At 44.6% G+C, this 576716-nt stretch overlaps 1 protein-coding gene across 1 annotated transcript; it reads right to left on the minus strand.

The window, feature by feature from the left end:
• Positions 1–12089: 12089 nt before the first annotated feature.
• LOC126252259 (MAP/microtubule affinity-regulating kinase 3-like) lies at positions 12090–452870 on the minus strand. The gene is made up of 9 exons (XM_049953132.1): positions 452623–452870; positions 224279–224491; positions 215038–215176; positions 70606–70732; positions 36855–36903; positions 33197–33376; positions 23974–24909; positions 19435–19822; positions 12090–13763 (listed from the first exon to the last, which is right to left on the minus strand). The coding sequence occupies exons 1-9, from the start codon at positions 452868–452870 to the stop codon at positions 13335–13337; spliced, it is 2709 nt and encodes a 902-aa protein (XP_049809089.1). The 3' UTR covers positions 12090–13334.
• Positions 452871–576716: the final 123846 nt, after the last annotated feature.

Raw genomic sequence — 576716 nt, forward strand, 5'->3', positions numbered from 1 at the left:
AAATAAACTTTGTTTTTTCTGCAGAGCGTTTAGTAGTTTCCCACAATTTCAAAGGCCAGGACCGAGCGTCCCCAATCCATCACTGAGATGTTTATCTTTAGTTTTCTGTGCGTTTCTGGAGAAAAGTGCATTCCAGCTAAAGAAGACGAGTTCTCACTCCATTTCACTGACCGTAAAACGTTTCCACCAGGCGTTTCTTTATGTGAGATGATGTTTACGTTTCTATACAATCGCCCGAATTCCTCCGGCGCTTCTGCACGGCAACAGCCTATGTCCGGGGCCAGTGACCCCTCGGACCACCCTGGGTGGCATTTCCAAGAACTTGCTCCAGAGTGCAACTGTCTTACAGCTTCGGCCGATGCACATCCCTGCTTATCACCTCACAGAGTTTTCAACATTTCCCAATCTGCATTACATGCAGCTATGAATCTGATGTTAAAGAACAGCAAGACTGCTTAGTTATCTAATGACAATCACCTCTACTGTGGTATGTCAGTTTGTGGGCATAAATTAAGTATTCTCATAAAATTGGAGTTTCATTATTGATATGCGTACGTGGCGAGGCAGACTCCGAAAAACTCTCCTGTCAGATTATATGCAGATAGGCCCAGCTAGAGTGACTGACTCTCCTATATTTCCCGGGATCTTGAAGATTTTATGTTGGGCAGCGAGGACGAAGCTAAAACGCCACCAGAACAGAAAACAAAGCATATGTGTACATATCTTACGAAGTGGGAAGCTTTATGTTCCTCGATTGGACCAGCACGGTCAAATGCTTATAAAGCAAACTGCTCAATCTGCAAACGTGAGTTTAGCTTCGCAGATGGCGGTAAGAACGATTATGTACAGCACATGAATACTTCAGATAATAAATTATTACTATGTATTCTAAAAAATATATCTTACTTTTCAGCTCATAGTAATTAGTAATTGGCAATTTTCTCAGTTAACTTCTTATATTTGCTTGTAGGTCACAAAAGCAGATCGAATGATGTCACTACTTCATTATACAATATGTAGATGTTGAAGTGTTAGTATTGAAAATATATAGTCATTTTTCCTGCTCTGCCAAACTAAGAGAAAAGTTAAAATCATATTTTTTGAATTTGTTGATGTTAAATGGGCTGGAATCCTGCGACATGTAAATACTAGGTGATTATCTCACACCTGCTGTAGAAAGGCTTTTAAAAAATTGGGAGCCTGTAAAAAGCTGTTTTAAAAGCATAGATTATTCTGACTGTCCTAAAGTTTTGAAAAAATATTTTTGCAGTGAAAATACAGAAGAAGACACAATTGTTCAGGCTTGTATTAGTTTCTGTGTGAATACTGGAAATGTTCACGTTCAAAAAGCAAACTATTTGGAGAATTCCGATCTTAGTATTATGGAATCTCATGAATCTGTACAGTTACTAATTAGTAAAGACAGACAGAGAAATGGAGACAGATTTTTTTTGGCAGTGGTACTCATAAATTGTTAGCCACTGCTCTTGATTCAGATTTGAAGCCTACTAGTGAGAACAACTTCATTGAATTCTGTGATTCTTTGAATTCTTACTTAGTTAGCAAATTTGATGATAGTTTAAACTGTTTAATCCCACCGCGTCTAAAAAGTGAATTAACATTCAATGATATGCATGAAGTTGTGGAAAGTGTCGAGCTGGATTGTGTGAATGAAGATGATTTATATGAGGAATTCTGTAGTTCTAATGACGCAATTAAATGTGCTGTCTCTTTAGAGGGTAGCGTTTCCCAGAAATGGATAAAAGTATTAACAACTTTGAAATCAAATAATGTGAATTTTGAAAACTTGTTTAAGCTGGTAGAGTATTTAAATTTGCTAAAAATGATATACAACTACTGACAGACAAAATCTGTCGCAAAATATGTGTAGGTGTTTGCGATGTGTAATTAAACAGTTATCATTTACAAATACTGTTTTAATTTTTGGTAAAATTTCGACTTGCTTTTAAATTCCCTTATTTTTTGTCAAGGATATATCTTCCTTATTTTCTTTTAAAAGAGATGGTCATCCTAGGACCGGCGATGTTCTCTCTCATGTGAGCTGAAAGCCAGTATTGCGTTCAGCTTCATTAGTGAAGGGCCATCAAGGCGGAAGCCCGGTTTACACGAGTGACTTTTTGGTAAAAAGTGAATACTTACGACGGGTGTGCATCATGCGGTTGCCTGTGAATCAGCCAGAACCCCGGTGTCTAACGGGTCGGTGATGTCAACGATCAATTGACTGTCCCCAGATCGAAGTTCTAAAGTCCAGAGAACGCTGCAGACTGCACATGTACAGAAACGGGGCGACTCTGGAGTCGTCTGTTAGCGTTGGAAGTTGAAGTATTCTCGCCGGGCTCATTACTATTGCACTAATGAATTTTCTGCTTTTGTGTCTTCTTAATCTTTATTTCGTTATTTTCTGTGTTTTAGTGACCCATTGCCATTGTTGCACTAAGCTCTGGTATTTTTTATACAAGTATTCTTTCACAAATGAGATTAAATATCTAAAGGCAAAAACGTGTTTAGGTTTTTGCGATAGCTGGACAAAGAAAAGACTGGGGCAGAGTGGGAGAGTCATGGACGTCGGGTAATGGCGGACACACATGTCTGGCTACGCCAGAGAAGGACGGAAGATATTTCCAATGGCGCAATTGTGAGTCGAGCCTGAACGCAGTGCTGAACGAACAGTTGCATACTGAAACTGCGCTCCCTATACTAGGTACGTTTACTTCAAACTTTTGCAACAGTTTCAAGTAAAGTACGAGTAAATTTGAAAAGGTGTATAATATTTTAGGTATAAGATAGAAACGAGGCATGTGTTTTGAGATTTAACGTCTAATTAAGCAGCGTTTTTACATACTCAGAGTGCGCAGTGTGCGATTCTAACTTCAAATAAAAACACTGTTTTGCATTATCGTAAGTATTGGGTAATGCCGGACGTTTTGAGTAGGGCAATTCCGACCGTTCGTAATTACCCCTACACAGTTACTCACATCTGTTTCACATGCCACGAAATTACCAAAGAAAGATGGAGACAAAACACAAATTAGACGATTTATAGAGAGCCATTAAGGATGTCCACAACGAAACATGTTCACTGGGAGAAGTAGCTGATACTTACTCTGTCCCAAAAAGTTCTATACACGACCATCTCACGACAGAAGTTGTACAAGAGACAAAAACCTGGACTTAAGGCTGTATTTCACGAAGAACAAGAAAGGGAATTAGAAGAACATATCTTAAAATATAGTAAACTGTTTTATGGTTTAACTATAGAGATGGTGCGCAAAATAGCTTCCAGATTTGCTGAAATAAATAGTTTGAAGCATAATTTTCTCAAAACATCCCAAATGGCAGGAAAAGACTGGTTCTACGGATTTAAAAAAAATGCATCCTAATATTTCTCTACGGAAACCTGAGTCCACTTCCATCAATAGAATTACAGCTTTTAATGGAGCGGAAGTCAAAATGTTCTTCAAAAACTTGCAAGTCTTGCAAACAAAATGGCACTTTGATGCCAATCGTATTTACAGTGTTGAGACATACATTTCTAATGTACAAAGAAATTCAAGAAGTTAGCACTAAAGAGCCAGAAACAAGCGGGAATGGCAACAGGTGATGAAACAGGCATTACAACAATAGATGTTGCGCTTTTAGTTCTTCAGGAAAGTATGTTTCTCCGTTTTCTATTTTTAAAAGGAAGCGAATGAATGCTTAGTTATTACGTGGAGGAAATGTTAATATGACAGCAGCAGTTAGCGATTCGGTTTGGATCAACGAGAACCTATTCATAGATTGGCTACGCCGCCTCATCTTCTGCTCTAATCCAACTGATGCAGCACCAGTTCTACTTATTTTACGCAATCTTGGAAGTGACATTAGTCTTGCCTACTGTCTGCTTTGTCGTCAGACTGAAATAATATTGTGACTTCTGAAATATTGTTATCCCTTCTAACGCATTCGTAACATCGTATGCAAAAACTTGACCTGGTATATTTTGGACTTCTCAAGACTTCACACAACAGAGAATGCGATTTGTACATGGCTTCAGATGTACGCCGACGAATTACCCCAGTTAGCCGGTAAAATCATGGCGAAGGTCTTCTCGGAATCTAAAGAGATTATTCCGTTTGATGTCCTTCTTCATGGTGCATCGATCAACTCTAAAGTGTATTGTACTGCCCTCAGGAAATTGAAGAACTTCAGCCTGTTCATCACCACAAGAACGCGGACATCTCTTCTCCATGACAGCTCAGGGTCTCACACGAGTTCCGGCCGCGGTGGCCGAGCATTTCTTGGCGCTTCAGTCTGGAACCGCGCGACTGCTACGGTCGCAGGTTCGAATCCTGCCTCGGGCATTGATGTGTGTGATGTCCTTAGGTTAGTTAGGTTTACGTAGTTCTAAGTTCTAGTGGACTGATGACCTCCGATGTTAAGTCCCATAGTGCTCAGAGCCATTTGAACCATCTCACACGAGTTGCGCACCCGAGAGGAGTTCACAATACTCCGTTGGACTGTTCTTCCTCATCCACCCTGCAATCCGGATCTCGCACCTCAACCAGAAGAGTGGCCGTCATATTTACCGGAGAGTATGTTGACAAATAGGGTTATGTAGCCAAAAGAGTGGGGAACAATAAGATGCACTCGAATCCTGAATAAAACCAACCTGCTTCCAGAAAAAAAAAATGTTACATTAATTATTGAACGCGCCAAGTATATACGAGTAGTTTTCATTTTGACATTTTTGTGATGATTTTCGTTTTTGTGATGTTTTTAGCTTTTCTTTCCTCTCATCAACCAGGTTCAATCAGTATACACCGTCTGATAAAAGGACTGAAGCAGCCAGAACACATGGTCGGATGCCAATGTAACGTCGTACATGTACACATCATTGGCAAATTTGTAAGTTATTAGAGTTGCAGTGCTCCGTGTTTTTCGAATTACTGTTGTTACGCGGCCTGGAAGGATCGGCAACTGCTAAGGTTAACTGCTAAGGTACAACATAGGCTCTTCTGTAAATTTAAAAATCGTTGTATGCAGTAAAAGTGAAGATATCTATCGGAAGTAATCATCACAGTACATGTTGCACCTCATAAAAAATGTGCCATTATGACGTGGGCCTATAAAGTTCGAATAATTTGCACTGAAGATGGTCACACAGCGACCGAAATCGATCCGTAAAATAAAGTATTTCACTATTTACGACCGATGCTGCCATTTATTCACGATATATGGATACACACTGAAGAGCCAAAGGACTGGTACACCTGCCTAATATCGTAGGACCTCCGTGAGTACGTAGAAGTGCCGCAACACGACGTGGCATGTACTCGACTAATGTCGAGTAGTGTTGGAGGGAATTGACACCATGAATCCTGCAGGGCTGTCCATAAATCTGTAAGAGTAGGAGGGGGTGGAGATCTCTTTTGAACAGCACATTGCAAGACACCCCAGATATGCTCAATAATATTCATGTCTGGGTGTTTGGTGGCCAGTGGAAGTGTTTAAACTCAGAAGAGTGTTACTGGAGCCACTCTGTACCAATTCTGGGCGTATGGGGTGTCGCATTGTCCTGCTGGAATTGCCCACATCCGTCGGAATGCAAAATGGAGATGAATGGATGCAGGTGATCAAACAGGATACTTATTTACGTGTCACCTGTCAGAGTCGTGTCTAGACGTATCAGGAGTCCCATATCACTCCAACTGCACACGCCCCTCACCATTGCAGAGCTTCCACCAGCTTGAACAGTCCCCTGCTGACATGCCGCGTCCATGAATTCATGAGGTTGTCTCCACACCCGTACACGTTCATCCGCTCGATACAATTTGAAACGAGGGTCGTTCAACCAGGCAACATGTTTCCAGTCGTCAAAAGTCCAATGTCGGTGTTGGCGGGCCCAGGTGAAGTGTAAAGCTCTGTGTCATGCAGTCATCAAGGGTACAGGACTGGGCCTTTGGCTCCTAAAGCCCTTATCGATGATGTTTCGTTGAATAGTTTGCACGCTGATGCTTGTTAATGGCCTAGCATAGAAATCTGCAGCAATATGCGGAAGGGATGTACATTTGTCACGTTGAATGATTCTCTTCAGTCGTCGTTGGTCCCGTTCTTCCAGGATCTTTTCCCGGCAGCAGCGATGTGGGAGATTTGATGTTTTACCGTATCCTGATACGGTACACTCGTGAAATTGTCGAACGGGAAAATCTCCACTTCATCGCTACCTTGGTGATGCTGTGACCCATCGCTCGTGCGCCGACTAAAACACCACTTTCCAACTACTTAAATCTTGATAATCTGCCACTGTAGCAGCAGTAACCTATCTAACAACTGCACCAGACACTTGTTGTCTTATGTAGGCGTTGCCGACCACAGCGCCGTATTCTGCCTGTTTACATATCTCTGTATTTGAACCAGTGTGCGATTTGTGCTTTTACCAGTGGGGGGGGGGGGATGTCTTAGGGGGTTAGTATAATTACGTATGTTACTAGCTTGGACCGTGGCGTTACCCATGGTTAAACATTTATTTATAAATAGATGTTAATGCCGAATCTCACTATTCACGCGTATGCACTATCAGAAAAGCTATCCCTTGTTATATCTTTAAAAGTACATTATTGGTAAAGTTTATTTACAAAATCATCTACATACAGGTATACGATGGGAATTCAAAAAGTAAAGCACATTTGTGAAATGCTGTACTTATTCTGATGATAGAAAACTGAAACATGCGTTATTTTTCTATGTAACCTCCCTAGACTTCAATGCAGTTTTCCCGACGTTTTATGAGTTTTTTTTTCATCATAAAATACGTTTTTCGGTTGCATCTGTAACCAATTTTGCACCGTAGCAATGACGTCTTCATCACTTTCTAATCTTCTTCCCTGTAGTGCTTCCGTTAAGGGTCCAAACATGTGAAAATCACTTGGAGCCAGGTCTGTACTGTATGGTGGATGTTCCAGCACCTCGAATCTCAACTCCTTTATTGCGTCGGCTGTCTGTTTGGCAGAATGTGGGCGAGCGATATCTTGCTGCAGGATGACACCTCTTCACAGTTTTCTACGACGTTTGGATCTGATTGCAGGTTTTAGTTTCGTACGCAACACATCACATCCACGATAAAATACAGACCTAGCTCTAAAGCCTCGTTTACGCTGGGGCGACGTCTTGCAACATTGTGGCATGCTACGGAAATGTGGCGTGCGTCGTCTTGTAGCATGCTACAACAGGCAACATCTGGTGGCGTATGTTGCATGCGGCAGGTTAATTTATACCAAAGCAACAGAATTTGTGCCACACGTGTGTCGGTCTTGCAGTATAAAGGATGATAAAGTATCGCAGCGGCGGCCTACTTGGTACTTGCACGTGCAGCTAACAACGGAAATGGAAAACCAAAGGAAAATAAAACGATGGTGGAAGAGAAGAGTATTTAAAGAAGGTCCACGAAATAGTATCCTAGGAATTAGAAGCAGACGATGGTGCGTTATTTAGTAATGTGTGCTTTCGTCCCAGGCGCGTTAGTCCGTGCCATACCGTTGCCAAAAGGTGGTCTAACGGTAAATGTTCGCACAGGTACCGGGCCGGTCACCGCCCTGTGGGTGGGACTTTCAGCCACCAGCTCACGCAACTCTGCGGTACGACTGCTGCGGTATGACTGCCACACAACTTCCCTCGCAAGCTAGCAAGTAAACGGATTACGACGCACCTTAGACGAAAGCAACATGAGAATGATGATTTGGTTCTAAATGTTTTGAAATGCGTAACTACTACATAACACTTTTTCAAAATTAATAAGCAAACATATTAATAGTATTAATAGTAAGACTGTATTAAAAACTTTCAGTGTTCGGCTCCACAAATTTAAATTATATGTAAAGTTTTACTCCAGTGCGTGGGAAATAAACATCCCAGGTTGGGATGCATAAACTAAAGCCAGAGGAGGGGATGGTCTGAGGCAGAGGGGGGGGGGGAAATCCCCCCCATCCCCCCCTGCAAATCGCACACTGATTTGAACACGCATGACCATACCAGTTTCTTTCGCGCTTCAGTGTATAAGGGGCGTGAATAGCGTCAGCTGTCGAGTGATCGCTGTCAAGAACACTGAAATGTCGTGTGCTCGTGCGAGACGGCGTTATTAGCGCATGGAAGAGTTTAATATGGACTTCATTTTAGGTCTCCATTTGGATGGCTAGTAGAATCGCGCAACGTCCTAATTTGTGGAGCATGCGGATGCGACGTTAAGCTGGACTCCATAGGAACGTGAATGCGGAAATACTCGCCATCAGCGTTCCGCTCGACCACGTCCGACCACCACAAAGGAGAAATGCTGTACTGTACAGCAAGTACATCTTAACACCTTAACATCTTTGCCTGCTGTTCGGTAACAAGTAATGAACTCCCTGCAACCGTTTTCATCATATCATTTCATTGGTCAGAGTCTAGTAGTAGTCGGACTAGGGAAGTATCGTCCCATATGTAGACTGTCGCCATTAACACTGCAACACAAACGGCTGCATTTGGAGTGGCACCACGATTGTGAAGCACGGACTGCTGATGAACGGCTTCACATTGTGTTCAACGGTGAAACGCGGTTCTGCAGTACTCCGGATGAGTATGGCGGCAACCAGGAGAGAGATCCAGTTCTGCCGGTTTTTTAGTGAGGCACAGCGGTTTTACTCCTGGTGTCATGGCATAGAGAGCCACCGGGTATGACTTCATGTCACGACTGGTAGAGATTGAGAAAATGCGATGGTACAATGGTTTATCACGTGCATGCTGAGCCCTTACGTGTTTCCTCTCATGTGAAAGTATAGTGGTGCCATTTTTCAGTGGGACAATGTGCGTACATTCATGGTAGGTGTCTCTGTGACCTGTTTGCGTGATTTTGAGTCATTCACGCAGCCGAAAGATCCCTAGGTTTCTCCCTGGCAGAACATTTGTGGGACCAGGTCGATCGTCAACGCCGTACCATTGCTAGTATCCAAGATATTAAGGAACAGTTACAAAAGAAGTGGGACAGATTGCTCCAGAAGAGGATAGAACTGCTTTAAGACACTCTTTCCAGCCGCATCTCTGCAAGGATCCAGGCTCTCTGTCATATTGATAAGTGGACTCATGCTGCCGATATGTTTCTAAATTTGTCTTGACTTCGTAATCACTTAAATAACGTAACATATATTCCGAATGGGTGAAGTTTCATCTAGTTTCCTCCTCCTCTTCTGGGTGTTTCAATTTTTTTGTCAGGTAGTGTATTATACACATGATTTGCATGCAAGCAGAACTGTCAGTGTGTGAGGGTCACCAAATTTTATTTTCAGCCTCTCAATCAACCAGAAAACTAGACCTCACGGTCATTCGAAATTGTACAAATAGTAATTTGAGTCGTAAGACACTTCGTATTTCTGACGTAGGGCATGGCTGACGTCATATGAATGTCACAAACCACTATCACCTCAGATGAAAGTTGGCAGTTCTGATGAGTTTTCAGTGAGTTACAAGCAGAGTGACGGAAATAACAGTTTAAGATGATTCTGTGCTAACAAATGGTATGGTAGCAACACTGATACGCCATGCTGAAGTGGAGCGGATTTTTTTTGTGCTGAATGATGATAAACAAAGATTGTTTGTTTTTGTGTCGTTCCACATCACGTCAGACATTTGTTTTTGTATGTTGATTATACCTGCAGCTCTGGAAAAAGCAAATTATTTCGACAGGATTTGTGGATTTTAGAGTCTACTGATGGGGGCTCGTCTTTTATGTTAAAAAATGTAGCATAAGCAGATGTAGTGTTGCTGATGCTTATGTAAGACCTCTCCAATTCCATACCATTAAATTTAGAAATGATTATTGTGGCAGCTTCGCATTACAGTATTACACATATCATATACTCTCGAAGACAGGTCGTAATCATGTATCTGCGGTAATATTACAAGAACAGAAATTCTAGGATCGATACAGTAAACTAAAATGAGGCAAAGCAGCCAATCACCTATTGCTGACAGACGTGTGGTGCACAGCCATAATTAACAGTACAAAGACTTAAGTAGTTCTTGAGCTACTACTCTTAGTCTGCTGTATGTACACACCTTCACAACCACGTAGGTAAAGTTGCCACAGCTGTAGATGGTTGCGTTACCGTATCCATTATAATATTTGTTTGCTCTCAAAGGCTTTTGCCATTGATCAGAAGAAACAAGATACATGACTGCACTTGGTAGCAATTTTGGGTCAATTCTAGTGTCCGATACCACCAGTCGGCTTTGACCAATGACGTAATGTATGATGTTATTTTGTTTGTGTCGCAGATTGCTGTCGATGAACATTAAATAATTTCTCTGGATTTCCTCGTTACGCGCGTATATTAAAATACGATGTAGGTTGTTTTGTTTTCATCTCGTAATTTGTTTGCGGCATCTTTTGTTAATGAAAGTAGTCGTGATTTATAAGTAGTCGTGATTTATAAGGTCTTGATTTTTGACGCTGTTCGTTATGGATGCGTCTTTTTATGTTACTGTATTGTGCCAGAGCTACATTTTTGGTTTCTCTGAAAGGAGGTTTTTCTGTCGTTTTAATATTTTCTGTTTACAATGGTGGGCCGAGGGGTATTGCTGTGTCTTTCCCGGATGGTTTATGTTACTGACTCGTGGTTTCATTTTTTTTACTATTTTAAAATTTTGTGTCTGATTGAGGGCGGGTAGTAGGGAAGAACTGATTTGGGTGGTACCTCGTTCGTGCCTGGCAGTTTGTGTTTGCTATAATTTTTTTAATTAGTTATTCTGGATTTTGCTTCTTTCGTTACAGTTTCACCTTCTAACATTATTATTTCTTGTTACGTCCTTATTTCGTTCTTGTCAGCCTCGATTTTTGTCTGCTTTGGAAGTTCATTTGCGGTAAGTTTCTTTTTATGTAGCCACTTTTTTTTCTATGTTTCTGCTGCACTTCTCTTACATTTACTGTCACTCCTGGTGTATCAATTTTACTGCAGCTGGTGTGACCTTCGTGTAGTATAGTTATCAGTTGCACGGTTTGGTCATTTTTGCGTTTTATTTCTTTCCGTGTACAGTAATGTGTGTAAAGATTTTCATTTTTTGAAAGTCTCGTCGAATTCTGTAGTTCACTAACAAGATCACTTTTTAGGTACGTTTCTGATATGTTACAAGATTTTTGTGCAACAAACATTAATATTGGATTCGGTAACTAGAAATGACCTCCTACACAGGTTGCTTCTAGTTACCGATTCCAACTATTCGAGCGTTTATTATAGAGATCGTTTTTGCAGTACATGTGGAAAATACAATATATGCACTCGTAATTACTCTCGTGTTCTTATTTATTGCAGTCATCTTCAACTCGTTTAAATGAAATTCGCGCGTAAATAATAATCGCGTTAAATGTATTATTTTATGGCATGCTACGTTCGTTTGTTTAAGAGTATGATCCGTTACATTCATAGATTGTCCATTGCAGCATCTTTGCCGTACGTATGATGTCATTCGTCAAAGCCGACGGGTGGTATTGGACACTAGAATTTATCCGCAATTTTAATTCCTTTGCTGTCTTTTGTCTGTACTCTGTCCAGAAATAGGAATGACTTTTCTTTCTCTTGCTTCTGATTATAAAACTTTTTAAAAGTTCTGAAAACTAGAAATTCAACCGACTTTTTAAATGTGTGCTTCTGTGCCCTTCTGGATACTCATATTTTGTAGGCAGTAAGTTAATGATTTCGTATTTGATTTGGTATCTGGATAGATATTGCATTCATAATATTGAAATATACTGCTTTTTCAAAACATTGGTGCCATCCATAATGCTAATCAATTCAGCAGGTATAACGATGTCATGAATGGGGAGAGAGAGAGAGAGAGAGAGAGAGAGAGAGAGAGAGAGAGAGAGAGAGGAGATAATGTAGTATAATTTTCAGATACAAAATGATTTAAGGTTCATGTCATTCTCTTGAGTGGAAACAAGATGCTATTGTTTTATTTTAAAGTTGATGTTTAATTGTTTGTATATGAAATTAATGTAATGCTTCAATGTTAGGAAATTATAAAGGCTTATTATTGTAGACCAAAAAATAAACAACAAATACTTTAATCGAACTTATATATTTATTCTACATACAAAAATGAACCATTATGTTTCTTAATATGTTACATGATAATGTTTGTATATGACGGCTTCATTTTAAAGTGTGCATTGCTAAAATACTAGATACATTACCTTATTCAACAAAAAAGAAATGAGGAATAAAAGGACAGAGAATATTCCTTAACTGCTAATTCCGGGGGTAAACTAATACTAACAACTCTAGGTACAGTTATGGATGTCCAATAAGATTGGTAATGGAATCACCAAGATTGTTGCATCCAGGAATCTAGCTTCTGTCAATCACACTGGGAAAATCCTAGAAATGAGTAACAACTTTGTTGTTTATTGTATAGTCCCACAACTGAAAAGGATACAAACAGTAACCACTCGCTCTGATGTTCTTCTGAACAGTCAAGCCATTAGCTTTCACGTCTGTACTATCCTTCATTTCAAGTTAGACATCTGAGTATATGACTAGCTCTGGTTTAACGAATATAAAATTACATAAATTGCTCAGTTAGATGTCACAGATAATAAATTTGCACACAAAATTTAAATTTCATTGTTGTATTCTTAAACTAAACTTCTTTTGTGGACGGTAAACCGCCAAAAATTCAATATGTGGCATAGCAACATGTGCATCCCATGATCCTTAAATAAATTTATTTGAAGTAATGCGAAATTTGTCTACATATGTAGCTGTTCCAGAAAAAAAAAATCTATTTAGATCTTTCAAGGCAACTGAGGTCAAGTCACAAAAAGGTTAAAACTAATTATTATTTTCTCATGTAAATATATGGCCACAATATGTGACATAGCAACATGTGCATCCCATGATCCTTAAACAGAGAAATTTGTTTGAAGTAATGCGAAATTTGTCTACATATGTAGCTGTTCCAGAAAAAAAATTCTATTTAGATCTTTCAAGGAAACTGAGGTCAAGTCACAAAAAGGTTAAAACTAATTATTATTTTCTCATGTAAATATATGGCCACAATATGTGACATAGCAACATGTGCATCCCATGATCCTTAAACAGAGAAATTTGTTTGAAGTAATGCGAAATTTGTCTACATATGTAGCTGTTCCAGAAAAAAAAATTCTATTTAGATCTTTCAAGGAAACTGAGGTCAAGTCACAAAAAGGTTAAAACTAATTATTATTTTCTCATGTAACAGCAAAAGTCGAACAAAGGATACAATTATGTAATTGTTTATGCTGACTACAAGTGGGGAAAAGATACCAATTACAAATAGACGTTTTTAATGGCTGGAGTTGATTTGCGACGTACTTTTTCTGTAATTTGAACTGGAGGTTCTGAAATTGCTGTAAGAGATTTCCTCGTTGGTCGAAACTTGTCCATGGCACGAGTGTAAGAGCCTGTACAGATACGCTCCCACGAAGAACTGCGGGTACCATTGGTGTTGCTGTTACACTTGTTATTTGTGTTGTTGTTTGTATCATGGTCTAGACAGAAAGCTGATGTTCTTTCTAAGCTGTCTCCATTCCTGGAGACTCCACCAGCTGATTTCTTGCTGACTTCCTGATCAGATACTCCACTGTTTGACTGAAGACGATCATAATCTGCTGGCACAGTTATCAAGGTCTGATCACCTGTCTTGGAAACAATAGATGACTGTTGCTCTTCAGGTGACGTGGTTTTCTCGTTCTGCTCCTGCAAATAGAAATTTTAAATTCGTAAGACATGTCAGATTCTACTTAATTTAAAATTTCATCATTGCAGCAAACGAAGGCATCGCCTGCTGGGGCACAGTGACCGTTGTAATTAATATTCAGGTGAAACAGCGACAGGTTGCAAACAGTTCAGTTTGTTATTACTGGTTTCGCAGATACTAGCTTTGTCAGATAGTTATGCCTTGAGGGCAACACGTTAAATGTTATAGCACCGTTTGGTACCATGATCAAATAAAACTTCATGTTTGATTGTAGTTCTGAGCGGAAAAACAAAGTGAGTTGCTCAAATAGGAACTGTTGTTAATGCTACATGGATGGAGATGTGTCTTTTTATCAATTATAATGTTTACGCAAAATGTTTAGTTTGCCATTAAATAGTAAAACATTCACGAAAAAATAAAGACAGTCAAGATCAAACTCTGACCCTGGGAAAGGCAAATGGAGACTAAAAAGCTACTTGTATATAAACTATATCAATAAATGCCTGATTCCTTAAAGCCTCAAACTCCCATGTATACAACATCTTCAAACGACAGATCACTTTACAAATGAATTAATGTTAAATTAAAAATGAATTAATGTTGACGTTAAACATTTACGCGAGAAAAAGTTTAGAAAAGGTTTGGAATTAATTTTAAAGTTCGATGGAACTGCGAAGTGCTCTCATTATTATCAAAGACTGGATGAGTGTAGTCTGGTTAATTTGCGCACTGTTTCAAGCAAAAACCAGTTTTTCACTCAACGCAATGTTCATGACGTCATAGCCCCTGAACTAGGGACGTTAAACCCTAAACTTCCTCTCTTCTCCTGAACTGTGTGCAGTACAGTAATATAATTTTGCATGTGCATTCAATGGTACATGTGGATATTGCCAACAAAATGTGCTGGAGTACAGTTAGTAGTAAAGAAGTACAGTGTTTACTTGGAACAAAAAATTATAATGTGGCTCTTAGTAAATTGATACTGCAATTGCTAGCGTGTACTATAGTTTTATCTGTGTCAAGGCATTGTCTTTGACTGTACCCTTGACTGTTGGGCCTACTTACATCTGTCAGTGTGTTACTAGCTGTCAACGTGGGCTTGCTTCTTGAGGAAAATTATCGTACACTGTTATTACTATGAAAAATTACTTACGTACTGTAGGGGACTTAAAAGAGCAAATTACTTTTGTTTAAATTATGGTATAAAATTCCTGCCATTTATGCCAATAAGTGAAATTTTGCTTAACCTTCCCTGTAAATCTCTAATCGTTTGATTTATTTTTAGGCTAAGCTTTATAATGGTCATTAACTGAAATTAGTAGCGAATTGTGCAAAATAAATGACAGCTGAAGGTTTCACCATGTATTTTAACAATTATTTGGCGGCTGAATATCCTCAGCAGCAGACATACATAAATAAATTAAAAAAATCATGCCAGATGGTGAAGTACTACTGGATGCACAACGAAACTGTAGTAAACGACAAACTTTTTTATGCATAAAGTTGTTGTAAGTCGCTAAGTGCTCTCTTTCTCAGATATTGGATTTACGCACTCTCTGCCTCAGGCTATACGTATACACATTTTCTAACTGTAATACTTGTTTTATTGTCTTAAACCTTTAACATAAGATTATACCTGTTAATGAGTAGGTAGTGATAGCAATTTAAATTTTTAAATTCTATCAATAAGCATATGAAATTCCTAAAATCAAATTTTTGATGCCCCTGGAAGTTGCCAGATAGGCGACCTGAAACTGCGGTTGGGTTCCGAGAATGATGGATCTCGTTTGCTGTTTCATAATAGAGAAGCGAAACGTATATTGAATAGTTTCGGATGCTATTTAGCACGTAGAAAGAAAATAGGGACCAAAGAATAAATTAAACAGGCGGTATGTTCTACACCTACATCTAGAGTTATACTCCGCAAGCCACCCAACGGTGTGTGGCGGAGGGCACTTTACGTGCCACTGTCATTACCTCCCTTTCCTGTTCCAGTCGCGTATGGTTCGCGGGAAGAACGACTGCCGGAAAGCCTCCGTGCGCGCTCGAATCTCTCTAATTTTACATTCATCATCTCCTCGGGACGTATAAGTAGGGGGAAGCAATATATTCGATACCTCATCCAGAATCGCACCCTCTCGAAAACTGGACAGCAAGCTTCACCGCGATGCAGAGCGCCTCTCTTGCAGAGTCTGCCACTTGAGTTTGCTAAACATCTCCGTAACGCTATGACGCTTACCAAATAACCCTGTGGCGAAACGCGCCGCTCTTCTTTGGATCTTCTCTATCTCCTCTGTCAACCCGACCTGGTACGGATCCCACACTGATGAGCAATACTCAAGTATAGGTCGAACGAGTGTTTTGTAAGCCACCTAATTTGTTGATGGACTACATTTTCTAAGGAGTCTCCCAATGAATCTCAACCTGGCACCCGCCTTACCAACAATGAATTTTATATGATCATTCCACTTCAAATCGTTCCGTACGCATACTCCCAGATATTTTACAGAAGTAACTGCTACCAGTGTTTGTTCCGCTATCATATAATCATACAATAAATGATCCTTCTTTCTATGTATTCGCAATACATTGCATTTGTCTATGTTAAGGGTCAGTTGTCATTCCTTGCACCAAGTGCCTATCCGCTGCAGATCTTCCTGCATTTCGCTGCAATTTTCTAATGCTGCAACTTCTCTGTATACTATAGCATCATCCGCGAAAAGCCACATGGAACTTGCGACACTCTCTACTAGGTCATTTATATATATTGTGAAAAGCAATGGCCCCATAACACTCCCCTGTGGCACGCCAGAGGTTACTTTAACGTCTGTAGACGTCTCTCCATTGAGAACAACATGCTGTGTTCTGTTTGCTAAAAGCTCTTCAATCCAGCCACACAGATGGTCTGATATTCTCCCCTCTAAATATTTTTCATGTTTGTCTTTATTTTCTCAAGTAAATAACTGATAATATTGAAGGTTAAATCACTCTTGAACGGAACGTCTAAACTTTCCACAATGAATTTCAAATGGTGGCATTCACACAGGCCACCAATTGAACGGAACGGGGTGGACGCCGAGATTAAGGTTTCTCAGGAAATTACGATATGTCATTGAAAAATCTTTAGGTACTCGTATATTAAAGTAGAAGAGAAACTTTCACATTTTAACTGTATGCCAAAATAGCCTGGGCTTCGGATACTGTCATCTGCAAAAACGTGTTTCGGTATCTCGAACAGTTTGAGAGACATGAAGGATGTTATGAATATTTCACTTTCACGCTACTCTTTGTGCATATGAATGAAAGTGAATGCTCTACATACAACCTGTTTTCTGAAGGTTGGAGATAGGCATAGATTTTGCATACAATCTTTTTTCTGGAAACTGGAGTAGCCATAGATTTTGTCTCACATTTAAAGGAAAAATGAATATGTTAATTACATGTCGTATGCAGCAATCTATGACCTAATACTCACCAAATGCAAACTCATAGCCACTGCTGTTTTTCATAGAAAAATATTAAAATTTAGAACATTAGCTTACTTAATGTCGAAATACCTCAATGACTATAACTGTTAACGAAATAACAGACAGTGCATCATGACGCTCATAAATGAGGGTATGAGATGCTGGAGGATCAAATTTTTACTGAACAGTTTACTTAAAATTGTTTGGGAAGATCGGAGAGCAGATGGTATGCTCACGCCTCCATTCCCACAGTGAAGCGAATCTGCCACCAGCCACACAGAAGTAGGCGGAGAAAGTTTCGTTCATAATAGATGGAGTGCACAGCCATTTGGCGACAGCAACCCTTTGGAACAGAGGCGTGGACTCGGCCAGCACTGGGAACGATAATACATATCTGTGCAGAGGCCTAATTATCTTCCACGGGCTCTTCTTCAGATACTGAATTGATAGCTTGTGAATGTTGGCAGTGTCCAGACAAAAACAATTGCGGGACGAAGTCGACCGATTTCTGCCGATCCAGTACTACGGAGCCCTCGTTCAGAATGCTCTGAACAAATACAATGGGGTCAGGAAAGTCATGGGGTAGCGATATGCACATGTACAGATGGCCGTAGTATCGTGTACAGAAGGTATAAAAGGGCAATGCATTGCTCTCAGCTAATTTATGTGAAAAGGTTTCCGACGTGATTATGACTGTATGACAGAAATTAACAGACTTCGAACGCGGAATGATAGATAGCGCTAGATGCAAGGGACATTCCATTTGGGAAATAGTTATGGAATTTGATATTCCGAGCTCCATAGTGTCAAGGGTGCGTCCAGTATACCACATTTCAGGCATTATCTCTCACCACGGGCAATGCCATGGCCGGCGGCCTTCACTTAACGACCGAGAGCAGCGGCGTTTGCGTAGTGTTGTCAGTGGTAACAGACAAGCAACACTGTGTGAAATAATAGCAGAAATCAATGTGGAACATACAACGAACGTATCCTTTAGGAAAGTGCGGCCAAATTTGGCGTTAATGGGATACGGCAACGGACGACCGATGTGGGTGCTTTTGCTAACAGCATGACATTGTTTGCAGAACCTCTCCTGAACTTGTGATGATATAGGTTGTACCATAGACGTCTGAAAAACCGTGGGCCTGGTCAGATGGGACCCAGTTTCAGTTGTTAAGAGCTGATGTTAGGGTTCGAGTATGGTGCAGACGCTACGAAGCCATGGACCGAAGTTGTCAATAAGGCAATGTGCAAGCTGGTGGTGGCTGCATAATGGTGGTGGCAGTCTTTACACGAAACGGACCGGGTCCTCTGGTCCAGCTGAACTGATCATTGATTGTAAATGATTATGTTGGGCTACTTGGAGACCATCTGCAGCCATTCTTCCCACAAAGCGATGGAATTTTTATGATGATGCGCCATGTCACTGGGCTACAATTGTTTGCAACTGGTTTGAAGAACATTCTGGAAAATTCGAGAGAATAGTTTGGCCACCCAGATCCTCCGACATGAGTCCCATCGAGCATTTGTGGGACGCCGTCGGAGGTCAGTTGGTGCACAAAATCTTGCACCGGAAACACTTTCGCAATTATGTACGCCTACAGAGCCAGCATGGCTCAGTATTCCCAGGGGACTTCCAACTACTTGTTGAGTCTGTGTTGCGTCGAGTTTCCGCAGTACCAGGGCAAAAAGAGGTCCGACATGATATGAGGGACATTCTATTTGCGAAATAGTTATGAAATTCAATATTACGAGGTCCATAGTGTCAAGGGTGTGTCCAGTATACCACATTTCAGGCATTACCTCTCACCACGGGCAATGCCGTGGCCGACGGCCTTCACGTAACGACCGAGAGCAGCGGCGTTTGCGTAATGTTGTCAGTGCTAACAGACAAGCAGAGAAGACCGGTCCGTTTCATGTAAAGACAGCCACCACCATTATGGAGCCACTGCCAGCTTGCACAGTGCCTTATTGACAACTTGGGTCCATGGCTTCATAGCGTCTGCCCCACATTCGAACGCTAACATCAGCTCTTAACAACTGACACTGGGACCCATCTGACCAGGCCCACGGTTTTTCAGACGTCTATGGTACAACCCTTGGTGCAGCATAAGCTGCTGAGACTTTTCCTGGCGCAGTTAGAGTAGGGATGCGTGGGGGGTGGAGGGGGTGAGGGTGGGGAGAGGGTGCGTGTTTGACTCACTTGTCGTCCGTGGCGGCGGCGCTGGCGCTGCCTGTCGCGGTCGCGTTCACGGTCGCGGCGGATGCTGATGCCCGGGATGAAGAGGCGCAGGGCGTTGGGCCCCGTGGGGAAGCGGCCGGCCTCCGGAGCGGGCGCGGCGCCCGCGACGGCTCGCTCGTGCCGCGTGAAGGCCGACACCAGCTGTGCCACAGTGAAGCGCGGCTCCTGCGACGCGCCCTCGCTCTCCTGCCCTTCCTCCTCGTCCTCCTCGGCCTCGTCGAAGCCGTCGTCTTGCGAACTGCTGCCTCCTCCGCCGCCTCCGCTGCTGGAGCTGCCGGCACCGCCGTCCTCGCCATCCGAACCGCTCGAATAGGACGTATTCATCTCGTCGTCGCCGCTCTTCTTCAACCTGCATTTTGTTCAATGGCAAGTGTTACACCAAGACGCCTGTGGAGTCATGTAAAAGTTTTTTTTTTCTTTATTGTATTTCAATAGCTGCTGGCAGCAGCAATGCGCTGCTCTTCAGCCGAATGACATAGAAAAAACAATAGAAGACATTTAAAAATAACAAAGGAGAAAACACGGTGAACATAGATATAAAAAAGAGGGAACATCATGGAAGGCAATAGACAAAAAAGCGGCGACTGTAAAATGGAGATAAAAACCGTAAAAAAGTTGCGCAGACAAAAAACCACCCACTGGGACAGTTAAAAGAACACAAGGCGCGGTATGACCGGAACATAAAAGTCTCGACGGATGGCGTAGCACATAACAAACACTAACAGTAAGACTAAGTACAAGGCCAGTTGCAAAGCGATTTAGAAAAGATTGCTGTATGTTGTGGCAGGTGGCAGTTGACGCTAAATAACGAAAAGTATGAGATGATCCACATGAGTTCCAAAAGAAATTCGTTGGAATTCGATTACTCGATAAATAGTAAAATTCTCAAGGCTCTCAATTCAACTAAGTACCTGGGTGTTAAAATTATGAACAACTTCAGTTGGAAAGACCACATAGATAATATTGTGGGGAAGGCGAGCCAAAGGTTACGTTTCATTGGCAGGACACTTAGAAGATGCAACATGTCCACTAAAGAGACAGCTTACACTACACTCGTTCGTCCTCTGTTAGAATATTGCTGTTCGGTGTGGGATCCTTACCAGGTGGGATTGACGGAGGACATCGAAAGGGTGCAAAAAAGTGCAGCTCGTTTTGTATTATCACGTAATAGGGGAGAGAGTGTGGCAGATATGATACGCGAGTTGGGATGGAAGTCATTAAAGCAAAGACGTTTTTCGTCGCAGCGAGATCTATTTACGAAATTTCAGTCACCAACTTTCTCTTCCGAATGCGAAAATATCTTGTTGAGCCCAACCTACATAGGTAGGAATGATCATCAAAATAAAATAAGAGAAATCAGAGCCCAAACAGAAAGGTTTAGGTGTTCGTTTTTCCCGCGCGCTGTTCGGGAGTGGAATGGTAGAGAGATAGTATGATTGTGGTTCGATGAATTTTCTGCCAAGCACTTAAATGTGAATTGCAGAGTAGTCATGTAGATGTAGATGTAGATGTAGATGCCAGCGAACAATTAAAATCACACCACTTGATGCACAGGAGAAGAGCACCAAACACAACACTGACGTGGCACACTGATGTTGAACAAAACGGAGGATCTGCCAGGTGCAAGGAGATGACGGAGAAGGGAAGAAGGAAGGGAGGGGAAGAGAGGGGGGAAGATGGGTGGGGGCGTGCTGAAGAAGGCCAGGGAGGAAGGGACATGGGAGGGAGAGAGGCGTGGATGGGGTCCAGGGTCTCAGTGGGGGAGGAGGAAAATCCGCTTTGAGAGAAGAAGGGGCGAGGAAAAGGGGGCCCTGGGGAGGGAAGGGAACATGGCCAGGTTATATTTGGAAGGAAGGGTATATGTCACGCCCAAGCTCATCATCCGGGAGGGAGAGGCGCTGGAAATTGCCCTGATGAAGGAGATGGAGGGAGTGGAGGTGGAGAGAGGGAGGGATACAGCGATAGAGGCGGGGCAATGGGCCAATGGGCGGGGGGTGGAGAGGAAGGAGGAAACCAGGGGGTGGGGGGGATCAAGCCTGTGGACACTGTAAAGGATGTGGAGATGTTGGAGGAAAAGGAGGAGGTGGGGGAAGGGGCTGCGTTCATACAGGAGCTGTGTGTGGGAAGGAAGGCGGATACAGAAGGCAAGGTGGAGTGCATGGCGTTCAAGGATTTGGAGGGCCTTTACAAAGCGAGTGGGGGCTGGAGATCCAGGCAACGCTGGCATAACAGAGGATAGGACGGATGTGGAATTTGTAGGTGCAGAGGATGGTGGTGTATTTAAAGGTTATTTAAAATCTACTTAAAAGGCTCAAAAACAGTGTTGCACCATCTGCCTTCAATCTCTAATTAAAAGTATCCAGACACACCTAAGTTCAAAAATGGTTCAAATGGCTCTGAGCACTATGGGACTTAACATCTGAGGTCATCAGTCCCCTAGAACTTAGAACTACTTAAACCTAACTAACTTAAGGATATCACGCACATCCATGCCCCAGGCAGGATTCTAACCTGCGACCGTAGCGGCCGCGCGGTTCCAGACTGTAGCGCCTAGAAACGCTCGGCCACTTCGGCCGGCTCACCCCTAAGTAATGCTGATTAGAACACGAAAGAGGCGAACCCGCCAGTATACAGGGTACATTCAATGAGCAATGTAATACATTTTTTCTCGGTCAATTTCGATAGAAAATTTGTGAAATTTGTTGTGGGACATTGTGGAACATTCCTTCAGCCCCTGCAGTTTCATGAAGCTCCGATAGGTGGCGGCACTATATGTAGCCTTTAATATGGCGTGTCTAACGGAGGTGCGTCCCACACAGAGAGGGTCTTTGAGATCCTTTTGGTGGAAAACCAGAGCATCGCAGATATTCATAGGCAGCGCCTGCAGAATGTCTACAGAGATCTGGCAGTAATAACACCACAGTGAGTCGTTGGGCGAGATGTCTGTCACCATCACAACAAAGTCGCCTTCCACCAAAACAACCAGCCAATCAGTAGATCTACATCTACATTTATGCTCCGCAAGCCATCCAACGGTGTGTGGCGGAGGGCACCTTACGAGCCTCTGTCATTACCTCCCTTTCCTTTTCCAGTCGCGTATGGTTCGCGGGAAGAACGACTGCCGGAAACCCTCCGTGCGCGCTCGAATCTCTCTAATTTTACATTCGTCATCTCCTCGGGAGGTATAAGTAGGGGGAAGCAATATATTCGATACCTCATCCAGTGTAAGTAGGCTGTTTAGGTTTTTTTTATTGGTAACGCCATCTCAGTATGAAAATCACTGGCTGTGCCGTGTGCAGTCTGTGGCTGCTTTGCATTGTTGTAATACTCGCCATTGTAGTGTTAGGCAGCTGGCTGTGAACAGCGCATAGCGTTGGGCAGTTGGAGGTGAGCCGCCAGCAGTGGTGGACGTGGGGAGAGAGATGGCGGAGTTTTGAAATTTGTCATGAACTGCTCTATATATATATATATATATATATATATATATATATATATATATATATATATATATATATATATGATATCAAGGTAAATACATTGTTTGTTCTCTATTAATATCTTTCATTTGCTAACTATCCCTATCAGTAGTTAGTGCCTTCCATAGTTTGAATCTTTTATTTAGCTGGCAGTAGTGGCGCTTGCTGTATTGCAGTAGTGGGAGTAACCAAGATTTTTGTGAGGTAAGTGATTTGTGAAAAGTACAGGTTAATGTTAGTCAGGGCCATTCTCTTGTAGAGATTATTGAAAGTCAGACTGCGTTGCGCTAAAAATATTGTGCGTCAGGTTAAGCACAGTAGTGTACTATTATTGAAAGGGGACGTTTCACCAGAAACGCACCCTCTCGAAACCTGGACAGCAAGCTACACCGCGATGCAGAGCGCCTCTCTTGCAGAGTCTGCCACTTGAGTTTGCTAAACATCTCTGTAACGCTATGACGCTTACCAAATAACCCTGTGACGAAACGCGCCGCTCTTCTTTGGATCTTCTCTATCTCCTCTGTCAACCCAACCTGGTACGGATCCCACACTGATGAGCAATACTCAAGTATAGGTCGAACGAGTGTTTTGTAAGCCACCTAATTTGTTGATCGACTAGATTTTCTAAGGAGTCTCCCAATGAATCTCAACCTGGCACCCGCCTTACCAACAATTAATTTTATATGATCATTCCACTTCAAATCATTCCGTACGCATACTCCCAGATATTTTACAGAAGTAACTGCTAAACGTGTTCCGCTATCATATAATCATACAATAAAGGATCCTTCTTTCTATGTATTCGCAATGCATTACATTTGTCTATGTTAAGGGTCAGTTGCCACTCCCTGCCTCCTCTGATGCTGGCAAGTCTGCCTCCCGTGGCATCTAGTGGCTAATTCCGCAGTATGTAGCGGTGCCCGGATATGTACTCCTTTCCGACAGTTTAACGTTTCAAGAAAATACTTAAATGATTTCGAAAGACCTGTGTAAACAGGTAAGTTTTATAGTAAATTGCTCTGACCTGTGGACCTTGTCGAGGTCCTCGACTTGCGGGTCTGGCGTCCTCGTCTGTTCAGCAGCTGGGATGTCTTCACTTTCGACCGGGTTGCTGTCGTAGCCGTTCTCCCTACCGTCGACGCGCTCTTCGCCGTTGGCGGCCACAGCCTCGACTGCCGCCCTGGCGGAGACGGCGCTGCCGAGGCAGTTCCTGAGCAGGGCGGGCGACGCCAGGTCTGCGGGGGCGTCCCGCCACTCACCGCGGACCGCAGGTGGCTCCGGTGTCGGGGCGGTCGGCACGTCCGCCAGGAAATCGTCCTCGGCGGACGGCGCATCGCAGTAGACGTTGCTGTTGGTGACGTCGGCGGGCGCGGGCGACGCCGCTCGGCTGCAGACGTTGCTGTTGGTGAGGTCGGCGGGCGCCGGTACGGGCGCGGGCGCTGGCGAGGCGGCGCGGCTGCAGACGTTGCTGTTGACGTCGTCGCAGTTGTCGAGCGAGGCGGAGCTGGGCTGGCGCGAGAGCGCGGCGCCGCACAGGTCGAGCAGCGAGCGGCAGCCGGGCCGCAGCGGCAGCGGTAGCGCCAGCGCCTCGCTGGAGCGCGACAGGCTGCGCAGCCCGTACAGCTTCTCGCGCGAGCGGCTGAGCGCGGGCGCCGGCCACGGCTGGTCGGCGAGCGCGCGCGCCCGCGAGGCCGCCGCCGGCGCCAGCAGCGACGCGTGGCTCTCGCAGAGGCGCCGCCGCTGCTGCGACAGCAACGTGCGCCGTCGCAGGTCCTGGCAGCTGCCCTGCTGCTGCTGCTGCTGCTGCTGGCGCTGCTGCACCACGCGCTCGAACAGCGCCTCCCGCGATTTGGACAGGTACTTGCGCAGTCCGCCGCTGTCCTTCGCGCGAGCCTTCACCTTCACCTTGCTGCCGGTAAACCACCTGTGGCGCAGGCACTCCTTCGCCGTCGGTCGCGCCCTGCGGAAATGATCAGCTTTGATTAGTTTACCTTTTTTAATCTTTTATAGACACCGCCATTTGACTGTATTGTTGTTTATTGTATTACTACCTAGGTTTCGGCCTTTTATGCCATTTTCAAGAGACTGACTTTATGTGATTCTAGATGTTTTGATTAGAAGACGAGCTAACGGTACTTTGGACCACAGCGTGTATAGGAAGAAGACGCACACCGATTTCTACCCGGCACAAAAGAATGGCGTGCTCAAAACTCTTGTACACAGTGCTCACACCATCTCCGACAGGGACAGTCTCCAGCAAGAATTGGACCATCTGAAGACCGTGTTTCGCCGGCTGGTGTGGCCGTGCGGTTCTAGGCACTTCAGTCTGGAACCGCGTGACCACTACGGTCGCAGGTTCGAATCCTGCCTCGGGCATGGATGTGTGTGATGTCCTTAGGTTAGTTGGGTTTAAGTAGTTCTAAGTTCTAGGGGACTGATGACCATAGATGTTAAGTCCCATAGTGCTCAGAGCCATTTGAACCATTTTGAACCAAGACCGTGTTTCAGAGGAACGGTTACAAGGAAGGGCAAATTCGGAAGGCTCTACATCCCACACCTGCAGCACCGGTGGAAACTGAGGATGAACCTCAGGAGGAGACGGCGTTGGCTATTATTCCGTTTTGTGGGGCCTTATCCGGAAAAATTGGACCCATTTTACGTAAACTCCAAGTGAAAACCATCTCCCGTCCTCCAAGCAAAACCAAGAGCCTTCTTGGTAGTGTCAAGGACAACCTTGGTGTACGTAACTCAGGGGTTTATCAGATACCTTGCCAATCCTGGAGTGTATACATAGGACAGACCATTCGTACCATTGAGGACCGATGCCGAGAACATCAACGGCACACTAAACTGCAGCAGCACAGTAACTCGGCAATCGCTGAGCATTGCCTGTCGGAACTCTACGGCATGGATTATGACCAAACCAAAGACCTGACACAGACTTCCAAATACTGGGAATATGTAATCAAAAAAGCCACAGAGATTAGAGTAAGGCAGCCACAACTAAATCGTGACAGTGGTTACATCCTTAGCAAGGCGTGGGAACCCGCGATCACCCAGATTAAGAAGAAAAAGGATATTTCCCAGTATGTACCGACTTCGGGGGAGGAGGGAAGAATAGCGAGAGCGATGCCGGCAGAAAGATCTCTTGCGCGCGGCGATGGTGATGGTCGTGTGCTCAGCCGCCACTTTCGTCATGCTTGGCATCCCAGGTCCCCAGACCTCAGTCCGTGCGATTATTGGCTTTGGTGTTACCTCAAGTCGCAAGTGTATCGCGATCGACCGACATCTCTAGGGATGCTGAAAGACAACATCCGACGCCAATGGCTCACCATAACTCCGGACATCCTCTACAGTGCTGTTCACAACATTATTCCTCGACTATACCTACTGTTGAGGAATGATGGTGGACATATTGAGCATTTCCTGTAAAGAACATCATCTTTGCTTTGTCTTACTTTGTTATGCTAATTATTGCTATTCTAATCAGATGAAGCGCCATCTGTCGTACATTTTTTGAACTTTTGTATTTTTTTGGTTCTAATAAAATCCCCTGTTATTCCAAGCATGTCTGTTAATTTGTACCTCTCTATCTACATTATTCCGCGATTTATTCAGTTTTCAAATTTATACTGACTTTTTCATCACCCGGTATATCGAGGGTCTATCCAAGGGCGATGTTCTTGAGGACAATATTATAGGAATGGAAGAGAATCTAGGTGAAGATGAAACAGGAGATATGATACTGCGTGAAGAGTTTGACAGAGCACTGAAAGACCTAAGTCGAAACAAGGCCCCGGGAGCAGACAACATTACATCCGAACTACTGACAGCCTTGGCAGAGCCAGGCCTATCAAAACTCTACCATCTAGTGAGCAAGATGTATGAGACAGGCGAAATACCGTCAGACGCCAAGAAGATTATAATAATTCCGATCCCAAAGAAAGCAGGTGTTGACAGATGTGAAAATTACCGAACTGTCAGTTTAATAAGTCACAGCTGCAAAATATTAACGCGAATTCTTTACAGACGAATGGAAAAACTGGTAGAAGCTGACCTCGGGGAAGATCAGTTTGGATTCCGTAGAAATGTTGGAACACGTGAGGCAATACTGACCCTACGACTTATCTTAGAAGAAAGATTAAGAAAAGGCAAACCTACGTTTCTAGCATTTGCAGACTTAGAGAAAGCTTTTGACAATGTTGACTGGAATACTCTTTTTCAAATTCTAAGGGTGGCAGGGGTAAAATACAGGCAGCGAAAGGCTATTTAGAATTTGTACAGAAACCAGATAGTAATAAGAGTCGAGGGGCATGAAAGGGAAGCAGTGGTTGGGAAGGGAGTGAGACAGGGTTGTAGCATATCCCCAATGTTATTCAATCTATTCGCGCAGTAAAGCAAACAAATGAAAAATTCGGAGTAGGTATTAAAGTCCATGGAGAAGAAATAAAAACTTTGAGGTTCACCGATGACGTTGTAATTCTGTCAGAGCAGTTGAGCGGAATGGACAGTGTCTGGAATGGAGGATATGAGATGAGCATCAACAAAAGCAAAACGAGGGTAATGGAATGTAGTCGAATTAAATCGGGTGATGCTGAGGGAATTAGATTAGGAAGTGAGACACTTAAAATAGTAAAGGAGTTTTGGTATTTGGGGAGCAAAATAACTGATGATGGTCGAAGTAGAGAGGATACAAAATGTAGACTGGCAATAACAAGGAAAGCGTTTCTGAAGAAGAGAAATTTGTTGGCATCGAGTAGAGATTTAAGTGTCAGGAAGTCGTTTCTGGCTGGCCGGAGTGGCCGTGTGGTTCTAGGCGCTACAGTCTGGAACCGAGCGACCGCTACGGTCGCAGGTTCGAATCCTGCCTCGGGCATGGGTGTGTGTGATATCCTTAGGTTAGTTAGGTTTAATTAGTTCTAAGTTCTAGGCGACTGATGACCTCAGAAGTTAAGTCGCATAGTGCTCAGAGCCATTTGAACCATTTTTGAAGTCGTTTCTGAAAATATTTGTATGGAGTGTAGCCATGTATAGAAGTGAAACATGGACGATTAATAGTTTGGACAAGAAGAGAATAGAAGTTCGAAATGTGGTGCTACAGAAGAATGCTGAAAATTGGATGGGTAGATCACGTAACTAATGAGGAGGTATTGAATAGAACTGGAGAGAAGAGAAATTTGTGGCACAACTTGACTAGAAGAAGGGATCGGTTGGTAGGGCATGTTCTGAATAAAGGGATCACCAATTTAATATTGGAGGGCAGCGCGGAGGGTAAGAATCGTAGAGGGAGACCAAAAGATGAATACACTAAACAGATTCAGAAGGATGTAGGTTGCAGTAGGTACTGGGAGATGAAGAAGCTTGCACAGGATAGAGCAGCATGGAGAGCTGCATCAAACCAGTCTCTGGACTGAAGGCCACAACACCAACAGCAACGGACAGGTGTCACAGGCTATATCTGGTGTGACACGCAAGAAACACACCAACAGAGAACATCACCGAAGATGAAAGCAAGAAACTTGTGTTTGTGCCTTTCTGTGGTACAGTGTCGGGAAAGACTAGTCGCCTCCTGAAGAGATATAACATTTCATCGGTGTTCAGACCCCCCAGCTAAAATTCGACAGCTCATGAGGCCTGTGAAGGACGATCTAGGGCTTAGAACGCCTGGAGTGTACAAGATACCAAGTCAGTGTAGCTGTTGCTACGACGGCCAAACAGTACGCACTGTGGAGCAACACCAGACGGAACACGAGAGGTGCTTACACCTACGCTATACAGAAAAATCAGCCGTGGCAGAACACGCCTTAGAAAATGGACACCGAATTCTATTCGACGAAACATCTGTCGTTATGAGGACGACGGGATTTTGGGATAGCGTCATAAAAGAAGCTATTGAAATAAAAACCTCTGAAAACACCATCAACAAGGACGGCGGTTTGCAGCTCAGCACAACGTGGGACCCGGCCATCGCGAAGTTGAAACGCGCGCGACGGATGCGGGATGAAAAATTACCATATATGGCGTGGAAAGAGCACTATATTTTATTGACGTCACAGCCAGCAGGGCGGCTATATAACGACGCGGCCACGGCGACACAGCAGTCAGTCTTACCACTTGACAATGACCGGGGAGAGCTCGGTCGAAAGCTCGTGGGATTTTAACCACCTGACACGGCTGGAAGGTCCGAGAAAATTTTATTAAACTGATATAGGCATGTTTATTCAAATACAGAGATATGTAAAAGGCAGAATACGGCGCTGCGGTCGGCAATCCGGCAGTTTGGAGGTCTTTATCATCGTCTTTGCTTGTGATGTTTGAGAACATAGGAGAAGCTCTCGTTGTCTGTTGCGAAAAGATGTGCAGTTCAAGTGCTACATCACAATAAAACCGTCGAAACACTTTCTTCCTCCCTCCCTTCCTAACATGTTTGCTTAGTTGGTTCGTCTTTTGGCTGCTTTTTGTATGTGAGTGTTTGTTTTCACATCACGTTTTTTTATTAAATGCCGATGTTCTTTAAATAGCTGATTATAAGAAATATAGTATGTAAACCGTTTAGAGAGCCGTGACAATATTGTTCCGATTGGTAAATATTACAACCTACGTCGAAAATCGTTATTGTACATAACCTGTAGTAAGAGCGGGTCATTTGTAATAAACACAGTAATTGCCAATTAGTATCATCGATAATATTTTGTAATGCGTAATATGATGCGTTTTCTTTGTCACTCCTAAAATGAGGCTTTAGACCACTGTAGGTGTGAAAATATTTAATTTGAGGGTGTACTGTGAATTACATTAAGAGTAGGCCTAAATTATTACAGTCTTCTAGTAAATCATACAGCCTATTTTTTTCTGCTGCTCTGCAGCCGAGAGAAGAGTAAAGCAACACAATGGTAAGATAACAAACAATAAAAAAGGCGATAAAACGGTGACTTTGTCAATAACAGTAAAATGGCGGAAAGTTGCGGGATTTAAAATATAAAAACACGGCGGTGACGCAGCGGATGAAGACACACAGTAAGTAGACAGGCACGAGATAAAAAACATAACTAGCGATAGTATGGTGGCTATTCGCAACAATGACAGGGGACGCACAACACTGAACATCACTGAAAACAGCACTATAGAGGCGACACGGTGGAGATGGGGAAAGAGGGCGAGGAGTGGAAAAGAAAAGGGGGGAACGGACGCGAGAAGGAGTGGGGAAGGCAGTGGAGGGGAAAGCAAAAGGACTCGGGGGAGAGAAGGGAGTCAAAGAGAGGAGAGGCAGGGAAGAAGAGGATGGAAGGGGGGTGGGGGGGGGGGAGAGAGCCCAGGAAAAAAAGGACAGAGGGAGGGAGGGGGAGCTGAGGATCAGAGTTGATAGGGGGGATAAATGGAGGGAGAGAGGACGTCATCCGGGAGGGGGGGTTTGTGGAAGCCACTTCGGTCGGATGTTTGGCAATCGAAGTCAGTTTTAGTAATCTCAACATCCATATCTTGAAAACTTTCAAAACTGTCACTGAAATTATCGTCAGTTTCTAAAAGCAGCCTCTCTATCTCCGAATCTGTTACACGACTTCTTTTCGCCATTACAGGACATCACTCACTAACGCAGCGGTAAACACAGACGAAAAACGCGCGCTTTTGCGGCTGCTTCACAGGACGCATACTGTCGACGCGCGATTGGGTGGAAAATGTTATAACTAGCCCAGAATACGCTATGTTGACTGAAGAGAGCTCGTCATCTGGTGGACGAAGCTCAATTAACAGCACAATTTCAACGGCAGACCGATAACTCGTCATTCTCACTAGCTACTAGCCATAGAACGCAGTGGAAGGACATATCAGGCCAGCCCACTGTAAATTAGCAGAGCGTGGACGGATATATCCGTCATGCCCACGTGAAGGGTTAAGAGTACAACGAGCATCATTTTTGTTTGTTGCTAGTGCCGTGAGGGAGTGGAGCAAGTGCGATTCGAAACGAGATACACGGCGCATACAGTCGACATTCGTGCTGTTAAATGCAGATATTTTCCGTGAAATGAAGTTACACTGGTAAAGGCCATAAGAAATCAAACGAAAGCAAAGGCATGAAAGCCATGTTCTTGCAATAATTCAACGGAATATACTGAATGTAAAGGAATGAACTAATGATAATCAAGGACACTAACGTCTGAAGCGACTGTGTGTTGTATATTGGTATTCAAGTAGCTGAAAAGGAGACCTCAAAAAGTTTTGATAATTTTGCTTTCCTAAGTCACACGAAAATTTTTAAAGGACAATATTTTTTCCGAAACTGGCCGAATACGTAACGTACCTCTATTCTGCGTTATTTACTAATGCAATAATTCGAAAACTGGGAACTTCTGTTATATACGTTATTCATTCCCATCCAATATCAACTGAAATACAAAAAAGAGAACACGAAGGAAAGCTTTTAAGTGTGAGACAAGCACACAGCATCATGGCACCAGGGCGCGCAGGCGCATACAGTATTTCCCACTGACCATTGAGGAAGAGGCACGCCAGCTGCGCCAGCTGCCCACTTAACAGGTTAATACTTAATCTCGCATTCAGCACTGCTCGGTTCTGTCTCATATTGGTTTTTCCAACAGTATTAGTTGTACGACAAGAAAGTTTCTCGCGGCGACATAAGAAAGCGGTTTTAAATACGCTAATACAAAGAGCTGAGACTCTCTGTGATAAGATATCTGAATTCTGAGATCAGATACCTAAGAAACGTGTTCCGGAAGAACGGCTGTACCGATCGACAAATTAAGTTATCCATCTGTAAGAATCAAAAACACAGAGAAACTCAGGCATCGGAAGATGATCAGACGGTAGCATTCCTTCCTTTCTACGGTGCTACAACAAATGAAATAGGCAGAACCATGGGAAGACACGGTATTTAATCCAATTTCCGACCACGCAAAAAAATTAAAGGAATGCTGTGGTCAGAAAAAGACCATCTTTGTCTCGGCGTTCCTGGAATCTATATAATACCTCTTGAATGTCATAGTAGTTTCACCGGTCATCCAGTACGATTTCAGGACGCCGCATAGATCACTGACGTCACATTAAATATCGCGATTTCGACAAATGTGCTGTTGCCGAACATAACTTGAAGAACGAACAAACGAAATTACGTTTGATAGAACGGAAATATTATTCCATGCATCTGCCTACATGGGCCCCTGTCATTAAAGAAGTGATTGAGATCAGGCCGTGTAAAAACAACCGAGGGAGCGGATAGATCGTTAACGGTGCACAGAAACGATCACTTAATGATGAAAGTCAGCACAGAAATCATTTGTGACGTGCACCATCTAATGAAGTCAGCATCGCTACCAATGTTCTTCATTCAGAGACATCGACATAATCTCTAGTAGCATACGGAAGTTCCGTGACGTCTATGACGTCTCCATGACGTAATTCGGCCAACTAAAATACCCAAGGGCCTTTTAAAATCGTCGAAATCCCGTGATTGACAAACATGAGGCGGCAAGAGTTTCGTTAAGCATTTGGGCCGGCCGCTGTGACCGAAAGGTTCTAGGCGCTTCAGTCCGGAACCGCGCTGCTGCTACGGTCGCAGGTTCGAATCCTGTGTCGGGCACGGATGTGTGTGACGTCCTCAGGTTAGTTAGGTTTAAGTAGTTCTAAGTCTACGGGACTGATGACTTCAGATGTTAAGTCCCATAGTGCTTAGAGCCATTTGAACTCCGTTAAGCATTTATTGAATGTAAGTTCAATGGTAGGTTAACAGTCACTGTACATTCTGCCCTGATCATGACGGTCGACGATTTGAATAGTACGTGTGAAAGAACAGTTTTGCTTTTTTTACGTGCTGCACTGTACGCTGGCATAACCGATTGAACATACTGTGATAAAAGTGCATGTGATTCGTTACAGGGTTGTCGCATTACTTCGCGTTTTGCGGTGTACGTTTTCGTGGTTGCAGATTACAGGCTAATTCAGTGTTGTGAAGGTATTTTCAGACAAATGAAGATAACTGGGGTAACAAACCAAAAACTCATAATTACATTATTACGAGTACTCGGGAACGAGCCATCAGAGACCACGTGCCCCCTTTTACCAAAATACTGAGGAAATATCCATAATTAGCTTCCAAAACTTTGTGGGATTCAGTCTCGTGCCATTACTCACGACTATTGTTAAAGCGTAGTAGGGACTCGGTGTGTTATCGCAGTACGGCCGCCGTCTTCACTGTGTTTCGCACTGCGGCTGAGTAGCAGGTTAGGACTCACCTGGGATCCCGCACGAGAAGCCTGCGGATGAAGTCCTGCGCCGCCTCCGACACATCCTCGAACAGCTCCTCCGGGAAGTCGAGCTGCGCGCCGGAGATGTTGCAGAAAGTCTCCTGGTCTGTTTCGCCGCCGAACGGCGAGAAGCCCGTCAGCAGCACGTAAGTCGTTACTCCTAGCGACCTGTCGGCAAACATCATTTCATGCAGCAGGCAATAGCTGCTAATCTGAATGAAAATATCCTGACTCCCCTATGTAATGCGGAATTGAGCACTAGATGTCACGGGAGATGGATCCGCCAGTATACCACTGATCGCGACCGGGCCAAATATCTCACGAAATAAGCGTCAAACGAAAAAACTACAAAGAGAAAAACTTATCTAGCTTGAAGGGGAAACCAGATGGCGCTATTGTAGGCCCGCTAGATGGCGCTGCCATACGTCAAAAGGATATCAACTCCGTTTCTTTAAATAGGAACCCTCATTTTTTATTACATATTCGTGTAGTACGTAAAGAAACATGCATGTTTTAGTTGGACCACTTTTTTCGCTTTGTGACAGATGGCGCTGTAATGGTCACAAACATATGGCTCACAATTTTAGACGAACAGTTGGTAACAGGTAGGTTTTTAAATTAAAATACAGAACGTAGGTACGTTTGAACATTTTATTTCGGTTCTTCCAATGTGATACATGTACCTTTTTGAACCCATCATATCTGAGAACGCATGCTGTTACAGCGTGATTACCTATAAATACCACATTAATGCAATAAATGCTCAAAATGATGTGCGTCAACCCTCAATGCATTTTGCAATACGTGTAACGACATTCCTCTCAACAGCGAGTAGTTTGCCTTCCGTAATGTTCGCACATGCATTGACTATGCGCCGACGCATGTTGTCAGGCGTTGTCGGTGGATTACGATAGCAAATAACCTTCAACTTTCCCCACAGAAAGAAATCCGGGGACGTCAGATCCGGTGAACGTGCGGGCCATGGTATGGTGCTTCGACGACCAATCCACCTGTTATGAAATATGCTATTCAATACCGCTTCAACCGCACGCGAGCTATGTGCCGGACATCCGTAATGTTGGAAGTACATCGCCATTCTGTCATGCAGTGAAACATCTTGTAGTAACGTCGGTAGAACATTACGTAGGAAATCAGCATACATTGCACCATTTGGATTACCATCGATAAAATGGGGGTCAATTATCCTTCCTCCCATAATGCCGCACCATACATTTAACCCGCCAATGTCGCTGATGCTCCACTGGTCGCAGCCATCGTGGATTTTCCGTTGCCCAGTAGTTCATATTATGCCAGTTTACGTTACCGCTGTTGGTGAATGACGCTTCGTCGCTAAATAGAACACGTGCAAAAAATCTGTCATCGTCCCGTGATTTCTCTTGTGCCCAGTGGTAGAACTGTACACGACGTTCAAAGTCGTCGCCATGCAATTCCTGGTGCATAGAAATATGGTACGGGTGCAATCGAAGTTGATGTAGCATTCTCAATACCGACGTTTTAGAGATTCCCGATTCTCGCGCAATTTGTCTGCTACTGATGTGCGGATTAGCCGCGACAGCAGCTAAAACATCTACTCGGGCATCATCATTTGTTGCAGGTCGTGGTTGACGTTTCACATGTGGCTGAACACTTCCTGTTTCCTTAAATAGCGTAACTATCCGGCGGACGGTCCGGACACATGGATGATGTCTTCCAGGATACCGAGCAGCATACATAGCACACGCCCGTTGGGCATTTTGATCACAATAGCCATACATCAACACGGTATCGACCTTTTCCACCGTTGGTAAACGGTCCATTTTAACACGGGTAATGTATCACGTAGCAAATACCGTCCCCACTGGCGGAATGTTACGTAATACCACGTACTTATACGTTTGTGACTATTACAGCGCCATCTATCACAAAGCGAAGAAAGTGGTCCAACTAAAACTTTCATATTTCTTTACGTACTACACGAATATGTAATAAAAATGGGGGTTCCTGTTGTAAAAAAACGCATTTGATATCCGTTTGACCTATGTCAGCGCCATCTAGCCGGTCAACCATAGCGCCCTTCTGGTTTCCTCCTTCAAGCTAGAAGAGTTTCGTTCTTTGTAGTTTTTTCGTTTGATGCTTATTTCGTGAGATATTAGACCCGGCCACTATCAATGGACCACCCTGTATAAGGAAGTATGTTTTCAGCAGTAAGCAGTAAGGGCAGAACGGATCCTCAGGAGAGCTCAGTGATTTCGAATGAGGAATAATCATTGGATGCCACCTGAGTAATATATCAACATTTACAAAGCTGCCCAAGTCGACCGTTGGTGATGTGACTGTGAAGTGGAAACTCGAAATATCAACATCAGTGTAACCCACACCAGGCACTCCTCATGTGCTGGAGGACAGCGACCGTCAAGCACTGCGGAAGGTGGTTGTAAAAAGTCGTGTGAAACCAGTGGACGGAATCACTCGTGAGTTCCATTGTTCTACCAACAGTCCATCTATAACAATGACTATGCATAGGGACTGAAAAAGAATGGTGGACAGTGGTCGAGCAATTCATCATAAGCCACAAATTTCTGTAGTCTGCGCTAAACGACGCTTGAAGTGGTGTAAAGAGTAACACCATTGGACAGTGGATGACTAGGAACTAGTGATTTGGAGTGATAAATTACCCTGTATCCTCTGCCAATCAGATGGAAGCATTTGGGTTTGCCGAATGCCTGAGGTCGTTACCTGTCGTCTGGTGTAGTGCCAACACTGAAGTATGGACGGGTAAATAAAACGTAAATGCCGTGTGGCTAGGGCCTCCCGTCGGGTAGACCGTTCGCCTGGTGCAAGTCTTTCGAGTTGACGCCACTTCGGCGACTTCCATGTCGATGGGGATGAAATGATAATGATAAGGACAACACAACACCCAGTCCCTGAACGGAGAAAATCTCCGAACCAGCCGGGAATCAAACCCGGGCCATTCCGTCGCGCTGACCACGCAGCTACCAGGGGCGGACACGGACGGGGTGGTGTTAGGTATGGGGTTGTGTTTTCGTGGTTAGGGTGTGGTCCTCTTGTTGCGTTTAAGAAAACACTACATGCGGAAGAATATGAAGACATTTTACACCATCGTGTCCTGCGTAAGGTAGGGAAACACTCAGGAGACGATGATAGCATCAGCATGACAATGCAGCATGCCATAAAGCAGCATCTATGAGGGAATTGTTTGCGGTCAAGAACATTCCTGAAATGGTCTGGCCTTTCCATGGTCCCGACCAGGAATCCAGTGGAACACAATTGGGATGAGGTACAACGTCGACTTCGTTCCAGACCTCTGCGTCCAAAATGATTAACTTTTTCTGGTTTCGGCTCTTGAGAAAGAATGCGCTGCTGTTTCACCACAAACATTCAGATACCTTGTTGAAAGTGCCTCAAGCAAATCTGAAGTCGAAGGGTGGACACAAATCATATTAATGTCTGAAAATAGGAGTGTGGATACTTTTGGTGAGATAGTCTCTGGCAAGTCTTGGGATAACTGTGTTGCTTATTTTTAGGGCACAAGATGTTGAAAGGAGACACTTGCAAGAGATTATGTTCTTTTAACTTCAGTGTCACAGAGTACTAAACAAAGTCTTTTTAGAGATTCGAAACTTACCACATATCCGCAGCGAGTGTGATCGGCTCATAGTGAAGGATTTCAGGAGCTGTAACAGAAGTAAAGCATTGCAGCATTACTACATGAAGCGTTGATTATCCTCATTAAACTATGCAGCTCAATTTATTTACTGAGGTATTTTCTATGAAGAAGACTAGTTGCTATGTAACATAAATTGTTGTTGTTGTTGTGGCCTTCAGTCCTGAGACTGGTTTGATGCAACTCTCCATGTTACTCTGTCCTGTGCAAGCTTCTTCATCTCCCAGTACCTACTGCAACCTACATCCTTCTGAATCTGCTAAGCTGAATTTCTGGGCAGTATGACACTATAAACGAATAGTAAGTAAACATCAATTTTGCATTATTTGTGGTTCAGACAGCCTTTTACAACTCGAGATATAAAGGTCAATAAAAGCAAAACAAGGGTAATGGAGTGTAGTCGACTGATTTTTCTCAATATGAGAGTACTGAAGGGCGATCTGTTTTAATTGTTAAAAACCGTTCAAAAGACAAGATCGCAAAAAATATATTTTTTAAAATTCAAGACAATACGTTTAAACAGTCTTTGCTGTCATCTTCAGATCTTAAACGTCTGTTTTGTGGTAAAACATATTCATTTTACGCTGCAACTGATGCACAAGATATCAAGTGGATAAAACTCACCACATTATAATCGTTTGTCATCGCTGAGTGTAGTCGAATTAATTCAGCTGAAGCTAACGGAATTAAATTAGGAACTGAGAGCCTCAAATTAGTTTTTTAATGAAATTTCAGCCGATTGACTATCTTTTAACATTAATTTATTTCATTCTATCGCGATTTCACCCGCCCGGTTGGCCGTGCGATCTAACGCACGGCTTTCCGGGCGGGAAGGAGCGCCTGGTCCCCGGTACGAATCCGCCCGGTGGATTTGTGTCGAGGTCCGGTGAACCGGCCAGTCTGTGGATGGTTTTTAGGCGGTTTTCCATCTGCCTCGGCGAATGCGGGCTGGTTAACCTTATTCCGCCTCAGTTACACTATGTCGGCGATTGCTGCGCAAACAAGATCTCCACGTACGCGTACACCACCATTACTCTACGAAGCAAACATAAGGGTTACACTCGTCTGGTGTGAGACGTTCCCTGGGGGGTCCACCGGGGGCCGAACCGCATAATAACCCTGGGTTCGGTGTGGGGCGACGGAGGGGTGAAGTGGACTGCGGAGTCGTCGTGGGGTTGTGGACCACTGCGGCTGCGGTGGGGACGGAGCCTCTCCGTCGTTTCTAGGTCCCCGGTTAACATACAATACAATACAATCGCGATTTCAGCTTTGTAGCCATTGTGAAGTGCAAAGGTGAGAGACAGAAAAATGTCCGACATTTCCAAAATGACAAGTGATCTTCGAAATATCACAACATATATCTCGCTATATATACCAGTCGTCGCATTGTAGGATGTCAATACGAACAGAAGAAAAAATAAACGATGTTCTTAAAAGTATCATTTACTGGTTTTCTATAAATGGTTTCATCCTCAATTTAAAAAGACAACATATTCAGTTCTTCTCGTCCAGAGATATTACACCAATGATATTTGTAACGCCTGGAAATTTCAAATTCTTAGATGTCCAAATTGATGAGAATTTAAACTGGAAAGAGCAAATTTTGAAACTCCTAAGACAACTTAGTTCAGCCACATTTGCATTTAAAATCATTACAAATCCTGGGGAGAGACAAATCAGTAAGTTGCGGTATTTTGCGTATGGAATGATGTTCTGGGGTAACTCATCTTTAGGAAAGAAAGTATTCGTTGCTGAGAAACGTGCTGTAAGAATAAAATGTGGTGCTCACCCACTGTCATCTTGTAGATATCTGGTTAAGGAGTTGGGTTTTCTGGCTGCTGCTTCAAACTGTATTTATTCCCTCATGAAGTTTGTTGTAAATAATTCACTACAGTTTAAAAGGGACAATAATGCATATAATTACAATGATGGAGGAAAAATTTCATTCACTACTCCACATGAAAGTCATCCTTAGCATAAAAAGGGGTGTACAATGCTGCAACAAAAAGTTTTGATCACTTACCCAGTGGTATAAAATGTCTGACTGACAAGAAGTAATATTTTAAAACAAACTGAAAAAGTTTCTTCTTGACAGCTCCTTATATTCCGTAGAAGAGTGTCTGTTATAGTAATGTGTAAAAGGTGATGGGCAGGAATTACTGATTCACATCTGTATAAAAAATAAATAAAAAGCAAAAAAAAGTAGAAATATTCAGTATTAACCACAGTCACAATTAATTTGCTATGTGGACGCAAAATAGTTCGTTCAACATTATTGTGATTTATCGTGCAAAATTATCCAAGGAACAAGAAACTAACAAACTAGAACTGACATTACGGACAGGAGAGACACTTCATCATATTTTGTTGTGTTTATGACGGCCTAAAACGTGCTGTGGCACGCATCATAAACAAAACACAGTGGGATAAAATGTTTGTCCTGGCCACGGTGTCAGCTGCACTGGCTATTGTCAGTTAATATTGATACACTATAATGTGACGGCCAAATATACGTTGTAATATTTCTACGATCATTTGTCATTTAGACATATGCGACATTTTGATGTCTTTCAGCTTTGTACGTGATAACGGCTATTTGTACGTGATAATGGCTATAAAGCTGAAATCGTGTTAGTGTGAAATAAATGAATATTAAAATGTACAGTGAAATAGCGGAAATATTATTAAAATACTCGACATGGTCTCCGACGAATAAATAATGTTTAGTAGATGAGTTTTGGCAATTAGGCAGAAAAACAGCTTACGACGGTAGAAGTAAAGAAGATATAAAATGTAGATTGTATATAGTGAGAAAACCTTTTCGGAAACAGACAAATGTTTGTCTTTTACGAATGTATATGATTGGAGTGCGTTTGAAGTGAAAGATGAAGAATAAACAATGTAGACAAATGTTTTAATCAGTTTTTAAAATGTGATTTAACGGAACACTACTGTAGATAAGAAGAGGAGAACGGATAACCAATGAAGAAGTACTCAATCGAATCGTCAAGAAAAGGGCTTTATGGACAACCCTGGTAAAGTAACAGATAGGTTGATAGGACACATACTGGGGTATCAATTAACTTATGCATCAACCAAGGCATCAATACAGTAAGCAGGCTCAAATGGTTGCATGTTGCACTAGTTATACGGAGACGAATAGATCTTCCTAGGTTGGACTAGCGTGGGGGGCTGCATCAAAACACTTCTCGGACAGAAGAGAACAGTATGTGGTTAAAAGTAACCGGAATATGTAATTAACTTTTCAGAATAAAATTACACCAACAGTAAGGGTAAATAGTTGGTATTTTGTGAAGCCATCGCGAGCTGAAATACTTCTCTACGTCACATGAGTCATTGAACTTGTTGTTCGTGTATTGCGGACTTGGCTATAATGGAGACCATGAATTACTGATTGCGAGCGCTAGAGTGGTCTTTCATAGTAAGCTGCACATCAGTACAGACTTGTTCATCACTGGTCTTGTAACGTCTCTTAGCAAAAGACATATTATGTGATAAAAAGAAAACATTGTGTATCATATTTTGTTACTGTATAAAATTATGTACTTTTTTTATTATTTATTTTAGATAATATCTGTGTCGGCGAGTACTGAAACCGCCACAGACGATAAATATCAAACAAAGATGAGAATGTGTGACTAGCATAAATAATACAGAACGAACATTAATTTCTCTGTCTTCTTCTTGGAGTTACGTGAGAAGGATAGCCTGTGACGTGATATTGTATGCTAGCGTAGCATTCTTTTGTCAAGTTTGTAAGACGGACGCCATTAAGCGAGATGTTAAAAAGGTGTGTAATAATTAAGATATTTAAATGTTTTGAATAGAGTTATTTAGTGAAACCTTGCATTATAAGTTCTGTCAAGCTTGCCTGGTGTTTTATCCCATCCCTTTGAGACATTTTCAGTTGTTTAAATATTATTCGTGGTGCAGAGCGGCGCTACGAACGAGCCAGCCGCTGCCGCGGTTCATTTAAATTGCAGTAAATGAAATCTATCATACCGCAAAGAAGCGTCAGGTAATAGTGAAGTAAAAAATTATTTCTTTCAGCTTTCGAAGCTGCAGAGCAGAGCAGCAGATTTTATGATGTGCTTTACAGGTTGACGCGGGCTGCTGATAATATAGTACTAATAATGAAAAGAGATAATTTATTTTCATCACATGAAAGAAATCTTGCTGCGCGTAGTTCTGGTCTGGCAACCTTATAGTAAAAACATCATTTTTCTCCGATAATAGTCTCATGTTCTCGTGTTAGCCGTGGTACTTATTGTTGTTTTACTATTAACAAAAATCCACTGCAGAATTATGATGTTGAACAATCATTGCGTACTATAACTGCTTTAATAGAAAGCCAGATACAGAACAACTGGAACATAATACATTTTGTTTTGCTGAAAATTAATGATCTAAAGAAAGGCATAGCACAGCATCACTAAAAGGTATTTCGGGTCTCTTTTCGTAGTAACATATTTCATTTAATATATGAGTTGTTACGCGAATAATAATAATAATAAAACCAAAACAAAACAAAATAAATAAAAATAATAAAAGAGACGAGAAGAAAAACTGTCGCCCAAAAACGCGGGGCCCGAATTTGCAGTGGCCACGAAAATAACTGTTTTATGTGTTTTCTTTCATTGTCTATTGTTATATACATGCATGTATTTAGTGATAAATGTATGTATGTGTATCATGATTAATGCCATGTATTAATGAATGTACAAAAATTCTTTCATGAAAAAACGCACCACTGCAAGCGAGTCAGAGGAAACGATCCTGATAGTACTGAGAAACTGTAACGACTACATAATCCGGGGGCAGCCGAACCCTGAAATCAGATAAACTAAAGGTAAGACTACAGTGTAGTTGTCCTGTTTGTAGAAGCTTAACTCCAGTGAAGTGATCTCATATCGCTAGTGGTGTGCGTAGTTTGACGTTAGTATTTATGACAGGGCAAAGTTGAATGTAGATAGTAATTTTTAGTGTGCAGTGTATTGTAGATAAATTAACATATTTTGTGTGCAAGTGGCAAAACTGTCAGATCTTGTGTTCGAGTGGGTAATTTATGAATATGGTTAAATTGCGTAGTCAACGTCCGAGCAATATGGATACTGAGGAACAGCCATTAGTTAGTGCAGGAAATGTAGAAACGGGTGCATTAAGCAGTACAAGTACTCTCTTTGAGGATATACCATGCGAAAATGTGTGGGCAGGGGCACAGGAAGTGGTGCCACCGTCCACCAGTGCTCAAGGAGATGTAGATAAAGAAATTGGACCACCACCAGAAAAGCAGGAACCAGAGAGTGGTAATCTGCCTGGTGGGTATTCACTTCAGGCGATATTAGAGCGCGTGCTGGATTACCAGTCAAAATTTGCGCAACAGCTAGCTGAGCGAGATCGCCAGCTAGCTGAGCGAGACCAGCAACTTGTGCAATCGTTAGAAATTATGAAAAAAGACATTGCCTGAATGAAACAGAATTATGAGTCGATACCTAAGGCCGTGCAGGAGTTGACTGTACAGGTCAACAACCTGCAAGTAGCAAACACTAACATGGTAGACGAGATAGGTGTCTTAGCCAACCGATTAGAAAAGCTAGAAATAGATTCCACACAGCTTGTAGAGCAGAAGTGGAACGAACAAGCGACTAAAATTGAAACCGAATTCAACTCATGGCTAGAAGCGAAGGAGAGTGAGATCGACAAAAATATTAATTCTAAGGTACAAGCAGCCATGGCAGATAGAGATTCCGAATCGTTCAGTACCGCAGTAAATAGTCAGGTACAGAACGACGTGCAAACCATCAAACAAATACTCAGTGAGGATATTCCGCAGTGGCAAGTGAATATTAACAAACGGATATCCGACTTGGAAAAGGGTTTAGCACAGAGCAGCAAACATCTTGAACATGAAACTATGTCGCCAACAGCCAATGTTTTTGGAAACGCACAAACTTATACGCGACGCAACAATGGTGAATCTTTAGGCGATAATGCGAAGAGCTGTAGCTTCGGTTCGGAGTACACAGCCTATGTCCCAGGAGCAAACCAGTATAGTCCAAAAATATTGGTTGAAGAAAGCTTGATAAAAAATAGCCAGTTTCAAACGTTTACTACTGAACGGAAGTCAGTACACCCAGTAGTATTCATAAAAAGCTTTAAAAATATCTTGCCTAGTGTGTGGAACGAAGCACAGAAAATTCAATACGTAATGTCATACATTCAGGGTGATGCAGCGTTGTGGGCTACGGAAGTAGCAGACAGCTGCATGACGTATGAACAATTCGAAAGGGCGTTTTTGTCGAAATACTGGTCGCCATGTATACAAGAGCGGCTAAGAAAAGAAGTATACAATCCCGAACTGTACTCACCCCGTCTTGGGTATCTGAGACGGTATTTCGAGAAATATATAAACAAAACGCGCTACTGGGACGAGCCTATCTCACCAAGAGACATAATAAGACTCCTAAAATCACATTTACCCATTCATATCAAAGAGAAATTAATACACGTACCAGAGAGCGACATGGAACATTTCCTGTCTGTTCTAGATTCAATAGATTTAATCCAGGAAGACGCAAAAGCAGCGTGTGATCACTCGCGGAATAATGGATCAGGGTGTAAACATGACAGAAATAATAGAGCACAAAACCACAACCATGGAAATGGTGGGGGTGGTAACAAGCGGCAAGAGCACTCGCAAAATTGTAATAATGGGAGAAGTCAGAACGGGTATGGGCAACCGTCCCATAATAAAAAGCGTCGATTTGACGACCGGTACGATTCCGGACTGCCAGGGACCAACCGCTGGAAAAATGAGCGAGGTCAGTGGCATAGCAAATACAGCGACAGCAATCTCAATTGGAATCAGAATCAGCGACCAAGCCCAGAACGGCAAGGTAATGACCGGTACGACAACAACAGACCACCACTGCAAAACGCGCCTATTGCGCAGTCGTGGCGGCCTACAAATCAAAACGTAAATATAGTAGAGGTCGCGGACAATAGCCGTCCAAGTACCTCGCAAGCAAGCCATCCAACAAACTAGAATCGGCCTCGATATGCTCTCCATCGCTGGCCGAGGGGTGGAGTGAGAGCAACACCAATGACAATAATATGCCTGGAATACATATGCTGCGATACAACGACGGTATCAGTATGGATAAAGATCTACTGACCGAGCCCCATGAATGTAAGAAAGATAGCAACGAAAATGTGCAAGCCGTAATAGAAGCGAAAATCAATGATGTTGCAGTGAATATAATCATCGACACAGGTGCCTCAGTGAGTGTAATGAGTACAGAATTGTTTAAAGCGCTGGGGAAGGGACGTAGCATACCGACTTTCCCGGTTAATAATTGCAAGGTGTCTGGAGCTATAAGTGCACAGAGCCAATTAGTTAAGTACCAGGTGCAGGTGAAGATTTGTAAGGAGGGCGAAGCCATAGTGAGCTCGTTCCTCATTGTTAAAGGGTTAAGGGTGGCCTGCATTCTGGGAGTAGATTTTCTCCGTGAGAGGGACGCAGTGATCGACCTCTCCTCGGGAAAACTAAGCATAGTTAATAAAGGTAGGAGGATTGAGTTGTCTATGATGAAATCGAAGGAGGTACTTGTGCCGTGTTGCAACCGAATTAATATCAAATGTAGGAACCCTTGGGTACTACACCTCAATGATTATTCACCTGTGACGGATCTCTATTATCCGAGTATAGAAGATAGAAATTTTGAAACAAATGTTGATGCATTTCAAGCCAAAGTACAGGAATCTGAAAGTTTAAGCAACATACAAAAGCAACAGTTGACGCAGCTGCTATCGGAATATACCATGGTATTTACCGACCGACCAGGAATAGTCAAGGGGTACCACTATCACATAGAGGTCATGCCCCACAATACATACTGTCGCGCATCTTACTCCATCCCTTGGTCGAGGAAGGAAGTAGTGGCTAGAGAGATTTGAAAGATGTTAGAGTGGGATTGTAAAATTATTTATTCAGTGACATGTCAGATGTAAATAGTAGTAGTTATGAGAAGATTTCAATTATGTTTTAGAGTATAAGTACGTTAGCTTTAAGAAAGAATTTGTGTGTATTTAAAATTTTGAGGAAGTAAAACATAAATAAGTAAGCATAGCATGAAAGTAGAATCAGTAAACTGAGCAATAGCATGCAAACTGAAGACTTTGTTTACAGACAATTAGTGTCATTAAAATACTATATGCTCATCAAGCAATGAACAATCTTTTTGTTGATAAAATAATAATAATTTTTCATTTGTAGTAAGTAAGTACAATTAATGATGACATCTCATATAGTAATGTAACAGGTATAATTGTGTTAGAATTAAGGAACCCTGAGAGAGAGTCTCTAATGGACAAAAATTGACTTTGTAGTACGAAACAATTATGTGATTTGACTTTGTAGTACGAAACAATTATGTGATGTAACGTTTACTGCCAATAGTGATCTGAGAACGACACTGGAGCAGAATTCAATCAAAAACAAACCCGTTCCGCGTAACCTACGCTTTGTATGTATCGATGCTTCAATTGAAGCCCGTGTACTTGGTACACGTCCTTGAATATTAATTACGCGGTACGCGAATCAAGTCAAACAACGCGGAAACTACACTGTAGTCCTGTAGGACAGATCATTAAAAATAATACTAGTACTAAATGAAGTATTTATTGAGCAATATGCCCAAGTCCAGCTGTCATGCACATGGTAAAATCTGTTTGCCTGATGGGTGATAACCTGGCAAGCTACACTGAAAAAGGAAAAAAAAGGCTATGTACCAAAAATCACACACCTTTAAATAATTACAAAAAAGTCATATATGCCTAGTAATAGTATTAAAAGTGTGTAATGACATGGTAAACACAATGGACTCAATGTAGATGAGAGTGATTATGCTGAGAACAGTTGATATGCATTAAAAATAAACTGTGTGCATAAACAATCTAGGAAAGGACGGAATATTGTGTGTAGTAGGGACAGAAAATGACTGTTGTATCTGCACCAATATATACGTCGGTATAAGTCAAGTGTTGAGTGACTAACTGTCATAGTGCAGTGCTCAACGAACAATAAATTTACTGTGTGTAAAACCGGTAGTTAGTGATCCGTTCGGAGTCGATTCAAACAAACATCGCTCGACGGAAACATTTAGTGTGTGTGAACCGAAACATTTTCGCGTGTTGAGAGACGCTCTGGCAGCGTATCGACCGTGAGAACAAATGAAAGTGTGTAGTACAACGTATGTGTGATGAACCCTGAATACCAGTGCCACAATGCGATTGACTTGCGAAGCCACAAGAAACCTGTTATCACGCCAAAACATCCTGTGCATACCAGCGAAGCGACGGCTTACTGAACAATAAACGCTTTTAACCAAGTTGCATTTTCTTCCACAGCGAATAATCTGTATCCTTAAAGACAGTACACCGTTGTGGAATATTTGTTTCATGCATTGTGACGGGGAGCCATGCGGAGAAGCAGAGACGGGTGCCGTGCCGCCAACCAGCCGGTCGCGGGAAACCACTGCAACACGCCGACATTGGTGAATGGTTCGGCGCGGTTCGCGACTGCTCGGGCGCCACCCCAACATTCCGTCGCTGTTAACGGCGAGCAGGTCGTCGACCCCAGCGGTCGTTGGCACGCCGCGTTCCAGACGACGCTACGCAACAATTGCTTCGCGCCGCCCGCTCCGTACAACATTGTTGACATGCAACCGAACTTTACCAACTACGCTGTTAATGTACTAATATGAAAACGATTTATTGGACACGAAATTACGTGACAAACATTTTTTTTCTTTAGTTTACTGTGTATAGACTCAAAATATTCATTTGTTCGGTGATATATGTTATATGTTTTCGTCATATTAGTGAAGCAAACTGACACGAATGACATACCATGGTAGAACATTTGTCGTGAGTAAGTGCAGAGACAATCCATTACACTACCGTAAAACTATTTAATGATTGACTTTCAGTGTGGCACAGAACACAAATGTGAAAGAGTGTAGAAGGTACATTTTTAACAAGGAGACTAAAAGTTTAAGGGGATACGGAATCACCTATCCCCGCAATGTTAATATATGCCTACTATAGGGAACATTTTCTCACAAACTACTGGAGACAGAGAGGTAAAAATTTTACTGTATGTGCATTCATATGTTACAACAATACTGAAACAACAATTTATTGTCAAAGTATTTTCTTACAGAGATATTGTACATTTATTTTTAAGTAAATTTTTTCCATCGCTTTTTACTAGACTATCACCCCTAAGTCTTTTGTAAATCAAGTAATTAAAAAATCGTTGTTTCAGTATGTAATAGGGACCTATGTCACTACGTCATAAAAATTTCAGACTTCTAGGTTGACCAGTACCTGAGATAATGTTCCTAGATGAAGTAAAAAGTAAACTTACGGGAAACGGAGAAAGAAGATTAAAACATTCCTGATCCGTAGCTAATACCCCCTTCACAGTCTTCATAATCATCTTCAAGTCTTCTTTTGGCACCCCTCTGCACCTGTCTTGCTTTTTTCACTAATGTCTTGATTATATTATCAGCATGCCTTAGTCTGTGCTGATCTAAAAAGAACATAGCACGTACCGTACGGGAACCAACACACATACCCAACTTTTGAAGGACCTGGCATTTAGTTATATTTCCAAGATTGAAGGTTGCCACAGCATCATACACACCAAAATGTAGTGTATTAATTCCGACAAACACTGTTTTTGGGAGACGATGCCATATCACACTATTCAAGCATTCGTTGGGGTTCTGCGTTTTTCCGTGAAGACATTTCATCAGAAGACTTCTGTCAGCCAGATCTCTGAAAATGGGCTTTATTTCTGCCATGATGGCTGATGGTAGACTGTGGTGGTGAATGTATTTCTCTCCTGTTGTTAGTCCCCTATTGTATTTACACCAGCTGTTTTCACCTTTGGGGCACAAACCATGTTGTGGATGCTCATCCGTGGATGCGGTGTGGAAATATAAAGCCCATATAGCTCTCCTCATTTCTTCAAGATTGCCTGTATTTTGCCTGATTGCAAGGCCATAGCAGTTCTGAATGTGGTCTATTATGGAATCAGTCAATCTTCCTCTGCCATCCAAGGTTTTCCCATCATCTAGTTTTTTCCCTTTCATAACTGATTTTAACCTTCTCAGCCTGGCACCCATTCTCTTCTGCACATGTCCTATACATTCAAGTTTGCTTATATTTACACTGTTCCCATATGGTTTGCTTTCCAAAACTTCTTTGAATGCTTTAGAGTCACCATCTCCCAGATATTTGACATAGCGAACATTATACCACTGTGAAGAGCGATGAAAAATTTTCTTCACCCCAGCAACCTCCATGCCACCACTACTACCATAATAATTAGCAATACAGTCATCACTGTGTTCATTTTTCAGCCTGCCTGTGCACCTACAGTATTTAGACATTATTGCAACATCAATAACCTTGCCAGTATCAACACTAGTTGCTGTTACAACACCATTGTTGGAGGTGTGGCCCCTTTTCTGCCACGTGCCATCAAACGCCACTGTGAGGTCACGACTGCCGTCATTTTCTTCCACTGCTTCTTCCACAGCAACCTGCATTGACTTCTGTGCTACATCTTCAACTGCAGATCCTAGTACATAATTGTAAGCTTCAAACTTTGAAGGTGCACTTGGAAGATTTAGAACACCACATAGCATATCACCAGCTGCTTTGCCCTTACCAATTGCTCGCAATCCATAAACTAACCTAATATTTACACTATAAAGTTCAGTTTTCTTGTATCCATTATTTACAGTTACTGAAACCGAACTTGGAAACTTACAGCTGTATTTACAAACACTGCATATTAAATTAAACTGGGCAGCCAGGCCAACATGGGATTCTACTTTCAGAGAAACGTTTCCATGACATTTTTTGCAGCACAAACTGTTTTCAAGAGCTTCACACAATATATTCGTATCAATGAGTTCAAAAACTTCATTCCCTCTATCAAGTAAATTATATTTCTCTTCCAAATCTCTTAGTTTTTTATGAGAAGCACTGTTTTCATTTGGTGTAAGTTCGTTCGGCAAATCAGTAATAAGTGGATTCACATTTTCCAACAGTGATGATGATGAACTGCTTTGCTTTGCTAATGAATCATTATTTCTTTTCTTTTGCCAGTTCACACGCTTTTTAAATACTTTTGCTTTAGCTCTAGGCATTTTCACTGCGAAAAATGAAGCACTAAATACGAAATAACTCAACAACAACTACTTTCTTATATCACACTGTTTACAAAACAGTCCCGCCACAAAGTCAAAGAGTAACTTGAGGAAACCAGAGAGAAACATTTTCGGGCAACTAGTGTATAAATAGTCGCTGGAAACCGGGATATTTGAATTCATGTCACTTTAAAGGTACTGCCAAAAAGTTCATGGTCAGCCACGAGAGGCGTGTATAACTAAAGCGCAATACCCGATCTCACAAATATATAAAAATAAAATAGTTATAATTGTAGTAGAGCTATGTATGATACGTCATTTTAAAGAGGAAACATGGCAGAATATAATACGCCAATAAAAAAAATTCGATTTTTTAACCCAAAATCCGATTCCGTATCCCCTTAACATTTTGTCATAAATAACCTTTGTTATCTGTGAACATTGGATAAATTCCAACCTTTTTTGATGAACAATCGAACTGTGTTTTAAGACAAACCAGGCGAGATGACCATGGCTCCGGCGCAGTTTTCCCAGGTTTTGTGACCGCACGTAGCCCGAATGGGGGAGCCAAAAAACTGTAATGACCCTGGGACTAGGTTTACGGTCACCTCGCAAAGTGTGAGAAAACCATAAAGAGTGTGATTAAAACTGTAGTGCAAAATAGCAAACAAGTGAATAGTGAATATTGCAAATAAGCTGACAGACAATGACAAAACGAACGTTAGTGGCAGCATATTGCCGAACATTCTTAACGTTAGTCAATTGCTGCCAGGGGGCATTGTAATGTCTCTTAGCAAAAGACATATTATGTGATAAAAAGAAAACATTGTGTATCATATTTTGTTATTGTATAAAATTATGTACTTTTTTAATTATTTATTTTAGATAATATCTGTGTCGGCGAGTACTGAAACCGCCACAGACGATAAATATCAAACAAAGATGAGAATGTGTGACTAGTATAAATAATACAGAACGAACATTAATTTCTCTGTCTTCTTCTTGGAGTTACGTGAGAAGGATAGCCTGTGACGTGATATTGTATGCTAGCGTAGCATTCTTTTGTCAAGTTTGTAAGAGGGACGCCATTAAGCGAGATGTTAAAAAGGTGTGTAATAATTAAGATATTTAAATGTTTTGAATAGAGTTATTTAGTGAAACCTTGCATTATAATTTCTGTCAAGCTTCCCTGGTGTTTTATCCCATCCCTTTGAGACATTTATACTAGTCACACATTCTCATCTTTGTTTGATATTTATCGTCTGTGGCGGTTTCAGTACTCGCCGACACAGATATTATCTAAAATAAATAATAAAAAAGTACATAATTTTCGGTTGTTTAAATATTATTCGTGGTGCAGAGCGGCGCTACGAACGAGCCAGCCGCTGCCGCGGTTCATTTAAATTGCAGTAAATGAAATCTATCATACCGCAAAGAAGCGGTCAGGTAATAGTGAAGTAAAAAATTATTTCTTTCAGCTTTCGAAGCTGCAGAGCAGAGCAGCAGATTTTATGATGTGCTTTACAGGTTGACGCGGGCTGCTGATAATATAGTACTAATAGTGAAAAGAGATAATTTATTTTCATCACATGAAAGAAATCTTGCTGTGCGTAGTTCTGGTCTGGCAACCTTATAGTAAAAACATCATTTTTCTCCGATAATAGTCTCATGTTAGCCGTGGTACTTATTGTTGTTTCACTATTAACAAAAATCCACTGCAGAATTATGATGTTGAACAATCATTGCGTACTATAACTGCTTTAATTGAAAGCCAGATACAGAACAATTGGAACATAATACATTTTGTTTTGCTGAAAATTAATGATCTAAAGAAAGGCATAGCACAGCATCACTAAAAGGTATTTCGGGTCTCTTTTCGTAGTAACATATTTCATTTAATATATGAGTTGTTACGCGAATAATAATAATAATAAAACCAAAACAAAACAAAATAAATAAAAATAATAAAAGAGACATGAGTCATTGAACTTGTTGTTCGTGTATTGCGGACTTGGCTATAATGGAGACCATGAATTACTGATTGCGAGCGCTAGAGTGGTCTTTCATAGTAAGCTGCACATCAGTACAGACTTGTTCATCACTGGTCTGTAAACTTTGATCTGCTAGTGTTTGCGCATATAATTCTAACATTTTTCGTAATTTTCTGTACTTAAACATCGCAAAACCTTCTGACAAGTGTTCGCGTAAGATCGTTCAAATCCAAGCTTACGTTATGGTGATCAAAATACGACGATTGTCTGCTGGTACATCTCGTGAAGAGGGTAGCTGGCTAATATGTGAACGAATACGGTCTCAGCTCTTTTCTTACCGACCTTTAATACTAGCTTTAGAAACGTGTGCGCTATTTCTCCTTCAACTATTTTCTCAGTAGCGCTCACGAGTCTGAGAGGAGAGTCCTCACGAGTCTGAGAGGAGTGGTCAAGGAATGGAAGATGGCCGCTGAAGCACCTCTCGACTCGTATGTACTGTCGTTTTACGCCATTATGCAAGTCAGAGGGCGATATGCAAAACACACACACACACAAACACGCGCACACGCACACACGCACGCAGAGAGAGAGAGAGAGAGAGGAGAGAGAGAGTGGGAAGGAGGGAGAGAGAGAGTGCTCCTTAAAAATCTAAGCTGTTGTTGCCTGAAAGAAAAATTGGTCTATTATGAACTTTAACTATTGCTGCAGCCGCGGGGCTCGGCTTGACCATAATGAATGTTCTGAAGTCTCGTTACGCACTGTCGTACCCAATGTTGAGATGGCTGCATGGGCAGTCTCGAAAGCCCATAAATTATAAAAAAAACTATTGGCACTCACATTTAATCTAAATTAAATAAATTATAGGGGAATTTCGAAATTAGGGCCGTTAATGAAGTCCAGTTTAGTAGTTTATTGCTCGCAGTCAATACTACACACCCTAACCGTGCCTACCACACACAAACACTTCGGTAATTTTACTATTAAAGTTGCATCCACTGGAGAGTTTGCCATCGCTTAGCCCTTCTCTAAAAGATCAAACGCCGGCTGCAGTGGCCGTGCGGTTAAAGGCGCTGCAGTCTGGAACCGCAAGACCGCTACGGTCGCAGGTTCGAATCCTGCCTCGGGCATGGATGTTTGTGATGTCCTTAGGTTAGTTAGTGTGGTGTCACCGCTAGACACCACACTTGCTAGGTGGTAACTTAAATCGGCCGCGGTCCTGTAGTACATGTCGGACCCGCGTGTCGCCACTGTGGGATCGCAAACCTAGCGCCACCACAAGGCAGGTCTCGAGAGACTGAGGAGACCTCGCCCCCAGTTGTACGGACAACATAGCTAGCGATTGGACGTGCTAAGCCTTGCTCTCATTTGCCGAGAGATAGACAGTAGAATAGCCCTCTGCTAAGTTAAATGGCGACCACCTAGCAAGGCGCCATTTGTATCAGTGCCAATAGCTTACGAGTATGCAGGAGAGATGTATTCCAACAAGAGAATAAAGTTAAGTATTAAAAAAGCTACGTATTTTTCTTTAGTGCATTTATAAGTCTCATGTTCCAGACTTCACGCCCGTCTGCGTTAGCCTTGCGTGCCCTATCGGCTACAGCATTGTGTCTGGGCTGTATGGTCTAGACACAACAGTTAGGTTTAACTAGTTCTAAGTTCTAGGGGACTAATGACCTCAGCAGTTGAGTCCCATAGTGCTCAGAGCCATTTGAACCATTTTTAAAAGATCAAACATCTCACTTATTTCAATTAATTCTTGGTCGCTGAAATGGTACGGCTTAACTTTGAGTGATTCAGCAGGACAATAGATGACAGTGAATCAAGGCCGCATTGATTTGCTCGTGCATTCCAATTACAGTTAATCCACTCGCTACTACGCTGCTTGCGACGACAGGCTTTGATACGTTTCTGTTACATGGTTTGATAAGCAAACATCTTATGCTGATGCATACGCCGGTTGCGCTGCTTGGCTATAGCTGCTACGCAACATCTTCCCGAAACAGTCCGACAATGCTCTTCTAACGTAAAAGGCGCACGGAGGTGGGCGCATATTACAAAAAGCTACACTCGAGTGTCTCGTGAAAATCGGCGAGTCTCGCGATTTCACTTCGACTACTCCGTTGAGTTGCAAGATTGCGCATACAGTCCAACAATTGCCGCAGAGACTCCGTAACAGGCGGCCATATGCGTGCTTTCTACTCACGTTATCCCATATCGCCGGCCGCTGTGGCCGAGCGGTTTTAGGCGCTTCAGTCCGGAACCGCGCTGCTGCCTCGGTCGCAGGTTCGAATCCTGCCTCGGGCATGGATGTGTGTGATGCCCTTAGGTTAGTTAGATTTAAGTAGTTCTAAGTCTAGGGGACTGATGACCTCAAATGTAAAGTCCCGTAGTGCTTAGAGCCATTTGAACCATTTTTTATCCCCTATCAGATGGCTACGTTAACAAAAAAGCGGCCTTATATATAAAGAGATTCTGTTTCCATCCCGTACATATTGATCACACCCCATTATCGGAGGCAGATTATTGAATGGAAACCTCCGCGCGCTACATTTAAATCTGAAAAAGGGAAAGTTTTTCAAGTCTTATAGAATGAGAATAAAGTTTTAATGACACACCGCTTGTAATTGCTCCAACGTCTAACGCCTCGACATATGAAGAAAGTGCTCTGCATCACTAGAAGAACAGGTATTATTTTAAGGTAAGTGAAACATATTGGCTATAATTGTGAATTTCCATTATTAATTTAACTAATTATTTCATTCATGACACATCCAGTTTCGTACTTTCTCGTGAAGGACTCAAGTCCGTTATGTAAGTTGTTATCTACAGTCTCAGTAAAATGCTGCGCGCAGTTGGTGATAATTCGCACTATTTTGAGTGCTTTAATGAAGATTCCTTTGTGACTGTTGAAATGCGAATGTCCGCAGGTGACCTGTTTAGTCGAGATTTGTGCCTGCCGACACACGATTGTGCACGTTGTCGTCCAGTTGCTATACAGTTGCTCCACATCTACATCTATCATCAGCAGCGAAAGCACTAGCGTCGTTTTCAGGGATTAGACGTTATAATCTACACTTACTTTCATCATCATGATTATCTGTCGTAATTATTATTTCTTCACTTTCAGGGATTAGGTGTGATGCCTGTTCTGTCTACGTGGGTTAGCCTTACTCATGCCATCTCTTCTTGGCTCTTCCAAGATTTCTTTTACCTTATGGTACATGTTTCATGGCTTGTAGTGGTAGTCGCCGCTCTGACATTCGTTCCACAGGAGCGCTCCAACTATCTCTATATTCATCTACTGAATCGTTTTTTTTTTTAAATATTTTTATTTCTCATAATTTTGTGCATCCTTTCACAGTCATATTTTATTATTAATTTTATTTTTTTCCTCATCTTATTTTTAAAGTTCTGTTTACAGGACGGCCGTTGTGGCCAAGCGGTTCTAGGCTAGTTCGGAACCGCGCTGCTGCTGCGATCGCAGGTTCGAATCCTGCCTCGGGCATGATTGTGTGTGATGTCCTTAGGTTAGTTAGGTTTAAGTAGTTCTAAGTCTAGGGGACTGATGACCTCAGATGTTAAGTCCCATAGTGCTCAGAACCATTTGAACCATTTTTCTGTTTACAGTGCCCCAGATACGTATACTGGACTATTAATGTTTTTGCTTACGCCTTGATCTTCTAGATAACTTATTTAATCTCCAAAATAGTTAAACCCTTTTATTTGTCATAAATGACGATTTTAGATAGATGCTTGTCTAATCCCTTGCTTACTTCGATTTTACCAGATATTTTTGAGATTTATACATACATAATCTTCCAATACGAATCGATATGACTGGAGTATCGTCTTTCGTCCATTCTTCATCACAGATGTTGTCTGTCTATTCGGCAGAATACCTTCACATCTATATAAATAAATATCAATCATCGCATGTATAAAATATCATCACTTGAGAACGACTCAACGAAAGAAATGTGACGATCGGTTTGAGGTTGTGTTGTCACATGATTTCAAAACAAAAAAATGTGATGTTCAGTTTGATAGTACTGCTGTCGCATGTTTTCATATTGAAATTCCGTATTGAAGATTGATATTTCGCGTAAAAGAATGAAGTTGAAAGCGACATTTCAGTGTATTATCGTTGGTGATCATCTCTTTGGTGTGCTGCAAAGATTTAATTGATGACAGTTCATGATTATTTGCTATGTTGCAAACATTCATTTGATTTCATGTTGTGATTTGTGTTTTTGGAAAGAGTGTCACCAGTGAGGCGTCGAAATATCTGTCGGCGTACGCACAACGCAGACCATCTACACGATCGTCGAGTCAATGAGACTGATGAAGTGCGTAGACAGCATTTGGAGGCAAATCGAATAAATATTTCTCAAGCACAATCGATTATCACTTGGGAACAATAAACAGAGTCGAGTTTAACTCGCTCAGTTCTGGCTTACGGCCAAAATAACTTGGAACATTGACAAAACAGACAGCCAAACGTGACATTTCGAGCTTTTGGAAACAATCCAACAGTCGGTTACACGAAAGTTGTGTTTACCGCTGACTTTTTGATTCTACCTGTTTGTACATTAAAACAATGCGAAATACTGTCATTAAAGCTACTATCCTCACAGATCCGGCAGCTGGAAAATTCTCCCTCATACGCCATGTACAGTATTAATGATTCCTACCAATTAAGCCATTCATTTTCACTTCTATTCCCGATCAGGGTTCGGTTTGCAATAACAATAAATTAGGTAAGTAGCGGGAGAAGTAGTAGTACCCTCCAAATCCACCTTGACCAATTCACCGCTTGGTGCAACCAGTGGTTCCTCCGTGTTAATCCCTCCAAGACCCAGGCGATCATCATAGGCCGCACCACCCGCTCCTTCCGCCTCCATGATTTCTACCTCACCATTTATGGCCGTCCTATCCACCTCTCTCCTACCCTCAAATACCTTGGCCTCACACTCGACCGCCACCTCAACTGGACTCCCCATCTCCTTACCATCCAAAACAAAGCTCACAACCGCCTCCGCCTCCTGAAACTCCTGTCCGGCCGGACGTGGGGTCTGCATCCTTCCACCATCCTTCACACCTACAAATCCATGATCCGCCCCATCCTTTGTTATGCCAGCATCGCTTGGATTTCCGCCCCTCCCCGGTTCTATAGAGCCCTCCAAATCCTCGAACGCCATGCACTCTGCCTCGCCTTCCGCATCCGCCTTCCGTCCCCCACGCGCATCCTCTACGACCTCATCCCCTTCCCCCACCTTCTCCTTTTCCTTGAACACATCCGCACACTATATATTGTCCGCCGCCTTGATCCCCCTCACCCCCTGGTGTCACCCTTCCTCTCCACTCCCAACCAGTTGCCGCGCCTTTACCGTTGTGTCCCTCCCTCTCTCCATCTCCACACCCTCCATCTCCTTTCCCAACACAACTTCCACCATCTACCCCTCCCGGATGATGAACTTCGCCCTGATATCTATCCTTCCTACCAACTCTAACCCCCTCTTCCTGCCTCCTCCTCAGGGCTCCCTCTCCTCCCCCTCCCTCCTTCTGAGCGGCTTTCCCCTCCTACTCCCCCTCCATCTCTTGTGCCTCCTTTCAGTGTCTCTACGCTCCATCCTGCCCTGTCTTCCCTTTTCCTCTCCCGCCCCACGTGTCTACTGCCTCTTCGTGAACCCACAGTTGCCCCTCCTCTCTTCATCCCGCCGCTTCCTCAGCTGCCCCATGCTCTCCCCTCCTTTTCCATCCTCTCTGACCTTTCCCTCGGCAGGTCCCACCTGGTAGTTTTACTCTTCGTCGTGTGTGCTGCAAGTGGGTTTTAAGTGTGTTGTTTCGGAGTGTTTTTAATACTGTGGCCAACTTTTACCCTGTGCATGCGCATTCAGTGTCTTCTCTGTGTTTCAAGAATCGCCAACTGTGTTTTTTAACTTTCTGGTGACTTTTTTCACTGTCCCCCATGAACGTCTACATGTCCATGTCTTTTTACCTCCATTTTCTCCCCTTACTCTGTTTTATGTTCCCCTTTTTTATCTCCTTATGTATGTATCATTTTATTCTTGTTTTAGTTGTCGTATCTCTCGGCTGAAGAGCGGCGGATTGTGCCGTTGACAGCCCTCCCCTGCACATATGGGACAAAAAAGAAAAAAAAAAGGAGAAGTAGTACATCGACAGAGAGGGGATAAGGAAATGAATATAAAGAAGGGAAGGAGGATATGGACGAAGAGATGAGGGAGGAAGAGATGGATAGAGAGAGTGTAAGACATGTAGGGGAAGGAGGTGGGCAGAGACTTGGGGGGGGGGGGGAATGAGATGGGCAAAGGAGGGGGAAGGAGGAGGAGAAGGAGATTTGGTTCAAATGGCTCTGAGCACTATGGGACTTAACATTTGAGGTCATTAGTCCCCTAGAAATTAGAACTGCTTAAACCTAACTAACCTAAGATCACACACATCCATGCCGAGGCAGGATTCGAACCTGCGACCGAAGCGGTCGCGCGGTTCCGGACTGTAGAACCTAGAACCGCTCGGCCACCCCGGCCGGCAAGGAGATTAGGGCTATATCCAATTCCCATACATATTTATCAACTGTGAACCATTACTGTTTTCGCTAGTGGTCTACGCTATATTGGGTGCATTATTATACCCTCTTGTTTTTATCTGTTAGTTCATTAGGAACACGTTGTGGCTGCAAGACCTGTCGTTTGCAAGGCTACTCTGCTCTCCTGAAGGAAATGGTTCAATTATTATTTGTACTTCTACATTGTACAGCTACATCCATACCACTGTGAGTGAAGCACATGACAAAGGGGCATCCCCGTAACATCCCATGTCGCACTTTAATTAGAGGACGGTCGAAGGGTTTTTATGATTTTTCTGATGAGCTAACGACTTTTGTGCCAAGCAACAATCATTTGCTGTGTATCCGCCCCACCACAGATTCCCGTTACATATCCATGCGCAACGAAACTGTTAATTATTGGTAAACTTTTCAGGTTGTACGGCAGTTTCAAGATTTTAAACATGGCTGCAGCAGCAACTGTTAAAATTCTTCACAATAAAGGATGACAGCCAAAAACAGTTGCAGGATAGAATTTTTTTATTAAAATTCTTGACCAAGGTTTCGGTACATGTAAATATACCTTCATCAGAAGTAAAACTTCCTGAACAGAAAGACACATTCATTAGAAAATCCATATCAACGAAAGTGAGAAACAGAAGCTTAAGTAACGGTGAAATTACTAAAGTAATACAGGCACAAAATCTTTAGTACTTACTAAAATTACATCATTCAATGGAGAATAATAAAACAATTATGCCAAAGGCGTCGTCAGTAAATTTAAAATATCATCTCCATTTGTACAACATGTGTAATGGGCACAGGATCATAGCGAACAGTTTAACACCGTTACTTCGCCTATGAACTATTGAGACACGAGTGTGAAAGCACTAAGGCAGATTGTTTCGCCGCGAGAGGGCACTTGCATGTGCAAGACTCGCGTATATTAAAATCCATAAATACATACATAAGCGCATCAAAAATTATTAAAGGTTGTGTTAATTCAAACTCTGTCTTAATAAATAAAACGTATCAGGCCAATTAAAGACATTTAAGTAAAATAAAAATATAGAACCAAATTTACCTGTGTCCTAGTGTCAAACGGATAAAGCTTACGCTTGGAACATCTAACGAGAGAGGGCACAAGTGTAATGCGCGAGAGTCTCGCGTAACGTAGGCATGAAATACATACTAGCGAAACAACCAATGGCAGTGGTGCAAGAAACTTTTTTGTCCCTGACGTTTCGTCCAGAGCCACACTGGGCAACTTCAGAGTTGCTCCTGGTTACGCTGAGTCTTGTCGACCAACTCACCGTAACCAAGAGTACCTCTGAAGATGGCCAGCGCAGCTCTGGACGCAATGCCACGGACAAAAAGTTTCACGGACCACGACGATGCAACTCGGGAGATTCACCAGTAAGTAAGACAACAGGTCGGGAGGGCTTTCATTTAATGTACTAGTTTTTTGACTAAACGCTGTGTATGTGACTGGCCTGTGGCTACGATTCGATTACCTCGATGTGAGTACTATTATACAGTGTCTTTCTCAAAGCAATCTTTCCAGCTTTCGCCTTAACCCATCAAGATAGCAAGAGGGAAGTTCAGCACCACTACTCCATAAAGCGAGCCCAGTATTTTAACAACAGTGGCATCTTACTCGGTCACTTAAATGGGAAAGTCTTTGAAAATCACAACGATCGAGCTCAGCTTGCGATGTAAAATTTTGTCCGCTTTGAAACTATAGCGTCCTCGGGTGGCAGCAGCAATCTGCGCACAGATTGTACCTCGCCAAGCGAGCGTCGGGCGAGGGCGAGACGCAAGTAACGGCAAGTTAAACCTCGTCGACAGCAAGCGAATAAGATGAACCGCGAAATGCCTGGCTCTTTAGCAGCAAAGCGCCCTCAAATTTGCCCAACTGCCAACTTGTGGCGGTACCATTTTTGAAACGGGCCTGTAATTTGGCGGAGGGCTGAAAATAAGGAGCGACGGCCGCAGAATTCGGGACGGTCCTGCGGCGGGACCGCCGCCCACTGGGCTGAATCACGCCGCCCACACCAGACACCTGCTGTCCGTGCCGGGTTCGCCGCCCTTCTGCTGCAGTAAAGGGCACTGCTTGTGTCCCCAGCGGTTACCACTGTCTGCTATGTCACATCAATTCTCTTGCTTACCTTTTACAAGTATGCGTAGTACTGTGAACTGCAGTGCTTTTGTCTGTTATTAAATAACATTTGCTGCTGCCGGTCACCATAATTCTTTATTACTTTCGTGTGTTGGGCGTTTAGAGAAATAATCCTTTTAGCAGGTGCCGTCTTTGTGTGCTATGTCATTTTCCGCTTGATATTTGCTATGTGTCAGCTGCTGCTTTAGTCTGATCCCTTCACTACAGTACAAACACGCACAAGATTGTAGTGACTGAGATATACACTGTGTAGTTATATTAATGTGACACATCTGTCAAACCGAGCGAGGTGGCGCTGTGGTTAGACACTGGACTCGCATTCGGGAGGACGACGGTTCAATCCCGCGTCCGGCCATCCTGATTTAGGTTTTCCGCGATTTCCCTAAATCACTCCAGGCAAATGCCGGGATGGTTCCTCTGAAAGGGCACGGCCGACTTCCTTCCCCATCCTTCCCTACTCCGATGAGACCGATTACCACGCTGTCTGGTCTCCTTCCCCAAACAACCAACCAACCAAACCAACATCTGTCAAAAGCCTGAATAACCACCTTTTGCAGAGTGGATTGCTGCGAGACATGCAGGAAGAGAATCAATGGATTTCTGGAAGCTATTGACGGGGGTGTGGAGCCACGCCGATTCTGATGCAGTGGCCATCTGCGCTGGGTTCCTCGGCTGAGGATCCATGGCGCAAACAGCCCAATCGAGGTGGTCCAATTCTCTATTGACTTTAAATCCGAGTAGTTTGGTGGGCAGGCTGTTCAAAATGGCTTTGAGCACTATGGGACTTAACTTCTGAGGTCATCAGTCCCCTAGACTTAGAACTACTTAAACCTAACTAACCTAAGGACATCACACACAGCCATGCCCGAGGCAGGATTCGAACGTGCGACCGTAGCGGTCGCGCGGTTCCAGACTGTAGCGCCTAGAACCGCTCGGCCACACCGGCCGGCTTGGTGGGCAGGGGAGTACGTTAAACTCATCCTGGCGTTCTTCGAACCACACATGTACACTGCGAGCTTTGTGACATGTATTGTCCAGCTAGTAGATGACATCGTTCAGACTACATGGTCCCCAAGGATAGATGCATACTTTTATTGATCCATTGTGCCTTCCAGGGTGACGATATCACCCAGGGAATGCCACGAAAACGTTCCCCAGGCCACAACGCACTCAGGGTGTTTGCTTTCGGACATTGCACGCCATACACGCCAATGACCATCTGTCCGATGCAGCACAAAACGTGATTCATCTGAAAGTACTAGCTGGTGCCGCACAGTGCACGTCCAGCTGTGGTACTGGTGTGCAAATTCCAGCCATCGTTGCCAATGAACAGCAGTCAGCATCGGTGCATGAACCAGGTCCATAAGCAGCAACGTTCGCTGACCAGTGGTTGAGGAGAAACTTTTGGTAGACCCTTGGTTCATGTGGACGGTAAGTTGCTCAGCAATTGCACGACTGTTCGTCCGTTCACATCTCCGCAGCCGTCGTTCACCCCCGGTGCACCGCAGTTGCCACGGCGCCCGTTTTGAATAGCGCCATTTTACGATGCACCGTATACTTAAACTACAGTGACTCGTGAACAGTTTACAAACATAACTGTTTCGGAAGTGCTTCCTTACTTGCCCCAAAACCACTGATCATGCCGTTTTGGACGTCAGGTAAATCGCCCCGTTTCCGTATTAGACAACGAATGCACTGTTTTCTGCCCCCCCCCCCCCCCCCCCCCCGCCACTGACAATGCTGCCACCTGCCCTCCGTGAGTGGTAGTGCACGCTGACGTCGGAGACGGACGGTGGTCACATTATTGATGTGACTGGACTCTGTATTTCCCCTCCTTGTTCTATCTAGGAAAAACAGGCCGATGTAGCCACACCTGTTATACAATGCAGATTAAAGCTTACACACACCAGAGACACACGTCAGAAAACAAGAGGCACCCCTTTCGAGCCTTAAAATAAAATAATAAAGTAGTCCACTGACTAAATAAAAGTCATGAAATTCCTCCGTTCGAAGAACTGTAGATATGTTCATAATCAGGGGCGCGGACTTATAAAAAATATTGGTGTGTGTCTTGCTCCGGGAAATTTTCTAATGAAACATAGTCAGTTTTAAAGTTTTTTAACCGTTTTAGAGTCATACGATCAACATTAGAACCCTGAAAACTGGACTCTCGATAACTCGACACTCCGGGAAACTCGACGTGCTTGACACATATTTTGGCTTTGAAAAAAGAAACGAAACATAAACACGCTCGATATTATCTGAAAAAGCTAATTTGATTTACAGTAATAATCATGCTGATAGACTATTACAGAGCAGTGAATATATAGCTCTGAAAAGACTGAAATTATATTTAAATAAATCCTAAACTATCATTAAAAGAATAAAACATAAAATATTGTTGTCGCACAGTAATAGCACTTTGATTAATAAGTGAAATAGCTAATTTAAGCTTACTTTGAATAAGGCTCAGGATTCATTAAATAAAAACAATATATCAAAGTTAACGCTTTAATACAGTTAATAGAGTTAATACAGTATGCCTAATACTTTCAGTCAAAAATTATGTAAATAGCGGGTTTTAATTGGGTCTTACACCCTAAAAATATTTAAGTATCTGAAAATAACTAATACAGTACTATAGTAACACAGTACTAAACTAGTACTAATATTTCGAAACTGAAAATTTAACGTTATACATGTACTTAATTGTCTATTTTATAAAGATTTTTATTATTGCTCTAAATGCCATTATTAGGGCTGGAGTGTCTTTAGAAAGGTGAAAATATCGACCGTCTGCCTGGATTACTGAATGTGAAGTCGTTGATGACTGGTCAGATATCCAATTCATAAAACATCTCGATGGGCATGAAGAACAGCCAAGTTGTTCAACCGCTTCTGTCCCATTGTTGATCGGAGATACGACTTCAGACGTCTAAGGGCGCTAAATGACCGTTCTGCTGTTGCTGTTGTGATTGGAACTACTCGGAGAAGCTTAATGCACTTCACTACTTCACATAACACTCCTCCAACTGCAGGCTCCTGTGTAATGTACTTTCTTACATCACGCATACTTTTGAAGACCAGATGTTTTTTATTAGCGATACCGGCTAACATATTCAAGTGTAAGAGCAGTCTCTCAATGTCTAGATCATTTTTGAAAAACTCAGTTGATTTTTCCAAATTTGTTTCACTTCTGTTTACTAAAAGCAAGCACTCTTGTTCAATTGCAATGGCCTGTGTGAGTCCAGTTGAAGCAAACCGCTCAGTAATGCAAGGTTGCACCGTTTCATTAACTTCAATGTAAATAGCTGTGTAGTACTCCTTTGGGGTTTTGAAAGTGTGCAGTGAGCTGGCTTCGTTGTTTTCATATTTCTTTGGTATACTTCGATTCCGAGGAAGTGAAGGATCTTCAACTTGTGAAGGTTTTTCTTTTAAACACAATTCCCAAAAGTGTTCAAAACTATCACGACTTCCATTCAATATACAAATCAAACCCTCATATATTTTTCCCAGATCAGCAACACTTAGATGAGGGCATTGAATATTTTGATTGACATCCTCTACTGAGTTCATTGCATGGCAATAAAGACGTAAAAAGAAATAAGCCTTGAATTGTAACATTGACTCAAGGTAGCCTTCACATTTGTAACCTGCTCCTGTTTTGCCCTCTGCAAAAATTTTCCAAAAAGCTCTAGAAGTTCTTCAAAGTTTTTCATTATTCTCAAGATACTAGAAGCTCGCATAGTCCATTGAGTCGGGCAAAGGGGTCGTAGACGAGCTTGGTCGTTGACACTCTCACAGCATGTGCTTCTGAAAAGTCCCATCCTTTTGCTGGATTCCCTTACGGTGTTTATTAAGTCCCTGGCTAAAGCTATAATATCCCTCATAGACCTAAGATGGCGGAGAAGGTCTAAAGCTGCCAAGTCTAAACTGTGAGCAGTGCAGTGCACATAGAGTGCTTTTGGTTGTATATCGAAAACTAACTTGTTTAGTCCTTTGAACTTACCTTTCATATTCGAGGCACTATCAAAATACTGTCCACGTAAGCTATCCATTGACAAATCAAGACGAGCAAAAACATATTTTAAAATACTAAACAGAGTATGTGATTCTATGTTGGGGGGTCTCCTATAAGTCAGTAAAAATCGGGCTAGTTGGGGAGCCAGCACATCAATTGGAACTCGCGACTGTGTTCCTCGAACAACTCCATCACACTCCTGGCCTTGTGACATGGTGACATGGCGCATTGTGTAGTTGACAAATGCCACTTCCGTCGGGAAACATGATGGTCATCAAGGGATCTACGTGATCTGCAACCATTCCACTATGCTCTTTGGCCAACATTGTGCCTTGCACGAGCTCCACTGCACCCGTGGATGCCCATGTGAACTTTTCCCAGAGCACTAAGGAGCCGCCACCAGTTTGTTTCCGTCCTGTGGTGCAGTTGTCAAGGAGTTGTTCCCGTGGAATACGATGGATTCAAGCCCTCCCATCGGCATAATGAAGAAGATATAGGGATTCATCAGACCGTGCAACGCTTTGCCACTGCGTCAACGCCCAGTGCCGATGGTCAAAAACCCATTTCTGTCGTAGTTGCCGACGTAGTGGAGTTAACATTGGCATATGCATAGGTTGTCGGCTGTGTGTGGGGTTCGGTGCACGGTGTTCAGACAGACTTGTACTCTGCCCAGCATTAAAGTTTGGTGTTAGTACCGCCATAGCTCACCCCTGTCCTGTTTTACCAGTTTGCCCAGCATGCGACGTCCGACAACTATAATGATGAGTGGCCGCTCAATCCCACGACGTTTGAACGTGACTTAACCTGGTTTCGCCACGTGTTGAAGACACTCAGCACAACACTCCTCAAACAGTCTACAAGTCGTACAGTTTTCGAAATGCTCGTGCCAAGCCACCAGTTTGTTTCCGTCCTGTGGTGCAGTTGTCAAGGAGTTGTTCCCGTGGAATAGATGGATTCAAGCCCTCCCATCGGCATAATGAAGAAGGTATAGGGATTCATCAGACCGTGCAGCGCTTTGCCACTGCGTCAATGTCCAGTGCCGATGGTCAAGAACCCATTTCTGTCGTAGTTGCCGATGTAGTGGAGTTAACATTGGCATATGCATAGATTGTCGGCTGTGTGTGGGGTTCGGTGCACGGTGTTCAGACAGACTTGTACTCTGCCCAGCATTAAAGTTTGGTGTTAGTACCGCCATAGTTCACCCCTGTCCTGTTTTACCAGTTTGCCCAGCATGCGACGTCCGACAACTATAATGATGGGTGGCCGCTCAATCCCACGACGTTTGAACGTGACTTAACCTGGTTTCGCCACGTGTTGAAGACACTCAGCACAACACCCCTCAAACAGCCCACAAGTCGTACAGTTTGCGAAATGCTCGTGCCAAGCTTCCGGGCCATCACACTCTGCCGTCGGTCAAACTCAGACACTCTACACAAGATCAGTACGCTCACTGATACTGCATGCAACGTGCGTGCGCCTGACTAGCAGTCATTCCTCGCCAGATGACGCTGCTATCGCCTGGACGGGTTTATATCAATAGTAGGTCGGTGGTCATAATGTTCTTCCTGATCAGTGTATGCGAGCGGTTCGAACACCACCAGAATGAATTCACCGACTTCCTTGTCCACCAGACTTCCCGGATTAAAACCCAGTCGGTAATCTGTGGAACCATCTCGATCGGGCTGCTCGCACCATGGATCCTCAACCGAGAAACCTAGTGCACCTGACCACGGCACTGAAGTCGGCATGACTCGACATCCCTGTCGGTAGCTTCCAGAACTTCAATGACTCTTGACGTCCGCACTGCAAAAGACTGTTATTTAGGACTTTGCCAGGTGATCACTTTAACATTAATGGTTCAAATGGCTCTGAGCACTATGGGACTCAACTGCTGTGGTTATCAGTCCCCTAGAACTTAGAACTAATTAAACCTAACTAACCTAAGGACATCACACAACACCCAGTCATCACGAGGCAGAGAAAATCCCTGACCCCGCCGGGAATCGAACCCGGGAACCCAGGCACGGGAAGCGAGAACGCTACCGCACGACCAAGAGCTGCGGACGCCGATACGTTCTTTTGCTGCCCAGATAGCAGAATTTTTTAATTTCATCCACATCGTGATCACCGCTCGTGATGGTAAGTTTCTCGGTGTTTTCATTTCTGCTTCTTCTCATTACTCTCGTCTGTCTTCGATTTACACTCATTTGCTAACAGTACGACGTCGCCTGCAGTGCCTCTCCGGGCCCTTGACCGTTTTGGGTGGACCGTAGACGGCTGGAAAACTGTGGCCTGATCAGATGTGATCCTATTTCATTTTCCAAGAGCTGTTGAAATGGCTCTCAGTGCTATAGGACTTAACATCTGAGGTTATCACTCCCCTAGACTTAGAACTACTTAAACCTAACTAACCTAAGGACATCACACACATCCATGCCCGAGGCAGGATTCGAACCTGCGACCGTAGCAGTCGCACGGTTCCGGACTGCGCGCCTAGAACCGCGAGACCACCGCGGCCGGCCTTTAACATTACTGGACCTTGTAGATAGGGTATGTGTGGCCACCGCGCACTGAAAATAGTGCTGAAGCTCTTCAGTGGATTCTTTGTGGAATGCGATTCTGCGAAAAATCCTTTCACTGTTGATAGGGATGAGTTTGTCGAGCATTGTGAGTTTATGTGTCATACTCTTTAAAGGGAGGACTCGATTTCTTCTTTGAAACTGCACAAACTGATGCGATACAACTTCTCCTAAAATTTTTAGCGTCAAATTGGCCAGTTCTCAGATACTGCACGTTTTATAGTGACGAAACGACTATTCTTGAAAAGTGTGCAAAATTACCGTTTCCTCACGTAGCTTTTCTATATGAAAATTTAATCCAATATTTGTGCTCAATAGACGCAGAATTTAATGCCGTACATTTTTGTTAACCTTGGATTTTTCGATTAAAGGCTGAGTTTCGGAGGAATTTGGAAAAAAAAAGAAAAGTCCGAAATTTTGGTGGCTTTGTTTTCATCAAGACTGAAGCTCCACTCAGAAATCGGGACAAACTCGAATTATTTCATGCCAGATGAAGCCTACTTGAGTGATTAAAACAGTTTTCAGGATTACATTAAGTTTTGGAAGTCAAAACTTTCATTTTCTTGACCTATTACCAGCTGGCCTACAGTTTTTACCCTGCTTCCTCCCACACCTGTTGAACTCTTAAAGGAACGTATAAATGGACACTTTGCTTTGCTTAACTGGAGACTATCTTGAACAGGAGGAATATCCTGCCAAAAAATTAAAATAAATTTGTCAAATCGTGGATACTGCGAAGCCCATACGGCGAGATAAACGCTAGGAAAGAGTGAAGTTGCAGAGCACAGCTGGCTTCCAGATAAAAAAGTTCAACTTAATGAAGAAACAGAGTAATACATAGTATGTTTCTCAACAGGAGCAGCGAAACAATTGTTCTGTCATTTAATATGCCGAAAGCACGCCGCCTGCTCCACTTCTGGAAAGACAATGAAGGCAGTCGCTAAGGAACAACAAAGAGAGTGGGACTCACGTTCAATGTGGAAGTAGACAATACTACTGTCCGCTTGACACACTGAACCCAGAAGGATTCAGGGAATGCTTTTGTTTCATTTCAAGCAAGGTTCTTCTGTAGGCGAAGTAAGAATTCCCGACAGCTTACGGAAACAAAATTACTGTGCAAACCTGACAGAGTAGGAGGAGGAGATTTAGTGTTTATCGTCCCGTCGACAACGAGGTCATTAGAGACGGAGCGCAAGCTCGGGTTAGGGAAGGATGGGGAAGGAAATCGGCTGTGCCCTTTCAAAGGATCCATCCCGGCATTTGCCTGAAGCGATTTAGGGAAATCACGGAAAACCTAAATCAGGATGGCCGGAGACGGGATTGAACCGTCGTCCTCCCGAATGCGAGTCCAGTGTGCTAACCACTGCGCCACCTCGCTCAGTAAACCTGACAGAGTTAAGCAAGATTTACGGGTGTATATGAAGCAATGCGTAATGTCGTAACTGTGGAACTCGTCCCGGTTCGCAGTAAAGAAAAGCCCCGGAAGGACGACAAGAACTGACATATTGCACTGTAATGGAATGCGTCCTTCAGAAAGGCTGACGCTAGCGTACGGACACGTCTCGTGAAGACGTCATTCAGCTGCGTACAAACTTTAGATCACCTGCCAAGCTCTAGTGGGAATATTAGACGCCTGCAGAAACTTACAAAGAACTAAGATTCCAGTGAGGTAAGGCATCACACAAGCCCTTCATGTCGTGGGACATCTCAGGATCGTCCCGCCAGTGCAAAGTAGCACCGCGTGAATAGTGACGGGTAGATCATCACACGTCTTAATTCGAGGAAGATGCAGACGAGTGGCGGCCCAACAACGAGAACTGACACACAGCCGTAGGGATCACATTTGGAAATGAGGTACAACCGTAACAGCGACAGGATATAGACGTTTGCGCTGAACCCTTTCACCTTCATCACAGAGCTTGTTATTCAAGTGATGTCGGGACTTGGGTAACGTCTGCTTATGACCTTTCAAATTAAAAATAGAAAAAAAGCATTTCAAGGTCCACTATGGATCTGAGATATTTAAGTGCTAAATATCTGTACGTGGGAGGTTCTTTTCACAGATTTCACAGTACATCTGTGAAAAATGGCTAGTATTTTGAAAATCCGTCAATGTGCCTGTAAAACATTTCACAAACCTAAAATAATATGTCTGGAGTAATATATAAATATTTATGAAGGTATACGCACATCGTAAATAATTGTTGCACAGGTATATTTCAGGGGCAAGGAGGTGGGGGGTGAGGGTGGAGCAGGGTCTTGCCCCCTTCTAGAATCTTGCATACAGTCTTTTAGCTCCATTCACACTTGTGCTTCCCCCTATTGTGTACAGACTTTTAGTTCCTTTCAAACCTGAACTTAACAAGTGTGCCGGCCGGAGTGGCCGGGCGGTTCTAGGCGCTACAGTCTGGAGCCGAGCGACCGCTCCGGTCGCAGGTTCGAATCCTGCCTCGGGCATGGATGTGTGTGATGTCCTAAGGTTAGTTAGGTTTAATTAGTTCTAAGTTCTAGGCGACTGATGACTTCAGAAGTTAAGTCGCATAGTGCTCAGAGCCAGTGTAAATAAACATTTTTGCCTTGATTACGAAGCAACACAACTTTAAGTTTATCTCCCAGTTCTAGTTCTTGTGCCACCAAATAATGATGACAAGGTCACTGAACAGGTAGTCAACGTAAATAAACAGTGTCTGAAGCAGAAAAAAATGGTTCAAATGGCTCTGAGCACTATGGAACTTAACATCTGAGGTCATCAGTCCCCTAGATTTAGAACTACTTAAACCTCACTAACCTAAGGACATCAAACACATCCAAGTCCGTGGCAGGATTCGAACCTGCGACCGTAGCAGCAGCGCGGATCCGGACTAGCCTAGAACCGCTCGGCTACAACGACCGGCCTGAAGCAGCAAATCATTGCTATTAATGGATTAGAGGTTTCTACGGAAAATTAGGAAACATTCTGGAGTTGGTCAAGCTTACTGCTTGCCGCCACATGGGGTAGTGTATTAAAAGCACAGAGGACACTCCTCCAAAGAAGTCTAGTAGAATAAAACACAAGTCTTAATTTGAGAAAGAAATTCCTGGGGATGTACATCTGGAACACAAAATTGATCCGTCCAAAGAGTTCGGTGACTGTTCTTATTCCTGGCGTGTAAGCGTCAGCGCAATAATTACGATGGCAGCTTGATCTGGCAGCTGCAAACAACAGCTGTGCATTCGGCCAGTCAGTTGTAAGAAGACAGTGTTAAGTAGTGAGCGAGCGGTCGTGGCGTGTCAATGTTGTTGTTTAACATCTCTGAATCAAGTGTTCAAGATATTCCCCAGAATGTTTTGGAAAAGGGAAAGGGTGTGTGTAAAGTTTGTTCCGTACAGTTTAACTCCCGTCTACCGGGACTAGATTGAAATGCAGAACGCCGATAATTCTTTTTCGGAAGAAAATCATCACGGGTAACAAGACTTGGTATTATCAACACGAACCTACCACAAAACGGGAAAGTGCAGAAATTTATGTGAAGGGTCAACGCTTTTATGACATAACTGACATTCAAGCCGACTTGACGCGCCAGTTGAACAACATTCCAAAGAAAGAGTTTTCTGACAGTTTCACATGCTTGTATGGACGTTACGTACATTGTACTCGCGTGTGGGGGGGGGGGGGGGGGCAGCTATGTAGAACACCTGAAACCATCTTAACTTTTCTCTATTTTTTATATGTCCAGTCTCGAAACTTTTTGTTCTGATGAGGGTATGTAAATAAATCATGGACTGTGGGTAAACAGGAAAAGATGAGAATCGAAGCATTTGAGATGCGGTGTTGCAGAAGAATGCTGTAAATTCAGTGGACTAAGAAATGAGAAGTGGTTGCTCCCATAATTGGCGAAGAAAGGAGCATTCGGGAAATACTGAATAGAAGATGCAGAATGCTAGGATACTTCCTAAATCGGGTATAACTTCCACGGTAAGAGAGAGAGCCGTAGAGGGTAGAAACTGCAGAGGAAGATAGAGATTGGGATAAATATACTTTACAAATAATTGAGGATGTCGAGAGATGCTCGAGATAAAGAGTTTGACCCACGATACTAAGTCGTGGCGATCCACTGTAAATAAAAAAATTAAAGTAAGACAAATTACTCACCGACATAGTCTGGTGTGCCCAGCAGTTCTCGGATCTCTGCGCCCTCAACAACAACTCGCGATATCTCGAAATCGCAGAGCTTGACGTCGCAGTCAGGGAACTGTGACATCATCACCAGGTTCTGCGGCTGGAACAGCAGAAAAAGGATGGTGATGACAATTCGCAGTGCTTCAGTGGCTGCAGAACTGTTAACATCTTGGAAACACGTAGCTAGCGAAATGTTTAAATGTATCTGTTACGTCCAGGTGACTATAGTGGATGTGGATATAGTTTGGTGTTCAAGTCAGAGGCTGTTGCTCGCTGTCAGTGCTGCAACTGGGTATACCAATCAGTACGCGATGGGAGGTTGGACCTGCAATGCTCTATTTTCTGACCAATCAGGGCTGTGAGTGAACGCTCAGAATAATCGACAACGGGTAACACTCTATAAATAGGTCAGTCGATGCCCAACCATTATTTTGTAAAGTTTCAGTTTGAGTTTGTGCACAGCTCTCTGAGCAAATGCTATTAGCACACCACTGGGAAATTCTAAATGGGGCTACGAATTTCTCGGACTTTTTTCCAAGGCTACTTTATCAGTTTCGGAAAAAACTTCTGCCACAGTCAGAGAAACGAACCAGAATGTATGCGGTGATCGGAGCCTGTCTTCCCGGTATTGATTTTTGTGCAATACCAGACACAGAACTCGTGTAGTACGTGAAACCACTATATGTATAGGGTTGGCAAAATAAAAATGGCCTGAAAAGTATTTCGTGCACAATAAGATAGGCAACCCGACGTACATTGAGCGCAGCTGGGGCAGATGATGCAAGTTGGGTCGCCCTGCTTAAGAGGCATGAAATATTTTGAGTTCTATTTATTTTGCACGTCGTGTATCAATCACTGCACCCACTCGTAGCTTTCTGTACCGTAAAAGCTGAAGAATTTGAGGTACGAATCGATGCAGCATCGAACTCATTTACCTGGTTTGACAAATTTTGACTTCTACCCTGTTTGACTTGATAGGAGGATATAAGATGAACACCAACAAATACAAAACGAAGTTAATGGAATGTAGTCGAATTAAATCAGGTGATTTTGAGGGAATTAGATAAGGAAATGAGACACTTGAAGTAGTAAATGAGTTTTGCTATTTGGGGAGCAAAATAACTGATGGTGGTCGAAGTAGAGAGGATATAAAATGTAGACTGGTTATGGCAAGAAAAGCGTTTCTGAAGAAAAGAAATTTGTTAACATCGAGTATTGATTTAAGTGTCAGGAACTCGTTTCTGAAAGGATTTGTGTGGAGTGTAGCCATGTATGGAAGTGAAACGTGGACGATAAATAGTTTAGACAAGAAGAGAATAGAAGCTTTCGAAATGTGGTGCTACAGAAGAATGCTGAAGGTTAGAAGGGTAGATCACATAACTAATGAGGAGGTATTGAACTGAATTGGGGAGAAGAGAAATTTGTGGCACAACTTGGTTAGAAGAAGGGATCGGTTGGTAGGACATATTCTGAGGCATCAAGGGATCACCAATTTAGTATTGGAGGGCAGCGTGGAGGGTAAAAATCGTAGAGGGAGACCAAGAGATGAATACATTAAACAGATTCAGAAGGATGTAGGTTGCAGTAGGTACTGGCAGATGAAGAAGCTTGTTCAAAAATGTTGAAATGTGTGTGAAACCTTATGGGACTTAACTGCTAAGGTCATCAGTCGCTAAGCTTACACACTACATAACCTAAATTATCCTAAAGACAAACACACACACCCATGCCCGATGGAGGACTCGAACCTCCGCCGGGACCAGCCGCACAGTCCATGACTGCAGAAGAAGCTTGCACAGGATAGAGTAGCATGGAGAGCTGCATCAAACAAGTCTCTGGACTGAAGACCACAACAACAACAACATGTTTGTCGGGAATCATCTTACGTGAGACGCTCCTACCGGTAAACTGCACCACTTCTGCTTCTTTACTCCGCAAGCACTTTACGGTGAGATACAGTTTCATAACCAATTGTCGATTACTGAAGCAAAGTCGATTGCAACACCTAGCAACAGACTCTTTGACCCCATCCTAAATTGGTGTCAAGCAAATTTTATCTTTTATATACAAGAAAAGTTTATAATAACACTACAACATTGCTTGCTGATTCCATAAATACCACGCAACAGTTCTGAAATTGTATTTTAAGATGGCTGTAACGAATTCATATTTCGAAAGTTGAAACCCGTTAAATTCATCACCCCATATTTTGCTACCATGAATTGAGAACGTATAACAACTAACATAAACTTTTGTTGATGTTCATCTTATATCCTCCTTTCAAGATACTGTCCATTCCGTTCAGCTGCTCTTACAGGTCCTTTGCTGTCTCTGACAGAATTACAATGTCATCGGCGAACCTCAAAGTTTTTATTTCTTTTCCATGGATTTTAATTCCTACTCCGAATTTTTCTTTTGTTTCCTTTACTGCTTGCTCAGTATACAGATTGAATAACATCGGGGACAGGCTACAACCCTGTCTCACTCCCTTCCCGACCACTGCTTCCCTTTCATGCCCCTCGACTCTTATAACTGCCATCTGGTTTCTGTACAAATTGTAAATAGCCCTTCACTCCCTGTATTTTACCCCTGCCATCTGAAGAATATGAAAGAGAGTATTCCAATCAACATCCCGACAAACATAGGCGCAGCTTTAGGCTAAGATTCATCCTAAGACCTGTTTAAAATGACTATACAGTCGAAACCAGTATAGCCAGACAAACATTTACGCAACTGCGTAATATATTTTCTTGAACCTGTCTGTGTTTTATGTTTCCACCGGTTGTCGGCCATTCCTTTTTTGGGCATACACGTAATAAAGCGTTTAGGGTACGATGTACCGTCTGTTTGACAGTATGAGCAAATAATTTTATGAGTGCTACGCTAAATTTGGCACACAATTTACAACACGCTCCACTGAATCACTGAATGGCAAAGCGCCACAGACCGAGTGTTGTGAAAGAAGAGCCAGCGGCAGGAACACCCCCCCCCCCCCCCAAACGTATGTGTGTGTGTGTGGACGGCGGCGGTCTGCTGTTCGCGTGTCGCAGCAGGTGGTGCCCGCTTAGCTCAGCTCGGCTCCCAGACGGCGTCTTGTCTCCTCTCCCACTGCGACGCCGCCTCCGCGTCCGCCAGGTTTCGCTCGGCAGATGCCACCGCTCGCTTGTTTACGGGCCAACTGTGCGGCCCACGTGCGGTCCGCTACGTATTTATTATCCGTGCTGTGACACTGTCCCCGCCTCCTTCGACGCGTAATATTTGCGTTGTAAACCAAGACGACTCACGTTCTATTGTGACAGCGGTGAAAAATTTTTCTCTCTGTAGGGGAGGTGCAGTTCTAAATCTGAGGGTACTTTTCCCATCACTCGCGTATGGTACGCGAAAAGAACGCCTGTCGGCAATGAAACGGAATAATGAGGCCCCTCACACACTCAAGATTTAGTGCGCAATACTGAGTATTGTGCAACGATATTGACCGACTGAGTGCGGTATTGACTGTTTGCGCAGTGTATTGAAGGAGGCTGCAGACCGTTAGAAATATTAATTCCCCCTCAGTACACTGCGCAATACACTGATGTGACTAAAGTCATGGTACAGCGATATGCACATACAAAGATGGCGATGGTATCGTGGTGGTGGTGGTGGTTAGTGTTTAACGTCCCGTCGACAACGAGGTCATTAGAGACGGAGCGCAAGCTCGGGTTAGGGAAGGATTGGGAAGGAAATCGGCCGTGCCCTTTCAAAGGAACCATCCCGGCATTTGCCTGAAACGATTTAGGGAAATCACGGAAAACCTAAATCAGGATGGCCGGAGACGGGATTGAACCGTCCAGTGTGCTAACCACTGCGCCACCTCGCTCGGTGGCGATGGTATCGCGTACACGATGTATAAAAGAACGGTGCATTGACGGAGCTGTCATTTCTACTGAGGTGATTCATGCGAAAAGGTTTCCGACGCGATTACTGCCGGACGACGGGAATTGGTTGGTTGGTTTGGGGGATTTAAAGGGACCAGACTGCTACGGTCATCGGTCCCTCGACGGGAATTCACAGACTTTGAACGCGAAATGGTAGTTGGAGAAAGACGCAAGGGACATTCCATTTCGGAAGTCGATTGGGAATTCAGTATTCCGAGATCCACCGTGTCAGGAGTGGGCCGAGAATACAAAATTTCATGCATTACCTGTCACCTCGGATGGCGCAGTGGAGGACGGCCTTTACTTAAGGACCGGCTGATGTGGCCGAGCGGTTCTAGGCACTACAGTCTGCAACCGCGAGACCGCTACGGTCGCAGGTTCGAATCCTGCCTCGGGCATGGATGTGTGTTATGTCCTTAGGTTAGTTAGGTTTAAGTAGTTCTAAGTTCTAGGGGACTGCTGACCTCAGAAGTTAAGTCCCATAGTGCTCAGAGCCATTTGAACCCTTTACTTAAGGGGAGGTAATCTTTAGGTTCAAAAAATCGACTTTTTTAAAAAATTGCATTTTTGGATCCATAAAATGTTTGGAATCCACCCCTGAAACGGTTTTTCGAATACGGAACGGAAATGTTTGTTATTCGCTGTTGAACAAAAAAACGCACCTGCCTGAAATCGGCCTTTTTCACGCACCAGTTTTTTTCTTTCGGAAGACGAATTATTGTACCGGTACTTGGGAGGAAACACACAAAATTCAAATGAAAGTTTGAAAGCGTGTGTTTGGAAGTTAGCCCCCAAGCATTTGCATTCTGGTGCGAAGACTGTGAGATTGCGACTTTCCTGGCAGTGAGCAGCTTCAACGAAGGATTTTCAGCAATTCTGAAGACCATGGCAACGATGGACGTCACCTTGGGACTCTATTCGACGCAGTTCGCCAAGCATTCGGACGACCACCGGATTCAAGCGGCCGAAAACCGCTTGGCACTGGCCGTACGAGCGGCTCTGGAGCAGCGCTGGATGGTACAGATCGAGCAGAACGCCCTCTATGAGGGAGAGGAAGGACTAGTTTATGGATCCGGAATATCAGATTGAACGTAAGTTGCATAATATTGCGTTTATATGTAGTCAAAACTTCTAACGCGTTTTTCCCGAAATGACATTTTTTTTATCGCATGGTATGGTAACTTCAAATCTACTAAACCGATTGGCATGATTTTTCCGACGAAGCTAACTAAAATGTCTAGGAGTTGCACCACTTTTATTCCGATCCATCAACTATAAATATTTTTACTTGGCCGACGAAGTCGAAAAATCAATGAAAAAACCCCTATTTTTTTTTCAAATGGCTGCCATTTTGTTTCTTGTAGTCCAAATAATTTAAGCGAGGTATAACTCGTAAAGAATCTTATATACTTGTCTAACGTCAACTCAGTTTTGATTTCAGACGAGCCGGCTGACCTGTGACATACCACGCGTGGAGGTCTACATCGAAATTTTGTTTCGTTCCGACGGCACTTCCGCCTTTGCTCTTCGTCATTTCCGGTCGAAAAAAATGCCAGTTTGTAGTTTAAATATCAATAAACATTTTGACCAAATTGACGTTGATATCTCTAACAAATCCCGAGAAAAAAAATTCTCAAAGAACATGCTTTTTTCGGGCCAAAGACAGTAAACCTCCCCTTAACGACCGAGAGCAGCGGCGTTTGCGTAGAGTTGTCAGTGCTAACAGACAAGCAGCACTGCCAGAAATAACCGCAGAAACCAATGTGGGACGTACAAAGGACGTATCCGTTAGAAAAGTGCAGCGAAATTTGGCGTTAATAGGCTATGGAAGCGACTTCATTTGCTAACAGTACGACGTCGCCTGCAGTGCCTCTCCGGGCCCTTGACCGTTTTGGGTGGACCGCAGACGGCTGGAAAACTGTGGCCTGATCAGATGTGATCCTATTTCATTTTCCAAGAGCTGTTGAAATGGCTCTAAGCGCTATAGGACTTAACATCTGAGGTTATCAGTCCCCTAGACTTAGAACTTCGTAAACCTAACTAACCTAAGGACATCACACACATCCATGACCGAGGCAGGATTCGAACCTGCGACCGTGGCAGCCGCGTGGTTCCGGACAGAAGCGCCTAGAACCGTTCGGCCACAGCGGCCGGCTAGTAAGAGCTGTCGACAGGGCACTGTGCAAGCTGGTGATGGCTCCATAATGGTGAGGGCTGTGTTTACATGGAATGGACTGTGTCCTTTGGTCCAACTGAACCGATCATTGACTGGAAATGTTCAAATGTGTGTGAAATCTTATGGGACTTAACAGCTAAGGTCATCAGTCCGTAAGCTTACACACCACTTAACCTAAATTATCCTAAGGACAAACACACACACCCATGCCTGAGGGAGGACTCGAACCTCCGCCGGGACCAGCCGCACAGTCCACGACTGCAGCGTATGAGACCGCTCGGCTAATCCCGCGCGGCTTCATTGACTGGAAACGGTTATGTTCGGCTACTCATACACCATTTGCAGCCATTCATGGAATTCGTATTCCCAAACAACGATGTCGAGTCACCGGGCCACAATTGTTCGCGATTGGTTTGAAGAACATTCTGGACTATTCGTGCAGAAAATCCTGCATCAGCAACACGTTCGTACTTATAGACGGCTGTAGACGCCGCATAGCTCAGTATTTCTGCAGGGGACTGCTGACGTCTTGCTGAATCGATGCCACTTCGGGCTGCTGCACTACGCCAGGCAAAACGAGGTCCGCCACAGTATTAGGAGGTATCTCATGTGCTGTCACCTCCATGTATAGTAACGTGTAATGGTAACATTGCGCAATAAACGACGGTTTCTGTCGAGATCGAGAGAAATTCGGTTCACCCCGAACGAATTTCTGCAAAGACATGAAAAAGGTAAACCACGAAAGATTAGGGAGTGAGGTGGTGGATGTATATGAAAGAACGATGCGGTATATTGAGAAATGAAATTTCTGACTGTTTAGCAAACGCTAAATACCTCGTTGCAGGGCTTAATTTCTGAGGGACGCGGCGGAACGGCGTTCCCGTACCTCTCAAGAAATTTATTTTTAACTTACTGGAACAAACCGACACCGGCGATTGAAAGTAGTGCACGTGTGTTAAATCGAAAAGTAACTATAATTTACCGCTCAGACGTATTAAAGGAACGTTCGGTTCAAATGTGTTGCTTATTTGTAGTAATGAATATAACCTTAAATCGATCCAGTTGTAATATAACTCAATGAGTAGAAGACAAATGACATTTTTACATTTACGAAACATCTAACTCAGTGTCTCATGTTACATCGCATTCTGTGTTTCTTAACTCTTCGGGAAGAAGGAATTGTACGTGACCCCAATGGGCCAGGAATATCATTGTCATTAATCGCTAAGTGCCTGACACACGTTTACCGACCAGCTACAACGAAAGTGTTTGAACATTGTGGCTAGCAGTAGTTGAAAAAATGACGTCATACCAATGAAGACTACCGACTTTGGACGATATGTGTCGAGCAGAAGAAGGGAGCAAAGTAACACTGCTACCGGAACGCTTGGGAGCACCTGTTGTTTTTGTTAAATCTTGAGGTTTTTGTATTGTTTACAAGAAATTACGTTTTAAAAAGCTGAATTTCAGAACAGTATTTTGTAGAAAATGATTTATCATTTTAAATTTTATCACAAGTTTTCAAAAATCGAAACTTGTGGTTTTTATGGCTGTGCCATGGTATTGGCGGTTGTATCATTGAAGAGATGCAAATGTTCATTTTACATGCAGCGGTTTTCAGAATTCGCTTTGAAGATCGTCTCAAATGCCCATGTTTTTATTTCTTGCAGCAGTTGTCACACTCTGAACAAGATGATGTAAAATTACTTGCGTCCCTGAAATCTCGCATCCAGCCGCCGGTCTCTACGTCATGATATTGGAAACTTCAATGTAGCGCTGCTTCTCCATCGTCCCACGGCGCCACAGTCAGCTGATTGTTAAATAAACGTGATCATTGTACCAATTCTTCACCCCTTTTTACAAGCTATGTAATTTTTCTAAAAAAATTTATGCGCTTCATTAGCGTGTGACATAAGATCTTAATGGTGTTCCATTTCTTTAAGATTGATGTCAAATTTATTTGACTTTCGTTATAGACACGAGCGCCCTCATGGTACTTAGTCTTCGTGAGCTTTTAGGCACACTAATGCTCGTTGCTTCTTATGTACGTGAAACCTTTTATAGCGAAACTGTCTGTTGGTGCTAATCATCATCATCATATGTCTCGTGATTTTAATATTTTACTTACGATGTGAAGTTTTTTTGGTCACCATATCTTTACATTTTTTACGTTACTTTTTAATCGCTTGCAAGTGCTATGTAAGAATTTTAACGAAGGTACGTTTATAAAGTGCTTATTACTGTACTCTTATCATTATTAATCTGCTGTTAATTGTGATACAACCCTCGTAATCCATAAATTTTCATTCTATGCCCGTTTTTGTAGGACTCTATCGTCCACAGTTTGCTTGAGGAATACTTCCCAATGTAAGCTTAATTGTATGCTCTTCTGAGGAACTATTCAAGAAGTTAATTTAATAGAAATTTGTGCAGCTGACGACTGATTATTTCTGTTCTTAAAACGAGCTTCACAGCTGCTGACTGACAGCCATGAATAAAATTTTAGATCTCAAAGATCCATGATGCAGTTTGTTTGGCATTTCTGTGGGATTTGCGCACTGGTTAAGCAAACCGGTAACGAATGGTGCAGTCCTTCCTCGAATCTCTTATCTCCTCTGCTTTTCGACAAGGTAAGTCTACAAGACAGACGAACAATACTTAAGATTGGGTGGAACAATGTTTTGTAAGCGACCTATTTTCAGGCATCAATTGCAGTATCACTGCAGTCGATGGTTTTCTAGAGCGCAGTCGTTTAATATTTGTGTAATTGCAGATTCTCGCTGTGCAGCGGAGTGTAGACAGATTAAAACTGTGTGCCTGACTGAGACTCGAACTCGGGACCTTTGCCTTTCGCGGGCAAGTACTCTACCAACTGAGCTACCCAAGCACGACTCACGAACCATCCTCACAGCTCCAATTCTGTTGGTAAGTCGTGCTTGCGTAGCTCGGTCGGTGGAGCACTTGCCTGCGAAAGGCAAAGGTCCCGAGTTCGAGTTTGGTCCAGCACACAGTTTCAACCTGCCAGGTAGTTTCGAAAAGGTAGTTGTTAAATTTAAAAAAAAATTCTGTAAGAAGTGCTCGTTGTGTTCGCTCTTGTGGTGGTTTATGACTTAGAACTGGTTGGGTTGGGTTGTTTGGGGTAAGAGACCAAACTGCGGGGTCATCGGTCTCATCGGATTAGGGAAGGACGGGGGAGGAAGTCGGCCGTGTCCTTTCAAAGAAACCATCCCGGCATTTGCCTGGAGCGATTTCGGGAAATCACAGGAAACCTAAGTCAGGATGGCCGGACGCGGGATTGAACCGTCGTCCTCCCGAATGCGAATCCAGTGTGCTAACCACTGCGTCACCTCGCTCGGTCTTAGGACTGGTAGCCATAAATTGGGAGTACTTTTAACCGGCCGTGAATTCATTCGTTTTGTGTGATTTGCAGTAGTATTGTGCTACTGAATAAACTAGAACTATAGGTATTTGAGTAACATAGATGCCGAAGAGCCTCATGTGATGCCACATTGCTTCTCTTTGTGTTATTCTTTATACTTTTTGCAGCCGTCTTTGTCAGGTGTTACTTATAGCTTAACGTTCTGTTTGAAGTAACTCTTAGATACCTTGGAGTTTTATTGTGATTAAGGTGACATACTTGAAAGAAATTCTAAGCTCCATTTATGCAAGTACACTACTGGCCATTAAAACTGCTACACCAGGAAGAAACGCAGATGATAAACGGGTATTCATTGGAGAAATATATTATAATAGAACTGACATGTGATTACATTTTCACGCAATTTGGGTGCATAGATTCTGAGAAATCAGTACCCAGAACAACCACCTCTGGCCGTAATAACGGCCTTGATACGCCTGGGCATTGAATCAAACACAGCTTGGATGGCGCGTACAGGTACAGCTGCCCATGCAGCTTCAACACGATACCACAGTTCATCAAGAGTAGTGACTGACGTATTGATATGAGCCTGTTGCTCGTCCACCATTGACCAGACGTTTTCAATTGGTGAGAGGTCTGGAGAATGTGCTGGCCAGGGCAGCAGTCGAACATTTTCTGTATCCAGAAAGGGTCACACAGCATCTGCAACATGCGGTTGTGCATTATCCTACTGAAATGTAGGGTTTCGCAGGGATCGAATGAAGGGTAGAGCCACGGGTCGTAACACATCTGAAATGTAACGTCCACTGTTCAAAGTGCCGTCAATGCGAACAAGAGGTGACCGAGACGTGTAACCAATGGCACACCATACCACACGCCGGGTGATACGGCAGTATGGCCATGACGAATACACGCTTCCAATGTGCGTTCACCACGATGTCGCCAAACACGGATGCGACCATCATGATGATGTAAACAGAGCCTGGATTCATCCGAAAAAATGACCTTTTACTATTCGTGCACTCAGGTTCGTTGTTAAGTACACCATCGCAGGCCCTCCTGTCTGTGATGCAGCGACAAGGGTAACCGCAGCCATGGTCTCCGAGCTGATAGTCCATGCTCCTGCAAACGTCGTCGAACTGTTCGTGCAGATGGTTATTGTCTTGCAAACGTCCCCATCTGTTGACTCAGGGATCGAGACGTGGCTGCACGATCCGTTACAGCCATGCGGATAAGATGCCTATCATCTCGACTGCTAGTGATACGAGGCCGTTGGGATCCAGCACGGCGTTCCGTATTACCCTCCTGAACCCACCGATTCCATATTATGCTAACAGTCATTGGATCTTGACCAACGCGAGCAGCAATGTCGCGATACGATAAACCGCAATCGCGATAGGCTACAACCCGACCTTTATCAAAGTCGGAAAAGTGATGGTACGCATTTCTCCTCCTTACACGAGGCATCACAACAACGTTTCACCTGGCAACGCCGGTCAACTGCTGTTTGTGTATGAGAAATCTGTTGGAATATTTCCCCATGTCATCACGTTGTATGTGTCGCCACCGGCGCCAATCTTGTGTGAATGCTCGGAAAAGCTAATCATTTGCATATGACAGCATCTTCTTCCTCTCGGTTAAATCTCGCGTCTGTAGCACGTCATCTTCGTGGTGTAGCAATTTTAATGGCCAGTAGTGTATTATTCGTAACATAGATGCCGAAGAGCCTCATGTGATGCCACACTGCTTTTCTATGTGTTATTCTTTGTACTTTTTGCAGCCGTCTTTATCAGGTGTTACTTATAGCTTAACGTTCTGTTCAAAGTAACTCTTGGATACCTTGAAGTTTTATTGTCAATCAAAGTGACATTCTTGAAAGGAATTCTAAGCTCCATGTGTGCAAGTATATTGCACGGAAGAAAGAATGAAACCTCCGTGGTAGTTGAACTGAGCTGCAGCCTCCATTTCTGGAAACTGTTGTATTGTATTGTATTGTATTGTAACCGGGGACCTAGAAACGACGGAGAGCTCCGTCTCCGCCGCAGCCGCAGTGGTCCACAACCCCACGACGACTACCGCAGTCCACTTCTTCACCCCACCGCCGCCCCACACCGAACCCAGGGTTATTGTGCGGTTTGGCCCCCGTTAGACCGCACGGCCAACCGGGCGGGCCTGGAAACTATTACCCTTTAGAACCAAGTCACTTGTTAAAATGCTCTCCGTTTTTTTAAATTTCCTTGTGTTGTGTAAGTAGTGCCCAACCCTGAGCGTATCCTAATTTTAGAGATGTTGTTACGGGCATACCAGGGACATACATGCTAAAGAGCAGAGGAGTTAAGAGGGGCCATTGAGGAAAACCATTGTTAAATTTAATTTGCTTTGTCTATGTTTTCCCAACAATTATTTTGAATGTTCTTTTGGGAAGTGACAGTGTGTGTGTGTGTGCGTGTGTGTGTGTGTGTGTGTGTGTGTGTGTGTGTGTGTGTGTGTGAGGGGGGGGGTAAGAGAGAAAGAAAGAAAGAGAGAGAGAGAGAGAGAGAGAGAGGGAGAGAGAGGCTGAAGGGGTCCAAGTGCTGGTTCACGTTGAAAAATCCGCAGATCACAAGTGACGTCGGCAGCTTTACGTCTGAGCGAGAAGTATTTGAGACGGCAGGAGAAAGAAACGGTGGAGGGATAGGAGTTGACGGGTCCGTCACGGCGCCGCGGTCCCGTCCCGGCAGAAGGCTAACCAGAGTCGCCTGCGGTCGTCCTTTTTCCGTGCGCTGGCTCATGACGGCGGGAACTCGCTGGCGGCGGCGGCGTTCTCTGGAGATAGCGATCGCCGGCTGATTGGCGACGTCTCCTCGAGCTGCTCGCTGCCTCTCCAGCCAGATTCCAGATCCTCCCCTACCTCCGGTCCCTCGGCCGCTGGCGCCACACGGCGCCGAGTTAGCAACCGTGTTGGGCTTCCTGCTTCATTAGCGTTGTGGCTTCCTCCCTTCTCCGGTAATTATGCATTAGCCGCCAATTAGTGCCTCTCTGCGGCTGCGTTCCATTGAGACGAGTCACTTCCTCTTAATACGCACGTTCGCGTCGGTCGCGAGCCTCCGACGACTGGAGTAATCGCTTCAGTAGTTCCATTGTTTTACTGTCCGAACGGTTCTGTTGTTATCTTTTCTTTAGTTGTGTTCGAGGGAAACCAGCAGCGTAAAGATTCTAACGACCGAAGGGTTAGGGTTGGGACGAATAACGACACGTACGAGGGCAATATCCTCTCTCGCGCGTATTCGCGGGGGCTTTTTCTGCGTAGATACCTGCGGGTAGCAGTTGTCTCTCTCTGTATTTACTCCGCACGTCACTGTACAGTGGATGACAGAAGATACACTATGTGATCAAAAGTATCCACGGTGGCCGAGCGGTTCTAGGCGCTTCAAATCAAATGGATCTGAGCACTATGGGACTTAACATCTGTGGTCATCAGTCCCCTAGAACTTAGAACTACTTAAACCTAACTAACCTAAGGACATCACACACAGCCATGCCCGAGGCAAGATTCGAACCTGCGACCGCAGCGGTAGCGCGGTTCAAGAAAGTAGCTCCTAGAACCGCTCGGCCATCCCGGCCGGCTGTAGGCGCTTCAGTCCGGAACCACGCGGCTGCTACGGTCGCAGGTTCGAATCCTGCCTCGGTCATGGATGTGTGTGATGTCTTTAGGTTAGTTAGGTTTAGTTAGTTCTAAGTCTAGGGGACTGATGATCTCAGATGTTAAGTCCCATAGTGTTAGAGCCATTTGAACCATTAGTTATCGCGTGGAACTTTTAGCAGACCGTGCAATTATCTACGAAGAAATTATATCCGGTATATATTGCGTTACTATCCAGTTCTGCTTCGATAAAATACCTTACTGCAGAAAAGATTGGCAGTTAACTCTTACTGTAGATCAATGCGAAGTTGAACACTTTACGAAAAGCGGAACGTGGTAACCTCGCAGTATATGGTTAGTGAGAGATCCGGAATCAGTCATGTTATACAAATATTTGGGAGTAACAATGTGTAGAGATTTTAAATGGAACGAACACATGTATTCAGATTAGGTGTAGTAAATGGCAGCCAACAACTGATTGGGAAGGCACTAGTAAACTGCACTTCGTCTACAAAAGAGATTGCGGTACAATACAAACGTGTGGTCCATACCTGTATACTGTTCAAGTGTAACTGAGCACATAGAAACAAGGGTCGTGTGAATATTTACAAAGTTTCGTGGCAGAGCAGTAGCGTAATTGAGGTATGGGAGCTGTGGCACGTGCCCTAGCCCTCTAGGCGCCGTTTCTGATGGGAGAAACAAAATGAGGAAGGATAAAAGAAAATGAGATGAAGGATGGGAAAAGGGAGGAGAGGGAGGAAGAAGAGAACTGGAGAGCAATATAATGGTAAGGAGGCTGAGATGCAAAGATATCACTAGCCTATACCTCGCTGGGCGGCAGTTTTGTTCTGATGTTAACAAGGATGGAAGGAAGGAAGGTTAGTGTTTAATATTCCGTACACGACGAGATCATTAGAGACGGAGCAGAAGCTTTGATTAACGAAGGACGGGGAAAGAAACCGGCCGTGCCCTTTCAAAGAAACCGTTCCAGCATTTGCCTTGAGCGATTTAGGTAAATCACAGAAAATCGAGATGAAGAGAGGCGAGTGGAGGATTAGAACTGTCGTCCTCTGGGTGCTAATCCAATGGGATAACCACTGCACCACATTGCTCGGCGAAATACGGATGTCGGAGTTATGTTGACTAGCTAATTCGGACTTGGAATACAAAAGTTTTAGGATTAACACAGAAACAAACTTTGTGAAATCTTCACTTTCACTGCCTGACAGAAAAAAGGTGACGCACCTAGAAGAGATGGTTGGATGTCCTTGTTAGTACGTAAAAAATATTCAAATGGCTCTGAGCACTATGGGACTTAACATCTGAGGTCATCAGTCCCCTAGAACTTAGAACTACTTAAACGTAACTAACCTAAGGACATTACACACATCCATGAGCGAGGCAGGATTCGAACCTGCCACTGTAGTGGTCGCGCGGTTCCAGACTGAAGCGCCTAGAATCGCTCTGCCACTCCGGCCGCCGAGAACGTACACGTACATACCATCGGCGGGCATGTAAATGACTAGAATTGCGGTTCCCTGTGAGGTACTGAATAGTCACCAGAATACGTTTTTGTTGTTCGTGTTTCGTGTCGCTACCAGGCCTATTAGGATCCATAAGGGACCTTAACAGCGGCAGATGTTGTCTGAACGTTGTGAGAGACAAGGAATGCACCGTACTCGAGTGAGACAGCGTTATTAGCATTTGACATAGTTCGAAAGCGGACTCATTATGGGTCTTCATTTGACCAGCTGGTCGAAGCGTGCAATGTCGAGATGTGTAGAGCGTTCTAATGTGACACTGGCCTTATGTTGGACTGTATGGGAACGTGAGAACAGACATATTGTAATATTTCTGGCTTATTCAGTCATCATATTAGGCTCCAGGAAGCTATTCCCAGGGCAGTGGAGATGCAAGAAGCATAGAGATGACGCACTGTGGGATGAGGTACCGGTGACAGATGTTAGATTCGGTACCATTTCCGTGAGAAGGACCGCCTGCATGATGCTGCTGCTCTGTGATTGGCTGCTGTGTTCGTCGGTAGGGTGCCAAAACGTTAAACTTTAGTTGCTCTTATTAATTAAACCTGTCATCCAAATTACTTCATTTTTTAAATAAACATTTCTCAACAGCCAGCTATCAGTCAGTCATTTCAAAATTGTTAAAATCAAAGTATTACTAAAACAAAAGACTGACGATATTGCTGCCGATGCACTTCGGTGGCGTTCGAGTCACGCCTTGCTGGCTTGGTGCGCGAAGTGTCTCGGGCAGTCCGGCTCTCCAGTTCTGACCGTTCCAGTAGACAGACATGTTGTCTGTGGCAGGATGTATTTAATTTCATTTTAGCCAGATATAATGACTGTGGAAAGATATGTTCAATACGTTGTGATTAAGAATAGTTTCTCGTGTCTATATCAATAAAAACGCGAGTGGCATCCCAAATGAGTTATAGTTCATTCGTAGCAGTAGTTCCTTGCGAAGTTAATTTCAGCCTCAAGAAAAAGAATCCACGACCTGCGTGCTGTTTTCTGCGCTGGAGACATCATGATCATGAAGACAGCAGGTTAGTGAAGTGTACAAGAACTTATGTATTCCACACAGGGCAATGGAAACGACTAGGCACCTCACGTGTACTGCATGCACAGTACAAATGTGATCAGTGACACGTCATCTGCAGTAATGCAGAGGAGGTAAAGAAGGATGAAAGTATTAATACTATCTCACTTTTATTCCTTTTTCTTGCCGTAATATGCATCGTCATTGTTGCGGTCGACCGCTTCTGACCATGAAAAGGCAGGATCGCCGTATTGTGCAACAGGTACATCGTAACCCCACCTCTGCAACATTCTGCATTGTCGTGCACCACTGACCGCAGACCAGCAGCAGTCAGATTAGTGAATTACTGACCCACGGGCAGGCTGCCGTTGATGCCATGACACAAACAGCTGCGTTTGGGGTGGTGTTATAACGGGGAGGCATGGATCGCTGATAAATGGCGTCGCATTAGGTTCAGTGATGAAGGCGTACAACACTACCTGTGATGAAGATCATCGACGAGTATAACGGTAACCTGGGGAGAAGTCCGATTGTTTCAAAGTTTTGGAGAGGCTTAGCAGTGTTACGCTTGGCGTCATGGCGCAGGAAGCAATTCCGTTTGACTTCAGGTCACGGTGGTAGTGACTGAGGACACTCTGACGACATAACAATACGTTAGTAACATCCTGTGTCCTCGTGTGTTACCTCTCATGCGACAGCATCTTACTGTTCTGTTCCTGCAGGGCGATGGTCATCCATGCATGTTATGTGAAATCAAAAATTTTCTCGGCGAACTAAATATTCAAAAACATTTCGGGCTTGCAGCCGGTCGTCGATATTTCGACTGGACAACTGCCAGCCATCCTCAGGTGAGCCATCGAAGACTGACGAAGGCGCCCTCCGTTCCGTAATATATAGCGTGCAGCGAGTATTCTGCACATGCGTCGAAATCATATGGACAGACGAACCACACCGCCCGCCGGCAGCGCCCTCGCAGGTGGAACTGCAGAACTCAGCTGTCTTCGGCGTTGTCAATTGCGCGGCCATTGGAGTACTCTGACGTCTTCGTCTGGAGCAGATCTTAGAGATGACGGGGTTCCACGCATTATCTGGCTGGTGGCCATTGTCACGGTTCATAAGATTGTCTGTCAAGCGAATTTCCACTGATTCTTTTATGACGGAGTCCCAAAAGGATGTTGCTGTGGCTAAAATTGTTGTCTTGTCATACTCCATTGAGTGTCCAGTGGAAATGCAATGATCAGCAATTGCAGACTTGCTAGGTTGCAAAAGGCGAGTACAGCGTTGATGTTCAGTGCAATGTTCTTTTACTGTTCTCAATGTTTGTCCTATATATGACATGCCACACTGACAAGGTATTTTATAAACTCCCGCCTTCCGCAATACCAGATCGTCTTTCACTGATCCCAGCAGGTCGGAAATCTTCGATGGTGGACGGAAAATTACTTTCACTTCGAAACCGTGGAGGATTCTTGCAATTTTGAAGGAAATGTTGCCAACATAGGGAAGAAAAGCTAAGATTTAGTAGGCGTGCTCTCTTCTTTCTCCACTCCCTGTTTCTTTGGCTTAATTGCAAATGCTTTGCTAATTTGCCGGATAGAATATCCATTCTCTTTGAAAACCCTCTTCAGATGGGCAAGCTGTTGAGGCAAACTATTTGCATCTGACACTACATGAGCTCTGTGTACAAGTGTTTTAAGTACACTCATTGTTTGCGATGGGTGATGCCAGCTGGACGAATTTAAATACAAATCAGTACGTGTGGGCTTTCGATAAACCGAATGTCCCAGAGAGCCATCACTCTTCCGTCTAAATAGCACATCCAAGAAAGAGAGGCAACCATTTTTTTCTTATGCCATGGTAAACCGAATGTTCTCATGAATGGAGTTCATATCAAGTGAAAATAGCGTAAGGAGTGCTACCAGCAGTTCAGTTCGCAGAATGGCTGTACGTAGGGAGTTAAAAAGAATAGCGTATAATGATCGAGCAGCTCCTCATAAGCCACAGATTTCTGTAGTCGATCCTAAGCGACGGTTGAGGTGGTGAAAAGAGCGACATCGCTGGACTTTGGACGACTGGGGAACGAGTGATTCGGAATTTTGAATCATGCTTCAACCTGTAGCAGTCCGCTGGAAGCGTTTGGATTTGGCGAATGCCTGGTAAACGTTACCTGCGATTGAAGGTGGTTCATTGAACCCTCTGCCAGGCACTTAATTGTGAATAGCAGAGTATTCAGGTAGATGTAGATGCAGCGCCAAGAGTAAAATACGGAGGAATAGGCTTTAAGGTATCGGGGTTTTGTTGCGGTTTTGTCCCGTTATTACGCCAAAGAAAAGACTAAACACACACAATGAAGACATTTTGTAGCACTGTGTGTGCATAAAGCACAGGAACATTTTGAATTCAACTTTTGTTTGTATCAGTATGACAATGCACCCTACCATAAATCAGCATGTGTGAGGCCATGGTTTGTGGACAATAACATTCCTGTAATGGACTGGTCTGCCTAGAGTCCTGACCCGAACCGAATGGAACACGTTTGGGGTGAGTTAGAACGTGGCCTTCAGACCCCATCGTACGACGGCACTGCCGTCTCTGGTTTTGACTCTTGAGGATGAATGGGCTGCCATTCAGATACCTCATACAAAGTGTCCCCAGCAGAAAATTTGCTGTGTTTGACATGCGCAAATGAGAGGCGTGAATATTTAATTTGAAGAAATCTGATTCGGTTGTAATAATAATATTATGGGAAGGAAAGTTGCTACTCACCAAATGGGGGAGGTGCTGAGTCACAGAAGACTCTCGCAATTAAAGCTTTCAGCCATTAAGGCATTCGTCAGCAATAGCCACACATACCCACAAACACACACAAACACACACACACACACACACACACACACACACACACACACACACACACACACACACACACATACACACGCTCACGGAAACGTAACTCACACACACGACTGCAGTCTCAGGCAACTGAAACCACATTGCGACTCAGCATCTCCGCTATATGGTGAGTAGCAACTTTCCTTCTCATAATCTTGTTACATTCCATCCTGCATTTTCAATTGTTTGACTTTTCAGCTGTAATGATTTATTCAATCCACGACCGGTTTTGGGACGTTAAAATCTCATATTCAGCTGTATAAAATTATTGCAATTGGTCAGTAAGATTTGTAAAGTCGGCCGTGCATAAGCCGTAACCGGGTCTGGCCTGACTGTAAATAGGGAACAGCCTTTTTCTCACAGCGGTAGTAGGAGAAATGGTTCAAATGGCTCTGAGTACTGTGGGACTTAACATCTTAGGTCATCAGTCCCCTAGAACTTAGAACTACTTAAACCTAACTAACCTAAGGACATCACATACATCCATGCCCGAGGCAGGATTCGAACCTGCGACCGTAACAGTCCCGCGGTTCCGTACTGCAGCGCCTAGAACCGCACGACCACCGCGGCCGGCAGGTAGTAGGAGAGGGAGAACGGCCTCCCTTTACCCCCAGGTACTCACTTGACAGCAAGCTGAGTGGAGCTGTCTTTGAGGGAGTGGAACGAGGAAAAGATCACTACCCATATCTGGGACTGAAGCCAGGTCCTCCAGCATCAGAGCACAGTACTCTACTCGCTAGTCCACCACGGCCACATTCTGTCAGTCTCCATGCATCAGTTTCCTAAATAAGTACTACGTAATCACAAAAAAACAAATCGAAATATCAACTCTGGAGATCAGAAACTTTCGAGCGCAGCCAAGTACAGAACATTTCTACCTAATTAACGAATTCGGGGTAGTTCGTGTTTGGACGCAGTGTCCGCGGGAGTAGGCTGTTGGCGGTGTGCAGCGGAGCAATTGTTTACGGCGGAGTGTCGATAGTGGTCGAGGGAAGTGTCTGCTGGACTTCCTCCTCCCCTGGTGAGAGTAGTGATTGTTGCCCTAGGGTGCGCGGACGCAGCTGCACTCGACGGCTCAGAGCCGCAGAGCGGGCGTCCGGTGGCGTCCCGGCCTTGGCCGCCGGCCGGCGTCACGCGTCAACGCGGGGATCGTTGACACTGGCGGGCGCACCAGCAGGGCGCGGCCGGCCGTGCGTGAGCGGCTAATGGACGGGCCGGCGAACCCGCTCTCTCCTGCTGCTGCGGCTGTCTGCCGGTCGTGTGGCGGTCGCGCCTCAAGACACCAATCCCACTGTTCTTCCTAACCAGCAACTACTGCACGCAACACTATATATACAAGACAGAGATTGGAATACATCCAGCAAATAATTGAGGATATATATATATATATATATATATATATATATATATATATATATATATATATATAGGGTGTAAACGGTATAAGGCGCCAAAATTATACAGATGACACATCTCGGTGTGCTTGACAAAAAAGTCTAATGACATTTTCTTGTATCATGTACTTTATTTTTGTATTATTAAAACCTAATGTTCGTAGGATAGATAGTATACGCATTTCTGTTTACGTAGTCAACCGACAGTACACGGCGTACCGATCTTATTGCCTACAATGACGGGGCGGCCAGAGAAAGGCAACGAGCCGACCAGAGGACTGAAATCATTAGACGTGTAAACGACGTGGCGTGATAATCAGGTGGTACGGAAAAATGGAATGTAAACAATTTTTGGGGTTGTCAAGAATGTGTAATTCGCTTTACGTGAATTGAATATAACCAGTCTGTTTCTCAACAAGTCGATAACGAAGGTCGTAGTAGTAATGACAAGCTAATATCAAACACAATGTATTTCCATTAGTACAAATTCAATCAATCACCAAGTAGATAGTTGTGCATTAACTACAATCAACTGTTTCACCTTTTTACGGCAATGCTATAACGAATACTAAATTCACATTATTTTCCTTCTGTACAACAACATCGTAACACACCAATACTACAATAAATGTTCGAAATGACCACCATCCGCTTCTACACATGCTTCATTACGGCGAACCCAGTTTCGTCGCACTCGTTCACACACACGCACATTGGCCTTTATGGTATTGGCAGCATCTGAAATCTACTGCCTCAATTCGTCCACATTATATACTGGCTCAGCATAAACAAGTTCCTTCATATGGTCCCAAAAGTAAAAATCCAGTGGATTTAAATCGGTGCTGCGTGTTGGCCATCGACGTGGACCCGAACGCTCGATCCATCGTCCTGGAAATCGACTATCCAAAAACCTGGGTACTCGATTTCCAAAAATCTGGGTACTCTGTGACCAATGTGGGGTGGAGCACCATCGTGGAGGAACCACATGTTATGACGTATGCCTAATGGAATGTCTTCTAACAACGTTGGTAACAATGTTTCCTCTAGAAACGTTCGGTAATAGTTACCAGTCAAACGTGCAGATAAAACATAGGGCCCAATAATGTAATTATCGAGCATACCCGCCCCCACATTTACGGAAAATCGTCGCTGAAAATGTGTTGCCACTACGTGGCGAGGATTCTGTACACCCCACGTGTGCATGTTATGGAAATTAGTTATTCCGTCGCGAGTGAAACACGCTTCATCTGTGACGAGTATTTTGTTGACAAAAACATGCTGCGCACTGTGTAACAAAAACCACTCTGAGAATTCACGCCGTGGAGGGAAATCTTGTTCTACCATTGCTTGTACGTGTTGAATCTGGTGAGGCCGCAGACGCTCCTCTTGCAAAGTGCGATGAACGACAGTGTGCGATATACCCACGTGGCGGGCGATGCTTCTAGTATTCTGAGAAGGATCCTCCTGGATGCGGTCCAGAATTCTTTCCTCAGCTTCCAATGTACGATCGGCGCGTTGTGGGCCTCTGCCTTCTGCGCGGGGCAGTAAAGAGCCAGTATCTCTCAATCTAAGGAAAGTAAATACGTACTCGTCAGTTGTATTCTGTCATGATGTAACAAAAACGGAAAGCATATCAGAACAGAAGATACGTTTCGCATACGGATGAAAAGTTACAAAGGTGCAGATAACTACTGTACTTTATTGAGATGTAAATGCATAATAATCGCATACAAGTAGAGAATTACAATGACACAAACCTTTGGTGCACAGCAGCAAATGTCTTTCGTGCAGGAAGTCGCCGTTGTGGGAAGCGTTCTCGATAAATTCGTACTGCTGCCCTCGCAACACTATCTGCCTCGCCATAAATTAAATGCATATCGCATAGTTCAGCAATAGTAAACCTCCTTTCCATCCTAACAGTTAACAGAGTTGCAATAACATCTGCACAGGTTACTCGCCTACTGTCGTCGCTCGGTGTATTACAATGACGCAGCCACTCAGGTCGCAGTTGCCTATGTGTTGACGATTTACGCTCGCGATGTCAATACGCGCAGCGAGCAATAACAGGAACCGATTGCTTACGTACGTGCACGGCCAAGTATCTACTATTCCAAAACCATTATCCTGAGACGAACTGTTTTTTTCCTGGGATATATACACTCCTGGAAATTGAAATAAGAACACCGTGAATTCATTGTCCCAGGAAGGGGAAACTTTATTGACACATTCCTGGGGTCAGATACATCACATGATCACACTGACAGAACCACAGGCACATAGACACAGGCAACAGAGCATGCACAATGTCGGCACTAGTACAGTGTATATCCACCTTTTGCAGCAATGCAGGCTGCTATTCTCCCATGGAGACGATCGTAGAGATGCTGGATGTAGTCCTGTGGAACGGCTTGCCATGCCATTTCCACCTGGCGCCTCAGTTGGACCAGCGTTCGTGCTGGACGTGCAGACCGCGTGAGACGACGCTTCATCCAGTCCCAAACATGCTCAATGGGGGACAGATCCGGAGATCTTGCTGGCCAGGGTAGTTGACTTACACCTTCTAGAGCACGTTGGGTGGCACGGGATACATGCGGACGTGCATTGTCCTGTTGGAACAGCAAGTTCCCTTGCCGGTCTAGGAATGGTAGAACGATGGGTTCGATGACGGTTTGGATGTACCGTGCACTATTCAGTGTCCCCTCGACGATCACCAGTGGTGTACGGCCAGTGTAGGAGATCGCTCCCCACACCATGATGCCGGGTCCTGATTGTGGCGCTCACCTGCACGGCGCCAAACACGCATACGACCATCATTGGCACCAAGGCAGAAGCGACTCTCATCGCTGAAGACGACACGTCTCCATTCGTCCCTCCATTCACGCCTGTCGCGACACCACTGGAGGCGGGTTGCACGATGTTGGGGCGTGAGCGGAAGACGGCCTAACGGTGTGCGGGACCGTAGCCCAGCTTCATGGAGACGGTTGCGAATGGTCCTCGCCGATACCCCAGGAGCAACAGTGTCCCTAATTTGCTGGGAAGTGGCGGTGCGGTCCCCTACGGCACTGTGTAGGATCCTACGGTCTTGGCGTGCATCCGTGCGTCGCTGCGGTCCGGTCCCAGGTCGACGGGCACGTGCACCTTCCGCCGACCACTGGCGACAACATCGATGTACTGTGGAGACCTCACGCCCCACGTGTTGAGCAATTCGGCGGTACGTCCACCCGGCCTCCCGCATGCCCACTATACGCCCTCGCTCAAAGTCCGTCAACTGCACATACGGTTCACGTCCACGCTGTCGCGGCATGCTACCAGTGTTAAAGGCTGCGATGGAGCTCCGTATGCCACGGCAAACTGGCTGACACTGACGGCGGCGGTGCACAAATGCTGCGCAGCTAGCGCCATTCGACGGCCAACACCGCGGTTCCTGGTGTGTTCGCTGTGCCGTGCGTGTGATCATTGCTTGTACAGCCCTCTCGCAGTGTCCGGAGCAAGTATGGTGGGTCTGACACACCGGTGGCAATGTGTTCTTTTTTCCATTTCCAGGAGTGTATATGTGTGTGTATGTGTGTGTGTGTGTGTGTGCGTGCGTGTGAGTCATCAGTCTTCTGACTATTTTGATGCGGCCCGCCACGAATTCCTCACCTGCGCCAATCTCTTCATCTCAGAGTAGCAGGCTACGTCTTAAATTAGTCTCTGGATGTATTCCAATCCCTATCTTTCTCTACAATTTTTACCTCCTACAGCTCCCTGTAGTAGAGTGGATCCCAACCTAGGCATAATTACGCCCTGAGGGGTAAAATGAAATTTTTTGAGCAACAAAAACTAAACGATTCGATTCTATTTCTGTCACGAAACTAAATTATTTTCAAAATATCATTACTATTATCATAATTTTGTAAGACTCTGATTATACATTATAAGTCACCAATAATTACTTTTTCTCAATTAGTAGCCTTAATGTAATGGAGATTACAGTTTCTTCACATAGTCCACCCACTACACACATATGCTGTGCTTTGTCCCGTACTCCTTTTTTACCCGCTACAGCTTCCTCTAATACAGTGGTTCCCAACATGGGAACTATGCGTAAGAAATGCTAAATGTCGCAAGAGAATGTCTTCTCCAAGTTGTAGATAGTACCTGCAGTAGTGCCGAAATTTCTTCATTACTCGCTTCGATGACTCAGAATTGTGAGAAAAACAGGTGTAAGCTACAGGGAGAGATGAATAATATACAATATGTACAAGAATGACGTTGTTCAAGTATGAAGTTGTAAACAGTACCTGCAGTAGTCCAGAAATTGCTTCATTACTCGCTTCGAAACAGGCAAATGAATTAATCGATAGCTCGACACAGCAGTAACTACATAAGGGCTACTACAGTTCTGTACAGAGTATTATTATTATTGTTATTATTACTATTATTGCCTGCTGTCAGACACAAAGCATTAACAGTCTGAATTTTCCAATTTCTGCAACTTCAGAAATAAGGAGCGCACCAAGAATGTGATTTACAAACAGTTGCAGTGTGTAGGTCAAGCAAGTGCTGCAATGGACAGGAGTAATGCAGGGGAAGTATGTTTTGTAAGAAGTGTTCAAATGGTTCGAATGACTCTGAGCACTATGGGACTTAACTTCTGAGGTCATCAGTCCCCTGGAACTTAGAACTACTTAAACCTAACTAACCTAAGGACATCACACACATCCATGCCCGAGGCAGGATTCGAACCTGCGACCGTAGCGATAGCGCGGTTCCAGACTGAAGAGCCTAGATCATCTCGACCACACTGGCCGGCTTGTAAGAAGTGGATAGTCAGCTTTCTTATCTGAGAAGGAGTTGTGAGTAACGCTTGCGAAGCACCACGAATTCCTTCGGCATTCATTCTGTCTCTCTCTCTCTCTCTCTTACTTACACACACACACACACACACACACACACACACAGACACACACAAATGCGCGCCCGTGCATAAGCTTATTGATCTTTCATCATTTTAAAAATAAAAGTGTTCCAAGAAAAGTGTTTAATTCTACAGTTTATTTACGTGCTAAAGTTTCTAATAATGTGACGGAGGCAGTTGCAACAGTTAGCGGGGGGCGGGTGGGGGGGGGGGGGAGCGGGAGGAACTAGCTAATGTGTAATTGCACTCAGGGGCGATGGCCTAAGAAAGGTTGGGAATCACTGCTGTAGTAGTACCACGGGAGTTATTCCCTGATGTCTTAACAGGTGTCCTACCATCCTGTCTCCTTTTTCTTGTCAATGTTTTCATTATATTCCTTTTTTCGCCGATTCTGCGGAGGATATCCTCGTTCCTTACCTTTTCAGTCAACTCAATTTTCAACGTTCGTCTGTAGCAACCCCATCTCAAATGCTTCTATTCTCTTCTGTTCCGGATTTCCCACAGTCCATGTTTCACTACGATACAATGCTTTTCTCCAAACACACATTCTGAGAAATTTCTTCCTCAAATTAAGACCTATGTTTGATACTAGTAGATTTCTCTTGGCCAGGAATGCCCTTTTTGACAGTGCTAGTATGTTTTTGATGTCGTTCTTGCTCTGATCGCCATCGGTTATTTTTCTGCCTACGCCACAGAATTCCTTAACTTCAACTACTCTCTGGTCACCAATTTTTACGTTAGTTTCTCGGTGTTCTCATTTCTCTTACTTTTCATTACTTTCGTCTTTCTTCGATTTACTCACTGGACTCTTCATTCAGTTCAGCAGATTCTGTAATTCTCCTTCACTTTCTTTTATTGCTGTCATTACTCCTTCGACGCATCGTTTCAACGGCAAGGACGAAACACTACATCCCTGTCTTACATTCTTTTTAATCCGTGAACTTTTGTCCTGGTTTCCCATGCTTGTTCTTCCTCTTGGTTCTTGTACGTATTGTTTACTACCCGTATCTCCCTATAGCTCATTCCAATTTTCCTCAGAATTTCGAACATCTTGCACCATTATACACTGTGGAACGCTTTTCCCAGGTCAACAAGCCCTATGAACGAGTCTTGATTTTTCTTCAGTCTTCCTTCCATTATCAACGTCAACGTCACAATTGCCTCTCTGGTGTCTTTATCTTTCCTAAAGCCAAACGATCGTCATCTAACAAGTCCTCAATTTTCTTTTCCAGTTCTTCTCTATACTGTTCTTGTCAACAACTTAGATTCATTAGCTGTTAAGCTCATTGTGCAATAATTATTGTACTTGTCGGCTCCTGCAACCTTGGGAATTGTGTGGACGATGTTCTTCCGAAAGTCTGATAGTATATCGCCAGTCTTACACATTCTACACACCAACGTGAATAATCGTTTTGTTGCCACTTCTCGCAATGATTTTAGAATCTTATCCATCTCTTCTGCCTTATTTGATCTTAAGTCTTTCAAAGCCCTTTTAAATTCTAATTCTCATACTGGATCTCTTCCCTATCCAGTTCTGTTTCTTCTTCCATCACATCACATTATCAGACGAACCCTCCCCCTCATTATGCTGCCTAATACGGTATAGGAGAACCTTTGGTGCTCAAAATAGCTTCCATTCGTCTCTGAACGGATAAATGCCATACAGGGTTTTCGAGGTAAGCGTATACCGTTCTTCCTGTAAAATAATGACAAGTGCAGGTAACGGAGGATGGTAGCTCAAAATGGCTCTGAGCACTATGGGACTTAACTTCCGAGGTCATCAGTCCCCTAGAACTTAGAACTACTTAAACCTAACTAACCTAAGGACATCCATGCCCGATGCAGGATTCGAACCTGCGACCGTAGCGGTAGCGTGGTTCCAGACTGTAGCGCCTAGAACCGCTCGGCCACCACGGCCAGCGAGGATGGTAGCGATCACGCAAGCTTCTCTCGAAACTAGACCACAAAGTCTCAAAAATACTGACATCTGGCACTGCAGTTGGCAGGCTAGGTACGACAGTTCATCCTCATGGTCACAAAACTGAGATGAAAAAAGCAGGTAAATCTTTTTTGAAAAAAAAAAAATCACAGGTGATGAGAACTGGTGTTATCAATATGACCCTATTATAAAACAGCGGAGTGCAGAATGGGCCTTTGAAGGTTCGCCAAGACCCAACAAGCAGCGAATGTGCCGCGCGAGTTGAACAGCATTCCAAAGAAGGACTTTTCTGACTGTTTCGCATGGTGGTATGAACGTTCTGTACTTTTTACTCAAGAGAGGGAAGGGGAGATGATGGGTGACTACATAGAACACCCGAACCATTAAAACCACCATCTTAACTTTCATCTATTTTTTTTTGCATCCAGTCTCGAAATCTTTTGAACTGACGGGGTATTTTGCCATTCATTACAGTTCAATACTCTGAATGAAGGAATGATAAGCACTGAGATGACAAAACTCTCAGGGTATCAACGTGTACATATACAGATGGCGGTAGTATCGCTTACACAACGTATAAAAGCTGGGGGGAGCTATTTGGTGTCACCACCAGACACCACACTTGCTAGGTGGTAGCCTTTAAATCGGCCGCGGTCCGCTAGTATCCGTCGGACCCGCGTGTCGCCACTGTCAGTGATTGCAGACCGAGCGCCGCCACACGGCAGGTCTAGTCTAGAGACTCCCTAACACTCGCTCCTGGTGTACAGCCGACTTTGCTAGCGATGGTTCACTGTCTACATACGCTCTCATTTGTAGAGACGACAGTTTAGCATAGCTTTCAGCTACGTCATTTGCTACAACCTAGCAAGGCCCCATATTCAGTTACTATAATTACTATCTTCAAGAATGTATTCTGAACAGATAATATTGTGAATTATGTACCGTCAAGAGCGACGTTCATCATTAATTGATTAAAGTTAAGTATCAAATTAATTACGTCGGCTTTCTGAATTCTCATTCCTTGTCATGTTCCAGACCTCACGTCAGTATAGTACTTCCCTCCTCACGCCAGCCTGCGTAAGCTAAAACGCGCGCATTTCGGCCTCCACTCGTAACACGGTGTTGGATCTTCTGGTAATACAAAAAGCTGTCATTTGTACTCAGTTGATTCATGTGAAAAAATTTCCCACGTGATTAAGATGGGAGTTAACAGACTTTGAACGCAGAATGGTAATTGGAGCTAGACGCATAGGACATTCCATTTTGGATATCATTAGGCAATTCAACATTCCGGGATCCACAGTGTCAAGAGTGTACCGAGAATACCAAATTTCAGGCATCACCTGTCACCACGGATAAAGCAGTCGTTGATGGTCTTTAGTTAACGACCGAGAGCAGCGGCGTTTCCGTAGAGTAGACAGTTCTAACAGAGAAGCGGCACTGCATGAAACAACCACAGAAATCTACACTCCTGGAAATTGAAATAAGAACACCGTGAATTCATTGTCCCAGGAAGGGGAAACTTTATTGACACATTCCTGGGGTCAGATACATCACATGATCACACTGACAGAACCACAGGCACATAGACACAGGCAACAGAGCATGCACAATGTCGGCACTAGTACAGCGTATATCCACCTTTCGCAGCAATGCAGGCTGCTATTCTCCCATGGAGACGATCGTAGAGATGCTGGATGTAGTCCTGTGGAACGGCTTGCCATGCCATTTCCACCTGGCGCCTCAGTTGGACCAGCGTTCGTGCTGGACGTGCAGACCGCGTGAGACGACGCTTCATCCAGTCCCAAACATGCTCAATGTGGGACAGATCCGGAGATCTTGCTGGCCAGGGTAGTTGACTTACACCTTCTAGAGCACGTTGGGTGGCACGGGATACATGCGGACGTGCATTGTCCTGTTGGAACAGCAAGTTCCCTTGCCGGTCTAGGAATGGTAGAACGATGGGTTCGATGACGGTTTGGATGTACCGTGCACTATTCAGTGTCCCCTCGACGATCACCAGTGGTGTACGGCCAGTGTAGGAGATCGCTCCCCACACCATGATGCCGGGTGTTGGCCCTGTGTGCCTCGGTCGTATGCAGTCCTGATTGTGGCGCTCACCTGCACGGCGCTAAACACGCATACGACCATCATTGGCACCAAGGCAGAAGCGACTCTCATCGCTGAAGACGACACGTCTCCATTCGTCCCTCCATTCACGCCTGTCGCGACACCACTGGAGGCGGGCTGCACGATGTTGGGGCGTGAGCGGAAGACGGCCTAACGGTGTGCGGGACCGTAGCCCAGCTTCATGGAGACGGTTGCGAATGGTCCTCGCCGATACCCCAGGAGCAACAGTGTCCCTAATTTGCTGGGAAGTGGCAGTGCGGTCCCCTACGGCACTGCGTAGGATCCTACGGTCTTGGCGTGCATCCGTGCGTCGCTGCGGTCCGGTCCCAGGTCGACGGGCACGTGCACCTTCCGCCGACCACTGGCGACAACATCGATGTACTGTGGAGACCTCACGCCCCACGTGTTGAGCAATTCGGCGGTACGTCCACCCGGCCTCCCGCATGCCCACTATACGCCCTCGCTCAAAGTCCGTCAACTGCATATACGGTTCACGTCCACGCTGTCGTGGCATGCTACCAGTGTTAAAGACTGCGATGGAGCTCCGTATGCCACGGCAAACTGGCTGACACTGACGGCGGCGGTGCACAAATGCTGCGCAGCTAGCGCCATTCGACGGCCAACACCGCGGTTCCTGGTGTGTCCGCTGTGCCGTGCGTGTGATCATTGCTTGTACAGCCCTCTCGCAGTGTCCGGAGCAAGTATGGTGGGTCTGACACACCGGTGTCAATGTGTTCTTTTTTCCATTTCCAGGAGTGTATTTGGGGCGCACGACGAACATATCCGTTAGGACAGTGCGGCAAAATTTGCCGTTTATGGGCTATGGCAGCAGACGGCTGACGCGAGTGGCTTCGCTAACTGCACGACATTGCCCGGAGCGCCTCTCCTGGGCTCATGACCAAATAGGTTGGACTCTAGACAATTGGACACCGTGGCGTGGTCAGATGAGTTCCGATTTCACCTGCTGAGAGCTGATGGTAGGGTTCAAGGATGGCGCAGACCCAACGAACCGTTGGATCCAAGTTGTCAACAAAGGACTGTACAAGCCTGTGGTGGCTCTATAATGGTGTGGGCTGTGTTATACGTGGACTGGACTGAGTCCTCTAGTCCAAGTGAACCGATCATTGACTGGGAACGGTTATGTTCGGCTCCTTGGAGACGATTTGCAGCCGTTTATGGTCTTCATACCCGCAAACAACGATGTCATGTCACCAGGCTACAGTTCTTCGCGATTGGTTTGAAGAACATCCTGGTCAATTCGAGCGATGGATCTGACCACCCAGATCGCCCGACGTGAATCACATCGAACATTTATGGGGCATAATGAATAGGACAATTCGTGCACAATATCTTGGACGGTCAACACTTACGCAATTACGGACGGTTATAGAGGCAGCATTGAAAAATATTTCTGCAACGACTTATTGAGTTCATGCCACGTCAACTTGCTGCACTACGCCTGGTCGGGCAAAACGAGATGTGACATGGTGTTAGGAGGTAGCCCATTACTTTTGTCACCGTAGTTTAAAGTAAGAGACAGCGTACCACAAGGACAGTTTATGAATGAAATAAAAAATCTCAGAAGATACGGGAGATTAAGGGACTAGCATCAACAGGGGTGGAAGTATGAGTAAGCCCTCCAAATTTAGGGTTGAGGAGAAATAGAAGACTGCGCCAGGAATCGCACAGTGAATTTCGAGATTTCAAGTAAATTTTCCATAATTGCTCACATACTGCCTCAGACTGTCGGGTATTTGCAAAATCGTGTAAAACTAGACGTAAATTCCGACAGTTTATGCACTTGTTCTGGAGTTTGGTGTCAATGAAACAGCTCGGAGTACCACACAGGGTGGCGTAAGAGAAAATATACGACTATTAGTTTCTCACGTGCTCGTAACTATCACACTCCGGAACGGCGATAGTATCGGCGCACGAGCAGAGGTGTCGGGAGGATGCTACTTTGTCCGGGAGCTGTTTAATATTCGAGGCGAGGACGCGTTCCGCGAAAGCCGAACCGGGCGCTATTAATTAGACGGCGATGCCGCGATAAGACGAGCCGACACCTGCCGCTGTGGGCGTCTGCTGCCTGCCGGGCAGCGGCCGAGCGACGGCTCCATCAGCAACCGGCGTGCCTGTCCGGCCGCAGAGCTGGGAGGGACCCCCACCCACCCCACGTGTCCGTGGGCGCCGCCGTCTGAGACGCTCTGGAAGGCCGCAGGGCTGCGAGCTCCGTGTGTCATAGGGAGGGTGACTCACCGCGGCTGCCCAACTCACGGAGGAAGGTCGATCAGGTGCCGGTTCTTGTCCAGTCCTACTCTGTCCGCTCACAACAAGATGGGTAGGCGAAGATTTAATTATCATCATCATCATCATCATCATCATTTAAGACTGATTATGCCTTTCAGCGTTCAGTCTGGAGCATAGCCCCCCTTATACAGTTCCTCCATGATCCCCTATTCAGTGCTAACATGGGTGCCTCTTCTGATGTTAAACCTATTACTTCAAAATCATTCTTAACCGAATCCAGGTACCTTCTCCTCGGTCTGCCCCGACTCCTCCTACCCTCTACTGCTGAATCGATGAGTCTCTTGGGTAACCTTGCTTCTCCCATGCGTATAACTTGACCCCACCATCTAAGCCTGTTCGCCCTGACTGCTACATCTATAGAGTTCATTCCCAGTTTTTCTTTGATGTCCTCATTGTGGACACCCTCCTGCCATTGTTACCATCTACTAGTACCTGCAATCATCCTAGCTACTTTCATATCCGTAACCTCAACCTTGTTGATAAGGTAACCTGAATCCACCCAGCTTTCGCTCCCATACAACAAAGTTGGTCGAAAGATTGAACGGTGCACAGATAACTTAAGTCTTGGTACTGACTTCCTTCTTGCAGAAGAGAGTAGATCGTAGCTGAGCGCTCACTGCATTAGCTTTGCTACACCTCGCTTCCAGTTCTTTCACTATGTTGCCGTCCTGTGAGAATATGCATCCTAAGTACTTGAAACCGTCCACCTGTTCTAACTTCGTTCCTCCTATTTGGCACTCAATCCGTTTATATTTCTTTCCCACTGACATTACTTTCGTTTTGGAGATGCTAATCTTCATACCATAGTCCTTACATTTCTGATCTAGCTCTGAAATATGACTTTGCAAACTTTCAATCGAATCTGCCATCACAACTAAGTCATCCGCATATGCAAGACTGCTTATTTTATGTTCACATATCTTAATCTCACCCAGACAGTCTATTGTTTTCAACATATGATCCATAAATAATATGAACAACAGTGGAGACAGGTTGCAGCCTTGTATTACCCCTGAAACTACTCTGAACCATGAACTCAATTTACGGTCAACTCTAACTGCTGCCTGACTATCCATGTAAAGACCTTTAATTGCTTGCAAAAGTTTGCCTCCTATTCCATAATCTTGTAGAACAGACAATAACTTCCTCCTAGGAACCCGGTCATATGCCTTTTCTAGATCTATAAAGCATAGATACAATTCCCTGTTCCACTCATAACACTTCTCCATTATTTGCCGTAAGCTAAAGATCTGGTCCTGACAACCTCTAAGAGGCCTAAACCCACAGTGATTTTCATCCAATTGGTCCTCAACTAATACTCGCACTTTCCTTTCAACAATACCTGAGAAGATTTTACCCACAACGTTGATTAAAGAGATACCTCTGTAGTTGTTACAATCTTTTCTGTTTCCATGTTTAAAGATTGGTGTGATTACTGCTTTTGTCCAGTCTGATGGAACCTGTCCCGACTCCCAGGCCATTTCAATTATCCTGTGTAGCCATTTAAGACCTGACATTCCACTGTATTTGATGAGTTCCGACTTAATTTCATCCACCCCAGCCGCTTTATTGCACTGCAATCTATTGACCATTTTTTCCACTTCCTCAAATGTGATCCTATTTCCATCATCATTCCTATCTCATTCTACCTCGAAATCTGAAACATTACTGATCGCATTTTCACCTACATTGAGCAACTCTTCAAAATATTCCCTCCATCTGCCCAAGGCATCCACAGGATTCACCAGCAGTTTTCCTGACCTGTCCAAAATACTTGTCATTTCCTTCTTATCTCCCTTTCGAAGACTGCTAATTACACTCCAGAATGGTTTTCCAGCAGCTTGACCCATAGTCTCCAACCTGTTTCCAAAGTCTTCCCACGATTTCTTCTTGGATGCTGCAGTTATCTGTTTGGCTTTGTTTCTTTCTTCAACATAACTTTCTCTGTCTACCTGGGTTCTGGTATGTAGCCATTTTTGATACGCCTTTTTTTTTCATTTTACAGGCTGCCTTGACTGTATCATTCCACCAAGCTGTTTGCTTCATCCTACTTTTACACACTACTGTTCCAAGACATTCTTTAGCCACTTCTAGTACTGTGTCTCTGTACCTTGTCCATTCCTTTTCCAATGACTGTAATTGACTACATTCAACTAACTGGTACCTTTCTGAGATCGCTGTTATGTACTTGTGATTTAATTATCAACTCGAAAAAATAAACATCCACTACTACTTGTACAAACTGCAAGGTCAAGAAGGAGACATGAGATTACAATCAAAGTTATTCCACTGATTACCGAACTGACAAATGCAAATCATTGTGACGAACATACAATAACACAGGCCAAGGAAATTTTTTTTTGAAAAACTTTTTTTTCTTTGGTAGCTGATCTTTATAGATTTTTATGAGCTGAATCCAAATATAGCCTTAGTTCTTTTCGTATCACCCATAGTTTGCTAGCAATATGCTTTTTATTATATGGTATAAAAATCAAATGCTATACGAAAAACGGGGAAATTATGAAACACTTCGTTAAAACATGAGTATGGTTTGTATTTACAATAAGATACTTAAAAAATGTGTTAATAGAGAATGAGATTTTCACTCTGCAGCGGAGTGTGCGCTGATATGAAACTTCCTGGCAGATTAAAACTGTGTGCCCGACCGAGACTCGAACTCGGGACCTTTGCCTTTCGCGGCAAGAGGTTCCATTTGTCAGCTGGAATTGTATTTTCTTTCTCTTTTTTCTTTGAAGCTTCTTATGTAGCTTTTTCTACGGTGAGTCGCTTGCTGAACTTCTCGGTGAATTGACCCACATCATGTTGGTGCTCCTGCTGCCTTGGTAGTGTTTTTCCATCACTAATATTGGATAAATCAATAAACAGCCTCCAGTCTTCCTTTTTGTATTCAATACCAACCTCATGCATCAGACCAAGAATTTCTGAGCAGTACACTAAATCACCTTGTTGAAAAAAACTTAGAAAATTACTGCTCTCTCTTTCTATACATGTATATGCTGGTTCCAAATGCCAATAAGTTCTTTTCTTTTAATCTAGAGCCTAGCAATTCAGCTTTTTCTTTCGTTAAGCCCAGATCCCTAACCAAATCGTTAAGCTCGGGATGAGTAAACAGTTTGGGCTCTAGACTTTCTGTGTTACAATGGAATTCATCATCATCTGGTTCATCTAAATCAGATTGTACATCAGAAAATACTTCTGTTGGAATAGAATTTAAATCATCTGGTGGTTCAGGAACCGGCAAATCTACTCCATGTCCTACTGGTCGGACGGCGGACGAAAGTTTAGGTTAGCTTATTACCTTCTTGTTTTTGGAATTATGACCAGTAATATCAACTCTGCAAAAGTAGCAATCATCGGAATGATTCCTTGGCTCCCTCCATATCATAGGAACAGTAAATCTAAATACTTTTTTCTCGTTTTTGGACCATTTTCTCAGATCTTCAACACACACATAACGTATCTGATCCGGCGCCCAAGATTTATCTTGATCACCAAGTTTAGATCCAAAGTGTGATATATAAACCTTTTTCACAAAGTCTGTAATTTTTCTTTGGCATTTTTAGTCACAAATTCACCACAAATATAACAAAAACTGTCAGCAGAATTTTTAAAACCACTATTAGACATCGTACTGAGCAAATGTACAGTAAACAAAACACCAACTGTTGAAACAAAAATAGAATCGACCTTTTCTGCCGGCAAACGTTTTTCAGCAGTGCTACCAACGTCATCTACATTCATTACACCTCCTTTTTAAATTATTTTAACTATATAAAAGCTGTAAAAATTCTTTTTAAAGAAATCACTTAATTTAATAAATTTAACTGTAAAATGTGAAGAAATGGTGGGTGATACAGTCTTTTAAGGATCATATTTGGATTTCCCACCCTAAAACACATAAGAATAAGGTAATTTCTGCAAAAACGTTTTTCCATCATTGGCCTGTGTAATTGAAGAGACAAACTTATGTAGAAAAACTTACGTGTTTTTCCAAAATCAGAACTTTGCTACTTCTCAACATAATCCACACCAACAGATTTGTCCGAAAGAATTAGTTTTCTAATATCTGATGCAAAGAATCAAATGAAACTACACTCACTTTCAGGAAAAACAGAACAAAAAATGGCTCTGAGCACTATGGGACTTAACTTCTGAGGTCATCAGTCTCCTGGAACTTAGAACTACTTAAACCTAACTAACCTAAGGACATCACACACATCCATGCCCGAGGCAGGATTCGAAACTGCAACGTAGCGGTCGCGCGGTTCCAAACTGTAGCGCCTAGAACCGCTCGGCCATTCCGGCCGGCAAAACAGAACACCTTGAACAACTAGAGATAGGATGTTCATATTCACAGCACATGTACATTAGCATTGTCCGCAGAAATGACTCGGCTCAACATGTGTCCTGTTGCCTAGCAGGCACAGGGTTCCCAACGGGCTCTGATAACTTGCCCCATGTGTGGTGCCATCGACGCGTATAAGGCGCGACTGGTATCCTGTGGTGCAGCCATCCGTGCTGCATTCACCTGGCTCCAAAATTCATCTGTAGTGGTTAGCATTGGGTCACAGTGCTGCACCCGTCGCTTCACCATATTCCATGCATTTTCGATCAGCGACAAGTCTGGTGATCTGGTGGTTCAGGGCAAAAAGCTGTCATCCTGTGCCATCAAGAAGGCACGTGACTCCTGTGCCATCTTGAAGGCACGTGTTCGTGCAGCAACATGAAGTCGTGCATAGTCTTGCTGAAAAATGGCGTCTGGTTCTACAGAAAGAGTACGGCTATGAGTCGCAGGATGTCATTCACGTAAGTGACACTGGTCACAGTGCCCTGGACACGCACCAGCTGTGATTTGTGGTACCCAATAGCACTCCACACCATAAGGCCTTGAGTTGGTGCTGTGTGGGAGTCTGGATTCGTCCGCAAACACTATCTGATGACCTGCCTGTCCCCAGTGGCGTCGTTCCACAAAACATTACCGTCTAGCATGTTTCTGCACATTCATCAAGAAGTGGACGACGCGCAACAAGTAATCCATGCCATAATAAACGGGGGGGGGGGGGGGAGGGGGGATGGGGGGGAGGGGGGGGGGGAAGTTCTGGGTGGTGCGACCTGACCTGCCTCGTCGTGTTCTACGGCCTTACGACCTACGGCATTCTGTACACACCTGTTGCACTGTCGAAACACTTCGTCCCATACTAGTAACAATTTACCGAATACCCCCTCTTTCAGACTCTCTGATTTGATCGTATGGTCCGCACATACGAGGTGTGGCTAGAAAAAAACCGGACTAGTACTGGTGAAACAATAAAACGAATGCAATAAGACTGAAAGTCGCGTGGCCTGTCACGTGACTCTCGCTCCGCCTACTGCTCGAGTTTCATCTGCCTCCTGCACTCAGTCTGCCCGTGGCGTCTGTTTTAAGTAGTTGACGTTTTGTCTGTGCGTCGGAAAATATTGAGTGTACAGAAAGAACAGCGTGTTAACATCAAATTTTGTTTCAAACTAGGAAAATCTGCAAGTGAAACGTTTGTAATGTTACAACAAGTGTACGGCGATGATTGTTTATCGCGAACACAAGTGTTTGAGTGGTTTAAACGATTTAAAGGTGGCCGCGAAGATACCAGTGATGACACTCGCACTGGCAGACCATTGTCAGCAAAACATGATGCAAACATTGAAAAAATCGGTAAACTTGTTCGACAAGATCGCCGTTTAACAATCAGAGCAGTGTCTGAGTTAACAGGAGTTGACAAGGAAAGTGTTAGGCAGATTCTTCATGAAAGTTTCAACGTGAACAAAGTGTGTTCAAAAATGGTTCCAAAGTGTCTCACAATTGAACAGAAGGAACGCCGAAGAATGATTTGTTCTGAAATCCTGGAAAACATTGAAAGTGATCCCACCTTCTTACAAAATGTTATTACTTGCGATGAATCGTGGTTTTTTACTTACGATCCCGAAACTAAACGCCAATCGATGCATTGGAAAACTCCTGGTTCTCCACGACAAAAAAAAGCACGAATGTCAAAATCGAAATTCAAGGCAACGATGATTGTTTTTTTTTGACATCAAAGGGATTGTGCACATTGATTGGGTACCAGAGGGACAAACAGTGAATCAGCATTACTACTTTAGCGTCCTGGCTACCCTACGTGAGCGAGTACGGAGAAAACGGAACGATTTGTGGAGAAAAAAGTCATGGATCCTTCACCAAGACAATGCCCCAGCTCACAGTGCGTTGTCAGTGAAGACGTTTTTGGCAAAACACAACATTCCCATCTTAGATCATCCACCCTACTCACCTGATTTGGCCCCCTGTGACTTTTTTCTTTTCCCTAAAGTCAAGTCAGCTTTGAAAGGAACTAGATTTGAGACTGTTGAAGCAGTAAAAGAAAAAGCGACGGAAGTAATGTATGGACTTACCGAAAATGATCTTCAGCATTGCTATGAACAGTGGAAAATTCGTATGGAGCGGTGTAGAGACCGAGGAGGAGAGTACATTGAAGGAGATAACATGAAATTGTAAATAATTGTAAATAAATGTTTTTTCCAGCATCAGTCCGGTTTTTTTCTAGCCGCACCTCGTACGTCTGTGAGGCATCCTGCTCGTCAGCTAAAGTCACACTCATCCATTACCTTCGGTTTACAGCTACAACGAGCGCCGCAGGGACATTTTACCGGTAGGTGGTGTTGCGCTGCGGTGTCGATGTTGACTTTGAACCTGTGGCCGACATGGTTCAGATGTTAATAATTTCTGCAGAACATACTAATGTATATGTCCTGTGAATATGAACGTCCTATCTCTAGTCGTTCAAGGTGTTTTGTTTTCTAGGACCATGAGTGCATATTGTTCCAAAGACCTTTTTTGAAGTCTCGAGCTTCTATGGTGTATATGTGTAGATTGTGTGGTGTCACTGCCAGACACCACACTTGCTAGGTGGTAGCTTAAATCGGCCGCGGTCCATTAGTACATGTCGGACCCGCGTGTCGCCACTGTGTGATCGCAGACCGAGCGCCACCACACGGCAGGTCTCGAGAGACGTACGAGAACTCGCCCCAGTTGTACGACGACGTTGCTAGCGACTATACTGACGAAGCCGTTGCTCTCATTTGCCGAGAGACAGTTAGCATAGCCTTCAGCTAAGTTAATGGCTACAACTAGCAAGGCGCCAATTGTATCAGTGCATGTATCTTACGAGTCTCATTTGTATAGTCAAGAGAGATGTACCAAAGGAAGCATTAAAAGTTAAGTATATTCCAAAGCTACGTATTTTCTTTATAGTATTCAATACGTATCCTGTTCCAGACTTCAAGCCATCCTGCTGTAGCTTAGCGCGTGCCTTTCGGCTTCCTTCTCAGTGTGGCGTAGCTAGCTTGTTACGCCACAACAGATTGAAGCAATGCATGAATTTTTTTCCGTATTTTATGAGCTGTTCTGCCCACTTTTAAACATTTCTGCGGTTATACAACTTTGAGCAGACTGTAAAATCATTCTAGAAAAGATTTTAGGTGGCTTTTCACTCTGAGAAAGCAAAAAACGAATCACTCGACGTTGTTGGAAACTTCACACGGTCACGCCATCGTCAAATGCAATGTTAAGGTTATAATGAGAATAATTTTCATCCGTAAGCTGTTCGCAGCTCATTCAAGTCATGCCAACCTAAAGTCTTGAAATTGGAAAACTCCTCCTAAATACTGCTTCATTTCTACGTCAAATTGTCTCTTTGACTACTGAATGTCCCTCGTTATACAGCGAAACTGGACATGCGATTTGATTGCAAGAATTCACTACCGTGTGAAGCCACCGCGCTCTGTAATCAGAGCTTCTAGACGTGGTGGCATGGAATCAAAGAGGGCCTGGATATGCTGCTGGGAAACACTCCAGTACACTGTTTGTAGGCGCGAACACAAAGCGTTGACAGTGGTTGCTTGAAGACCAGAACGAACAAGCTGCCGACCGACCATATCCCAAACATGAAATTAGAATTATATTAATACCTCCAGCTGCTGACGGGCGTTGATATATATCAACGGGGACAGGTGAAAATGTGTGCCCCGACCGGGACTCGAATCCGGGATCTTCTGCTTACATGGCAGACGCTCTATCCATCTGAGCCACCGAGGGCACAGAAGATAGCGCGACTGCAGGGACATGTCTTCCATGTAAGCAGGAGATCCCAGGTTCGAATCTCGGTCGGGGCACACATTTTCACCTGGCGTTGCTATATATCAACGCCCGTCAGCAGCTGGATGTATTAATATAATTCTGATTTCATTCTAGGCGGCTGCAGGTCATCAATGGTGTCTGTTCTTTCGGACACGTCTGAAAGAACAGACACCATTTCCATATAAGTATATAGTTCAGGCAATACCGGCCATGACCTTGTTCCTCTGTGCAGGTGCACACATATTCCCCGAACTCTTACGGGACTTGGTAAGAATGTCTTCCACGAGTAATGAGTGTGTTGGGGTGGGACACTACGGATGAAGTGTGTGGACATACAAGGTGAGAATGTGGATCTAGCGGGAGGCGTGCGCGAGATAGTCCCTGCAGTCGCGTTATCTTCTGTGCCCTCGGTGGCTCAGATGGATAGAGCGTCTGCCATGTAAGCAGGAGATCTCTGGTTCGAATCTCGGTCGGGGCACACATTTTAACCTGTCCCCGTTGATATATATCAACGCCCGTCAGCAGCTGGATGTATTAACGTAATTGTAATTTCATTCTAGGCGGCTGCAGGTCATCAATGGTGTCTGTTCTATCGGACATGTCCGAAAGAACAGACACCATATCCATATAAGTATATCCCAAACATGTTTTACGGCGTAGGTGCAAGCCAGGGCAGCAGTTACACCGTCGACTTCGAAGAAGGCTTGCACATTCCTCGCCATATGTAGCCGGGCACTGTCTTTCTGAAACATGGCATGTAGAGCTGCGTGCATGAGGGGCAGTGTCTCGGGCTCTAAGACGTCCCTGCTGTAGCGGTTTCTGTTCGGATTGCCTTCAGTACGTAGGAGACGAGATCACATGTTATTGACAATGGCGCCCCATACCAAAACACTTCACGTGTGTTCACTATGCGGCTCAAAGAAATGCCGTCTCTTCGACCGCGTTCGCCACATTAGCGTCTAATATGTGTACGGACATCACTGCAAGACAAGTTGAAGGAGGAATAGTCCGAAACACTACATTTTGCCACTCATCATGTCAGCGACGGCTTTCACGTGCCCATAGCAGTCTGTGGCGTTGGTGGTTTCTGGTCATTGGAAGCCGACACAATGGGGTGCATGCCACCAGTTCAGCCCTCGGCATACAGCACCTAACCATCGATGAGGAAATGCCTACGTGTGCTGCTTTCTTTCAACGTCGAGGCAAACACTGCACGAAGCTGTTCTTTTGGTTACGGCAATCCGGGCAAGATAACGGTCATCGCGGCCATCCCAGGCTCGCGACGCATTGTGAGATCCCATTACCCGTTCACTGCTGTGTATGACCCTCTTCTATCCATATGTACCACACACGCTTCATTGTTGCAGCAGCGTGTTCTGTACGGGCTGAAATGACACGGTGCACCACACATTTTTCCAGGGACTAATAATTTCTAGTAATTTTTGAGAGCATTTCCAGTGGAGAACGCCGGCCGCGGTGGTCTAGCGGTTCTAGGCGCTCAGTCAGGAACCGCGCGACTGCTACGGTCGCAGGTTCGAATCCTGCCTCGGGCATGGATGTGTGTGATGTCCTTAGGTTGGTTAGGTTTAAGTAGTTCTAAGTTCTAGGGGACTTATGACCACAGATGTTGAGTCCCATAGTGCTCAGAGCCATTTGAACCATTTGAACCCAGTGGAGAACAGCGGTCTGGCTAAAGGTGCTAAAATGGATAACAAACAGTCTCGACTTCAAAAAGATTTATTTCGATGGAAAGCGATTTCGGTCAGTATTTGACCATCCTCAGATCCTCATACCATGACGGTAAACCATGGCAGAGAATGGAGGTGTGTTGTGACTCCAAGAACGTCAACTGCGGTCGAGACTGCTTGTAATCCATTTTAAAGTGTACCAATAATTTTGCCTTCTTCGAAGTTACTCAGACGCTGACATTGTAACCTTTGACTCCACGAGGCATACTGGCGCCTGTGTGAATGTTTCCATTTCCTTTGATGGCTCTGCATCTACTGAGCGTGGCGTAACACTCACCTGTCCTGTCATACAAAAGCGGTCGCTGCTGCGCCTACGTGCACATCACATCTCTGCAATCTTAATCACTTATCATACTTCCATTGTTCTACCCATCAGCCGATTTTGGACTGATTTAGACCATTCCTTCCGGGTGTAGCAATTTTTACAAACTGTAGTGTACGTAATTGCCAACGGCCTTGCCGCGGTTCCCGTCAGATCATGGAAGTCAAGCTGTCGAGCTTGGCTAGCACTTGGGTGGGTGACCGTCCGCTCTACAGAGCGCTGTTGGCAAGCGGGGTGCACTCAGCTCTTTGAGACCAGTTGAGGAGCTACTTGAAGTGGAATTAGCTGCTCCGGTCACTAAAACTGACAACGGCCGGGAGAGTGGTATGGTGACCACTTGCCTCTCCATATCAGTATCCAGTGACGCCTGTGGGCTGGGGATGACGCGGCGGCCGGTCGCTACCGTTGGGCCTCCAAGTCCTATTTGGACGGAGTTTAGTTTTTAGTGTACGTAATTAAGGTTTTGTTTTTTTTGCGGTACTAGTATACTTTGAAATCCATAGGCGATAGTATTGTAGTACGCTGCTAGAGCAGTAGTAACAAACAGGTTCAGTCCATTGATGAAGTGGAGTATCGTGCGGTAGTTCGTTTTCTGAATTTGAGGGGCGACAACGAAGCAACACTCCGTGCTGAGTTAGTGGATACGTACATCTACAATGGATCGTCATATGACAGAACGGTTAGGTGAAGCAAATGCTACCATTGTGGACAAATAAACTTGTATGATAAAGAGCGAAATGGCAAATCATATCAGAGAGAAGAAGCGGAAACTGCAAGTGAAGAAGAGGCCATAGTGGTCTCAGGGCGGCACATACCATTCGAGGCGATAGTGGAAAAAGTGAAAATCAATGAGCCAAACCGAGGCAGCAGAGTAAATGTTGCTACTGGTTCAAAATGGTTCAAATGGCTCTGAGCACTATGGGACTCAGCTTCTGAGGTCATTAGTCCCCTAGAACTTAGAACTAGTTAAACCTAACTAACCTAAGGACATCACAAACATCCATGCCCGAGGCAGGATTCGAACCTGCGACCGTAGCGGTCTTGCGGTTCCAGACTGCAGCGCCTTTAACCGCACGGCCACTTCGGCCGGCTGTTGCTACTGTATTAGACCAATCCGCATTACTTCTTTAGATACCTAATCTCCATGGCAGCTGCTGGGTGTTTTACTACGACTTCGAGAAAAAGGAGCAAGGTAAGAAGTGGGAACATATCACTACCAAAAAAGGCGAAGACCTACTCATAGTCGGAGAAATTAATGCTTTTATGAGACCACCACGGTATGATGCCAATAGACTGTGTTTGAAAGGGTCAAACCGTCTAAGGAACACACTACCAATTGGGTTGCAGGTGGCTGTTAAGACAAAGCGTCTCGGGAAGCTGTCTAAGTGGGTGTTTTTACCCCATGACAACGCCCCAGGTCATCCTTCACTGGACGCAGACACGTATATTGCTTCTTTGGACTATCAAACTGTGCAATATTCTCGTAAATCGGCGTATCACGATTAAGGCAATAGTGTAAAAAGTGAAAATTTGCCAGGGTCTATATTCAGCATCTTGCAGGACATTTCGAATGTGTCAAAGGTCACCATCCGCTGAGTACCGCGACTGATACATCCATTCAAAGAAGGTGCCGAACTGAGGCAACGGCGGAAACGTTGCCAATCCATATGAGTTCTTTAGCAGAGTAATAAACATCGACGAGTGCCTGGTTTATCACTATGGCTCCGAGACACTGCCAAAACAAGAAGACGACCCAACCATAATCGGGCAGGATGATACTGTTTTTGGTACTGCCGTGGTGTGATTGTAACAAATTTCGCTCGTAAGTGGAAAATCGTCGCAGGGGCATACTACCGAAATCTGGCGAGTGAAAATAAACTGTTTGGCATGTCTTTGTGCATCCTATCATGAGCATTTAGCGTTACTGACGAAGAGGCACAAGCTACGCGGGACTATCATTACTCAAATGAAACAGAGATAAACGAGACACGTATTACGTATGAAAAACCGGACATACTAGATGCTTAACAGACTTAGTTAAATTCGACCTGCTCAGAAGGTGAATTTCGCTGCTGCACGTATCCCACGTACATTAAGCGTGCCCCACTCCGGGCGAGACAAGAGTGGGTGGCGGCTGCCCAGAATGCAAATTCTCTCCAACCCAATGGAAAAATGAATGCTGCTACCAGCCTGACGTACGATTACGTGCCTTCAGCCACGCAAGAGCATTGGAACGCAACCGAAACTTCCCACTGAACCTATAAATGAATGTATATTACAATGCATTAGGTTGGTACTAATTTTGAACAGTCTCTCCCCATTGGTTAGCAATGTCTCCGTCAAGCCTAATGGCGGGGACGATACTTTGATTGCATAGTCCCTAATTTTTGGAAGAAAGGCAGCGAACTATCTCACGCAAGGGTATACGGCGGTAGGCAGCATCTTTACATGTGCAGACACAAAGGCTAATTTCATGCTCAAGCACGCACAGGCAAAAGCTTTGGCGGCTGGCAGCAATGCACCTGTGGAAAAAGGAGTCACATTACACGAGTTTAGGGAAGCATCTCAGGAGGCTTTTCACGTAGCTGAAACGTCCAATTCATTCTGCACAAGGTGCAGTGTTAAATTTTGCCTTAACACTGTTATTCTCCCGACACGGCACTCTATGACTTCTCCCTCTCTCCATGGATGAGGGGTAGTTTTAGAGGTGGTACGTTTTCTGAACAGTCACATGGCAGATTTCTACAACCAAGGTTTCTGCCACGTCATCAATCCTTGGTAAACACACACTGTAGTATGAACAGCACCTATAAGACAAGGCGATGATGCAGTCAAGTTAAAGGCTTTGATTGGTATCTAGAATCACGCTATCTCCTTTGCTTGCCACAGCTGTTCAAGTGTTCTATTCACACAACGATCGAGGGACACACAGAGGCTTTCAAATGAGTTACGAACTGTAAACTTCACACAAAGATTCACACAACTATCGAGGAAAACACAGAGGCGTTAAAATGAATTACGAACTGGAAACTTCCCACAACGGTTCACTCAACGATCGAGGGAAACACAGAGGCGGTCAAATGAATTACGAACTGGAAACTTCACACAACGGTTCACTCAACGATCGAGAGAAACACAGAGGCGTTCAAATGAGTTACGAACTGGAAACTTTGAGGTCTAGAGGCACGATTTAAAGGTTTGATCGTCCTCTTACAGCCAGTTATGGTTACATCTAGACCACTGTGCTTCCTAGATGAGGTTGCCGTAAGAGTGCTTGATTGGATTTGTCAATAAATCCGTCGAAGTGCCGACGATATATACACACACACACACACACACACACACACACACACACACACACACATATATATATATATATATATATATATATATATATATATATATATATATATATGGCTGCCTAATATAAATAAAACCCAAGGCAGGTGGGATCAAGGAGTAGACTTCTGGCCATTTAGGTAAAGGGAGATTGTAGGTTTTGCTTGAGGACTGGAATAATCGCGTAGATTTGTCACTCTCTAACGTGTTTCAGGGAAACTGCCCACATATCAGCAAGGACCATCAGCTGTCTGGAACACTCTGCACATCCTTGGGGATATCTTACAGTGATACTGCTTAGGGCTGATGGAAACATCTGCGAGCAACAGGACATGGAAGTCATGGAAGCTGGCAGCAAACCCTGCATAAATAAAGGATTTACCTCGATTTAATTTAGCAAGGAACGTGATGATCGGATGGACGAGCTTTTATTTTCTCCATAAAACTAATATTCCATATTAGAACAATTTTTCTACTCTATTTAAGGGTATGTTCAAAGCAGTTCTTAGAATGTTTTAGATATAATTACTACTAACATCTTTAACTTTTATTTACTTATTTTATTTATTTATTTAACTTGATCAGTTCACGACTTCGGACCACCTCTTACATTACGCCACGGTTTTTCAGACACAACTTTTTTGTATTTCAGTTTAATTAAGCACAACAACTAGAATAACACATTTAATAATAAAAATAATAATTTTGAAAAGATTTTGTCTATATATAACGGAGGAACACCTCTAGTAATTCCGCTGTCAGTGCAATAACGATGCTATTTGACAATAGTTCTGCTACTGCTGATACCACTACAACAGATTAAAATAGTTATAATGCTTGTAGCAAATGGTAAACATGAGTAAAGGCACTAAAATGATTATGTTATGGCATAGAGAGCCCTACGTAAGACAAATGCACGCAGATCCCTTCAGCTTTCGGGCATGGGTGAGGCATGATGGTAAGGAAAGGTAACCAAATGTAAATGGCACATGGTGCGTTCCAAATTAAGGGGGCGCATTATTGTTGTTTCAGAAGATAATCATTAGCTGTCTTTTTGGAGCAATAGATGTGAATCAGATGTCTGATATTTGTGAGGCAGAACAACGCACAGTCGAGTTTCTGCCTTGGATTCAGAAAAGACGACTGTGTGATGAAGTGAGACAGAAAGAATTTTGCTCTGATGAGACCGAGTGATTCTACCGTTACGTTCGTATAAGATAAATAAGTTCGAGAATGGAAAATTTACTTAATATGCAAATCAGGCGATAAAGCAGTTAGATTGAAAGGAAATCTTTGCGCTTGCCCGCGGACGTAACCAGGGCAGTTGGGCATCCGATGATACAGTATGCTCACAGATGCATCGTGAGCATGCGTTCATCAACTGCTCTGGACAGCTACGGGATGTGTTGTATTCATGCCGGCCGTTGTGGCCGAGCGGTTCTAGGCGCTTCAGTCCGGAACCGCGCTGCTGCTGCTGCGGTCACAGGTTCGAATCCTGCTTCCGGCATGGATGTGTGTGGTGTCCTTAGGCTAGTTAGGTTTAAGTAGTTCTAAGTCTAGGGGACTGAAGGCCTCAGATGTTAAGTCCCGTAATGCTCAGAGCCATTTGAACCATTTTTGTTGCACTCATATCCTTTACAATAATTTTAATATGTATGGGTTTTTTACCCTTACGAGAGATAAGAACTTCTTATAATTTTGTACTGAATGGTGAGATACTCTTGCCTTCCTGCAATATGTATCTGTATGTTCAGAGCAGGTTCGGTTTTCGCCCACCTGGATTCTTCACTGAGAGAGACATTTTTGTATTTGCCTTCCTTGTTACTGAGCCACTAACATTGAAACGTCCCCTTAGAGAAATTAGTGAATTACTGTGCTGGTAAACCCCTTACGTTATTTGATTTTCAAACAGCTGAGTAAAACTGAACGTACTCAGACACTACTCTCTTTACTTATTCTGATCAACACTAAACTGACACATAATATTTTTAGCGCAACGCAGTCTGACTTTTAATAATCCCTACAAAAGAATGGCCCTGACTAACATTAATCTATACCTTTCATGAATCACAAAAATCTTCGTTACTCGAACTACTGCAATACAGCGAGCGCCAATACTGCCAGCTGAATAAAAGATTATAACTACTGAAGGCACTAAGTACTGATAGGCATAGTTAGCAAATGAAAGATTGTGATAGAGAACAAACAATGTACACTCCTGGAAATTGAAATAAGAACACCGTGAATTCATTGTCCCAGGAAGGGGAAACTTTATTGACACATTCCTGGGGTCAGATACATCACATGATCACACTGACAGAACCACAGGCACAAAGACACAGGCAACAGAGCATGCACAATGTCGGCACTAGTACAGTGTATATCCACCTTTCGCAGCAATGCAGGCTGCTATTCTCCCATGGAGACGATCGTAGAGATGCTGGATGTAGTCCTGTGGAACGGCTTGCCATGCCATTTCCACCTGGCGCCTCAGTTGGACCAGCGTTCGTGCTGGACGTGCAGACCGCGTGAGACGACGCTTCATCCAGTCCCAAACATGCTCAATGGGGGACAGATCCGGAGATCTTGCTGGCCAGGGTAGTTGACTTACACCTTCTAGAGCACGTTGGGTGGCACGGGATACATGCGGACGTGCATTGTCCTGTTGGAACAGCAAGTTCCCTTGCCGGTCTAGGAATGGTAGAACGATGGGTTCGATGACGGTTTGGATGTACCGTGCACTATTCAGTGTCCCCTCGACGATCACCAGTGGTGTACGGCCAGTGTAGGAGATCGCTCCCCACACCATGATGCCGGGTGTTGGCCCTGTGTGCCTCGGTCGTATGCAGTCCTGATTGTGGCGCTCACCTGCACGGCGCCAAACACGCATACGACCATCATTGGCACCAAGGCAGAAGCGACTCTCATCGCTGAAGACGACACGTCTCCATTCGTCCCTCCATTCACGCCTGTCGCGACACCACTGGAGGCGGGCTGCACGATGTTGGGGCGTGAGCGGAAGACGGCCTAACGGTGTGCGGGACCGTAGCCCAGCTTCATGGAGACGGTTGCGAATGGTCCTCGCCGATACCCCAGGAGCAACAGTGTCCCTAATTTGCTGGGAAGTGGCGGTGCGGTCCCCTACGGCACTGCGTAGGATCCTACGGTCTTGGCGTGCATCCGTGCGTCGCTGCGGTCCGGTCCCAGGTCGACGGGCACGTGCACCTTCCGCCGACCACTGGCGACAACATCGATGTACTGTGGAGACCTCACGCCCCACATTGAGCAATTCGGCGGTACGTCCACCCGGCCTCCCGCATGCCCACTATACGCCCTCGCTCAAAGTCCGTCAACTGCACATACGGTTCACGTCCACGCTGTCGCGGCATGCTACCAGTGTTAAAGACTGCGATGGAGCTCCGTATGCCACGGCAAACTGGCTGACACTGACGGCGGCGGTGCACAAATGCTGCGCAGCTAGCGCCATTCGACGGCCAACACCGCGGTTCCTGGTGTGTCCGCTGTGCCGTGCGTGTGATCATTGCTTGTACAGCCCTCTCGCAGTGTCCGGAGCAAGTATGGTGGGTCTGACACACCGGTGTCAATGTGTTCTTTTTTCCATTTCCAGGAGTGTATTTACCTTAATAGTGTTCAAAATATATATATATATCAGTTCATGACATCCAGTCTTACAAATTTACTCTCTCTGATGGACACACGTCCAGATCATCCGCTCTCAAAACTGCGCCATCTCACTCCCCACATCCACCACTGCTGGCGGCTCACCTCCAACTGCGCAACGCTACACGCTGTTAACAACCAACTGCCCAACACTACAATAGCAAGTTCCAACAATGCACACCAGCCACAGACGGCACACAGCACAGTCAGTGATTTTCATATAGAGCGCTACATAGCGTTACCAACATAGAAACCTAAACAGCCTACTTACAACATTCCCGACGTCCCGAGTTAATTTCTTGCCCACTTTACTCTAGGACAGAAACGAGTCGTCATTAACGTACAATTATTCAACTTTTGCACCTGATTTCGAAACCCAGTGAAGGCCTGGTTCTACCTGCATTTAGTGCCCATTGTGCCCTGGACGTCAGATTCGAGCTAAAACATTGTATTTCCCTTATATAAAATTTTAAATTACTAATTTTGGCAAGAGAATATTGAAGACAATGGTATCGGAAGCTTTGAAACAGTCTAATAGCAACACAGTAGTTGCCTCTGGCCTCCCCATGGATAGCCTGAGGTCGTCTGCTACTTTTATTAAAGAAGATGTCTAGGTACGAAGTTTGCGGAAGGCTGACTGGTATTTGTCTAGTGGGTTATTCGTCGTAAAACAGTCGCGAAACAGCCGCAAAGCTGGTCGTGGTCTATTTACTCTAAGGTCCCGGTCAGCGCCGGAAGAATACAAATGAAGTGGTAGTTAGAGGGTGGTGTGGCTGAGTCCTTCTTGGGTAGTGCTTTGACAACTCGCTGTTTCTAGGCCGCCGGAGAAGCATTTGCAATCAGACAGAGGTTGAAGATATTCAGTTACTGTGCACAGCAATGGATCGATAACATACTCGATCATTTCTACTGTAATATCACCGTGATCAGCAGACGGTGCTCCAATTCTTTTCACAGCCTTAAGAAAGAACTTTTCGCAAGTGCCGTCATATCTGTGCACGAAATAATAAATAATCTTTACTTGCCGTCCACTAGTTATTGAATTCAAACTGATGCCACTTTTAATGATCATCGTGTTTTATTCTTCCTGTTTTTTTTCCACAAAATGAGAACCTATTTATTCTGGGATGATTCATCCTTGACATGAAACATAAACGGCGATGGAAAGAAGAATGGGAGAGCAGAACAGCAGTAAACTGCCACAGTATGCCATACATCTTTAGTAAACCAAAAGGATTTTATTGCCCTCGCAAAGTTTGGTCAACTCTTAATCGCATCAGAACCAACTGTGGGAGATGCGCCGACTCCTTACACAGATGGGGTAAACTTCCTTCGGCCGCTTGCGACTGTGGCGCTAAGAGACAGACGGTCAAACACATCGTGCAGGAATGCCCACTAAGGGCATACGAGGGTGACCCACAGGATTTCCTAATGGCGACGCAAGAGGCAATCGACTATTTATTATCTAAGCTGGACGTCTGCTTGTGATTGCTCTTCTGTGAGTGTAAATTTACAATTGGCGGTGTTCTTATATACAAACTGTTATTTATTGCTCTGTTTATATATACGTGATTTTTCTTAAATCGTGTTGTTTCTGTAATTTTTACTGTGATGTTATGAGCCATACCCTAAAAAAATAAAAGAAAAAAAAGCTCTTTCTGGTGCTGGTCATTAACTTTTTAAATTATGATGTATCTCAGATCGTTACAGTGATTCTGCTGGAAGCATAAATTAGCTGTGTCAAGGGCAATGACTCTTCGAGTGTCACATTCCGTAAAAATGAGTTTTAACGAGGCTTCCGGCTGAAAGTCGGTGCACTGGTAGCCAGCATCGGAACAGTTCGGTGTCTGTGCACTTATACTTCGGGCCATACAAGGACTGGTAGTCGTTCACTTGGACGCGTGCAGTGAGAGCCTCTTTCTCAGCCAACAATCCGAGGTAATTGCTGAATATTCGCTAAGTGATTACGTTCCGTAAACTGCGAAAGTGTTGAAGAGTAGCAGGCCGGCCGCGGTGGTCTAGCGGTTCTGGCGCTGCAGTCCGGAACCGCGGGACTGCTACGGTCGCAGGTTCGAATCCTGCCTCGGGCATGGGTGTGTGTGATGTCCTTAGGTTAGTTAGGTTTAAGTAGTTCTAAGTTCTAGGGGACTTATGACCTAAGATGTTGAGTCCCATAGTGCTCAGAGCCATTTGAAGAGTAGCAGGGATGATGCTAGTGACAATCGTGGCCTAAGAATTAGAGCCACCTACTAAACAAAGTGAAGAAATTCTGGTACCTTAAAAGCAAAATATGGCATAGGGGACGAAGCAAGGAGGACATAAGAAGAGACTAGCGCAAGCAAGTAAAGCTTTCCTCGACAGAAGGTGTTTACTACCATCAAAGATTGCCCGCAGTTTAAGAAAGAAACATCTGAAAAAATTATGCCTGGAGGATAGCAATGTACGGAAATGATTACTGATTACGAGACTACCGCGGCCGGCCGGTGTGGCCGAGCGGTTCTAGGCGCTTCAGTCTGGGACCGTGCGACCTCTACGGTCGCAGGTTCGAATCCTGCCTCGGGCATGGATGTGTGTGATGTCCGTCGGTTAGTTAGGTTTAGATAGTTCTAAGTTCTAGGTGACTGATGACCTCAGCTGTTAAGTTCCACAGTGCTCAGAGCCATTAGAACCATTTGAGAATACCGCAAAAAAGAGTATCGAAGTTTGAGATGTGGGATTGCAGAACGCTGCTGAAATTTCAGTGGGCTGATGAAACAAAATAATGAAGTTCTCGGCAGAATCCTTGAGGAAAGGATTAACTTGAAGATGGGAAAGGATGATAGAATATATGTTACGACATTAGGAAATAAATTCCGTGGTACTACAGAGGTAACCACTTTGTTTTATTTCTTTATTTTTATTTTGTTTCATCAGTCCTCTGACTGGTTTGGTGCGGTCCGCTTGAATTTCTCTCCTGTGCCAACCTTTTCATTTTAGAATAGTAATTGCACCCTGTCTCCTCAATTATTTGTTGGTAATATGCGAATCTCCGCCTTACCTTACAGTTGTTACCCTCTGCAGCACCCTCTAGTCCCATGAGGCTACTTGCTGATAACACGGTTCCTGTCATCTTATCCCTTCCTCTTGTTAGTGTTTTCTCAATGTTCCTTTCTTCGCCGATTCTGCGCAGAACTTCCTCAATCCTTATCACCGTATCTAATTTTCAATACCTTTCTATGGTACCACCTGTCACACTGTTTGATTCTCTTGTTTTCTGGTTTTTCCAGAGCCCGTGTTGCACTACCATACAATGGTGCGCTCAGACGTACCTTCTCGTGGTGCGTCGTCCGAAGAAGACACAGCCAGGGCAAAAGCACCACAGGCACAAAGATGCTAGCTGGTGCTAGTGCCATAGAGGCTCGCCACTTGCGGCAGTTCCACCAGCGCCTTGGGCGGCGCTGAAGATGAAGATATCGACTTCGTCTCGGCCAACTGCCGCTCGAGTACCATCCACTAATACTGGGCGACAACGGACAGAAACCTACTCAAAAGATAGAAGAGCAGCTCTCGCCCACTTAATTGTAGATCATCGCCGCACGGGGCGGCCGCGCAGTCTACGGCGCCTTGTCACGGTCCGCGCGGCTCCCCCCGTCGGAGGTTCGAGTTCTCCCTCGGGCATGGGTGTGTGTGTCGTCCTTAGCGTAAGTTAGTTTAAGTTAATCAAAATATCCACGGGTGTACTGCCGGTCTACAGTGTCAATTTGCGGTTACTCTGACGCAGAGAGTCTACCCCAGGAATTGGAACATCTGAGAACTATATTTCGAAAAAATGGGTACTCAGAGTGGCAGATTCAACGTGCTCTCCGCCCACCCACTACAGCACAACCTGTGGAGATGGATGAAATCACGAGGGAGGAGGTAGGCACTGCGTTTATCCCATATACAGGCGCACTCTCGGGGAAAATCGCCCGCATTTTGAAGAAACACCGGATCGGAACTGTGTTTTGTCCTCCGAATAAAACTCGTGCACTGGTGGGGAGTGCCAAAGATGACCTCGGTTTGAGGAAGGCCGGCGTGTACCAGATTCCGTGTCAATGTGGCAAGTCGTATATTGGTCAGACGATGCGTACCGTCGAGGATCGATGCCGTGAACACCAGAGGCACACTCGACTGATGTATCCGAGCACGTCGGCGGTCGCTGAACATTGTTTGTCGGAAAATCACGCTATGGAGTATGAACGCACGAGGATTCTGGTACAGACGTCGAGATGGACAGCGTTGTTAGAGAGGCCATCGAAATTCGCACCAATGACGACCTCATAAACCGTGACTGTGGCTATAATCTTAGCAAGGCTTGGGAACCAGCGATTGGGTTAATCAAGAGTAAATCGAGCAAATGTATAGTTGTGACGACCACGGCGGACAGAGCCATCACACCGACGTCATCTCAGACGCCGTCGCAATCTGTTTCACCGCGCGACCGTGGCGCGGGGCGCGGACGGCGAAGTGAGCGCGCCGCGGGCGGAGGGTATTTAAATCTGCCGCCGCCGCGACCGAACCCAGTTCCCCCTGAGCAGCCATAGTGTACGGATCTCCGTGCCGGCACGTTCACAGGAGCTCAGTCCGTCAGTTCACCTGCATGCATATTCAAATACAGAGATATGTAAACAGGTAGAAAACGAAGCTGCCGTCGGCAACCCTATATAACACAACTGCCTGGCGCCGCTGGTACAATGGCAGGTTATCAAAATTTTAGTGAGTTTGACCCTGGTATTACAGTCGCCGAAATATTGTGACCGTTGGACACTGTAGACCGGCAGTACACCCGTGGATATTTTGATTATCAAATACGCCGGGAGAAACTCAAGAATCATAGTTTAAGTTAGATTCAATAGTGTGTGAGCTTAGGGACCGATGATCTCAGCAGTTTGGTCCCATAAGACCTTACCACAAATTTCAAAAAAATACATCATCGTCATGCATTTGCTACGTACTGTCGAGTTTGACTACGATTATTTGCGCTTAGCCATTGAGGGCCAATTTTTGTCTTATACTACAAGCGGTGTTGAAGACATCAGTATTCAATTTTTCACAAATATAAGTAAACCTTTTTACTCATTTGTGCGACTTCGTTACTGACCTGTTGGTGTGTTACAGAGCCTTCGTTCTTCTATCCTGTTACCTGACCCTGGGGCATAGTTTTGTAGTGGTGTACGGCACTAGAAGTCGTTTCACGAACTCACAAACTCGGCCTACCGTAACAACAATGGCAACTCGGCCTCCACAGCAGCAGCGGCGAGGCCTTTACAAAACTGGAAACTAGGGTTTACAAAATTTCGGCTAATTCTTCCTTTAAGGCTTATGTTTGATCATAGTAGACTTGTCTTGGTCCGGGGTGCCCTTTTTGCCAATGCTAGCCTACTTTTGATGTCCTTCTTGCGCCGTCCCCGATACGTTAACAAAAAAAAGGTTCAAATGGCTCTGAGCACTATGGGACTTAACATCTATGGTCATCAGTCCCCTAGAACTTAGAACTACTTAAACCTAACTAACCTAAGGACATCACACAACACCCAGTCATCACGAGGCAGAGAAAATCCCTGACCCCGCCGGGAATCGAACCCGGGCACCCAGGCGCGGGAAGCGAGAACGCTACCGCACGACCACGAGCTGCGGACGCCGATACGTTCTTTTGTTGCCCAGATAGCAGAATTTCTTAATTTCATCCACATCGTGATCACCGCTCGTGATGGTAAGTTTCTCGGTGTTCTCATTTCTGCTACTTCTCATGACTCTCGTCTTTCTTCGATTTACACTCAATCATATTCTAACTCATTAGACTGTTCATTCCATTCAACAGATCCTGTAATTCTTCTTCACTTTCAATCAGGATAGCAATGTCATCAGCGAATCTGGACATTGATGTCCTTTCAGTTTGAATTTTAATCCCACTCCTGAAACTTTCTTTTATTTCCGTCATTGCTTCTTCGATATAGAGATTGAATAGTAGGGGCGAATGAATACATCCCTGTTATACACCCTTTTTAATCCGAGCACTTCGTTCTTGGTCTTTCACTCTTATCGTTCCCTCTTGTTTCTTGCGCATATTGTGCGCTGAAGCACGAAAGAATCTGGTACAGGCATGCATATTCAAATACAGAGATATGTAAACAGGTAGAAAACGAAGCTGCCGTCGGCAACCGTATATAACACAACTGCCTGGCGCCGCTGGTACAATGGCAGGTTATCAAAATTTTAGTGAGTTTGACCCTGGTATTACAGTCAGCGCACGAGCGATGGGACACAACATCTCCGAGATAGCGATGAAGTGCGAATTTTGAGGTACGAGATTTTCACGTACGACCATTTCACGAGTATATCGTGAATATAAGGAATCCGGTAAAACATCAAATCTTCGAAATCACTGCGGTCGGAAAAAGATCCTGCAAGAACGGAATCAACGACGATTGAAGAGAACCGTTCAAGGTGACAGAAGTGCAATCCTTCCGCAAATTGGTGCAGATTTCAATGCTCGGCCATCAACAAGTTTCAGCGTGCGAACCATTCAACGAAACATCATCGATATGGGCTTTCGGAGCCGAAGGCACAGTCGTGTGCCCTTGATGACTGCACGACACAAAGCTTTACGCATCGCTTGGGCCCGTCAACACCGACATTGGACTGTTGACGACTGGAAACATGTTGCCTGGTCTTACGAGTCTCGTTTCAGATTGTATCGAGCTGATAGACGTGTACGGCTATGAAGACAACCTCATGAATCCGTGGACCCTACGGAACGAGGTGGTGCAGTGGTTCAAATGGCTCTGAGCACTATGGGACTTAACATCTGTGGTCATCAGTCTCCTAGAACTTAGAACTACTTAAACCTAACGAACCTAATGACATCACACACATCCATGCCCGAGGCAGGATTCGAACCTGCGACCGTAGCGGTCACGCGGTTCCAAACTGAAGTGTCTAGAACCGCACGGCCACACCGGCCGGCGTGGCGCAGTGGTTAGCACACTGAACTCGCATTTGGGAGGACGACGGTTCAATCCCGCCTCCGGCCATCCTGATTTAGGTTTTCCGTGATTTCCCTAAATCGCTCCAGGCAAATGCTGGGATGGTTCCTTCGAAAGGACGCGGCCGACTTCCTTTCTCATCCTTCCCTAATCCGATGAGACCGATGACCTCGCTGTTTGGTCTCTTCCCCCAAACAACCCAACCCAACCCAACCAACCCGTGGACCCTGCATGTCAGCAGGGGACTGTTCAAGCTGCTGGATACTCTGTAATGGTGTGGGATGTGTGCAAAATGGTTCAAATGGCTCTGAGCACTATGGGACTCAACTGCCGAGGTCATTAGTCCCCTAGAACTTAGAACGAGTTAAACCTAACTAACCTAAGGACATCACAAACATCCATGTCCAAGGCAGGATTCGAACCTGCGACCGTAGCGGTCTTGCGGTTCCAGACTGCAGCGCCTTTAACCGCACGGCCACTTCGGCCGGCGGGGTGTGTGCAGTTGGAGTGATGTGGGACCTCTGGTTTGTCTAGATACCACTCTGACAGGTGACACGTATGTAAGCATTCTGTCTGATCACCTGCATCCATTCATGTCCATTGTGCATTCCGACGGACTTGGGCAATTCCAGCAGGACAATGCGACATCTCATACGCTCAGAATTGCTACAGAGTGGCTCCAGAAACACTCTTCTGAGTTTAAACACTTCCGCTGCCTACCAATCTCCCCAGCCATGGCCGGCCGGAGTGGCCGAGCGGTTCTCGGCGCTACAGTCTGGAACCGCGTGACCGCTACGTGCGCAGGTTCGAATCCTGCCTCGGGCATGGATGTGTGTGATGTCCTTAGGTTAGTTAGGTTTAAGCAGTTCTAAGTTCTAGGGGGCTGATGACCTCAGCAGTTGAGTCCCATAGTGCTCAGAGCCATTTGAACCATTTCGCCAGCCATGAACATTATTTAGCATATCTGGGATGCCTTGCAAAGTGCTGTTGAGAAGAGATCTCCACCCCCTCGAACTATGGAGAGCCCTGCAGGATTCATGATGTCAGTTTCCTCCAGCACTACTTCAGGCATTAGATGAGTCCACGCCACGCCGTGTTGCGACACTTCTGCGTGCTCTCTGGGTCCCTACACGATATTAGGCAGGTGTGCCAGTTTCTTTTGCTCTGCAGTGTAGATTGAACAGAAGGGGCGAAGGACTACATCCCTGTCATACACCATTTTTAATTCGGGCAATTTGTTCTTAGTCTTCCTCTCTTATCGTTCCTTTCCTGTATTTTCCTATAGCTTACTAGCTTACCACTATTTTCTCCGAATTCACACACGCACTGCAGCAGACGGGGGAGCTGCACGGCGAGGAAAGCGAGCGCACGTGAAGCCACAGAAGGCGACTCCTTTAAATGGCTCCAGCGAGCGCGTAGCTGCTGGAGGCCTTCCAAGGCGCGGGGGCGCGCGCGCCTGCGGTACGGGGGCAGCGCCACTACGCCCACGGGATGCCGAGGCGGCTGCCTAGCAACGCCGCGGCTGTGGCGCTCAGCCTGCGCGCCGCAGTCCTCGAGGCGCCTCGGTGCACGCTGCGGCCCTCTGCTCGCGCCAGGATAGCGAATGGTGTAGCAGGGAATGGAAGTGAAACGTGGGGCGAGAAGAGAACACAAGATCCTGAAATGTAGTGCTACAGAAGAATGCTGCAGTTGAAGTGCGTAGATCGGCTAACCAATGACAAGGTGCTGAATCGAACTGAGGAGAAAAGAAATTACTTGAGACATAAAGGAATAGTCAGTTTCGTAATGAAAGGAAGTGTTGTGTAGAGTGGGAACGGGGGGGGGGGGGGGAGGACGACACATGCAATCTTGTTAGATGAGAGGACCCTTTACTGTGTGATACTTGTGGCATATAGATCACAATGCGCCATATTTTACTCAACTGCGTTTTATTTTCAGACCAAAAGGAGGCAACTCATTTGTCAACAGTTTTGCCCTCTATTTTAATTGACAATCAGACGAATATTGACATTTGAAGTTTTATGAATTACTCGACTTGTTCCGTAATATTTTAGGGTGAAGTTTTTAATGTGTTACCAAGGTGGCGATCAGTAGACCAAATATTCCTGTGAATCTATTTTAGTTTTCCTGTTGCCTTACTGAACTTTACTTAACAGTTTCAGAAGATCTGAAGAATTTTAATGCTATCTTCTATTACGTAAGGTAGTGAGACTGTGTGGGTGATCATGTGTCAGACTGGAAGAGAGAGTGAATGAGATGTTCTTTTAGGTTTCTTTTTATCTCTTTATTGCATTTTTTCCGTTTTAACCATATTATTTTCTACAAATTTCGCATGGGCACTGATAACATCGTCCTTGAGCGCACCACACACACACACACACACACACACACACACACACACCCAAGGGTTAGGATAATAATAGTAGAAGGATTGCAGTAGCTACAAAGAGAAGGGATGTAGAGGCTTATAAAGATGCGTAGCGTGGAGAGTTGCATCAACCAGTCTTCGGACTAAAGACTACTACTACTACTACTACTACTACTACTACGACGACGACGACGACGACAACAACAACAACAACAACAACAACATCAACGAAGAGGTACTCAGTCTGACTGAGGAGAAAATGACGCGGCTGCTACGGTCGCAGGTTCGAATCCTGCCTCGGGCATGGATGTGTGTGATGTCCTTGGTTAGTTAGGTTTAGGTAGTTCTAAGTCTAGGGGACTGATGACCTCAGATGTTAACTACCATAGTGCTTGGAGCCATTTGAACAATTTGAATTTTGAGGAGAAAATAGCTTTACGATTGAAATTGACTCAGAAATGGAGTAGATCACAATCAGAGGCGTCAATGAATAGTTTGGTAATAGAGGAAGTGTGAGGGGGGATAGGGGTAATAGTTGTAGATGATGATCAAGTGGATGTAGACTGCAATAGTTCTGAAGAGATGTAGGCTTGCACTGGATGGATACGAAATAAATGTTCCTTTAGCTGCATTTATTGATACAAAAATATTACACACGATCGATTTCTAAGCTAATACGCTTCATCACCAGGCATTGGCTGAAGGTTAAATTTGCCTGATATTAAAATTTATCTTTTGTGGATTGCAAATTTATGCAACGATGACCATTTTCGTTTAGAATCATCTTCAGAAATACAGTGGACAAAACAAACCACTGTTCGTAAGCCTTTCTAGCTACAAGCAATGTTTACCATTTCTAAAAACTAACAGAGAACCTTACTGCGAGTAATTCGTCAAATATAACATAGGAACATACTGTGTCATGAAAACTAGTGTGCATTCTTTGATGCTACTTTTGAAGATGGAAGCCAACGCCCATTGGTAGAGGGCAAAAAAGCGGGCGTAGTTACACGATTAAATGTATTGTATGAAAGAAAACTAAATCTAACATGTAAAAAAATAAATGTTATAAACCTTTCGTGATAGAAGTACCAACAAGTGAATGATCATAAAATGTTGGAACAATATGTAACATATCATTTGCTGGCCACTAAGAGTGCGTGGGCTCTAGCCGCAGATGTGAGTGTGATTTCGCGCAACGCAGCGGAAGCTCCGAGGTAACGACAATAGGAACACTTCAGATATCACAAAACGTGAACATACTCTGAGTGAGTAAGGCTCTGAATGGAAGGTAGGATGACGCATGCTTTTAATTACTAGGAAAGACGAGGATAAAATAAGGAAATAGCCTGGAGTGGAATTCGTAATTCTGACTAAAGAAAATGAAACAATGCAATGGTAAATGGTACAAGTATCTAGGCGATCGATTGGTACTTGGACCAAGGCAGTTATTTTCAAGATTCCAAGACGCAAGAAACGTCCAAGGTGAAGACTTATGAAAGGTAGGTAGATTGCATTAGAAAATATAATGTACATTATTCGAAGCAGATACAGCCCAGTATGACTTCACTACAACAAGCAGATGAATCTGTCGATAAATTCACTGCATGGCAAAGAAAATTTAGGCTCCAGGAAGGCAGGAGGAAACGAAATGAAACGTCTGGGGCTAAGAGGCTATGTGATGTTATTTAAGTGACTGTAAAATTGAGTCAAATTTACAAAGAATTTGATAATACGAGCCCTCTTATCAATATGAAACTGCACCTTCTCCTACCTTGATGCATTCAGTGATTCGGCTCTTGTGAGTGAGTAGCCTTTACTTGTGTGTCTGTTATCGTAAATACAAACCTGAGAATGCGAACTGACAACCTAAATGTGCTACTGAGCTCAACGTCACATCACTTACATGAAATTGAAAAGAATCCTGTATGTATAAAAACCGATCTCATTCACAAGCAAATAAATAAGCAAACCAATAATTTCATGTGTAAGTGAGTAGCCTTTACTTGTGTGTCTGTTACCGTAAATACAAACCTGGGAATGTGAACTGACAATGTAATTGTGCTACTGAGCTCAAAGCCACATCACTTACATGAAATTGAAAAGAATTATGTGTGTACGAAAACTGATCTCATTCATAAGCAAACCAATAATTTCACGCTCGCCGGCCGGAGTGGCCGAGCGGTTAAAGGCGCTACAGTCTGGAACCGCGCGACCGCTACGGTCGCAGGTTCGAATCCTGCCTCGGGCATGGATGTGTGTGATGTCCTTAGGTTAGTTAGGTTTAAGTAGTTCTAAGTTCTAGGGGACTGATGACCACAGCAGTTAAGTCCCATAGTGCTCAGAGCCATTTGAACCATTTTGAATTTCACGCTCAGTAGACTTGGTCAGTGGGAACTGTTTGATGGAAAAAAAAGCGTAACTGTATAAAAATGAAACCAAACTGTAGTGTCGGCGTGTATGAGTATAACCTGAAACGCACGAAAATTTCTGCACTGACATAGGGCCCTGCCAAAATAAACTGACAGAACCTACATGGCGCAAAAGCAACGAAACAATTATGTGTTTTGAATCTCACCTGAAAAATGAAGTACTGGCAGAAACAGCAACACAGCGACACTCCGCAAAAACTAAAACGGTACTGCTAAAAACTAACTACAGTCGGTCCAGGGAAATTGGATTCATAATCTTGACAGAAAATGCTAGTGAAACACATGACTCAACCGATAAGTTCTGAAATTTCAGTCAGGAAGGAACTTATCAAAGAAAACAAATATAGAATCAAATATGAAAATTCGTTTAATCTAATAAATTCCATGGTACAGTAAATTAACTCGTCAGTCAATAGAACAATTATCAAAAACTCGACTGTGACGAGAGTGAAATGGACCAACAATACAGCTCTACAATTACAAAAATAAACTTTTTACCTCGTCAAATAATAACTTGTTTTTCATTTTAAAACCTTTTTTATGTCCGTATGACATCTAACCACTGTTCTGAGTCATCATTGCTCCCCCTAATAAATCTGCAACTCACATAGTTCCAAAAATGTGTGCATGCATTGCACTGTACACTCAACGAAAAAGTCCACCTGTTGCACACGGCAGCTATCCACTGTGGGCTGTCAAAGATTCTACGACTCCACAGTACTGCCATCGCAAGCACAGATACTGTTACCTCCCCCCGTCAGAGGTTCGAGTCCTCCCTCGGTCATGGGTGTGTGTGTTGTTCTTAGCGTAAGTTAGTTTAAGTTAGATTAAGTGGATTGTAGGCTTAGGGACCGATGACCTCAGCAATTGGGTCCCATAAGACCTCACCACAAATTTCCAAATTTCCTAACAACTGTTTCTCTGTCAACAGTTCTTCAAATATATCATTTTCCTTTACAAATATTAATGCGTCCAATAACATCTTCAAAAAATAGCCATCTCACACTGTGTTGGGATGGTTGTCAAAAGACAGTTCTATCCTCTTCTGAGGCAAATTGACCCAAAACTGTTGAACTGCTCCTTGATATCCTGTGTACTGGTAATAGGTCGGAACTGAGATGGTCGCAAGTGTCGACCTCAACATCACGCACACTGTTCATGGACACACGTGCCGTGTGTGGACGAGCATTGTCCTGTTGAAAACTGGCACCACGATTCTGTCTGGTGAGTGGTAACACGTAAGGACGCAAGATGTCCGTGATGCATCGTTGTGCTGTCACAGTTCCCGCATTCACTACAAGCAGTGACCTGAAGTCATACCCAATGGTTCACCACACCAAGGTGCCAGGAGTAGCACTGCAATGACTATCCAAGAGATTAGGAGAATGGGACCTTTACCGAGATCGCTTCCATACTCGCCGACGATGGTCATCCGGGAAAGTGCAGAACTGCGATATACTGCTGAACGCAACGCTGCGCCATTCATCAACAGTCCATGCTTCCTGGTCAGTATACCACTCTAAACGCAGCCGTTTGTGCTGTTGTGTTAACTTCATCCAGTTCATTGGACGGTAATTCTCTAGTCCAGCTACTGCTAATCTCCGACCAGTATTGCAAGATGACACAGGGTGTTGCAGAGATTCCATTATATGCTCTCGGATGGCAGGCGAAAGTACCAAGGAGTTACGATGTGCTTGATGCAGAATACCGTAATCCTCAGTTGTTGTCGACTGAAACCTAGACGACGACGACTATCCCTGCCTTCATATTACCCAACATCGCGGGCTACAGCTACGCCGACCGGGATGGCCGAGCGGTTCTAGGCGCTACAATCTGGAACCGCGCGACCGCTACGGTCGCAGGTTCGAATCGTGCTTCGGGCATGGATGTGTGTGATGTCCTTAGGTTATTTAGGTTTAAATAGTTCTAAGTTCTAGGGGACTGATGACCTCAGAAGTTAAGTCCCATAGTGCTCAGAGCCATTTGAACCATTTGAACCAAGCTACATCTACATGGTTATTCTGCAATTCACACTTAAGTGCCTGGCAGAGGGTTCATCGAACCCTGTGACATCTGAATGCTCCACAATTGTGGTTATTGCACGATTCGACTAAATGAGGTAATGGAGACCTACAATTAGGTCCTTTTCCAACTCTGTCATGCTGACAACGCCATCTCAGACGGGTATGCGGCATCTCCGTGTCCTTTCCAGTGGTCACTCAACGTCTGGCGCGGCTAACGCCACTTATATACCTACCAGGCATGGTAACTGCACTAAATACGAACAACACTAATGCATTCTAAAATTTTTAGTTTGATAAAAAAATATTTCTCACTTCCCTTTATCAAAATGCGGTGGACTACTAAAACACTTAAGTTAAAATTTCTGACTTTTAAAACATATATGTTTATTTCGGATGCCTTTGTGTAAATGCAGACAAGTAACACACTCTCTCATTCTTTGCGTTTCTATGACCGAGTCAAAGGCACTCCCCAGAATTACAGTCGCATTGTGCTGTGAATGGAATCATGTTTCCTTACAAGTGACTCCCTACAGTGCCCCCACTGCATTCGTCAACAGTTGTTTTAAATTGTCTGCTTGCCAACATTTAGAAATAATAAAGAATACTCCGAGATACAAGGAAGCCGATTGTTACAGACCACTTCAATAGTTAATGATAGGTTAAACGTTTTATGTTAAGAAGTCAGTATTTTTACTTTAACAGGCGGACCCGTATCGCGTACGTTATGCCTCTGGGTCTGTGGGCTCGTTCAAATACGTTTGAACCTGAGTTTGACCCCATTTCTGTTGCTTTTAAGTCAGCTGAGCTGGGGCAGTCTTAACATGTGGTTACAGTACCGGTATATTTTACTTCATCACAGCACAGATCTTTGTGACACACGAAGTGTTCATTAACGATTATAAATGAAAGGTAATCATTTCGAAATATATCGAGACTCCACAGGAAACATATACTACATTCCACCATTGACATTCACCCTCTGAAATCTTGGAAAGTCGGCGCCCTTGCATCCGACTATGTGTTGTGTGCTTCACTTTCTTTGCCAAGTTGTCTATATGCTTAATTTATCACACTTTCTCAGAGCGAGTGTACCACAGTGATTATCATTATTGTAACTGTTTTTCCGAACAAACATGATTTGCTGTAGCGATACAAGTGTTGGTGGAATATCAGGAAGAAAGAGGACGAGAGTGGACCGCAGTAAAGGCAAACTTCTAGTCTGTTGCGCTAACATCTCTGCTCGCCGGCAGGCGCTCTCCTATGGTATTCGACAAGCAAGTAAAACTTCGGACATCAGTTTCTCGGAAGCGCTTCAGAGGTACATCGTACGAGATCAGGAATTGTTGCATCTAATTGTGTCCTACGACTGAAAAGTGAGAAAAATCGGTTACCTATTGATGTATGCTTCTTTCCTGGCATTATTCTCCTGAAATAATGTATAGGGTAAGCACTCCGTCTTCAGACCACAAGTGGCCCATCGGGACCATCCGACCGCCGTGTCATCCTCAGATGAGGATGCAGATAGGAGGGGCGTGTGGTCAGCACACCGCTCTCCCGGTCGGATGATGGTTTTCTTTGACCGGAGCGGCTCCTCAATTGGCATCACGAGGCTAAGTGCACCCCGAAAAATGTCAGTATCGCATGGCGGTCCGGATGGTCACCCATCCAGGGGCCGGCCACGCCCGTCAGCGCTTAACTTCGGTTATCTGACGGGAACCGGTGTATCCACTGTGGCAAGGTCGTTGCCAATGTATAGGGTGCGGCGCTTAAATCCGGACAAATTTCGGTTTGAATTTTCTGCCATATCGCAGTTCCGCTGGAGGTCGCGATTGGCGTTCTTGAAAGCCATAGGCATCTAGTAAACAGTCAGAACCTCAAAATGGCAGAGATGTTACGGACAAGTGTGGAGTACAAACGAAGAGCCGCGATTGTCGAAAGTCTTCGCGCTGGGCGTTAGCCCACTGAAATAGATCGATTCCTCGGGTACCCGAGATCAGCTGTTCACGATATTGTGGCCGAGTATAATACTTCAGAGAAGTCTGGGGTTCACGTCCTAGGTGTTGTGCCAGTGAGGGTGATATCATGGCGTCCCATTTCTATGGAAAGGAACAAGCTTTCACAAAGGAAGTTTATCTGCAAGTTTTGACGAATGTCGTGAAATTATGGATGATAACTGTGGCTACGGGGAGACAATACGTCTTTCAACTGGACGGTGCACCGGTTCATACGAGCCAGTTATTCCAAAACTGTCTCTCGGATAAAGTTGATAGTGTTATGGTCAGCCGGCCGGTGTGGCCGAGCCGGCCGCGGTGGCCGTGCGGTTCTAGGCACTTCAGTCCTGAATCGTGTGACTGCTACAGTCGCAGGTTCGAATCCTGCCTCGGGCATGGATGTGTGTGATGTTCTTAGGTTAGTTAGGTTTAAGTAGTTCTAAGTTCTAGGGGACTGATGACCTCAGAAGTTAAGTCCCATAATCCTCATAGCCATTTGAACCATTTGAACCAACTTTCATGGGCCCCATAGTTACTCTTGAAAGTTACCACTACTTATATGTAAAAGGATTTTAATTTTCATTCGTATTTAGTTTTAATAAATTTGCTTTTTAAAAAAAGTTTCATTTGCCCGGATTTAAGCGCCGCACCCTGTAGTCCAGGAACAGATTGAGAAGTCGCAATTCGGTTCACGAGGAGCCCCGTCGAATGGCAGCACCCAGCGATCAGCTGAGCAGACCTCGGGTGTGGCCGGCACTTGTCAGGAGAGGTGAGAGCGGCCCGCTATGCAGACGCTGCGAGTGTCGTTGCGGCGGGTCGAGGAGTCCCGGCAGAGTAGAGTACCGCAACGGGCCGCGCCCTGCCCTGCCCTGCCCGTCCTCTGCGGGCAAACTGGGCCAGCATTGTCTCAGGCCGCTCCGTATTCCGGACACACTTATTTGGCCGCTCCGACCCGCACCACCGCCGCGCTGTCCGCCCTACCAGACAGCCTCCACCGCCGACAACGGCGACTCACCTTGCTGCGTTGGCTACCGTGGCAGTAGGGTGAATACGTATAAAAATACACAAAAATGCTGTGAACTTGTACGTAAAGTAGGCATAACCGAGGAGTGAGCATTCACATGCACAGAACAGTATTTTTTTCACCATTGTACATTGCCTTCAAAAGTCATACGATTTTAGTACTACGAATAGGTTTGTCCAGAAGCGCTCTGCAGCTTTCACATCGCTAGTACTGTGGTATCGTAATCTGAAGTACGGTGGATTTTGTATAAACGTTTCACAAAAAAAGTGGTTCAAATGGCTCTACTCACTATGGGACTTAACATCTGAGGTCATTAGTCCCCTAGACTTAGAACTACTTAAACCTAGCTAACCTAAGGACATCACACACATCCATGCCCGAGGCAGGATTCAAACCTGCGACCGTAGCAGCAGCGCGGTTCCCGACTGAAGCGCCTAGAACCGCTCTGCCACAGCGGCCGGCAAACGTTTCAAAGGCATCTCAATAATTTTCATTCGATATCTGAAATGAACTTAGCTTGAAGCTTTTGACAGATAAATGCAGCAGTAATATGTATATTTGCGGCAAGTGTCACAGCTCATATGTTGCTACTTTTTTTCTTATAGGAAGAAAAGGGATGGACGCAGCTAAATTTGTTTTTGGACTGCCTTTGATCGGGTTTCTGCTTTACTAAATTGTGCTGCCACGATACTGCGAAACGGCTTGTTATTACGTCAAAGTGTTAAGTTCCCGAAAAATAAGTAAATTTTGAACTACGAAATTAAGCAAATTATCGATTTTTCACACTTCTAAATATTTTCAAGGACGAAATTCCCTCGTCTCTACTTTCTGGTTAATTGCACATACTCATTGTCTACGTAGTAGGTACCAGAGGAGAAGGCGTAAAAACGGCCACATGTTAAAATATTGGCATCCTTCCCAAAGAAGGGATGGGAAGAGCTGCAGTCTGGCGGTGAGGACTGTAAACGGCTCCTGTTGTAACAGGAGATGCCAATGAGCAGTTAGAACCATTCTTTGACTCATCAGAACCATTTTTTCATGTTCTGTGCGGACGAGCGGCAGTGTACTGGATCAGGAATCAGACAAGAAATCAAACAGTAATAAAGTGTGGAGCAGGAGATAGGAAGTCGTACTTTGATGGAACCTTCATAGCGCTCGGCTGAAGGGATTTAAGAAAATCACGAACTTAAAAAATCGAAATATGGCCGGAAGTAGTAGATATATGCTTTCAAATTCCGCTTCTTGCGAATAGTCGCCTGATGACTGAAGAAGAGGTTGGGTTGATGGAATCATCAGAAGCCGCGTTGCCTGACGAAATCCATTGGAAGACGAATAAGCTTTAAAAAGTTTAGTCCTTGTCATTGAGAAGTTTTCACTACGCCCTAATAAATTTTAAGGAAATTTTTGCTATCGCAAGAGACGTAATATGTCGGTGTATTTAAAACTGTGATAACGGAAGAATCATTTTGAGAGGAAAGGCTCTCTATTTTATGTCCTTACACGCCGGAGAGAATGTGTGTTCATTGATAAATAGAAGACTAATTATAAGAAGTAATGAAACATAGAGAAGTGGGAAGACGTAATAACACAAATTTAAAGAAATAAGGAAAAATATTTGATCATAATTCTAGCCAATATCTCGCTGAGGAGTAAACGAGTATTCACTATTTTCAAATAATTGTATATTTCGTCTATCCGGCAGTGCCTTGTTTCAGAAACATCGTGAGGCTAGAAGGACCAGGGGTAATAATTCACAGGAGACACACTACAGGTCTGCACGCGCGGAACGAAGTGTGCGCTAATAGAAAATCAACGCGGAACACCGGCACAGTCGTGACTGCCGGTAGAGGAATTGCCTCACTTGAGGACACTACCCTTCGCTGATCCCGACGGGAGCCGCTAATTCCACGGCCTTTGCTTTCCGCCGCTCACGATCGCAATCAACCGCCTCCTCTAACGACTCTGCAGGGCATGGCCTTCCCCGCGGGTCAATTCCGGGACTACTCCAACACTCCTGGGAAAGTTCCCAGAATGAATCTTTCACTCGCCAGCAGGAGTGTGCACTGTCGTGGGCAGCGCAATCCGTAAGAGGATTCCTCGCAAAAGGCAAGGGTCAGGATTCGAGTCCCGGTCCAGCACATAATTATAAATACTTTCTCCTGTATGAGAGAGTAGTTAAAGTGGCACTCTTCGAAGCGCCGGAGTTCTGATGCAACTATTGATGCACATTCTCTGACGATAAAAATGAAACACCCAGAACATAAGGTCAGATGTCGATGTAACTTCGTTTACGTACACAGTATCTGAGGATATGTAAATGATTGCAGTTTTAGTTCTCTGTCACAGGTCGAAAGGCCACCAGACTATGTTAGTGTTGTTCGTGTTTATTATTGTTAGTAGGCCTGGTAAAGTGTTTAAGGGGTGCGAACAGGGTCAAATGTTGAGAGATAGTTCTGAAGAACATGGAGGAGCCTTGTACTCGTGCGAGACAGTGCATGAAAGCGGCTACATTGTGGGTCTCCATTTGGGCGGAGGGTCAGATCCTCTGGCGTGGCATTCGGATGTGGCGGTGGGCCCATTTTGGACTGCGTGGGGACGAGAAAAAAATGGTTCAAATCGCTGTGAGCACTATGCGACTTAACTTCTTAGGTCATCAGTCGCCTACAACCTAGAACTAATTTAACCTAACTAACCTAAGGACATCACACACATCCATGCCCGAGGCAGGATTCGAACCTGCGACCGTAGCGGTCGCTCGGTTCCAGACTGTAGCGCCCAGAACCGCACGGCCACTCCGGCCGGCGTGGGGACGAGAGGGCAGACATAGTTGCCATAAAGGTTCCGGTCGACCACGTCTAACTACGGGGAAGGCTTGTCGTATTGTGCACCAAGTACACTCCTGGAAATTGAAATAAGAACACCGTGAATTCATTGTCCCAGGAAGGGGAAACTTTATTGACACATTCCTGGGGTCAGACACATCACATGATCACACTGACAGAACCACAGGCACATAGACACAGGCAACAGAGCATGCACAATGTCGGCACTAGTACAGTGTATATCCACCTTTCGCAGCAATGCAGCCTGCTATTCTCCCATGGAGACGATCGTAGAGATGCTCGATGTAGTCCTGTGGAACGGCTTGCCATGCCATTTCCACCTGGCGCCGCAGTTGGACCAGCGTTCGTGCTGGACGTGCAGACCGCGTGAGACGACGCTTCATCCAGTCCCAAACATGCTCAATGGGGGACAGATCCGGAGATCTTGCTGGCCAGGGTAGTTGACTTACACCTTCTAGAGCACGTTGGGTGGCACGGGATACATGCGGACGTGCATTGTCCTGTTGGAACAGCAAGTTCCCTTGCCGGTCTAGGAATGGTAGAACGATGGGTTCGATGACGGTTTGGATGTACCGTGCACTATTCAGTGTCCCCTCGACGATCACCAGTGGTGTACGGCCAGTGTAGGAGATCGCTCCCCACACCATGATGCCGGGTGTTGGCCCTGTGTGCCTCGGTCGTATGCAGTCCTGATTGTGGCGCTCACCTACACGGCGCCAAACACGCATACGACCATCATTGGCACCAAGGCAGAAGCGACTCTCATCGCTGAAGACGACACGTCTCCATTCGTCCATCCATTCACGCCTGTCGCGACACCACTGGAGGCGGGCTGCACGATGTTGGGGCGTGAGCGGAAGACGGCCTAGCGGTGTGCGGGACCGTAGCCCAGCTTCATGGAGACGGTTGCGAATGGTCCTCGCCGATACCCCAGGAGCAACAGTGTCCCTAATTTCCTGGGAAGTGGCGGTGCGGTCCCCTACGGCACTGCGTAGGATCCTACGGTCTTGGCGTGCATCCGTGCGTCGCTGCGGTCCGGTCCCAGGTCGACGGGCACGTGCACCTTCCGCCGACCACTGGCGACAACATCGATGTACTGTGGAGACCTCACGCCCCACGTGTTGAGCAATTCGGCGGTACGTCCACCCGGCCTCCCGCATGCCCACTATACGCCCTCGCTCAAAGTCCGTCAACTGCACATACGGTTCACGTCCACGCTGTCGCGGCATGCTACCAGTGTTAAAGACTGCGATGGAGCTCCGTATGCCACGGCAAACTGGCTGACACTGACGGCGGCGGTGCACAAATGCTGCGCAGCTAGCGCCATTCGACGGCCAACACCGCGGTTCCTGGTGTGTCCGCTGCGCCTTGCGTGTGATCATTGCTTGTACAGCCCTCTCGCAGTGTCCGGAGCAAGTATGGTGGGTCTGACACACCGGTGTCAATGTGTTCTTTTTTCCATTTCCAGGAGTGTAGTTGCCATGCCATAAAGGTTCCGGTCGACCACGTCTAACTACGGGGAAGGCTTGTCGTATTCTGCACCAAGTACATCGTACCACCTTCACATATGCGCGTAACATCTGAGAACAAGTAATGGACCTCCTGCAATATACTGTGGCATTCTGCACCATTGATCGGGGACTATCAGCAGAAGGACTGGAGAATTACCGACCCACGCGAAGGGCCAGTCGGTGTTGCCGAGCGGTTCTAGGCGCTTCAGTCCGGAACCGCGCGACCGCTACGGTCGCAGGTTCGAGTCCTGCCTCGGGCATGGATGTGTGTGATGTCCTTAGGTTAGTTAGGTTTAAGTAGTTCTAAGTCTAGGGGACTGATGACCTCAGATGTTAAGTCCCATAGTGCTCAGAGCCATTTGAACCAACCACGCGAAGGCTGGAATTAACACAAAAACACAACGTCTGCGTTTGAAGTGGAGGGGGGAACATGCGGTGGTGATGGATGGCGTTGTGTTGTATTCATCTCTGAATCGCGGTTCTGCATTACCCTGGATGACCGTCGTTGGCTCAAATGGTTCAAATAGCTCTGAGCACTATAGGACTTAACATCTGAGGTCATCAGTCCCCTAGACTTAGAACTACTTGAACCTAACCAACCTAAGGACATCACACACATCTATGCCTGAGGCAGGATTCGAACCTGCGACCAACGTGATCGCGCGGTTCCAGACTGAAGCACCTAGAACCGCTCGGCCACAACGGCCGGCTGACCATTGTTGGCAAGTATGGTGATGATCTGTGGAAGGGTCCCATTCTTCCTTTTTTGGGGGGGGGGAGGGGGCACAGTGTTGTTACTCGTGACGTGATGCTCTGGGGAGCCATGTGGTGTGCCCTCAGTTCATGGCTCGTAGAGATTGAGGGAACTCTGATGGCACATTGACACGTCACAGGTACCCTGCGTCCTCATGCTTTACCTCTCTTGCGAAAGTATCATGGTGTCAGTTTTCAACAGGACAACGCTCCTCCACATATGGCACATGTCTACGAACTTTCTGCGTGATGTTGAGGTAGCCGGTGGCCAGCGAGATGCCCAGATCTGTCACCGATAGAACACCAGCTCGGATATCAACTCCGTCCATGTTCCATACCCAGGATATAGGAAACTAGTTACAACAGTTGTGGGCAAGATGGCTCCAGGAGGGAATACACCCTTTCCAACCGATCAGAGTGTGCATCCAGATAGGAAAGGATGCAACGTCGTACTGAGAAGTAGGCTCATAATGCCAAATTCTTTGTAATTTCGAGCTGCTACGGTCGCAGGTTCGAATCCTGCTTCGGGCATGGATGTGTGTGATGTCCTTAGGTTTGTTAGGCTTAAGTAGTTCTAAGTTCTAGGGGACTGATGACTTCAGAAGTTAAGTCCCATAGTGCTTAGAGCCTTTTTTTGTAATTTCGTCTCCATTTTGTAACAATAGTAATACATACCCCATCAGTCCACTAAGTTTCATATCGTTTCATCTTCTCCTTCTCGTTGCTTCACTTCGTTTTGTCAGGTAGTGTATGTATACTGAAACAAACGCTCCAGATGTCAATAGTGTTGTAAGACGATCATTCTGAAACTAAAGCCTCCCTTTTTGTGCTGACTTTGAGTTGATGTAGTGACAATTTTTGATCTTCCCCCTATCGTCGTATTGGTTTGGATGTGCAAAGACAGTGGCAGTAGGGGAGCGCTCCAGGCTGGCGTCTGACATCAAGACGCATAGAGTACAGATGTATTTCGTTAAATACCACCGTAATGAATAAACTGCGCCACTTGATAGCTATTAACTCTTGTCGATGTTACTCGGAGGAGTACAACTGATATGAGTAATATGAGGTGGCAGATATTACGTGTCTGTGCTAAAGAAACGGTAAATGAAAAGCCATACCCTGATGGACTCTTCTCAGCTGCCATTTATCATGAGCAGTGTCTCGAGGGCAGCTGAATGTCGGCTGTAATGTCTTAGACAAGACATTCTGCAACACTGATTATCGCAAACTGTGTGCGAGATGGGTCCTGCAGAAGGTTACATAAGACCAAAGGAATAATCCAATGGAAATTTATCACGACCTGTCGGTTGAGGTTGAGGTGGGCAATTTTCCGAAGAAATTCAGAGATGAGACCTGGTGGCATCCCTATGAGATCCAAAACACAGTCCATGGAGTGGCGACTTAACGAAATCTTTTTCTTCTCCATATATGAAAGGCAATGTCCTGACTGGCTGGCTGACTCATTATCGCCCAGGCCAAATCGCTAAGGATAGAAACTTTAGCCGGCCGTGGCGACCGAGCGGTTCTAGGCGCTTCAGCCCGGAACCGTGCGACTGCTACGGTCGCAGGTTCGAATCCTGCCCCGGGCATGGATGTGCGTGATGTCCTTAGGTTAGTTAGGTTTAAGTAGTTCTAAGTTCTAGGGCACTGATGACCAAAAAAAAAGATGTTCAGTCCCATAGTGCTCAGAGCCATTTTTGATAGAAACTTTAAATTTCGAGAAGGTGTGGATCTTGTACTATAGGTGTCGCTTAAGAAGAGATTTTTTGAAATTCCAACCCTGAGGGGGTGGGGTGAAGTAGGGGATGAAAGGCTTTTTGAAAGCTTGTCGGTACTAAGGGAATTTTGAAGCCAGAAATACTAAAACTGGTATTTGATTTCACAGTCAGAAAATAAAAAATTCGTAAAGAACTACTAAAAAATTTCAAGGCTATGTTATGACGATTGATATTTGAAACTTCCTGGCAGATTAAAACTGTGTGCTCGACCGAGACTCGAACTCGGGACCTTTGCCTTTCGCGGGCAAGTGCTCTACCAACTTTTTTTTTTTTTTTTTTTAAAGGTGAGGTTCATCATCAGCTGTCAAATGTGCACACCGACTGCACGCGGCACATTCCAACTGCGTGGGGGGTCAAGGAAGACTGCCTGAAGATAATTGGCAAAGGTTTTCCGATAGTGGGACCATCTATGAACCTCACTGTGGGCTTGCTGCAAGAAATACCAAAAGTCAAGTCGCGACGTGGCAGTATCCCCATAGAGGTACGCGATCATCCAACCTTTGATCCAGATGATCGACTGTGATTTAGTCGCCGGAAAGTAGTCACTCTCCGGACGTAAGAAGGAAGCAGGTGTAATATGTTGCGGGGTCACACGGAGGTAGCAAGCCACCATCTGTCTTCCTAGGAGCCAGACGTCCTCCACCGCGATACAAGTTAAGCGGTGATGGTCGTCATCCACTTGGTGACATTTCGGGCATAGTGGAGTGTCCACTAGTCCAATTGCATGGAGCCGTTGGTGGGTGTTGAACTTGCCACAGGCGACAGAGAACCACAGTGCCCGAACGAAGGTAGGAAAGAATTTTTGGTGCACATGTCTCCAAATCTTCGGCCAATGCAACCTGGGGTGTTTCAGTTCAATTACATTACAACTTATCCGTCGTAGCAGCCAAACATAAAAATCCTTCGCGCATGGCGGTCTCGTGCGCGGAAGCTCGTCTCTGATATAACTAAGTTCCACGATAAATGTTGAGACATGCGAAAAATGTGGCGTAATGTTGCCCACCGCCACCGGAGGTGTGAGGGACGCTGGAACCAGGAGATCCAGTAGGCGGGATGTAAGGGAATCACGCCCGCTACGCCATTGCTTATACATTGCGGCTAGAAGGAGCGCCGTCGCACGGCAGTGAACATTCGTAAGTCCGAGTCCCCCCTTGTCCGTAGGGAGAGTGAGCGTTTCGTATAGCACCTTGAGGGGCGATCCAATCATCACGAAATAGCCCAGTGCTGATTGAAATCGACGTCCGAGCGTGAGTGGTAGGGGCAGGATCTGCGAAATATGCACCATTCGAGAAACCACATAAGTGTTCAGGTACTCGACTCGCTGCAAAGGATCAAGGCGCCGTAGGAGATGTTGTCGGACCATGGTACGTGTTGTCTGTAACATACGTCGGTAGTTAACTGCTGCAGTATGTTTTACAGATGAGGTAAAGTCTATGCCGAGATAGCGGAATCGTTGCACATAAGGAAACGGACTGATTTCTTCCGGCGTAAGGCCCCTTCCCACCGGCATTGCCGCCGATTTGTTCATGTTCACTGCACTACCCGCCGTCACACTGTGGTCCAACAACAGTTCAAGGACCGTCTTCACCTCTTCCTCAGAACGAACGAGCAGCAGGAGGTCGTCCGCATAGGCACGACATTTGAAGGTGTAGCCCCGTAGTTCCACCCCAGAAAGAGAATTGGTGAGCCTCCCAATTAATGGTTCCAACGCTATCGCGAACAGCAGCATCGAAAGAGGGCAGCCCTGGCGAATGGATCGTCGAATTTGAATGGGCCCTGCTGTACGCCCATTAACCTGTACCAAGGATTGTGCGCCCCCGTAAATCCTTCTAATGAGACCAGTAAAACGGTCTGGAAAACCCATTTGTTCCCGTACAGCATACAGATAGTTGTGGCGCACCTTATCAAAAGCACTGTCAAAATCAACCGCCACCATCGCCGCTTTAAGCCGGCACTCCTCCGCCAGCGCTATCACATCACGGCATTCGCCAGTAGCTGTTTGCACATTCACCGATCCACCCGGTGTCGTCTGTTCCGGAGAGAGAACGCTACGAATTAACATACGACATCGGGACGCTAGCAACCGTGCAAAGATCTTATAGTCGGCATTAAGCAGGGTGATGGGGCGATAATGTGTGACCGTAATTCCTGGCTTCGGTTTATGTACTGGCACCAGGAGGCCTTCCATAAAAGCCGGTGGAATAGGCGCATCGGAATTTAACATCTCGTTGTACATTTCCGTCCATCGCGGTGCCATTTCGTTGCGAAATTCGCGATAGAATTCAGCAGGAAGCCCATCAATGCCTGGGGACCGATTCAACGCACCTTGTGCGATCGCATCATGTACTTCCTCACAGCTAATGGCTTCCTGTAAGGTTCCCGCGGCTTCCACCGTCAGTGTACGGGAGACGGACGTGGCTATACGGTCGAGGTCATCGAAAGAGGCTGCTTCTTCCCGATAGATGTGTTGGTAATGGTCGACGAATGCAGAGACAATGTCCGCTTGACGCGTCACTCTTCGGTCTTCGCGGGTGATTAACTCCCGTACCAAAACGCGTCGTCGGTGCTTTCGTTCATTCACGACGTGGTGCATGGAAGGAATCTCGTGCCGTACCGTATCGTGACATCTGGCGCGCACCATGGTTCCCTGAAGATGTTTCCGAGCTAAAGCCACTAGTTTAGCTTTTATCCTTTTGCGTTCGATCCAGATGTCCTGTCCCGGCGGGCCATCATCCAGGTCGCGCAGTGCTGCAAAATAAAAGTCGGTGGTACGGCGGCGCCATTCTGCCATTTCCCTGCTATATGAGATGAACGTACGGCGAAGTGCCGGTTTAGCACAAGTCAGCCACCAATCAAGCTTCGTCGCATACCTTCCAACCCTTCGCTCACACATCGTCCATGTCTCAAGGATCCGTTGACGGCATTCAGGATCATGTAGATGTTGAATGTTTAGTTTCCACGGGGCCTTACTGTTCCACACCTCTCTACGGGGAAGAAGCACCGTACAGATGTAAGCGCTGTGATCGGAAAATGCCAATGGCCAGCATTCCGCGTCCTGGACATCATTTGCATGAGCCCGTGAGATATAAATGCGATCTAATCTGCTCGCCGAATGACTTGTCACATAGGTGTATCCCGGTGCAGCTCCATGTCGTAATTCCCACGTGTCACTAAGTACAAGGTCGTTGACAACGATTCGCAACTCCTGGCTGATGTTTGCTTGCGGCCATTGGTCTTTCTGGCTGAGAACACAGTTGAAATCTCCACCAATTATTACACATTCAGAACGTCCATGGAATAGTGGAGCAATGTCTTCTGCATAAAATCGCGCCCTTTCCCGCCGCCGATTGTTACCCGACGGTGCATAAAGATTGATGATTCGTGTCCCAAACGTCGTGAAAGCCATTCCCCTGGCCGACGGAAGATAACACACGTTTTCCACTGGGAAGCCATCTCGCACGTAAACTGCCACCCCACTCCCATTGTGATCTCCATGTGACGAATAGGATTGGTAGCCTGCGATGTATGGGAGTGCAGCTATGTGGACTTCCTGCAGCAAAGCAATATCCACATCAGATGCCCAAACCGTTTCCTTCAATAGGTGTATTTTGGCCGGTGAACGCACGTCATTGATATTTAATGTCGCAATACGGTTCGCATGGCGTTGAATCCCACTCTGTCGAGGCGCAAAAACATCTCCCTGCACCGGCGCCGGGGGTTGAGTTAGAAGACGTTCTCTCGCCCCTCTCCCTTCACCTTCAGCAATTATTAGTCCGTCTTCGTGAGTGCCGGCTGCCTCTGTATGACGTCCGGCGCCTCCTCAATATCCTCATACCACATCTTTTCAGGCTGTGATATATTCGTGTCCATAGCCACAGCATCTGCGTCTGGAGAGCCAACTGGCTGTGATTTCTCTTCAGCATCACCACGTACCGGTACCGTCAATGTGACAGACCGCTGTGGGTCGGATCGAACAGTTCCCAGTGCCTCATCCTGTTTCGTAGAGGCTGTTGTGTCGTCTTGGTCCACAGGCACATCGTCGTCGGGGCAAGGGGAGTCATCCCGAGGAGATGTCGTGCGACGCCGCCGTTTCCTCCTTTTCGGGGAACGCTGCTTGCGTGATCTTCCGTCCGTGTCCTCAGATTGCAGGGAATCACGGCTGCCCGAAAGAAAAGCATCCGTAGGAACTGGAAGTGTTTCGAGTCCCATCGTTGAACTTGGCGGGAGTTCGGTCGAAACTAATGATGTCGTCTCAGAGTGCGTTTCAGACGGAACAGCATCCGTAGTGGCTGGAACTGCTTCTTGTACTATCGGTGTGCTTGGTGGGAGTTCGGTCTCATCTGATGTTGTCGCCGTAGATTGTATGCTCGACGGAGCAGCATGCTCTGTCATCCCGACGTCTGCGACAAGGTTTCGGAGAGTGCCATCTTGATCCTCCACCGGGGCTGTGTCCTTTCGGTCATCAGCGGACGCAGTGAGGGCTTTGGCATAGGTGATCGGTAGTACTGTCATCGCCGGCGACGGCTCGCGCACATCTGAAGGCAGTTGCGTAATCCGCCGTTGCATACAGTTCGACCTGAGGTGTCCCTCCTGGCCACATCCAGAACATGTACGTGGTTGACCATCGTAAATCACCACCGCCCGACAACCACCAATTGTCAGATAGGACGGTACATGCTTCTGAAGATCAATAGTGATCTGCCGCACTCCGTTAAGAACGGGGTATGTGGCGAATTGTGTCCAGCGTTCTGCTGTGTGACCATGTACTGTGCCATATGGCTTAAAAGCCTCGATAACTTCGTCAGCCGGGAGCTCAAATGGCAGCTCAAAAACACGTATTGCCCGTATACCCAGACCAGCATGTTCTACAGTTACCGTGCCGACATTCCCGTCACTATGGCAAAATCGGAGACCTGCTTTTGTCGCCTGTAGAATTCTCTCACACGCCGCGTCATTTACCATCTTAACATACACCGTGGGACTAACGATGGATAGGTCAATTCCGATAATATCGTTTGGCGGTATCTTGACGTCCTCTCGAATGAATCGTTCCACTGCTAAAGCCTTTGGTCGTTCGTAGTCTTTGCAGAAATTGAATCGTAATGTAGTTTTCCTGTACTTGTTCGCCATGATCGTTGTTACTAGCCCGCGTGCAGACTGAGTCCACAAGTAAACAAACACTCGCACACGCCGCACAGGCGGAAGTATCGGACCTCCGCTTCGCACGGCTGCTAGCGCCGAACGTCCAACTGAGCTACCGAAGCACGACGCACGTCCGGTACTCACAGCTTTACTTCTGCCAGTATCTCGTCTCCTACCTTCCAAACTTTACAGAAGCTCTCCTGCGAAACTTGCAGAACTAGCACTCCTGAAAGAAAGGATATAGCGGAGACATGGCTTAGCCACAGCCTGGGGGATGTTTCCAGAATGAGATTTTGACTCTGCAGCGGAGTGTGCGCTGATATGAAACTTCCTGGCAGATTAGAACTGTGCGCCCGACCGAGACGAGATACTGGCAGAAGTAAAGCTGTGAGTACCGGCCGTGAGTCGTGCTTCGGTAGCTCAGTTGGTAGAGCACTTGCCCGCGAAAGGCAAAGGTCCCGAGTACGAGTCTCGGTCGGGCACACAGTTTTAATCTGCCAGGAAGTTTCATATCAGCGCACACTCCGCTGCAGAGTGAAAATCTCATTCTGGATAGATATTTAACTTCTCGGTGAGAAATAAAAAAAATACGTGTTTCAGTGTTTCTGGAAATTAAACTCTTAAGGGAGTGGGATAGGGGATGGAAATTTTTAAGAAAATATTTCGTTAAAAATGTTTTAAAGCTAAATCTCTGCTAGAGATAAAGAAATATTTGTTTGAGGTGAAAGTTACTATGGAAACATCTCCACAAGAACGCAAAAGGTATGATTAACAAAAACTTTGGACTCCAGTTGTGAGAATCGCTTTTTGGCCGGAAGTACATCCCGAGAGGACCATGCTTTTATGGCGTCAATTAGCGTGAAAAGCTTAGAAGGAATTGCACTTGTGAACAACATAAAAAATTTGACTAAACAAAAATAAAAAAAAATCTCTGCAGGCCATAGGTCTACGCGACCAAAGCATCGGGCGCTGAGGTAGCCTCTAATAAAGAATAAGTTTAAGTTAGTTAGGTTTAATTAGTTCTAAGTTCTAGGCGACTGATGACCTCAGAAGTTAAGTCGCATAGTGCTCAGAGCCATTTGAACCATTTTTGAACCAATTGTTCGTGGAAAGTACTGTAACGAAACTGTAATGCACAATGCCTCTCTTGTTCACCGTTGGCATAAGTGCGTTAATAACGCGGAAAATTGAAAGTACGTAACTTAAATCTTGTTGTAGTTACTTGTGTTATTGTGCTTTCTGAAAGTAAATGGGAGGCATTACTTTCGCAATGATCCGGTAGTTTTATTCCCATAACAGGTTTCGAGTCAGCTACGACTCAGTTTCAAGTGCTATTATGCCAAGGAAAGCACCGTCAGATAAAATGTGTAAACTCGGACGAATACATTGCTATCTGGTGCAGAAAGTGGAGAAGACTACCGGTAAGCCTTTTTATGAGTTCCAAGTTATGTAATTTTCCCGCAGCGAAAATTTAATAAGATGCACATGCGAAGAAGCAATACATCAACCGACTCTTTCTGGAAAGTACTGTACCAGAATTGTAGTGTCTGCCACTGGAGTTTGATGACCTCTTCTACGACGTCGCAGAGGCTTAGTTAATAAAACCGTGTCGTAACGCGCCACAGTTTATTGGCTCTTATCTGCAATCCTAGCTGATTGGTTTAAAATCTGACGTGCATTCCTCAAGAACAGGTCGTAGCCACTTCAATCGTGGATGCACTACATTTCCTCAGGAATCTTCTAACGAATAAAAACTGGCACCTGCATTTCCTATTACTAGTTGTACACTATGTGATCAAAAGTATCCGGATACCAGGCTGAAAATGACTTACAAGTTCGTGGCGCCCTCCATCGGTAATGCTGGAATTCAATATGGTGTTGGCCCACCCTTAGCCTTGATGACAGCTCTCGCAGGTATACATTCAATCAGATGCTGGACAGTTTCTTGGGAAATGACAGCCCATTCTTCACGGAGTGCTGCACTGAGGATAGGTATCGACGTCGGTAAGTGAGGCCTGGCATGAAGTCGGCGTTCCAAAACATCGCAAAGGTGTTCTGTAGGATTCAGGTCAGGACTCTGTGCAGGCCAGTCCATTACAGGGATATTATTGTCGTGTAACCACTCCGCCACAGGCTGTGCATTATGAACGGGTCCTGGATCGTGTTGAAAGATGCAATCGCCATCCTCGAATTGCTCTCCAACACTGAGAAGCAAGAAGGTACTTAAAACATCAGTGCAGGCCTGTACTGTGATACTGCCATGCAAGACAACAAGGGGTACACGCCCCCTACATGAAAAACATGACCACACCATAACACCACCGCCTCCGAATTTTGCTGTTGGCACTACAGACGCTGGCAAATGACGTTCACCACGCATTCGGCATACCCACACCCTGCCATCGGATCGCCACATTGTGTACCGCGATTCGTCAATCCACACAACGTTTAACCACTGTTCAGTCGTCCATTGTTTACTCTCCTTATACCAAGCGAGGCGCCGTTTGGCATTTACCTGCGTGATGACTGGCTTATGAGCAGCCGCTCGACCATGAAATCCAAGTTTTCTCATCTCCCGCCTGTCGTAGTACTTGCAGTGGATCCTGATTCAGTTTTGAATTCACGTGTGATGGTCTGGACAGATGTCTGCCTAACATGCATTACGACCCTCTTCGCCTGTCAGCTGTCTCTGTCAGTCAACAGACGGGATCGGCCTGTACACCTTTGTGCTGTACGTGTCCCTTCTCGTTTCCATTTCACTATCACATCGGAAACAGTGGACCTAGGGATGTTTAGGAGTGTGGAAATCTTGCGTACAGACGTATGACACAAGTGACAATCAATCACCTGGCTATGTTCTAAGTCTGTGAATTTTGCGGAGTGCCGCATTCTGGTCCCTCACGATGTCTAATGACTACTGAGGTCGCTGATATGGTGTACCTGGCAGTACGTGGCAGCACAATGCACCTAACATGAAAAACGTATGTTTTTGGGGATGTCCGGACACTTTTGATCACATGGTGTATGTGGTCATTCCACCTAAGGTCCGTCCGTCTTGACGAATGTGCTAAATATTTTAAGGGCACTACTGTTCACGGTGATTCATCGCTAGTAGTATAATTTTTAAGATCTGCCGATGACATTGTAATTGTGTCAGAGACGGCAAAGCACTGATGACCAGTTGAATGGAGAAAAGAGAGTTAAGGCAAACATTAAAAGAAGTAGAAGAAGATTAATGAAATGCTGTCGAATAAAATTAGGTGAGACTGAGAGAATTAGGTTAGGAAACGATGCACTAAAAGTTGACGATGGCCAATATATAGAAAACAGTGCCTCTTTCCAAGTGTGACGTGCCTGCTAGGAAGTTTCGCCCATATAACGGAACTGTCATACGCTTCCTTTTTCACGACAGTTCTCCGCTGCACACTGCAGGTGCAAAGAAGACGCTCCTGCATCATTCTCGATGGAAAATGTTTGATCACCCACAATACAGCCCGGACTTGGCTTCCTCTGATTTTAATCTGTGCTCAAATGAAGTGCTGTCTATGAAGAGAACGTTTTGGCACAGACACGAGCTGAGATCGTCGTAGGGAGTTGACGGAAATCACAATCGGCTGCCTTCTATGACGAGCGTGTTGGAAAGCTGTTAGTCTAAGTCAGAGCGACGACTGTGCAGAGACGCAGCTAGAAGATGTACGTAAATGTTTCAAAGAAAAAAATTTGGTTTTCACAGTAGTTTGCATTTCGTGACCAATCTGAGGTTAAAAAAAAAAAAAAACAGCCCTCGTAAATTCAGCGATGTAGGTATATGCTGCACGTAAAAGGAATTGGGAACGTGATTAGTGCAAAAGAAGTAACAAATTAAAACGTCATGCCTGATGCCGAACTTTTACTGTATGAACAGCGAAAATATAGTAAACGCTAAACCTTTTCACCTTTCATTATTTTATGGGAGGTGTCAGTGAGTCAAAGTTCCGAAAAGGTCTGGAATTTTGTCTACAGACTGCTGGAAGTCCCAAAGTGCTCTCAATCTCCAAAAATGGATGAATATAGTCTGGGTAATTTGCGCGTTGTTAGTTACGCTGCCTCGAGATATAAATACAGTTTGTAACTGTTAATATTTGTCTACCCGAATAATTTTTAAGATCTGCCGATGACATTGTAATTGTGTTAGAGATGGCAAAGCACTTACGACCAGTTGAATGGAGAAAAGAGAGTCAAGAGGAACAGTTAAAAAAGTAGAAGAAGATCAATGAAATGTTGTCGAATAAAATTAGGTGAGACTGAGAGTATTAGGTTAGAGCATAAGACTGTACCTCTTAATGAGGAGATGATGACAGGACTTTAAATTTTTAAATGCGGTCTATAAATTTATGAAATACCGAACAACAAATTTTTGCCCCTGGAAACCGTTAGACCGTCAACCTGCAACTGGGATTCAGTGCAGTGAACGGCATTATCCGCTTACTAATATAGATATCTGACTGAAAATGTGTTCAATTCAGCTGTTTGTGATGTCTCTTGTAGCACCTGAAACGACGGCGTAAAGAGTGCTGCCTCCTCGGAGAAGCCGCGAGCTGCAGGTGGTGGTGGTGGTGGTGGTGGGCGAAACCGGCATGATCCGAGTAGGCGGCCGACTGCATGGCGATGGGCGAATTTATAGAACCGGCAGCGTTTACAAGTCGGCGACGGCATTTATATTAGCGCGCTGCCAGAGTGGGAGCGCCGGAGCTTGCTGCGAAGCCTCGTTACCTCCTCTGCACCAGCCATACCGCACGCCGGTGCAGGAGAGCAGGTGTTTCTGGCTAGCTGCTACACAGTGAAGCATTAATGCCAACGTAGATTCGGCGTAATGGTGAGGAGGCTGGAGCACTACAAACCGATCTACACTCCTGGAAATTGAAATAAGAACACCGTGAATTCATTGTCCCAGGAAGGGGAAACTTTATTGACACATTCCTGGGGTCAGATACATCACATGATCACACTGACAGAACCACAGGCACATAGACACAGGCAACAGAGCATGCACAATGTCGGCACTAGTACAGTGTATATCCACCTTTCGCAGCAATGCAGGCTGCTATTCTCCCATGGAGACGATCGTAGAGATGCTGGATGTAGTCCTGTGGAACGGCTTGCCATGCCATTTCCACCTGGCGCCTCAGTTGGACCAGCGTTCGTGCTGGACGTGCAGACCGCGTGAGACGACGCTTCATCCAGTCCCAAACATGCTCAATGGGGGACAGATCCGGAGATCTTGCTGGCCAGGGTAGTTGACTTACACCTTCTAGAGCACGCACGGGATACATGCGGACGTGCATTGTCCTGTTGGAACAGCAAGTTCCCTTGCCGGTCTAGGAATGGTAGAACGATGGGTTCGATGACGGTTTGGATGTACCGTGCACTATTCAGTGTCCCCTCGACGATCACCAGTGGTGTACGGCCAGTGTAGGAGATCGCTCCCCACACCATGATGCCGGGTGTTGGCCCTGTGTGCCTCGGTCGTATGCAGTCCTGATTGTGGCGCTCACCTGCACGGCGCCAAACACGCATACGACCATCATTGGCACCAAGGCAGAAGCGACTCTCATCGCTGAAGACGAGACGTCTCCATTCGTCCCTCCATTCACGCCTGTCGCGACACCACTGGAGGCGGGCTGCACGATGTTGGGGCGTGAGCGGAAGACGGCCTAACGGTGTGCGGGACCGTAGCCCAGCTTCATGGAGACGGTTGCGAATGGTCCTCGCCGATACCCCAGGAGCAACAGTGTCCCTAATTTGCTGGGAAGTGGCGGTGCGGTCCCCTACGGCACTGCGTAGGATCCTATGGTCCTGGCGTGCATCCGTGCGTCGCTGCGGTCCGGTCCCAGGTCGACGGGCACGTGCACCTTCCGCCGACCACTGGCGACAACATCGATGTACTGTGGAGACCTCACGCCCCACGTGTTGAGCAATTCGGCGGTACGTCCACCCGGCCTCCCGCATGCCCACTATACGCCCTCGCTCAAAGTCCGTCAACTGCACATACGGTTCACGTCCACGCTGTCGCGGCATGCTACCAGTGTTAAAGACTGCGATGGAGCTCCGTATGCCACGGCAAACTGGCTGACACTGACGGCGGCGGTGCACAAATGCTGCGCAGCTAGCGCCATTCGACGGCCAACACCGCGGTTCCTGGTGTGTCCGCTGTGCCGTGCGTGTGATCATTGCTTGTACAGCCCTCTCGCAGTGTCCGGAGCAAGTATGGTGGGTCTGACACACCGGTGTCAATGTGTTCTTTTTTCCATTTCCAGGAGTGTATCTGCATTAGCTGATCAAAAGTGGCCGAACGCCCCTGTGTTGTGCGGAATTGACAGCTAGATGTCAAGAGAGCAGGACCCACCATTATGAAAGGAGTCGGAGGGTGTTATGTTGCCAGTAGAGGAAAAGTAACAGCAGAATTGGTCGGTGAGGAGAGCTCAGTGGTTCCGAACGTGGACTAGTTATTGGATGTCACCAGAGTAACAAATACATCAGGGAGGTTTAAACCCTTCTAAAGCTGCCGAAGCTGACTGTTGGTGAATGGTTGTGAAGTGGAAATCACACATAAAATGAGATCAGGAAGATCTCTGGTACTGACGGACAGGGACCGCCGAGCACTGTTGAGCCGGCCGCCGTGGCCGAGCGGTTCTAGGCGCTTCAGTCCGGAACTTGGCTGCTACTATGGTCGCAGGTTCGAATCCTGCCTCGGGCATGGGTGTGTGTGATGTCCTTAGGTTCGTTAGGTTTAAGTAGTTCTAAGTCTAGGGAACTAATGGCCTCAGATGTTAAGTCCCATAGTGCTTAGAGCCATTTGAATCATTTTTTTGAGCACTGTGGATGCGGGTTGTAAAAAAAATCGCATGAAATCAGCGAAAGGAATCACTCCTGGAATCCAAAGTGCCACCGGCAGTGCAGTTGAGACAATCGTGCGTAAGGACTTAAAAAGAATAGGGTACAGTTGTCGATCAGTTTCTCATAAGTCACAAATTTCTGTAAAAGTAACTCCATCTCGCAGCTATGAAGTGTGGTACTGCTACTGGTCGATGAATTGTGAAATAATATTCCAAATAACAGCTACTGGAATATTATTTTACAGCACATTTCTGTAGTCAGCGCTAAGCGATGGTGTAGAGACCGACGTCACTGGACAGTGGATGAGTAAAACGAGTTATTTGGAGCGATGAATCGTGTTGTTCCCTGGGGAAATGGATGTATTTGGGTTTGGCGAATGTCTGGAGAACATTACTTGCCGTCACGTGTAGTGTCAGCAGTGAAGTGCTGAGGAGGTGGTGTTACAGTGTGCGTGTGCGCTTTGTGGTTTGGGTGGTGGTGGTGGTTAGTGTTTAACGTCCCGTCGACAACTAGGTCATTAGAGACGGAGCGCAAGCTCGGGTTAGGGAAGGATTGGGAAGGAAATCGGCCGCGCCCTTTCAAAGGAACCATCCCGGCATTTGCCTGAAACGATTTAGGGAAATCACGGAAAACCTAAATCAAGATGGCCGGAGACGGGATTGAACCGTCGTCCTCCCGAATGCGAGTCCAGTGTTTTGTGGTTTGGGGGTGGATTCTTTGTTGCGCTTAAGTAAAGCCTAAATGCGGAAGGATATGAACATTTTTACAACATTGTGTACTGCATACAGTAGAGAAACAGTTAGGAGATGGTGATTATTTGTATCAACATGACAGTTCCTCCTGTTTAAGGAAGTATCTTGGAAGACAATACCTCTGCCGATGGTTTAGGAACTCAGCGGAATTGAACCGCAAGAAATAAAGGAGTTCTCTCTGTCACTGTTTCCCCTACCATTAAAGTTCTAAGTTTCCTTTTATTTACGTCTATGGTCACAAACTGTTTGATAACAGACTACCGGTTTCGGTCTTAAATTTCTGTTATCTGATAGGCTTAGATGAGAAAAGAGGAATATGTATTGGTGGAAAGAGAATTGAATGTATAAGATTTGCTGATGACATGGTGAGCGGACAGTGAAGAGCATGCTGAAAGATCTGAATGGAGCTTGTGTGGAATATGGGACGCAAATAAACATAGCAAAAACAAGGAGTATGGTCATCAGTACAAGACGCAGACTGTCCAATATTAAAACAGAACAAGCTACCATTAGCCAAGTAAGTGGATTTGAAAATCTTGGAAGCACAATAACTGAAGACTTGATGTGTCACCAGGAGGTGAAAACTCGAATTACCATAGCGAAGAAGACATTCAACAGAAAGAGGAGACTGTTTTGTGGTGAAGTAGATAAAGGTCTAAGGAAAAAGCTTGGCAGATGTATTGTCTGGAGTGTGGCACTTGTAAGTAGGCTGTTTAGGTTTTTATGTTGGTAACGCCACGTGGCGCTCTGTATTAAAATCGCTGACTGCGCGGTGTGCAGTCTGTGACTGGTTGGACTCGTTGTTGCAAGTTTTTCGCCAGTGTGGTGTTGGGCAGTTGGATGTGAACAGCCCGTAGCGTTGGGCACTATGTGCCTATCAGTAGCTAGTGCCTTCAGTAGTTAGAATCTTTTATTTAGCTGGCAGTATTGGCGCTCGCTGTATTGCAGTAGTTCGAGTAACGAAGATTTTTGTGAGGTAACTGATTCATGAAGGTATAGGTTATTGTTAGTCAGGGATATTCTTTTGTAGGGATTATTGAAAGTCAGATTGCGTTGCGCTAAAATATTGTGTGTCAGTTTAGAAATGATCAGAATAAGTAAAGAGAAAACAGTGTCAGTATATTCAGTTTCACTCTGGAGTTTGAAAATCAAGTAACTTGGATGTTTTACCAGTACAGTCATTCTTTACTTTCAAAAGGGGAAGTTTCATACTAAGGAAAAGGCTTGGCAAATGTTTTGTCTGGAGTGTGGCACTATATGGGACAGAAACATGGACGCTGAAACGAGAGGATGAAAAAAGGTTAGAAGCATTTGAGATGTGGATGTGGAGGAGAATGGAGAGGATAAGCTGGATGGAAAGAGTGCGTAATGAAAGAGTATTGGACAGAGTTGGTAAGAGAAGATGTGTGTCGAAGGTTGTAAGAGAAAGGAAAAAGAACTGGTTGGGACATTCATTACGAAGGGAGTGCTTTCTAGCAGATGCTTTGGAAGGACTGGTTTATGGAAGAAGACTGAGAGGAAGAAGGAGATACAAGATGATAGACGACATAGAGGGAAGAGGAAATTATGCGGACCTGAAGAGGATGGCAGAAGACCGGACAGCCTCGAGAACTACCACGTGAAAACCTGCCTTTTGGCAGAACACTAATGATGATGATGATAACCTTCTTATCTGGAACTTGGGGCAGCGACACTCTTGTGTCGAGTACTCAGTTACCGAGAAATAAAATAAATTGATAAATGAAGGGAACAGCCGGCCGGGGTGGCCGAGCGGTTCTAGACGCTTCAGTCCGGAACCGCGCTGCTGCTACGGTCGCAGGTTCGAATCCTGCCTCGGGCATGGATGTGTGTGATGTCCTTAGGTTAGTCAGGTTTAAGTAGTTCTAAGTTCTAGGGGACTGATGACCTCAGAAGTTAAGTCCCATAGTGCTCAGAGCCATTTGAACCATTTTTTTGAAGGGAACAGGAGAAGGCTACAGACCAGTAACAGATGGAGAATAGTAATTGAATCTGATATATTCTTTACGAAACACAGAAATGCGAGGCAATCTCGTTACGTAAAGTTTGAATTTGCTAACCCACAAGTTTGCACTGTACGGAGATGTGCAGGTTTGCTGTGGGTGAAGCCGAATGTACATGAGAAGACCCAGAAATACATTAAAAATAATGATCACTTGTTCAGTCTCTAGAGAGAGTATTGATCAGAAAATCAGAGAAAAACCTTGAGAATTTAGAATAAAGATTGAAACTAATGAGGCGTGACTAATCATGAGTTGCGAACACGCAGACAGGGACAGCGCGAGAAAGATTACCGGTCTAGCGTTGTAGATACCGCGAAGCTAATTCCTCGCGATGCAGATCGCTACTAGCCGTATGCAGCGAACGTCACGGCTTAATCTGAACGAGACTGTGAACGGTTGCTTCCAAGGTCGTGGAAACCAACACACACACGGCGAAATACTAAGGTCGAGAGGACGTCTCTCAGGAGTTTTGTTTCCTCGGACGGGACGGAACTGTATGGTTCCTTCGAAAGTAATAGCGGTCTGTAGCCACTTTTGACAGGCGGCGGGCATGCCGATGGTCACTTACGCTTTCTGGCGAGGAGCAGTTCGGTCCGCCCGCGCAGAGTTTGGCTGTCCTGGTGGTGAAGGCATCTCTCAGACCGCCGAAAGGGTTAGTGTTCCTCTGCGCAGCCGTAGCCTTGACTTGAATTTGAAACTAACAGCCACTGGAATATCTGCAGATTTGCGCCATCTTGAATACTTTTTGGATCTCATGATTGCTCATCACGAAAATTTATTTGTCGTCACCATTAGTCAACCACTTAGGCAAGACATCAGTGATTTCAGTTGCCTTGGAATAACTACCTTTGATGTGTAAATAAGCAGATTAAATTCGGGGACTTTGTAATTAATTGGTGTATGCTCTCGATCCTCGTAACACATAAATCTTAATTGCAATTTCAGTACGAATCTGTGATTGGAAACATCACTAGCAGATGATGTTTGAAGTGATCGCTACATCAAAAATCTACAAATAGCAGTCAAAATCTACAAATAGCAGTCTTTGAATACTGGTTCCTATTTTGACTGGAACCGAGGTGGGAATCTTCCTATACGTCGGTCAGGGGGCATGAAGATGGCGTATTATATCGCAGAAACTGGTAGACCAATAAAATAACACTTTGGAAATTAGCCGGCTGGAAGCTGTTTGATTTGACATTCTGTACTGAACAGCCGAGGTCCCGCAACCATCTCTGAAAAGATGGACGTACAGAGAATAGGTGTAGGTCGCTGAACAACGAAGAGTACCAAAAAACGCGGGTCATTCCCGTTTTCAAGATAGGTCAGCGAAAAGTTGTATATTATTATACGACTACATCACTGACGTAATTCTGTCGTATAATTATGGAAAATCTGTGGAGAACAAAAATCTCTATAAAACCAGCATGGGTTCCAAAATCCTAAGGGATAGAAAGTAAAAAAAAAATTATCAATACTAACTCAGATTGCCTGAGGCAAATTCAAGTCTTGTCAGAGACAGAGGCGGAAGCAGGAAAGGAGCTGTTATGTCGCAAGTGGGTCGAGTCGACAACAGTGTCCGCAGCTCGTGGTCTCGTGGTCGCGTTCTCGCTTCCCGAGCACGGGGTTCCGGGTTCGATTCCCGGCGGGGTCAGGGATTTTCATCTTCCTCGAGATGACTGGGTGTTTGTGTTGTCCTCATCATTTCATCATCATTCATGATAGGGGCGAGATTGGATTGAGCAAAGGTTGGGAATTTGTACGGGCGCTGATAACCTTGCTGTTGAGTGCCCCACAAACCAAACATCATCACCATCATCATCATCATCGACAACACTGTCTGTCGAGTAAGGAATAAGCATGCAACAGAAAAAGAGGACGGAAAACCGAAGGAAGCGAGACAAGCATATTCGTAAGGTCGTAAGGCATGTTACAATGAACTATGTCTGTTTCATAAGAGTACATAGCGAGGGACCACCACGGCAGTTATCAGCCTGTTAAGTGAATGTGGCAGAATAAGGAGGACACATTCAGTCGTTACGAACCGAGCTCTGCGTCGTAACCTGACGCTTCTAGCTCCCTTTACATACTCCAGCTTTCCAGCCCTTGTCGTGCGTTGATCACTGGGATCGGTGGCATTCGCAGCAATTGCTCTTGATCCCATGGTTATGATACTGTAGTGAATGTACGTCCTAGGTGCCCGAGCACAGTCTGTCAACTAGCCGAAGATGGTACTCAAGATAATGGCCTTCACCATATGAACTTCGTGCTGCTCGTCGCTAACTGATTGCCTCCAGACAACATCACGTCTCAGAATGCTGCCAGTTCTCCACTTCAACGTGGAAGGAAGCAACAGGGCCTCTTGGGTTCCACGTTCCTGTTCAGCATTAGGCGCCTTGGGTGCTGAAACCTACCTGGGATAGGGAGGAGATTAACCGACCACACGACTGGCGACGCCAGGTGCATTGCAGATGGGTCATCAAAGATCATCGTAGAATTTAAGTGGAACCTAGTACACTGCGCAACCGGTGTGAGAACGTGCAAACGCTGAGCTGACTCCACGGACGTCAGCTAGAATCCAGCACGCAGCTGAATTAGCAACAACCGAGGCTGCTGCAGACGAACGACGACTTGTAAACATTGCGAATAAATAACTGGACTCTAACAATGTTTTATTGGCGTCGTTGGCGCTCCACAGGTTCCCGACAGCTATCCTGACTTCATGCGGAGGTATCTCCGCTCGGCCCTCTGTAGTAAAAGGAGATCTCTCTACGTACAGGCATTGTGCTATTATCACTTCGGGACTCACGAGTGATTTCTTCCACTGATTTCATGCCATTTAGACGAGTGAGGTCTTCGGCTTCGAAAGCCCATACCGATGATGTTTCATTGAATAGTTCGCACACTGAAACTTGTTGAAGGCTCAGCTTTGAAATCTGAACCAATTTGCGGAAGAGTTTCTAACAACCCAACCACAACAAAGGTAAAAAATTAATTATGATTGTAGTGTTGCTCACGCTGCTAAATATTGCTTTTTCGGGCAACAACAAAGTTATATTATGTGGCAGGTGTCATTAGAGCACAGTTAATAAAGTCATTTCTTGAAATAATGGATAAACTAGGCACTCATCTTTTCGTGTTTCCCACGCTGGTCTCGTTGTGAACTCATGACTCAATCGTCGAAAATCTAGGTAGTGATGATTCCAAGCTCGGATGCAAAGACGCCTAGGTGTTATTCTGCGATATTCAGAAGTTTTATAGATGTGTTTCATAAACCATTCTTGAAGATTAAACTTTTGCAAGTTAGGACAATGGTGATGTAAAAAAGTAATCAGCACTCCGAATTTAAGTTTCACTTCTTTTTTATTACTTTTGTTGCAATATCAAGTAACTCGTTCCAAAACATCACTTTACAATATAAAACATACTTGAAAATATCTTCGTCACTGTTAAAATTCACATTTCATAAACTGACTACAATTTGCGTCTTTTTAACATGACGACCAAAGCTTGACTCTCTAATAACCGCATACGCGCCCAAAAATCAGAGTTACAAGTACGTCAAATATCATAGTGACAAAAGAAAGAATACACATAAGAATAATATCATTGCAATATAAACATATCGATGTATCGAAGTACCTCTACATTAATGAAATCAAATCTGAATGTTGTCACAGAAATATGTTAACTATTTTACAGAAACACAGTAGAATATTGCTGGTATCGACAGGTTGAGGTGAGGTGCCGTAATGGTTACGTAATTCACGTACCATTACAAGTTGGACTTCTGTCACGTTGAAGAAATATCTTCGGTCGTCGTTGGTCCCGTTCTTGCAGGATATTTTTCCGGTAGCAGCGATGTCGGAGTTTTGATGTTTTACCGGATTGCTGATATTCACGGTAAAATCCATACTTTATCGCTACCTCGGTTATGCTGTGTCCCATCGCTCGTGCGCCGGCTATGACACCACGTTCGAGCTCTTGATAACCTGCCATTGTAGCAGCAGTAACCGATCTCACAACCACATCAGCCACTTGTTGTCTGACATAGGCGTTGCCGACCGCAGCGCCGTATTCTGCCTGTTTACATGTCTCTGTATTTGAATGCCTATGCCAGTTGCTTCGGCGCTTCAGTGTGTATTCGTCCCACAGAAGGTCATTTTCTGTTGCGCCTCGAATGTACATGTTGAGTCATTACAGCTAAATTTTTCGAGTCATAACTGAGCGTTACTAAAGACTGAACTTGCGACCTCACACTTAAGGGGTTCCTTATCAGTAGAATTTCTCAGGTACCTCATCCGATCCACAACTGACACTGGTCTAAGTTCCCTGCACCGAGGAAGTACTGACAAGGGAACCTCCCCAACGCACCCCCCTCAGATTTAGTTGTAAGTTGGCACAGTGGATAGGCCTTGAAAAACTGAACACAGATCAATTGAGAAAACAGGAAGAAGTTGTGTGGGACTGTGAAAAAATAAGCAAAATATACAAACTGAGTAGTCCACGCGAACATAGGCAACATCATGGACATTCTGAGACAAGGAGCGCCGTGGTCCCGTGGTTAGCGTGAGCAGCTGCGGAACGAGAGGTCCCTGGTTCAAGTCTTCCTTCGATCAAAAAGTTTAATTTTTTATTTTCAGACAATTATCAAAGTTCAGGCACTCACACATAATCAACTTCGCTCTCCAAAATTCCAGGACCAGATTTGCTTGGACATATGCAGGATTTGACGGTCTACACATGGAAAAATTTGAAAACGTAAAAAACATATGTTTTGACAGAGCACAGGGAAAAGTGTGCGAGTGTGAGACTTTTGGATTCATTTCTTGCAGTTTATGTGACAAACTCTTATGATTTGATCACTTTTTTGGGAGTAATTATCACATCCACAAGAAAACCTAAATCGGGCAACGTAGAAGAATCTTTTTACCCATTCGCCAAGTGTACAAGTTAGGTGGGTCGACAACATGTTCCTGTCATGTGACGCACATGCCGTCACCAGTGTCGTATAGAATATATCAGACGTGTTTTCCTGTGGAGGAATCGGTTGACCTATGACCTTGCGATCAAAAGTTTTCGGTCCCCATTGGAGAGGCACGTCCTTTCGTCTACTAATCGCACGGTTTTGCGGTGCGGCCGCAAACACAGACACTAAACTTATTACAGTGAACAGAGACGTCAATGAACGAATAGATAGATCATAACTTTGCTAAAATAAAGAAAAATTTTTCGCTCGAGGGGAGACTTGAACCAAGGACTTCTCGTTCGGCAGCTGCTCACGCTAACCACGGGACCACGGCGCTCCTAGTCTCGAAATGTCCATGATGTTGCCTATCTTCGCGTGGACTACTCAGTTTGTATATTTTGCTTATTTTTTCATAGTTCCACACAACTTCTTCCTGTTTTCTCGATTGATCTGTGTTCAGTTTTTCAAGGCCTATCCACTGTGCCAACGTATAACTAAATCTGAGGGGGGTGCGATGGGGAGGTTCCCTTGTGAGATGAAACTGGTTGAGAAACCACTGCTGTGCGTGACGGAAGAGCTAGTCTTTGCGGAGCTGGTACGGTGGTCGACTGCGCCCTACGCGGCTGCGCACGAGGCAGGTCACGTCGGCGTACCCTGTAGAGCCCCAGAGGCCGGCGCGGGCCACACTAACGAGTTTGTGCGCGTGTGGGCAGCGCGCGTGCGGAAACGGCTCCGCCACGCCACGGCAGGCCGGCGTGATGGATTCGCTGGCCGCCCCGCGGGCTCGCCGGCACCTGCGCGCTCTCCCTACGGCCTCGGGTTGCCGGTGTCACGGCCGCACCGCGCCACGTTACACCGGCCTGTGACAAGCAGCGGGACGGGCCGTTTTCTCGGAAGACGGCCATTACTTTCTCTGTATATGTGGAGGCGTGGCTGCCGGCTCCCAACTTTGGATCTCAGGCGATATCGTACAACACGGGCCTCGCGCTTACGTCAGCGGTGCAAAGGTTAATATTTCCGTTGGCATGCCGTCCAGCTTATGACTGACCGTGGCAAATATGGCCACGTTGTTTCCACACTGGTGTCAGTTGCAACTGCTGTTTCAGAAAGATTCGTTCGATTTCACAAGATTTTTCTTTTCTTCATTTTATGGGCTTTCGGGAGGTGCCCATCCACCCTGCTCAACAGTGGTACGTCATTCTGACGATGCGAACGTATGGACAATACAACACTACTCTGTCCGCGAGCGGAGAAAATCCCCGACCTGACCGGGAATCGAACTGTGACCCCTTCGCTTGCTAATCTGCATCGCTGACAGCGCAGCTGGATGTTTATTTAGTCGGTATCAGGTTTCGGGCTACAACTATTCTCAAACCAACCAATGTTTGTCAAATAAAATGTCCGTCCAAAATAGCAGTAACAAAAGTGCGACTTAAGTGTGTGGTTCCAACTAATGTTCGTCAACAAGTTGGTTAAAGAGTTGTTAAGTTCCCGTACTTGAAAGTCGTGAAATGGCCGTATGGCATTGATGGCCTCCGTGTGCAAGCTTTATTTCAAGTGACGCCACACTGCGCAACCGGCGCGTCGGTGACGATGAGATGATGACGAGGACAGCACAGCACCCAGTCCACGGGAGGTGAAAATGTCCATTGCGTCCAGGAATCGAACCCGGGCCCGCTGCGTAGTAGGCAAGCACGTTACCACTCAGCTAAGCAGTCGGACTGTACTTGAGAGAAAGCCTTAGGTGTTAGACAACTTGGTGTTAAACTGTTCCTTTTGATTTTATAGCCGGCCGGAGTGGCCGAGCGGTTCTAGGTGCTTCAGTCTGGAACCGCGCGACCGCTACGGTTGCAGGTTCGAATCCTGCCTCGGGCATGGTTGTGTGTGATGTCCTAAGGTTAGTTAGGTTTTAGTAGTTCTAAGTCTAGGCGACTGATGACCTCAGATGTTAAGTCACATAGTGCTCAGAGCCATTTGTACCATTTTTTTTGATTTTATAAATGTGCACCGTTGTATTTTGAACAGTTCAGTAATTGCTATGCTGGATGTTTTAATTATGACCAAGTTGTTTTAAAGCACTTAGGCAGACCAGTGCCGTGGGGTTGATGCTTGATTGCCTAAGTGGCGTGAATCCAAGAGAGCGTAAAAATTAGTTATACAAATCAGCAAACCATTTCGTTGTGTACCGAGCACAAAATCCATTAGTGCTGAGGCTTGGCGCCTTTTCGCTTGCCCATTTGATACTTTTTGGTGGCGCCTTCCACCGTTTAAGCACGTGTCTGCGTTAAATAATAAACTGAGCTGTTAACTCGCCAATTCGAACAGAGTGGCTAGTCATGATTTTGGGTACTGAATTGTAACTTGAAACTGTCTCATGGACCGACCACTGTAACATTTAACTCATTTAGGATTCTTTGAATAATTATCTTGGCTAAGTCGCCCGAAAAACGTAATGAGTATAAGCTCTTGTTGTGAGCTGTTAGGGTGGTGTTGCTACCAAAACTTACTTGTATAGGGTGTCTCGACATAGTTCATGAAAACATTTTGATTTTGTTATTTATTCAGATAGTAGTTCTTTTACTATTGGTTAATATGTTATGAATTTCTTTGACTACAAGCTGATACAGATTTTGGAGCAGTGGGTAAAAGTGTATTTCTGAATACTATCAAATTTTCTAAGCTTGGTTTAATTTCACTTAGCAATTCTTTCATTTATTTGAGAAATAGTTTCTTCTATTAATTGAATGCCTGTCCTGGTGTAGATTTTAAAGCAAGCGCTACTGTTGATGTCTGAAACTTGAGTGATCTTTGCTTGATAATCTTACAGTAATAAGTATAGTTAAATTTGGTTAAACATTGATTTGCTGTGAGTCGTGAGTCATGAAAAAATTGTTTAATCGCAGATCTCTGTAATTTGTCAAGATATCGAATTAGTTTCGTACATTCGTATTGTGTTCTAGATTGTTCCCCTTGAGCACCAGCATCTTACCACTGCAATCTTGCTCCCTACCAACTTAATGGTAGCAGAGCATGGTTGAAACGGGGAGCAGTGTTCTGATTCCGTGTAAAGGCGAAGGTGCTTATTTAGGTTTGTGTACTGTGCCCATGTGTGCTGTTTCAGATTGTAGCTCGGAGGAAGGATCATACTTAGAGGCGTGTTAGGAATGTTCTGCCTTACCAAAGAACAATTCCTATATGAGCTCGCTGTGAGGGGTATCGAAGCTGAGGGCAGGGAAATGTTGAGGTTTTTGGGTGGCAGTGCCCCGATTAGGGCTCAGCTGTTCAGAATTCAGGTCCATCTTAACCTTCTTGGTAATCGACTGGAGGACCTTGGGCTTGTGTATAAAGATGCTAAACTGAAAGAAGTGGCTGAGGGCTTGCAGAGTGGGGGTAGTTAACCTTTAACTGGAGTGCAGTTCGCTGCGTTGGCAGGAGGTCTTGCACCGTTTAGGTGGACCCTTGCGAAGTCCAGTTAATGCGTCACCCGTCCAAGATGAACAGCCTGCTTGGAATCTGCTCAATAAGTTACCTAAATAATTATGGCCTCTTGTACAGACGATTGAGCGTCTTGCTCTGTACGCCGCTCATCGAGTTATTAATTTGTTGTGGTTCATAGCTGACTTATAAGATTAGACTAGAGTTACTCAATAGATTTATAACAGAAGCACTTAACAGGGGTGAGACATTAGTTGAATTTAGAAGTCGATTCCTAAGGGAATGTTTAGCGAATAGACATCAGATTCAGATGGCTAACCAGTGTTTTTCCCAGGTGCAGCTGAGGTTGGTCCGATACATAGAATATGCTAGGACTGCGATGATCGCTTTGTGAATTAGTGTTTCTGAGGGTGGAGCCATAATTTGCGGGGCATGCAACTTGAGGATGATGATGTTGGAGTCCCATACTCCGAGGAGCGTAGGGGACGATGCGGGAGACCCGAACCGCCGTACTAGGCAAGGTACTAGTGGAGGTGGTTTGCCACTGCCTTCCTCCGACCGTAATGGGGATGAATGACGATGACGGAGACGACACAACAACACCCAGTCATATCGAGGCAGGAAAAATCCCTGACCCCGCCGAGAATCGAACCCGGGACCCCGTGCGCGGGAAGTGAGAACGCTACCGCAAGACCACGAGATGCGGACTTGAGGATAGCTCCTGTATTTAGTTTGATACTCAACCGCAAGTTGATCACCTGTATGGAAAACGTGCGTTTTAGTGATGAAAAGAGGAATGTGACATTCCAAGGAGGGACGCCGAGGACGGAGAACCTCGTGACGTCAGAAACGAAGATACACTCGAAGAAAAAAGGAAAAAAAAAGGAAAACGACCCACCACGGTGGAATTATCCGAATGGAAAGGAAATCGATAAATGTGACGTACATGTACAGACAAGCATAAGATCACAATTTCAGAAAAATTGTATGATTCATTCAAGAGAATGAGCTTCACAAACTGAGCAAGTCAATAACGCGATGGCCCGCCTCTGACCCCCATGCAAAGCAGTTATTCGGCTTGGCATTGATTGACAGAATCGTTGGATGTCCTCCTGAGGGATATCTTGCCAAATTCTGTCCAATTGGAGCGTTCAAAATCCCTAGCTGGTTGGATGTCATTGCCCATAATGCTCCAAATTCTCTCAACTGGGGAGAGCTCCAGCGACCTCGCTGCCGGAGGTACGGTTTGGCAAGGACGAAGACAATCAATAGAAACTCTCGTAGTTTGCGGACGGTCATTGTCTTGCTGGAATGTAAGTCCAGGATGGCTTGGAATGAAGGACAACAAAACGGGGTACAGAATATCGTATACGCAGTGTTGTGCTGTAAAGGTGCCACGGATAACAACCAAAGGGCTCCTGCTTTGAAATGAAATGGCATCCCAACCCATTAATCCCGGCGGGTGACAGTTAGGTTGGTATTCCACGCTGCGCGGGGTAGCCGCGCAGTCTTGGGCGTTCTGTTACGGTTCGCGCGGCTCCTCCCGTCGGAGGTTCGAGTCCTCCCTCGAGCATGGTGTATTGTTATTAGCGTAAGTTAGTCTAAGATTAAATAGTGTGTACGCTTAGGGACTGAAAACCTCAGCAGTTTGGTCTCATAAGATCTTACCACAAATTTCCAAATTTTGGTATCCCACTGTTATCCAGGCTCCAGACAATTCTTTGCTGATTATCGGGGCCTGTAATTCCATTGATCGGAGTGTAATTCAGACAACCAGCGAAGACGTGTCTGGAGAAACCCGGACCGCGGCGGGGTACCAACCTGACTGTCACCCGCAATTGACTTCCTCAATTTGTGAAGCCGTTTCTCTTGACTAAATCATCCAATTCTTCTGAAATTGTAATCAATTGTTTGTCTGTACATGCACGTCACATCTACCGATTTCCGTCCCATTAGGACAATTGCTTCGTGGTGCGCCGGTCGCGGTGGTCGAGCGGTTCTAGGCGCTTCAGTGCGAAACCGCGCGACTGCTACGATCGCAGATTCGAATCCTGCCTCGGGCATGGATGTATGTGATGTCCTTAGGTTTTTTTTCTTAGAGGCCGAATATATCACAATTACATTGTTACTCGAAAGGGTGTTTCACTAAAGCTGTGCCTCACATGCTCATATGGAAGTCCATGCGCCGGAGAAGTCAGGCCTGTACCACGGTCCACGGTCGTAGTTTCTAACAACTTCTTTGTGGACGAACATTGTCTGCTTTTGTTCTTATTTCTCGGTTTCTGCTCTACTGAGCATAATAAATGTGTTCTCTCTCTCTGTTGGTATTCTTCTTTTCTTGTGTTTTGAGTCCTCACTACTGCCCCAGGGAAGACTTTCCTACCATGAATTGCAAAGTGATTTTCCATCGTCGAGGTGTACTCTCTCTCTCTCCAGAAAGTTTGTACCTGCTGTGCGAAAAGCCCGTATAGGGAGCAATTTGAGACCACGGATCTCAGAAAATATCTCTGAACAACCTCCGAACACAGGAGCTGGGGTTCGCACTGCTGGCTTGGTAGCAGACATTTAGGAATTTTATTTCGAATGAAACAACTAGTTTACTGTTACCATTCGCTTTTTATTTGTCTCCACAATGCGTTTCGAAGCTTTAAGGCTCCATCATCAGGTGAATTTGTATGTCTTAGTACGACATGCGTATGTTGTGTTACGACTTTGGGGTAACCTGTTTCGCAGTCTGATGAAGAATCAAAAACATTATTTCAGAAGATGGTTTTTGGCAGGTTTTTGACTAACAACCTGTTTCACAATTTAATGAAGAAACAAACACATTTTATTTTAGAACATCGTTTTGGGCAGGTTTTTGGCTAAACGTAGGCCTGTATATAAATTTGATAGTAAAACAACTAAAATAGAATACCTCCAGTGCTCACAGCCCCTTTTCTCTCTCGTAGCACATCACATATAAACTGCCATACTTTGTAAACAGTGATGGTTTCTGGAAATTACTAGGTGCAAAGAACATATAGCAAGACCGAAACATTATCTCGAAGTGCAAAGAGTATTTAGTGAAACAACACTATTATTTTAGAATAAGTTTTAAAGGATTGTAGAGATCTTTGGTTGAGTTGATGAATGCGTGCGTCAGAATAAATATTTTAAGTAGTATACAAATCCTTTTCTGTTAAGTTTATATACGTAACATAAACTTCATACTAGTTTATATAATGATGATGATGTTTGGTTTGTGGGGCGCTCAAATGCGCCGTTAATCAGCGCCCGTACAAATTCCCAACCTTTGCTCAGTCCAAACTCGCCACTTTCAGGACTGATGATGAAATGATGACAACACAAACAGCCAGGCGTCTCGAGACAGGTGAAAATCCCTGACCCCGCCGGGAATTGAACCCATGACCCCGTGCTCGGGAAGAGAAAACGCGACCGCGAGACCACGAGCTGCGGACTTATATAATGAGGAGGCATGTTGCAACTCTTAAGTACAACAATTACGTTGCCAACAGTGGTAAAATTACGCATAAATAACAATTCTGGCTGGGATTCACAGGCACAGGATGAAAAAACTGCGAGAAAGAGAGCTAAGTTTTGGATATGCTAGAGCTATGTGTTTGTTAAACTTACATCTTTTACGTGTTATAACTAACTAAATGCTGAAGTAACACATTGGGGATAGATACACCCTTGACAATATAAACAAATATATTTAGTATCACTCTGACATGAGGTAAAAATTGTTGATTTTATTTCAGTGTGGCCGGCCGCGGTGGTCTCGCGGTTCTAGGCGCGCAGTCCGGAACCGTGCGACTGCTACGGTCGCAGGTTCGAATCCTGCCTCGGGCATGAATGTGTGTGATGTCCTTAGGTTAGTTAGGTTTAAGTAGTTCTACGTTCTATGGGTCTGATGACGACAGCAGTTGAGTCCCATAGTGCTCAGAGCCATTTGAACCATTTTTTTTTTTTATTTCAGTGGATCATTCTATCAATAGTTATTCATCAATCTAAAATCATCTGTGTGAAATTGTTCCACGCGTTTGGGAACGGTTGTTTGGGAAGTGATGTTTGGAAAAACTTTTACCAGGAGACGGGACAAATTAGAAGGACCTATGCTAAGGTATGAAGCCGTAATTAAATCACCAGTAGTATAGAGGTGAACTTTTATTGGAGCACAAAAGACGGATGGACGTAAGTGTTGACAGTTTTAGATACGAGGAGATGAAAATATTATCAGATGGTAGGGAACATGGAGGACGGAGACAAAGCACTCGAGAAAATGCTGGCTGGAAACAAAATAAGACAGGCTAAAAGGATTTGTAACCTGTGGCAAATGGACAGCGATAAAAGCTCATGCTCGATGTGATTGCAAATTAGGTCCGACATTAGCTTGCGGGTGAGACCACACGGGAATGTTGTGGTCCGTGAGTAAACAACTTACCTTCCTGGAGACTCGGAGATAAGCTATTTAAACGCTTCTACCTGTCTGGTACATTAAGAAATCTTTGCCGGTAAGTGAGTGCAAGATTCCAAAAGGGTACCGGAGAAGTGGGCAATCGATGCACTTTGCGCAAGTTTGCCCGTAGCGGGCCGGCTGAGCTATCGCGACAGGGTTTGTTTACCGTGTCGCCGACCGCAGCGGAGTCACCGACGAGACGTGGCCGGCTGTTGGCGCGTGGGTAGGCGACTAGATGGCAATCGGCCAAGGGGCGCCGTTAATTGAGAGAGCAGTTGTCGATTTTACTGCGCCCACCGTTTCTTTCGTGCGTATTGCGCCAGTGCTGATAACTAATGCTTCGGCCGCCGTCGGACTTTCAGAACCGGCAGCAGCAGTGGCGGGCCGTCTACGCTGGCGACACGGGGTGTGGCCGCCCACGGCGTCTCACGTGGAGAGAGACAGACAGCCGTAAAAGCCAGGCGACCCACATAGTGCGCTTGGCGACACTACCTGACCCCTGACCTCTGCCGACGATTGCAAGTTCTCTGGTGGGACATCAGAGGTCACAGATCCGTACCTTCAATGACGCACAGAACTGACATTACAGTGGAGGTGATACTTGCTGATCTCATCTTGCCTTGCAGGTTCTGAATGAACTGCCATTTGCGACGTCCAACCACACGACGCTTTAAAACGAAAAGACTAGTATCGCCAAATTGAGGTGGCATCCGTCTTGTATTCATTTTTTGTTCTATAGTCTGTCCACGCTGAACAAGGAGACTTGACGTGACTAATGGGTACTGGGTGCGCCAGTCTTCATCATCAACTTTTGTATTTTGGAATTTGTCTCGGAAAATTCCTATATTGCTTTCTAGTGGTAGTGTTCATTTTACAGTGTCTTAGTCGTGTTTTCTCTGCGTCTAACAGTTCAAAAATGGTTCAAATGGCTCTGACCACTATGGTACTTAACTTCTGAGGTCATCAGTCCCCTAGAACTACTTAAACCTAACTAATCTAAGGACATCACACACATCCATGCCCGAGGAAGGATTCGAACCTGCGACCGTAGCTGTCGCGAGGTTCCAGACTGTAGCGCCTAGAACCGCTCGGCCACAGCGGCCGGTCGTCTAAAAGTCTTGACTAGCGGTTCCTGATATGTTCTGCATGGTTGTAACTGCGCCACGAAGTGGATTACACCTGTTAAATTTACACCTGTAATTTTAAAAAGAAATTTCTTGGTCAGAAAAATTGTTTATTACTGGGTTTTAATTATAGTTGTCCTACAGATGTGTAGTGTAGGCCTTCAGCCGCTAATTGTTTGCAATCGCATTTTTTTTAAAAAAATTACCTTCTATTTTCAATAGCTTTTGCCGGCCGGGGTAGCCGAGCGGTTCTAGACGCTACAGTCTGGAACCGCGTGACGGCTACGGTCGCAGGTACGAAACCTGCCTCGGGCATGGATGTGTGTGATGTCCTTAGGTTAGTTAGGTTTATGTGGTTCTAAGTTCTAGGGCACTGAGGACCTCAGAAGTTAAGTCCCATAGTGCTCAGAGCCATTTGAACCATTTTTTTAATAGCTTTTGATTTCTAAGCCAGACCTTCAGCCGTTCTTGTTTTTGGTGTGGTTTTGGGCCTTCAGCCCAGAAAGCATCTCAAGTTTTCTTTAACTAGGCCTTCAGCCGTATTGTCTAATTGTGACCTTTTAGAGCAAAGTGTAAATAAGTGGTTCATAGACAAATAAAGTTGTGTGTATGGTTGTGCAACTCACAGTAACTGTTTACGGCCCCATCCACAATCGTAACCTTATTCTGTGCGCTCTCTGAGTACCTACCAACCAGGTTTCACACACAAGTCTGCATTTACCATTGTGGACAATGTCCAACTCATGTAGTTAGTGTTTCCTCAGCATGATACATCTACCAGCAGGACAAGGCAACGTGTCACGCAGTTCACAGAGAAGTGCGTGATTTTAAGGGCAGAAGGATGACTTTACCTTACTCCCCTGGGCACCAAATTTCTCGGGTTAAAACCCAACCGAGAATCTGTGGGACCACTTCGATAGGGGCTGTTCACAGTGTGAGTCCTCAACCGAGAAACTTGGCGCAGATGGCCACGGCGTTGGAGTCGGTATGGCTCCACATCCCTGTCGGTACCTTTGCAAAACCTTAAGACCCCTTGCCTTGTAAAGTTTGCTCCAATACAATCACTCTTTCCACCTTCTCTCTCTCTCTCACTCACTTTCTTTTTCTTTTCCTCCCCCTCTACCTCGAGCCTTTCATATCTATGAATCCCAACCAGTACTGTTATTTGTTTATAATTTTACCACTGTACTTAAAGTTTGTAACACTTCACCTGACTGTATAAACGAATATGAAGTTTAAGCTATTTTAACTTGTCAAAATCGGATTTATATACCACCTGAATTATTTATTCCAACGAATGCATTCAACACCTCAAACAACACCTCTAAATCCTTTGCAAAAAACACATAATGTCTGCAGGGATACCGAAATCACTTTTTTATGCAGTGTTACTTATAATCCCTCTTGATTGCAAAATATTTATTCAAATGACCGGTTTCGGTTCCCCTAGAACCATCTTCAGATCTGCGTCACATAAATATTTTGCAATCAATGCGGATTATAAGTATCATTACCTCCAAATCCTTCAAAAAATTATTCTGTAATAATGTTTTTAGGACGTATATTCTTTGGACTTTGTGACAATGTTTTCTCTTCTGCTATATGATCCTTACACCCAGTAGATTCCGATGCCATGTTTGTTTACAAAATATGAGAGTATACATGTGATGTGTTATGAGTGTGCCGGCCGTGGTGGTCACGCGGTTCTAGGCGCGCAGTCCGGAACCGTGCGACTGCTACGGTCGCAGGTTCGAATCCTGCCTCGGGCATGGATGTGTGTGATGTCCTTAGGTTAGTTAGGTTTAAGTAGTTCTAAGTTCTAGGGGACTAATGACCACAGCAGTTGAGTCCCATAGTGCTCAGAGCCATTTTTTTTGTTATGACTGTGAAAGGGACCTGTGACCACTTGAGGTATTTTATTTTACTTATTTTGTGTTTACCGTTAGATACACGTTTAATTTTTTGTCAAAAGAAACCCAAAACCATGTTCTGAAATAGTGTTTTGTTTCTCCATTAGACAGTGCTACAAGTTCCTCCAAAAATCGTAACACAACACATACAAAAATTTCATATTAACAAATGTCTTGTATTGTATTGTATGTTAACCAGGGACCTAGAAACGACGAAGAGGCTCCGTCCCCGCCGCAGCCAGTGGTCCACAACCCCACGACGACTACCGGAGTCCACTTCACCCCACACCGAACCCAGGATTATTGTGCGGTTCGGCCCCCGGTGGACCCCCCAGGGAACGTCTCACACCAGAAGAGTGTAACCCCTATGTTCGCGTGGTAGAGTAATGGTGGTGTACGCGTACGTGGAGAACTTGTTTGCGCAGCAATCGCCGACATAGTGTAACTGAGGCATAATGAGGGGAACCCGCCCGCATTCGCCGAGGCAGATGGAAAACCGCCTAAAAACCATCCACTGACTGGCCGGTTCGCCATACCTCGACACAAATCCGCCGGGCGGATTCGTGCCCGGGGACCAGGCGCTCCTTCCCGCCCGGAAAGCCGTGCGTTAGACCGCACGGCCAACCAGGCGGACTAACAAATGTAAATCCATCTGATGATGGAGGTTTAAACCTTTGAAACGCGTCGTGGAGATAAATAAACAGTGACTGGTAACAGTAAACTTGTTGTCTCATTTAATTGCAAAACCTCATTGACTCTCTCCTTGTACGTATCGCAGCGGTCTGCGCTTCAGGCTTTTGACATGAGGTCTCATAAATGTGACTGGACAGTGTAATACCTTATCAACGCAAGCGATCGCTGTTTACTTCGTGGAATTTTTGGCACGACCGCTAGGATTTCTTGCTAGGTAACGCGCAAGAACGGCGCAGTCGGTTGTATTGTGCAGAGTGGAACAGGCGCGGGGAGATTACCATAGAAATGGACAAGGCGCAGCAAGTGGCCGGAGTGGCTAGCGTTGCGCCAGACGCTCGCTGCTGCTGCTGCTGCCGCCAGACAGCGGCCCTCGGCCGGCCCTCTCCCGGGTGGGCTCGCGTGCGCCGGCTGACCCGCCTTTTACAGCGTCCCCATCACCCGCTGCTGGGACGTTTACACGCTCCGCTTCAATTACGGCGTCCAGAACTGGCGTGTCTTTCTCTCCATTTGTGTTCCGCGCTGGCCGGCCGACGCTTAACACACTGCTCACGCAGAAGGTCCCCACACGGTGCCAGGAACGGCCCCTGTCAACCAGTCCACTGCCTAAGCGACGCCCTATCGCTTCATTCTGTTCACGCCCCTTACAATCGCAATGTAAGCCTCTTACTCTACAACGAGGCGACTAAAATCATGGGTTAGCGATATGCACATCGGGTGTACAAGGTGTAAATGGGCAGACCATTAGCGGAGGTGCCGTATGTACTTTAGATACAACATATCAGGTCAGCAGCTGCAAGCAGTTAATTCCATAAAGTATCTGGGAGTAGGCCTTAGGAGTGATTTAAAATGGAATGATCATATACAGGGTCTTACAAAAAGGTACAGCCAAACTTTCAGGAGACATTCCTCACACACAAATAAAGAAAATATGTTATGTGGACATGTGTCCGGAAACGCTTAATTTCCATGTTAGAGCTCATTTTAGTTTCGTCAGTATGTACTGTACTTCCTCGATTCACCGCCAGTTGGCCCAATTGAAGGAAGGTAATGTTGACTTCGGTGCTTCTGTTGACATGCGACTCATTGCTCTACAGTACTAGCATCAAGCACATCAGTGCGTAGCATCAACAGGTTAGTGTTCACCACGAACGTGGTTTTGCAGTCAGTGCAATGTTTACAAATGCGGAGTTGGCAGATGCCCATTTGATGTATGGATTAGCACGGGGCAATAGCCGTGGCGTGGTTCGTTTGTATCGAGACAGATTTCCAGAACGAAGGTGTCCCGACAGGAAGACGTTCGAAGCAATTGATCGGCGTCTTAGGGAGCACGGAACATTCCAGCCTATGACTCGCGACTGGGGAAGACCTAGAACGACGAGGACACCTGCAATGGACGAGGCAATTCTTCGTGCAGTTCATGATAACCCTAATGTCAGCGTCAGAGAAGTTGCTGCTGTGCAAGGTAACGTTGACCACTTCACTGTATGGGGAGTGCTACGGGAGAACCAGTTGTTTCCGTACCATGTACAGCGTGTGCAGGCACTATCAGCAGCTGCGAATGGTTCATCCAACACTGTGTCAATCCTCATTTCAGTGCAAATGTTCTCTTTACGGATGAGGCTTCATTCCAACGTGATCAAATTGTAAATTTTCACAATCAACATGTGTGGGCTGACGAGAATCCGCACGCAATTGTGCAATCACATCATCAACACAAATTTTCTGTGAACGTTTGGGCAGGCATTGTTGGTGATGTCTTGATTGGGCCCTATGTTCTTCCACCTACGCTCAATGGAGCACGTTATCATGATTTCATACGGGATACTCTACCTGTGCTGCTAGAACATGTGCCGGCCGCGGTGGTCTAGCGGTTCTGGCGCTGCAGTCCGGAACCGCGGGACTGCTACGGTCGCAGGTTCGAATCCTGCCTCGGGCATGGGTGTGTGTGATGTCCTTAGGTTAGTTAGGTTTAAGTAGTTCTAAGTTCTAGGGGACTTATGACCTAAGCTGTTGAGTCCCATAGTGCTCAGAGCCATTTGAACCATTTTGCTAGAACATGTGCCTTTACAAGTGCGACACAACATGTGGTTCATGCACGATGGAGTTCCTGCACATTTCAGTCGAAGTGTTCGTACGCTTCTCAACAACAGATTCGGTGACCGATGGATTGGTAGAGGCGGACCAATTCCATGGCCTCCACGCTCTCCTGACCTCGACCCTCTTGACTTTCATTTATGGGGGCATTTGAAAGCCCTTGTCTACGCAAACCCGGTACCAAATGTAGAGGCTCTTCGTGCTCGTATTGTGGACGGCTGTGATACAATACGCCATTCTCCAGGGCTGCATCAGCGCATCAGGGATTCCATGCGACGGATGGTGGACGCATGTATCCTCGCTAACGGAGGACATTTTGAACATTTCCTGTAACAAAGTGTTTGAAGTCACGCTGGTACGTTCTGTTGCTGTGTGTTTCCATTCCGTGATTAATGTGATTTGAAGAGAAGTAATAAAATGAGCTCTAACATGGAAAGTAAGCGTTTCTGGACACATGTCCACATAACATATTTTCTTTCTTTGTGTGAGGAATGTTTCCCGAAATTTTGGCCGTACCTTTTTGTAACACCCTGTAAAGTTGATTGTCGGTAAATCAGATGCCAGACTGAGATTCATTGGAAGAATCCTAAGAAAATGCAATCCGAAAATAAAGGATGTAGGTTACGGTACACTTGTTCGCCCACTGCTTGAATACTGCTCACCAGTGTGGGATCCGTACCAGATAGGGTCGATAGAAGAGATAGAGAAGAGCCAACGGAGAGCAGCGCGCTTCGTTACAGGATCATTTAGTAATCACGAAAGCGTTACGGAGATGATAGATAAACTCCAGTGGAAGACTCTGCAGGAGAGACGCTGAGTAGCTCGGTACGGGGTTTTGTTGAAGTTTCGAGAACATACCTTCACCGAGCAGTATATTTCTACCTCCTGCGTATATCTCGCGAAGAGACCATGGGGATAAAATCAGAGAGATTAGATCCCACACAGAGGCATACCGACAATCCTTCTTTCCACGAACAATACGAGACTGGAATAGAAGAGAGAACCGATAGAGGTACTCAAGGTACCCTCCGCCACACGCCGTCAGGTGGCTTGCGGAGTATGGATGTAGGTGTAGATGTAGATGTAGGTGATTCGTCTGAAAATGTTACCGAAGTGATCAATGCCGCACGACAGATATTAACAGACTTTGAATGCGGTATGGTAGTCATAGATAGGCGCATGGAAGACTCCATTTCGGAAATCGTTAGGGAATCCAATATTCCGAGACCTATAGTGTCAAGAGTGCGCCGAGAATACCAAATTTAAGGCGTTACCTCTCACCTCGGACAACGCAGTGGCCGACAGACTTCACTTAAAGACCGAGAGCTGAGGGGTTTGCTAGAGTGGACACTGCTAACAAACAAGCAGACCTACGTCAAATATCAGCAGAAATTAGTGTGGGACGTACAACGATCTTATCCGGCGAAATAAAAATGAAATGAGCGTCTGGCATCGTTGGCCAGGAGGCCTATTCGGGGAAGTTCGGCCGCCAAATGCAAGTCTTATTTCATTCGACGCCACATTGGGCGACTTGCGCTCCGGTGATGAGGATGAAATGACGATGGGGACAACACAGCACCCAGTTCCCGAGCGGAGAAAAGCTCAACCCGGCCTGGAACCGAACCCGGGCCCGCTTGCATGGGAGGCGAGCACGTTGCCATCCAGCTAAGCAGGTCGACGATCCGGCGAAATTTAATGTTATTTGGCTATGGCCGTAGACGACAGATGCCACTGCATTTGCTAAGATTGCTACATCGCATGCATTGCCTCTCCCGACCATATTGCCTGGATCCTAGACGACTAGGAAGCCGCGGTCTGGTCAGATGAGTCCCGATTTCAGATGGTAAGAGCTGAACATAGGGTTAGAGTGAGGCGCAGAGCCCACGAAGCCATAGATTCAGATTGTCAACAAGGCACTGTGCAAGGTGGTGGTGGCTCCATAATGGTGTGGGCTGTGTTTACATGGAATGGGCTGGGTCCTCTGGTCCAACTTATGGTATCGATAGTTCCCAGTTGATCGATAGCAGACGGCCTGGAAACATCGCTTCAACTTAGCTTGCTATTGAGACTGTGTATTTGCGTAGACCTGGACTTTGGCTGCACACCTACGTGTTCATCAGGCAAAAGTTACGTAATATGTTTGTATTTGTTTGTACACCAGTAAAGGTGCTTTAACATTACTTGCAGTACCGAAGTGCTTTACCTAACCTGTTCCTACTCGCTTCCTTCATTCGGCCTATTTTACAGATTTCAGGAGCAGACCCACTGATCATTGATTGGAATTGGTTATTTTCGGCTACTTGGAGATCATTTGCAGCCATTCATGGACTTCATATTCTCAAACGACGATGGAATTTATACAATGTGCCATGTTACGAGCCACAATTAGTGGCGATTGGTTTGAAGAACATTGTGAACAGTTGTAACGAATGGTTTGGCCGCCCATATTACCGGAAATGAATCCCATCGAACATTTATGGAACATGATCGAGAGGTCTTCCACAAAATCCTGCACCGGTAACTCTTCCGCAATCATAGGCAGTTATAAAGGCAACATCGCTCGCTACTTCTCCAGGGGACTTCTGGCGACATTTTGAGTCCATGCTACGTCTAATTACTGCAATACGCCGGGCAGATGGAGGTCCGACACCATATTAGGAGGTATCCCAGTCTATTACATATTTGCAGGCTGCTTGCGAATAGACTGTGATTCTTCAACGACTGAGTGCACCAATCTCAATTAAAAATTAACTGCAGTGATGCCGGAAGTTCAACGCAATTTTCTCGTGCACCGATCTCGATGGAAGTTAAACGAGGGAGTTGACCACGGTTAAATAGCTTGTAATTGTACCTCCACGTGTGGGAATATTGCCTGTTTCCCTCTAACAACTGGATCACACGACAATCGGATTTTTGAATTTTTTTATATACACTCCTGGAAATGGAAAAAAGAACACATTGACACCGGTGTGTCAGACCCACCATACTTGCTCCGGACACTGCGAGAGGGCTGTACAAGCAATGATCACACGCACGGCACAGCGGACACACCAGGAACCGCGGTGTTGGCCGTCGAATGGCGCTAGCTGCGCAGCATTTGTGCACCGCCGCCGTCAGTGTCAGCCAGTTTGCCGTGGCATACGGAGCTCCATCGCAGTCTTTAACACGGGTAGCATGCCGCGACAGCGTGGACGTGAACCGTATGTGCAGTTGACGGACTTTGAGCGAGGGCGTATAGTGGGCATGCGGGAGGCCGGGTGGACGTACCGCCGAATTGCTCAACACGTGGGGCGTGAGGTCTCCACAGTACATCGATGTTGTCGCCAGTGGTCGGCGGAAGGTGCACGTGCCCGTCGACCTGGGACGGGACCGCAGCGACGCACGGATGCACGCCAAGACCGTTGGATCCTACGCAGTGCTGTAGGGGACCGCACCGCCACTTCCCAGCAAATTAGGGACACTGTTGCTCCTGGGGTATCGGCGAGGACCATTCGCAACCGTCTCCATGAAGCTGGGCTACGGTCCCGCACACCGTTAGGCCGTCTTCCGCTCACGCCCCAACATCGTGCAGCCCGCCTCCAGTGGTGTCGCGACAGGCGTGAATGGAGGGACGAATGGAGACGTGTCGTCTTCAGCGATGAGAGTCGCTTCTGCCTTGGTGCCAATGATGGTCGTATGCGTGTTTGGCGCCGTGCAGGTGAGCGCCACAATCAGGACTGCATACGACCGAGGCACACAGGGCCAACACCCGGCATCATGGTGTGGGGAGCGATCTCCTACACTGGCCGTACACCACTGGTGATCGTCGAGGGGACACTGAATAGTGCACGGTACATCCAAACCGTCATCGAACCCATCGTTCTACCATTCCTAGACCGGCAAGGGAACTTGCTGTTCCAACAGGACAATGCACGTCCGCATGTATCCCGTGCCACCCAACGTGCTCTAGAAGGTGTAAGTCAACTACCCTGGCCAGCAAGATCTCCGGATCTGTCCCTCATTGAGCATGTTTGGGACTGGATGAAGCGTCGTCTCACGCGGTCTGCACGTCCAGCACGAACGCTGGTCCAACTGAGGCGCCAGGTGGAAATGGCATGGCAAGCCGTTCCACAGGACTACATCCAGCATCTCTACGATCGTCTCCATGGGAGAATAGCAGCCTGCATTGCTGCGAAAGGTGGATATACACTGTACTAGTGCCGACATTGTGCATGCTCTGTTGCCTGTGTCTATGTGCCTGTGGTTCTGTCAGTGTGATCATGTGATGTATCTGTCCCCAGGAATGTGTCAATAAAGTTTCCCCTTCCTGGGACAATGAATTCACGGTGTTCTTATTTCAATTTCCAGGAGTGTATTTATGACACATGTAGTTAAAACTCAAATACACCTCTTCCAAAATAATTCGGTACAGCTGTCAAAATTTTTTGAGAAAATAGACTTGTAAGTTTTCCGAGCATAGTTAATGTACTAAAACAAGTAGGATGGCTCTGCTTCAGCACGTTTATTCGTTGCGTATGGGTCCTGGATTAGATTCCAGGTGGATTCAAATTTTTAAACAAAGGTGCATTTACGTCAAGCACAAAATACAAAAGATAGGACAAAACTTAATTTGTATTTTTTTAAATGTACAGTCTTGATAATAATATTTTAAAAAAGACAGGTAAATAAGAAATTTCGTTTTTAATGAAAACTGGATTTTTGTATGTAGTATATTGTTAGAAATAAGAAGTGTATCTTTCATAAAAATGACAATCAGATATATTACTTAGGATATACGCTATGAATTTGATATATAAATGTCGTAGGAACGGAACGGAAAAAAAACGAAAAATGTAATGATGGAAACGTGAAACTGTACATTTCGTCTTTTATACTGCATCCATCAGTTCTTTTAGTTTCAAGAGCTAATGCATTCACACCGACCAGTTCGAGAAGTATATCCATCTCATATTTCAAAAAATTTTCTGTTCTTCTTCTGTTTTCCATTTAACCAAACATAAGCGATCGGACAGGCAGCGACTTACGAACATACGTCTGCTTGTTGACGAAGATCATGTGAGAGTGACGTCACTCACCAGCGTTTGTCTAGAAAAAATTGAAAAATGGTTCAAATGGCTCTAAGCACTATGGGACTTAACATCTGAGGTCATCAATATCCTAGACTTAGAACTACTTAAACCTAACTAACCTAAGGACATCAGACAGATCCATGCCCGAGGCACGATTCAAACATACGACTGTAGCAGCAGCGTGGTTCCGGACTGAAGCGCCTAGAACCACTCGGCCACAGCGGCCGGCTGTCTAGAAAACTTACGTATATAGGCGATCGTGTGCAATTCATATCTCTACTAGCATCTTTGCCTCTCCAGTGCGCCTTCTATTGCAATGTACTGAGTTGGCTCTGACCACCATGGGACTTAACATCTATCGTCATCAGTCCCCTAGAACTTAGAACAACTTAAACCTAACTAACCTAAGGACATCACACAACACCCAGTCATCACGAGGCAGAGAAAATCCCTGACCCCGCCGGGAATCGAACCCGGGAACCCGGGCGCGGGAAGCAAGAACGCTACCGAACGACCACGAGCTGCGGACTGCACTGAGTTAACCGCGGTCAAATGCACGGTTGTCTGACGGCGGATTGCTGACCGGCTGTTAAAGTTGGTGCATCGCAGCAATTTTAAACGCAGTTTACTTTTAACAGTGAGCACGGGACCTCGGTTACTTTGATTATTGTTCGAGGTTTGTGTACTCGGGCATGTGATGCTGTCAAAAAAATTAACTGTTACCTTGAAAAACATTAAGTTTTTGAGGTACAGTATAAATACAGTCTTGGTTGCGGACCAAGACTGTACTTTTATTTCAGATATTACACTGGTTGCTGTATCAGTCGCAGCGATGGAGTGGAAGGAAGTTTATGAAGTTATTGTTTGTTTTCAAGTGCATATTTGTAGTCCAGGTATACATTGAAATCATCCCGACACAGTATCGCACGAGGCCACTAGAGAAGTCAAAAGAAAATAGCGCAATGCATTGGTTAAGCGGAGGAGAAAACGCTGCAACAATCCGTGTTGCATTGGTGGAAGCGCACGGCAACATTGCACCCACCAACACATAGGAGTGGAAAAAATATAGGAACACTAAAAACACAAATTATTACCATGCCTCATAAGTTGTAGGAAAACCGTTGGTTTTCAAAAAGCTTGCAGTCGTCTCAGAATGGGTAAGTACATGTGCTGCATGGTTTCCAAAGGAATCCCTCAGCATTCTTTCTGCAAAATGGTGGAAAGTTGAGGTAGCGCTGACTAAAGAGGATAGTGATCACGTACCCTTCTCTCCAAAACACAGCACAAAGGCTCAATAATATTGAGATCTGGTGACTTTGATGGCGAAGGGAGATGCCGCAATTCATCATCGTGCTCACAAAATCAGTCCTGTACATTGCGAGCTCTGTGAACTTGGATCCTGCCTTCTTGGAACACAGCATCACTATTGGGGAACAAACATTGTACCATGGGGTGGACATGATCAGCCAAAATGTTCTCATACTCCCTGGCAGAAAAGCGGCTGTGCAGAGTAACCATGAGATCCACGCAATACCACAATGTGGGTGCCCAAGTCATCATCGAACTCTCGCCATAATTCACTCTTGGTACGTAAGCTCGGCCAGTTGGAAACAGTGTGCAACAAGACTCATCCGACCAAACGACTTTCCCCCATTGCTCAGGAATCCATATTTTATGGTACGTTTCGTGTTTTACTTCTTTACTGGAGGTGTCTATAAGGCGGTGAGTGGACTTTACTGGAGTGAGAACGCGGCGCTATAGTTTTACAAGCGCCGCGTTAGACTAAAATTACTTCCAGTCGGTTGCGCAAGAGCTGATAAGAGCGAGCTCAGACAATGCGCAGGCTATAAATAGCCGGATGTGGTTAGATAACGGTCCCCCCTCCCCAGGGCCCCCTTTTCCTCTTTCCTCCTTCTCCCAGAGCGGATTTTCCTCCGTCCCCCCTCCCCTGAGACCCTGCACCCCATACTTGCCTCTCTCCTTCCCACGTCCCTCCCCACCTGGCCCTCTTCCACGCGCCCCCCGCTCACCTCCCCCATCTCTTCCCCCCCCCTCCCTTCTTCAGCTCATCTCCTTGCGCCTGGCAGATTGTATTGATCATCATCAGTGTGCCACATCAGTGTTGTGTTTAGTGCTGTTTCTCGTGTGCGTCAAGAGGTGTGATTTTAATTGTGTCCTGCCTTGAGGTTCGCCGTCAGTGTTACGTTATGTGCTATGCCGTCCGTCACTACCTTTATGCTCCAGTCATACTGTGCCTTGTGTTCTTTTAACTGTCGCAGTGTGTGGCTTTTTGTGTGTGCTACTTTTAAACAGTTTTTTATTTCCATTTTACAGTCACCCCGTTTTTTGTCTATTGCCTTCCATGATGTTCCCCCTCTTTTATATCTATGTTCACCTTATTCTCTCCTTTGCTGTTTTCAAATGTCTTCTATTGTTTTGTTCTATGTCTTTCGGCTGAAGAGCAGCGCCTGTGCTGCTGCCAGCGCGCGCCGATGGGGAATTGAAATACAATAAAGGAAAAAAAAAATAGATAAGGGGGCAGTCGCGCTCTGGCGCACGTGGTGTTAACGTCGCTTGCTTAGCGCTGTGTTTTGCTGTGCTTTGGCTTGCAACGTTTACTGTGTATTAACTGTGTATTAACGCTCTGCTGCAATGCCTCGTCGACGTTATTATCGTCGTCGCCTTCGGTGATGTGTTCCTATGCATAGGTCACTGAAGGCAATCAACATTGACCTTACTGGGCAATTTAATTAACAGCAGCTTATTGGTAGGCCCAGTGTTTTTCGTGGACTTAGAACGCAGTTCACCTGGAATGTATTAGCAGTGTTTCGAGGCAGTACACGGTTGACCTTGGCTATTGTATGGGGCAGTCATGCAAACTATGGTGGCCTTGAAGCTTTTTCTGGTGCAAATATTCTGGCCTGGAAGACTTGGAGTGTAATCGAGAGTACCGGACTACTACAGAGGATTCCTTATAGTACCTTGGTTCCAGACAAGCTGTTTTCCATCTCAACCAGAAGAAAGAAGCTGCTTTATTTTGACAGGTGTTTGTTTATACGGGCGAAGGTAGGCAATAACAATTGTAAGATAAAGATTGTGGGTGACTGTATGTTGTATTATTGACAATTAATCTTTAATTTATCATAAGTTTTTTTATTTATATTACCTTGAACCCCAAAAATACTACACATTGATCTTGCCAAAAGCCGAGAAGTGATTCTTCTTGGTGTTGTAGCTCTCAGGGACACTCTGGGAGTCTCTGTGACCTTGAGTACAGTGTTGGAGCCAGGGATGGGGAAGGGGGGGGGGTTGGAGAACAAACTGGGGCATCCGCCCTGGACTGCAATTTCATGAGATGCCAAATTTATATTCTTGAAAATAGAAACCTTGTTTCACAGAGCGACTAGCATCCAGCACACGTTGGTCCATCGATTATTTTTTATTTTTCTATTTATTTATTGATTTATTTAACCTGGCAAGATTAGGGCCATCAGGCCCTCTCTTACATCTAACCAGGCATTCTACTTATTTTACATTCATATGTTTTAGTAGGCATGTTAAACTACGTCTAGTACAAAAAGTGAAATAAACAGTTACAAAGGAACACTTGGAAAAATACATACATATAGAGTTTATATTTGTAGATGATAAGTACAGTTATAATTAGATGTTATGAAAGAGGCAGATTTTAGATAGGAGTGCTAGCAGCAGGGAGAATGAGGGAGACTGATGGTGAAGGGAGGAGAAGGATAGAGACATGATGAAAGATAATTAAGGAAATATAATGGAAAAGAAGATTGCACGGCTAATAGAGATAGATGAAGAGGAGCAAGATAGGAGACACTAGCTTTGCTACTTGACAGAGGAGAGGATTGGCCTTGTACCTTAATTTTGTGGAAAAGGTTATGATGATGATACTAGGAAATGCTTCAACTTCTTCTTAAAAGCAGCAGGGGATTGAATTTTGCGCCATTTTGGTCCATCGATTACTCATATGATTTTGAAAAGCATCCCAGTTTGCTTTTGAACATTTTTGAACACATCCTAAATTGATTTCTGAACTACGTGATGTCTCTGCCAGGAGAATCCCCGTCGAATCCAGAAGTAAGAATTTCCCCACAGACAAAAGGGGACGGGGCTATACGAGCAGAGCTGAATAAACATGAACGAATAAATGCTGATCGCTGTTGTTTATGTGGTTGAATGGGTGTGCCAATATTCAGCGTTGTTATAAATATTAGCGAAATCAATAGCTCCAGATCACCAGAGTGGAAATAAGCGACTAACAGGAATAACATGTAAGAACGACTACATATTATGTTCTCGGTGTATCCAAGAAAATGAAATTTTGACAGAAAATTTTTTTAGAAGGCTACATTACTCAGGGACAGTTGTACAGTTAGCAGCCACTTACGTTCTATTCTCAAGATAGCGCGGAAAACGCGTTGTATGAACACGTAATCACGCCTAACTGCACAATAAGTGCGGGGTAACTAGACTGGTGATTCCGGCAGGGTTAGTGAAGTCAACCGGAGAATAAGTTTTGAGAATGGCAAGAATAGTTACAGAATTAGTGATGACAAGATTGTTCTTTAGAACGAGAAAGCAGAAGAAACGAGGACATTACACAAATTATATGGAAGAACATGACGATTCTAAATATACGTATACAAAAACATCGTTCTACTACTTTTCGATATCATGCTTGAGAAACTGGAGCGTATGAATGAAATGTGAAACTATTTCCTAACATAAAACTTTTTGTTTGTAGTAGTCCTAATAGGCGTTTGATATTAGTACTTCATGAATTATATTCTATCGTGTTACTTATGTAAATGAGGTACACAAAAATGACGATTTGTGCCAAAACAGTCTCGCTTATTTGGCGTGTGTTGCAACTGCTGCAATATTAGAAAGACCTATTTCGTTTTATCTAGTAGACAGTGACAAAATAGACGTAATAAAATCGAGAATCCACACGTCTTGAGTACTATTCGTATTAACAGCTTTTCCAGTATTAGACAACGACATTTTGATTTTTCATGTAGCAAAACGTTTGACGAAATTTGATTAGACAATAGTTTCTTTCTCAGAAAGGAGAACACGCCGTGTAAAGCTGTAGGAAGATTAGAGCGAAAAAACTGCTGGGACCTAAGCATTGAAGAAATGTGTACTGTCTTGCTTGTCTCCTGTCTTTACTGGTTTTACGTTTCCTGTATTCAATTTTATGAAACACAAAAGAGAGAGTTTTCAGCTAATAGGCAATAAAGATTGAAAATTTTCTGAGGAGTTCCTATTCTCCCGATCACAAATAATCCCACCAATATTAATTGTGAGATTTTGTAACGGGGTTAGGATGTCAAACTGGCCAACTGGGAGGCACCATAGGCCATTTTAATTTCCATTGTAGTGATTATAGGTTTGATGGCTTCCATTACAAAATATACAGTGACGTGCGATGGAAGGTGCTGCAGTCATGGCCTGTGCGGCTGGTCCCCGCGGAGGTTCGAGTCCTCCCTCGGGCATGGGTGTGTGTGTTTGTCCTTAGGATAATTTAGGTTAAATAGTGTGTAAGCTTGGGGACTGATGACCTTAGCAGTTAGGTCCCATACGATTTCACACACATTATACACATTATATGCGATGGAAGAATGCTTTGTGAAGAGGTGTGGCACTGCACTTTGACACACTTAGAAATGAATAACATGTCTTACATTTACAGGAACATATACGTTTTATTTCTCAAACTCTTCAGAAAGAAGTGCGCTACAAAATGAACGTATTTTGAAAAAATCGGTATTGTTTTAAATTTTTGACGTCCTAAACCTACGTTTCTAGCATTTGTAGACTTAGAGAAAGCTTTTTACAATGTTGACTGGAATACTCTCTTTCAAATTGTAAAGGTGGCAGGGGTAAAATACAGGGAGCGAAAGGCTATTTACAGTTTGTACAGAAACCAGATGGCAGTTATTAGAGTCGAGGGGCATGAAAGGGAAGCAGTGGTTGGGAAGGGAGTGAGACAGGGTTGTAGCCTCTCCCCGATGTTATTCAATCTGTATACTGTGCAAGCAGTAAAGGAAACAAAAGAAAAGTTCGGAGTAGGCATAAAAATCCATGGAGAAGAAATAAAAACTTTGAGGTTCGCCGATGACATTGTAATTCTGTCAGAGACAGCAAAGGACTTGGAAGAGCAGTTGAACGGAATGGACAGTGTCTTGAAACGAGGATATAAGATGAACATCAACAAAAGCAAAACTAGGATAATGGAATGTAGTCGAATTAAGTTCTGGTGATGCTGAGGGAATTGGATTAGCAAATGAGACACTTAAAGTAGTAAATGAGTTTTGCTATTTGGGGAGCAAACTAACTGATGATGGTCGAAGTAGAGAGCATATAAAAGGTAGACTGGTAATGGCAAGGAAAGCGTTTCTGAAGAAGAGAAATTTGTTAACATGGAGTATATATTTAAGTGTCAGGAAGTCATTTCTGAAAGTATTTGTACGGAGTGTAGCCACATATGGAAGTGAAACATGGACGATAAATAGTTTGGACAAGAAGAGAATAGAAGCTTTCGAAATGTGGTGCTACAAAAGAATGCTGTAGATTAGATGGGTAGATCACATAGCTAATGAGGAGGCATTGAATAGAGTAGGGGAGAAGAGGAGTTTGTGGCACAACTTGACTAGAAGAAGGGATCGGTTGGTAGGACATGTTCTGAGGCATCAGGGGATCACAAATTTAGCATTGGAGGGCAGCGTGGAGGGTAAAAATCATAGAGGGAGACCAAGAGATGAATAAACTAAGCAGATTCAGAAGGATGTAGTTTGCAGTAAGTACTAGGAGATGAAGAAGCTTGCACAGGATAGAGTAGCATGGAGAGCTGCATCAAACCAGTCTCAGGACTGAAGACCACAACAACAACAAATCTCAAACGCTCGATGGCTGTGAGGAGGGGTGGGGGTAGGGGGAGGCGCCACTATCTGTTTTTTGCCTCGGTTGGGAAATATCGTAGATCCGGGGCTGGTAGGACGATGCAAGAGTTCAAATGAAGGTTGTCTAGTAATGTTGCGCCTAGAAGTCTGGCGATGTCACCCAGCTGCAGTAGTTGCCGGTCTGTCGCGTTAACAGACGGTAGCGTGAATTTCGCTGGGCGTGTGAGATAATAAAAAGCGAAAAGTGTGCGGTAATTGAGCGGCGAGCTAACGGTAATATTCTTTGTGGCTGGTGTATAAGGAAAGGATGGCTCATCTGGTGAGTGGCGGCAGAGTGCTAATGACGAGCGCTGTGCTGTCTGGGCGCCATTTTACAACCGACTGCCTCGCTAATGACGCTCCGGGCGTGGTGTGTGCCGCATACAGAGCACTCTGGCGGCGCCCGTGTGAATGCTGGACGCATGTAGCAGCAGTGAGCACGTGAGATTTACGATTTGCAGAGTGGCTATGAATTTATAAGCTTCGCTGTATTTCTACGAGCTCTAAAGCATAATTATTTTCACGGACTTAAGAAGAACATACAATCAGGAACTGGAATGTTATATAAGTAAGTCAAGCTGTTTTTTTCTTTCTTTTCTTATTTGCTTTGCTTTAGACATCGCTAGAGGTCTTCTCATAACAGAAATGAGCCGGAGAAGACCTGCGGTACGAAATCACTTGCTAACGCCACCCCGAGGCTACAACATCCACGAGCGACAACTACAGGAACGGATAAGTAACGTTAGAGGCAATACCTGGAAACAATGATTTTGTCTCTAACGTTACATATGACAACCATACCATTTGTGTCATGGTACTGGCACAACTCGGCAAACCAATGACGTTCTAAGAACGAAGCCGGCCGTGATACAAGAAAGGTGTAATAATGCAGCTGCGGTTGCTTTCATTACTCATTGATCAAGAAATGGATAATGTTTTGAGAAGAGATTATCAGATGAACATCACCAAAAGTAAAATAAGGGCAATGGCGTGTAAACAATGCTGCGAGAATTAGATAAGGAATTAGAAGGCTGAAAGCTGCATATTGGTTTGACGATTTTAGTCAGCAGAATAAGTGACGACGTCAGAAATACGAGGGTCACTTCAAAAGAAATGCACACTATTTTTTTTTAATCCATCTTTTATTCTACATGTTTGAAAGTTTTACAGTGTGTAGATACATCCTTTAGGAACAATATTTTCATTTCTGCACATAATTTCTATCCCTCTCAACTGCCTTACGCCATCTTGGAACCAGCGTCTGTATACCCGCACAGTAAAATTCTGGACCAACCTGTTGGAGCCACTGCTTGGCAGCGTGCACAAGGGAGTCATCATCTTCAAACCTTGTTCCACGAATAGATTCTTTCAGTTTCCCAAAGACATGATAGTCACATGGAGCCAGGTCAGGACTGTAAGGCGGGTGTTTCAGTGTTGTCCATCCGAGATTTGTGATCGCTTCCATGGTTTTTTGACTGACATGTGGCCGTGCATTGTCGTGTAACAGCAAAACATCCTGCTTTTTCCGATGTGGTCGAACACGATTCGGTCGAGCTTGAAGTTTCTTCAGTGTCGTCACATATTCATCAGAATTTATGGTGGTTCCACTTATGATGTCCACAAGCAAGAGTCCTCCGGAATCGAAAAACACCGTAGCCATAACTTTCCCAGCAGAAGGTGTGGTTTTGAATTTTTTTTTCCTTGGGTTAATTTCCATGATGCCACTCCATTGATTGCCTCTTCGTCTCTGGTGAAAAATGACGGAGCCATGTTTCCTCACCTGCCACAATTCTTCGAAGAAACTCATCTCCACCATTCTCGTACTGTTCCAAAAGTTCGCTGCATACCGTTTTTCTTGTTTCTTTGTGAGCCACTGTCAACATCCAGGGAACCCACCTGGCACAACCTTTATTAACGCCAACACTTTCAGTACTCAGCAAACACTTCGTTCCCCTATCTCAACGTAGCGTGACAATTCGTACACTGTGATGCGTCTGTCAGCAGTCACCAGTTCGTTAACTCTCTGCACATTGTCTGGCGTGTGTTCAGTACGAGGCCTGCCGCTGCGAGGATAATCCTCAATATTGCCGTGCCCGCTTACATCACGTAACCTGCTTGCCCACCGACTAACTGTACTGCGATCGACAGCAGCATCTCCAAACACCTTTTTCAAACTCTTGTGGATGTTTCCCACTGTCTCGTTTTCATAGTACAGAAATTCTATTACAGCACGTTGCTTCTGACGAACGTCAAATGTAGTAGCCATCTTGAAGACATTCTGTGATGGCGCCACTCACGGGAACAGGTTGAACTAAGTTTGAAAACAAGCAGGAAGGATGTATCTACGCACTGTAAAACTTTCACACATGCAGAATGAAAACTGTATTTTTAGAAAAATAGTGTGCATTTCTTTTGGAGTGACCCTCGTAATATAAAATGTAGACTGGAAGTAACAAGAATTATTTTCCGAGAATAAAAGAAATGAGTTAACGTGTTGATTATATTTAAGTGTTCGAAAAGCTTTTATTAAAATTATATGTTTGGAGTGCAGCGTTATATGGAAGGGAAACGCAGTCGATAACCAGTACAGGCAACATTTCGAAATGTTTTCTTACAAAAAAAGTGCTGAATATTAGGTGGAAAGATGGAGCAACTAATGAACAGATACCGGATCGAATAGGGTAGAAGAGGCCTATCTGCCACAGCTTGTCTAAAAGAAGGAATAGGTTGGTAGGCAACATCGTGAGTTGTCAAGGAATAGTTAACTTCGTTATGGAGGGCTCAAAACTGTAGAGGGGGACTAAGGCTTGCATACGATTATCAGGTTCTGATGGAAACAATTAGAGATGAAGAAATTTGCCGAAGAAGACTAGGGTGGAGAGCTGCATCGAACTAATTTTCGACTGAACACTGCAACAAGATCTAGTATAGATCTGAAAGACGTTTCCGCGCCGATAACACGATTTGCGATTGTGACTGCACTTTTCAAAAAAATGATTAAATGTGTGTGAATTGCTAAGGGACCAAACTGTTGAAGTCATCGGTCCCCACACTTACACTCTACTTAAACTAACTTATGCTAAGAACAACGCACACACCCATGCCAGAGGGAGGATTCGAACCTCCGGCGGGAGGGACCGCGCAATCCGTGACATGGCGCCTCAAACAGCGCGGCCACTCCACGCGGGTCGGCTGCACTTTTAACTCTGATCTTACATAAGAATGGGTCGTCATGAATCTTGATAACATGCCTTGCGATCGTCATCAACAGAAGAAAGCACAATGCAGCGCGGAAGACGACAGTTGCAATACCACGTTGCAGAGTATAGCCATTTTTAAAAGTACGGGGGTCGTTCGGTAAGTAAGACAACACTTTTTTCCCCATCCAGTTTCGACTAAAAAAATGAGGATTTTGCTGTGGGACATCGTGGAATATTCGCTCTTAAGCCCCTATAGTTACACGAAGTTCCGATATATGGCGGCTTTATATACAGGGCGAGTCAAAAGTCCTTGGACACCTTCATAAGTTGGAAGATTAAAGGGAAAATTGAAATGTGATGATGGGAACATAGGTTTGACGTGGGGCCGCAACTTTAGGAGTGAATGTCATTCATGGCCGCCATCTTTAAATCTGCCATTTTTGATTCAAGTTTTTTTTTTTTTTTTTTTTTTTTTTTTTTTTTTTATGGGAAGGGAGGTGTATGACACATCAAATAACACTCGCTTGAGTTCTGGAATTGAGTGGTGTAATTTGTTTTTGTCTATCTTGTTCTATCTTGTACAGTTTAGAAGTTATTAATGTTCAAAGTTACCTTGATACCAACTCATGTCTCGGGATGGACAACATGTAGAACATGTGTTGTAGCAGTTGGTATGGAGGTAATTTCCCAACTTGGAACATTAATAACCTCTAAACTGTACACGGTAGACAAAAACAAATTACACCACTCAATTTCAGAGCTCAAGCGAGTGTTATTTGATGTGTCATACACGCCCCTTCCAATTAAAAAAAAAGACTTGAGTCCAAAATGCCGGATTTCAAGAGGGCGGCCATGAATGACATTCACTCCAAAAGTTGCGGCCCCGCATCAAACCTATGTTCCCATCATCACATTTCAATTTTACCTTTTATCTTCCAACTTATGAAGGAGTCCAAGGACTTTTGACTCGCCCTGTATATCATTCAAAATGACGCCTGTGACGGAGATACGTTCCAGAGAGCTGTCACTGTGTTTCTTCTGGCGGCAAACCAAAGTATCACAATATTCATGTCCGTGAAGAAGAGATACCATCTTCATAAGGCTTATCGCCCAATGATCTTCTTCAGTGCGAGTGCACTCACATTGCCCGATCTCTTACGGGAATCGGTAGATTGACTGCCGCGAGGTATGAGTATAGTAGTGTGTGGACAGTAGTTGGAAGTTTGGGTATCATGGTGAGAGTGCCAGAGATAAGTCACTGCAGTCGCACTTCCTCTGTGTCCTCTGTGGCTCAGTCGGATAGGGCTTCTCTGTATGCATCAGGAGATCCCGGGTTCGAGTCCCGGTCGGGGCACACATTTTCAACTGTCCCCGTTGATATTTATCAACGCCTGTATGCAGCTAAAGGTCTGGATTTCCTTGTAATTTCACTTTCATTTGAGGTGATCGATGGATCATAAATCGAACACCTAGCTGCTCGACTGGACGTCTCTGTTAGTAGTGCTGACATACTCTCCACCAGTTGGGATACTCAAAGGTGTGTGTCCACTGGGTTCAGAAATGGTTCAAATGGTTCAAATGGCTCTGAGCACTATGGGACTTAACATCTGTGGTCATCAGTCCCCTAGAACTTAGAACTACTTAAACCTAACTAACCTAAGGACATCACACACATCCATGCCCGAGGCAGGATTCGAACCTGTGACCGTAGGGTTCAAAAATGGTTCAAATGGCTCTGAGCACTATGGGACTTAACTTCTGAGGTCATCAGTCTCCTAGAACTTAGCACTAGGTAAACCTAACTAACCTAATGACATTACACACACCCATGCCCGGGGCAGGATTCGAACCTGCGACCGTAGCGGTCGCGTGGTTCCAGTCTGTAGCGCCTAGAACCGCTCGGCCATCCCGGCCGGCCCACTGGGTTCCTCGCCACCTTACAGAAGACCATCTCCATCTACGTATATACTCCGCTAGCTACCAAGCGGTGTGTGGCGGAGGGCACAATTCGCGCCAAAATTCCCCCCCCCCCCCCCCCCCCCCCTCTGCTCCACTCGCGTATTGTACGAGGGAAAAACGACTGTCTGAAAGCCTCGGTACGAGCTCTAATTTCCCTTATCTTTGAATGGTGATCATTGCGCGATTTGAAAGTTGGTGGTAATAATATATGCTCTACATCCTCGGCGAAGATCGGATTTCGGAATTTAGTGAGCAGCCCCTTCCGTTTAGCGCGTCGTCTATCTGCAAGTGTGTCCCACTTCAAACTTTCTATGAGATCTGTAACGCACTCGTGATGGCTAAATGTACCAGTCACGAATCCTGCAGTCTTCTTTGGACCTTCTCAATCTCTTGAATGAGACCCGACTGGTAAGGGTACCATACAGACGAACAAAACTCTAAGACTGGACGAACTAATGTATTGTAAGCAATTTGCTTTGTTGAAGGACTGCATCGCTTCAGGATTCTACCAATAAACCGCAATCTAGAGTTCACCTTGCCCCTTTACTTGGGTAATCTGATCATTCCATTTGAGATAATTTCGAACAGTTACACCCGATACTTGACGGATGTTACCGCTTCCAAAGACTCGTACATTAATGGGGATTTTCGCCTTGTTATGCGCAGTAGGCTACGCTTACTAATGTTGAGAGATAACTGCCAGTCATTACACCACGCATTTATTTTCTGCAAATCTTCATTGATTTTTTCACATCTTTCGTCTGATACTACTTTCCTGTAGACTACAGCATCATCGGCAAACAATCTAATGCCGCTGTCAATACTATCAACCAGATCGTTTATGTAAATCGTAAAAAGCAGCGGACCTACTACGCTGCCCTGGGGCACACCTGAAGTTACGCTTGTTTCTGTTGAAGCCACCCCATTCAGGACGACATTCTGCTCTCTGTCTGCTAGAAAACTTTCTATCCAACCGCATATGTTATCGGATAGACCGTAAGCGCGCACTTTTTGGAGCAATCGACAGTGCGGAACTGAGTCGAACGCCTTTCGAAAGTCGAGAAGTATGGCGTCAACATGGAAGCCGGTATCTAGAGCCTGTTGTATATCATGTACACAGATGGCCAGCTGTGTCTCGCATGACCGCTGTTGCCTAAAACCTCGCTGGTTTCGGCAGATGAGCTTCTCAGAGTCTAGAAATGTCGTTATGTCGGAATACAAAATATGTTCCATGATTCTACAACCAATCGATGTCAGTGAAATTGGCCGGTAATTATATGCATCCGTTTTTCTCCCCTTTTTATAGGTTGTTTTGACGGGGGCCTTCTTCCGGTCCCATGGAACTTTCCGCTGTTCCAATGATCTCTGATAGATGTTGTGTGACTAGGGCCTCCCGTCGGGTAGACCGTTCGCCTGGTGCAAGTCTTTCGATTTGACACCTCTTCGGCGACTTACGCGTCGATGGGGATGAAATGATGATCATTAGGACAACACAACGGCCGCTCCCCGGGCGGAGAAAATCACCGACCGAACCCGGGCCCATAGGATTGACATTCTGTCGCGCTGACCACTCATATACCGGGGACGGACATCCCTGATAGATGATGGATATGAATTGTGCTGTATTTGTAGCATCGTCAACATATAATCTTACGGGGATACCGTCTGGGCCAGATGCTTTTCTGGCGTGTAAGGGTCTTAACTGTTTTACAATCCCAGACACACTAAACATTATGCCAGCTATCCTTGCGTTTGTTCGATAATTGATAGGGGGAATGGTGCTGAAGTCCTCTACCGTAAACGAGTTTTTGAAATCTAGGTTTAGAATTTCGGCCTTCTGTTTATCTTCATCCGTTCCATTACCCATACTGTCAGCAAGCGTAGGTATTGAATTATTTGTAGCGTTCATGGATTTTACGTACGACCGTAAAGAGCAACGAAGGGCCATCTGTGGGGAATTGCTTGGACATCACGAGGCGTTACGAAGCAGTACATGGATGATGGGGAGCCGACCTTTGTGGCCGAGAGGTTCTAGGCGCTTCAGTCCGGAACCGCGCTGCTGCTATGGTCGCAGGTTCGAATCCTGCCTCGGGCATGGATGTGTGTGATATCCATAGGTTAGTTAGGTTTAAGTAGTTCTAAGTCTAGGGACTGATAACCTCAAATGTTAAGTGCTTTAGTGCTTAGAGCTATTTGAACCATTTTTGGTGATGGGGAGGTTATTGATGCAACAAGTCGCTGGCACCGACGTCGACTAGAAGATGCGATACCATGTGATCATTTAGGCCCTCACAGTAAGGTCGCGTAAGGCCGCCGCATTGGACGGAGACTATGATGAAAAATGGGTTTGCGTAGTCAAAAGAGTGGGGAATAATATGGTGTTTTGGAGCCCTGAATAAAACCGACCTGCTTTCGGAAAAATTGTGTTGCATTACTTATTGAACGTACATAAAGGGATGCTGCTCCACAAGCTTTCCCTATGCATCCATGCAGAGGCAGCGGTCTTCAGACCGGTTCTGAGACCCGTAACCCCTTACGTCCGAGCAGCACATTTCCATTTCTCACACGCCGACATTTCCTGCGCTCCGCTCCGCAGCTCGCACGGCACGCATTTCGTCGCGGCTGTCATCGCCCGCGTTGCTATTCGCACTTTACGCAAACCCTTTCCCTGGTGTCCCAACCGCCGGTTTTGTATACATCGGTAACTCACGGCGGACTGAGCGTTGCACCAGCGCGCCGCGTCACGGGTGCTTTCCTGCTGCCGCGGAGTTGGTTGGTCTCCGTATCTCGAAAAGGCTCGCAGGGCCTCAAACTGGAAGTGTCAAGTTTCCTTTCACAATTCCAGCGGGACCTGAACAGGCGTGAAAAATAGCACTTTCGGCAAGTAAATCGTGTAGTAGTTAAATTAATGTCTAAATAAATTTGTCAACATGACTACAGGGACTCTCTAGAATACATTTGTTTTCAAAATATTTAGCAGCGATTCTTTACTAGGATACAACAATAATTTTTCCAGAAGGGACATTAAAATTCATCAGTTGTCCAAATGTGTGATTTTATTGTTGAAAAGCACGACGTTTTCGAGGAGGTATGATTCCATTACCACAGTTCATTATTTCAAATACTGACAAACACTATTGGAAATTTCTGTGTTGTGCATGTAGCACATATGCGTACCTTAGAAGTATTATCCCATCAGAAAGAGACGAAAATTGGCAAGTTTCAAAAACATGTAAACATGACGACCTACTTTAGCGTGTACACGACGATAAGAGCGATTCATCTCAACAGATTATAACGATGGGTAATTCCTGGTGGCTGATACACACTGAATTAAGTAATAAATGATCTGAAGATGTCTCGTCAGTGAGCTGGCGCTAGTAATCAATAAAGAAGTTTTAACGATGTTGATATAGGATTTATTTATCCACACATTTTAACACACCCATCCATCCATGCATCCACTCGCCCACCCACACACGCGCGAGGGTACACAGACACACACACGCACACACACACACACACACACACACACACATACACATACACACACAAAGAAATGCGAGCGTGCGCGAAGTATATAGGTGCGGGAGGTGTACACGGTGTTTCCGTAAGAGCGTGCAAAAATGTAACAGGACATACAGAATCCTTCACTAAACAATTTGAAACATGGAATCTGGGATCGAAGAAGCCAGCTTAAGAATATATGGAAGTAAACTTGTCTACCGCTGGGTCTGGCATTACTGTTTTTCACCTTATTTACAACTAACATGCGAAAAAGTTTATACGTACTGTGCTGTTTTTTTACATGTACATTCTTTATTTAGTGCAAGGGAACAAGGAGAACGAGCCTGATTACTACATTCATGCTCATAAATTAAGAATAATGCTGATACACGGCGAAACAACGCTCTGGTGGGCGGTTTGCAGGTTTAAATCACCTCGGGGTATGACCATGTGGTGCATTTGACCTGTTGTCGCACGGTAGCGCTGGCAACAGTCCACATACGCAGAGGTATGTTGGTGCATGTCAGAGTAAGGTGCAGCGAGTAAGTGTGCAGATGTTTCCAGACGTGCTTATGGTGACTGAATGGCTCAAAGAACACATATTGATGACGTTATGAGGGGTAGAATACTAGGGCGACTGGAGGTTGGTCAAACACAGCAGGTCGTAACACGGGCCCCCCGTGTGCCACAAAGTGTGATCTCAAGATTATGGCAACGATTCCAGCAGACAAGAAACGTGTCCAGGCGCTACAGTACGCGACGTCCACGGTGTACAACACCAGAAGAAGACCAGTATCTCACCATCAGTGCCCGCAGACGGCCACGGAGTACTACAGGTAGCCTTGCTCGGGACCTTACCGCAGCCACTAGAACAGCTGTCTCCAGACACACAGTCTACAGACGACTGAACAGACATGGTTTATTCGCCCGGAGACCTGCAGGGTGCATTCCACTGACCCCTGGTCACAGGAGAGACCTTAAAGCCTGGTGTCAAGAACACAGTACATTGGTCCCACGTTATGTTCACGGACGAGTCCAGATATAGTCTGAACAGTGATTCTCGCCGGGTTTTCTTCTGGTGTGAACCAGGAACCAGACACCAACCCCTTAATGTACCTGAAAGGGGCCTGTATGGAGGTCGTGGTTTGATGGTGTGAGGTGGGATTATGATTGGTGTACGTGCACTCCTGCATGTCTTTGACAGAGAAACTGTAACAGGTCAGGTGTACCGGGACGTCATTTTGCACCACTATGTCAGCCTTTTCAGGGGTGCAGTGGGTCCCACCTTCCTTCTGATGGACGATAACGCACGGCCCCACCGTGCTGCCATCCTGGAGGAGTACCTTGGAACAGAAGATGTCAGGCGAATGGAGTGGCCTGCCTGTTCTCCAGACCTAAACGCCATTGAGTACGTCTGGGATGCTCTCGGTCGACGTATCGCTGCACGTCTTCAAAACCCTAGGACAGTTCAGGAGCTCCGACAGGCACTGGTGCAAGAATGGGAGGCTATACCCCAGCAGCTGCTCGACCACCTTATCCAGAGTATGCCAGCCCGTTGTGCGTGGTGACCATATTTCATATGGATGTCGGGGTACATGCGCAGGAAACAGTGGCGTTTTGTAGCACATGTGTTTCGGGACGGTTTTCTCAACTTATCACCAATACCATGGACTTACAGATCTGTGTCGTGTGTGTTCCCTATGTGCCCATGCTATTAGCGCCAGTTTTGTGTAGTGCCAGGTTGTGTGGCAGCACATTCTGCAATTATCCTTAATTTATGAGCATGAGTGTAGAAAGTCTGAATGGCCACTTGTACTTGAGGTTCGTGCAAAGAGTTCTACCAGAGTTGTTGGAGAACGTGCCCTTGGCTGTTCGTGAGAGGATGTGGATACAACATGACGGTGCACTGCCGCATGTGGATGTCCGCAACCATCTCAGTCCTGCATTTCCTGGTCGCTGGATTGGAAGAGGAGGTCCTATCCCATGGACTGCGGGGTCACCTTACCTGAAGTCCCTAGATTATTTACTGTGGGGATATCTAAAGTCACTTCAGTATGAGACCCCAGTGGGTACGGAGATGGAATTAGTTACCAGAATTGTAGTTGCCCGTGATTCGATTCGAAACACGCCAGGGATATTTGTCAGGATGCGTCAGAATCTTGTTCGCCGATGTCATGCTTGCATTGAGGTTGATGACCATCAGCTGCAGCACATTTTGTAAGATGGAATATGTTCACTGTGTCAGTGGTGGTATTTGCAGTTCACTGTAACTAATGTAAATAAAAAAGTACATAGTAATGTGATTTTATTTCTATTATCTGCTTAAGCTGGCTTTTCCGATCCCAGGTTCTCCACCTCAAATTGTTCAGTGGAGCACCGTCTATGTCCTGTTAAATTTTTCCACGCTCTTACGGAAACACCCTCTATAAGCAGTGTAGAGACGAATGCGGAATCATTCGACCAACGATAAACAAACGGGGAAATCCTCGGACATTAGCGATTCTGACAAAGGGCGAATCATTACGACGTGTAGCATGGGAACTGAAATCTCGAAAACAGTGAAGATGGAAGGCTATTTGTGTGTTACTTTCTTGAGCGTCTATGGGAAGTGGTTGAAGGATGGTGAAATCACGAGCGGGCGACGTGATGTTGGAGCTCTCCTTAAGGGGGGACGTTGATGAAGTTGACTAAAAATGTCAACTTTCGATTTATTTTTTATTTGTTAGTACAACTCATGGACAATAAGTTCGAAAAATTTCAATGTTGAAATCGCATACGAAGTGCCTGAAAATTAATTAAAAGTGTGACGCGGCCTCCCTGCCACCCCCACCTTTTGAAGCAGCACTTCAATACCAGCTCAGTGAACAGCGATTCTGTGTATTACTTTCAACCAAACGTATGCGGGATGCATCTAGAAGGCCGTGATACATACTCTTTGGTTTTATAGATAATCTTTGACTCTGTTCCGTATCTTATAAACAATAACAAACTAGCTGCATCATTTATGAAGAAGCAATTCTTCTTTTGCCTTGTGATACTGACGGAGATTTATGCTAGTGTTCGATTCTTTCTTCATTCAGTTATGATGCAGTTATTGTATTTCATGATAGGAACGTCGGGAGGATGAAAGTATTACAAAGAATGGACTTCAAGAGAGGAAATTTTACTCGAGACATCCTGAGAAAAATAGATTTACAGCGCGTCTCTGCAGCTGAAAAGACATTTGAAGACCTGGTAAAGGAAAGAAGACAGACAACAAGAAACCAGAAGAGAAGCCTTGAAGGGAAAGATGACCCAGAGTAAAAATGTGGTGCCTTCTGAAGAAGTGACATAAGGAAAAAAGTTAGTTGAACTTTAAATTGCGTTTCCTGAAAAGTTAGTTTTTTAAAGTTTATGTACCTTTTCTTCAGATTCTATGAATGCTAGAAGTATGAAATTTTGTACACATATTTTTGTAAACCTAATAAACGTTGTTTCAAGAGAAAATTTTGAAGTTCTGATTGCAAGCTGAGATATGGGACAAAGTGCTTGGAATTTTGCATGAATTTAAAATTGTATTTGTGGAATTATAATTACAAAATTATGAAAATTCTCCTATTTCACCTGTTCCAAAAACCTCATGAGAGAAGCTTACAACATATAAAGAGATGAAATAGAGAAATTTTTGTAGAAATCTCTTGAATACTCTCTGACAAAAAGGAACATATAATACTTTTTGAAAATAAAACTTCAAATTTCATTAAAAAAAGAGTTGAATATATCTAATCATGGACTGTATATGTAAATGTGTTACTTTCATGTAAAGTGTGGTACAAAATTTCATTGCCATATCTCCAAAACTGTGGATTTGGTGCATTTTTGAAATAGTGTGTGTGTTTCATCAACTTCCCCCCTTAAAGCTGGATGTAGTGGATATGATGACAGGGTACAATGCTGGAGCAGGCACAAGTATTTAGGGTACACCGTTCAGTGCAAAGTGTTGAACATGAGGCTCCACCCCAGCTGACAACTCCTACATGTTCCCATGTTGACACAACTGCATCGTCAATTGCGATCATCGAAAATTTCTCCGCGGATCGATGGGAACGTATCGGTTGGTCGGATGAATGCATTTTCTGGTTACATCAGGTCGATGTTCGTGTGTGGATATTCCATTATCCAGTCGAACGGGTGCAAATCGCCGAGCCGTTATTCAGGCGAATTGCGTGACCCGTGCTTAGACACCTGAAGCCACGTAACTCCGAGGACGTTTCAAGTATTTGTCGGATCCCTGCTACGCAGAATCGCTGCTACATTGCGTTCCAAAGTTAGTCGACACACTGTTAAGAAATGGTCATAATGGTTGTCTCTTGAGTGTAACTCTTAACAGGTAATGTCACGGCGAGCAGTCGAATACATTGTAAACACTTTATATACTCGCAAGATATTCTTTGTTCCTTTGTGATTTCTATGCGCAATGATTCTCAGTTAATGTCATTACTACCGGTACCGGGTCTGATATATTCACCTTTCCACTGTCGGCGTATGCTGCTGCAATAAAATGGAATAAAAGACGTCTCATAGGTTCCGGTTCTTTGTAAAGTGAATGGGCCATTAGTGTCTCTGTCTACTTTATACGGCAGATAAAACAACCATGAATTTAATACAACAAGTGATGCTGGACAGCAGAGGAAAGATCTATCCTCCTGACTGGCAAATTGACTGGAAGCAAACACTGAGTAATATACGAAGGTTGTCCAGAAAGTAAGTTCCGATCGGTCGCGAAATGGAAACCACAGTGAAAACCAGGAACGTTTTATTTGCAACACTTAGGTACACCTTCCACCTATTTCTCTACGTCGTCGCCGCTCCAACTTCGAGTTTTGTCGTGGTGTTGTGTCAGCTATCTAATATCCTTGTCCTTGAGTATTGCTCATCAGTATGGGACCCTTACCAGGTTGGATTAATAGAAGAGATAGACATGATCCAGCGAAAAGCAGCGCGATTCGTCATGGGGACATTTAGTCAGCGCGAGAGCGTTACGGAGATGCTGAACAAGCTCCAGTGGCGGACACTTCAAGAAAGGCGTTACGCAATACGGAGAGGTTTATTATCGAAATTACGAGAGAGCACATTCCGGGAAGAGATGGGCAACATATTACTACCGCCCACATATATCTCGCGTAATGATCACAACGAAAAGATCCGAGAAATTAGAGCAAATACGGAGACTTACAAGCAGTCGTTCTTCCCACGCACAATTCGTGAATGGAACAGGGAAGGGGGGATCAGATAGTGGTACAATAAGTACCCTCAGCCACACACCGTAAGGTGGCTCGCGGAGTATAGATGTAGATGTAGATGTAGAAAGCAACCGCCTGTGCTTTCGGCCAGTTATCTGCACCGGTCTGTAGCTCGTTGTCTGTGGAAAAATTTTGTCTTCATAGCCAGCGTTTCTTGTGAGCAGAGGAGAGACTCAGGGGGAGCCAATTATGGACTGTATTGTGGGTGACCAAACACTTCTCATCGGAAAAGCTGCAGGAGCGTCTTCATTGCCCCTGCAGTGTGTGGCCGAGAATTGGCATGAAGAAGGAACTGCTCGACGGTTTTATTATGTGGGCTGCATGACACAGGCGAAATCTCTAACCAGTCCCTCGTACTTGGCGGGAGACGCTTTTCCCTACGCATCTTTACGTGCTCACAGTTCACTCAAAACTGAAAAGAGCGACGCGACACGATCGACTGGCATACTAGAGACACTGCCCAACACATTTGTGCAAAATTTTACCGGTTTTTCCCAGTGGTTTCCATTTCGCGACAGATCGGAATTTACTTTCTGGACAACCCTCGTATCTAGACATCCAAAAAAGGAGAAACAAGTCAAATCATTGTCATTAAAATTCTTCTGTGTTTTTGACCGCATTGTCAATATGTGAAACCGATGTTTCGGCCATCGTTGCAAGTGACCTTCTTCAGGGTAAATAAAAACACCCAATAAACGAGAAACAAGTCAAATCATTGTCAATAAAATTCTTCTGTTTTTTTGACCGCATTGTCAATATGTAAAACCGACGTTTCGGTCGCCGGCCGGAGTGGCCGATCGGTTCTAGGCGCTACAGTCTGGAACCCCGCGGCCGCTACGGTCGCAGGTTCGAATCCTGCCTCGGGCATGGATGTGTGTGATGTCCTTAGGTTAGTTAGGTTTAAGTAGTTCTAAGTTCTAGGGGACTGATGACCTCAGAAGTTAAGTCCCATAGTGCTCAGAGCCATTTGAACCATTTGACGTTTCGGTCACTGTTGCAAGTGACCTTCCTCAGGGTGTTTTTATTTACCCTGAAGAAGCTCACTTAAAGCGATGACCGAAACGTCAGTAGTTTTACTTATTGACAATGCGATCACAAATCCAGAAGAATTTTATTGGCTGTGACATGGCCGTGGAAGCCTACATTTATAAGTTAAATAATTTTTTCGGTTAAATGACAATACAGTTTTCATACATTAGTACGTGAGCAACCAAGACAGAATTTGAATTGTCGCTTGTACGAATACTTAATAAGCGTATGTGCTTAGAAAATAAATTAATCATCTGCTATGGCAGTTAGCGTAAATTATAATGATACATGAATGTGTTGTAGTGCGATATAAAAAACTCTCGTCCCCTTCTGAACGTCTATTAGGATAAAATAAACATTAAAGTTTCATTTAAATCAACTGTTCGTAAATTTAAAAAAATTAGGAGTTTGGCATGAAACATTTCCAGTCTCATACTCATCTAAACGTAGCAAGTCTCTTGCCTCACCGGATCTAATAATTTGTGAGATGTTTAAAGGCAAGTCCCGCATCAGGCATATTCAGAACAACTGTTAGCCTAAACATCTTTGCCTATAGAGTATACGACCAGAGTTAGCAGTTAGGAAGAATATAAGGCAGAGTGTTCTGCACATTGAGGATATTTCGTAGATTTGTTACAGATCTGTATTTGTATGTCTATGAGGTTTTATGTCTAGTGGAGAGAGAACTGTGTTATGTCATTCTAAATGATCTCTGTAGCTAATGTGGAGAATTTTGTTACCTGAACTTAGACGATAGTTTGTAAGGTATGTGACTAGAGTGCGATTCTTGGTCTCGGCCCTGACTTTTAGCGTCCCGTGTTCCGGGGGTGTGCATAGACTGGAGTTGTGGCTCCACCGACCATTTTGGTCTTGGATCCTTACTTCTGGCTGCTTTTGATTTGGTGACGTTAGCGGTAATTTAATTTGGACTAACCGAGCTACTTAGATCTGCGAATGCACTACTTCTCACGCCTTTACCTTTCATTTTGGTACGTCGGCCACCACTACTGGTCTTGTATGCTAGTAGCTCCTCCTGTTCGGAATTGGTGGCATTTGAAGATGAAGCCCTAGACTACGAAACCGGCCGCGCAATAAATGATTAGGTGCTGGCAACTGAAGCGGATTTTTAATTCTATTAATAATTTAGGAGGATGAGGGACAGACCAACCAACAGGCTGGAGAAAGCCCGTCCTTCCCTTGCAGCCGGGTACTGACCGGGACGACTATAATAACGGACCGGGCTAGAACACGTACGCCGAATAGCCAAAGAAACAGGTACACCTGCCTAACATCGCATAGGCCCGCCGCGAGCACGCAGAAGTGCCGCAACGCGACTTGGTATGGAGTCGACTAATGTCTGAAGTAGTGCTGGAGGAAGCTGGCACCATGAATCCTCCAGAGCTGTCAATAAATCCGTAAGAGTACGAGGGAGTGGATATCTGTTCTGAATAGTTCGTTGCAAGACACCCCAGATATGCTCAATAATGTTGATGTGTGGAGAGTTTGGTGGCCAGCGGAAGCGTTTAAATGCAGACGAGTGTTCCAGGAGCCACTCTGTAGCAATTCTGGACGTGTGGGTTGTCGCATTGTCCTGCTAGAATTTCCCAAGTCCGTCGGAATGCACAATGGATATGAATGGATGCAGGTGATAAGACAGGAGGCTTATGTACGTGGCATCTGTCGGAGTTGTATCTAGCAGCATCAGGGGTCCCATATCACTCCAACTGCACACGCACCGCACCATTATAGAGCCTCCAGCAGTTTGAACAGTACCCTGCTGACATTCGAGATCCACGGATTCGTGAGATTGTCTCTATACCCGTACATGTCCGTTCGCTCGATACAATTTGAAAAGAGAATCGTCCGACTAGGCAACATGTTTCCATTCATCAACAGTCCAATGTCGGTGTTGACGGCCCAGGCGAGGTGTAAAGCTTTGTGTCGTGCAGTCATCAAGGGTACACGAGTGGACCTTCGGCTCCGAAAGCCCCAATGATGTTTCCTTGAATGGTTCGCACGCTGACACATGATGATGGCGCAGCATTAAAATCTGCAGCAATTTGCGGAAGGGTTTCACTTCTATCACGCTGAACGATTCTACTCAGTTGTCGTTGGTCCCGTTCTTGCAGGATCTTTTCCGGGCGCGGAGACTTGATGTTTTACGGATTTCTGATATTCGCGGTACACTCGTGAAATGGTTATACGGGAAAGTCCCCACTTCATCTCTACCTCGGAGATGCTATGTCCTATCGCTCGTGCGCCGACTATAACACCACGTTCAAACTCATTTAAATTTTGAAAACCTGCCATTGTAGCAGCAGTAACCGATCTAACAACTGCGGTTGCCGACCTCAGCGTGGTATTGTCTACATCTACACCTACAACTACATGGTTATCTGCAATTCACACTTAAGTGCCTGGCAGAGGGTTCATCGAACCATTTTCATACTACTTCTCTACCATTCCACTCTCGAATGGCGAGTGGAAAATAGGAACACCTATATCTTTCCGTTCGAGCTGTGATTTCTCTTATTTTATTATGATGATCATTTCTCCCTACGTGAGTGGATGTGAAAAAAATGTTTTCGCATTCAGAAGAGAAAGTTGGTTATTGAAATTTCGTAAATAGATCTCGCCGCAAAGAAAACCGCCTTTGTTTCAGTGACTGCCACCCCAACTCGCGTATCATATCAGTGACACTTTCATCCCTATTGCGCGATGACAGGAAAGGAGCTGCCCTTTTTTGCACTTTTTCGATATCCTCCGTCAATCCTACCTGGTAAGGATCCCACACCGCGCAGCAATATTCCAGCAGAGGACGGACAAGTGTAATGTTGGATATCTCTTCAGTGGGTTTGTCGCATCTTCTTATAAGTGTTCTGCCAACAAAGCACAGTCTTTGTTTCGCCTTCCCCACAGTATTATGTACGTGGTATTTCCAATTTAAATTGCTCGTAATTGTAATTCCTAGGTATTTAGTCGAATTGACAGCCCTTAGATTTGTGCGATTTACCGTATACCCAAAATTTATCGGATTACCCTTGTGGATGACCTCGCACTTTTCTTTGTTTAGTGCCAATTGCTACTTTTCGCACGATACAGAAATTCTCTCTAGATAATTTTGTAATTGGAATTGATCGTCTGATGATTTTACTAGGCGGTAAATTACAGCGTCATCTGCAAACAATCTAAGGGGGCTGCTCAGATTATCACCTAGATCATTTATGTAAATCAGGAACAGCAGAGGGCATATGACACTACCTTGCGGAATGCTAGACATCATTTCTGTTCTACTCGGTGATTTACCATCTATTACTACGAACTGTGACCTCTCAGAGAGGAAATCACGAATCCAGTCACACAACTGAGACGATACTCCATATGCACGCAGTTTGATTAATAGTCGCTTGTGAGGAACGGTATCAAAAGCCTTCTGGAAATCTAGGAATATGGAATCGATCTGAGATCCCTTGTCGACAGCACTCATTACTTCATGGGAATAAGGAGCTAGCTGCGTTGCACAAGAACGATATTTGCTTCAAGGTGATTCATAATGTTCGAGTACAGTATATGCTGCAAAACCCTACTGCAAATTGAGGTCAGTGATATAGGTTTGTAATTCAATGGGTTACTCCTGTTTCCTTTCTTGAATATTGGTGTGACCTTTGCTACTTTCCAATTTTTAGGAACAGACCTTTCGTCAAGTGAGCGGTTGTATATGATTGCTAAGAAAGGCGCTATTGTGTCTGCATACTCTGAAAGGAACCTGATTGGTATACCATCTGGACCGGAAGACTTGCCTTTCTTAAGTGATTTGAGTTGTTTCGCAACACCTATCTACTTTTATGACACTCATGCTAACGGCTGTTCTGGTTTCGAGTTCCGGAATATTTACTTCGTCTTCTTTCGTTAAGGAATTACGGCAAACTGTATTTAGTAACTCCGCTTTAGTGGCTCCATCATCGGTAACATTTCCATCGCTATCGCTCAGTGACGGTATTGACTGTTTTTTGCCGCTGGTGTACTTTACATACGACCAGAATCTATTTGGGTTTTCTACCGTAATTTGAGACAATGTTTCATTGTGGAAACTACTAAAAGAATCTCGCATTGACGTCCGCACTAAATTTTGAGCTTCCGTGAAACTTAGCCAATCTTGGGAATTTATCTTTATTCTGAATTTGGCATGCTTTTTTCGTTGCGTCTACAACAGTGTTCTGGCGTGTTATGCGTACCATGGTGGATCAGTCCCGTCTCTTATTAACTTATGCGGTATGAATCTATCTATTGCTGTCGATACTGTATCTTTGAATTTGAGCCATATGTGGTCTACACTTACATAATTAGCTTGGAAGGTATAGAGACACTCTCTTAGGAAGGCATCAAGCGAATTTTTATCTGCTGTCTTAAATAGACATATTTTGGGTTAATTTTAGTGGTTTTGGTTGATATGGTTTAGAGCCTCGATACAATGACCTTGTGTTCACTAATCCCTGTATCCGTCATAGCGCTCCCTATTATATCAGGATTATTTGTGTCTAAGAGGTCAAGTGTGTTATCGCAACCATTTACAATTCGTGTGTGCTCATGAACTCTCCCCAATGCTATTCAATCTGTATATTGAGCAACCAGTAAAGGAAACAAAAGAAAAGTCCGGAGTAGGTATTAAAATCCATGGAGAAGAAATAAAAACTTTGAGGTTCGCCGATGACATTGTAATTCTTTCAGAGACAGCAAAGGACTTGGAAGAGCAGTTGAAGGGAACGGACAGTGTCTTGAAAGGAGGCTATAAGATGAACATCAACTAAAGCAAAACGAGGATAATGGAATGTAGTCGAGTTAAGTCGGGTGATGCTGAGGGAATTAGATTAGGAAATGAGACAATTAAAGTAGTAAAGGAGTTTTGCTATTTGGGGAGCAAAATAACTGATGATGGTCGAAGTGGAGAAGATATAAAATGTAGGCTGGCAATGGCAAGGAAAGCGTTTCTGAAGAAGAGAAATTTGTTAACATCGAGTATTGATTTTAAGTGTCAGCAAGTCGTTTCTGAAAGTATTAGTATGGAGTGTAGCCATGTATGGAAGTGAAACATGGACGATAAATAGTTTAGAGAAGAAGAGAATAGAAGCTTTCGAAATGAGGTGCTACAGAAGAATGCTGAAGATTAGATGAGTAGATCACATTACTAACGAGGAGGTATTGAACAGAATTGGGGAAAAGAGGAGTTTGTGGCACAACATGACTAGAAGACGGGATAGGTTGGTAGGAATGTTCTGTGGCATCAAGGGATCATCAATTTAGTACTGGAGGGCAGCGTGGAGGGTAAAAATCGTAGAGGGAGACCAAGAGATGAATACACTAAGCAGATTTAGAAGGATGTAGGCTGCAGTAGATACTGGGGGATGAAGAAGCTTGCACAGGATAGAGTAGCATGGAGAGCTGCATCAAACCAGTCTCAGGACTGAAGACCACAAGAACAACATGAACTAATTGTTCAAAGCAATTCTCAGAGAAAGCATTTAGTACAATTGCGGAAGATGTTTCCTGTCTACCATCGGCTTTGAACATGTATTTTCGCCTGTTTACATATATCTGTATTTGAATACACCTGCCTATACCAGTTTCTTTGGCGCCTCAGTATATGTTTGCACGGCGTCACCTGCGGCACCGGGGCATTGGGTCGAGTTGCTCGCAGATGTCTCCTGGAGGGGAGAGGCGCCACCCGGTGCCGTCGTATTCCGCGCACGCGCCGCTAAATATAACCCCATCCAGTTTGCGGGCGCGGCGACACGATTTACAGCGGCGGCCAGCCGTCGCCGTCGCGTCGGCGCTAATAGCCCGGGTGGCCTTCATTGTCTTCCTCTGACCGCTGTGCGGGTGAGCCTGCCCCGCTGCGCGCGCACAAACAAAAAGTCGCCACCGCCAGATTGTCAACGGCGGCGTCTCCGCCTATGACCTCGGCCGGAGTGCCACCACTGGGCCGAGGGGCCGAGCCGGCGCAGACCAAGGACAGACCAGCTACCTGTGGCACCTCCTTGGAAGGCTGACAACCTCTCCCCTCTCCCGTATTCTCATTTTTAGAAGTGACTTCCATCTTTTGCGGAATCGTAGAATGTACTACCTGATCAAAATAATCTGGACGTCGTGAAAGTTACTGGCAGACTAAAACTGTGTGCCGGACCGAGACTCAAACTCGGGACCTTTGCCTTTCGCGGGCAAGTGCTCTACCCCATATCTGCCGGCACGGTAGCTCAGTGTGTTCGGTCAGAGGGCTGCGTGCTCTCTGTAATAAAAAATCTGAGTCAAGGAACCAACGATCAACGTGAACGGATGTCTTGTGACGTCCGCTCAGACCAAACGCAACGAACTGTATCGAAGAAAAAAAAAAAAAAAAGGTAGAGCACTTGTCCGCGAAAGGGAAAGGTCCCGAGTTTGAGTCTCGGTCCGGCACACTGTTTTAATCTGCCAGGAAGTTTCATATCAGCGCACACTCCGCTGCAGAGTGAAAATCTCATTCTGGAAACATCCCCCAGGCTTTGTCTAAGCCATGTCTCCGCGGTATCCTTTCTTTCAGGAGTGCTAGTTCTGCAAGGTACGCAGGAGAGCTTCTGTAAAGTTTGGAAGGTAGGAGACGAGATACTGGCAGAAGTAAAACTGTGAGGACAGGGCGTGAGTCGTACTTGGATAGCTCAGATGGTAGAGCACTTGCCCGCGAAAGGCAAAGGTCCCGAGTTCGAGTCTCTGTTCGGCACACAGTTTTAATCTGCCAGGAAGTTTCATATCAGCGCACACTCCGCTCCAGAGTAAAAATATCATTCTGAATCCGGACATCAGTTAGCGGGCAATAAAGTCGGGTATGTCCATCCTTCACATTTACGACAGTTTGAACTCTGCTGTGGACACTTTCAAGAGGTGTCTGAATGTCAGTGGAAGAATTGGCAGCCTATTCTTTCTCAACAGCCGTAACCAGAGAAGGCAGTGATGTTGGACGCTGGAGACTGACGTCAAGTAGGGGTGGCGGTTATCGCTGAAATACAGTTACACCGTTTTTCTATGCCGTTTTAACTCGACTGTTGAAACCGCTCAAAAAACCCGTTCCCAAAATAACCCATTTTCGGTTTTACATTTCCATTATTTTCTGCAGTAAAGGTAAAACCGAGCAATGACTGAAAATTTTTGACTCAGTTTCAAGATAGCCAACTGTCTTTCCGCAGTGGTAACGCAGGTTCCCCTCAGACCATCGAAGTTAAGCACTGCCGGACTTGGCTACCACTTGGATAGGTGACCGTCCGGGCCTGCCGAACGCTGTTGACAAGCGGGGTGCACTCAGTTCTTGTGAGGCCGATTGAGGAGCTGCTTGATTGAGAAGTAGAGATTCCGGTCACGAAAACTGACAACGGCCGGGAGAACGGTGTGTTGACCACATGCCCCTCCGCATCCGCATCCAGTGACCCCTATCTGCTTGGGATGACACGATGGTCGGTAACTTTGGGCATTGCGGGGCCTGTTCGAACAGAGTTTTCTAGTTTCAAGGTACGCAGAATATTAAATTAAATAGGCAAATAAAGAAAAATTAGTCCTGGTTGAATACTACAAAAAATCACCAGTATTCTCCAGTTGGTTCTAATTTTTTGAAATTCTGGTTTGTGCATTACCAACAGTCATTGCAAGGGTTGAAAACTAAGGTTGAAGAACTTTGCTTTTTCTGTTAATCGTTCTCAAGGACTACAACTAGGTAAGGGCATATTGTAAGGGGCTCACCACCCTGCTGGAGCAAATGTAATCTCGATGTATTGCTCACTTGCTAGGACGACAATTCACAGGCGCTGCCCGAGACAAAAAATATCTTTGTCCCTGTCAAAAGAGAGCTGCAATAGAGTCGCAGGTCAGAGCAGTCTCTGCCGCAGTTGCAGTCGCCCGCTGCTACGGTGTAGTGGTAGTCTGTCGCTGGTACAGCGCAGTTTATGGTTAGTACTTGTTAAAGTCACAGTGCAGAACAAATTGTAAAATTTTATTATATGGAACTGAATAATAATTGTGATCAGCTGCAGAGCTAAATGATACCATGGAATGAGATGATGAACAAATGAATAATTGTTAATATAATGAAAAATCAACAATGTAATTAAGTCAACAATCTATTGTAAGGTAAATTTTTTTTATTGGCATGGGTGTAGTTAAGTCACTTGTCTGAGTTGTTAATGTGAATTTGTTTCAATCTTTTCTTTTGTGATTCGTTAGCACCAGTTGACCTAGATTTGTAATATATTCAATTTTCCCGTGTAATGGATTGTATATCTTTATCAATAACGTAAAAAATTTTCAGAATATAATTGTTTTTACCAGACAACTATAAAAGTATAATTTACCCTTAAGTCATTGCCAGTCCCGATCCAGTCATTTATCTAAATTAAAACATTCCATAATCTTTGTCAGATCGTAGTCATGTGCTCTTTAGTAATCAGACGACCAGCTGTCCAGCTGGGCCACTAAGTAAAGTCGTTTTTCGAATAATTCAGATCTCAGACAAATGTTATCCAGTATTGGTAGATAGGCCAGCATTGCACTAAGTTGTGCCATTTACGAGCAGATATATAGGACCTGAGTACAAATAACAACTCTACCATTGCACTGCTCTTTTATAGCTTCTGTACGCGAGACTACCGTAATTTGTGTAAGTGGATACCGCTATCCCACGACTTTTGTTATCTCAGTATGTTATTAGATCCTTGATGTGTGCGCTTATATTATTATCGTGTTTTAATGGATGATCTTATATCTAATCTGTTGGTCCAGTGTTTGTTTTTGATGGACTTGTGTATCTTGTCTGTAGCCCAGCGTACAATAGACCTGTCTCTATGTTGTCTAAGTTCTCTATTTCTTGTTGCCTTTAGTTGATTGACTGAATTAGTATTAGTTTTAGCGTTTTTGTTGGAAACTGAAATTCTGAGCCCGTGGCTATGTGCAAAATACTGGTTGATTCTTGCAGAGAAGATAACAGCAACTAACCACTTTTTATAATGCTACTTATTTATGTAAACAGCGCTATTTATGTAAATAAATAGCATTATAAAAAGTAGCTGGTTGCTGTTATCTTCTCTGCAAGAACCAACCTGTATTAGGTTTCGATGTTTTGTGTCACTTCTGATTTGTATATTATTTGTGAATTGTATCCTGAACTTGCACCAGTCAATCTTATTTCAGTATTGTTCTTTCCAGTTTGTGTAGTTAATTAGTTGTAGACTTGCTGATCTACCTCGTGCTCTCCTGTTCTTATAAAGCTACATTTATTTTAAGAGCCAAATATTTTGTCGAGTCGTCATTTTGTTTGTTGTATTTGCCAGCAAGTAATGTTTCCTTATTTTTTTATGCTCATTCGCTCTGATTCCTTTTTAAACGCCCCCCCCCCTCCCTCTCCCACCCCGTCCCACAACCGCCAGCCACTTACCACTGCTAACATTTAGTGGGCCACAACTCAAACAGAGTTAGAAGACAGTATTCGATTTGAGATTTCAAGAATTTCGGTTGAGTGTTTGACATTATATTCTGAAGCTGTCAGGTTGCTCACGCCGCAGCGAGACGTCATTTTGAGCACCCGCTTTAAATAAAGGGAAGGTTAAGTTAGTTGAACTGACCCTTGGTCTGTGCTCAACTTTGGGAAGACGGGTCGAGACGTCATGCGCCAGCTAACGTTTCCCAGTGCACGTTCCATGTGAACTGCAGACGTACTTTTGCGTCGTACGTGAAGCTTCCTGTGTTTGGGGCATTACCTTCTCAGAATGAGGAATATAATTAATATTGAAGCTGAATATTAATGAACTTGGTTTTTTGAAGGTACGGCGCTGCAATTGACAGTGTCTTCTACACTCCTGGAAATGGAAAAAAGAACACATTGACACCGGTGTGTCAGACCAACCATACTTGCGCCGGACACTGCGAGAGGGCTGTACAAGCAATGATCACACGCACGGCACAGCGGACACACCAGGAACCGCGGTGTTGGCCGTCGAATGGCGCTAGCTGCGCAGCATTTGTGCACCGCCGCCGTCAGTGTCAGCCAGTTTGCCGTGGCGTACGGAGCTCCATCGCAGTCTTTAACACTGGTAGCATGCCGCGACAGCGTGGACGTGAACCGTATGTGCAGTTGACGGACTTTGAGCGAGGGCGTATAGTGGGCATGCGGGAGGCCGGGTGGACGTACCGCCGAATTGCTCAACACGTGGGGCGTGAGGTCTCCACAGTACATCGATGTTGTCGCCAGTGGTCGGCGGAAGGTGCACGTGCCCGTCGACCTGGGACCGGACCGCAGCGACGCACGGATGCACGCCAAGACCGTAGGATCCTACGCAGTGCCGTAGGGGACCACACAGCCACTTCCCAGCAAATTAGGGACACTGTTGCTCCTGGGGTATCGGCGAGGACCATTCGCAACCGTCTCCATGAAGCTGGGCTACGGTCCCGCACACCGTTAGGCCGTCTTCCGCTCACGCCCCAACATCGTGCAGCCCGCCTCCAGTGGTGTCGCGACAGGCGTGAATGGAGGGACGAATGGAGACGTGTCGTCTTCAGCGATGAGAGTCGCTTCTGCCTTGGTGCCAATGACGGTCGTATGCGTGTTTGGCGCCGTGCAGGTGAGCGCCACAATCAGGACTGCATACGACCGAGGCACACAGGGCCAACACTCGGCATCATGGTATGGGGAGCGATCTCCTACACTGGCCGTACACCACTGGTGATCGTCGAGGGGACACTGAATAGTGCACGGTACATCCAAACCGTCATCGAACCCATCGTTCTACCATTCCTAGACCGGCAAGGGAACTTGCTGTTCCAACAGGACAATGCACGTCCGCATGTATCCCGTGCCACCCAACGTGCTCTAGAAGGTGTAAGTCAACTACCCTGGCCAGCAAGATCTCCGGATCTGTCCCCCATTGAGCATGTTTGGGACTGGATGAAGCGTCGTCTCACGCGGTCTGCACGTCCAGCACGAACGCTGGTCCAACTGAGGCGCCAGGTGGAAATGGCATGGCAAGCCGTTCCACAGGACTACATCCAGCATCTCTACGATCGTCTCCATGGGAGAATAGCAGCCTGCATTGCTGCGAAAGGTGGATATACACTGTACTAGTGCCGACATTGTGCATGCTCTGTTGCCTGTGTCTATGTGCCTGTGGTTCTGTCAGTGTGATCATGTGATGTATCTGACCCCAGGAATGTGTCAATAAAGTTTCCCCTTCCTGGGACAATGAATTCACGGTGTTCTTATTTCAATTTCCAGGAGTGTATGCTGAGGAATCCAACGCTCGGTGCACGGTTGCGAGATAAACAGATGTGTGCAAGAAAACAATTAACAAAGATAGTTTTGAAACAGGTACTGGTTCCTGTCCCCGTCATTGAAATCTGGCTTCATATCCACCCTCTGTCTCTGCTTACTGAACAAAGAATTTTGATCCTTGCAATGATGTGCAGCATCGCTCTCTTATGCGTTGTGCAGCCTCCGCAGCGACTACACACGTGTGACAGCGCTAGTTCGTTGCTGCTGAACTATCCTGGTCGTTAACTAGCGCTGCACTATAACTTCTGCCTGATACCGCACACCATTTGAAGACGGGCACTGTACAAAACGTCAGAGGAGATCACACTCAATGAAGACAAAGCCGGAGCGCGCAGCTGAGTGAAGACACCTTACCTTGATGTCGAGGTGGGCGATTCGGCGTTCGTGCAAGTACACTAGGCCCTCCAGGAGCTGGCGAACGAACTTTACGACGTCCGATTCGAAAGGCACCAGGTTGTCATCGATTATAGTCTGCAGGTCGCCGCCCGGAGCGCTGCAAACAAGCGAAGAAACAATGCATTATCAGAAATTAGTCATCTCTCCTTATAAAATCACTGCCGCGCGGGATTAGCCGAGCGGTCTGAAGGCGCTCCAGTCATGGACTGTGCGGCTGGTCCCAGCGGAGGTTTGAGTCCTCCCTCGGGCATGGGTGTGTGTGTTTGTCCTTAGGATAATTTAGGTTAAGTAGTGCGTAATCTTAGGGACTGATGACCTTCGAAGTTAAGTCCCATAAGATTTCACACACATTTGAACATTTATAAAATCACTAATAAGTTAACATTGCTCTACTAACTTGACCGTCTCTGCACGCTAGTTTATCCCGTGAAGGACTCATCATTTCTGCATAAACTGCATCCACTTGAGCCTTCTGTGTTGAAGCCTTGGTCTTCTTCAGTTTTTACTTTACTCCCCACGCTTCCCTCAGTTACAAAACTGACTGTTCCTTGATACTTCAGTATGTGTCCTGTCCACCGACCTCTTCTTTTAGTTCCGCTGTGGTATTAATTTCTTTTCTCTCGAATCGGATAGGGTGGATAGCAATGTGCGGCTGTTTGCTGATGATGCTGTGATGTACGGGAAGGTGTCGTCGTTGAGTGACTGGAGGAGGATACAAGATGACTTGGACAGGATTTGTGATTGGTGTAAAGAATGGCAGCTAACTCTAAATCTAGATAAATGTAAATTAATGCAGATGAATAGGAAAAATAATCCTGTAATGTTTGAATACTCCATTAGTAGTGTAGCGCTTGCCACAGACACGTCGATTAAATATTTGGGCGTAACATTGCAGAGCGATATGAAGTGGGACAAGCATGTAATGGCTGTTGTGGGGAAGGCGGATAGTCGTCTTCGGTTCATTGATAGAATTTTGGGAAGATGTGGTTCATCTGTAAAGGAGACCGCTTATAAAACACTAATACGACCTATTCTTGAGTACTGCTCGAGCGTTTGGTATCCCTATCAGGTCGGATTGAGGGAGAACATAGAAGCAATTCAGAGGCGGGCTGCTAGATTTGTTACTGGTAGGTTTGATCATCACGCGAGTGTTACGGAAATGCTTGAGGGACTCGGGTGGGAGTCTCTAGAGGAAAGGAGGCGTTCTTTTCGTGAATCGCTACTGAGGAAATTTAGAGAACCAGCATATGAGGCTGACTGCAGTACAGTTTTATTGCCGCCAACTTACATTTCGCGGAAAGACCACAAAGATAAGATAAGAGAGATTAGGGCTCGTACAGAGGCATAAAGGCAGTAATTTTTCCCTCGTTCTGTTTGGGAGTGGAACAGGGAGAGAAGATGCTAGTTGTGGTACGAGGTACCCTCCGCCACGCACCGTATGGTGGATTGCGGAGTATGTATGTAGATGTAGACGTAGATGTAGATGTAGAATTCGACTGAGCACCATCCTGTTATCCGATCTACCCGTCTAATCTTCAGCACTCCTCAGTAGCACTATCTTTCCATAACTTCTTTTTTTTTTCGTCGGAACTATTTATCACCCATGTTTTATTCGGGTAAAAGGCCATATCTGGGCAAATAAGTACAGAAAAGACTTCGATTTTAACCTTTTTCCTTTTTTTCAGAAACACTTTGCTGCTATGTCCTCTCTAATTTGGTCATCGTGAATAATTTTGTAGCCCACCTTACGAAATTCAGCTATTACTTACAGTGACCCATTTCCTAATCTAATTCCCTTAGCATTGCGCGACTTAATTCTGCTACATTCTGTTACCCTTGTTTTACTTTGTTTATATTAATCTTACAACCTCTTTTGAAGACATTACCCATTCTGTTCAACTGCTCTTCGAAGTTCTTTGCCGTCTCTGTGAGAATTGCAATGTCGTGGTAAACCATAAAGTTTTTGGTTCTTCTCCCTGAAATTTTATTCCCTTTCAGTTTTTCACCTTGGTTTCTCTTACTGCATTTTCAGTGTACAGGTCGAGAAACATAGGGTATAGGCTACTACCATGTCTCACTTCCTTCTCTGCTAGTGCTTCCCTGCCTGAGAGTGCTCAGCCTCTGCCAGTGGGAATTAATTTACTCCTCACACTTACATCATTAGGTATACGAAGGTAAACAATGAAACTGATGTCATAAATGCGTAATTACTGGTAGATGACCAGTGACAATTTTTGGAACGATAAGGATAATATTTCAACTATGTGGCTACAAAGTGACGCTGACCGTAATAAGGTAAACCAGTCCTCAGCCCAAAGCTGATTTGGAAACCAGAGCGCCTTCCACTGTCCTTTGAACTGACTTACACTACCAGTCATACGGACCCGGACTGCAGTTTTTTGCGGCCGCTGAACCACTGTGCAAATTAATATATTTCACGTATAATACACACTGTCAGTGACGACAGCAGCAGTAGGCGAAAATCTCAGAACTGACAAGATTTAACCGCATACCTTTGACGTTATAGTCCATTAGGCACTGCGCTATACTCCACTGGTAAGCAATTAATAATACACAACCATAGCACTAATAGTGAAGATTCCCCAAATTTTTCTTTATATAGGCATAACAGCGTCCTATAGAGTCCAACATTCTTCTGGAGTGGTAGCGTAATTAACAGGCTTGTGAGATAAAATTTACACGTTCCAAAAATGTTGACAGGCCATTAGCCATTAGATTTCACCCTACGTGTATTTGGGGAATAAAAAAGCAGATTGTAAATTTAATGTCGACTGTGAGCTATTTTTGTAGTATGAAATCTAAAAATTTGATTGACTTTCCAAGAAGGAGGGGGAGGCAATCAAAGTATTTTTCACGTGGTACAAATTTTTAGTTCATTACTCATTTTAAAAAATTGTGGAGGATTTCGTGATCATTTGTTGGCGTATTTCCTGTTATCTTCTGTCTTGGGTTCTTCGGCCGACGTTTGTTTAACGATTTTCCTTATGTTCCACCAGCACGAGCGGTTGGCATTGTCGAAGATTATCCCCCCACTGCCACCAGCAATCTATGACAACGCCAGCCACTCGTGCTGGTGAAACGTCAAGAAAAGCGTTAAACGTCGGCCGAAAAACCAGAGACAAAAGAAAGTACGCGCAGCACTGCATGTTTTGTTCTTTATTGTTTCACGAAAGAAAGTTACAAATCAGAATCCCATTTGTCGAGTGCTACTATAAGTCAGTGCAGTCCAGCTCCCCATTTCGACATCACAAATCTTTGTAAAGCACCAAAATGGCTGGCGTTGGAAAGGACCATGGCACTGTAGTTTGACTTCTCTGTATAGAACTCGACCGCAAGCACGGTGACATCTAGCGTCTGGCATATTCTTACTGTCTTACATAGTGATCAGGCGTCTTTCGACGTTCTTGGCTTCCTATACCACATGGCAGCAAAGTGCAGATTTCTACACAGTATAAAGAATTTGCAGATGTTATTAGATTTTTCTTCTGGTCATGGAATATGCAGGAACTACTCACGGACAGTATTGCGGGACGTATGATACACACCTGGCTTCTTTTCGTGGTGGAAATGAACTCAAGTGTTGTGTTATCGAATGGTAATGAAAGCTAAGTGATTAGGTAAGATACAATATTAAAAAAGTAGTATCACACGGAAAAAGGGAAGATAAGAAGTGTGCAAAAAACGTTAAACAGATGTGGGAGCAAATTGGCGACGGCATCTTGGACCAGTTAATCTCCGAAGGAGAGCAAAGAGGCAAAAACTTCAGTGCTCAGAGCACTTAAAGCGGGTCATGTAATACACTTGCACAGAGATGAGAAGATTAACACAAGATATAATGGGCGAGTTCATCACACTGACTGAAAGGCTGGCAACTCGAGGAAAAAAATGTAGAGCCCTCCCTTAGCCTTGACAACTGGCCAGAATCCCCCTATCACGAACACAATTACAGATTATGAAGGCGGTAGGCTGAGTATTAGTCTGTGAAGTGGCTACAAGAACGCAGCAGCCCGCGACTCCGAGAGATTAAAAGGCCCCTGCCGCCAAATACGGAGCCACGGGACGTGTAATTTGATTACAAAGTTATTAATCCTGAGAGACGGCATGGCCTGTGATACGGCCAGCGCAAGCTTCCATTAGCAGAGGTCCAGGCTTCTGCGCAAGGTCGCCAGCTGCCCGGCCACACAGCGGCCACGTTTGGCCAAATCTCGTTCCACGTATGAGCGAGACGTATTTTTAGTTTTTAACTGCGGCTTAATGTCCGCTTCATATCAAGGTCACAGGACACACGACTGCAGCTTTTGTGCACTAGCTGGACACTGATACCGTTTAATATTCCCAGCAGGTTAAATCTGGTTGCCTGGGATTCGAACCCTGACTTCTCCCGCTTCTACATTGTGCTTCGTCCAGCCACCAAAGCCACACCTAACAGTTATAAATTGCGTAACATCCGTGAGATCTTGACAAAAATATTACCTTGGTACAAAGACTGGCAACGATATCATGATGTAGAGAAATGCAATGTTGTGCACTCCACGAAACATAGTAGGCTGGTAGTCTTTAATATGGCTAGAGCCACCTTTACCATAAATATTTTAAGTTAACACTGAGTGAGACATGAAGTGGAACGCCCGCACTGGCTCAGTTCTGGTTAAATGAAACAGGTGACTACGTGTCACTGGTAGGATACTGAGGAGCTGCAGTCTGTCTACATCTGAGTCTGTACGAGGGTTGGAACTTTAATAGTGGCAACTATTTATTTACAGCTCGTACAAAATAGATACGTGTTTCAAAGCTTTACTGATCTTCAAAGTAGTCACCAGCATTGTGTATAACCCGTTGCCAGCGATGTGGAGGTCGAAGGATACTCTTACAAGGGAACCTCCCCATCGCACTCCCCTCAGATTTAGTTATAAGTTGGCACAGTGGATAGGCCTTGAAAAACTGAACACAGATCAATCGAGAAAACAGGAAGAAGTTGTGTGGAACTATGAAAACAATTAGTAAAATATACAAACTGAGTAGTCCATGTGCAAGATAAGCAACATCAAGGATAATGAGAGGTTAGGATCGCCGTGGTCCCGTGGTTAGCGTGAGTAGCTGCAGAACCAGAGGTCCTTGGTTCAAGTCTTCCCTGGAGTGAAAAGTTTAATTTTTTATTTTCAGTTTATGTGACAAACTCTTATGTTTTCATTACTTTTTTGGGAGTGATTATCACATCCGCAAGAAAACCTAAATCGGGCAAGGTAGAAGAATCTTTTTACCCATTCGCTAAGTGTACAAGTTAGGTGGGTCGACAACATATTCCTGTCATGTGACGCACATGCCGTCACCAGTGTCGTATAGAATATATCAGATGTGTTTTCCTGTGGAGGAATTGGTTGACCTATGACCTTGCGATCAAATGTTTTCGGTTCCCATTGGAGAGGCACGTCCTTTCGTCTACTAATCGCACGGTTTTGCGGTGCGGGCGCAAAACGCAGACACTAAACTTGTTACAGTGAACAGAGACGTCAATGAACGAACGGACAGATCATAACTTTGCGAAAATAAAGAAAGTAAAATTCTCAGTCGAGGGAAGACTTGAACCAACGACCTCTCGCTCCGCAGCGACTCACCCTAACCACGGGACGACGGCGATTCTAACCTCTCATTATCCTTGATGTTGCCTATCTTGCACATGGACTACTACGTTTGTATATTTTACTAATTTTTTTCATAGTTCCACACAACTTCTTCCTGTTTTCTCCATTGATCTGTGTTCAGTTCTTCAAGGCCTATCCACTGCGCCAACTTATAACTAAATCTGAGGGGGGTGCGATGGGGAGGTTCCCTTGTTAGCAGTGCCAGTTGTGTTGACAGTTCGATCGGCGCGGTCTATTGCCTGACGAATTTATAGCAGTTCTGAAGCGAATGCCGTGAAGTGTTCCCTTCAGTTTAGAAAACGAGTTGAACTTAACGAGGGCTTAAGTCAGGGGAGTGCAGTAGGTGGTATAGCACTTAGCAGCCCAATCAGTCAAACAAATCAGTAACAGCTTGCACTGTACGTGCATGAGCATTGTCCTGCAAAACGACGGTCAGGTCTTGCAGAAAGTGTCATCACTTCTGTGTCTATGCTGTTAATTTTTGGAACACACTTTCTGCAGGACCTGTTTTCATTTTGTTCACAAACTGGAACACTTTCTAAACTGTGCACGCTAATTAAGGCCACACTAGCGTGATCTTTTCCGAATGTACTTCTGACCGGAAAGCAATGCTCGTAGCTGGAGTCCAAAGTTTTTGTTAATCATACCTTTTGCGTTCTTGTGGAGATATTTTTAAAGTAACTTTCATCCTCTATCAAATGTTTTTTATATCTAACTGAGAAGTAAAATACCAATTTCCAAATATTTACTTTTAAAATTTTTTAACGAAATATTTTCTTAAAAATTTTCATCCTGTATTGCATTCCCTGAGGGACTGAATGTTCAAAAACACTGAAACACGTATTTTTTATTTCTAACCGAGAAGTAAAATAGTACTTTTCATATTCGCAGCCTTAAAAATTCTTTAGTATCTTTTTAGTAATTATTTATTTTCCAGTTTTTACCCCCTTAGTGGCTGAATTTCCAAAAACACTGAAACACATATTTTTTTTATATACTGACTGAGAAACCAAATGCTATTTTTCGTAGTTCTAGCATGAGAGTACCCTTAATAGCCTTTCATCCCCTACTTCACCCCATTAGGAGTGGAATTTTGGACAATACCTTGTTAAACGATGCCTGTAGTATTAGATCCAAACCGTCTCCATACTTCAAGTTTCTGTCATCAACAGTTTGGGCTGAGCTATTATGAGTCAGTGAATCAGTCTGACCCTATTTCTCCCTCTTAGTGGTTGAATTTCCAAAAACGGTAGACAAGTATATTTTTTGTGGTGTCACCGCCAGACACCACACTTGCTAGGTGGTAGCCTTTAAATCGGCCGCGGTCCGTTAGTATATGTCGGACCCGCGTGTCGCCGCTATCAGTGTTTGCAGACCGAGCGCCGCCACACGGCAGGTCTAGAGAGACTTCCTAGCATTCGTCCCAGTTGTACAGCCGACTTTGCTAGCGATGGTTCACTGACAAATTACGCTCTCATTTGCCGAGACAGTAGTTAGTATAGCCTTCAGCTACGTCATTTGCTACGACCTAGCAAGGCGCCATGATCATTTGCTATTTATCTTGTGATGCATGTACCGTCAGACCGATGTTCACCAATTATGGATTAACGTTAAGTATTCCAGAAGCTACGTACTTTATTTGCTAGTCTTCATTACTTGTCCTGTTCTAGACCTCACGCCATCCTGCGTGAGCTTAAACGCGTGCCTTTTCGGTCTCCCGTCCATTGTGGATTGGCTGTCTTGCCAGTCCACAACATTTTTTATGTCTAACTGATAAGCCAAATTTAAATTTTATTAGATTTAACTTTAAAAATGCTCTCATAAATATTTTCATAAAAAATATCATCCATATTTCACCCTCTTAGAGATTCAGGTTCCAAAAACATGGAAACACGTATTCTTTTTATTTGTAACCGAGAAGTCAAATATAGTTGTAGCTTTAAAAATACTTTAGTAGTTCTTTAACAATGATATAGTTTCAAAAAAAGCTTTTGCTCACTATTTCACTCCCATAGGATTAAATTTCCAAAAAATGCTGAAACATGTATTTCTTTATTTCTGACCAAGAAACCAAACCAAATTTTCGCACGTCTAGCTTTAAAATTGCCTTAATAGCGGCGTTTTCCAAAAAATCTCTTCTTCCTCTGTTGCACCACCATTAAGGTTGGAATTTCCAAAAATGATACACATCTTCTCCAAATTTCAAGTTCCTATCTTTAGCGGTTTGGGCCGGACGATGATGAATCAGTCAGTCAGTCAGTTACTTTTTTTTCCCCTTTATTGTATTTCGATTCCCCCCGAAGCTTATTACGCTGCTCTGCAGCCTACAGACTTTTTAGAACGTAAGAAAGAAGATAAGAAACAATAAAAGCAGGCGATAAAACGGTGACTGAAATTGTAAAACGGCGGAAAATTGTGGAAAGTTAAAACATAAAGCAAATGGGTGGCAAAGCTAATAAAATACACAGGAAGCAGATAGGGAACATAGTAGATAGACAATTAAAAAACATGGCGACAGTCTGGTTTCCGTTCACAAGAAATATAAAAATCACACCCAGCGACAGTATGATGTCCATTCGCAACACTTCGGAGAAGACACACAACACTGAACACTCACTGTAAACACTGTACTAAAATGTCAGCACAAAGATAACACACCATAGCCGAGGGCAGATGAGGGGGGGGGGGGGGACCTGGGCAGATGGGGGGGGGGGGGAACAAGGAGGGAGGAGAGTAAAGGAGAAAGGGGGCAACCAAAGGAGGGCGAGGACTCATAAGGGGGGGGGGGAGGGGCAGGATAGATGCGAGAAAGAATGGGAAAAGGCAGAGGAGGGAAATGCAAAAGGACTCGGGGGAGAAAAGGGGGGCAGAGAGGGGGTAAGTGGGAAATAAAAGAAGATGGAAGGGGGGTGGAGAGGGAGCCGAGGAAAAGGACGGAGGAAAGGAGGGGGGTGAGGATCAGAGTTGATAGGAGGGATAAATGGAGGGAGAAAGGGCATCATCTGGGAGGAGGAGTTGACGGAAGCCACCTTGGGAAAGGAGATGAAGGGTGTAGAGATGGAGGGTAGGGGGGTCACAACAGTGAAGGCGCGGCAGCGGGTGGGGATGGGAGAGGAGATGAGCAACCACGGGGTGAGGGGGATCAAGGCGGCAGGAGGTGCAGAGTATGCGGATATGTTCGAGGAACAGGAGCTAATCGGGGAAAGGAATGAGGTCATAGAGGATCCACGTGGGGGACAGGAGGCGTATACGGAAGGCGAGGCGGAGGGCATGATGCTCAAGGATCTGGAGGGACTTATAGAATTTGGGAGGGGGGCAGATACTCAAAATGGTGATGGACCACAACACCCAGTCCCCTGCCGGGAATCGAACCCGGGCGTTAGTTACCCATGATACTGCCACTTATATATAAAGATTAAACTACTCATTATTGTGCTTTGAACATTCTACTCTGTTTGCTAATGATATAAATCTCTAGCTGAGTAGCGTATTTTGCACAATTGAATGAAGTTTCGTGAAGGGCGTGGTGTACTTACTATTCGAGCACAATGATGATCTCGTTGTCTGTCTCGAAGACGTCGTGCAGGCGCACGATGCGGGGCGAGGGAGCGCACAGCGACAGCAGAGCGATCTCGTGGCGTATCTCGGCACTGCAGTCGTCGCCGTAGCGCGTGCGGCTGGAGAACTTGGCGGCGAACACCTGGCCGGTCTCCCGAGAGCGGCACCGCCACACCGACGCGAACTGGCCCCTGCAACGTAGGCAAACGGACATGAAGTATTGCGTCAGTAGCTGCGCATTGCAACTACTCTACAACTGAGACATTTGGTGGAATAAGTATGTGCCTATTTAGCAATGTCAATAAATCTCATAGAGAAGGGATCACCTTGATGTGTTAGTTCGCGCCATCTCTAATGCCCTCACCGTCGATAACATGTTACACCGTAATCTTCCTTCCATAGTATCCGACCTTTCGAAATCCTTGTTGATGGTACAAGTGATGTGAGATCCTTGAAATCCTCAGAAATAAGGAAAAACAGTATGTGCAATAAGAAAGATGGAATGATAAAAATGGAAAACCAAGAGAGATATGCTGGTCATGAAAAGGATGTATGGTAGCACCCCTGTCTTTCCTCTCTACAGTTGAACCAGTACATCAAAGAAGCAATGAAGGTAAAAAGTAAAAGTTAGAAATGGGATTAAAATTCAGGATGAAAGGGTATCAATGATAATATTCGCTGATGACATTTCTGTCTTTTGTGAGGGAGACGTTAAAGTACCGGACTTGTTGAATGGGATGAACTGTCTACTGAGCACAGAATATGAACTCAAAGTAAAGGAATGAAGACGAAAGTATTTAAGCAGTGGGAAGCAAAATAACACACAATTAATGAAGAAAGATTATATAAAAACCATAACAGCATAAGGAAGGAAAGGATTCCTCACCAAACAGTGGCCTATCTTAGAGTAAGAAGGAAATTTTTGAGGCTGTTCATCAGGGGTACAGCACTGTATGAACTGAATCATGGATTGTGCGAAAGAAGGAAAAAAGAGAGTCAAAATGTTGGAGACGTGGTTTGACAGAAGTATGATTAATATTAAGTGGCGTTATAAGATAAGAGATCGGCCTCCGAAGCTGAATGGTCAGTGCAACTGATTGCCATGCGGAGAACCCGGGATCGATTTCCGGTGCTTCCAGGGATCGTTTCTTGGCCAGAGGAAGGCGCAGCAAAGACTGGCCGCCCTTTGTGACCGAGTGGTTCTAGGTGCTTCAGTCTGGAGCCACGCGGCTGCTACGGTCGCAGGTTGGCATGGATGTGTGTGATGTCCTTAGGTTAGTTAGGTTTAAGTAGTTCTAAGTCTTGGGGACTGATGACCTCAGATGTTAAGTCCCATAGTGCTTAGAGCTATTTGAACCATTCTTTAGCAAAGACTGTGTTTCACTGGCCGAAAGAAGATGCGATAGATCTACTAAAGAGAGTGCCTACACTACGCTTGTCCCTCCTCATCTGCAGTGCTGCTGTGCGGTATGATATGCTAACCAGACAGGACCTCTGGAGTAAATCGAAAAAGTTCAAAGAAGGGATGCTCTTTTTGTATTATCACGAAACAGGGGAGAGAGTGTCACGGATATGAACCGCGAGTTGGAGTGGCAATCATTAAAACAGAGGCCTTTTTCGTTGCGAAGAGATCTTTTCACGAAATTTCAGTATTTTGTTGACGTCCACCAACATAAGGAGAAATTAACATCGTAATAAAATAAGAGGAATCAAAGTTCGCACAGGAATATTTTAGTCGGACCTATATACATAGGGAGAAATGTCATCGGAATAAAAGAAATCAGAGTTCGCACGGAATAATTTAAGTGTTTGCTTTTCCCGCGTGTTGTTCAATTTCATTTCATTTCATTCTCGAGGTCTTTGGCTGAACCCGCTGCCAAACACTCAAAAGTGAATTGCAGCCGGCCGCTGTGGTCGAGCGGTTCTAGGCTCTTCAGTCCGGAACCGTGCTGCTGCTACGGTCGCAGGTTCGAATCCTGCCTCGGGCATGGATGTGTGTGATGTGCTTAGATTACTTAGGCTTAAGTAGTTCTAAGTTCTAGGGGACTGATGATCTCAGCAGTTAAGTCCCATAGTGCTCAGAGCCATTTGAACCATTTTTGTGAATTGTAGAGTACTTCTGTAGATGTAGATGCATTATTCCTGCTACACTAGAAGGGGATGATCAAAAAGTTTCGTTCGTCGGCCGTGCGGTATGCCAACCACGCATAATAGTCGTGAGCATTGAGGCAATGAGCCCAACGACGCACCAGGTTGAATATCCTGCTGCGTGAAGAAGTCCGCAGCTACCCGCTACGCATCCTTGTCCGATGGGAATCATCGATCACTCAAGGACTTTTCTAAGGGCCCTATGCGTGATAATCGCATGAAGGGAGATCAGGACGATAAGTCGAGTGGTTGACTGTCTCCCAGTTGAGTTGGCGTAACTTCTGCGTTACGACACTTGCAGTATGAGAACAAGCGTTATCAAGAAGCAGCAGCACCTCTTGACGCACCCCACCACGAGGATGGTATTCGACACGTATGATTTCCCATACACGCCCTTCACTCTCCACTGGATCGCTACTGGTGTCTGTTCTTAGGCAGCCAAAAAAGAATAACAGCACGTTGGTCCTGTTTCGGCGCATTTGGTAATAATGTAGCCATATTTCACGTTTCCGCATTTACCAGGCGCACTTTGGAAAGACACGAATGCCACATTAATCTTTTGTCTACAGCTCGGTGCTTATGTTTAAGCATCATTGTCATGCTACAGTGCACATACGCTGCACCAGCGCCCTCAAACAGAAAATTTTTGACCGCCCCTTATACAGGGTGTTTGGGGAGGAAAGGTCAATATTTTACGCAGTGATAGTATAAGTAATGCTGAACAAAAATGTTACATGAACATAGGTCCGCAAATGCTTCGTTAGGGAGGTATGGGTATTGAAAGTAACGTTAATTCTGCAAAATTGATATGCACAACGTGAACATATACGTAGATCAATTGGACCATAACGTGATTTTCTTGAAAACATTGTAACATAGAACTACAGTTACATTACACATTTTTAAATTATATTTATTTACTTTGCATTTAGTACATAATGCATTAAAACAAGCATGTTACATATATTCAGTTGAAAAAGGCGTAGCGCACGGGGTCCCAGGTTCGATTCCCGGCGGGGTCAGGGATTTTCTCTTCCTCGAGATGACTAGGTGTTGTGTGTCTTTCATCATCATTTCATCCTCATTCACTCGCAAGTCGCCGTAGTGGCGTTAAAGAACTTGTGGAGCGGCGGCCGAACCGTCCCACGAGGGGTCTCCCGGCCATCAATGCCATACGCTCATTGTTATTATCACAACCGGCTGTAACACTTCTCGTACAAAAAATAGTTCAAATGGCTCCGAGCACTATGGGACTTAACATCTGAGGTCATCACCCCTCTAGAACTTAGAACTACTTAAACCTAACTAACCTACGGACAACACATACATCCAAGCCCTAGGCAGGATTCGAACCTGCGACCATAGTAGTCGCGCGGTTCCTGACTGAAGTGCCTAGAACCGCTAGGTCACCGCACTTCTCGTACATATGTTGTACAGTTCACAGAACAGGTTCGAATAACCTACTATGAACGTCAATGCACTTTTGCGCTCTAGCGATAACATGCTGTGTTGCTTGTTCAGTTGCCTATGGTTGGTTCCTAATCAATTCAGCAGTGTCCATGATGCGACGAAGCAGTGCATGTCGTGTATTTACCTTCACTTCGTGCGCCTCTGATTTCATCCAACACCATAAACAGAAATCTAAAGGTGTAAGATCAGGTGATCTTGGAGGCCAGTTAAAGCACCGCTACGGCCAATCCAGCGATTAGGGTAGGTGCTGTTGAGATGCTCCCTCACACGTAAGGTGACATGTGGAGGGGAACCGACATGTTGAAAGTACGTTCCAGTTCTCTTCGCTATAGCAACGTCTTCCAATAGTTCCACAAATGAATTTTCCAAAAAATGCAGGTACCTCTCTTCCGTCAATCCCTGATTGATAATAAATGGACGTCTCAAAAGGTTACCGATCATGCCACACCAAACATTTATGGCAAAACGAGCTTCAAAATTACTATCCACTGAATCTCTGTATTTTCCCGTGACCATCGATGATTGTTGCGTATGTTGTTTATTCCATGTCTTGAAAACTGGACTTCGTCAGTGAATGATATGTATGGAAGCAAATGACTGTTCTCAATTGCCCAGTGAGAGAGTTGAAGTCGTTGGGCATTGTCGCCAACGTGGAGATTTTGGACAGGCTGTATGTGAAATGGATATAGGTTTTCCGCATGTAATATTTCCCATACATGTGTCTGTGAGACATTCATACGCAGGGACATTCTTCCTATGTTCGTACTGGGACTTCGCTCAACACTTGCGATAATTTCTTCCTTTTCTTGCAAAGTTTGTAGACGTGCACCCTTGGGCGAAAACTGTCTACTTGCAAGAGAGCCTGTTGGAAGCAAAGTGATAAACACTTTAGTAAACACCCTGCGATCAGGTAATCGTCGAGTGGGAAAGCGCCTGTGGTATTCTTCTCTTGCAGCGGTAGCACTACCGTAGCAGAAGCCATAAACATACACCATATCTGCGTATTCCTCATTACTGTAGACGTGTGGCATTGTTAGTAGCGCTTGTACGAACACAGGTAACACAATATATTACACAGCTAACCGATCCGTCGCCGGTACACTTCACAACGCGGCCTCCACGACACAACTGCGCAAACAACGGATGATTGCACTATCTACGTCACATGACCATAATACGTGGTAGGCTGCATAGCGTAACTTGGCATGTACCTATGCATTGTTTGCAAGAAAATCACATTACGGTCGATTTGTATTGTGTATACTTTCACGTTGTGCACATCAATTTTGCAGAATTAAAGTTCCTTTCAATACCCATTCCTCTGTAATGAAGCATTTGCGATCCTATGTTCATATAACAGTTTTTGTTCAGAATTACTTATACTATCACTGTGTAAAATATTGACCTTTCCTCCCCAAACCCCCTGTATATAGAGTGGTTCAGCTGGCCCTACATACGGGTGTTACACAACCCGCAACACCTTCAAATACTACTCACATGGTGTTCATATTTTCTTGCTTGCTACGTTTTAACTACTAGTCCTGCAGAAAGAAGGAACAGGACATTTTCGTAGGATATTTAATCGAGTTAAATTTTGTACTGCAGTACGTTCTCGTTGGAGTCTGTAGTTTTCGAATTATTGAAGAAAAAGCACAAAAATATCTTCAAATGCGTTTTTGTTGAATATCTCGAAAACTGTGGCCTCCAGGGAAACCGTATAGAAGTACAAAATTGAACTCCATTAAATTTCCTACAAGAAGGTGCTGTTCATTTTTGTCTGTGCGACTAATAGTTAGCGCATTATGAGCGAGAGAATATGAAAAACTCGCGCGTGGTTTTTGAAGGCGTTGTGGGTTGCATAAAACCCAGCGGTAGGGGTAGCTGAATCACCCTGTATACACTACTGGCCATTAAAATTGCTACACCAAGAAGAAATGCAGATGATAAATGGGTATTCATTGGAGGAATATATTATACTAGTACTGACATGTGATTACATTTTCACGCAATTTGGGTGCATAGATCCTGAGAAATCAGTACCCAGAACAACCACCTCTGGCCGTAATAAAGGCCTTGATACGCCTGGGCATTGAATCAAACACAGCTTGGATGGCGTGTACAGGTACAGCTGCCCATGCAGCTTCAACACGATACCACAGTTCATCAAGAGTAGTGACTGACGTATTGAGATGAGCCTGTTGCTCGTCCACCATTGACCAGACGTTTTCAATTGGTGAGAGGTCTGGAGAATGTGCTGGCCAGGGCAGCAGTCGAACATTTTCTGTATCCAGAAAGGGTCACACAGCATCTGCAACATGCGATTGTGCATTATCCTACTGAAATGTACGGTTTCGCAGGGATCGAATGAAGAGTAGAGCCACGGGTCGTAACACATCTGAAATGTAGCGTCCACTGTTCAAAGTGCCGTCAATACGAACAAGAGGTGACCGAGACGTGTAACCAATGGCACACCATACCACACGCCGGGTGATACGCCAGTATGGCGATAACGAATACACGCTTCCAATGTGCGTTCACCACGATGTCGCCAAACACGGATGCGACCATCAAGATGATGTAAACAGAGCCTGGATTCATCCGAAAAAATGACCTTTTACTATTCGTGCACTCAGGTTCGTTGTTAAGTACACCATCGCAGGCGCTCCTGTCTGTGATGCAGCGTCAAGGGTAACCGCAGCCATGGTCTCCGTGCTGATTGTCCATGCTGCTGCAAACGTCGTCGAACTGTTCGTGCAGATGGTTATTGTCTTGCAAACGTCCCCATCTGTTGACTCAGGGATCGAGAAGTGGCTGCACGATCCGTTACAGCCATTGCGGATAAGATGCCTGTCATCTCGACTGCTAGTGATTCGAGGCCGTTGGGATCCTGCACGGCGTTCCGTATTACCCTCCTGAACCCACCGATTCCATATTCTGCTAACAGTCATTGGATCTCGACCGACGCGAGCAGCAATGTCGCGATACGATAAACCGCAATCGCGATGGGCTACAATCCGACCTTTGTCAAAGTCGTAAACGTGATGGTACGCATTTCTGCTCCTTACACGAGGCATTACAACAACGTTTGACCAGGCAACGCCTGTCAACTGCTGTTTGTGTATGAGAAATCGGTTGGAAACTTTCCTCATGTCAGCACGTTGTAGGTGTCGCCACCAGCCCCAACCTTGTGTGAATGCTCTGAAAAGCTAATCATTTGCATATCACAGCATCTTATTCCTGTCGGTTAAATTTCGCGTCTGTAGCACGTCATCTTCGTGGTGTAGCAATTTTAACGGGCAGTAGTGTACTACTGACATGATTTTCATTTTTTCTTGCTTGTTACGTTTTAACTTTTAGTCCTGCAGAGAGAATGAACAGGACTTTTTCGTAGGATATTTAATCGAGCTAAATTTTGTAATACAATACGTTTTCGTTGTAGTCTGTAGTTTTCGAATTACTGAAGAAAAAGTACAAAAATACCTCCAAATGCGTTTATGTTGAATAGCTCGAAAACTGTGGCCTCTAGGGAAACCGTACAGAAGTATAGAATTTAACTGCATTAAATTTCCTACAAGAAGGTGCTGTTCATTTTTGTCTGTGGGACTTATGGTTAGCGAATTATGAGCGAGAGAATATGAAAAACTCGCGCGTTGTTTTTGAAGGCGTTGTGGGTTGCATAAAACCCAGGTGTAGGGGTAGCTGAATCACCCTGTATATATGCACAATAAGTAAAACTTCGTTATTTCCTAACCTTGCAGTGTATTTAGCCCTACTGGCAGACAGAACGAACCACTCGCAGTTGTAGCTCGCGGACTCCACCTGCAGCCTGCTCGCGCACGGTGGACTGTGGAGGACGCGGTGGGGAGGCGGCGTTTTTACCCGCGGCGGCAGTAATTGCCGGCGCTGCGCTCTGCTGGTTGCAGATGTGACGCTGCGGCTCTGAGGGCCAATTGATTCCTCCCCTCGCTGCCGCTGCCGTCGCCGTCGGCTTATTGGTCGTAAGTCTGCCGCGTCCGCTCCGCACATAAATCAGATGCTGAGAGGCCGCCGCCAGAAACACCGGTCTGGCAAATTGGCTCTTTCTCAGGCTACGGCGTGACTGGCCAGTAAACGTCAGCGGTCTAGCAACGCGGGATACGGATAGCGGGACGACCCGTCACCTGTCGGCCAGTGTGTTCACGGTCTCTCACGGAGGCTGACTGCAGTCATCTCTCCAGTGATTAATGTCCGTACAGAGCATAGTAGGTCATTCGACGGTGCGGGCGTACCGTGTTAATCTATGCATAACGACCGACTTGCCGGATCTACGTGGCTTGCGACCACCGACGAGACAGACATCAATCATTAGTGAAGGAACGCCGGCCGGGATGGCCGAGCGGTTAAAGGCGCTACAGTCTGGAACCGCGCGGCGGCTACGGTCGCAGGTTAGAATCCTGCCTCGGGCATGGATGTGTGTGATGTCCTTAGGTTAGTTAGGTTTAAGTAGTTCTAAGTTCTAGGGGACTGATGACCTTAGAAGTTAAGTCCCATAGTGCTCAGAACCATTTTTTTAGTGAAGGAACATTGCCTAGCCAGCCTCGAAAAATGGTTCAAATGGCTCTGAGCACTATGGGACTTAACGTCTGAGGTCATCAGTCCCCTAGAGCTTAGAACTACTTAAGCCTAACTAACGTAAGGACACCACACACATCCATGCCCGAGGCAGGATTCGAACCCGTGACCGTAGCGGTCGCGCGGTTCCAGACTGCAGCGCCTAGAACCGTTGCCAGCCTCATCTTGGATACCGAGTAAGTTACAGCATTATCTCAAGAGAATAATTTAGATATATAGTTTACAATGGTTCTTCGTGATGTGTGACCCCCCACCCCAACTGCCCCAACGCACGACGTAGCAGCACGCGCGCAGGGTGGCTCCCAAATAATCTATGCGATGAGGATGGGAAGGGGGGGGGGGAGGAGTGGGCAGGGGAGCGCATTACGCGTCGTGCTATTGAAGTAGCTATACATTATTTTCTACTTTTTTACTTTCTAAAGTAGCAAATGCTTTTCTCAGGGTTCAGGCAATCTCCATACCACATTTCATCAAAATCGGTTAAGCGGTTTAGCCGTGAAAACGTAACAGACGGAGTTATAATACGAGGGTGAGTCAAATGAAAACTTTAAATATTTTTTTAAAATATTATTTATTGTGCAGAAGTGGTACAAAGCTGTATCACTTTTCAAAATAATCTCCCCCACGCTCAATGCAAGTTCAAAATGGTTCAAATGGCTCTGAGCACTATGCGACTTAACTTCTGAGGTCATCAGTCGCCTAGAACTTAGAACTAATTAAACCTAACTAACCTAAGAACATCAATGCAAGTCATCCAGCGCTTACAAAGTGCATAAATTCCTTTAGAGAAAAATATTTTGGTAATCCGCGCAACCACTCATGCACCGCGTGGCGTACCTCTTCATCAGAACGGAACTTCTTTCCTCCCATTGCGTCTTTGAGTGGTCCAAACATATAGAAATCACTTGGTGCAAGTTCTAGGGTTGCTCGCTCTCTTCGTTTCCGGTTGGTGGAAGTGAACCGGGGTTTCGTGTCCAGTAACGATTCTTGCAAGGAAGCCATCATCTTCTCGTTCAAAGCGCCGAAGAAGTTCTTCACAAGCATCAACACGTCGTTCTCTCATTTCAGGAGTCAGCAGCCGTGGCACCCATCTTGCAGACACTTTGTGAAACTGGAGCACATCATGCAGAATGTCGTGTGCTGACCCATGACTAATCTGTAAAGATGCTACAATGTCATTCAGTGTCACTCGGCGGTTTTCCTTCACTATGGCTTCAACTGCTGCAATGTTCTGTGGCGTCACAACTCGTTGTGCCTGACCTGGACGAGGAGGATCTTCCACTGAAGTCACACCATTTGCGAACTTCCTACTCCATTCGTAGACTTTCTGCTGTGACAAACATGCATCACCGTACTGAACCTTCATTCGTCGATCACTTTCAATAGGTTTCACACCTTCACTAAGCAAAAACCGAATAACAGAACGCTGTTCTTCCCTGGTGCAAGTCGCAAGGGGGCGGCCGTCTTTATACTGATACTGCAATGGTATGTGTGCATCTGCACTATGCTGCCACCTACAAGCCATTCTGCACGCTGTTTGTAGAACGCTTACCAACTTACAGGATAACGGCGCGAAATTTCGATTTGTTATTACAAATTTAAGGTTTTCATCTGACTCACCCTCGTATTAATACGGAAGTATGGACTGTATTCGGTGGACTTATGACGGTTTACCGGTGTCCACTCTTATGAATCATCATCAGAATCAGTATCTTGTTACGAAAGAGAAAGTGACACGTCAGCCGTCAGTTCACCTGAAGATACCAAGCTAGATGACTATTTGAAGTGTTACTTTTGTAAAAAGATACTGCTTCTGATGATGACTCCTAAGGGTCGACACCTTTGAATAGGTTTCTTGACAGTGATCTACCTGCACAGTTTCAGAGCATAGCCCTATGGCAAGTCACCTAAGCGACCCTCAACAGCGCCGATTGGACTACTGTAACGTCTGTAGAATTCGATCCTTGACAAATCACGTTGGACAGTTATAAAGGGATCTGAAACTGTCAAAATGGGGGCACGCGATGTATTTTGAAAAATGTCGTTTTGTTCAGAACTACTGTGAATAAAAAAATTTCAAAATAGATAGCGTGCGCCAATTTGACTATGTCAGATCCCACTCTAACAGTCCAATGTTGCTTGTGAAAATCGAATTCTATAGACGTTAACAGTAGTGCAGTGTGAGCTGTGGGTGATTTGCCACAGGGCCACGCTCTGAAATTGTAGTGATAGGGGTGTGAGGGAGGGGGAGGGGGGAGGGAGAAGCCCCACATGATTGAGGAAGGGAAATAATTATTCTTCTTCATTTGAATACATATAGATCAGTAGTTAAACTAGCTAGGTCGCATAAAAAGTGATTCAGCTGGTGAAGAATGACTTTATTGATCACAAAGTATGCATGACGCGTTTCGGAATCATTTCCATCTTCAGAAAGCCAAGTGCAAAGGTAACGCAAGGACAAGAGCTTTACCAGTTGTGTACATAACATGAGATGACAGATTACTCTTCTTCATTTGTTGGTATGATTATTTAAATAAGTACACTAATAGTCAAAGCAGGGGGCTTGGATGGATCTATTTTCTAAAACGTTCTGTGATGTAAGAAATGACTGTCCTTAACTAAGGTTAGTCATTTCGAGTGTCATGCAGCGTTTTGCTAAGCTCTATACCGCTAACAACGCTGGCTGGCTTACATCTCTGTGTGTGTGTGTATGTATGTGTGTATGTATGTGTGTGTAAGGGACGTTTACCCCTTCACGTAGGCATGACAGCCTATTACAGTGTGATATTATTCTTTTTATTTGCCAAAACTTATTCTTTCATATGGAATCTGCTAGGCTACCGACAGCAGGTCACATAAGGAAACCATGCTGTGTTGGTAGCATACAATCGGCAGTAGTTCTTTCTGAATCTTGGTGACCTGTAGACAAAGAAAAGAATTGTGCCAGCGCGCAGGCCTAATGATTCGCTGATATTTAAACAAAGCGTGAGAAAATCAGTTTGCAAAATGAAGTCGCTCGTCTGCATTGAGAACAGAAATACGATCTAAAATTTCAGTGTGAAAAAACGTAGTGATATCTTGGGACGCACAATGTATTGTGCTTTTTGTGAAGCTTGGTCAGATGCTGAGTGATGAACAAATAAAATATCGTACATGATACTAAACATCACAGTTTTTGTATTCTAAACTCATTTCCAGTCAATTATGGAGCCCACATTGATTTCACGAGTGTCAGTAGTGGTATGGACACTACTTGTCCAAAGAATCGTCATAAATTGATTCAGTACGGAAATATGCCGTTGGTGTGGTGCAAATGGCTCTGAGCACTAAGGGACTTAACTTCTGAGGTCATCAGTCCCCTAGAACTTAGAGCTACTTAAACCTAAGTAACCTAAGGACATCACACACTTCCACGCCCGAGGCAGGATTCGAACCTGCGACTGTAGCGGTCGCGCGGTTCCAGACTGTAGCGCCTAGAACCGCTCGGCAACCCAGGCCGACATGCCGTTGGTATAATAACTCTCTCTGTGCTATCGAGGATGCTGACATGTACTTGCTGACGGGAAACTATTAACAGGGGTGGTTTTCACTATTTCACTTAGTTTGTAGTTTGTACTAGTGTTCGGGGATTCAGATCCTAGTTATAGCTTAAGGCAAAAACTGCAGTGGTCTTTTGAAAAGCACGACTCAGGGCCCGTCCTCACAGCTGTACATCTGCCAGTACCCTGTCTGCTACCTTCTTTTCTGCTACTCAGTTTTGCGGATGACATACTGTCAAGCCGTAAAATGAATAAAAATAGGCCACGATTCACAGTCTCATCTTTATAATTAATTCAGATTCAAGTGATGAATCACAGAAATGCATGTGATATAATTTTTAGGCCTCAATTAGAAAACTGAACACAAGTTTTGTATAATATTTTGCAGAAGCAAAAAGAGACCAACTGAAGATGACACATAGGAGTCGAAACATGTTTGGATAAAGAATATAAAGAAATGAATACACTGTTTTTTGCGAAACAGTTTTAAAAATGAAATAATATTGGTTACTATTAGTCGCATGTATTGCAAGTAGATGAAAATCGTAATATTGACTCTGTTCTTTAACTTTTAGCCAGAAAGCAATTATTGTTGCGAATATCTGCAAATTTTCCGAAGATATCCGAAGGGGCGCAGGTTTTTACATGCAAAGTAGTTATTACTGCGGATATTTCGCGGGTGTATCCGCATCGGTGCAGACCTCTGGCAGAGCGGTACAGAAAAAAGTGCGTCGCTAAGTTTCGCGAAGGAGTGGAAAATGTCCTCCGTACATCGGAAATTTCCGCTCATGTCCGAATCGCCAATTAGGTAACATTATCAGCGCCGCTTTGAAGGAACTTACCACCACTTGTGCGCAAGAAGACCATTGGCATTCCAGACCCCTCATCGAACGAGTCCTCCGGTGACTCAGAGACGCTGGTAGCCCTGTTGAAAGCCGGATGGGATTTATGGTCGCTGTTCACAATGGCCACCGGATTCCGCGTTTTTGCGCGTCTCCGGGCTTGTGTTTGCCGCCGCCGGAACCGAATTGGGAAGCCGGCGGCGGAGGCGACGCCTGCCATGGTTGGACATTGGGGGCGCTGGGCGAAGGACACCGCCGCCTCCTCCTGCTTGCGTCATAACCGGCTGCTTACGTTTGCCGATGTTACTATCCTGAAGGTCAAAGATGTAGGACGTCCTCGAGCTACAAACTGACGGCTAAACTTGTAACTCGTTCCTTTCGTCCGTTTTTCAGAGCTTCCGTAGTGCCACGTGAAATCCTTCTGGCGCCTCGGGCAGAATCCACGTATGGCTGCGGAGTCTTTCGCGACGTATTTCTTGAATATAAGTCTCTCGATGACTGTCGTGAACTATTTTTTTTCTTTATTGTGATTTCATTCCCCTGCCCCATATGGGCAGGGGAGGGCTGTCAGTGGCACAATCCACCGCTCTTCAGCCGAGTGACATGAACTTAAAATAAGAATAAAATGGTACATACATAAGGCGATAAAGGGAACTTAAAACAGAATAATGGGAGAAAATGGAGGTAAAAAATATAGACTAACACGGAGACGTTCATGGAGGACAGTTAAAAAAAGTCACCAGAAAGTTAAGAAACACAGTTGGCGATTCTTCAAAACTCAGAGAAGACACTGAATGGACATGCACTCGTTAAAAGTCGGCCACAGTAGTAAAAACACTCCAGAACAACACACTTAAAACCCACTTGGAGCACACATGACGAAGAATAAAACTGCCAGGCGGGACCTGCCGAGGGAAAGGGCAGAGAGGATGGAAAAGGAGGGGAGAGCAAGGGGCAGCAGGGGAAGTGGTGGGATGAAGAGAGGAGGGGCATCAGTGGGTACACGAAGAGGCAGGAGACACGTGGGGCGGGAGACGAAGAGGGAAGACAGGGTAGGTGGGAGTGCAGAGACACAGAAAGGAGGCACAAGAGATGGAGGGGGAGTAGGAGGGGGAAGCCGCTCAGGAGGAGGGAGGGGGAGGAGAGGGAGCCCTGAGGAGGAGGCAGGAAGATGGGGTTAGAGTTGGTAGGAAAGGTAGATGTCAGGGCGAAGCTCATCATCCGGGAGGGGTAGACGGTGGAATTCGCGTTGGGAAAGGAGGTGAAGGGTGTGGAGATGGAGAGAGGGTGGGACACAACGGTAAAGGCGCGGCAACTGCTTGGGGGTGGAGAGGAAAGGAGACACCAGGGGGTGAGGGAGATCAAGGCTACGGACAATATATAGTGTGCGGATGTGTTCAAGGAAGTCGTGAACTAGCGAGGCTCTCACTTTTATACATAAAGGACGGATTCTGATTGGCTGGAATACGTCATAGCAACAGCGATATGGCGCTTAGTGAAATGGTGCCCTCTACTTCCACAGACGTAGTTTCTATCCCGCGTTGCTTGCAGCGCCATCCCTTGAATCAGGAGGTAAAGTGAGGGAAGTTTTCCTCTGCGATTTTTCTTTATCCAGTGCACTCTTCCAGGTGTTTCCATGGAGGTGGTGGTCGAAAGTTTGGAGTTTTATCCTGAATTGACGCGGCATGTACACCGAGAGACTTTTATTCAGAAAACCACGTATGCTTGGCGATGTGCGACTCGCAACATTAATTACGAGACATATCGCTCCGCAGGTTTAATTGGAAACCCTTATTAGCGGATAAATATTAACTCTATGCCCTGCTAGACATGTCGAATTACAAATAAGTGTCGCCAGCCTCACTTTGACCTGTGAGGCAGGGTTAAACTCTCACCACTCCAAACTCAATAGTAAAACTATCTAGCAACCCAACTACTATCAGGGAGATACCGAGATCCGACCAATGGACTGATAGTTCAAAACAACGCTTTCATCTGGCTCCTAAAAGCTTCTGCCGATAATATCCGCGCAACAAAACATCAGTACAGTTCAACATTGGCGGCTGGTTGCCACGTGTTGCCGCTCAGTGCACTAAAATTACTCCATTTCTCTGCGAATGCGTGTCGAAATCACACTAAACTTACACTACTTCTCTTCGAATGCGTGCTGGTGTGCAAATAAAACGGACGGAAACATGTTCTGTAGTGCTCTCTCTGCGATACCCAGAAACCAGTGCTGAGTGCTTAAATTGTGGTCAGCCGCTCTATGATCAACTCGGCGAAGGGACACAGCTATTTTCGACTGCGTATGCTCTGATGTGACGTCATCCCTTCTGGCACGACATGCACTACGCTGATCACAGAATCAGGACAATATTTTTACTTGAAATCGCTTGTAACGTATTGTGCAAGGTTTGAGGACCAAAGACTCCGTGTGCATACGGTTAGCTGCCCTGACTGGCCCACGTTCGATTCCAGCCGCTATCAACATTTTCCTTTCGTTCATTTTATTACTCACAATTTTGAGTAACTGATTATAAAATCTGAATATATTTAAACACTTAAATTTGTTTACATAAATTCATATATTCAACACAATTACTATTTTTGTACCCTTGCAAGTCAAAAGGGTATAGGCGACAACATTGTAGCACACTGGTAAAATTATGCACGAGCTGCCACTGCTGTTCATTGACAGTAAAGGAACAGGTCTCACAAAAACATCACATTTAAATTTACATGGCAACAAATGAAATTTATTGACACGAAGTAACACTAGCAAGTTCGTCATTTTTATGTAACGCCACCTCCAGCTAGCTGATGTCCGTACGCTTTGCTATGAGGCCTCCTTTTGCCGAAACTCAATGTAGTTACTTTTAGTATCCTCGCAAGTCAAAAGGCTACAGGCGACCACACTGTACCACACTGGTAAAGTTTTGTACGAGCTGCCACTGCAGTTCCGTGTTAATAATGGAACACGTCTCAAAATATCACCACAATGAAATTTACATGGCGCCAAATGAAATTTATTGACACGAACTAACACTAGGCAAGTCCGTCATTTTTATGAAACGCCACCACTAGCTAGTTAATTTCCCTACGCTTTGCTATGAGTCTCGTATCACCGAAAAGTCCACCCTCACTAACCCACAATCGTAGAGAAAAACAGTATAGTGTCTAAGCAGAATTTGAGGGCTGGAAAAATTTTCGGATGCTTTTAGACTTTCCATGCCGAAAAAGTAACTTCGTTGATGACATTTGATCACCAACTTTAGACTTCCGAAAAGTTGACCATTTAAAAACACAAACTCCGCCCCAGAGGGCCCATGACTTGCCCTGTCACCACATGACGGTTGGCGGCCTAATTCTCGATTTCGCGTGCTTTCAACCAACATACAGACCTTTGAGCCAATCGGAAGCAGAGAGTAGACCTTGCCATTGGCCATTCCCCTGCACCTGCTTGCGGCACTTCTGTCAGGTGCTGCCTCCTGGAAGGACTTAAGAACCCTTCCTGCAACGGCTGTCAAGATGAAATTTCCCTCGCTTGAGGCAGCCTACTCGGCTCCTCCAACCGGCACCCGTGTAGGAGGTTTAAGGAAATCCAGCCCATGCTTTCCAGTCCGAAAAAATATTCCCCTCCCTCTGACGCTTGAAACGGGCTGAGGCGGTTACAGTACAGTAAAAGTGATACAATAGCTGGGCAGCTTGGCATCGGTATGTTACAACACGTTAACTACGGGCTTTGATCAGCGGAAGGGTGCGGGAGACGTGTTCATCTTTTGCGTATGGGATGCGGGTAAATCTCTGCCACGTGTTGACAACAACGTGACCATGAAACGATCAATGCGGATGAAATGGTTCAGCAATGGCTTTTTCCGTTTTAGAGTCCCGTTTACGTCTTCTCCAGGGAGTTCCGAGGAATTCTCCGTGTATCTAGAGATTATATTGCTGAGTGCTGGTAGAGAAGCCGGGCGTTGCCCAAGTACACTACTGGCCATTAAAATTGCTACACCATGAAGGTGACGCGCTACAGACGCGAAATTTAACCGACGGGAAGAAGATGCTGTGATATGCAAATGATTAGCATTCCAGAGTGTTCACACAAGGTTGGGGCCGGTGGCGACACTTACAACGTGCTGACATGAGGAAAGTTTCCGACCAACTTCTCATACACAAACAGCAGTTGACCGGCGTTGCCTGGTCAAACGTTGTTGTGATGCCTCGTGTAAGGAGGAGAAATGCGTACCATCACGTTTCCGACTTTGATAAAGGTCGGATTGTAGGCTGTCGCGATTGCGGTTTATCGTATCGCGACATTGCTGCTCGCGTTGGTCGAGATCCAATGACTGTTAGCAGAATATGGAATCGGTGGGTTCAGGAGGGTAATACGGAACGCCGTGCTGGATCCCAACGGCCTCGTATCACTAGCAGTCGAGATGACAGGTATCTTATCCGCATGGCTGTAACGGATCGTGCAGCTACGTCTCGATCCCTGAGTCAACAGATGGGGCGTTTGCAAGACAACAACCATCTGCACGAACAGTTCGACGACTTTTGCAGCAGCATGGACTATCAGCTCGGAGACCGTGGCTGCGGTTACCCTTGACGCTGCATCACAGACAGGAGCGCATGCGATGGTGTACTCAACGACGAACCTGGGTGCACGAATGGCAAAACGTCATTTTTTCGGATGACTCCAGGTTCTGTTTACAGCATCATGATGTTCGTATCCGTGTTTGGAGACATCGCGGTGAACGTACATTGAAAGCGTGTATTCGTCATCGCCATACTGGCGTATTACCCGGCGTGATGGTATGGGGTGCCATTGGTTACACCTCTCGGTAACCTCTTGTTCGCATTGACGGCACTTTGAAGAGTGGACGTTACATTTCAGAGGTGTTACGACCCGTGGCTCTACCTTCATTCGATACCTGCGAAACCCTACGTTTCAGCAGGACAATGCACGACTGCATGTTGCAGGTCCTGTACGGCCCTTTCTGGATACAGAAAATGTTCGACTGCTGCCCTGGCCAGCACATTCTCCAGATGTCTCCCCAATTGAAAACGTGTGGTCAATGATGGCCGAGCAACTGGCTCGTCACAAGACGCCAATCACTACTCTTGAGGAACTGTGGTATCGTGTTGAAGCTGAATGGGCAGCTGTACCCGTACACTCCATTTATTTATAGCTGTGCGTCTACCCTCGTACCACGCAGAGTCTGGACTCCAGCTGAATGCTTATGATTTCATATCTCCTGAACTATGTGTCATACAAAAATATAATTTTATAGGTTCATTCAGATATATGGATACCATCTGCAGAACGTCTTGCAAATGGACCTTGTAGCAACGATGTAATAAGTTCAAATGTCACGCACGATGTGTTTCTCAAGCACCTCGCTATTTATGACGTCATATCTTCTGTACTATGTATCGTACAATGATATAATATTGCATATGTGGATACGGTCTGCGAAATTTATTGCAAAGAGAGTTAGTAGCAAGGGAGTAATAAATTTAAACGTCAGGCATGATGTGGCAGTTTCTGATGCATCTCATAGTTTATGACGTCATATCTCCTGACCTATGTGACGTACAATGATACGATTTTACTCTCACATTCAGTGCTATACGTACATACATTCTGTAAAACGAGTCACGAATACAGTTGGTACTAAAGAAGTAATAAATTATAACGTCATACCTTGTGCGATACTTTCACTGCATGAATAGCGGAAAGTAGTAAGCAATAAACTTTTTTTCTTTTCGTCATTTTGTAAGGACTGTCAATGAGAAAAAGTTTCTTATGGTTCTGAAATTGTGTGTAAAGTTTGTTGCGAGTCGCTAAGCGCTCTCATTCTGAAATACTGAACGAATGAAGTCAAGGACTTCCGGCGTGGCAGTCTACGCTACTCTTTCACCCCGACTCCTTTGAGAGGTATGTGGTTTTATCCCTACAGCCTGACATTAAGTTGTATGTGAACCAAGTATGGTTGAAATCGGTCGAGTGGTGTCGGCGCAGATGTGAATCACACACACACTCACCCATGCGCGCGCGCGCAAGCGTGCGGATACATACATCCATTTTTATAACATGTATGGATTAATAAGGGGACAGCCAGAGACAACTTGGTTCGCCAAAAATGGTCTGGCCAGTAGGGTGGAAGTGCGCCAACAACCTTAGTATGTCTGAGGAAGTGCAGAAAGTATAGAGGAAGTAACGGGCAGTCTCTCGTCTTGGTTCAAATGGTTCAAACGGCTCTGAGCACTATGGGACTTAACATCTGAGGTCATCAGTCCCCTAGAACTCAAAACTACTTAAACGTAACTAACCTAAGGACATCACACACATCCATGCCCGAGGCAGGATTCGAACCTGCGACCGTAGCAGTCCCGCGGTTCCGGACTGCAGCGCTAGAACCGCACGACCACCGCGACCGGCAGTCTCTCGTCTCCTATACGTAATAAAATACAATACGTCCAGGACAAAACCGCCCCTCGCCGTGAGCAACACACTGTGACTTTATTATATCCCTTTCGCCAAATATTCCGATAGTGTGACGTGCGTGGTTGTCACAGCTTCGGCTGAATTCTTGCTTGCAAGAGTTTCTGTCTCGGCCACCGCTTTTTAGATCCACTGACACTTACCCTGTATGGAGAGTAGCCATCTATGGAAGTGAAACATGGACGATAAATAGTTTGGACAAGAAGAGAATAGAAGCTTTCGAAATGTAGTGCTACAGAAGATTAGATGGGTAGATCACATAACTAATGAGGAGGTATTGAATAGAATTGGGGAGAAGAGGAGTTTGTGGCACAACTTGACTAGAAGAAGGGACCGGTTGGTAGGAGATGTTCTGAGTCTTCAAGGGATCACAAATTTAGCATTGGAGGGCAGCGTGGAGGGTAAAAATCGTAGAGGGAGACCAAGAGATGAATACACTAAGCAGATTCAGAAGGATGTAGGTTGCAGTAGGTACTGGGAGATGAAGAAGCTTGCACAGGATAGAGTAGCATGTAGAGCTGCATCAGACCAGTCTCAGGACTGAAGACCACAACAATAACAACGACACTTACCCTAAACACCTTCGCAGTGCCCGCATCTCGTGGTCGTGCGGTAGCGTTCTCGCTTCCCACGTCCGGGTTCCCGGGTTCGATTCCCGGCGGGGTCAGGGATTTTCTCTGCCTCGTGATGGCTGGGTGTTGTGTGCTGTCCTTAGGTTAGTTAGGTTTAAGTAGTTCTAAGTTGTAGGGGACTTATGACCACAGCAGTTGAGTCCCATAGTGCTCAGAGCCATTTGAACCATTTTTGAACCTTCGCAGTGGCGGATACGTATGAAGGGCGCCATCATGTAGACATTTACTGTTAACAACTCAGACGTTTTGCAGAAGCAGTCCAGGAACAACGACCAGAAAGACTGCGTGAAGTGATGCTACTTCACGATAACGCCCTCCTGCATTCTGCTAGACTGAGGGCTGCTAGGTTGGGAAGTCATTCCGCATCCACCTTATTCACCTGATCTAGCGCTCTCAAATTTTCACCATTTCCGCTCTATCGAATAACCCTCAAGGAACTTCCTTTTTGGATGAACATGCGCTCCGAAAATAGCTTGACGAGATCTTCATCTCAAAACCACGTGATTTCTACAGTCGCGAAATTGAAAAGTTACTGCAGCGTTGGCAAAGTGTTGCAAATAGTGACTGAGAATATATCATTGATTAAAGTCTCTGTGGCTAACGGTCTTGCCGCAGTGGTATCACCGAAGTTAAGCGCTGCCGCGCTTGGCTAGGACTTGGATGGGTCTGCCGTGTTCTGTTGGCAAGCGGTGTCCACTCAACCCTTGTGAGGCAAATTGATTGAGAAGTAGCTGTTCCGGTCACGATAACGGCGGGGATAACGTTGTGCTGATTACAAGCACCTCCATATCCGCATAAAATAGCAACTGTAGGTGAGGATGGCACGGCGGTCGGTCAGTACCGTTGGGTCTTCCGAGATCTGTTCGGAAGGAGTATAAAGCCTCTGTTGTGTGTATCTGTTGTGTTTATTAAACTTATGCAATAACGCTACGAACTCGTGCACCAACCTACATAAACAACTTGCCAAATACATAAGCTATGGACTTTGCGAGAAAGACGGGACAGTATGTGTCTCAAGCTCGTATCGACGCTGCCAGATACGTCAACTGTCATTTTGTTATAGCTGAGAAAGCAGCAGGTGTCTCCATTAGTGTCCTTGCCCACTCTTAGATAAAGCGAGGAGAATTCAAAGATGGTTCAAATGGCTCTGAGCACTATGGGATTCAACATCTGTGGTCATAAGTCCCCTAGAACTTAGAACTACTTAAACGTAACTAACCTAAGGACATCACACACATCCATGGCCGAGGCAGGATTCGAACCTGCGACCGTAGCAGTCGCGCGGTTCCTGACTGAGCGCCTAGAACCGCTAGACCACCGCGGCCGGCCCCAGCGAGGAGAATGACACAGGGAACATTATTCCGTAACGCCCCGGCGTCGACGAAGCACAAAATCAGACTGGGGAGAGATAACTAAGAAAATCGGCTGTGTGCAAAAGAACCATCCTGGCATTTTCCTCAAGCGACGGAAAACTTGTATCTAGAGGGCCAGACGGGGATCTGAAGCGTTGTCCTCCCGACTGCTGGGTCAGTGGCTTACCACTGCACCTTCTCATTAAGGACTGGAAAGAAATAAACCTTAGAACTCGGTTATACATAATCGATTATGAAACATGATAAAGGCGAAGAAAAATAATAAACGGCTAAAAAAATTCGTTCGTCACATACTCTGTTTCATCTGTTTGATGAGACAGCACGCCCCCAAACTTCTGTTATGATCAGCATTTGGGTCAACAGTTGCCCGGCTACATGGCATATGATTTCTTGAGAATCCGTTTCCTATTTGTTTATCTTACATGTCTATACCATTTGAGCCTGCGTGTAGCAGTATATCTTTCAGTTTGCTGGCTTTAGTAAGGTCCCTTTTAGTTTTCTCACATCTTTCCTTACCAGTCATGTTTATGAAGAACTTCGCCTCATTTGCCTTGATTCTCTTATCATCTTTCTATTTCTTAGTGCTTATTTCGGAAGCCATTGGTCAAAATTGGAATGGTTGCAATTCGGTTGGTCGTTCATTTACACTTCCTTTGTTTCGAACGAAGTTCCTAACAGCATTATACTGTCATTCTAATGATGGTTTCTATGTGTTCCTCTTGAGGAGAACCTTTTCTTTGTGTCATACAACCCAAAAATTTACATTTATTTCTCATTGTCAGTTGTTTTCCTTCCCACAATCTGGATCCTGGTTGGAAGGAGGGAGGTAGGTAGAAAGAGAAAGAGAAAGAGAGAGAGAGAGAGAGAGTTTACGCATTTAACAATGACTTTGGTCATGCGTAGTTCGCAAACTGATGAAGTTGTTCATTTTTTCCGTGTATTTTCTGTTAGTCTTAGGCGTTGGTACTACGATGCTGTCAGACGGCTGGGGCTGTTTCGAGAGAGCAAAACAGATCCATCTCTGTGGCAGAAAAGTACTTTCTACACCGCGATAGTCATCGTAGAAGGCTGCAGCCAGTTAACATTCCAGGCAGTGAGGCGCTGAAAGGCTAACGTTGTTTCTCCCTGAGAACTTCAGAGAGGCTGGAAGCCGCAGCGTACCATAGAGAAACAGGGGAAAGGGGGGAACAGGGGATTGGGGAGCGCATGGATAGAATTAGAAGAAACAAGACGGCGAGTGTGTAATGTTATAAGATACTCGTCGGCCTTTGTATTACGCGTATCCGTAAGAAACATCCAGATGACGATCTAATAGAAGATGAGTTGACTGCATTATAACACATGGAAGAGCGCGATAGATGGGAGAGTCTGGAGGAGCCTTTTATCCAGCAATGGATGTCTAAGGCTGTTTACTATAGTATTCATTCGAAATGAAGGCCATTTGTCCAGCGATATCTTTGCGTTCTCTGCTGCTGCGAGGATGACACTCCGAGCGAAGACGACGCGCTGTGCCTAGCGCAATCACGTGTTACGAATAGAATTAGGCTCGTCAATCGTGGGTTCGAAAGGGGCAGTGCTTCGAAGGGGGCGAAACCTAACATTTTTCTCATAATCAATCGAAAATCTGATTCCAGTATAGTAATCTGCTATATCAGAAGATGGAATTCTTCGAGAAGCTATGTCTCCCCCCGAAACCGTGTTCCAAAATTCGTAATTTTAAACTGAATTTACGTAGAAACAAATTGGCAAAAACTGACAGCTCCACAGCAAGAGGCCATCTTCTTTACGAATATATTTTGAAATGTAACTATATATCTATGCCAAAATTCAGAAAAAGGTGCAAGAGTTGATGTATTTTCCAAAGTATAGGCATTAGTTTTTGTGGCGTCTCTTTGTGAACCACTTTTAAGAAAGAATTCGTTTTTTTAAAGTAATTCTACGTGTAAATCATGAAAATGAATGTGGCCTACAGTGATATGATTTATGTACTGTTCCATGTTCGTCTGAGAGTAACAATTCAGTAAGGAGCCTGCGCTACTGGTTTGCTTCATTTTTTATGTTACGTAACTAGTTACAGCAATGAATCATTTCTTGCTGCTTTTGTTCTGAACAAGATCACATATGAAAGGTCGTTCGTACTACTGAATGTAAGTTTCTTGCTCTAATTGGAATAATAACATTGAAAAGCGAGTTATTTAACCTTGTTTACTTAATTTCCCACCCATTCCTGAAGAATTAAATTTAAATGTGGCCACTTTAATTGTGCTAGTGGAAGCTAGTGTGGATTTGTGTGTTGTAGTTAAATTATTTTTATAAATATAGTATAGCAATTTTCTTGTACCTACCGTTTACAAGAACTAACATATATTGTCTTGCTTTCAAGTACGATACTGTCATTAGGTCAAGCAGTCTAAATTAATTTCCAGTGAATATATTTTTTCAGACACAACCATACAAGCAGACTGTTTTAAGAAAGAGAGGAATTAAATCAAGCCGCGCGGGATTAGCCGAGCGGTCTAAGGCGCTGCAGTCATGGACTGTGCGGCTGGTCCCGGCGGAGGTTCGAGTCCTCCCACGGGCATGGGTGTGTGTGTTTGTCCTTTGGATAGTTTAGGTTAAGTAGTGTGTAAGCTTAGGGACAGATAAAAATGGTTCAAATGGCTCTGAGCACAATGGGACTTAACTTCTGAGGTCATCAGTCCCTTAGAACTTAGAACTACTTAAACCTAACTAAGGACATGACACACATCCATGCCCGAGGCAGGATTCGAACCTGCGACCGTAGCGGTCGCGCGGTTCCAGACTGTAGCGCCTAGAACCGCTCGGTCACCCTGGCCGGCTAGGAACTGATAACCTTAGCAGTTAAGTCCCATAGGATTTCACACACATTTGAACAATTAAATCAATATAAGAGTGAAAAGGCGTTTCTGACAAGCAGTACTTGTTAATAATTCGGTGATTAAATCAAAGATATCATGCGATTCATGTAATCATTTTCTCAGTTGCGACGAATTTATAACTGATCCTCATGAAATACTACGGCATCGAAATAAAATAAAGATTTCAGTACCTTCTTGTTGTAAGATAAAGTCATAGATCAACAGACGTCAACAGAAGTCGAGAGAAAAATACATTCCACACCAGGCAGAGGAAATAAAGAAGATCCAAAGAGGAGCAGAAAAAATAAGAAGAATGGGTTACCTAGTTAGGTAGTCGAAATGTACAAAAATATTCCTATGCCTCAGTTCTGTCTAAGTGTAGGAATGTTTTAGGGAATTTCAACTACCTAACTAGACAGCTCACTGCCCTTATTTTTCGACAAAGTATTTTTCTGCATGTAAAAAGCTTTTACTGTTTATAAATTCTCAGCCTATTTTTGAAATTGCGCGTAATAGTATAAATGGTAGTAGTCTGCATCATACGGGATTTATCGTATTAGTTTTCTATCCACGCTTGCTCCATATTTTATACCACTTGGTGATTTAATTTGCAAATTATTTATAGGTATAGCAATTCCCCTTCTTCCACGCTTCGCCGTTCGGTGCACTAGCCCCACTTTTTCCAGTTCCATCTCGTTGGCTTTAAGGATATCACAGCCAATGCAGTTTTTGTAATGGCTGCTTGCATAGCGCTCTGGCTAGTTCAAGTCCGGTATGGCCGTAATTCAGTGTCCCTTATGACTGTGCACACTTGCTATTTTTTATTGGTTCTTATATTTACGTTGTAGCACGCTTTGCATGGCTTGTTTTGTCCTTTCCGCATCAAATACTCGTTTTATTTTTATTTCAGGCATAACCATTTTATCAATTTGACAAACGATATTGTTCGTTATGTGCTGGTATAAGCTGTCGCCAGCACACCAGTCGGCAAAGATGTAGCAAGAAGATGGATAGTAGGCGCTTGATCAAGCACGGCGCGGATCGGAGGGCTCAGTCAGTTAGTCTCAGTCGTGCAGTAACTAGCTCAGTCCGTCACTAGCTCCCGCTCTCAGTAACTGGCGCACTAGCTCTCACTACAAGATGGCGTCTGTTAGTACATAGCGACCAGATTGGTGTACATAGCGGGATTTGTACTTCACCAGCAGTGAGTCTAACGTGGAATAATATTGAAGAGCTTGTAGCACAACACGTGGACTCTTATAGTTAAGAAGCTTCCTGTTTGTATGAATGCAGAACCCTGTTAATACATGTGTGCAGTTGTGTTGTAGAAAGAGGATACCGGCCACCAAACAACATCCTCTCCCTTGATTCCTGTGGTACAGGACTCTACAGTGCCAACGAGGGCATAACAGTGGCGACGAAGATTCAACGCATTACATCGTGCAGGACCATGCAGTCATGGCACATACTTTGAATCAAGAAATGGGCTTGTTTGTAGGAACGCAGGCGTCCTCACAGATATTATGTCGAGGTTTGGAGCACCACGGACTGTCAACAGCACGACGATTGTTACTGTTTCCGTTCACGCGGAGGCAGAAAGAGGCACACCGACAGTGGTGCGCTCAAGGGCAACAGTGGAGACGGAGATGATACCACGTCGTCTTTCGGACGAGTCCCTGTTATCAGCATCACACTGGATATATCAGTGGTGTAACTACCGGGTAGAACGAATGACGCCAGGGTGCATTCGTTACTGTCATACTGCGCCAGAACCTGGCGTGATGGTATGGGATGCCACTGAGTACTGTCGTGTGGGTACCTAGTCTTTGGGTAAGAATACTTCAGCAAAAGTGATGAGAAGTAGCGTGGAAGCCGCCGCGGAGTGTTGCATTAACAGCCGCGAGTCGGTACCTCCTTAGTGTGGCGACAGGGGGTAGTAATAACAGATAAACAAGTGGACTGCGAAGCTAGGATACTGAGTGCAGCAATGCTGTACCGCAGGGCGATGTCACCACGTCACAGCAAGTCTTTTGTTATGGGCGATGTGACCATATGCCGGGTTTTGGTGAAATAAATAAGCGCGAGAGGCGTATAAGTAAGTCTGAATTTTGAGGCAGGCTTCACTTCTCGTCGCAGGAAACCAGCAGCACAACCATCAGGAGAGAGAGAGAGAGAGAGAGAGCTACACTGGATAGCAGGACGACTGGGCATTGGGAGCAATCATGGCATTGACACCTGGCTGCACCTGCCACCACCACTAAGTCCTTCACATGACTTGGTGCCAAAACCGTCTGCGCCTGCTGCTGCCGACGCTGAGTTCCTAGTGGGACTTCGTACCACAGCACCATCCGTCGATCTACTACTGCCAGAGGGCAGCAAGTCGTATCCCGAGCAGAGCCGTCTACACGCGCCGTCGCAGTGCCACGAGCGAAGCTAGAGGCCTCCGGGCCTCCACGAGGCCGAGGAAAGTATGTAGCGCGTCACTGATGTCAATGGCTGTGGCCATTAATGGCTGCCGGCCGACCACTGGCTTTCCATCAGCAACGCAAAGCGTCAGATTAACAGCCCGAGTGGAAGCCACTGCCTGCTCATCAGCACGAGCCAGGAACAGAGAGAGGCAGGGTCGCCTCTCTATATCACTTATTGAAGTCGTTCTTAACCGTTAACAGTGCTTTCCACCGGGAACTTCGAGTCCACCACGTACACTTCTGACCCTTAGGTACCATACACTATCACTTCTAGTCAAAAAACAGGTAATCTTGACAGCAGCCATTATAATTCTGACGTTTTAAGTACGTTCACAAAACTGCATGGTGCCTACACTGTCCTGATCTACCTCGATCCATTGTTGCCGTGGTCAGCACTTTCTACAAATCCCTCACCCGTTGAAAACACACGGTTTTGCTTTGCTGAGAGGGTGGCATGCCACCACTCGCCACCCACTAAGACTGATGAACTCTCGCGTGTAGCTGAAGCAGCGTGGAATGATGTATTTGTCGTCCAAACCCAGTTGGACTCAATTCCCAGCTGGATAAGAGTCAGAGGTGCCAACTCTGTTCTAAATGTCACGCCTTGTGTAGCCTCAGATCACTTAGCGCTTTAATTATGTATTCTTCCTACTACACTATATATGCACTACAATACAATTTATTTATTTACTGTTCCTTGTGGTGTTACAATGGCCAGAAGCCTAGATCGGTTACCGAGCGAGGTGGCGCAGTGGTTAGCACACTGGACTAGCATTCGGGAGGGCGACGGTTCAATCCCGCGTCCGGCCTTCCTGATTTAGGTTTTCCGTGATTTCCCTAAATCGCTTCAGGCAAATGCCGGGATGGTTCCTTTCAAAGGGCACGGCCGAATTCCTTCTCCATCCTTCCCTAATCCGATGAGACCGATGACCTCGCTGTTTGGTCTCCTCCGCCAAACCAATCCAAAAATCCTAGATCGGTTAGGTGTAGTTTTGTCGTCGAAATAGATCAGAAAATCGTAACTGTTGGAAGACTTTTGGTAGGCCGTGGAAGCTGGAGATTGGTGGGCGACGACTGTCCAGTTTCAAGGATAGCAGGTGCGCGTTTTCGAATGTCCATATTCGTGGTGAGCCCAGATTTGGAAAAGCGGACTGTCATGTTACAACAAGAATTCGGGGTCCAGCCGTCACGGGGACCGTACGTTGCGACAAATAACTGGCCCACGTGAAAGAGATCTTAGGGTCAAGGACTGCACTGGATTAGGTACGGGGCAGCGTCCTCCAGCCGCGGAGGCGGTTCGCGTGCCAGGGGCGGGATCTGGCCTCGGCCGCTGTGAGATATGCCTCGCGCTCGCGGCGCATATTTGGGTACCCGGGCGGAAGGCGATGGCCCTCTGCCGCGGTGTGTGGAGGCGCACGGAATGTTGCCGCGGCGGTCTTGACCCGCACGCGTCCGGAAGCCGGCGCCGTCTCGCCGGCGCTCGTAAAGACGTCGACGTCTGTTCAGTGGCTGTCCATTAGCATTGCCGGCGAGGAATGTGGCGCCGGCGGCGGACAGCCTTCGCGGGGACTGAAGGCACGGGTCAGCTCTTCCGCGTAAGGTAGACTACTGTCCAGGCCTTCCTATCTGGGGACTTTTCTACTGCTGTCTGCTAATGGAGTGGGACCTCGAGGGGTACAGGTCTGCTCGCACGTTTAATGGCCGTGCCGGAGGCTGGCGAAGGAGAGAGGGAAATCTGGAAAGGAGACGACTGAAAGCAGCTGAAGTGTGTGTTGCAGCATGTCAACGTCGCAAATTAATGATGATGATCAATTTAAAAGTAAACAGGGCAAAATAAATGAAATGTTTCGGTGTTCGTAAAGAGTAAATACCCCGGCGAACTGCGAACCGCACCGAGGTGGCTTGCGTGCTTGAACGAAAAGGGACTGAAGCAAGATTAGGCTTTAAGGTCCCATCGACATTAGGGCATTAGAGACAGAGTACATACTCAGTATATTTCAAAGATGGGAAGAAAATGGGCCACGTTCTTTCAAAGGAACCATCCCAATATTTGCCTGGAGCGATTTAGAAACATCACAGAATAGCTGGATTTGGATGGCTGGAAGCGAACTTGAATCGCCATCTTTCCGAATATGAGTCCACCTCGTTCGATGCGTCTGAACATTACAGACAGCCTTACGAAAGTGCAACAACTTCGGGGGAGTGTCTGTGAGACTTACACATGGGGCAGCAGTATTTTCAGTAGTTGGATGACCAGATCTCGTAACGTTAACCAACACGATCTTTCTACGGTGATATTGCGAATGACTGGAAGCAAGAGGGAGACTGCAGCTGTCATTTTTCCCTACGATATACAGCACTACAATGTGGCTTGAAATTTATGCCTTCTTGTGATATATATTCTTGATAAACTTCTCTCACCAGTATTTGTTGAACACTCATTCATTTTACAAATTTCTCTGCCTCGTGATGGCTGGGTGTTGTGTGCTGTCCTTAGGTTAGTTAGGTTTAAGTAGTTCTAAGTTCTAGGGGACTGATGACCATAGATGTTAAGTCCCATAGTGCTCAGAGCCATTTTGAACCATTTTACAAGGACGGACACACACACTCACTCACTCACACACACACACACACACACACACACACACACAAACAGCCTGTCGTTGTGGCCGAGCGGTTCTAGGCGCTTCAGTCTGGAACCGCACGACCGCTACGGTCGCAGGTACGAATCCTGCCTCGGCCATGGACGTGTGTGAAGTCCTTAGGTTAGTTAGGTTTAAGTAGTTCTAAGTTCTAGGGCACTGATGACCTCAGATGTTAAGTCCCATAGTGCTCAGAGCCATTTGAAAACACACACACACACACACACAATTACTCTGAGACGGTAGATGACATTATGCCAGAGCCCACGGAACGTACCAAGGTACTTGAGAGGTTCTCCACGGATGCCAATCGAATGCCTCGACTCAAAATCACCTCCTAAATATTCCGAATTGTGATTTATCTCTGCCCCTCTTCCAGCCTAATGAGATAGCTGGCTGTTATGAACCGTGATTCTATGATAGGCAGATCTGAAACGGCCTGCTTTACTCTTTGGAGTAGAGAATGAAAAACTACAAGTTTGTTCGCTTTAAGAGGCGAACATTCGAAACCAGTATCATTCTTCCGTAAAATAAAAACTTTTTAATGAAATAGCACTGATCGCTACTTTCCTTGTGTCGACATTCTTCTGCAAACGCCTTCCTAGATAGCAGAATTCTGTCACATTATCTTCTCCCCCTCTTCATTATTTATAATCGTTTACTCTGAGCGCTACAGGAAGGCAACAAGATTTTGACGACGAGGTCCTATAGACGCAAAGCGCAATCTGGGATCGGACAAGGGTGGGAAAGGTAATCGACCATGTCTTTTTCAAACTGAATCTAGGTAGCCTGACGGGGTTTGAACCCCGATCCTCCCAAACGCCATTGTCTTTGTTTATGTTCAAATTTGACTTAAGTTTAATAGAGTGTATATTCCATTCAAATATCTAAGTCTTTTTACTTATAGCCAGAAAGACGTGCTATATTATTATTATAATACAAATTTGGCCGTTAAAGACCGTGAAAACAGTTATTTCTTGCGCTTCTGGGAAGTCTTCTTTCTCTCAGTCCACACTTCTTTCATTCTTGCGCTGAAGGCGGCTTTTCTCTCTTCAGACCATTTAGTTCCACAAGTCTTCTTAATTTTCACACCGAAACCCGTGAATGAATTCACTTTTTTTCTAAAAAGGTTTCTGTTAAATATTGTTTCCTGATCTATGTCCATTTCTTTTAGATCTCTTTCTGTGTTGATAAACCATAAATTTTTATTTTTTAGATTTGCGATGTACGAAAATATTTGTTTTGTAAGCCTATTCGGGTTCATCCTCATGATGTGAGCATAAAAGGAGCATCTTCTTTTTCTAATTTCGTCTGTAATTTTGCTGCACTTCGTATACACTTCTTTGTTGCTTTTTAGTCTGTATACAGGCTTGCCTTGATCATCTGTTATTTTCCTGTGTCCAAGAATTGTCCTCACAATTCTTCTTTCACGATTTTCTATCTGTTCTGCGTATGTAAAATTTGCCAGTGTTTCTGATGCATATAGTATCTGCGGTCTAATGACAGTCTGGTAGTGTCTGAGTTTAATGTTTTTGGATATACATTTTTTTTGAATACATTTGTCTGCAGTAGTGAGTTGCTGTCTCTAGTTTTTGTGCTATATATATATTAATGTTGATATCTGTACCGCTTCACACTTAATATCGCTTGCTTCGTCAACTCTGTGATTTCGCATTGTGTTACATTTCTTCCATTTTTCCTTCGACATATACGTTAAACATTCAGAATGTCCTGGGAAGACAGTGAGGACAGACAGCACACTAAATCAGCTGAGTGCTATCGGGTACAATGGTCCCCGTTGCGTTACCACTCCTTTAGGAACAAGGGACGTTAGGGTGTTTAGACTCATATTCACACCCCTCTACAAGTAGGAGTATCCATATAATCAGCGACTGCAAAATCTAGATCCTGCGGCAAGAGGGATTTTTTTCTGTTCTGTTTTTTTTTTTTTTTTTTTTTGCTGTTGCAAGGGGGGGGGGGGGATCGGAGGAGGCTGGCAACACCATATGCGAGAGCTACCACTTCGTGGGAGCAGAGCCAAAACGAAGTATCGCATTGCCTGGAGGACGGACCCCAGTCACCCAGTACGTCAGGAGACAAATCGGACACACAAAGTGCAGTGCATGTATACTCTGTTTTTTGTTGAAAATAATGCTTCTCTTTTTGTACCTGAATTAAATTAAAAATTTTTACGTGGGTAATTGTAGTACATACGTTACCAATTCTATAAAAATTTTGCCTGCTTTGTTATAAATGGATTTAAATGTTGTACGTAGATAATAATAATCAAAACTGACAGTTGTTACTAATATGTATAAATTATAGTTGGCTGTATGGTCATGAAACCAGAAGCCAAGAAACAAGAATAAAAAATTGACCAGATGCAAGTAGGAGTTCTATACAAAGTTAATTATGTATATAGACAGTTCGACCGTATGAGGAATCAACCATTTTTGCCTGCTATATACATTGATACTGTCAATATATCGATCCCAGGGATTCCAAGAATAAGTCGGATAACAACTGACAAAAAATTTTTTTGTGTGCCTTAATTAAGAATTAACGATTTTCGAATTTTTTCCTTTGGTTGTAGCGCGAAACCTCCCTTTTTGGCAAATTTCATGATTCTAGGCCAACGGGAAGTACCCTGTACATATAGATGAGTGAGTCTGTGAATACCAAAATATGTGACGTGTCGGCCCGTGTCTTTTGACTGCGTTGACATAGAAGCTTCACTCTTTTACATTGTCAAGGGACCATGGACCTTTCTATGTGACATAAATTTTAACTCGATACGTCCACCCGCTCCAGAGAGAAAGGGTTTTGAACAGTCGGTCAGAGAGAGAGACAGACAGACAACAAAGTGATGCTATAAGGGTTTCGTTTTTACCGATTGAGCTACGGGATCCTAAAAAAAAAAAAAAATCTGCTAAACTGGAGGAGTAGTAATTTGTTTTCCGATTTAATTCACGTCGTTGTGGAAGTCAGTGACGCTCCATGGTTGTTCTTTAGGACTCTCTGAGAGAAGGAAACAGCTAAATAAAAACAATCTTCTGGTAATCGCAGTTCCAGTGAAGCTGACGGAGACATGGGCTTCGTTGGTAAACATACAAGCTTCTGTACATCTATCGCAACTGCTCACTTAACATGAGCAATTAAAAATAAATGCTAATAAGCTAAAACCAGCCTCTAGTTAGTTGCGTGTAATTGTCAGATGAGCGCTGAGGCGGACAACTGTCGTCATAAAAAAGATGAAAGAAATTTAAAAAAGAGAAGCGAGCGACGTAGTTTGTTTTCCACTAATTGCGCGCCGCCGCTGAATGTTTAACGAGTGTCAACAGAGCGGAAAATAGACGCCGGCTGGTGACGCGGAACGAGCTAAGTTAGGAAAACCAGTGGCGGCGGCATTCAGCTGTCTGCAGGGGCACTCTAGGAGCACGCGCACATCGCCACACCAGCCCAGCCCAGCCCAGCCCAGACCTCAACACACAATACTAGCTGAGCTCTTTATTTTGAGTGCTCGGTTCCGTACGCTACAAGCCGGAGCCTTTGGGTCACTACTGTCTTGTCTCCACTGAAAGAAATTTAAAAAAGAGAAGCGAGCGACGTAGTTTGTTTTCCACTAATTGCGCGCCGCCGCTGAATGTTTAACGAGTGTCAACAGAGCGGAAAATAGACGCCGGCTGGTGACGCGGAACGAGCTAAGTTAGGAAAACCAGTGGCGGCGGCATTCAGCTGTCTGCAGGGGCACTCTAGGAGCACGCGCACATCGCCACACCAGCCCAGCCCAGCCCAGCCCAGACCTCAACACACAATACTAGCTGAGCTCTTTATTTTGAGTGCTCGGTTCCGTACGCTACAAGCCGGAGCCTTTGGGTCACTACTGTCTTGTCTCCACTGCCGACGTTGCACTCGAACAGTACTGTGCGCAGTAACAATTGTTAGGAATGCGAATACCCAATGGGTCAACCAATTTGCTCATCTTACGCATTATTCAAAAGTGTTCAAATGTGTGTGAAATCTTATGGGACTTAACTGCTAAGGTCATCAGTCCCTAAGCTTGCACACTATTTACCCTAAATTATCCTAAGGACCACCACACACAGACTCATGCCCGAGGTAGGACTCGAACCTCCGCCGGGATAAGCCGCACAGTTCATGACTGCAGCGCCCTAGACCGCTCGGCTAATCCCGCGCGGCTTACGCGTTATTGTAATACGTGTATAGTACATATACATTGGTGCGCAATACTTACGGACGAAAGCACAGAATGTGTCACTGCCAAGTGTCATAGATCGATGAAACTTGGACTACAATAGAAAGAACTGGTACAGCATAACACAGAATGTGGTTGAAGGAAAAATGCAATGAGACGAACAGAAAGGAAACTTTTATTCAGAGTACTATACTGAAGTCGCCACGATTTATGATGATCCCCTGGACGATACAAAAGGCGAGACATGGTTCTTAAGAGGCTGTGTTGTCACCGTGAACAGCAATCCATGATACTCAAGATACTCCCACGTTGGCCTTCAGGTTGGTAAGGAGTTCTTCTGTTAGGGCGTTTCATTCCTCCACCAGCACGATTGTAAACTGGTGGATGGTCTTAGTACATATGGACGTAATTCCAATACGTGTCCCCCACCGCAGCCCACATGTGCTCGATGTGAGTTTAATTGGGGAAACGGGTAGGTCCATTCACCGAGTATCCTCTCCTTCCAAGAGCTCCTCCACAAGCGTTATTTGACGCGATCGAATTTTGGCAAGCCGGAAAATGAAGTCAGTGCCGAATGCACCCCTGAATAGACGCACATGGGGAAGGACTACAGTGCCACAGCAAAGATGATTGATGAGCGAACTGTGTTCAAATATTAGAAGGTCAGTACGGTGAGGCGACACTATTGTCTCCTGACACCATAACATCAAGACCACCAAAACGGTCTTGTTCGACAACGTCCCTGGATGCATTAGATCTTCCCACCTCTCGCCACATGGTTGGTTGTTTGACTGGTTTGGGGTGTAATGGAGCCAAACTACAGGGTCATCAGTTCCCTCGCCATATGAGTGTACGTCCAGGATCACTGCTCAGACTGATTTTGCTCTCATCCGAGAAGGGCTCGATATCTCATTCTTCGTTGGTCCAATCCTTGTGTTCTTGGCAGCATTGCAAATGTAGTGGCCATCTGCTGCCTTAGTTGATTGTGGTCGAGCAGTATCGGACTTCTGGGCTGCACTCGTCACGCTGCGTCCTTCTTCCAGTTTCCCGATAATTCTTCACCGTGTGAAGTCATCCACATGTTGTCTGTGGGCCATATTTTAACGAAGAGCGCCACCACAGCGCACCGTAACTGCTCACTGAGTGACTAGCACTGTCTTTTAACGGTCCTTGAACTGACTCCTGTTGTGGGGTTAGACCAATTTGTTTCTGTAGTCACGCTGACGTCCAACTTTCTGTGCACGATTGTAAGAGCTGTGTCAACATGCTCCCGCACATTTATTCACTTTTAGCGAATAATTAGTATTATCTTACTTTATCTACCTCGTCCTTAAATTTTGCAGAGCAGTGTATTTAGATGTAGACCACCTCCGTTGGTAAAAGGCTAGCGTCGCTACCTTCGATGAGGAAGGATTCGGGTTGGATTCCCGGTACCTCGTCGGATTTTTTCTGAGGCAACGAGGTCCTTTACGGTGTCCACTCAGTCTCATGAGACTCAGTGAGGGGCTGCTTGAATGATCAGCATTTATCAACTGGCGGTCACAGCTGGAGGGACTGGCGTGACGCTGATCACATGTCTGACCATAAATCGCTTCCCATAATGCCTTGTAGGCGGTAATGGGCCAGTCGGAACAGGGCTCAAGTCTAATCCGGGAGTGGTGTTTATGATTACGCATATGTAGATCTAAGAAATGCTGCTATAGTACGAAGCTCTTCCTAAACATTTACGAGAAATGCAGGCTGACAGATTTACGAGCCTGCCGAATGCCATACGAGAGCTCCAACCGCCGACAGTTCGGTAGCGCACCCGCTTAAGATCGCAGACTAGAAGTCTTTCTTTCTGTAGGATTCCACAAACACTTGTGTTGCTACAACGATTCAGGTTCGTTTGGAATGAAGTAACGTGTAATAATATTTTTGTCTTTTGCTAACTCTGCAGAGGAGCTGACCGTACCTAGAACTGCTGCAAAAATGTCGCTCAGACTGATTACAAGCAGAGGCGCAGTGAATGTTCCACGGTGACCTGTGCCCAAATTACGATCTGCCTGCGGCAAAGAACTGGTGAGATCACAAACCAGAAAAAGTTGTGAAAACGAACGTGCCCGATTACGTGGAATTTCCGACTTCAGACAGATCTTAACTGGAACGCAATATAACAGACGTCACAACTGTGGAGAAAATCGAACTATAGCCATTCTGGCGTAAATCAGTGAAACTCGTCCCAATGGTTCTCTGCAGGCTGGGAGCATTGCCAAAACATCTTGAAGGACAATTCAAACCATTGGTATTGATAAAATATCCGTCTGCCAGCTACACAAAACCACTTTACTGGCATCTGCTTAAACTGTCCGCCACTACATCACGATGTCCTAGACGCCTGGGGCGTGTCCGGCTATAGACAACTCATTTGCTGTATTAACTATTACAACAATAATACTGTTGTAACAATAATAATAATAATAATAATTATTATTATTATTATTATTGGGGCACATTCGAGGCAAAAGAGAATGGCGGTATAATAATTATGATGAGATGAAGTGAGATCGTAAGGTCGTAGTGAAGGTGGCATTAACTTCGGCTTATTGGTAGGTTTCTAGGAAATTGTGGCTCATCTGTGAATGATACCTCGTACAGAACACCTATGCGACCCTCTATTGAGTACTGTTCGAGTGTTTGGAATCCTAACCATGTCGGATTAATGGAACACTTCGAAGCAGTTCAGAGGGGTGCTGCTTCATGTGTTGCTGAAAGGTTCAATCAACACACGAGTGTTACGCAATTACTGCGTGAACTCAAAATGGAGTCCGTAGAGGGAAGAAGACATTCTTTTCGTGAAACGCTACTGAAAAAGTTTAGAGAACCGCCATTTGTGACGGGGTGCAGAATTCATCAAGAGGCAAAGGTATCGTCAGGAGTGCCCCAGGGAAATGCGATGGGACGACCATGTTCTCTACATCCACAAGGAATCTGACGGATAGGATGAGCAACAATCAGCGACTGGTTGATGATGATGGTGTAGTATACGAGAAAGTACACTCCTGGAAATGGAAAAAAGAACACATTGACACCGGTGTGTCAGACCCACCATACTTGCTCCGGACACTGCGAGAGGGCTGTACAAGCAATGATCACACGCACGGCACAGCGGACACACCAGGAACCGCGGTGTTGGCCGTCGAATGGCGCTAGCTGCGCAGCATTTGTGCACCGCCGCCGTCAGTGTCAGCCAGTTTGCCGTGGCATACGGAGCTCCATCGCAGTCTTTAACACTGGTAGCATGCCGCGACAGCGTGGACGTGAACCGTATGTGCAGTTGACGAACTTTGAGCGAGGGCGTATAGTGGGCATGCGGGAGGCCGGGTGGACGTACCGCCGAATTGCTCAACACGTGGGGCGTGAGGTCTCCACAGTACATCGATGTTGTCGCCAGTGGTCGGCGGAAGGTGCACGTGCCCGTCGACCTGGGACCGGACCGCAGCGACGCACGGATGCACGCCAAGACCGTAGGATCCTACGCAGTGCCGTAGGGGACCGCACCGCCACTTCCCAGCAAATTAGGGACACTGTTGCTCCTGGGGTATCGGCGAGGACCATTCGCAACCGTCTCCATGAAGCTGGGCTACGGTCCCGCACACCGTTAGGCCGTCTTCCGCTCACGCCTCAACATCGTGCAGCCCGCCTCCAGTGGTGTCGCGACAGGCGTGAATGGAGGGACGAATGGAGACGTGTCGTCTTCAGCGATGAGAGTCGCTTCTGCCTTGGTGCCAATGATGGTCGTATGCGTGTTTGGCGCAGTGCAGGTGAGCGCCACAATCAGGACTGCATACGACCGAGGCACACAGGGCCAACACCCGGCATCATGGTGTGGGGAGCGATCTCCTACACTGGCCGTACACCACTGGTGATCGTCGAGGGGACACTGAATAGTGCACGGTACATCCAAACCGTCATCGAACCCATCGTTCTACCATTCCTAGACCGGCAAGGGAACTTGCTGTTCCAACAGGACAATGCACGTCCGCATGTATCCCGTGCCACCCAACGTGCTCTAGAAGGTGTAAATCAACTACCCTGGCCAGTAAGATCTCCGGATCTGTCCCCCATTGAGCATGTTTGGGACTGGATGAAGCGTCGTCTCACGCGGTCTGCACGTCCAGCACGAACGCTGGTCCAACTGAGGCGCCAGGTGGAAATGGCATGGCAAGCCGTTCCACAGGACTACATCCAGCATCTCTACGATCGTCTCCATGGGAGAATAGCAGCCTGCATTGCTGCGAAAGGTGGATATACACTGTACTAGTGCCGACATTGTGCATGCTCTGTTGCCTGTGTCTATGTGCCTGTGGTTCTGTCAGTGTGATCATGTGATGTATCTGACCCCAGGAATGTGTCAATAAAGTTTCCCCTTCCTGGGACAATGAATTCACGGTGTTCTTATTTCAATTTCCAGGAGTGTATTATCGTCATGTGACTGTAGGACGATGCAGGATGACTTAATTACTGTAGGTTGTGATGAACGGTAGCTTCCTCTCTAAATGTACCAAAAAAGCAAGTTAATGCAGAAGGATTGGAAAAACAGTCCTGTAGTGCTCGAATACAGTGTTAGTGACGTCCTGCTTAAGGCACTTAGCTCGTTTAGGCGTAACGTTGCAAATCGTTATGAAATGGAAGGAACACTTAAGGACGGTGGTAATGAAGACGAGTGATCGACTTTGGTTTATTTGGAGAACTGTAGGAAAGTTTAGCTTATCTGTAATTAGTGCAACTCATTCTTGAATACTGATCGAGCAGGTCCACAGCAAGACATCTAAGTAATTCCAAAGTGAGTGACTGGATGTTAGGTCAATATGCGAGCATTACCATTATGCTTCGTGAACTCAAACGGGAATCCCTGGAGGGAAGAAGACGTTCTTTCCCCGAGACACTGTTGAGAAAATTTAGAGAAGCGGCATTTGCAACTGACTGCGAAACGATTCTACTACCGCCAAAGTACATTTCACTTAACGACCACGAAGATAAAATGGGAGAATTTAGGGCTCGTACGGGATATATAGACAGTCATCCATCCCTCGTTCGATTTGCGAGTGGAAATGGAAGGAAAATTACTGGCAGTGGTACAAGGTAACCTCTCTCATGGACCGTATGCGGAGCCATGCAAGCGAGGTGGCAGAAACAGTCTGAAACGCTTGTAAGGGTGTTGCAGGGTAGGCTGGGATGAGAAATAATTATTAAGAAAAAAATTCATACGTTGCGTCGTTTCCGCTCTAACTCGCATTGAAGTTACGCAATCGGGCTGTTGCACGCGCAAATTTAACCTACTCGCCAGAGGCAGTGTTGCCAAATGTGTTCTTCATTTCAGTTCCTGAAACAGAATAGAGAAAGATACAAAAATTGTACATGGGACGATAGTAAAGATCGAACCCGACCCAAGGGTTGTGCAGTCTCGAGGGCTATCGTCAACGCTATGAGAACAACTGATAGTAATTGTATCTGGTGGCCCTCTTGAATTTTCGCGCACAAGTGTCTGATTGGTTAACTTCAGTGCTGATTAACTCTGGAACGGCGCAACCTATCGAATTTTTTTCTTAACAGTTATTTCTCAGCACAACTAACCTGCAACGTCCTTACAACCTTTTCAGACTGTTTCTGATCACCTTGTATATCGTAAATACCATGTACATGTCAAGTCAAGTATAGTCCTGTATGAGTTCATTGCAATAGGCGCACGAATGGCTAGGTAAATAAGTGTTTCCAAAATCGATCACGTTTGACCGTATGATCAAGAACACAGCTGTTAATCTATGTGTGAACTAATAATAAAACTGTAAAACCTTCGTGTCTGTCTGTTTGAGCATGCTAATCTCCAAAATAGTTAGACGAATTTTCATGTGATTTGCACGAGTAGCTCGAGCATAGATTGGGGCAACATATAGGCTTTATTGCATCAAATTCGGAATATGGAAATGAAAGTATGATAATTTAATATGTTATCTAATATAATCTGCTCATCTCAGTAGTTGAGATGTTTAATCGTCACGGTGCGATACACGAAAGAGCCAGTACATGGAGCTCTTAGATTCGTAAATCACCAAAGAACCAACACACGGCGCTTTTAATGTTTTAAATCAGTGACAGACGTATTTTCGGAAGTTTACTTCAGTGACAGAATTAAGTTCAAATGGTTCAAACGGCTCTAAGCAAAATGGGATTTAACATCTGAGGTCATCAGTCCCCTAGACTTAGAACTACTTAACCTAACTAACTTAAAAACATCACACACATCCATGCCCGAGGCAGGATTCGAACCTGCGACCGTAGCATCATCGCGGATCCGGACTGAAACGCCTAAAACCGCTCTGCCACAGCACTGAATGAAGTGCCGCAGTCTTATCTTTACGAATACCAACTAGCAGCGAATTTATTTGGCCAGGATATACGTGTTTCCTTACGTCTTTTTGTGTATTCAGAGCTTAATGAGATTGATTTACTATCCCCGAGAAGTATTATTTATATTCTATGCTACGAGAAACGGATTTATTAAGTTTGCTTTGTGATTTGGGTGCCTAATAATTAAATTTTGATTTAATTTTGTTTACAAATAAAAATGCCTAGGAAATGGTTGAATCTTTCTGAATGCACCGGAATGACTAAAAGAGTGAGAACCATGTGGTCTCAAGAATCCAATGAAGATCGTGAGGCGAGATTTGCTGCTGTTCGAGAACATCCGGCATTAGCTCGCTCTCTGGAAACTCGTTCTGAAAGTGAGGCGCGAAGTAACTCTAATCGAGAACACCATGCATCATCTCGCTCCTCAGAACTCTTCACTCACAGAGGCTTAACGTTACCGTACTTCCCTCCAAAGTAACCTCACATAGAAGCGGAAATTTTGACGGGAAATGGCGCAAGTGATCGAGCCTTTATACCCCGTATCCCGGTTATTCCTAACAGTTTACCATTTCGCCTTAAACGTGTTCAGTTGCCAGTGAGCTTGTTACTCCACGACAATGAACAAAGCAAAGGCCAGAAGCTGTGTGTTACGGGCGTGGAGCTTAGCGTTGGTTAGTTTTCGCATGGCCAGCTCTACACGGCTGTCTCCCGTGTTTGTGAAGCAAACATTCTCTTTGTTCATGTCCCCAACCATGCTACTTCAAAAGTTGTGTACAAAGAAGCTTTATATGTCAAAAATAAATTGCACGCTTACGAAGTCTCGGGCACAGTTATAAATAAATACCCGGACGATGCCAGCTTTCTGAGATAGAAATAAATTTATGAATAAAGAGAAGTGAAGGAATCTGCCTTAAAAGAAACAAATATGCAGCTACACATTTCTGTGCTCCCGCCTTTCCTATATTTTTCACCAAATTGCTTCATTGCCCAAGAATTCCTCTGGTTTGGCGCCAATTCTTTTTCGGCGCCAACAGAAGACGAATGCCGTCTCTGATACGAAAAGGTGTTGCTGGGAGTATTTTTGGCGCTCGGTATAAAGCGGCATTTATCTCGGCGGCGTGGCACAGCGACAGAATGTTAATGTGGTGCCATATAGACGCATACGCGGAAGGCCGTCGATATTTGGGAAATATCGCTCGCCTTGGGAGCGCCGCGCCAAGCCGGGAACCGAGGCGCATTAAGAACCCGTGGTCGGGCGTCCGGGCGGGCAGTTTGTTTTTCTGCCTAATGGGCCCTGCCCTTATAGGGCGGCGGCGTCCGGGGACCCTGGCCGCCCGTCCTTCGCCGTGGACGTAGCGCGCGTCGCCCGCGGTGGGTCTGGGAGCCCGTGGGTCCTAGGCAAACTGTCAAGGTTCTTCTAAAGCCAGGTGGAGGTCGCGGGTGTTCCTAGATTGTGCTGTCTTGCTGAGTAAGTGCATTACAGGTTAAGTAAGGTATTCCCCGACAAAACACGCTGTATTCCTTACTGGATTACATACACTACTGGCCATTAAAATTGCTACACCAAGAAGAAATGCAGATGATGAACGGGTGTTCATTGGACAAATATATTATACTAGAACTGAAATGTGATTACATTTTCACGCAATTTGGGTGCATAGATTCTGAGAAATCAGTACCCAGAACAACCGCCTCTGGCCGTAGTAACGGCCTTGATACGCCTGAACATTGAGTCAAACAGAGCTTGGATGGCGTATACAGGTACAGCTGGGGCATGCAGCTTCAACACGATACCACAGTTCATCAAGAGTAGTGTCTGGCGTATTGTGACGAGCCAGTTGCTCGGCCACCATTGACCAGACGTTTTCAATTGGTGAATGTGCTGGCCAGGGCAGCAGTCGAACATTTTCTGTATCCAGAAAGGCCCGTACAGGACCTGCAACATGCGGTCGTGCATTATCCTGCTGAAATGTAGGGTTTCGCAGGGATCGAATGAAGGGTAGAGCCACGGGTCGTAACACATCTGAAATGTAACGTCCACTGTTCAAAGTGCCGTCAGTGCGAACAAGAGGTGACAGAGACGGGTAACCAATGGCACCCCATACCATCACGCAGGGTGATACTCCAGTATGGCGATGACGAATACACGCTTCAAATGAGCGTTCACCGCGATGACTCCAAACACGGATGCAAACATCATGATGCTGTAAACAGAACCTGGATTCATCCGAAAAAATGACATTTTGCCATTCGTGCACCCAGGTTGGTCGTTGAGTACACCATCGCAAGCGCTCCTGTCTGTGATGCAGCGTCAAGGGTAACCGTAGCCATGGTCTCCGAGCTGATAGTCCATGCTGATGCAAACGTCGTCGAACTGTTCGTGCAGATGGTTGTTGTCTTGCAAACGTCCCCATCTGTTGACTCAGGGATCGAGACGTGGCTTCACGATCCTCCGGAACCCACCGATTCCATATTATGCTAACAGTCATTGGATCTCGACCAACGCGAGCAGCAATGTCGCGATACGATAAACCACAATCGCGTTAGGCTACAATCCGACTTTTATCAAAGTCGGAAACGTGATGGTACGCATTTCTCCTCCTTACACGAGGCATCACAACAACGTTTCACCAGGCAACGCCGGTCAACTGCTGTTTGTGTATGAGAAATCGGTTGGAAACTTTCCTCATGTCAGCACGCTGTAGGTGTCACTACCGGCGCCAACCTTGTGTGAATACTCTGAAAAGCTAATTATTTGCATATCACAGCATCTTCTTGCTGTCGGTTAAATTTCGCGTCTGTAGCATGTCACCTTCGTGGTGTACCAAATTTAATGGCCAGTAGTGTAGAATTAATTCAAAACTGATTATACAGTGGTGAAATTAGTATCAAAGCACGTGATTATTTGTGGGAAAAACATCTTTATTTACGTGTTTGTTATTGGACGCGTTTTCCAGTACAGTTTACAACGAAGTAAAACAAAATACATTCTCATTTCATCGCTACAATTAGGTCGAGTATTAAAAAATTGAAAAATGGGCTGTTTTTCGGATAGGAAGGGACGGAAGTTGGTATAACGGCAGGTCCGCTAGATGAGGTGGACAGCGGTGAATGTCAACAGTTCGTTACAGTTACAGTTTGGAGGTGTGTCCGCTAACGTCGTAAGGCAGTTACTGTGATAATGCCGTGTGGATAGCCTATATCGGGTAAGGAGCAAGCAGGTACAAGGCGCACAAAGAAATGGGCCTGTCTAATCGTCAGATCGCTAAGAAATTCCAGTTATTATCGATTACTTTTTCTGACTGGGCGCACAGTATGGCAAAATGACAAATAAGGCCTGATGCGAAAATCGTCAGCTTCAGAATTGATAATGCATTAAGCAACAGTCAACAATTTGTGTCCCTCTCAAATCGTGGCTGATTTTCAGTTATCAGACACTTCCAGACGCATTTAACAAATCCTGCCTAAAGGAGCGAATCTGGAATTTAAGAAACGGCTCCTTGCCACTTTTAGACAATATGCATAAGGAGGCTCGACTGAAGTTTGCGGAAGAATATATGTCGTGGACCGTAGGAACAGGGTAATTTTCAGTGATGAGAAGAAATTTAATTTGGAAGGGACAGATGGTTTTTAGTATGACTGGCATGATCTCCGTACAGAAGAACACGTTCGAATGAGTAGAAACTTTGACAGTGATAGCGTTATAATCTGGGCAGCATTTTGCGCTAAAGGCTCGTCCAACGTAGCATGGCAGCACCCCAAAATGAAGTCTGATGATTATACATGAATTCTGGAGATTGAATTGGTTCGTATGTATGAGGAATTTGACGAAGATAATTTACTATTCCAACACTATGCGCTGGGATACACAGGCTCGCCAGGACAACAAGTCGTAATTTCAAGATAAAGGAATTTACTTCTGAGCTGGCTATCAAGAAGTCCGGATTTAATTTCCATGGAGAATCCATGGGGATCCCAGCACGACTTGTTTATCGCAATGGACGACAGTTTGAGACTGTAGCCGAACTGAAAACTGCAATTCGAATTGAATGGGCCTCAGTCTCGCAAGAAGCCTTTATACGATTAATGCCTTTTGCAGTTATTAAGAACAACGTAGATTCGACTAGTTGTGATGTATTTACTGTATACGTTAGGTTATTCTGACAACAATTCAAAAGTGTTTTTACATCAATTTCCGCCCCTAAGCCTGTTTTCTTTCTTTAAATTTCTTAGGTACCAATACTAATGGTGAAATGAAACACAAATAACCACCTGCCTTTATACTAATTTCCACCACTGTATGTGGAAGAACATTTCTAGAATTCAGAAAGCTCTACATGAGCGACATTTGTTCAAGTACAGGTGACATACCAGAAGACTGGAGATGCTCTGTAATTACTTCACTGTTTAAAAAAGGAGAAACAAGTAACACAAATTATTACAGGGGAATAAGTCTTCTGAATGCGTTTGATAAGATCTATGGCAAACTAATTAATGAAAGTCTTCGAAACATCTCTGACTCGATTTTGTTAAAACAGAAAGTAGGCTTCTATAAAGGAATATCCTGTGCCGACAGTTCAAAAATGGTTCAAATGGCTCTGAGCACTATGGGACTTAACATCTATGGTCATCAGTCCCCTAGAACTTAGAACTACTTAAACCTAACTAACCTAAGCACATCACACACATCCATGCCCGAGGCAGGATTCGAACCTGCGACCGTAGAAGTCACGCGGTTCCGGACTGAAGCGCCTAGAACCGCACGGCCACCGCGGCCGGCGTGCCGACAATAAAGACGAGAAGTTTGGGAACGCACCTAGGATCCATCGACTACTAAACAGCATTTTACCGCGTCCGCAGAAAAAAGTTCTTGCCAATAATGGAGAAAAAGAAATTTCCCAGTCACTTGATAAAAGTATGACAAGGTTTATGTAAATAGCCAAAATAACAACAGATATTGGCAAAGCGCTGACACCAGAAATAGAGATAACCCGAGGACTAAGGGAACACTGTTCAACATTTACATAGACGACTTGGTCAGGGAATGGATGAATGACAGAATTGGGACATGCAAATTTCTAAGTACAATGCTTTTTGCCACGACTAGGTTATCACGCAGGAGAGTAAAGACAAAGTACAAATAGAGTAAACAACATAAGCCAAAATTATAACCTGAGGATATCAACAAATAAAACAAAAACAATGGCCTTTTTAGGAAAATATCGCGTATGGATCAAGATAATAATCAGTAACACAGTAACAGAACAGGTGTCCCGTTTCCAGTATCTTGGATGTGACATAACGTTTGAAGAAGAGAAAAACATATATAAAAAGATTGATACCTATCAACAAATGTGTCGCACGATGTGAAGAACGTCGAAGTGTAAAACGAGAAGAGAAACCCAAATGAAATATTAAAAAGTCATTGCAGTATCCACAGTACGAGTACTATATGGAGAAGAAACCTGGACACCAAAATCAAAAGGCCTAAGACAGCTTGAAACATAAGAAATGAAGTTGAGCTGTGGGATCTGGCTTCGCGGCCAGAGTAGTGACTCTGTTTATCGTTGGTCGTTTGGGGTTTAGTCTTCCGATCAGAGACGCTGGTCTGAGGGTCTTTGACTGGAAACTACACTACTGGCCACACCACGAAGATGACGAGCTACAGACGCGAAATTTAACCGACAGGAAGAAGATGCTGTGATATGCAAATGATTACCTTTTCAGAGCATTCACACAAGGTTGGCGCCGGTGGGCGACACCTATAGTCTGTCTGTAAATTCAAGAGCGAGCAGGGCTTTTGGTGGGGGAAGCGGCCTTTCCCAGAAGAACCCTGCCACTGGCCTACAGGGGCACCCAAAATCAGTTGCCCGTTACCTGCCTAGCGGTGTAGATCAGCGAGCAGTGATACGCGTCGTTCTGTTCGTGGGATCTTAATTGCCAGTGTCAGACAGTTAATTTTGTATGCTTACTGATATACTTCGGCATCCGGAAGTGATGGATAATCGCCCTGCATTGCAAGAAAATGTGTAGAATATGGAGAAGAGGAGGTATTTATGGAGTAACGAGCGTTCGATTGTCTGTAATGTTACAACATCATGTGTTTTAAAGAGGCGGCACAAAAGAACTATGGGCTAATATTACCAGTCCCAATCAGAGGGCTGCAATTTATGCAAACGTCAGCCTCGCCACAATAGGACGCATAAGGAAGAAACACGAAAATAAACCGCGTGGTTTACTGGAACCGCCACGAAGGAAAACTGATAATTTTGGGAGGAAACTCTTCGTTATAGGCAGTTTCACAAAATCGGTCATTCGACAAACGATGGAGGACTTTCACGTAAACCAAAAAATAATGGCGACATTATGGACATTACTTACTGCCGTCAAAAAAAAAAAATCTGTTTTCTTTGGCAGAAAGATGTTTTACGTAAGACACAGCGTAAAATGGGATTTACCTGGAAATTTCTAGCTTTTAATAGAAACATAAAGTAAGAACAAGGCTTAAATTCTACCGATTGATTGCACCATATGGGGTTCGTTTTACGAATAGCAGTAGAGGGTACATACATTCACATGAACAGGTATTCGGTTCTGTATTTGTAGCAGAATCCTGACTTCGGTTCCTACGTTAATGTTACTTACTCTATAATGTTGTGTTTCGGAAGAAGCTATCGTCTTTTGGATTCATTATGGTCTTAACGCATTTGTCTAAAAATAAACGCTGCCAGGACGTATCTGTACACGGCGTCGACAAAGATTTAAAACGCGCGCCGCGGCAGGACCGGTACTAAGTTGTGAAACAGCCTGTAGAAGCGCCTCGTGACGTAGCTGGGTAGGCGGAGTGGGAACTTGCTCGCTCGCTCTTCAGTTTACCGACAGACTATACAACGTGCTGACAGAAGGAAAGTTCCCAACCGATTTCTCATACAAAAACAGCAGTTGACCGGTGTTGCCTGGTGAAACGTTGTTGTAATGACTCGTGTAAGGAGGAGCAATGCGTACCACCACGTTTCCGACTTTGATAAAGGTCGGATTGTAGCCCATCGCGATTGCGGTTTATCGTATAGCGGACATTGCTGTTCGCGTTGGTCGAGATCCAATGACTGTTAGCAAAATATGGAATCGGTGGGTTCAGGAGCGTAATACGGAACGCCGTGCTGGATCCCAACGGCCTCGTATCACTAGCAGTCGAGATGACAGGCATCTTATCCGCATGGCTGTGACGGATCGTGCACCCACGTCTCGATCCCTGAGTTAACAGATGGGGAAGTTTGCAAGACAACAACCATCTGCACGAACAGCTCGTCGACGTTTGTAGCAGCATGGACTATCAGCTGGGAGACCATGGCTGCGGTTACCCTTGACGCTGCATCAGAGACAGGAGCGCCTGCGATGGTGTACTCAACGACGAACCTGGGTGCACGAATGGCAAAACGTCATTTTTTTCGGATGAATCCAGGTTCTGTTTACAGCATCATGATGGTCGCATCCGTGTTTGGCGACATGGCGGTGAACGCACGTTGGAAGAGCTTATTCGTCATCGCCATACTGGCGTATCACCCGGCGTGATGGTATGGAGTGGCATTGGTTACATGCCTCGGTCACCTCTTGTTCACATTGACGGTGCTTTGAGCAGTGGACGTTACATTTCAGATGTGTTACGACCCGTGGCTCTACCCTTTATTCAATCCCTGCGAAGCCCTACGTTTCAGCAGGATAATGCACGACCGCATCTTGCAGGTCCTGTACGGGCCTTTCTGGATACAGAAAGTGTTCGACTGCTGCCTTGCCCAGCACATTCTCCCAATCTCTCACCAATTGAAAAGTCTGGTCAATGGTGGCCGAACAACTGGCTCGTCACAATACTCCAGTCACTACTCTTGATGAACTGTGGTATCGTGTTGAAGCTGCATGGGCAGCTGTACCTGTACACGCCATCCAAGCTCTGTTTGACTCAATGCCCAGGCGTATCAGGGCAGTTATTACGGCCAGAGGTGGTTGTTCTGGGTACTGATTTCTCAGGATCTATGCACCTAAATTACGTGAAAATGTAATCACATGTCAGTTCTAGTAGAATATATTGGTCCAATGAATACCCGTTTATCATCTGCATTTCTTCTTGGTTTAGCACTTTTAATGGCCAGTAGTGTATTTAAGCACGGGTAGCGTGTGTTGCCCTTGAGTCCTGCGCTGTGTGCGAGGATACGCGGCGTGGTGTCGGGTCACGTGGCTGCTGGCAGAGTGGGAGAACGAGCGGGCAGTGCAGAGAGGGCGTGTTGGCCGTCGTGGTCGATGACCAAGAGTCCGACGAGGGTACTGTACTCGAGTCTGAGGGGCCAGTTTGCACTGGGGTTCACAAACAGCGGTGACCGTTAGTTAGGTTGCTTTGGTGGCTAAACTGCTAATTAAAGCTTGGTTACAGTAGAAGCATGTGTACAGTTACACATTATATACTATTCTGTGACCTGAAACCACTACTGAGCGTATATGTCATGAAACAGCTGGCTTAAATCATTTGATATTAGTAATTTGCTCAAGTTTTACTGTTCAAGTTTCTTTCGGCCGTTAAGAAATTTCGTAATTATTGGCTGTAATTTGGTGCGGTGTTCGTGCTTAAAGAATGGGCATGTGCTGTTGTCGTTGTTTTATCGTACTTTAGATGTTTTGTGCTTTAAAGGGATTTCTTTTTACTCAATCATTTCTTAAAGATTATCTGGGTGGAGATCACTGAATTGTTTATAATTATAGTACGATTAAGTGGGCTGACCCTGTTGCTTCTCATAATCCAAGGAGGTGTTTGTGAAGTAGCTGTTGACTTATTGATTGTGTACGGAATACGAGTAACTGGCGTAAACTGTTTTCACCGCTGTTGATCCGGAATTGTTTCATAAAGTAAAGTGCTCTTGTTTGCATTTGTCAAATAATTACTTCTTACTTGAAGAGCTTGGAAGTCATTCAAATTGTTGGTTTTAAGTTGGTATGAGAGGTAGCAATAATCTATTGGCTTAATTCATAGACGGCTAAATTAAAAGTTTAAAATTAAATGGTTTTGTGGTGTTTAATGCCAAGAGATAATTTTAATACTTGTAAGTGCTTTTAATTTCAAATTTTGTGTGTGTGTGTGTGTGTGTATGTGTGTGTGTGTGTGTGTGTGTGTGTGTGTGTGTGTGTGGTTACGTATCTGTGTTGCCGTTATTAAACATCTTAATTAATCCCTGACTTCTTGAGTATGCTTGGTGCTACCAGGTTTATGTTACAGGTATCATAAGTTATAACCAGAAGGGCCAAGGCATGGACTATTGTAAGAAGAAAGGCCAGGAAGTGCACTGAAGGACCTATCATTTATAAAGTGATACCAATATTGTGGCGCATACCCCCCTCTCCCCCCCACAAAAATTTAGTACTGTTGTTCATCCCTTCGTTGTCGATGGATTTGCAAGGATTGTATCCAGTGTTTAACGGACTGTCTTGAGTAATTTCTCGAGTCAGTGGTTTGTGAAATTATGTGTTTTAATTAGCTGTGTTAAGGAGAGAGGTCGTATCTGAAGATTCTTGGAATTATTTGAATGTATTGTTTATTGTCAATATTACTTGACTGTCAGCAATCAGATTTATAAAGTTAATAATATTCTTTAATACTGGTTATCAGAGTTTATTTAAATTTCTCTTAACTGACCAGCTGTGTTCAAGTGTTTGGAGTTTTAGAGAGACTAACAATGAATCTGTTTTTAAGGTATGATTTTAAAGTGGCTTGGCACCTTACCACTCGGCACCCGCACCTACCATTTCAGACGTTCCTTAGAACAGTGAAAGGCTGTACAAGAGAAGACAAAATAAGAAATGGAGAAATAAGGAAAGAACTGAGGGTTAAGTGCCAGCCGATGTGGCCGAGCGGTTCTGAGTGCTTCAGTCTGGAACTGCGCAACCGCTACGGTCGCAGGTTCGAGTCCTGCCTCTGGCATGGATGTGTGTGATGTCCTTAGGTTAGTTAGGTTTAAGTAGTTCTAAGTTCTAGGGGACTGATGACCTCAGATGTTAAGTCCCATAGTGCTCAGAGCCATTTGAACCATTTGAGGGTTAATTGGAAAAGTAATCCAACGAAAGCAGGTTTGGAAACAACATGTACTGGGCATGTCACCTCAGAGAATCCCTCGACAAGCGCTGGAATACAATCCTATTGGAAGAAGGAGTGTGGGATGGCAGAGGAAGAGATGACGATCCTGGAAAAGTGCATAAGGGCTAATCCTGGATTGACAGAAGAAGAAGAAGAAGAAGAAGAAGAAGAAGAAGAAGAAGATTTCTTACTGTAGCTCGACATAATGTGATCATATAATTAATGAACGGTATTTTCAGCGAAATAAGTCTGTAGTTAGCAACTTGTTATTAATACCCGCGGTGGGAAGCCATTTTATGAAGCTAGAGATTTTTTAGGCAAACAGTGTGAAACTAATTTACATTGTCATCGGTTTATTACACTACCCAGTTTGAGGAGGTAATTTATATTAATCACATTTATTAACCACAAAACTGAACTTGAGTAGGGTATTAGCAATGGATATGAAAAAAGAAATGGTGGTGTGCCAGCTGCAGGAATGTAATTAAATTATAGCCTCGACTAACTCAATTTGTCTCTGCAGTGGATAATCCATTACATGATATTATACGAATGCAAGTTAGTGGGATTACCTAACGTGGACGCGACGAGTTTCACATTAAATTAAACAGAGATGCAGTGACACGTATTAATTGTGTCATGCGCTGCCACTGAAACACTCTCTGTGTCTGTTTGTACATACAGTTTTACAGTTATAGAAAAGTTTTTTAAATTTACAAAAATAGGACTGTTATTGAATCAGGGAGTAACCGCTACATCACTGTACCTTCATGAGCAGACACAATTACGAATGTCCGTAAAATACGGCCACGACTGTTCGCTCTTTACTTGTTTTGTGAACTGAACGTGATTTACTTAACAAAGTACAGTATTTAAACCCATCATGTAAAGAGATTTTATTCCGTCTTTACGTAGTATATGGCGAAAATGTTCCAAAGGAGGCATACTACACTCGAGTCCAACGAAAAAATTTAAGAATCTGAACTCAGGACATGAATTTGAACACTTTTTCCCGTCAAATCACAGTGTACGCGGAGTTCAGAATAAGAGTTCCGATCAACTTTAGACGTTAAGAAGATGACAGCGGTTCACTTGAAAGAGTACCGAAGTTTTGCGATCTCCGTCTTTCACTTCCTCGCGTGTAAACGTGACAGGTCTGCCACTCTGGACGATGAGAAATGAGGGCCCCCCCGCAACGAGCTTGTGACGTCACACTAGTCGGCTTGTCACCCACACTTCGCGAGCGCTCGGCTCCGGGGTAATTGAAAAGTTACCCACTAAAAGTCTTAACTTTGTCGTGTGCTATCGAGAGCTTGCATGCAATTAAAAAGCGCAGTCAAGAATTATTAAACTCTTCTGAAATAGTTTCTCGATCCTTGCCGGAGATGGCTGTGACGAATGCAGCACGGTCTGTCTTCCTCGTGAGCCTCAGGCTGGGACTTCCGTTTGCCTGCTCGGATAACAAATGCCGTTGAAGAAACAGAATTGAATATGGCATTGGCTAAATCAAAGAAAAGGAAGGTATGCACTACATATGGTTCGAATTTGGAACTAATTAAGAGCGGCGGTAAACTCGTTAAATCCACAATTTTACATCTTTTTAATATAAGCCTGATGAATGGGGCTTACTAGAAGACACATTTACAAAAAAGAAAAAGAATCGATCCCAATATTTCATGTTTTAAATACAGCTCGGTAAGTTTATGGAGAAACATAAATCAAAAACTCTTTTACCGTGATTTTTGGGAGCAGAAACAAGTAAGTTCCTTCACTGCCACTGCTTTGATCGAGTATGAACAAAAGTATTACAGCATTACACAGAGGAAAATTTGAAAAGAAAAAAAAACAGCCGCTATCTAAAATGTCACAACAAATAAGTTCTTAGTCATGCACGTAGCGTCGCTTCTGTTTCAGCTATTTCAGTAGGCTCTGTGCTAATATCATCTGCACATGGCTAGCCTACCACCTTCGCCAACTTCGCATTATCATTTCAGAAGCACCTATATATCCAGATATCTACGCTGTTTCATGTTCCTCAATGCTATGAGAGACCGTTTTCGAAGAGACGCTTCCTGTCCACTGTTGAGAACAAACTCCCCGCGCGCTTCGCAAATCTTTGTCAAGTTCTGGATCAGTTGCATACTAATATTTTTTGACATTCTAAATAAGAACCTTATCTATCATCATGGTATCTGATGACGAATTGCCTAAATTTAATTTCATTTGTAAAATGTCTCCAAACTGCCACAATTACATAATATATTTAGTACAGAATCAGAGATGAACTTTCGAAAATATGACGTAAATAAGTGGCATTACGATGTTGTTTGAGGAATTTATGTAACTTTTTTCTTTGTAAATAAGCCGATTAGTAAGGAACAGGAATTCTGCTTCCAGAGTGGCTCGGCGAAACCGTACCTTTCCTTCGGCGTCTGACTCACCAGTTGGGTGCAAATAAAGGAAAGTGCTAACAAAAGTTTGGGAGGGCGGTGCAGCATTCCGGCAGACTGTTCACGAACCTACACGGCCATTTGGGGCAGTTTTCGCGAAATCTTTATGCAAATGTATTCGGAACCACTGTTTTCGCATCGCGGCCTGTGCGACGCGGGTGGAATCTTATTCCACACTGCTTGTTTGGTGGGAGAGGGGGGGGGGGGGGAGAAGTTACGAGGTGGACGCTTCCTTAAAAACGCCTCGCACCGCGCTGCCCCTTACATTCAGTGCGCGGTACACCGCTCCATTGTCCGCATACATTTGTTTTTTCGTCGCGCACGTGTGGCGCGTCGCGTCGGGTCGGGTCGGAAAATACGGGATCGTGGTGGCTGGTAGCTGTATCAAGGCGGGAACAGGAACACGAAGCCACCCGCCGATTCAGCCGTCCCTCTGCAAAGACCAGAGGAACGTCGGCTGGGAGAAAAAGCAGCACCGGCGGGAAAAGCGACTGCTGTTTCGAAATGGCCTGTACCGCTGAGTTTCTGCTCTGCAGGCAAGACCGTTAAAGCCTGTATACTCTCGCTAACTAAGACCGCAGACTGTAAACCAGCTCACAGGCGAAGTACCATGCTGAATAAGAGTGATTCTCACGCAGCTGAATGGAACAACTCGAGGAAAAGATACGGATAACGTGATCACTGTGGCTTCTTAATACTGTACTACGGCAAGGTGTGTATACAAAAAATGATAGAGCACGTCCAAATGTTGCCCTTGTCAAGTCTGCATAAAGTTCAGTCCCGTGTGTTTTAATCATTTCATTGAAAGCCCACAGTTGCATTTCAATTACGAATCGGGGAAGAACGCAAAATACAGCGGGTTCTTCAGTGTTAGCCATTAAAACCACAACGCCAAGAAGGATACCAAATGACGCAATTTTGTTTATTATAGGTACAAAATTTTGTAGGAAGCAGGGAGGTGTGCAACATACGAAGTATAATACAGTCCTGTAAACAATCCCGATGACTGTCCAAGATTTATTTCTTTAAATTTTCTTAAATGATTGTTACGACACATAGAGAACGGTAACGTACTCTGACGCCATTCTAGAACACACACACTATATATATACTCTTACCTTTATAAGGTGTTAGTATTCAGCCTGTTTCTCTCTGTCCGTACCCGTCCTTGTTGAAACTTAGTGTAAAACGACTTTAACTATCAAACATTGTCTGATTAGTATTCATTCTCCTCTTTTAAGCAATCACTTTCTCTACGTTTAGTTAATAAACAGAAATGTTGTCTTTCAACTAATATTGTTACTGATTCATAATACATTTAAGAATATATATATATATATATATATATATATATATATATATATATATTCTTTCGCCTTTATTTAATCATTACTATTGTAATTACTATTATTATTAGTATCATCATCATCATCATCGTCATTTTCAACCAGTTCGATCAGTTCGTTATGTGGCCTCTTTGGATCGGCGTACTACAGGTTCCATTGGCCAACTGAATCTTGCTATCTTTCGTAATTCACTGTCCCATCTGTCCGGCAGTTTTTGGTAAGTTGACCTCCAGTCCAGTACTTCTTTGTTCGAGCAACGTGACCAGCCCACTGCCATTTCGAGGTATTCAATCTTTGCTTATGTTACTAACCTTTGTTGTCTGTCAGATATCAAATGTTTGCTTTCCGTATTTCTTTTTGTAGCCCAGCATTTATCTCTCCATTCCTCTTTGGATTCTATTAGTTTTATAACCACGAATTCGTTTAATGTCCTTGCCTCCCAGCGTACGTTATACCGTCATTATACGTTGGTCAGAAACTATTTTCTTCAGCTCGGCCGACATATTAGACTTCAAAACTGAAACGTATCTCCCGTAAGCTTGCCAGCCTAATTTAATACGTCGAAATATTTCTGGTTTTAGGTCTCCTTTCATATTTACAATTTGACTCAGATGTAAATATTCGGTGACCGTTTGCGTTGCGCACTTCCAACAGATATGTGTCCTTCCTGTGCCCATTCATTCATCATTGTCCTGGTTTCAGAGCAGACTAACGCAAGTTCACTAACCAATATTTGAAGCTCTTATATGCTATTTGCTAACAGAACAATATTTCATCAGCAAACCTCATGTTATTTAGTCTCTTTCCTAGAATTTGAATTCCCTTTCTTTTCCAACCCAATTTATTATTATTATTAGTATGCCGATGCACAACGTTGTAATCAAAACATGTTAGAGTTTCCAAAAAATGTTATAAACACAGCCTATTCTATAAATAGAGAGAGTTGGTCTTAAGAAAGCAATAAAATAAAATAGAATAAAACTGGAAACATCACATGATAAAATTTGTACATAATTTGTGGGTGTATTGCGTACGAAATTTGGTACTTAGGATTGTTACTTCAGACAGTAACAAAGGCTCTGATACACCTGGGCGTCGATTCAACTGAGCATGGATGATAGGTACGGTTACGTCATTCCATGCTCCTTCAGCGCTGTGTCAGAGTTTATCAATTGTTGTGGCTGACAAATTGCAGCCTGCCGGAGTGGCCGAACGGTTCTAGGCCCTTCAGTATGGAACCGCGCACTCGCTACGGTCGCAGGTTCGAAGCCTGCCTTGGGCATGGATGTGTGTGATGTCCTTGCGTTAGTTAGGTTTAAGTAGTTCTAAGTTCTAGGGGACTGATGACCTCAGATGTTAAGTCCCATAGTGCTCAGAGCTATTTGAACCATTTGAACAAATTGCACCTATGACCAAACGGTTTCAGTGTGGGAGAGATATAGCTGAAGTGCTGGCACAGCGACAGTTGAACTCTCTCTGCATTGAGGTAGTGCAGGACGACATGCGGAATTTAAAAAAAAAAAAAATGGTTCAAATGGCTCTGAGCGCTATGGGACTTAACATCTGAGGTCATCAGTCCCCTGGAACTTAGAACTACTTAAACCTAACTAACCTAAGCACTTTACACACATCCATGCCCGAGGCAGAATTCGAACCTGCGACCGTAGCGGTCACGCGGTTCCAGACTGAAGCGCCTAGAACCGCTCGGCCACTTACGCCGGCTGCGGTTTTTCGTTATCCTTTTGAAAGATAACGTCACGGAGACTTCGAGCATAGCACACCGGCCATAGAACGTCAGGAAGTAATGTTTACTGCTCAAATTACCGGCTGTGTGATTCAAAGACGATCGTGTTGTGCAGTCATTGGAGCCCCATATTTTCACGCTAGATTCTGGGCCTGCAGCATGACAACGTTTATTCTTCTCGGAGTGTCCATACACGCTAAGGTTCATCGTGACGCTGTTCATAGAACCCAAACTCGTCTGCAAAGACGACGTGGTGTCACTCGTCAGAAGCTCGTGGTCTTGTGGCTAGCATTGCTGACCCTAGATCACAGGACCCCGGGTTAGATTCCCGGCCGGTTTGGAGATTTCCTCCACTCGGGCCTCTGTGTGTCAGTGTGTGTGTGTGTGTGTGTGTGTGTGTGTGTGTGTGTGTTTGTGTGCGTATCTGTCTGTGTGTATGTGCGTGCACATGCCTCATCATCACCGAAGTGACTTCAAATAAGGAAAGGGGCTCCCAACCAACAATGCCATAAGCTTATTCATTTCATGGTGCCACTCCAGTGGCTAAAGATGTCGTTATATGTACATCCCACTGTCGGCTAGCCTCTCTCTGCTGCTGCACCAAATGGAGTTGCAATCATGGTTGACGTGCCGACAGTCTGCGAGGCTACAGACGTCGTCGTACTGACCGTGTGGTTCCTTATCTTGATGCAAAACAGGTACGTGACGTGACTTTCTGATCCTGCAAGGCGAGAACGAACAATATTCTGTCCTCTCGGGCGCTAGTTGTGTGAGGTCGTAAATATTCAGCTTGAGAACGGCCCTCCTGAACCCATATGAACATTACAGTTGTGGAGCTCTAACCTATGCGAGCAATATTGCCGTAGAACGAAAAAAACGCAGTTCCGATACGTCGTTATACGACCGCTGCCGAAATGTGACAAGTGATGTTACACATTTCTCTTTCTCACATGACCCAATAAACGATCTTCTCATAAACCAAAAACAATTTTAAATGTGACTTTTGAATGAGAAACTCAGTATGCAATCTTTCCTTATATGCAAACTGTAGGTGGTGGTTACTGCTACTCACTTTGTGCAGTTGCGCTGAAACGCTAATTATTTTTATGTCCAAGGAATTAGTGCACTTCATGTCGATTTGCCATTTGTTTCATGTCGCATCGTAGTGTTGCAGTTCTAAGGACCAGCAACATATTTGGGGAAGTCCCAAATTGCATTCCACATCATGACATTGCTATGCACCTATCTGTGAGACTTTTGATTCTATTAGGTAAGTGACCAAAGACTTTTATGGCAGAATAATTTACCCCCTTCTGAGCCAAAGTTAGATTTAACCTTGAGTAGTGAATGTCATCCTTTCTCCTAGTGTTGTAGCCATGTACACTGCTATTACTTTTGAATTCGTTCGGATTGTTAATAAGGAATTTCATAAGTGAATATATATATATATATATATATATTGTGAGGCTACAGTAAAGATCCCTAGCTCTTCAAATATATGTCTGCAATATGATCTTGGACGAGCTCCAGCAATTATTCTGATTACACGCTTTTGTGCAGTGACCACTCTTTTACTCAATGATGAGATACCCTAGAATATGATGCCATACGAAAGCGGAGAATGAAAATAGGCGTGGTAAGCTAATTTACTGAGATATATATCGCCAAAATTTGCAATGACCCTAATAGCATAAGTAACTGAACTCAAACATTTCAGCAGCTCTTCAGTGTGTTTTTTTCCAGTTCAACTCCTCATCAATGCATACACCTAGAAATTTTGAATATTCTACCTTAGCTACCGATTTCTGATCGAAGTCTATATTGATTAATGATGTCATTTCATTTACTGTGTGGAACTGTATATACTGTGTTTTGTCAAAGTTTAATGGGAGCCCATTTGCCAAGTGAGGCTAAGCGGGGAGCTGCTGGAATCATTGGCAGTGGGCCCAGACTCACGAGACCCGACAACAACCGGAAGATCGGCATGCTGAACAGATGCCCACCCGTACGGCATCCAGTGATGCCATTGGCAGAGGAGGACACGGCGGACTGTCGGTCCCGATTGGGCAGTCTGGGTACCAACAACAACCGGAAGATCGGCATGCTGAACAGATGCCCACCCGTACGGCATCCAGTGATGCCATTGGCAGAGGATGAGACGGCGGACGGTCGGTCCCGATTGGCCAGTCTGGGTGCCGACAACAACCGGAAGATCGGCATGCTGAACAGATGCCCACCCATACAGCATCCAGTGATGCCTTTGGCAGAGGGGGACACGGCGGACTGTCGGTCCCCATTGGCCAGTCTGGGTGCCAACATCAACCGGAAGATTGGTATGCTCAACAGATGCCCACCCACACGCCATCCAGTGATGCCATTGGCAGAGGATGACGCTGTGGACTGTCGGTCCCGATTGGGCAGTCTGGGTGCTGACATCAACCGGAAGATCGGCATGCTGAACAGATGCCCACCTGTACAGCATCCAGTGATGCCATTGGCAGAAGATGACACTGCGGACTGTCGGTCCCGATTGGCCAGTCTGGGTGCCGATATCAACCGGAAGATCAGCATGCTGAACAGATGCCCACCCGTACGGCATCCAGTGTTGCCATTGGCAGAGGAGGACACGGTGGACTGTCGGTCCCGATTAGCCAGTCTGGGTGCCGACATCAACCAGAAGATCGGCATGCTGAATAATTGCCCACACGTACGGCATCCTGTGATGCCATTGGTAGAGGATGAGACGGCAGACGGTCAGTCCCGCTTGGTCAGTCTGGGTGCCGACATCAACCGGAAGATCAGCATGCTGAACAGATGCCCACCCGTACGGCATCCAGTGTTGCCATTGGCAGAGGAGGACACGGCGGAATGTCTGTCCCGATTGGCCAGTCTGGGTGCCGACATCAACCGGAAGATCGGCATGCTGAACAGATGCCCACCTGTACAGCATCCAGTGATGCCATTGGCAGAATATGACACTGCGGACTGTCGGTCCCGATTGGCCAGTCTGGGTGCCGATATCAACCGGAAGATCAGCATGCTGAACAGATGCCCACCCGTACGGCATCCAGTGTTGCCATTGGCAGAGGAGGACACGGTGGACTGTCGGTCCCGATTAGCCAGTCTGGGTGCCGACATCAACCAGAAGATCGGCATGCTGAATAATTGCCCACACGTACGGCATCCTGTGATGCCATTGGTAGAGGATGAGACGGCAGACGGTCAGTCCCGCTTGGTCAGTCTGGGTGCCGACATCAACCGGAAGATCAGCATGCTGAACAGATGCCCACCCGTACGGCATCCAGTGTTGCCATTGGCAGAGGAGGACACGGCGGACTGTGGGTCCCGATTAGCCAGTCTGGGTGCCGACATCAACCGGATGATTGGCATGCTCAACAGATGTCCACCCACACGCCATCCAGTGAGGCCATAGGCAGAGGAGGACACGGCAGACTGTCGGTCCCGATTGGCCAGTCTGGGTGCCAACATCAACCGGAAGGTCGGCATGCTGAACAGATGCCCACCCGTACTGCATCCAGTGATGCCATTGGCAGAAGATGAGACGGCGGACGGTCGGTTCCGATTGACCAGACTGGGTGGTGACAACATCTGGAAGACTGGCATGCTGTTCAGAATCCCACCCGTTCGGCATCCAGTGATGCCATTGGCAGAGGATGAGACGTTGGACGTTCGGTCCCGATTGACCAGTCTGGGTGCCGACAACAACCAGAAGATCGGCATGCTGAACAGATGCCCACCCGTACGGCATCCAGTGATGCCATTGGCAGAGGATGAGACGGCGGACGGTCGGTCCCGATTGGCCAGTCTGGGTGCCGACATCAACCGGAAGATCGGCATGCTGAACAGATGCCCACCCGTACAGCATCCAGTGATGCCATTGGCAGAGGAGGACAAGGCGGAGTGTCAGTCCCGATAGGCCAGTCTGGGTGCCGACATCAACCGGAAGATCGGCATGCTGAACAGTTTCCCACCCGTACGGCATCCGTGATGCCATTGGCAGAGGAGGACACGGCGGACTGTCGGTCCCGATTGGCCAGTCTGGGTGCTGACATCAACCGGAAGATTGGTATGCTCAACAGATGCCCACCCACACGCCATCCAGTGATGCCATTGGCAGAGGATGACACTGCGGACTGTCGGTCCCGATTGGCCAGTCTGGGTGCCGACATCAACCGGAAGATCGGCATGCTGAACAGATTCTCACCCCTACGGCATCCAGTGATGCCATTGGCAGAGGATGAGACGACGGACGGTCGGTCCCGATTGGCCAGTCTGGGTGCCGACAAGAACCGGAAGATCGGCTTGCTGTACAGATGCCGACCCACACGCCATCCGGTGATGCCATTGGCAGAGGATGACACTGCGGACTGTCGGTCCCGTTTCCCCAGTCTGGGTGGAGAACCCGGAACTGTACTTGTTGGCGACAGTGTTGGCGATACAAGTACTGGGGGTGCGTAATTTTTCGTGCAGTGTGCTTACAACTGCGGAGGAAGAACGAGCTGCATCCGCGATATGATCTGTATCGTAGCGTTAACGTGTCTATTTAGCCGCTAATGCGGGATGTGAGTCATGTCGATTGGAGCTGTAAGCGGCGGAACTGCAAAGCGATCCAGAGGCGGTCCCTGCGGCGAGACGGGAGGCGCGGAGCGAGCAAACAGCCGGACGGCGGTAATGAGTGTTTACGAGCGGGGCCGGCCTCCCACGACCTGGACAAACGGCGCCGCCCTTGCGGCCTGTGACTTACGCGCTCCCACACTCCATACCGGTCGTGACAGCCGGCGTCTGAGGCTAGCCGCCTCTGATTTATGCCTCTGGACCGACTTGCAGGGCAGAGGCGAAATATGGAGTCCGTCGTGTAAGACAGCGTGTCGGCTCGCTCGCCGGATGTTATACGGCGGTCGCGCTTGTACGAGACCTACGCCAAAGAATTATACGGCGGTTGTGCCTCTGCATGCTCGTGCGGCGTAAATACAAGACGACGCCGAGTAACGGCTGCTGCTAATTATATTTATTAGTAATGGACAACAGGACAATTAGTCTCATTTCACATGCAGCCGAAGTTACTAGGTTGGTTCACAAGTTTGTGGCGTTTTTGTTTTGCATGTTGATTTTCTGAGTGCTGTGAGTTTATTTACCGATTGTAATTTTCTGTATGCTGTTCACTGCTGTTTGAATTTATATACTGTCATTTTGTCATTCGGAGATAACGAATGGAGCTATGACCGCTAGAAAATGGAGTGCCAAGAAATCGAAACATTTTCGATACATTTCAGTTCAATAGAGGGGTGACAACAACGGAAGCAACCAGAAACATTTGCGCCGTGTGTGGGGATAATGCCACTGGACAGAGCACGGCAAGAAAGTGGTATTCTCGTTCGTAAGGTGGATCATTTTGATATTAGAGATTCTCCACTTTTAGGAAGACCTTCAGGCTTTGACGAAGATCGTGCGAACACGTTAATCTAGAATGACCCACGTCAGCGTACTCGATATTTGTAAAATGTGATGAACTGTGACCATTCGATCATCGTGCGACATTTGCATGCAATGGCGAAGGTTCAAAAATCGGGTGTACGGGTATTGCACTCTCTACGCCAAAATCCCAAAAATCAGCGGGTGACCATTTGTGCATCTCTGCTTACTCGTCATCAATTGACTTGTGAACAACACCAACCATTCGTATCCTGTATCGCTACCGGTGACGAGAAATGGTGTCTTTATGATACTGCGTGAAGAATTGGACAGAGCACTGAAAGACCTAAGTCGAAACAAGGCCCCGGGAGTAGACAACATCATATTAGAACTAGTAATAGCCTTGGGAGAGCCAGTCCTGACAAAACTCTACCATCTGGTGAGCAAGATGTATGAGACAGGCGAAATACCCTCAAAGTTCAAGAAGAGTATAATAATTCCAATCCCAAAGAAAGCAAGTGTTGACAGGTGTGAAAATTACCGTTCTATCAGTTTAATAAGTCACGGCTGCAAAATACTGACACGAATTCTTTACAGACGAATGGAAAAATTGGTAGAAGCCGACCTTGGGGAAGATCAGTTCGGATTCCGTAGAAATGTTGGAACACGTGAGGCAATACTGACCGTACGACTTACCTTAGAAGATAGGTTAAGTAAAGGCAAAACTACGTTTCTAGCGTTTGTAGACTTAGAGAAACCTTTTGACAATGTTGACTGGAATACTCTCTTACAAATTCTGAAGGTGGCAGGGGTCAAATACAGGCATGAAAGGCTATTTACAACTTGTACAAGAACCAGATGGCAGTTATAAGGATCTAGGGGCATGAAAGGGAACCAGCGATTGGGAAGGGAGTGAGACAGGGTTGTAGCCTATCCACGATGTTATTCAATATGTATATTGAGCAAGCAGTAAATGAAACAAAAGAAAAATTTGGAGTAGGAATTAAAATCTATGGAGAAGATATAAAAACTTTGAGGTTTGCCGATGACATTGTAATTCTGTCAGAGATAGCAAAGGACCTGCAAGAGCAGTTGAACGGAATGGACAGTGTCTTGAAGGAGGATATGAGATGAACATCAACAAAAGCAAAACGAGAATAATGGAATGTAGTCGAATTAAATCGGGTGATGCTGAGGGAATTAGATTAGTAAATGAGACACTTGAAGTAGTAAATGAGTTTTACTATTTGAGGAGCAAAATAACTGATGATGGACGAAGTAGAAAGGATATAAACTGTAGGCTAGCAATGGCAAGAAAAGCGTTTCTGAAGAAGAGAAATTTGTTAACATCGAGTATAGATTTAAGTGTCAGGAAGTGTTTTCTAAAAGTATTTGTATGGAGTATAGCCATGTATGGATGTGGATCATGGACGATAAATAGTTTGGACAAGAAGAGAATAAAAGCTTTCGAAATGTGGTGATATAGAAGGATGCTGAAAATCAGATGGGTAGATCACGTAACTAATGAGGAGGTACTGAATAGAATTGGGGAGAAGAGGAATTTGTGGCACAGCTTGACTAGAAGAAGGGATCACCAATTTAGTGATAGAGAAAAGCGTGGAGGGTAAAAATCGTAGAGCGAGACCAAGAGATAAATACACTAAGCAGATTCAGAAGGATGTAGGTTGCAGTAGTTACTCGGAGATGAAGAAGCTTGCACAGGATAGAGTAGCATGGAGAGCTGCATCAAACCAGACTCTGGACTGAAGACCACAACAACAACACAATGCTAACATAAGGAAAAGAAAGGAATGGTTGAGCCCAAACAAAGCTGCAACTCTCTGTATAAAGAACTACGAGCATCCACAAAAGATAATGTTATGCATATGGTTGAGCAACGGTACCGTGGTGTACTACGAATTGCTTTCACGAGCTGTAACCATCACTGCTGACATTTGTTATCAACAACTGAGACGTCTTGCAGACGCAAATCAAAACCAGCGACCAGGAAAACTGCGTGAATTGCTTGTACTCCACGATAACATCCACTTGCATTCTGTTAGACTGACAAAAAGCACTATACATGAGTTAGGTTGGGAAGTCATTCCGCACCCACCTTATTCGCGTGGTCTTGCGCCCTCAGATATTTGCCTTTTCAGCTCTCTATTGAATAACCTTCAAGGAACTTCCCTTCCGGATTAAAATGCGATCCGAACATGGCTCGACGAATTCTTTGCCTAAAAACCCAAGTGATCTCTCCAGTCACGAAATCGAAAAGCTACCCCAGCGTTGGCAGATTGTTGTAAATAATGAAGGAGAATATACTATTGATGATTAAAGTCTCTGTAATGAGTATCTCTTGTGTTTATTAAACTTATGCAAAAACGTTACGAACTTGTGCACCAACCTAATATGTTAAGAATCGTTGCTAATAGACTGGAAAAAATGATGAATGAGAATCTGGCTGAGGAGCAGTTTGGCTTTAGACGGAATACTATAGAGAATTTTGGAAGAGAGTTCTAATGAAAATGAAAGAGTCCTATATTTGTGTTTTACAGACCAGGAACGGGCATTTGATAAATGGTAAAGATTACTTACGGGAATGCAGCAGGGTGACGTCGTTGACAACGGCCGTTGTTTCGACAGGAGCACAGCCTGCCATTTTATGGCAAGACAGTTTCATTTGAAAAGGATAGGACGTAGTTCTGTAGAAACATCGGCGGTTACCGGCTGCATTTCCTCGAGTTATTAGAACACTCTTTATGCCAGATGGAAGATAAGGACAACTTTATATGGCGCCGTATATCGAGACTACTTCTCATTTCATTCACAAAAGGGGGAGGGGTGGGAATAGATTATGTTTTGTTGTTGTGTGAAAAAATCTGATGGCAGCAACGCTGGCGTGTAACGTCTCGTCGACAACGAAGTCACTGTAGATGGAGCACAATCTCGGGCTGGGGAAGAATTTCAGCTGTCTTCTTATCAAAAGAAACGTTCTTGGCTCTGGGGAAACACGGAAAACCTAAATCTGACTGGCCGGGCGAGGATATGAACCGCAATCTTCCAATTACGAAGCCTCTGTTTGAACAGTATCTTGAGTAAACATTAGTGTTGGTAAAACATGAGATAACCGGAGGAATGGAAAATGGTAAAGCTAATTTCAATACATAAGTAAGTCGAAAGAAGTAATACGTCTAACTACAGCGGTATAAATATTCTAAGTAATAGTTACAAAATCTACAGAAAATAATAAGTGGAAGGCTGTGAAATATCTCAGATAAATTTTTAATGGAGGAACAAGCAGATTTCCGAAATCTAAACTCATGCGAAGATAATACAGAAGAGACGAGAATTTAATCTGGAAACTCAACTAGAATTTGTAGATTATGAAATGCATTTGACGGAATTCACAGATATAAGCTATTGCAAATCATGATTGAAGTCGCAAAACGCCTGTATATGAACACCAGAATTCTAATAGACAATGGTAGAGAGTTAACTCCTGACATATAAACAAATGAAGGAGTAAAAGAAGGCTGTAATATGCCACCAACATTACTCTATATCTATGCTGATAATAAGAGCAGAGAATGGAAAAGAGAGAGAATACCATCAAGCATAAATATTGCGAGGAATAAACATATCAACACTATATTATTCGCGGATGACGAAGTTATCATACAAGGCAGTGAAGATCAATTATAAATGACGCTACAGTCTGACTGTTTCTATAGATGAAGTTAATACCATGGCCTTTTTAGGTACTCACCCTGTAAAAACAAAAAAAGCCCCCAATAATGAGCCGATGGGACAGGTAGCCGTTTTCCAGCATTTAGGTTGTGACAAATCATAGGATGAAGGTAAGGATATACAGAAACAAGCTAACATTTACCAACGTATGTGTAGCACAATATGGAGAATACATAAGGGTAAAACAAGGCAGGAAACAACAGTAATTTTGTAAAAAACCATGGCAGTCCCTACTTTATTATTTGGGGCAGAAAGTTGGACGCTGAGAAATAAAGGCAACGAGAAGTATTAGAAATGAAATTTCTAAGATCTGTGGAAAGTTGTACTAGGGAAGACAAAACTAGAAATGAAGTAATAATGGAGGATTAGGATTGCAACCAATAACCCAAAGGAAATCAAGACAAAGTAAACTGGAGGAAACATGTACTCCGTATGACAACCCAAAGACTTCATAAACTAGCAACGGAGTATAAACCGTGGGGAAAGACATGTATGGGACTACCGAAGAAGAGATGATGAGAACAGACTTTAGGCCTAACCTTGGAGTGACAAAAGAAGGAGAACAAGAACAGAAACATTAGTAGCAATGTTTATGTGACTGAAGAAATCAGTAGATTCTGTTTTGAAAACAAGTTCTTGGGATTTGTAGAATAACTGGCAGTAGCGAGTGTTAATCTCTACTATTACAACAAAAGAAGACATTAGGTCTGTGTAAGAGGAAAAGATCATTTTGACACTTTCAGCAATGAGTTAAGTTTGGCAAACCGAATTTAAGTTTTCCGTGAATTCCCTGAATATCTGTACGGTTCCTTTATAAAGGGCATGCCGTATTTCTTTTCCCATCCTTCCGTTCATATGGAGCTAAGCACTATGGGACTTAACATCTGAGGTCATCAGTCCCCTAAACTTAGAAACTACTTAAACCTAAGGACATCACACACATCCATGCCCGAAGCAGGATTCGAACCTGCTACCGTAGCAGCAGCGCGGTTCCAGACTGAAGCGCCTAGAACCGCTCGGCCACAGTGGCCGGCAAAGAGATTGTCACCGTCTCTAAATGACCTCGAAGGTGAGTTCATTCTACTTAAGTCTGAAGTATAAAAAAATTCAGTATAGACCAAATTCCTTACTAAAAATCTTTTGTAGCAAGTCTTGCGTTCCAAAGGCTATTAAAATATTACCTACTTGAGATTGCAAACAACCAAGTTTTCATGTGTTTAAAAAATGAAAGCGGGAACTTAAATACACAAGCATAGTATGTTTGCAACGTCAAACATATTTACCCTTGTTGCTAAGTAACTGATGTGCCGCATAGTCCCCCCTTCAAAACCCATTTACAAGAGAGCGCCAAAGTTCTTTGAAAATTAGTACTTCCACCATGATGCGTATCAAATGGAAAGCAATTAAAAACGACAAAGAAACGCCATGTATGTTTGATCGGAAGAGTATTGCAAAAGAACTGAACTGGGAGGTTGTTGTCTCTGGACGCTTGGGCGCCCGCAATCAATATGCAAATTACTCTTCCCCTCGCGGCGGCCTTCCTTAATTAAAAGGAGTCCTCTGAGGAGACCGCTGCTTCCACAGAAGCACCTTTCTATTAAGAGTCAATAGTGTGAGTCATTTCCCATCATGCTTGTTTTATTTTCTGGCAAGAGCGCAACAGTGCGTAACGAAGTGGAGAGTGTAATTCGTTTCACCATTCTGCAACATATCTAGTACCAACGATTGCGTCTTCGTCGTGCTTTAACACTACTTTTAAAATGTAGTGGTTTGCAAAGTACTTTGTATTATTCTGCTGTAGGTACAGAACAGCAATTTGATTATCAAAATTAACTAATCGAGCTCCGAGTGTGTGGACCGTTTAAAGTGTACAGGTATCTTCTAGGTCTTCTCGAGATAGCAATATGTGATCCAGACCATATAGTTCTTATTGAAGAATTGTGTTAGAGATAAGTAATAAGACTCGCACGAGAACTCACAGCCGATGAGACGATGGTAAGTATGACAATTTCAGAATAGCCATCCCATTTTGAGAAAAGTTTTCCGCAGATACAAGAAATATATCGATGGCGGCCTTTTCCCTATTAGGACTCTAGGTTGCTCATAAGGTAAATTCATTGTTAAAAAAAAGAGTTACTCAGTATTTTGGGTAAATAAAAAGTCATAAGGCTTGTCGACGCAGTAAAAGATTCGCTCGTTCGTGGACTGTTGTTTGTTACAAATCTTATTCCTATAACTGAAAGTGATAAAACGTTTTGGTTATTACAGTTTCACCATTTACCCTTCGAAAGAAAGCAGTAGCACTGAAATACAGGGTATCATCTCCTGTCGAACACCTTATTTTGCTGTCTGTAATCGATTATGAAATACTAGATGTGTATATCATAAACGTGGTGAGTATTGGACCAAGTACTCTTCAGTGAGAGGAACACAATGTCAGGCAGGTTAGTGATACATTAGATTATAAATTAGTACTCTAGGATCCTAGTGAGGTAATCCTGAAGTGTATAGAACCTGGTACGAAATAAGAACACGTACGCGCGCGCGCACACACACACACACATACACTGATATTGTTGTGTACGGCTTCGTACACAATGGTAAGGTGAGGTGCTGTCGAACGAAACCTGGACCGGAGCAGAAATAATTAGCAGACAAATGGTTCAAATGGCACTGAGCACTATGGGGCTTAACTTCTGAGGTCATCAGTCCCCTAGAACTTAGAACTACTTAAACCTAACTAACCTAAGGACATCACACACATCTATGCCCGAGGCAGGATTCGAACCAGCGACCGTAGCGGTCGCGCGGCTCCAGAGTGTAGCGTCTAGAACCGCTCGGCTACCCCGGCCGGCCAATTAGCAGACAAGTTAACGTAGTGAACATAAGATTTACTTAGATTTCTTGAAGGCTCATTACAAATAAGACAGCAAGATGATGATAATGATGATGTTTGATTTGTGGGGCGCTCAACTGCGCGGTTATCAGCGCCCGTACAAATTCCCAACAGTTTCTCAGTACAATCTTGCCACGTGCATGAATGATGATGAAATGATGAGGACAGCACAAACACCCAGTCAACTCGAGGCAGGGTAAAATCCCTTACCCCGCCGGGAATCGAACCCGGGACCTCGTGCTCGGGAAGCGAGAACGTGACCGCGAAACCACGAGCTGCGGACTAAGACAGGAAGAAACAGAGTCTAGCTATAACAGTGTCAACCAAGATGAGGCTCACTGTACTAAGCATGAACGATGGTGTCGTAGTGAAACGGCTACAAGTGCAGTTGGGCTGTGTGCTGCCGCCGGCCGTCCTATATTGTAGCGGCGAAGGGCACTCATAGTCCAGAGCTGCTTGAGGCGTGGCCCAGCAGCAGTGCACCATTAGGTCCGCCGGATCCCGCGCAACATCTGTTGGCGTCAGACGGAAATCTAGAATTCAGTTGCCAACATCGAGGCCCGTGGGATAGTATCAATACGTGATACCGCTTATACATGCCCATACAAAAAAAAAGTTTTGCGTCACCCCGGTTCCCAGAACTACTGTAGATAGACGTTGAATGTGGATATTGTATCAGAGACACAGTCCCTTTGACTGTTCAGAAATGTCGCTAAACCCGCTCAAAGATATAAACAACCATGCATGAACAGCGCCTATTAGACGGAGGGGGTCCGACAGCCGATCAATTGCAGTCATTCCACCAGGAAAGAGGTACACGGCTCGTGTTGTCTGTAGTTCAACCATGACTAGACGGTCAACACCGCAGTTCGATTGTCACGACTCAAACTGTGCACAATAGGCAGCATGATGAGGAACTTCACTCCCGACGTCCATGGCGAGGTCCATCTTTGCAACCACGACACCGTGCAGCGCGCTACAGATGGGCCCAACAACATGCCGACCGGGCCGCTCAGGATTGGCATCACGTTCTCTTCACCGATGAGTGTCGCAGATGTCTTCAACCAGACAATCGTCGGAGACATTTGGAGGCAACCCGGTCAGGCTGAACGCCTTAGACACACTGTCTAGAGAGTACAGCAAGGTGGAGTTTCCCTGCTGTTTTGGGGTGGCATTATGTGGGGCCGACGTACGCCGCTTGTGGTCATGGAATGCGCCGTAACGGCTGTACGATACGTGAATGCCATCCTCCGACCGACAGCGCAACCATATCGGTAGCATATTGCCGACGCATTCGTCATCATGGACGAAGATTCGCGCCCCCATTGTGCACTTCTTGTGAATGACTTCCTTCAGGATAACGACATCTCTCTACTAGAGTGGCCAGCATGTTCTCCAGACATGAACCCTATCGAACAAGCCTGGGATAAATTGAAATGAGCCGTTTATGGACGACGTGACCCACCAACGACTCTGAGGGATCTACGCCAAATCGCCGTTGAGGAATGGGACAATCGGGACCAACAGTGCTTTGATGAACTTGTGGATAGTATGCCACGACGAATACAGGCATGCATAAATGCAAGAGGACGTGCTACTGGGTGTCGGAGGTACCGGTTGTACAGCAATCTGGACCACCACCTCTGAACGTCTCGCTGTATGGTGGTACAATATGTAATGTGTGGTTTTCATGAGCAATAGAAAGGGCGGAAATGATGTTTATGTTGATCTCTATTCCAATTTTCTGTAGAGGTGGTTATTAAAATCTTTATTTTTTTCGATATCCATCGCAGTTCCGTTAGTTGTTATTTCTTTGTAGTGACTGGTCTGGTAACCGAGCTGATCAAAACATTTTTTTGTGTGTATGTAAATTTTTTTTAGACACTTCAGGAATTATGTGGTATGCTTCAGTCAACTGAAGTTATCATCAGCCTGCAAACCTATGAATTTAACACTTCAACTTTTATCTGCTTGAGATCTTTTTGTACACAAATACACTCTCTGGGTATCCGTACAAATATAAGTGGAAATTAACATGAGGTGGTTTAGGTGCATCCCTTTTTGCTACCTGTATATTGGATGATGGATATGTATGTAATAAATTAAAAAAAAAAAAAACAAGCGTCAGCTCTAAAGTCATCTCAAATTCACTTTATTTGTTGCTGGGCTCAGCTATGTAATAGTATAACCCTAAACAACAAATTAAACAGTATTAACAACAAGAATTACATGGAACAAGGATACTATCTGTAGCTACAAGGATTCTTATTTGTCTCAAATCAGTAACATATGAGCAGGATTGCAATATGAGGTGTGTCCATCATTCGCTTTTATGACGATTACAACGCTGCTGGGGACACTTTTAAAAAGTTGTCTGAATTTATGAAGCGCAAAGAAACTGATGGAGGACAGGACCAGCAACTGTTGTTATTAAAATCTTTATTCTTTTGATATCCATCACAGTTGCGATAATATTTCTTTGAAGTGACTGGTTTCGTAGAATCACGTCGATTTTCAAACTGTGACATTAGATGTAAGTGTAATCATACAGTTCCCATCACTGTACATTTGAGTAACCAAATATGTGTTTTTCCTCACCATTAACCATTACATAGATACACCTTGATAAACGTAGTGTGAGAATTCTACTCATTCGTACGCTGCACTCCATTGGAAAGAATTCACATTGTATGCTCATGCGAGGTTTATCATGTTCTATCTTCAGTGAAGCGCCAAAGCAACTGGTATTGGCATGTGTATTCAAATACAGAGATGTGTAAACAGATAGAATATAGCGCTGCAGTCGGCAACGCCTGTATAATAAGTTTCTTTAATTTACGTCTATGGTCACAGTCTTTTTTGTTTAACAGATTACGGGTTTCGGTCTTTAATGACCATCATCAGATCTGTTTCATAAAAACAAAGTCCTAATGTACTGCAGCCACTATGGCTGTTTTTTGTTTTTTGTTTTTATGAAACAGATCTGATGATGGTCATTAAAGACCGAAACCGGTAATCTGTTAAAAAAGATTGTGACCATAGACGTAAGTTAAAGAAACTTATTACATATATGGATCACTGTGTTTTTTCGCGACGATTTCGCAGCTTGTGAAACTGACGCCTATATAAGACAACAAGTGTCTGCTGCAATTGTTAGATCGTTTACTGCTGCTACAATGGGAGTTATCAAGATTTGAGCTTGAACGTGTTGTTATAGTCGGTGCACGAGCAATGCGACATAGCATCTACAGTATCGACCTTCACGTACGACCATTTCACGAGTGTACCGTGAATATCAGGAATCCGGTGGAACATCAAATCTCCGACATATCTCCTGGTGGAAAAAGATCCTGCAAGAACGGGACCAACGACGACTGGAGAGAATGGTTCAACGTGACAGAAATGCAACCCTTCCGAAAATTGCTACAGATTTCAGTGCTGGGCCATCAATAAGTGTCAGCGTGCGAACCATTCAACGAAAGGCCCACTCGTGTACCCTTGATGACTGCACGACACAAAGATTTACGCCTCACCTGAGCCCGTCGACACCGACATTGGACTGTTTATGACTGGCAACATGTTGCATGGTCGGTCGAGTTTCGTTTCAAATTGTCTCGAGTGGATAGAGACAACCTCATGAATCCATGGACCCTGCATGTCGGTAGGGAACTGTTCAAGCTGGTGGAGGATCTGTAATGGTTTGGGACGTGTGCAGCTGGAGTTATATGGGACCCCTGATACATCTAGATACGACTCAGACAGGTGACACGTACATAACCATCCTGTCTGATCACCCGCATCTATTCATGTCCATTGTTCATTCAGACGGACTTGGGTAATTTCAGCAGGACAGTGCGACACCCCACTCCTTCAGAATTGCTACAGAGTGGCTCCAGGAACACTCTTTTGAGTTTAAACTCTTCCGCTGGCCGCCAAACTCCCCAGACATGAACATTATCGAGCATATCTGGGATGCCCTGCACGTGCTGTTCACAAGAGGGTTCCACCTCCTCATATCTTACTGATTTACGAGGTGCATTCAAGTTCTAAGGCCTCCGATTTTTTTTCTAATTAACTACTCACCGAAATCGATGAAACTGGCGTTTCTTCTCGACGTAATCGCCCTGCAGACGTATACATTTTTCACAACGCTGACGCCATGATACCATGGCAGCGGCGAAGGCTTCTATAGGAGTCTGTTTTGACCACTGGAAAATCGCTGAGGCAATAGCAGCACGACTGGTGAATGTGCGGCCACGGGGAGTGTCTTTCATTGTTGGAAAAAGCCAAAAGTCACTAGGAGTCAGGTCAGGTGAGTAGGGAGCATGAGGAATCACTTCAAAGTTGATATCACGAAGAAACTGTTGCGTAACGTTAGCTCGATGTGCGGGTCCGTTGTCTTGGTGAAACAGCACACGCGCAGCCCTTCCCGGACGTTTTTGTTGCAGTGCAGGAAGGAATTTGTTCTTCAAAACATTTTCGCAGGATGCACCCTAACCTAACCTAACCTAACCTAACCTAACCCTTTAGAACGCAATGGGTAAGGATTACGCCCTCGCTGTCCCAGAACATGGACACCATCATTTTTTCAGCACTGGCGGTTACCCGAAATTTTTTTGGTGGCGGTGAATCTGTGTGCTTCCATTGAGCTGACTGGCGCTTTGTTTCTGGATTGAAAAATGGCATCCACGTCTCATCCATTGTCACAACCGACGAAAAGAAAGTGTCATTCATGCTGTCGTTGTGCGTCAACATTGCTCGGCAACATGCCACACGGGCAGCCATGTGGTCGTCCGTCAGCATTCGTGGCACCCACCTGGATGACACTTTTCGCATTTTCAGGTCGTCATGGAGGATTGTGTGCACAGAACCCACAAAAATGCCAACTCTGGAGGCGATCTGTTCAACAGTCATTCGGCGATCCCCCAAAACAATTCTCTCCACTTTCTCGATCATGTTGTCAGACCAGCTTGTGCGAGCCCAAGGTTGTTTCGATTTGTTGTCACATGATGTTCTGCCTTCATTAAACTGTCGCACGCACGAACGCACTTTCGACACATCCATAACTCCATTACCATATGTCTCCTTCAATTGTCGATGAATTTCAGTTGGTTTCACACCACGCAAATTCAGAAAACGAGTGATTGCACGCTGTTCAAGTAAGGAAAACGTCGCCATTTTAAGTATTTAAAACAGTTCTCATTCTCGCCGCTGGCGGTAAAATTCCATCTGCCGTACGGTGCTGCCATCTGTGGGACGTATTGACAATGAACGCGGCCTCATTTTAAAACAATGCGCATGTTTCTATCTCTTTCCAGTCCGGAGAAAAAAAATCGGAGGCCTTAGAACTTGAATGCACCTCGTATGAACATCGCTGCAGGATTCAAGGTCAATTCCCTTCAGCACTACTTCAGTCCATGCCACGTCGTGTTGCGGCACTTCTGCATGCTCGCTGGGGCCCTACATCATATTAGGCAGATGTACCAATTTGTTTGGGTCTTCAGTGTGACTTATAACAACTGTGACGGATAGTGAAGGAAAATAAAAGAATTTAACTGTCTGAATGTCAGTGGAGGAACGGCAACCTTGACGCTGGGTTCTGCAGCTCTGCTGTTACTGTTTCTCTGCTGACAGCATTCCCCGCGTCCTTTTACACGGAAGCTTCCGTCTCTCGTGGCACTTGGTGCTTAATTCCACATTACACAGCGGTCTACGAATACTTTTTCTCAGATAGCGTGCTGGGAGGAAATTACTTTAAAGCGTGTTTTTTCGGATATTGGTGGGAGAAATTAATTGTAACCTATTGCTAACGGACGTGAAAATTTGATTAACTGTCCTTTCTAACAATGTGCTTATTCTGCTATTATTATGATGTGTGGGCTCCTGCGGAGTCGTATTTAGAAGAGTATAAGGTGAACGCGAGCTGAGACCGAGCTGACGGAGTGTGTCCGTTTGTCCTTGCAGTGGGCCCTGGAGCGGCGCCACGGCAGATAGCGGCGGCGCCTCGTGTAAACAAACTGCGGGCTAACCGCCAATCACAGCTCGTGGAGTGGCAGGCGCAGCCACTGCCTCCTGCCGCTGGCGGCGGTCGCGGCTAGCCTGTGTGGTCCCCCCCTCCTCCCCCCCTCTCCACACCCTACCCGTGTCCTGCCCTCCCACGCGAGGCGAGCTGGGCTGCCGACGCAATCGCCAAGCGTCTCTGTACGGACGTTCCAACTCTGGTACACAAACACGATTACGCGCCGTCACTGTCGCCAAATATTGGTAGGGAGCACCGTGAAGGCCTCGTCGCAGGTAAATGAGACCCTGACGAAGACAAAATGGGAAAAATGTGTAAACCAGCCTGGCGCTGTGGAACCACATGCTCGGCCTTCGAAATGATGTACCCTGCACGTCTACAAGGTGACTCTTAATACACTAGACAAACGACTCCATTGTTTACCAGATTAAGAAACAAACAAGAACAGTTTTTGTGAACACTAGTTCTATTCCGAGTTGTTATCTCTGTACGACGCTGGCTCAGAAAGATTTTCATATCCAAATTTTATATAACATGCAAAATCGTATTGTATTGTAGTAGCGCCATCCAGAAACGAAGGAAAATTACAATTTAACATTCTAGGTCGAGTTCATAGAGATTGAACGGAGGTTCGAGTAGTAGAAGGTAAGCGAAGGAAATCGATCGTGTAGTTGACAGAGTAACCATCACAGCGTTAGCCTTAAACGATACGGACAAACCACGGAAATCCCAAATCTGGATACCAGGAGGCGGATTTGAATCTCACTACTTCTGACTGCGAGTCTAGTGCCTTAGTGACCACACTTGCACTGTAAGGAGATAATATCATCGGGTGCACAGCCTACTTAGTCTAATTAACGTAAGAGTAAACATACGGAACATATAAAAGAGTGCAGTAGGAATATGACTAGCGAGACGTTAAACTAAAAAATTGGGGGATGATACAGCAGAAGAGAAATCATTCTGGTGTACACGGTGTTTCAAAGACTTGGCATCAAAAGCCTATGGGTGATAGATAATATCATGGGGAGCACCTTCTGTTACAAGCAAAATGTTCGCTGGAGCTTCCCGGCTACGCTACGCATCTTTATTTATTTATTTATTTTTATTAAATTCGTCGGTCTTGTAATGGCGAGATTTCACCAACTAACAGGGTATGTTAACCAGGAGTGGTGCATCTGCATACTACATATGACAATAAACTGATTGATTGTCAACAAGAAAACATTAAGAATGAGCGTCTGTAACTGGATAAAGGTGTGTTAGAAGCTCGGCCTACCCGCATTAATTTGGAGTAGATGACTAACTTACGCCGGCCGAGGTGGCCGAGCGGTTCTAGGCGCTACAGTCTGGAACCGCGTGACCGCTACGGTCGCAGGTTCGAATCCTGCCTCGGGCATGGATGTGTGTGATGTCCTTAGGTAAGTTAGGTTTAAGTAGTTCTACGTTCTGGGGGACTGATGACCTCAGAAGTTAAGTCCAATTGTGCTCAGAGCCATCTGATACATTTTTTGACTAACTTATAGGCCGGCCGAAGTGGCCGTGCGGTTAAAGGCGCTGCAGTCTGGAACCGCAAGACCGCTACGGTCGCAGGTTCGAATCCTGCCTCGGGCATGGATGTTTGTGATGTCCTTAGGTTAGTTAGGTTTAACTAGTTCTAAGTCCTAGGGGACTAATGACTTCAGAAGTTGAGTCCCATAGTGCTCAGAGCCATTTGACTAACTTATAGGCAACACACATGGCATACGCACGCTATAGAGTGCCTACATCCTGCTGCCCCTCAGGGTCTTAACCAGTAATAAAAGACGCCTAGCGTCCCCGGGAAGCTTCAGGGAACATTTCGTCTGTAATAAAAGTTGTCCTCTATGACGTGATCTACACTCCTACGTTTGATGCAAAGACTTTGAAACATCTTGTATACAAAGCTAAGTGAGCTGATCGAAGCTTGGGGCAAACGTCGATTGGCACAGTTGAAGAAAGTCTTCGTAATAAATTACTGCTAGCATGGAATGGAGAGGCAATTCTTCTGAAACTGTACATGCGGAGCGCAGTTTGAAGTTAAACAAAAAATAGTAGGAAAATCGTAGACGACGAAATTTGAAGCACAGAGGCGAGGAAAACGTGAAAAACGTAAGTGGAGATATTGCTAAGAGTTGTGGATGGTGGAAGTTGGTGCAGGTTAGTGGAGACATGTAGTAAGACTTCCGGGAATATTGAAACAGCTCTATAATAGGCAGTAAGGTCTACTATCTCGGACGGTATTTCTTGTGTTGCTTATTAATCAATACATCAACTGTAAAACATAGCTTAGAGATTTTAGAGTATAACTACACTTACCAGTTTATTCGTAGCAAATAATCAATAGAGTATTGTACGATGTATGATGCAATGGCAGCAAATACTGTCAGCAAATCCACTTGTCCGTGGACAGTCGGATGTACTGTGGCAGCATAGATCTAACCAGCTAATAAGGCAACGCAGTCAAAGACGTCGCAACTGCGTGGCATTAGATTGTCTTGTAACTATGCGGAAAAATTCTTGTACGATAGACACGGATAAATACGACATAGGGAGACGCACTGGAGTAACTGACGAAGAACTGTGGATCTACAAGGGCATTGCACAGGCCATCATACAATTTCTGATGGAGGAACCTTGGTGTACAAGTATCATTCCCCATTCCCTCTTCATCCCGCCCACACCGCTATTCTCTTCCACTTGTCGAATTGTTCGGCTTGAAAGACCGCAGGTATCATTGTGTATACACACGCGTTTCTCTAATTTTTCGTTTCCTGAACCGTATTTTATCGTTGACTCTCAGAATTTTATACGATGAATGATGCTTATCTTGTAATCTCTACAGGCTGAGTTTCTTGACAGTTAGTGTGACACACTCCCTTGCTGACTAATCGAACCTGTGATACCCTCTCCCTTCCTCTCTGTCTTCCATTTCACAACTTGTAATGGATCCCAGGCTGTGGAACAGGACTTGAGAACAGATGAAACTACGGTTATGTACATGGCGTCTTCTGCGTGTGAAAAAAACCTTCCTTAAGCCATCGTCACACGGGACGAGGCAGCGAACGACGACGTGGAAGTGGATAGGAAATCTAACGTCACGAGAGACAGCGTCCTCTGCACACGGGGCGAGCTGGTTAACGTAATTTTGCGCTCTCGGCGCTCTCCAGAGGCAGTTGTCGGCTTCATTTGGCTCTCAAACCACACAGTTTATTCTCGAAATTGGGCGCGCACAATATTTGGTAATTTTCAAGAATGATTGCCTATAGAAGTTGGAGGGCTCCAAACGATACATATCGAACGTGCGATAGTAAATCGATTATGGAAGTCTCTCGGCGCGCGTTACGAGTATGCTTCAAGTTGTCACTACAGCAACGACAAAAGAAAAGCGTCAGAGAAGCACTTCTAAATTCAAAGGAGACGACTTACCTTACTAGTCGTCGGTGTTATCGTCTTGTGACAGTCCGCGTGATGTATAAGCTACAGGGGCAATTCCCTTTTTCCCGTACCCAGGGTAAACTTTGCCTATATCGCGCAGGAATATCGGCAGAGTGTAGCATGCGTCGACTTTCCCCCGCAAAGTTGTGGAAGTACAGGTACTGGAAGAAGTACAGTTCGTCCCTCTGTCCTGGACGCCCTTCTCTTGTTATGGTAGACTTGACAGGCTTCCACAGCCGTTCTACGAGGTGTGGCTAGAAAAAAACCGGACTAGTACTGGTGAAACAATAAAACGAATGCAATAAGGCTGAAAGTCGCGTGGCCTGTCACGTGACTCCCGCTCCGCCTACTGCTCGAGTTTCATCTGCCTCCTGCACTCAGTCTGCCCGTGGCGTCTGTTTTAAGTAGTTGACGTTTTGTCTGTGCGTCGGAAAATGTTGAGTGTACAGAAAGAACAGCGTGTTAACATCAAATTTTGTTTCAAACTAGGAAAATCTGCAAGTGAAACGTTTGTAATGTTACAACAAGTGTACGGCGATGATTGTTTATCGCGAACACAAGTGTTTGAGTGGTTTAAACGATTTAAAGATGGCCGCGAAGACACCAGTGATGACACTCGCACTGGCAGACCATTGTCAGCAAAAACTGATGCAAACATTGAAAAAATCGGTAAACTTGGTTCGACACTTTCCTTGTCAACTCCTGTTAACTCAGACACTGCTCTGATTGTTAAACGGCGATCTCGTCGAACAAGTTTACCGATTTTTTCAATGTTTGCATCAGTTTTTGCTGACAATGGTCTGCCAGTGCGAGTGTCATCACTGGTGTCTTCGCGGCCATCTTTAAATCGTTTAAACGACTCAAACACTTGTGTTCGCGATAAACAATCATCGCCGTACACTTGTTGTAACATTACAAACGTTTCACTTGCAGATTTTCCTAGTTTGAAACAAAATTTGATGTTAACACGCTGTTCTTTCTGTACACTCAACATTTTCCGACGCACAGACAAAAACGTCAACTACTTAAAACAGACGCCACGGGCAGACTGAGTGCAGGAGGCAGATGAAACTCGAGCAGTAGGCGGAGCGAGAGTCACGTGACAGGCCACGCGACTTTCAGCCTTATTGCATTCGTTTTATTGTTTCACCAGTACTAGTCCGGTTTTTTTCTAGCCACACCTCGTATATACGGTGTATGGACACTGGCGTTATCTGAAGAGACGAACTGCACAGAGTGGTTCACGAATTCGTGGTCGAACCCTTCAGCTTTCAGAGTCTGGTACGATTGTAACCTGTCTGTGATGACTTTTGTTCCATGCAGTATGAAATGTTTTATGAGACCCACTAAAGCCACCTTATCTCGGGACAATACCCTCACAACGAGACACTTGCGGGACTCTCTTTGTATCCCACCGAAAATGCAAATATGATCTACTTGACTTTTAGAAGGTCGTCTTCTCTGATTCTTCTACCTCTACTGTTTTATTCGGTCCACCAATTGGCACACTGTCATTTGTCACTATCACGTAGCACACATCTCGGGAAACCCCGAAGTAATCACACACGGTATTTGCCGATAACTCAGTTTCTGATGCTGTGGCTTGCAACGTGTAATCTCGAATCCAGCGCGACACAAGAATTGCACTCGTCTGAATCGTTAATTTGGAGTACTCGAACCACGCATTTTTCCTGATGCTGGTTCGCTTTCCGCAACGTCCGCAACGAAACTGCAACGGACTCTCAGTGTCCACACTCCTCTTACGAAGTTTTACAGACTTCGCAGCACCACAGTCAACACAGTCCTTCCTTTCCTCGTCCGGCAAAATTTCATATTTCCGGCAAAAAGTCAAAACATTTGTCTGTGGTGGATATGCATCGAATTAAAGTTTTCCATGTGAGGCAATCCGCAGAAGAAACATGAGAAGCAGCAGACATTACACTCGCTATCAAGAGACACCGTGTCGATTTCCCAATGGAATCACAAGCAATTACGGCGGGGATGTAATGTACACGAACTGAAGAAACAACGCAAAACTCTTAAAAATGACGATCACAAATAATTGATCAGAACGCGCGCCACGAGACTTTCATAATCGATTTACTATCCCACGTTCGATATGTATCGTTTGGAGCCCTCCAACTTCGATTGACAATCATTCTTGAAAATAACCCAATATTCATACGATACCTCTATTTTAACGCAAATTTCCTACCTTGTCCATACGCTAGTCACATCGTTCTGGCTGTAATACACACATGTCAAAGACCGTGTAATAATACAATAAGGAAATATACATGTCCAGTAAGTAAGGACATCAAGGTATAAAAGTTCACAAAATTGGACAAACTCACTCCAGACAGGGCACTTCTACTACGCAAAGTATTTCTATTAATTTTATAAGAAAGTCCCACACTCTTTTGGAAAACATGCAGGTGTAAAAAAAAATCTGAATATAGCGAGCTGCGAACCAACTACCCACCGTTCAGCAACCTAACACACTTACAAACTACGCTACGATGAAGTTCTGCAATTAGCACCCTCTTATATTATGTTACGGTCTTCTGAACGAGTTAATCGCTGATATGTTATTAACTGGCATTTAATTATAGCAAATCCCACCAAAACGACACGTTTAAAGGAATCTTCAATTTGCTGTCGCGGTGCACACGCGAGTTATAGTACAAAAACAACGAAACACTGTGACGTTTCCAGTGGTTTCAGCATAATGAGTCGTACCAATAACGACGCGTTCTCGAGAGATTCAGTGTATATAATCATTGATAGCAGTTGTCAATAAACGGCCCTTTTAAGGGCCACAAATACTACACATTGATCTTGCCAAAAGCCGAGAAGCGATTCTTCTTGGTGTTTTAGCTCTCTGGGGCACTCTGGGATGCTCTCTGGGGCACTCTGTGATGCTCTCTGGGCTGCTCAATAGATGTCGAGGACAGTCTCCGATTGGTTGTCTTGTTTTTGGCGCGCGATTCAAATTGCGTTGGAGCAACACGCCACTAGTATTACTTGATGGTGTGTTGCTGGAAAATTCACTTCCGGTGCGATTGCGTAAGCTGATAAGAGTCCACATCCGCTGCGTGCGCCAGGACAGATGCTATAAATAGCACACTGTTCTGTCTAGCGCATTCACTTGGTTTGAGTGAATAGCCACTGAGGCACTGCTTCTTACACTGAATAAGGCCTTCAGCTGAACACAACAAGTTTTGCTTGTGATGTAGAGAGCATTCTTGCTTCTTATTGAATTTACTTTACGTGACACGTTACCGAAATATCGCAGAACTTATACTGTGTTTCACGTTAAAAAATAGCTCCTCAACGTGAAACAGCAGCAAGTGAGGTCACAAAACCCGTACAGTGGCACGTCAACGTTAGTTAACTCGTCGCGTGTGACGGCGGTCTTAGGATATGTGCCGAGATTTAGTGGCACACGACGTTGTTGATGATCTGCTTGGTTCGGCAAATGCAGCCATGGCTGTTAGTATACTCCTGCCATGGCAGAGAGCGCTCAAAGAGAGAAATCAGCCGAGCATATCTCCACAGTGAGTCTGGAAGCGGTTGAGAGCGACAGCAGGACGGCGTCTGATGTGTGTGACAGCGGAGAAGCTACAAGTTGACGCCAGGGCAGATGACGCACAACACTTCGTGAGCGGCGTCGGACGCACGCAATGCGCGCCATCCGGTATTGTCTTCTTTCCGGAGTAGCGGTTCCTTCCATGGATTAGCAAGCAGCGGGACCGCCTGTTCAGAGAGTGTGTTCCTGGGCAGACAAGTAGCGGTTGGTGAGTCAGCAACAAAAGTGAAAGACTTCTATGTGAGGATCATGGGTTGGCCAATTTTGTCTTGCTATCTGGCGTATTTGGGGCAACTGCAGACCCAGACAGTTGAGGGCAGAAATGTGGTCTGTGGTCCCGGTGGAGGCTCGAGTCCTCCCTCGGGCATGGGTGTGTGTGCTTGTCCTTAGGATAATTTAGGTTAAGTAGTGTGTAAGCTTAGGGACTGCTGACCTTAGCAGTTAAGTCCCATAAGATTTCACACACATTTGAACATTTTGTGCACTGTGTGCTCGCTTTAAACTCACCAGCGGGTCATATGACCGTCTTCGTACGCTCAGGAACTCCACTACCAAGTCCCCGCCACTGCCCGTTTAACTAAAAAACCCATCACTTGAGTTTGGTATCGAGTGCAAGTGGACTACACCACCCTACTGGTTGATTATATAACTAAAGTCTAACTACTCACAGAGATCCAGTGTGGGCTATAACTATAGTATAGCAGCGAAACTTGGTATACATTCTAATGCGTCAATGTGGAACCGATTTACGCTGGGAAAAAAAACTCCAGTTTTGGCCACCAGATACAGTTTGGCATTGTGAATGCAAGAAAAAATGTACAGAAAAGTTTCCGTTTGTAATGAATTACGAACAGGACATGAACAGAAAAGGTCAAAGAAGGCATGAAACGGATGTTATTATAAAAAGTCACTCACATAATTTGTTCAATATGAGCGCCGGATACGTCGACGACTTGCTGTGCGCAGCCAGATTTGCATCTGGTGGCCAAAATTGGATGTATTTTTTTTCCAGCGTTAATCTGTTCCTCATTAACGAAAATTCGCTGCCAAACCATAACTACAGCCCACACTGGACTTTTGTGAGTAGCTGCACTTTACTTATAACTGCCCAGTATAATTGAGGACTCGCGGCATTCTCGTTACATACACAATTGTTGGGCATGACGATTATTATACAGCGATGGACAGTTTTTTAAAAATAACGATATGTATCGTATCGCGATTTGCGAGTCATAAATATTATCGAGACGAAAATATCGATACTTATGGCTCGTCCCTAAGTGTGAGAAGCCTCGGGAGTGAAACACTTCTGATATGTGTTCTGCGCATGAAATATTGTACTTACCACAAACATTTCAGACAAGAGTTTATTTTTCTTTAAATACCAGTGTAGTAATGTGTGTGACTTTTACGTCGAGTCTACGTTACTTCTACAGTGCGTTTATCTTTTCTTGATCCACGCACTCAGTGTAAAAGGATATCGATATGTATCGGTGATACATATCGATATTATTATAAGGAGAACTTACATTCTGCCTCTATCAGTGATACATATCGATATTATAATGAAAGAATTTCCTTCTTTGATGTATCGACATTTTTGGCCATCCCCATTATTATGCACCAATAGAATGACTGCTGTAAATTTATTTTAAAATTTTATATCTGTTCAGAGAACGTGTAAAAATTAATTGACATACACTTCCAACACGTTACCAAGCCAGTGACGACAGTGCAAGAAAACGGGAGATGAGGATAAAGTGTATTCTCTAAATCAGGGCTTCCCAACGTGTGGTCCGCCGATCCCTTAGGGGTCCGCCGGCTCTTTCTAGGGGTCGGCGGCCGCCTTTCACCAAATCGTGTAAAATAATGAGTAAAATTATTGAATAAAAATGTGAAAATCAAATTAATCACTATTTTTTTTCGTGTGAAAAACATGTGTACTTTTACTTCAGGTCGTATCCCCAAGCAGTCTTTGCGGTTCCTAAGTGAGAACGTATACACAGTTTGGTGCCGGAGAATGCGGCAGCGAGCTTTGTCGACCAATCACAGCTCTCGCTGGCGGCCCCAGGCATCATTAAATGTTAAACTTGCCTTGCCAGTGCACTACCTGTTTCATAAGTCGATTGTTGACCAGTTTATTACTTCTAACATGGATCGGTGGCTGAAATCAGGATCATTGAAGAAGGCTGCAGTTTCTCCATCGCCTTCACAAGGGAAGTTTCCAGTTGAAATGAATGAGGAGAGAGAACAAGCAACGGAAGACTTTACATACATTTGAACATTTTTCTTCGGATTTCACGAAAAATCACACACACACACACACACACACACACACACACGACTGTTGCGAAATATGCATGCTCCTTACACAGCAGTAGCCAAATAGTGGAAGTGAACAGACCATAAGCGACAGCTTGTCAACAGCGAACAGTTTGGACGTGACGTTGATTGCTATTGGATGAAGAAAGCTCCATTGTGTGAAATTTCAATTACCAAGTAATTTTAATCAGGCTATAGTGTGTTGAAGAAAGGGAGTAAATCCACTAGTAAGTGTCTGGTACAGTAGGAATTCAAATTGGATCGTTAATTTCAAGTTGTTTTCATTCATCTCTAAACCAAAGACTATTGATACTTCGCGGGGGGGGGAATCTTTGGGAACATGGCACCTGCATTAAGAAGCTTTAAGTTCCCTTGGGTTTCGCTCTGACATTTGAAGTTACTGTGCTGTTGACTGACTAGGGGTCCACCATGGATTTTCGACTGAAGAAGGGGTCCGCCAGCTGAAAAGGTTGGGAAGGCCTGCTCTAAATGATGTTTAATTATTAAAATAAGTTTACAGCAGTCTTCGATGAAATTACAGCAGTCTTCGAAAAAGTTGCAGAAACAAATGATAAGCTACACAAATCGCTGTTAGACCATAAATGCAGGTTGTCATGACTAAAGTAATATATAAATAGCGCGTCTTTGGTCGCAGGGGTGTAACAATGATGTTGCTATGTGCCCAGTTGTCGTTTGACAAAACACACGTTTTTTCATGGTGGAGGTGGAATAAACAAGAATACTACAATTTTCTTTGCTGTGGACGAACTTGCTACGTTTTTCGTCTGAAGCGTGGACTATAGCATGGAACTTTTTCCAGATATCACTCTTCCACTAATGGAGCATTTTCTCATTTTGATACATTGCATCACACAATTTTCGTCTTAGACTCTCACAATGTCAGGAAACACAGGTTCACTGGAGACCATCTGATCGCGACAATTGTTTATTTTGCCCTGTCAGTGCTACTTTACAACAGCAAGATCGTGCAATCAACTTTTGTGCTAAGTTACTACTAGCCTCACTCCACCACGCTTCAGTAGGAGGGAATGGGTCGGCGAGTAGGAAGCGACGACAGCGTCAACCTTCTCAGACTCTTCACACTCGCGGTCCCTCGTCCGGCCATCCTGATTTAGGTTTTCTGTGATTTCCCTAAATCACTCCAGGCAAATGCCGGGATGGGCACGGCCGATTTCCTTCCCCGTCCTTCCTTAATGCGATGAGACCGATTACCTCGCAGTTTGGTCTCTTCCCCTCAAACAACTTAACCCAACCCACACTCGCGGAATTGCAGCGGACGGAAGGAAGCGGTTCAAATGGTTCAAATGGCTCTGAGCACTATGGGACTCAACTGCTGTGGTCATTAGTCCCCTAGGACTTAGAACTACTTCAACCTAACTAACCTAAGGACATCACACACATCCACGCCCGAGGCAGGATTCGAACCTGCGACCGTAGCAGTCGCACGGTTCCGGACTGCGCGCCTAGAACCGCGAGACCACCGCGGCCGGCGAAGGAAGCGGGTGTAGCGCTAACGTAACAGTGGCCCCTTGATTCCTAATGTATGCAACCCTCAGCGCTAAACTCGTACTCGCTCTGATCCCGATCTCTACCAGTTTTTGACTATGTGCCTGTGGAGATGCGTGGCCGCTGACGCTTATGTATGGAGAACGGGGCAGCCACTGTGATATTCGTGACTGAGGAGAGAATATTTTGGAGCAACAGAGCAGCACAGACTTGGAGGCAACTGACAAGAGGAGCGTGTAGTATCGAGGTTGGAAGTACTGGAAGTCCACTGTTGAATTCTGTACATTGCTCTTCTGGGAAAGGACAGACTGGGGTGGCATCTTCGGCTGTGTGTGCTATTATTGGGATGTCCGTCCCTATACTGCTATGCTGGTACTAGCAGGAAGTAGAACAGGCACTAACACTATGTAGTATATAAGTGCAGGGGATCTGTCCAAAGTTGACCTTGTTTACTGCCATTAACTGATTTTGTGTGTGATATCCCCTAGTTGTGAATCTGCCAGGTAACGTTATATTGTGCAGTCATTGCAATGGTACTGGGTGAAATGAATGCTGTATATGTGATTTAATGATGCTCCAAAATAATTTTACCTTCCAGATGCACTACTGTTCTAAGGAGTGCATGAAATAATGTTACCCAGGGTACTCACAACCAGGCATAATCAATAACATACAGAATCATGTAAAGACATTGTAAAAGCATACTCAACTTCGGACAGTCCAGCTGCCCTTATACACTAAGCAGCATTAGTGCCATATAGTGGGCAGACTTCACAACTCCTACTGGCTGAAGTGAACCGCTATATGCAAAACTCACACTCCTCCAGGAACAGCAATAAATGGTTCAAATGGCTCTGAGCCCTATGGGACTTAAGAGCGGAGGTCATCAGTCCCCTAGAACTTAGAACCACTTAAACCTAACTAACCTAAGGACATCACACACATCCATGCCCGAGGCAGGATTCGAACCTGCGACCGTAGCGGTCGCGCGGTTCCAGACTGTAGCGCCTAGAACCGCTCGGCCACTCCGGCCGGCGATCAGCAATAAACAGACATCCAGACACGAAGACAACACCAGATGTCCTTTACTTCTAGCGCTAGGGTCTGCACGGTCGTATTGTCGAAATGTAGGTAAATGAAGAACTTTCAACAAAAATAATCAGGAATTAAATGTAGTATAATTTTATCTCAAGAAAAAGCTACCGGTAGATATGGTACTTTAAGGAATACAGAACTGTATTGAATACTGTGTCTGTTCTCATAGACGACGTAAACTCGACACTGACATGGTCTATCTGTGGGCGAGCTGCAATGAATGGTAATTGAAGAAAGCTGCACAAACCAGGATCGCTAAAAAAGCAGTTTATTGTATGATCGGTTTCGACAGGGCTATGCTGTCATCATGGGATCCTATGCTTTTGAATTTTATGACATGTGGTGGATAATATGTCGTAAAAATTCAAAAGCGTAAGATCCAATGATGGCAGCACAGTCGTGTCGAAACCGATCATACAATAAAATGCTTTCTTAGCGATCTTTGCGTTTGGACACTTCTTCACATTCCATACCCGATAAAGTCACGACATAAGAATTGACCTTTTTACCGATGGTTGAGGCTTCTGTCAACGACATAATGTTTCATCGAAAAGCAGATGCTCCCAACTCACACATTTAAACACAATTTCACGCACTTAAGTCATTTATGTACCGAGACGTCTGTTTTTACTCAAATTAAATTTCTTACAATGCAGCGGAGAATTTCTCGGATTTCAGTCAGTGCACGTCCAGGAAGAGAATTGCAACCCAGATACCTGTCATTCGTGAATTGCAGCCTTCTTGCTCGAGTTGTCGGACGTGAATTTCCGTCGAGCGGTACACTACTTGTGGTCACGAGGCAGCCGTCTGGTCTGATCACCGAGTAATTGAATCTGGAAAGGAAGTGGCTTTGTACTCACTAATAAGTTTCCATTAGCGGAGAGCCGGCAACCTTCAGGCGTAATGCTGTGGTAGGCAGTTTCTTTCCTCACCTGTGACCTCCGTTATTAGGCGAAGGTTGTTAATAGCGAGGCCCATCGTCAGTGTGTAAACAAGCCGTACCTTTGTTGGACCGCGTTTTTCCTATCAGTATCGTCCACATTACTCATGCAATAAGGTCAGCCCTGACAACGTATTAAACAACAATAGATCAGGTGGCGTTCGAAGGTGCGCCGCAAAAAGAAATTTCTGTATGCTTTCCATGGACGTATTCTACATGTTACGAGAACACCAGATTTTCCCGTTATCACATTTCGATGGAGTAATTAATAAACGAAGTGTTTTTGATGTGACTGCACGGGATAGACGAAAATATGGAATCATCACAAACACATTACCATGCCTAATACGGTGTAGCAAAACCACTGGCATTAGAAACAGCTTCTACATCTACATCTACATCCATAATCCGCAAGCCACCTGACTGTGTGGCGGAGGGTACTTTGAGTACCTTTATCGGTTCTCCCTTCTGTTCCAGTCTCGTATTTTTCGTGGAAAGAAAGATTGTCGGTATGCCTCTGTGTGGGCTCTAATCTCTCTGATTTTATCCCCATGGTCTCTTTGCGAGATATACGTAGGAGGGAGCAATATACTGCTTGACTCCTCGGTGAAGGTATGTTCTCGAAACTTCAACAAAAGCCCGTACCGAGCTACTGAGCGTCTCTCTTGCAGAGTCTTCCACTGGAGTTTATCTATCATCTCCGTAACGCTTTCGCGATTACTGAATGATGTTGTAACGAAGCGCGCTGCTCTCCTTTAGATCTTCTCTATCTCTTCTATCAACACCATCTGGTACGGATACCACACCGGTGAGCAATACTCAAGCAGTGGGCGAACAAGTGCACTGTAACCTACTTCCTTTGTTTTCAGATTGCATTTACTTAGGATTCTTCCAATGAATCTCAGTCTGGCATCTGCTTTACCGACGATCAACTTTATATGATCATTCCATTTTAAATCACTCCTAATGCCTACTCCCAGATAATTTATGGAATTAACTGCTTCCAGTTGCCGACCTGCTATATTGTAGCTAAATGATAAAGGATCTTTGTTTCTATGTATTCGCAGCACATTACACTTGTCTACATTGAGATTCAATTGCCATTCCCTGCACCATGCGTCAATTCGTTGCAGATCCTCCTGCATTTCAGTACAATTTTCCATTGTTACAACCTCTCGATATACCACAGCATCATCCGCAAAAAGCCTCAGTGAACTTCCGATGTTATCCACAAGCTCATTTATGAATATTGTGAACAGCAACGGTCCTACAACACACCCCTGCGGCACACCTGAGATCACTCTTACTTCAGAAGACTTCTCTCCATTGAGAATGACATGCTGCGTTCTGTTATCTAGAAACTCTTCAATCCAGTCACACAATTGGTCTGATAGTCCATATGCTCTTACTTTGTTCATTAAATGACTGTGGGGAACTGTATCGAACGCCTTGCGGAAGTCAAGAAAAACGGTATCTACCTGGGAACCCGTGTCTATGGCCTTCTGAGTCTCGTGGACGAATAGCGCGAGCTGGGTTTCACACGATCGTCTTTTTCGAAACCCAAGCTGATTCCTACACAGTAGATTTCTAGTCTCCTGATAAGGACATCGCAAACACTCAGTCGTCTCCGGGCAGGGAAAAAATCCCCAAGCTGGCCGGGAATCGAACCCGGGACCCCGTGACCCAGAGGCAGCAACGCTTACCACTAGACCACGTGCTGCGGACAGAAGTCTATGGAACGGCGGCCTAAATCGTCACTGAACCCCCACCATGTTTCACTCTTAGGCCGTCAACTCGGCAAAAAGTTGAAAACCATGTGAAACAAGGCTCATCTGACCAAATGACATTCTTCCGATGTTCCACAGTCCGCCGGCCGAAGTGGCCGTGCGGTTAAAGGCGCTGCAGTCTGGAACCGCAAGACCGCTACGGTCGCAGGTTCGAATCCTGCCTCGGGCATGGATGTTTGTGATGTCCTTAGGTTAGTTAGGTTTAACTAGTTCTAAGTTCTAGGGGACTAATGACCTCAGCAGTTGAGTCCCATAGTGCTCAGAGCCATTTGAACCATTTTTCCACAGTCCACGTTTTATGGCTTCGGTGGGGCTTCCCTGTTAGGGTCATACGCACCACTGATGATTGGTTTTGGCATCCCATCTCACCCTGCAGTTCCCTGCTCATGGAGCTCTCTTCATGTTGTTTTCGTGCTGAAAGGGTTCACAAGTGCGGTGACTTTCGCAGCTGTCGTTCTTTTATTTTTCGTCACAATCACTAAATGCCTATCCTCTCTTCGTTACGGAAGCATCCGCCTTACATTCACCAACAACTTGCCCACGTTCGAATTCACTTAGGTCCCACATCATGCACTCCCTTTTATACAGAACACTGTCCTGACCGTGACTGACACCTGAAACGTATTGAGCACACTGCACTGGTGCCGTTTGTGGTCAAATACAACAACGCAACCTTTAGGCTTGGCCTGCACATGCGTTTATGTCCAAACATCCACTTCTCGTGGTGCTTCCATATTTTTGTCTAGGCTCTGCATGTGAACCAAGATTTTGAAAATGAATGTCATCCATGGATGAGAGGAGTTGACAAAAATAAACCTTTTCACTTGAATGTCCAACTTCTAAGCAATTTGTCACCATCTGTGCATTTCTGTGAAAGCTATTCTCTTCAAATTATTTATTTCTCTTTATTTCCATTACTTCATTGTATACAGTTGGAAGACTGGAGGGTCCCAACATCAATAATTTGGAATATCATTAGTGATGTTGCTCCGGATCTGTCAGTTATATGATCTGCACGACTCCGTATATTGTTTCTGTGAAAGACGACGCTGGCCATTATTTTTTTTTTGCATAATCAATTCATTGCACCTGACCTACTTCACAAAGAGTACAGTTCTCATCTACATAAAAAAAATACTAACAGCTGCAAATTTATTACGTAATAATTGTAATTGTACATGAGTGAATGAGTAAATGGCTTTATCCGAAATTCAAACATGGTATACTAAGTGTGATTGTCATCAATAATGGGCACAGTTTGGAGTAAATTCACGATTTAAAAAAAAGTATGGAAGCAGAATTGAAACTATTTGGATGTTGTTTTATTTCTCCTCATTTACGTGAAATAGTTAACATACGTTAGCTGTAGATGCAATAGTGATCTGCAGGTGATGGAGAAACGGCCCAGTCTGTTACAGTTCTTTCATGGAAAATGTCTCTAACATACGAAACGACTTCGTAACATGAAAAATGAAGTTGTCAGTATATATATATATATTCCTCCATATGATCTGAACAGAGAGAGAGAGAGAGAGAGAGAGAAAGAAAGACATGAATCTACAGAGACTAACTAATCTAGAGGCGGAGGGAGGAGACTGTCAGACTGTCAGGGGAAAGAAGAACGGGAGGTAAATAGAAGGAAAAAATGAGAATAAAAGCGAGAGTGAGAAGCTAATTGTATTCTGATAGAGAGATTCGCAGCAACACTTAGGTGTGTAGACAAATCCACCTGTCCACGCATGACATTGGCTAGCAGATGTTTGCTGCAGTGTAAAAGTTTTTCTTACAACGAATCGGGGGAAAGAATTTAGCTAAACAGATGTACGCGTCAAATAACCCTAAACTAATCGTGTAAGGTTGACGTCTAAATGTTCTATGCAGATGTTTCGTATTTGGCAGAGTACCTTTCGGCGTTAGTGAGTTAATTAGTTGGCCACATGTTCCATAGATCTTTCGAACGATTCTTTTATCGAAATGAGGTGGAGCAAGTCAGTGTACAGGTATACATGGCGGGTGTTAACATTAATGAAGATAGTATTACATAGCCTTACTTATGCCATTACATTTAGAACCAAGTTTGTTTTAGAAAGAAAAAGACTACAAATTTTTAAATAGAAATAGGAATTGATTTTAGGTTATATTTAAAACTTGCTATGCTACCTGTCACATGTTTTATGGTATTGAGCAAATTATCAAATATTTTTGATGCTGCGTACTGAGGTCCTTTCTTAGCCACTGACGGCTGTACTAATGGGTATTATTCTTACTGCTTGCTTTTGAACAATCAATACTTTCTTTCTAAGCGAAGAGTTACCCCAGGAAATTATTCCATAAGATGTTAGTGAGTGGAAATATGCAAAATAGGCCAGGAGGTTGATTCGTTTGTTTCCAAGACTACCAATTATACGAGGCACAAAAGTACCTGAACCCAGTTGTTCGAGAAACTCAGTAATATGCTTCTTTCAGTTCAAGTTTGCATCAATATGTTCACCCAAAAATCTAGAGATTCTACCCTATTTATTGACTCCTGTTCATATACTTCATCAGTTTTTGGTATGACACTATTTGTTGAACGGAACTGAATACTGAGTGGATAGTTCATTTTCAGAGATTAACGATCTATTCTGCTACTTTCTCTCTAACTAGATTTGTTGTAACCCTAGTAGTATCTGCAAAAAATGCCAATTCCGCTTGTTGAATGTTAAATGGAAGGTTATTCACATATATGAGGAACAGGAGTAGACCCAAAATTGAACCCTGCGGGACTCCCGTTTTGTCAACTTGACATAACCAAGGCTTTAGTTCGACGTAATTTCCCACCACATATGTAGCATCGTAGGTCCATCGCGAGGAATGTGGTGCTGGAGGCAGCTGCGTCTAGGACGATCTGCGCACTGGAACGACCATGGACAGACTCCTAGTCATCGCTGCTTTCCTAGCTGAAGGCCCGTTCGTGCCTTTCCTCGTGCCACTTAACCGCTTTAGGCGACAGATTCGCCTTCGTGGTCTGGGGCCTGGGGGACGCATGCATTAGCTGCCGTAGAAAGTGCGGAAAAAAGCGTAGCCAGTGAAACCTCTAACGATCTACGAGACAAGGCCGCAACCTCTGCGGCATGAGCTGCGGGAATGCAGACAGTCACGGCCGTGTAATTAGAAAATAGATTAGTCCTGCATATGGAAGCGTTGTTCCGTTACAAAATCAGTCACGGGCATGAGGCTTGAAGGCGGTCGCCATGACGCCAGTCTACCTTTAGTAACGTATCGTTAAAAGAAATCCTCTGCCTTGTAGTACACAAAGAAAATTAATCTCCGAATCTTCTAGCTCAGCTTTTCACAAAATCAGAAATGCACAAGACAAAAAAAAAAAAATAATGAAAGAAATGGAGAAATTTCGGTAGCATTGCGTCAGAGGACTGCCACATTATACAGGGTGTTCGTAAATTCTCGTTACAGACTTGTACGACTTGAAGAGCAGAGTGAGTACGTTATGTTTTGAATAGGAAAACATGTTCGGAAACTTACCGTCTCTGTTCTAGGGCTACAGTTAACATGTTTAACTCACCACTTCTGCTTAAGAAATTTAATTAGATGTGACTTTTACAATTATTAGCTAACAATTCCAAAGAAAACATAACGAAACATCCATTTATCGCTTAAGCATATTTGTTTGTATTAACACTTAGACATTACGTTCTGTACGTGCGGTATGCTCAGTTATTTTTTGTTTTGGAATAATGTAAATACGCAGTGTTTAAATGTTAATACAACCAAAACGGTACGTTTCCGGACATGGGTTCCTGTTCAAAATATTGTGTACTCACTCCCCTCTACAAGTTCTAGAAATTTGTAACGGGAATTTCCGAACATCCTGTAGAACGCCGTTATTTTTTAAGAAAACAAGTAAATTATATTTTTGTAAAAAAAAAGCAAGTTTTCATGTTGTGATAGGTTGGTAAACAGAAGAGAAACTGCAGCTTACTCTTGTACGCAGGACATATACCACGTGGCACGCGCGAAAATCCACTTACTTATCCTGGGTTGATGGTGCGCCTTACGGAAATACGAAAAATGAGATACTGAACACAAACTGCACAACGTAGTCAGTTAAAATAAAATTAGCTGTTGTACGGATAAAAAGACCTTACTAATGCAAAACAGTGTGCTAACGACTGGATAGCAAATGCACCAAAACGTAAAAAAAAAATCCACAAAAATTAATTTTCAGTACCGCAAAAAATACTTTCATTACTGCAAAAATAAATTTTCAGTATCACTAAATTAAATTCCTAATTAAATCCTATGTAAGTTTCGCAACTTCGCGTTAAATCTATTCCATCGTGCGTACAAAAGTATTGCTTCTAGGTCGGAGATTGTACGTTGACTCTATGGCTACTCTATGGTATTGGGTGACGTGTTGCGTTTCTCCATGTACACAGTCGGAAGTCAGTGCTTTATATAGATAGTGGGGACGAAGTCTCGAATGTGATATCGAAGTGCATTGATCCTTTTTGGCAGTTCAAGAGTTTAAAGTGTGGACTTCATAAAACCGATTATAAACAGTGGAACGGCTTGTATTATTAAGGACAACTTTAAATAAAGAAAACAGGTTAAAATGAGATCGGGTGACATTCGTGAAGGTGTACGGAGAAGAACTGTGTCGTAACTTTATAGAGTAATGCGGTAATGCGTGAAATAATATATTAAAGAGACACCGTGGTCATGAAAACAGAAGCGACAGGGTTATTGAATCACATGTTATGTGAATTAATTACTAACGAAGAGCGTGTGAAAGATTAACATTAAACCAATTGCTAGGTGAAACTTATCTGTAATTTAACACAGTGCATCATACAAGAAAAATGAATAGACGTGACCGTAAAAATCATCGTGTTGCTACTGAATTACGGGACAAGTATCAACGTGGTGAATTACCGTTAATGGAGTAGGTAAAAAGAATTGTACTTAGATTCCAGCCTATTCTACTCTAGGATAAATGTTTCACGGGGCAAGCAGCGTGCTGCGCTGCTAGTTTTAAAGGTAATTATTGTACACTTCATGTCTCCGTTAGTGATTTCTAATATTTTAGGTAAAGTATGTGCGATTTTGCGGTATTGAAAATAGGATGTTTTGCGGTAGACCTAGGCTGTTTTGCGGAATTGCAGTCCATCGGTGCTAACATGCAGACAAAGATTAAAAAGAAGGTTCAGATTGTCAAAGAGTTGGGTTTGTCAGATGGACGGTTTTCCGCACTCATTAAAGCGAATACTGCGTTGTCCTCTCACTAACAAGCGAAATACGTTCTTCACGGAATAGAACAATTAATGCGATGTCTTTTCATGAGAGAAGATCGATGACAGATTCTAAGTGTGTCTCGGGTTTATCGTAGTTTCTAGAAAGGTAAATATTCCGTTTTAGCCTCATATCACATAATAACAATGTACACAACATCTGGATGGTAATACATGTCGAACCCAATACATAACTGCAACCAATCAAAAAGTAAATCAGCACTAAAAGTTAGGTTGCAATTGCCAGGCCCTTTCATGAAATTTGTGACTTCCACTAGGGTTCCCTGCTACTCATTCCACATATCTGAGCCGTTTCCTGCCGTTTCATATTGTTTCCTGAAGGAATTGAAATTATTCTACACGCTTCAAACGATTACCACGTACTGCCTGAATGAAAACATACTGCTACGCTGGTTGCAGTTAGATTGTATAGAAATATATATTTATTTTGTTTTCATTACTGCACATTTTTGGTGGTGGATGTATTGTTAAATATTTGTACGGATTAGGATGTAAGTATCCAGCTCTCACAATTGTAAAAACAAATTATGTTTGGGTAGGATTCACAGTCAAAGATATGAAATGAAGCTTATCTGGAACTGCAGTGGTGCGAAATATCGCGCCTACGTTTACAGGTTTATAGATTGCTTCACTGACTACGAGTAAGGGACGTTTCATAGTCTCTCTGGTAATCTGGATAGGCAGTTTCTTCTTATTTTTGTGCGTTAAACAGCTATTTGCTCTGTAAGAATTTTTATACAGTTCTATTAAAGACTGTGTACTGCGAACCATAGGAGTGGTATTTCTGGACTCTACAGTAACACAACTCGAATTTATGTTTCTTGATATATGGAAGAGTGTTCCGGAAAAATGTGAATGTTCCGTTTTTAAGCTCTAATACATTGGTGCATTCCCCACTTAGCGCGGCACCATTAAATCACATGTGTAACCTATTGTCACCTCACCTGCTGTATCATATTATGTCGATAATGCTGCCGTCATGTCACGTCTCTCCCAATATTTGCAATGGACTGCGGCGAATGTTTGTCTCATTTGGAAACGGCTCCTCTCTCTCTCTTTCAGATTACGGTTGAACGTCCTGTATCCCACGGGATCATTAGAGACGAACACAATCTTAAAACGGAAATCGGCAGCGTCCGTTTCAAAGGAACTATCGTAGTATCTGCCTTATTTAGGGAAACAGCAGAATACATAATTCTGAACTGGCTAATGGTGATCTATGCGGCTGTCCTCATAGATTACGCAATTAACCGGGAAGAAAGTTTTTGATTAGTAAATGTCGCTGCTAAATCCTTGAAGCACAAAAAAATTTGAAGGAAGTGGCAGACAGCACTTCGGGTTCGTGTGCGTGACCGGTAATGGAAATGTAAGGATTTTCTAAAGGCAACTGAGGCGAGATGTTACGAGGAGTAATCAGTAGTCATAAAATTTTAACTACCACCATGAAAAAATGAAGTTACGTAACAATCTGTGCATCATTTCGTTGTAGCTCCTATAGGGGCGTGCTGTGGTTTTGTGGAGTGAGGATGCTAATGTGTACCATTACTACAGGCATACACCATATACAGTTGAAAATTAATTACGTTATTACTTTTTTTCGATGTGAGAATTAAGGCATTTTGACTAACCCTCGAACATATGCCTTTTTATTTTTAATTTGTCGAGCTGCAGTTTAATGGCTCTAACGTACTCCGTAAGCCACCGTACGGAGCACAGCTGAAGTTACTTTGTGCATCTGCTACCCTTTCCCTTTCCCGTTCCACTCGCAAATGGAGCGAGGAAAAAACGACTGTCTCTGAGCTTCTGTACTACCCGTAATTTCTCTTGAGCTGTCTTCGTTATCCCTACGCAAGATGTATGTTGGTTGCCATGGGATCGTTCTGCGGTTTGTGAATGCCGGTTCACTAAACTTGTCAATATTAATACGGGAAGAGAACGTCTTCCTCTCTCCACGGTTTGCCGTTTGAGTTCACGGGGCGATTTCGTACGATGTGATAATCGAAGCTGCCGATACAACTAATATGTCTTCCTCGTATTCAACCAGGTGAGGATCCCAAACTCTCGAGTAGTACTCAATAATAGGTCGCACTCGTGTTTTACGTGTAGTCTCCTAAATAGATGAGCATACTTTGCTAGAATTCTCCCAACAAACCGAAGTCGGCCATTCACTTCCCTGCTATCGACTTTTGCGAGCTCGTTCCACTTCATGTTGCAAGATATTAAATTGACCTGACTGTATCAAGCAACTTACCCCCAATACTACATTAGAATATTAAATATTAAATGATTGTTTTTCCTATTTGTCTGTATTAACTAACTTTTTTCCACAGAGCGAGCAGCCACTCGCCACACCAAAGAGAAATTCTATCAAAGTATGCCGCATCCCCCTAAAGTCACTCAACTGCAAGACCTTGTCGGACACTGTAGTTGTCATCAGCGAACAGTCGCAGACTGCTGCTCAATCTGTTTGCCAGATAATTTATGGGTATACATCGCCTAACAAAACTACAGACATAGAATGTTAGACTGCTTAAAGGAGATAAAAAAAGACACGTTTTTGAGTGACAAAAATGTCATAGGTGCATCGTTTTCCCACTTCCATCTAGGATTTAACGCTAGACTTCCCATGGGTCAACATTCAGAGTTGTTTTGACCGCTTCGTAGGCAATACGTCGACACTAGGATCTAATTTGCAGCCGTTTCGCATCTTAATGCTTGGAAGTGTAAGGTTTAATTACTGCGAGCTATGTCGACGTCCCTGGATAAGCAATTGCGTTATTATTATTGGTGTTTTTTATGTTGTGTTTACATGTAAGTTTCAAAGGATGTTTAATGTGTTTACATGAAAGTTTCAAAGGATGTTTACAAGATCTTGATGACTGATTACACGATTATGGTTGCAGCCTGAAGGGGCCCCGTAACTCTTTGCCGATGGCGTCAGGGAACATTTAGGTAATAATGTTTTCCCCCATTGCGTGGACTGACAGGGATGGAGAGGTGCCGTGGCCACCGTGTTCTCCCGACCTCACTGCTACAAACAATTTCGTTTTGTGGGGGGAGGGGGGGGGAGTGTTTGGTGTAGGAGGCACCGACAGACATTCCACAAAGGTGACGCTGCAGCCATTATGCGCGAAACACCTGACTGTTTTCGGCGTGTTAGAGAATCATTCTCATGCAGATGTCAGTTATGCATTAATATAAACGGACGATAGTTTGAGCACCATATATAAAACAATATTCATCACAGGGCAGTTTGAATAGCGTCTCTGAACATCACTAGTCTGTTAGAATAGTCGAACATAGTAGACCATGTCACTGGGAACAACTTTTATTAGAGACGGGATATTCGCTGACGCTTCTCGGCGATACTAGGCATCTTTTTTAACATTAGTTATGCCCCTAAGAGGTGGTAGCATGTATTTCTGTGTGTGTTGCCAATAGTCCAGACATCTCTGCATGAAAGGGGATAGGCCAAGCAAAATTAATTTTTGATTCATTTCTAAAATATCTTCCTCCGTTTAGAGACAATCATTCTTAACGTATTCTTGTTGAAAATTACTCCTTGAATTTACTGGGGTAACTAATACTCAGATGCAGTACACGTAGTTAACAGACCCCGCTAGTTCTGGACCTGACGTTGCCGAGAAGTGTTGGCGAAACACATGTTCCTCAGACTGACGCAAAGGCTTTGATACGCCCTGTATATACAGGGCTAATTTTGCTTCAGGTCCGATCGGTCGCGAAATGGAAACTACAGTGTAAATTAAAAAAAAATTATTTGAAATATTTAGCTACAAACTTCCAGCTACTATGCAGTCGCCGTAACGACTTAGATATTTGTCTTAGCGTAGTACCAACTTCCAGACACCTTAGCCTGCGCTTTCCGCCATTTATCTACGCTGGTCCGCAGCTCGTAGTCTGTGCCAAAATGCTGTCATCATAGCCAGCGGTTCACTTGAGCGAAAGAGGTGAAAATCAGAGGGAGCCAAATCCGGGCTGTATGGTGGGCGATCAAACACCTCCCATCGAAAACGCTACAGGACCGTCTCTGTTGCAGCTTCTTTGACTTCCCGTCCCATTGATTCACTTTGCTGTCGTGCATGGCAGTTCCGTTATGTGCGCTGCATGAAATCAGGCGGAAATCCTAACAAGGGAACCTCCCCATCGCACCCCTCTCAGATTTAGTTATAAGTTGGCATAGTGGATAGGCCTTGAAAGACAGAACACAGATCAATCGAGAAAACAGGAAGAAGTTGTGTGGAACTATGAAAAAAATAAGCAAAATATACAAACTGAGTAGTCCATGCGCAAGATAGGCAACATCAAGGATAGTGTAAACCCAGGAGCGCCGTGGTCCCGTGGTTAGCGTGATCAGCTGCGGAGCGAGAGGTCGTTGGTTCAAGTCTTCCCTCGAGTAAAAGGTTTATTTTTTTATTTTCAGACCATTATCGTCCGTCCGTCCGATGCGAGGTAATTGCGCCGTAGTATAGGGACGTTACACCTAAACGGAAAAAATTGAAAACGTTAAAAACATATGCTTTGACAGAGCACAGGGAAAACTGTGCGACTGTGAAACTGTTGCGTTCATTTGTTGCAGTTTATGTGACAAAATCGGGCAAGGTAGAAGAATCTTTTACCCATTCGCGAAGTGTACAAGTTAGGTGGGTCGACAACATATTCCTGTCATATGACGCACATGCCGTCCCGAATGTCGTATAGAATATATCAGACGTGTTTTCCTGTGGAGGAATCGGTTGACCTATGACCTTGCGATGAAATGTTTTCGGTTCCCATTAGAGAGGCACGTCCTTTCGTCTAGTATTCGCACGGTTTTGCGGTGCGGTCGCAAAACACAGACACTAAACTTATTACAGTGAACAGGGACGTCAATGAACGAACGGACAGATCATAACTCTGCGAAAGTAAAAAATTCAACTCTTCACTCGAGGGAAGGGTTGAACCAAGGACCTCTCGTTCCGCAGCTGCTCACGCTAACCACAGGACCACGGCGCTCCTGGGTTTACACTATCCTTGATGTTGCTTATCTTGCGCATGGACTACTCAGTTTGTATATTTTGCTTATTTTTTTCATAGTTCCACACAACTTCTTCCTGTTTTCTCGACTGATCTGTGTTTCGTTTTTCAAGGCCTATCCACTGTGCCAACTTATAACTAAATCTGAGGGGGGTGCGTTGGGGAGCTTCCCCTGTAAGTGAATGACAGAAAGCACTTCACACTTGGCGGGCGACACTATTGTTCTAGGCACCTTTACGTGCTCACTGAGCGCTCAGAACTGAAAAATTCTACTGGGAGAGTGGTTAGCTGACCTCATGCCCCTCCATACTGCATCCGATGTCGCCATTAGTAGTGGATGACACGGGGGTCGGTTGGGCACGATTGTCGATTGTAGGATCAGAATAAGGAACTTATATATATGTTGGTAGGCGTGTTTCTACATCTGAAAGATGATATATATTCAAATTTCGCGCCAGTTGCCTAAGAGTGGCACTAGTAGCAACAATATGAGGATGCAAATCAGATATAATACACGCTGTAGCTGTCGCGAGCGCCAATTTCCTTTGAGATCGAACGCGGTGAGTTTATGTTAGTCAGTAATGCCACTAAGACGACGAAGACGCCTTTTTTGAACACCTCACTGAGTTTGAACTAGGCCATGTAATAGGGCTATGAGAAGCCGAATATTTCTTGTGCTATATTGCAGAAAGACTTGGTAGATTGTAGCCACTGTACATGATTGCTGGCAGCGGTGACAGGGGAATGTACGGTCGCAAGAAGAACGGGCTCTGGATGGCCACGTGGCTCTACCGAGAGGGAAGACCACAGCGTTTGGCGTATTGCTCTGGCGCGTCGTACTCCATTTGCAGCAGCAATTTGGGCAGCAGTTGCCACCACAGTGACGCAACCAACTGTTGCAGATCGTTTACTTCAAGGACAATTCCGAGAACCGAGCGAGATGGCGCAGTGGTTAGACACTGGACTCGCATTCGGGAGGACGACGGTTCAATCCCGCGTCCGGCCATCCTGATTTAGGTTTTCCGTGATTTCCCTAAATCACTCCAGGCAAATGCCGGGATGGTTCCTCTGAAAGGGCACGGCCGACTTCCTTCCCCGTCCTTCCCTAATCCGATGAGACCGATGACCACGCTGTCTGGTCTCCTTCCCCAAACCAACCAACCAACAATTCCGAGCCCGGCGTCCTGTAGCGTGCATTCCACTGACTGCAAACCCCGCCATTTGCGAATTCAATGGTGTAAACCGAAAGCTCATTGGAGGGCAGGGTGGAGGCATGTTGTGTTTTCTAGCGAAAGCTGGTTCTGCCTTGGTGTCAGTTCAAAAAATGGTTCTGAGCACTATGTGACTTATCTTCTCAGGTCATCAGTCCCCTATAACTTAGAACTACTTAAACCTAACTAACCTAAGGACATCACACACACCCATGCCCGAGGCAGGATTCGAACCTGCGACCGTAGCGGTCTCGCGGTTCCAGACTGTAGCGCCTGGAACCGCTCGGCCACCCCGGCCGGCCTTGGTGTCAGTGATGGCTGTGTGTTGCTTAGGAGGAGGCCATTTGTGGGCATGCAACCAACCTGTATCCATGCTACACACACTGACCCTACACCTGGAGTTACCATCTGGGGGTGCGATTTTGTATGACAGCGGGAGCACTCTCTTAATACTCCCACGCACTGTGACTACAAATTTGTACATGTCTGGTGATTCGACCTGTTGTTCTGCTATTCGTCAACAGTATTCCATGGGGTTTTCTCCAACATGGTAACACTCACCCACGTACAGCTGTTGTAACCCAACATGCTCCACAGAGTGTCGACATGCTGCCTTAGCCTACTCCACCGCAGATCCGTCTCTGATCGAGCACACGTGGGACATCGTTGGACGACAACTCCAGCTTCATCCACAACCAGCATTAACCATTCCTGTATTGACGGACCAAGTGCAGCAGGCATGGAACTCCGTACCACAAACTGACAACACAAACTGCACAACACAACGCATGCATGTTTCCATTCTTCCAATTATTTTTTGCTGTTGGGATCTTTTTCCGTCTGTGTATAAAGTGTTACTCTTAGAAGGAAATGATAATTAAATGAACACCCTAGCTGCAAAGAGACGTTGATATACTTCATTGGGGACATGTTGAAAATGTGTGCCCCGACAGGGACTCGAACCCGGGATCTCCTGCTTCCATGGCAGATGCCCTATCCATCTTTTTTTTTTAATTATCCACTTTTTTTTTCACTCTGCCACCTTTTTTTTAATTATTTTCGCTGCCAACCTTGTTTTTATATATATATACATATACATGGACAAAAGGCGTCTTTCAGTTACAACAAACAAAATTAGAAAATTACAGCCGTAGCAACAACAGAACAAGAGTTCCTTCTAAACTATGAAAAAGAAGTTGAAACTAATAGTGTGATGATAGATAATAACGAAAGAAAAATGTAACCAAATCCCGCACGCCATTCCATGTGCATGGCCCCTCTCTGAGCCACCGAGGGCACAGAGGATAGTGCGCCTGCAGGAACTTATCACTTGCACGCTCCCCGTGAGACCCACATTCCCAACATGTCCACACCACTACATTCGTAGTGCGCCTAATAGAAGTATACGAGGTGTGGCTAGAAAAAAACCGGACTAGTACTGGTGAAACAATAAAACGAATGCAATAAGGCTGAAAGTCGCGTGGCCTGTCACGTGACTCTCGCTCCGCCTACTGCTCGAGTTTCATCTGCCTCCTGCAATCAGTCTGCCCGTGGCGTCTGTTTTAAGTAGTTGACGTTTTGCTCAGACACTGCTCTGATTGTTAAACGGCGATCTTGTCGAACAAGTTTACCGATTTGTTCAATGTTTGCATCAGTTTTTGCTGACAATGGTCTGCCAGTGCGAGTGTCATCACTGGTGTCTTCGCGGCCATCTTTAAATCGTTTAAACCACTCAAACACTTGTGTTCGCGATAAACAATCATCGCCGTACACTTGTTGTAACATTACAAACGTTTCACTTGCAGATTTTCCTAGTTTGAAACAAAATTTGATGTTAACACGCTGTTCTTTCTGTACACTCAACATTTTCCGACGCACAGACAAAACGTCAACTACTTAAAACAGACGCCACGGGCAGACTGAGTGCAGGAGGCAGATGAAACTCGAGCAGTAGGCGGATCGAGAGTCACGTGACAGGCCACGCGACTTTCAGCCGTATTGCATTCGTTTTATTGTTTCACCAGTACTAGTCCGGTTTTTTTCTAGCCACACCTCGTATCAACGCCTCTTTGCAGCTAGGGTGTCCACTTAATTATCATTTCATTCTAGCAAAAGCTGCATGGTCATCAACGGTAACTGTTCTTTCGGGAACAGATACTACAGTCATATATAATGTTACTCTTAGTGCTGAAATGAGCACATAAAACATCTTTTCAGGTAAATGCGTAATAACAGGATAAAACAGTAGGAAATGTAGACTGGCGTGAAGCGATCGCGTAGAACTCGACTTGGTTGGGGTTGAAAAGAATGGCCAGTGAATACCAAGGCCTCGTATGAGAAATGAACCCATTAACAGAAGCCGGGGCAGGCAGGCTCCTTGCGTGATGCGGCTTCATTAAGCGCGGTCTTCTCAAAGGCACCGCAGCGCCGGGGCGCGAGCAGGACCAGCCATATTGATGGCCCTGCTGGAGGAAACGGCGCCCCGGATTGACTCGTATCCTCGGTCTATCCTCTTCCTCTCCCTACACTCTCCGTTCCTCTTTCCTAGCTCATCTTCTTCCTCAGATCTCTTTATCGACACAGAGTCAGCTGCAATCTGTATAAGACTGTAAGATGTGACACTTGTCATATAGTGTAGCGGAAAAGGGGTACGACCCCAGCGTGTTTGTCATAATTTAGGTTCTTGTGATAGAAGTCAGTCGTGGGCTAAAGGAAAACGGAAATGAAAAGACTCTAAGAGTTTCAGATGTGAGGTTGTGGAAGGTTTTTGAAGATTAGATGGAAAGATAAATGAGGAAGTTCTCCGCAGAATCGGTGAGGTGAGGAACATGTGAAAAAAAAAGAAGAGATGGTGATAGGACATATGTTAAGACGTCAGGGAGCCGTAGGAGATAAAAACTAAAGGGGAAGACAGAGACTGGCGTCTTTTAAAATAGGATGAATTGTTTGGAAACCCTAAATTTCCACATAGACCATGTGTAATGACCGCGGCGCTAAAATTAGAAAGATTTGGTCTCGTGCTGAGCAATACCAACAGCCTTCGTCGTGTCGTGCCATTGGCGATCAGAATAGGGATCGATTACTGTGCTGCACTAAGTACCCTCCGCCACCCACTGGGCAGTGGCTTTGAAATACCACTGTAGAAACCAGTCTACCTCAGTTCTCGCAGTATGAATATAACGCATCTCGACTTGGGTTATCAGACGTATTTCCTCCGCTAAGAAGCATAGAACGGGCAACACAAATCAAAAGAACGAAAGCAAGAAGTATTTCAGAGGAAGAGGAAGGGGGGCAGACCGTTTTCGCGTTCGATGTAGACCTGGCGAGCGCTGTCTCGCAGAGTGCATTCAGCCAAGACATACTGGTCCCATCCCAGGCCTTACGGTCTAGGTGTTTCTGGAGGAGACGCTAACCAGCACTCGGTACGTGCTAAATGTTGTTGGATCCGTTGTGCCGTTCTTGCTACAGGAAGGTCGACTATGTTCCAACAGGATAATGCTAGTCCACGCAGTGCCCGTGAAACTTAATGTACTCGGCAAGACGTGTAGTAACTTTCCTGGCCAGCATCTTCTCTCAAGTTGTCTGCTACCGAGTATGTGTGGGATATGGTGCGACAAGAAGTGACTTGTCAACCAAAACTCTTAGAGAACTGCATGAACAGGTCAAGTAAGCGTGGCACAAGTATCCCAGGACAGTATTCGCCGCCTGTAGGATCGAGTAGATGCCAGAGTCAACGTATGCTATGCCGCCCGGGGAAGCCACACGTAGTACTACGCTGAAGCGCCAAAGAAACTGGTACAAGCATGTGTATTCAAATACAGAGATACACTGAAGCGCCAAAGAAACTGGTACAAGCATGTGTATTCAAATACAGAGATACACTGAAGCGCCAAAGAAACTGGTACAAGCATGTGTATTCAAATACAGAGATACACTGAAGCGCCAAAGAAACTGGTACAAGCATGTGTATTCGAATACAGAGATACACTGAAGCGCCAAAGAAACTGGTACAAGCATGTGTATTCAAATACAGAGATACACTGAAGCGCCAAAGAAACTGGTACAAGCATGTGTATTCAAATACAGAGATACACTGAAGCGCCAAAGAAACTGGTACAAGCATGTGTATTCAAATACAGAGATACACTGAAGCGCCAAAGAAACTGGTACAAGCATGTGTATTCAAATACAGAGATACAGTGAAGCGCCAAAGAAACTGGTACAAGCATGTGTATTCAAATACAGAGATACACTGAAGCGCCAAAGAAACTGGTACAAGCATGTGTATTCAAATACAGAGATACACTGAAGCGCCAAAGAAACTGGTACAAGCATGTGTATTCAAATACAGAGATACACTGAAGCGCCAAAGAAACTGGTACAAGCATGTGTATTCAAATACAGAGATACAGTGAAGCGCCAAAGAAACTGGTACAAGCATGTGTATTCAAATACAGAGATACACTGAAGCGCCAAAGAAACTGGTACAGGCATGTGTATTCAAATACAGAGATACACTGAAGCGCCAAAGAAACTGGTACAAGCATGTGTATTCAAATACAGAGATACACTGAAGCGCCAAAGAAACTGGTACAAGCATGTGTATTCAAATACAGGGATACACTGAAGCGCCAAAGAAACTGGTACAAGCATGTGTATTCAAATACAGAGATACAGTGAAGCGCCAAAGAAACTGGTACAAGCATGTGTATTCAAATACAGAGATACACTGAAGCGCCAAAGAAACTGGTACAAGCATGTGTATTCAAATACAGAGATACACTGAAGCGCCAAAGAAACTGGTACAAGCATGTGTATTCAAATACAGAGATACACTGAAGCGCCAAAGAAACTGGTACAAGCATGTGTATTCAAATACAGAGATACACTGAAGCGCCAAAGAAACTGGTACAAGCATGTGTATTCAAATACAGAGATACACTGAAGCGCCAAAGAAACTGGTATGGGAATGCGTATTCAAATACAGACAGAATACGGCGCTGCGGTCGGCAACGCCTATATAAGACAACAAGCGCCTCGCGCATTTGTTATATCGGTTACTACTGCTGCAATGACAGGTTATCAAGATTTAAATGAATCTGAACGTGGTGTTACAGGCGCCCGAACGGTAGGACAGAGCATCTTCTAGGTAGCAATGAAGTGGGGATTTTCCTGTAGGACCATGTCACGAGTGTATCGTGAATATCAAGAATACAGTAAAACATCAAGTCTCCGACATCGCAGCGGCCGGAAAAAGATCCTGCAAGAACGGGACCAACAACGATTGAAGAGAATCGTTCAACGTGACAGAAGTGCAACCTTTCCGCAAAGTGCTGCAGATTTCAGTGCTGGGCCATCAATAAGTGTCAGTGTGCGAAATATTAAATGAAACATCATCGATATGGGCTTTCGGAGTCGAAGGCCTCACCCGCGTACTCTTGATAACTGCACGACACAAAGCTTTACGCCTCGCCTGGGCACGTCGACACCGACAATGGACTGTTCATGAATAGGAACATGTTGACTGGTCAGACGAGTCTCGTATCAGGTTGTATCGAGCGGATGGACGTGTACGAGAATAGAGACAACCTCGTGAATCTATGGACCCTGCAGGTCAACAGAGGACTGTTCAAGCTGGTGGAGGCTGCGGAGCATGTGCCGTTGGAGTGATATGAGACCCCTGATACGTCTAGATATGACTCTGACAGGTGACACGTACGTAAGCATCCTGTCTGATCACATGCATCCATTCATGTCCATTGCGCATTCCGACGGACTTGGGCAATTCCAGCAGAACAATGCGACACCCCACACGTCCAGAATTGCTACAGAGTGGGTGCAAGAACACTCTTCTGAGTTTAAGCACTTCCGCTGTGCACCAGACTGCCCAGACATGAACATTATTGATCGTATCTGGGATGCCTTGCAACGTGCTGTTCAGAAGAGATCTCCCTCACTTACGGATGTCTGGAAAGCCCTGCAGCATTGATGATGTCAGTTCTCTCCAGCACTGCTTCAGAGGTTAGTCGAGTTCATGCCACGTCTACATCTACATCTGCATTTACATTTATACTCCGCAAGCCACCCAACGGTGTGTGGCGGAGGGCACTTTACGTGCCACTGTCATTACCTCCCTTTCCTGTTCCAGTCGCGTATGGTTCGCGGGAAGAACGACTGCCGGAAAGCCTCCGTGCGCGCTCGAATCTCTCTAATTTTACATTCGTGATCTCCTCGGGAGGTATAGATAGGGAGAACCAATATATTCGATACCTCATCCAGAATCGCATCCTCTCGAAACCTGAACAGCAAGCAACACCGCGATGCAGAGCGCCTCTCTTGCAGAGTCTGCCAATTGAGTTTGCTAAACATCTCCGTAACGCTATCACGCTTACCAAATAACCCTGTGACGAAACGCGCCACTCTTCTTTGGATCTTCTCTATCTCATCTGTCAACCCGACCTGGTACGGATCCCACACTGATGAGCAATACTCAAGTACAGGTCGAACGGGTGTTTTGTAAGCCACCTCCTTTGTTGATGGACTAGATTTTCTAAGGACTCTCCCAATGAATCTCAACCTGGTACCCGCCTTACCAACAATTAATTTTATACGATGATTCCACTCCAAATCGTTCCGTACGCATACTCCCAGATATTTTACAGAAGCAACTGCTACCAGTGTTTGTTCCGGTACCATATAATCATACAATAAAGGATCCTTGTTTCTATGTATTTGCAATACATTAAATTTGTGTATGTTAAGGGTCAGTTGCCACTCCCTGCACCAAGTGCCTATCCGCTGCAGATCTCCTGCATTTCGCTGCGGCACTGTTGGGTGCTCGCGGAAGCCGCACACGATATGAGGCAGGTGTAACACTTTCTTTTGCTCTTCAGTGTATAATGAGTGTTTCAGCATGGATCATACCTGTTATCTCAGAACCGCTAATGCTAGTAATCTGTAAATGTGATCATTTCATCTACTTTATATGCACTGCTGCAACATTAAATCCTGAGTGGACACCTCTAAAAGCATGTAGCAGCGTATTTGCGACAATAATGCCATCGACTTTGTTTGATACGTACCTTCCCGCCAACAAACATCCCTATATTCCTCGTCCTTCCGGTAGCTACTGCGGAAATGAAACCACGATGTTTGTTCTAAAAGCTTCAGGAAACTGTGCGTGCGGGAAGTGCTGTTGCGAGACCGCCCACAGTGGCGTCGGCGGTATCTGCCATCAGTCTGTGGAGCCGGCTGCCATTAGACTGCTCGCGGGCTCCGCTGCACCGAAGAGCGAGCACCCGCCGTTAATAGCCGGCGATGGTATCGGCGTAATTCGTTTTATTGATTTAAAACGCGGCGGCGACAGAAAGAGTGCCGCGGTCCCGGCGGCCCTCGAGCGCCGCTATTACGCGGCCTTGGCCATAACTTAGCGAACTAAACGGCAGGGAGGGCCCGCCCACGCCGCCTCCGGCGCTGAGTCACTCACCGGCGCCGCTTTGTCCCGTCCGGTGAGTCGCCGTGGCTGCTGTGCGCCAGGGTACTGCATCAGCTGAGAACGGAGGATTATCGGACGTCTATGGGACAACGAAGCGTTCCAAGCGATTGCAAAATGGTTCGTTTCAATCCGGTTTCAGGAAGAGGTTGTCGGAGATGCACGTACAGAGCAGTATCCGGGAGTTCCAGATATCTGAATTGTGCGCGCGAACGGTTACGAGTAGAGCAGGCAGAAAATACACTACTGGCCATTAAAATTGCTACAGCAAGAAGAAATTCAGATGATAAACGGGTATTCATTGGACAAATATATTGTACTAGAACTGACATATGATTACATTTTCACGCAATTTGGGTCCATTGATTCTGAGAAATCAGTACCCAGAACAACCACCTCTGGCCGTAATAACGGCCTTGACACGCCTGGGCATTGAGTCAGAGCTTGGATGGCGTGTACAGGTGCAGCTGCCCATGCAGCTTCAACACGGTACCACAGTTCATCAAGAGTCGTGACTAGCGTATTGTGACGAGCCAGTTGCTCGGCCACCATTGACCAGGCGTTTTCAGTTGGTGAGAGATCTGGAGAATCTGCTGGCCAGGGCAGCAATCGAACATTTTCTGTATCTAGAAAGGCCCGTACAGGACCTGCAACATGCGGTCGTGCATTATCCTGCTGAAACGTAGGGTTTCGCAGCGATCGAATGAAGGGTAGAGTCACGTCGTAACACATCTGAAATGTAACGTCCACTGTGCAAAGTGCCGTCAATGAGAACAAGAGGTGACGGAGACGTGTAACCAATGGTGCCCAATACCATCACGCCGGGTGATACGCCAGTATGGCGATGACGAATACACGCTTCCAATGTGCGTTCACCGCGATGTCGCCAAACACGGATGCGACCATCATGATGCTGGATTCATCCGAAAAAATGACATTTTGCCATTCGTGCATCCAGGTTCGTCGTTGAGTACACCATCGCAGGCGCTCCTGTCTGTGATGCATCGTCAAGAGTAACTGCAGCCATGGTCTCCGAGCTGACAGTACATGATGCTGCAAACGTCGTCGAACTGTTCTCGCAGATGGTTGTTGTCTTGCAAACGTCCCCATCTGTTGACTCAGGTATCGAGACGTGGCTGCACGATTCGTTACAGCTATGCGGATAAGATGCCTGTCATCTCGACTGCTAGTGATACGAGGCCGTTGGGATCCAGCACGGCGTTCCGTATTACTCTCCTGAACCCACCGATTCCATATTCTGCTAACAGTCATTGGATCTCGACCAACGCGAGCAGCAATGTCGCGATACGATAAACTGCAATCGCGATAGGCTACAATCCGACCTTTATCAAAGTCGGAAACATGATGGTATGCATTTCTCCTCCTTACACGAGGCATCAGAACAACGTTTGACCAGGCAACGCCGGTCAACTGCTGTTAGTGTATGAGAAATCGGTTGGAAACTTTCCTAATGTCAGCACGTTGTAGGTGTCGCCACCGGCGCCAACCTTGTGTGAATGCTCTGAAAAGATAATCATTTGCATATCACAGCATCTTCTTCCTGTCGGTTGAATTTTACGTCTGTAGCACGTCATCTTTGTGGTGTAGCAATTTTAATGGCCAGTAGTGTAACTACAGATCTTTAACATAGTGCAGCGCTTCAGCAACCGTGAATTGTTCAGAAATTAAGAAATTCAGCCTTCAGTTGCAAACTAAAATGTTATTAGTTTACCTGGGTTTCGATGGCAATAATAGTATCTTCTTCAGAACCTACAATTTAGGGAAGGAAGTCGGCCGTGCCCTTTCAGAAGAACCACCCCGGAATTTGCTTGTAGTGATTGAGGGAAATCACGGAAAACCTAAATCAGGATGGCCGGACGCGGGATTGAACCGTCGTCCTCCCGAATGCGAGTCCAGTGTATAAACACTCCGCAACCTCGCTCGCTCAGGATTTGGGGTGGACATAATTAAAACAAAAGTGTTTTTCGTTGCGGTGGAATCTTCTCACGAAACTTCAATCTCTAACTTTCACCACCAAATGCGAAAATACTCTGTTGACGCCGAACTACGAGGGAAAACGATCATCATAATAAAATAAGGGAAACCAGAGCTCGCACGGAAAGATATAGGTGTTCATTTTTTCGTGCGCTGTTCGAGAATTCGGTGAACCCTCTGCCAGGCACTGAAATGCGCCGCGCGGGATTAGCCGAGGGGTCTGTGGCGCTGCAGTCATGGACTGTGTGACTGGTCCCGGCGGAGGTTCGAGTCCTCCATCGGGCATGCGTGTGTGTGTGTGTGTTTGTCCTTCGGATAATTTAGGTTAAGTAGTGTGTAAGCTTAGGGACTGATGACCTTAGCAGTTAAGTCCCATAAGATTTCACACACATTTGAACATTTTTGGACACTGAACTGCAGAGTATCCATGTGGAAGTAGATGTAAGTACTGTAAGGGTGATAGTTGCATCAAACCTGTATTTGGACTGAAGACGACAACAGCAACAGCAACGTCTGATAATGGTTCTCCTTTTATCAACATCTGCGTAAGCGAAAGTGTGTTTCAGAGAGTTTTTCTTGTAACTGTATCATTCCTCCTCCTCCCCCCCTCCCCCCTCTCCAGTGAATGGTACGTGGTAAGAACGACTGTAGATAAGCCTCCGTACGAACGCTCATTCTGTCATTTTTACCTCATTGTCGTTTCACGAGAGGTATGTGGCAGGAAGTAATAGGTTGCCCAATTATTCTTAGAATGTACACCCTCAGAATTTGGACAGTAAACCTCTTTGTGATATTGAACATATCCGGTATTCTAAATCGTTTGGCCTTTGAGGTTGTTTCCATTGAAACTTCGCGGATGCTTCCTTTGACACTGCTGAATAATCAGGTTTTTTGTACTCGAGGGGGATACCAACCTAACTGCTCAACGTGCAGCCTGGAGGACCGGTTGATTTGTAATTGTGGTTTTCTAGTCCTTGGCAACCCAACGCCATACGGTGAGGTAGCTTTATCTGTTTTTGCTTCGCCGGTCGACATTAGACGTAAACTAAATATTTTTGGAGTAAATGAGGGAATGGAAGAACATAAACAAAAGTGGAAGAAACATGTGGGAGTAATGGAAGAAACAAAGGTGGCCTTTGCATTAGGAATTCAGAGTCAAACAGGGACATACAGGGTGTTTCAAAAATGACCGGTATATTTGAAACGGCAATAAAAACTAAACGAGCAGCGATAGAAATACACCGTTTGTTGCAATATGCTTGGGACAACAGTACATTTTCAGGCGGACAAACTTTCGAAATTACAGTAGTTACAATTTGCAACAACAGATGGCGCTGCAAGTGATGTGAAAGATATAGAAGACAACGCAGTCTGTGGGTGCGCCATTCTGTACGTCGTCTTTCTGCTGTAAGCGTGTGCTGTTCACAACGTGCACGTGTGCTGTAGACAACATGGTTTATTCCTTAGAACAGAGGATTTTTCTGGTGTTGGAATTCCACCGCCTAGAACACAGTGTTGTTGCAACAAGACGAAGTTTTCAACGGAGGTTTAATGTAACCAAAGGACCGAAAAGCGATACAATAAAGGATCTGTTTGAAAAATTTCAACGGACTGGGAACGTGACGGATGAACGTGCTGGAAAGGTAGGGCGACCGCGTACGGCAACCACAGAGGGCAACGCGCAGCTAGTGCAGCAGGTGATCCAACAGCGGCCTCGGGTTTCCGTTCGCCGTGTTGCAGCTGCCGTCCAAATGACGCCAACGTCCACGTATCGTCTCATGCGCCAGAGTTTACACCTCTATCCATACAAAATTCAAACGCGGCAACCCCTCAGCGCCGCTACCATTGCTGCACGAGAGACATTCGCTAACGATATAGTGCACAGGATTGATGACGGCGATATGCATGTGGGCAGCATTTGGTTTACTGACGAAGCTTATTTTTACCTGGACGGATTCGTCAATAAACAGAACTGGCGCATATGGGGAACCGAAAAGCCCCATGTTGCAGTCCCATCGTCCCTGCATCCTCAAAAAGTACTGGTCTGGGCCGCCATTTCTTCCAAAGGAATCATTGGCCCATTTTTCAGATCCGAAACGATTACTGCATCACGCTATCTGGACATTCTTCGTGAATCTGTGGCGGTACAAACTGCCTTAGACGACACTGCGAACACCTCGTGGTTTATGCAAGATGGTGCCCAGCCACATCGCACGGCCGACGTCTTTAATTTCCTGAATGAATATTTCGATGATCGTGTGATTGCTTTGGGCTATCCGAAACATACATGAGGCGGCGTGGATTGGCCTCCCTATTCGCCAGACATGAACCCCTGTGACTTCTTTCTGTGGGGACACTTGAAAGACCAGGTGTACCGCCAGAATCCAGAAACAATTGAACAGCTGAAGCAGTACATCTCATCTGCATGTGAAGCCATTCCGCCAGACACGTTGTCAAAGGTTTCGGGTAATTTCATCCAGAGACTACGCCATATTATTGCTACGCATGGTGGATATGTGGAAAATATCGTACTATAGAGTTTCCCAGACCGCAGCGCCATCTGTTGTTGAAAATTGTAACTACTGTAATTTCGAAAGTTTGTCTGCCTGAAAATGTACTGTTGTCCCAAGCATATTGCAACAAACGGTGTATTTCTATCGCTGCTCGTTTAGTTTTTATTGCCGTTTCAAATATACCGGACATTTTTGAAACACCCTGTAGGAAGGCCAGTTAAAAGAACTGAGGCTAGAAAAACTCGATAGGCCTAATCTGCGAAAAGCAGAAAAACAAAAAGAGGGAGAAACCTATCAGTGATGCGCAACGTTTCTCTTGTAGCGCCTGGCACTAGAGTTTGTTGATAATATCCATAACGTTCTCGCTCTTTCCATAACGATCCCATGACGAATCTCATTTCCTCTTCGTTACATTTTGTCTCTCTTCTGTGAGTTAAACTTGGTAAGCTTCACAGACTGCTGAGCAGTACTCAGGAATTGGCTGAACAAGTGTTTTACAACCCACATTTCGGAATATGTGACCGAGTGAGGTGGCGCAGTGGCTAGCACACTGGAAATCCTATTCCGGAGGACGACGGTTCAATCCCGCGTCTGGCCATCCTGATTTAGGTTTTCCGTGATTTCTCTCAATCACTCCAGGCAAATGCCGGGATGGTTCCTTTGAAAGGACACGGCCGATTTCCTTCCCCGTCTTTCCCTAATCCGATGAGACCGATGACCTCGCTGTCTGGTCTCCTCCCCCAAACAACCCAACCCAACCCCTCGGAAAATGTGGTCGGTTTGCGTTAATGCACAACTTGTATTTGCCATAGGGGCTGCAGCTTCATCTGTGAAATGTCCATGATGGATGTATTACTCAGGTGACTAGCCCACTTCCGAAGGCACTGAGCTCTCTTGACCGATCCGTTCTGCTGTTTCTGATTCTCTACTGATAACACAACACCCCCCACCTCCTAACATCTAATGTTCAGTTCTGCATTACTTAGGAGTGACTGGATACTTTGGATCATATATTGCAGGCCAATTCTTCAAAGAATTGAACTTCCATATGAACAACAGCTTCAGACGTAAGACTCCTTTAAAAATTAGTAATATATTAAATATTTGACTTCACGCACGAAGCGAGAAAAAGTTTAGGGAAGATTTGAAATTACACTTAAAGTTTCTTGGAGGTCGCTCTCTCATTATTAAACAGTAGATGAATGTAATCTGAGTAATTTCCAGTATATTTTAAACAAAAACTAGTTTTTCACGCGTCTCAGTGCAAAATTATATCTCATGAACTATGTGCCGTGAAATGAAATAATGAAATAATTTTGCAAGTACATTCAGTGGTATACGCGGAAACTCCGTTGCGAATAGAGGGGCTAGTAAAGAATTAATAAATTAAAGGAAATCATGCCTGATGCTGAAGTTAGGCTGCATGAACAGTGAAAATGTAGTGAGCAATAGACGTTTTTCCTTTCATTGTTTTGAGGAGGGTGTTAGCGAGAAAGAGTTTCGTCACGGTTTGAAATTATGTGTAAAGTTTGTTGGAAGTCAGTAAGTATCTAATTCTCAGACACTGGATGAAGAGAGTCCGGGTTTTTGCGCGCTGCCAGTTATGCTGTCTCGAGACGAACAAATAGTTTCTAACTGTAATATCTGTCTTGATGTGTTAAACTTTTAACGTAAGTTTATATCTCTTAGTGAGCAGACTATGACAGAATTTTAAATTTTTTAATTCGGCCAATAATCACACGAAATATTACATGGTAACCCGCAACTGGTACTCATTTTATGGATTTTGGTTTTGTAATATACGGGGTGTTCCAAGAGGGCTGGTCAGTATTATGGCCGCGCGGAGTGACCGCGCGGTTAGAGGCGCCATATCACTAATCGTGCGGCCACTCCAACCGGAGGTTCGAGTCCTCCCTCGGGCATGGGTGTGAGTGTTGTCCTTAGCGTTAAGTTAGTTTAAGTAGTGTGTAAGTCTAGGGACCGGTGACCTCAGCAGTTTGGTCCCTTAGGAATTCACACACAGTTGAACATCAGTATTATGCAATATAACAAGAACGACATTATTAGGAGCAAAAAGCTTCATATGGATATGCCGTATTCCGAATGGAACACATTTAATGAACAATGTTATTTATTTTCTGTATTATTCAATATATTGCCAGGGTTTTCGCCCATACATGCATGTACTGCAAAGCAAACGTATCATCCTTCCGCCTCTGTCGGTTCATCTCTTCCTCCACACTCTCTCTGTCCATCTCAACCTCATCTACACTCTGTCCATCTCGTCTTTCCCACTCTCCCTGTCCATCTCATCCTCCAAATCTCTGACTGTCTACCTCCTCCTATCTCTTCATCTGCCCACTTCTCCCCCCCCCCCCCCTCACACCATTCATCTCCAGCCCTCTCTGCTCAGCTGTGACTATGCAGACATGTACCCCTGCAGGGCAAGCCTATACTTCCCACACAACATGCCTAACTTGCAGGGCAGCCTATATTTCTGGGATATAATTTTTTTTGCCCATATTCCTGCTCCTATGGGAGCTAGGGGGTTCTAAGTCGTACAGTGTTAATTCTCAAATAACAAGCAGAACGTGTAGCAAATTTGGTTGAAATCGGTTCAGAGTTCTAGGAGCAGATGCTGGACACACACACACACACACACACACACACACACACACACACACACACACACACACACACACACAGTTTTCGCTTACCGCGCCCGGGTTCCCGGGTTCGATTCCCAGCGGGGTCAGGGATTTTCTCTGCCTCGTGATGACTGGGTGTTGTGTGATGTCCTTAGGTTAGTTAGGTTCAAGTAGTTCTAAGTTCTAGGGGACTGATGACCATAGATGTTAAGTCCCATAGTGCTCAGAGCCATTTTTTGAACACACACACACACACACACACACACACACACACACACACACACACACTCACACACCCACTCACCCACACATGCAAACACACACACACACACACACACACACACACACACACACACACACACACAGTTCTCGCTTACCGCGCCCGGGTTCCCGGGTTCGATTCCCGGCGGGGTCAGGGATTTTCTCTGCCTCGTGATGACTGGGTGTTGTGTGATGTCCTTAGGTTAGTTAGGTTCAAGTAGTTCTAAGTTCTAGGGGACTGATGACCATAGATGTTAAGTCCCATAGTGCTCAGAGCCATTTTTTGAACACACACACACACACACACACTCACACACACATGCAAACACACACACACACACACACACACACACACACACACACACACACATATCGACTGGGGCTTACAAAGTATCAGTTGAAAAATACGTATTTTTAACACATTCACCTCTAAGGTGGTAGTAGGGCTTCACAGCACCATTACAACAACGTGTTGCTGTTCCTGCATAGGTTGTTGAACTAAATGTTTTGAAGAAAAAATGGGAGCCTAAAAGAATACATGTTTCATGCAATGTGTTGGAAACTGTGGTCCACGCTCTGCGATCAGAAATTCGACGTATCGGAAAGCGCCGACGGTATTCTTTGACAGAAGCTGGAGCACTACCATCACAGAAGCCGTAACAGTCATCGCATTCGTAATTAGTGTAGGTGTGTGGTACTGTACCCACAGCGTGTACAGACACAGTTAACGGACGCTCCTCTCTGATCACTGTCAATCCCTCACAACACAGCGTGGAGAAATGCTTGTTCAACGGGCTAGTCTAGTGACAGAAACACGTCACTCGCAAAGAGGTTGAAAGCAAAGAGGTAGATTTGGGTTGAATAATACGTCGAAGCGGTTCAAAATGGTTCAAGTGGCTCTGAGCACTATGGGACTTAATTTCGGAGCTCATCAGTCCCCTAGAACTTGGAACTACTTAAACCTAACTAACCTAAGGACACCACACACATCCATGCCCGAGGCAGGATTCGAACCTGCGACCGTAGCGGTCTCGCGGTTCCAGACTGTAACGCCTAGAACCGCACGGCCACTGCGGCCGGCCGTCGAAGCGGTTGGGGTGGGTAAGGAACATATGTGCGCACTACTACACCAGAAACAAATGTACCTTACATGTGTTCTGTCTCCGAAACCATTTAAATGCGTATGAAGTTTTTTGCTTCAAATGAGCGTGCGTGTCATATACCTCAATATTAACCACGTGGATGTTAGATGAACTACCTGTTCAAATGGCTCTGAGCACTATGGGACTTAACTTCTGAGGGCATCAGTCCCCTAGAACTCAGAACTACTTTAACCTAACTAACCTAAGGACATCACACAACACCCAGTCATCACGAACTACCTGTTCGACGTTGTCTACTTGACATACGAGCTAATCAACAGCGTGCGATAACCTGCGGCTCGGACGTTACGCGTCCGCGTGGCTCGACCCCTGCGCGATGAGAACGGCGGCGGGGCGGCCGCGGTGAGTCACTGGCTGGCCTGGTGCTACCGCGGCCGCGGCCGCGGTCCCGGGCGCCCGGCCGGCGGCGCCGCAACCCGATGCCGAAAGCCGATACCCGGCGCGGCTCCGGTGGCCAGCTAGCGCCGCCCACACCTGTGATCGCCCTGACCGCACGCTGCCCGCCGCTGCCGCACTTGCCGTTACTTCCCAGAATCGCATCGACCGCAGAAATCGTGGTTCCGCCGCAATCTCTTCCCCGAAAATAGCCGACGGGGGTAGTCACATAGTGTTGTAATGTACGACGCCAATTCCACAAATTCCGGAACATTCGTAATTTTGCAATAACAGACATAACGTCTGATGGGATACCGCAATCACTGGTTATACAATGTTATTTATAATCCGTCTTCATTGCAAAAATGTTTATTGGCATGGCCGGTTTCGGTTCATCTGGAACCATCTTCAGATCTGAAACGACAATGATACTACTTTACTACACTACTGGCGATTAAAATTGCTACACCAATAATTAAATGCAGATGATAAACGGGTATTCATTGGACAAATATATTATACTAACACTGACATGTGATTACATTTTCACGCAATTTGGGTGCTTAGATCCTGAGAAATCAGTACCCAGAACAACCACCTCTGGCTGTAATAACGGCCTTGATATGCCACGGCATTGAGTGAAACAGAGCTTGGATGGCGTGTACAGGTACAGCTGCCCATGAAGCTTCAACACGATACTACAGTTCGTCAATAGTAGTGACTGACGTATTGTGACGAGCCAGTTGCTCGGCCACCATTGACCAGACGTTTTCAATTGGTCAGAGACCTGGAGAATGTGCTGGCCAGGGCAGCAATCGAACATTTTCTGTATCCAAAAAGGCCCGTACAGGACCTGCAACATGCGGTCGTGCATTACCCTGCTGAAAGGTAGGGTTTCGCAGCGATCGAATGAAGGGTAGAGCCATGGGTCGTAACACATCTGAAATGTAACGTCCACTGTTCAAAGTGCCGTCAATGCGAGCAATAGGTGACCAAGATGTGTAACCAATGGCACCCCATACCATCACGGCGGGTGATACGCCAGTATGGCGATGACGAATACACGCTTCCAATGTGCGTTTACCGCGATGTCGCCAAACACGGATGCGACCATGATGATGCCTTAAACAGAACCTGCATTCATCCGCAAAAAATGACGTTTTGCCATTCGTGCACCCAGGTTGGTCGTTGAGTACACCATCGCAGGTGCCCCTGTCTGTGATGCAGCGTCAAGGGTAACCGCAGCCATGGGCTCCGAACTGATAGTCCATGCTGCTGCTAACGTCGTCGAACTGTTCGTGCAGATGATTGTTGTCTTGCAAACGTCCCCATCTGTTGACGCAGGTATCGAGACGTGGTTGCACGATCCGTTACACCCATGCGGATAAGACGCCTGTCATCTCGACTGCAAGTGATTCGAGGCCGTTGGGACCAGCACGGCGTTCCGAATTACCCTCCTGAACCCACCGATTCCATAGTCTGCTAACAGTCATTGGATCTCGACCAACGCGAGCAGCAATGTCGCGATAGGATAAACTGCAATCGCGATAGGCTACAATCCGACCTTTAACAAAGTCGGAAACGTGATGGTACGCGTTTCTCCTCGTTACACGAGGCATCACGACAACGTTTCACCAGGCAACGACGGTCAACTTCTGTTAGTGTATGAGAAATCAGTTGGAAACTTTCCGCATATCAGCACGTTGTAGGTGTCGCCACCGGCGCCAACCTTGTGTGAATACTCTGAAAAGCTAATAATTTGCATATCACAGCATCTTCTTCCTGTCGGTTAAATTTCACGTCTGTAGCACGTCATCTTCGTGGTGTAGAAATTTTAATGGCCAGTAGTGTACTTCACAAATGCAAACCTTTTTCATTCTGTCCGATCAACATCAAATGTACCAGAATGTACCTGCAATTTCGGTTACAGGTATGACCCTCCACACACAGCGACCTTCACGTGCTGCGTCACTTTAAATTGGTTGGCAGAATGCACGTCATTTATACTAATTATAAAACTATTACCGACAGGTGGCGTCTGGTACATTAGTTCATTACATATGCACATACTGTATTAAGCAGATTTTTCTAATTTACTTTTATCTCTAACAATAGTTAGTTAAAATCGTTAGCTGTCAAGGTTAAAATCTGTACTTCTCAAAATTAAAATACACAATAAAATTATCATTTTTGTACGATCGAAAACAAAGGGCGATTTCTATATCCATGGCGCTGGTGTGGACTTGTTTTCCTCCATGGTCTGCTACCGTGGTTCCTGCTATTTCGGTGTTGTGCCGCGAGCCGTTCAGCCGTCTGATGTCCATCGCCGTGGGTACGAGGGCCGTGCAGGAGGGCCCCGTCAATGACGTTAGGTGCTGCACGCATCTTCCAGCTTATTCACCGTGCACCATCTCTCATACTTCGTCTTGGACTTCTATACGCAACAGTGATCAAATCAGTAAGTCGTAATAAATACTAAAATAGGCGTTATGATTGAACTCACTTTGCTCGTTGAGGATTAACTAGTATAAATGACGTGTATTCTGCCAACCAATTTAAAGTGACGCAGCTTGTGAAGGTTGCTGTGTTTGGACGGGTTACTTCTGTAACCGAAATTGCAGGTACATTCTGGTACATTTGATGTTGATCGGATAGGATGAGAAAGGTTTGCATTTGTGAAATAGTAGTATCATTGTCGTTTCAGATCTGAAGATGGTTCTAGATCAACCGAAACCGGTCATGTGAATAAACATTTTTGCAATCAAGACGGATTATAAGTAACATTCGTAATTTCGCACCGAAAGTGTGTTGGAGTGTAACGCGATTGGCATCCCTGCACACGCCTGTACTTATTGTGTAACTGCCGGAAGTTTCATTGATGTATGCCTGTTAGTTATTGTTCAGTGCTGTATCGAGTTTTGTCGCACAGTTTGCAAATTTCGTGATGGCAGAGTTTTTGGAGCATCGCGTCTGCATTGAATGATACCTGTCGTCCTTTACTACAGCAAGGTACTGGTAAGATTAGTTACACAAAATATCTCTTTACAGAATGAGAATTTCACTCTGTAGCGGAGTGTGCGCTGATATGAAACTTCCTGGCTGATTAAAACTGTGTGCCGGACAGACACTCGAATTCGGGACCTTTGCCTTTCGCGGGCAAGTGTTCCACCAACTGAGCTACCCAAGCACGATTCACGGCCCTTCCTCAAGGCCTTACTTCCGCCAGTACCTCGTCTCCTACCTGCCAAACTTCACAGAAGATCTCCTGCGAACCTTGCAGAATTGGCACTCCTGGAAGTAAGGATATTGCGGAGACATGGCTGCAGAGTGAAATTCTCATTCTGGAAATATCCCTCAGGCTGTGGCTAAGCCATGTCTCCGCAATATCCTTTCTTCCAGGAGTGCCAGTTCTGCAAGGTTCTCAGGGGAGCTTCTGCGGAGTATGGAAGGTAGGAGAGGAGGTACTGGCAGAATTGAAGCTGTGAAGGGGGGATCGCGAGTCGTGCTTGGGTAGCTCAAATGGTAGACCACTTGCTCGCGAAAGGCAAAGGTTCCGAGTTCGAGTTTCAGGGCGGGACAAGGTTTTAATCTGCCAGGAAGTTTCATATCTCTTTACAGATTCCCTAACTATCAAGAATGACTCTGCAAGTAGAGGCTACGTTTGTTTGCCTGCATCAAGTAACAAACACAAAGTTTCTGATTAGAGGGCCAAATTTATTGAAATATTAATTAATTAAACTGCTAAAAAGGCGCCACATCAGAGATCATTTGATGGTTTAATAAAATACCAATCCAACAATCATGATAAATTTTATTGAAACACTGCTAAGAGCAGGTGCAAACTGACTGAGCTAGGGAGCAGAATGACGCTGTGAGATATAATAGCAAATAATTTAACAATAATTCACATTTAGTTTCTCATTAACACTAACGCACGCACATACAGAAGTTAAAATACAATTACGTGGGATGCTAGCGCGTGCATCGACACACAGCAAATTATACAGCGCAGCATGTGGACCGACCTATATGGGGCAAGACTGCTAAATTACTGGATACGATTTATCAAGATCACACACACCACGTTCACATTGGTCACTCAAACAACGAAAGATAGAATTTTTTTTGAAAAAAAGCTTCCCTAATCCACATATAAGCTCACTGGGTCATAGCACGACTGCCTTTAACGGGCTATTTCAGAGAACAAAGTCCAGTTCTAAAATTCCGTACAACTCAGGAACTTTGTAAATAAGTTTACCAAACAAGAACACATCTTCTCCGTCAGGAAACTGATGCTTCAATTCAAGCACGAGAGATGTTTACGTCGAACTGGTGCCTCATGATGCACAAAGAAACACACAATAGTGCGGGCTACTAAGTCTGTGGGAATGAAATACAAATTCGACGGTAAATTAAATAAAATTTAGCACAAGCATTCCGCAAAGCACACGACACATTCATACACAATACGCTAAACTAACTAAAGCTGTACAACATGGTGTGGCACCAAGTTACATTTGCACAAAAGATCTCATCGAATAAAGTGAATGTTACTGACATTAACACTGTTCCCTGATTGAATTAGTTGGTGCGGTATGATTATCAAGGCCACGCACCAGCGTGTCCCTTCCGGGGTCCACACACGGTGGCCTGAAGGGCTTAGAGAGCGTAAACGGTTTCTCCCTGTAAAAACCTCAGAAAGGGTTCTGACCATTGGCCACTAAGGCCTCTCTGGCCCAACGTAGCCGTATTCGAAGCTCTACACAGTGGTTGGCTACACTGGTTTTAACATTCATAGAACCATGTAGCGGCACACATGGAGCCGTTACAGCATTAAAGAAAACCTTTACATAGACATATCAAATGATGCAGGAAGCTTACGGTGATGAGTGCTTAGGCCATACTCCATGTGACGAATGGTTTACACGGTTTAGAAATGGCCGGACGGACGTTAAAGATGAGCCTCGTTCAGGACGCACTTCGACGTCTACCGACGACGCTCATGTCAGGAACGTCAACGAAGCTGTGAGTGCCAATCGAAGACCGACTGTCCGAGAGATTGCAGAAGAACGTAACATTTCACTTGAATCATGCTATAAAATCCTGAACAGAATCTCGGAATCCATCGTGTTGCCACCAAGTTCGTCCCACGGCTCATGTGTCAAGACCAGAAACACCCCCACCTCGCAGTCTGTGAAGAGCTTTTGGATCATGTAAATGAGAACGAGATGGTCCTTAAGAGAATCATAACTGGTGATGAGACGTGGGTCTGCGGTTGTGAAGTTAAGACCGAGGTTCAGTATTCACGATGGGACGGGAAAGGTTCTCCAAAGCCAAAAATGTTCGTCAGGTCAGCTCAGATGTCAAAGCCATGCTGATGGTTCATCATGAATTCGCGCCATAGGGACAAACTGTTAATCGATGCTACCATTGGCACGTGTTCCGACGCTTGTGAGAAAATGTGAGAAGGAAACTGTCTGAAATGTGGCGAGACAATTCATGTCTCTTGCATCACGATAACGTACCCGTACACTCATCGCTGTTGGTGCGTGACTATTGCACAAAAAACTAAATCACTGTACTGCCTCATTCTCCGTACTCTCCAGACATCACCCCTGCGGACTTATTTTTATTTCCAAAATTGAAAACTCCGTTGAAAGGACGAAGATCTGCAACGATAGACGAGACAAAAGCAAATGCGCAGACGGCGCTTCGCGCGATCCAGCAAGAGGCGCACCCAGACTGCTTCCGGAAGTGGAAATAGCGTTGGGAACGGTGTGTCAATTGGGGAGAAGAGTATTTCGAAGGAGACCATGCACGATAAGTAAAAGATAAGCGTAGAAAAATTTTGTGGACGAAATTACAGAATTTTATAAACGCACCTTTACCAGGGCTGGCCAGATATCTTTGTGACAGTGTATCATCTGATCAAAAGTATCTGGACAGCCCTACGTAAAGGGGAATTGATCACTAGATGTAATGAGAGGCGGATCAGTATGAAAGGAGGCGGGGAGTAGTTACCAGAACTAGGAACAGCATCACAGGTCGGTCGGGAGACTAGAGTCACTTCGAGCATGGAGTAGTCATTGCATGCTACCTGATTAACATATCCATTAGGTACATTTCGAACCTTCTAAATCTGTCCAAGTAGACTGCTGGTGATAACGGCAGCTAAATCGAGACCAGGCACACCTCATGTACTGATGAACAATCGAGCGTTATGCAGAGTGATTCTAAAAAATCGCAAGAAATCAGCGGAAGGAACCACACGTGAGTTCCAAGGTGCAACCACCAATCTATCTAGCACAATAAATGTGTTTAGGGAGTTGAAAAGAATGGGCACAGTATTGTATTGTATTGTATTTTAACCGGGGGCCTAGAAACGACGGAGAGGCTCTGTCCCCGCCACAACCGCAGTGGTCCACAAACCCACGACGACTACCGCAGTCCACCCCTCCGCCGCCCCACACCGAACCCAGGGTTATTGTGCGGTTCGGTCCCCGGTGGAAACCCCCCCCCCCCCACCGCCCCACCCCCCAGGGGACATCTCACATCAGACGAGTGTAGCCCCTATGTTTGTGTGGTAGAGTAATGGTGGTGTACACGTATGTGGAGAACTTGTTTGCGCAGCAATCGCCGACATAGTGTAGCTGAGTCGGAATAAGGGGAACCAGCCCGCATTCGCCGTGGCAGATGGAAAACCGCCTAAAAACCATCCATAGACTGGCCGGCTCACCGGACCTCGACCCAAGTCCGCCGGGCGGATTCGTGCCTGGGACCAAGCTCTCCTTCCCGCCCAGAAAGCCGTGCGTTAGACCGCACGGCCAACCGGGCGGGCCATGGGCACAGTAATGGAGCAACTCCTCATAAACCACACATTTGTTAATGCTAAGCCACACTTCAGGTGATGTAAAGAGCAATGTAACTGGACAGCGGATGACTGGAAAGGATTGCTGAAGAGTTTTCGTTTGGAAAACGCCTAACGAATCTCCACAACTGCCAACAATGAAGTACGGAAAAGATGTTATTACCTAAGGGGTGTTTTTCTCTTATAGCGCTTAAGAAAACGTTAAATGCGGGAGGGTACGAACACCATTTCCAACATTGTGTACGGCGTATAATAGAGGATCAGTTCGGGGACCATACTTGTTTATATCAACATGAAAATACACCCTGTCATAAAGCAGCATCTGTGAGGCCACGTGTTTCTAGATGATAACATTTCTGGAATGGAGTGGCTTTCCCAGAATCCCGACCTAAACCTACCGGAATTAGGATGAGTTAGAACGTCGACTTCGGTCCAGACTCCAGTGTACATAACTACCTTCTCTGGATTCGGTTCTCCAGGAGAAATGGGCTGCCATTCCTCCAAAAACATTCAGTCACCTTATTGAGAGTATCCCCAGCACAGTTCAAGCCGTCATAAACGCGAAAGATGGACACGTTCTGTATTAATGTCCACTAATAGGTGTCCTGATACTTTCCATCAGATAGTGTAGTTCTCGCAACTGTTTCGCTGTAGGAATGTAGACTGATAAGCCAAAACCGCGACGTCGGATGCCGCCTGGTGGCGTTACGAGCACATGACGCGGTAACAAAACTATGTAAGCGGAGCAGACACGGGCGGAGGATCACCCAAGCGTATTGGCTGCAAATGGGGAAATGTATTGAGCTAAGCGACTTTGACAAACGGCAGATTATTATTACGCAGAGACTGTGAACGAGTATCTAGAAAACGGCGAAGCTGGTCGAATGTTCACGTGCTATTGTCGTGAGCACCTACGGAAAGAGGTAGGACAGTGAAACTACCACTATACGTCTAATGGATGGACTTTCGGGTTCGGAGGCTTGTCTGCTGTGTAAAGTAGGGTAGACAGTGATCTACTGCACACTGCTGGTGCACGAGCAAGTGTTTCAGAGCACTGTTCGTCGTACATTGTAGAATATGTAGCTCCGCAGTTGACCACCCATGCTTGCTTACATGTTGACTCAACGACGTCGTCAATTACGGTTATAGTGGCCACGGAACCATCGAGATTCGAACGTCGATCAGTGGAAACGTATCGGCTCTTCGAGTGAATCGCGTTTTTGCTACACTAGGTCATCTCAACAAACGCCGTGATCGAGGTGAACGGCGGCTGGAAACAGGAAACGCGCCACTGACACAGGTTGGTGGGAGCTGTGTTATGCTATCGGAAACATTCTCCTGCGCTAGCATGGGACCTGTGGTAGTAATCGAAGACACGCTGACAGCTGCGAACCATCTGCGTCCCTTCATGCTTGATGTCTTCTCCGACGGCGATATCATCTTTCAGCAGCGTGGCTGTCCCTGTCTCGGAACCAGAACAGTGCTACAGGTGTTTGAGGAGTATTACAGTGAACTCTGACGTCTCTGCCAGCAAATTTTCCTGATGTAAATCCTATGGAATCCATCTGGATAGCTATCGGACGGAAAACAGCGGCCCGTTGTGTACGCGAATTACATGATCTGTGCGTAGACATGTAATGCCACGTATCTCCATAAACGTACCAACAAACTGTAGGATCGCTGATACGCAGAATCAGTGACGTATTTCGTTCCAAAGCCGGACAAGCAAGCTATTAATCAGGTGGTCATAATATTTTGGCTCATCGGTGTATATTCATAATACTGATATTTGTTAACTCAGCTTGTAAGTATTTTCATGGTTTCAGGCTTAGTTCCAGATCCGTAAACTCACGTACATCTTTTGAGCGATCAGTAAAACATTTGAGTGAACGTTTAACAGCTAAAACGTTAGAAGAGAAGACTCTGGAATGGCTGTACTTCCGAAATTTCACGAATAAATTCAAACGATAGTTAGTTACATAAATGGTCGTCACAGGTTCCATATTGAAATTCGGCGTAGCGAACAAACACAAAGTTGTGTTGTTTATTTTTCTTTGTAATGGAAATAATTTGAGATTAGTCCAAGATAGTAATCTTGCTGTACGACGAAGGCTTCAGTTTTGGGATTATTGTGTTCGTAATAGAAATTATATTAGTAATGAAACACTGTTGTGATTGTGCATGAAAACTGGTACATGAATTGTTCATTGAGCTAGAACAACGGCCAGGAGACCTTCTAAGTTCATTTTTACTGTGTTGCGCCGGGTGAGTATTTTGGTCTACACTCGTGAACATGAACGAGGTGACTTCAAAAAATAAGTTACACATTATTATGGTGGCGAGCCATTCAATCATCTTCGAAAAGTCCGCTGTTACTGCGAATCAGTTCCTCAACTGCATGAACATTGTCGTCCGTGGTCGACAGTTTTCTTTACCGACCAGCATCATCCACGTCCGTGAAGCTTTGGTCAAATTTCGCTACGTCTGGACGCGATATTGCCTTTTGTCCATATATCGGAAGAATTCCACAGCGAGTCTTTGTGCAATTTGGACGTTTTACCCGCAAGAACCGTACTGTCCCTCGTATACAACTTTCCAGTAGGCGCGCCATTTCACTTCCACAATTTAATGTGTCTGTTATTCGTATCGCACAGAAACCGTGCCTACAGGAATCGCATAACATGTTTTCTCTTCGGACGATGCGCCACTCTTGTTGCGCAATGTTGTTAGCGTGGGACGGCATGCTGTGTAACTTACTTTTTGAAGTTCCTTCACAATTAGGAAGTTATTTTTGAGATGGCGGAGTGGTTAGCATGCTGGACTGACATCTGGGAGGAGGACAGTTCAAACCAGTGTCCAGCCGTCCAGATTTGGATTTTCTACGATTTCCCTAAATCGCTTCAAGCAGATGACGCGGTGGTTCCTTTGAAAGGCCGCTTCCGGTTTCCTCCCCCATCGTCCCAGTCTTCCGTGCTTCTGCTCCGTCTCTAATGACCTCATCGTCGACGGGACTTTAAACACTAATCTTCCTTTCATTGTCTGCAAATGGAAACTTCTAAAACATTCACGAGTTTCAAATGGATAACGTTACTAGCAGAGCCGACTGCTTTTAACTGTCACGTCACAATTGCTTTTAATATCAGTTTGCAAAATTATAATACTGATATATAGCGCGCAAGAAAAGTTGCACATGTAAATGAGGTTAAAATGGAGCTAAATGTAATTCTTCCTCTCCAGGGTCAATTTTCTGACGCAGACAAAGTTGCACGTTTAGAGCGTCGGTGAAACGGTGTACATCATACAAACGCCGGAATGAAATGAGAGAATTTTTTCATCATATCTACTATGCTTAGATTAATGCAGTGCCCTTCCACGGAACAGTTAGTTTCTCGCTTTAGGAAGTAGAGTCATTTTAATTTACTGCTGGCACCTGGCGTTATTCATCATCACGCACAAACGTGCGCAGTCGCTATCTAAAAGCTTGAAATAACGGTTCACGTAGATTAGGTAGCTAGCAGTGTGGGTGGGTAGAGGGGAAACTGCGTGGTATAAAAATCATCTATCTCACCCACAGGGGCAGGTACTTAATTGAAATAATAACTCCCGACTCCGCGCCTAAACAGGCGACATAATGGACACGCGTCGTTAGGTCGTGACTGAGGTAGCGACCGTGCCTACCTCGTGCAAAGTTCTGCGCGTTGAGTGTTGGGGCGCAGCGCAGCTCGCCTTATACACCTGCTGACGTCATTCGCGCTCTGACAGCTGGCAAAGTAATCGCCTACACTCGCGAGTGGCCGCACGATGATTGCACACCTCGCAGCGTCCGTCATTCCTATCTCCCATAACACACCCATTCTTTACACGTAATAACAGACTTGAAAGCAAGAGAGCGCTCGTGTCTGCTAGTCTGGTATCGACTAAGAAAAAAGAAAAAAAGTAGAGCTGTTAGAGGGGGAACCTTCACTAAATTGACTGTAAAATTAGCAACGGACCCCTTTTGGTAACAACTGTATCTGTTGCTTTCCTACTCATGCGTTGAAGTCACCAGCGCAAAAGTACGCGTGACGCAATGTTTGTCAACGTGTCAAAGATGGTGTTGCATCTTGTAGGACTCTTTGCTCGGTAGGTTGGTTTTACTGTCTGTGGTTTTCGGGAAAGATTTTTGTTGATTACGTTTTGGTTTTGGATGGGTCTTTGCCGCGTACTTTTGACAATACGTGGTAGTACTAGGGTAGAAAAGAAAGTCGCGTCTGGTGAGCTTTCGTGCATTGTCGAGTAGACACATATGACCCCTTCATGAGTACTTCTACTTCCCTTGCGGGAGTCTGACCCCATGCAAAAGCAGATCCTTCCAGAGATAAGGGAGATACGTACTCCCTCTTGGGTCAATCGATTCCAATGAAAATGTGTGTCAGATGGAACAAGGGGGACTAAATGAAAGCATTCTCTCAATCCAAGGTGTGACGCTATCCATGACGATGAGTGCGTGGCACATCGGGTAATGTGAACGGATCCTCAGGCGTACGTGGCGACTTACCTGAGCCTTACACTAACTGTTAGCATACACCAGTACGGGCTCCGCTGGTATCGACCGATGTAACACCTATGATCGTGGGACTGAAATGGAGATCATAGTGCTAAACATAAAAACAGAGGGACTTTATGTTCAAGATATCTCAGCACCCGGACATCGGACGCCGAGACGATGGAAGCTGTTTCTAAAACTGGATCGGGGATTGCGGGAGGGACCATTTCCAAAATATGTTACTGAGTAGCTGGACAGGAAACTGGCCAACAAAGGAAAAAGGTAGGCAAGAAATGGCTCCCTGGGAACAAATGAAGTGAATTAAAAGGTCTTGAACATAAGACTCCCTGTTTACAGGAGGAACGCATACTGAAAAAGTCAAAGCAGGTAACAAGGAATCAGAATTAAAGTACTCCTGTCTTAAATTTTAGGGTAGCAGTCCTCTTATTAGCATCAACTCGCAACAGGAGCAGCTAATCCAAACTGAAAAATGGTTCAAATGGCTCTGAGCACCATGGGACTTAACATCTATGGTCATCAGTCCCCTAGAACTTAGAACTACTTAAACCGAACTAACCTAAGGACAGCACACAACACCCAGCCATCACGAGGCAGAGAAAATCCCTGACCCCGCCGGGAATCGAACCCGGGAACCCGGGCGTGGGAAGCGAGAACGCTACCGCACGACCACGAGATGCGGGCCAATCCAAACTGACTTCTTTCAAAAAACTTGGGGGGGGGCGAAAATCAAGACCCGAAATTCAGTAGGGTCTATTTAGATAATGTGGTTCTGACTATTGTCTGTGAAGAGATGGAGGGTGTTGTTCGGCCGGAGGAAACTGTGCCCAAGATATCGCCATGGGATGCGGCGAGGTGATCGCCCAAGACAGTGGTCGAACAACACTGCTAAAATATTAATCTGGGTACCAAAATACTTACGGATGTTACCTCAGAGATTCTGTTAGAGAAATTTCGGGTTTTCTTTCGTCGATTATTCAGTCTTTTCCTCATAGTTACCACCCTCTTAGCAGCACGTTTTCAGATCGGAAAGGAGCATTAATCGTTCACCTTTTCCAACGTAGAGATCATGATGAAACTTTTCAGTTACACGCCTCATGTCCTGTGGGTACACATTATGTGTCTTTAATCCATTGCACCATGCATCCTTGTGCGGTCGTTGCTGATTCGTGCGCCTTTTAGGGGTCGTTTCTCACCGCAAGTGATGCTGCCCTGAAATTCTGTCTGGTTCTTCGCCCTCTTTGACAAAGTCTTTGGTAGAACAAGGGTGACTACTAATGCCGAAGATCTTCTGATGGTTTTCATTAAAAATTTAAGCATTGACGGACTTTGCACCCAGAATCATCGACTTTCAAGAAGAATATTGGTTAAAGTCCCTACCTCTATACAGGACCGACCGGTCGTTAATTGCATAGCCGTTCACAGTGTGTCCAACGAACATTTAAACATAATTCCTAGTAAATGCAGACATTCTACATAAATAAAATTTACCAGTTATGAATATGACAATTACAGCGTAAGACTAAAAGCGAATAATTACTGTACATGTAGCTTTATTACGTTTATGACATGCTATATTAGAGAATTTAATTCTCTGACGTCTATTGGTATGGTTCAAAATTGTTGGTGTATTCTGAGAGCTTTTCATTGTACCAGCTTTTGTTAAGAAGCATCGTGTGACCAGTTATGTTACTGACAGCATCTTGACAACAAAAATTATCACAAAATATCACTAAAGAATAAAATATTTTGCTTAACTGTACTACTAGTGGTGACTTTGTGGAAATATGACATAATATTTATTACTAATTTCCCTGTAATATGTTAAAACACATCAACATTCAATATGCCTTTAGGAGTAACGTATCGTGGTGAATGAATAAAATTGTTTGTTTGACAGAGTTGTTGTTGTTGTTGTGGCCTTCAGTCCTGAGACTGGTTTGATGCAGCTCTCCATGCTACTCTGTCCTGTGCAAGCTTCTTCATCTCCCAGTACCTACTGCAACCTACATCCTTCTGAATCTGCTTAGTGTATTGATCTCTTGGTCTCCCTCTACGATTTTTGCCCTCCACGCTGCCCTCCAATGCTAAATTTGTGATCCCTTGATGCCTCAAAACATGTCCTACCAACCGATCCCTTCTTCTAGTCAAGTTGTGCCACAAACTTCTCTTCTCCCCAATCCTATTCAATACCTCCTCATTAGTTACGTGATCTACCCACCTTATCTTCAGCATTCTTCTGTAGCACCACATTTCGAAAGCTTCTATTCTCTTCTTGTCCAAACTGGTTATCGTCCATGTTTCACTTCCATACATGGCTACACTCCATACAAATACTTTCAGAAACGACTTCCTGACACTTAAATCTATACTCGATGTTAACAAATTTCTCTTCTTCAGAAACGATTTCCTTGCCATTGCCAGTCTACATTTTATATCCTCTCTACTTCGACCATCATCAGTTATTTTACTCCCTAAATAGCAAAACTCCTTTACTACTTTAAGTGTCTCATTTCCTAATCTAATCCCCTCAGCATCACCCGATTTAATTTGACTATATTCCATTATCCTCGTTTTGCTTTTGTTTGACAGAGTTAATATTGCCAATTAGAGTTTGCATTTTATGCAGACGGTGTGACACTGAAGAGACTTATCTGGAGTTTTTTTGTCTGCTTTGGTGCCAATAACAACGCTCTTTTTTTTCTACCAACTACTTTGCCATTCCACCTTCTCGCACCTCCTTCACTGCCTACTGACACACACACACACACACACACACACACACACACATGCTAGACAGCGCCAAGAGGCACTGCCTTATATTACGACACGTCAAGAACTTATGTAGGCTGATACAAATGACAAGGTAATTTACGTTCTGAACTGTTCAACTTGTTTTGATTTCCGTGTAACAGTTACAGCATTGGTACCAGCAAACGGGTTTATTACTTCTGTTGCTCTATATCAGAAAGAGAGAAGAGAGAGAGAGATAGATGGATAGAGAGAGAGAGAGACAGAGAGAGAGAGAGAGAGAGAGAGAGAGATAGATAGAGAGGGAAAACAGACGGAGACTGATATTCCAGGTTATGTTCTTCGTTTCTGACAAAAGGACATTATCGATGCTAGTTATTGATTGCTTTTATTATGGCTCCGTACGTCAATTAGTAAAATCGGAATCTCTACAGGATCACTTTGTTGTCCGTCTTCCTATCTGTCCCTCCAACTGTTAAGACCTCTTTTTCTCAGGAAGGGTTAGAGGACAGAGGTATCAAATTGAAATTTACGCCACATACTAAGGTCTACGGCGCTTTGGTTATGTGAAAAAGTTAAGATTCTAAGCAAGCAAAAGATACGACCATTTATGTCAGATATGCGATACTCGCAAACTCAGTCACCAAAACCAGTAGGGTACTTGTGTTGTCCTAGAATCATGAAATTTGACAAGACGGAAGGTTTCTCAGTGAAAATAAAGAAAAAATCAGAAAATCGTTAATTTGTAATTATATCACATAAAAAATATTTTTTGCCATTTGTTGTGTGTCTCTCTGTGTGACTGTTATAACCGCTTTCTATCAGGAACGGGTAAACGTAGCAAGTTCAAAATAATGTCGCTTACAAAGATCTACGGACTCTTGACGGTGTAAATAATTTAAGCTCTATACTTGGAAGGTTGTTTATCAAAACCTATCGATGACGTATGCGTGTACAGTCGGGGCTTGTGGTCAAGCGGTAAAGGGATTACCTGGAAACCGGGAGGTCGCGGAATAAAATCTCGGTCGGATAACGCATTTTTCAGTCTTCGTTTCAACCTAGCCTACACTTCTCAACGATGTGAGGAATCGCCGGATAGAACACGTGGTTCGTATGTACCCTTTCCCTGGTTGGATAGCTGGGATAGGTTAAGGACACGCAAGTCGCCAAAGTGGTCTCTAGGTGGTAACATTGTTCAGCTGGCCTATGACTTAAGAGTCACATACTAAGGTCTACTGCGCTTTGGCTATGTGAAAAAGTTAAACTTATAAGCAAGCAAAAGAAACGACCATTTATGTCTGATATGCGATACTCGCAAACTCAGTCATCAAAACCTGTAGGGTTTCATTCAGTTACTGGAATTTTAGTAGTGCAATTAAGTTATTAATACATCCATAGCATTAGACTTCTAGGTCTACATCAACATCTATGATGCTGGTAACACTAGCGTTACACGCCTTTTCCATTCAATTTTCGTGGAAAATAGGGAAACCTCCGTATGAGCTCTAATTTCTCTGATTTCCTCGACGTGGTTATTTGTATGTGGGAGAAAATAAAGAAAAATAATACGTTACCGGACACTTCTTGGCATGTACGCTGTCGGAAATACAACAGTAAATTTCTCTGTGGGGCATAAAACCTCTTTTGTACATTTTGTACGTTTGATGTAGAATTTGGAGGATCAAAAAACCACGGCAGTGGGTTGTAATGCTGTATTATACGCCGTCCAGTCACGTTAATGTGAGTACCTGTCAAAAAAAGAGGAAGAAGAAAACTAATAACCACCTTTTGCAGCGCAGTCCGCTGCGAGACGCGCAGGATGAGAGCCAATGGGCCGGCCTCTGTGATCGAGCGGTTCTAGGCGCTTCAGTCCGGAACCGCGCTGCTGCTACGGTCGCAGGTTCTAATCCTGCCTAGGGCATTGATGTGTGTGATGTCCTTAGGTTAGTTAGGTTTAAGTAGTTCCAGATCTAGGGGACTCATGACCTCAAATGTAAAGTCCCATAGTGCTCAGAGCCATTTGAACCATTTTGAGAGCCAAAGGGCTTGTGGAAGTTCCGACAGTGCCGTTACCAGATGAGCTACGTTTCTCAGTTGAGGATCCATGGCGCGAACAACCCAATCTACGTGGTCCCACAGATTCTAGATTGGGTTTAGGTCCAGGGAGTTCGGTGGCCAGGGGAGTACGGTAAACTCATCGTGTTGCTGTTTGAATCACGCACGTACACTGCAAGCTGCGTGACACGACGTTGCATTGTGCCGTTAGTAGATGCCATCGTTCAGAGAAAAAACAAACCTTGTAGTGGTGGACATGGTCCGCAAAGATAGATGCATACTTGTATTAATCCACTGTACCTTCCAGAATGACTAGACCACCCAGCAAATGCCACGAAATCATTCCCGACTATAATGCACTCAGGGTGTTTGATTTCATACATTTCACGCCGATATGTCCGTCGGAGCATAAACCGTGATCCACCTGTCGCCACTCATTGGACGTCCACTTGCAGCATTGGCGTGCCAGTTCCAGGCTGCAGTCAGCGTGGATGCATGAACGAGGCGCCTGCTGCGGCGACCCAAACGAAACAACGTTCGCTTAACGATCGTTGAGGAGTAGCCAGTTGGTTCGTTTGGGCTATTAGCTGCTTAGCAGCTGCACGTTTATCCGTCGGTACACATCTCCGCATCCATCGTTCTCCCCTATCGCCTGTGGCCCGCTGTGCACCAAAGTTAGCTCGGCGCTGGTTGCCATACACGATATACTTTAACCACAGCGGCACGCAGTCAGTTTACAAACTTAGACGGTCCGGAAATGTGTCCACCCTTGGCCCTAAAGCCAATGATGATGATGATGATGATGATTGAATTGTGGGGCGCTAAACTGCGCGGTTATCAGCGCCCGTACTAATTCCCAACCTTTACTCAGTCCAATCTCTCCACTGTCAGGTATGATGATGAAATGCACAACACAAACACCCAGTCATCTCGAGGCAGGTGAAAATGCCTGACCCCGCCAGGAATCGAACCCAGGACCCCGTGCTCGGGAAGCGAGAACGCGACGGCGAGACCACGAGTAGCGGACCTAAAAATGGTTCAAATGGCTCTGAGAACTATGGGACTTAACATCTATGGTCATCAGTCCCCTAGAACTTGGAACTACTTAAACCTAACTAACCTAAGGAGATCACAGAACACCCAGTCATCACGAGGCAGAGAAAAGCCCTGACCCCGCCGGAAATCGAACCCGGGAACCCGGGCGCGGGAAGCGAGAACGCTACCGCACGACCACGAGCTGCGGACAGCGGACCTAGAGCCAATGGTCATGCCCCTTTGGACGTCAGATAAATCGCTCCGCTTCCGCATTACTATAGTAACTGAATTGTTTTCCGCATCTTCTCGGTACACTCCATGTAGCCTCCACTGCTGGTGATGTCACCTGCCGCCTCTGAGTGGTTGATTGCACGCTGACGTTCAGAATAGACGGTGGTCACATCGATGTGACTGGACCATGTATAATCTTAGTTGTACGGACGTTAAGGCCATCAACGTCGTGTTGAGCCCGTAGCGCTGATTAACTGTGGGACTCCTACTTATGAATTTTTTAAAATTTCTTACATATAAAATATGATAACATAAAACAAGTACTTATTCCATATATACAGGGTGAGTCACCTAACGTTACCGCTGGATATATTTCGTAAACCACATCAAATACTGACGAACCGATTCCACAGACCGAACGTGAGGAGAGGGGCTAGTGTAATTGTTTAATACAAACCGTACAAAAATGCACGGAAGTATGTTTTTTAACACAAACCTACGTTTTTTTAAATGGAACCACGTTAGTTTTGTTAGCACATCTGAACATATAAACAAATACGTAATCAGTGCCGTTTGTTGCATTGTAAAATGTTAATTACATCCGGAGATATTGTAACCTAAATTTGACGCTTGAGTACCACTCCTCCGCTGTTAGATCGTGTGTATCGGAGAGCACTGCAACATACATCGCGTTTCTACAGAATGATCTGCCAACGTTGCTCGAAAATGTCCCACTGGAAACGCGTCGATGTATGTGGTATCAGCATGATGGTGCACCTGCACATCCCGCAATTAACACTAGGCTGACCCTTGACAGGATGTTCGACGGGCGTTTCATAGGACGTGGAGGACGCATAAATTGGCCAGCCCGTTCTCCTAATCTTACACCTCTGGACTTCTTTCTGTGGGGTACGTTAAAGGAGAATGTGTACCGTGATGTGCCTACAACCCAAGAGGATATGAAACAACCTAATGTGGCAGCCTGCGGCGACATTACACCAGATGTACTGCGGCGTGTACGACATTCATTACGCCAGAGATTGCAATTGTGTGCAGCAAATGATGGCCACCACATTGAACATCTATTGGCCTGACATGTCGGGTCACACTCTATTCCACTCCGTAATTGAAAACGGAAACCACGTGTGTACGTGTACCTCAGCCCTCATGGTAATGTACATGTGCGTCAGTGAAAAAGACCAATAAAAAGGTGTTAGCATGTGGACGTAATGTGCTGTTCCAGTCTCTTCTGTACCTAAGGTCCATCACCGTTCCCTTTGGATCCCTACGTAACTCGGTGCTCTCCGATACACGCGACCTAACAGCGGAGGAGTGGCACTCAAGCGTCAACTTTAGGTTACAATATCTCCGGATGTAGTTAACATTTTACAATGCAACAAACGGCACTGATTACGTATTTGTTTATATGTTCAGATGTGCTAACAAAACGAACGGGGTTCCATTTAAAAAAACGTAGGTTTGTGTTAAAAAACATACTTCCGTGCATAAACCGGTATCAAATTTAGGCTGACCAGCGGAACCAACTCGTTATGACCTGGGATCGAATACAAACAGCGTTTACCTACGTGACGGGACAGTCTTGACGCATTGTTGGACAGTGGATTAAGGACTTTCGTATCGTACAGTAGTGTAATACGCGGCGCATATTTCCATTATATACCGGGTGGTTATAATTAAAATTCCCTATTTAACCCGCTGTAACACGGAAACTAATTACTGTACGAGTACCAGACTTGGTAGCATTAATGTGAAAGACATGGGGAAGACAAACAATGCACAATCAATTCAAGTGAAACATATTTAATGTTGTGCTACGGCACATCATACCGTTACACACCGGTACCATTACTGCTAGAAAAGGGGTCCAATATGGCGCCCATCACTTTCTGGAAGTGTCTGAAAGCACAGGACTGCATGTCCGTAGATAGTCTGGCTACCTCTCTTAATGTGCTGCACTTCAGATCAGCACATGTGTGAATGTCCGCTTGTAAACCCTCTCCTTCATGTAGCGCAACAACCAGAAATCACAGGGAGTGATAACAGGTGATCGTGCCGGCCAAGCATTTGTGTTTCGGAGAAGCAGGTGAACTTCACGAGCCGTGTGCTGTGGGGTTCCATCTTGCATGAAAACTGTTGAGTCCAATGCGTCTCTCCCCTGTAGGGCGGGTATGACATGCTGGCGAAGCATATCGCAGTAACGCTGGCCAGTCACACAGCACGTCTTTGGTCCTTGGGCGCCAACTTGTTCAAAAAAGCATGAGCCGAAGATGAACGTAGCCGTGCGGCCACACCATACGGTGACACGTTCACCATACAGAGGACCTTCATGCACTGTGACTGGAGGTGAAGATCCCCACATTCGGTAGTTCCGTATGTTCACCTCACCCATCAGAGAAAAATGAGCTTCGTCTGTACATAGGATGGTCCAGGGCCAGCCCTCGTCAACTCCAGTCCTTGCGAGAAAGTAGAGAGCGAAGTCAACACGTCGTTGTGTGTCCTGTTGTGCAAGCTGCTGTACGACATGGATCTTGTACAGACACCAATTGAGAATGGTTCGAAGGTCCTTCCGTACAGTGGACCACGGGATGTTCAACTGTCGTGACACAGCACGCGCACTGCCTGACGATCGGGATTTGCGCGCAGCGTTGTCTGCCATACCAACAGCAATTTCATCAACCACCTGTGGTACGACCGGTCGTCGGCCTCCTCCCGGTGCGATGCCCAACCATCCAGTTGATTCGAAGTTCTTCATCATGCTCCGCACAGCCCGTGGAGGAAGACCCTTCGGTAACACACTCAGCTGACTATATTCTCGAAGTGCAGCTGCAGCATTACTGTTGTTTTGATAATAGAGCTTCACCAATAATGCCCTGCTCCTTTTGTCCAAGCTCAGGTTGACACGTCAAAAAGTGCAATGCGACTGGTCAGATGTGTGAGACTATGAATCACGATGACTGATCACGGCACCTGGTGGCCATAGTTGGAACTGGACGGTGGCGCTGCGACACGTGGAAATCATGCACCCCACACTCTGGATGTTAATGCTATCAAATGTGGTACCCGTAGGGTAATTAGTTTCCGTGTCATAACGTGTTAAATATGGAAAGTTTAATGACAACCACCAAGTACTTTTCTAAACAAGGATTTTTCCTTGATTATGAACGGAGCTAATACAAGTCGACTGTAAAGGGTAGATTAGTATCTTGACTAAGTTTATCACATTGGTCAGGTAGCATAGCATAACAAGGTAGTACTTATACAGGGTGAGTCACCTAACGTTACCGCTGGATATATTTCGTAAGCCACATCAAATACTGACGAACCGATTCCACAGACCGAACGTGAGGAGAGGGGCTAGTGTAATTGTTTAATACAAACCAGGCGTCATTTGATAACGTCTCGACGCCAGCTAGTCTCCGGACAAAGCGAGCTGTCGGTGTGTGGCGACCTTTTTACTCGCTGGCCACTTAGAGAGAGTGGCGATTGCATCGTAACTTGCCTTTCCTGGCATCCGCGCCCGTTCACCGCCCTTCGCAGAGAGCGTGACTGCAGACATCTCCCAGGGCACGATAAGCTGCCCTCGGCTCACGCACTATAACCGTAACAACACACGATTTACGCTCTGCAGACATTTGTATCCGTCCGCCTTGGTGTATTATTCCCATACTGCTTATTTTTGCACCGGATTTGGTCGTAATGCACCGTAACTCGTAACACTTTCAAGAAGGCGATATTAGTTTGAGTTATGTTAGTTCAGTACTGCTATGAATGTCATTTTTATCTGTGTAATTACAAGCCTAGCGGCTTGCACACACGAGCTTTCCAATGCTTGCAACCAAGCGGTAATAAACTCTAATCCTAACGATAGAAATTTTTTTACCATTATTATCTGTGCATGAAAGGAGAGAAAGAGGGTAATAACATTCGTAGTCACCATACCGTGCGGTATCGTTGTAATTTGAAGGAAAAACACGCCAGAAATATCTCAGGGATTGAGCACCTGATTTTGACAGCTCTGAAAAATCACTTGTTACTTACCTAAAGAAAGAAATGATTACGTCTGAACCTGTTTTTGTTGAACACTCGGTGCGGGCAGCATCGGTGTGCTAGAGATGGCTGACGGTAAGCCACACATCGGACCAAAAAAACGAGAGATGGCGTCTTACAAGATATACGAGGGACGTTCAATAAGTAATACAACACATAGTTTTTCAGGTGCAATTTTAAGTTTTCCCTGGGAAATTTAAGTCTCTAATTTATCTACGATAACATTGGCAGCTGAAGAAGGAATTAAAGTTTGTGCTGCGGCCGGGACTCGAACAGGGGTTTTCTTCCTTATTAGGGAGATACGCTGACCATTTCACCACCACAACAATATAATTAACACAGCTGTGCGAAGTACCCAACTCAAATACGCTGGTAATATTGACAATATAAGGGGAGGTGTGAATTTGAGTTTGTGTTGGGGAGGGTGTTTGACTCGGGTAGTTCGTGCGGTTTTGTTGACCGTCATGCTGTGATGGTGTAATGATCAGCCTAACTGCCTAGCAAGCAAGACTCCCGACCGCACCACAAATTTTAATTCACTTCTTCAGCTGCTAATGTTATGGAGCAATTTTGATTGAAAAAAATGCGAAATTTGTTGTGCGACGTATTCGAGCTTCAGCCCCTATTTTTCCACGCAGTTCCTATAGTTGCAGGCGCTATACGTAGCCTTCAAAATGACTTCTGCAATGGAGGAACGTTCCAACCAGAGAACTGTGATTGTGTTTCCTTTGGCGCTTAACTTCGGTGATCTCACGGGAACCGGTGTATCCACTGCGGCAAGGCCGTTGTCTCTGCGTGAGTGACGTTGTAAATAATTCAATGATAATATGTTCTGTTACAAACTGATTCTTTTGGTCGCTATTCGTGATTATTGTCTTTAGATATGGAGCTTGACATTTTTGTGTTTATTGATTATTTTTATTTCTTTATTGTAATGGACAGTTATGAAAATAGTATGTTTTTTATACAAAAGTACGTGCACTCCAGAAAGCAAGTCACCCAGGAATTTTTAATTTAATTCAAACAAAATCGGATAAAAATAATTATTAACGTTAACGAATTATATTTTACAATAATGCAGGAATTTTTAGTTTTCCATTGTACAAAATTAATGTCACACTACAGATCAGTGCAACTTCTCCGAAAATTATCTTTGTATTATGGTCTCTAGTCGTAAGTTGACGCCATGTGAAGCAGTCTGTGTTGAAACGTTGGTGATTGCGGTTATGTCTCAAATCGCTAAAGTCATGATTAGAATCTTTACTGTGAAGTTATGGAGTATATACATTGTTTGTTGTGAGTGTTAAAGATACGAATCTAATTCGTACAACTGCCTGAATGAAACAATTATTAGGAGATGAAAAATGTGGCATGGAATATATTTGTACTCAAGAAAATGGCGAAATAAATAAGCAACAGCAAACAATTAGCATTCAGTAATTTATAAAGGAAAACACGTACCTCTCTGTTGTAAAGTTTTAACAAATGAATTTCAACCCCTGACCCAGTAAAGCCATCGAAAATGTGAGTAGAGATCGACGTTTTATATAATTAACGCTCAAAGAACTGTTTTTATTTTGCAATATAGTGATAATTTACTGAAGTCTCATGTTACAGTACTCATTTTTCCGATTATTGTCAGTAACATCATTGTGACAAGTAGTTACAACGTACCAACATTGAGTACTTGAGAATTAATTAACAGCGATGAATAAAGTTTTCATTCAAACTAACAGCCCACTACTTCTTTAAAGTAAGGGTCACATAGGACAAATCAAGCGTTTCAAGTACCATAGCTGGAAAATGATAACAGCAAATGACATACTGTCCACCACACATCTCAAGGTGATTAGCGAAATACAAAGGTAGTTGTAGATGACTACTCGTTTTCTTTACAGACACCTCTGAGTGGTCTTAGGCCAGGTTCATGGAACCGGTTTCATCGAATTCACTCAATTTAATTATGCAATAAATCGTTTAACGAAAATCTCATACGATGAATACTTTGTCGAAAACACAACAAAACGTCGAATGAAAGCTTTTGTTTTCTAAATTGCACACAAATAAAATGGCTAAAGTGCCAAAACATTTTAAAACGCACAGAAAAACGAAAAACTTTGACTCTTATGGATCATAATTTAGAGATATCTATCATTTCAAACAAGTTACATTTTGTACATCAAAAGATTTCATTTCCCGATACAGTGCAGGTGAGCTGTCGTGTAGCTGCAGCTTACCCGGTAATTACGAATACGAGCTGTGGCGATAAAATAACGGTACTACTGCTATAAAACATTTTATTCAAAAAACGTACATATATAGTTATTGTCAGCCTCGCTATACTCCCCTCCTCTATCCCTATGAGAATTTTCCGTTCACGAGAACAGTGCTGGAAGTCTTCCTTTGTGAGCACCTTAATGACGCGTGCAGCTTTCTCTTTCCCGGCTTCGACGGACTGACATGTTGTTCCTTTTGATGCAGATTTGACTTTGGGGAATAGATAAGAGACACAAGGTGTTAGGTCAGGAGAATAAGGTGGCTGATCTAATATTAGGGAGTTCTACTTTGCTAGAAACCTCTTGACAGACAATGCAGTGTAAGCCGGTGCATTATCTTTTTTTTCCCCTTCTTTTTCCCGAAATGGTTCAAATGGCTCTAAACACTATGGGATTTAACATCTGAGGTCATCAGTCCCCTAGACTTAGAACTACTTAAACCTAACTAACCTAAGGACATCACACACATCCATGCCCGAGGCAGGATTCGAACCTGCGACCGCAGCAGCGGCGCGGTCCCTGACTGAAGCGCCTTGAACTGTTCGGCCACACCCGCCGGCTTCTTCTCCCACAGAATTGAGAAAGAAACTCGAGGTAGTAATGTTCATTAACTGTTTGACGTTCAGAAGCACAGTGAATATATACAGTTGCATTAACATCGTCACCGAGCGAGGTGGCGCAGTGGTGAGAACACTGGACTCGCATTCTGGGGGACCGCGACTCAAACCCGCGTCCGGCCATCCTGAATTAGGTGTTCCCTGATTTCCCTAAATCGCTTCAGGTAAATGCTGGGATGGTTTCTTTGAAAGGGCAAGGCTGACTTCCTTCCCCATACTTCCCTAATCCAATGGGAGCGATGGCCTCGCTGTTTGGTCCGTTCCCCCAAATAAATCAGCCAACCAACCATTCCTATCGAAAAATCAATCAACAACGCTTTGAATCTTGATTTGCTCATTCGAGTTTTTCTCACTCACGGTGAAGTTGGGCTCTTCCAGAGCATGAAATTGGCGTTTATTTTCTGTATCATGAATGAGAAACCAAGGTAAGTCACATGTTCTCACTCTTTCAAAGACATCAAAATCATTTTCAGTGGTGTTCAAAGTACCGATAGAAATATTTTTACGAGCTTTTTTATGTTCGGTCTTGAGAAATTTGGCTTAAGTTCCGCACAAACTTTGCTCATATTAAACTAGTTACGCAAAATTTGCCTTTTGCATTCTTTGTCATTTCCTACAGTTTCAGCAATCTATCGAATACTCAGCCGACGGTAAGATCGAATCAGATTACCTTTTTTTCCATATTGTCATTAGTTTTTGATGTTGAAGGGGCTCCCGGGTGTGAGTCATCTTCAGCGTCTTCTCGGTAACCTTGGAAACGCTTGAACCACTCAAAAACTCACATACGTGACAAACTTTCTTCGCCATACACTTCTTTTAGTAACAGTTATGTTTCAGTAGCACTTTTTCTGATTCATCAGAAACTTGCACAATTCCTTGCTCTGTTATTACACTAACAAAGAAACTAATAGCTCCCACACAAGCGAAGGCCACGCCGACACTGATTTGTCTGCAGGCGTAAGAGATGTTGCGTTCGACTGAGAAATCTTCACGCTTCACAGTTATATGGTCGTTCATCGGGGTCACATGCGTTCTTACTCTGAGACAGCATCAGTCCCGTTATTTTATATAGCTCGTAAAAATATGCTTTCTTGTAAGATATTCGAAGTTAACACGATATAATAAGCATCGTCTGAGGTATTAATGTTGCTCGTATGTTCCAGTCACAAAATTCTGCATGAATTAGTAACCAGTTCAAGTTAGTCTTATCATGTCCATGTCGCACCTGTTACGAAAATTTAGTAACTGCACTGATGAAACGCGTGTTCCACTTGTGGGCTACTGTGTTGCAGATTTAGAGTGTCAGTCCACTTACAGCGCGCTCAATGAGCACCTACAAGTAAGAATTGCTGTGACTATCGAAGAAAACTGAAATGAAATATCGTTTCTCAGAGGCCTGCTATGATTTATGACAAACATGTCTGCTGCTTTCTCTATATATTTATTTAAAAGTTCATGCTAAACTTTTCGTAAGTAATGGCGTAGCTTCAAAACATTTAAAGAAATGATTGTTTGGTGTTGACCACTTAGGTAACCTGAAATCTATATCTTTCTACCTTTCATTACATTCCTAAAGACATCCGTAGTAAGTGATGGTAGAAGGGCCTTACATCACATGTAACTAGCGTAAGAGAGATCAATCACTACAGGGATCTAACAAAAAGGTCGAAATGCGTTTAACACTGTGGTTGCTTTAGAGATTGTTCGCATTTCAGCTGAAGGGCAAACCGAGTAGTCTTGTAACAGTGAATTCGCCGCAGCGCGGGTGAACTTGGCTGCAGATATGTGTGTCGAATCGCAGAAGAGGCTGACCTTCGATTCGTGCGCAAGGCGACAGTCACGACTTGTGGAAATTGCTCTCAATGGCGGGGCAGCTCATGGGCGGGTCTGGAATAACGAGGCGGCAGCCGTCTGATCCCTGGAGAGGCGTCAGCAACCGCTGTGTCACCCCTCCTGGCACTGATCCAAGGGGGGGCTGGGATGGGCGTGGGAGTTCTTGCAAATATCGTTGGGGTCATGTTCACCTCCCCCACCCCGCCACCGCACTCCCGGGAGCATTTTATGAAACCCTTTTTTCTCAAATAATCTTCGGAAAGTAAATTAGCATGAAAACGTACATGAGTGTAGACTCCCGGCGTGTACTGCTGATGAAATCTCGGGCTTTCATTTCTGTGGCGGCACTGAAATTCACCGACATTTCGATGACTGTCGAGATTACGCGGAGTTCCATGAACAGGATACCTCAAAGGCATTGCATCAAAGGGCGTGCGGTGATAGATCACCCCATGGGGAACAAATTTTGTGAGAGACAAAATGTTCGCTGACAGTAGGTGTCTTTTTATTCAATTCAACCTGCCATGACAAGATTTCACCGAAATAGCTGGTTTCACTAACAAGTCATACCCATCTGCTTCCTATCTAAACTAAACTAAACTACGTTCGAGCAGACCTCGGAAGAGTTAGTGTTATCGACCAATGACAGTGTCATCCTTCGCCCAATTGCGTCATCGGATATGGACATTGAGAGGCGTGATGTCGACGCACCGCCACCCCGGCCCTTGTCAGTTTTCGTGACCTGGAACACACACTGATCAGCTATAACATTATGGCCACTGGCCTACTATCGATATAAACCCGTCCAGTCGATAGCAGCGTGGCCAGGCGAAGAACGGTTGCTGGTCGGACACACGCACAGTACTTGTAGTATCAGTGAGCGTGCTTTCCGTGTGTAAAACGGAGAACGACCGATCTACCTGAGTTCGACGGAGGGCACATTGTGATGTCCCAGAGGCTCGGCACGACTATTTCGGGAACTGCACGACATGTCGGATGTTTGAGGAGTGCTGTGGTGAGTGTCTTCATCACGGTGAAAAGGCGTCCAGACCTCGTGAGGTTGGGCGGCCGCCCCTCATTACAGATGTCGGACGTCGCAGGCTGGACAGACTGGTAAAACAGGACAGGCGGCGAACTGTGGCAGAACTACGAGGTGCATTCAAGTTCTAAGGCCTCTGATTTTTTTTTCTCCCGACGGGAAAGAGATAGAAACATGCCCATTGTTTTAAAATGAGGCCGCATTCATTGTCAATACGTCCCAGAGATGGCAGCACCATACGGCAGATGGAACTTTACCGCCAGCGGCGAGAATGAGAACTGTTTTAAATACTTAAAATGGCGACGTTTTCCTTACTTGAACAGCGTGCTATCATTCGTTTTCTGAATTTGCGTGGTGTGAAACCAATTGAATTTCATCGACAGTTGAAGGAGACATGTGGTGATGGAGTTATGGATGTATCGAAAGTGCGTTCGTGGGTGCGACAGTTTAATGAAGGCAGAACATCGTGTGACAACAAACCGAAACAACCTCGGGCTCGCACAAGCCGGTCTGACGACATGATCGAGAAAGTGGAGAGAATTGTTTTGGGGGATCGCCGAATGACTGTTGAATAGATCGCCTCCAGAGTTGGCATTTCTGTGGGTTCTGTGCACACAATCCTGCATGACGACCTGAAAATGCGAAAAGTGTCATGCTGGTGGGTGCCACGAATACTGACGGACGACCACACGGCTGCTCGTGTGGCATGTTGCCAAGCAATGTTGACGCACAACGACAGCATGAATGGGACTTTCTTTTCGTCGGTTGTGACAATGGATGAGACGTGGATGCCATTTTTCAGTCCAGAAACAAAGTGCCAGTCAGCTCAATGGATGCACACAGATTTACCGCCACCAAAAAAATTTCGGGTAACCGCCAGTGCTGAAAAAATGATGGTGTCCATGTTCTGGGACAGCGAGGGCGTAATCCTTACCCATTGCGTTCCAAAGGGCACTACGGTAACAGGTGCATCCTACGAAAATGTTTTGAAGAACAAATTCCTTCCTGCACTGCAACAAAAACGTCCGGGAAGGGCTGCGCGTGTGCTGTTTCACCAAGACAACGGACCCGCACATCGAGCTAACGTTACGCAACAGTTTCTTCGTGATAACAACTTTGAAGTGATTCCTCATGCTCCCTACTCACCTGACCTGGCTCCTAGTGACTTTTCCCTGTTTCCAACAATGAAAGACACTCTCCGTGGCCGCACATTCACCAGTCGTGCTGCTATTGCCTCAGCGATTTTCCAGTGGTCAAAACAGACTCCTAAAGAAGCCTTCGCCGCTGCCATGGAATCATGGCGTCAGCGTTGTGAGAAATGTGTACGTCTGCAGGGCGATTATGTCGAGAAGTAACGCCAGTTTCATCGATTTCGGGTGAGTCGTTAATTAGAAAAAAAATTGGAGGCCTTAGAACTTGAATGCACCTCCTAAAATCAGACTTTAATGTTGGGCGGAGTACAAGCTTGTCTGAATACACTGTGCAGCGAACACTCCTAACGATAGGCCTCCGCAACCGACTGCCCATGCAAGTGCCAATGTTAACACCACGACATCTACAACTACGACTGAAATGTGCACGAGGCCATCGGCACTGGTCGTTGGCGCAGTGGCAGAGCGTTACACGGTCTGATGAATCACAATATCTTCTTCATCATGCCGGTGATAGGGGGAGAATTTGTCGTCTTCCAGGGGAACAGCTCCTTGACACCTGTACTGCGGGACGGAGACACGTTGGTAGCGGATCAGTTATGCTCTGGGGAACACTCACGCGGGCATCCACGGATGCAGTGAAGTTAGTGCAAAGCACCTTGACGGCTACGGAGTATCGTGTACTGGTTGCGGATCACGAAGACCCCTTCGTGACGTTCATGTTTCCCGACGGCAGCGGTATTTTTCAGCAAGACAATCCGCCATCTCATGAGGCCAGGAGTGTGATGGATTGGCTCGGGGAATACAGTGGTGAGCCCCAGTTAATGTGCTGGCCCCCCACCTCGCCAGATCTGAACCCGATCGAACACATCTGGATTGAACGTAGCGTCAGAGCTCATCGCCCCATCCCCGGAATTTACGGGAAGTAGGTGACCTGTGTGTGCAGATGTGGTACTAACTCCCTCCAGCGACCTATCATGAGGCCTTGCGTCGCTGCTGTTATCCATGTCAAATGTAAACATAACCGCTGCTGGGTAGGTGGTCATAATGCTCTCGCTGATCAGTGGACTACCTACCCGCATAAATTGGTCAGGTGATTTTAAATCAGAAAACTGAGAACGAGTGTCTTTCAGCAGAGAAAGGTATTTGAGAAACAAATCAGCAACTTTAATTTGGGATGGAAATGGAAATGCCTTGTGGCTAGGGCCTCCCGTCCGGTGGACCGCTCGCCTGGTGCAAGTCTTTCGAGTTGACGCCACGTCGGCGACTTGCTTGGCGATGGGGATGAAATGATGATAAGAACAACACAGCGCCCAGTCCCTGAGCGCAGAAAATCTCCGACCCAGCCGGGAATCGAACCCGGGCCGTTAGGTACGACATACCGTCGCGCTGACCACTCAGCTACCAGGGTCGGACTAATTTGGGATGGTGTACCATTCTCCACGCAAAGCAGATGACTGGATTACAAAGAAATGGTTCAAATGGCTCTGAGCACTATGGGACTTAACTTCTGAGGTCATCAGTCCCCTAGAACTTAGAACTACTTAAACCTAACTAACCTAAGGACATCACATTCATCCATGCCCGAGGCAGGATTCGAACCTGCGACCGTAGTGGTCGCGCGGTTCCAGACTGTAGCCCCTAAAACCGATCGGCCACCCCGGCCGGCTGACTGGATTACAGGCAACACACATTTCGCACGGATGTTGTAGAGTGCCTATGTCCTGCCACGTGTCAGGAGCATAACAAGTACAAAAGGACGCCTAGCGAGGCCGGTAGGCTGCAGGTAACATTTTGCCTCTAAGAAAAGTTGCTCCCCCATGACGTGATCTATCACTCCTGGACTATTGATGCAAAGACTTTAAATAGTTATTAACTGATGAATGGTTATCTGGAAAGTGATTTGCAAACAGAAAGTGGGTGAAGATAGTCTATGTGGAACTCTGTAGTGTGTTGTGAGTTTCGTGTGGCACAAAATTTTACTGGATCGCCACCAAGTGTAGTTACAATTGAAAAAATTTAATATAAGAACTGAATTAATTACCGAATTGGTAAGCAAAACTAACATATTAATATTAATAAAAAGATCCAAGTGGATATATGGAACGAGCATATGGGAAAAATTTAAGTACAAACGTTAAGTCGAAATCACGCAATGAGAGCGGGAGCTTAAGCCTCAACAAAAAGAATAAGATAATCATATAAAAGTTTACAAATATAAGGCCTGCCTCTTGCGCTTCAGAAACGTCAGGTGGGATGTTCTAAAAGGGGAGGGTTTGTCCGAGAAACATAGTTTATTAAAATAAATCATAATTTTCAAAATTCATAAAGTAATTCTAAACTATTAGCTCTCGTTGCCTGTTATATAAGTAATTGACTCACTTATATTATTATTATATTGAGTGCTGAGGTACATTGCGTTGATTAATGAAAAGGAAATCTTACACACGCATGGGAAATGTTCCCAGAAACATACACGATTAACGTGCACAAGAAAAGAGATAAAAAGGATTTTGCACGTTACAATAGGTCAACGGCTCTTAGGTTCATCATTATCGCTATGATTGAATTAATGCGAATACGAATACACTTTCCGAGAAAGAAATTTATCTGCATCACGTTGCACATGAAACGAAGCTACGCTGACGTGAAACACCCGCAAATGCTGTGAATATTCATTAACAAGGCAAAGTTACTAAGAGTAGTGCAAACTTCAAGAACACAAAAGTAAACCGTATAGACATAAATAGCAATAAAATCTCACGCGGAATTAAGAATAAAACTTATTCAAGGGGGTACTGAAATTGCACACGGTGAAATCACCAGTACGTGGTATGAAAAAAGCTACTGAAACGAAATGAAAAGTAGAAGAAATAAAGCACCTACACACGAGAAAAGTTCACACATAGATTCCAGTTAAAAGATAAGTCAGCAACTGAACTTTAAACCTGTACTGGAGTAACGAACTTCCTGCATCACGTGTACTGCTTACAAAAAGCAAGGATCGGAAAAACTTACTACATACGCAAAAATATACTCGTGACCACAGTCTGGAAAATACACTCCTGGAAATGGAAAAAAGAACACATTGACACCGGTGTGTAAGACCCACCATACTTGCTCCGGACACTGCGAGAGGGCTGTACAAGCAATGATCACACGCACGGCACAGCGGACACACCAGGAACCGCGGTGTTGGCCGTCGAATGGCGCTAGCTGCGCAGCATTTGTGCACCGCCGCCGTCAGTGTCAGCCAGTTTGCCGTGGCATACGGAGCTCCATCGCAGTCTTTGACACTGGTAGCATGCCGCGACAGCGTGGACGTGAACCGTATGTGCAGTTGACGGACATTGAGCGAGGGCGTATAGTGGGCATGCGGGAGGCCGGGTGGACGTACCGCCGAATTGCTCAACACGTGGGGCGTGAGGTCTCCACAGTACATCGATGTTGTCGCCAGTGGTCGGCGGAAGGTGCACGTGCCCGTCGACCTGGGACCGGATCGCAGCGACGCACGGATGCACGCCAAGACCGTAGGATCCTACGCAGTGCCGTAGGGGACCGCACCGCCACTTCCCAGCAAATTGGGGACACTGTTGCTCCTGGGGTATCGGCGAGGACCATTCGCAACCGTCTCCATGAAGCTGGGCTACGGTCCCGCACACCGTTAGGCCGTCTTCCGCTCACGCCCCAACATCGTGCAGCCCGCCTCCAGTGGTGTCGCGTCAGGCGTGAATGGAGGGACGAATGGAGACGTGTCGTCTTCAGCGATGAGAGTCGCTTCTGCCTTGGTGCCAATGATGGTCGTATGCGTGTTTGGCGCCGTGCAGGTGAGCGCCACAATCAGGACTGCATACGACCGAGGCACACAGGGCCAACACCCGGCATCATGGTGTGGGGAGCGATCTCCTACACTGGCCGTACACCACTGGTGATCGTCGAGGGGACACAATAGTGCACGGTACATCCAAACCGTCATCTAACCCATCGTTCTACCATTCCTAGACCGGCAAGGGAACTTGCTGTTCCAACAGGACAATGCACGTCCGCATGTATCCCGTGCCACCCAACGTGCTCTAGAAGGTGTAAGTCAACTACCCTGGCCAGCAAGATCTCCGGATCTGTCCCCCTTTGAGCATGTTTGGGACTGGATGAAGCGTCGTCTCACGCGGTCTGCACGTCCAGCACGAACGCTGGTCCAACTGAGGCGCCAGGTGGAAATGGCATGGCAAGCCGTTCCACAGGACTACATCCAGCATCTCTACGATCGTCTCCATGGGAGAATAGCAGCCTGCATTGCCGCGAAAGGTGGATATACACTGTACTAGTGCCGACATTGTGCATGCTCTGTTGCCTGTGTCTATGTGCCTGTGGTTCTGTCAGTGTGATCATGTGATGTATCTGACCCCAGGAATGTGTCAATAAAGTTTCCCCTTCCTGGGACAATGAATTCACGGTGTTCTTATTTCAATTTCCAGGAGTGTATAAGAATTCGACTATCGAACTTGAACCAACAGATCAAACAAGTACATGAGTTAGAATAGCCACTCACTATCACGCATTAACACACTAACCAGCACCAAGTCGCTCGTAAAAGAATCATCTTCAGTCACCAAATGTCCAGACCTGAGTGACGAGAGTGCGCTATCCCTGCAACGAACTTCCCCCAGGTAGCCGGAAGGGACCAGAGGGGTCCTTTCCGCCACACATATATCTATAGTCGAATGACTATTGAAAGAGTACAAATCTCTTTGGTTTGATTGAGATAGATTCGTTGGCTACACTCTTGCTACCACAGCAGACAGCCAGGTCCTGTACTGCTAACATACAAAAGACAAATTCAACATACACGCTCACTCATCCATTCAACAGATGATAAAGAGAGAAAGGAAAATGTAGGTAATGTACATAGGTCTGGGTGCTCACTGGAAAAACTGATACTTTAATGTAATTGTGTAACACTGAATGGGAAAAACTCGAAGTACAAGACTAAGGTAGAAATGATTGAGCATGAGAGCACGAAATACAGGTTAAATAGTATGAAAAGAATCTAACTACCGGGTTGGACTAATGGTTGTGCATGCTTAAGCGCCTGCCGGAGTGGCCGTGCGGTTCTAGGCGCTACAGTCTGGAGCCGAGCGACCGCTACGGTCGCAGGTTCGAATCCTGCCTCGGGCATGGATGTGTGTGATGTCCTTAGGTTAGTTAGGTTTAATTAGTTCTAAGTTCTAGGGGACTGATGACCTCAGCATTTAAGTCCCATAGTGCTCAGAGCCATTTGAACCATGCTCAAGCTGTAGTTGAATGTATGTTATTATAATAACCTTGAAGCTACACGACTACTTATAACGCACTGAAGATAGCTGCACTGTCAGCTGAAATCTAAATCTGCAATAAAAAAGACGTATAGCAGTATGGCCAATGCTGATCTTCTTTCTTTCCTGGCCTAAGTTAATGTCAATAAGACAGTAAACTGCTAGATATCCATGGACGATTTTGGAAGCACACTCCCCTGTAGATGGTAATAAAAATGAAAGTCTTACCGAGTTTTTACACTGAAAAATACATAAGAAAGAAAAAGAAACCAGTCCGACAGTACCACAGGTAGATAAGTTCTTACCAAACGGACAAAAATTAATTAGAATCGAAGAGGACGCCGTGATTGTAAATCCCATTGACCACACGGAAAAGAATAATTCTTGTATTGTTAAGGTTATTGTTTGATCGCTTCAAACTGTGCTCTAATTCTACTCACATTTAATTGAATTATTCCTACTTACAAATTATGTACCAGCTAAAGCAACAGGAAAATCTGGGAGGACATTTCAGTACTCGTATTAACCTACAAATAAACAGCGTCGTTCGGAATAATGCCCTAACTGTTAAGTATTTCTCCCATCCAGCAGCTCTGTTCATGGTCATTTCTTGTTTTATAAGTGAAGCAAAAAATAAAAACGGTGGAACAGAAATAGCAGCTCTCCGTGACAAGCGAAGCGAATTTGCAAGAAGTTAAAGAAATGTTCGAGATATTACTAGAACCGAAAATGGAATGAAAAACATTACAGTAGCAATTCGTATTGAGATATTCGTTCACCTTCAGACAAGACCTTTCGCTCGTTTACGAGAATACCAGATATGCAATAACGTAACAGGAAAAGGGATCTCTTCGTGCTGTTTAAGTAGTAATAGCCCATAAAAGTTTACTGGTACAACTCTTCATCAATGCTGTTTCTTCAAGGACTTTTTGCAATCCTATCAACAGCTCCTAAGAGCTGATTACATGTCTTTTGCAGTAAGCATTTTGAACGTAATACCTAGTACATTTATGTACGTTTATCAGCTATTATCCCATGTCATTCGAATGCTTCAAGCTATGAATGATATGTGACATTTATCAAACTGCGTAATTTGCAGTACGAACAATGAATTTACAACGCAAGGGAAGTAATAACGTGCGACAGACTTTCTATTGTTGTTAGAATTTTTTTTAGCTAAGACCATAGTAAGTTTTTCACAATGGTGTTTCATGACAGAACTTTAAAATGCAAATCACGTAAGTGGTTGTGAGTTCACGTATACTTGTCAACTGTGTAAAACTTCCCTTTACTTTCTGATACATATTTTGCGATTGTTGAATGTGGCTCCTTAGACGACACTTTACACTAATGAGGGACGTTACATATTCAACTATTTCTGGAAAAACTAAAACATTACAGTGGCAGAGGGCAGCTTGCAACCAAAATGATGAGTACCTTTATAGTTCGAGAGTTTTATTGTATATAAAGAGTTTTGTTGTATGTACGTTTTACAGTGTTTATGTATTTATGCAAGAAAATTGGTTCTTTGTAAGATATACTCGGTATCTTATTGTGTTACCATGTTCTAGAGTTGTGTACTGGCTCACAGTTGAGTGCTTATTTTTTAATTTTTTTTCGTGGTACCTGTATTGTGCTTGGCAGTAAGTGGGAAAATCATTATACTCAGATTAATATATTACGTTAATTGATACTTCCATCGCTGCTTTGTAGAACAACTTCATATTTATAAATGGGTAGTTACAAAATATCATTGTTCTCAGTATTAATTTACTTAGTTAATCGGTTTTCTGCTTACAAAACTCTCATCAGAAAATCATATGTGGTTTTGCTACACGAAGCTGCTTTGTGTAGCAGGTAAGAAAATCGTGTGAAATGGTGAGTATACATGGAAAACGTTGTAAGCACCAAATCTGGCATTTATGAGGACAATGAAAACTGGTTTGTATCAAAAAATTGAGAAGGTATTTTGATACTACGGAATTGTACTGCTCGCCACATACCCACAAAAATAATCAGACAAATTAGAAAATAAATGCTTTATTAAGAACGTTCTAAGTTCCACACCAGAAAACTGACTCGTTCTAATTGACAATAAGAAAGTTTTTACAAGTTGATTCTTGCAAAGAAAAAAGCAGCAACCAGCTATTGTTAATAATCCTATTTATTTACACAAATACAGATTCCGAAACGACAGCTTCATCTTCAGACGGCTGTTCACATGTGTATTACGTTTGTTGTTCTTTACAGTTGTAGTTGGCTGTTTTTTTCAACAACTAATACAAACGTCAACAACTGTCTGAAGGTGAAGGTGTGTGCTAGAAATCGGTATCGGTGCTATTTGTGTATGAGATAAATAGCGTTATTAACTGCGGCTGGATGCTGTTTTCTTTTTCAAAAGAATCAACTTGTATTTTGTACGCAGCCACTGCCTCAAAAATGTCAGTTTCCGGTAAAGTAACAGGAGGATGGTATTTGTTCCAAGTGTCATCAATACTGAGGCACTGCCTTTTATGTGATAATACAAGCACAGAAATACTCGTACTGCATTAGGGTTTTTGAACTAGTAGAGCTGTAGCCAACAAAAACCACTTCGCATACGTTTTAAATTTAGGAAATCCAGAGGGAAGCTTAGTCAGGCTCAAACATTATTCGCCATCTACTAACGAATGTTTGAAAGATTTTCCTCATAGTTTGTCACCTGAATCAGTCTAGGGACATGCAACAGAATATCGAGAACACAACAGCACTGAAAATTCTGTTTGTGAAAACATGGAAGATTTTCATTTCCACTCTCTACATGATGTTTATACACAAGTGCCTGTAGATGGGCATTCCGAGTAACGTGTATGAAAGAAGTGTGATTAACTTTGTGATGGTTTTATCAAAGCTGGTAAATGTTACCCTTGCGGTGTTGGCGAGTGACTGAGTGAATAGAATGTGAAAAATACACTCCTGGAAATTGAAATAAGAACACCGTGAATTCATTGTCCCAGGAAGGGGAAACTTTATTGACACATTCCTGGGGTCAGATACATCACATGATCACACTGACAGAACCACAGGCACATAGACACAGGCAACAGAGCATGCACAATGTCGGCACTAGTACAGTGTATATCCACCTTTCGCAGCAATGCAGGCTGCTATTCTCCCATGGAGACGATCGTAGACATGCTGGATGTAGTCCTGTGGAACGGCTTGCCATGCCATTTCCACCTGGCGCCTCAGTTGGACCAACGTTCGTGCTGGACGTGCAGACCGCGTGAGACGACGCTTCATCCAGTCCCAAACATGCTCAATGGGGGACAGATCCGGAGATCTTGCTGGCCAGGGTAGTTGACTTACACCTTCTAGAGCACGTTGGGTGGCACGGGATACATGCGGACGTGCATTGTCCTGTTGGAACAGCAAGTTCCCTTGCCGGTCTAGGAATGGTAGAACGATGGGTTCGATGACGGTTTGGATGTACCGTGCACTATTCAGTGTCCCCTCGACGATCACCAGTGGTGTACGGCCAGTGTAGGAGATCGCTCCCCACGCCATGATGCCGGGTGTTGGCCCTGTGTGCCTCGGTCGTATGCAGTCCTGATTGTGGCGCTCACCTGCACGGCGCCAAACACGCATACGACCATCATTGGCACCAAGGCAGAAGCGACTCTCATCGCTGAAGACGACACGTCTCCATTCGTCCCTCCATTCACGCCTGTCGCGACACCACTGGAGGCGGGCTGCACGATGGTGGGGCGTGAGCGGAAGACGGTCTAACGGTGTGCGGGACCGTAGCCCAGCTTCATGGAGACGGTTGCGAATGGTCCTCGCCGATACCCCAGGAGCAACAGTGTCCCTAATTTGCTGGGAAGTGGCGGTGCGGTCCCCTACGGCACTGCGTAGGATCCTACGGTCTTGGCGTGCATCCGTGCGTCGCTGCGATCCGGTCCCAGGTCGACGGGCACGTGCACCTTCCGCCGACCACTGGCGACAACATCGATGTACTGTGGAGACCTCACGCCCCACGTGTTGAGCAATTCGGCGGTACGTCCACGCGGCCTCCCGCATGCCCTCTATACGCCCTCGCTCAAAGTCCGTCAACTGCACATACGGTTCACGTCCACGCTGTCGCGGCATGCTACCAGTGTTAAAGACTGCGATGGAGCTCCGTATGCCACGGCAAACTGGCTGACACTGACGGCGGCGGTGCACAAATGCTGCGCAGCTAGCGTCATTCGACGGCCAACACAGCGGTTCCTGGTGTGTCCGCTGTGCCGTGCGTGTGATCATTGCTTGTACAGCCCTCTCGCAGTGTCCGGAGCAAGTATGGCGGGTCTGACACACCGGTGTCAATGTGTTCTTTTTTCCATTTCCAGGAGTGTAGCATGAGCGTTGATAACTGAATATGTCTCTGAATTCTACCGACAGATTGGTACTTTGTCCGCCTGTTGTTTCCTGAAATAACCTCGTATTGCGAGAGAAGTTTTCTTCAGTCATCTTTACCAAGGAATGTATGGTGTTGACATGATCAACATGGAAATTCAATAAAGGACTGTGATAATTCTATGACAGCTACTGCAAGAAGGTCGTATCCTCATCCTGCTGAGAGTAGCTTCAGACACTTTGTGATCGTACCTTGTTCACAATAGCATTTGTTTGTTTATATTTGGAAGATGAACACACCAAGTAGCAGACACGATCGCTTTCGCGTTTATTGAAAATAATTAAAGTTCATATGTGATGTGGCTCACCGTATTGACTTTTTCGTTGTTTTGTGGAAACATAATTTTTACAGAATTTCGTTTCCTATTAAATCTTAAATCGACATGTCTGTTCTGCAGTTGTTTCCGTCATTCACGTGGCAGCCCTTAATAGTCATAATCCAGGTCCTTAAACTTCAAGTAACATTGATTAAATCGGATTCGAGGTTTCGTAGGAGCAGTCCACTATCCATGGTGCAGCGACGCAAGAAAAATTGCCACAAACCTGGCGGGAGTGTTACAACTCAAGAATGTCGTAAAAATTTTACAGCTAGGAAGAAGAGAGAAAAAGAACCAGCATGTTTATTAGGACAATCGGCCAGCATCAAAACACAAGCGAAGAGTAGCGCCAGCGAGCTGTTGCACTTTCGAACAAATCGTGCGAGAATTTTCTTGGCCTACATCTGCCCCAAAAGATGGTTCCACGTGAGAAATTTTGACATAGCTTTGAACATCTACGTGTACGTGATTACTCTGCTATTCACAATAAAGTGCCTGGCAGAGGGTTCAATGAACCACCTTGAAGCTGTCTCTCTACCGTTCCACTCTCGAACGGCGCGCGGGAAAAACCAGCACTTAAATTTTCCTGTGCGAGTCCTGATTTCTTTTATTTTATCGTGATAATCATTTCTCCCTATGTAGGAGGGTGCCAACAGAATGTTTTCTCAATCGGAGAAGAAAACTGGTGATTGAAATGTACTTTGCGTGTCTTTTTGATGGTTGTAGGTGTTACGGCATTCAGCCTAACAGCAACTGCCTTGTGATCGCTAATCCCTGTATTCGTCATGATACTCTCTATTTGTCCAGGATTATTTGTTGCTTTAGAACAAGAATCATTCTATGGGCTGTTGAAAATAGCTGATAGGTCGAAACGATTATAGCGACAGAAACGTATATGTGAGTGTCTACAATAAACTTCATTGTTAAAAGATGTGTTTGCTAACTACTCTGCCCACTAAAAAGCAAGCCATGCTCATTTAAACTTCTACAAAGTGTTACTGCTTTAGTTCTCGACAAGGTAGTTATTTAAGCGAATGTATATTTGTAATTATGAACGACCGCTTTTACTTGAAAGAAAGTTTCGCGTAACAGGACTGAAGCAAACAGGTCTTGTAAAGTGGAACGTTGAAATTGCAAGTTCATGTAATTAGTCGACATTTTACCCGCTGCCACAGTGTATGTACATTAGCGCACTCACATCGTAACGGAATGATGTCACACACAGAATCAGGCAGGAGTTATGAAACCGGACACCATTCGGGGCCAAGGGGAGAGCTGCCGAGAAAATTGAACTCGTACATCCGTCTTCAGCTCTGTCTGGCCTTTTCGAAGCGGACAGCCGATGCTGCACCCCAACAAGTAGCCGCGCGCCGTCAGAGATCACACCCGTCTGCGAGCGTGTGCTTTCACCGATGGCGAAGGACATATGGCGGCCACCTCGCTGACCCATGATGGACGTCGCTTGTCCCACTCTTCACAAGTGCGTTGCGACACAGTGTCCAAGCACTGCTAGTGTGAAGTGTGTGGCCTATTAATACCTAACGACCACCAGGATGAAGCAGCAAGTAAGTATTTTGATAAGCTGTCATGTTTGGTTGGCATTCTAAACAGACTGCAGTTTGTCAGCAAATTCACGCACTATCAGAACTGTTTACCCATACTGCCTTCAACACTCATGCTTTCAACAACATCCTAAGTACGTGAACAAGGAATACTTGAAGAGAAGCGCGGAAAAACGATTTAACCTCAAATCTAAAAACTTAGAGATAAGTGTTGCCATCTGTTTCTGGGTAGGGGGACTATCAAAACTGACATTGGTCTCACCCCTAAATATCATAATCTAATATTTGCGGGTGAGAGCAATGTCAATTTTGCTAATTCTCGTACCCAGCAACAGATGACAACACTTATCTCTTAGCTTTTATACTTGATTCCCGGGTTCGATTCCCGGTGGGGTCAGGGATTTTCTCTGCCTCGTGATGACTGGGTGTTGTGTGATGTCCTCAGGTTAGTTAGGTTTAAGTAGTTCTAAGTTATAGGGGACTGATGACCATAGCTGTTAAGTCCCATAGTGCTCAGAGCCATTTTGAACCATTTTTTTTTATACTTGAGGGTGAACTTGTTTTTCCGCTCGTGTCTTAATTTGAAAAGGTAGACGAATGAACTGAAGACTTTCTAACAAGCAGAGCCCGGAACGACGTTCTTGCAGCGAGATACCGTCAGAAGCGAACATTACGTACAGGAAAGTGTTGAAGCTAGAGCGGCGGTTCCCAGAATTTTTCTGTAACGGAACACTTAGAGAAACCTATTACTTCATGGAAAACCTTGTTTATTTTGATGGTTAATAAAATTAATAGAAACTTTAAAAACGTGAAAAACGTATTTTATTTTGTGATTAATTCAATTTTATATAGTAATTAATAAGACAGAAGTAAAATTTCAAAAATAAGAAAAAATGTCAAAGAACGACTGCCATGTTATCAATAGTTTTTGGCGGTGCGCTTATTTACTTCCCGTGGAACACCAGTTTTCTCGCAACTCGGTTTGGGGAACCATGACCTAGGGGTCAGTATGACTCCTGAAATATCTTAATTCCTGTATCTTAATAATAGCTCCGAAAGTAAAATTAGAAAAATCCAATTTTGGAGAAGGAGAATAAACGTGGAGATTCTGCGATTGAATCAAGAAAGAAAAAAAATGAAAATTAAATGATACTAAGAGAATTGTTTGTAGTATCTTAGTATATACTTAAAGAAATAAAAGATAATTATATAAACACAGACATTTATTGAAAATTTATTTTAATACTAGCCAAAAAGAACCACTTAGCGTGGACTCAATCTTCATTTGTTTTCTGAAAAAATTTCAAATCACTCGAGAACATTCAGGAATACCGCAAAAATTAACATTCAGAAAATCGTAAAAATTTTAGTAATTCACACTCAAAAATACTATCGAATGCTCAAAATTTAAGTAGATTTCAGTCCTCTTAGAAGCAAATTCTGAGCAGTTTCAGCCACTTTGGCGCTCGATTCCCAGCTGTTTCACTGTCTTCCCATAAGAAATCCATTGGAGCCATGCCCTCTTTTGACATCCATATTCTTCAAACCCAACCACTGTAGTTCAAAAGCAAATCTTTTTCATTAGTGGAGAGCTACCAAACGATATAACCCACAAGGGACTGCAGGTGTGGATTGTTGAGCTACAGCCGCTGGCACAGAACATATATATTGATTTGTGCTTCACTTACTTAAACGTTTAAAATTATTCTAGTTTTGTAAAAAATCCGAACATGAAAGAACGAACTGAATGTAATTTTCAGAATGTGCATTACAAATTGAGTCTGTAAGCTTATGTGTCTGCCGCAAACCTTCTTTCCTTCCCGTCTGGGCAAGCTGTGCAGTGACTAGAGTACACGTAAAGCTTACTGGACAGGGTAAATGATAGCTACAATGAAGGCGCTAATTCGATTTTAATACTGGCATTTTAATCTGATATCCACCACAACTGACAAAATTTACAAAAAAATGTGAATTTCTTTGTCCACCCACACACTCCTGAGAATGGCACATTGACAATTTGGAATTACGCGTCGCTATTACCATCAGCTACGTTGGTAAATACTCGACACCTCGCAAGTATAGCTACCAGATCAAGAATATTAGGTAAGTTGTTGGAAATGGTGAAGCACACAAAGAGCTCTGACCGCAGAATTCTGCACGGAACACGCGTTGGTGCAGTGCTGCGATACAGACCGTATATCTCCCTTCGAAGACGATGGCCAAGACGCCGTCTCCAAGTCCGTACCGCTCGATGGCTGAAGGCGAGGTCCTTCTCCCCCACTTCTCCCGTCTCCCACGCGTACGAAAACGCGGCGGAAGAATACTCAGTTTCGGCCAATGTCGAACGCTCTATCATTGCCGAAATCCCTCCAACGGCATTTCTGAGATCTACCCGATGATCGAGTAGGTCATAACGCCCCTAGGCAAACGAAATTCCCGTCTTCGCCATGTGTTGCCCAGCACAGGTGGCTCCGGATGCCGGACTACCCCCAAAAGCGCCGTATTGTTCCGCGTTTCCGGTGACCGCCACCTGCCGCCCACGGCGGCCCGGCGAGCTACGGTCAGCTGCAGACTTCATATTCCACAATGCTCAACTTCCGACACTTTTCACCAACGCTTTAAGTTAGTGACTCAATCATGCTGACATGAAAGGAATACTGCTCGAGAGTGCCTCATATTTATCATAATTCAATAGAGTCATGATCTGATGCCCTTACCAGTCCCTTTATTATTAATACTAATGTTGGTAAGCTAACGTGTAAGTGCCCATGTCCTGGCACCTTACAAGTCTAGAACGTATACCAGGTGATCAAAAAGTCAGTATAAATTTGAAAACTAAATAAATCACCGAATAATGTAGATAGAGAGGTACAAATTGACACACATGCTTGGAATGACATGGGGTTCTATTAGAACCAAAAAAATACAAAAGTTCAAAAAATGTCTGACAGATGGCGCTTCATCTGATCAGAATAGCAATAATTAGCATAACAAAGTAAGACAAAGCAAAGATGATGTTCTTTACAGGAAATGCTCAATATGTCCACCATCATTCCTCAACAATAGCTGTAGTCGACAAATAATGTTGTGAACAGCACTGTAAAGCAAGTCCGGAGTGATGGTGAGGCATTGGCATCGGATGTTGTCTTTCAGCATCCCTAGAGATGTCGGTCGATCACGATACACTTGCGACTTCAGGTAACCACAAAGCCAATAATCGCACGTACTGAGGTCTGGGGACCTGGGAGGCCAAGCATGACGAAAGTGGCGGCTGAGCACACGATCATCACCAAACGACGCGCGCAAGAGATCTTTCACGCGTCTAGCAATATGGGGTGGAGCACCATCCTGCCTAAACATCGTACGTTCCAGCAGGTGTTTATCAGCCAGGCTGGGGATGATGCGATTGTGTAACATATCGGCGTACCTCTCACCCGTCACGGTAGCAGTTACAAAACCAGAATCACGCATTTCCTTGGATAAAAAAGGCCCGATAACAGTAGATGTGGTAAATCCAACCCATACCGTGACTTTCGCGTCGTGCAATGGAGATTCCACGACAATTCTAGGATTTTCGGTAGCCCAAATTCTGCAGTTATGGGCGTTGACAGACCCTCGGAGCGTCAAATGAGCTTCGTCGGTCCACAACACGTTTCTCAACCAGTCGTCATCTTCCACCATCTTTTGAAACGCCCACACCGCAAATGCCCTCGGCGTCACTAAATCGCCAGGTAACAGTTCATGATGCCGATGGATTTTGTACAGATAGCATCGGAGGGTACGCCTCAGTGCCAACCAAACAGCAGTGTGCGACGTGCGACTGCACGAGCGCTGACTTCCCCGTGCATAGACGAACCCGCCACAGTCTCCATTTCTCCCTGAACTGTCTCAGCAGCATTACGCCTTGTGCTCGGTCGGCCACTACGGGGTCTATCGTCTAAACAAACCGTGGCTTCGAACTTCGAAATCATTCTCGCCACAGCTGCATTTGTCAACAGACCTTTACTCGTTCGAATCCTCTTCCTATGGCGATAGGATCTTAACGCTGAACTAGCACATCCCCCATTCTGATAATACAGCTTCACTAAAAGCGCCTTTTCAGGTAACGTCAACATGCTGCGACTGCTGGCGCATCTGATTCTCTCTCTCATTACAGCTCCCTTTATACACGATTGTCATGCGCAGTCACTCACGGTTTGCTGTCCAGCGCCATCTGTCGGACATTTTGTGAATTTTGTTTCTTTTTTTTTTGTTCTAATAAAACCCCATATCATTCCACGCATGTGTGTCAATTTTTACCTCTCTATCTACATTATTCCGTGGTTTATTAAGTTTTCAAATTTCAAAAAATGGTTCAAATGGCTCTGAGCACTATGCGACTTAACTTCTGAGGTCATCAGTCGCCTAGAACTTAGAACTAATTAAACCTAACCTAAGGACATCACACACAACCATCCCCGAGGCAGGATTCGAACCTGCGACCGTAGCGGCAGCCCGGTTCCAGACTGTAGCGCCTAGAACCACACGGCCACTGCGGCCGGCTTTTCAAATTTATACTGACGTTTTGATCACCCAGCATTTTGAGAAATGCAGACATGTGTAATGTTTACTACTCAATTTTTAACCGTACAGACGTTCCTACTCTACATTAAGTACATTTGGAAATTAAAAATGTAGACAGAAGACACGAACTGTTGTAGAATAATAGGTATAGTGCTGAGTAAATAAATAAATGGACGCCATGCTATATCAGAGACAATGCAAGCGGCGATGCTTCTCTACCTAGCCAGACGGACTGAGGCTTTTAGGGCTCTGGAAATTACGGCCAATAATTATTAGTCCGTATTGAGATTTACGAAAACTGCCCCCCAAGCTGCTGTAAAAGGCGTATCTGTGAAGTTATCTGGCCTTTTCTTAACACAAACACGTCAGCGATCGCGCGTCTGATTACGCCTAAACCCGCCGACCGTACGAATTTAATAACTGTCCCGGGAGATGATAATTCCTGAGAAGGGCCCGTCATCGCCAGAATTACGCGGCGGCTCGGTCGCGGCCGGCAGTCGGCGCTGCTGCGGTCGATCAGAGGCCGGATAAGGCGGCAGTTTACGGCGCCAGTACGCCTTTATGACGCCGTAACGCCTCGGGCCAGGAGCTGGTTCACGAGCATCTCATCTGCGCGCTATCGGAGATCCTGGCGGAGATACGGGCAGCTTGATTTACAAAGCGCTCTCCACCGCCGCTGAAGGTCATCCGCTCGCGTATCGATCCCAGCGGTCGTCGAGACACTACGTCTGTCGGTCAAGCCACTCAGTGGCGTCGGCTTCGTCCCTGCTGTATGGAACCTGAATTTGGAATCTGCCCTTGTCGCGGCAGTAAAGCGAAGAGCCAGTCTGAATTTTCTCGTATTGAGAACTTCGAAGGAGCGATCTATGCTTCGCTCGGGAACGAAAAAGCTTTCAATTGCCAAGATTGCATAAATTAGTCTTTATTGTTGAGAAGCGGTTTCAGCTGTTGTAACTGACATCTTCTCGTCTTAAAAAATATTTTTGTTGTAGAAAGTGTTCTCTCATTGTGAGTTAGTACCTCATACCATGTTGTCATTGTGTTGGATAAAATACAGCACATTATGCACAGGTTTGTCGTCAACAAAACCATTACAGTTAAAAAGCACCTTGTGCACATGGACATTTTCGCATACGTAGCACTCGTCTAAGACGGATCCACGATGTATGTAATAAATCATAACACGCAAACATGATGTAATATTAAAATGAGCAGATGTACAAATATGCATTTCACTGTATATAGTGCGTTGTAAGAATTAACAAGCCTCTGTGAATGCTACGTATGCGAACATTCCCATGTGCACAAGGTGCTTTTTAACTGTAAATCCTTTTACTGTGCATAATGCGCTCTATTTTATCCACCATAATTGAGCCGTGTCAAGGCTCAGCATTTTTGATTTACCCGCTTGATTATTTCACTTGTTGTCGCCGCAGCGATAGGGGGCGTTGTCGCTGAGCGCTGTCGGCGCGGGCGCGCGAAGCAACAGTATTGGGAGGACGGCTCGGTGGGTAGATGGCGAGAGGACGGAAGCGGCGGGGAGTCAACTGGTGGCTGCCGATTAAGGACTGCGATGAGTGTGGCTGTTTGCGAGCATGTGGGGAGGACGGAATGCTCGCTTGCTTAGCGTGGTTCTCCATGACCATCTGCTGTTTGTTGGGACTAGCACTCGAGTGTAACAGGAAACTGCATTGGTGTGATTCTCGTCACATGGCTGAGGCCGAAATTTTCATATACTTTTATTATATTTCATGATCATTACTTTATTTTGGGGTTGGTACTTGTAGCCAACATTTTGTGATTTGAAATACTTCAGAGAATATCATCATGTGCCAGGTGTCTACTGTGAATAATTCTTAATTTGTTTCATAGTGTATGGCACGGTATCCACTATCATCGATCATTTTATGAAAGTTCTGTCCAAATTATTATTACATTAGACTTTGTTAACATTGGTGCGTTTAAATTGCAAATTTCCTAATTCTACTAATATTACTTGGGATAAACCCATCTATTTATTGATATTGCCATATTTGTGTATTAAGTTGTGTTTCTTCTCTAGACTGACTGAACTGATTTTGGAACATGTGGGGGGGGGGAGGGGGGGGAGAGGGGGGAGTATTTAAATGAAAATTTGCTAGATAACACAACCGTCGTGAAATTGAAATCTTGACAGTGTTTACTCATGTCACCAGTCGTTAATGTTATTTCTGTCTTGTAGCTTACTTAACTGATATAAAATAATTTAGAAATTTTGTGTATTTGTCACGAAAGGTGAACTGATGTCACATGACATTGACTTTTGTGTAGGGTTTACGCAAGCTTAAGTGAAATCAGGAGGTAAAAAAAAATGATGATCATTGCCACATTTTTTTTTAGCAGACAGTAGGGAATTTGTTGTATTCTTGCCAAATTGGATTTTTTAAAGGTTTGATTTACATGTGGTACAAATCACAAGTTCAATATTTTTCTGGTGTAATTGTTAATATTTGTACATGTTGCACTATTGTACGATATAATATACCTTTTACTAACAGTACCTTTATGTAATACTTCCAGAGTGGGGCTGCATGTTCTTCTAGAGAAAAATAAATGTGCCTACACCTTCCCCATCCTGGCTCTGCTACCGTCTGTACATCACAATAATGACAACATCACATGAGATACTAATCCACAGTGGAACACGTTCAAAAAAAAAATTGATGACCAGAAGATGACAGTTACAACTGTCGAAACCAGTTGGGATGAATAATAACAAATGTATACAACCTTGGCTATTGAGAGTTCTCTCCTGAAAAGGCAGACGAATAGTGAACAACACTCACGAGAGGTGTTCAATAAGTACTGCAACACATTTCTTTTCTCAAAGCAGGTTGGACATTCAGGATTCGAATACACCATATTATTCCCAACTTCTTTGCTTACAAAACCCTATTTTCGACATAATGACCGTTCAATGCGACAGCCTTATGTCACCTTACTGGGAGGGCCAGTATGCGCGCATGGTACCTGTGGTGTCACCGCCAGACACCACACTTGCTAGGTGGTAGCCTTTAAATCGGCCGCGGTCCGTTAGTATACGTCGGACCCGCGTGTCGCCACTATCAGTGATTGCAGACCGAGCGCCGCCACACGGCAGGTCTAGAGAGACTTCTTAGCACTCGCCCCAGTTGTACAACCGACTTTGCTAGCGATGGTTCACTGACAAACTACGCTCTCATTTGCCGAGACGATAGTTTAGCATAGCCTTCAGCTACGTCATTTGCTACGACCTAGCAAGGCGCCATTATCAGTTACTATTGGTATTGAATCATGTACCGTCAAGACCGACGTTCTTCATTAACGGATTAAAGTTAAGTATTCCACCAGCTACGTCCGTTTTTCTAAATTCTAATTTCCTTGTCCTGTTCCAGACCTCACGCCAGCCTGCGTGAGCTAAAACGAGTGCCTTTCGGCCTCCTCTAGTAACACGGTGTTGGCTCTCCTGCCAACCAAAACAGTACCAATCTCCTTGTCGTCGTGGGAGACAACGTCTTGATGCATCCATAACCTCCCCATCATCCACGTACTGTTTCCCACGAGTGCGCTTTCATTGGGCAAAAGAGACTGAAGTCGGAAGGAGCGAGATCCGCGCTGTAGGGCGGATGGGGAAGAACAGTCCAGTGAAGTTGTAAGAGCTCCTGTCTGGTGCGCAGAGCGGTGCAAGACTTTGGGTGTCGTGGAGAAGAACAAGTTAGTTTCCATTTTTGTGGCGACGAACACACTGAAGTCGCTTCTTAAATTTCCTGACGGTGGCACAATGCATTTCCGAGTTGATCGTCACGCCCTGAAGGAGGTCATTAAACAGAATAATCCCCTCAGAGTCCCAGAAGACGATCGCCATCGCTTTACCGGTTGAGGGTGCCGCTACGAGCTTTTTATTCCGAGAAGAGGTGATGTGGCGCCACTGCATGGATTGGCGTTTTGTTTCCGGTTCAAAAAAATGGTTCAAATGGCTCTGAGCACTATGGGACTCAACTGCTGAGGTCATTAGTCCCCTAGAACTTAGAACTAGTTAAACCTAACTAACCTAAGGACATCACACACATCCATGCCCGAGGCAGGATTCGAACCTGCGACCGTAGCGGTCTCGCGGTTCCAGACTGCAGCGCCAGAACCGCGCGGCCACTTCGGCTGGCTTTCCGGTTCGAAGTCACGATCAGCCTCGTAATGCTCAAGCAGTTCCGCGCAGATGGTCCTCCGTCGCCCTTTATGGTCTTCTGTTAGGCTGTGAGGACCCCAACGGGCACAAACGGTTGAGTAAGCTGGTGGGCACCGTTGTCACTACTAACAGTGACGTCCAGTTGTGCAGCGAAGTGTTTTTGGGATCCGCTGATCACCTCGAATGAGAGTGTCCGCACGTTCCAACATTGCAGGAGTCACAGATATGTGCGGCCGGCAGGCGCACGGCATATAGCAAGGTTTTCGCGGTCTTGTTGCGATGATGACAGACGCCTCGCCCAAAGACTCCGCATGCTTTTATTCGCTGCCAGGTCTCCGCAGACATTCTACGAGAGCCTGTGAATATCCGTGATGCTCTCGTTTTCCGTTCTGCTTGGAACGCACTTCCGCTAGAGACACCGTTTTGAAGCTACGTATAGCGCCGCCACCCATCGGAACTACATGAAAGTAGAAGTGGGAATATTCGACGATGTCCCACAGTAAATTCCACCCTTTTTTGAACCGAAACTGGCTGAGGAAAAAAGGTTTTTGCATGACGTATTGAACGCCCCTCGTACGAAAAGCTCGTGGGAGCATAGGAGATGGAACATCAAGGAAAGACTTTTGGTTGAGGCCAGGGCCGGGCAGTCATAGGGCTTAAACTGTATGAAGCTGACACAATCACATTGAAACATACAGCAAACCAATGTTTAAAATTTGTGGAATTGAAAACAGTCTTTGATCGTAAATGCTTTGTTTATTCAAGACCGGTTCCCGTCTATGAGACCGTCATCAGATGCGTCTGTCTTTTTAAACCAGTAAACACACAGAACTTGTGGCCAAGGTAGGCACCGCCAACAGATGTAAAAACATAGGAAAATCATCACGAAACGTGGTTAGCCGATATGTAGCGTCACCGTATACTTATATCAGGTCACACACTACACGCCAACGGTCAGATACTGTCGTTTCTGTGCGATTAGGCTCACTGAAGACATGGAGCTTCTGCTGTGAGATACAGGACACCATATGTACTTGCATGCAATTTCCTTCGTAATTTTTACTAACTAGACATGCATTCCAACAGATGAAAACCTCGGAAATACAGGACACCATATGTACTTGCATGCAATTTCCTTCGTAATTTTTACTAACTAGACATGCATTCCAACAGATGAAAACCTCGGAAACTACATTGGAATGATTTATTAATAATGACTAGTTTCGTGACGTTGGAGTCACATCTTCAGATGACAAACTGTTGACCTTTCAATACATAATGTCATTAAAATTTCCGTTAGGTGAACAATAGCAGTCCCCTACATACCTGCACAAAAATAGCCTTATAAAGTAAGCAACAGTCGTCAATAAAACAACCAGAGGAACAAAAGCAGGACGTAACCCAGACACATGTGGTACGTGGGCTGGCCGCTGTTCCTGAGATGTGCCGTGTATCTCCGCGTTACGTGCTCTTCTTGTTCCTCTGCTTATTTTATTGATGACGGTTGCGTGCTTTACTACGCTAGTTTCGTGCAAGAAGATAGGGGCCATCTAATACTAGGTTGGTGCATTACTTTGTAGTGTTGTTGTTTTGCATGCTGATATTCCGGTTGCTATGAGTTTATTTATCGATTTAATTTTTTATTTGTAGTTCACTGTTGCTATTTGAGTTTACAGCTAGTCAGTTTCTCGTTTGGAGATACTGAGTGCAGCTGTGGTCGCTAGGAAACAGAGTGCCAAATGGAGAAATCGGAACGTTTTCGACACGTTCTTCTGTTTGCGTTCAGGAAAGGGGTGACAGCAGCGGAGGCAGGCAGAAACATCTGCGTCGTGTATTGGAACAATGCCACTGGACAGAGCATGGCAAGAAAACGGTTTTCTCATTTTAAGGCGTTTTGACATTAGTGATTCTCCACGTTCAGGAAGACCTTCGGGATTTCATGAAGATCGTTTAAACGCATTAATCCACAATGACCCTCGTCAATGTATTCGAGAAGTGGCAAATGTGATGAAAAAGATTCAAAAATCGTGTGTTTGGGCGCCGTATGCTCTAAGATCCAAAAAATTAGCCGGTGGCCTTATGTGCATCTCTACTTGCACATCATAAATTGACTCGTGAATAACACCGAACATTCCTGTCCTCTATCGTTATTGGTGCCAAGGAATGGTGTCTTTAAGTTAACACAAGAAAAGAAAGGAATGGTTGTGCCCAGACACAGGAGCAATTCCCCATACAAATCGGGAAAACTTCATTCAAAGTTTACTCATGGGCACGTTGAAACATGATTTCTTCCATCTACCATTCTGTCACATCCTTACGTAGACCGATATTATTGCTCTGATTATAACCGCCTGGTGAGTAAAAGCCACTTCACTACCATGACTTACATCAGCAGTGGAGGGCCACATCACCGCCTGGTACCAGTTCTGCACCTCGGTGATATGTCTCCGGCTGAATAGGAGAAAAATTTTTCCACGAACACCTTTCTTATCGTCCACGAACGGCTACAGTGCTATAGCGCCTATACACCGAGAAATTATCGGCGGCGTATAGGAGGAAACGGGACTGGCGAAGCTGCACTGAATTTACCGCTTGTTCCTCAAAATATCCCGTCAGTAAGTTCACCGCACAGCTTCCCTCGCATGTTCCATTTGGGCTCTCCACTGGGATTTCGACGCTGCTGTCTATTCTGTGTAAGAACAACACCGCTACAGCTGTGGCCGTTGCTAATTTACTTTCTGAAGACGATGCCGGTTGTTAGTAATCACGCGGACTGAATAACGAGAAGATTTCATTCGTTGCCGAAAGACCTCCAAGCATACGCGATGTCTTCCTCTTTGGTAATAGTAGAATTCTTTTTATGAAGGAAGGTGTCTTCTTCTGCACTAGTCTAGGTTTTATGCCCACCTGACTTTGAACGTATTTTTTAAACTTAAACAGAATTGACAAATGTCACTAGAAAGACTGTGTCAGTACAGGGGGTTGCCGAGTATGACGCCCTAGTATTTCGACTAGATGTGGCGTAAGGGAAAAGTGTTGGCACGATATTTGATCTGTGTGTTACAGACATGAGTGTAATGAGCACGGTGATACGTTGCGAATTAACTGACTTTGAACTTCGTATGATAATTGGTACAAGACGTGAGATCTACAGTAAGAGCAGAATCAATGCCTCCATATGTGTAAACCACAGTACAAAGTAACCTCAAATGTTTGACTAACGGGCTTCAAGTCTCTTCCACAGAGGCATATGGGGCGATCGACAGTCTTCTGTGAGTCAAATCGCCACTCGTTTGAATGTGGGATAGTCAAGAGCGCATTTCTGTCTGGGTTGTACGGACAAATGAAACTGTGGTTTCAGTGACATCTTCGTCGACCACACCCGGTGCACAGCTATGCGGGAGATGGCACATTTAAACTTTCTGCAAACGCGACGCCGGTGAACTGGGGGGGGGGGGGGGGGGGGCGGCTGAGGGGGGGGGCGGCTGAGGGGGGGGGGGCGGCTGAATGTTGGAGTGGGAATGCGTTTGAAGGTCACTTTCGTATGTTTTCCTCGAATAACTCGAAAACTACGGCCTCTAGCGAAAACGTATCCCAGTACAAAATTTAATTACATTAAATATCGTACAAAAAAGTCCTGTTAATTTTTTTCTTGTGAGCTAATAGCTAGCTCATAGCAAGTGAGAGAGTATAAAAATCTCGCGCGTGGTTTTTGAAAGCCAGTAACACTGCGGGTTGCATAAAACGACGTCGGTAGGGGCAGCCGAATCACACTGTGTGTTGCTAAACAATCGTATTAATGTGTTGCCTTTTTGAAGATGTCTGATTTTCTATCTTGGCCACCTCAATTACCGACACATCAGAAACGGACCGACTACAGCAGCTGACGAGGGATAAGCGTCCCACTGCCTTCGCATGACTGTTGGCTATTCAGTATACTTTCTACACAGAATTTTTCCACTTCCTCCTCTACGGAATCTACTTCGTCGTGGTTAAGCAGACACTGTTTTGCTTTCTGCTACTGGGTTTGGGTTTGGTTGATTTGGAGGAAGGGGACCAAACTGCGAGGTCATCGGTCTCATCGGATTAGGGAAGGATGGGGAAAAGTCGGCAGTGCCCTTTCAAAGGAACCATCGCGGCATTTGCCTGAGGCGATTTAGGGAAATCACGGAAAACCTAAATCAGGATGGCCGGACGCCGGATTGAACCGTCGTCCTCCCGAATGCGAGTACTGTGTGCTAACCACTACGCCACCTCTCTCGGTCTGCTACTGGAAACGAATCGACGCGTTTGAAATGTGGTGCTATAGAATGATAATGAAAATTTGGTAGATTAGGAGGTTCTCCGCAAAATCGAGAAGGAGAGGAACATAACGGAAAATATTGCCAAGAAGAAGGAACGGGATGATAAGAAATGTGTTAAGACATCGAAGAATAACTTGCAACTTGCATGGTAGTAGAGGGAGCTGCAGCGTGTAAAAACTGTAGAGTAAGACAGACTCTGGAACACACTCAAAGAAAAAAGAAAAGACGCACCACGAAGGAATTATCCGAATGTGACGTACACGTCATGTCTATTTTCCGAATGTGATGTACACGAACAGAAAAAGGAATTATTACAATTTCAGAATGAATGGATAATTTATTTAAGAGAAAGAGATTCACAAATTGAGCAAGTTAGTAACGCGTTGATCCACCTTTGGTCCTTATGCAAGCAATTACTCGGCTTGAAATTGATTGACAGAGTTGTTCGACGTCCTCCTGAGAGACACAATACCGGATTCTAGCCAACTGGGGTGTTAGATCGTCAAACTCCCGAGCTGGTTGGAGGGCTCTGCCCTGATACTCCAGACTGGCGAGAGGTCCGGCGGCCTTGCTGGCCAAGACAGGCAAGCACGAAAACAAGCAGTAGAAACTCTCGTCGCTTGCTGCGGGCATTACCTTGCTGAAATGTGAACCCAGGATGGCTTGCCATGACGGGCAACCGAACGGGGCGAGGCAAACCGCTGTGCTGCAGGGGTGTCGCGGATGACAACCAAAGGATGCTGTGAAATGAAATGGCCTCCCAGATCATCAATTTGGTTGTCGGGTCGCATGGCGGGCGACAGTCGGATTGGTATCACACCGCTGTCCGGGGCGTCTCGAGACACGTCTCCGCTGGCCATCGGTGGTCAGTTCGAAACGGGACTCCATTCAATGCGAGTCCAGTCAGAAGGTTAACACACGTAAGGAATTCGTGGCGGGCCGCATCAAACAAATCCTCAAGCCATATTCTTTGCTAAGTGTAGGTCAGCAGGTCTAAGTGTATCTTACTCTCAGCCATTAAGTTCAGCTGTATCCTCGTACGCTGCAGTCTGGAACCGCAAGACCGCTACGGTCGCAGTTTCGAATCCTGCCTCGGGCATGGATGTTTGTGATGTCATTAGGTCAGTTAGGTTTAACTAGTTCTAAGTTCTAGGGGACTAATGACCTCAGCAGTTGAGTCCCATAGTGCTCAGAGCCATTTGAACCATTTTTGTATCCTCGTAGTTTGTGATAAGGGTCGAAATTTTTTTCACCTTTGCACTCATGACCCATAGAAGTCGACGCTATAAGCAGCGAGTCTCTCCTGTGTCCTCTACTAAAAGCGACAGTAGCAAGGTCAGGGCACGCTAGACTATTTCGAGCCGTCGTTTGACGCAGACCGCCTACCCAGCTGCTGCATTATTCAGCAGCTGCTTGGTCGCCAGCTGTAACTCAAGACTAACAGCTGACAGCCGGCCGTCGGCCGTCGTCGGACTCTCAACGCAGATAGGTCGGTCTCCACAGTAAGGGTGTGCGGTCGAGTCACCGCCACACCCTGAGACCTGCGATTCGTTGTTTTCTGTAGAGAATAGGATGCAAAATGTTGGAAGAGGCTCTGGAATGCACGCCTTTTTTGCTGTATTATTTGAGTGATCATTCTTTAGGCCTTTTGTCACCTTATTTATGGATTCTTCCGTTATTTATTGGCAGAACGATTCCATATTTAACCCTTTGGCTTATGCAGCCGGGTCACTGCCGGTCGTAGGTTTCAAGTTCATCATTACGTTTCCGGTTGTGAGATGGGCCGTACAGATATAGCTTCTTCGTAGTATTTCTTCTTCTCTGTTAATAGATGGGAAGACATACACTACTGGCCATTAAAATTGCTACACCAAGAGGAAATGCAGATGATAAACGGGTATTCATTGGACAAATATACTAGAACTGACATGCGATTACATTTTCACGCAATTTGGGTGCATAGATCCAGAGAAATCAGTACCCAGAACAACGACCTATGGCCGTAATAACGGCCATAATACGCCTGAGCATTGAGTCAAACAGAGCTTGGATGGCGTGCACAGGTACAGCTGCCCATGCAGCTTCAACACGATACCACAGTTCATCAAGAGTAGTGATGGCCAATTTTGATGAGCCAGTTGCTCGGCCACCAATGACCAGACGTTTTCAATTGGTGAGAGATCTGGAGAATGTACTAGCCAGGGCAACAGTCGAACATTTTCTGTATCCAGAAAGGCCCGTACAGGACCTACAACATGCGGTCATGCATTATCCTGCTGAAATGTAGGGTTTCGCAGGGATCGAATGAAGGGTAGAGCCACGGGTCGTAATACATCTCAAACGTAACGTCCATGCGAAGAAGAGGCGACCGAGACTTGTAACCAATGGCACCCCATACCACACGCCAGTATGGCGATGACGAATACACGATTCTAATTTGCGATCACTGCGATGTCACAAAATACGGATGCGACCATCATAACGTTGTAAACAGAACCTGGATTCATCCGAAAAAATGACGTTTTGCCATTCGTGCACCCAGGTTCATCGTTGAGCACACCATCGCAGGCGCTTCTGTCTGTGATGCAGCGTAAAGGGTAACCGCAGACATGGTCTCCAAGCTGACAGTCCATGCTCATGCAACGTCGTCGAACTGTTCGTGCAGATGGTTGTTGTCTTGCAAACTCCCCACCTGTTGACTCAGGGATCGAGACGTGGCTGCACAATCCGTGACAGGTATGCCGATAAGATGCCTGTCATCTCGACTGCTAGTGATACGAGGCCGTTGTGATCCAGCACAGCCTTCCTTATTACCCTCCTGAACCCACCGATTCCATATTCTGCTAACAGTCATTGGATTTCGACCAACGCGGTCAGCAATGTCGCGATATGATAAACCGCAATCACAATAGGCTACCTTTATCAAACGTAATGGTACACATTTCTCCTCCTTACACGAGGCATCACAACAACGTTTCACCAGGCAACGCCGGTCAACTACTGTTTGTGTATGAGAAATCGGTTGGAAACTTTCCTCATGCGCCGGCAGGAGTGACCGAGCGGTTCTAGGCGCTTCAGTCTGGATCCGCACGACCGCTACTGTCGCAGGTTCGAATCCTGCATCGGGCATGGATGTTTGTGATGTCCTTAGGTTATTTAGGTTTAAGTAGGTCTAAGTTCTAGGGTACTGATGACCTCAGATGTTAAGTCCCATAGTGCTCAGAGCCATTTGAACCATTTGAAATTTAAATTTAAAACAACTTAATGATGTTAAATGATGTGATGCAACCGAATTTATGATTTCTCATTTTACGTTGTGTTTTGACGGATGACAGAAGATAATATGACGTGTAACGTCACATTCGCAGTACATTTGTTACGTACTGCTGCATAAACTATTTGTGCACTTTGTAAGCTAAGGCGAGCAATGTATTTCTCTCTCATTATAAACTGTAAAAGCTACAAGCTTTTAGTGCTTACGATGGCTAACGTAAAGAGATGTTAATTATAGAAAGAAGTGGGGATGCTACAAACTAAACAGTAAATAATTGTGAAAGAAACAAGGATAGGAACAAGGAGAGAAGAGACAGAGACCTGCTATGCATGAAGAAACAAAGGCCTACTCGTATACCTACTTTAAACCACTTTATTTTTTTTTTTGTAAGGTCAACTGCTTTAACTCACCTTTAAAAAATTTGTGGTATGGATTTGCTACAGCAAGCGTCTAAAACTTGTGTTAGTAACGACATTTTGAGGATCTCTTCTTAGATGAACTGGCTGAGTGTCAATAGTATGTATCATTATGAGACAGGTAAAATTGATTATTTTTGTAAGAGTAGCGGCAGTATGATGTGGAACGTAAAGATGACTGCAGCGAGGGTCCTATCCGTAGTCAATTTATTGAAAGCAATTAGTTTGTCTCTTTTAAAAAGAACTGTACCGCCATTGTCTGATTTGACGGAGAGTCATATCCTGTATGTATTACTGACATCCCTGTTGTTCAGCTTGTACATCAAAGAAGCAATAAAGGAAATGAAAGTAACCTACAGAACTGATGTAGAAGAGCAAGTTGTGTCGAATCGTGCGATTTCTTTTGCTTTGCAATATCTTACTGTTGGCAACAACTTTTTATAACTTTACTAATGTCTCTTTTTCCTCATTAATACCTCTTTTTTTACTTTTGTGTGTATTTTTCACAAATATATTTTCATTTCGGCTCCATGTAAATCATTTTATTCCGTCTGACTAATTTGTTGCACGAGGTTAAAAATATAACTACTGTAATGGCCTAAAAATACAGTAAAAGGTTAACGAACATGAATCAGATGTAGTGAGTGAGGAGCATATTCGAAGATGATTAGACTGCAACACAAATGTCCTGTCTGCACTCCCTAACGTGACATAAAATTGAATAGCAAGTACACTGTTTTTGTTCTGCTGCGTTTTGTTTATTTCAAACTAGTTCTCGGCTTATTAGGCCATGTTCAGGAAACAACTGACTAGCGTCTGAAAGGGACAATGGCTCTTAAGTAACCAAATATTACAGGCAAAGATACAATCACTTGCGTAGAGATTGTGCATCAAACTTCTTTCCCAAAGTTAAAATTATACTTTACACAATGGACAGTGTTAAACACAATGGATAATAAAACGACACAATATTACAGGTTAAATGGTTGTATTGCTAACTTTTTTGTGAGATCTTGAATTTGGCTGAGAAACTTTTAAACTCATCACTCTTCATCTATGTTGCACAAAAGAGTGCTTAGTTTAGCAGTATCACGGTCAAAATTAAGCTCTCACAAAAAAATGGTAGCATCGTTACCATTTAATGTGTAGTATTGTGTAATTTAACTATTCATTGTGCTTAAAACTGCCCATTGTGTAAAGTGTAATTCCAACATTAAGAAACAAGTTTCATGCACAGCACTCTAAGCAAGTGGTTGTATCTTTACCCATAATATTTGGTTACCTAGGAACCAGTGGCCCTTACAGACACTAGTCAGTTGTTTCCTGAACATGGCCTTATAAGCCGAAAATGAAATAAACAAAAAGCAGCAGAACAAAAACAGTGCCTTGTTTTTTCAAACATAGCCCATTGACTTACTAATATTTGAAACGTCCCCTTAGAAAAATTATAAATGACTGTGCTGATAAACCTCTTACGTTATTTGATTTTGAAACAGATGAGCAAAACTGAACGTATTCAGACATTTCTCTCTTTACTTATTCTGATCGTCACTAAACTGACACACAATATTTTTAGCGCAACGGAATCTGACTTTCAATAATCCCTACAAAAGAATGGCCCTGACTAACAATAACCTATACATTTCATGAATCACTTACCTCACAAAAATCTTCGTTACTCGAACTACTGCAATATAGCAAGCGCCAATACTGCCAGCTAAATAAAAGATTCTAACTACTGAAGTCACTAACTACTGATAGGCATAGTTAGCAAATGAAAGATTTTGATAGAGACCAAACAATGTATTTACCTTAATAGCGTTCAAAAGTCATAATATATATATCAGTTCATGACATCCAGTCTTACAAATTTACTGTCTCTGATGGAGACACGTCCAGATCATCCGCTCTCAAAACTCCGCCATCTCTCTCCCCACATCCCCCACTGCTGGCGGCTCACCTCTAACTGCGCAACGCTACGAGCTGTTAACAGCCATCTGCGCAACACTACAAAGGCGAATATTGCAACAATGCCGACCAGCCTCAGACTGCACACAGCACAGTCCGTGATTTTCATATAGAGCGCTACATGTCGTTACCAATATAAAAACCTAAACAGCCTACTTACATAGCCCCCATGCTCCCCACAAAAAATTTTACAAATTGTTTTGGGCAGTGGCCAATAATGATTTGATAAAATTTTTCATAATTAGAATAACAAAGATATCAAATGCGCACAATTATTGATACAATGTTGGTCAAAGGTAAAATTTTCTCACAGTCCATAAAGACAGTCCAGATCATCCGCTCTCAAAACTCCACCATCTCTCTCCCCACATCCACCACTGCTGGTGGCTCACCTCTAACTGCGCAACGCTACGCGCTGTTAACAGCCAACTGCCCAACACTACAAAGGCGAATATTGCAACAATGCCGACCAGCCTCAGTCTGCACACAGCACAGTCCGTGATTTTCATATAGAGCGCTACATGTCCTTACCAATATAAAAACCTAAACAGCCAATGTTACTAGGAGAAGCACATGATTTATCACTAGGAAATCACATGAGCCAGAAATAACTGATAAGCTGTTCTTTGATTGTACGTTCTTTATTTTCTTTCATTTTTTCACTACACGGAAGGACGGTGGAAGTCGTAGACAGCTCCTGGCCGTTAACACATAAATAGCAAAAATAATTCGCTTTCGAAGTTCACTCACCCTTACACGAATTAAATATTGTACTTGATTTTGTTCTCCTTCTCCCTTCAATTAACTACAAGAAGAAAATATCGCATTTGTAACTAATTGGCCAACAAAGCTACTGTCAGCACAGTTATGCTCCCGGATGAACGAGAAGACATTTACTACGGCGCTCATTGAAAGGTAACTTTGTCATTTGTATGATACCCCATGGAAAAAAACTGACAGTGCCTGTTGGATTATAAATCACCACTCTACTGGAGTTAGTTCTCGAAGCAAGTACCCAGAGTCGTAATAGGTGGTTGCGGTCTCAAACAAGTGCCTGCGTTATTCGAGGGACAGGACCAACAGAAAGCGACGTTAGCTCTCAGTGCCTTATCCGGAGGTCTGACTGTTATTAAGTGTTTAGTGGAGGGCTAAAAAGATGTGCCACACGCATGAGGCACGCAGTCCTCCGCGCCCCGCCTAATAGGGAACGCCGTGCGTGAGGCTACGTGAGCCAACAAGCCTCCTTTCTGGGCTGGCAACCACATGGCTTAACCAGGACCCGCACAAATCTTCGTAAATGTTAGCGAAAGTAAGTCATAGTTGTAAGGGTATTAAGAGTGATATTCCCTCAATGGTAATGAAATAAATTTTTATAGGATACTTAGTACAGCAAATGCGTGGGCTAGTTCTTATTTCAGGAAAAAATAAGCTGCAGAAATTTACATTAGGCTGCTCGAGTAATACAAGGAGAGGCGTCACATCGGCTGCATAGGGACAAATAACAAGGAGACTCCCATAGTGTTCGAATATTGAGCCATTTTTGTTCTTAGGTTATATTAATGATACGTCATTTTATTTGAACTAGTCCTGTTTGCAGATGATACAAGCGTTGTTGTGAAGTCGAGCAAAAGCGCATCAACAGAGAAAATAGTAAATGATCTTCATGGGAAAGTTACTGAATGTTTTTGAACAAATGGTCTAGCTTCAAACTTAGAAAGAAAAGCAGTTCATTTAATTTTGTACTGTCAAAAATATCGCACCTTCTATTAATCTAGTATACCAACAAGAAATAACAATCAAAGTAGAAAACTGTAGGATTTTTATTTATGGTTTCCTCCGTTACTCCTTGGTAGAACAATTCCGTAATTTAGGTTGAATAATACGTACACTATTTTGTACACAATCGTTAAAGTATGCTATCTTACAGTATTACCGGTTGTATGCTTAGTTTGTGAAGTCGTGACAATTGGTTGAGAGCTAACTGATATTAGTAACTTCCGTTCAGCAAGGAACATGTTTTACATTATGAACCACAACCAATGTCTAGAACTCAGAAACTATGGAATAATAACCTTGTAACCGGTAATACAGTAAGATTATATATTCTAATTATTGTGTATAATATTGTCCATTGCCTAAAGTTCAGTTAACACTGATAAAAATCATTTTTGTTCCACAACATAAATGGAAAGAGGTGAGTTTAACAGTTTCTCTTTCAATGTCAAAACTTCAGAAAATTTGGCGTTATAATTATTTAAGCTATAATATTGTGTAGTTTAATTATTTACTGTGCTTAACATTGTCCATTGTGTAAAGTGTAATTTCGACATTAAGAAACAAGTTTGATGTACAACACTCTAAGAAAGTGATTCTACCTTTGCTTTCATGTTTTATTATCTAAGAACCAGTGTCCCTTTAAGAAACTAGTCAGTTGTTTCCTGAAGACGGCTACATAAGCCGAAAACTAGTTTGAAATAAATAAAAATCAATAGAACGAAAACATTGTACTAGTTAGTTAACGTTAAAAATTGTAGGTTGTTAGATGTGCATATTGATAAAACTTAAACGGGGAGAACTTTTCCTATCAGAATAATTTTCAACTTTGGGGATACAGAAGTCAGTAAGTTAACGTATTTAGCATATTCTCATTCACTGATGCCTTATGTGATAATAACCAATTTTCGTTTATGTCGCATAGCTCTTTCTTGGTGTTTCCCTAGTACTGTTAGCTTCCTTATGGTCTTGCAGTTTAGAGACATCGTTTTATTTTATCAACTTACCTATACAGCTGAAGATGAGACCCAATCCCTGAAACGTGGCAGTGTAAAGACTTCAATCGATATTAACTACACAATTGTAGCCGATGTTTTAATCGTGGCCATTACATACAACTGCCGTGATGTCCCACCAGCAACAGTTTACGTAAATTATGTTGTTACCAATGTCAGCAATTTTTCGGCTCAAACGCTGCGTTCTCCGAGATCACGTAATTAATTTTTTTCATTCTCTCAAATGTATCACTTCTTACTGAAAGCAAAAACGTAATGGACACAAGTGATTAATCAGAGACCATGGGACTCCTCATTACTGTCGTCTGTCCTGATATCTAGAACTGAAATATATTCACACCAGTAGACGCCACCACTACTGTGATTGTTGAAAGGTTCCGGCAGTTCACAGCGAACACGTCTCAATTCGTCATAACAGCTTCGGCGAACGATGACTTGCGTGTTGCTGGTGCGAGCCTGGCTGGCTCCTTAATGGTACCTCTCACGTGTACACCTTTATCTAGCAGCGCCAGAGCTGAACACGTGTACTATTAGGTTCTCCACTCCGCCCTGACCGTCCGCCAACATCAGCGCCGCTTGCGTCGTGATTTATCCTCTGCGCTAGCGAAGGAAATCGTGTGCACAGGAGATGACAAGACGAGACGGGGAACGAGACTACACCATTAGCACGAGAAGAGGCCGACAGTTTCACTTGTCATCTGTTGTCGCTACGCATCTTGTCTTTAGGACTGATACAGCTTTGATTGCTTCAACACAATATTTTTTCTCAATTACAATATCTTACGTCGTTTAGTCAGACTGCAGTTATAAGAGTCGAAGGAAATCGAATGGAAGTATTGGTTGAGACGGGAGTTAGACCAGGTTGTAGCATATCCACAATGTTATTCAATCTGTATACCCAGCGAACTGTGAAAGAAACAAAGGAGAAATTTGGAAACAAACTTAAAGTTCAGGAAGAAGACGTAAAAACTTTGAGGTTTGCTAAGGACACTGTACTTCTGTCAGAGATGGCCAAAGATTTGGAGACATCCTTGAAACGATGTTGTGAGATGGATATCAACCAAAGTAACGGACTGAAGACAAATTAAACCACGATGTCTTGAGGTAATAAGATTTGGAAATGAGATATTAAAAGCAGTAGATGACTTTTGCTATTTCGGAAGCAAATGTCTAGAATTGATTAAAGTAGAAAAGATAAAAAATGCAGACCGGTAATAGCAAGAAACGATTTTCAGAAAAGGTGGAATTTGTTGACGTATATATTATATAATTTAAAATATTATAATCAGTATTTTCTGAATGTACACTGCTGTCCAAAATTAAAGCAACAAACGGAAATTTTGGAAAAATGGTTCAAATGGCTCTGAGCACTATGGGACTCAACAAAAAAAATGGCTCTGAGCACTATGGGACTCAACTGCTGTGGTCATAAGTCCCCTAGAACTTAGAACTACTTAAACCTAACTAACCTAAGGACAGCACACAACACCCAGCCATCACGAGGCAGAGAAAATCCCTGACCCCGCCGGGAATCGAACCCGGGAACCCGGGCGTGGGAAGCGAGAACGCTACCGCGGGACTCAACATCTTAGGTCATAAGTCCCCTAGAACTACTGAAACCTAACTAACCTAAGGACATCACACACACCCATGCCCGAGGCAGGATTCGAACCTGCGACCGTAGCAGTCCCGCGGTTCCGGACTGCAGCGCCAGAACCGCTAGACCACCGCGGCCGGCGAAATTTTGGAAGGCTGCGTTTATTTTGCCACAAAAGAGTATGAACAGGTGGTAGTAAAATAGAAACAATGTGAAGAATATAGCATGTAAGCCACTGCAACTTGCATAAAGTTTTTTTTTTTTTTTTTTTTCTTCAAACACAGCGGCCTTCACACACATTACGACAATAGGTTAATGTGACAGTATGGAGTGCGACCATTTCTTTCAGCAATACAGGCCTGATAACGAAGGGCTATTGTGTGAATGACGTCATAAATGCTATGTTGGGGCCATAACGTCTATTCTTCCTGCAGAGGTGCTCGCAAGTCTTGGAGAGTGATTAGTGGATGCTGACGTGATGCAACCCGTCTCTGTAGTGCATCTCAGACGCGCTCCAAGCGATTCAAATTGGGCGAGCGAGTAGTTCACGCCATGCGTGCAACATCCTCCGTTTCAAAGAAAACGTCAGTCGCCGGTGCTCTATGAGATCGAGCGTTATTGTCCGTCAATATGAAGAATCGGCGCACAGCACCTAGCAAAAACCGCACACGAGGTTCCAAGATATCGTCGCGATACCTGACACCAGTTAAAGCTTGCCGACTTACCCGTAGAATTTCATGAAGAGGCGTTCGAGTGGTCAACATAATCCAGTTTGCACCGTTAACGATCCTACTCGACATCGCCCTCTTTCCACAATGTTTCTAAATATTGTCCTCTCCTGATGCGAATCCGTTGAGAATCACTCTCCAGACCAAATCGGGACTCATCTGTGATAAGAACATAGGCCCACTGTTCCACCGTTCAGGTGGCAAGTTAACGACTCCACTTAGACTTCTCCCTCTGTGAAGATGCGTCAGAGGTACACCATTCGGCAGGTCTCCGACAATGAAGGCCACTCTATCGAAACGCTCTGTACACTGTTTGCGTCGATATATATGGTTCAGTTGATGCGACGAGGTCAAATGTGAATAGCCGTGCAGTACTAAAGCGGTACCGCCGTGTTCCTACAACCAAACAACGGTCCCGTCTTTCTCATGTCACATGTGGTCGGCACTGCCCTGGTCTTTGAGATACGGTTTCGGGCTATATAAACTGTCGCCACATCCGAGAAACAACGGAACGATTCACATTAAGCAATCTGGCCACATCAGCATGCGACTGTCCTGCTTCTATTCTTGCTATGAGTGTCTGTTAGGTGTCTTCTCAGTGCCATATTACACAGTCTGTGACCGTGTACACAGAGATTTGAGTATGGGACCACCCAGAAAAACCACCCCGTTTGGTAGGTATCCTGACATCATCGTTGGGCGGTTGTCCGTTGACCGGAATGCCATTTTTCGAGCAGAAAAAGATGGTATGGGCATCTATTGACAGTCTGTATGATTATATGGAGAATCAGACACAGGATGGGGAAACAGCAGTTTGTTGCTTTAATTTTGGACACCAAAGTATTTGTCTGAAGTGTAGCCTTGTAGGGGAGTGAAGAGTGGACCATAAAAGTTCAGAGAAGGAGCCAGTAGAACCTTTGAGATATGGTGCTGCAGGCTCAAACAACTTCATCCTATGCTCAACAGGAACAGTACACTGAATAGGAGGGTGTCTAGGACATTATACATGACACTGATTAGACCGCTGATGACATACGCAGCTCCTGTCTGGGCATACGCAGCGTCCACACACCTGGACAGCCTCCAGAAAATACAGAACAAGGTATTACGTATCATAAGCAATGCTCCCCGATACACACGGACAGCGGATCTTCACCGAGAACACCGACTGGAGACTATTGCCCTAACCGCCCAACTTGACACTGTCGCAGAGGTTTTTTTCCCTTGGCATTTGCCTTGGCACTTCTTTCCCTCTGCCCTTAAAACCGCTCTTCTTTCAAGCTTGACTCTGTCGAGCTTTTTCAACCACTTCTATTACCCAGACGCGCTCGTATTAATGGGTAACCCTAGCCAGACGTACGGATAACATCGCAGTTCCTCGCTCCTCGATTCTAAATACTAACAATACAGAGGTGACAGTAGACCTTTTGAGTTGGTCACCATGCTTGTGAGAGCGTCGAGGGGCTCACACCTATAAACAAAAAAAGCTTGGATGGCGTGTACAGGTACAGCTGCCCATGCAGCTTCAACACGATACCACAGTTCAACAAGAGTAGTGACTGGCGTATTGTGACGAGCCAGTTGCTGGGCTACCATTCACTAGACGTTTTCAGTTGGTAAGAGATCTGGAAAATGTGCTGGCCAGGGCAGCAGTCGAACATTTTCTGTATCCAGAAAGGCCCGTACAGGACCTGCAACATGCAGTCGTGCATTATCATGCTGAAATGTAGCGTTTCGCAGGGATAGAATTAAGGGTAGAGCCACGGGTCGTAAAACGTCTGAAATGTAACGTCCACTGTTCAAAGTGCCGTCAATGCGAACAAGAGGTGACCGAGACGTGTAACCAGTGAAACCCCGTACCATCACGCCGGGTGATACGCCAGTATTGCGATGACGAATACACGCTTCCAATCTGCGTTCACCGCGATGTCGCCAAACAAGGATGCGACCATCATGATGCTGTAAACAGAACCTGGATTCATCCGAAAAAATGACGTTTTGCCATTCGTGCACCCAGGTTCGTCGTTGATTACAGCATTGCAGGTGCTCCTGTCTGTGATGCAGCGTCAAGGGTAACCGTAGCCACCGTCTTCGAGCTGATAGTCCAAGCTGCTGCAAACGTCGTCGAACTATTCGTGCAGATGGTGGTTGTCTTGCAAACGTCCCCATCTGTTGACTCAGGGATTGAGACGTGGCTGCACGATCCGTTACAGCCATGTTGATAAGATGCGTGTCATCTCGACTGCTAGTGATACGAGGCCGTTGGGATCCAGCACGGCGTTCCGTATTGCCGTCCTGAACCCACCGATTCGATATTCTACTAACAAGTCATTGGATCTCGACCAACGCGAGCAGCAATGTCGCGATACGATAAACCACAATCGCGATAGGCTACAGTCCGACCTTTATCAAAGTCGGAAACGTGATAGTACGCGTTTCTCCTCCTTACACGAGGCATCACAACAACGTTTCACCAGGCAACGCCGGTCAACTGCTGTTTGTGTATGAGAAATCGGTTGGAAACATTCCTGGTGTCAGCACGTTGTAGGTGTCGCCACCGGCGCCAACCTTGTGTGAATGCTCTGAAAAGCTAATAATTTGCATATCACAGCATCTTCTTCCTGTCGGTTAAATTTTGCGTGTGTAGCACGTCATCTTCGTGGTGTAGCAAATTTAATGGCCTGCACTCTTTGTAATGGCTAAAAATATTTTTTCGTATTATGCTGTTGAACTACAGACTGCACGCACTGTGAACGCGAATAAACAGGTCGTCATTGTACACGAAATTCGAAGGAGAGCTTAAGTAAATGAACTCAGATGGAAGCACCACTTGTTGCTTGACTCCTTAACGCCGTGATGGCATCTTCCTGGACAGTGAGAATAGATAAATAACGATACAGTCATTGAGCTGGTGTGTAGTTAACCTCACAGTTACGGAGAGTCCCCGAAAATTGCCGGTGTGGCGCCGGTCGCAAACTGCTCCTTCTGATTCGGGCCGGGCCCACCTCAGCCCGACGCGACGCGGGGTCAGCGGGTGAGTCACGCGCGGCCATTGTGCTGAGCAGCCCCTCCTTCAATCGCTGAACCTCTGCCCGCCTGTGGTGCCGCGCTGCGCTTACGTAACGCACACCTTGTTTTCGTTTCGTCTCTACGTGCCGTACAGGGTCTAGCTGCGCAGATTTATGCGAGATGCTGCTCTGACTCAACGATAGAGACGTTGGACTAGGTCTCATTACAGGTTTTTTACAGGGGGCGCGGCGGCGGACGAGAACAGCGCAGGGTAGCAATTCAGTCGTCCAAGTAAGGGCGTACTGATGACGCACTTCACCGTACACGTCAGTGGAAACCTACCGTTCGTCAGCCTCCAAAGAAGGCCCAGGAGTTGTTTTTGCCACCTAAAATGTTTTCTATGACATGACAGCCTTTCTCAAAGGCTTTTGATTGTGTAAATCGTGGAATACTTCTAGATAAGTTCAAGTACTGTGGTATGAATGGGGCAGCGCTCAATTGGTTTAAATCATACCTAACTGGAAGAGAGCAGAAAGTTGAAATAAGCAGTTCACATAGTATGCAAAAAGCTGGTGATTTCTCAAACTAGGGAACAAGCAAGAATGGGGTGCCGCAAGGTTCGATCTTCGCTCCTCTGCTGTTCTTAATATATATTAATGACTTGCCATTCTACACTCCTGGAAATAGAAAAAAGAACACATTGACACCATGGTGTCAGACCCACCATACTTGCTCCGGACACTGCGAGAGGGCTCTACAAGCAATGATCACACGCACGGCACAGCGGACACACCAGGAACCGCGGTGTTGGCCGTCGAATGGCGCTAGCTGCGCAGCATTTGTGCACCGCCGCCGTCAGTGTCAGCCAGTTTGCCGTGGCATACGGAGCTCCATCGCAGTCTTTAACACTGGTAGCATGCCGCGACAGCGTGGACGTGAACCGTATGTGCAGTTGACGGACTTTGAGCGAGGGCGTATAGTGGGCATGCGGGTGGCCGGGTGGACGTACCGCCGAATTGCTCAACACGTGGGGCGTGAGGTCTCCACAGTACATCGATGTTGTCGCCAGTGGTCGGCGGAAGGTGCACGTGCCCGTCGACCTGGGACCGGACCGCAGCGACGCACGGATGCACGCCAAGACCGTAGGATCCTACGCAGTGCCGTAGGGGACCGCACCGCCACTTCCCAGCAAATTAGGGACACTGTTGCTCCTGGGGTATCGGCGAGGACCATTCGCAACCGTCTCCATGAAGCTGGGCTACGGTCCCGCACACCGTTAGGCCGTCTTCCGCTCACGCCCCAACATCGTGCAGCCCGCCTCCAGTGGTGTCGCGACAGGCGTGAATGGAGGGACGAATGGAGACGTGTCGTCTTCAGCGATGAGAGTCGCTTCTGCCTTGGTGCCAATGATGGTCGTATGCATGTTTGGCGCCGTGCAGGTGAGCGCCACAATCAGGACTGCATACGACCGAGGAACACAGGGCCAACACCCGGCATCATGGTGTGGGTAGCGATCTCCTACACTGGCCGTACACCACTGGTGATCGTCGAGGGGACACTGAATAGTGCACGGTACATCCAAACCGTCATCGAACCCATCGTTCTACCATTCCTAGACCGGCAAGGGAACTTGCTGTTCCAACAGGACAATGCACGTCCGCATGTATCCCGTGCCACCCAACGTGCTCTAGACGGTGTAAGTCAACTACCCTGGCCAGCAAGATCTCCGGATCTGTCCCCCATTGAGCATGTTTGGGACTGGATGAAGCGTCCTCTCACGCGGTCTGCACGTCCAGCACGAACGCTGGTCCAACTGAGGCGCCAGGTGGAAATGGCATGGCAAGCCGTTCCACAGGACTACATCCAGCATCTCTACGATCGTCTCCATGGGAGAACAGCAGCCTGCATTGCTGCGAAAGGTGGATATACACTGTACTAGTGCCGACATTGTGCATGCTCTGTTGCCTGTGTCTATGTGCCTGTGGTTCTGTCAGTGTGATTCCAGGAGTGTATATTCACGAAGATGCAAAGCTAGTACTTTTTGCAGATGATACAAGTATAGCTATCACACCCAACACCCAAGAAGTAACTGGTGAAATTGTAGACGATATTTTTCAGAAAATCATTAAGTGGTTCTCTGCAAATTGGCTCTCATTAAACTTTGACAAAACACAGTACATACAGTTCTACACAGTAAATGGAATGACACCATTTATAAATATAGACTTCGATCAGAAATCGGTAGCTAAGGTAGAATATGCATTGATGAGGGGTTGAACTGAAAAAAAAAAAAACACACTGAAGATTTGCTGAAACGTTTGAGTGCAGCTACTTATGCTATTAGCGTCATTGCAAATTTTGGCGATATACATCTCAGTAAATTATCTTACCACGCCTATTTTCATTCACTGCTTTCGTATGGCACCATATTCTGGGGTAACTCATCATTGAGTAAAAGAGTGTTCATTGCACAAAAGCGTGTAATCAGAATAATTGCTGGAGCTCATCCAAGATCATCCTGCAGACACTTATTTAATGAGTTAGAGATCTTCACTGTAGCCTCACAATATATATATATATATATTCACTTATGAAATTTGTTATTAACAATCGGAACGAATTCAAAAGTAATAGCAGTGTACATGGCTACAACTCTAGGAAAAAGGATGACCTTCACTACTCAAGGTTAAATCTAACTTTCGCTCAGAAGGAGGTTAATTATGCTGCCACAAAAGTCTTTGGTCACTTAACTAATAGCATCAAAAGTCTGAGAGATAGCTATATAGCATTTAAAAGGATATTAAAAGAATTTCTGAATGGCAACTCATTAGATGAATTTTTGGATATAGTAGGTGGGTAATTTCCCCAACCCCCACCAAAAAATATACATATTAAGTGTCATGTAATATTTTGTGTAATGTAATATCTTGTATAGACAGCTTTTATTAACTTGACACGTTCCATGAAGTGTCGTATTCATGATCTATGGAACAAGTACTAATGTAATCTAATCTAATTTAATCTAAACAATCACTATCAGACATTTACCACAAATGTTGAATAAAGACCTTCTCTAAATTTTTCTACGCATTATCGTCTGTATGTAAGCGGATCCATGCCACCCCAGCCTTCCTTCTAATACGGCTACTGTAACATTTCGTCCATGGCCATGCCTGTGTGCTCGTCCTGTGGGTATTGTCTACGTCAGGAGCGGTTTCAGGGAGAAGAAAGCTTTCTACATCATGGAGTGGACGGCCCTGTCATTCCCTAATCCTTCTAAATGGGCTACGGTAGGAATCTACAACGCTGACTTACAGGGAAAGTGATTTCCCTATGATGGCTGGTGTTTCCAACATCCGTTGGAGAAAAAGTTCTGAAAGTTCTCTCTGAAGACACCACCCTACAGAAGTGCTGTGACCATGACCAGGAAATGGTAAATGAGGATATCTAAATTCTGTCTGTGGAGCGGACTCATTGGGAGGAAGCAAGCAAGCACTCCGCGTTCAGGCTACAAGTGGCCCATCGGGACCATCCGACTGCCGTATCATCCTCAGGTGAGGATGCGAATGGGAGGGGCATGTGGTCAGCACACCGCTCTCCCGGTCGTATGATTGTTTTCTTTGACCGGAGCCGCTACTGTTCGGTCGAGTAGCTCCTTAATTGCCATCACGAGGTTGAGTACACCCCGATAAATGGCAACACCGCATGGCGGCCGGATGGTCACCCATCCAAGTGTCGGCTACGCCCAACAGCGCTTAACTTCGGTGATCCGTCGGGAGCCGGTGTATTCACTGCGGCAAGGCCGTTGCCCTACTCATTGGGAAGCCTGAATATTAAATACGAGAGGCGTTCAATAAGTAATTCAAAACATCTTTTTTTCTGAAAGCACGTTGGTTTTGTCCAGTACACCATATTATTTCCCCACTCTCTTGGCTACGAAATCGAAATACTATTTCTCAATATAATCTCCATTCAAAGCGACGGCCTTACGCCACGTTACTGAGAGGGCCTATATGCCCGAATAGTACCACTCCACTGGTCGACGTCGGAGACAATGTCTTGCAGCATCAACAACTTCCTCATCGGCAACACACTGCGTCCCGCGGAGTACATTCTTGATTGAGCCAGACAGATGGAAGTCGAAAGGTGCGAGTTCCGGGCTGTAGGGTGGACGACGAAGAACACTCCAATGTTGTGAGCTCATCTCGGGTGCACAGGCTCCTGTGAGGTCTTGTGTTGTCATGGAAAAGGAGAAGTTCGTTTCCATTTTTGTGACGATGAACATGCTCAAGTCGTTCCTTCAGTTTCGTTTCTTCAATTTCCCGAGCCTAGCACAATACACCTGAGATGAGTGAGGATATAAAACAAAATACGGGACCTCTTCACAGTCCCAGAAGGCTCTTCGGAAGAGAGGTGATGTGCCACCAACTATATACATTTTGTTTCCACTTCGAAGAATGAATCCCTGGTTCTTCGGCTGTGACGGTGTTCGACGATCAGTCTCGCAGTGCTCAAGCGGGCACATTTGAGTACCGCAAGTGGCGGACGAGAGTGTTAGAACTACGAACAGAGAAGTCCTGTTGTGCAGTTTAGTGTTTGATTGTGATCCGTCGATCATCTCGAACGAGAGTGTCCCCGCGTCCCAACACTGCAGGAGTCCAACTGCGTGTGGTCGGCCGGCACGCGTAAGACAGATTTTCGCGACCTTGCTTCGATATTAACAGACGCCTCGCCTAGCGACTCACCGTGCTTTTATTTGTAGCCAGGTCTCCGTAGACATTCTGCAAGTGCATATGAATATCTGCGATGCTCTCTCTCTCTCTCTCTCTCTCTCTCTCTCTCTCTCACGCACACACACACACACACACACACACACACACACACAGACAAACAAATGAAAATACCAAACCACATACACGACAAAAACAAAAGACGAGAGATAAAGGCACAGTTGCAGTTCTACACACAGGAAACACACAAACGCTGAACACAAAACGTAAAGTGCAAGTGCTGTAAGCAGTGTGTTGAATCAAACGTGGGTGAAAGAACGCCGGAAATCGTTCAACTGGCGCATGGAGAGTAATGAACACATCTGTAGGACCACACACATGGTGTAACAGCGCTGGAAATCGTAACATCGAACGATAATTTCACGTCATGGAATTTGTGCTACAAAAGTTGATACTAACCTAAAAAACAGGAGAAAAACATGACCAAATGTAACATAGGAACATATTACAACTACCACTTAATACATTTAATAGATGTATAAAAAGAAACATGTATTACATGCGACTTACACAAATAAAAGAAGCGAAACGTGTATGGCAATAAACAAACTCCAGAACGAGATTTTCACTCTGCAGCGGAGTGTGCGCTGATATGAAACTTCCTGGCAGATGAAAACTTTGTGTCGGACCGAGACTCGAACTCGGGACCTTTACCTTTCGTCGGCAAGTGCTCTACCAACCTTTTTTTTTTATCTTACTTTGTTCTATATCGTTTGCTGAATTTGTTCGTGGCGGACGTCCGAAGACACTCGTTCAGATTGTTCGTTGATCCGGTCACTCAGTTTTTTTTTATTACAGAGCGTAGCTAAACCCGCTGACCGAACACGCTGACCTATCGTGCCAGCACCAGCTGAGCTACCCCAGCACGACTCACGACCTGTCCTCACAGCTTCAATTCTGCCAGTACCTTGTCTCCTACCTTCAAAACTTCACAGAAGCTCTTCTGCGAACCTTGCAGAACTAGCACTTGTGGAGGAAGGGGTATTGCGGAGACACGGTAGAGCCCTTGCCCGCGAAAAGCAAAGGTCCTGAGCTCGAGTCTCGGTCCGGCACACGTTTTTAATCTGCCAGGAAGTTTCAATAAACAAACTGCCTTCAGTTACTTGCATAGACGGAACATATGTCCACGAATTTTGAAGGAAGTAAGGTTCAAAAATGGTTCAAATGGCTCTGAGCACTATGGGACTCAACTTCTGACGTCATTAGTCCCCTAGAACTTAGAACTAGTTAAACCTAACTAACCTAAGGACATCACATACATCCATGCCCGAGGCAGGACTCGAACCTGCGACCGTAGCAGTCGCGCGGTTCCGGACTGAGCGCCTAGAACCGCTAGACCACCGCGGCCGGCAAGGAAGTAAGGAACGACGGAAAATAGAATGAAAATTATTTGTCCAACTGGCTGAGGAGCGGGTCGATTGTACTGGTGGTAGCCCACCCCGTCGCCCATATGTGGCGAGGGGGCGTGAAATGATAAACGGAAAACGAATCTTATGTTCCTTTAAGATTAATTACATGACTGATTACGACGTAATAACTAAAAACATAAACTGAGCGATCTAGACGGTCCTATTCACAAAGTGTTTCTCAGAGAGCCAACAGCGGCTGTCGCAGACGCCTCGGCAGAAGCGTCGTGGCGGCTGGGCCGCCGCGCTGCGACGGCCGTTTTTCCGCTCCGCCTGCGCCGTCGCCGCCGCTCACGCTCACGCGCAGGCCGGGCCCGCGTGGGCGGCGCCGCGGCCCACGTGCGGCGCGCTTTCGCGGCTCGCGTGCCGCCAGTAGAAGACCGGAGCAGGGCAGGCGCCGAACCTCGTGGCAGCGCAGGGACCCAGACCCAATATTAGCGCCGCGCCTCGATCTACGCAGCAGGCGGCCCGCGGCGGCATCCCGCTCTTTCGTCACTGGTAGTGAGTGAGTCCTGCGTTAGATTTCAGGCCCTTCTGCAATCGACCACTCCTGAGGAATTTCGCAAACCACTATTATACCAGTGCCCTCCTTACGCCAATAGAAAATCAAGGAGAGGAGACTGGTGCAGAAAGTTTCGTCACGGCCATTGTGTCATTGCGACAAACTACAGCGTCGTAGCCGTGGGTGTTGCCAGAAGCTTGTCCAACAGGAGGCAAGTTCCTAAAATTGTCATTTTCAATACAGCGATACAAGTTTAACATACTACTGGCCACGAAGATGGTGTGCTACAGACGCGAAATTTAACCGACAGGAAGAAGATGCTGTGATATGCAAATGATCAGCTTTTCAGAGCATTCACACAAGGTTGGCGCCGGTGGCGACACCTACAACGTACTGACATCAAGAATGTTTCCAGTCGATTTCTCATAGACAAACAGCAGTTGACCGGCGTTGCCTGGTGAAACGTTGTCGTGATGCCTCGTGTAACGAGGAGAAATGCATACCATCACGTTTCCGACACTGATAAAGGTTGGATTGTAGCCTATCGCGATTGCGGTTTCTCGTATCGCGACATTGCTGCTCGCGTTGGTCGAGATCCAATGACTGTTAGCAATATATGGAATCGGTGGGTTCAGGAGGGTAATACGGAACTCCTTGCTGGATCCCAATGGCCTCGTATCACTAGCAGTCGAGATGACAGGCATCTCTGTAACGGATCTGCAGCCACGTCTCGATTCCTGAGTCAACAGATGGGGACGTTTGCAAGACAACAACCATCTGCACGAACAGTTCGACGACGTTTGCAGCAGCATCGACTATCAGCTCGGAGACCGTGGCTGCGTTTACCCGTGACGCTGCATCACAGACAGAAGCACCTGCGATGGTCTACTCAACGACGAACCTGGGTGCACGAATGGCAAAACGTCATTTTTTCTGATGAATCCAGGTTCTGTTTAGAGCATCATGATGGTCGCATCCGTGTTTGGTGACATCATCGCGGTGAACGCAGATTGGAAGCGTGTATTCGTCATCGCGATACTGGCGTATCACCCGGCGTAATGGTATGGGGTGCCGTTGGTTACACGTCTCGGTCACCTCTTGTTCGCATTGACGGCACATTGAACAGTGGGCGTTACATTTCAGACGTTTTACGACCCGTGGCTCTACCCTTTATTCGATCCCTGCGAAACCCTACATTTCAGCAGGATAATGTACGACCGCATGTTGCGGGTCCTGTATGGCTTTTCTGGATACAGGAATGGTTCGACTGCTGCCCTGGCCAGCACATTCTCCAGATCTCGCACCAATTGAAAACGTCTAGTCAATGGCACATCACAATACGCCAGTCACTACTCTTGATGAACTGTGGTATCGTGTTGAAGCTGCATGGGCAGCTGTATCTGTACACGCCATCGCAGCTCTGATTCAATGCTCATGCGTATCAAGGCCGTTATTACGGTCAGAGTTGGTAGTTCAGGAGCTTTTAATTGTCCTGAAGAAGATGGGTCGGATTTTCCCTAATCCTCCTAAACGTTTGCCGGTCGGAATGTACGAGGCCAGCTCCAGGTCGAATGTGTTTCCCATGACGGACGGTATTTCTTGAAGCGGCTGAGGAACCATAAGCTTTTAGTACATTTCTTGCGGGGAAAATCGGCGGTCTGGCTAAAATACTTTTTTTACTTTATTTGCAATGGTAACCGATTCCGGTCAATGTGTGGCCATCTTCAGACCATTTCCATTTATACCATAATAGTAGGCTGAGACCGCGAACGTGGCTCGACGAACGTCGACTGAGCAGTTCCCTGCCTCAGCCTATCATCGTGGTATAACGTATTGCAGTTGCGACTTGAACTCAAATGATTCAAATTTCTCTTAGCACTATGGGACTTAACATCTGAGGTCATCAGTCCCCTGAAACTTAGAACTACTTAAACCTAACTAACCGAAGGATATCACACACATCAATGCCCGAGGCGGGATTCGAACCTGCGACCGTAGAGGTCGTGCGGTTCCAGACTGAAGCGCCTAGAACCGCTCGGCCACCACACTTGAAGTCACCCCTGAGATATGCGACTATCATGATTAACGCGATAAATATATAAAATGCTGATAGGTTGATAAAAAACAGATCTTGGGTGGTCCTTAGAAATGTTGTATAGAATTCAAAGTCTTCATTACGCGTTTCGGGCATGACCAATCATCAGACAGTCTGTTAAAAAATATAAACATTATGAGCACAAAAATACTTCACGATCCACACATTAATTCTAACAACTGACAGACAAATTTACAGAACACATACCAGTGTACATAATAAGAAAGCTGGATTGAATACAACATCTCTATGGAACACTCTAGATCAGTTATTAGCTACCAGTCAGCGTTGTGTATGTTAATTGGATGGTATAAATGGTCTGAAGATGGTAACATTCTCATCGAAGCTGGTTACCATTGCAAATAAATGTTATATTGCTGTCAAGACTGTTTTTGAAACTAAGTGTCCCAGTATGGGGCAACACCTTGCAGAATTGTTGTCAGCAGTGGGGTGTGGGGGGGGGGGGGAATGCTCTCTGACTATGCATCCACTCTACTAGTGATTCTGGTTCACTGGAATGCCTGGAAATTAGGTAATTTCATGTAGCGATCTGGAATTCACAAGATCGAGGAAAGCCGGCAGCCCTGCTGGTGTTGAGGTGGCATGTCGCGCGGGCTCTGGGCTGAGATTGTGTTTTAAAGTGGCTATCATTTCGGAGTCCCGGAGTTACGGATCCTTTCGGATCAATGACATTATTTGGTAGTGCAGAAAGCCTACAAAACATTCCAGAGTGCGTTCTCATGCGCGGGCATTCAATTCTCCCATGGCATTTTTCTACGCTTCCTACCGATTGTTGGGGATTAGTGAGCGATTAGTTAGCTGGATGTGGTGTTAGAAGTAACGGACAAGGCTAGGGTAAATTGATACAAATGCATTTCATTTGTTTCCATGCATATGTCAGCATGGAGTTTTTGTGAGACTTTCCCATTTATTGACTCTGTATCGAATTGTTGTTCTATGGGTGTATTAATTATCGGCTTTAGTACTACTTATCACTTGGAGACGGTTTAATGAACTATTGTCGGTGAACTTCTCCGCTCCTCTAGACGGATCACGGCATCTTACCTGAAAGTAGCAGGATAGGTCTTTTCTACTCCTTTTTTTTTGCACAACTCAGTATTTTTTCTCCCTTAATCCTACTTCCAAGCCCATATTCTCCTCTAACCCTTTCTTCTACCCCAACCATGCAACTCCATTCCTATCTCCCATTACGTACTGAATTAACCTTTCAATATCCTCATATACTTCCTCTACCTCTTCACCTTCTGTTTGTGAGTCGGTATATGTGCCTAAATTATTGTTATCGTTGTTGTTTTGTTGCCAATTCTGATCAAAATAGTCCTGTGACTGAACTTTCACAGTAACTCACCCTCTACCCTGCCTTCCGATTCGTAACGAATCCAACAACCGTTATTTCATTTTCTGCTGCTCTTGTTATTTACAATATACTCGGCTGACCAGAAATCTTCATCTTCTTTCCATTTCACTTCACTGACCCCCCACTACATATATATTGAGCCTTATCATTTTCCTTTTCAGATTTTCTAGCTTCCCTACCTCTTTCAAAGTTGGAACATTCCAGACCCCCACGCATAGTTCGTTATCCTTTCGTTGGTTATTCAATATTTGTCTCATGGTCACCTCCCATTCAGTTGTCTCCGCCCGGAGATTCGAATGGGGGACCAGTCCGGAATCGTTTGCTCGTGGAGAGATCAGCATGACACTTTTCAATTATGGTCCACACGTTGTGTGGATACGCATTATGTGTCATTACCCCACAAACAACAACAACTCGTTATGTGTCTTTAACGCAGTGGTTTTCATTGCCTTCAGCAGCCTTCAAAAAATGGTTCAAATGGCTCTGAGCACTATGGGACTTAACATCTGAGGTCATCAGTCCCCTAGAACTTAGAACTACTTAAACCTAATAAAGCTAAGGACATCACACACAACCATGCCTGAGGCAGGATTCGAACCTGCGACCGTATCGGTTGCGCGGTTCCAGACTGAAGCGCCTAGAACCGCTCGGCCACAGCCGCCGGCTTTCTGCATCCTCATTGGTGATTCTTTCACTATACAGGGCCAGAGAATTCCATGAAACTCTGTCCACTGCTCAGCCCTCTTTGATAAAAGGCCATTGACAGAATGAGGGCTGACTTCTTATACCGGAAGTCTTCGGCCGCCATTGCTGAAGATTTTTATTAAAAATTTAACCAGTGGTAAGGTTCGAAGCCGGGAGAGAGGACCTTCCGATTACTAGTCTAAGACGCCAGCCCCAGGCCCTGGGTGTACCCTTGGACAGCAACAGGGCTCTCAGTCATTGAACTTAGAGTAACATTAAGTGTAACCCTGTCTCGCAGGTCAAAGCAAGGAGGCGATCTTTATTTAGACGAAATGGATGATGTGGCGGTGCAGAAAATTAGTTCCGATGTTTCTGTGCACGTTTCCGACTGAATCCACGGAGTAGTGCATGCCATAATGTGTCTCAAGTACCACACTTCACTAAAAGGGCGGGGTTTTGGCCGCGGACACGAGAGCGTTTCCGCGGCTCGCTATGGAAGCTCCGAGGCACGAACTGCCCAGATGTGAGATAAGTTGGGAGATCGAATCACTTTCAAATGTCCCGCTTCACGGTAACGCACACAGCAGAGAGCAGAGACGTGGTGTGGCCTGTGTGCTCTACAGGAGCTCACGGCGCGGACGATGTTTCGAGTACTCGTCGTCGCGTTCTCTTCTGCATAACGAAGGAGGTCCTCTTCAAATTCGAGGATGCAATGCGTTCGTGGGGCACCACAGACAAGTTGCGAAAGCGCCGCTTTCTCGTAGCACAAGTTGTAATGGTATGTGACACTAACGACGGCGCCCTTTTATCACTCTTTTGTTCTGCACTACAATCGCTCCACGGATAGCATAAAGATTGTATTATTGACGGACCCGTATTAACCATATTATTCTAGAGGATTTGCTTTTGGGTGCTAGAAGGTGTGCGTGTGTGTGTGTATGTGAAGGTGTGCGTGTGCGTGTGTGTGTGTGTGTGTGTGTGTGTGTGTGTGTGTGCGTCTGTTTGTTTGTTTGTGTGTGTGTTCAAATGGTTCAAATGGCTCTGAACACTATGGGACTCAACATCTTAGGTCATAAGTCCCCTAGAACTTAGAACTACTTAAACCTAACTAACCTAAGGACGTCACGCACACCCATGCCCGAGGCAGGATTCGAACCTGCGACCGTAGCAGTCCCGCGGTTCCGGACTGCAGCGCCAGAACCGCACGGCCACCGCGGCCGGCTGTGTGTGTGTGTGATCCTATGTGGGTGTGAGCGGGAGAAGGAAAACTGAGGAAGGGAGTCAGGAAGTGAGACACGTGTGGGTCGGCACTCGCGCGTATGGAGTGAAAAGCGGGCAGTTACCGCGTCCAAGGCAGCGGGTGGTCTGGCGAAAACTCCGAAGTGGAACTTTCTGCCTCGAGGGAGAATGTCTAGAAGGCCAGCTGGCTGGCCGGAGTGGCCGTACGATTCTAGGCGCTTCAGTCTGGAACCGCGCGACCGCTACGGTCGCAGGCTCGAATCCTGCCTCGGGCATGGATGTGTGTGATGTCCTTAGATTAGTTAGGTTTAAGTAGTTGGTTGGTTGGTTGTTTTGGGGAAGGAGACCAGACAGCGAGGTCATCGGTCTCATCGGATTAGGGAAGGAGGGGGAAGGAAGTCGGCCGTGTCCTTTGAAAGGAACCATCCCGGCATTTGCCTGGAGCGATTTAGGGAAATCACGGAAAAGCTAAATCAGGATGGCCGGACGCGGGATTGAACCGTCGTCCTCCCGAATGCGAGTCCAGTGTCTAACCACTGCGCCACCTCGCTCGGTGTTTAAGTAGTTCTAAGTTCTATAGTGCTCAGAGCCATTTGAACCATTTTTTTTTTTTTTTTTTTTTTGCCAGTTGGCTCTTCTCGATAGCTGCAAACCGTAGAGGAGACCGGAAGCACATTTACGGGGATTTATTTTCGGAATTTTTAATTTTTAAAGTTAAATTTATTGTGTTTTAAATTAATTGGAGCTATAACATGGTTATTAAAGTATAACTTGGTATAAATACTTCTAACTCAGCTTTGAATTTAAGAGTGCAAAATAATTTTATAATTATATCCTCAAATCGAGTGCGTAAACGTGCCCCGGGTGTGGGGCAGGTGTACACACCCATGGGGGCACGTTTACGCATGTCATGGATCGCAATAAGGAGTAAAACAAAATACATTACTAAAATTTTCGGAATATGTTTCGTTGGCAGTAAACAAAATTACGGTATTATACCAATTAACACGGTAAAACATAACAATTTTATTGGCAGTAAACACATTTTTGGCTAACTTTCAGCTGTTCTATGGCCTACATATAAGGCTGAATGTTAATTAAAACCTATTCAGCAACACTGCCGAGCTGCAATTTTTGCATGCAAAAAATAATGTTTGCTGTGGCACAATCATCGTGAGACAACATTTTACATCTAAGACACTGGGTCCATTCTTGATTTATGTTTGATTAAGGTACTCTTTGCGGGACATCCACAAATTAGCTAAATTTTTTCATTGTGAATAATTCCGTTTCAATCGTACTTGAAAAGTCCTTTTTTTACATGAAATCGAACGCACGACTCGGTTTTCGAGGTGTGAATTCCATCTTCAGGTCCTACGAAAAACAAGTAAAACGAAGATGCATTCTTCACCAAAATAATTAACATTAAAAGGGCTCATACAACTGTGAACATCAGGCCTAGCTAGATTGCATACGAGAAAGTTGTTCCAGTCACGTAAGAAATCCAGCAAATTTGTCAAGTAGCATGCGAGATCCCATGTGGGTGAAACATAATAGGATACTCTGAGTCACCCAGTACCACACGGGGTAAACGGACCCTAACCGAAAAAACGTGAATGTAACAGCGAATAAGCGTACTTTGACAGTCTAATGTAACGTATGAACCAACTGCGAACAACTAAACATGTGGCACGGGCTTAAATTAAAATGAAGGCACAAAAGCCGTAGAATGGCAATTTGTGGCCCTTTTTGATTGGTTGTATTATTTCAAGCAGTAAATACAAAGGCAATTTTCATTCTGTTCCTTAGACTACTGCGGATTGTAAGAGAAAGGACGAAGAACTGGGTGAGACATTTATTGAGACGGAGTGCTTCCTGAAGGAATATTTCGAAGGACTGGTTCGTGAGAGATGAAGCAGGGTGATAGGAGACAGAAAGGGAAGCGAAAATAACGCGACATGAAGATGATGGCAGGAAATAGGAGAGCATGGACAGTTAGCACGTGAAAAGCTGCCTTTGGGCAAAACGCTAATGATGACATCGGATGTAGGCCTATCCATATTTTTCCTTGTGTTTTGCTTTTAGCAATATTTTGTCCTTGTCAGTCCTTGGTCTCAAAGAATTCATTCTGCTGGAGATTCATTAGGTTCAAATAACTTTTTTAACAACTTCTACGTGTCATGTACCAGTGCCTTCATTTTTTTGTGTTGCGTTTCCAAGTGGTGTTTTCTTAAAATTTCCTTGAGTATCAGCTAGGGTGGCAGGTTATCAGGTAGTATGTCAATGCAAAATAGTGCGTAAACGTGTCCCGGGAGAACTGCACAAACATGCCCCATCCCAGTGTTTGAATTAGTTTCGAAAGTACAGTAGTAACTTCCAGGCTTTCAAATTGTACGAATGTGCCTAATATACCTAATATAATAATCTTCTGTAAACTAACATTTATCTATCTATTCTAGAAGGTACGCCCTCAAGGAACTTCGGCATTTGAGTAACAAAATTTACTAACATTGCACAGAAACAAAAATATGTTCTTCACGCTAGGACGTTTATTCAGCTGGTCCCTGGAAGTTTATGACAGACCTCAGTAGATGGTAGTACTAATCTTCCATAGCCGGTAGCATTCGACAGCAAGAATAGTTCCGGAGGAGAGAACTCTGCGTAAACATGCCCCGTGCGTAAATGCGTGCTGGTCTTCCCTATATATTAAATCACTAATTACGTCCTTGCTGGAAGAGAAGGTGGCAGAGCAGCGTTTTCCTATTTATTTCCTAATTGCCAAATTTGAGGATATAGAAGTCAGTGAGTTAACGTATTTTGCATAATTTCTATCACTGACTTTTTAAGGGATAATACTATGGCAAAAATTATTCATTGCACTAAAGAAAGTAATTAGAATTATTTGCAAAATCTTTCGGGCCTCTCTATAAGCAGCTGGGAATATTAATCACAGTACATCACTCACTTGCAAAATGTGTTACTAACAATACCTCTCAGGGTGAGAGTAACAGAGGCATTGTCAAGTACAACATTAGAAGGAAAAAGTGTGTGTGTAACTCTTCAATGAAACTAATTTTGGCACGGAAAGTTGTGAAATACTGTGTTATAGAACTCTTCGATATATATTTAAGTTCCAGTTTGAAAATACAGCACAAAGCGAACAACTGCTCAGAATGACGCCAAATTTGAACAGAATATTATTGACGCAAGGGGGACGCTGGTAAAGCTCTTTTACAAGAACGGCGACTGTCCGCCAGTATCCTTATAGAAGTTCCAGGCACTCGAGGGTATGAAAAAATGCACTGGTCCGATATCTGCTAAGGATCTGGAGAAAATGATCACAAAATTCGAAAAGACAATTTTTTTGTGATTCGACGTGTATCAAAGATGCGGCTACGACATTGCAGGAGGGATCAAGCGGTGATGTGCAAGGACGCAGTGCACGGGGAATTGGCCAAACGTTGGACATGCCTGCGAGCAGTTACATATAATCCTACGAAACAGCCTGTGATGCTATCCATACAAGATCGTCCACGTTCAGGGGCTGCTTCCTGCTGACCTGAAAGCATGACAAACGTTCCCGCTGGAATTCCTTGCTGGAATGGAATGTACAGCGAGTAGATGTGGAACATTCTGTGGATAGACGCTGCTCATGTCAATCCCCAAACACATGTCAATACGCAGAATTGCAGAATGTGGGTAACGGAAAATCCGCACTCACATCAACCGGAACCGGTTCACTGTGCAAAGGTGACTGTGTGGTGATGGTTGACGGCATCGTTTATGATACGGCCAAATCTTTTCGAGAAAATGAGCCCTGTGGCTGCTGATACCTGTACTTTCACTAGGAAACGCTATGAGAGCCTTTTGCACAATAACGTCATTCCAGCCCTTCAACTGCGTTAATGTGTGGGTAAAATCATTTTATGCAAGGTGGCGCTCCTCTACACATTGCACAGCCAGTGCAGCGGCTGCTACACAAGCATTTCGAAAACGCAGAAATTATCTGCCGTCGTTTCCCTGCAACCTGACCTTCCAGATCTTAATCCGTGTTACTTCTGGCTGTGGGGTTATCTGAAAGATGTACTGCTAGGTGATCCAATTACGAACGCAGCTGAATTGAAGACATGCATTGAGCAAGGCATTGTGAAAGTGATCCTCGAGAAATTCCCATCCGTCGTGGAACGTGCTGTTTCTCGATTTCTGCTCGTGGAAGAAAACGATAGATAGCACACTGAACATGTCTTGCGCCAGTCTCACAACAATTAGGAGATGTTGAGTTTGCTGGTCCAAGGACACTTACAAACCGATGTCATTTGGATTTTTATGCGGTTTTTGCCCTCAGGACAATTAAAAATCGATTTTTCCCATTAGATATGGTACGACCTAAGGATTGTTCAAAAGTGGCTCTGAGCGCTATGAGACTTAACTTCTGAGGTCATCAGTCCCCTAGAATTTGGAAGTACTTAAACCTAACTAACCTAAAGACATTACACACATCCATACCCGAGGCAGGATTCGAACCTGCGACCGTAGCGGTCGCGCGGTTCCTGACTGTAGCGCCTTACGGTTGTGGATGGGTTTACTAACTTACAGTGCCACAACTACTGACTGCAGAACTTCAGCAGTCACGTACAGTGAACAGTTCAAAATGGCTCTGAGCACTATGGGACTCAACTTCTGAGGTCATTAGTCCCCTAGAACTTAGAACTAGTTAAACCTAACTAACCTAAGGACATCACAAACATCCATGCCCGAGGCAGGATTCGAACCTGCGACCGTAGCGGTCCTGCGGTTCCAGACTGCAGCGCCTTTAACCGCACGGCCACTTCGGCCGGCGCTCCCAGTGAACAGTCCGAAAGATGTAATGTGCAGCTCAAACCATAGCCGTCGTTTCGTGGCTCATCTATCATTTGTAGCGGGCGTTAGCAGACTTACACCGCCATATATTGATAAAATCTTCGTTAAAGTTCTTTTGGTCCACGATGTTTCTAGTGCGTCAATAATATGCTGTTCATTCCTGACGTTTCTGAGCAGTGGTTCTCTTTCTGCAGCGTTTTGAAACTGGTACTTTAATTGTGGACACGCTGTATTTGTTTTCGCAAGGCATCCCAGACAAGCTCTGTGGGTGACATGTAAGGCGAACGTTCATTCGCACCACAGGAAAATCCCATCCGGTCATTAGGGGACGAGCCGGCAGCTGTGGCCGAGCGGTTCTAGGCGCTTCAGTCTGGAACCACGCTGCTGCTAAGGTCGAAGGTTCGAATCCTGCGTCGGGCGTGGATGTGTGTGATGTCCTTAGGTTAGTTAGGTTTAAGTAGTTCTAAGTCTAGGGGACTGATAACCTCAGATGTTAAGTCCCATAGTGCTTAGTGGACGAAAACGAGACCTCGTGTCAGTAGCCAGTAACGGCAGCCACTACGCCTTAGGTTCGGTGATTTTGATGGTAATAAATTTACATTAATCTAGGGCGGAGTTTTCAATCACCAGAATTCACTTACGAACGATTTCGTCATGGTAGGCTTTGTTCGGCGCTGCAGCCGAGCTGCACATTGCGTTAAGACTGCGAGTTGGCGGCAAAACCGGCGGGCGGTTGGCACGCGAGGGCCGTATCGTGCGGCGATCACTGGAGGCAGAGGTACCGCCGCCCCTTGCGAAAGCCCAGCGAGGCGAACGGCCGGCTCGGGTTACCGTGTGGCTGGCGCCGCCCACGCTCTATTCAAAAGGCGCCGGGCAATCAGAGAGCAGTGGGAAGGGCAGGTGGGGGGGAGGGGGGGGGGGAGGGCGTGAGGCAGGACCGGCACCGCACACGCAGCTCGCAGCCTGCCTGGCCCGTGCCGGGCACAATTGATTCCTGGCCGGCTCTGCCTGTTCGGCGCTGGGTTGGGCCGCGGGCGGCGGCGAGAAAGTGCGCGCCGCGCCGCCCACAGGGACCGGGCGCCGGCGCTGCGGCTCAAGCCGGACCTACGCAATCCTCCGGGCCGAGAGCGCGCAGACGCGCCGGGTCGACGCGGACAGCTTTCTGGAGCTGCCGGTAGGGCAGGGGAGACACTGCTTGGCCTGTGTGAGGACTGACAAGGTTTCATCGAACAATTCGCTAGTGCTCGCTACCGTTGAATTCTTCCTCTTTTTTTTTTTTTTTTTTTTTTTTTTGTCTTTTTGAGTCATCAGTATACACGACTCGCCAAAGTATTTCGAGAGACAATGCTACGATCTTGTCTCCCAGAATTCTTTGTTGAGATGTATGTAGGACATAAAATGGCTGAATACTACCAACTTATTTTTTATTCGAGTCATCAGTCTTCTGACTGGTTTGATGCGGTCTGCCACAAATTTCTCTCTTGTACCAAACTCTTCATCTCAGATTAATACTTGCAACCTACACCCTCTATTATTTGCTGGATGTATTCCAGTCTCTAAAGCTTCCTCCGGTACCGCGAAAGTTATTCCCTAATGTCTTAACAGACGTCCTATCACCCTGTCGCTTCTTCTTGCCAGTGTTTTCCATATGCACTACTGGCCATTAAAACAGATACACCACGAAAATGACGTGCTACAGACGCGAAATTTTACCGACAGGAAGAAGATGCTGTAATATAAAAATGATTAGTTTTTTAGGGCATTCACACAAGGTTGGCGCCGGTGGCGACACCTACAACGTGCTGACATGAGGAAAGTTTCCAACCGATTTCTCATACACAAACAGCAGTTGACCGGCGTTGCCTGCTGAAACGTTGTTGTGATGCCTCGTGTAAGTAGGAGAAAAGCGTACCATCACGTTTCCGACTTTGATAAAGGTCGGATTGTAGCCTATCGCGATTGCCGTTTATCGTATCGTGACACTGCTGCTCGCGTTGGTCGAGATCCAATGACTGTCAGCAGAATATCGAATCGATGGGTTCAAGAGGGTAATACGGAACGCCGTGCTGGATCCCAACGGCCTCGTATCACGAGCAGTCGAGATGACGGGCATCTTATCCGCATGGCTGTAACGGATCGTGCAGCCACGTCTCGATCCCTTAGTTAACAGATGGGGACGTTTGCAAAACAACATCCATCTGCACGAACAGTTCGACGACGTTTGCAGCAGCATGGACTATCTGCTCGGAGACCATGGCTGCGGTTACCCTTGACGCTGCATCACAGACAGGAACGCCTGCGATGGTGTACTCAACGACGAACCTGGGTGCACAAATGGCAAAACGTCATTTTTTCGGATGAATCCAGGTTCTGTTTACAGCATCACGATGGTCGCATCCGTGTTTGGCGACATAGCGGTGAACGCACATTAGAAGCGTGTATTCGTCATCGCCATACTGGCGTATCACCCGGCGTGATGGTACGGGGTGCCATTGACGGCACTTTGAACAGTGGACGTTACATTTGAGGTGTGTTACGACCCCTGCGAAACCCTACATTTCAGCAGGATAATGCACTACCGCATGTTGCAGGTCCTGTACGGGCCTTTCTGGATACAGAAAATGTTCGACTGCTGCCCTGGCCACCACATTCTCTCACCAATTGAAAACGTTTGGTCAATGGTGGCCGAGCAACTTGCTCGTCACAATACGCCAGTCACTAATCTTGATGAACTGTGGTATCGTGTTGAAGCTGCATGGGCAGCTGTACCTGTACACGCCATCCAAGCTGTTTGACTCAATGCCCAGGCGTATCAAAGGCCGTTATTACGGCAGAGGTGGTTGTTCTGGGTACTGATTTCTCAGGATCTGTGCACCTAAATTGCTTGGAAATGTAATCACATGTCAGTTCTAGTATAATATATTTGTGCAATGAATACCGGTTTACCATCTGCATTTCTGCTTGGTGTAGCAATTTTAATGGCAGTAGTGTATTCCTTGCCTCGTCGATTCGCCAGTCAACATCCTCATTTCTTACCTAATTTTCAACATTCCTCTGCAGCACCATATCTCAGAGGCTTCCACTCTTTTCTTTTCCGGTTTTCCCACAGTCCATATTTCAATACTACACACTGATGTGCTCCAAACGTAAATTATCAGAAATCTCTTCCTCAAATTAAGACCTATTTTTGATATTACCATACTTATATTTACCAGGTATGCCCTTTTTCCCAGAGCTAGTCTCTTTTTATGTCCTACTTGTTCCATCCGTCATGGGTTATTTTGCTGCCTAAGTTTGTCGCTGTTGTCATTTCTCCTACTTCCCATTACTTTCGTCTTTCTTTGTTTTCCTCTCAATCCATATTCTGTACTCATTGGATTGTTCATACCATTCAACATATCTTGGAAATTGGAAATTTGTGGTAATGTTCTGTGGGACAAACTGCTGAGGTCATCGGTTCCTAGACTTACACACTACTTTAACTAACTTACGCTAAGGACAACACACACACACCCAAGCCGCGCGGATTGTGACAAGGCGCCTCGACCGCACGGCTACCCCGCGCGGCCAACACATCTTGTAATTCTTCTTCTCCTCGTCCACTGAGGATAGCAATGTAATCAGTGAATCTTATCATTCGTATCCTTTCACCCTGACTTTTAACTCCACACCTGAACCTCTCTTTAATTTCAGTTACTGCTTGCTCGATGTACAGGTTGAACAGTAGGGGTGGAAAACTACATCCCTGGATTACACCCTTTTTAATCCGAGTATTTCGTTCTTGGTCTTCCACTGTTGTTGTTCCTTCTTGGCTCTTGTACATATTGTATATTGACCGACTTTCTCTACAGTTCACCCCTATTTTTCTCACAGTTTCGAACATCTTACACCATTTGACATTGACTAACGCTTTTTCCAGGTCGACAAATCCTATAACGTATTTTGAGTCTTCTTCAGTCTTGCTTCCATTATGAATCGCAACGTCAGTACTACATCTCTGATGCCTTAACCTGTCCTAAAGTCAAACTGATCGCCAGATAACATCTCCTCATTTCCTTTTCCGTTCTGCTCTATATTATTCTTGTCACTGTCTTGGATGTGTGACCTGTTAACCCGATTGTGCGATGATTCTCGCATTTGTCGGCTCTTTCAGTCTTTGGAATTGGGTAGATGATGTTTTTACAAAACTTAGATGATATATCGCCAGACTCACACATTCTACACCTACCTAGAACAAGTCGAATGAAGCTATATGCTGCCAGAACCCTTTTCAAGCCTCAAAAATTTATGATGTATGTATGTAGACTGAAGCGACGAATGAATATTTGTACCGAGGTCCGGATTTGAGCCCAGACCTTCTTACTGTCAAGCCTTTGTCTCACTCTACAATTATTAACCCCTACACTCTCTCCCATTTCAGAATCGACTAATACTTGATACCTCAGGATGTGTCCTATCAATCGACCTCTTCTTTTAGTCAAGTTACGCTATAGGGTTCTTTTCCTCTCCATTTCAGTATCTCTTTATTTCTTATTCGATCTACCCATCTAATCTTCCGCAGTATTTTATAGCACCACATTTCAAAGGCTTCTATTTCTGTCTGAAACGATCGTACACCATTCACTTCCATAAGGACTACACATCAGACAAGTACCTGCAGAAACGATTTCCTGACACCTAAATTTCTATTCGATGTTAGTAAATTTCTCATTTTCAGAAACAGTTTTCTTATTGTTGCCAGTCCAAATTATACATCCTCTCAACTTCTGCCATTTGGTGATCAAATAGCAGGTCTCATGTACTACTGTTACTTCCTCATTTCCTAATCGTATTCCTCAGCATCGCCTGATTTAATTAGACGTCATTTCATTGCTCTTGTTTTATTTTTTTGAACATGCAGCCAGTTTTCAACTCATTGTACGTTCATCTGATCTTCGTAACTCTTTGGCACCTGTGAGAGAATTGCAATGTCGTTGACAAACTTAAAAATTTTCATCCATTTTCACTGACATTTAATTCAAATTCTGAATGCTTTTTTGATTCTTTTCCTGGTTGCACATTCCAAAGAATGACTCCGTTTGTATTCCTCTGACTGTTATAACACACACACACACACACACACACACACACACACACACACACACACACACACACACTCACACACACACACACACACACATTGTCCCAAACGCCTAGTCCTAGGTTGTTTTCCGGTTTTCTCCTATGACCAGGATAGTTCATCCTAGCTACCGCAAAATTTCCTCCAAATCCTTCTACAGTTGAGCTTACTGTGACATCGACGATGGCAACACGTTAACGCTCTGATCTTCCTTACTTCCTTTTTCCAAGCTACTTGCAAGCAACAGAATACAAATGAGCTTTGTTGTCCCTGAATACCTTATTACAAGCCATAAAAGAACCGTTCCTGTGCGTTCTAAAGTAGTAATGGAACTCGACATAGCGTCTAATATGGAAGGTACTGGCTGATATGCTAAGACACTCAAGTTCTGCAACGAGGAATTTTATTTTAAACTACAGTAAAACGTCTCTGCGAAGAAAAGGCAGGCATGCTAATTCAGTTGCCAGTAATCCACGAGGCGCCACCATTTAATGACCACTAAAGGCGCCAGTCACCGGCGACGTTCATTTTCTGCCATTAAACCTCCCGTAATGCTGCATAGAAAAAAATAATCATTTACTATAGACTGAGGCGCCACGTGACTTTCCCAGCACGCTCTCGTATCGGTCTCCTTAATGTGCCGGTAATTTGGCATCCTTTTAATGTAGCTCCAGGCAGTGATTTCCACTTAAGGGTTCATAAATATACATGAACAGGGAATGGCTCAATAATTCGCACTAGGCGAATTGCGCAACAACGCCGCGTCGCTTCTCGCTTTCGAGGGGGCATGGTACAGGGGGAGTGACCACGGCATCGCGAAATTCGTCCTCCTGGTATTTACTCCTCACTGAGAGTGCTGCAAACATACGTTGTGGTCTGTGTGCCTTCTCTAAAAGACAGTTCCGTAATCAGCAATGAGCGGAGTTTCGGAGTTACGTAACATTGCCGTTAACGACCAACCCACTGTACAGTTAGCATACAGCCTCCATTTAAACAATGTTTAACAGAAAGTAATCAGAAACTGCCAGTTCATCTCCGCCAAAGCAGTTATAATCCCATTAGTACGCAGTATCAGTTATCTTTATTACACCCGAACATTCCGGGACTCAGAAATAAAGTTGATGAACTACTCATTTGTATTGATGAAATGATTTCATCCAACCAAATTGACATAATCTGCTTCTCTGAACATCAAGTGACCACTGGTATAGATATGTTAGATATTTCAGGATTTAAGCTAGCTTTATACTTCTGCAGAGTAGATATGGATGGAGGAGGAGTTGCCACATTTATTAAACACTACCATAAATTTTTCTTGTGTACATTAATTATCTCTCATCAGTTACACTGCCAGAAGCAGAGTTCGTTTTATTTGCAGATGACACAAAGATTGCAAGGATGCCAAATTACCGGCACATTAAGGAGACCGATACGAGAGCGTGCTGGGAAAGTCACTACCGTAGTCCACCCCTCCGCCGCCCCACACCGAACCCAGGGTTATTGTGCGGTTCGGCCCCCGGTGGACCCCACAGGGAACGTCTCACACCAGACGACTGTAACCCCGATGTTTGCGTGGTAGAGTAATGGTGGTGTACGCGTACGTGGAGAACTTGTTTGCGCAGCAGTCGCCGACATAGTGTAACTGAGGCGGAGTAAGGGGAACCAGCCAGCATTCGCCGAGGCAGATGGAAAACCGCCTAAAAACCATCCACAGACTGGCCGGTTCACCGGACCTCGACACAAATCCGCCGGGCGGATTTGTGCCGGGGACCAGGCGCTCCATCCCGCACGGAAAGCCGTGCGTTAGACCGCACGACCAACCGGGCGGGCTAAATTAGTTACTCAGCTCGCCGCAGCATGCCTTATGGATCGCTGGCGACGCAGTGAATGGACATCCCAAGGAAATGTTTATTTTTCACAAAATGTATTAGTACTACAGTGAATACCGATATGGGTTGATGATAATACTACTGCAAGAAACGCACATGGACAGAATCTCTGCACACCGTTCTACACTGATAGGGGGGAAATTGATTCCTAGTCACTCTGTATGGCAGTTACACCATTCTTCCAGGAAACACAACTTCTTTATCACGAGTGCTGCTCACTTTTGTCTTTACGGAGAGAATATACCTCACCAGCAGTTCTTTTCTAGTTTTCGTATGTGAGCAGACAAAGTAATACCCCTGAGCTCGTGTTTATATAGCGGAGTTCGGTTCATTAAATTGGTACTTATTTGTAGTTGTTAAGTGAGCTAATATGCAGAAAAGTTTCACAGCTGGTTCTGTTAGCTGTCTACCACACTGAATGTAATCAACAATGTCGATTTCATTGTCTGCCCTGTCACTGGCTGGAATAATTTTCACAGCATGAGGGATATCAAATACACCACTCCAGCTTTAACTCTCCAGATATCTGAAGAGGGCCAGAGTCTTAAATTGTCTTCCTCGGCAACAGAAATAGGTCATCTACGTGTTATTGAGCTTCAGATTTTTCACCATAAGTGGAGCAATGCAATGATCAGTCCATTTCCTTCAGACATGTTCGGCCTGTACGCTTTTGTGCTGTACGTGTCCCTTCACATTTCCACTTCACTATCACATCGGAAACAGTGGACCCAGGGATGTTTAAGAGTGTGGAAATCTCGCGTACAGACGTATGACACAAGTGACACCCAATCACCTGAACACGTTCGAAGTCCGTGAGATCCGCGGAGCGCCCCATTCTGCTCTCTCACGATTTCTAATGACTACTGATGTAGCTGATATGGAATACCTGCCTGTAGGTGGCAGCTCAATGCACCTAATATGAAAAACGATTGTTTTTGTGGGTGTCCGGATACTTTTGATCACATTATGTGTATCTTTCACTAGCCGCCTGCGTTCCTTTGGTCACTCATTGTATTTCGAGCTATAAAGTCATATTAGTACATTATTTATTGGCTGAAGCTATCTTTCAGGTAACCGCATGAGTTGCAATAGTGTGACTTTCGGTATAACAATGTCTCTTAAACCATTCGTGTATAGTTCTCGTGCTCGACCACGTCCCGTGGGCGTATGAGGCACTACTGCTCTGTGTGTAGAAGATTGTCCATCCAGGATAACGTCTTGCTTTACGGACGTCACAAAATATCGAATACAGTTACAGACATGCCAGAGTACCACAGAAGAAAGGAGAATGTCGTTTCCTTGCAGGCACGTTTGCATTTGGAAATCGTTTCGTGTTTTATTATTCTGCTGAAAATCGAGGTGAATGGTGTTGAATCATAATTCTGTGGTCCACAGCGCGTGATCTAACGGTTAAAAATAATTAAAAAAATGATTTGCGTCGCAGTTTCTAGATCGCGGTGTCCCAGATCCAATTCCCTACCGGGTCGAAAATTTTCTTTGCACTGAGAATGTATATTTATGTTGTCCTAATCAATGTCTCAATGTCATATGAAAGACGTGCGAATCGAAGAAGTGGTGTAAAACAGAAAGACTTGCACCAATTGGGTAATTAAGCACAGACGAGTTATTCCGGCCAATAACGTAATACGGTCATTTTATTTCATACTTCTGTCAAAGAACAGTCTTTTCTGGCGGCGGTGGTGGTAGTAGTAGTGGTGGTGGTGGTGGTTATGGAGGTATGTGTAAGATAATCAACAGCGAGGTTATCAGCTCCCGTACTCAACTGATGGGAAACGAATGTGGTTTTGTTGTTTGAAAAATATGCAAGACATGCTAAAATATAAAACATAGTCCTCAAACACCCTAGGACACTCGCTCTCACTCACTTTCACGCACACCACCAGGAAATGTATGCCTCAAGGCTGTGTGTGATTAAAATACACAGCTATAACTACACAGCATAAAACAGTGTAACAGGGGAATGTGCCTGGCTGAGCACATGATAAGATAAAAGATGAAGCAACCACCCTGGAAACATTAAAATATTGTAGCTATGATACCACTGAGAAGACCAGACTGCACACAGAATCTCAAAAGACGATCACCTTCCTACAGACTGGCATGGCCAGTGGTCTTTCCCAATCCTTGGGGTTGCAGCGTTAATCTGTTATACTGTGCGCTTCCGAGAAACGTTCTTAATGCAGGAGGGTAAAAAATAATTTCATTAGTAGTAAGCTTGGAAGGAGAAGGCGATGACTCATGTTGGTTCACAAAAAAGTAAATACGAGAAAAAAGTACAAGACTAATGCGGTTGTGTTCTTAAGGTATCACACGAACAGAGAAACTGTCCTATCTCCACATACTTATAACAATTTCATTATGCAGCGAGAAACTGCAAGCCAGGATCTTGTGCGATTGTAGAAACGTACGTCCTTCCTTGTTCCTGGTAAGGTATGCTACTGTCAGCTGCCGCGAAGCGCGCTGTTTAGGCTGCGAGGTCGTAATTGCTTCAACGCAAAGCCGCGAGCGCGTTTGCAGATGAGGGGAATGTGCGCTCCGAGCAACTGTCGGCCTCGCTGAGAACAGACAGGAGAAACAGCGCGGTGTTCTGCGGTCGAGCAAGCAGCTGCATTCCCACGCAGCAGGAACAGCTGTCTCGCATACTGTGAGCAGCTTCGTTGCTCGTTTGTTAGCTTGACACGATTCATTTGTCCAGACGGTAGAAAATTAAGTAAAAGCAATTCACTAGGCAAAGGAATGTAACGTTCTTGTGTCTACCGCATGTCAGTAGGGCTTGCTCAGTGCGTCATGGCACATGTACGTTACTACAGCAGGATTTGTACATGCCCAGTGCACTTACAGTTTCCAGAATAGACACCAACCTGCAGTGGAGGCGTCACTTCGGTGAGCCATAGTGAGTTACAATGGAACTACCGTTCACCGTCATGTATTATATACACTGAAGAGCCAAAGAAACGGGTACACTGGCCCAATATCGTACAGGGCGCCCGAGAGCACGCAGAAGTGCCGCAACACGACTTGGCATGACTTGACGTCTGAAGTAGTGCTCGAGGGAAGTAACACCATGAGCCCTGCAGGGCTGTCCATAAATCCGGAAGACTACGAGGTGGTAGGGATCTCTTCTTAACAGCACGTTTCAAGGCATCCCAGATATGCTCAATAATGTTCACGTCTGGAGAGTTTGGTAGCCAGAGGAAGAGTTTAAAGTCAGAAGAGTGTTCCTGGAGCCATTCTGTACCAATGCTGGACGTGTCGGCTGTCACATTGTCCTGCTGGAATTGCCCAAGTTAGTCGGAATGTACAACAGACATGAATTAATGTAGGTGATCAGACAGGATGCTTACGTTCGTGTCACCTGTCAGAGCCGTATCAAGACGTATCAGGGGTCCAACATCACTCCAACTGCACACGCGCCACAGCCTCCACCAGCTTGAACAGTCCCCTGCTGACATGCAGTGTTCATAGATTTATGAGGATGTCTCCATACCCGTACACGTAAATCTTTGTGTCGTGCAGTCATCAATGGTACACGAGTGGACCTTCGGCCCCGAAAGCCCATATCGATGATGTTCCGTTGAATGGTTTGACGCTCACACTTATTGATGGCCCAGCATTGAAATCTGCAGCAATTTGCAGAAGGGTTGCACTTGTGTTACACTGACCGATTCTCTTCAGTCGTCGTTAGTCCCATTCTTGCAGGATCTTTTTCCGGCCGCAGCGATGTCGAAGTTTTGATGTTTTACCGGACTCCTGATATTCACGGTACACTCGTACGGGAAAATCCTCACTTCATCGCTATCTCGGAGATACTGTGTCCCATCGCTCGTGCGATAAAACCACGTACAAACTCACCTAAATCTTGATAACCTGCTATTGTAGCTGTAGTAATATGTCTAACAACTGCACCAGACACTTGCTGTCTTATATAGGTTTTGCCGACCGCAAGTCGTATTCTGCCTGTTTACACATCTCTTTATTGAAATACGCATGCCTATACCAGTTTCTTTGGCGCTTCGGTGTGTCATCCAAACGCGGCTTCAGTATGAGGAACGCAATGAGTAAACTTTCTACGTATACAGAATATAGATTGCGTTATTGTTACTGGCTTTGTGTGCTTGTGCTGCAATACTAACATTATTGTATATTCGAGGGCCGGTGTACTTCATGCTAATTAGACGTTTGTCGCAAGGTGTCTTTACTCTGAAATTCTAAAGACCAGCAGCACAGTGCAAGCTGAAAGGTATCAAAAGTCTTACGAATTCGGAAAAATGTTACCGAAGCATCTTGTATTACATTTCGGTGGTGTCGGATAGCGATATGCGGATATACAGATAGCGTTAGTATCGCGTACACAAGATATAAAAGGGCAGTGCATTGGCTAAGCTGTCATTTGTTCTCAAGTGATTCGTGTGAAAAGGTTTCCAACGTGATTATGGCCGAAGGATGGGAACTAGCCAACTTCAAACGCAGAATCTTAGTTTGAGCTAGACGCTTAGGACATTCCACTTCGGAAATCGTGAGCGAATTCGGTGTTCCGAGATCCACAGTGTCAAGACAGTGCCGAGAACACCAAATTACTGGCATTATCTGTCGACAAGGACAATGCGGTGGCCGACGGCCTCCACTTAACGGCCGAGAGCAACGGCGTCTGCATTGTCAGTGCTAATGACAAGCAACACTGCATGAAATAACCGCCGAAATCGATGTGCGACGAACGACTAACGTTTCCGTTAGGACAGTGCGGCGAAATTAGGCGTCAATGGGTTACGGCAGCAGACGACGGAGGCGACGACTTTTGCTAACAGCACGACATCGCCTGAAGCGCCTCTCCCCGGCTCGTGACCATGTCGGTTCGACCCTAGACGACTGGAAAATCGTGGCCTCGTCACATGAATCCCAATTTCAGTTGGTAAGAGCTGACGGTATGGTTGGAGCGTGTCGCATACTCCACCAAGCCATGGAGCCAAGTTGGCAACAAGGCACTGTGCAAACTCGTGGTGGTTCCATAATGGTGTGGACTGTGTTTAGATGGAACGAACCGGCTCCTCTGGTACAACTGAACCAACTGTTTTCAAACAATGGTGGCATTTTTACGGATGGCAAAGCGCCTTGTCACCGGGCCACAGTTGTTCCAGTTAGTTTGAAGAACATTCCGGATAGTTAGAGCGAATAATTTGGCCACTCGGAACGCCTGATATGAATCCCATCGAACTTTTATGGGACGTAACTGTGAGGTCAGTTCGTGACACGAAATCCTGCATCAGCAACACTTTCGCGTTTATAGACGGCTATGGAGAAGCTACGATCGCAGGTTCGTATCCTGCCTCGGGCATGGATGTGTGTGATGTCCTTAGGTTAGTTAGGTTTAAGTAGTTCTAAGTTCTGGGGGACTGATGACTTCAGTTGTTAAGTCCCATAGTGCCCAGAGCCATTTGAACCATTTTTGGCGATAGAGACAGCGTGGCTCAATATGTCTCCGGGGAACTTCCAGCGACTTGTTGAGTCCATTCTACGTGGATTTGCTGCCCGTGCGGTTCTAGGCGCTACAGTCTGGAAACGCGTGACCACTACGGTCGCAGGTTCGAATCCTGCCTCGGGCACGGATGTGTGTGATGTCCTTAGGTTAGTTAGGTTTAAGTAGTTCTAAGTTCTGGGGGACTGATGACTTCAGTTGTTAAGTCCCATAGTGCCCAGAGCCATTTGAACCATTTTTGGCGATAGAGACAGCGTGGCTCAATATGTCTCCGGGGAACTTCCAGCGACTTGTTGAGTCCTTTCTACGTGGATTTGCTGCCCGTGCGGTTCTAGGCGCTACAGTCTGGAAACGCGTTACCACTACGGTCGCAGGTTCGAATCCTGCCTCGGGCACGGATGTGTGTGATGTCCTTAGGTTAGTTAGGTTTAAGTAGTTCTAAGTTCTGGGGGACTGATGACTTCAGTTGTTAAGTCCCATAGTGCCCAGAGCCATTTGAACCATTTTTGGCGATAGAGACAGCGTGGCTCAATATGTCTCCGGGGAACTTCCAGCGACTTGTTGAGTCCATTCTACGTGGATTTGCTGCCCGTGCGGTTCTAGGCGCTACAGTCTGGAAACGCGTGACCACTACGGTCGCAGGTTCGAATCCTGCCTCGGGCACGGATGTGTGTGATGTCCTTAGGTTAGTTAGGTTTAAGTAGTTCTAAGTTCTGGGGGACTGATGACTTCAGTTGTTAAGTCCCATAGTGCCCAGAGCCATTTGAACCATTTTTGGCGATAGAGACAGCGTGGCTCAATATGTCTCCGGGGAACTTCCAGCGACTTGTTGAGTCCATTCTACGTGGATTTGCTGCCCGTGCGGTTCTAGGCGCTACAGTCTGGAAACGCGTGACCACTACGGTCGCAGGTTCGAATCCTGCCTCGGGCACGGATGTGTGTGATGTCCTTAGGTTAGTTAGGTTTAAGTAGTTCTAAGTTCTGGGGGACTGATGACTTCAGTTGTTAAGTCCCATAGTGCCCAGAGCCATTTGAACCATTTTTGGCGATAGAGACAGCGTGGCTCAATATGTCTCCGGGGAACTTCCAGCGACTTGTTGAGTCCATTCTACGTGGATTTGCTGCCCGTGCGGTTCTAGGCGCTACAGTCTGGAAACGCGTGACCACTACGGTCGCAGGTTCGAATCCTGCCTCGGGCACGGATGTGTGTGATGTCCTTAGGTTAGTTAGGTTTAAGTAGTTCTAAGTTCTGGGGGACTGATGACTTCAGTTGTTAAGTCCCATAGTGCCCAGAGCCATTTGAACCATTTTTGGCGATAGAGACAGCGTGGCTCAATATGTCTCCGGGGAACTTCCAGCGACTTGTTGAGTCCATTCTACGTGGATTTGCTGCCCGTGCGGTTCTAGGCGCTACAGTCTGGAAACGCGTGACCACTACGGTCGCAGGTTCGAATCCTGCCTCGGGCACGGATGTGTGTGATGTCCTTAGGTTAGTTAGGTTTAAGTAGTTCTAAGTTCTGGGGGACTGATGACTTCAGTTGTTAAGTCCCATAGTGCCCAGAGCCATTTGAACCATTTTTGGCGATAGAGACAGCGTGGCTCAATATGTCTCCGGGGAACTTCCAGCGACTTGTTGAGTCCATTCTACGTGGATTTGCTGCCCGTGCGGTTCTAGGCGCTACAGTCTGGAAACGCGTGACCACTACGGTCGCAGGTTCGAATCCTGCCTCGGGCACGGATGTGTGTGATGTCCTTAGGTTAGTTAGGTTTAAGTAGTTCTAAGTTCTGGGGGACTGATGACTTCAGTTGTTAAGTCCCATAGTGCCCAGAGCCATTTGAACCATTTTTGGCGATAGAGACAGCGTGGCTCAATATGTCTCCGGGGAACTTCCAGCGACTTGTTGAGTCCATTCTACGTGGATTTGCTGCCCGTGCGGTTCTAGGCGCTACAGTCTGGAAACGCGTGACCACTACGGTCGCAGGTTCGAATCCTGCCTCGGGCACGGATGTGTGTGATATCCTTAGGTTAGTTAGGTTTAAGTAGTTCTAAGTTCTGGGGGACTGATGACTTCAGTTGTTAAGTCCCATAGTGCCCAGAGCCATTTGAACCATTTTTGGCGATAGAGACAGCGTGGCTCAATATGTCTCCGGGGAACTTCCAGCGACTTGTTGAGTCCATTCTACGTGGATTTGCTGCCCGTGCGGTTCTAGGCGCTACAGTCTGGAAACGCGTGACCACTACGGTCGCAGGTTCGAATCCTGCCTCGGGCACGGATGTGTGTGATGTCCTTAGGTTAGTTAGGTTTAAGTAGTTCTAAGTTCTGGGGGACTGATGACTTCAGTTGTTAAGTCCCATAGTGCCCAGAGCCATTTGAACCATTTTTGGCGATAGAGACAGCGTGGCTCAATATGTCTCCGGGGAACTTCCAGCGACTTGTTGAGTCCATTCTACGTGGATTTGCTGCCCGTGCGGTTCTAGGCGCTACAGTCTGGAAACGCGTGACCACTACGGTCGCAGGTTCGAATCCTGCCTCGGGCACGGATGTGTGTGATGTCCTTAGGTTAGTTAGGTTTAAGTAGTTCTAAGTTCTGGGGGACTGATGACTTCAGTTGTTAAGTCCCATAGTGCCCAGAGCCATTTGAACCATTTTTGGCGATAGAGACAGCGTGGCTCAATATGTCTCCGGGGAACTTCCAGCGACTTGTTGAGTCCATTCTACGTGGATTTGCTGCCCGTGCGGTTCTAGGCGCTACAGTCTGGAAACGCGTGACCACTACGGTCGCAGGTTCGAATCCTGCCTCGGGCACGGATGTGTGTGATGTCCTTAGGTTAGTTAGGTTTAAGTAGTTCTAAGTTCTGGGGGACTGATGACTTCAGTTGTTAAGTCCCATAGTGCCCAGAGCCATTTGAACCATTTTTGGCGATAGAGACAGCGTGGCTCAATATGTCTCCGGGGAACTTCCAGCGACTTGTTGAGTCCATTCTACGTGGATTTGCTGCCCGTGCGGTTCTAGGCGCTACAGTCTGGAAACGCGTGACCACTACGGTCGCAGGTTTGAATCCTGCCTCGGGCATGGATGTGCGTGATGTCCTTAGGTTAGTTAGGTTTAAGTAGTTCTAAGTTCTGGGGGACTGATGACTTCAGTTGTTAAGTCCCATAGTGCCCAGAGCCATTTGAACCATTTTTGGCGATAGAGACAGCGTGGCTCAATATGTCTCCGGGGAACTTCCAGCGACTTGTTGAGTCCATTCTACGTGGATTTGCTGCCCGTGCGGTTCTAGGCGCTACAGTCTGGAAACGCGTGACCACTACGGTCGCAGGTTTGAATCCTGCCTCGGGCATGGATGTGCGTGATGTCCTTAGGTTAGTTAGGTTTAAGTAGTTCTAACAAGGGAACCTCCCCATCGCACCCCCCTCAGATTTAGTTATAAGTTGGCACAGTGGATAGGCCTTGAAAAACTGAACACAGATCAATCAAGAAAACAGGAAGAAGTTGTGTGGAACTATGAAAAAAATAAGCAAAATATACAAACTGAGTAGCCCATGTGCAAGATAGGCAACATCAAGGCCAATGTAAGCTCAGGAGCGCCGTGGTCCCGTGGTTAGCGTGAGCAACTGCGGAAGTAGGGGTCCTAGGTTCAAGTCTTCCCTCGAGTAAAAAGTTTAATTTTTTATTTTCAGACAATTATCAAAGTTCTGGCACTCACACATAATCAACTTCGCTCTCTCCAAAATTCCAGGACATGTTCAGATTTACTTGGACATATGCAGGATTTGACGGTCTACACACGGAAAAATTTGAAAACGTTAAAAACATATGTTTTGACAGAGCACAGGGAAAACTGTGCGACTGTGAAACTGTTGCATTCATTTGTTGCAGTTTATGTGACAAACTCTTACGTTTTCATCACTTTTTTGGGAGTGATTATCACATCCACAAGAAAACCTAAATCGGGCAAGGTAGAAGAATCCTTTTACCCATTCGCCAAGTGTACAAGTTAGGTGGGTCGACAACATATTCCTGTCATGTGACGCACATGCCGTCACCAGTGTCGTATAGAATATAGCGGGCGTGTTTTCCTGTGGAGGAATCGGTTGACCTATGACCTTGCGATCAAATGTTTTCGGTTCCCATTGGAGAGGCACGTCCTTTCGTCTACTAATCCCACGGTTTTGCGGTGCGGTCGCAAAACACAGACACTAAACTTATTACAGTGAACAGAGACGTCAATGAACGAACGGACAGATCATAACTTTGCGAAAATAAAGAAAGTAAACTTTTCACTCGAGGGAAGACTTGAACCTAGGACCTGTCGTCCCGCAGCTACTCACGCTAACCACGGGACCACGGCTCTCCTGAGGTTATATAATCCTTGATGTTGCTGATCTCGCATGGACTACTCAGTTTGTATATTTTACTTATTTTTCCATAGTTCCACACAACTTCTTCCTGTTTTCTCGATTGATCTGTGTTCAGTTTTTCAAGGCCTATCCACTGTGCCAACTTATAACTAAATCTGAGGGGGGTGCAATGGGGAGGTTCTCTTGTAAGTTCTAGGGGACTGATGACCACAGTAGTTAAGTCCCATAGTGTCTCAGAGCCATTTGAACCATTTTTTTTTTTTTTTTTTTTTTTTTTGGATTTGCTGCACTATACACGACAGAAGGAGTTTGGTTGGTTGATTGATTGATTTGGGCGAGGGGACTAAACAGTGAGGTCGTCGGACCTATCGGATTACTGGATGCCTGAAGCGACTTGTGAAAATCACGGAAAGCCTAAATCAGGATGGCCGGAAGCGGGTTTGAACCGTCGTCCTCCCGATTGTGGTTCCAGAAGAAGATCCGACACGATATTAGGAGGTATCCCACGACTTTTGTCGCCTCAGTGTATAACAGCGTGAAGAGCTTTGGATTTTGTGGACACGGCAGGTCACACTTTTCGATTATCTCGCGCAGCGCCTTGGTGAATGCGGAGTATTAACACACTATGGCTTGTGGCGCGTTGGCCGGACAGCCGGTTCATAAAGACGGGTGGAGGAGCGGACGGCCGCTCGCGCTTAATGCTGTTTGCTTGTAGCGGGCACTGGCCGCGTCCATCGTGGCGGTGTGCACTCAGCCGCCCTCGCCTTGCGCAAAGCCCGGCCACTCTCGTAAAGGCCGCTCCCTTGTCCGGCGCTAACGAGGGCCCGGCAGCGCAGCCAGACCGCACACGTGGCCGCGGTGCTGACTAATACTGCGCCAGAGGACACCCACCTAGTGTGTGATGGAAACCAGAGGCGCCCCTGGCGACCATTGCTTCTACTGGGCAATACTACTGTGGTGTCACCGCCATACACCACACTTGCTCGGTGGTAGCCTTTAAATCGGCCGCGGTCCATTAGTATACGCCGGACCCGCGTGTCGCCACCGTCAGTGTTTGCAGACCGAGCGCCACCACACGGCAGGTCTTGAAAGACTTTCTAGCACTCGCCCCAGTTGTACAGCCGACTTTGCTAGGAAAGGTTCACTGACAAATACGCTCTCATTTGCCGAGACGGCCGGCCGCGGTGGTCTAGCGGTTCTGGCGCTGCAGTCCGGAACCGCGGGACTGCTACGGCCGCAGGTTCGAATCCTGCCTCGGGCATGGGTGTGTGTGATGTCCTTAGGTTAGTTACGTTTAAGTAGTTCTAAGTTCTAGGGGACTTATGACCTAAGATGTTGAGTCCCATAGTGCTCAGAGCCATTTGAACCATTTTTTGCCGAGACGATAGTTAGCATAGCCTTCAGCTACGTCATTTGCTACGACCTATCAAGGCGCCATTTATCCTTCGCTATTTATCTAGTGAAGCATGTACAGTCAAGAGAGATGTACACCGATTGTGGATTAAAGTTAAGTATTCTACCAGTACCTCCTGTACTTGGCTGTCTTGCCAAGTCACAACAACTACTCTCAGGCAAAGTCTCAGCGACATGTTTCAAGTTTCGTCCCTGGATGGGCAAATCTGTCTGCAAGCAGCGTGTAAGGTCTCAGATCCCGCGATTTTCTGTTATCTCTGGTGGAAAGCTCCTGAACAATGTGGGTCATGGGTGTGACACTCATGTAGGTACTTCCAATACCAGGACCTTGATTCACTGCCAGGCCACTTGGAGCGCTGCATGTTTATGAATCCATCATCTCGTTTCCTTACTGGTTGCTGTCCGCCCCCTGTAGCTGAGTGGTCAGCGCAACAGAATGTCAATACTAAGGGGCCCGGTTCGATTCCCGGCTGGGTCGGAGATTTTCTCCGCTCAATGACTGGGTGTTGTCCTAATCATCATGATTTCATCCCCATCGACGCGCTAGTCGCCGACGTGGCGTCAAATCGAAAGACCTGCACCCGGCAAACGGTCTACCCGACGCGAGGCCCTAGTCACACGACATTTGTATTTACTGGTTGATTTTTAGTCTTCCGGTTCGAAACCGGTAATGAGACAGTAAAAATCGAAGAAAAAAACAAAAGGCGGCTGTTTGCAGTAATTTTAAGAAACCTTTCTTCCCTGTTTGTTTTCGTTTCGTAATAGAAGCTGTTTAATCACATTGTGCTTTTGACTACGACTTCTCGTGTGTATTTCACTCTTTGAATTGCCTTGTAAATATGTTGCTCATATTCTGATTGAGTTTTGCTCACATTCGATATTGCGTGGGATAAATGATACCGCCGCTCGGAGTGGCCGTGCGGTTTGAGGCGCCATGTCACGGATTTCGCGGCCCCTCCCGCCGGCGGTTCGAGCCCTCCCTCGGGCGTGTGTGTGTGTGTTGTTCTTAGAATAAGTTAGTTTAAGTTAGCTTAAAATAGTCTAGGGACCGATGACCTTAGCAGTTTGGTCCCATAGCAATTCACACATATTTTAGATAAATGATATCATATTTGTTTTTGTTTCATATGAAACATAAGCTGCTCTCATTCCATGGTGTTCTATGGACTTATGTGTATTTGTTAGTCCTTACGAATCTGTGTGTGAACCGCTCGATTTAAGTAAGGGCAATATATACAGTATATTGCATCGTTCTTCCGCAATTTGGCGCATTTAATGGAGAACTCCTTGTTAGCGTCCTTTGACAGTATTAGTACTCAATTTTGTTACATCTTGTCAAGGAATGAGTATGTAATTCCGCTTTGAATGGTGTTGCTTCTGGTTACTGAGTGCCATGCATTTCACAGTATTCTGCAGAGTAATGATGCAGGTCTAGGTGAGTGGGTGCTGTGCTTTGTACTCTTCTTCACTATGGAATTCTTCCTTGCAAATGCGACAGCAGTTACGCAGATGCTTTCCCACGTTGCTAAAAGGTAATACGAACGGTACATTTTATCAGAAATCAATGGAAATTTCAGTGGTCTCCATTAAAAGCGAGAGTACGACAAACGCATGGGTACAAAAATAACGTAGAATGCGAGAAATATACTTACAGTGCATCTAAATCGAGCAGATCACATATGGCTTCGTAAACAGTGACAAGTAGACACGAGTCCAGAGACTACAATGCGACGGAGCCAGCTTTTGTTTCATATGAACCAAAAACAAATAGGGAATCATTTACTCCATCCAATGTTACGGATGTGCGCAAAAATTAAGCAGAATATGAGCAACGTATTTACAATGCAATTCAAAGATTGCAATACACACAAGAACTTCGTAATCACTAACATATTTTCCGCCTGACAACAGCCGCACGGTCGAAATTGGTAATACTGGCTATCAGAAATAAACACACTTTACCACCAGACCCACCTCTAACATATACACTCCTGGAAATGGAAAAAAGGACACATTGACACCGGTGTGTCAGACCCACCATACTTGCTCCGGACACTGCGAGAGGGCTGTACAAGCAATGATCACACGCACGGCACAGCGGACACACCAGGAACCGCGGTGTTGGCCGTCGAATGGCGCTAGCTGCGCAGCATTTGTGCACCGCCGCCGTCAGTGTCAGCCAGTTTGCCGTGGCATACGGAGCTCCATCGCAGTCTTTAACACTGGTAGCATGCCGCGACAGCGTGGACGTGAACCGTATGTGCAGTTGACGGACTTTGAGCGAGGGCGTATAGTGGGCATGCGGGAGGCCGGGTGGACGTACCGCCGAATTGCTCAACATGTGGGGCGTGAGGTCTCCACAGTACATCGATGTTGTCGCCAGTGGTCGGCGGAAGGTGCACGTGCCCGTCGACCTGGGACCGGACCGCAGCGACGCACGGATGCACGCCAAGACCGTAGGATCCTACGCAGTGCCGTAGGGAACCGCACCGCCACTTCCCAGCAAATTAGGGACACTGTTGCTCCTGGGGTATCGGCGACGACCATTCGCAACCGTCTCCATGAAGCTGGGCTACGGTCCCGCACACCGTTAGGCCGTCTTCCGCTCACGCCCCAACATCGTGTAGCCCGCCTCCAGTGGTGTCGCGTGAATGGAGGGACGAATGGAGACGTGTCGTCTTCAGCGATGAGAGTCGCTTCTGCCTTGGTGCCAATGATGGTCGTATGCGTGTTTGGCGCCGTGCAGGTGAGCGCCACAATCAGGACTGCATACGACCGAGGCACACAGGGCCAACACCCGGCATCATGGTGTGGGGAGCGATCTCCTACACTGGCCGTACACCACTGGTGATCGTCGAGGGGACACTGAATAGTGCACGGTACATCCAAACCGTCATCGAACCCATCGTTCTACCATTCCTAGACCGGCAAGGGAACTTGCTGTTCCAACAGGACAATGCACGTCCGCATGTATCCCGTGCCATCCAACGTGCTCTAGAAGGTGTAAGTCAACTACCCTGGCCAGCAAGATCTCCGGATCTGTCCCCCATTGAGCATGTTTGGGACTGGATGAAGCGTCGTCTCACGCGGTCTGCACGTCCAGCACGAACGCTGGTCCAACTGAGGCGCCAGGTGGAAATGGCATGGCAAGCCGTTCCACAGGACTACATCCAGCATCTCTACGATCGTCTTCATGGGAGAATAGCAGCCTGCATTGCTGCGAAAGGTGGATATACACTGTACTAGTGCCGACATTGTGCATGCTCTGTTGCCTGTGTCTATGTGCCTGTGGTTCTGTCAGTGTGATCATGTGATGTATCTGACCCCAGGAATGTGTCAATAAAGTTTCCCCTTTCTGGGACAATGAATTCACGGTGTTCTTATTTCAATTTCCAGGAGTGTAGTTGAAAAATATTATCATCTAGTACTCGTATTTCGCAAAGTAAGAATACAGATTATCTCGCCGAATTATTCCGAACTCCAAATACACTGCCAGGCAACTCGGAACACTAACGTCGATCAGTGGTTGTGTATCGTAACATCGGTCCTGCACTTCTGAGATTTTGATTTTCTATAATATGCATCTTCAACAGATCTCGCGGAGGATTTTGTGACAGTTTTTTCGATTTGTTTGGCGTTCTTCCGTAATGAAAGTCTTGAAGTTGAGTTATTTAACAAATGTGTAAACGAATTAATACCTGGAACACTGTAAACACACTTATGTTTTCTGAGAAGAGGAAGTCTTGCATCCCAGAAGGAGAACAAAACAACTGCTCCTTTGCCAGTGAATCACAGGTTATACGACGTAACAGTTTTGGTTCAAAGAGAAGATGTAGGATTTGTCCTCTGGGGTATTTGACTGTAAAATGTGGAGTTGTTCTGTGATTTCTACCAAAAAGGAATTGTTTTCGCTCTTAAGGTCCGACAGACACAATATTACGGCGCTTGCGGGAAGTGGGAGTGTGCGGCGGACGTAACATGACGTCACTCCAGTTACGATGATTTTTCAGGGTGTCAAACGTACTTTTACGGCTGCCAATCGTCTCTCAGGTCCTCAAGTTTCGTAGATGACGGTGACGGTATCACTTGAGCAATTCATAGTTTTTAAAACGTTTGTTACTGTCTCTTGCTTCGAAGGCATTGGATGACCTTCGAGTTTTCTCTGTTTCGTGCGTTCTGTGTGATTTTATGTTGATTTTGTGTTCAAAATGTGCAGTGAAGAGTAGAAACGTTTCTAGAAAATGATTTACAAAGTCCTCGACGAGTCTACAGATGATGACGACGAAGTATTTGATGACGATTCAGATTACAAGTCATCTGAAAATTGTAATAATTCTAGAGTTTTTTGAAGATGAGTTGCTGATTACGTTTATAGTATTATTTTTACAGACTGTGTTGTTATGAAGGATTCTTCTTCAGGCATAGGAGTCCGGTGATTCTAAGGTTGCGGTTCTAGGCGCTACAGTCTGGAACCGCGCGACCGCTACGGTCGCAGGTTCGAATCCTGTCTCGGGCATGGATGTGTGTGATGTCCTTAGGTTAGTTAGGTTTAATTAGTTCTAAGTTCTAGGGGACTGATGACCTGAGAAGTTAAGTCCCATAGTGCTCAGAGCCATTTGAACCATTCGATTGTAAGGTTGGACTGTGTATCTCTCCATGTTTCAATTTACATCGCACTGTACTCCACTATGAATGCAAAATTTTGCTTTGATCATGTGTTTTGTGTGTTTCTTTAAATGTAAATTACCTACAAAAGAAATATAAACAGAAAGGTTAATTGTTTGCTTACATATGCAAATACCAGAGTCTATTTTCAATTTTTGGAAAGGGAAAAAAGAAGAAAGATTGGGTTTAACATCCCGTCGACTTCAAGGTCATTAGAGACGGTTTTCAGTTTCTTCTGTGATGATTGCAGTTAAACAGAAGTTTCATCTGCGTATTCAGTATTTAACACTGGCAATAACGAAATATATATATTTAACTTAGAAAGTCTAATAAACGCAAAAAATTGTAATTCTTGCGGTATTGGCCGCTATCCGGTTGGCCGCGTTTTAAAACACGTGCGTCGCCAGTTACGCCACAGCGTTCCTGGAGCCGCCACCGCAGCACGAGGGCGCTGCCCACGAACCGGTAGGCCGCTGCCAATGAGATGCGAGCATCCCATCTCCGGAGCTCCATCGGCGGGTCTCATGCACTGAGGACTTTTTCTGTGTTTGCAAGTTCAATAACATTTGCAGACTTTCATAATGGTCGCGTCTCGACGTCTTCTGTATAATTGTATGGAAGAGTAACAGATTTTAAATCTTTCGTATCTGTATATGTTTCTGCATTCAGATCTACTGTTAGCAACTGACGCTGCAACTGCAGCAGCAAACTTATGTAGTATTTTTACTCTTCGATATTCGACGTAGAATAAATTAATATCTGGCTTCTCTATTCATGAATGGCATCTGTTCCTCGCTCCTGTATACACTAAAGAACTACGCAGCGTGCAAGGAACTCATAACAGTTCCGACTACATATTTGCGCACACAAATTATAACTTAGAAAAAGAGGTATTTTAGACAGTCCTCAGATAATGGCGGCTGGCTGCGAGACGAGCAACATAAACGTTAAGACATTTCACATGTTATACTGCACTACGCAACCCTTATTTCAGGTACAGGGACAACGTTGTAGTATTTCATATTGTTGCACCCAACCGACGTTTACGGACTATGATGCAACATATTGTATTTCAAAAAAATGATGCTTCTAAAATTGTTCTCATGACCATACAGATTAATGTTAATTTTTTTTATTCGTAATATTTCTGTGTATGTCCAATAAAGCGTTAAAGACGCTGTAAAAAACCAACATTTCACCTTCAGATCATCTAAAGCTGTTCATCAATTTGCGAAAGGGACGAAGAATTAACAGAATCAACGACATGTAGAGAAAGCCTTTGACAATATAAAGCGGAATTAACCTTCCGGACTTATAGGGAGAAATAAGTCAAGTGATAATAATGAACTCTTTTACAGAAATTCTCTGCGTATCATCAAAGCAGAGTCTTTGGTTCTTCATTATTGTTATTCCTACTGGTCGTCGAAAACACAGTAGGAATGCAAAAGAAACGGTATTGACTGTGCAAGGCGTGTCGGATCTTCCGGCACATTCTAAATGTCGGCTTCTCGCACAGCTGCGCTACAACTGCTTTATTGTGGAGCGGACTGGTGTTGATGAGACGACTCAGTCGTCAACAAAGCGCGAGACGAAAAACGCCTTTCTTTTAACGATTTCCAGCCCAAATCCTATATCATTTCTGTGACACTCTCTCCCATATTTCGCGATAATACAAAACGTGCTGCCTTTCTTTGAACTTTTTCGATGCACTCCGCCAATCCTATCTTTTAAGGATCCCACACCGCGCAGCAGTATTCCAAAAGAGGACGGACAAGCGTAGTGTAGGCAGTCTCCTTAGTACATCTGTTACATTTTCTAAGTGTCCTGCCAATAAAATGCAGTCTTTGGCTAGCCTTCCCCACAACATTTTCTGTGTTCCTTCCAGTTTAAGTTGTTCGTAATTGTAATTCCTAGGTATTTAGTTGAATTTACGGCCTTTAGATTTGACCGATTTATCATGTAACTGAAGTTTAACGGTTTCCTTTTCGCACTCATGTGGATGACTTCACGCTTTTCATTATTTACGGTTAACTCCAATTTTTGCACAATGTAGATAGCTTTTCTAAATCGTTTTGCAGTTTGTTTTGATCTTCTGATGACTTTATTAGTCGATAAACGACAGCGTCATCTACAAACTACCTAAGACGGGTGCTCAGATTGTCTCCCAACTCGTTTATATAGAGAAGGAACAGCAAAAGGCCTATAACACCTCCTTGGGAAACGCCATAAATCACTTCTGTTTTATTCGATGACTTTCCGTCAAATGGTTCAAATGGCTCTGAGCACTATGGGACTCAACTGCTGTGGTCATCAGTCCCCTAGAACTTAGAACTACTTAAACCTAACTAACCTAAGGACATCACACACAGCCATGCCCGAGGCAGGATTCGAACCCGCGACCGTAGCAGTCGCACGGTTCCGGACTGCGCGCCTAGAACCGCGAGACCACCGCGGCCGGCCTGACTTTCCGTCAATTACTACGAACTGTGACCTCTCTGACAGGAAATCATGAATCCAGTCTCATAAGCAGCAATTTCACTACGAGCCACTTGTGTGACACAGTATCAAAATCGATAAATTGAGAAATACGGCATCAATCTGAAATCCCTTGTCACTAGCACTCAACACTTCATGCGAATAAAGCGCTACTTGTGTTTCAAAAGAACGATGTTTTCTAAATCCATGTTGACCGTGAGTCAATCGACCTTTTTCTTCGAGGTAATTCATAATGTTCGAACACAATATATGTTCTAAAATCCTGCTGCATATCGACGTTAATGATATGGGCCTGTAATTTAGAGGATCTTTCGTCGAACGAACGGTTGTATATGATTGTTAAGTATTGAAACTAATGCTTCAGCATACTCTGAAAGGAACCTAATTGATATACAGTCTGGACCAGAAGACTTGCTTCTATTAAGTGATTCAAGTTGCTTCACTACTCCAAGGATATTTACTTCTACGTTACTCATGTTGGCAGCTGTTATTGATTCGAATTCTGGAGCATTTACTTCGTCTTATTTTGTGAAGGCATTTCGGAAGGCTGTGTTTAGTAACTCTGATTTGGCAGCAGTTCAAATGGCTCTGAGCACTATGGGACTCAACTGCTGTGGTCATAAGTCCCCTAGAACTTAGAACTACTTAAACCTAACTAACCTAAGGACAGCACACAACACCCAGACATCACGAGGCAGAGAAAATCCCTGACCCCGCCGGGAATCGAACCCGGGAACCCGGGCGTGGGAAGCGAGAACGCTACCGCACGACCACGAGATGCGGGCCTTTGGCAGCAGTGTTTTCGATAGTATCTCCTTTGCTATCACGCAGATAAGGCATTAATTGTGTCTTGCCGCTAGCATACTTCACATACGACCAGAATCTCTTTGGATTTTCTGGTAGGTTTCGAGACAAACTTTAGTTGTGGAAACCGTTACAAGCATCTCAAAGTCAACGCTAAAATTCGAGCTTCTCTAAAAGATCACCAATCACATTAATGTGATTGGACAGTGTACATGCATTTCAGGTCGGCCGGTGTGGCCGAGCGGTTCTAGGCGCTTCAGACTGGAACCGCGCGACCGCTACGGTCGCAGGTTCGAATCCTGCCTCGGGCGTGGATGTGTGTGATGTCCTTAGGTTAGTTAGGTTTAAGTAGTTCTAAGTTCTAGGGGACTGATGACCTCAGATGTTATGTGCCATAGTACTCAAAGCCATTTGAACCATGCATTTCAATGCTGTGCTGCCCCGGGTGAGTTTACATTATGTGATCAAAAGTATCCGGAAACCACCAAAAACATACTATTTTCATATTACGTGCACTGTGATGCCACCTACTGCCAGGTACTCCATATCGGTGACCTCAGTAGTCATTACACATCGTGAGAGAGCAGAATGGGGCGCTCCGCGAAACTCACGGACTTCGATCGTGGTCAGGTGATTGGGCGTCACTTGTGTCATACGTCTATACACGAGATTTCCGCACTCCTAAACATCCCTAGGTCCACTGTTTCCGATGTGACAGTGAAGTGGAAACTTGAAGGGAAACCCGTATAGCACAAAAGAGTACAGGCGGACCTCGTCTGCTGACTGACAGAGGCCGCCGACAGTTGAAGAGGGTCGTAATGTGTAATAGGCAGACACCTATCCAGACCATCACATAGGAATTCCAAACTTCATCAGGATCCACTGAAAGTACTATGACAGTTAGGCGGGAGATGAGAAGACGTAGGATTTCATGATCGAGCGGTTGCTCATAAGCCACACATCATGGCGGTAAATGCTAAACGACGCCTCGCTTACTGTAAGGAGCGTAAACATTAGACGATTGAAGAGTGGGAAAACGATGCGTGGAGTGACGAATCACGGTACACAATGTGACGATCCGATGGCAGGGTGTGGGTGTGGCGAATGCCCAGTGAACGTCATCTGCCAGCATGTGTAGTGCCAACAGTAAAATTTGGAAGCGGTGGTGTTATTGTGTGGTCGTGTTTTTCATGGAGGAGGCTTGCACCCCTTGTTTTAAGCACCGCCTTGCTTCCCACTTATGAAGAGCAACTCGGGGATGGCGATTGAATCTTTCACCATGATCGAGCACCTGTTTATAATGCAAGGCCTATGATGGAGTGGTTAACGACAATAACATCCCTGTAATGGACTGGCCTGCACTGAGTCCTCACCTGAATCCTACAGAACACCTTTGGGATGTTTTGAAACGTCGACTTCGGGCCAGGCCTCACCGAACGACATCGATACCTCTCCTCAGTGCAGCACTCCGTGAAGAATGGACTGGCATTCCCCAAGGAACCTTTCAGTACCTGACTGAAGATATGCCTGCGAAAGTGGAAGCTTCCATCAAGGCTAATGGTGGGCTAATAACATATTAATTTCGAGCATTACCGATGGAGGGCGCCACGAACTTGTAAGTCATTTTCTGCCAGGTGTCCGGATACTTTTGCTCACATAGCCTATGTTCAGGGGTTGGCAAGAACAGTACACATCTCTGTGGCACTCATCGGTATTGCTAATGACTTACAGTGTGGATGAATATAGCGTAAGTTGTTACAATACGGATAAACACTGTGGGAATGGGTAAATATCGTGGATACGCGCAAATATCGTGGCTAAGTGCAAACATCTTGGCTGTGAGCACATATCGAGACACATATGAACATCTTTGCTACACATACAGGGGTTATATATATAAATGTATGTATGTGTATATAGTAAGTCGAGATTTAGAAAGGATGGAGCGCACGAGATGGCTATTGGATAGAGTGGTATTGGATAGAGTGGTACTCACGTGGCGAACGGCTCGGGGTCGAGCTGGTAGAGCGTGTGGATGGGCTGTCGCTTGATGAGGCGCGCCAGCTGCGCCTCGTCGATGACGAGCAACCCCTCGCGCACGTGCCTCCGCCTCCACTGCACCACCGGGCGGCCACCGCCCACGCGCGCCCGCGAGCACGGCGCCGCCGACGGCGACGACGACGACGACAGAGACGGCGCGCGGCCGGCCGGCATGGCGGTCGCGGACTGCGGCGGCAGGATCATCTGCGCACCGCCAGGACACCACACGCTTACACACACGTCACTCCCAATGTGCGAATTTGGTCTCTGTTAGTACTCGTAAACTGGGCACGCCTTAGACGTTGATTCAGGGCGCAAAATAACAAGAATCCCGTTACTACACTACTGGCCATTAAAATTGCTACACCACGAAGATGACGTGCTACAGACGCGAAATTTAATCGATAGGAAGAAGATGCTGTGATATGTAAATGATTAGCTTTTCAGAGTATTCACACAAGGTTGGCGCCGGTGGCGACACCTACAACGTACTGACGTGAGGAAAGTTTCCAACCGATTTCTCATACACAAACAGCAGTTGACAGGCGTTGCCTGGTGAAACGTTGTTGTGATGCCTCGTGTAAGGAGGAGAAATGCATACCATCACTTTTCCGACTTTGATAAAGGTCGGATTGTAGCCTATCGCGATTGCCGTTTATCGTATCGTGACACTGCTGCTCGCGTTGGTCGAGATCCAATGACTGTCAGCAGAATATGGAATCGGTGGGTTCAGGAGGGTAATACGGAACGCCGTGCTTGATCCCAACGGCCTCGTATCACTAGCAGCCGAGATGACATGTTATCCGCATGGCTGTAACGGATCGTGCAGCCACGTCTCGATCCCTGAGTCAACAGATGGGGACGGGTGCAAGAGAACAACCATCTGCACGAAGTTAGACGACGTTGGCAGCAGCATGGACTATCAGGTCGGAGACCATGGCTGCGGTTACCCTTGACGCCGCATCACAGACAGGACCGCCTGCGATGGTGTACTCAACGACGAACCTGGATGCACGAATGGAAAAACGTCATTTTTTCGGATGAATCCAGGTTCTGTTTACAGCATCACTATGCTCGCATCCGTCTTTGGCGACATCGTGGTGAACGCACATTGGAAGCGTGTATTCGTCATCGCCATACTGGCGAATCAATCGGCGTGATGATATGTGATGCCATTGGTTACACGTCACCTCTTGTTCGCATTGACAGTGGATGTTACATATCAGATATGTTACGACCCGTGGCTGTACCCTTCATTGGATCCCTGCGAAACCCTACATTTCAGCAGGATAATGCACGACCGCATGTTGCAGGTCCTGTACGGTCCTTTCTGGATACAGAAAATGTTCGACTGCTGCCCTGGCCAGAACATTCTCCAGATCTCTCACCAATTGAAAACGTCTGGTCAATGGTGGCGAAGCAACTGGCTCGTCACAATACGCCAGTCACTACTCTTGATGAACTGTGTTATCGTGTTGAAGCTGCATGGGCAGCTGTACCTGTACACGCCATCCAAGCTCTGTTTGCCTCAATGCCCAGGCGTATCAAGGCCATTATTAGGGCCAGATGTGGTTGTTCTGGGTACTGATTTCTCCGGATCCATGCACCCAAATTGGCGTGAAAATGTAATCACATGCCAGTTATAGTATAATATATTTGTCCAATGAATACCCGTTTATCATCTGCATTTCTTCTTGGTGTAGCAATTTTAATCGCCAGTACTGTATAAAAACTTGACTGACGGATTTCGGTCACGGCCCACTAGCACAGATTAAAAATGACGCATTAAGTGCAGAAGAACTCCGTTCGAGCTGAAACTTCGCAGATCAGTCGTTACCTCACTGGTGTCCACCCATAAAACTTCTAAGGCGCACTAGCAGGAAGATTCCAATTAACACGACGATAAAACTTTACAGGGAGCTCAAATACGGGTTAACTTGTACGCTACGGTAGCACAGCGAAATGGATTCAATGGCAGTGAACTTGTTTGCCACGCAGGCGATTCCGATTCAATCCTACCTTTGGGTAACTTTGAATTTTGTTTTTTATTGTTTTAAAAATTATAACAAGGTTTTGCAGGATGTAAAAATATTTTTTGTTTTCAATGTTTTTGTGATAAATATCATTCTGATGCTTGCATGTAAAATGCGAAATTGACAAATGAAGATGATATTGCATAGAAATAAAACCCTACCCGAAAAGTGGTACTTAAAGCTTTAATTTACCTCTATTAAAATCGCATATGAAATTAATCAAATTTTAAAAAGAATTCGGACTGTATGTTAATTAACTGTAGCAATCATTTCACAAATAAAATAAATTTTCTAGTGATTTAATTTTAATGTAATACTAGTCCATTTTCATAATTTTTTGTAGGTGCTGGAAGATGACTGGCCAATCGCACAATAAATGAAGGATAACTTTCTTTCAAAAAATTCTTGCAGGCTGCGGACTCACGAACAAAATATTTGTATCATTTTTCACATATACCAGTTGTTTCCAGACGTGAAAGATGCGATAAGCGACAGAAAAAAAATAAACTACCGGATGCCAATGCTGACCCAAAACCCTTAAGGCCAAGCCGGCTGCTGTGGCCGAGCGGTTCTAGGCGCTTCATTCTGGAACTGCGCGACCGCTACGATCGCAGATTCGAATCCTGCCTCGGGCATGGATGTGTGTGATGTCCTTAGATAGGTTTCGGTAGTTGTAAGTTCTAGGGGACTGATGACCTCAGATGTTAACTCCCATAGCGCAAAGAGCCATTTGAACCTTAAGGCCAATGCTCGTACGCGATTCGTTCATTTTACAAAGTGCCTATCACATTATGGTGCAAAAGACATAATTTACGGAAAACCAAGAATAATGACAGGGACTGTCGAAAAAGCAGAACTCCAATTTTTTTCTATTAATGCATCTATTTGATGTCGTCATCCCATCCCATTGCTGGCACCAATAGAGCGCGAGCAGTAGGTGGCGTTATACCAAGCCGAGCTTGAAGGAATTGTAAGCACGCTGGCTGGAAAGGCTCACTTAGTAACTGTTCTTCAACCGGTAGAGAAGGAGGAGATTAATGTTTAACGTCCCGTCGACAACGAGGTCATTAGAGACGGAGAACAAGTTTGTATTAGGAAAGGAATCATCCCAGCATTTGCCTGAAGTGATTTAGGGAAATCATGGAAAACCTAGTCAGGATGGCCGGAGGCGGGTTTGAACCTTTGTCCACCAGACTGCGAGTCCAGTGTGCTAACTACCGCGCCACCTCGCTCGTGCCTTCTCTGCATTGCCGCAAGGTTAGCGCTTGGCTTTTGGAATTACGCTGTCTCGTGAGAAGAGGGGTGATATAAACAGATATTCATAATGTACGGTCGACATAAGTGACACTTGCGCACTGAAACAAGTATTACATAGAGATTTGCACTTTCATGAAAATTTACTTTCCCGCTGACGAGATCTGAATTGAGAAGTTTGATGTATCGCGAGCTGTTGTGGAGGTATAAATTTTATTGGAATTATTTGAGATTTCTATGAGGCAGGTGTACACAGCGACACTAAACTTGATTGCTGAGCACGCTGTAACACATACCACTAGAGTTTGCGACTACAGCCAGTTTGTTTAGGGCACCGAATTTTGTATCAATTAATCGGAACGGACAGGAAATTGCATACTTGTAGTAATGTATTAATCCGTTTGATAGAATTATCAAGCCCGCATCTCGTGGTCGTGCGGTAGCGTTCTCGCTTCCCACGCCCGGGTTCCCGGGTTCGATTCCCGGCGACGTCAGGGATTTTCTCTGCCTCGTGATGGCTGGGTGTTGTGTGCTGTCCTTAGGTTAGTTAGGTTTAAGTAGTTCTAAGTTCTAGTGGACTTATGACCACAGCAGTTGAGTCCCATAGTGCTCAGAGCCATTTGAACCATAGAATTATCAAATAGAGTATATGAGTGTGTGTTTTTCAGGAATAAACTCAAAATAATGAAATTTAATTGAAAAACTTTTCTCATTTCAACGACGCAGATAATGCCACTCAAGATGCGTCGGCGTTTTTCCTGGGTATCTTGCACCCACATCTCATTGCCAATTTACAGTTCGTGCACGTTCATGCAAATCCAGTGCGATGAAGCAGAACAACACGTTACCTGTGCCACACGCCGGACACCCTGTTAACGCGTCAACATGTAAGAGAAGTTTAAATTCTACACGTGTAACAGAAAATCCAGGGAGTAAATAGACTCTGTGACTATAATGAAAACGAAAAGACAGATGACACAGAGACGCCGAAACACCAAATTACTTTTTCCACAATTTTTCACTGAGGTGCGGTTCATTCTTACAGTTGTCGCACGAAGGCTAAAATGTCAGATATCGAAATAGGTGATAAATGGATAGAAAACCAACTATAATCGCTCAACAGAAAAAAGGTCGCTGAACCTGACGGGATACCTGTACGATTGTATACAGTTCACGCGAAAGAATTTCTATCAGCAAGGGAAACGAATTATTCTAAATGACTGGAAACACGCATAGGTCACTTCCGATTTCAAGAAGAGGTCTCAAATAGACGCATAGGACTGTTTTGTAGAATTTTGGAACACGTTTTATGCTCGCTTATTATTACCTGTCTGGCGACCGAAAGTCTTCTCCATACGAGTCAACATGGATTCCACAAATAATGACCGTGTGAAACCTGGCTCGCTCTGTTCGTTCCCAATACCCAGAAGGCCGTGGATACACGCGTCCGTGTGTGTGACGTATTCCTTGTCTTCCGGAAGGCATTCGATACAGTTCCGCAATGCAGTCTAATGAACAAACTACACCCATATGGAATATCCGACCACTCTTGTGACTAGATGGAATAATATTTCGAACCACAACGGAGAGAAATCTTCAGACGGAAAAGTAAATTTGGGTGTGCCCAGCTGTGCGCTGTGGCCGAGAGGTTCTAGGCGCTTCAGTCCGAAACCGCGCTGCTGATACGGTCGCAGGTTTGAATCCTGCCTCGGGCATGGATGTGTGTGATGTACTTAGGTTAGTCAGCTTTAAGCATTTCTAAGTTCTACGGGACTGATGACTTCAGATGTTAGGTCCCATAGTGCTTAGAGCCATTAGCCATTGGGTGCGCCTGTGGGGAGTGTTACAGGTCAGTTACTGTTCATAATTTATGTATAAGTGACCCAGTGGTCACCGTCGGAAACTCCAAGACCCTGTTCGCTGGTGACAAGGTTATATATGGAGAAGTCAGAAGCCTAGAAAATTGTCTTAAAATGTAGAAAGACCTGCAGACGATCATTGTTCTGTGTAACGACTGACAGTTGACTTTCAACATAATGAAATGAAACGTACTGGATACAAACAGCTGAAAAACCTGTTATTGTATGATAACAATCACTGGAACAACCGCTAGAAGCAGTTGGAGCATTTTACAGTGGATGTCATTACAGTTATTATATTCGACTTTAGAATATGTTCAATAATTCTGCAGCAAATCGATGTTAAGGATATTGGTCTGTTATTTGACGGACCCGTTCTTTTAGCCTTCTTACAAACAGGAGTTACCGGAGCTTTCTCCCTGTCGCTTGAGACTTCGAGCTGAGCGAGAGATTCGCGACAAATGGAAGTTAGTAAGAGGCTAATGGTGGAGAGTACTCTCTCCAAACCTGATCTGGGATTCCATCCGTTACTGGCGACTTATTTGTTTGCGAATCTTTCAGTTGCTTCTCAACGCCAGGAATGACTATTTCTGTTTGTTCCATACGCGATTTTATGAGACAATCAAACAATAGTATGTCCGTACGATTCTTCTGTATGAAAGATTTTTTAAAGGCGAAATTTGAAACTTTTGCTTTAATTTTTCTGTCTTCTATTGCCACATCAGGCTGGTCGACGAGTGACTGAATAGAAGCCTCCAAAATATGTACTGATTTTACGAAAGACCAAAATGTATTATCGTGTTGTCACCAAGATCTTTTCTTAAGCATGACAGTGAATGTTGTACCAATATTTTTACGTACGCACGGATTTGTAGTAACTGTTTAGTCTGTCGACGTTTCAGCGCCCTTTTTTGAGGCGAGAGTGCAACAATCACTGCTTCCTCAAAATTATCACTTACTTCAGACTTGATGTTTTTTGCGGCCGGCGCCCCAACACCTTGTGAGAATTTAAAGAAAGAAATTTTTATGTAACACCCTCTAGTGCTGATAAATAAATATAAATTAGTTAACTTTCAGTGTACCTGACCATCATCAGTCAGAATGACAGTTGTTTAATTTGTTGTCCGCTTCATCAAGTCTGCTTCCGAGCTCATCGTTAACAGCTTGCCAGACGCTTTATTTTACAGACGGCTATCTTTGTGTGTTAGAGGACGATCAGTTTCGCTTTGGGAGACGTGAAGCCACCAGAGATGATGTTGCGGTTGATAATGGAAACAAGACTAGAGAAAAATCAAGACGCATTCATAGGATTTGTTGATCTGGAAAAAGCGTTCGACAATGTAAAATGGTGCAAGATGTTCGAAATTCTGTGGAAAGTAGGGGTAAGCTGTAGGGAAAGACGGGTAATAAACAATATGTACAAGAATAAAGAGGGAATGGAGGACCGAGAACGAAGCGCTCGGATTAAAAAGAGTGTAAGACATGGGTGTAGTCTCAGATGTTAAGTCCCATAGTGCTCAGAGCCATTTGAACCAATTCTGCTACCTAGGGAGCAAAAAAACCCATGACTGACGGAGCAAGTAGAAACATTAAAAGCAAACCATCACTGACAAAAAGGTCAGTCCTGGCCAGGAACAGGCTGCTAATATCAAACATAGGTCTTAATTTGAGGAACAAACCTCTGAGAATCTACGTTTGGAGCGCAGCATGCTGTGGTAATGAAGCATCTCCTGTGGAAAAACCGGAAAAGAAGAGAATCGAGGAATTTGAGACATAGTGCTACAGAAGAATTTTGAAAACTTGGTGGACTTATAAGATAAGAAAGGACGATCTCTGGAGAATCGGCGAGGAAAAAGACTGGCAAGAAGAACGGACAGGGTGGTAGAACTTTTAAAGTATCACGGAATAACTTCCATGGTATTAGAGGAAACTGTAGGGGGTGAAAACTGCACGGGAAGACAAAGATCGGAACAAATTCAGCAAATAAGTGAGATGAAGAGGTTGGCGCATGAGACTGCCAGTGGCTTGTTGTGTCCATGCCACGTTGAGGTGCTGCACTACATCTGGCAAAAGGAGGCCCAACAAGATATTAGAGGGTATCCTATGACATTGGTCACCTCTGTTGTTTACAACTCCGTACGTAACGGGAAGGAGAGGAGGACGACAGGAGGAAAGCTGGACAGCAGCAGAAATGATTAGCGAACAAGAAAACACAACACACAGAAAATCTACTTGTATTTCTCCAGTCGAATGGACTCATTACAAATGATGCAGCAATAAACGGAGTCCAGCTCATACAACAGCAACAAAGATGGTATTAGAGCTTCGACTATTCACCGTCTGTGTGGCTGTGGGAGGGAGAGCGTCGCTGCCGCTGGCCGTACTACACTCATGCTCATAAATTAAGGATAATGCTGATGCATGGTGAAACAACGCTCTAGTGGGTGGTTTGTGAGTTTAAATCACCTCGGGGTATGACCATGCGGTGCATTTGACCTGCGGTCGTCGCACGGTGGCGCTGGCAGCAGTCCACATACACAGAGGTGTGTTGGTGCATGTCAGAGTACGGAGCAGCGAGTAAGTGTGCAGAAGTTTTCAGACGTGCTAATGGTGACTGCGTGTTGAAAATGGCTCAAAGGACACATATTGATGACGTAATGAGGGTAGAATACTAGGGCGACTGGAGGCTGGTAAAACACAGCAGGTCGTAGCGGGCTCTCCGTGTGCCACAAAGTATGATCTCAAGATTATGGCAACGATTTCAGCAGACAGGAAACGTGTACAGGCGCTACAGTACGGGACGCCCACAGTGAATAACACCACAAGAAGACTGATATCTCACCATCAGTGCCCGCAGACGGCCACGGAGTACTGTAGGTAGCTATGCTCGGGACCTTACCGCAGCCACTGGAACAGTTGTTGTCTTTAGACTCACAGTCTACAGACGACTGAATAGACATGATTTATTCGCCCGGAGACCCCTGGTCAGACGAGAGCCCATTAAGCCTGATGTCCAGAACACATTACATGGTCATTGGAACAGTGGTCCCAGGTTATGTTCACGGACAATTCCAGGTATAGTCTGAACAGTGATTCTCGCCGGGTTTTCATCTGGCGTGAACCAGGAAGCACATACTAACCCTTTAATGTCCTTGAAAGGGACCTGTGTGTAGGTCGTGGTTTGATGGTGTGGGGTGAGATTATGACTGGTGCACTTACACCCCTGCATGTCTCCAGAGGAACTGTAACAGGTCAGGTGTATCGGGACCATTTTGCACCAGTATGTCCGCCTTTTCAGGGCTGCAGTGGGCCCCAGCTTCCTCCTGATGGACGATAACGCACGACCCCACAGAGGTGCCATCGTGGAGGAATACCTTGAAACAGAAGATACCAGGCGAATGGAGTGGCCTGCCTGTTCTCCAGGCCTAAACCCCATCGAGCACGACGTGGATGCTCTCGGTCGACTTATCGCTCCCCGTCTTTAAACACCTGCGACACTTCAGGAGCTCCGACAGGCACTGGTGCTAGAATGGGAGGCTATACCCCAGTAGCTGCTCGACCACCTGATCCAGAGTGTGCCAACCCGTTGTGCTGCCTGTGTACGTGTGCATGGTGATCTTATCCCATATTGATGTCGGAGTACATGTGAAGGAAACAGTTGCGTTTTGTAGCGCATGTGCCGGCCGGAGTGGCCGTGCGGTTCTGGGCGCTACAGTCTGGAGCCGAGAGACCGCTACGGTCGCAGGTTCGAATCCTGCCTCGGGCATGGATGTGTGTGATGTCCTTAGGTTAGTTAGGTTTAATTAGTTCTAAGTTCTAGGCGACTGATGACCTCAGAAGTTAAGTCGCATAGTGCTCAGAGCCATTTTGTAGCACATGTGTTTCGGGACGATTTTCTCAACTTATCACCAGTACCGTGGACCTTGTAATGGTACTTGAATTACGTAACCATTGCGGAACCTCACCTCAACCTCTCGATACCAGCAATATTCTACCGTGTTTCTGTAAAGTAGTTAACATATTTCTGAGACAACATTCAGATTTGATTTCATTAATGTAGAGGTACTTTGATACATCGATATGTATGATATTATTCTTATGTGTATTCTTTCTTTTGTCACTATGATCTTTGACGTAGTTGTAACTCTGATTTTTGGGCGCGTAAGCGGTTATTAGAGAGTCTAGTCTTGGTCGTCATGTTGAAAAGACACAAATTGCAGTCAGTTTATGAAATGTGAACTTTAACAGTGGGGAAGATATTTTCAAGTATGTTTTATATTGTGAAGTGATATTGCAACAAAAGTAATAAAAAAGAAGTGTAACTTAAATTCGGAGTGCTGATTACTTTTTTACATCACCATCGTCCCAACTTGCAAAAGTTTAATCTTCAAGAATGGTTTATGAAACACATCTATAAAACTTTTGAATATCGCGGAATAACATCTAGGCCTCTTTGCATCCGAGCTTGGGATCATCACCACCTAGATTTTCGACGATTGAGCCATGAGTTCACAACGAGACCAGCGTGGGAAACACGAAAAGATGATTGCCTAGTTTATCCATTATTTCAAGAAATGACTTTATTAACTGTACTCTAATGACACCTGCCACATAATATAACTTTGTTGTTGCCCAAAAATGCAATATTTAGCAGCGTGAGCAACACTACAATCATAATTAATTTTTGACCTTTGTCGTGGTAGGGTTGTTAGAACCCACAGATCTGTGTCGTGTGTGTTCCCTATGTGCATATGCTATTAGCGCTAGTTTTGTGTAATGGCACGTTGTGTGGCGCCACATTCTGCAATTATCCTTAATCTATGTGTATGAGTGTATATTGCGGCGGAAGAAGGCGCTCGTAGTACCGAACTGCTGGGGCGCCTGATCTCGGGCGACTGCTATTGACTTATAATGGAAACTTGCAATTCCGTTACCAACATAACGACACCCATGGGGTGGTTTCGATACGTGATACCACAACCTAAGCGTGGGTCGCCGTGAGCCAGCGGCTGCCCTCTGTCGTGTTGTCGGACAGACGCACTGACCTACGCCGCGCGCCCAGGCAGGTGGGCGTGTTGCGTCGAGACCCCGGCCGCCGCTGCCCGCTTCCCTGTAATTACTGCCCGGCGATTTACGGCTCGCTGCTGCGGGCTACGCGAGGCCCGCCCAATCGCAGACCGACGCGTGGGATCCCGCGACGACGCGACGCCGGGTTTTAATCGAGCGTCCAGTCAATAAATAATGAGCGCGCCGACTTCCCCGCGGCCTTGGCTGACTGGCGAGGACGTGGAGAGCGAGCGCGCGCAGCCCGGTGCCCGGTGCGTGCTGGCTGCTGGCTGCCCACGACCCAGACAACCGCGGCGCGCGTGGGACGCCGACAGATGAGCCGCGCGAGGCGTGAGCGGGCCTCCTACCTGCTGCTCCTGAGGGGCCCCTAATAGCGAACAGGAACTTCCCGGCCATCACCAGGAACCATCGTCACAGATGCGCTCTCATTTAGTTTCTCTTTAACGCCCATCGTACATCTAACATTACGAGATAGGGGGAAAAGAGGGAAAATGTGAAATTCACGATTAATGAATGTTAAGGTTTTACGTTAAAATTTTACCACTCAGCAATATACCAGAATCTCTTTATCTGATAATCTGGATACCTGGCACTTCTTCTGTAATGCATTAAGTCTTGCACCGTCTGTTACAGCTACGTTTGGTCCTTCCCTCTTTTTTCTGGTATTCAACGCATCTTTTACCTTGCAGGATACATTGCCAAAAATTTAAATGTAATTTTTACTTCTCCATTCGAAACAAATGGGGTATCGATTTTTGGGTTTTTCCTTCAACATTTTCATTTATATAAAACTTTTTCAATTCCTTCCTAATATCTATATTTGTTCTATAATTTAACTCTGTGTATCTTACTATTTTACTTAGGAATTTCATTTCATTGGCCTGTGATGTAAACTGGCCTTTTTTTCGTTACTAAATTTTCACTCCGATACACAAGGTCGAGACCAACGTAATTCTATAAAATTTAAGATATGTTTAAGTTTTTATTTCATTTAGGAGAGATATTGTTATAGTACCGTTAAGTTAGTTGAACTTCACAATTTTGTCTTTTTCATCTTTGTCTCCTCTGTACGTTAGCAGGTTCCCTAAAGATTTGCTATTTACTCTGTCACCATGTTTTATATTTAAGGTTTTGTCCTTACTGCGTTTTTCCAGTGAAATCGGTGGATTTTGTTTTGCTTTTGGTACTGACATGCTCTGCAGATGACATTTTGTGTAGCTCACAGGCATTCTGTGGTTCGCCTTCACGCTGCTCGAGATTAAAACTAGATCATTTGCAAAGAGCATCGTCATTACATACTCATCTTGTTAAAATTGTGTGTATGATCCTGTAGCTTAATTTTTATTTGCTGTACAATTTAATCAATGCACAAACAAAGAAAGGTGCCGGAAGGTTGCAATCTAATCGAACTAAGTTAATAACATTTGTCCTTTTATCATTATCACCAGTTACTTGCATTGTTGTGTTATTATAGATTTCTGAATTACCTGCGTAAGATGTATTTGTATGCCCCTTCTTTTAATATCCCCCATATTGTATATTTACTTTATCGAAGGATCTTATACACACATCAAAAAAAGTTTTGCATCACTCCGGTTCCCAGGACTCCTGAAGATAGACATTGACTGCGGATATCACAGCCACAGTCCCTTTGACTGTTGTGGCTCGTGTTGTCTGTAGCTCAACCATGCCTAGACGGTCAATACCGCGGTTCGATCGCGTCCGCATTGTTACTCTGTGCCAGGAAGGGCTCTCAAAAAGGGAACTGTCCATGCATCTCAGAGTAAACCAAAGCCATATTGTTCGGACATGGAGGAGATACAAAGAGACAGGAACGGTCGATGACATGCCTCGCGCAGGCCACTCAAGGGCTATTACTGCAGTGGATGACCTCTACCTACCGATTATGGCTTGGAGGAACTCTGACAGCAAAGCCACCATGTTGAATAATGCTTTTCGTGCATCCACAGAACATCGTGATACGACTCAAACTGTGCGCAATAGGCTGCATGATGCTCGACTTCACTCCCGACGTCCATGGCGAGGTCCATCTTTGCAAGCACGACAATATGCAGCGCGGTACAGATGGGCCCAACAACATGCTAAATGGACCGCTCAGGATTGGCGTCACGTTCTCTTCACCGATGAGTGTCGCATATGCCTTCAACCAGACAATCGTCGGAGACGTGTTTGGAGACAACCCGGTCAGGCTTAATGCCTTAGACACACTGTGCAGCGAGTGTAGCATGATGGCGGTTCCCTGTGTTTTCGGGTGGCATTATGTGGGGCCCACAAATGACTCTGGTGGTCATGGAAGGTGCCGTAACGGCTGTACTGTACGCGAATGCCATCCACCGACCGATAGCGCAACCATATCGGCAGCGTATTGGCGAGGCATTCGTCTTCGTGGACGACAATTCGCGCCCCCATCGTGCACATCTTGTGAATGACTGCTTTCAGGATAACGACATCGCTCGACTAGAGTGGCCAGCATGTTCTCCAGACATGAACCCTATCGAACATGCCTGGTATATATTGTAAAAGGCTGTTTATGGACCACGTGACCCACCAACCAGTCTGAGGGATCTACACCGAACCGCCATTGAGGAGTGGGACAATCTGGCCCAACGGTGCCTTGATGAAATTGTGGATAGTATACCACGACAAATGCAGGAATACATCAATGCAAGAGGACGTGCTACTGGGTTTTAGAGGTACCGGTGTACCGTAATCTGGACCACCACCTCTGAAGATCTCGCTGTATGGTGGTACAACATGCAATGTGTGGTTTTCATGAGTAATAAAAAGGGCGGAAATGATGTTTATGTTGGTCTCTATTCCAATTTTCTGTACAGGTTCCGGAATTCTAGGAACCGAGATGATGCAAAACTTTTTTGATGTGTGTATAATCTATGAAAGAATTTTCGTTCCTTTGTATTCTCTGTGTTTCTCTATAATTTGTTGTAATATAAATATCTGGAACTAGTGTAATCGGTTAGAAACACAATATTTCCCTCTGTGTCCTAATTTTACGTACAATTTCCTTCAATGAATACTTTGGGAACCCAGTAAAAGTAACCCCTACAACAGTGGCTAATTTTTGCCTCTGACTACATGTAAACCACTAGCACAATTTGTAGGAAGAAGCATGAACAATAACTAACCCTCAGATCATAACATTTACGAAGTGTGGATCAGCCCATGCAGTTACAAGAAACAGCTCTTTCAACTTCTTAAGACGTGTAAAGGATTCGCGCCATGTGGTCTGTACTGCCAACTAGTGATGCAAGAAACAGACCACAATGTATGAGAGTCATGTGAACCCACTATGCATTCGTAGATATCTTGTAATCATAAAGGAATTCAGTAGTTCCATGTGCACACTGTGGGGTTAATGGAGATGTAATTATTCATCTGTAGAAAATTGTATGTTTTTTGGAACGGCACCCTGTCTCACTCCAAAATACCGAGGAGTAACACTAGACCGCTCCCTCACCTTCAGACAACGCTGATCCAAAGTGAGGCAGAAAATCAGGGCTCGGAATAACGTCTTGAGAAAGTTAAGAGGCACAAACTCGGGAGCTAAGGGAGATGTTCTCAGAACCACTGCTTCGGCTTTGTGCTACCGTGCAGAAGAGTATGCCTCCCCTGTGTGGTGCAAATCATCTCAAGCGAAAACTGTGGACCCCTCTCTGAAAGTACCGTGCAAGTTGTTACGGAGTACTTAAAATCCTGCCCTGTTGAGAACATTTACTGTCTTGCCGGTATCGCACCTCAGTGCATTACTTTCTGGGCAACACTTGTCTGTACTGTGTTTAACTATGTGTACTGTGTAGGTACACTCCTGTCACTAGTAAACAAATTATTAAACACAGATAGCAGAGCGAATTTAATTTTCAGAAGTAATAGTGATGGCATTACTTCTTCAGTCATTATTCTCGTCGCAGGCTTGAATAACTGCGTTTCATGGACCCGTTTCTGCTTTCTGTATTACGGCTGCGGGGTTTCAGCCCGTCGCACCTGGCAACTATGCTACCCGCGACGCACTCACCTGTATAAGGAACGCCACGCCAACACTAGCAAGCTGGGTCGTACGTCAGCACGCTCCAGAGAAAAACAGCTCTGGGCTCTTTATCTGCTGGACACACACGCTAGAGAATCGTCCCACACGTACGTCGCTTATGTGTTTCACGAACATGTGTAAGGCAGGACGTTAACAAAGTACTCCGCGAATATTCTCTGCAACATAACCAATCCCAACGAGTGATTTAATTGGAGCCTACCTGTGTGCTCGCGTAACAGAGGGTCGATGTGACACGATAGATTGTTACTCAGCGACGGTTTTACAGAACTTTCCTATTTAATGCGACAATTACGTCGTACCTAAAGAACGATACGTTAAATTTTGCCCGTAGTTTGCATTCATTTTGCATCCCCGAATCACTGACTTCGTACCGAGGACTTTCAGAACGACATCTCAGTCTCTGAAAGAACTTAGCCCTGTCACACACAGTACATTGAGACTTCTAAACATTGCACACTAATATCAAATATTACGAAGTTACGCAGCACGAGCTGGAAACATAGTAAACGAACACCAAGAAACTGAAGTGTAAATCATTCGAAGAGTAATATCCGGATGTGGTGGATTCAAAGGAAGTCAAGTGCGTAAATTTTCAATTTACAAATAAATAGTGCCGCTTACAGGAGCTATAAGTCAGTTAAATAGCTGCTAAACTGTTACGAACCAAGCTCCAACACAAAACACTTCACGGTGTCACTGTACGTGAGCGCAAATGAACTTAGATGACAGGTAAAAAACTACCTGCTGCGAAGTACTCTATAAATGGGCGTGCTCTCTTTACTCTAGTTGCTACACTGGTCGGTGCTGTAGTATCAAAACCTGTCGCCTATCATCCCTTCCCCGAAATCATGATTCCTCGTCCCTAATAACATTTGATAATCCACTTACGGTAACTGTCCCGTATGAAACTGTAAAGCTGTCGCTAGAATATGAAGACTTCAAAACTCCAGAATGACAACATGCGTCATATGCAGCCGCATCGAGCAGCTGTAATCTCAGGTAGCTGTGAAAAACAGTAAATTTGTTCTCCAGTGAACTTGCTATTTGGTAACAAATCCCGTGAACGTATAGTAAGAAGTTGTCACACGACCCCCTTGTCTCTGCCTTCGTGACGAACAGGTTTCAATTTGCAGGTGTCTCTCTCTGTCTTTCTCCTTTCCTGACACACACACACACACACACACACACACACACACACACACACACACACATTGAAGCACGAGCGGTCGTTCACGCTTAGTCACACTTGTGCGTCAAGCATCAATTTCGTACTTCGCCGTATTTGGCCGCTGTGACTACGCAGGAGGCTGTGTCGTCGCGCTGTATTCCGCTGTTAGCTCTCTGCAAGGATAGGAGTGGACTGTCCGAATAGCAATAAAATTGCCAGTCACTGGTGCTGCGGGAGTTGGACACTGTAAAGATATCTAGAATGAGATTTTCACTCTGCAGCGGAGTGTGCGCTGATATGAAACTTCCTGGCAGATTAAAACTGTGTGCCTTACCGAGACTCGAACTCGGGACCTTTGCCTTTCGCGGGCAAGTGCTCTAACACCTGAGCTACCGAAGCACGACTCACGCCCGGTACTCACAGCTTTATTTCTGCCAGGAAGTTTCATATCAGCGCACACTCCGCTGCAGAGTGAAAATCTCATTCTGAAAACATCCCCCAGGCTGTGGCTAAGCCATGTCTCCGCAATATCCTTTCTTTCAAGAGTGCTAGTTCTGCAAGGTGCGCAGGAGAGCTTCTGTAAAGTTTGGAAGGTAGGAGACGAGGCACTGGCAGAAGTAAAGCTGTGAGTACCGGGCGTGAGTCGTGCTTCGGTAGCTCAGGTGGCAGAGCACTTGTCCGCGAAAGGCAAAGGTCCCGAGTTCGAGTCTCGGTCGGGCACACAGTTTTAATCTGCCAGGAAGTTTCACTGTAAAGATATGCTATATCACTGAAAAGAACTAACTTATTTACAGCACTAAACGGTAGACTGGAACTGTGGAAAGTTCATACTCCCATATCTTGTCCTACTACTCTACATCTAATCTCCGGAAGACTCCTTATAGGATATGGTGGAGTTTACTGATCACATCTTACCTCACTTGATCCACTAGCGAATAGCGCGTGAGAAGAACGACTCTCAGTAAAGCTCGGTATAAGCTTTCTTTCTTCGTTTTGCACCGTCACTTGCGAAATATACACTGAAAGGACAAAGAAACTGGTACACCTAACAGCGTATAGGGCAACCGCGAGCACGCAGAAGTGCCGCAACACGACCTGGCACGGACTCGACTAATGTCTGACGTAGTGCTGGAGGGAACTGACACTATGAATCCTGCAGGGTTCTCCATAAATCCTTAAGAGTTCGAGGGGCTGGAGACCTCTTCTGAACAGCACTTGTAAGGTATCCCAGATATGCTCAATAATGTTCACGTCTGGTAGCCAGAGGAAGTGTTTAAACTCAGAAGAGTGTTCCTGGAGCCACTCTGTACCAATGCTGGACGTGTGGGGTGTCGCATTGTCGAATTGCCCAAGTTCGCCGGAATGTACAATGGACATGAATGGATGCAGGTGATCAGACAGGATCCTTAGGTACGTGTCGCCTGCCAGAGTCGTATCTAGGCATACCAGTGGTCTCACATCACTCCAACAGCACACGCCCCAAGCCATTACAGATCCTCCAGCAGCTTGAATGGTCTCCTGCTGACATGCAGGGCCGATGCATTCACGAGGTTGTCTCGGTACCCACACACGTCCATCCGCTCGATACAATTTGAAACGAGGCTAGTCCGACCAGGCAACATGTTTCCAGTCATCAACAGTCCAATGCTGGTGTTGACGGGCCCAGGTGATGTGTAAAGCTTTGTGTCTTGCAGTCATCGAGGGTACACGACTGGGCCTTCGGTCCCGAAAGCCAATATCGCTGATGTTTCGTTGAATGGTTTGACGCTGACACTTGTTGATGGCCCTGCGTTGAAATCTGCAACGATTTGCGAAAGGATTGCACTTCTGTCACGTTGAACGACTCCCTTCAGTCGTCGTTGGTCCCGTTCTTTCAGGATCTTTTTCAGGCCTTAGCGATGTCGGAGATTTGATGTTTCACCGGATTGCTGATATTCAGGGTTCACTCGTGAAATGGTCGTAGGGGAAAATCCCCACTTCATCGCTACCTCGAATATACTGTGTGCGATAACACCACTTTCATACTCACGCAAATAACCTGTCATTGTAGTAGGAGTAACGGATCTACCTTGTTTCTTATGTAGGCGTAGTCGATCGCAGCGCTGTATTCTGCCTGTTTACATATGTCTGTATTTGGATACGCATGCCAGTACCAGTTACTTTGGCGCCTCAGTGTATATGAGAGGAAGTACGAGCCTGAAACGTTTTGTGGGATGTGCGATCTCAGAACCATAACAGAAACTACCCCCTGATGCCCAACGCCTTCCTTGCAGTATCTGTGACTGTACTTGTATGTACATTTTTGTGGCGCCCTAGAGTTTATTAAACGGAGCCCTGACTACATACTCTGCTTTTGTTTCTGTCTTGTCCGTCTGCTCAATCAATGGTATCTGATCAGGGGCCGAGATTGATATGTAATAGTCCAAGACATGATCGAACGAGCGTGTTGTAAGCTATCTTCTTAGGGATGAATTACCTTTTCCTAGAATTCATCCCATGAATATCAGGTTGGTATCTACGTTTCCTACAACTCGTTTGATGTATCGGTTCGACTTTAAATTGCTCCGGAGACGTAAACTCTGTCCACAACCTCTGTCGGTCTCATCGGTGCCGACCGACCTCCGTGTCATCCTCTGCCAATGGTGGCACTGGATGCGGTATGGAAGGGCAGGGGATCGGAACACTTTTCGAGATCCTGGAGCCACTGTTTCTCGATCAACCAGCTCCTCAGTTGGCGTCACGAGGCTGACTACACTCCATTCCAGTCCTCACACCGAGAAAAAATCTTTGGCAGTACTGACAATCGAATCTGCGTCCTCCGCATGGCAGTAAGCCGTGTTGACCACCCAACTACGGAGGGGACACACCGGACACGTACTATTTCATATTTGGGTGTTGAAACTGTTTCTAGTAAGTGATCGGCAATTTTACTTAATTGAATATTCGTGTTATTCATTTAAAAGTTATGATAATCGACTATTTGCATTGAAGATACATTTTTAAGACGGCGATGGAGGGATTGGAGCCGACGGATACTGTAGTGTTTTTTCGAAGACAAGTGTCTAAAACTTACGGTATCGATATTTCTCTTTCGATAATTTTAGAAGTTCGACATTTTCTTACGGTAATACTCATAAGCAAAATACCAATACTTTTCTTTCGATACCGTGTGCTTGTCACACTCCACACAGATATTGATGATGGGTATCAGCTACTAACAGAACGATGATGATATTTGGTCATCAGCGCCCGTAGAATGTCGCAATCTTTACACAGTCCAATCTCGCCCCGTTCACCAATGATGATGAAATGATGAGGACAACACAAACACCCAGTCCCCGGGAAGAGAAAAATCTCCAACCCGGCCGGGAATCGAACCCGGGACCCTGTGATCCATTGGCAGCAATGGGAGCCACTTTTGTTTTTTAATCTCAGTTTGTTCGTTATTGTTCGTTCTATTTGTACAGGGCGGTCGTCCCATGACGCTTGTTCGAGTTCATTGTTGATCCATTACCTCACTTCCTTTATTATAGAGGGCAGCTAACTCTCTAACCGAACACGCTGAGCTACCGTGCCGACACCACTAGGCCACCAGCTGCGGACCAAATAGAACGAGAATGTAGTCGCCGGCCGCTGTGGACGAGCGGTTCTAGGCGCTTCAGTCTGGAACCGCTCGACCGCTACGGTCACAGGTTCGAATCCTGCCTCGGGCATGGATGGGTGTGATGTCCTTAGGTTAGTTAGGTTTAAGTGGTTCTAAGTTCTAGGGGACTGATGACCTCAGAAGTTAAGTCTCATAGTGATCAGAGCCATTTGAGCCATTTTTTCGAGAATGTAGTCATTTGACACCCGCTATGTGATGAACAACTGCGTGAAGTTTGGTAAATATGGAACAGGTATTCATGTTGTAACACTTTCCACTTCCGTCAGTCTGTAAATATAACATGTAAGTAGCTTTTAGAGGTGTTTGGAGATGGTTATGTAAGCGCTCTAACTGTGCGAAAGGGAAGCGCGCTTTGTATACGATACATTAGAAGCAGTGAAACACGCACACGCGCGCGCACACACACACACACACACACACACACACACACACACACGTCTTATTTATAGGTGTGCTCAGTCCGGGGGGACGTGTGACGTTGCTGGCAGCCGCTTATTACGATGTCGTCCGCACATTATGCGCCGCCTAAATATGCATAATGCCTGGCACAACTTAGTAATGGCAGCCCGTTGCCAGGTGAAGTACGTGCGCATCGGAAACCTGGCCGCAGGAATAAACAAGCTGAGAACGCGCTTTGCATAACAAACGCGCGGAGGGCCAACTATTTTCACACTGGCTAATAATGTTCGTTCCGGATGCTCTCGGCGTGATTGAATATCTAGTAAACTGCAGCCAAAAAGTGGAGCGTCGGCGACAGAATGTAAAGCATGAGCGAACCGCGTCAGTTTTTACAATCAGCCAACATCAGACGATATATTTGTTTTACTGTCGTATTTATGTTCATCCCTAACGCCAGTCTCTCTTGAGAATCCCAGAGGATATTATGAGCTCTAAAATATTCGCAGAAGAGAGAAACTCTATCAAAGAATCGACACAGCTTCAGAGAAAACCATGTCTGAAACACAGCTTGGTTCACGTACCTTGTAAATAATGGATTCGGGCGATCAGATTCCGCCCTGCAACTGTTTTGACCAGCGTTGACATTTATGACATTAACAGAGGATAACGATGGAGCACAGAAATTTGTAACCACCAGTGTTAATAACAAGATGTTCAAAGACCTCACAAGGGAATTTGTGGAAGACAGACAATGTTCTTGTTGGAAAACAAATGTTCATTTAGTGACCAATATGTAATTTAGAGACTGTTAAATGATCCATCTGCTTCCACCGTTTTCTTTAGCTACAGTGGTGTCAACGTGATGAAAGATTAAGATGTATTGGGCTACGGGTCAAAGCTTAGAGGTTCGATTCTACCTACGTGAACGGAACAGGAAACGGAAAGGCAACAGTATAAAGCCCCCTCCTCCATGCGTTGCAAAGTGCCTGCGCAAAGTAATGCAATTGTGGATGGGGAGGTGAATCACTCGTAATCTCGTTGAAGGAACCATTGCCCTCCCTACATCAGATCTACAAAACCGACCAATGAAATGCAAGATCGCGCTCTAGCCACAAGCAGAACTTGGGAGACGCCATATTGGACTTCGTCGTTTCCCGTTGAAAGCCCGTATTTGGTGGTTTTATAATATAATTCACGTCCTATGAAAGCACCTGCACATTGATGATCTCTCGAAAACGCATCATTATGGTACAATTTGTTGTAATGAAATGTCACTTAATGAAATATCAGCATTTAAAGTCTTCACGAGATCAAAATATCAAAGGCATACAACGAGAGACTGTTGCACTCCCAGCTCAAAAAAAGAAAGCTTAAATGTTGATAGGGAAAGGGATGAATAATAAAAGCAATCCTGTAACGTTCGAATACAACGTTAGCAGGGTTCAGCTTGACATAGTCTCATCGATTAAATAACTAAGTGATATGAAATGGAAAGAGTAGGTTAGGGCAGCAATAGAGAGAGTAAGTAGATAACTTAATTTTATTAGGAGAATTTTAGGAAGGTAGCTGCTCCATAAATGAGACCAATAATGCGACGACCCATTCTTGAGTACTGTTCGAGTGTTTGGGACCCCCACCAGGTCGGATTAAAGGAAGATATCGAAGCAATTCAGAGGAAGACATCAAAACAATTCTGAGGCGTGCTACTAGATTTGTTACCGATAGGTTCGATCAGTAGGAAAGTATTACGGAGATGCTTCGTGAACGTAAAGGGAATCCCTGGAGGGTAGACGACTCTCTTCTCGCAAGGCACTATTGCGGGAATTTAGGGAATCGGCTATGAGGGCGACTGAAGAACGATTCTACTGCCGTCAACGTACATTTCGCGCAAGGACCACCAATATAAGGTGTGATAAATTAAGGCTAGTACGTAGGCTTTTGGACAGTCGTTCTTCCCACGCTCTGTCTGCGAGTGGAACAGGAAAGGTAATAAGCAATAGTGGTTCGGGGTACCCTCTGCATGAACAGTACGGTAGTTTGCGGAATACGTATGTAGATGTAGATATGTTCCCTGAGTTTACCGTAGCGTAGCAGATAGAGGCGTGTAGTTAAATGTATTTGATTTGCTTCCTGCTTTATCGAAATATTTTTTGTTCACTTTCGTGTTTTCTAAAAGTTTCTGGAATTTTCTTATTAATTTAACAGAAGCATGTCTGGTGGTATTCGATGTTACGTAAATATGAGAGCTCACTCTATCTCTCTCGGAAGTGAATTATTTCGATGTCGTGAACTTGTCAGGGAACCAATGAATTGGAAGATTTCTTTCGAGATCACTGTACAGTTCGGTCGCAGTTCAGTGTTTATTTATTCATCCAGAGAAGGTTCAAGTTGGTGGACACACAATTCCTTTGTAAATATTGTGTATGATTGTATGCAGAATAATTTCTCTCTAAAGCACAAAAAAATTAACAGTACTATTGTAGTAAATAAATGACTTTGTGCGCAGCTCGTGGTCTTGCGGTAGCGTTCTCGCTTCCCGAGCACGGGGTCCCGGGTTCGATTCCCGTCGGGGTCAGGGATTTTCTCTGCCTCGTGATGACTGGGTGTTGTGTGTTGTCCTTAGGTTAGTTAGGTTTAAGTAGTTCTAAGTTCTAGGGGACTGATGGCCTCAGAAGTTAAGTCCCATAGTGCTCAGAGCCATTTGAAGCCAATAAATGACTTTTTTGGCGTTACGTAAACGAGAGCTTGCACTAACTGCTGTAGGATATTTTTCACTTTCTTGTTCAAATGCCTGTATTTAATATGCTGTAAAAATTCTCCGATCGAATGGAAGTAGTGATGTAGTAAGACTGACAGTATGGTTCTGCTAAGACGGGCGGGCAAACGTTGCACGCGGCTCATGAGTGCACAGCGCTGCACGTGTGCTGCTCGCGTGCAACCGTCGACCGGGGCAGTGGCGACAGCCGCAGGTTGCGGCAATGTAGTGTCATGCTAAACTGCTGACGTTAATGCGAAGCGACCACTACGTAGTGGACGTTGTATTTCAAGAACCGGAAAATGCAGAGTGAAACAAGGAAACGCAGAAGTGGAGATTTGCTATCTTTTAAAAAGTAATGGGAGAGTCATTTTTTCTTTGTGCAAAAATGTGAAAATTAGAAATGTTTAATATGTGGCAGTATTCTCGCTGGTCAGCGGAAGTTTAGTATTGAAGGCCATTATAACAAATTTCACAAGGACGAGTACAATTTATTGTCGGATTCTGAGTGGATGGGGAAATTGACTGAGCTTAAGAAGAGCGATCTGACGATACTAGATGAATCTGTCGCAGTTGCTGTGGTCACGAGAGATCTGCGACTTTCTTTCGTCATGCCCCTCATCTAACTGATTTAACATTTTATGGAGCACTGTTTTCAATTTTTCAGGACGACAACAATAATAGCCCAGCGGTACGTGCAAGTTATAAGATTGCGCTTAATATAGCGAGAGCTGGAAAACCATTTGCTGAATTAGTAAGTCTCGGTTAAGAGCAAACATCAGTGATGAAAATTTAAGTAACTGTTTGTGTTTGTCTGTATGTAGAAATTTTGTTCCACTCCACCTATGATAATTAAATAAAACGTATAGTAGGTAATAGGTACTCTTTCAAACCACGATATCTTTCAAGCACTGCTACGAACCTTATTCCTTCCTTCAATAAAGCAAGCTAGGAAACAAGACGCATTGCAGAGGAAGGAGCGGACAGAAGGTATGGAGGGGAGGGGAGATAAGCGGGTGGCCAGCTTGCCCCTGTGTGCACGCAGAACACCTGTTAACTGCACGGGTGCAAGTGCACCGCACACTAGCAGGATTCCTGCCCGCCCCTGTGCTAAGAGGTAGAGTGTTGAAACAGTTTTTATCTTATTTGGAAGACCATCGTTAATTTGTATTGCACTATTCGTAATGTTCCTACTGACTGGACAAGAAACTTTCCTTTTTTTCCTTATGATATGTTCTTGGATATTGAAATTCTTATCTGTGTGTTCTGCAGACAGAACAACAAGACTACCGTTTGGACAAGGGAGAAAATGTAGAGAAAATTGTAGAACTGATGTAGCAAGTTTACGTCCAGCCATTATCATAAACAAACTGTGTGATTTGCGCGCCAGACACAGCCGCTGGAGAACGCTGTATTCGAACATCATGATGAGCAGCACGTTCCGTCTGATGCATCAGCTAGATACCATAGTGTAAACAACGCATCGTGTGGCGTGTTTATTGATGAGAAACACGTCCCGTGTGTGGACGGCATTAGCATACTACAAGTTCCGTTGGAAGAATATATCGTCTTGATGTGCTGGGTACATAGTTGTATATATGCCCACATTTCATTAAGATTATAAAACTGAATGGGCCAAAGTCGCGGGGTTGGTTGTACAATCTGAATATGTTCTGTACATTGGTCGAATGTTTGCAGCTAGGCGAGGCGTTAGGCGTGAATTAACCGACTCTGAATGTGATGTTACACCGAGGTGCCAAATGCATGGGAGAGCGATATGCAAGTATACAAATGGCGCTAGTATCGTCTACACAAGGTATAAAAGGGGAGTGCATTGGTGCGGCTGTCATTTTTACTCAGGTGATTCATGTGAAAAGATGACATGATTGTGGCACCACAATCGGAATTAACAGCCTTTGAACGCGGAATGGTAGTTGGAGCTAGATGCACGAGATATTCCATTGCGGAAATAGTTCAAAATGGTTCAAATGGCTCTGAGCACTGTGGGACTTAACATCTGAGGTCATCAGTCCCCTAGAAGTTAGAACTACGTAAACCTAACTAACCTAAGGACATCACACACATCCATGCCCGAGGCAGGATACGAACCTGCGACCGTAGCAGTCGCGCGGTTCGGGACTGAAGCGCGTAGAACCGCTCGGCCACCGCGGCCTGCGTGGAACTCGTTAGGGAATTCAATATTCCGAGATTCACAGCGTCAAGAGTATGCCGAGAATACTAAATTTCAAGCGTTACCTCCCAACGCGACAAACCAGTAGCCGAACGGCCTTTACTTAACGAACGAGAGCAGCGGCGTTTGCGTATTGTTGTCAGTGCTAACAGACAAGTAACACGGCATGAAATAACCGCTGAAATCAATGTGGCACATACGACTAACATATAGGTTAGGACAGTGCGGCTACGACAGCAGATGACCGGCGCGAGTGCCTTTGCTAACAGTACGACGTCGGCTGCAGAGATCGCCTGCACCACCTCTCCTGGGCTCGTTACCATATCGGTTGTACATTAGATGACTGAAAACCGTGGCCTGGTCAGTGAGTCCCGATTCCTATTAGTAAGAGCTGATGGCAGAGAGTGTGGCGCAACCCAAGTTGTAAACAAGGCAGCGTACAAGTTGGTGGTAACTCCATAATGGAATGGACTGTGTCGTATAGAATGGACTGAGTCCTCTTGTCCAACTGAACCGGTCATTCATTGGAAAAGGTTATGTTCGGCTACTTGGAAACCATTTGCAGACACTCATAGACCTAATGTTCAGAAACAACCAAGAAGTTCTTATGGATGACAAAGCACCTTTTCATCTGAGCACAGTTGTTCGCGACTGGTTTGAAGCATATTCTGGACTGCTCGAGCGACTGATATGGCCGCTCAGATCTCCCGACATGAATCCCATCGAACATTCAAGGGACGTAATTGAGGGGTGAGTTCGTACACAAGATCCTGCACCGGCAACACATTAGAAATTACGGACGGCTGTAGCGGCAGCATGGCCCAATATTTCTGCAGGGGACTTCCAAGGACTTGAAACTTCCTGGCAGATTGAAACTGTGTGCCGGAGCGAGACTCGAACTCGGGAACTCTGCCATTCGCGGGCAAGTGCTCTACCAACTGAGCTACCCAAGCACGACTCACGCCCCGTCCTCACAGCTTTACTTTCTCCAGTACCTCACTGGTGGAAGTAAAGCTCTGAGGAGGGGCGTGAGTCGTCATAATTGCTGCTCACTTCTGAGCTGACGTGCTCGGTTGTTAAGAATCTCAATGTCAACTTCACTTTCCTTCTTTTATTCCGTTTCAGAAGAAGACTAAGAGTATCGAAAAAGACTGGAAAACTTTTATTTTATTTTTTGTTTATTCATTTTTTAAGGAGATAAGAGCCTATGCAGTAACTACAGAGAAATAAGTGTACTGAGTCAGCGTACAAGATAAGAGGATCTAACAACATAACGGAAGTAGTGCTGCATGAGGAAGAAATATGTTTTAGAAAAGGATGCTCCATGATAGACACAATTTTAATTTTGCAGTTGATAACAGAAAAACGTAGATAATACAATAAAGAAACGCAAATTGTTTTTATTAATTTTAAAAAAAATTTTTGTCAACGTCAATAGACAGAAATTTTGGAGGATACGTGGTTATCGGAAAGATATAAAAAGTTTATATCTATCTAATTCTGGATGGAAAAATAACTAATGAGATACCAACTAACAAAGGAGTACGACAAGGATGCTGCATGTCTCCAGTTTTGTTCCGCATTTACATATATGAAATGATGCATAGGTCTATATGGAAACGAGACTTTCAAAAAGGTATATACTTAGATAGGAGAACTCTTTTAACTCACTACATGTTGGCTATGCTGTGATAATAACGGATAAAGACGAGGACGTCAGAAGGGAATTTATGTACTGAAACAAATATGTGGGACATTTGACATCGAGATTTTTATGTGAAACGCTTACAGCTATTTAAATAAAACAAAATATATTAACTTTCTCCATCTTTATTTTTCATGTTTATTTATTTATTTCTCACTGTAGATACCCTGTTGACGAACGCATTTCTTGTAACGGCAGACCAGTTTGTTGATACCATCACTGTAGAATGTTTGACATTGTTGATGGCGCCATAATCTCACCTGTACGTGCATCACTTTATCGCTGTCAAAGTGAAGTCCTCTAAGGCGTTCTTTAAGTTTTGGAAACAGATGAAAATCGGAAAGGCGTCGGATTGCTACAGATGTCGCAGCGCTCGAGTGTGGCCTGGCAGTGTCGTGCTGAAAGAGAGGCTGCTCCATGTGTGGACCAACTCTTAGTACCTTCAGTTTTCTGAAGGTCTCGCTGCACCATGTAGAGTATAGGGTTGTGCATTTGGACACGAATTCAAAAGGCACCACATCCTGGACATCCTGGAACACTGCGAGTGTGACTTCGCCTGTCGAGGGCATGGTCTAGAACTGTTTTGGCGTAGATGATCCTTTGTGGTGCAACTCCAATCACAGACTCTTGTCTTTGGGGCCAAAACCAGGTTCCATCATCCTCCCGCTCAAAACGCGAAGATAACTACACTACTGGCCATTAAAATTGCTACACGACGAAGATGACGTGCTACAGACGCGACATTTAACCGACAGGAAGATGATGCTGTGATATGCAAATGATTAGCTTTTCAGAGCATTCACACAAGGTTGGCACCGGTGGCGACACCTACAACGTGCTGACACGAGGAAAGTTTCCAACCGATTTCTCATACACAAACAGCAGTTGACCGGCGTTGCCTGGTGAAACGTTATTGTGATGCCTCGTGTAAGGAGGAGAAATGCGTACCATCACGTTTCCGACTTTGATAATGGTCGGAGTGTAGCCTATCGCGATTGCAGCTCGGGTTGGTGGAGAGCCAATGACTGTTAGTAGAATATGGAATCGGTGGGTTCAGGTGGGTGATACGGAACGCCTTGCTGGATCCCAACGGCCTCGTATCACTAGCAGTCGAGATCCGCACGAACAGTTCGACGACGTTTACAACAGCATGGACTATCACCTCGGAGACCACGGCTGCGATTACCATTGACACTGCATCACAGACAGGAGGGCCTGCGATGGTGTACTCATCGACGAACCTGGGTGCACGAATGGCAAAACGTCATTTTTTCGGATGAATCCAGGTTCTATTTACAGCATCATGATGGTCGCATCCGTGTTTGGCGACATCGCGGTGAGCACACATTGGAAGCGTGTATTCGTCATCGCCATATTGGCGCATCACCCGGAGTGATGGTATGGGTGCCATTGGTTACACGTCTCGGTCACCTCCTGGTCACATTGACGGCACTTTGAACAGTGGACATTACATTTCAGATGTATTACGACCCGTGGCTCTACCCTTCATTTGATCCCTGCGAAACCCTACATTTCAGCCAGTCACTACTCTTGATGAACTGTGGTATCGTGTTGAAGCTGCATGGGAAGCTGTACCTGTACACGCCATTCAAGCTCTGTTTGACTCAATGCCCAGGCGTATCCATGCCGTTTTACGGCCAGCGGTGGTTGTTCTGGGTACTGATTTCTCAGGATCTATGCACCGAAATTGCGTGAAAATGTAATCACATGTCAGTTCTAGTATAATATACGAGGGCAGTTCAATAAGTAATGCAACACATTTTTTTTCTCGGCCAATTTTGGTTGAAAAAACCGGAAATTTCTTGTGGAATATTTTCAAACATTCCCGCTTCGTCTCGTATAGTTTCATTGACTTCCGACAGGTGGCAGCGCTGTACGGAACTCTTAAAATGGCGTCTGTAACGGATGTGCGTTGCAAACAACGGGCAGTGATCGAGTTTCTTTTGGCGGAAAACCAGGGCATCTCAGATATTCATAGGCGCTTGCAGAATGTCTATGGTGATCTGGCAGTGGACAAAAGCACGGTGAGTCGTTGGGCAAAGCGTATGTCATCATCGCCGTAAGGTCAAGCAAGACTGTCTGATCTCCCGCGTGCGGGCCGGCCGTGCACAGCTGTGACTTCTGCAATGGCGGAGCGTGCGAACACACTCGTTCGAGATGATCGACAGATCACCATCAAACAACTCAGTGCTCAACTTGACATCTCTGTTGGTAGTGCTGTCACAATTGTTCACCAGTTGGGATATTCAAAGGTTTGTTCCCGCTGGGTCCCTCGTTGTCTAACCGAACACCATAAAGAGCAAAGGAGAACCATCTGTGCGGAATTGCTTGCTCGTCATGTGGCTGAGGGTGACAATTTCTTGTCAAAGATTGTTACAGGCGATGAAACATGGGTTCATCACTTCGAACCTGAAACAAAACGGCAATCAATGGAGTGGCGCCACACCCACTCCCCTACCAAGAAAAAGTTTAAAGCCATACCCTCAGCCGGTAAAGTCATGGTTACAGTCTTCTGGGACGCTGAAGGGGTTATTCTGTTCGATGTCCTTCCCCATGGTCAAACGATCAACTCTGAAGTGTATTGTGCTACTCTTCAGAAATTGAAGAAACGACTTCAGCGTGTTCGTAGGCACAAAAATCAGAACGAACTTCTCCTTCTTCATGACAACGCAAGACCTCACACAAGTCTTCGCACCCGAGAGGAGCTCACAAAACTTCAGTGGACTGTTCTTCCTCATGCACCCTACAGCCCCGATCTCGCACCGTCGGATTTCCATATGTTTGGCCCAATGAAGGACGCAATCCGTGGGACGCACTACGTGGTTGATGAAGAAGTTATTGATGCAGTACGACGTTGGCTCCGACATCGACCAGTGGAATGGTACCGTGCAGGCATACAGGCCCTCATTTCAAGGTGGCGTAAGGCCGTAGCATTGAATGGAGATTACGTTGAAAAATAGTGTTGTGTAGCTAAAAGATTGGGGAATAACCTGGTGTATTTCAATGCTGAATAAAACAACCCCTGTTTCAGAAAAAAAAATGTGTTGCAATTCTTATTGAACTGCCCTCGTATTTGTCCAATGAATACCCGTTTTCTTCTTAGTGTAGCAATTTTAATGGCCAGTAGTGTACTTACAGATGTCCAGTCTCTTCTGTTTCGTGTGAGAAGTGAGTACTCGAGGCACCCACCGTGCCGTTTTATGTACTGCATTTCTCCAATGATGCTCTGCACACGTTCTCGTGGTAAGCCACACTTGCCTGAAAGTAGTGTGTGTGTTATTCAGCGACTTTCTTCTGATGAGTTCAGCCCGAGTCCTGTGAGTCTCATCGGTTGCCATAAGCGGTGATACAGTACGAGCGCTATAACACACTGTCAGGTTAATACCATCGTTTCCTTCATTATGAGCCCGAAGAACCCAACGTCGCACATTACTGATGTCGATAAAATGATCACCATACACAGCTTTTATTATTCTATGGATTTCAGTTGGATACACGTTTTCTGCTGTTAGAAATACCGATTATCGCAAACTGTTTCTTACGCACTGACATAGTTACGTTACACACCGCTATGTTACACGCTACACTTTGGGGCCCTTAAGCGGAATCTGCTTGGAAGCGGGAAGGTCGACCGAGTAATATGCGTGATATGAATACATCTAACGGTACTTTTCAACACACCGTGGTAAAAAACGAAGACCTGTCGAGATTTCCTTTGGCTACGTAATTGTACAGGAGTGTAGGCAAACGGCGTTACGGAGAAGATCACAGTTTTGAAGTGGCAGTGCTCGGAGAGGGCAATGGCAGAGGTCTGGCCTCGGTGCGACGCCTCTCGGAGGAGAGGCGTGACTAATCGCCTAATGAGGCCGCCGAAACGGCGCACCTGATCACAGGGCAGCGGCACCGGGCGCCGTGCGTAACCTGTTTGCAGGCGCTGCCCGGACCCGCCACTGCAGGCTCACACGGCACGAGCCGGACCCACTGGGAGTCACAGCGCGGCCAGCGGCAGAGCCGGCGCGGAGGATGCGCACAGACATCCATCTACGGGCGATCACATACGTAATTCTTGTTTTAAAAAGGAGTCTCTCATTTACTCATTTCAGTATAGTGGGCACCGGGCAGAGGAAAAAGTAGAGATGAGAAGGGAGGTAGCAATCAGTGTTAATGTCCTGATTTTATGAAGGTGAAATCTCACAACTCGTAAAAGTATACTACACTGGTGTCCAAAATTAAAGCAACAAACGCAAAATTTGCAAGCTTGCATTTGTTGTTGGTGTGTTCTTCATTCCAGAGACTGGTTTGCTGCAGCTCTCCATGCTACTCTATCCTGTGCAAGCTTCTTCGTCTCCCAGTACTTACTCCAAACTACATGCTTCTGAATCTGCTTAGTGTATTCATCTCCTGATCTCCCTCTACGATTTTTACCTTCCACGATGCCCTCCAATACTAAATTGGTGATCCGTTGATGCCTCAGAATATGTTCTACCAACCGATCCCTTTTTCTAGTCAAGTTGTGCCACAAACTCCTCTTCTCCCCAGTCCTATTCAATACCTCCTCAATAGTTATGTGATCTACCCATCTAATCTTCAGCATTCTTCTGTAACACCACATTTCGAAAGCTTCTATTCTCTTCTTGTCTAAACCATTTTTCGTCCATGTTTCACTTCCGTACATGGCTACACTCCATAAAAATACTTTCAGAAACGACTTAATGACACTTAAATCTATACTCGATGTTAACAAATTTCTCTTCTTCAGAAACGCTTTCCTTGCCACTGCCAGTCTACATTTTATATCCTCTCTACTTCTACCACATCAGTTATTTTGCTCCCCAAATAGCTAAACTCCTTTACTACTTTAAGTGTCTCATTTCGTAATCTAATTCCCGCAACATCACCCGATTTAATTCGACAACATTCCATTATCCCCGTTTTGATTTTGTTGATGTTCATCTTATATCTTCCTTTCAAGACACTGTCCATTCCGTTCAGCTGCTCTTCAAGGTCCTTTGCTGTCTCTGACAGAATTACAATGTCATCGGCGAACCTCAAAGTTTTTATTTCTTCTCCATGGATTTTAATTCCAACGAATTTTTCTTTTGTTTCCTTTACTGCTTGCTCAATATACAGATTCGATAACATCGGGGAGAGGCTACAACCCTGTCTCACTCCCTTCCCAACCACTGCTTCCCTTACATGCCCCTGGACCCTTATAACTGCCATCTGGTTGCTATACAATTTGTAAATAGTCTTTCACTCCCTGTACTTTACCGCTGCCACCTTCAGAATTTGAAAGAGAGTGTTTCAGTCAACAATGTCAAAAGCTTTATCTAAGTCTACAAATGCTAGAAACGTAGGTTTGCCTTTCCTTAATCTATTTTCTAAGATAAGTCGTAGGGTCAGTATTGCCTCGCGTGTTCCAACATTTCTACGGAATCCACACTGATCTTCCCCGAAGTCGGTTTCTACCAGTTTTTCCATTCCTATGTAAAGAATTCGTGTTAGTATTTTGCAGACGTGGGTTATTAAACTGATAGTTCGATAATTTTCACATCTGTCAACACCTGCTTTCTTTGGGATTGGAATTGTTATATTCTTCTTGAAGTCTGAGGGTATTTCGCCTGCCTCATACATCTTGTTCACCAGATGGTAGAGTTTTGTCAGGACTGGCTCTCCCAAGGCCGTCAGTAGTTGTTCTAATGGAATGTTGTCTACTCCAGGGGCCTTGTTTCGACTTAGGTCTTGCTCTGTCAAACTCTTCACGTAGTATCGTATCTCCTATTTCATCTTCATCTGCATTCTCTTCCATTTCTATATTATTGTCCTCAAGAACATCGCCCTTGTATAGACCCTCTGTATACTCCTTCCACCTTTCTGCTTCCCCTTGTTTGCTTAGAACTGGGTTTCCATCTGAGGTCTTGATATTCAGGCAAATGGTTCTCTTTTCTCCAAAGGTCTCTCTAATTTTCCTGTAGGCAGTACCTATCTTACCCCTAGTGATATGTGCCTCTACATCCTTAAATTTGTCCTCTAGCCATCCCTGCTTAGCCATTTTGCACTTCCTGTCGATCTCATTTTTGAGATGTTTGTATTACTTTTTGCCTGCTTCATTTATTTTGCATTTATTTTGCGACAAATCTGTGCAAACAGATGATCGTAAAGTAGAAACAATGTTAAGAATACAGAACGTAAACAGATGCAACAGAAATGTTCTTCATGTTTTTCCAACTTAACGGATCTGCACACACCTTTCAACAAACGGTTAATGTGCTCAAAAATGGAGTGTGACCACCTCTGACAGCAGTACAGGGCTGGCAACGACGGAGCATGCTGTGAATGATGGGACCGGTCTCATGTTGAGGCAGTAACTCCAATTCTTCCTGCAACGTTCATCAAAATTCTTGGAGAGCGGTTGGTAGACATTAGCTTGATGCAGCTCGTCTCCCTAGTGCCTCCCAGACATGCTCTGTGCCATGCTTGCAATGTCTTTCATTTCCAATGGAAACATCAACCACCCGTGCTGTATGAGGGCGAGCATTGTCGTCCATCTTTACGAAGTATGGGCCCACTGCACCTCGCAACAACCGCACTTGAGGTCTCAAGATCTCGTCACGATACTTGACAGCAGTTGAAACTTGCTTATTCACCCATGCAATTCCATGACGAGGTATCCGAGTGGCTGAGTGGCCTCTGCCCACACCATTAGGGGTTCTCCTACACATCTGTCTCTTTCCACAAACTTTGTGTCCCCGAATCGTGTTCCACCTTCCCTCCAGACGGGACTCACTCTCCAGACCAAATCGAGACTTATCTGTGAAAACAACACTGCCCCATTGTTCGACCGTCGAGGTGGCGAGTTGACGATTCCATTCTAGACGTTCCCTTCTGTGAAGAAGGGTCAGAGGTAACATGCAGCAGGTCTCCGAGAATAAAGGCCACTCTGCCGAGGGCTTCTGTACACCGTTTGTCTCGCTACAACACGACCTGAGGAAGCAGCGATGTCAGCTGCCAGGTGCCGTGCAGTACTAAGACGGTACCGCCGCGTCCTTACAACCAAGTAACGATCCTCTCTTTCGGATGTCACACATAGGCGTCTCTGCCGTGTTCTTCGGGATACAGTTTCGATCACTATAAACTGTCGTCACATACGAGAAGCAACAGAACGATTCACATTAAACCATTGGGGCACACCAGTTTGCGACTCTTCTGCATCCATTCTTCCTATGGCCCTCCATCGCAGAGGGCTTGCCATGAGCATTGAGATTAGGGACAGGTCCGCGGAGCCGCGCTAATTCCTATGGCCTCGGTAGCTTACGGGCTGCCGGCGCGGTAGCTCAGAGTACTCGGTCAGAGACCTAGCTGGTCTCTGTAATAAAAAGAACTGAGTGAAGGGATCGACAACGGACTTCAAGTGATATCATGTGACGTCCGCTACGACCAAATATAGCGATCCAATAACGTACAAAAGGGGTTAGAGCGCCTGTCTAGTAAGCAGGAGATCCCGGGTTCGAATCCCTCTCGGGCACACTTTTTCAACTCTCTCCGTTGATTCTATCAGCGTCCCGTACACAGCTGGCTATTAAATTCAAATTACCTACTATTTTTCGCGTAGAATAACATGTGTCCTCCAACAAGATTTCAAAACACATCGGGCAGAGGTGTCCACCTCTCCCCTCCTCTTCCCTCGCCATCAACATCCCGCGTAAAGGGGGCTCTGATTATTATCACCCCTCTGTACGGTACTTGGGCCCGCACATTAGGCGGCTGCAGTGGGGCGGAGAGAGTGACAAACAGTCGGTACGTGTGAAAGCTTAAAAATAGTGATTTCAAAAGAACATAACTGCGCACTATCGGAATTATGCCAAAATTTTCGCGCGGGATCGACTGCTGGTGCTGATACATTGCGAGTTTATTTTTTTTTTCTCTTTAAAATATGAGATTCCCTTACATAGTTGCGTAGTCTTCCGCGGCAAGAGTCAGTCGACAGCAGCAGTTGTTTTTTTACATTATGATGCGGTACCATAGCCAGAAAACTTTTATGTCGAATGAGATTCCCTTTTTAGTGGACTGCAGATCTGACGTGACGTCCGTTCGTAAAACATTCATCCGTGCCGCTGTTTACACTAGTGGATACATTGTCTACCGGCCGCTGTGGCCGAGCGGTTCTAGGCGCTTCAGTCCGGAACCACGCGACTGCTACGGTCGCAGGTCCGAATCCTGCCTCGGGCACGGATGTGTGTGATGTCCTTAGGTTAGTCAGATTTAAGAAGTTCTAAGTTCTAGGAGACTGATGACCTCAGATGTTAAGTCCCATAGTGCTCAGAGCCATTTGAACCATTTGGATACATTGCCTCTACTGTACTGTAAATTCACCATAGACACTAATGACTTCGAATAACCGAATTTTCGTGTAATCTCTAGCCTGCAGCGATTCATGTGTCTTGCAGGGCTTCTCATCATATGTTAAATGTCGGTTAACTCGTGACGTAATGCCATATTCACTGCACGTATCTCTGTAACAGAGTGTTCAAATACAGCATCTATATTCGCACCATACGCAACTCCCAGCTTCGAGATTCGGGCGCCATGCACGGCACATCTTCAAAAGGGGCAACAGTTCTCGTACGTTTTGGCCACCCAGCTTGCAAAACACGAGTGGGAGCAATAAAAGTGGAAGGTCGACGAAGAAAAGTGCCCGTTTTAGAACGGTGTGAGGGAGCGTTTTATCTTATCATCACTGTTGCTCTAGTTGAATAAAAAAAATAATAATACGGGAGAGTGACAGAGCAATGTTGCTTGCAGAAGAAATACACTATCTGATTAAAAGTATGCGTTTGTAATGCGGGGCGTCTCCAGACATGTCTTCGGACTGGAATCTCCTTGACTGGAATGGAGTCTTCAATAATGAATCTCGTTTCGAACTGAGTCCCGATGACCAGCGAAGAGATGTCTGGAGAAGCCATGGACAGGTTTCCAGCCTGACTGCCGTTCGCTATAAGGCTCGATAACCAGGAGCGATGGTCTGGGTTGTCGTTTCTTTTCATACCAAGACCCCTCTGGTTGTCAACCACTGCACGCTTTCAGTACAGCGGTACGTCAGCGATATTCTATGCCAGGTTTTGTTGTCCTTCCATCCTGGACTTACGTTTCAGCAAGATAATGCCCGGCCACATACGACGAGAGTTTCTACTGTTTGTCAAACTATACTTTGGCCAGGAGGTAGCCGGATCTCTCCACAGTGGAGAACGTTTGGGCCGCTATAGGCAGCGCCCGCAACCAGCTCTGGATTTTGACGATCTAAGGAACCAGTTGTGCAGAATTTGGTACGGAATCCCTCAGGAAGATATCCAACAGCTCTGTCAGTCAATGCCAATTCGAATAACTGTTTGTGTGAGGGCCAAAAATGGACCAAGGCGTTGTTGACTTGCTCAGTTGCTCTTTCTCTTGAATAAGTCAACCAGTTTTTCTGAAACTGTAGTCATTTGCCTGTTTGTACGTGCACATCACATCTACGCGCTTTCGTCTCGTTAGGAGGATTCCTTCATGCTGTGTCGGTTTTTTTTTACAGTTAATTTTATTTGTGACAACCAAGAAAACACACTCAAACAGTCCACGGGTGTACTGCCGGTCCATATTGTCCAATGGGCACAATATTTCGTCGATGTGACATGTCGCCATCGTGAGGTGCGCTGACGAACAGAGCTCCTGAGGGCGGGTGGTCGTCTTAAATCCCCTCTCCTGTCGAGGAGTTCTCTCTGCGGTCCGCGCCCGCGCGTCAGCGGTCGGTGAGACGCTGGCGTCGGCGTCTGTGGTGACGTCGATGTAATTACCTCGTCCGCCCTAGTTACCCGTTCGTTTCCTTTGCTGAGCGTCTTTTTTTATGGAGTCTAATTAAAAAGACGCAAGAAATACGCCGGGAGAAACTGAAGAATCAAAAGGAAATATATGTTACTGCTGGTTGCTGATAGGTTCCTGACCAACCCTCGGAGTTTGCGACGTATTCTGAATAAACGGCAAAGTATTTTAACAAGCTAGTTTATAAATATCATTGCTGGTAGTTTCATTTGAAACAATTTAAGCTGTACTCGTAGGTTTCCTGCCTAACCACACCCTTGGAAATCGCGACGCATTCAGAAGTAAGCGGCCTAATATTTTTAATAATCAATAATACAAAATTGAAAGAATAATTGGACTGATGTCAAAAAAACTAAAAAAATTGATTCATGAGAGAACATATTTCTACTGCGTGAATAATAAGGAACCAAAATATATTACAGATGTGAAAAGGGAAAAGAAATATATTGTACTGGAGCAGTACACGAACCTATTTCCTTCTACACCATAACCACATCTCCCTACCGATAAGACCATGCCGATCACCTACAACTCTGTCACTTAGTTTTCTTTATCTTAGGATCTCATAAAGGTTAAATTGCAACAAATTGTACCAAGACTGACGTTTATGATAAATCTTCAATCTGCCATTGCCTTGAAACGGTATCCTGTCAGAACAGGTGAGTTATAATACAGAAAGAACAAAGTACGATGAAATCCAATACAAAGTCTCTAAAGTACCAGGTGGCTATAATTACAGTTCAGCTAGTAGCATATGTCCACTGTGGGCTGTAATTACATGGCAGCGACACTTGGTAGATACTCTAATGCGTTAACGTGTAACCGTTTTTCGCTGAAAAAAAATTATTTCCAATTTTGGGCACCAGGTTCAAATGTGGCGCTGAGAATCCAAGAAAGACCTCTAGAAATGTTTGCAAATATAGTGAATTAGGAACAAGATGTGCATGGGAAACGTCAAACAAGAGAGTAAGTTATAGTGTTGATTTTATTATTACTTGCCGCTTTCACAGTTTGTTCAATATGAGCACCAGAGGCATTGACGAAATGCTGTAGGGCCTTGTCTTTGGACCTGGTGGCTAAATTCGGAACTAATTATTTTCCCACGTATATCGGTTCTACATTAGCGTATCTACCATGATTCGCTACCATACGATAAATACAGCTCACACTGGACTTCCGTGAGTAGCTCCACATTAATTATAGCCAGTCGGTAGCAAATGAGGAACGTCACGTGACCAGACCCGAATGCCGGTTATAACTTACGAGTTTTAGTCGTGTTCTATATCATCTGCAGCGCTGAAAGCAGCCAGATTACTTATATAGGGGGCTGACTAATATCTTGTCCAGAGAGTTTACTCTCAGTGTCGCATCGTTTCTGGGTCTCGGAGCGCAGCAGAGGCACTCTGGCTTTGTGACGGCGGACAAAGGCGCGGCGCCCGGCAAACCGGCCTCTGCTGCCCACCTCGCACACACACACACACACACACACACACACGCATACAGTGGGAGTCGGGTCGCCGACGCGCCGTCCACGGTTCTCCACTTTTTCCCGCGCATCCTTGCCTTCCAGCCCCGGCGTGACACAATGCGGGTGCGAGCGTCACCTCCAGACGCAGGGATCCACCACTTCGCCTGACTCATCCCTGACAGACCGCGAGAAGGCAGCTGCGAGGACACAGGCACTTCACGTTGAGCGCCACAGAAATCGACTTTGTCGTTTCTTTCTTATCGGATGCTAAGGCACGACTTCAGATGTGGATCAGTCGACAGGGGTACTTGAAAATTTTTTTACGGAGCACAGGTTGTTCCAGATGTTTCAAATTAATAAATTACAATTTATAAACTAAACCTAGCCACAAGCGTAATACGTAACTTGCACTCAGAATCATTATGATTTCGGGTACAGAAATCCGTCCTCCTATGGACAGAAAATCGGCATGACACGGTCCTGTGATAATCAATACTTGAGATGGCTGCTTAATGAGATGGTACCAGTTGGTGGCTAGAATCAATGTGCACACAAACAAGCAGGAAAAACACCAAGATAATAATATGTTCACTGGTGGACATGCTAAATAACAATATTAAATTTCGACAAGAGAGAATTTTGCTAACTCGGAAGCAGAATAGACTAAGAAGGAAAATGTGTGGAAGATTTAGTAACAAATATGTGTGTTTGAAAAGATCTATTAAAAGAAGCATATTCTGACATCAAAAAATATAAAATTTGAAACACAACCGGATAAGGGATCGATACGTGAACAACGTAGAGGACGGAAATCAAACGATTCCAAGTCCGCAGGTGGAACGATCAAACAAGGAACGAAGGTGTATGAAGAGTGAACGAGACAAAATAACTAATAAAGGACAATAATGATTCAAAAATATGAGATATTTTGACTTGTACGAGGGGGTGGAGAGAGGTGTCGCATCCGAACTTTTATGTGCAAAATTTTAAAGATTTTTAAATAAAACGAACGTTGTTAACATTCTAGATCTTTATTCTTCATCTCGACATGTTTATTCCTCCACAGTCACTGGGACGAACACATTTCTCCCAACGGAGACCAATTTGTTGATATTTTCTTGTAGCATGTTCGATTTTGTTCAAAAAATGGCTCTGAGCACTATGGGACTTAACTTCTGAGGTCGTCAGTCCCCTAGAAGTTAGAACTACTTAAACCTAACTAAGCTAAGGACATCACACACACTCATTCCCGAGCCAGGATTCGAACCTGCGACCGTAGCGGTGGCGCGGTTCCAGACTGTAGCGCCTAGAACCGCTCGACCACCCTGGCCGGCTCGATTTTGTTGATGCAGCACAACCCCACCTATGCTAGCACTGATCTGTCACAGTCCGAAATCCGAAGGTGTTTTTCAAGTTTTGGAAACAGACGATAATGGGATGGGTCAAGTCGGAACTATATGGAAGGTGATCGATGACAGTGAACCCAAGGCGTCGCAAAGCTGAAGACGACGCCGCTCTCGTGTGAGGAAAGGCCTTGCCATGCTGAGGGAGAGGGTACTGCTTGTGTGGAAGAACTCTTCGAATTCGAAACTAGATTACAGCACGCTGTTTCTCACACGCCGAGATATTTACGTTACACGGAGTCATGTTGTACACTACAATTCGGAGCTCTGTAGCGACAGAGGGACATGAACAGTAAAGATTTAGAATGTTGCTTTATGTAAAAAGCTTTAAAACGTTTCAAGAAAAACCTAGGAGGCATTACTTTTCGCACGCCCTCGTATTAAGAGAGGAATCGTTCATGAAAACTATAACTGATATGATAGTGGATAGAAAAATAAAAAGCGCAGCATATGGAGTATAGATTTACTTAACTACAAGTCAGAATTTATGAGTTTGTTTTCATAAAATAATGCAGGTAGCGTATGTTACTTTTGTTGTCTGCAGTCGGAAGACAGGTTTGGTTGAGTTCTGCACATTAGGGCACCATTTGTGAGTCTGTTTTTCTGCATAACTATTGCAACCTACATCCATTTATTTCACAATGACAATCGCCCAACAGCCGTGCAATTGAGATGTTATTTTATTTTCGCTACCAGTTTCGGCAATTCATTATATCATCTTCAGGCCCCATCTGCACCTTTCAAAGATAATCGGTATTGGCATACTGGGGCCATATGCTTGTGGATGTCGTGAATTCGTAGGTCAAGTGCTTCCTTGGAAGACTTGACTGCAACTGAATTTGGCGAATTTCATTGTTAAATATTTGACAAACATTAGTTATTCGATATACATATTTAATTTTCAGCGTTATTATGCATCACAACACGTCAAAAACTTAGTTGTTGTCTTTACAGTCTAATTTCCACCTTTCACTTGCATAAAATGCTACGTTGTAGATAATTACTCTGAAAAAAGAGTTCGTAAGGTTTCAATCTATGAGACCTTACTATACGACTTATAGGTATTAACAATATCAACAACGATAGTCATTTGAATGAATAAAGTTATAAATCGTCAGACGAATATTTCGTGATGGCACGGAATGACCTTACAGCAATAGCTCCATCGGGAGGTAGTTATGTGACGACATCGGTGAATGCATCCCATATTGATTACAGGAATCCATATGCCACAAAGAAATTACAATTTAATAAGGGGATTAATATTTACTTGGCAATTTGAGATATGTATGCACTTAAACTATCGTTATTGATAAGTTATACATTGGTTCTACCGACTGACAAACCTAAACTGCCTGAAAAAAAAAGAGAAGCACGTAGATGACATTGTCAGGTGTACAGCGTACAATCGTAGATATACACATCATCGATGAGTATGTAAATGATCAGAGCTGTAATTCTCTGTGACAGACCGAACTACTACCGGAGTATTTCTCGTATTTAGTATCGTTACCAGGTTTGAAAGGGTATTTAAGTGGCTTGAACAGCGACAGATACTGAATCACCATCGGAGATGCCACGTACACGTTTGAGACAGCGTTATCAGCACATGACACAGTTTGAAAGGGTCCCCGTTGTGAGTCTCCATTTGGCCAGCTCATCGTGTCGTGCAATATTGCAATATTCAGTGCAATGTTCAGTAGGCCTATATTGGACTGCTTGGGAACGTGGGGACATGTGTACCATACTCTTCGTCAAGGTTCTGGTCGACGAAGTCTGACCACCACGAGGAAGGATCGCCACGTTACGTACCAAGCACATCGTAAGCCCATCCGAGAACAGGTAATGGATTCCCTGCAACATTCTGTGTCATCCCGCGCTAATAGTCGTAGACTAGCAACAGCCATACTAAGGGATTACGTCCTATATCGTCAATACCGCAACGCAGAGGACTGCGTTCCGAGTGGGCCGTGACCGGGAAGAGTGGACTTGCTGAGGAATGGCGCCCCACTGTGTTCGGCAATGAATTACGGACGGTTCTTCACGATCCCGGATGACAGTCCTCGGTGCATATGGAGACAAGCTGGGGAGCTGCCCCTTCCTTACAATGTTTCGAGTGGTACGGCGGTGTTACTCTTCACGTCAATGTGTGAGGAGCCGTCGTGTATGACACAGATCATGGCTGATAGTGACTGAGAGAACTCTGACGATACAAGGTATATTCCGAATATTCGCGTGCTCATCTGTTACCTTTCTTGAGACAGTATCGTGGTGCCTTTTTTCAACAGGACAACGCTAGCCCACACTTGGCACGTGTCTCTATGAACTGTCTGCGTGATGTTGAGGTACTGCCGTGCTCAGCAAGAGTCCTAGATCTGTCTAAAATATCACATGTGTGCGATCAACTCGAACATCAGAACGTAGTGCCATTTTTCAATAGGACAATGCTCGTCCCCACGTAGTAAGTGTGTCTATGAACTGTCTGCATGATGTTGAGGTACTCCCGTGCCCAGGCAAAGTCCTAGGTTTGTCTAAGAAATCACATATGTGCGATCAACTCGAACATCGGAAAGTGGCACCATTTTTCAGTAGGACAATGCTCGTCCACACTAGGTATGTGTGTCTATGAACTGTCTGCGTGACGTTGAGGTACTCCCGTACCCAACCAGAGTCCTAGACCTGTCTGAGAAATCACATGTGTGCGATCAACTCGAACATCAGAACGTGGTGCCATTTTTTCATTAGGACAATGCTCGTCCACACGTGGTACGTGTGTCTATGAAATGTCTGAGTGATTTGGAGGTATTCCTGTGCCCAGCCAGAGTCCTAGACATGTCTAAAACTACACTAAACTCCTCCAGAACAAGCCATGAAGGCCCAACGGTACCGACCGACCGCCGTGTCATCCTCAGACCATAGGCGTTACTGGATGCGGATATGGAGGGGCACGTGGTCAGTACATCGCTCTTCAGGCCGTATGTCAGTTTCCGAGACCGGAGCCGCTATTTCTCAATCAAGTAGCTCCGCAGTTTGCCTCACAAGGGCTGCGTGCACCCCGCTTGCTAACAGCGCTCGGCAGACCAGATGGTCACCCATCCGATTGCTAGCCCAGCCCGACAGCGCTTAACGTCGGTGGTCTGATGGGAATCGGTGTCACTACTGCGGCAAGTCCGTTGGCTCCTAGACATGTCTACAATGTCACATGTGTGCGATCAACTCGGACGTCAAAAAGTCCCAGAGCCACTATTCAGGTTATCGAGGACCAGTTGCAAAAGTTGTGGATCAATTCGCCGCAAGAGAGGGCTTAATGACATCCTCCCTGACCGGGCCAATGCATGCATCGTGACCTGAGGAGAAGCAACTACTGATAAGTGGGTTTATTTACAAGTTCTTTGTAAATTTGTCATTTTTCATCACTGAATTAGCATTACATGTCTGCTCATCCCGTAAAGCTTCATTTTATTTCCATGTCCCTTTCTGGGTGCTTCATCTTCTTGTCGGGCAGTGTATGAAATGTAAGCTAATCATTCACTTACTGTCAACAGTATTGCAAAACGAAATGTATCTGCATTTCGCGCTTGCTCACGGTTCGCATTTCTCCCCCGTCAAGACGCTACAGGACGGTGGGCAGGTAGTACCAGATTCACACGGCTGTGCATTGATATACTTGTACAGTTCCAGTAACAAACGCTTGCCCGTTTCATTCGAGTCCTCCATTCGGACGAGACAGCACACTGACGTAACCAGCCTAACACGGTGGCAGGGCCAGCAGTGCCCGCAGTAATCACACTTTCCGAGAGTATCCAATCACGATTTGTATAAGGGACGCTGCGTAATGCCGGTAAAGTCTTCAACGATATTATTTACCAACAGATTACCAGCACGTTGGTTACAAATCAAGGTGATACTGATCTAGATTTCTGCCATCTTTGACAAATCACGTCTGGCAAACGCTATCAGAATTCCTCAGCTATGACGCTGACGATTCGTTTCCAAAATCCTTGTCCATCTGAGTCAAACGCTTTTTAAAAAATTGTTTTGCAAAATTGTAATAACAGAGCAATAATTATAACTTGAGCGATGTTTAAGAACATTCATTCCCTCATATTCTGACAAACAAAAACTGAACTCCTACTTCCTCTGTAGCACGAACAAGTAAATGTCTACGTTACTTCTCTAGTATTTTATTAGTCGTACTTGTAAAGAAGGCAGCTACATCTACGTTACATTCTGGTATCCGACGAAGATAATTACCTGATATAGCTAACAGTAATAGTGTCACGATAAATGCTTGCAAGAGTATAACCGATAAATCAATAACTTCGTTCGGCTTTACATTCAGAATATGACGTGTTATTGCTGAAAGAAAATACCGAGTAACCGGCTTGCAGAAATGTCTTCAGTTGTATTGACTGGTTGAAACTCATGTGATTCTGTCGTAAGAATATATAAAATAAAAACTTAATTTCCATTGACAATATGTCATTTTTTCCAATACAGAGTAGTTCATGTTCAAATTACTGTCTTAAATTTTATTTCAGTAGTGCAGATACAGAGCAATTTTGTGTACTGCTAAGATATTTTTCAGTGTACTGGTGGAGGGTAAGTCGAAACCAAGGTCATTATAGGTGGAGCACAAGCTCAGAATGAAGCAAGACGGTGAAGGAAATTGTCCTTTTTCAAGAACTATCTGTTAGCAAACCTCGAAATCTGAGTGGACAGGAGAGAAAAATCGATCTTCGTTCCTCCTGAAGGCGAATTCAATGTCTTAACCTCTGCGTCACATGGCTAGCGGTTTGTTGAACTATACTGTTAACAGAAGAAATTTTTTTACATCGGACTCACATCGGGATATACCCCAGATTATTGTTTGTAAGTACTGTTCGTCGACGGACACTAGAGCCAATATAACAATTGTCTATGTTCTTATAGTTTGACTTCATTATCGAAACAGTTATTAAGTTTTGAAACGACACAATCTCCAAATAGAGAAGTTCATGTAACATTTCGATAAATATATCTTATATATCTAAATAAAATTTTTAATTTTTTGCACCCCATTTAGGTAAGGATCCATCCAAATCTCGTGTGTGATGAGTAGGAAATAGAGAATACTGGAGGAAACAGGCAACTGAAATATTGAAAAACCAGTTGGAAGTTATATGGCAAGCTTTGTAGCTTCAGGGTGCGTGATAGGGAAGACAGAGTTATTTACTACTATTATGTCGTTTATATAAGCAAAACATTTAACACTTCAGCAAAACATCAGCTGATGGGTTAGAGCTAAGCGTGTTGCCAGATAGCTGCAAAATCACTCCACGTGTTTCCAGCGAAATGAGTAAGATTTTATCTTGCTCATGTTACGGAAAATGTATTTCGCTGTCTCCAGTCACGCAGTATGTTGCATTATTTCGCACGTATTTGGAGTAGTTAACTAGTCTGCGTTGTAACGAGCAGCGTATGGTGATCTCAGACGTATCAGGTCAGTAGTCGAAATATTGTGAAGAGCGACGCTAGGAAATATATCTCATATATATATACTTCCACCATGAACCATGGACCTTGCCGTTGGTGGGGAGGCTTGCGTGCCTCAGCGATACAGATGGCCGTACCGTAGGTGCAACCACAACGGAGAGGTATCTGTTGAGAGGCCAGACAAACATGTGGTTCCTGAAGAGGGGCAGCAGCCTTTTCAGTAGTTGCGGGGGCAACAGTCTGGATGATTGACTGATCTGGCCTTGTAACATTAACCAAAACGGCCTTGCTGTGCTGGTACTGCGAACGGCTGAAAGCAAGGGGAAACTACAGCCGTAATTTTTCCCGAGGACATGCAGCTTTACTGTATGATTAAATGATGATGGCGTCCTCTTGGGTAAAATATTCCGGAGTAAAATAGTCCACCATTCGGATCTCCGGGCGGGGACTACTCAAGAGGACGTCGTTATCAGGAGAAAGAAAACTGGCATTCTACGGATCGGAGCGTGGAATGTCAGATCCCTTAATCGGGCAGGTAGGTTAGAAAATTTCAAAAGGGAAATGGATAGGTTAAAGTTAGATATAGTGGGAATTAGTGAAGTTCGGTGGCAGGAGGAACAAGACTTTTGGTCAGGTGATTACAGGGTTATAAATACAAAATCAAATAGGGGTAATGCAGGAGTAGGTTTAATAATGAATAAAAAAATAGGAGTGCGGGTTAGCTACTACAAACAGCATAGTGAACGCATTATTGTGGCCAAGATAGACACAAAGCCCATGCCTACTACAGTAGTACAAGTTTATATGCCAACTAGCTCTGCAGATGAATAAGAAATTGATGAAATGTATGACGAGATAAAAGAAATTATTCAGGTAGTGAAGGGAGACGAAAATTTAATAGTCATGGGTGACTGGAATTCGTCAGTAGGAAAAGGGAGAGAAGGAAACATAGTAGGTGAGTATGGATTGGGGGGAAGAAATGAAAGAGGAAGCCGCCTTGTAGAATTTTGCACAGAGCATAACTTAATCATAGCTAACACTTGGTTCAAGAATCATAAAAGAAGGTTGTATACCTGGAAGAATCCTGGAGATACTAAAAGGTATCAGATAGATTATATAATGGTAAGACAGAGATTTAGGAACCACGTTTTAAATTGTAAGACATTTCCAGGGGCAGATGTGGATTCTGACCACAATCTATTGGTTATGAACTGCAGATTGAAACTGAAGAAACTGCAAAAAGGTGGGAATTTAAGGAGATGGGACCTGGATAAACTGAAAGAACCAAAGGTTGTAGAGAGTTTCAGGGAGAGCATACGGGAACAATTGACAGGTATGGGGGAAAGAAATACAGTAGAAGAAGAATGGGTAGCTCTGAGGGATGAAGTAGTGAAGGCAGCAGAGGATCAAGTAGGTAAAAAGACAAGGGCTAATAGAAATCCTTGGGTAACAGAAGAAATATTGAATTTAATTGATGAAAGGAGAAAATATAAAAATGCAGTAAATGAAGCAGGCAAAAAGGAATTCCAATGTCTCAAAAATGAGATCGACAGGAAGTGCAAAATGGCTAAGCAGGGATGGCTAGAGGACAAATGTAAGGATGTAGAGGCTTGTCTCACTAGGGGTAAGACAGATACTGCCTACAGGAAAATTGAAGAGACCTTTGGAGAGAAGAAAACCACTTGTATGAATATCAAGAGCTCAGATGGCAACCCAGTTCTAAGCAAAGAAGGGAAGGCAGAAAGGTGGAAGGAGTATATAGAGGGTTTATACAAGGGCGATGTACTTGAGGACAATATTATGGAAATGGAAGAGGATGTAGATGAAGATGAAATTGGAGATAAGATACTGCGTGAAGAGTTTGACAGAGCACTGAAAGACCTGAGTCGAAACAAGGCCCCGGGAGTAGACAACATTCCATTAGAACTACTGATGGCCTTGGGAGAGCCAGTCATGACAAAACTCCACCATCTGGTGAGCAAGATGTATGAGACAGGCGAAATACCCACAGACTTCAAGAAGAATATAATAATTCCAATACCAAAGAAAGCAGGTGTTGACAGATGTGAAAATTACCGAACTATCAGTTTAATAAGTCACAGCTGCAAAATACTAACGCGAATTCTTTACAGACGAATGGAAAAACTGGTAGAAGCGGACATCGGGGAAGATCAGTTTGGATTCCGTAGAAAAGTTGGAACACGTGAGGCAAAACTAACCTTACGACTTATCTTGGAAGAAAGATTAAGAAAAGGCAAACCTACGTTTTTAGCATTTGTAGACTTAGAGAAAGCTTTTGACAACGTTAACTGGAATACTCTCTTTCAGATTCTGAAGGTGTCAGGGGTAAAATACAGGGAGCGAAAGGCTATTTACAATTTGTACAGAAACCAGATGGCAGTTATAAGAGTCGAGGGGCATGAAAGGGAAGCAGTGGTTGGGAAAGGAGTGAGACAGGGTTCTAGCCTCTCCCCGATGTTATTCAATCTGTATATTGAGCAAGCAGTAAAGGAAACAAAAGAAAAATTCGGAGTAGGTATTAAAATTCATGGAGAAGAAGTAAAAACTTGGAGATTCGCCGATGACATTGTAATTCTGTCAGAGACAGCAAAGGACTTGGAAGAGCAGTTGAACGGAATGGACAGTGTCTTGAAAGGATGATATAAGATGAACATCAACAAAAGCAAAACGAGGATAATGGAATGTAGTCAAATTAAATCGGGTGATGCTGAGGGGATTAGATTAGGAAATGAGACAAAGTAGTAAAGGAGTTTTGCTATTTAGGGAGTAAAATAACTGATGATGGTCGAAGTAGAGAGGATATAAAATGTAGACTGGCAATGGCAAGGAAATCGTTTCTGAAGAAGAGAAATTTGTTAACATCGAGTATAGATTTAAGTGTCAGTGAGTCGTTTCTGAAAGTATTTGTATGGAGTGTAGCCATGTATGGAAGTGAAACATGGACGATAACCAGTTTGGACAAGAAGAGAATAGAAGCTTTCGAAATGTGGTGCTACAGAAGAATGCTGAAGATAAAGTTGGTAGATCACGTAACTAATGAGGAGTTATTGAATAGGATTGGGGAGAAGAGAAGTTTGTGGCACAAGTTGACTAGAAGAAGGGATCGGTTGGTAGGACATGTTTTGAGGCATCAAGGGATCACAAATCTAGCATTGGAGGGCAGCGTGGAGGGTAAAAATCGTAGAGGGAGACCAAGAGATCAATACACTAAGCAGATTCAGAAGGATGTATGTTGCAGTAGGTACTGGGAGATGAAGAAGCTTGCACGGGATAGAGTAGCATGGAGAGCTGCATCAAACCAGTCTCAGGACTGAAGACCACAACAACAACAACATATATACTAAGCCGGGAAAGTATCGTAACTCACATCAGGCTACGCTGTGTACGAGTATGAATGACAAGCTTGAAATAGTATTTGTTATCATCGACTTGTCAAGATTATACGGTTGTATGTGACAAAATCTTATTGTCAACTGAACGAAACTCCAGGTTGGCATTGATATTATTTTGCTCGGAGGTTGATAAGTTGCTTATGAATACACAAAATTTTGCTTTACAGACTTTGTAAACGGAAATATAGATAACGCTTCACAACTGAATCGAGCTCCATCGAAAAAAAAATCTCGTGGGAACCAATAAATGGGGATAAACAGTAAATATCTAATATCCGATCTGATATGAACACCGCTGTGCATTACTAGGCATCGTTCTACTGGGGCTGCTATGCCCTTGCCCAGTGGAGTCAGGGTACATAGATGACAATATGGCATCGATAATAAAATTATCTGAGTGGTGTTTACTTAATCATATCCACAGACGAAAAAAGATTGAGCTGGTAAAAAAAATGGTACTTGGTGAAGCTATACAAGCATTTGTCGAAACGTAACCGTCTATAAGAACGAGCGCTCTGAATATCTAAAAATGAAATATTCGAATTGAGCTGAACCGATAAATAAATAGCACACACTAAAGAAGTGTGTAAAATGGGAAATATTTTAGAGAAGAACGCAAAAAAAAGGCCAGAAGAATTTCAAAAATCATAGCTCACGAAATTAAAATGGTTGCAGAGAATTGGTATTTCGTGAAATTGTTGTATATTTTCGGAAAGGTGCGTGTTTTTATGAGCCCCTTCATTTCAAATCTGTGGTCAACGTTTTCCGACAGTAACAGCGACGATGACATGATTTTCTATCAGTGTACATTATTGTAAACCATCTCTCAGGTTAAAGTTTATTATTTATGTCAGTGTTACATGTCAAATACATTGGCTTGGCCCTTTAAATAATGAAACGCTGTGAGACATCACCTACATAAAATGTGCTGGATTTTTTTTTTCTTGTGTAAACGAGTCACTTTATCTGTTTAGTCTAAGAGTAGTGAAGACCATTTAGAGATCTGGCCACAGATTTGTCAAATTCGCTAGTGGGTGTCAAAGACATCAAATTAGCAAATGTTTACTTTAAAAAATGAAAGCATACTACGCGAACATTGATTAAAGCTACGGCTTTGGAGCCCCCACACAGTTGTCAACGTTCTGACGTGAGAATATTTGATTACAGCCTGCAGCTAGAGAGCGAAAGAAACACTGGTCTCATTTATTCAAGGGCCTCCCTGCAATGACTTAGGGAACTGTATGATGCACACGTTTACGTTGTGCAAAAGCTTCGATGTGCAAAAGCTTCGTCACCCACGCCACGCATTTTTTACATAACTGTCAAAAGAACATAGGACCACGCAAGCAACTGAAGCAGCATTTAATCCATTTATAGTAGCTTTATTTAGTATCCCGCATTTCGTTAGGACCCTTCACAGTGTTACCTCCAAGAGGCTTAATCTGTTCTTTTTTAATGTATATCTGAATATGCGCATTGTTACTGAAACCCATTGAACAGAATGAATACAACACGAGGGACCCGATTTGTGTCTGGTTCCTGCAGTCTATTAAAACATATGAGACAGTGTAACGAAGACTGATACTTTATACTGAATTAAGCCTGCACCTTAACTTCACAATGATTTCCGGAAAACAGATGTAGATACTGTAACAAACCCTATCCCTTACTGTCAAAATGTTCGTAGACGTACAGAAAGTAAATATGCTATATTGAACTACTCTAATGTTGTCGACGTTTATATAATTTCACAAGGGCAGAAACATTAGATTATCAGATAAATGTTGCTCATCCTGCTACGGCTGTCTGGTTGTCTAGGCTGTCGGTTCCTTTATATGCCTTCCACTTAATAGTTCCAGTGCTTTTTGTTGTAATAAAAGTCTCTTGAATATTGTTATTTTTTGACATTATTAGTATTTATTCGTAAATTCTTGACGCTTCTACAACAGCACTTGTTAAGTAAATGCATTGTGCAAAATTTCAAACTAACACAAAGAATTTGATAGTTACATTGACGAAACCTGACAACAACTGAAACTATAATGGCGCGTTTCGTTCCCAAAATGTCTATAAGTATTACTTACTTAGCATCCAGATCCTTCTAGAACAGGATATAGTTCAAATTATTTTTATGACTTAATTGAAATTACTTTTCACATATAATTTACATAAAGTTTTCTGGAAATAATTAATTATATAAAGATTTATGGGCCTAAAAATTAATAATGAAGGTTGCTGATTTTGTTAATATAAAAACTATCAGCTTGTGTTTGTATAATTGTCGATTGCATTATCGATAGCAAAATCAGAAAAATGAAAAATGAAAACAGAAATTTTGTTTACATAAAAGCTAAAGAATAATAATATTAGTTTTACTGTAAAGTGGGTTTTGACTCATTAAGTTAACAACCGTGGTTACTAATTTTCATTGTTCAAGATCGATGTTCCTAATGGAGCGATATGAAAAATAAAATTATATTATCAGGAAAATAGTTTTTTGTGGTCAAATATTTGCAAAATTATTTTTAGGTGTGGAACATATAATACAATCATAAAAGTTAACTAAAGTCAGGCCGAAATTTACAAGGATTCGAATATTTTATTTGAAGTACCAAAGTGCTGAGGAGGCAAGAGTCATTACAGTATGCAGAAGCTTAGGAAATACAACTGCGTAATTGTCTAAGCCGATAGAACTATTAAGTATCTGTAGTACGGCCATTTAGTTAGAAACTATGCCAGCGGGTTAATTCCATACTGTGCGTTTCAGCATTAGTGCACTTCACATTGATTATCAAAGAATACATGTAGATGCACAGACATGTACAAAACAGTCACAACAGTGCGCCACTATTAAAGCCACTCGCTTCTGCGTAAATGCTCTTAATAAAGGAGACTTGCGCAAGAAATTAAAGCACCACCGTTTTTTGGGAACTTGTACCGAATGTATTCAGCATTATCTACTTCGAGCAATTTATCCATCCACGGGGTACATTCAAGAAACGTGATTAGCTATTCTTGGTTGTAAAGCCGAAGATAAGCTCACAGCTCGAAACACACTGGACTGCACTGCAAAGAATACTAGTTGTGATAGGTGAAACCATTTCACTGCAGGGTGATTCGATCTTCACCAACAAAATTTCGGTGTTGTTCAGGGATATTTTCAGAATATTTTGACACAAGGGGCCTGTGGTCTGTGATGCCTCGTTAAAGAGTGACTGCATTTCGTTTGATTTCTTACCCTCATTCATGCTTTGTATGTGTACTGCTCCGAAATTATGTGCAGAGTAACGCAAATGTCGACTGTTTGCGCTGTGTGCATTATTCACTCAAGGTACTTGCTGTCGACATCAGTAATGCCCACTTAACTCTTCGCTCGCAAGGTTGCAGTCCGTGCAACTCGCCTTTGTGTCGGAGGAAGAGGAAATTAGTGTTTAACGTCCCTTCGACAGCTTGGTCGTAACAGACGGATCATAAGCTCGGGTTAGGGAAGGCTGGGGAAGGAAATCGGCATGCTCTTTCAAAGGAACCATCCCGGCATTTGCCTGAAATGATCTAGGGAAATCAAGGAAAACCTAAATCAGGATGGCCGGACGCGGGTTTGAACCGTCGTCCTCCCGAAAGCGAGACCAGTGTGCTAATCACTTCGCCGCCTCGCTCGGTGCTCCTAGGTTAACAGCGATCACAGCAGCATGGACAGTTTTACAGACGGAAAATAGGCTGATATGACCGTTGTGCATGGATTAACCGAATGCAGTGCAACAGTGGTACAACGACGGTATGCCGTGCTGTTCCCGCAGCGCCGGCAACCATATGATGGTACTGATGCATCTGTACATAGACGCCTATGAGAAAGCCGCTCATTCCGTGTCAAGTTTGGTGATTGTATATTGGAGGCTTTTTCACTGTTGTGACAGTATTTACAAAGAAACAAAAGCGATTGGTGTAACAAACGGAATAATCATAATTACGTTATTACTCTACATCGAGCCGCTGGAGAACACTCGCTTATGACTCTAAAGTACTCAGAAAAAATCCAAGAATAATTCCAAAATTTTGTTTCTATTATACAGTAAGAATTAGGGGAAACAGTGAAGGAGAAGGCTGACTGACTGCCTCAGTAACTTTGGGTCAGCGCGGCAGATTACTAACCGAAGGGGCTCGGGTTCGATTGCCGGTTAGGTCGGTCATTTTTTTTTCTCCACTCATGGAGGGTGTTGTGTTGTCCTTACAGTAATACGGTCATAGGTAACACGAACATCTCCGGCAAGGCGTCACATGACAAGACTAAGCCTATGTAACTTTCCCATAATGAACATACTGAACTGCCGAAGCAATCTGTTGCACAGTCTTTCCACTGTTAAGATGTCTATATGGGCACGTACCGAAAGCCAGTGAATAAAAAAAATTAAAATAATAAAAAACAGGTCCGTCTCGCCGTATACTTGGTAGTGATATGCAGAGGACGAACACGTAAATGAGAATCAATAGAGTTGGTAATCGAACCAGCTACAGTAAGCTCCATGTTAAAATGGACCCGAGACTGTACGGATAACGGAAACACACAGATAATCCAAAATACACACTTCTTTTCTGACTGCGGTTTTTTTTTCCAGAGAGTCAAAACATCAGTATAGTCAAACGAATTTTGTCCTGAGTTCTCTAATAACAGATTAACACATTTCACTGCCTTCATATGTGTTACAAAACAGGAGTCACATGCATAATCTTCAGTTACTAAAAGACTAACAAAGTGCGCGGTCTCAGTTGCAAGTTGCGTATGTAATGGCTTCCAGGGGCAACAAAAATGTGATATTCAATGTTTTGTACAATTACTGTCCGAATTAAAATGCTGTCAAAATCTACTAAAAATGGTTCAAATGGCTCTGAGCACTATGGGACTTAACATCTATGGTCATCAGTCCCCTAGAACTTAGAACTACTTAAACCTAACTAACCTAAGGACATCACACAACACCCAGTCATCACGAGGCAGAGAAAATCCCTGAACCCGCCGGGAATCGAACCCGGGAACCCGGGTATGGGAAGCGAGAACGCTACCGCACGACCACGAGATGCGGACTCAAAATCTACTCATTGAGAGGTATAATCTTATGTTAGAGGGTTAACACTGTATTTATAGATTCGGTTTCAGTCGTCTGACCATCAACAGGTTCGTAAAAGTGTTCACAGCATCATGTTAGACGAAGTTCGCCTAACATGATGTTGTGAATACTTTCATGAACCTGCTGATGGCCAGAGGACTGAAAGTGGTTGTACAAATACAGTATTTTACCAGCAGCTAGTAATCATAGTAATAATGTCGAATGACTAGCGCCTCCTGTCGGGTAGACCGTTCGCCCATTGCAATTCTTTCGAGTGGACGCCACTTCGGAGACTTGCGCGTCGATGGGGATGACATGATGATGATTAGGACAAGACAACACCCAGTCCCTGATCGGAGAAAAATGTTCGATGCAGTCGAGAATCGAACCCGGGCCCCTTATGATCGACATTCTGTCGCGCTGACCACTTAAAAAAATTTTTTTTTAATCTCATTTTGTTCGCTTTTGTTCGTTGCATCTGCTCGGGGCGGACGTTGTAATACATCCGTTTAAGTTCGTTGTTGATCCATTAACTCAGTTTTTTTTATTACAGAGGGCAGCTAACCCTCCGACCGAACACGCTGAGCTACTGTGCCGTCATCCACTCAGATACCAGCAGCTCATGGCTGTAATACAAGAGCAGTGGGACACCATCTCCTGAAAATATGCTGAAGTGCGAATTACCCAGACTCTCCTCATTCAGTGTTTTATAATGGGAGCACTTAGCGATTTCGAATAAATTTACGCGTAGTTTGAATTCTTTACGAAACTTTTCACATGTACATGCTTAACATCAAATATCTAACACATTGTAAATCGATTAGATGTTTGAAGCTGTTTCGTACGAGTAGTTCGAGTCTTTAACAAATAGTGGCTGGGGAGGGGGGGGGGGGAATTACTGGTAGTGTATTTTATACGGAAATTTCGGTTTTAAGCGTAAGAGAGGATGTCAGGATTCCGTTTATTTCGACACATAAGCGAACTATATGCATTTAAGTTGCACCCGGGTAATAAGACCTTGTCATAATTGCTAATGGAACAGCGAATAACATTTGACTGTGTAAGTAGCTGAAGTACCGACAAAAACGAGAAAAATTTGCAAGCGAATTTCAGTCATGTGAATGTGTACCACGCATCGCCAGGAGTGCGATCAAGAAATAACTATTGGTACTGAACATTCTCCTGAGGTCGAGCTCATTGTTCGAAACACATTGTGTTGAATTACTGCAGTACTAATAACACTAATTTCATCTGCCTGGTGCCAGTGTTATAGTGAGCACGGCGTGGCCTGAAGACGCTGGCACCAGCCACCAGCAATAGACGCGCGCAGAACGAGCAGCGAGCAGGGAGAAGCAGGTAGCAGCTGGAGTACGTACGCTGTTTGCAGAGGCGGACGGGTCCCGCAGCGTCCGGACGGCGCGGCTGCTGGCGGCAGACTGAGGCTGCAGGTTCTCCAGCCGGACCAGCCGCCCGCGCACCGGCTCCAGCTCCAGCACCCGCCCTGCCTTGGCCGCCGCGCCGCTGGAGACCGTTCCTCCGATGAGTCACGGCCGCTCAGCGCCGAGGTGCGCGCGGCGCGGTTGCCCTGCAGGGTGGAACCTCCCCTCCGGCAGACGCAGGAATAGTGTGATCGGCTTTATAGTTTTCAGCACGTTTCTTGCAGAGAGATGTGTACTTCTTACTTGTAGGGGAGGTAGCCACAAAGATTCAATTATCTCCTCCGAAAAATGCCATAAATTTATGTAACTAACTTTTTGTTTGCCACATTACTGTAGTAAAACAAAATAGCGACCCCCATGCCCAGTTCATAAGCTGGCTCCGCCATTTTCTTTTGTCTCCTCCAGTGGTATGCTACGGTACTGCTGCGCGCGATTTCATTGTGTACCAGGACTGCAGATATATATAAACAAACGAAGGTTCAAATGGCTCTGAGCACTATGGGACTTAACTTCTGAGGTCATCAGTCCCCTAGAACTTAGAACTACTTAAATCTAACTAACCTAAGGACATCAGACACATCCATGCCCGAGGAAGTATTGGAACCTGCAACCGTAGCTGTTGCGCGGTTCCAGACTGAAGCGCCTAGAACCTGATATTTTTATCTCGTGAAGACTTTAACTGCTGATATGTCATTAAGTGAGATTTCATTACAAAAAATTGTACCAATAGTGATGCGTTTTTGAGAGATCATCAACATTTAAATCTAACTAACCTAAGGACATCACACACATACATCCCCGAGGAAGGATTGGAACCTGCGACCGTAGCTGTCGCGCGGTTCCAGACTGTAGCGCCTAGAACCGCTCGGCCGGCTCAAACGAAGGAAACCAGTTAACTAAATAACTTTATTTTTTTCGATTTGATAGTTAAAACTTGGGACTACCCGTGGCCTAGCGTATTGTCTTTGACTAGTAATAAGAAAGTCCTCGGTCCCGGGTTCGAACCACGCCACTGTTTATATGTTGTATAAAAGTAATCAATGGAGGCCGAAAACTTCCGGCATTAGAAGTCGCTCTCGTTCTTCCACCGGCCTTGTCAATAGGGCGGAGAAACAGACAGAGGTTTAGAGAACACTCTCGCCGTTGGTGTGCTGAACTGTTCCGAAAAGTGGAACGATCAGTAGTGATTAACAGCATAGGATGCAGCAGTCAATGAAAACCTCTACATTAAAGGCACATAATCCGTATCTACAGGATTACCTGAAATTGAAAAAGTGTCATGATTCCCAAGAGGGAGGTGACTACGAAAAACAGATTGAATAACCAACGAAAGAATAACGTTCTACGAGTCAGGGGGAGTAGAAAGTCTGAAAGCGGTAGAGAAACTACAAAATCTGAAAAGGCAAATGTTAAGGTTAAATCTAGAAATGGGCGGGTAAGTGAAGTGAAATGGAAAGAAGAGCAGCATTTCTGGCCAGATGAGCATAGCGTAACATCGACAGCAGTAAGAAATGGTATAACGGGAGTAGGATTCGTTTTGAATGGGAAGGTAGGGCGTAGAGTGACTTACGGTGGACAGTTCGGTGATAGGCTGTTCTCATCAGAACAGACAGCAAACCAATACCGACAACAACAGTATACACGCCGATGTCGCAAGCAGAAAGTGAAGAGATACGGGTAATTTACTACGTAAAGGGAGATGGAAATGTATATACAACAGCATACAACAGTATGTACAACAGTTTACACGCCGAAGTCGCATGCAGAAAGTGAAGAGATAGAGAACGGGTAATTTACTACGTAAAGGGAGATGGAAATGTATATACAACAGCATCCAACAGTATGTACAACAGTTTACACGCCGAAGTCGCATGCAGAAAGTGAAGAGATAGAGAACGGGTAATTTACTACGTAAAGGGAGATGGAAATGTATATACAACAGCATACAACAGTATGTACAACAGTTTACACGCCGAAGTCGCATGCAGAAAGTGAGGAGATAGAGAACGGGTAATTTACTACGTAAAGGGAGATGGAAATGTATATACAACAGTATGTACAACAGTTTACACGCCGAAGTCGCATGCAGAAAGTGAAGAGATAGAGAACGGGTAATTTACTACGTAAAGGGAGATGGAAATGTATATACAACAGCATACAACAGTATGTACAACAGTTTACACGCCGAAGTCGCATGCAGAAAGTGAAGAGATAGAGAACGGGTAATTTACTACGTAAAGGGAGATGGAAATGTATATACAACAGCATCCAACAGTATGTACAACAGTTTACACGCCGAAGTCGCATGCAGAAAGTGAAGAGATAGAGAACGGGTAATTTACTACATAAAGGGAGATGGAAATGTATATACAACAGCATACAACAGTATGTACAACAGTTTACACGCCGAAGTCGCATGCAGAAAGTGAAGAGATAGAGAATGGGTAATTTACTACGTAAAGGGAGATGGAAATGTATATACAACAGCATACAACAGTATGTACAACAGTTTACACGCCGAAATCGCATGCAGAAAGTGAAGAGATAGAGAACGGGTAATTTACTACGTAAAGAGAGATGGAAATGTATATACAACAGCATACAACAGTATGTACAACAGTTTACACTGCCGAAGTCGCATGCAGAAAGTGAAGAGATAGAGAACGGGTAATTTACTACGTAAAGGGAGATGGAAATGTATATACAACAGCATCCAACAGTATGTACAACAGTTTACACGCCGAAGTCGCATGCAGAAAGTGAAGAGATAGAGAACGGGTAATTTACTACGTAAAGGGAGATGGAAATGTATATACAACAGCATCCAACAGTATGTACAACAGTTTACACGCCGAAGTCGCATGCAGAAAGTGAAGAGATAGAGAATGGGTAATTTACTACGTAAAGGGAGATGGAAATGTATATACAACAGCATCCAACAGTATGTACAACAGTTTACACGCCGAAGTCGCATGCAGAAAGTGAAGAGATAGAGAACGGGTAATTTACTACGTAAAGGGAGATGGAAATGTATCAGTCATGAGGGACTGGAATGCTGTTGTAGGGGAAGTAACAGCAGAAAGGGATACGGGAGAATATCGCCTGGTGTTAGGAATGAGAGAGGACAAAGACTAATTGAATTCTCCAACAAATTTCAGCTATTAAGAACGAATACTCTGTTCGAGAATCACAAAAGATTGACATATAGTTGGAAAAGGGCTGGAAGATTTGGGAAGATATCAGTTTGATTACGTCATTGTCAAGCAGGGATTTCGAAATCCGATATTAGGTTGTAAGGCGTACCCAGGAACCGATCACAATTTAATAATGATGGAAGTTTAAGAGGCTGGTCCGGAAAAATCAATATCCAAACAAGTGGGATACATAAATACTAAGGAGTGAAGAGATATGCGTAAAGTTCTCAGAGGCTATAGATCCTGCTATAGTAAATTGCTCAGTAGCTGTTCGACTGGAGAAGAACGCCAGAAACGACATCTGTTTCACTCGATGACTTTCCGTCAATTACTACGAACTGTGACCTCTCTGACAGGAAATCACAAATCCAGTCACATAACTGAGACGATATTCTATAAGTGCGCAATTTCACTACGAGCCGCTTGTGTGGTACAGTGTCAAAAGTCTTCCGGAAATCCAGAAGTACGGAATCGATCTGAAATCCCTTGTCAATAGCACTCAACACTTCATGTGAATAAAGAGCTAGTTGTGTTTTACATGAACGATGTTTTCTAAACCCATGTTGACTGTGTATCACTAGACCGTTTTCTTCGAGGTAATTCATAATGTTCGAGCACAATATATGTTCCAAAATCCTGCTACATATCGACGTTAACGATATGGACCTGTAATTTAGTGGATTACTCCTACTACATTTCTTGAATGTTGGTGTGACCTGTGCAACTTTCCAGTCTTTGGGTACGGATCTTTCGTCGAGCGAACGGTTGTATATGATTGTCTAGTATGGAGATAATGCATCAGCATACTCCGAAAGGAACCTAATCGGTATTCAGTCTGGACCAGAAGACTTGCTTTTATTAAGTGATTTAAGTTGCTTCACTACTCCGAGGATATTTACTTCTACGTTACTTACGTTGGCAGCTGTTGTCGACTCGAATTCTGGAATATTTACTTCGTGTTCTTTTGTGAAGGCATTTTGCAAAGCTGTTTTTAGTAACTCTGCTTTGGCAGCTCTGTCTTCGATAGTATCTCCATTGCTATCGCGCAGAGAAGACATTGATTGTTTCTTGCCGCTAACATACTTCACATACGACCAGAATCTCTTTGGATTTTCTGTCAAGTATCGACAAAAACTTTCGTTGTGGAAACTGTTATAAGCATCTCGCATTCAAGTCCGCGCTAAATTTCGAGCTTCTGTAAAAGATCGTCAATCTTGGGGATTCTGCGTCTGTTTTGATTTAGCTTGTTTGTTTCGTTGTTTCTGCAACAGTGTTCTAACCCGTTTTGTGTACCAAGGAGGATCAACTCAGTCGTTTGTTAATTTATTTGGTATAAATCTCTCAATTGCTGCCGTAATATTTCTTTGAATTTAAGCCACATCTGGTCTACACTTACGTTATTAATTTGGAATGAGTGGAGATTGTCTCTCAGGGAGGCGTCAAGTGAATTTTTATCTGATTTTTTGAATAGGTATATTTTGCGAGGATTTGGGGATTACAATGTTCAATCTGGCTACGACAACGCTGTGTTCACAAATCCCTGATCGGTTTTGATGCTCGTTATTAACTCAGTATTATTTGTTGCTAAGAGGTCACGTGTGTTTTCACACCCGTTTACTATTCGCGTGGGATCGTGAACTAACTGCTCGAAATAATTTTCAGAGAATGCGTTTAGCACAATTTCGGATGATATTTTATGCGTTCCTCCGGAATTAAACATGTATTTTCGCCAACATATCGATGGTAAGTTAAAGTCATCACCAACTATTATCGTATGCGTCGGGTTCGTGTTTGAAATCAAACTCAAGTTTTCTTTGAACCTTTCAGCAACTGTATCATCTGAATTGGGAGGTCAGTAAAAGGACCAATTATTATTTTATTCCGGTTGCCAACAATGACCTCTGCCCATACTAACTCACAGTAAGTACCTACTTCAATTCCGCGACAAGTTAAACTACTTCTAACAGCGATAAACACGCCCCCGCCAACCGTGTTTAGCCTATTCTTTCGGAACACCGTTAGGTTCTTTGCAAACATTTCGGCTGAGCTTATATCCGGCTTTAGCCAGCTTTCAGTGCCTATAACGATTTGAGCATCAGTGCTTTCTATTAGCGCTTGGAGCTCTGGTACTTTCCCAACACAGCTACGACAATTTACAACTGTTATATCAATGGTTCCTGTATTTACGTTCTTCTTATGTTCAGCCTGCACCCTTTGTGGCTGAAGCCCTTCTTGTGTTTTCCCGAGACCCTCTAACCTAGAAAACCGCCCAGTCCACGCCACACATCCCCTGCTACCCGTGTAGCAGCCTCCTGCGTATAGCGGACACCTGACCAGCCTAACCCGAAACCCAACCACCCTTGGCGCAAGTCGAGGAATCTGCAGCCTACACGGACGCAGAACCGTCTGAGCCTCTGATTCAGACCCTCCACTCGGCTCTGTACCACAGGTCCGCAATCGGTCCTGTCGACTATGCTGCAGATGGTCATCTCTGCTTTCATCTTGCAAGCAAGACTGGCAGCCTTTACCACTTCTGTTAGCCGTTCGAAACCGGAGAGAATCTCTTCTGGTCCAGAGTGGCACACATAATTGGTACCGATGTGAGCCACCACCTGCAGCTGGCTGCACCCTCTGCTCTTCATGGCATCCGGGAGGACCCTTTCCACATCTGGAGTGACTCCACCTGGTATGCACACGGAGTGCACATTGGTTTTCTTATCCTTCTTGTCAGTCAAGCCCTAAGGGGCCCCATAACGCGCCTAACGTTGGAGTTCCCAACTACCAATAATCCCACCCTCTGTGCTTGCCCGGATCTTGCAGGCTGAGTGGTTTCCTCTGAAACAAGACAGGCGACGGCATCTGGCTCAGCGACAGTGTCAGCCACAGACAGCACCTGGAACCTGTGTGTCAGACAAACCGGGGAGGCATTACGTGCGGCCGCCTGGGAAGTCTTTCGCTATCTGCTTCGCTCTGGGGCGACCTCCCACTCTACCACAGGTGAGGGGTCAGCCTCGGTGCGAGCATTAACTGAGGTGGCCACCGATGAGGACCGATCGGAGGACTCTGACGTGCTGGACGTCCGTTAGATGCCCACGGCCGGCCCACAACAGTGGTGCCCATCCACTGCAGCCTTAAGTTGTATAACCGAAGCCATCACAGCCTGAAGCTGAGAGCGAAGTGTCACCAACTCGGCTCGCATCTGCACACACCAATCGCAGTCCCTGTCCATACTAAAACTAAAACTAAACTATGCAGATAAAAGGACTATCGGCACGTGATGCGCAGCTCTACTGTAGCCCCTGACGAAAACTCAGGAACTGTGTCTAATTATACGCAGATATTCAAAAACCTAGCCACCGGAGCATTCAGGTGAAACTAAATAATTCGCCCGTGATTAGGAACCTGTAATATGTCACAAAATCGTTTTACTTTCCGAAACAAACGAAAACACGAGTACAGTGGCTATTAGATATTAAATTTACACGCAGAAACTCAAGAAAATAAACTATTAAAGCACAAAGATGATATAATAAAATTCGCTCCTGGTTAGGAACTCGTAAATGTCACAAAAGCGGTAACTTCCCTGTAGCTGCATCTGTCTCGATCGGCTACTACTGCGTTTTCTACATCTTAACTTTTTTCCTGCAGTCATTTCACCGTGACTTCAGTTAACTTCCTATTTTTTTTATCCGTAAGTGACTTACGAGCCATGGCGCAGTTGACCTTGCTTCAATGATTATCTTGGTTCGATATTTCGCCCTAAATCGAATGATTACTAGAGCCGCGCTCTGGCGCGGCGAGTTTTAAAGGCCAAGCACGGAGGCGCTGAGGATGGAGTGAGACCGGAGAGCGAGTGCTTCGTTGCGGAGAGCAGAGGTGGAGCCACCGTGCAACTAGCCGTACGCCGCGGGCTGTGTGTTGTGTCCTGTATGGATTGATCGTCGTGCGTGCCGGCGTTGGTTACTTCGAGGCTGGACGAAGTACAGTGTGTATCAGTGTCTGCACTCGGCACGTGTTAGTTCGGCTTAGTTTGAAGTGAAGATCGCGATTTCGGCAAATGTGGTTGCTGTTTGATTCCTATTGAAGACACTGCTCCAGTTATAGCTTGTGAAACAGGTTACTGCCGACAGTGTTTGGAACGCTGTCAGCTTTGGGTGGGCCTCTATGTGTGGCTAACGTATATGGGAATGGAATTACAGCACTAGCAATCAAGGATACAGTGAGAGTTTTATTTTTGGTAAGCACTATCCTGCTCTAAATGTACGTCTTAATGTAAAACTGTGTCAAGTTCTCCATACATGTTATCAGAGATAAACATGGCTCTGAGCACTATGGGACTTAACATCTGTGGTCATCAGTCCCCTAGAACTTAGAACTACTTAAACCTAACTAACCTAAGGACATCACAAACACCCATGCCCGAGGCAGAATTCGAACCTGCGACCGTAGCAGTCGTGCGGTTCCGGACTGAACGCCTAGAACCGCGAGACCACCGCGGCCGGCCTATCAGAGATAGATTTAGTTTCAGTGTCTCTGAAGTAATGTGACTAAAAGACCTTGCCTTAAATTTAAAGAGTACAGTGCGCAAAATGATTTTTGTGAGCTTTATCGACATTTAAATTTGCTAGTTGATTTTGTTAATTAACCTATTTATCTCCTTCTCTTGCCAAGTAACTTCAATTATTTGGCTGAAATCTGCTAATTACGCCACGTCCTTGTGATTTCAAGGATAAAATATTTTGTTCCTGTTAACTGACTATTGTAAGTGCCTAACAATTATTGTTTCAGGCGCTATTATTATGTGCTGAAGTCGTATTACTAAAATTGATGTAAGCTATGCTGGAAGCATGTATAAGTGTTACAAGCCAAACGTCCAATCTAGGGTAAATGCTGCAAATCAAATGGGGTTCCTTTTGGTAACAAGTCGCCTGATTTACACGTGCTGTTCAAGGGATTGGCCTACTTGCCATTTCATTGCTTATTTTTTAAATGATTCAAATTTGATCAGTTTTGGTTATTTTGTTTTTTTAATTTACTGTAACACTTTACCTAAAAGATTTTTCAAATTTACGAAACCTGTAAAAATAGGAAGTTTTAAATGTTTGGTATTTATTTATTGTAAAGTTTGCTTAAAATTTGTGGCTGTTTGATTGCAAACTTTACTTAAATTCAAATTTAAACTGTAATGATTTGATAGTGAAAGTAATGAACGCGTTGCTTAAAGTAAGAGAGATTCCAGCAATTTGTAATTTTGAAATTACCTGTCTCTGGTATTTAGTACAAAAAGTAAGTTCTTTTAAAATAGTCGTTAAACTTTTATTGTCCCAGCGTCTCTTCTACTCCACAAGCTTGGAGCTGCCTGTTTTGTCCAAAATAACTGATATTTGTCTGTTTAAAACTCTGAACTTCCGTTTTCAAAATTACGGGACACACTCAAATTACTGAATTCTTGTTTTTCCCTGAACGTTTTTGTACATTCTTCTTCCGTCGAAAAGTGAAATTATTTCTCCTATTTCTCAAGCTTTCTTCGCCATTACTGTCCTTACTTGTCTGTTCAACTTTTGTGATAACCCTCTAAAGATGTTCACTCTTCTTCAACTGATCTACCTACTGTGGCACTAATTATCGCAGTATCTACAGCCTTAGAGAACTTCAGACGCACGTCACTAATCCTTAATGTGTCAGTGTACCTCTTTCCACATTAATTCCGTGATGTCTTAACAGATGTTCTGCCATAATGTCCCTTCTTCTCAATGCTTTCCATGTATTCCTTTCCTAGCCACTTCTCCAGAGAATCTTCTCATTTCTTACCTTATCAGTTCACTTAATTTTCAACATTCTTATGTAAGTCCTACAAATCAATATCTAATTTCGAAATCTCTTTCTGGCTACGACGTAATCCAGCTAGAATTTTCTCGTGCATCTGGGACTCCTCCAAGTATACCTAATTCTCGTGTGATTTTTGGGTATTCGCTGTCACAAGCTTAAATCAGTTACAGAACTCAAGTAATCTTTCTTCTCTCTTATTACTACTACCAAGCACATATTTTCGCACATTACTCGTTCTTCTAGTGCTTGGCCTATTGCCGCCTTATCGTCTTCCATTAGATTATCGTACCTCTTTACCTGTTTAGTATCATCATATACTTTCTGTGTCTCTTCATCTTCTGCTTCTGGCGTCGGCAATATAAGTGAACTATTTTTGTGGGCGTTGGTTTGCTGGTGATTCTGCTGAGATCAACCGTATCACTAACGGTTCACTGTGATTCACTCCTTGGTCCACCTTCCTATTCATAACGAATCCTAATCCAGTTACACCATTTTCTGCTACTGTTGATATTACCCTGTACTGGTTTAATCATAACTGCTTATCTTTTCATTTCGCTTCACTGACCCATACCCTATCTAGGTTGAACCTTTCTGATTTTCTACCTTACCTACAACGGTTATACCTTTAAAATTCTACATTCCGTCTAGCATAATGTAACCTTTTCGTTGGTTGTCCATTCTTCTTCTCATGGTTCCCTCTCTCTTGGCAGTCCTATCCCAGTGGTCCAAATGGGGGACCAATCTAGAATATTTTGCTTAAGGAGAGATCATCATGACACTTTTTCAATTAAAGGCTGCATTTACTGTGGACATAAATTGTGCATCAGTAATGCAGTGGCTTCTATTGCCTTGTCCATCCTCATGACGTTGATACTTGCAGATTCTCTAGCCCAGAACTCTTGTCCGTTATTTCTCCCTATTTGAAAAAGCAATTGACAGAACGACGCTTATGAAGGAAGTCTTGGTATTGCTGATGAATTTTATTCAGAATTTAAACACTGGCTGGGATCGAAGCTGCGACCGTGGACGTTAAGATTACTAGTCAAAGACGCCCACGGGTGGTTTCCAGAGCGACTCTGAATATTACTCCTGAAATAAAATGCGTGCTTTTTCGACTAGACGCGTTTCGCTTTATTGAAGTAAAACATCATCAGTGGTCTGTAATTTAAGATATTTACCATTTGATTTGTTTCTAAGATCGAAAAACAGTTTGTTACTTTTTTACATACGATGATTTTCGGTTGGTTTCTCGCCAGCATCGAGAAATGCATCTTTGGTGTGTTCTTCATTGGACATTGATACTTGTAATCTAATTTTTTAAATTTTCTGCAGAACTATGCATTTCTTAAGTTTTACACAGCGCAGCTTTTTGCACACCACTGCTTTCTGTTTATTTTTATACTTCTAAGTGTGTACTGTGGCTTGCGTTTTGTAGTTTTGCCAACATAACATTGCCACTAGTTTGTCTTTGCCCTATACTTTCTGTGTACTGTTTAATTCTTTTTGATTGTTATGGGTATTGCTATATTTTGTAAGAGTAGTGAAGGAGTAGTGAGTAGCAGTGTCATGGCGTGTGAGCTGGAGGAGAACGTGAGGAGCAAGAAGTGAAATGAAACTGGGAAGGGAGGAGGTTGGGTTCATGTAATTTCTCCAAATATTTATTTGGTCATTGAGCAACTGTTTATTTTGTGTTAATGCTTTGTGTATATGGAAATTTTCTTGGAAAAGGAGATGTCTGTCTTTAATGATTCTTATTATGTTCATATCTTTTCAGTATTACATGGTCTACAGTATTCTTCTTTTATATTATCTGAAAATGTTGAATTGTTTGTACGATATTTAAATACTCTTGTGTCGAATGTCCTGCCAGTCATTCCTGTATATTTTTTCACAATCTCCGAAACTGAGCTGATGGATACCAGATTATTGGTATTATCTGGTTTTGATTCAGTTTTGGGATGCGCTTTTGTACTGAGTCTTTTGTTTTGAAAGTAATGTCTATACCTTGTTTTTTGAATATGTTACCTATTTTATGTGTGAATTTGTTGTGGTAGGTTATTGTAAGTCATGACATTACTGTACACTTATGACCACTCATCACGGCTTCTCGCTGCCCCATCTTACAAAAAAAAAAAAAAAAAAAAAAACAAAAACACAGAGTATATAAATACACAGCAATGTAATGTAATTACACACATAAAATTAACTAGAATACAAAAAAGTATAGGTCAAAGACGAACTAGTGGCAGTGTTATGTTGCCAACACTGCGAAGCACAAACGACAACACACACTTAGAAGTGTGAAAATAAGTAGCAAACAGTGGTGTGCGGAATCTTACAAAAAAAACACACAGTTTATAAATACACAGCAATTTAATGTAATTACACACATAAAATTAACTAGAATACAAAACAGTATAGGTCAAAGACGAACTAGTAGCAGTGTTATGTTGCCAACACTGCAAAGCACTAACGACAACACACACTTAGAAGTGTGAAAATAGGTAGCAAACAGTGGTGTGCGGAAAAGTATGTTGTGTAATACGTAAGAAATACATAGTTCTGCAGAGAAACGAAACATTAGACTACGAGTACCAGTGTGTAATGAAGAAAAACGCTAAAGATGTGCTAGCAGACGGCATTTCCCGATGAAAGCGAGCAACCAACCGGTTCAAAAAATGGTTCAAATGGCTCCGAGCACTATGGCACTTACCATCTGAGGTCATCAGTCCCCTAGAACTTTGAACTACTTAAACCTAACTAACTTAAGGACATCACACACATTCATGCCCGAGGCAGGCTTCGAACCTGCCACCGTAGCGGTCACGCGGTTCCAGACTGTAGCGCCTAGAACCGCTCGGCCACTCCGGCCGGCCAACCAAGCGGAAATCGCCGTAAGTAAACAGCAACATACTGGTAACGAGCTGTTTTTAGATCTTAAAAACAAATCAAATTGTAAATATATTTAATTGCAGACCCCTGATGGTGCTTTATCTCAATAAAACATCTGGTAAAAAAGCATTTTTTTGTAGTTGCAACGACCGAATGAAAATACTCTCGGGAATTGTAAAGCACCTGCGGACAATAAGACCACACAAATGCCTGAATATAACTTATGGAGACATCATCTGAAAGCAAAATATAGTTCTAGTACGGACACGACTACGGCTTCATGATGCTTGTATTTGTTGGTAATGTGGGATGAACAAGTTTTCTCCACATTAGGAATGTGGATTGCGATTCCAAAGGAGTCACTGCTGGACATAGTAAGCCTTACGATGTTGCCTAAAACACTTCGTTAATATTTTACTACCTAAAAAGGCACCGTATTCATAAAACACAATTATCTTCATCTGTAACACCATTTAGTTAGATTAGGCTTACAATCTTCCTGAATATATATTGAATATCTAAGTACGCTTCTACCAATAGAGGGAGAGAGTTCTGGTAAGACCGGCTAAGTAAGCACACCGGACAGAATACTAGTTACGCCCTTGAGGTATACCGTGCCCATCAACCTTGGTAATGGCTGAAATTCGGGGAGTAAAAGGATCCAAAAATTTGGTTAGGTGTGTCATAACCCATCTTGCAAAACTCTGCGTGTGTGTGAGTGACATCAAGCGAATCAGAAGTAATTATGATACGGACTCGCGCTTGAGGTCCAACGCGACGTATTCATTTACACTACGAAAGACCGTGGCCGTAGCAGTGAATCTTAAGTTGGGGAACTTGCATGTATCACTAAAATCATCGAAAGTGATCAGGAAGGCAACAACTACTAGAATCAAAGCTATGATTTATGTGAAGTGTTTAGTTTATTACAAAAGCATTATAATGGACAAGCACCTAAATAAATCACAAAATCACGAAAATTACAAGCCTAGAATATTAACTCTGAGAATCAGAAAAATGAGCAATCAGTTGGCAAAGTCACTCGTTTGGTCTCAGAATTAATCAGTCATCATGTATCTGACTTCGTGAAATTTGTGGTGACGTGAGTTCATATCAGTTACAGCGACTGTTTGTATACATGTAAAGCTAAAGAAACGTAAACAAATGAGAATGCGCTGACGAACGTGGGAAAGGGAGACCAGTTACGGATCTGAACTTCTAGTTGATGACGGTCCCAACATGCCGGAGCTGCTAATTTTGTTCGCCATTATCGTTGGTACAACATGAGCAGGACGGTGACACCGTGGCTGGCTTTCATGAAGTACAACGCTAGAGTCGCTCTGCGAAGGACTCAAACACTGCACTCCACTCTGCAGATGTGTTCAGCGCCAAGTCCAGCGAATAAATCCTTTCTTTGTAGCCAGTACGGAACTGGTTCCACTCTTATTACCACCGAGAATCTCGATATCCAATCCTCTCTAACGTTATAGCGAACCATCAATGGCGTATCCCCTCAAGGACAGGCGAAACGTTAAAAATCCAATACCCTCGATTTCCTCTCCACGTTTCTAAAAGCTTCACACTACATATTACGTCCTCCTGACGACACATCAATTTCACCAATCGGTGACCCCCTCAAGCAACAACTAGTCTCGCATCACATGCCTTGGGGAAAGCTAAAAAACTGTACTCGAGACTATCCTTCAGCTCTGCGGTGTCCTCTGAAGCTGTAATTTATCAGAGTTTTTTTTCCTTTATTGTAATTTCCATTCCCCATCAGGGGCGGGCTGGCAGCAGTAAAACAATATAAAGAAGAAAACATGGTTGAATATAGAAACAAAAAAGGCGGAACAGAAGAAAAGAAAGCATACAAAGCAGTGACTGTAAATCGGAGATTAAAATGTAAAAAAAAGTATGTTACACAAAAAACACACACTAGAATAAAAGGCACCAGGCAAATTACGGCCGGAGCATAAAACAGAACGATGGAAACAGCCACGTGATGGACGGCGTAGAATGGAATAGTCATGGACGAAAAACAGGTCGAGCACACAATTAAAACCATGTCACTAGAGGACACTGTATAACGGCACAGAAACACAACACTAAGGCATCACACTGATAATGTATAAAAATCTGGGAGGATCTGCCGGGGGGGCAAGGGAAAAGGGAATAGGGGAAAAGGTGGTGAGGACGAGGGGAGAGAAAGGGGGATGAGGCGAGGGGCGCGCTGAAGGAGGGGCGGGGAGGGAAGGTGTAACGTTCTTCGGCAGCACGCTTCCAAAGTGAAAGTTAGAAGAACATTTCGGTGTATAATGCTCACTGTAACAAATAATTCATATGTATTTCTGTTAATTGAATCAAAAGAACACTTAATTTTGTGAAGAAAAAGATAATTATGAATTTTGCTATTATAAACGATTATTCAAAGAGTGTGAAATACTATCTGTGGCGGAGGATGTGAAAGCCGCCACAGAAGAAACGATATGTAATCAAAACGACAAAAACCGTACAAGAATTTGTTAAGATATAAATAGTAAATATATTGTAATAGAATCGCTTCTCTTCTGCACGGACTGAATGGGAGAGGAACCCGTGGCTTTGCATTAGACTCTTACGTAGTTTTAATTTGTCATAAGTCGATGATCGACGCCATTTGTAGCTGGGATTGTAAAAGGTGTGTAAAGATTTTAATTTTTTCTGTTAAAATATATTTATGTAGTAAAATCTGTTTGTCACAATTACTGCAAAGTTCGCACCGGACATTACCCATTTTATTTAAGAAGTTTCAGCATTTTATTGGACATCGCTGGCGGTGCGGAGCTGCGCCGCGAGCGATCAGTCTTCAGCAGCGGCAGATTTAAACGTACGATCGCAATAACGACCACATTCTAAAAATGGTACAGGTAGAGGTGAACGAAAATAATAAAGTGTTTCTTTTCACAGCATTCCAGACGCAGAATAAAAGAGATAGTAGATTTTATCTTGTGCATTCACAGGTGGATACAAGCTGCAGCTTTTGTAAATTTTCATTGAAAAAAGTGATAAATTCTGAACATGTCGTAAAGTGTATTTAAAAGTGGATAATTTTCAGGAGAGCTTAGCAATATAAAAGAGAAAACATTTTCATATAATAAAGATAGTCTTATGCTTCAAAGCTAGTCGGGGTATATCCAGTTAAAGAAAAATCCACTGCAACGTGAAAATGTTTGCTAAGTTCTATGGAAAATAATATTTTCATTCTTGCACAAACAGCTTCAGTACTTAAATAAAAGTAAAACTTGAATCATTATTTTGGAATATTCAAAGAAATTCATTTTTATTAATCTGCAAAAGAATATTTCATACGTAAAGTAATAATTAAAGATGAAAAATTTATTGCAACCTTTTATTTCTCATGTCCATCCATGTCTATGTTAAGTTCAATCTCAACGGTTTCCCAATCAAATTAAACGCAAAAAGCAAAGAAAATTTAAAAGCAGACGGTCAACTCCTGAATAATTAAAACAGACAGAAACGCATTAAAAAGGGGTGGGTGAGGAAAACAGCCGATGAGGGGGTGCAGGGACTCAGGGAGGGAAGGAGGAAAATCCGCTCTGGGAGAAGGAGGTGTGCGGGAAAAGGGGGCCCTGGGGAGGGGGGGAACAAGGCCAAGTTATAGTTGGAAGGAAGGGTAGATGTCACAGGGAAGTTCAGCATCCGGGAGGGGGAGATTAATTTGTCAGAGCTCTTTATCTAGGTTTTAAGGAAAGTTGGGAGGTATTTATCACCTGAACACACTTTTTTATACATGGTCCGAATGCCTACCTCCTACTAGGAGAGTTCCGTCATCCGGAACGAATGCTATCAGCTCAGCAATCCAAACTAGACACATGCTATCAGCTCAACAATCCAAACTAGACACATGCTATCAGCTCAGCAATCCAAACTAGACACATGCTATCAGCTCAGCAATCCAAACTAGACACATGCTATCAGCTCAGCAATCCAAACTAGACACATGCTATCAGCTCAACAATCCAAACTAGACACATGCTCTCAGCTCAGCAATCGAAACTAGACACATGCTATCAGCGCAACAATCCAAACTAGACACATGCTATCAGCTCAACAATCCAAACTAGACACATGCTATCAGCTCAACAATCCAAACTAGACACATGCTATCAGCTCAGCAATCCAAACTAGACACATGCTATCAGCTCAGCAATCCAAACTAGACACATGCTATCAGCTCAACAATCCAAACTAGACACATGCTATCAGCTCAGCAATCCAAACTAGACACATGCTATCAGCTCAACAATCCAAAGTAGACACATGCTATCAGCTCAGCAATCCAAACTAGACACATGCTATCAGCTCAGCAATCCAAACTAGACACATGCTATCAGCTCAACAATCCAAACTAGACACATGCTATCAGCTCAACAATCCAAACTAGACACATGCTATCAGCTCAACAATCCAAACTAGACACATGCAATAAACTGCACACTAGGCTGCGCCAGTATGATGTTAGTGAACGCAGATTTCCCTAGGCTGCGAGGGCAGTTACACCTGCTGCTCCCCTGGTGACAGTTCTGCAAATGTACACTCCCTTGCCATAGAGGGGGCTCCTTTCGCTGTGTCACTTCCGAATCCTGCCAATATCTACAGAACTCCTCAATCCTGAAGCTCACCCAGAAAATAAATGAATACAGCCAGCTCCAGGCTAAATAAAAGAATGTTAAAAAAAGAGGAAATGAAGTTAGCACATTCGGTCAATGTAATCTCATTAATCTGTCTAAACTTTTTTACTGATAGAGCCTGTCTAACTCAGCTCCCATCCAGTCGAATTATTCATCATAATTAAATGAAAAGAGGCGAACTCATCAGCTTGCCACTTTTCAGCAAATCCTGTTTGCACAAAAGTTTTGCAAGGAGGTGTCCCTCTAAAGAAATGTAGTGGAGCATCAACAAGCAAAATTAATTCATTGAGGTCGAGAAGTTTAAAAAGGTGACACCCATTGTCATTAGCTGAACAGAAGGTAAAACCAGAAAGAGGAAATAAACGTGATAAAAACAGCGCACATTCATTCACTAGGCAACCGCCTGACACAATCATCCTTAAAGCTGGTCAAGATGTTGAAGGCAATTACCTGATGCTGCGATTGCACATTGGGGTTCATAAATACTTTAAAGACGAAATATCAGAACTCCAGCTGGTTAAGCCATTCACTCCTTTACGATTGCTAGATTTGAAATAATGCTACGATATTATTTTGTTACTCTTCTCTTTCCCAAAATGTGGGTCCACGATTATCCTCTGAAAGACATGACAGACCATTGACTTAAGGCAGACCACTGACTTCAGGTCCACGATGTCAATTATATACAATATTGATCGTTATTGCTACATAAACATTTATAAAGGAAATACATATCTCACAACATAACTAAACTGTTAAAAAAATTTAAATTTTGTGTAATAATTATTACTTTGAACAATAATTATGCAAAGATGAATACTAATACTATAACCGAATATGATATTAATACAAAACATGAAATTCAGCGTGATGTTAAACACTAATATTGTCATACAACAGTTAATTGGAAACACAAAAAATAAACACTTTAACAAGTTATACAAGTTTCATCTGGATGTACTGTAAATTTTTTCAACGCTAAGATATGAAAAACAACAACACAGGAAAATTAATGAAGAACCTAAATCTAAAAAGAAGAAGTATGTGAAAAAACATGACGTGCAATTGCTTTGCTGTGACAATTACAACTTAAAAGATAAACAGGCACTAAGCACACAATATTATTTTTTGCAAAACATCATTTGATAGACCTAGGATACACTGGTAGGACTAATTGTGGTAATAAGTGAAAACCTCACAGAAAAATAAACAAATCATACCCTTATGTAAAATTTGACATTTTCCCGGCGAATCAACTGTTCAAAAAGATTTTGGGCCTGCAGCCAGTCGTCGTAAACTTAATTGCACGATATTTCGTCTGGACAACTGCCAGCCATCTTCAGGTGAGCCGAAAGAGGACTGACGAAGACGTTTTTTCCTTCTTTATTGTATTTCAGTTCCCTATCAGGGCAGGCCGGCAGCAACATATGCGCTGCTTTTCAGACGAAAGACATAGAACATACAATAGAAGACATTTGAAACTATCATAAAGGAGAAAACATGGTGTACATAGATATAAAAAAGGGGGTAACATTATAGAAGACAACAGATAAAAACGGGCGACTGTAAAATGGAGATAAAAACCATAAAATAGTAGCATACACAAAAAACCACACACTGGGACAATTAAAAGAAGACAAGGCGAAGTATGACCAGAGCATAAAAGTATCGACGGCTGTAGTAGCATATAACAATCACTGACAGTAACACTAAGTACAAGGCCAGCACAAATTAAAATCACACCTCCTGATGCACAGGAGAACACCACCAAACACAACACTGACGTGGCCCACTGATGACAATGATCAAAATGGAGGATCTGCTAGGTGCAAGGAGATGAGGGAGAAGGGAAGATGGGAGGGAGGGGAAGAGAGGGGGGAGATGGAAGGGGGGCGCGCCGAAGAGGGCCAGGGAGGGAGGGACGTGGGAGAGAAAGAGGCGAGGATGGGGTGCCGGGTCTCGGGGGGAGGGGGGAGGAAAATCCTCTCTGGGAGAAGGATTGATGGGGGAGGGGGAACAAGGCCAGGTTATAGTTGGAAGGTATGGTATATATCACGGCGAAATTCATCGTCTGGGAGGGGGAGGCGCTGGAAATTGCCCTGTTGAAGATGGAGGGTGTGGAGGTGGAGAGAGTGAGGGATACAGTGATAGAGGTGTGGCAATGGGTGGGGGGTGGAGAGGAAGGAAGAAACCAGGGGTTGGGCGGATCAAGCCTGCAGAGTGTAAAGGATACAGAGACGTTGGAGGAAAAGGAGGAAGGGGGGGGGGGGAAGAAGGATGAGTTCATACAGGAGCCATGTGGGGAAGGAAGGTGGATACAGAAGGCAAGGTTGAGTGCATGGCGTTCGATGATATGGAGGGCCTTTGTAAAAGTGGATGGGTGTGGAGATGGTTCAAATAGCTCTGATCACTACGGGACTTAACTTCTGAGGTCATCAGTCCCCTAGAATGTAGAAATACTTAAATCTAACTAACCTAAGGACATCACACACATCCATGCCCGATGCAGTATTCGAACCTGCGACCGTAGCGGTCGCGCAGTTCCAGACTGTAGCGCCTAGAGCCGCTCGGCCACACCGGCCGGTGGTGCGGAGATCCAGGCAATGCTGGCATAACAGAGGATAGGACGGATGAGGGATTTGTAGGTGTGGAGGATGGTGGAAGGATGCAATCTTTACGTCCGGCCAGACAGGAGTTTCAGGAGGCGGAGGCGAAAAGCTTTCTGCCAGATGGTCAGGAGGTGAGGGGTCCAGGTGAAGTGACAGTCGAGGGCGAGGCCAAGGTATCTCAGGGTGGGGGTGAGCTGGATGCGACGACCATAAAGGGTGAGGTAGAAATCACGGAGATGGAAGGAGCGAATAGTGCGGCCTATGATGATTGCCTTGGTTTTGGAGGGGTTGAGACGGAAGAACCACTGGTTACACCAAGTGGTGAACTGGTCAAGGTGGGTTTGGAGCGTGCGTTGGGACCATTGAATGGTAGGATAGAGAACCAGGAAGGCGGTATCAGCATACTGGAGAAGGTGGACAGGTGGGGTTGGCTTGGGCATATCAGCCGTATACAAGAGATAAAGGAGAGGGGAGAGGACAGAGCCCTGGGGGACGCCAGCTTTGGGATAAAAGATACAGGAGTTGGTGTTGCGGAGGGTGACATAGGAAGGACGGCGCGAGAGGAAGGAAGCGACCAGACGGAGAAAATTGATAGACAAGGCGTAGGTTTGGAGTTTAAAGAGGAGACCGGGATGCCATACATGACGAAGACGTTCTCCGCTCCGTCTTATATAGTGCGCTAATAGTACTGCCGCGCATGGGTTGCAGTCGCGAAGGGCCACACAGCGACAGCGCCCTCGCTGGTGGAACTGCAATATTCAGCTACCGTCGGTATTGTCGCTGGCTGCAGCTATCGAAGTCTTCTGGCATCTTCGTCTCGAGGAAATTTCGGAGAAGACGGGATTCCATGCGTTGTTGAATTGGTAACCACTGTCACGGTTCATTAGATTTCCCGCAATGCGTATTTCAACGGATTCTTTGATAATGGAGCCCCGTGACAGTGGTTACCAATTGAATAACGCATGGAATCCCGTCATCTCCGAAATTTGCACGAGACGAAGACGCCAGAAGACTTCGATAGCTGCGGCCAGCGACAACACCGACGGCAGCTGAGTATTGCAGTTCCAGCAGCGAGGGCGCTGTCGCTGTGCAGTGTGGCCCTTCTGTCTCCGCGAGTGCAACGCATACGCGGCAGTACTATCAGCGCACTATATAAGACGGAGCGGAGAACGTCTTCGTCGGTCTTTGTTCGGCTCACCTGAAGATTGCTAGCAGTTGTCCAGCCGAAATATCGTGCAATGAAGTTTACGTCGACCGGCAGCAAGCCCGAATTCTTTTTGAACAAATCATACCCTCATTTTATGTGTCCATCATTCTTATTCCAAAATATGTACATTATGCATCATAGCGCAAAGTGTTGAATATACTGTGAAAAAAATGTTCAAATGTGTGTGAATTCCTAAGGGACCAAACTGCTGAGGTCATCGGTCCCTAGACTTACACACTACTTACACTAATTCAAACAAACTTATGCTAAGAACACCACACTCACCCATGCCCGAGGGAGGACTCGAACATCCGACGGGAGGGGCCAAGCAATCCGTGGCATGGCGCCCTAAACCGCGCGGCCACTCTGCGCGGCTATACAGTCCAAATCAGTGCTACAACAAAGAAAACTTAAGTACATACATGCTGAAACAGAATACATAACAACAGTGAAGTAAACTAATCTGGGACTATAGATTCTATATACTCACACGAGAACTGCTGAGAATTCACATTGTCACGTGACAGTGGTGGGGGTGCACTTTCGCAATAATGTTCTTGACGACAGCGAGGTTTATCTCAGTGGGAATGCGTGTGGTGTGGCTCATGGCACACCTGGCAGCTTCACCTCCAGCGGGAGTCAGCAGTCGGATCACCTTTTTCTCGGACCAGGCATTGTCAGGAAGACAGGTGAGTAAGCTAGTGACGAGGTTGTACAAAGTGTCCAAATGATGACAGGACTGTGGCGTCTCTTCTCCTCCATATGGGCTCGAAGACAATATATGCTTGTGGCCAAGGAACAATCTGCTTGTATTTATTGACAAAGGTTGATGTGCTATTTACTGGTCACACTGAAATTGTCAAATTGACTGCACAATAACAGTTAGGTGCTAATGGCTCCATCGCGAACAAAACAGATTTCAGTAGCCATGGAACAGCGTGAACAGGTAGATCCTAGATATCCGTGTGTTTAGACTGAAGTGGATATGCTGATCAGTACTGTTTGCCAAGATCAACAGCATCTGCGTGTTCTCCCTAGGAGAGCAAATTATGATAATCAAACAATGTCCTCATAGCACAGTAGTGGGAAGTGGTACAGACTGGCTATGCTATAGATCTTCCACAAGGAAGAAAGCTATTTCTAGTCATCATTTTAACGTAGTCCGTGTGTAATCCGTAGTCCGAGTAATGTCGTGGCACTCAACATAAGAGGTGGCCATTATAAACGTCAACAGCTGCTTTGTCCCGAGTTACGGCACATTCCGTGTTTTGAAGGGGAAGTCACGTCTCAGTTCTGCAGTTCTCCGATTCCAGAATTCCCAGGGACCATCCTCCACACGAGCCTGCGTCCCACTGTTTCGCCCTTAGTTTCTTCAGTCGATACCGAAAGTAAACGGTCCACAGCGACTGGTTGCCGCCTGTTGTCCGCTGCCCCGTTTCCAATTAAACTGGACGGACACTGCACCACCAGGGACAGACTTTCCTCACACACTGGCTGAGTTGGCGTCTCATCCCCCTTTCCATGCTCGTGACTACACAATTCTCAAAAGCAGATCCACGGCAGAACTTATCCTAACACAACATAATCACAATATATTTTAAAATCAATATGTTTACTTTACACAGTCCTATATAATTTAATATCCAGGGTAACTTCAGAAAAGAATTAAACAACCCATTTATTATTTACAATGATGAAGCTAAGACGCGAAGAGACTTAATTTACACAATCTTACAAAGCGCTATTTTCCTTCATAACTTTACGAAAGAATCAAAAATCACCTTGCTTATTTGCAATATAGAAATCATTAAGTTAGAGAAAATTTACAAGCAAGTAGTTTCATGACAATTGTATATACTGTCTTACATTATTTTCCTTTGTATTACGTACATCAACGTATAGAAAACGGTCAGTCTGTCGTTGTTAGCTGATTAGTATTGATTCTATTTTCCTCTGATCATGCCATCCTATAAGATCAACAAACGTAATTTGTTAATTGCTCTGGGTGTCTGGTTAGTTATATTCCATCAAGGAAATTCAAAAAATTAGTATATTGGTGCTGTGGTTCTAGTCCCTCGTCCTTTTGCTGATTACACTTCCCTTCCTCCTTATTCTTTGTTTATATCGGGACTAGACACAGTTTTTTTTTCTTATGGGAGATCCATTTATTTCCTGTTCTTTGGCCACAACGATTTTTCTTCTGAAGTATTCACGACATCATAGTTCCACCTCTGAACAATATATCACGCTAAAAACACAACAAAAATTATGCCATTAAATTTTTTAAAATTGTCCAATTGCAGACGAAATAAAGAACAATGCTAACGATGTTCTCGGGTAACTTAACAAATTACGTACCTTTTCATTAGTGTATTCACGTCCTTAGTTATGCCATTCACTTTATTCATCTTAACGTGTGTTCTTTATGTACCTGTGATCACTTTGTCCCAAAAAGATACCCACTCTGTCTTTCATCTCGAACCTTCTGAATTCTAAATAAACAAATACATGAAACGTTTTATAACCAGCTATAAATAAACCAAAAGCTGTATTTTCATCTCTGATTTCTCCTAGAATAAATCGAAGATGAAAATACAACTATTTATACATATATATCGGCTGTCATCCTATCGTCCCTTCTAGCAAGGACAGATGAAATGGAAATAAGACATATTATACAGTGATCCCCATATCAAGTTTAATATCCTGTCGGTAACGTTGCTCTAGACTGATGTTAGTTAGCTCACCAATGTAACTCTTATTCCTTTGATCTTAGGCCGTCATTTTCGTCCTTTGTAAGCTAAGACATCTTGCTTACCTTATCGTAACCCACATATTTCGTGCTCTTATACATAAAAATATAAAAAAGGCCCTATCGAACCATGAGTTTGTTTAAACCTACCCTGACGTTAAACTACCACAAAATACACTCTATAAAACAACGTCCAACATCGTCTTTGGCGAGGGCCTCCACTCAAGTCATTCGTAACCCATTGTCCCAAAACGTTCCAACAGTCCGGAAGACATGTCACCACATATGTCAAACACTACCTGCCAACTAAGAACAATCACATCAAATTTTAAAAATTCGAACGCCACATATCATGGGCCTGCAGGCAATCTCTCCACACAACAGTCAACACGAGGTACATTCTTAGTTTGTTTCACAACTCACCCATCCCTAATATCATTATATCTGGATATTCACGTCTCTGTGATATCACTGTTTCATCACTACTCCCACCAAACTTACCTATCGTCATCTGAATCATAAATTACCTCTTTTTGAAACAGATCGGGATTCTCAGAAATGGTACCTTATTTTACTATGTTTTATTTATTTGTAATTCTAGACACAGACAATCTATCGCAATCGCACACTTTGGTTCGATGCTACACACTACAACTGTTCAATGTAACTTATACCCCAATATGTTCAAGCGAACAAAAAATCTTAACTTGCATTAACCGCTTGACCTGCGTCCTTATGAAGTACTTTCTTTACTGCAGGAAAGGTTTGATGTGGCTGATGCACACAAACAGATTTTTTGATTTATCTATTACTCTGAAATGTCAGGTACGCCAAGATTTTTTTTTATTGTTTGGCCAACTGAAGACGTGCAGCTTTGTGGCCTTTTGCGAGATTCCCATTTTCAAATGTCCAATGCATTTCCAAATAACCAACCTGCTGTTCCCTTTGCAATATTCGAAGGGCAGTTGAGAGATACGGACCCATATTCATTTACAGCAGTATCAGCTGTCGGACTTGAAACCGATGGTTATTTACAATTGTCTCTGGTACCTGTAGGTTAGGATATTTTTATAACCACGCCATGGTTCATGGCTGCGAGAGGTGCCTCATTCCTTATAGTCATGTTGGACGGACCGTGTTCATACACCAATAAAGGGCCAACGATCAGCGGTGTGGTCACGAGGACGTCCAAGAACAGTAGCTCCTTGCTTCCACTCTGTCTGCAGTCGACCCTCTTACTGCACTGATCCCACACAAGTGACTTGCACTGACAGCGAAATATTTTCACATTCAGAAGAGAGGGCTGCTGTATGATTGTCACCACAACTCGCGTATCATATGCATGACGCCCTGTCCCATATTTCGCAGTAGCACACAACGAGCTGTCCTTCTTTGAATCTTTTCGATGTCCTCCGTCGATCCTGTCGGGTAAGGATCCCATACGGCACGGCAATACTCTAGCAGAGGACCGACAAGCGTAATGTAGGCTCTCTTTCTAGTGGATTTGTTGCGACATCTATTTGCTCTGTCAATAGCGTACAATCTTTGGTTCACCTTACCCGCAACATTCACTATCTGATAATTACAATTTAAGTTGTCCGTAATCATAATACCTATATATTTATTTGAAATGACACCTTCTAGATTTGTGCAATTAATTGTGTAATCGAAATTTAAAGGATTCCTTCTGGTACTCATTATTTAGCGAGAGTTGCATCTTTGTGCACCATACAGATGTCTTGTGGAATCATTATGCAATTGCCTTTTATGTTCTGATGACTTTACTAGATGGTAAATGACAGCATTATCACACTGTGTCCTAAATCATTTACATGGACTGAGCATCTTACATCTCACTGGGGAACACCGGATATCGCTTCTGTTTTACTCGATGACCTTCCGTCAGTTGCTACGTACTTCCAATGGTTCAAATGGCTCTGAGCACTATGGGACTTAACTTCTGTGGTCATCAGTCCCCTAGAACTTAGAACTACTTAAACCTAACTAACCTAAGGACATCACACACATCCATGCCCGAGGCAGGATTCGAACCTGCGACCGTAGCAGTCGTGCGGTTCCGGACTGAGCGCCTGAACCGCTAGACCACCGCGGCCGGCTACCTACGTACTTCACCTTTCTGATAGGGAATCACGAGTGTAATCACACAACTCGGATGATTATTAACAGATACGCACTTTGATTATAGCTAGCGTGAAAGGAAAGGTACAAAACGTGGAAATCTAGAAATATGGGATCAATTTGACATCTCCTATCGGTAGCTCTCACGAATGCGGGGATAAAGTCCGAATTGTGTTGCACACGAACGATATTTTCTAAATCCGTGCTGGTTATGTGTTAATAGACAGTTTTCTTCTAGGTAATTCATAACGTTCGAACACAGTAAATGTTCCAAAAATCTACGACTAATTGAAGTCAGTGTTATGGGTTTTTAATTCAGCGGATTACTCCACTTCCCTTTCTTGCGTACAACTGTGACCTGTACAACTTCCCAGTCTTTATATACGTCTACTTCGTTTTGTTTGGTGAAGGAATTTCGGAAAACCATATTTGGTATCTGCACATTCGTGGCGTTGTCATCGGTAACATTACCAACGCTACCACGCATTGAAAGTATTGATTGTGTCATATTTGTGTTTGATTTTCTGCGAGATTTCGAGACAGAGTTTCGTTGTGGAAATTATTTAACGCATGTCGCATTGAAGTCCGCTCTGAATTTCGAGCTTCTGTAAAACTTCGCCAGTCTTTTAAATTCGGCACGCTTTTTTCGTTGCTTCTGCATTGCTATTCTGACCTGTTTTATGTACCGGGGTGGATCAGTTCTGTCACTAACATTTGCTACAAGAGGTGCTGGTTGTACAGGTGAGATGGAGGTTCTTGTGCTTGAGATGGAGGTTCTTGTGCTACGACCAACAATCCATTGCCTGGAATGTAACATTCTACTACCACACAGACACTGTGCCTCTCGCTGGGCGTACCCTGGCACTGTATGTTATCAACTGTTGTAAACAATACGTCACTCAGTTACAGCGAAAGCAGATTGTACTAGAGATGATGTAGTTTATATTATTATGGAATTACTGTTCTCTCTGATTTGCTTTTCGTACACAAAAAACCAGTGATGCTTACGGAAGAGCAGTGACCCGAGATCTGTGGATTTATAGCAGTACAGATATTGGTACCATTTTATTAAGAATCTTTTACATAATAAGCAGCAAAAGAAGTACTACCAGTTTTTCTCAAAAGTAATTTAAGCACTTCACTTCGCTATGATTTTATGCAGTCGAGACACTGAACTGTTGTAAAAGGTGTTAGAATCTGACATTTGGAGCGACATTAGCGCGCCTACCGGAAAGAAGTCCTAACGTCCTTTAAAGTCGTATGCTCCGAAAGGGTTATGCTTGTTTTTATTTGTTTTCTACGTAATTGTCGAAACAGTTAGTATATTTGTGCGTCCCGAGAAGTAGTAAAATATCAAGAGACATAAATGATCTTAAAGCAACTGTAAAAGGAGCAAAACCTCCTGAATGAAATAATGCAAGGTAATTTTAGCTTAAACCAGGGGTCTCCAAACTTTTTAGTCCGAGGAGCCACATTGACTCCTCCACGAAGTCATAAGGGCCAAGATCTTCCTAGCGGTATTAAAGCACCCTAGCACTCCATGATCACCGTAATGTAAGGCTAAAGGAAAGATGAAATCGCAAAAATCTAAGGTTGTGGGAATAGCTAGCACTGAAACTAACAACGATTTTTATTTAATTACATAATTTTGATTGGTGGGCGTACCTGACCGAAATTCTGGCGAATTTCACCGACAAAAAAGTATGTCACTGCACATTCTTCACGAAAGCGTCCTGCAAAGTTAACGAAATCTCAAAATCATTGGTAGCAACACTATTACTGCAAGGCGTAATAGAGGTAGAGTATGTCAACGCATTGTTATTTCAAGCGGTGCAACAATAAGTTTAGTTATGTAGTCTTGTAGCGAGTAGCAGAGCCAATGTCGCGGTGTATTGGTCGCGATAGGCCTCGAAACTCAATTGCTGGCAGTATAGGTACCACCTCAAATATTTGGCGGACCGGATACCGGGGATGTCCGGCGAGCTAACGCGGGCCGGTTTGGCGTCCCTCGCGGGCCGGTTTCGGCCCGCGGGCCGTAGTTTGGAGACCCCTGCCTTAAACAGCTTGGAAAGAAAGCTCTGTATTTCACATGTACAAAGGATTGATACACTATTTTATGTTTTGTTCTGGTTTACACTCATTAGGAAGTTATTTCCGAAAAAACGCCTATTGTCTTATTGCTTTGTGTGGCACGAGGTGCTTCCAAGTACAGGTGGCAACAGAAAGAAATTACACATGCATTAAATTAGCAGCCCAAATGAGGCAGCTCCAGCTTTTTCTAACTACCTAGATGTAACATTTTTTGAAGAAGCTTGTCTTTCTTCATTTGGTTTATACGAAATTTGTTGTTTTTCTTGCCACGTAATAGTTTTGCACGGAGCTTAATAATTTGCCCGTTCGTCCATTTCATTTGATTTTCCAACACACGAATAACACTGAGAAACAAGCTATAGATACTTTTCATAACGTAATTCTTAAGCTAATTTCAAACCTGTAAACCATTTTGCTTAATCTCATCAGGTTTTGAAGCTACCGACAAAAATTAATTTTCATGGAACATCGTTAACCAACTTTTTTATCCACCGTTGTTTTTAATAATTTTTCGTGCAATGCCTTATAATAATTTCGCCGTCTGTGAAAAGAGTTGTATTTAAAGTATATATCAAAAGGCTTTCGGTATCATATTAGTAACTTTTCATTTGTTTGTTTTTTACTTTCAGTTTAAGGCGATATTGTGGCCTCCCGAGATCGTATAAATTCACCAGATCTGTTTTGCTATTTGTGCGGCTATCTAAAAGACAAATCCCAACAGGAGATCTGTACACCGTCTCTGAAGAAAGCATATGAACTATACTTCGATTCAAATGTGGATGTTCGTAAGTCGTGGGCACCACAGCTCATCTGAGATGTGCATGCAACTTGCGCGATTGAATAAGGAGGGCGAAGAAGATCAAAAATCTGCAATTCGAAGATCCTATGATGTTACTTGAGTCAAGCAACCGCACCAAACTTATTTCTGTATGGCAAACGTCACTGGACTTTTCTACAAAACTCGAGCGTTTGTAAAGCATCCACACAATCCTTCAGTTTCTAAACCAATTCCACATGATCCGTCGCTTGTCGAATACCAATACCACCTGTAGAATGTACAGTTGATAAAGAAACGTAAGAAGACAGTTCTCTTTTTTCTTCCAGCACCATAACAAATCTTGTCTGCTAATGTGAACCGCTTCACATCAAGCAGGAGTTCACGAACAATTTCATGAAGCCACTAGACAACGTCTCAAATGATTTTCAGTGCCTGTGCGACAAGTTTTCATAGTTGAGTTATGCGAAAATGAAAGAAGGCGTTCTCATAGGTCCACAAATAATGAATCAATTTCCTTGTAAATTATAAATATGCTCACTATGTGAAAGTTGTGAGCAAGTGCATGAGTACGTACGAGCAGTTGGATGTTAACATGTCCTCAAAATACACTCCTGGAAATGGAAAAAAGAACACATTGACACCGGTGTGTCAGACCCACCATACTTGCTCCGGACACTGCGAGAGGGCTGTACAAGCAATGATCACACGCACGGCACAGCGGACACACCAGGAACCGCGGTGTTGGCCGTCGAATGGCGCTAGCTGCGCAGCATTTGTGCACCGCCGCCGTCAGTGTCAGCCAGTTTGCCGTGGCATACGGAGCTCCATCGCAGTCTTTAACACTGGTAGCATGCCGCGACAGCGTGGACGTGAACCGTATGTGCAGTTGACGGACTTTGAGCGAGGGCGTATAGTGGGCATGCGGGAGGCCGGGTGGACGTACCGCCGAATTGCTCAACACGTGGGGCGTGAGGTCTCCACAGTACATCGATGTTGTCGCCAGTGGTCGGCGGAAGGTGCACGTGCCCGTCGACCTGGGACCGGACCGCAGCGACGCACGGATGCACGCCAAGACCGTAGGATCCTACGCAGTGCCATAGGGGACCGCACCGCCACTTCCCAGCAAATTAGGGACACTGTTGCTCCTGGGGTATCGGCGAGGACCATTCGCAACCGTCTCCATGAAGCTGGGCTACGGTCCCGCACACCGTTAGGCCGTCTTCCGCTCACGCCCCAACATCGTGCAGCCCGCCTCCAGTGGTGTCGCGACAGGCGTGAATGGAGGGACGAATGGAGACGTGTCGTCTTCAGCGATGAGAGTCGCTTCTGCCTTGGTGCCAATGATGGTCGTATGCGTGTTTGGCGCCGTGCAGGTGAGCGCCACAATCAGGACTGCATACGACCGAGGCACACAGGGCCAACACCCGGCATCATGGTGTGGGGAGCGATCTCCTACACTGGCCGTACACCACTGGTGATCGTCGAGGGGACACTGAATAGTGCACGGTACATCCAAACCGTCATCGAACTCATCGTTCTACCATTCCTAGACCGGCAAGGGAACTTGCTGTTCCAACAGGACAATGCACGTCCGCATGTATCCCGTGCCACCCAACGTGCTCTAGAAGGTGTAAGTCAACTACCCTGGCCAGCAAGATCTCCGGATCTGTCCCCCATTGAGCATGTTTGGGACTGGATGAAGCGTCGTCTCACGCGGTCTGCACGTCCAGCACGAACGCTGGTCCAACTGAGGCGCCAGGTGGAAATGGCATGGCAAGCCGTTCCACAGGACTACATCCAGCATCTCTACGATCGTCTCCATGGGAGAATAGCAGCCTGCATTGCTGCGAAAGGTGGATATACACTGTACTAGTGCCGACATTGTGCATGCTCTGTTGCCTGTGTCTATGTGCCTGTGGTTCTGTCAGTGTGATCATGTGATGTATCTGACCCCAGGAATGTGTCAATAAAGTTTCCCCTTCCTGGGACAATGAATTCACGGTGTTCTTATTTCAATTTCCAGGAGTGTATAAAGGAAGCACAGGGACGCTAAGATGAAATTGCTGCATGAAAAATGTGAAGAAATACATAAAGAAATGACTGTTGGAAGGACTGAATCAGCATATAGGAAAGTCAAAATAACCTTCGGTGACATTAAAAGCAAGGGTGGTAACATTAGGAGTGCAATGGGAAGCTCACTGTTAAATGCAGAGGAGAGAGCGGATATCTGGAAAGAATATATTGTAGGCCTTTATGAGGGGAAGACTTGTTTGATGTGATTGAAGAAGAAACAAGAATCTATAGGGAAGAGACAGGGGATCCAGTATTAGAATCTGAATTTAAATGAGCATTGGAAGACCTAAAATCAAATAAGGCAGAAGGGACAGATAACATGCCATTAGAATTTCTAAAATAATTGGTGGAAGTGGTGATACACCAGCCGAATTTACGAAAAAACATCATACACACATTTCCGAAGGCTGCAGGAGGCGACAAGTGCGAGAATTAACAGCTCATGGATCCAAGTTACTTGCCAGAATAACACACAGAATTCTCGAAAAGAAAGTTGAGGTTGCGTTAGACGAAATGAGTTTGGCTTTTGAAAAGGTAAAGGCCATCTGATATGATATGACAGAGAAGTTGGTTTCATCTCAGTGTGTTCCTGATTAAGAATTCTTTTGAGTATTATTGTTGTTGTTGTTGTTGTTGTTGTGGTCTTCAGTCCTGAGACTGGTTTGATGCAGCTCTCCATGCTACTCTGTCCTGTGCAAGCTTCTTCATCTCCCAGTACCTACTGCAACCTACATCCTTCTGAATCTGCTTAGTGTATTCATCTCTTGGTCTCCCTCTACGATTTTTACCCTCCACGTTGCCCTCCAATGCTAAATTTGTGATCCCTTGATGCCTCAAAACATGTCCTACCAACCGATCCCTTCTTCTAGTCAAGTTGTGCCACAAACTTCTCTTCTCCCCAATCCTATTCAATACCTCCTCATTAGTTACGTGATCTACCCACCTTATCTTCAGCATTCTTCTGTAGCACCACATTTCGAAAGCTTCTATTCTCTTCTTGTCCAAACTGGTTATCGTCCATGTTTCACTTCCATACATGGCTACACTCCATACAAATACTTTCAGAAACGACTTCCTGACACTTAAATCTATACTCGATGTTAACAAATTTCTCTTCTTCAGAAACGATTTCCTTGCCATTGCCAGTCTACATTTTATATCCTCTCTACTTCGACCATCATCAGTTATTTTACTCCCTAAATAGCAAAACTCCTTTACTACTTTAAGTGTCTCATTTCCTAATCTAATTCCCTCAGCATCACCCGATTTAATTTGACTACATTCCATTATCCTCGTTTTGCATTTGTTGATGTTCATCTTATATCCTCCTTTCAAGACACTGTCCATTCCGTTCAACTGCTCTTCCAAGTCCTTTGCTGTCTCTGACAAAATTACAATGTTATCGGCGAACCTCAAAGTTTTTACATCTTCTCCATGAATTTTAATACCTACTCCGAATTTTTCTTTTGTTTCCTTTACTGCTTGCTCAATATACAGATTGAATAACATCGGGGAGAGGCTACAACCCTGTCTCACTCCCTTCCCAACCACTGCTTCACTTTCATGCCAATCGACTCTTATAACTGCCATCTGGTTTCTGTACAAATTGTAAATAGCCTTTCGCTCCCTGTATTTTACCCCTGCCACCTTTAGAATGTGAAAGAGAGTATTCCAGTCAACATTGTCAAAAGCTTTATCTAAGTCTACAAATGCTAGAAACATAGGTTTGCCTTTTCTTAATCTTTCTTCTAAGATAAGTCGTAAGGTTAGTATTGCCTCACGTGTTCCAACATTTCTACGGAATCCAAACTGATCTTCCCCGAGGTCCGCTCCTACCAGTTTTTCCATTCGTCTGTAAAGAATTCGCGTTAGTATTTTGCAGCTGTGACTTATTAAACTGATAGTTCGGTAATTTTCACATCTGTCAACACCTGCTTTCTTTGGGATTGGAATTATTATATTCTTCTTGAAGTCTGAGGGTATTTCGCCTGTCTCATACATCTTGCTCACCAGATGGTAGAATTTTGTCAGCACTGGCTCTCCCAAGGCCGTCAGTAGTTCTAATGGAATGTTGTCTACTCCCGGGGCCTTGTTTTGACTCAGGTCTTTCAGTGCTCTGTCAAACTCTTCACGCAGTATCGTATCTCCCATTTCATCTTCATCTACATCCTCTTCCATTTCCATAATATTGTCCTCAAGTACATCGCCCTTGTATAAACCCTCTATATACTCCTTCCACCTTTCTGCCTTCCCTTCTTTGCTTAGAACTGGGTTGCCATCTGAGCTCTTGATATTCATACAAGTGGTTCTCTTCTCTCCAAATGTCTCTTTAATTTTCCTGTAGGCAGTATCTATCTCACCCCTAGTGAGACAAGCCTCTACATCCTTACATTTGTCCTCTAGCCATCCCCGCTTAGCCATTTTGCACTTCCTGTCGATCTCATTTTTGAGACGTTTGTATTCCTTTTTGCCTGCTTCATTTACTGCATTTTTATAATTTCTCCTTTCATCAATTAAATTCAATATTTCTTCTGTTACCCAAGGATTTCTATTAGCCCTCGTCTTTTTACCTACTTGATCGTCTGCTGCTTTCACTACTTCATCCCTCAGAGCTACCCATTCTTCTTCTACTGTATTTCTTTCCACCATTCCTGTCATTTGTTCCCTTATGCTCTCCCTGAAACTATCTACAACCTCTGGTTCTTTCAGTTTATCCAGGTCCCATCTCCTTAAATTCCCACCTTTTTGCAGTTTCTTCAGTTTCAATCTGCAGTTCATAACCAATAGATTGTGGTCAGAATCCACATCTGCCCCTGGAAATGTCTTACAATTTAAAACCTGGTTCCTAAATCTCTGTCTTACCATTATATAATCTATCTGATACCTTTTAGTATCTCCAGGATTCTTCCAGGTATAAAACCTTCTTTTTTGATTCTTGAACCAAGTGTTAGCTATGATTAAGTTATGCTCTGTGCAAAATTCTACAAGGCGGCTTCCTCTTTCATTTCTTCCCCCCAATCCATATTCACCTACTATGTTTCCTTCTCTCCCTTTTCCTACTGACGAATTCCAGTCACCCATGACTATTAAATTTTCGTCTCCCTTCACTACCTGAATAATTTCTTTTATCTCGTCATACATTTCATCAATTTCTTCATCATCTGCAGAGCTAGTTGGCATATAAACTTGTACTACTGTAGTAGGCATGGGCTTTCTGTGTATCTTGGCCACAATAATGCGTTCACTATGCTGTTTGTAGTTGCTAACCCGCACTTCTATTTTTTATTCATTATTAAACCTACTCCTGCATTACCTCTATTTGATTTTGTATTTATAACCCTGTAATCACCTGACCAAAAGTCTTGTTCCTCCTGCCACCGAACTTCACTAATTCCCACTATATCTAACTTTAACCTATCCATTTCCCTTTTTAAATTTTCTAACCTACCTGCCCGATTAAGGGATCTGACATTCCACGCTCCGATCCGTAGAACGCCAGTTTTCTTTCTCCTGATAACGACGTCCTCTTGAGTAGTCCCCGCCCGGAGATCCGAATGGGGGACTATTTTACCTCCGGAATATTTTACCCAAGTGGACGCCATCATCATTTAATCATACAGTAAGGCTGCATGTCCTCGGGAAAAATTACGGCTGTAGTTTCCCTTTGCTTTCAGCCGTTCGCAGTACCAGCACAGCAAGGCCGTTTTGGTTAATGTTACAAGGCCAGATCAGTCAATCATCCAGACTGTTGCCCCTGCAACTACTGAAGAGGCTGCTGCCCCTCTTCAGGAACCACATGTTTGTCTGGCCTCTCAACAGATACCCCTCCGTTGTGGTTGCACCTACGGTACGGCCATCTGTATCGCTGAGGCACGCAAGCCTCCCCACCAACGGCAAGGTCCATGGTTCATGGGGGGGCTTTTGAGTATTACACACTTTAAATTGCTTTGTGACTAAGTTACTCGTTTCCTGGTTTATTTTTCCTCATGTCCCTGATATTGGGTGCACAGTGATTAGGGATCTAAAATAATTGTGCACTTGAGTCAAGAAATAAGGTAAGCCGCTCGAAACAATAGTTGGGAATGCTTTATAGTTGGCCATCAGAAACTAGTCCAATTGGAAATGAAGACAGAGTGTAAGAAGATGACAGAGGAGCTCTAAATTCCAAATGTATCAAAGTCAATATTAAAAGCAGCCGTACACGGCGAATTAGTTGATGCGTTACACTGTAACGAATGTGAAAATATGATGACCGACAACTAGTGAAACAAGTAATCGTCTACGTTAAATAGCAACTATGACCGAAATAACTAACTTTCCAACAGTTGCTGCATGGCTCACAGACGATATCTCTATTTCATAACACTACTGAAGTACCCCACTAAAGATGGGGAAGCATATCGACTGGATCTTTTTCTTAGGAACCATATGAGATTCACCTATCTCGACTTAGGGAAATCATGCAAATCCTGACGGCCTAATGCTGATTCTAATGGTGCCTTTTTAGAAGGTTAGTCCAGTGCTGCACCTCACTCAGACGGATGATGTTTAAAGTACCGTCGATGTCCAGGTCATTAGAGGTGGAACACAAATTCTATTTGGATTGAGTAGAGAAGGAAACCGATCGTGACCCCTCAAGGAAAACATCCAGGCATTTACCACCAATTTATGGAAACCATGGAAAATTGAAATCTTGGTGGCCGGGTGGAGATCTGATCCACCGTCCTTCCGAATTCATGTCCGGTGTCTTACCATTGCGTCACTTCTCTCGCTACCTCGATCGGTGCAGAATTACTGACTTGTGATAATGATATTTATTCGTTTCAGGTTTGCAAAACTTATTCAGTATTAGAGGATAATGATCTATCTCTGAAAGAGAAAGCTCGTAATACACAATTGAAGACCTCAATGGAAAAACATCCTAAGTCCTTTGACTTATTGATGTTGTTGTATCAACGGAATATTTAGTCATCACTTATAATAGCTCACTTTTATATTCCCTGCATCTTTCAGGCGCTTGGAGGGCACACTTCAAGACAAAATGATTAATGTATAGCCATGGAGATGGGATGTTTTTCAATGCATGGGAAAAAGACACTGGTGAAAGAAAAATTACTTTTTAATAATATTTTTTCACATCTTAACATACTTTGTGGTATAGAATATATGAATAAAACAACATAATCTTAGAAAATAAAAAAAATATAACGTACCCCATTTTTTATACAATGAAAAAAACTTATTTTTCTTTCACTATGTTGTTTCTTCTTCTTCTCCTGATTCCATCGCTGTTACTTCGGGCTGGAAATATCCTGTGAGTGATGAGCAAAAGGCTACAACCTCTGGTGATAAGTACTTTACGAAACATTTCAGATTTTCCAGCTTTTCTGATTTTATGGGAAGTGTTTTGAAGTACACTGGCAGAGTGCTGAAAGTGATCTGCTGGGAAGGATCTTACATCAAGGAATATGTTATGAAGTCTGTTTCTCCCACTGTTTCTGCAACTGTAACATTTCTCGGATATTCGTGTGTGTATTTAAATATTTTACACCTACAAACAGAAAATTTTTGACCTCTGATTCTTACTCACATTTTGTAATACTGACTTAAATGTCGTTTGTATTCCGGAAAAATCATCATCTGTCATCCGTACCAAGTTGAAATTTGCCGCATTATTGACAATATCTTCCCGATTTCTAGAGTTACTACCCTTTCTTTCTTTTAATATTTCTATTTGAAAACTTGGCGTCATATGTAAGAAAGCTATGGCCTTTCATTGGAAAGTAATGACATATACTTGAACCTTCTGGAAACAAGTAAAGTTGTTAAATAGTAAACCACTGCCATATTTTTGTCCTGGCCAATGCTGCCATCGGAGAACAAGTACAGTGTGTCAGCTTGTCGTGGTAATGCACTTGCAATGTAGCTGTTTAGGCTTGAATTAACTTTATTAACACCCTTATGACACTGTGTCTCGCCCCACATAAAAATTGTACTTTTTTTGTTATTCCACTGTGAATACAAAAGTTGAATTCCCAAAGTTGACAGGGGTAAAATATTTCATTTGGAGGGAGTAAAGGGGACGGCAGATTCTGTTGGAAGTCAAAACACAGTATATACACATTGTCCTTTTACCTGGCCAGGTTTGTGAATTTTTTCTTGCTGTCGTGGAAGACAGAAGCTTTTCGTTTGTGATTGATAATTTTAGTGTCTTTTTAGTGGATCGTTTGCGCAAAGTTTAAAATTGTTCTCTAACTCGACATATGAATCACATATGTCTGTAGTAGGACAACCAAACCCATAACTAAAATTATCTGTGCAGTTTTTATGAAACCACCGGTATTTCACTTCTGCATTTACTTTTACGGTTGATGTACTACTTTTGATTTTAAAGTAGTTTTGTGGCTCATGTTTCCCCTTATAGAGATTGTAAATTTTCATGATACTCATATCTGATAACAAATATCGCTTCTTACTTTTATTCCTCCAATAGTGGCTCACTTTATAACGAAAATATCATATGTGTTCATCAACCTGTTAGATCTGATAAAGGAAAAAAATTACTAAATGCAGTCCTGCACAAACCATATGATGAAATCATGAAAATTAATAATCCAAAGAAAAAATACATATTACCTTACTTAAGGTTTCGGAAGGTTTTCTATGGCGTCTCTTAGTATGTACACCTCTTTATCAGTAGGAGATTCCCCCATTGCAGTTAGTGTTGCCACACATTTCACTCCCCCTCTTCCGATGCCATGAAGATGGCAAAATGCCATGCACCATACAAGATGACTAGTTGTTACAATGGTTACTTAAAACAATATATAGCATTATACGCCTAATAATGATTAATTTTGCAGAAAAAAATCTTGTTAAGAATGTGTGTGTGAGAGAGAGAAACAGAAGGAGAAAGATGTAGGGGAGAGGGAGAACACAGGGAGGCAAAAAGGGAGACAGACAGAAATTATTATGAGTATTTATATAAGAGTTCAGAAATTCGGAAACAGAGAACCATGTTTGATGATGGACATGAATATAAAAAAAAATGTCCTAACATTTTACTTATGTTACAATTCATTGTAATGATTTTCTGGGAAAGTTCGTGTGTGTGGAGTCTTCGATGAGAAACAACCGTGGGAGACATCACGCGCAGAGATGAAAATCTTGCTTATTTTTCACAGCTAAACCATTGAAATTACGTAAAATAGCTGACCTTTCTTCTTCAGTGAACAAATAACATCACTTTCTTCTGCACTTGCAGTTAGAGCCTGTTTTTTCGGCCCAGATGTATTTCTCCTGTATGTGTGGTATATTCTTCTCCCACCTCGCGTTCTTGTTTCGCCATATTTTTTTGCACTTGTCAGACATTTGAACTTTTTTACCACAAACTTGTGAATCGACATCATTTGAGCCACCATATTAGAAGGAAAAAAATATCAACTTTCACAAATGATGCATTCACTACACAGGCTTCATGGAAACTGAGTGGATAGTAAAATACTGGGTGATCAAAAAGTCAGTATAAATCTGAAAACTTAATAAACCACGGAATAATGTAGATAGAGAGGTAAAAATTGACACACATGCTTGGAATGACATGGGGTTTTATTAGATGAAAAAAAAAAAAAAAAAAAACAACCAAAGACGCGTGAAAGATCTCTTGCACGCGTCGTTTGGTAATGATCGTGTGCTCAACCACCACTTTCGTAATGCTTGGCCTCCTAGGTCCCCAGACCTCAGTCCGTGCGATTATTGGCCTTGGGGTTACCTGAAGTCGCAAGTGTATCGTGATCGACCGACATCTGTAGGGACGCTGAAAGACAACATCCGACACCAATGCCTCACCATAACTCCGGACATGCTTTACAGTGCTGTGCACAACATTATTCCTCGACTACAGCTATTGTTGAGGAATGATGGTAGACATATTGAGCATTTCCTGTAAAGAACATCATCTTTGCTTTGTCTTACTTTGTTATGCTAATTATTGCTATTCTGATCAGAGGAAGCGGCATCTGTCGGAAATTTTTTGAACTTTTGTATTTTGAAGTTCTAATAAAACCCCATGTCATTCCAGACATGTGTGTCAATTTGTGCTTCTCTATATACATTATTCCGCGATTTATTCAGTTTTCAAATTTATACTGACTTTTTGATCACCCGGTATATAAAATATCAACAATAAAATTTGCAGTATAGCCGCTCCATTGTTGAGAAAAAATATATTTTATTGATTATTGCAGCTGCCATAAGGTTTTGAAAATTGAATGTGGCTTCCAAAGTGTTACTGAATTGAAAGACTGCCCAAGTCAATGGACATTGGATGTTACTTCATTCACTTGAAAATCTGTTGTACCCTTTCGAGGGGAAAGAGCTCTTGGAAAGTTCGGCAGGGACATAGCTCTAGGCATGTACGTTTAGTTTCATATTAAAAATTAAAATTGACCAAAGGTGGACTTGGAATGTTTTTCCATTCAGGCATTCAATTTTGTGTTGTTAAACATGTCTCGATCTCTTTAAGTACAAGATGTCTGTAGAACTCTAAGCAAAAATAAATACCTGTTCCCTCTGGTAAATAAAAATAAGTGCATCCCTCTATGCGCAACAAAAAAGGGTATGATCTGTTACCGTATATTTGAGATGGTGAAAATTTCTGGATTCGAGCAAAATGATTTTCTGAATGTATTGAATACGGCGCAGTGTTACAATGTTTTTCAAAGTAGAAACACTTTGTTAATACAGATTATATAAATATTAGCAAATACCACTTGCCCTCTTTGTTTTCGGTTAATTATGAAGCTGTAGCTGAATTATAATCTTTTGGAATAAATTAACACAAATAGTTCTCGAAGAATTCAGAACAATAAAGTTATAAACGAGTGAACTATTCATAATACCAATAAAACAAAGTGTTGTTTGATTGGCGAACATCAGATAAAATATTTTAGAGAAAAAATCAGCAAAACTAAATTCAGCACGTTCTAAATAGAACAAAATTCAATGACAGTTACGTAGTTTCACCTAAAACGGTTAAAGGGGCTGCATGCAACAAAATGGAAAAAGTGTAATAATGTGAATTTTCAAATTTTCCTCGCGGATTTTAATGATCGAAGCAATCTTAAAATTCACGTCACACACCTTTATGAGGCGTAAACGTCCGAATTTTTGACATTTTTCAGGATTGGAGAGCTAATTTCCTTGTACTTTTTATTCAGGTGTCTGGACCAAGGAATAATACCGAAACTGACACTTTTTGTTAAGGCTGCCACTGCACGGAAGATATCTGAGAAGTCTGGTTATGCTACTGTCAGAGAGAGGATCTGCTGTTCGAGACAATGTATGAATGCCATTTCAGAGGTACTGTACCACATACACCTAAAGGTTGCAGCACATTTCTCTCCTGTGTCATGGCAGTGATTGATGGAGTGACTTTGGTGAAATTTGATTGTATCCATAGCGATCCAAAATCAAAATTGATCTTCTGTCGCCACAGCAGTCTCATCATATTATCACTGACGCTGGGAGAAAGCTGCAATTAAGAGGATGAGTAATGTTTCCTCTGTTGCTTGATAGTAATCTCCATTTAGAAAGAGACAGTGTCCCCTTATTGTGACTAATTCAAAAAGTACTGAGAGTAAAAACTTATCCTAGTAATGAAATGTAAATTCATAATCAAAGATTTAAATACAAATGAACAGAGAGAATTAATCCTAGAGATACTTCGCTATGTCGACTGTTCAGTTACAAATTTAAAAATATTAAATACAGCAAATAACTTGTGATATATTAACATTCTTGCTATTACAAATATTGTACGTTTTAGCTTTTATGCCATAACAATTCATGAGAAATACTACCTGGATGAGACAAATTGGAAAACTTCAGGCAGTGCAGTGCGATCCAGCAACTCTCATGTGAGATGTTATTGCTTATTTTCGAGTAATCTCGCTTGCCACAGAATTGCGATATTAGGTTTCTTTAAGATTCTTAGATTTCTCCGAGACTTAAGTAGGAAAATAATGTAAATTAATTCACCAAAATTTCGAAATTAAGGCTCATCGAATGTGCTATATAGCCAAAATGGTCAGATGTACTACTAAATGTCTTTTTAGAAAGCTGTTTCACAGAGGAAGACTACACTATAGTTCCTTCTCTAGATTGTCGCACAGATGACAAAATGGTAGATATCGAAATAGATGACAGAGGGATAGAAAACAATTAAAATCGCTCAAAAGAGGAAAGGCCGCTGGACCTGATGGGATACCAGTTCGATTTTGCACAGAGAACGCGAAGGAACTTGCCCCCCTTCTTGCAGCGGTGTACCGTAGGTCTCTAGAAGAGCGTAGCGTTCCAAAGGATTGGAAAAGGGCACAGGTCATCCCCGTTTTTAAGAAGGGACGTCGAACAGATGGGCAGAACTATAGACTTATATCTCTCACGTCGATCAGTTGTAGAATTTTGGAGCACGTATTATTTTAGAGTATAATGACTTTCCTGGAGACTAGAAATCTGCTCTGTAGGAATCAGCATGGGTTTCGAAAAAGACGATCGTGTAAAACCCAGCTCGCGCTATTCGTCCACGAGACTCAGAGGGCCATAGACCCGGGTTCCCAGGTAGATGCCGTGTTTCTTGACTTTCGCAAGGCGTTCGATACAGTTACCCACCGTCGTTTAATGAACAAAGTAAGAGCATATGGACTATCAGACCAATTGTGTGATTGGATTGAAGAGTTCCTAGATAACAGAACGCAGCATGTCATTCTCAATGGAGAGAAGTCTCCCGAAGTAAGAGTGATTTCAGGTGTGCCGCAGGGGAGTGTCTTAGGACCGTTGCTATTCACAGTATACATAAATGACCTTGTGGATAACATCGGAAGTTCACTGAGGCTTTTTGCGGATGATGCTGTAGTATATCGAGAGGTTGTAACAATTAAAAATTGTACTGAAATGCAGGAGGATGTGCAACGAACTGACGCATGATACAGAGAATGGCAATTGAATCTCAATGTAACGAAGTGCAATGTGCTACGAATACATAGAAAGAAAGATCCTTTATCATTTAGCTACAATATAGCAGGTCAGCAACTGGAAGCAGTTAATTCCATAAATTATCTGGGAGTAGGGATTAGGAGTGATTTAAAATGGAATGATCATATAAAGTTGATCGTCGATAAAGCAGATGCCAGACTGAGAAGAAGTAAGTTACAGTACACTTGTTCGCCCACTGCTTGAATATTGCTCACCAGTGTGGGGTCCTTACCAGATAGGGTTGATAGAAGAGATAGAGAAGATCCAACGGAGAGCTGCGCTTCGTTACAGGATCATTTAGTAACCGCGAAAGCGTTACGGAGATGATAGATAAACTCCAGTGGAAAACTCTGCAAGAGAGACGCTCAGTAGCTCGGTACCGCCTTTCGTTGAAGTTTCGAGAACATTCCTTCATCGAGGAGTCCAGCAGTATATTGCTTCCTCCTACGTATATCTCGCGAAGAGACCATGTGGATAAAATCAGAGAGATTAGAGCCCACACAGAGCCATACCGACAATCTTTCTTTCCACGAACAATACGAGACGGAATAGAAGGGAGAACCGATAGAGGTACTCAAAGTACCCTCCGTCACACACCGTCAGGTGGCTTGCGGAGTATGGATGTTGATGTAGATGTCGCTATATTGGTTTTCATTACGACGGTAAGTGTAACTGCCTATTGATCTATACTTGGTAAGTGATATCAGTGGACGAACTATTAATTATTTATTCTTAAGTTATATACCTAATATTCTGAGGCTTTTCCATGTTTAGTTGGTTAATGATTAAAACCGCGAAACAGCAATCCAGTATGAAATTGGAAGTGATTCCTGGTAATGAATCTCCAGCCGATGTAGCTACATCGAATGAACAAGCCACCAAACTCACTGCTCTTCTGCCATAATTGTTCTGTAGATTTGGAATAATGGCTACGACCATAACTACTGTTGTGGTCAGAATAGAGGAAATTTAGTCGACACAAAATATGCAGTCGACAGAATTAAGCAAAATTTCACCGGCACAAGGTAGTTTCTGCCACAAGTGATAAGCCTAGCACTAGTTGGGAAAGCCCTTTTGTCACAACATTAGTTTCTCTCTTGATATGAGTGAACTCGAAGTCATATTCCTGAAGGAATAAAGACCATCTGGATAACCTATCGCTTAGCAGCCTACAATGTTGTAGAAAGCCTTAATACTTGGCGGTCACAATAGACTTTTATGTGTTTACCAAGGAGGTAAAATAAAAGCTATTTAAAAGCATGTGCAGCTGCCTATGTTTCTATTTCTGTTGTTGTACATGCCCTTTTGCAGTCAGACAAAGTCCAAGTAGTGAAACGGATGGTGCAAATGGTAGGTTTTCGCTCAGTCTCCTTCATCTGAACGAGACAAGCCCTAAACCATTCCATGAGGCATCGGTGAAGAAACAGAAATCTATTGAAGTATGAAGATAGTGTATTAACTTCCAATGTTAAAAGTAATTGTTCGATTTTGTTAAACTATAGCTGACATTCGCAGTCCAAAAAGACAGTATATGTTTTCACAATAACGGAGATGGTATGAAACATTTATAAAATTTGGTCAACCAGGGAAATGCTTTAAGTTGATTTTTGTTTATAAAATGAGACCAATCTTAGAAAAGCTTTAAGCTGTTCCTCTATAGCACTGAGATTTTCTTTATCTCGTAAGGTTCCATTAGGTGTTAAGTCCAACAAATTTTGTTCGTTCCTGGACGAATGTTGGTTTATGCAAGTTGGCAGTAATGTCCTCCTGCATGAATTTGTGCAGTACTCTCTTCGTCAGCTCAATATGTTCCTCCCAGATTCATGTCGCAATTAAAAAACCATTCACAAATAGAGTTAGCTTATTGAACAACTCAGGTCTAAGTACTGAGTCTAAGGCCGCAGTATATACACCGGTACTAATGTTCAGGCCAAATCATAAAATCTTGATAACTACGGTCAGCATAGACAAATACAGCATATTTGCGTGGTTTCTCTGACAAGGATATTTACTGATAAGAGGAACACAAGTTCTGAACCATACTGATATTCCCTGGCTTAGTGACCGCTAGTAATGGACTACAGTATGGTACACTGATGATTCACTTGTGTCCCCTGGGCACATTTTCCGAATTTCATAGTCAGCTTCAGATTGCTTGTCCCATGGAATGCAATGTGAGGTGCGGTAGTACATTTTATTCGAAAAGACTTCAATATGACACTGATAACCTTGGATAGCTCTAAGTTTTCTTGAAGTACATATGAGTATTTCAACAATATATTATTGAGCTAGTTTTGGGTTTAGAGACACTGGTTAAGAAATCTTGATTTTAATAATTTCTGACACAATACAGGTCATTAGCATCGGGTTGCAGACTGAATTGTGAATCTGTTTACTAATTAATTTAATTTTGAAACCTTGGCAGTATTTGGCGTGTTTACCTTTTGTTTTATTAACTCTACAGTGATACTGATCCCTTACCCTTTCATGTGGCATTTACCTATGGATAGGTCTCTCAGTGAACTCAATATTGAGCATGCATTCTACTATATCAGCTACCAATACAAAAGCGCCTTTTATCACTACATATTTCATAGTGTGATTGGAAGGCAGACTCGTATCTAAACATTTTCATCTCTGGCACCGATGGATCGCAGAACCCTACAGTTCTGTACCGGAAAAGTCAGCACTTCAATTATCTCACAAGCAATTTTGTATAAATTAGTTGGCATAACATTTGCAGCTGCATCCGTATCCATCATAATAGCAATTGGTACACATATCAAAAAAAGGCCTGCATCGCCTCGGTTTCCAGAACTCCTAAAGATAGACGTTGAGTGTGGATATGGATCACAGACACAGTCCCTTTGACTGTTCAGAGATGTTACTAAACGCGCCCAAAGATGTAAACAACCATGCATGGGCAGCACCTATTAGATAGAGGGCGTCCGACAGCCGTTCAGTTCCAGCCATTGCACCAGGAAGGAGGTGCATAGCTAGTGTTGTCTGAAGTTCAACCATGCCTAGACGGTCAATACCACGGTTCTATCGCTTCCGCATTGTTACTTCGTGCCAGGAAGGGCTGTCAGCAAGGGAAGCGTTCAGGCGTCTCGGAGCGAAGCAAAGCGATGTTGTTCGGACATGGAGGAGATACAGAGAGACAGGAACTGTCAATGACATGTCTGTTTCAGGCCGCCCAAGGTCTACTACTGCTGTGGATGGCCGCTACCTACGGATTATGGCTCGGAGGAACATTGACAGCAACGCCACCATGTAGAATAATGCTTTCCGTGCAGCCACGGGACGTCTGTTACGACTCAAAGTGTGTGCAATAGTCTGCATGGTGCGCAACTCCCTGGCGAGGTCCATCTTTGCAACCACGACACCATGCAGCGCGGTACAGATGGACGCAACAACATGCCGAGTGGACCGCTCAGGATTGGCATCACGTTCTCTTCACCGATGAGTGTCGCATATGACTTCAACCAGACAATCGTCGGAGACGTGTTTGGAGGCAAACCGGTCAGACTGAACGCCTTAAATACACTGTCCAGCGAGTGCAGCAACGCTGTTTTGGGGTGGAATTCTATAGGGCCGACGTACGTCGCTGATTGTCTTGGAAGACGCCGTAACAGCTGTACGATACGTGAATGCCATCCTCCGACCGACAGTGCAACTATGTCGGCAGCCTATTGTCGAGGCATTCGTCTTCGTGGACGACACCCCCAACGTGCACATCTAGAAAATGACTTCCTTAAGGATAACGACATCGCTCGACTAGAGTGGCCAATATGTTCTCCAGACATGAACCAAGTCGAACATGCCTCGGATAGATTGAAAAGAGCTGTTTATGGACGACGTGACCACAAACCCCTCTGAGGGATCTTACGCCGAATCGCCGTTGAGGAGTGAGATAATCTGGATCAACAGTGCCTTGTTGAACGTGTGAATAGTATGCCACGACGAATACATTCATGCTTCAATGCAAGAGGACATGCTACTGGGTGTTAGAGGTACCGGTGCGTACAGCAATCTGGACCACCACCTCAGAAGGTGTCGCTATATGGTGGTACAACATGCAATGTGGGGTCTTCATGCGGAACAAAAAGGACGGAAATGATGTTTAAGTTGATCTCTATTCCAATTTTCTCCATCCTAATATCTTTTTAAATGGACCGTTGGGTTACAGTGATGGAAGAAGATATGATCACTTTTAGTTTTCCAGGTGTGGTGCAGCTGAGGGACTTTCACTGGGCGCTTCAACCACACTTATTACTAGAAGATGTTCTCAGTAGTTCTGATTATTCCGTCTTATTTGTTCATGGTACTGGGTTGGTCAGTGATAATATTTACATGCTACTCTTTCCCTGGACCATGGTTGCTCAGACCATTGTTCCACTGGATATCGTGGTATTCTGTCAATGATTGCCCCTGTTATTGTCTACATCTACATCTACGTGATTACTCTGCTATTCACAATAAAGTGCCTGGCAGAGGGTTCAATGAACAACCTTCAAGCTGTCTCTCTACCGTTCCACTCTCGAACGGCACTGGGGAAAAACGAGCACTTAAATTTTTCTGTGCGAGCTCTGATTTCTCTTATTTTATCGTGATGATCATTCCTGCCTATGTAGGTGTGTGCCAACAAAATGTTTTCGCAATCGCAGGAGAAAACTGGTGATCGAAATTTCATGAGAAGATCCCGTCGCAACGAAAAACGCCTTTGTTGTAATGATTGCCACTCCAATTCACGTATCATGTCTGTGACACTATCTCCCCTACTTCACGATCATACAAAACGAGCTGCCCTTCTTTGTAATTTTTCGATGTCATCCGTCAGTCCCACCTGATGCGGATCCCACACCGCACAGCAATACTCCAGAACAGGGGGGACAAGCGTGGTGTAAGCAGTCTCTTTAGTAGACCATTGAACCTTCTAAGTGTTCTGGCAATGAATCGCAGTCTTTGGTTTGCTCTACTCACAATATTGTTTATGTCGTTCCAATTTAGGTTATTTGTAATTGTAATCCCTAAGTATTTAGTTGAATTTACAGCCTTAAGATTTGTGTGACTCTTCGCGTAATCGAAATTTAGCTTATTTCTTGTAGTACTCATGTGGATAACTCCACACTTTTCCTTATTCAGGGTCAATTGCCACTTTTTGCACCACACAGATATGTTATCTAAATCATTTTGCAAGTCGTTTTGATCATCTGATGACTTTACAAGACGGTAAATGAGAGCATCATCCGCAAACAGTCTAAGACAACAACTCAGATTGTCTCCTATGTCGTCAATACAGATCAGGAACAAACTCGATGACTTTCTGTCTATTACTATGAACTGTGATTTTTCTGACAGGAAATAACAAACCCAGTCGCACAACTGAGGTGATATTCCATAGGCACGCAGTTTGTTTGGAAGACGCTTGAGAGGAACGATTGTCGAAAGCCTTCTGGAAATCTAAAAATATGGAACCAATTTGACATCCCCTGTCGATAGCACTTATTACTTCATGAGAATAAAGAGCTATTTGTGTTTCACAAGAACGATATTTTCTGAAACCGTGCTGACTATGTGTCAATAAATCGTTTTCTTCGAGGTACTTCATAATGTTCGAATACAGTAAATGTTCCCAAACCCTACTGCAAATCAACGTTAGTGATATAGGTTTGTAATTCAGCGGATTGCTCCTACATCCCTTTTTGGGTATTGGTGAGACTTGAGCAATTTTCCAGTCATTAGGTGCGGATCTTTCTGTGAGTGAGTGGGTTGTATATAATTTGCTAAATATGGACCTATTTTATCAGCATACTCTGAGAGGAACCTGACTGGTATACAGTCTGGACTGGAGGCCTTGCCTTTATTAAGTGATTTAAGCTGCTTCGTTACTCCGAGGATATCTACACTCCTGGAAATTGAAATAAGAACACCGTGAATTTATTGTCCCAGGAAGGGGAAACTTTATTGACACATTCCTGGGGTCAGATACATCACATGATCACACTGACAGAACCACAGGCACATAGACACAGGCAACAGAGCATGCACAATGTCGGCACTAGTACAGTGTATATCCACCCTTCGCAGCAATGCAGGCTGCTATTCTCCCATGGAGACGATCGTAGAGATGCTGGATGCAGTCCTGTGGAACGGCTTGTCATGCCATTTCCACCTGGCGCCTCAGTTGGACCAGCGTTCGTGCTGGACGTGCAGACCGCGTGAGACGATGCTTCATCCAGTCCCAAACATGCTCAATGGGGGACAGATCCGGAGATCTTGCTGGCCAGGGTAGTTGACTTACACCTTCTAGAGCACGTTGGGTGGCACGGGATACATGCGGACGTGCATTGTCCTGTTGGAACAGCAAGTTCCCTTGCCGGTCTAGGAATGGTAGAACGATGGGTTCGATGACGGTTTGGATGTACCGTGCACTATTCAGTGTCCCCTCGACGATCACCAGTGGTGTACGGCCAGTGTAGGAGATCGCTCCCCACACCATGATGCCGGGTGTTGGCCCTGTGTGCCTCGGTCGTATGCAGTCCTGATTGTGGCGCTCACCTGCACGGCGCCAAACATGCATACGACCATCATTGGCACCAAGGCAGAAGCGACTCTCATCGCTGAAGACGACACGTCTCCATTCGTCCCTCCATTCACGCCTGTCGCGACACCACTGGAGGCGGGCTGCACGATGTTGGGGCGTGAGCGGAAGACGGCCTAACGGTGTGCGGGACCGTAGCCCAGCTTCATGGAGACGGTTGCGAATGGTCCTCGCCGATACCCCAGGAGCAACGGTGTCCCTAATTTGCTGGGAAGTGGCGGTGCGGTCCCCTACGGCACTGCGCAGGATCCTACGGTCTTGGCGTGCATCCGTGCGTCGCTGCGGTCCGGTCCCGGGTCGACGGGCACGTGCACCTTCCGCCGACCACTGGCGACAACATCGATGTACTGTGGAGACCTCACGCCCCACGTGTTGAGCAATTCGGCGGTACGTCCACCCGGCCTCCCGCATGCCCACTATACGCCCTCGCTCAAAGTCCGTCAACTGCACATACGGTTCACGTCCACGCTGTCGCGGCATGCTACCAGTGTTAAAGACTGCGATGGAGCTCCGTATGCCACGGCAAACTGGCTGACACTGACGGCGGCGGTGCACAAATGCTGCGCAGCTAGCGCCATTCGTCGGCCAACACCGCGGTTCCTGGTGTGTCCGCTGTGCCGTGCGTGTGATCATTGCTTGTACAGCTCTCTCGCAGTGTCCGGAGCAAGTATGGTGGGTCTGACACACTGGTGTCAATGTGTTCTTTTTTCCATTTCCAGGAGTGTACTTCTACGTTTCTCATCTTGGCAGTTGTTCTTGATTGGAATTCAGGAATATTTAATTCGACTTCTTTGGTGAAGAAGTTTCGGAAAACCGTGTTTAATAACTCTGCTTTAGTGGCACTGTCATCAGTGACATCACCGTTGTTATCGCGCAATTAAGGCATTGACTGCGTCTTGCTACTGGTGTGCTTTATGTATGACCAGAACCTCTTTGGGTTTTCTGCCAGATTTCGAGACAGAATTTCGTTGTGGAAATTATTAAAAGCGTCTCGCACTGAAGTGCTCGCCGTATTTCGAACTTCTGTAACACTTTGTCAATCTTGGGGATTTTGCGTTCTTTTAAATTTGGCATGCTTTTTTCGTTGCTTCTGCAACAACGATCTGACCTGTCCTGTGTACCAAGGGGGATCAGTACCATCACTTATAAATTTATGTGGTATATATCTCTCAATTTCTGTCGATACTGTCTCTTTGAAAACATTCCACAACTTCTCTACACTTACATGATCAGATCGGAAGAAGTGAAGACTGTCTCTTAAAAAGGCGTTAAGAGCATTTTTATCAGCTTTTTTTAAATAGATATACTTTGCGTTGCTTTTTTATGGTTGTAGATGTTACGGTATTCATCCTATCAGCAACTGCCTTGTGGTCGCTAATCCCTGTATTCGTCACAATACTCCAGGATTATTTGTTTCTAAAATGTCAAGTATGCTTTCGCAACCATTTACGCTTCGAGTGGGCTCATGAACTAATTCTTCAAAATAGTGTTCTGAGAAAGCATTCAGTACAATTTTGGATGATGTTTTATGCCTGCCGCCGTCTTTAAACGTATAATTTTTCCAGCATATCGAGAGTATCTGGAATTCAGTCTCCTATCTAGTCTCTTCCTTTTATTTTACACTACAGAATTCATTTCATTGCATTCACGCGATTCATTTGTTTGAGCGTCTTGTGTCGACACGAAATTCACATGTGAATCATTCCTTCCGTTGTTATGGTTTTTAATACAAGTAGCTGGCGAGGAGCCTGTCACACTAACAGCTGTTGCTTTTTACTTCTCATGTATGACGTAGACTGAATCGAGCACCGATATAAAGTAATCCAGGTTTGTCTGCCATAAATGAGTGAGTTTTTTCATGAATATCTATACGCAACTACACTTTTAAGATTCTTATATATTACTATAATATATGGGCTCGTCCCAATATATTGTTTTATTTGTGTACTTCTCATAGGACTTGTGAAGGATTTCTTGGCGTACGCTCAAAGTATTTGCTGTATCCCTGCGGACCACTACTTTGCGATAAATTGTTCATAATTTTGGCAATATTCAGTGGCCCCCGTTGCCCGCAGGCTGGCTTCATCCTGGATGAAACCTCTTACATACTGGATTTTCTGCATATCCCCCCCCCCCCCCCAGTTTCTGCAAGGCTCTCAGTTGTAGCAGAAATTACTGGACTACCTGCAGATTTTCAAGTTCTGTCTGTGAAACACACCGCTCACAAGAAATACTACTTAGATATGGGCAAATGCGTGGAGTCATTGCAGAACGCTGACCCCTTGTGGAGCAATGTGGAACAGCAGTTATTACAGAAGCCTCCTCCCAAGCTATTGCAACTTTATATGGGTCACAAAATGTTTTTTTTACAGATGTCATACGTTTTCAGTTCACAGGTGTGTTTACATTCCATCTGATTACGAATCGATTTTAATATGGTATATCCATCACAGTTGGGACCAAGGTGGAGTTTTGAAATGTGTTCATCAGACCAGTGCTCCTGTTACCTGGGAATTTGTAGAAGATTACATTCCAAGATGTGGCAAACATAAGTCCTTAGTATCTGATAATGCAACCGCTTTTACCAGCAGATGCTGGAAAATCTTCTTACAGAAAGAAATATTAAATTCATTCCGACATCACAGTACCACCCTGAAAGTAACTCTGTTGGGATGACCTTCAGGGAGTTCAGTAGGAATATCCAAACTTATTGTTCGCATAAACATACCAACCGGATTAATTTCCTGACTCCACTTGAAGAAGTGGTGAATAACTCGCCCCATACTTCGACGAATTACACTTACAGAGTAAATGTTGAGAAGGCTTGATCCTCTTCCTCGGATTCCAGAAGAAGATATTTCGTGGTATGAGAAAGTGGGACAGGCACTTGTCATACTAATGGGTAGAGCTATCCAGAGAACGACATACAAGCAGTAATAAGAAGACGAAAATATTAGTTTGCTTACCCTGTATTATGAAAGAAATGTGTTCCTGCTGTGTGACTGGTATGTATGCACTTTAAATTTCTGAAGATCAGATGATAACAAGAAGGTTTTGTTGGAGCTGGTCATCATGCAATAACTAATATTTTCCGATCCTGGCTTCAGAACAATTTCTTTCCACTAATAACAAAACTGTTGTGCTACGAACAATTTCTGTGAATGAAAACATGTATAGTGAAAGTTCTGTGCAGTGAAAAAAAAATACTTTAGCAAACGCAGATGATATGAAGAAAACAGACTAAACTCGTCCCTGCTTAGAACTGTGGTTTGCTACTTACTGTTAGAAAATAATGTACTGGCACATCTTGTGCATGTGATATCCTGAACGTTACTGAATACTCCCAAGAGTTGTGTGAGCAATGCACAAAAACTGTTCGCGCTCGCTAGGCAGACTGGATGTGTGGCGGCTCTGGGTTAATTGGCTGCAATAACAAAAATACAGACTCTGTCTGTACTGGTCATTAAAGCCCACCATATGGAAGGTGCCAATGGCTGATTCACAGCGAAGAGTTATGATATATAATTCAACTCCACAAGGACGCTAAATGAAGCTGTATGTGATATTTATGGACAGGTATGAAGGATTATCAATGACCGAGTATGTCACGATTTTGTAAAGACGTTAATCTGCTTGGTTAACAACACGATATAAAAGAAAAACATATACTCCTATTTTGTTGAATAGTGTGTGAAAGGCTAATTTAAATTATACTGTTTAATTTGTTAAACCAAATATCCTATCTTATTTGTACTAACACGTTTATCTTTCAAGTAGATTTACATTTTTGTGTGTTATTCTTCAATGTCTACAAGATTTCATATAGCCCAACTCATGTGTTTATTGCAGGCCTGATGAGCTTTTACTGGTCCATCTTGAGTGTCCCCTTTTACTGATCCTTCCTCATACTTTTGACTGCTCTGATCTATGTAGAAATAATCAATCAGCCATAACTGTTAATTCGAGAGGTTGAAGAATTCATCCATGGTTTTATTCCAGAGCTTCCGTATTGGACATTAACTGAACTGTGAGGAGTAGACAATAAACAATAACTTTCACGTCTGTTTAAAATATACCAACCTCCAGAAATTACGGTGCCTAATTAACTTTCTGTAATTTTAAAATTAATGTATAACAAAGTGAAGATAGTTCCCCACTTACTGCAAACAACTGAACAAAGTTTGTTTTTTCTCTGAACTTATATAGGAGAGGGTTACTTTCAAATGTTATACTTGTATAATCTAGGATAAATAGTACATTTCAAATTGGCAAAACCTGTAAACTGGACCTGTATGTTCCATGTATGAAAGATTACCTCTTATCTAACAACTGCAATACTTAAAATTAAAAAACTGTGTGACCGAAAGAATTTTGGAAGTCATGATTACTGCATGATTAACGTGTTTGCCTTTTGGTGGCTATGTAATAGATATCCAAAAACATAATAAAATTACGTAATATCTGTATAAGAAAGTTACATTACCTGTATTTCTCATACGTTAATCTGTGACATAAATACACCCATGATCTGTTATATAACTGTCTATGGGTTTTTATTATATATGTCAATAACACACTGCATTCTTTCTACTTCTTTTTTTTTCTTTTTTTTGTTACATGAGCTGGGATTCATATACGAGAACTTCCATGCCGACCCACGCCATTTCTAATTCTTAGCAAATAAGTATGCTACACCGTTAGGAACCCCAGTTAGCTAATGATATAGCTCTTTTGGTTGAAGCTCTTCTGCCTGTGTTTGTCTATAAATGGTCTTGAGCAAAACACAAATTTTAACTTTCCTTTTATGTCTCAGACATGTTTCACAGAAGTTTCAGCATCATCAGTGGGCTTGTATTATCTTCTATAAAACAGGAAAAATGCTCATTACTACTTGTGTACAAATAAATTTGAGATTTTAAGACAGTATTTACAAATAAGAAAAACAGTGTTAATATACCTTGTTACCAGATGCTGTGGTTTTTCTGGAATTTTATGTTTTTTATTGCAGTGTTTTTTCCCATTTTGTCATATGCAACCATATAGTATTTAATATAAAGCAGTTAATTACTTCGACGTTTTACAACTGGGAACGTTTGGCCATGCCTAACACTAACTAATTCTGTGTGGAAGATCGCATGTGTGTTTTTACAATATATTTCACTTACTTTTTCTCGTTTCCGCATTATGTGAACTGTGAAGACCTGGACTAACCAGTAACTTTCACTGTCAGTGTTTACAAACTACAGAAACATAAAGGCAAACAGCTGAACAGTTGAATGTTTCCTGGGCAGGAGTTTTGAATCTTTGTGTGTGTGTGTGTGAGTGTGTGGGCTTGGAATGTTTATGGGTTAGTGTTATCTGATAATTCTTTGAGGGTATAGAATAGAGTCCTATTGCAGAGAACTATGTATCTATTTATTACTTGTTTTCCTTCAACTATGGCTTTTTGGATTTGGTAGCTTTTTCGAATTATTAGTTTTTGTGGCGGGCTGTTGCTATATTTGAGGATTTTCAACTCACTGTTGATGTTCTTTGGGCTGCATTTCGTGCCCATAAGCTATTCAGCAAATGTAAAATGATAGCTATTACTTTTTAAGGCCCTTCTGTGTTCTGTGTATCTCGTATTAAAGTTTGTGCTTGTCTGTCCCATACAAATTGATTTGAAGTCCTGGCATGTCGGATGTTAAATACCAAATGTGTTGTGTTTGAGCTTGTACTGGCTGCCTTTAGTTTTCTTTGTATTCAGTTGTTTGTCCTGTAGGCTATTTTTAGCCCTTGTTGTTTGAATATGTTACCTATTCCATGGGCTGCTTTGTTGTTATAAGTGAGAGTGTACATTTGCTTGTTGTTATGGTTGTTTCTTGTTCAAGTGTGCTTGTGTGTTTCTTCTATGTGTTTGTGTTCTGTGTGTTTACGTGCCGTGTCTGTGCTCAATCTTATGGTTGTTTCTTGTTCATGTATTCTTGTCTCTGTGTGTTCTGTGTGTTCATACTCTGTGTGTTTGTGTTCTGGATGTTTGATCTGAGTGTCTGAGTTTGTAAGTCGCTAACAGGTCCCCTACATTTTTAATTTTGTGTTTGAAACAAAAATAAAGGGGACACCTAGCACACAAAAGCATAGAACCTGACATCAACTTACAAACTCAGAAATACAGAACACAAACATACAGAATAAAAACACACTGAACGCATGCAGACATATGCACACACAAAATAAAAATAATCTTAATAAAAAATAAAAAGTAAAAAACTAGAAAATAAAAAAGTTGTAATCAAATAAATAAAACTCACACCCATTCACTTACAAACACACACACACTCACACAAACGCAAAATCTTCCACATTGAATTAGTTAAAGTTAGGCATTACCATAACATTCCCAGTCGTAAAATTTCTAAATAAATAACTGTTTCACATTAAGTTTTGTATGATTGTTGATGACAAACTGAAAGCAAACAACTGCAGCAAAAACACTTAAAAATCCTGGGTAACCACAGCACTCGTTTACAAGGTATATATACAAAACTTTGTCTGTTTTTAAAATTTTAAATACTGTCTTCAAAACTGAAATTTATATGTGTACGAGTAGTAAAGGACATTTTTCCTGCTTTCTGATGATGCTGAAATTTCAGTTAAACAAGTCTTTGAAATAAAAGAAAAGATAACAACGGTGTTTTGCTCAAGGCGGACTCTCTCCACTAATGATCTAGTTGTCAATAATGTACACAGAAACTTAAACCTATCATACGATGAAAATGTTTTTTCACAAGCGGTCTGCGAGAGATCTTTCTAGTAATTGTAATGTGTATTCTGCGATAGCCAAAGGCGTTTTTAAAGCAACTCTGTTACTGAATGTGCTCTATTACTTAATATAAGTCGGACCTACTTTAAACTGATGATGTTGTCCGTGTAATCAGCCAGTAACAAAAGTTATAATTACTTACATAAGTAAATATTATCTTTATTAACGGCTTCAGGTAATACATGTATGCCTGATTACCACCGACTCTGGGAGAAAGTTTTAAGCAAAGTGGTTGAAAATTTTTTCTACGTTTCTTGAAAGTAAGTTTCATTCATAAAGAGACAAGTGTTCCCTTATTGTGAGTAACTGAGAAGGTATTGAGAGTAAAAGCTTTATTCTATTAGTGAATCATAAATTCATAATATGAGATTGAATTGCGATTAGACAATGACAATAAGTATTAATCCAGGGGATATTTCAACATGCTATGAAGCTTTCACAGTCTGAGATCTAGATAGTGAAAGCCCTCTGTTGGATTCCTTTCATGTTAATTTCTTAAATCTGTTGTCATTTACGGCATAAGTTACTCTTCTAAATTTACTGATGGGCGATTCTGACTATCTGGGAGGAGACTGAGTAGTGGAACGTGTTATTTTTACACATAAACAAGAACGATCTGTCACACTACTACACTTTAAAACACAGTTTATATATAATTCATGTCACACAGTCTCATACGGATCCTACATCCGCTTTCTTTTATATACTGTATATGATAAGATACTGTCATCCCCTTCCCTTCTGTGTGAGAGGATTAATGAGAAAATGTATTTCTAGTTGCATGCTTGAGGGTAGCAGACAAGCCTGTCTGCTAGAGAACAGTAGGACCAACGTCGGAACAGGTAGCTACGCTTTCTAAAAGCAGAGAGGTTTCTATTCTTAGTATGGTCTTGTCCGTCCTTTGTCATGTTGGTATAGGAAGCTGCCCCTCTGGCCACTTCCGTTTGTATTTGTGAGCCACCCTCAGGAAGGGACCAGGGCAGTCTGTCCGCGGCGAGTGTCTGAAGTGGTAAGATCTCCGGCTAAGCGCGTCTCTGCTAAGTCCGTAGGACAATGGATTTCTTAAGTTCAGCCTAAATGGAAAATTTAATCACCTTTATTTCAGGTTTAGCTCTAAAATATCTAATGTTATCTTAAATTGCAACACAGTGTAATTCGAGTGTGAAGTTCAGAATATATTCCGGTAGTTGCTTTGTCACTACTTTGTGAGTAAAGTGGAACCACGTGTTGATCAGTAACTCTAACTAAGTTCATAAATCTTAAATGCGAATGTGCGTGAGATTATAACGTCTCGTCTTGACAATATTTTTCAATAAAGCAACTTTTCTTTATGTTCAACCCACGTGGGGTGTACTTTGTGAGACCAGTACCACGTGCTTATACAATTGTTTGACCCATCAGGTTAATAGTAAGACGATAGTAACCAGTTCGAGAATTTTCTTTTGTAAATTACTTTTCGATCTAATTTATTTTAATTATCAAAATTATTGTGGAGTTACACTCTTTGTGTAAACCAAGTTGACCACGTGAAGCATGTGGTGTAATCATCAAAGTAGCCCTCAGCTATTCTTTTCGGGAAGATTTCACAGAGAGTTAGTATGAATTTAGTATACCAGTGTGTGGTAATTACATGACGGACAGGATTGTGCTACGAACGTAACTTCTTTGGGTGAAAATTGAATCGGTTGGTTGTGGTTAATTTCCTCTTGCATACGTTTCAACGTTCTTCGTGTGTTATTATATGAGTGCAGTGTTGTATGCAGTCTCCCAATCTTGGCTCCATATTTGATGTGTTCCGTAAGATTACAATCTCACATTTTCACAATCCTAAATAAGGCACCAGTTTACTTATGAATCAAGTTTAAGATGCTGAAATTTCAATGATCAATGTTAAAATATATTTCCAAATATAAACTGATTTATTTCTTTTTATTTAAATGGTCTTATATATATATATATATATATATATATATATATATATATATATATATATATATATATACTCCTGGAAATGGAAAAAAGAACACATTGACACCGGTGTGTCAGACCCATCATACTTGCTCCGGACACTGCGAGAGGGCTGTACAAGCAATGGTCACACGCACGGCACAGCGGACACACCAGGAACCGCGGTGTTGGCCGTCGAATGACGCTAGCTGCGCAGCATTTGTGCACCGCCGCCGTCAGTGTCAGCCAGTTTGCCGTGGCATACGGAGCTCCATCGCAGTCTTTAACACTGGTAGCATGCCGCGACAGCGTGGACGTGAACCGTATGTGCAATTGACGGACTTTGAGCGAGGGCGTATAGTGGGCATGCGGGAGGCCGGGTGGACGTACCACCGAAATGCTCAACACGTGGGGCGTGAGGTGTCCACAGTACATCGATGTTGTCGCCAGTGGTCGGCGGAAGGTGCACGTGCCCGTCGACCTGGGACCGGACCGCAGCGACGCACGGATGCACGCAAAGACCGTAGGATCCTACGCAGTGCCGTAGGGGACCGCACCGCCACTTCCCAGCAAATTAGGGACACTGTTGCTCCTGGGGTATCGGCGAGGACCATTCGCAACCGTCTCCATGAAGCTGGGCTACGGTCCCGCACACCGTTAGGCCGTCTTCCGCTCACGCCCCAACATCGTGCAGCCCGCCTCCAGTGGTGTCGCGACAGGCGTGAATGGAGGGACGAATGGAGACGTGTCGTCTTCAGCGATGAGAGTCGCTTCTGCCTTGGTGCCAATGATGGTCGTATGCGTGTTTGGCGCCGTGCAGGTGAGCGCCACAATCAGGACTGCATACGACCGAGGCACACAGGGCCAACACCCGGCATCATGGTGTGGGGAGCGATCTCCTACACTGGCCGTACACCACTGGTGATCGTCGAGGGGACACTGAATAGTGCACGGTACATCCAAACCGTCATCGAACCCATCGTTCTACCATTCCTAGACCGGCAAGGGAACTTGCTGTTCCAACAGGACAATGCACGTCCGCATGTATCCCGTGCCACCCAACGTGCTCTAGAAGGTGTAAGTCAACTACCCTGGCCAGCAAGATCTCCGGATGTTTCGGACTGGATGAAGCGTCGTCTCACGCGGTCTGCACGTCCAGCACGAACGCTGGTCCAACTGAGGCGCCAGGTGGAAATGGCATGGCAAGCCGTTCCACAGGACTACATCCAGCATCTCTACGATCGTCTCCATGGGAGAATAGCAGCCTGCATTGCTGCGAAAGGTGGATATACACTGTACTAGTGCTGACGTTGTGCATGCTCTGTTGCCTGTGTCTATGTGCCTGTGGTTCTGTCAGTGTGATCATGTGATGTATCTGACCCCAGGAATGTGTCAATAAAGTTTCCCCTTCCTGGGACAATGAATTCACGGTGTTCTTATTTCAATTTCCAGGAGTGTATGTATATATATATATATATATATATATATATATATATATATATATATATATATATATCACCGGTTGTCGTATGACTATTAAAGGATTATAATTAATGTTAGTCTGGTGGGGAATTTGGTAAGCTAGACTGGATACACAGGTGAAACAGTTGCGCAGTAATGCAAGGTTAACTTCCCCAGACAGCTCACAGCTTTTAACCCGCTTTTATTGCCTGTCAGCACCGTAATCAGAACAAATCAAAGCAACAACATTACAATAGTTTGCCTAAAGTGCACACCTATCTAAAAACACTGTTCTGGGAAAATGGGTCTCTATCCAGTAAATTAACAGGGTACTGTCAGTTAAAGCCAACCAGGAAAGGTAGAAAGAGGAGAGCAACCCGGCAAATTCTCTAGCTCTTCTTCTCTTTGTTGGCAATATTTCGTTGAAGATAGCAATAATACCGCCAAATTTCAGGTGAATGTGTTATTCCGCCAACCATACAGGGTGATACGAGAAAACTATTACAAACAGTCATGGTTATCGGGCATACATTACGGATCAGTAATCACATAGGTAATGGGTATCGCAAAGGCCATCCGGGGCTACTATACTGGAGAGCTAAAGAAACGCACACCTGCTTAATGTCGTGTAGGGCCCCTGCGAGCACGCAGAAGTGCCGCAGTACGACGTGGCATAGACTCTACTAATGTCTGAAGTAATGGTGGAGGGAACTGACACCATGAATAATGCAGAGCTGTCCATAAATGAGTAAGAATACGAGGGTAGGAGATCTCTTCTGAACAGCACGTTGCAAGGCATCCCAGATATGCTCAATAATGTTCATGTTTGGTGGCCAGCGGAAGTGTTTAAACCCAGAAGAGTGTTCCAGGAACCGCTCTGTAGCAATTCTGGACGTGTGGGGTATCGCATTGTCCAGTTTTAATTGCCCAAGTCCGTTGGAATGCACAATGGACGTGAATGGATGCAGGTGATCAGACAGTATGCGTACGTGGGTGTCACTTGTCAGAGCTGTATCTAGACGTATCAGGGGTCCCATATCACTCCAACTGCACATGCCCCACACCATTACAAAGCCTCCAGGAGCTTGTGCAGTCCTTTGCTTACATGCAGGTTCCATTGATTCATGAGATGGTCTCCATACCCGTACATGTCCACTCGACACAATTTGAAACGAGGCTCGTCCGACCAGGCAACATGTTTCAGGTCATCGATAGTCAAATGTCGGTATTGACGAGCCGAGGCGAGGAGTAAAGCTTGTGTCATGCAATCATCGAGGGTACAGTATATCGATGATGTTTCGTTGAATGGTTCGCACACTGACACTTGTTGACGGCCGAGCATTGATATCTGCAACAATTTGCGGACGGGGTGCACTTCTGAAACTTCCTGGCAGATTAAAACTGTGTGCCGGACCGAGACTCGAACTCCGGACCTCTGCCTTTCGCGGACAAGTGCTCTTCCAACTAGCTACCCAAGCACAACTCACGACCCGTCCTCACAGCTTTAATTCCACCAGTACCTCGTCTCCTACCTTCCTACTGGCGGAATTAAAGCTGTGAGGAGGGGTCATGAGTCGTGCTTGGGTAGCTCAGATGGAAGAGCGTCTGGCCGCAAGAGGCAAAGGTCCCGAGTTCGAGTCTCGGTCCGGCACACAATTTTAATCTGCCAGGAAGTTTCGTATCAGAGCACATTCCTTTGCAGAGTGAAAATATCATTCTGGGCTGCACTTCTGTCAAAATTGTTCAAATGGCTCTGAGCACTATGGGACTCAACTGCTGTGGTTATCAGTCCCCTAGAACTTAGAACTACTTAAACCTAACTAACCTAAGGACATCACACACATCCATGCCCGAGGCAGGATTCGAACCTGCGACCGTAGCAGTCCCACGGTTCCGGACTGCGCGCCTAGAACCGCGAGACCACCGCGGCCGGCGCACTTCTGTCACGCTGAACGATTCTCTTGAGTTGTCGTTGGTCCCATTTTTGCAGGATCTTTCCCCGGTCGCAGCGATGTCGGAGATTTGATGTTTTACCGGATTCCTGATATTCACGGTACACTTGTAAAATGCTCGTATGAGATAATACCCACTTCACTGCCACCTCGGAGATGCTGTGTCCCATCGCTCGTGCGCCGACTATAACACCACGTTCAAACTCACTTAAATCTATATAACCTGAAATGGTAGCAACAATAACCGATCTAAAAACTCCGCCAGAACGCTTGTCGACCGCAGCGTCATATTGTGCCCATTTACATATCTCTGTATTCGAATGCGCATGCTTTTACCAGTGTCCTTAGCGCTTCAGTGTAAATGGCGTTGCAATTCTTAAGTCACATGCTACAAATGGTCGCCTACTGCAGGATGCATCGAGACACGCCTGAGAACGACGCTGCGTTGAACGACGCACCTGGCAATAAATAAATGTCGTGTGACTAGGGCCTCCGTCGGGTAGACAGTTCGCCGGGTGCAAGTCTTTCGAGTTCACGCTACTTCGGCGACTTGCTCGTCGATGGGGATGAAATGATGATGATTAGGGCAACACAACACCCAGCCCCTGAACGGAGAAAATCTTGGACCCAGCCGGGAATCGAAACCGGGGCCCTTAGGATTGACGTTCTGTCGCGCTGACCACTCAGCTACCGGGGGCGGACGGCGCAATTCGTGTACCTCGTAGACATCCTGCTGCCGCAACAATCGTGTCCACTAGGTTCTCCGCCGATGTAACAGGTGTTTCAATACACAAGGCTTTTCAGATACCGTCACAGGAAAGAACGATTGGGGACAGGTCGGGTGAACAGCGTGGCCATGCTACTGGCCCACAGTGACCGGTCCAACGGCCGGGAACGGTTGCCTGCAAATGTGGCCCCACTTGTCTGTCGAAATGCACGGGGGCTCCATAGTCCTGAAGTCGAATGCGGGGACGAATAGGCATGGGAACATCTTTCAGCATGTCCGGCATAACCTCTCTCAGGAATACGAAGTACGTGCTACCATTAGGTCTGTATGGGAGAATTTACGGCGTAATTAAACAGTCTCTGAAGACGCCAGTCTACACGTTAAGAGTATATTTGCATTGTGATGCATGCCTACGTGTAGCGTGTGGCTTCACATCTGCCCGCGTGTGCATCTTGTGTATGTTCATCACACCTTCGAGTGTGAACGCTGTCTCATCGGATAAGAGGACGCTCGCTTCGAAGCTTCGATGTGCAGCGGATTCCTGCAGAAACTACCGCGTAGATCCGATGCGGTTGTTGTAGTCCTTCGGTTGCAATGCCTGGACGCGTTTAAAATGAAAAGGATGAAGTCTTTGCACCTCTTTGTCGGCGTACGCTGCACTCTTCCGCCGCAACTGTCCGTATTGTTCGTTGGCGACCAGTATCCGGCTTGTGCCATGGAGGGAGCCGGTTTCGCACAATCGGCGATACAGTGTGGCGAATAATGTGTGGTATGGCACCTTTCTATTGGGGTATTTCGGACAATACAGTCGCACGGCTTCTCCTCCATTGCATTTCGCCGCACCATAATTCAGATGCATCACAGCCATATCACGGTACATGCAGATAACCACGTCACTCCCAACGCTTCCAAGGCGTAGATGGCGAAGGTGTCCGCGCGCTCCACCCGTGTCTGTATAGCAACGCCATCTCGTAACCGTAGCGCCCTTTGGTGGTGTTTGCGACCCCCAGTTCCTACCAGATTACTGATCATTGTTGTATGCACGATGTGCAACGTGAGTTTGTTAACGTTTTATTGGATCACGCACCATAAGGTTGCAGAGTTTCTGGAATCAGTGAAGAACAATCAGTTATTGTGGAAGACTGGAATTAATAAATATCTTCTTTTAGTCTGCTGTCGACGAGAAGAAAGAACAGGATGATAGGACAAATGTTAAGACGTCGGGGAGCTGTATAGGGTAAAAACTGTAGAGGAAAACAGAGATTGGAGTACACCCAGAAAATAATTGAGGGCACGGATTGCAGTTGTTACTCTGAGATGAAGAGGTTGACACAGCAGAGGAATTCGTGGCGGTTCGCATAAAAAGAGGATTCTACACACCACCCATTGGCAATCTGGTGCAGAGATATTTGCTCTTCCGGAATCCATGTGGCTCATGCTACTATTGTACGATGCTGCATTGTTGTATCACAAATTTTATAATTTATAATTCTAGGTTACACTACTACACCACAGCCTACTACACTACACTACATTATCTATACTACTGTACTTTCTATCAGAACCAAGCTACATTTCTGTTAGTTTGCTGCCGATTCACTAAGGCACAAGTCAGGGTTCATCCAAGGTGTAGAGATCTGGAGATGGCTGTCGGGGTCTCTGGAAATCGTTTCTGACCCTCCCTGAGGCTCATCTCCTCACTGCTTCCGGAAAGTTGTAGTTCGAGTCCAGGTATAGCCTGAACAGTGATTCTCGCCGGTTTTTCATCTGGCGTGAACCAAAAGCCAGATACGAACCCCTTAATGTCCTTGAAAGGGACCTGTATAGAGGTCGTGATTTGATGGTGTGGGGTTGGATTATGATTGGTGCACGTACTCCCCTGTATGTCTTTGACAGAGGAACTGTAACAGGTCACGTGTATCGGGACGTCATTTTGCACCAGTATGTCTGCCTTTTCAAGGATGCAGTGGGTCCCACCTTCCTCCTGATGGATGATAACACACGGCGCCACCGAACTGCCATCATGGTGGAGTACCTTGAAACAGAAGATATCAGGCGAATGGAGTGGCCTGCCTGTTCTCCATACCTAAACCCCATCGAGCATGTCTGGGATGTTCTCGGTCGACATATCGCTGCACGTCTTCAAACCCCTACGACACTTCAGGAGGGTATGGATGTGTGTTATGTCCTTAGGTTAGTTAGGTTTAAGTAGTTCTAAGTTCTAGGGGACTGATGACCTGAGAAGTTAAGTCCCGTAGTGCTCAGAGCCATTTGAACCATTTGAACACTTCAGGAGCTCCGACAGGCACTGGTGAAAGAATGGGAGGCTACATTACAGCAGCTGCTTGAGCACCTGATCCAGAGTATGCCAACCCTCTGTGCGGCCTGTGTACGTGTGCATGGTGATCATATCCCATACTGATGTCGGTGTACACGCGCACGAAACAGTTGCGTTTTGTAGCACACGTGTTTCGGGACGGTTTCCTCAACTTTTCACCAATACCGTGGACTCACAGATCTGTGTCGTGTGTGTTCCCTGTGTGCCTATGCTATTAGGGCCAGTTTTGTGTAGTGCCACGTTGTGTGGCATCACATTCTGCAATTATCCTTTATTTATGCGCGTAATTATAGTAGCTTACAACTTAGTGGAAAGCTTAATGCTTGGTGGTCACAATAGAATTTTATGTATTTGCCAAGGAGGTAAAATAGAAACTATATAAAAGCCTGCACAGCTGCCTATGTTTCTATTTCTGTTGTTGTATATGCCCTTCTGCAGTCAGACAATTTCCAAGTGGTGAATCCGATGGTGCAAATGGTAGGTTTTCGCTTAGTCTCTTTGGTCTGAAAGAGAGAAGCCCTAAAACAATCCATGAGGCATCAATGAGTAAACAGACATATATTGAAGTATGAGGATAGTGTATGTTAAAGTGCCTGTTCGATTTTGTCAAACTATAGCTGGCATTCGCAGTCCAAAACCACAGTATATGTTTTCTCAGCAACGGATAAAACTTGAATAAAACGTGGTCAACCAGAGAAAAGCTTACGTCGATTTTTCGTCTATAAAATGAGACCAATCACAGAAAAGCTTTAAGCTGTTTCCTCTATAGCACTGAGGTTTTCTTTACGTGGTAAGGTTCCATTAGGTGTTATTTCCAACATATTTTGTTCGTTCCTGGACGAATGTTGGCTTGTGCAAGTTGGCAGTAATGCCCTCCTGCATGGATTTGCGTAGTACTCTCTCCGTCAGCTCAATATGTTCCTCCCACATTCATGTCGCAATTAAAAAACCATTCACAAATAGAGTTAGCTTATTGAACAACTCAGGTCGAAGTACTGAGTCTAAGGCCGCAGTATATACGCCGGTACTAATGTTCAGGCCAAATCATAAAATCTTGATAACTACGGTCAGCATAGACAAATACAGCATATTTGCGTGGTTTCTCTGACAAGGATATTTACTGATAAGAGGAACACAAGTTCTGAACCATACTGATATTCCCTGGCTTAGTGACCGCTAGTAATGGACTACAGTATGGTACACTGATGATTCACTTGTGTCCCCTGGGCACATTTTCCGAATTTCATAGTCAGCTTCAGATTGCTTGTCCCATGGAATGCAATGTGAGGTGCGGTAGTACATTTTATTCGAAAAGACTTCAATATGACACTGATAACCTTGGATAGCTCTAAGTTTTCTTGAAGTACATATGAGTATTTCAACAATATATTATTGAGCTAGTTTTGGGTTTAGAGACACTGGTTAAGAAATCTTGATTTTAATAATTTCTGACACAATACAGGTCATTAGCATCGGGTTGCAGACTGAATTGTGAATCTGTTTACTAATTAATTTAATTTTGAAACCTTGGCAGTATTTGGCGTGTTTACCTTTTGTTTTATTAACTCTACAGTGATACTGATCCTTTACCCTTTCATGTGGCATTTACCTATGGATAGGTCTATTTTGGCGTTTTTCTCTCAGTGAACTCAATATTGAGCATGCATTCTACTATATCAGCTACCAATACAAAAGCGCCTTTTATCACTACATATTTCATAGTGTGATTGCAAGGCAGCCTCGTATCTAAACATTTTCATCTCTGGCACCGATGGATCCCAGAGTTCTACAGTTCTGTACCGGCAAAGTGAGCACATCAATTACTCACAAACACTTTTGTATAAATTAGTTGGCATAACATTTACAGCTGCATCTGTATCTATTGGTATGATAGCTATCTTTGCATTAATAGATAATTGGGAAACATCACTGTGCTGTTAAGTGCCCCGGTTTGGTTCTGAAGGCAGCTCCTCCCTGAAGTCCATACCATCGTAATATCTTTTTAAATTCACCGTTGGGCTACAGAGATGGGCGAACATATGATCACTTTCAGTTTTCCAGGTGTGGTGCAGCTGAGGGACTTTCATTGGGCGCTTGAACCACACTTATCACCAGATGTTCTCAGCAGTTCTGATTATTCTGTCTCATTTGTTCATGGCACTGGGTTGGTCAGTGGTTGTACGTATTTACATGCTACTCGTTCCCTGGACCATGGTTATTTGTCCATTGGTTGCTCAGACCATTGTTCCACCGGATATCGTGGTATTCTGCCAATGGTTGCCCGTGTTATTGTTTTGGTATCTGGAGTTCAGTTTCCTATCTAGTCTTTTCCTTTTATTTCACGCTACCGAATTCATTTCATTGCATTCACGTGATTCACTTGTTTGAGCGACTTGTGTGGACACCAAATTCACATGTGAATCATCCCTTTCGTTGTTATTATGGTTTTTAATACAAGTTGCTGTCGAGGGGCCTGCCAGGCTAACAGCTGTTGCTTTTTACTTCTCGTGTATGAGATAGACTGAATCGAGCATTGACATAAAGTAATCCAGGTTTGTCTGCGTATTTGAGTGAGCTTTTTCATGAATATCTATACGCAATTACACTTTCAAGATTCTCAAGATATTCCTATAAGATATGGGCTCATCCCAATATCTTCTTTTATTTGTGTACTTCTCAAAGTACTTGTGAAGGCTTCCTTGCTGTACGCCAAAAGTTTTTCCTGAATCCTCGCGGACCAGTACTTTGCGAGAAATGCTCTTCAAATTGTTCATAAATACTAATGCGGCTTCTTACTGAAAGAAAACAGCTACAGCAAAAACACATAAAAATTCAGGAAAACCACAGCACCTGGAAACAAGGTATATATACAAAACTTTGTTTTTAAAATTTTAAATACTGTCTTGTGTAGTCTTGCATTGTTTGGGCCTTCAGCCTCATTTAAAATATTTTTGGGTATAGCTGTGTCCTGTCACACTCATTTGAAATATTATTTAAGGATAAAATCCTGCGCTTTCTGCCTTTTGAAAAGTTATTCTAGTTGTGTTTTAAGTCATGGGCTTTCAGCCGTTTTATAAATTAAAGAGGTTGTGCCCTTAAGCCATAAGATTGTGTGACATATTGAGTCGATAGTTAAGGTCGGAAATTTGCGCTGTAATGTTTGGGCAACTAAATAAAGTTATATGTGTTCGAGTGTAACTGACAGCCGCTCATTTTTGGCCCCTTTCCACAATTCCAACTACCTGTTCTGTCCTGCGAATTTCACCAGGCGTCTCATTACGAAAGACGTTCCTTCTCTTGTCTGTAACATATTTGCTAATGGCACACCTGCAGACGATGTGGTCCGAGGTGCCGATTGCTTCGCACGGACAATTGCCTTTGGTGCAGTGTCCTGTTTTCAGTAAGTAGCTGGGATACGGAGCATGTCCCGACAGGTAGTGTACAGCTCCCTTGATCGGAAGGAAGTATGACATTCTGTATCTTTCTTTTATGTTAGGAAGGAACTGATGAGGTTGGAGTTTTCAAGGTACCTTGTCAGTGTGGAATAGTTTAATAGGCCACGCCCACTGTGGAAGAATGCTGTACCGGATCTCAACACTACACTCGCATGAAGAAACAATAACTTTGGCCACAGAAACAAATTTTTGGTTCTCAGTTATTAAAGAATCCGTGGAAATATACATGACAGAAAAATCCGATGAATCGTGGTAGTGGGTACAGTTGGATAAAGCGTGGGACTCCAACATTTGCACGATTTTCTCCAAACGAATACGACAAAATAAGCCGATGCCCGCGATGAGTGTCAACCCTGAGAGCAGCTGAGTTCCGCAATTTCACAGCCGATGGTGTTGTCACCACGATCATAACATCATGCCTTGGGAAAAGGCTTCGTCACTTTTCCATGGCTCACCTGAAGATGACCGGCAGATGCCCAGTCGAAATATCGTGGAGTTTAGTTAATGACGACGGCCAATATTTCTTTGTTGTAATGTTTGCAAATCATGTTTATGCGAAAAAAAACTATTAACACCATCACCCATTCACTGAAGATACTGGATGGTTATAAATAAAGTGCAACTACTCAGGGTTTCCAATGTGGGCTGTAATTAGCGTATGGCAGCGAAACTGGGTAGATATGCTAATGCCGTAATGCGGAACCGATTTACGCTGAAAAAAAAAATAGTTCCAATTTTGACCACCAGGTGCAAATCTGGAGCAGTACACAGTTCGTATGATGGTATGACACACACATTGTGTATTCCGTGGTCTGCGCTCGTAGGTAGCAGGCCGCGCCTTGTACACGTCCACCACAGCGCTCGGGGGTCGCAGCAACAAGTTATGACACCGGAAGATGGGCGTATAAGTGCCCGGAACCGGTCTTGTGATAATAAAAGAACCTTACAACTATAGCGGGATTTTCAGCCTCTGATACACGTCGTCATTTGACAAGCCATAACATCAGTGAACAGTGTGGCTATCAAGAGAAGAACCTGTGCGCTGTTAGTAAAACTGTTTTATGTGAACAGCAGAAATTACAGTGCTGCATTGAGAGAGTACTTCCGACCGAAAGGTCGGAGAACACTTGCGTGTCATTAAATGGTTTGAAGGAAATGATAATGACATTTTAAAACACTGGTGAGCTCGGTGTGGACCTGGAAGACAAGGGCGTCCTGTATGAATGGAAGTTGTTGACGAGGTTGCTGTTGCTATAACTGACTATGCAACACGAGACGCTGGTACTGCCAGTGCTCGTGCTCTTTCTCGAGAATTCTCCATTCCATTGTCAACAGTGCGGAAATACACTCCTGGAAATTGAAATAAGAACACCGTGAATTCATTGTCCCAGGAAGGGGAAACTTTATTGACACATTCCTGGGGTCAGATACATCACATGATCACACTGACAGAACCACAGGCACATAGACACAGGCAACAGAGCATGCACAATGTCGGCTCTAGTACAGTGTATATCCACCTTTCGCAGCAATGCAGGCTGCTATTCTCCCATGGAGACGATCGTAGAGATGCTGGATGTAGTCCTGTGGAACGGCTTGCCAAACCATTTCCACCTGGCGCCTCAGTTGGACCAGCGTTCGTGCTGGACGTGCAGACCACGTGAGACGACGCTTCATCCAGTGCCAAACATGCTCAATGGGGGACAGATCCGGAGATCTTGCTGGCCAGGGTAGTTGACTTACACCTTCTAGAGCACGTTGGGTGGCACGGGATACATGCGGACGTGCATTGTCCTGTTGGAACAGCAAGTTCCCTTGCCGGTCTAGGAATGGTAGAACTATGGGTTCGATGACGGTTTGGATGTACCGTGCACTATTCAGTGTCGCCTCGACGATCACCAGTGGTGTACGGCCAGTGTAGGAGATCGCTCCCCACACCATGATGCCGGGTGTTGGCCCTGTGTGCCTCGGTCGTATGCAGTCCTGATTGTGGCGCTCACCTGCACAGCGCCAAACACGCATACGACCATCATTGGCACCAAGGCAGAAGCGACTCTCATCGCTGAAGACGACACGTCTCCATTCGTCCCTCCATTCACGCCTGTCGCGACACCACTGGAGGCGGGCTGCACGATGTTGGGGCGTGAGCGGAAGACGGCCTAACGGTGTGCGGGACCGTAGCCCAGCTTCATGGAGACGGTTGCGAATGGTCCTCGCCGATACCCCAGGAGCAACAGTGTCCCTAATTTGCTGGGAAGTGGCGGTGCGGTCCCCTACGGCACTGCGTAGGATCCTACGGTCTTGGCGTGCATCCGTGTGTCGCTGCGGTCTAGTCCCAGGTCGACGGGCACGTGCACCTTCCGCCGACCACTGGCGACAACATCGATGTACTGTGGAGACCTCACGCCCCACGTGTTGAGCAATTCGGCGGTACGTCCATCCGGCCTCCCGCATGCCCACTATACGCCCTCGCTCAAAGTCCGTCAACTGCACATACGGTTCACGTCCACGCTGTCGCGGCGTGCTACCAGTGTTAAAGACTGCGATGGAGCTCCGTGTGCCACGGCAAACTGGCTGACACTGACGGCGGCGGTGCACAAATGCTGCGCAGCTAGCGCCATTCGACGGCCAACACCGCGGTTCCTGGTGTGTCCGCTGTGCCGTGCGTGTGATCATTGCTTGTACAGCCCTCTCGCAGTGTCCGGAGCAAGTATGGTGGGTCTGACACACCGGTGTCAATGTGTTCTTTTTTCCATTTCCAGGAGTGTATTTTTCGTTCTATATTACACTGGCATCCGTACAAGCTCTAGACAGTGAAGCAAGCTCATATGGGCTTGCTTCTTGACGAAAATCATGTACTATGGTGGGCTTAAAAGAGTAAATTACTTCGAATGATGGCATAAGTTTTCTGCCGTTTATGGCAGTGCGTAAAACACTATTTGGCATCATATTTCCCTACAAACTGTGTAATCTCTAATGGTTTGATTTGTTCGTTTCAGGTTAATCTAGATAAGGTCATTGACCGAAACTAGTAGCGAATTTTGGAAAATAAATGACAGCTGAATGTTTCATCGTGAATTTTAAGAACCTCATTAGCAGCAGCAACGTTCTGAATTTGATTTG

This window comes from Schistocerca nitens, chromosome 4, assembly GCF_023898315.1.
Source record: "Schistocerca nitens isolate TAMUIC-IGC-003100 chromosome 4, iqSchNite1.1, whole genome shotgun sequence".
Taxonomy (NCBI): Eukaryota; Metazoa; Arthropoda; class Insecta; order Orthoptera; family Acrididae; genus Schistocerca; species Schistocerca nitens.

Coding starts and splice junctions, on each gene's coding strand:
- LOC126252259 (XM_049953132.1), bottom strand. CDS start 452,870: ATGATCCTGCCGCCGCAGTCCGCGACCGCCATGCCGGCCGGCCGCGCG. Junction 224,492..452,622: donor GACCCCGAGCCGTTCGCCAC/GTGAGTACCACT, acceptor CCTACGTTGCAG/GGGCCAGTTCGCGTCGGTGT. Junction 19,823..23,973: donor GACCTCGACAAGGTCCACAG/GTCAGAGCAATT, acceptor AACAAAATGCAG/GTTGAAGAAGAGCGGCGACG.